The sequence below is a fragment of the Haliotis cracherodii genome, unplaced genomic scaffold, assembly GCF_022045235.1.
Source record: "Haliotis cracherodii isolate W230 unplaced genomic scaffold, xgHalCrac1.p SCAF_7, whole genome shotgun sequence".
NCBI lineage: Eukaryota > Metazoa > Mollusca > Gastropoda > Lepetellida > Haliotidae > Haliotis > Haliotis cracherodii.
The window spans coordinates 44,318,584-44,732,380 of record NW_027266330.1 but is presented as its reverse complement, the minus strand read 5'-3'; the positions used below and the strand labels follow the sequence as shown (position 1 = coordinate 44,732,380).

At 40.4% G+C, this 413,797-nt stretch overlaps 5 protein-coding genes and 2 pseudogenes across 6 annotated transcripts; 2 read left to right on the top strand and 5 right to left on the bottom strand.

The window, feature by feature from the left end:
* Positions 1-18,277: 18,277 nt before the first annotated feature.
* On the bottom strand, positions 18,278-55,126 carry LOC139448586 (lysosome-associated membrane glycoprotein 1-like). The gene is made up of 12 exons (XM_071230154.1): positions 55,036-55,126; positions 54,815-54,933; positions 43,665-43,765; positions 37,873-38,077; positions 35,057-35,245; positions 33,893-34,191; positions 29,085-29,286; positions 26,970-27,143; positions 24,187-24,368; positions 22,420-22,657; positions 21,795-21,971; positions 18,278-21,293 (listed from the first exon to the last, which is right to left on the bottom strand). The coding sequence occupies exons 2-12, from the start codon at positions 54,849-54,851 to the stop codon at positions 21,148-21,150; spliced, it is 1,950 nt and encodes a 649-aa protein (XP_071086255.1). The 5' UTR covers positions 54,852-54,933; positions 55,036-55,126; the 3' UTR covers positions 18,278-21,147.
* Positions 55,127-58,844: 3,718 nt separating this feature from the next.
* LOC139448909 (uncharacterized) lies at positions 58,845-76,729 on the bottom strand (annotated as a pseudogene).
* Positions 76,730-91,620: 14,891 nt separating this feature from the next.
* Positions 91,621-122,216, bottom strand: LOC139447427 (aprataxin-like). Its single transcript, XM_071228769.1, has 6 exons — positions 122,037-122,216; positions 119,623-119,741; positions 119,017-119,070; positions 118,151-118,254; positions 105,235-105,316; positions 91,621-91,760 (listed from the first exon to the last, which is right to left on the bottom strand). The coding sequence occupies exons 1-6, from the start codon at positions 122,199-122,201 to the stop codon at positions 91,673-91,675; spliced, it is 612 nt and encodes a 203-aa protein (XP_071084870.1). The 5' UTR covers positions 122,202-122,216; the 3' UTR covers positions 91,621-91,672.
* On the bottom strand, positions 96,059-97,343 carry LOC139447837 (uncharacterized; annotated as a pseudogene).
* A 6,523-nt stretch (positions 122,217-128,739) lies between the features above and the next one.
* Positions 128,740-325,791, top strand: LOC139447548 (RCC1 and BTB domain-containing protein 1-like). Of its 2 annotated transcripts, XM_071228951.1 has the most exons (15): positions 128,740-128,769; positions 130,249-130,568; positions 132,625-132,732; positions 134,297-134,463; positions 143,261-143,351; positions 149,050-149,117; positions 152,681-152,791; positions 158,000-158,139; positions 158,772-158,962; positions 164,860-164,915; positions 173,200-173,270; positions 175,571-175,624; positions 187,356-187,453; positions 253,858-253,988; positions 325,455-325,791. In XM_071228951.1, the coding sequence occupies exons 2-15, from the start codon at positions 130,331-130,333 to the stop codon at positions 325,593-325,595; spliced, it is 1,665 nt and encodes a 554-aa protein (XP_071085052.1). In that variant the 5' UTR covers positions 128,740-128,769; positions 130,249-130,330; the 3' UTR covers positions 325,596-325,791. The 2 variants fall into 2 exon arrangements, with proteins under 2 accessions (XP_071085052.1, XP_071085053.1); XM_071228952.1 differs by lacking the exon at positions 253,858-253,988 and having other exon boundaries at positions 325,455-325,600.
* On the top strand, positions 224,534-226,999 carry LOC139448378 (uncharacterized). The gene is made up of 4 exons (XM_071229922.1): positions 224,534-224,680; positions 225,812-225,944; positions 226,252-226,399; positions 226,661-226,999. The coding sequence occupies exons 1-4, from the start codon at positions 224,534-224,536 to the stop codon at positions 226,830-226,832; spliced, it is 600 nt and encodes a 199-aa protein (XP_071086023.1). The 3' UTR covers positions 226,833-226,999.
* LOC139448387 (putative nuclease HARBI1) lies at positions 227,080-229,150 on the bottom strand. Its single transcript, XM_071229930.1, has 3 exons — positions 228,420-229,150; positions 227,801-227,909; positions 227,080-227,298 (listed from the first exon to the last, which is right to left on the bottom strand). Exons 1-3 carry the CDS (start codon positions 229,148-229,150, stop codon positions 227,080-227,082), a joined length of 1,059 nt encoding a protein of 352 aa, XP_071086031.1.
* Positions 325,792-413,797: the final 88,006 nt, after the last annotated feature.

Below are 413,797 nucleotides of genomic sequence, written 5' to 3'. Positions count from 1 at the left end.
ACATGATGGTGTGTGTACATGATGGTGTGTGTACATGATGGTGTGTGTACATGTTAGTCCGTGTACATGATGGTGTGTGTACATGTTAGTCCGTGTACATGATGGTGTGTGTACATGATGGTGTGTGTACATGTTAGTCCGTGTACATGTTAGTCCGTGTACATGATGGTGTGTGTACATGTTAGTCCGTGTACATGATGGTGTGTGTGCATGTTAGTCTGTGTACATGATGGTGTGTGTACATGGTGGTGTGTGTACATGTTGGTGTGTGTACATGTTAGTCCGTGTACATGTTAGTCTGTGTACATGTTAGTCCGTGTACATGTTAGTCCGTGTACATGATGGTGTGCGTACATGTTGGTGTGTGTACATGTTAGTCTGTGTACATGATGGTGTGTGTACATGTTAGTCCGTGTACATGTTGGTGTGTGTACATGATGGTGTGTGTACATGATGGTGTGTGTACATGTTGGTCTGTGTACATGTTAGTCTGTGTACATGTTAGTCCGTGTACATGATGGTGTGTGTACATGTTAGTCTGTGTACATGATGGTGTGTGTACATGTTAGTCCGTGTACATGATGGTGTGTGTACATGTTAGTCTGTGTACATGATGGTGTGTGTACATGTTGGTGTGTGTACACGATGGTGTGTGTACATGTTAGTCCGTGTACATGTTGGTGTGTGTACATGATGGTGTGTGTACATGTTGGTGTGTGTACATGTTAGTCCGTGTACATGTTAGTCCGTGTACATGATGGTGTGTGTACATGTTAGTCCGTGTACATGATGGTGTGTGTGCATGTTAGTCTGTGTACATGATGGTGTGTGTACATGGTGGTGTGTGTGTATATGTTAGTCTGTTTACATGATAGTGTGTGTACATGATGATGTATTTACATGTTAGTCTGTTCACATGATGGTGTTGATACGTGATGGTTTGTGTACGTGATGGTGTGTGTACATGATGGTGTGTGTAAGGTTTATGTTTAAAGTTCCTATTTATAGACTTGTATGAGCGCACGAGAAGAGCGTGCCAAGAACGATAACTCTATTTTGTTATGTGGCTGAGTGAGAGGCACGCTCGTGTCTGTTTATGAAATGCGGAGCGTATAAAACGGTATTTAAACTTTATTTGTGTAAACAATTTATTGAACATCTCTGTGAGTATGGCATCTATTGTTTAGAATTGTATTTTTGGTAAAATGTAATGTTTTTGATAGATTGTTTATCGAAAAGCAAATTTGTGTTGTTAGTCATTTTTGCATTAATTGACTGCTATATACATTGTTGTTTTATTTAATTTTGCAGTCAATCCTATCCTTCTGAATATCTCGACCATATAATCGAATAAATCGACGGTTGGAGAGGAATTGTCGTTCGCTCTTAATTACAACATTGACGTTTTAAACAACGGACAGCAGGCAGTCGCCTCTCACCGCCAGCACAGATCACTCGCCTCGCACGTGCAGTACGCACAGTTCGACCGCGTCGGGAAGACGGCTTGTGACAGATTGTAGTGAGCCGAGAGGTGTATAGCTCGAACGTTTGTTTTCATTTCGGAGGTGCTGTCAACTGAAGTACAGAGTGACCGCATTATGATGAAATCATTTTGAATGATTATTTGACTTTATGAAGATGTTATTGAAACATTATTCTTCAAATTAATGAATTGCACATTAGAAATAGACTTCTATTTTGTGTAAATTATACATTGACCTTGATGTTTTGCAGATTATTTATGGACGTTATTTGAATAATTTGCAAACAATGACAGAAAGAGACATAGATATTGAATCACATTGGAGTACGCACACTGTTGAATCTACAACTAGAAAAAGAACAATGACAACCAAGGGGCTCTTATATAACCTTGATTTGAAGATACATGGACTTAAACAAGTTTATTCAAAATTAAACAAGAAAGAAAATGAAATTGACAAGATGCTGCTTACTAAAGACTATGATAACTTTGAGCAAGTGAGATCGCAATACACTGAATGGATGATCATGTACGAAGACCTGTTGAAAGATAAGGAAGAATTTCAGTGTTTGATTTCTTCATATAATGATATCCCTGAACATTACTTTGAATTTGGTGATGATTGTAATAACAAAGTGAAACATCTCCAAACTTTCACAGACAATGTCGACACATTTCTCCAGGAGCTTGATCAACATAAACAGAAATCAGCTGTTGCTCCACTTTCAAGAAAAGACAAGTTGGTTACAGAAAAGTCAAGGTCATCAATGTCAAGAACCTCATCGGCCAGAATAAAAGAAGAACAAATGAAAGCAGAATTGACAGCAAACGAAGAAATTCTTGAAGAAAAGGAGAGAATTGAACTTGAGAAAGTGAAACTCAAAATGGCTGAAGAGAAACTTGAAATTCACAGACAAAAGTTAATGAGTGAAGCTCGATGCAAGGTCTTGAATAAATATGAAGATGAAAGTAACATTTCTTCATGTGACCAGGGTGAAGGTAACCATGGAAATGTTAATCAGATTCCACCAAGTGTGTTTGATATTGACATTGACAAAGATGTTGAGCCTCAGGTGAATGTAGATAGACCAGTTGCTTCATACAGACACGCCTGCAGACATGAACCACCACCAGCAGAAATAAGCCCACACCCATCCTATCGTACAAGCAGGCGTGATGAAGATGTAATTGCTAAAGTTGTGTGTCATCTAAGGAAACCAGTTCCTGATATTGGAGTATTTGATGGTAATCCCATGCAGTATCAGAAGTTCATTCGACAATTTAAAACAAAGGTATTGCTGAACACTGAGGACAATGATGAAAGAATGAACTACCTAGAGCAGTTTACTTCCGGTGATGCTAGGAAGATAGTAAGCAGTTATGTTTGCCTTGATGCCAATATTGGATTCCCTCTGCTATGAATGAGTTAGAGGATAGATATGGACATGAAGATGTGATTGTGAACACCTTCATCAAGAAAGCACCCGACTGGCCTTTGATAAGAGCAGACAACTCTAAAGCTATTGATGAGTATGCTATGTACCTAACTGAATGTAAGAATGCTGTGCATGGTTCTGACATTTTGAACAACACTGACAACATTAGAAGACTTGCTGGTAAATTGCCCTATCAATATCAAGAACGTTTTCGGACTGTAGTACAGAATGTGAGGGAAAGAGGAAGTTCAGTTCGATTTGACCACCTTGTTGACGTTCTTCGAAGAAAGCTAAGAAGGCAACTGACCCATTGTTTGGGAAAGCAGCTCTAAAACACACCTCGGACAGTCAGATGAAAGGCAAGATGACTTCTAGGAACTTTCAACCAAAGTCCAAGTTAAGTGTTGCAACCGATGTCAACTCGAACAAACACAACACATCTTCATCTGGTAATCAACCATCCTCAACTCCTGGAAAATGTTCATACTGTGACTCGAACCAACATGTAATTAATGACTGTAACCAGTTTTGTCGTTTGGACTATAATGAGAAGAGGAACTTTGTGAAAGGCAATGGAGTTTGCTTTCTATGTCTTCGTCGTGGACATATCAGTAGGAGCTGTCGAAGCAATAACCTGTGTTCCAGATGTCAAGGTCGACACAATACCCTCTTTCACAATGACCAGTTACAGCATCAGAATGACAGTGCAGTAACGTTGACGAATGCCATGAACTCCTGTGTCAGCACCGATATGGGAAGTGAATGAAGAATGTACTATGGTGATAGTTCCAGTGAAAGTTTTCTTGCAAGGTAGATTCCAAGTGATAGAGACATACGCCTTCCTCGACCCAGGAAGCAGTTCAACATTTTGTACAGAGTCGCTCTTGAAGAAGTTAGGAGCAAGTGGTAAACAAAAGAAAGTAAACATCAACAGCATGGGTAATCCTCGAACCATGACAACCTATGCACTTCATGGTTTACAAGTGAGCAGCCTTTCCATGAATCAGAAGATTAATCTGCCCAAGGTATACACCGTCGACAAACTTCCTGTGACTAGGACACAGATTCCAACTAAAGATGATGTGCTTGAGTGGCCACATTTGAAGGATATTCCTATTTCAAACATTGATGCTGAAATTGAATTGATGATCGGCAACGATGTACCTGATGCGTACACACCCCTGGAAGTGCGCACTGGCCATGCGCATGCACCTCATGCAACTCGAACCCAGCTTGGTTGGACACTGTGGAACGTCACTCGACATGCTACAGCTAATGCATGTAACCTACTACCTCGATGTACAGTTAACAGAGTACAAGTCGAAGCTGTACAAGACCATGAAGAGATGAACGAACTCGATCGCCTGGTGAGAGAGTCATACAACCTTGACTTTCCTGAGAGACTAATCGATGATATTAAACAGTACTCACAGGAAGACAAACTTTTCCTGAGGAGGATAGAAGAATCTATCAAGTTTGTCAATGGACATTACGAGAAGAAGATACAGTTGAACATGCACTGGGAGTGACATGGACTGTGAACACTGATATGCCTGGCTTCAAAGTAAACATCAAGGATGACAGTTGCACAAGAAGGACATCCTTTCTGTCGTAAGCTCTGTGTATGATCCGTTAGGACTAGTATCACCGTTCATTCTGAAGGCCAAGATTCTCCTTCAAGACATCTGCAGAGAGAGACTTGACTGGGATGACGAAGTATGTGGAGGAAACCTGAAAACATGGAAGCAATGGATAGCAGATCTTCCTCAACTAGAGCAACTGAAGATACCTCGATGTTACAGACCTATAGACTTTGGAACAACTACAGCGTGCCAGCTACATGTGTTCTGTGATGCCAGCAACAAGGGGTATGGTGTTTCGACCTCAGGTTTTTCGATGTGAAGGAGGAATTTCATTGCTCACTCATCTTCTCCAAAGCAAGAGTGACACCCTTGAAGAAGATAACCATCCCCAGGTTAGAACTGACAGCAGCCTGTGTTGCAGTAAGACTGAGCCGTGTGATCATGAAGGAGATACAGCACAAGGTAGATGACATCCTGTACTGGACTGACAGTATGGCAGTTATCCGCTATATCAGAAATTCTCGAGATTCAAGACCTTTGTTGCCAATAGAATAGCTGTAATTCACGATGGCTCAGATCCTCATCAATGGAGATACTTGCCAAGTGTGGAAAATCCTGCGGACCCAGCATCTCGTGGATTGGATATGAAACGTTTCAAGAAAGTTGCACTTATGTGGTTCAATGGACCCAAAAGACAGTGATATCTGATGAAGCTCCTTTCTCTCGTGTTGGGGTAGACTTCTTTGGACCCTTCATTGTCAAAAGAGGAAGAAGCAATGTGAAACGATATGATGTTGTGTTCACTTGCCTCGCAGTACGAGCAGTACACCTTGAAGTTGCTGCATCTCTCGACACAACATCATGCATCAATGCATTTCGACGTTTCATTGCTAGGAGGGGAGCTCCAAAGAAGATATGGTCCGACAATGGTAGTGGAAGTGGAATTTACATCAGATTCAACAGACTTTGTTGAAGAGCTCCATTGCCTGGGAGTTCAACCCACCGATGGGGTCGCACCACGGAGGCGCCTGGGAAAGGATGATAAGAAGTGTCAGGAAAATCTTGTTCTCACTTCTTCATACCCAGGTAATTCGACTAGATGACGAGGGACTTCACACTCTGTTTTGTGAAGTAGAGACTATCGTGAACAGTAGACCAATTACGACCGTGTCAAGTGACCTTGAGCACCTGACTCCACTCACACCGAACAACCTGTTGATGATGTGAACAGGAGAGAGTTTGCCACTGGGACTCTTCACCAAGAGTGACTGCTATATTCGCAGGAAGTGGAGGCAAGTACAATACCTGTCAGACATGTTCTGGCAAAGATGGCACCGAGAGTACCTGACGACACTCCAGGAGAGACAGAAGTGGACCCGACAACAGAAAAACGTTGCTGTTGACGACATCGTGTTGGTTATGGACAACCTTCCTCGGAATGCATGGTGTTTTGGATGTATAGTGGAAGTGTGCGCTGACAAGAAAGGTCTTGTTCGAATCCTAAAAGTAAAGACTGCTACTACCATGTTGACAAGCCCAATAGACAAATTGTGTGTGATTCTCTAAGCAGACTGTGACATGCACAAATAATATGATTGTGATTGTGTTCAAAATACACTCGAAACAGAATAGGACACTGTTAAAAATCTTTCGACCATTTCTAGTGGTAACATAAACTGTTAATGTGAAATGGACACTTGTGTTCATAGCAACATGACTGTTGCAAAAGTGAAAACTGCTGAAGATTTCAGAGACTTTTGAAGTTCATTACATTTTGTTTGTATTTTTCAAGATATGTAATAATTGTTTTCGTTCAACTGCACAATTAGGGGGTCGGTGTGTAAGGTTTATGTTTAAAGTTCCTATTTATAGACTTGTATGAGCGCACGAGAAGAGCGTGCCAAGAACGATAACTCTATTTTGTTATGTGGCTGAGTGAGAGGCACGCTTGTGTCTGTTTATGAAATGCGGAGCGTATAAAACGGTATGTAAAATTTATTTGTGTAAACAATTTATTGAACATCTCTGTGAGTATGGCATCTATTGTTTAGAATTGTATTTTTGGTAAAATGTAATGTTTTTGATAGATTATTTATCGAAAAGCAAATTTGTGTTGTTAGTCATTTTTGCATTAATTGACTGCTATATACAATGTTGTTTTATTTAATTTTGCAGTCAATCCTATCCTTCTGAATATCTCGACCATATAATCGAATAAATCGACGGTTGGAGAGGAATTGTCGTTCGCTCTTAATTACAGTGTGTTTACATGATGGTGTGTGTACATGTTAGTCTGTGTACATGATGGTGTGTGTACATGTTAGTCTGTGTACATGTTAGTCTGTGTACATGATGGTGTGTGTACATGTTAGTCTGTACATGTTAGTCTGTGTACATATTGGTGTGTGTACATGATGGTGTGTGTACATGTTAGTCTGTGTACATGATGGTGTGTGTATATGTTAGTCTGTTTACATGATGGTGTGTGTACATGATGGTGTGTGTATATGTTAGTCTGTTTACATGATGGTGTGTGTACATGATGGTGTGTGTACATGATGGTGTGTGTACATGATGGTCTGTGTAAATGATGGTGTGTGTACATGATGGTGTGTGTACATGTTAGTCTGTGTATATGATGGTGTGTGTGCATGTTAGTCTGTGTACATGATGGTATGTGTACATGATGGTATGTGTACATGAAGCTGTGTGTACATGATGGTGTGTGTACATGTTAGTCTGTGTACATGTTGGTGTGTGTACATGTTAGTCTGTGTACATGATGGTGTGTGTACATGATGGTGTGTGTACATGTTGGTGTGTGTACATGTTAGTCCGTGTACATGATGGTGTGTGTACATGTTAGTCCGTGTACATGATGGTGTGTGTACATGATGGTGTGTGTACATGATGGTGTGTGTACATGTTAGTCTGTGTACATGTTAGTCTGTGTACATGATGGTGTGCGTACATGATGGTGTGTGTACATGATGGTGTGCGTACATGATGGTGTATGTACATGTTGGTCTGTGTACATGATGGTGTGTGTACATGTTGGTGTGTGTACATGATGGTGTGTGTACATGTTAGTCTGTGTACATGGTGGTGTGTGTACATGTTAGTCTGTGTACATGTTGGTGTGTGAACATAATGGTGTGTGTACATGTTAGTCTGTGTACATGATGGTGTGCGTACATGATGGTGTGTGTACATGGTGTGTGTACATGTTAGTCTGTGTACATGATGGTGTGTGTACATGTTAGTCTGTGTACATGATGGTGTGTGTACATGATGGTGTGTGTACATGTTAGTCTGTGTACATGATGGTGTGTGTACATGTTAGTCTGTGTACATGATGGTGTGTGTACATGTTAGTCTGTGTACATGATGGTGTGTGTACATGATGGTGTGTGTACATGTTAGTCTGTGTACATGATGGTGTGTACATATGTTAGTGTGTGTACATGTTAGTCCGTGTACATGTTAGTCCGTGTACATGTTGGTGTGTTTACATGTTAGTCTGTGTACATGATGGTGTGTGTACATGTTCGTCTGTGTACATGATGGTGTGTGTACATGTTAGTCCGTGTACATGATGGTGTGTGTACATGATGGTGTGTGTACATGTTAGTTTGTGTAAATGATGGTGTGTGTACATGATGTTGTGTCTCTATGATTGTCTGTGTAGGTTTACATTATAGTGTACGTATGATCTTGTGTTTATATGATACACCCTGTATATGAATAGTATTTCAGTTTTATCATGGCGTGTCAAGTTAATGCGGGGGGGATCCCCAAAGTGATGCAGGTCTGAAGACATTTTCCACATTGTCAGCACCATACCAGTGAGTGGTACCAATGCTAGAGGTTAGGTGAAATGGGTTTTAACATTGTGTGTGTGCCTGCGTGCGCGCTTGTCGGACAAATGCCGATTTTATAGTGACTGAGATACCATGCCAGTTACCCATCTTAGACAAGTATTCTGACGCCTAGACGGCGAGCCTCTTAATGCCGCGCGCCATGCAGGGTAGCAACAAGTACCATATTTTAACATCTTTCGGTAAGTCATGGCAGGGGATCGAAACAAGAGCTGTGGGCTGTTTGGTGTTATTGCAGTGAGAACTATGTCATAGATGTGTATATTATAAAACTTATCCTATCTCACTCTTTGCATTTCATCCTTCCGATCCCTTGTGTGGAAAAGTCCTTGAACAAAGTTTCCAGCTTCTAAGCTTCATTTGCCCAAACACCCCAGCATCACCATAGCAAGTGTTCGAGCAATCAGGTCATGCACCCGAATCCAGTGCTGCATGCTGACCTCGATCTGGCCATTTGACATTTGTCTCTTCATACTATTTTTCTTGTAGAGACGTGCTACTGTTTGAGAGAGAATATTTAGGCCTTTATTTTTCTCAAAATTACGGGAGTTTGGGGCACTTCTTACACCTAAGATTGGGCAAGGGTCAAGTAAAAGATCAGCTTGCAAGAAGTGTTGCCACATTTCTTTGCAGGCGGATCCTCACAAACTATGTTGTGATTGTCGGGGTGAATGTCAGTCAGGTCTACAGTGTTCAGAATGCACTCATCTGTCCCGGGAGGCATTCACTGACTATCTTAAGAAATGATAAATTGATGGGTGATCAAAATGAAAAGATACAGAACATGGATCCTCATCGTCCAAGAAACCCAAGCGTGTGACAAAGACAAGCAATCGTCCATCTGTAAAATCCCTGATTAAGCAAACGACACCAGCCACGATTACTTCAATCTCAGTTGAAGAAGATACGGTATCGGACAGTTTTTTACATGACGAAGTTACCGCCGTTTTTTCGCAATCTATTATCAGTGATCCGCCGACTACGACGAACTCCCAGTCAACAAATACTTCGGACACACGTATGGTGCTTGCAGTAAATTTAAACTAGTCTACCGAGATGTCCATCTTCTCAGACCCAATCTATTGAAAGTCAATCATCGACTTCGGAGGTTGCAGTTCGACCAGTCGATCCCACGCCGACAAGCTTCATCTCTACTCCAATCGTTCCAGTTACTCTGGCTCCGACTATTAGCGACTAATATCGATTCTACCAGTCTGATAGCGACTTAACTTAGAGCAGAAAGCAATCTTGACCTAAGGAAGATCGACATCGAGACAAAGGTCGACATTTAGAGTCGACTTTGAAGGGTTGACATTCTACGGAGAGGTCGACATATGTCAGATCGATGTTCCAAGGGTCGACATTCTTCAGAGGGTCCCCATTTCACGGATCGATATGACATGTGTTGGCATTCCAAGGAAAGTGCTTCCCCCACTCATCGATCTTGAGATCGATCAGACAAGACTCTACATCCTACAGTTCGACATTCTAGGGGTCGAGTTTCAGATCACTCACCTCAAGGTCGATTGTCTATAGAGCACACTTCGATATCTTCAGACTCAGATCATCACCAATCTACAAATCAATTGTATGGACACGAACATAGACGTTCTTGCTCTACAGATTGACATTGTCACCTCGACCGGGCTCACATGGGGTCGACATCGATCTCCATCTCAGCAATAACAGCCCATGCCATTCTATCCTTATCCGACTCCGGATCGATGTAGAGACCCATCGACATCGACCCTACCCTGTATACCCTTCAATGCCGGGTTTCTATCAATACACTGCTCCTTGTTATCGACATGAGGATCGACAAGAAGTGTGAAGTAGAACCTCCTCTCACTCACATTCTGAGTCTCCAGTGGAGATAAATACAGAGCGATCTCCAGGCAAGTCACATTTCCCAGTCGTGATGCTTCCCTCACAACCCCCACTGATGAACCCTACTATCAGTACGGCTCCACAGTAATGAATCCCCTACTGACTTCATGGGATCACAGAGACCAGTTACTACAATCCCTTTCTACAGTTCTTCAACAAGGTAATGAACAGTCAGGAAATAATACAGGGGTTATTGCTACCTCGACTTTTGCACAGCCATCATCAGCTACGGAGCTTAGGGATAGGGCTATCATCACACCTACCCATCAAGATGCTTCTCCTGAAAACCAGACTTCGCCTCCATAATCTACGGGCAGTTTCACCTAGGCAGATCCGTCCTTTATCTTCACCTGGATCGAGGATCCCTTGACCACAGCACAACAGAGGAGGACCTCATCTCAGATTTCATGTTGACATCAAATGCAACTCATCCCATCACCATATCACCCATGACGAATAATTTGGGCCTATCTAAGAAGTTAAATCAGACATTCGAATCTTTCTGTAGACTGAAGGACAAATTATCAATGCCTAGGTTTTCAACTTAGCTGAGACAGAAACTCATGGGATGGCCAACTTGTCAACTTCACCTGTGCTGGATGGGAACATCACATCTATCGCCCCAAAGCTTGGCTACATATGTAGTAGAGGATACCAAGACTTCAGAGGAAGCATATCTTAGAGGGACCATCAGCCTTATCCAGAGCAAGTTCCAGGACTTGATGGAACTAATTACTCATCAGATGGGAACATTGGCCGCGATGAGACTTCAGGGACTCCTGTATTACTGCCTGTGGGAACAGCACCACAAGGTACGACTCTACAAGATGCCTAGTCAACTCCACAACTGTCCACAACAGAATACAAGACTTTGCCAAAAAATTTACTTCGGAGACTCATCTCCAGGTGTCAGTAGATCTCCTAAGACTCCAGAGGAAGCAGCTGGAGGACCCCAGTTTAATCCATCTCACCAAGATCTCCGCAACTTGGTACGCAGCAAGAATGGATCTTTTCATGGTAGAGGTTACAAAGGCTCTCAGCAGAGATCGGTCTCCTTCACAGCCACGAAGGATACCGGAGACTCACCAAGAAAGGGTGATGTCTCCAACAAGTGACTACTCCCATCTTCGGGACGACTGGTAACTTCCGCCACCAGTCGTACCCATTATACAAACACCGGTAAGAGGAAGACTAAATCACAAATGTGGGCCATCCTGGAAGACCCCTTTGTGCAAAGGAAAAACAGCTCATTTTCGTATGACATCCGTCTCGCTTCTTTGCACCATCATTCGACAAGGGGACTACATTGTCAGCCTGGATTCTTCACCTTCACGTGCCCATTCATTGCCAGCACAGACATTACCTCCAGTTTATTTTCCAAGGGGCTCCCATTTATCCGCCTCACCAACCCTATTACAAAGTTCCTCCACGTCAGAGGAATCGTCTTTTAATCGTTCATCGACGATTGCATCCAAGCCCATGCCAACCGAGACATCCTAATTCGACATCTCATCTTCAGGAAGAAACTACTCCACCAGCATGGTTGGTTAGTAAACATAGAGAAGTCGTAAACCACGCCCTCTCGACAACTGCAATTCATCAGAGCACTTTTCGAGACCGATCTCGGAAGGATGTTCGTCCTTCTGATACAAGAAGAAGATACAATGTCCCGTACCACTGGCACTCGCACAGTCACTACATCTTTGACAATGGCAGCAGTTGCTAGGTCTATTGACATCGTTGCAAGCCCTCACCCAGACAGGTCGACTACAATTACAGCCAATTCAGCACTTCCGAAGACTGACCTTCAGTACATGATTGCCAGGTTCCGATCCAACTTCTGCTACACCTATATGCCCATCTACAATGGTGGCGAAGCAGGAACGAACGTCTGCTCCACCTGTTCGTAGATGCATCGACAGTAGGTTGGGGAGCGCATCTCGATTATGATCTTACATCAGGACGTTGGTCAGCAATAGAATCAACCCTTCACATCAACAATCTCAAATTCAAGGTGGTCAATTTAGCAAACTCACATTGGGCCAGACTGGTTCGATCATCTCAACTGATGACACAGTCCGACAACACCTCAGTCGTATGGTACATTAACAAGATTGGATCCACACAGTCAACCTCCCTACTGGCTCTGACGATGGAATTATTCAAACATCGATGCACTTAGCATCAGCGCTCGACATATCCCGGGAGTAAGCAATGTCATAGCAGACTCCCTGTCCCGTCCGGATTGACAAACCTTGACAGAATGGCGATTACATCCTTAAAGGACCTTAAAGGAGATTTGCAACCTCTACCACTGCCTAGACGTCAACCTGTTCGCCACAAGGTTCAACACACAACTCCCCAGATTCATCTCCGATTTCGGATCTAGAGGCATGGGAGTACGATGCTCTGGTCATATCATGGGAGATTCTCAACACTAACGTCTTCCCACCAACAGCGCTTCTACCATGGGTAATCCAGAAGATTGTATCCACAAAACAGTTATGACTGATTTTGATCGTTCCACATCCATCGCTGGACACCCTACATCTATGCGCTTGGCTCATTTTCAGAGTAGGGTACTCAAGGTGAGTAGCAAAGACCACCACTGAGGCTCATCGTACTTCCACCAAAGCATTGTACGATAATAAATCACCTCACCGACTACGGGCTCCCCTCAACAATTTGCAGAATACCTTCAGCACCTTCACTCCACTTGGAAGTTGAAGGGCTCTACTTTATCTACATATTTAGCAGCTATTAATTTGGTCAAGATCACTGTAGTCCCTGAACTTCAAACTCTTCTACGCTCTTATAAACTCACCGACCAGTCGTCCCAATTTCGTCCACCCAAATGACCCCTTGCAGAAAAAGACCTTGAGTATGTCGACAGTGTTTCTTCTTGCCATACAACGAGATACACGTGTTGGATGTTAACAGGATTCGATTAGAGGGGCACAGCCATGGCAAGGTCTATCTGGGTCTGCGATGGGATTTCATCACAAAGAACCAACTCCCTGGTCAACCTGACAGGCTGTTTACCATCCCAGCACTGGCCTCTATTCTACATCCCTAGGATCAAGACATCCCTATGTCCCGTTCAAACTTTACGATTATATCTACAAGCATCAACACCTCGACGATCCCAGAAGAGATTGTTTATACCCATCTCATGAGTGGTTACCTCAGAGGTTTCCCGTACAGTGTTTTTTTCCTGGTTATGATCTACAATACTCTGTGCCTACAATTTTGCTGTTGCATCTACCATGTCTATACATAGCAACTGTTCCCTCCGTGCTATCATGGAAGGATGTTTCTCGAAATCTGATATGGTCTTCGCCTCCCACTACTTACGAGATATCACTGTAACCAATGTCCAAGGGCTACACCACTTCAGTTTGCTAGTCCTGGCTCAACAATTAACGACAGCCTGTCAACACAGATAAATTGCGAGTACACTCAGTGCAGTCATGTAATCGTATCGTTTACAGCATGAATAAAGAATTGAGAGCCACTTGTTTATGATTATTCATCAGGTTCCGAAAATGAGGCTTTAATGGAGAAGCACAAAAAATCCATGTAGAGACTAGAGAGTAAAAAAGTCTATTATCACTAATTTGCCACAAGGCGCGGCGGTTTCGGTCATTTATACCTGCAGACAACTTTGTAGAACTAATTCAAATCTGCACGGTCATCATAGTATGATGTCCTATGCGAAAGACACAAGCCCATGTTATACTCCGATGACATGACACTGTGTCCTAGTAGCGTAAAGGGTTTTCAAGATCACTCAACAGCAGGAAACTTAGAAGCTGGAAACTTTGTTCAAGGACGTTTCCAGGGATCAGAACAAGTAGGATGAAATGCATAGAGTGAGATAGGATAAGTATACTCACACACAAAAGAAACGCAAGTGGTTTTAAGCAAATAGGTAACAAACACGGAACCATAAATTGAAACGAGTTTTAGTATGTAGTGAAGCCTGATGGTGTTATCGATGTTTTTGGTTGGATTTTGGAAGCCCCGAGTGAAAACGCAACATAAAAAAGGAATCACCAAAACTCACCATTTCAATGAATATGTGGGTATCATGCACCCATTTCTCGCAAAATCGAAAATGCACGAACTGTGGCCGATTCTTTGACCTACCACTCCTTGGTCAACAATGCCACGCCTAACTCAAATTCAGAGAAACCAAGCTATCAGACGTTTGGAAGCTGGAGAGTCTGTCCATGATGTTGCCCGTCATTTCAACGTTAACATAACTATAATTTACCGTCTCCTGCATCGATACAATGCTATACAGACCACAGATGACCTTCCTCGGAGCGGTCATCCTAGAGTCACCACAGCTCGACAAGATCGACAGATTACCCATCAACACTAGCGACATCCGTTCCTAACTGCAATTGAAAGTGCTCGATAGGACCATAGGAACACATAATCGACACATTAGCCGGGACACTGTGATCCGACGTCTCCGTTCCAACAACCTCAGATGTCGCCGACCAGCACATCGTCCTGTGTTCCAACCACGGCATCGACAAGCACGACTTCAGTGGGCACAGGGTCATCGCAATTGGCGTCATGGCATGAGTGGAGGCGTGTCATCTTCTCTGATGAAAGTTGCTTTGTGTCTCCCATACAGACGGAAGAGTCAGAATTTGGCGGCGTCGAGGTGATCGTTTCGCTGACAGAAACGTTGTTGAAAGGGATCTATGGGGTGGACCTAGCAACATATGGGCAGGGATTGGACTTAATGTGAGACTTGGACCCATGGGCTTTCTGAATGTTGGTCAAGGTCGGGGACACGGTGTCACTGCTCGGCAGTATATCGACCAAGTGATCAGACCCCACTTTGTTCCATTTTTTGCACAACATCAACAACACATTTTCCAGCAGGACAACGCTTGTCCCCATGTTGCCAGAGCTACCATGGCCTTTCTGCAACAACACAACATCCGTGTTCTACTGTGGCCAGCCCTCAGCCCTGATCTGAACCCCATCAAACACTTGTGGGGTGAGGTTCAAAGGCATCTGCACAGTGTGCGCCCAGTTCCTACACCTGCCGATGAACTATGCACAGCTGCTCTGGATGTGTGCAGGAGGATCCCAAGGGCCTTCACAAATCGTCTGATCCACTCAATGTACAGGAGATGTGTGGCAGTGATCAATGCTAATGGTGGTCACTGACATTTTGGGTATTGACCCGAAACTGTGTAAGCCCTTAACATTTGAAAAAAACAATTATGTCATCTGCCTTTTAATCCATTAAACTGTCTTCAGTCAAATTTTTGTCAATCTTGCCCTATTAGTATTTCTTGTCTTTACTGTTGAAAATAAATAACATGTATACTGCATACTCAACTTGCGTTTCTTTTGCTTGTGAGTATATTATAAATATACAATTTATTGTAAAATGTACAAATGTGACGATGTTGAAAATCTGAAGGTTTAGTTATGGTGTGATTGCAGCCAAATTACAGGAATTTGATGTAATAGAGGTGGTAGTCTTAGTACTATTGCTCCTATAATGCTTGTGAATCTTCCATAAGCAGTGGTAACAGTCTGGGAAACCATGTTCTGCTTGGGATGATCATAGTCTGTCAACTGTACTTTCTGGATCACCTCGTCTATCCAACTGAATCCTTCTGGATGAAGTGACAACTCCGTTATCACTAATCTCTCCTGCTGATAGAGTCTGCCAAGGAAAACAATCGCTTAGTCTCCGTTATCAGTGAACTGGCTTTGGTTTCTCATTGCTTCTGGACATATGCAGCCACCATGGTGTTGTCCATGGCTGGGAGGAATGAGGAGTGAGACAGTTGAATTTTTTCCAGGTCCTGAGAGTGTAATATATTGCCTTCATCTCTTGGAAGTTGATGTGGAAGCTAACCATAAGCCTTGGATCTTGAAACCGTCCATATAGGCTCATCAACTTGAGTCTGACGTGTACAAAATCAGATTATGTTCAGGTGTCAGGAGGAATACTGGAGGAATGCTGTCCATAACATGATCTCTCTCAGTCCACCAATTGAGTTTCTGACTCAAATAATGTGGTGTCCAATGAATGAATGAGTCTAAGATCTGAGATCTCAGTGAGTTGCTCCCATTCTGGGGAATCTCCCTCTGTACGTGATATCTTGGAGAGTAGCTGTGGATTGACACCCGGACATTCTGCTCTCCCGATGGACGCTCTACCACTAGACCACGGAACCCATGTCATTTGTAGTCAGGTTGTTGCATTGTATTTTGAGGTCTATTACTTCTTCTGTGCTGGCTCCCCGAAGGTGGTATACCAGGATGTTTCTCTTCAACACTTGTTTTTGCCAAGCAGCAGGCAGGGTAATGGCAAAGACCATCTTTTAATGTCTTTAGTATGATGCGAATCGAAACCTGGATCTTCTGCTCTCCGGGCAGGGGCCTACCACTAGACCACGGAGGCGGTCCTTGAACATTTGGAAGGAAATGACGAGCAGTGCGGAGTTTGTCATTAAAGACCTTGGGTGGTATGATGGGTTGTGACATAACCATCCTCTTGGCATGATCTGAGACTGCTCTAGAACGAATCTGGATAGCCGCTGTTGTCTCTGTATCCATATGGGATGACATCTAGACCAGGGTGGATGATAAGTCCTTCTGCATACAAACAATGGTATTCAGTAGGCTATTAGTCCGACGTGTTCCATTCTGATGGATTGTGGCGTATCTCTCATGATTCCTGTTGCGGTGGAATGACATGACAAATTCCAATTTATGTTTACCCCAATGTCCATGGAGTGTTTGTCTGCCAAGGGGAAAACATGATCTTCGTATTTGGCAAATGAACTTGTTTGGGGAGAACTTGTAACTCAGTGAGAGGGCATTCATGAGTATAGTATAAAGCAGTTCTTCAATGCAGGTAAGGGGATGTGATCATTGTGTCTCAGAGGTTGTTGGCAGCATGGTATGTGTAACTTGGTCACTGAAGGGTGTGATGAACATACTGAGATGGTGTCACCATCCTGTTTTCTCCACCTTAGGTTGCAGGACCGGCACAAGATGGTATACTGTAAATCGTAAATGCAACCTAGCTAAAAATGTGATTACCGGTAAATATAAATGTGACACCCCCTTCTCTCTAGTATCCGTGGTTTTATATCTGAAGAAAATGTCCTGTCAGGTTTACTCCTTAGTACAACCTTACATTAATCCAATCACAAAACAAATAGCACCGCTTATTAGTGCTAAGTAGAGTACTTCCGCTACAATACATGCGTCTGGCTCGTGTCGGCCTTTTACAGTAATTGCTCCAAAGAATCAGAAAAGGAGTCTATATGGTCATATTTAATAGCCGGGAGAGAGGTTCAATGGCGTGTGGTGTCCGTAACAGCCATGGTGTCCATGTGGTCTCAGTGTTCGACCAGGATTCCGGGGTGATAATCCCGGGGTAGGTGTCCTAAGCATCATCGGCTTCGGAGATGGCTTGGAGAGTGAACTGTAGGGACAATGGAAAGAGACACCATGTTCTCCAGTTTTCTTTGCTGCTTCCTTCTTTATTCGTGCTGAAAGCCGATTTGAAGAGCGGTGTGCTTCCTGTAAGAAGACTGATGTTCTCCCATGACCATAAAATTGCCACACTTCTTCAATGTGGAGGGAGAGGTCGAGGTTGCCATGACAGACCACACACACACACACACACACACACACACACACACACACACACACACACACACACACACACACACACACACACACACACACACACACACACACAGTTTATATATGAGTACCAACCAATCTACCAAACTTACTGAAGATGACTGCCAGATGTTCACTCTAGCACACACAGGAAAGAAGTGAGGTGTGAGCTGGTGCTTGGTGCTATTACAGTGACGACCCCCTCCCCCTACATGATAGTGTGTGCTAAATACAGACACACATATGAAGCTGCTCTTCAATCAAAAGCTTTGTAAATCAATCACTGTTGTTTCTCGCAGGACTAGAATCACAGCAAAACAAACCAGATGATTACAAATTATGGTGATTTATTAGAAAAGCAAATGTTGCACAATAACATCCTGGATCACAAATATAGCAATGTTCTTGTGTTGCAACTGATGTATCGAAAAATTCCGGTGAACCAAACAAAAAATATTAATTACTTTTCATAATATAAAAATTCAAAAAGATATAATAAATTATGAATATTACAAAATCACTCTGATCTGTTGTTTTGGAAATACTACAAGGCGATATGCACCACTTTTACCGGTAGCCTGTTTTAGTGGGATGTTGTCTCATGGTTGAGTGGGCATGATCAGGATAACTGCTACATTACACTGCCTGTCTATGCTAAGCCTCATTACAAATACTCATTTAACTCCCGTTGATAAACATCAAAATAGGAACTCATGATTCACAAATAAATCTCAATGAGATCAAGTCAATTTACATATGTATTAAGTTAAGTGAAGTTAAGCAAAAAATACCGTATGAAGGTAAAACACAGCATTCCAAGACAGCAAGACAACACAATCTTTAAACAATCATAATCCCCCCCAGTTGTGGAGTATTGCTGTCCTGTGAAGCACCTCTAGTGTTGTGTTATAGGTCTACAGCAACCCATGCTTGCCGTAAATGGCGACAATGCTTGTCATGAGAGGCAACTTAACAGGATCAGGTGGTCAGACGCGCCGACTTGGTTGATGCATGTCATCGTATCCAAATTGGGTGGATTGATGCTCATGATATCAATCACTGGATTGTACTGCCCAGACTCGATTATTTACAGACCGCCATTATATAGCTGGAATATTGCTGAGTGCGACGTTAAACAATAAACAAACAAAACCATAAGTTGTGACAGCTTCACTAGATGTTATACACAATGTTACCTTCATCTTCCAGTTATTCTATTATCATTACATAACTGTTCATAAAATACATAGCTTTTAATTGAAAAAAAAGAACTAGTCAATGTGCACACATACAAATGTGAGTAATATTGGAGGTGTTCAATACACCCTGCCAGGTGTTGCTGTGGGAGTTTCCAGCATGCAACACTCTTTTGATAGTACCTGCATAGTCTGTAGGAGAAGATATCTACAAGTCTGCTTCAAGTATTCACCTGTCTGAAACAGAGGAAACTTGAACGCATCCAAGAAATGAATTCATGAAATATATTCTATGGAATATTATGTGCACAGTCTAAAATATCTGCCAACAAATGAATGACATGATGCTCCGCTATGAGATAACCAAGGGCAGAGGAACGCAAGGTCTGTACCTGAGCAAAATGGGGAACCTCAACTAACCAATGTCTGCAAAAACTACTACCAACCGGAACAACATTGTGTAACAAGCCAACTTGCTATACATGCTCATAACCAGCAAGTGTAGCAAGTGAATTTTCTGTAGCCATATCAATCACATTTGTGAGGCCCCTGACTCTTGTACAGGATTACCATTTCCTTGTCTGGTGTTCAGTGTCTAGGTGAGCACTTCGGCAATGGAAGTGGCCTGGCCTTCCTATTGACAGTCTATGCAGTGGTGTGCCTGCCATGATGGAATGTGCTTGACATAAACAATACTAACCCCACTACTTCTTGCACACTGTATACTTCTTCACTGTAGCACATAGTATACTTCTTCACTGTAGCACACAGTGGGAGTAGACTGAGTTTAACTAAGCAAACAAATACCTCTTAGCAAGCACACAGACACATTCAAATCAAACAATTCCAATAAAAATTGAACAAAATGATATTGTTCATTATAACAAACTATACTTTCCATTGTTTTAAATAGAAAAAGTCTGAAAAATAAGAGTTGTTAATACCTTATTTTACTTCAACTTTTTAGAGGAACCATGGTGTTAAATATAAATATGTCAAAAATGACAAACACTGTACAAATACTCTTCTTCTCAAGCACACACACTGATATTTACTCATTAAACAAAAAGCACTTTGTTGGATTACATAGCAAAGAAACATCTATATCTGTAAAGTATGTACAAATAAAACATCTTAGTAGACCACAAAGCTGTTAAGACAAGTGACGCACCATACAAGCAGGCCTCTAGTCAGACACCTTGGGATACAATTATGACTTTACTTGTTGCTAATGTTCCAAAGTTACAACAAAATTGTTCCAGACACATGGGTAAACATGGGAACTTCAGTATTTTATGAAAAGTATGTTTCTGTTTAAGCAAAGTCAGAAAACAATGAGAAATATCATTAAAAACACAGCAAACTGATTCATTTCCCTAGTTAAGAAGGTGTGAACCACTGTTGTTTCACTGGTCCTCGTTGTGATGGCAACAGTTGAGGATGCTGCAGAATGTATTTGGTGAATGTCAGGCCATGAATGGCCAGTGTTGTGTTGGTAGCTTCGGCTTCTGGGATATAAATATACAGGGATTTGCTACAGGGCTGCTTTAAACATTTGTAAACAAGGCTACATTTACTTGATCATTAAACAATATTCCTGACATAACTTTACATATATGTACACAAACGCTGATCTGTACAAGCACATCGGCAAATGTGCAAAACAAACAAAAACTAAAAGAAAAAATTGATTTCTTGCAAAACATGTATCAAGCACAAAAAATCTCTTTTTTTTTTGACATGACAAAATATTACACTGTTTGAGTATTTGATTGTTTCAAAATTGCATATTCACCATTTGAACTGCACTGTTTCAAAGCTTATTTTATTATTTAAAATATCAGCTAAGACCTTATACAAACCCCTTCCGAAAATATTTTAAGCTATCTATCCAGGTAATTGAGTAACAACAAAGGTCATCTTGACCTAGAAGACTTTTCTCAGCATAAAAATAGATCCAATACATTAGTTAGATGCTTTCCTAAGACTTCCTTCACTGTGTGGCTACACAGACTCATAGCCTGATCGCCTCTTTCTGCGACCAATCAAGTAGGCAATGAGCACAATAACAACTAATCCGGCCAGAGCAGCGCCCACAGCTATGGGCACAATGCTGTTTGTCTCAGTGTCAGCAGGGCACTCGACCATACCTGCAATGTAGACATTGATCATTATCAGCTTGCCCACATATGTGCATGCATAACACCTGACCAAGGGAGATAAATCCTCCATAAAATCAGTCTTTAGGTTGTCACAGACATTATAATGTACCGTATAGGGTAATGTCTATGGCTACATTCATATATATACCATCTTTAATGGGAAGTGACATAATTAGAAGATAATAACCAGTAACAACTTGGAATCCTAGGTCTTCAGGGTGTACCTAGCATTATTAAACCTATATTAATCTTGCAATTCCATTGGTTAACCCGTACCATGTGACGAAACAATACATTTCAATGTAGACCCGAAATCATGTGACTGACACTGACCGCGGATATTGACTATCAAATGATCAGTATTGACCTGTCACGAGATGAATATTGACTTGACTCCTAGAATACAAGGTGGCATCTCTTAAGAACATTTTACGGTTCACAGCTAAGTTACTGTAACGAAACAGAGGACAGTTTAAGTGTTGAACTCACCGTCATTGCTAAAGGCGGTGTTGTTTCCTGTTTGGAAGGCCTTGTACTGGAAATTTGATGTGACCAACTCCACACCATGCTCAGCATCGATTGTCACATTGGAATTGCACTTGTAGGATCCCTTCTGACTTGCATCAAACTGTGCAACGTTGATAGCCATCACACTGATATTTACATCTACACACAAATCAATAATTTCTTTTAAAAAAATGAAAATTTAATGATTTGAAAAATAAATTCATCAAAGTAACTTAATACAGCCTATGAAGAGCAGTTCCCTTTATCAGCAGACATATCTCCACAACTACAGGTGGGTCTGGCCATGCCATTCAGTGGATCACAATGGCCTGAAGCTTTCTCACCAACATATTTCTCACATATAACTGTAGTTCATCACGAAATTAATGGGCATATCATCTTCAAACAACACAAGTAGCCATTCACAGTATATACCATGATATACAAAAAACAATGTCTCCTGCCTGATATGCATTCTCTATTATCCAGTGTATCGTATCTTTGTTGTTATGATATATATCCTGGGCCATCACACTGCGGGGCCATACAGGCCTACTACACTATCAGAATGTGAATTGGAGTCATGACTGCTGGAGGAAATACTCACCAGATTTATTAGCATCAGGGAAGTGAACCGAGTCCAAGTTATAGTTGATTGTCACATTAGACAGCTGATGATTGACTTCTTTGGGAGCTGTGAGGCTCGATGTTTTATCTTGCGCGAACACCATGGTGATGCTCCAGTCCTTAAAGAAGCTGAAGGTGATAGATTCCTCCGTGTCACCACAGACACCTGTGATGTCAGCCTGGTTCACTTCTGGCACAGTGATTTCCTTTGTCTGGTTCTGAAAGCATAAAATCATCACTCAGTAATACATTTCTCTTCATTGAACCACACAACATGGCACAATAGTATTAGATCAACCAGATCAAGAGATTTGCTACAAAAAGCACAGGCAGCTATTGATTGAAAGCTTGAGACATAAGTAGATACAGGGCAGTCTGGTGGAGAGAGGTAGATACAGAACAGACAGGTGGAGAAAGGTAGATAGAGGACAAACAGGTGGAGAAACGGGTAGATACAGATGGACAGACAGGTGGAGACATGAGTAGATACAGGGCAGTCAGGTGGAGACACGGGTAGATACAGAACAGACAGGTGGAGAAAGGTAGATAGAGGACAAACAGGTGGAGACATGGGTAGATACAGAACAGACAGGTGGGGAAAGTAAGATAGAGGACAGACAGGTGGAGACACAGGTAGATACAGATGGACAGATTGGTGGAGACACGGGTAGATACAGAACAGACAGGTGGAGACACGGGTAGATACAGATGGACAGATTGGTGGAGACACGGGTAGATACAGAACAGACAGGTGGAGAAAGGTAGATAGAGGACAAACAGGTGGAGACATGGGTAGATACAGAACAGACAGGTGGAGAAAGGTAGATAGAGGACAAACAGGTGGAGACATGGGTAGATACAGAACAGACAGGTGGGGAAAGTAAGATAGAGGACAGACAGGTGGAGACACAGGTAGATACAGATGGACAGATTGGTGGAGACACGGGTAGATACAGAACAGACAGGTGGAGACACGGGTAGATACAGATGGACAGATTGGTGGAGACACGGGTAGATACAGAACAGACAGGTGGAGACACGGGTAGATACAGATGGACAGATTGGTGGAGACACGGGTAGATACAGAACAGACAGGTGGAGACACAGGTAGATACAGATGGACAGATTGGTGGAGACACGGGTAGATACAGAACAGACAGGTGGAGACACAGGTAGATACAGATGGACAGATTGGTGGAGACACGGGTAGATACAGAACAAACAGGTGGAGACACGAGTAGATACAGATGGACAGATTGGTGGAGACACGGGTAGATACAGAACAGACAGGTGGAGACACGAGTAGATACAGATGGAGACACAGGTAGATACAGCACAGACAGGTGGAGACATAAGTAGATACAGAACAGACAGGTGGAGACACAGTTAGATACAGAACAAACAGGTGGAGACACGAGTAGATACAGATGGACAGACAGGTGGAGACACAGGTAGATACAGATGGACAGATTACAGACACAGGTAGATACAGATGGACAGATTACAGACACAGACAGGTGGAGACACGAGTAGATACAGATGGAGACACAGGTAGATACAGCACAGACAGGTGGAGACATAAGTATATACAGAACAGACAGGTGGAGACACAGGTAGATACAGAACAAACAGGTGGAGACACGAGTAGATACAGATGGACAGACAGGTGGAGACACAGGTAGATACAGATGGACAGATTACAGATGTAGAGAACATGTTCCTTATTGTATGTGGCCTGGTAGTGTACCTCCTTCTTCTTGTCTGTGAATGGGATTCGGAGGACTAAGGCTGACTTCATCACAAGACACGTGGTGTTGCCCTCCGACACTGTAAAGTTATTTACAAAAGGCCTGGGTTGTGGCTTTGGAGTTGTTGGCATTACAGTAGAGGTTGAGGGTGTTGTTGTCATATCTTCTTTACACTGTGCTCCTGTAAGTAACCCAACAATCAATAAAAGGTCAGCTTCTCTTCAATTCTCTGAGGTGATGTACAATTGTTAAAAAAATCTGTAATACTATGTATTCAACAAATACTGTAAATCGTGAAAAAAAAGTGTCTCCAAAAGAATGCGACCGCTGGCCTCTACCCAAAATGTGACTCAATATGAAAGCGACAGCCCCCTCCTCTCAAACAGTCTTATTGTTGATATAATGCGATGTTAAAGAAAAGCTGATAAAGATAGATGGTTCCTGAATGGAGCTTGTCTGCAATGATATTTAACATTAAACATTAATCACCCATTCGTCATAAAGTACTCTTGATTTTGCAGGGGTTGAAAAATTATTAAAAATGTTACTTGACCAAGGGCAAGTATGACCAACATTCTCACTTGCCCTATTTTAAAATGCACTAGCCCAAAATCAAGCTAATAAATTCAGTAAAATGTTACTACTGCAGAACTGAGAATAAAATTCTGAAATTTGAACATCCATCAATAAACGTTCTCTTACGATTGCAAGCGTGTATGTTTGGGTACTTGGAACAAATGGTGGACTTCATGACTTTCGCTGTGTCATCATATGCAACCCAAAGGAAACTGGTCTTTCCACTCAGCGATGAATGTTCGTTTTCGTTTATATTCGTCATACTTCTTATTCTTTGCCGATATACAACTTTCGGAATTTCCCTCTGCCTTCCTTTTAAGTTCGTCCCCACCGCCAAAGAAACTTAAAATAGACCGCTGAGACATGATCGGCCATGTGCGGTACTGGCAATATAAATTGTTATTGCAGATACCCGTCTGGGTGCAAATGAGGCAAAGGGAGGCTACTCTGTCCTTTACTAGCTTACTCATTTGAAACAACAGATTTACTACAGTGATCCCTCGCTATTGCACTCTTCAATATAGCGCTAACGCGGTTATTGCGTGTGGTAACACATGGTTCCCAAAACTTATATACACTTTTAGTAAACTCAAGTCACTGACACGATGTCATTTCCCAATCGCAAAAACATTACCACCTGCACGCAACACCGGAAATACCAATCAACAAATTCCGCAATTAAATCCTATTATTACTATCTGGATATAAAAAACACACGTTTGTACCTTGACATATGTTTGTAGCATATTTTATTAATTTTATTCAAAATTTCATTCAATACAGTTTAGATCAATTTTGCCGAAATCGTGCGTAAAGGGGTCGATAGATCGCACAACTCGCCGTTATTTACAGCAACCACGGTCAGGTTATCGCTATTGAAGCCTCGAATGAACTTTAGTTGACAACGAAAATAAACACATAAATGCCATACTTTCACTCGTTAAAAGTCCTGTTTGTTGTAGTTCGACAAAATTATATTTCATCAAAGCTAGGCCTAACGAAGCATCTAAAGTCAGAAAATGTTTCAACCTCGCGTTACAATTTCCAAGAAATTCCATTTCCAAGAAACATGTGCCATATATGGAAGTGTTACTACGATTTAACAATGAAACAAGCCTGGTTCTCGTTGTTGACCTGGCTGACATCGAAATGTATTAATCCCATTGGTTGACTGGCGTAGCTGTATGCAAATTACATTGTCAGTCTGGGACACTAACAAAATATTAGCCAATCAAATACCGTAACATGATCACATGATTACATTCGCGTGAAACTTGACCCAGTTCATTTTGTGTGCTCTACTTGTCCACGGGCATGCTAGAAAACGTATATTACATGCCCGACATCTAAACCTTACTTGGCACGGGCGTCGGGCAATGGTATTTTTCAACCCCTGCTTTGTTTCAATCAAATTGAAATTCAGTTGGCAGTAGATGTTTAACATGTGTTTTGTTCAAAGGACATAATCTGTTATCAAGAATCGTTATCCAAATGCTCGTATGTGTTTTTCCCTTAGAAGAGTCATCACCACTTATGTGAAGAATGCAAGCAAGTTAATTTACAACTATCAATGATAATCAGAGAGAAGCAGGCAACCCCAGTATAGGCAGGGGGCCTGGCCTATGTCATCACCAGCATCCTCAGCTAATTGTTTTGATGCTATATGTGCAGGAAACTGCCACAGTGAATACTAGTGACTCAAAGCTAGTAAAAATGGACCAGATATGAAATTTCAGAAAAAAATAATTGAATAAATTCCAACTTATAAAATCCTTAACAATTAGCATCTGTCATTAGTAGCACTTGTCTGAGCCTGAAATGTTTAATATTAAAATGTCAGTTGTGTTGGCTCTTAGCAAAACCAATTTTTCTGCTTTTTCCTTTCAGCCAGGAGCCAAATGGCTCCTGAAGAAAACAACTAAGAGGGCTGCAAGAAATGATTGACAAAACTGAGTAAATATCATCAAACCCCCGACAGGTCACAAAAAAATAACAATAGTAAGTACTTGTCACATCTAGGTTTTGTCAATATATCTGTGATGAAAAGAAATCACTGAGTAAGGTATTATAATTTGGCTGCTGTGGTTGCCAAACAAAATAGTAACATCATTGGCTCAAATGGCTTCCAGTCAAATGAGCAAAAATCTGTGAATTCTTGGTATGGCATAAACCTTGCCCCTCAGCACCTTATATCCAATAATATTACCTTGTTTGGTGAAGTTGCCATGATCCAGGTTGAATGCCTGCCACTTGAGACTACTCAAAACCATTTCAGACTTGTCACTGAAAGTAACAGGCTCCCGAGCTTGACATGTGTAGAATGTGTTGTCAGTGGTGGCAATCTGTGGAGGGTCCACTGTCTCCTGAAGCCACTCCCCGGCTGCAACACATTACACCACACCTGTAGCACTTCATGTTCTTATTTGTTTGACAGTGTTTTACAATTACTGCTCTGATGAAACAATGTACACGAACATCACAGCACTGCTGTTGGCCCTTGTGCATACAAAGTGAACTGAAACCACATAAACAGCCATCAAGTACAGATATTGAATGTGTCATAATGGTGTATGTTAAAGGACACTATGATCTCAATACATTCCAAAAACTTTACAGACCATTGTCATGGTAACAAACATTAATGTAAAGTATCGCTGCATTTGGTAAAACAGTTTCAGAGACAAACTTGAGTGCAGATGATTGGGCCCCAAATAATCTATTAACCATCATCACCTATTTGAGGTGTCATCTTGACCTTAAATATTTCGTTTTCTTAATTTTCAAAATTGTTAAAGTAATACCTGATTAATTCTGAAGCTATAGATATATCTTACTAAAATATAAGGTCTCAAAGCCTTTTGGTCTTGTTGGTTATATTTTTAAACCCAATAGCAATTGGTAAAATCTTTCAGTTCCTGCCACAAACACATCCATGTGACATTATTGTCTTGCACAGCTTCATCGAGCTTCAGTTCTTTTCCTTGAGAAGAGGTATAGCCAAACATTTCACAAGGACTTTGCTAATATTCATTAGAAGATGACAAATCCCCTTGGCCTCTGATAGTTACAGCAAGTCTGACAAGAGTGATCTTTCCAACTAGATGAGAGTATTCCTATCTAATCTGTAGACAAGAGTAGTTATTGATCATCAAAACAATACCATGGAATGTGGGATTCAGAACTTTGTATTTCTATGTCAGGTCCTTTCTTTGTAAAGCTATGAGTTAGTGGATGTCTCACAATTGGTACATGGCCATACTGTTGTCTGTTATCAACAGTAACTGAAGCTCACCTTTCACATCAAACTGATGAAATCGTATATATTGCAGCTTGATAGAAATATAGATATAAATGTTTTCACTAAACATTTCCCTTGTGAAGCTTCTACCGTCACAGGTGAATAGCTATCCAAACAATCTTGTGGCCTGACCAAGGTACGAAAAATATAAAAATTCTAAAAATCCATAAGTAGCAAAAGGTACCAGTTTACAACCTGTTCTTTGTGTTTGCAAAGATTCATTAAAGAATACCTGTACCTAGTTTTAGCAATATGGTCTGAACAAACAGTCCACTATGAAGAGCCAAAGTAAAACTTGTTGCCATGGAAACAAACAAAAAATATTCTGAAATCCCTCAAAAGCAAACGTTACCAGTTGACAATCTGGTCTTTATGTGTGCAAAGTTTCATGAAAGAGTACCTATTAGTTTCAGAGATATGATCAGGGCCCACTTGCACAAAGCGATCTTGGCGCTAAGATTTGGTTGGTTGGTTTGTTGTTTAAGGCCGCACTCAGCAATATTCCAGCTTTATGACGGCGGTCTGCAAATAATCGAGTCTGGACCAGACAATCAAGTGATTAATGTCACGAGCATTGGGATCGATGACATGCATCAACCAAGTCAGCGAGCCTGACCACCCAATCCCGTTAGTCGCCTTTTACGACAAGCATAGTCACCTTTTATGGCAACCATGGGTTGCTGAAGACCTATTCTACCCCGGAATCTTCACAGGTCTAGCGCTAAAATGATCGTAACTCCCATACTTTAGCATAGGCTTACAATAGTCTTAGCGCTAAGATCGTTTTGTGCAAGTGGGCCCAGGACAAAAAATTGATAATGGATGGACAGAAAAGCTGAGTGCTATATCCCCGTATTACATACCTGGAGGATAAAAAGCAACAAATATTGCAATCATCAGGATCCAGTTTTCCATGCTGATTGTTACTGTACCTTCAGTTACCACCTCTGTGCTTGCAAAAGAAAATCGAAAGTGCTTGTAAAAAAACTACAGAACAGTTAATGAAAATGCAAAAATATTTACGATTCTTGGCATCGGGAAACCAAACTGAATCTTGAACAACGGAGAACATGATAGACTTGATGGTTGCTGTGCCACTGATGTCTGTGAACTCAAATGTGACATTGTTGTTATCAAAGTTGATAGTGAGGCTTGCATTTCCATCAGTGTCACACATGCCTTCCAATGTAAACTGTGCTGGCACAGCAAACTTTACAGATGATTTCTGCAACAGAATAATCAAAACTTCAATGTTAATCTAGTCATCAACATGCATCCTGCTGTATTCCCACCATGCAAAACATTCGTACACACACACATAGAATGTTCTGCCTAAAACACTGTAAAACAAATGGGAGTGTATGCTGTGATTATTTGAAAACTAGTAGAATCTAAATATTTTTATATTTGTATCCTTATTCTGCATTACTCCTTAATGCATTTATTGCTTTTTCTTGACGGAAAGGAAGAGCTGTGTGAGGTCCTGTTGAAGAAGTTGTTCCAACTAGTTGTGTGGCTAAATCCAACATACAGCTCCCACGTGACCACAGAAGTGATGATGTCACAGAACAGCACATTACTGCTAATGCAGAACTTCTGAACACATCGTGCGGAGTCAGCTCTGCAATACACCTTTATCAGCAGTGTGGCAGTGGGCATTCCTTCAGATGCAAACTTCAATAAACTCTCCTCAAATCCCAACAAGAGCCACAATGTTTGACATCAAGTGACCATTCCTGTTGGAAGGAACCAAGAGAAAGGTATGTGGGATGTCCAGGTGGAATTGCAGTAATATAAATTAAGCATTGGCTAAAGTCTAACACTGACGTGCAAGTAGCATGTAAACCTTCTAGTCAATTGTGACATGAACCAGAGAGGTTGAAAGGTCGGCGTCGAACATCAGGAAGAGTCAATGGCACTTTGGGGCGGTAATCTGCTGGGCCATAGGGCCAGAGCTGTGGATGCCTTCAACATCCTCTAAGGCATCTCTCTCATGTCAATGTATAGCTCCCTGCGCTCTCTGCTCAAATCTGACACAGTTGTTTAGGGTATGCTGACCCGTGCAGCCGTAGCCAGGGCCAAGAGGAAGACCATCTTCTTGGTGAGGTAGGAGTATGAAGCGAGGTTGTAAGGGCGCACCCTGCAGCAATGTAAGAACCACGTTCAGATCCCATGCCAGGTTGATCTCCAAATCAGAAGAAACACAGCAAAGCTTGGAGTTCTGGGATCTTCGTCATCTTATGATCTGTGAATGCCAAGACTAAGTTGAGGGCCACAAAGTATGTAGTAATAGAACTGCCCTTCAGCTGAAGTTTGCGGCGCTGGAAGAGAAGGATTTCAGCATAGAATTGGGGTGATGCAGAAGTGAGGTCCTGCTGTTTTCCCTAGCAAACACTAGGAGAGCCACTTGTCATTGTTAAGGCCCCTGGTAGAAGGTCTGTGCGCCAAGGTGATCGCCTTTGCTGAGTAGCCCTTGGAGCTTAAGGCTCTTTGCAGATGTAGCAAGAGTGAAGAGCCTGCTGTGTGGGTGGATCAACAGGTTTGGCCAACCTGGCAGTTCGAAGGGCTAGGCTGAGGATAATCCTTTGAGCTCCACGAACCAGCCCATTACCAGCCACAATGTCAGAGCGATGTCAACCTGATCTTTTGAAGAGCCCTGGGAAGGAAAACAGTAGGCAGGAAAGTGTACACTTTTAGGCCTTCCCAGGGAATGCTAAGAGCTTAGGAACCGGTACCACAGATATATAGGTCTGGGCCTAGATTTTCGAAACGATCTTAGCCCTAAGATTATCGTAAAGTTATCGTAAGGAAATCGTAGGCTATCGTAGCCTATTTTCGAAACTATCGTAGCCCTAAGATATCTTAAGTTTGTCGTAAATCTAAGATAGCCCTATACCTGTCGTAAGTTTATTTTATCTTCATCCAAGATGGCGGCATACTTTTCCATAGATATTGTGCCAAACAACTAGTCCGCTTTACGTTCAAACATTGACATTTCATTTTGTAAAACTGAGTGATTCAAATTGACACTTCGAAAACACGAAGAACGCATCAAGGATTTCACGTCAAAAATGTTCTTAATCGCGACAGCGATACACATAACTGTGGAGTCGATAGCTTACATTATTTTTCTATCCGAGTCCATACTGATGAAGTGTGAAACAACATACCTTTTCGATAATTGGGGAAGGATAAAAACGGAAGGTGTCGGCAGGCTACAGTAATGACCGTGACCTTATTGATAGTTTAGGGGGAGCTAATCTTAGTTCAAACTCTAGTTGAGAGTGGTTTCCCTTTGTATTCGCCCGGGACACCTTGCTCAATGGTACAGTTTTCATAAAGCGCAGAGTTCCGATGTTATATTATTGAGTCGCATTTGTGTCAATGCTTTAGTCTTTATTTTCGCATTTTATAAAATTATATCAATCTACATATGTAAAAACAACCATAAAGGTTTCGCATATTTTTTTACATCTAAAATCGTGCGGGACGGGTGGTTTTAATAATTGAATTTTAACTATACAGTGTAGTATTTGTTGACTTAACAAGGAAATACATGTGATCAAATATTTGTATACAATATCTAATATTTTTCTTGCAAAAGTAATTGTAATTTGTTTCGTTTTAAATTCAATACCTACGTTATCTATATCCTCTTGAAAGACAAATATTTGATAAAAAGTGATTAAAAACTGTCTGTCGAACAATTGCATTCTTTGAAAACAGGTGATTAACGGCATATAGATGTATTCCCTTATAAATTTAACAATTTACTGAAATTTTGACCGCAAATGTTAAGCACAGATTTTTGTATCGACAAATCAAATAAAAAATGAGTTCCCATGCTCGTTCTGGTTCTCGTCAAAATGTAGCATAGATTGCACATTGTCCAAAATTCACTTTCAAATATATGTTCGCAGAAAAAAAGTTTATTGAATGAAATTTACTGATCAACATAAAATACACATTTTCAACACAATAATCTTTGCATTCAATAAGCCGGTTTTAAAATATTTTGGTCTTTTTAATATTTAAGTCTACATCTTCCCGTTTTATGTTTAAAAAAAATATAGATATCCTTGAGACCATTCAGACAATAAAATCGTTGTAACGAATAGGGTCAACGGACAAATACTAGTAAATGATCCTTAGCAATTCTGTCAGACAAGCCATACATCATTGAACTACGTTCTGGAATAGATTTGACACATTACAAAGTATTTCGCTCCTCAGCCAGATTTAAATGAAATCAGACAAATCAGTTTATTAGCTCTACTTAATTTAAAAGGATAGAAAATTACTACATTATATGTATGTTCACGTTAACTTGTGGCGTGTTCCGTGAGACAACATAACTTGACAATTCCTAAATTATCTCTCTTTGCGAACGAAAATTAGTGTCACTTTTAAATTTTGAAAATAATTATGGATCTAGATAGATAAACAAATAATTTCATCATCTAAATACTAATAGCTTGATATTGTATTTAAGTCCTTGCTTTATTCATGAAATATATTGTATACATAAGTAACAAAACAAACTTAACAAGCTTAGATTGTCATATAAACTTGCTTGTGGGTGCGCTGCTTCCTGAACAATTTTTGTTTTGTGTGTTTCCACGTATAATGTTGGTGTTTACACTAATATAAACTTGACTTTTGACATAAACATAAAAATAAACAGTATACATCACTTAACATCAGACTTGAACACGCATGTTAAATGCTGAACGCATATGCAGCTGGGAAATCCCCGTGACGTCACTGGGAAACACCCCGCTTTTTCAATCTCTAACACAAATGAGTTCTCTGTCAGAGTTACGACAGGTATCGTAACTCTGAACGATCTGCGACAGGTTTACGATAGTTTCGAAAATCTATCTTATCTTAACCTTAAGATATCTTATCTTTGAACGTAAGTTGTTAAGATTTATCTTAGCTAAGATCGTTTCGAAAATCTAGGCCCTGCATCTGGAAGGGAATCCCGCACGTTGAGACGCCCAACGCTAACATTGTTTTCGTGCATGGGTGATTCCCGTGCACCCTTTCGAGTTGAGTTGATTGGTTCAACTGTGTCATATGGCCCTGTGACGCAGGGGTAGCATTATGCAGATGGCTGTTACAATGAACATGATGAATGCTCGTTCCACCCGTGACGAACAGGTCTGGATGTTGATGAAATATAGTGATAGCCCAAGGGACGCAACTCTGCACAGCGAATGAGGTTGACAGCTGATCTCACCAATATTTATCTATCATTGATCCCAAACATTGTCTTATGCAGTACAACTTTGTTGTTGTTTAACGCTGTACTCAGCAATATTCCAGACATATGACGGCGGTCTAGACCAGACAATCAGTGATTAACATCATGAGCATCGATCCACGCAATTTAGATACAAAGACTGCTCCTCAACAAGCCTGCCCACCCGATCGCGTTATTGGCCTCTTATGACGAGCATAGGTTGCTGAAGACCTAGTACAACTTAGTCCTACCCACTCTAAAAGCAAGTCAAAAGCAATTCTGGTTTGACATGTATAATGGCATCACTTATGGTATCATAAAACACATATCAATGCGTATTAAAACTTTGAAACAAAAGTTCCAGGCTTCTAGCAACATCAAAAACAGTGTTATAAGCATTTCGGTTTAGGAAAACATGCCTAATATAGTTTAACTTTGACAATGTTGTGCCTGTAGCTACTACCTTTATAACAAAGTTTTGCCCGTGAAGGCGAGACCTTCAGATGTGAAAACATTACCAAACTATTAACTGTTCTAAAATACTCAGTGGTGCTGTTGATAGACAGGACAAGTATGACCAACTCACAGTTTTGTTGTCCTTGGTTTCATACATGATGGACAATTGAATGGCTGCATCCATGCGAATACATGTGTCATTGCCATTAGAAAACACATAGTGATTAAGCTGATCGATGGGCCTTGTTGTGGTGGAATCACTGGTTGGAGTAGCATCTGATGTCATCTGTGTTGACTCAGTCGATGTGTCTGGCTTCTCTGAGGTGGTAGGTTCTTCTGAGGTGGTAGGTTCTTCTGAGGTGGTGGCTTCTTCTGAGGTGGTGGGTTTACTTGGGGACGTTGATTTGACATCTGCCTCACAGTGCTCCACTGAAAATATTGATACAGTCATTCGCAAAGATTTTTATGGGTAAATGCCTCAATAAGAAACCTGATGGACAAATACATACACAAGTGTATAAAAGGTTTGAATATTTCAAACCGACTTTGTTAATGCTGGGGATAATACCATATTGAAACTCAGATTCAGACCTCTTGAACACATTCAGATGTCATGACTGGTTTGAAAATGCATGTGAAAATTCAGCTTCATGGGGCAGCGGTTTCTGAGACGATGTCTACAGTGAAAGGGATTGCATTTTGAGAGCTTATTAGAGCATGGTTAAAGGTCGAATCAAGGTCAAATAGACATTCTATCTTGTGACCTTGACCTACAAATGACATTTGGACGATGGGGATTTGGGGTTGATATGGGGTATGCTATGATAACTGCCATATAGTAAGCTCTAAATATCACAGTGTGTCAGTTTATGTCGAAGGGGGATATTACAGTCATATAACATCATAAAATTGTTTGACATTGTGGTGACATATAGGGAAGGAGCAAAAAACACTGGCACACAAAACAAGAGGCCCCTAGGGTCTGTATCACTCACCTGGAGATTTACGCAATCATCACAAAATATACATTTGCATTGAACATGTATATAACTGCAAATATTTCATAATTTTGACTCTGTCAGCATTTCAAAAGGGTGGATGGCAATTCTGACAGCATGACCCGGTGAGGTAACAATCCAAAAGCCCAACTATGTTTGTTTTGAATAAATACTGTTAGTTGCGAAGAAAGATCTAACTTTATCCTGAGTCCTGAAGTTCAAGGGTTGTTATCAGCTAAATCCTCTCTTCAAACACAGTAAAATGAATGAATAAATGCATGAAGAAAATACCATACCATCACTGCTGAAAGCTCCGTTAGACACGTTGAAAGCTTGAACCTGTAGACTCTTCAGTGCAAGAAGGACTGTGTATGTTACGTTGTCACTAGCAAATGACTTGAACTTCACTTGCTGTGAAGCATCACACCTGTAGGACTGGTCCGACTTGGACAATGTTGTTGTCCCCTCATCATCCACGATGACATCTGCAACATACCATGCTTAGTCTCATTTCAAAACATCACATTTTGCCAAAATGTCATTGAAGAGCTGAATTAGTGAATACATCACCAAATCACACAGGCAAATCCAAGTGCAAGGTGCATTAACTGTATCCGTTATTTCCCTTTGATTACAGATCATCATTACAACATGTATTAACAACAATTCGCAATTCAATCAACTATTTTTTTAGGATAAATTAATCCTACACAATACCTAATACACATTCCATGCAATTTCTACCAAACAAGGTTCTTAGTGGTCTTAAGTCCTTATGTGACATCATAATCATGATAATGCAGTTTAGAACTAGAACTAGCAAGAATCAATTTTCTTATCAACTGACTACAATCAACATTCACTAGATTTTCTAACATTATCATAGTGTGAAAGTTAGCATCTTGCCTATCATAAACGGAGAAAATGAAATATATTAGGCTAAAAAAAAATAATTCTTTGTTCTCTGGCACCACCGCATCATCGTAAAGTTCACCGCACGTTTCGTTTTTATTTCAATTTTCAACAACAAAAAAATCATTAAATATTCCCGTCTTAAACACAAGACCCCAACAGTGAAATGCTACAATACTTAAAAACAATGTGATCCAATATAACATGCAGTTACTTCCCTTTTCAAGCGCACTGCTTTACTGCACATCTCGTGTGTTATGGTCATGGCGGCAATAGGAGTTGGTGTGTTTGTTTTGCTGTTTGCAAATTTGGTCAATGAAAACATTAACTTTGCGAAACAACATCACTAGACATGATGATGGTATTCAAATACAAATTCAATGGTATTTGTGTACTGTATGTGGAACAATGCTTCATACGCAGAGGTTAAGATTTACAATTATATGTGTATTTGTCTTGTAAAATAAGGGGGAAACCGATGGTAAATTATATTCCCAGTCTATAAAGCGAATTGGAATGAAGCACGTTTGCAATAATGCAGAAAAAAAATACATCATATCCCTTCAGCAAATTCACGAAAACGAACAGATTATAACAATTAGGGCTAAAATTGGCCAAAACAAATTTGAGATAAACCATCACTAGACCTCATGATCTACCGATTAAATTGTATTCCCTGTTCTGATTAGATGGGCATTGTTTTATATGCAGTAATTAAGACTACCGTGCGTCTAGTCTCATAAACTAAGCTAGAAGTAGCAATCAGCTGTAGACACGTTTCTAGGAATCTACATGATCTACCAGTGATTCGGTCAATAATATAATTTTAAAGAATTTTGATACAATGAGCGGAAGAATTGTATCTGAAACCATTATTTTATCAGGAATAATTTATTCCAATATCATGTTAGTTGACGCTTTACTATATATATGTGTGTGAAATAAATTAATAACCATAAGCTAGGCACTTTGGTTCAGCTGATCGCCATTGCCGGATATTTTTTCGTCGATGCTCCCGTGCCCGCGATTGTGAAAACTTAATGTTGACAGATAATGGTCAAACTATAACAAATATGACTTTCAGCAATTCAATGTATGGCATTTATGATATATGTATCCATTAAAGTTTGTTTCAAGACAGCAATATGACTGTGGTTGCTGTAAATAACAGTGAGTTGTGCGATCTTCTGATCACTTCACATACGATTTCGCCAAATGAATTGAAACAATATTGAATGAAATGTTGAATAAAATTAATATAATAGATTACAAACATAAGTCCAGATATATTATGAACTCTTTTAACAGCAGACAGTGTAATTACGCGATTAATTTGCGTACTTCAGTAAGGATTTGTTGACATGGTATTTCCGGTGTTACATGCTCACAGTAAAGTCTGTGCTGCGGAAAAAAAACCTCAACCCTGTGTATAAGACGACCTGCCCTGAAAGTTTCCTAATTCTAGTTATGAAATACGTGCCTTATACAAAGCGATATATGGATTTGGATTATTACTACTAGTTTGTACACCACCCTCCCCCCCCCCCCCCCCCCCAATATTTTCAAAAGATATTGCCTGAGAACCAATTTTTATTATTTTTTCAGCCTTAAAACTCCAGTTGAGGTACTTTTGCTCCAGATTATCTGTGGATATGCAGGGAATTTATCTAGATCTGCTCAGAGGCAAATATTCGGCTGCGAACAGTCAAAATTTCCAAATTGGAATCGCAAATATCCCAATTCATATTATAAAGTAATAACTCATGTTATGGCTTGTAGACGTGACTTGTTCACTGACCAACTTGAGCAAAATAATATTTCTTTTCCAAATTGCCTGCTAAGGGTTTAGTTTTCATTCCTGGGTAAATCCCTGTTATTGTACGAAGAGTAAGTGGGGGAACAGAGGGTGGTAAGTAGTGCAGCCACCAACCACAGGTGAAAGGTCACTGCAATCCCATACTACTACTAGGCCAAGGCAGAATTCTAAACGTATTCTCAAGAGTTACTACCAGAAACACACACTGGATAGCAGCTTCATAGGATCTTATCCAGGATAGAGAGTCAAGCAAATCATCTGTGATGGTTGCTACTTCCAGTCACTGTCAAGTTGTGGTTTAGTGGTAAACTGACGAGGTCAGCAAGGAAGAAATAGAATTTGCAGAATTTGGGAAAGTTTGGAAGAATAGGAAACAGGACTCACTACTGGTAAGATTTTTGTTGGGGAACATCTTGTCATCAAACTGGAACATCATGTCCAGTGCAACAGTCACAGAATCAGTTTTCTTGCTGAAGAGTAGAGTCCATTTAGCACCAGTCTTGTTGAAATTGATGATCAGTTTCGCTTGATTTTCTGCACAGGACCCACTTACAGAGTGCACATCACTTGCCTTCACAGAAGCTGTCACCTGGCAGGGAAAAACAACATGATACAATCTTGAAACATATATTTATCAGTGTGTGTATGTGTGTGTGTGTGTGTGTGTGTGTGTGTGTGTGTGTGTGTGTGTGTGTGTGTGTGTGGTTTACAGAAGCACAAAACTATAGCAACTTATAGTGTACCTAATGTTTCATTGTAAAAAGCAGACTTGAGTCAGAAACAGCTTTTCACTTTTTTTAACACAGGACCATCGCAAGGCATTGTCTTCTTTGACGTAAGTTAAGCAGTGAATGCATTAAGGAGTAATGCAGGATAAGTAAAAATATGGCATTAATGTATCCATTCTCTGTCAACAAAAAGTTCATTTCAAGGCATAAATAGTCAAAATTTGACTGTGGTCGCTGTAAAAAATGCAGGGTGTAGTGATCTACCACACGATTTTGCTGAAATTAATGGAATGAATATTGAATGAAATTTAGAAAAAATAAAATGTTTAAACTTATCCTATCTCACACTATGCATTTATCCCACGGTAGGATGGTGGGGCGCAGATACCCTAGCCTGTAAGGACTTCAACCGTTAGACGTACACGAGTAAGCTGGAACTAATCAGGAAAATTCAAAGGATTTTACAAGGATTAGTGATAAACTCGTGTAAGGGTTGCTTAAAAAAACCCTCTTTGTGCTACCAAGAGATATACATCATGGCATCGGGGAATCATGTGTTCCATGGTTTCTGGCTGGTATGGCTGGTCTGGATAAGGTGTCTGCTAATCCATTTGCCGCTCCTGGTATATGTCTTGCCTTTATCGCTAAGTTGAGCTTGTCTACCAAAGGTGAAAAGTCAACTGTAGGAGGGCCTCTGATTACATCGTGTCTTAAGGTGTATAGTGTATGCAACAGTTGAAATGAGTGTCCCGATCATCAGACGTTGGTTTCTTGACTGTGGGGTCCAATGAAATATTACCCGGATTACAGCCTCGTATTCCAGATAATTGATGTGGTAGAGCTGTCTGCTTCTGACCATAGGTCTGATGTTACTTCCAAGTTGAAGTGAGCTCCTCGACCTTAAAGTGAGGTATCCATGAACAGCAGGGTTAGAAATTGGCACTAGTCCTACAGTCCATGCAAAACGGCCCAATAGTAAAGGTATCCTAAGGATTAGTAGAATTTTGCCATTTTTAAAGGTTTTGCTACTACCGCTGAACTGGTGGTTGTATTCCGGCTTGTGTAAACAAGTTCCTGCGCTAACAATCGATTCCACTGTCCATCACAAGAGGTATTTCCTCAATGTGTTCTGGTACTAGGATGTTAGTCTGGCTCATTAGATTGGATCCTAAGGAATGGAGATCCTGGAATGGTTGTAAGTCGGACTTCTGATAATTTATTAACCAACGTAGTTATGTTAATAATTTCCTGGTAAATATTGTAGTCTGAGTAATTGTTGATATCCAGGCTTGAATTCCTTCATCCAGGTCAAATGTATTACGGATTCCTGTGTGACGAACAGCAATTGGTTTAGTCATAGTCATGGGTCGAAGCAATTCCAAACGGTAGTGTACCGCCAGTGACAAGAAGGGTGGTTCTCCTTCCAGTTGTGGAAATCCAAGCTGTCCTCTGTTGACTGGTGGCAGTTGGAATGGGGTAGCGGAGAGGTCGTCCTAAGTGTAATAGCTATTACCATATGTAGAACGTTGAACTTCCGAGTTGTTGATGTGGAGATGAGTTCGCCTGCTCATCGATGTTCAAGAACACATTACACAAAAATTGTGTTATAAAGCGATGGTAAAATCTTGACGATCGTGCGTGTGATCTAGTATCTCATAGAAAAACGATGCTATAGTTTACCAGTTGGCTGATCGTATGAAGCAGGGTAATCGGGACCATGTTGAAGAGCGGTAGTAGTAAACATCGTGCCTTGAGTGGACGTGGCTAACATTAGGATCATATACTGAAAAAAAATTTAAAAATCGATATTCACCAACTCTCGTCTTGAATAAGTGAGGGATGGCTTGTCCTGCCAGGTTGAACAGTGACGTGTAGAACTGGTGAAGAGATGATGGATTCCAACGCCTTGGCACTGAAAAAGCGCTGTGCATTCCCGTATCGATGCAACGACAAAAGGAGTTGTGAAGATGTGATAGACCGCGTGCATAGTCATAGACAACTACTGTAACGCTTCACACAGCTCGCATGAGATCGGCCTGTAAGAAAGTCAGCATCGTAGTCTTGTTTACAAACAGCAGTCTTGGCTTGATGTGTAATTCACCCTTGCACAGAACAGGAAATAAAGCAGTCTTTCCGATCACATGGTCAAAAGCTCCAAACACACAAGCGCTGTCCCGTGTAATGAAAAACACCGGTGTAAAGGCAGTCAGTTGCTTGTTGAATATGGGACGAAACCGGTGTGCTAGAAACCATCTTCAGACATCGAACATCTGCATCATAACCTTGTAATGGTGATTTCTCATAGGAGATTATCGTAAGATGATTCATGGCTGGCAGGCACGTGGACCGGATCCACGAGGATCCCGGTAGAGAGAAAACGTTAGTATCTCAATCTCGACATACGAGATGACTATGCCTGTAAGAGACCAACAAGACCAGTTGGTCAAGTTCGCTGAATTGATTGGTGCAGGTCATCGTATCCCAAGACGTAGACAGATGCTCGTGATGACAATCACTGGATTGTCTGATCTAGACAACGGAATGCAGCAAAGGCCTTGTCCAAGTTAGCGTATAGAAGTCAGATGCACGATGAGAGAGAGGTCTATTGATTCTGTGGAAGAATGACGATCTTATGACTGAGGACGATCCGTCGTTCGTCTGTTTTATGTAACAAAAATTATATCTGGGATAACATCTTTGCAGTAAAGTACCTGCTCGTACTTTATGAGGTTGAGTCCCATCCCTGATTCGAACCCACACTGCCAGAGTAAGGGACCTAATCGCCAGCACACAAAGTCAGCGATCTAAACCACTCAGCCACCAAAGCTTCCTGCAGGTAAGTCGTACTAGCAGACGAGATCTTGATCGGACGATATATGTCGATGTATCAATTTATCCATGTGTCGATGTATCGATGCGTTGATGCATGTCGATGTGTATCATAGAGTGGAGATCCCTCGGTATCGATCTGTAGGAGAGGCGAAACTGTTGATCCTCCGAGGTACAATCTGACGGACTGTCCATCCAATATCAGCGTCTAGTCGATAATGGTGAAGTATTGCGATAATGGTGAAGTAAGGTGATCTGTTGATCTGTCGGTCCCTCGGTCGTCTATGATCCAACAAAGGATGATGGTCCTGTCGATCCTCCGCGGTAGGATCAGGTGAAGTGTCAACATGGTAGTCCATGTGTCGATGCATCGATGTGTAACGTCAAGTGGAGATTCCTCGGGTATCGATATGTAGAGAAGGCGAATGTCGATCCTCCGAGGTACGATTTGGCGAAATATCCATCCAAGAACAGCGTCTTGTCGATAATGGTGAAGTATGGCGATCTGTCGATCCCTTGGTCGATACAATCCAGCGAAGGATGATGATCCTGTGAGTTAAGATCCGTCGACAGTTGGCTATCACTTTCTCATCAACGATTGTAGTGTTTTCGGTCAGAGGGGTTGTCGCCATTAGAAAGCCAGAGAGATGTAGCTTTATCCTCAGAGCGCTGCAGAAGCGATGACCTGAGTAACAAGCGTGTTGGGGGAAGAGGCAACCCTCAGTTGAAGGCTTGACTTCCCAAGCTGAGTAAAAGGCTGTAGTCCAACACGATGAACTGGCCATTTAAAAGCGGCACGACTGTAGAAGCCAGGCACGTGCACAGGGGCGGGAATCACAGCAGTCAAACGAGACGGAAACCGAACCTCCTCTACGGATAGCGATGTAACCATCGCCAAATTGACTATAATATTTTGTTAAGCAAGAAAACGAAGGTACAGCCACAGTGGATAACACAATCGTTTGGGTCTCAAAGCGGAGGAAAAACAACATGCACGAAAACCATAAACAACACCTTGAACCAACGAACAGTCGCCTTTATCGAACACTAAGCTAAGTTAGTTGAGATCCAACTCTGACATCGTTAATAATACCACTCTCTCTCTTCGTGGTTATGGTAAACTTTAGTAGTGAGGTTGTGTATTTAAATTTTATAGATAAAATATTAAAAAAACCAAACAAACAAACAAAAATTCTCTGTTCAAGAATAACGTCCGAACACCATAGCGATAGAATTGAGAATGAGGGTGCTGGATATGTCAGGTGATCAGTTCGCTGGGGTCGTGTCACACGGGATTTTAGTGGTGTGTGAACCATGATCACAGTGGTGATTTGGTGATGTGTGGGATGTGTTTGGGTGAGTGGTGTTTTTGAAGTTGGAAACTTTGTTCTAGGACGTTTCCACACCAAGATCGAGGAATTAGAGGAAATGCATAGTGTGAGATAGGATAAGCATATAAATATACAATTTATTAGAAAATTTACTATACAATAGACTACAATGATATACAATGAACACTTTTTATAACCAGACAGTGTAATTACAGATTACATTGCATACTTAGTACAGATTTGTTGACATGGTATTTCTGGTGTAACATGCTCAGGGTACAGTCTGCGATGGGGGGAGCCAACTCATTATGGTGTTTAATGCATAATATATCCACCAAGGAACATTCTGTTTGGTTTAAATGCTGAAGAGCCTTTTGATTGTTCTTGGCAGTCCTTGTTACTGATATACACTGTGTATGTACAATGTTCAAGTATACTTGCTGTAGAATGAAACTTTGTATATGTCATTCTCCATTTCAACCCAATTATGTCTCTAGCTTTCTCCCACACTAAATTGACACACCATGATATAACTAGAATACTCTTAAAAATGGCATTAAACCTAACTACTCACTCTACACCACCACAATTGTTTTCACTGTCCACATCACTGCCTTCAAGAAAATACAGTATTTCAAATTTCAACAAATTTGTCGGCCTGTACCAATGAATTTGCGTGGATATGGTGAAACATTGTTGCAATACACAGCAGTAAATTTGCCTCCTTTTTTGTAATACAAATACATTTCTTTCACCAAAGTAAATTTAATAACTGGGATAAATGTAGCAAAACTAACCCCCCAAAACCATGATAACCCAGCAGAGATTTCAGTCAGCAGTTTTAGAAAGAAGATGACTGCATGCATAATGCGGAGCTACAGATAACTTTGTGAGCAATGATTTAGATGTATATAACGGTTCTAAATATAGATTTGACTCGCAAAGTAACTGTTTTTCGGAAATTAGCTCTGTTGTACACATGCTGAAAAAACTTCATTGGGAATTTACGCATGCTGTTTTTATACATTTGAGTTTTTCATTTAATCCATGTGTTTCTGTACACAAGTTAATTGAAAGTAATTGGATTTTTAATATTTTTGGGGGTATTTTAAGCAAATACGCAGCTAATCTGTAGCTCTGATTATGTGCACCAACAATCCCCACTTTGTTCGAGAATGACTTTGGTGAAACAGCATTATCATAGTGGTAAAAAGATTGGTAAATTGAATAAGTGTAATGATGTATTATCTCAAACACAATATGAGTTGTGAAGCTTGTGGACACTTACCAGCTGGCCGTCCCTCTGTGTGGCTGTGGTGGTGAATGTAGCATCTACATCAAGTATCACACACGGGTCGGTTGAGTTGAACTGGAACTTCACACCAGCCACTGAGGTCAAGAAATACAAGTTACACATACATCTGGATCATTACATTCAGAATATCACTACAGTCCGTTTGACTCCAAATGAGAACGATGAATTGCAAAATAACTCGAAATCCAGAAAAGTGTATGAAACATCAATATGGTACTTGACCATGAATACCCTGTACCCAACACAATCTGAATTTTGTTTATTTTAAGACCCATGACGGATGAAGTTCTATAAGAAACTATCATGTAATTTTGTATAGAAATGTGTACATGACACGTAGGGGGGACAAACCGTGGAAAGAACAGCGCAAGCACGGTCTGCACGTGCTACACAGTAACCGTGTTCATTCAATGACAAGATGCGCTACTCAGCAGATGTTATTATTTTTTAGTGTTAAACAGTTGATGTTGAATGTGTATGATTTCTTTAGAAGTGAAGCAGAAAGAGCAAAGCCTTTTTATGCAATTAATAAATTCTTGAAACGAGACTTCAAAAGCTCTTGGTATGTCCCCTCAGAAACTTAAAAATGTTGTTAGTCGACGAGATACAAATAGACAGACCAAGGAGGTAGGGAACATGTCAAAACCACGCAAGGCTGATAAATTAGACAGTTTTCAGAGGGATCAAGTCAGAAGTGCAATTGTTAAACTGCACTCACAAAATAAGTAGCCTGCAACCTCGGGGTATCGCGGTACTTGTCGTGTACGCTAAACGGAACAAAATGCACTCACTAACCTTTATGTTTATTCGTGTTCTCTGTATCAGATATCATTCATGTTATCAAACAGTGCATATTTTACTGATAAAAGTTCATTATTTACATTAGTAGCTCCGGGTAAAAGCGGGGGCTCGCGCTCTGTCTGACAAGGGAGAGAACTCCATCGTATCGCGGTCCAGAGAAAAGTTGTGTATGGAGGTCCGAATTGGACAAAAAGAGGACATAATTCTACCAACCACTTGGTATGATCATGCCAGACATCAGTGATTTGTCCAGACAAGTGCAAAGACAGCACAAGTAAAATTCTAAATGTGTTATCAGCAATAAGTATTCAATGCATATCTACCGAAAAGTAAGAGAAAAATATTTTTATAAGTCAACATCAAAATATCAGAAATGATATTTTAAGATTGTTTAAAAATAATTGGATGACAATAATTTGTCACAAAATGGAAAAATGTTAAAAGTCAACAATAAATATATAAAAAGCACTCCTAGTATGCCCAAAGTATGTATTTATCTTGTGGTTACTAGTGAAGAGCGTATTTCTAAGTTTGGCATTATGGCCCTTATGATCTCCCAATAGATTCTGGGCACAGAGCAGGAAAAAATGTGCGGACTACGTAACTTCCGTTACCTCATTAGTCGCCATGAATATGCAGATGATCTAGTTCAGGACGATAGAGAAAGTTTACTTGGGGAACTGCGGGTTATATTGTTGGCCATTGATAGATGGGGGTAAGGCAATATTACAACAGATGCCAGAAATATGTATCAACGGATTAATAACTCCTTACTTACAGCAGACGGAACATTCCGAGGAAATTGAAATTGTTTACGAAGTGAGCACTTCCTGGCTACTGATTTGCATTAATAGACAGCCGCTAAGAGGCGTGTCCCGCGTGAACTATCGGAAATCACAAATGCCGCGATACGATGAATGCCGCGGTACCATGGGGTCCGAGTATACCTGTCCCTAAGAATTTTGAAGAAACACCTTGAAACTGACCATGATTTACGTGTTACAAAGTACAAACTATGGCAGCTGTTGCATACATTTGGTTACAAATACAAAAAGATAACTGGAGAAAATAGGGTTGTGTTGTGTGAACGGTCTGACATTGTTCGTCTCCGAAATCATTACCTTCGTACCATCAAGCAGAAACGTGAAGAAGGATATGAGCCCATCTTCTTAGATGAGACATGGGTAAATGCGTCACACACAGCCAGCAGTCAGTGGGTACCCAGTGGTGACTGTAAGGAGTCTGGTAGAAAGTTACCAATGGGAAAGGGTGAAAGACTCATAGTTCTCCATGCTGGTTCTGCTAGTCAGGGTTTTCTCCCAGACTGTGACCTCGTCTTTAGAGCCAAGGCAAAGACAACAGGGACTACCACACAGAAATGAACGGCAATGTATTTCTGGAGTGGGTGAAAGATAAATTAGTCCCTGCTTTGCCTACCAAGTCTCTCATTGTCATGGACAATGCACCGTAGCATAGTGTGCAGGATCCAGAAAGCAAACTCAAACCTCTAATAACCGTAAAGGAGACATGGTTACTTGGCTGCCAACGGAGGAACATTACCTTTCCTTCTCGAGCGACGAAACCACAGCTCTATGAAATCATCAAAACTATGAAACCTGACCCCGTGTATAAAGTTGACAGTTACATGAAGGGTCAGGGTCACGCTGTCTTACGACTGCCACCTTATCACTGCGACCTGAATCCAATTGAGTTGGTATGGGGCATCGTCAAGGGTGACGTTGGACGATCGAACACAACTTTCAAATTACGAGACGTTGAACAACTTGTAAAGGAATCCCTTGGTCGGGTAACAGTAGAAACATGGAGGCGTTGTGTGGCCACAGTCGTTGACGAGATAGAGCCACGTTATTGGTCACGAGATGGACTACGGCCAGCAACAGTCCAACCTATAATAGTGGCAGTCGGTTCAGGTACCAGCAGTTCCGACGACGAGATCTGAGGCATGAGCGAGTAAGTTTGCGACTGAAATTATCATGAGACGGCCCCTCTAACGCTCTGTCATTTCCCCTACCACAGAACGTGCAGTGCATGCATGCTTGCGCTGTGCCTTCCACGGTTTGTCCCCCCTACGTGTCATGTACACATTTCTATACAAAATTACATGATAGTTTCTTAAAGAACTTCATCCGTCATGGGTCTTAAAATAAACAAAATTCAGATTGTGTTGGGTACAGGGTATTCATGGTCAAGTACCGTATTGATGTTTCATACACTTTTCTGGATTTCGAGTTATTTTGCAATTCATCGTTCTCATTTGGAGTCAAACGGACTGAAATAATGGGTGAAAAGGGCATATAAAAACTTAAAAATTAAGTAAAATCTAAATATTTTTTACATTTGTATACTTATCCTACATTACTGTGTTACAAATATGAAGTCTTCATTCCAAAACATTAACAATACTTCCTAATCGCTCTAAGAGGGGACTTTGCTTGTCGTAAGAGGCGGCGAACGGGATTGGGTGGTCAGGCTCGCTGACTTGCTTGATGCATGTAATCATATCACAACTGAGTAGATCGATGCTCATAATGTCGATCACTGTATTGTCTAGTCCAGACTGGATTATTTCCAGACTGTCACCATATAGCTGGAATATTGCTGAGTGTGGCGTTTACCAACAAACAACCATATCCAACTATTATGAGTCATTTCATTAGTGAATGACCTTCAAAGTGACCTTGATATTTGACATAATCAGGACATATGATATGTATTTATGCAATGAATCAAAAAGAACAAAGAAGACCTAAACATGGTTTATTTCACACAAAAAAATTGTTCTTTCATGTCATTTCTTTAGATTCAAACATGCACTCACAATGTGATGGCGTAAAATGGACGACATTATTTTTGAGAGGGAAGTGTCAAGTGAGTTGTTTCCCGTACATGCATCTGGGCAATATTGATAAATGCAGTCACTGAACGAAAGCATCCAAAGGTGGAAGGGATATGACAATCAGTATAGGGAGAAAAGGTACCGTAAAGTACCAAATTTACACCCACCCACTGCAATGTTGATATTTCATAGGGAATAAATGACATGTGGTCATTGTTTATCTCAAAATAACACTGCAGGGAGAATAAACCTCTCTGTGTCCCTCATGGTTTATTCTCCCTGCCTGTTTTATTGTACGATAAACAACTCCTGGTCATCGTATATTTCTTAAATACTGAGAAGAATGATTGCGACTTCTGACCCTTGTGTGGTGATGCATTGTATAACACAACATTACAGTTTCAAGCAACATTTCAACATCATTTCCCTGGTTTCAGTTTCTATTGTATGTATGAGGTTAAAGATTTAACCAACCTTCTGTTGTATGTTATGAAACCAGACTATTTAATCGTTGTCAATTACAACCAGCTGCTGATCCAAGATCAGCTTACAATGTTAATACCTTCTACTGTCAGCCACACCACCCACCTGCTTCTGCCTTGTTTTGTAGGTATTGATAAATAACACATGGAAATGTTGCTGACCAATGATTATTGTTGTCTTAGAACAACTCATCTAGCAGCCTTGCAGGGTTTGGCCTAGGTGCCACTGTGCACATGCACAAAAATATCCTAACCTGATACACTGCTCTGGTTGTGGTTGTATTTGGCATGTTGCTATTGCCACCCACCCAACCTTTAACCCCCCATCCCCTGCGCACCATGAGTATCTGCACACCTTGTGATACTTACACACCCAACCATGGCCTACGGTTGAAACCCACTTGGGATTGTATGTCCCCTTTCAACACACACTGGACATAGGAATATGAAGAAATGATATATATTTGTCTCATTGAGATACATATTATAATAGCATCATAACAGTGACAGATGTTACATTTAACAATGTTTAATCAACCGAGCCATTCAATTAGGAATACAAATACTGATGGTTTCGACTGATTGCACAGGCTGTTATGTATTAGTTAAGATAACAGCAAACTGAATATCAATAACAAGCAAACATAGTTTGTGAATATACACAGCCATATCTGTGTCAAAAAACTACATCAACTTGTTCTTCGGGCTTATCATGAAAGATAAGGATGCATCAAGACCAGCATGGAGAATTCTCGTGGGGGGAACAGAAAATTATATGTTTGGATCGCTTTGCAACAATTCGGTAAAAAAAATACACATGCTATACTTACAGGAAATCAAATATACTAGGCCCCTGGGAAAGACATGATCAAAAGGTGCAATTTCCTCAGTGATCATGACAGACTGAAATCAGGCACACACCCCGGAAGAAATCCCATACTGAGTGTTTAACCCAGAAAATAGTTTATATTGAAGAAAATACCCCCTGTTTCAGAATGAATGGGATCTTTAATCAGGGTAATAGAATATCTACAAATACCAATGAAAAATATTTTTTTCTACAAGTAAACTTAATGAAATGACTGAAGATGACAATCCGCCATCATCACTGGTCCTTCAATATGAACAAGTAGAATGTACTTGGTTTACAATATCACATACACCTGGTACAAATAGGGGTGTCAACAAGTACCATCTTGTAATGTCTTGTGGTATGACATGGCCAGAGATGGAATCCCTGACCTACCACTCCCTGGGCAGACACTCTAACATGCAGGCAGTCTATGATGCTCTGAAGCACACATGGAAAACAATATGTCACAATGTCGGTTTCCAGTTATACTATGATAATGAAATAACCAAGTCAAGTTGTGCAACAGTAAATGTGATGCATGATAGAAGCACACCGCTTGATGGAGGCCGTGATAGGAGTGAGTCAGCAAGGTGAGCATATACTTACTCCACCTGACTAATCTTCACTCAACAACAACCATACCCATATCACTGCTATCTCACCTTTCATACCCGACACAATCTCTTCCTGATAAATGAAAGTGAAAGTAACATTTACTGCTTCACATTATTATGGATTCCACTTGAATCATAAATTTATATGTAACAACCTTATCCGTCATTCCTAATAACTCTATCAAATGTGCCAGGGACAGGGACATTGTGGTGTGGCATTCCAATTACTTAAAATAACTGAGGATTGTTCAGAAGGTGCAAACGACCAAGCATTCTAAAATTCAAGTTTCGCCTTTCAAACACAAACAATTTTGTCCCCTCTCTCAACTTCTCAAATGCTCTAATATTTTAATACTACTAATTTAAATTTAAACAAAAACTCCAGGATACCCCAGATACAGGGAACAGACTTGTCTAAATTGTAATTATATAGGTCTACTATCTTGTGATCATCATATCTTGACAAAACACCTGGGATGAAGTGTCACTACATCTGGACATGTGTCTCCACCAGACTACATTTTCAGTCCAACGTCAGTTTAGTCACATTCCACTTCATGCCTACTCCTGCTCTAACCACATCGCCAACTTGAAATAGCTATTCTTACTCTCACTTGATGGTGTATCAGTCACTTCTTATTACAAACATAATCTACAGCAATGCAAATTATTTCAGAACATCACAGTGGTGGATACAGGCCTTCCACATTGCTGGCAACCATATTTGATTTCCAATCAAGATGCCTGAAAGAAACTTGGAACTACATATGTTAGCACTGTTTACAAACTTCAAGTTTGGGAACAAAAGAATTTTTAAGAAATCATTTTGTTTACATCAAAGATACCAACTGTCTGCTATATTGAAATTGCATTATTAAAAGTACTGAACAATCTTAAACCCTATTATAGCAACAAAACTTCAGCTAAATACATCGAACCATTTGGGGAAATTACAACGTGAAACGTTTATGGACGATGATGAATTGCAACATAAGCTCGCATGGCCTCTCCTGCAGTAGAAGTATCGTGCACTCACAACATCACAATGAATCAGCAGCAGCAGAGAATGTGGGTAATCATTGTTTCTGTTGCTGGTTAACACAGTTATCATGGCTCTGGAATTCTTCAGGGAAGTTGTGTTCATTTGTCGGCAATAATCCACCCTTATACTTTCGAGAAATGAATCAGATAGGTGCCAGGAGCAGGCATGCATATCCGTAACACTTTGGTACTTTATTTACCCTTCTGACCTACCTGTAAAAGTTTACAAACACATCACAATACACTGATGTAATCAGTCAAGTATTGTTGTAATCTCCACAGGTGAAACATTGACCAACAGAGTTGATGAGATCCTCTCAGTTATCGATCATCTCTACAAACTAATTTTATTGAATACTTATTAAATGGAAACGAAATTATAAAAGCTTTATTAGTATTATATTCAACAGATTTATCGTTTTTCCTTTTCAACTTCATGTGGCGAAAGGGTTTATAAATTAGATCTAACTTGCTTAGATTTTTTCTCAGATGTTGAGCAAACTGAGACAAACTTGGATCTTTGTAGAGCCATTAATTTCACACAATTCTCAAGTTGTGTGCCCTGCAGATCTTAAGAACAAGATCGTCAAACTTACAATAAAAACAGATTTGAACAAGATAAGAAGTCTTCAAAAGAAGGAACCTTCCAAATTTCAGCATTGTCAGTCAAGCAGTATCACAGAAGACATATAAGACCAAGGTAAAAGTGCAAAGGCCAGTATCAGGGTAACTGTACCTTTTAAGTTGGTCTGTCACTTGAAAGAGATCCTGCTTTGAAGGGCTGTCGATCCCTTGGTCAATGGACAAAGCAATGACTGGTTTAGCTTTGACAAGCCATGGGGTAAAGTCACACACTTTACAAATTGACAAAAACACTGTCTTGTTCCCAGGTATTTCCTATATTAAAAGTTATAGGCTGGGGAAACTTTGCCTGGTTCATCGTATCGACAGCTCCTCCCCAAGTTGCTTGAAACATTATTTTCGAAAGTCAACCCTTTTCACCATTGTTTCCGAGTGTATGAAGATAATTTGAGCAAACAGTGTGCGGCGGGATATAGTTTTTATATTTTGCACCTACATTGATTTTCATTTCACCATGGTGACAACAATCTTTCAGCTATAAATCGTCAAACATTTAATGTACATTTTTGGCCCAATGACTTGATTATTTACAGACCGCCATCATGTAGCTGGAATAATGCTGAGGGCTGCATTAAACAACAAAACAAACCTAACTACACCCATATCAAATTTCAATACATTTTGAAAACGGATGATTGATGCTACACAAAAATATGATATGTTATTCTGAAAAACACAACCTTGCTGCTTGTGGAATTTCATGATGATAAATGCAGACATGGTGGAGTTATGGCCAAAATGACATTTTGAATATGGCCATCGTGGCAGTTATGTTTAACATTGGATCTGTATTCTGTGGGCATTTGTCAGAGACACCACTGCTGGGACCATTCCTTCGACGTTTCACCTCCATAGGCAGAGGAGATGTTGAAAATGCTAAAGTTAATGATGAACGGGCGATGGACAACATGCCATAAGATATGGTCATTTGACTTTGAGTCAGGAGAGTTAAATAAAAAGGGCTGACGACAAGTTATTTTATATTCAATGTTTCTTGAAGACCCTGGTATAAAACTTTATCACCAGTTCCAGGACAGAAGCTTTGGGCAGACAGACCCTGTAAGGGAACAAATGTCAGATATCGCAACGGTACACAAGTCACTGTGACCAGAAAACCAAGCTCTGGGTCAGTCACAATTCATTTGAAATGTCTGTCGATGGCCATTTAAACTATTACAGAAAGTTTAGGAAAATGCTTCAATGCTAATGCCGTTCAAATAACCCTAGGACTAATCAACAGCAGTCATCGACAAACCAGCTATGGTACAACCTTCAGTACCTCAACTAGTAGCTACAAATTTCTACTACTTGGTAAAGTCACATTAATTTCCATCTCTATCTCAATAATGTCACTTGTAGTGAGCACCTTTAGAATACAGTACCACAACTTCTCGTGAGGATGATCTCTGCTGTAGGTCACAAGACAAGCAAAGAGTTTTTGTGAGAATCTGTCGGATGCGATCTCACGACCTTCGGATTGTTAGCCCAACAACTAACCGACTGAGCTACATCCACACTGTGAAACAAAGTGCAAATTTACCTGGTCATAACTACGACGTAAAGGAACTGAACAAAACGGGTCGGATAGGTGACGGACACTTAAGAAGGTTATGGGTAGGCATGGTGTCTCGTGACGTTAGTCTACAGACACTTATGAGTGATCCTGATGCCATTTGGCACACTCGTCCTATTCTGTTGGTTGGTTTGTTGTTTAACGCCGCACTCAGCAATATTCCAGCTATATGACGGCGGTCCGTAAATAATCGAGTCTGGACCAGACAATCCAGTGATTGATATCATGAGCATTGACCCACGCAATTGGGATCGATGACATGCATGGGTTTACGGCAAGCATGGGTTGCTGAAGACCTATTCTAACCCGGAATATTCACGGGTCTCCTATTCTGTAATCTACAAGATAACAAGTTTTGAAGAATGAGCCGATATGACGCGAACTGAAAACAGCGCTTGATGTCAGTTGTCAGATGTCAAACTCGCGGGTACACATGATTGACATGGAATTTAAACATTTGTCGGGGGATTTTTGTGACAGAAAAGTGTGGTAGGGAACACTGTAAGGATAATGTAGATAATTGTGAGGAACGAGGGAGGCATAAACATGGCTAGTGACGTTACAAGGGTGAGTTTGCTTTTGAATCAGTACTGAAAAAATGTAGTTGGTGAAACATTTTTGTTTTTGTTTGTTTTAAAGTGGCTTGTCTGAATGTTCCAGGACAGTTTCCGGTAGACAAAATATTTGACACTCAACCATTCCATCCTTTTTTTTCTCTACATTTTTGTGCGAATAATATTAGTAGCTGCTATAGAATCTATAATAGCCACTAAACGCGTACCTAACCCTCATGATTGTGAAGCTTAAGTTGATAGATCGTAAAGGGGGTCCAAGGGCTATTTAAAGGATAGAGTTCGGGTCATCTAAAAATTCATGAAAAAATAATATACATATTCCCATTTATAATCATTTAAGCCACTTGAATTACAAAAAAAAAAGAAAAAAAAAGTATATTGACAATATAAGTGCTTTCATAAACTAGCGCTTGCTATAAAATGCGCCGCAGCAGGCTATTTTTAGTAAAGAGATATTCAAAACTCTCAACATTGTTGTGCATATTCAATGACATTGCCTGTAGAGATGATAGAACACCAGGAAGAGCTTGTGCACACGCGATTGACCCATGATGTCACAGGGTACTGTTTCGCCAGTGTGACTGGATACAAAATACTACAAATTACATCATAGGGTATTGTCACATGTTTGATAAGTTTGTGATACTGTATTTTAAAGGCAGGCCATCACATTAACTTCCAACTCCATCTCAATAATGCCACTAGTAGGGGTCTTAGTTTTCGCTCACATCTTTGGTGAATGGAAAATTATCAGGTTTCGAATTGTATTTGGTATTCGCAAACTTCAGAACCAACTATTTCCAGTTTTCCACTCAAAAAGATAACAACATTGATTCACTGAATAAAAACCCACAAAATTTGTGGTATTAGCCATCTTTGACAAGGATAAAAGGTTTGTATAACGTCTATATCTCATGAAAAAACTAAGTAACTGTATACACATTTTCTTCCGAGACCTACCAGAAATATAATAATCTGAAAGAATTTTGATGAAATGATCGGAGGAACTTATATCTGAAACCATTTACTGTACCAGGGATAATATATTCTACTATTATATTATTATAGTTGCTGCCATAACTTTACATACTTAAGATAAAAAAAAGTAATGAAAAGCATAGCTTTTTTAGAATTTTATCAGTTGTTTTATTCAGTTAAGGGTGTAAGGTTAGTTTCAGAGTATAGAGTCATGTTACTGGTACCAAGAGTAGCTCCTCATATTGCTCTCAGTGTTTATAATTTCCAGTACTAACGCATGTTCATTATCTATTAGATTATCACATTCCCCTGCATTTTACAACACTGTGCCCGGTAAACATGGTACACTTCATTGATGCCAATAGTTATAATATATAAATCCTTATTAAATAAATCATAAGAGCATACATGCTATAATTACGGTAAATCGAAATTAAACACATCTTGGCATCACCTGTTGTCCATTAGATCATGATTAACGTTAGAATCCAATAATAATAATAATAATAATAATAATAATAATGTGATAACATCTCGGTACCTATCCATATTCTAATAGATAACACATGAAGTCTGGGCATATATTTAATGAAATCATTCAGGTGATCAGTCCCGTGACCATGATGACCATCATTTTACCTGTGTCTTGCCTGTAACCCAGGTGCATAGTCTAGAGAACATTCACGATTTTCAACACGATAACTTACCTATCCCAAACAGGGCAAATATGAGAAAGGTCTTCATTATTACTGCAGTGGTTGTCTTTCAAAATTTACTTCCTCCCCCAAAGGATTTTTTTGTCCCTGTTACAAACCGGAGTGTATTTCTGAAATCAGAATATATTCGAGATTAACGAGTACAAATTATAACTGAAACTACTACAAGAGATGTATACCTTACTCGCAGTAGCACACAAGAGACAAATTACCTGTTTGTTACGCCTCCCAGTATTAATTCAAATGATACTTCACGTGCAATGTCTTAAACTTAACTGCTTATACACCCGTCATATGACTGGCATCACGTGAATCGTACTGATTTCCGAAAGACAGTTATTAATGCGTAGAAACGTTGGTTATGTGAGGCTTCTCTTGGCGTTATCAAGACACTATTTGACGAAAGGGGACCTAGTTTTGTGTATTCTTTTCTACGTATATTCACCACTTGTGAAATATTTTGCTTTTTTTTAAAAAAATGTTTTTTTCGCCGTGAGCCACTCTGTTTTGTCTTAGAATGACGCATTTTTACATGTTTTGTGGACAGCCCTCGAACTATAACATGTATGTCAATCCAGATATTTACCCTAATTAAACAGGAATAGGTGTTTTGACTTTTGGCACTGGATAAATGGGTATAATCTGTCTATATTATATAAATACCCTAAACGCATTTAAACAATCAGATGCCGTTTATTCTTTCTAATAAAGTGTGTGTTCATAACGCTTGATTGGGCGTGAAACTCCCCTCTAGTGTAGTTTCTGATGTAACCTGGCGATTTATTTAGAGACCGGTTCTGACTCTTTGCATGTACTCGCATAGGTTATATGAGTGCGGTCAATCGACACGGTATGAACGTATGTATTGCAAAGGCTTAGTAACAACAACACACACAGGTTTCACTGATGATCAAAGTGTATTGTAAATCATTTAAATATAGTTTTTTTAATTAGTGCATGAAAGTCGGTTGGTCATTTTTTCCATATCCATAACATAACACACTATCTCTGTCTTCATATGTTTGCTACCTTAAAAATAAAAAGCTTAAAACGTGAGACACTTTAGGTCTTCAACACTATTCTGCTTCCTTATTGTTGGAGCATACTAATATTTTCCAGTTTTCAAGGACCGGTAACTTTTCGGCAAAAGCCTTGGAAACGATAATTTTAAACGTTTTTTTTATAATTTGATACATGTTTCGGCGACAATAATATTCATTTTGGCGCACCTTCAGAATACAGCACCACAACTTCACGTGAGGACGATCTCTGACGTAGCCAGGTCACATGTCACTGGGAAAGGCAACCAGTTTTGTGAGAATTGTTTGTTGTAAGAAATTGACTTTATATACTTATATACAGGTAAATGTCTGTTCCATGATTAGAGAAGTAGTTTTCATAGATGTTTTATGCAACAGGACTGGTAGTATATATGGCCTCGGATTCTACCAGTTTAGTTGTTGGACAGAACACAATAATGTTACTTTCGAAATGGCATTGTTCACTGGCAATTTCTAACGATTAAATCAAAATCATGAGTTTTACAGGTCTTGACGACACAATTGGTGTGCCCAAATAAAAATGTTAGGAGGGGCTAGAGCGGACTGTTTAAATACACTCTGAAATATTTGATTTCAATGTATAGCCAAGCATGTCAATACTGTTCACAGTTGGAACCTTCAACAAATACTCATTTTCAGTCGAGACAGTCGCATGGAAAGTAATATGTTTTCTGCCGTAAAGCGTACTTCCGTTTGTGAAGTCGTAAAGGTCTATTCACAGCCAGTCGCAAAAGAGGTATTTGACGGAAAGAAGACACAGTCCATAAAATGAAACCAGCGATTGTAGCTGACGAAATGTTTCCAGAGGGTGCTGGCCCGTATATGGATATTGAAGAGGTTATTTAATTCTAAACCTTTTGTTATTTCTCAACACGTCTGTCAGTGCCAATACTCGACCATTCATAAGAAAACAAGACTTAATGTGCTTTGGTCAATTGTAGCCTAGGCCTTGCCAAACAGCCCAATAGTTAAGGCATCATAAGAACTAGTAGACATTTTATTATTAAGGTTTTTGCCATATGCTATCATTCGTTAGGGTTAGTGTAGGTCACACCCAACGCTACCGTTAGCACTTGGCTTGCCTTTCAATACAAACATGCCTCGGTCGTATGGAGGCCATCACTACCCAGAGTTCCCAGCCTAGTACCCCTGTCACTAGTGCCCTGCCTCTTGTTGTATGAGTCTACACATATAGATAAACTGTAGTTTACCGAGCGCTATCATCCGCTCAATTACTGTGCTATAGAGTGACCGCTGTCTCGCTATGGGCGCAGGCTAAAACAGAACCTCAGCAATATGTCACCGATTTCTTGGGCAAAACCAGCACCTCATTTGGCGAAAACGGCTACTAATTGTCGGGAGAAAATGGCACCTTTATTTTTAATAACGATAAGAGTGATTTATGTAGAAGTATATATGCTTTATTTACATGCTATGTTATGTTGTAGTACCGTCTATAAAGCCACCATACGTATAAGGCGATCCTCCTGTACAAGCCTTTAAAATCGATGCTAATATATATGCCCTGTCTATAAAGCATGTCACCAGTGCATTCAAAATCCCTACATTTGCAATAAAAATGTGTTTGTCTTCCGACAAAACACATTACATCATATCTCTTCAGCGAATTCAGGGATATGAACAGATCATAAAAATTAAACTTGGTCGATGCAAATTTTAAATTTGAGATAATAAAACACTAGACATGATGATTTACTGATTAAATTATATTTCCTGTTCTGATAGACAGTGTTTAATATGCAATGATTAAGGTTACCGTGTGTATTTCCTCGTAAACTAAGCCTGAAGTAGAAATCACCTGTGCACATGTTTCTCGCAATCTACCGGTGATTTGGTTAATAATTACCCTATAATATAACTTGAAAGAATTTTGATAAAAAACTTGCCTTATACGCAGCGATATACGGTATATGTTTTCCTTGTGCGGGGACACAGTCTTTTATCTGCAGAAATATTCTTGTGATGTTGGCTGCCGGCAGAAATGGGAGATATATATATGAAATATCTATAAAATTACTATTTATTTCCTACTTGCTAAAATAAATAATAAATATATAGTATACCTGTAGTTCAATTTCTTGACATTTCAAACAGACTCGGTTTCAGCTTGACATTGAGTAAAGGTAATCAAAGCATATGATGTTTTCACAATAAGTTAAGTTGCGCCTCCCAATCAATTGGAATAGAGGCTAATTTCTGAGGTAAACTTGTTTTAAGGCGATAAACATTTCATAATTATTTGTGTTTGCAAGTGACCATGTGAGTTTAATTTCATTTATTTTACTTCAAAGCATGTAATGTTTTCACAATAAGTTTAGTTATTTAGACTCCCAATCAGAGTCGGCTAGTAAATTGGAGTAGAGGCTAGTTTCTAATGTAAACTTGTTTCAACATTTCACAATTATTTGTGTTTGCATGTGACCATGTGGGTTTTATTTCAGTACCAAGGTAAAAAATATACTGAGGTGCTGTTTCCACCAGGCAATAGAAGCCTTTTTCGCTTTAGGCAAGTTGACGTTTTTGCCAATCGGTGTCGATTTGCTGAGGAGCCATTTTATCTATAACCGCTTGCTATACCATTACCATGGCTTATGCTAGTGACTCTCGCTTCATGATCCATCACCCCTTGCTCTTCTTAGGGAAACTGACATGCCTTTACGATCCAGCAACCCTTTTCGGTCCTTAGGGTAAGCCTGCTTAGGACAACGGTTAGCCATAAATTCTTACCTTTTCAAAGCATTAATCTGGGTAATCTGATTAGAGTAATCCTTTTAAACACATCTCGTCGCACCAGGACTCGTCAGTGCAGCTTGATTTCCAGGAGGGAAACTGTAGACATGTCTTGGTTGGCTGTCTGTTTTGGAAATGTCACTTTGGGACGAAAAACGTCAAGGCAGGGCTTATGCACTTGCGTCTTCGGTTGTCTCAACTACTTCGTACTAAACGGAGTGTAGGGCTTGACATTCGGTGAGCAGGGCTGTCACTTTCTCCAGAGACAGCGTGTAGACACACTTGACATCATCCAAAAAGGCCAGGAATTTGTCATGGGCGCAACTCAGATATTTCTTACAAAAAATATATCCCACAAAGTAGGAGTCATAGAGAGCTTTCTGTGTCCCAGAACTGGGAATGGCACAATTTTTGACTGCATCCCAGGTCAACTCTATGGTATTTGTGTGTGTTCCTGTCTCAGGGTCTTTAAAGTTCAATGAGAGGTTCACTGTCAGATGAGCTGTAGGCCTTCCAACACATTGGTGATGATGGTAGTCCCCTTCTCAACGTGCCCCTCGATGGCTGGGATGAGGGTGGCCGCTGTCAGATAGTGTCATAAGGAAAACTTCTCAACTTTCTCTTTCGATGTCGGCGAGCACCCAGACTCCTTCGACCCTTTTCCCACGGTGGTATTTCTGTTTCCCAAACTCCGTGATCCCCACTGTGATTCCAGAGCCGCCGATCTTCTCGCTGTCAGCTTTGATCACCGTCATGCAGACCTCCCTGCTGAACATGATCCAATCCAATAGTGTGTGATGTGAACCGAGTCTTGTACACCCAGTTGTACAAGTCCTTCATTAGCTGTACCAGGGTGAGGTGGGAGCCAGAAAACCAACTCCCCTCCCGAATGGAATCTTCCTGGCCACAGCTCTTTGTCTGGCATCGCCAAACAAGGCTGTCCCTCCCGTAGCTAGAATCTTTCTTCCGGGTCAACTGGCCTCTACCACAATGGGGGCAGGCTACTGTGAAGTCACCTTAAACCCCGCGGATAGTAAGCCAGTCCACGAGAATCATCGCATTGAACGTGATGCTAAAACATCGTCATTGACCATAGCATTGCTTGATTGGTTCATCATATGGATACAATCATTGGTGGGATGTGGCTTCAAGAAAAGATGAACGGGAGGGCTGAGCATGACGTCACATGTATGCGCAATTCTTTGCTTACTTAATTGCACATGCACGTTAAGGGAGTGCTATTGACCCATTCAAACGACCACTGATTACATTTGATAGGGCTAATGGTTCAGTGGTAGAGCGTCGGCTAATTAACGCATTAATTAGCCAAACAGGTGAGCCAGCGAAACACATTCGAGCTCCTGCAGTGCTAATTGGATCTGAAAAAGTGCGCCTGGTAAAGTGCACTACTCCCTAACTTTCATTGAACAAATACCCCAAAACCTGAAAACTCTTTCCATTATTGTATTTATCATCCACATGCTGTCATCGAAGCCCTTTGGAGAGCTAACAATACGGTCCCTTTCCAAGACAGTACTTTATAACAGTCGATTTCCTGTCCCTTTAATCAAAAGGAATGTAAATCTGTATAATTTGTATCATTTCTGCTACCTTTAGAATTCAGAATGACAGAAGTTTACAAACTCTTCACAATACCATATGACATAATTTGTGAAGTTTTGTTGCAAACACACCAGCAAAACAATGCCCTGTGACATCAGCCAAGCAGTTGTTGGGGTCATTGAGTGTGCATAAGTTGCTCTCAGTGACCTGTCATCTTTACACGCAATGTCATTGAATAAGCCCAGGTAATGTGTTGGTTAATTAGATTAACTCGATCCTTTGCGTGGTGCTAATGGAAAGTTGTTAAAAGAGCACCTGGTAAAGTGCTGTACCCTTTCTTACCTTATGTCACACGTTGCAGTAAATGATCAAATGTTCTGAATGACATTATGGAAACATTTGATTGAAAACTGTTAATGGATTTGTAATGACTTATCGCCTCATGTAGTATGTCAGATAATAAAGATAATAAAATTTGGAATTACACTCAGTCATCTTCCCATTGCAAGGGAGTTCAGTGACTTTAGAAGTTCAGTTTCCACCTTTGCTGAACTCGTGCCTCCAGTGGCTATTACATGTTCTGTCCCTTCTACCTTCCTCCTATTGACCAATAAAATTCCACTGTCATATCACTTGCATTTGCTTCAAACAAAATAGCGGCGCCCAGTCCAGATGGTCTGATCGATGATCAAGAGCTTTGTTGTAATAAAACAGGTCTTACCATGTGAAGTGCATAAAATCACTTGAACACATTAATTAAGAACATGAAAAGATTTGGATAATATCTGTCAGTGCCCAGTTGATGGTACACATGCTTTGTAAATCCTGCAGTCAACCGGAATCTGCATGGCCATGTTGCTTACGAAGCAGCAAAAATATAACTCAGAAATTCCTGCCAAGTTTGGAAACTGTCCTATACCTGCTGTATTCTGTGATTCTGCGGTCAGTGAATATTTTGCAGAAATGCACCCTCAGAGCAGAAATGTACCTATATTGTAGAAAATCACAAACCTAAACATAATACAATACATATTCTTTTATTTCTATCATATTCGTTGTCGTGTTTTATGTTGGGCTTGGGGCATGGGTTTCCAAGTTGTCTGCATCTTCCCAAGGCGAGGGCATTACCTGACTATAGAAGTCTAGTTTCAACCTTAGCCAAACTAGGCTGGAATTCCGGAGTTACATTTTGGCTGGACTAACGAGTATCTGCATAGTCCAGTAAGAAACGTGTTAAGATCTAGACATCCGGGTGACAGCATGGACTTCAACATGCAGATTTCGGACGACTGCAGGATTTCAAAGCATGTGTACCATCAACTAGGTGTTGGCATATATTTTCCGAATCTTTTCATGTTTTTTATCAAGGTGCTCAAGTGTTTTCATGCACTTTGCTTGGTAAGACCCGTTTTATTACAATATAGATCTTGATTATTGATCAGATCATTTTGACTGGGCCAGAAAATGCAAGTGATATGAGTGATGGAATCTGATTGGTCAGTAGGTGGGGCATAGAAGGGACTTAACTTGTAATAGCCACTAGTGGCGATTGAGCCTGGAATTTCTGCCTAGTTTGGCAAGGGTGGGAACTGGACTTATATATTCAGTTAACACCCTTGCCTTAGGAAGATGAGTCGTCTGTTGCACTGTGTAGAGTTGTGTCCCTTAGTCATGCCAGAAACCTATGATCGTGGTTCAGTTCCTAGATTCACTGTAATTTCTGGGTTTGTCAAACATCTAAGACTTGCAACATCTGGTGCTGTGTTTGAAATGAAACAAATACCAATCTGCCATCAGAACCCACAGACTTTAGAAGCTGTGGGCTCTGACTAAACTCTTCAGATCCTCATTTAGGAAATTTCATCTTATTGTGATAAATAAAACGGCAAGTAGATTTGCTGCAGGCCATAAGGACCCATACAAGTTTGAAACTACAGGTCCTACACAAGATCTACCTGCCTCAGGCCTATGGGCTGGTGCTTAAATCGAACACTGTTTGGGGGTTCCTCCCAGATCAAGTGGACATGAGTGAAGTAACTGTTCGATGTGGCGTTATCTCACTCATCTTAAATGTAGCATTTTCAATTATCACCTCAATGTAAATCTCTCGGTAAATTGTTGTTTTTTTTGTAGGCTGGAGGGTCAAGTGCTTTACTTATGGACCTTGCTGCAAATGAGAAGTCTGTTCATGCAGATTTCTTTAATGGTATGTAAATGGGGATGCTTTAGAGTTAGCCACTACTGCCACACCTTGTTTGTGAAACCATGCAGAACCATCCAGTACTTCCTTTTACAGCACTTGGAAACTGTTTTGAAACTTTGATCAGTAGTGTCAAGGCCATACCCTGGAAAATGTTCTATTTATGAACAACTTAAAGATTTCACTGCCTTGGTGCAGATCAGTGATTGGTGCAGATCGGGAGCGACCTGTGGATCCGCTAAATACAGCTGATGTCCTGGAGAGCGATGCCCAGGACTTTATTTGCTGTGTTACAGATTTTGAAGTCTGTTTTTGTTGCGAACAAACAGGTTTCCAAACCAGCTAGTGAAGTTAAAAGTCAAAATACTTAAAATAAATGTTTCATAAAACATTGAGATGATGGTAGAGTCAATTTGAAAATGTCATAAACGACGAAGGAAATACAACCTCTGTTGACCCAGTTTATGTTCTCAACGACAAAAGAAACGCAAATATCATGCATGTAGGTTAATATTGAGAGAATTGCTCATTATCAAGAGATGTTAGATTAGTTGGATGCACACAGGAACATACTGGTATGTTGTGTGAATCGACGCTCATCAATGCATCACATGTGACATCAGAGGTCCATGACTTCAGATGCTCCTTTTATCTCGTGCAGGAGTAGTGTGTAAAGATTACACATCATGTGCAGCATAGCTTGATGAGAATAAAGACAATTTGTGGTAACACTTGACTGATTGTTAGTTTCGTCATTGAGTTGTACACATTGGAAACATCTCTTATGTATATACTTCTCTATATGTTGCTATGGTATGCATTTCTTTTGACAGTGAATATGTATATATATATATATTCTGTATTTGCATTGATTGAGAGTTTTGAATCAATGATGGTGCCCAGATATTAATGCTTGTCTACAACATTGTCAAAAACCATTGGATTAAAAATGAGTTATCTTTCCTACAATCTGTGAAAATTTCCTTTGTTTTCTTGACATTTAAAGCCAATTATCCTTGCATCAAGATATAAAATTAGAAATTTCATTTCTGGCCTCTGAATCTTTGATAAGACCTGCATGAAAAATAAGTTACAAAATGGCTACTACAGTAATTGGTGTACAAAATATACAAATTAGGTGAGATGACACAACCTTAGAGCTAGCACCTATGTTGCCAACAAGATATAAGCAATCATATGACTGGCTGATATTTAGGGTTCAGGTCATTCAACCAGAAATGCATAGAACTTCCTTATGTACAAATCACCAGTCACAATTTATCTTATAGATTATTCCTTTGGGGGGTTGTGTCTATCAGCTTGGAGGATAGTTTTTTGGAATGGGGAGCCGGTGAAGATGGTATCAATGCCGGTTTGGTGCTTAAGTAATCTGCTGATTTGATGAGAGGTCTTGCAAATGTAGGATAGGGTGATTGTGATGGATGCAGATTCTTGTGTGGTTGGTTTGGATTTGGGTTTGGGCTGGAGTGTGGTGGACATGGCCTCATGACTAGCTTGGTGGGTACTGGTTGAGATTCATGAAGACATGCTGTAGATGTTTAAGTTCCTGATCAAGGTCAAGGTTGCTGGAGCAGATGTTCTTGGCTCTCTTGGTCAGTGTGGAGATGATGCCAGACTTAGTTTTAGGGGATTGGTTAGAGTTGAAGTGAAGTGAAATCTACATGACCCATTTTGAAGTAGAACAAGCCCTCTACACATCCCCAATCAACCCCATCTGCTGGTACAGGAAGGAAGATGACACCTTTGTCATCCTCAGAAAAGACCAGGACCCCACCTGACTACTCCAGCACCTCAACACCCAGCACCCCCCGAGTTAAGTTCATCATGGAGGCAGAGAACAACCAGCAACTTTCCTTCCAAGACGGGGGGAACGGGTGGCCCAGTCGTCTGAGGCGCCGCGATTCGCTGTGCAGAGTTGTGTCCCTTGGGCGCGCCAGAAATCTATGATTGTGGGTTCGAATCTGGGTTCGCCCCGATTATGTTTCTAGGTTTGTCAGCACCATACCCGTGCTCATAGGTTTCACCAAAGTGGTAAAGGTCTAAGGCCTGCATCACTTCGGGCTTTCCTCCCACATTAAGCTGACACGCCGTGATATAACTGGAATACTGTTAAAAGCGGCGTTAAACCGAACTCACTCACTCCTTCCAAGACGTCCTTGTATCCAGAGACCCCAAAAAGATCCAAACCACCGTCTACAGGAAACCTTCCCATTCTGACCAGTACATACACTTCAACTCTAACCACCACCAAAAACTAGCTCTGGCATCATCTCCACACTTACCACTCAATCAAATTGGCTGTTCACTGTTGATTTCATGTCTTTAAGTTTTTGTGCTGGTTTTAATCCTTTCTTTGAATGTGTTTCAGATTTTGATGATCTATTTGATGATGAAGATTTATCATAACACATTTGGAGTCCAGTGACTGTCATGTTCTATCAGTTCATCACAAACAATTTTGTCTTCAGTGGAGAAATTCCATTTTCCACATGTGCTCAATCATTGTGAGTGTGGTCAGTGAAGCATGTGATCAGTCTGATGCAGAGGATCTCAGGCTAGGAGGAGTTTACTGTTTATAATGTGGTATTTCACAGAGGAACACCATGGTTGCTTGTTTTTCAACTTGTAATGCTTAAAGTTGCAATGATAATGGAAAAAAACCAGGGGAATAAAATAAAGAAATAAATATTTTATTTATCAATTGATTTTGGTGTTTCGTCTCTTTTCATCAGGAATACTAGAAATATAGATCCTTTATTTGAAGCAAGTCAACCTATAACTGTAACACCAACCAACACCTTACTTATCAACATGTTGCTTGAGTTTTCACAATGCAGGACATCAGGACCGTGGAATATATTTATTTTATGAAAAAATATAAATCTAGAAACGCATACAAAAGCAAGTCTAGCCAGCTCAATCTAGCTCTATTCTGAAATCAGCATAGAGACATTTTTTATATTTTTAGAGTCAAGAAGGATATTGTGTAATATTAGATTTCAGAGACTAAATGTTAGTCTTCTGCTGTTATTGTTGCAAAGAAAAACTACATAAATGTTGTGTAAACTTAACAAAGACTGGTCCAAGTGAGCTTCCATCATGACCGTCCATATATCCCTGGTCCCTTAGGCAACTAGAAAAACCCATGGTGGCCCTATGGTTTCTGAGCAGGAACATTCAGTTGAGGGGAGCTGCAAAAGTAAGGTTAAATGTGTTATCAAGTCCTTATATTGGTAGCTGGTCTGGTGTATGTAAGGTCTTTGACAAATATGACCTGCAACACCTCAGGCTTTCCTCCCACATTTTGTTGAGTCTAACATATATATCTGGAATATTGTTCAAAGCAGCATCACTCACTCACTCCACTCTGTTGCCATAAAGGTGTATAATATGGTGCTACAAAGACATCAGTGCCACTATCCCCCCACCCTGAAGAAGAGTCCAAGCTGGTGCAGTCTGTGTTTGTCTGCTCCCACATTGTCTTTGGCAGAAGTGGGGCCACTGGGCTGCTGTCCTGTGTCAAGCTGCGTTAGGCATGCCAGGAAAGGGGCTAAACCCAACACACTTGCTCAGTAACCAACTCAACTTCAGTTCATTAGTTGGTGAAACATTGTTAATTTGCATTTATGTGTAAGTCAAGGCATGAACTTTGGGATCTCATAGTAGACAGATGATGTATTATTGACATGAGTATCTATAAACAACTTGTTATTGCAGGGCACCAGGCGCTGTGTCTTATTTGTTATTAGAAAATTTCATGGGGGCATGGGCCATGGGGTTGAGTAATCGTTGGAAAGATGTAACCAAACTTTCAGAAGAAACTTTGTTTGTCTCACATGTGTATAATGATATGCGTACATACGAAATATAAAAACAGTTATGAGGTTTTTTAAAACATTCCTAACTAAATTATTACACAATATTAAACGTGTATGTTATTTGGCTACAATCATAACAGGGAGCCACATCCTGTCCTAGACTGGTTTACCTGTCCTTGAACGCTTGCGTTCCTTGCCTGCAGCCGCTAGGAGGTGAAGTCTAACTCTATCCGACCTATTTCCCCACACAGCACATCATTATGGGAAACATTGACCCATTTCCATGTAGCAAGGACTGTCTGTCGAGGGTCGGGATAGGCCAATAGCAGGAAATGTTGACCCAGTTTCGGTGTAGTGAGATATTAGCACTTTTGGATAGTGTGAATAATTGACTGTCAGGCTGCAGGAGTAAACATATTACCATTAGGGAGGTAACTCTCATAGAGAAATACGGTTCATGGTTAATAATAACAAACGCACTCACAACCTTGTGGGTTCAAGTTTACAACAATGTCTCCATGTGCAGATCTAATTCATTGTCCCCCGCCGCGCGAAAGCGCGAAGCAGGGGATATAGTATTTATGACCGTCCGTACGTACGTCCCAGCTGTTTGTTGCCGCGATATCTCAAGAACTAATCGCTGGATTGTGTTCATATTTGGAACTATGGTGTATATACAGACACCGCAGACACCAGTCGGTTTTGGTGACCTTGACCTCATTTTCAAGGTCACAGCAGGCAAATCTGCTTTTGGAGTTGGAAAACGGTGTTGCTGCGATATCTCAAGAACTTAACACTGGATTGTCTTCATATTTGGAACTATGGTGTATATACAGACTCCGCAGACACCAGTCGGTTTTGGTGACCTTGACCCCATTTTCAAGGTCACAGCTGGCAAATCTGCTTTTGGAGTTGGAAAACGGTGTTGCCGCGATATCTCAAGAACTAATCCCAGGATTGTCTTCATATTTGGAACTATGGTGTATATACAGACACCGCAGACACCAGTCGGTTTTGGTGACCTTGACCCCATTTTCAAGGTCACAGCAGGCAAATCTGCTTTTGGAGTTGGAAAACGGTGTTGCCGCGATATCTCAAGAACTAATCGCTGGATTGACTTCATATTTGGTACTATGGTGTATATACAGGCGGGGGACATTTCGTCACTTTGTGACAAATACTTGTTATGAAATATTATCACAACATTGTATCTACTACTTTTAAAAGATTAATTATCATATTTTTTTAATAACTTTACCACTGCAGGTATATCAATGCAAACAGTATCATGTATACCACTATGAATGTGTCAACTAATACCCCATCGTCCTTGAAAAATGTGTCAGGAAGTCATTGTTGTGAAATCATATTACCAGTTTTGTTTTCATAATATGAATGTTTTATACTTTTGTTTACATAAATATTTACTGAAATGTGCCAGTTCTCATTCCTGATTCTGAAAACACCATATGCAATTTACAATTTGTTTTATTTTCGGGGGTTACGCATGTGTGCTTTATTACAATATAGGTACTTGCATCAATAGGTAGGTATGCTACAAAAGTTCTCTGTGCCCTGTTGATCCTCTGGATCAAAGTTATCTTGAAAATCATACTGTTACACAGATTCACAGGTCTGGAAGAGAGCAACATCCGTTCAGGAAGGTTATGCAGTGCAGCTTGTTGGGACAAACCCGATTCACAAACAGTACACAACTCGAATCCAGCAAGTGTGTTGTGTTCACAGATGCTGCTCGACTGCTGTACATCATTCTTGAACATATGTTCAAGACGGATAAAATGTCTCTTGCTTAGGGCATTGCAAACTTGGCATGGTGTATCTCAAGGTATTGACACCTGGAGTCTTAATTACTGCATGCTACTGACAGCAGTACCTGAAGCATTTTCGATATGCATCAGAAACATCTAGGAAAATTCCACCTGGCAGAACAAGTACCATTGAAACCTCCAAGGTCATGTTGACTGACACATGTAGCATAAGTACCATAACACCAATTCCTTTGCCTGGATGTAAAGTCGATTTAGCATTTATTGTACATGTAGGGGTTACTAACATTTTGACCCGCACATTGCCAGTGCAAAACATCAATGGAACTCAGTGCAGTGCTCCCCCAAGAATGACAGCAGCAGGTACGACAGAGGTAGTAGATTCAGTGGAATGAGTTGAATCGCGTGTGTGTGTGTGTGTGTGTGTGTGTGTGAGAGAGAGAGAGGGGGATGGGTACTAGGGGTGTACCGATTGGTCAAACTATCCTTGCTTCAGTAGCAGAGCCATTAGTGATGTCATTTGATTGTGACGTCATGGTAACAATGACGTCTCAGTGGTCTGCAAAGCATTGTGATGCAATTTCATTGCAGCGATATCTATACTACACTGTCGAACGTGTTACAACGTTCTTATTACTTCACACAGTGTAACCAAATTGTATAACATGCAACTCGAGTTGATTGTCTTTCCAACAGTATCTAAAGTCAACAAATCAAAAAGATCTATGCAGTGCCTAGCCATTGATAAAAATTGCTGGTATTTTAAGTTTCCTACTTTTCTACATTAATCTTAATATGGAAGCACCTGAATGTGTAAAGTAAACTCAAGTAAGCGCCATTGTTTGAAATCTACATGTCCAATATTATGATTCATATCATTGCAAAGTAGATCTACATGTCCTAACGGTGATAGACATATGACATTCATGTTGAAGTACACACTTATTGAGAATTTTCCGTAATTCATATTTACCGATGCAAAATCCCGATGAAATTGTCAGAGTCTTTGACGTCAAAACAAAATTGACGGAAGTGGTCGTGATTTGTTCACACGCAGACTGTTTCTAAGATTATGTTACACTATGAATGACAGTTTGGAATGTATATCATGAAGTAATCCCGGTTATGTCTGTGTAGGTTTAAGTGTCCGTGCCCTTTTATTAGTGATAAAAACAACTTCGGGGTATTGACTTCGGACATTTTCCGGCAAAATGTAAAAGATCGCTAAACAACCCTAACGATACTCAAACTGACATCGCCCAATATCACTTCTGACATCATTATCATTTCTTAATAATTCACAAGATTATGATAACGTACGTACTACCACCCAGGAATAAGTACATGAAGATTCAATCAAAATCGTTGAAACCTTTTCATGGGCAGCAAATCTATTCAACAAACCAATTTCCGATCACTAGTAACTATATGTCATACAAGCATTGCTTCGTTGTGCAATCACACAGACCGCTTATGTATACTTCGGGTGTTATGATGTGTTGTTAATGGTTTAAATCTAACTTATACAAAGCTTGAAAGAGATGTAATTGGACAATTTTGACTCTTGAATTTGAAAGCTCAAGTAGCATAGAGTAGGCTATAGTGAATACAAGGAAACGATAACTTGCACAGGTGAAAGGAGGCAATACTATTGTTTTTACGGTACAGTTATAAGTAATATCTAGATTAAGTGAAAGAGAAAATAACGAAAATATGAATAACTTCGATTGAAGTAGTGTTCAATGTATATACAGTTCATACAGTATATTTGTTTCACAATGACCAGTAGAAAACATACATTCTCGTCTCGGTATGTATTTCGCACTTGACCTCACTTAGACCTTTGCTCAAAATATACTTGTATTGTCAGTCCATGAAATACAACTTTTTCTTTCATATTGTTTTATGAATACAACTTTAGAAGTGTATTTTGCACCTTGGTATATGTACAGGCACATTCAAAGACATTCGTAATAGTTTGTTTTCAGTACAATTTTCCATTTCATCCTAGTCTACAAAAGGAAAAGTTTGAAATCGATAGTGATCGTCAGTGAATGAAAGTAATGGAATTATTTGACATAAAAGGAAACATATATTTTTGGTATTGAACTTCGCAAATATGACCAACAAAATCTTTAATATAAATGGTTTTCAGTTATTAGGTCTTTCCTTTTCTTTTGGCCAAGCTAAACTACACCTTGGAGGCAACATACACAATTTAAAATTGTGAAAACAGAATCACAAAAATGCATTCTTTTTGCTCTTAGACAAGTTTTTCTTTTTACAAATTCTATTTCTTACTATGGATGCAAAATAGAGTAAGTTTTACTAACTACGTATATGTCAATGATCCAAGAAGTTGATAATTTAGATAATGCAGAGTGAAAAACCAAAATGAAAACTATTTAAAACATCAAAACGAAATCACCTTTAGTCTTCACTGAAATCATTTTATTATTCAGAAATCGATTTATTCTTGCGGATCCTCTACCTCTACAAGTTTTTCTTTTTACAAATTCTATTTCTTACTATGGATGCAAAATAAAGTAAGTTTTACTAACTACGTATATGTCAATGATCCAAGAAGTTGATAATTTAGATAATGCAGAGTGAAAAACCAAAATGAAAACTATTTAAAACATCAAAACGAAATCACCTTTAGTCTTCACTGAAATCATTTTATCATTCAGAAATCGATTTATTCTTGCGAATCCTCTACCTCTACATCCTGTATTTTGGCTTCAGTCACACCAACTAAATATTCAGATTTTCCACAGACGTCCTCTTCACTGTCAATTACACACAACAAGCTATCACGTGTGCAATGGCGAGAAACCTCACTTCTTTCCTGTGTGTGCTTGAATCAACACCTTTTGTAATAGTTGTAACGATATTGCACTTGGTTGTAGTCACATTTACTCTAAGATTGTTCTATAGTTTTCTTAAAACATATATATAAGGTCCTAGTAAGAGCTACTAATTGTAGTGACGATCGTACGTAAGTATTACTGGTGTGAGAAGTTTGTGTTTGTCGTCATGGAGTCTCCCTCTCCTGCTTGTAGGAAGTGTGGCCATTTTATGATCACGGGAGATCCTCACAGCAACTGCTGGAAGTGCAGAGAGGCCAAATGCACTGAAGAGGCAAGAAGCGATCAGCGCTCTACTAGCTCAGAGCCCAACAAACTAGCAGAAGCCTTGACTGTAGCTAGAAGAAGAGAAGCTGCAAAGAAGACGGTCGACGTGATTGCGACTAATGACTCAGACCTAGCCTCTGACCCTGTTAAAGTCCTATTTCTCAGCTATATCTCAGGAGATGGAGATGCTTAGAAAGAAGCAGACGGTATTAGTTAAGAAGAGTCCTCCGGCCAAGAGGCCGTATGGGGGACAGCCAAACACCGTATGGTCACCGCAGACCGTTACGGGAGTGCCACTTCAACCGCATAGTGACCATCAACCCGACGGAACTCAAGCCGACCGCTCGAACCGCATGGGACATAATGGGACAGCCTAGCTGTTTCATTCCCATACGTGTTCCGTTAAACACGGGCAGTCGTCACAAACCACATGAACCTTACTCATAGCGGAGTCCTGGACACTAGCGGATGATGAGTGAGTTAAAATTTAACGTCGCATCGGCATTATTTCAGCCATATAGCGACTCCAGCGGATGATGAATCGCACAGGGAACACGTTGAGTGTATGGATTATGACCAGCATCTACCCCTCCCGGGAGTTACCCACGGTCATTCTGACGGAGGTTAATCAGTCTGACGATTCACCCCAGAGGGATTATACAGAGGGATACAGCTTTGTCAAAATCATTCTGGAGTTATATCATTTTATTCCTGTACTTCAACCTCTAATGACAGAAAATTCACCACCTAAGATCCCGGAATAGGAGGATGTTATGCTCCTACATCATCTCAACATATCCACCAGTCATTGCTGTGGCCGAGATATGCAGGCAAGGTGGTAAATCAGGATTCTGAAAGTCTAATCAAGCTCAGACATGATGACCGGCTACACTTACCTCCATTGAAGCAGAAGTTGTATCTAAACCCATGATTCTTCAATTCCAGACCTTCAAGTTTTGGACGATGACTTTATGAAACTAGCACGTTACCTGCTTCCCAGATTTAAGACCTGTCTATGGCGTCCGACATTGAATGGACATTGATGCATATATTAACAGGTTTGTCCTTGGAATCTGGCACATCATTCCACCATTCCAGACATCATATGACAGCATATACAGAGAGAATCCTGTGACCATTAGGACGGATCAGGTCGGACTAATCCACAGCCTGGTAGACACCATAGTCAGAATGCAGGAAGACTTACTCTCCACCCAAGTCTGGATGTCTTCACAGCTACTCTTGGTACAGCGTCAGCAACTACTAGCACAGATTCGTTCAAGTTTCCAACCAAACGAAAAGGTTGATAATGTCACAATCGATAAGATGTTCAACAGCATATGGGGACATGTCATAGACGAGGTCAGATAAGACACAATTCCAGGTGTCGACTATCAACCTAGCTGTTTTGGCACATGGATCTTCCTATCCCCAAAGCGTTCCTGGGATCCGAAAGACTCGTCATATAAACAGCCACCTAAGAAGAAGTTTGTTTCCTCCAGGAAGGATTAGTTCCAACCGACCTGGGTATAAGGCAAACATCAGTCTTCTCAGGAATCGTTTCGTCAGCCCGAAACAAGAAATGAGGATCCTATCGTCGGGGGCAGAGGTGAATGCAGGTTCTAACTTCCTTGCCACCCATTCCGCCGTTATAAACTGACGTCCAAAAGAAACTTTACCAACTGAAAATATTAATTTCAGACAAAGTATTATTTTATCTAAAACACATAACCTGAAAAACACGTGCACCATGGACAACTGCAAATCCACGTGCGGGTAAGGGTATAAAACGATTGCAACAGCAAGTCAGACATCCACAGTGATAAAAAACACAAAAGAAATGCCACGACGCACAGTCCAACAACGTGAACAAGACTTGGGTACGGTACAGATGGGCGCCACCCACGCCCATATTGCCCGAACCTTCGGTTGCTCCCGTGTTGCTGTTACCAACTTGATGCAACGTTACAGACAGACAGGGCGGACTGCTGACAGGCCATGAACAGGCAGACCCAGGGTGACCACGCCCCATCATGACCGGTACTTGCGTACCTTGCACCTCCGAAATCGCTTCCTGACAGTGACGTCATCGGGGACAAATGCCTTAGGTCACAGGGTTAGTCGACAGGCAGTAGCCAGGAGACTCAGGGCTCATGGAATCAGGGCTTTTAGACCATACAGAGGACAGCTATTGACAGCGCAACATCGTCGTTTGCGATTGAGATGTGCCCGGACTGTACAACGTTGGCAACGACGTGACTGGCAGAGGGTTGTCTTCACTGACGAAAGTCAATTCTGTATGTTTAGGGCTGATGGAAGACAACGTGTTTACCGCCGAAGGGGTGAACGAATGGCGGCGTGTTGCGTGCAGGAGGTCGTACCATATGGTGGAGGGAGTGTCATGGTGTCGGGAGGGATCTGTGGGCAGGAGAGGACACCACTGGTTAACGGAAACTTGACAGCTCAGCGTTACATGGATAACATTCTTCGTCCAGTTGTCCTACCATTTCACCAACAGCAGCCACGTGGTGTCATTTATCAGCATGACAACGCTAGAGCCCATACAGCCAGAATTGTCACTAACTTCCTCGCAGCCAACAACGTCAACGTCCTGCCGTGGCCTGCACGCTCACCGACATGTCCCCCATAGAACACCTCTGGGACTTGATGGATCGTCGTGTTCAACAACGACCACACTCTCCAGCCAACTGGCAAGAACTGATCTTGGCCCTCCAAGAAGAATGTCGTCAAATCCCATGTGACCTCATCAGACGACTGACTTTTTTTTGTGCGTCAAAGATTTTTTCGTGTAATGAGGCATTTGGTGGTCACACACGCTACTAATGACTTGTTATTGAACGTGAGAGATTGTTTATGTATTCTGCCTATTGTCCATGTCGTCACGCCGAAGACCCGGGTTCGCTTTCCGACATGGGTACAATGTGTGAAGCCCATTTAAGGTGTCCCCTGCCGTGATATCGCTGGAATATTGCTAAAAGCGGCGTTAAACCAAACTCACTCACTCACTATTGTCCATGATTCTGAAAGCTCGAGTTTTGTACCACACCCAACTTTGTGGGGCTCTGACGTCATTCTAGGTCGCAGTATAATTGTCATTTTCAGTGTTGATTATGTTGATATATTGATCTTCTCAATACACTTTACTTCATGCATGTATGTTTTGTTGTTTTTGAGCAAGAGTGATTTCAAACTCTGGTAAAGTTTCTTTTGGACGTCAGTTTAGTCCCTTTCGACCTGGTTATGTCTACGGAGTGCAATTAACGCCTACCGTCTTTCAACAAAATGCCGAATCCAGGACCAGTGGGAGGGCGTCTTCTGTCATAGACCGAAAATTGCAAGCAGATTCAACCCGACCACTGGGTCCTAGACGTCGTGGCTCATTGATACAAACTACCTCTCGGGCGAGATCTGTTACAACAGCCCAGGAAAACATTTTCTATGACAATGTGCCCAGCCTACATCTAACCGCCTGAAAGCTATCACGCAGAAGATGCAGACATCGGGGTTCTATGGACTTGTCTCTGAAGCTGTGGCAAGAGCAATGAGACCTTCATCCTCCCTTATATATGACAATAGATGGCAAAAGTTCACCCAGTGGAGAAGACGACAAGGGATCATAACTTATACAATCTCCATCCCTTTGGTTGCGGACTTTCTACTACATCTTAGCGGATTTCTACTACATCTACGTCAGGACAATAAGTTCAGACATGGGACGATAGAAGCTTACAGATCGGCACTTCACCCTGCACTTAAACATGACGGACTCTCAGTTGGAAACCATCCCATTCTGAACAGACTAATGAGATCCTTCCTATCGTATCTCGTATCTTCCCCAAGTGGAATCTATCTATTGTGTTATCGGCACTTTAACAGAACCTTACGAGCCCCTGGCTAAGGCCACCTTACTCCAAAAATCCAGCGTCAGAGGGTGAGTACACCAGCTTCAAGAACTAGATGCAGATGACTGGATGTGACGTGAGAGCCGGAAGGGATAGAAACCGGATGTGACGTCATCACCGGATAAATGCAGTAAAGTCAAAACCGGAAGTGACGGCAGCACCAGAAATAATGTCAAAAATCCATTTTTAATAGGAAATGACGTCAATTAGTAGAAATAGACCAGATATGACGTTATTATTACTAACAAGATCAGCAAATGTAACGGTTATTCTAGTGAAGGTATCACGTATTAAACTGATTCTTGATGCCTTCTGAAGAGAATTACAGTCAATTACACAGGGAGTTACTTGGGGCAGATCCCTCTGGTATATTCTGGCAAAGATCTAATAGAGGTAGAGGATTCGCAAGCATTATCGAACAAAAGTTATCATTGTTAATAATTCTAAGAATACTATCTCTATTACTTCAGAAATACTCCCACCTACCTTCTCACTTCATCTATCTCTAGTGGTTAGATGTTGGAAAGAAGTGAGGTTTCCCGCCATTACGCACGTCATAGCTTGGGTTGCTATAGTGCTATTCGGGAACAACTTATTGTCTGTAATTGACAGTGAAGAGAATGTCTGTTGGAAATCTGAAACTTTTGTTAGTGTGACTGAAGCCAAAATACAGGATTTATGGCAAAGATATAATAGATATAGTATTTTATAATTATTAACAATATTTAGTATCGTTCGATATCTATATATTGTGTTTGTTTTTGTTGTTGGTTAGTTGGTTAACGCAGCACTCAGCAATATTCCAGCTATATAAAGGCGGTCTGTAAATAATCAAGTCTGGACCAGACAATCCAGTGATTGACATCATGAGCATCGATCCACGCAATTGGGACACGATGACATGCATCAACCAAGTCACCGGGCATGACCACTCGATCCCTTTAGTCGCCTCTTAGGACAAGCATATAGTCGCTTTTTACGGCAAGCATGGGTTGCCGAAGACCTATTCTACCCCGGATCTTTACAGGTCTCTATATATTGTGTGTAGATCTAATTATTTTCACTGTTTATGTTATAAATTGTACCATGCAGGATTCTTATATATAAAGCTATAATATTAAAATGTTGTTTACTATTGGATCCATTTTGACAGCTTTCTCACTGTACAAATTCCATTCCTTAAATCAACTATACTCACAAGCAAAAGAAACGCAAGTCGAGTATGGAGTATACACGTTATTTATTTTCAACAGTAAATACAAGAAATACTAATAGGGCAAGATTGACAAAAAATTGACTGAAGACAGTTTAATGGATTAAAAGGCAGATGACATAATTGTTTTTTTCAAATGTTAAGGGCTTACACAGTTTCGGGTCAATACCCAAAATGTCAGTGACCACCATTAGCATTGATCACTGCCACACATCTCCTGTACATTGACTGGATCAGACGATTTGTGAAGGCCCTGGGGATCCTCCTGCACACATCCAGAGCAACTGTGCGTAGTTCATCGGCAGTTGTAGGGACTGGGCCCACATAGTGCAGACGCCTTTGAACCACATCCCACAAGTGTTCGATGGGGTTCAGATCAGGGCAGAGGGCTGGCCACAGTAGAACACGGATGTTGTGCTGTTGCAGAAAGGCCATGGTAACTCTGGCAACATGGGGACGAGCGTTGTCCTGCTGGAAAATGTGTTGTTGATGTTGTGCAAAAAATGGAACAACGTGGGGTCTGATCACTTGGGCGATATACCGCTGAGCAGTGATGCCGTGTCCCCGACCTTGACCAACATTCAGAAAGCACATGGGTCTAAGTCTCGCATTAAGTCCAATCCCTGCCTGTATCATGACGCTAGGTCCACCCCATAAATCCCTTTCCACAATGTTTCTGTCAGCGAAACGATCACCTCGACGCTGCCAAATTCTGACTCTTCTGTCTGCATGGGAGACACAAAAGCGACTTTTATCAGAGAAGATGACACGCCTCCACTCACGATGACGCCAATTGTGATGACCCTGTTCCCACTGAAGTCGTGCTTGTCGATGCGGTGGTTGGAGAACAGGACGACGTGTTGGTCAGCGACATCTGAGGTTGTTGGAACGGAGACGTCGGATCACAGTGTCCCAGCTAATGTGTCGATTATGTGTTCCTATGGTCCTATCGAGCACTTTCACTTGCAGTTCGGAACGGATGTCGCTGGTGTTGACGGGTAATCTGCCGATCTTGTCGAGGTGTGGTGACCCTAGGACGACCGCTCCGAGGAAGGTCATCTGTGGTCTGTGTAGCATTGTATCGATGCAGGAGACGGTAAATTGTGGTTATGTTAACGTTGAAATGACGGGCAACATCTTGGACAGACTCTCCATCTTCTAAACGTCCGATAGCCTGGTTTCTCTGAATTTGAGTTAGGCGTGGCATTGTTGACCAAGGAGTTGTAGGTCCAAGAATCAGCCACAGTTTTATACCCACTACAGTTCGTGACAGTTCGTGCATTTTCGATTTCGCGAGAAATGGGTGCATGATACCCACATATTCATTGAAATGGTGCGTTTTGGCGATTCGTTTTTTATGTTGCGTTTTTACTCGGGGCTTCCAAAATGCAACCAAAACTATTGATAACACCAACAGGCTTCACTACATGCTAAAACTCGTATCAATTTATGGTTCCGTGTTTGTTACCTATTTGCTTAAAACCACTTGCGTTTCTTTTGCTTGTGAGTATATTAAAATCTACACATACATATATACATATACACGTGCACATACAATCTGATGGCACACAAGTTCAGTAGCGTGTATGGCCACCATGTGCGTTGACAACTGCCACACAACGCCTCCGCATGGACCTTGTGATGCTTGTGTACACATGATTGGGAATACGACGCCATTGTTGCTGCAAAATGGTGCCAAGATCTTGCAAATTCTGTGGTTGGTTCTGGAGAGTGCGCAGACTTCTGCCAAGGGCATCCCATACGCGTTCGATGGGATTGAGGTCGGGAGACCTTGACGGCAGGTCCATGACGTTGACTCCCGCATTCTGAAGGAAATTACTTGTCAAAATTGCTGTGTGGGGTCTAGCATTGTCGTGTTGGAAGATCAAACCGGGTCCGTGTGCTGCCATAAAAGGCAGAAGTTCTGGTGCCAGTACCTGGTCGCGGTAAGCAGCAGCGTTGAGGTCGCCACGGATGACAAGAAGCCTGGAACGTGCATTGCCACAGAAAGCACCCCACACCATGACACTTCCGCCTCGAAATCTGTAAACTTCCTGTACACAACACTGGGCGTAACGTTCATGACGGCGCCTCCACACCCTCGCCCTACCATCAGCAAATCGAAGATTAAATCGGGATTCATCACTGAAGACGACTTGATTCCAATTCCTCTGAGTCCATCGTAAGTGTCGCTGTGCCCACAATTGACGTTGACCTCTGTGTAATTGAGTCAGTTTCGTACAGATGGCGCACTCAGTCTACCCCTAAACAGTTCATTTCTGGTTGATGTAGCCGTCAAAAATCGGTTACGGAGTTGACCTAAGACAATTTGATGATCCTCTGCATGTGACGTCACACGTGGCGGACCTGGCCGAGGGCGATCAGCGGTTGTACCCGTTTGCTATAGACACGTCTGTAAATCATAAATAGTCCGTCGACTACAACCCATCGTCCTTGCGACTTCAGCTATGGACGTTCCGGTCTGAAACATGCCGATGGCACGTTCACGTTGCACATTTGAAAGGCGTGGCATGACAAATGGCCGTACAGACTTTTGTTTTCTTGTGATTTTTTTTTTTTTAATGACTGCTAACAAGTATGGCTGAAAACACGTGCGGTATTATGGCCACGTGACCAGTTGCACGTGAAAAACTACTTTTGCCACTATAATGCTGTGCACATGATTTTGCCACTATAGTGCTGAAGCAAAAGAAGTCAAGTATACTGCTGACAGTATGGACAAACTTTCCATTAAATGTAAATACAAAGAAAGTTTCTGCTTTTGCTACACCAGATGGACTTTATCAGTTCAAGGGTATGCCATTTTGTGTTACATAACGCACCAGCTACCTTTCAATACCTCGCCAACGACGTCCCTTCAGACTTGCATCAATGACATGATCAGTTGTTCAATGAAGTGGCGCAACGATTTTACAAAGTTCCATGCGTCCTTTAATGACCATCACAGGCACATTTGACTGTATATTTAGCTGTATATTTAGCTAAATAGGAATTTGCCCAAGAACATATTGTGTTCTTAGGTCATATAGTTGGTCAAGGTCAGGTACAAAAAGATAAAATTGTCTCGGATAACAACTGCCAGGCAGATTTTTAAAGATAAAAGCTCTCCAGACTTGAGAGCACTATGTTTGGCGTTGACAGTTGATGCAGGTGACATTGGTGCTGGTGGTGTATTGTTGTTAGATGCAAACTCCACTCATCACCCTGTTTGTTACTTTTCAAAGCAGCTGAAACAACGCTCGTTTTGATTTTGTCATTGCAACCTTTTGATGTTTATTTGGAAACTACACTATCCGACGAGTTTGTCTTTGCTAGAGTTTAATCTTGAGATCTTGAGATCAGGCACATCATGGATGCAATATGGTGGACCGAGCAAGTCGGGTGTTTCAATAGCTCTTTGTGTTGTTTAAATAGCTGAATAATCTCGACAGTGATGAGAATGTAAGTACCTTATAGCACAATGGGAATACGCATGGAACAGTTTCGGTGAAAATTGGGTGTTTTGCACCTGTTCAGGGGTGGATTTTGATCAAAATATGTAACAGGGCAGTGGCGTCCCAAATACCTCAGAAACATGCAATGACGAACATGGCTACCCGTACCAGGGTATTGAAATGGATTCAGATGTTATTGTTTTGTGCTGGTGTGGAATTAAATCCAGGACCAAATGATAAGGCATGCGAGGATCAAAGAATGCTTCGGAGTTGTGGCGCCGGCAAACAAATGCTTTTGATTGATCCAAAACAAAGCAAAAGTGACCCAGTTTTCAGGCCATTCAAGGACTGACTGCTAAAATGGACGACATCATGGAAGCCAACAAGGCCCTTCACAGTAAGATGGACAATGTCAATGCATCTATTCAGAGCTTATAGATCAGTTATGTATTGCGGAAGAGAGATGTGAAAATTTAGATTCGACAAATAGGAAAATGAGGGAATATCTTTTTTATAAACTTGAAGATAAACTGGACTACCTTAAAAATCAAAGCAGTCGATCGAACGCGATATTTCACGGTGTACCCGAATCTGGACCAAATGAAACCTGGGATGAAAAGTCCTTAAAGATGGCTGGAACTTGAAGACTCTAAAATAGTGATCAATTGAGCACACAGGATAATGGGAAGTAGGGCGATAATAGCTTTAATCCCCTTTGAACACCAGTGATGAGAAATATTTACATCAGCTGAGAAATTAAAGGTTACATCGATGTGGATAAGCGAAAACTTGTCGAGGAAAGTGAGAGAGAAAAGGAGACATTTGAAATCAATGATGATGGAGGCCAGGAAAAATGACAAACGAGCTTATCAAAGATTTGACAAGTTATAAATTGACAGACGTGTTTACACCTATGGTCTTGACCAAGGCATTATTGTGGTTTTGAATCAGGCTGACAACGGGGTAGGAACTTCACGAGCTGACTCACAACCCGACCAGACTCAATTCCAACGCAATTCAACACATATAGGAATGAGGCCGGCCTTGCGTGACAATGACATTAACAACACCATTTGTTATTTGATAAGAGTATCTTAATCTCAAACGTAATTTACTTTTGTATATATCCATCCTGTAAATATTTCAGTTATGACAGACAATAGAATCCATTAGGGTATAGAGTACATGGTGCTGTCTGCTGTGTCATATGAACATTCAGAAATTATTCTTCCTGGTGACTATAATGCACGGTGTGGTAATCTGATTTTATTATCGACGACAACAACAGATTTATTATATCGGACGTATTTGACGTGCCCCGCAGTACCAGAGATGATGTGTGTAATTAATATGGGACTACAACTTTTGTTGTATGTTTGCTGTCCATATTCTAAATGGACGATTTGCTGGGGATAAGGGCGGATCATTTACTGGTTTTAAGGAGGGTGGCGCCAGTCTGGTTGATTATGTACCATGCTCAATTAGTTTATTCGATAACATTTCCGAGCATACACACCCGCTGTAAATCAGATCACTTTACTTTCATACTTATCCTCCATGGATAAACAGGTAGATCATGTAAATGAAATGCATGTAAATGATATATACTAGCCACATAAAGAAACTGTGCACGTAGAAAATATATTCTGGATTGGAATACAACACAGCAAGAACAAAATGATGCAGACGCTGTAGCAGCTGAATGATCGGACCATAAGAAAATGTCAACGGGACCTGAACAACATCTGTTACGATGACGTCAGAAGATCAAAATGGAGTAGGGGGTCAAACGACAAAGTCACAAAGTCAATAACGGGTATGACCACCCTGTGCGTGAATCACAGCAGTGCATCGGCGACGCATGGAGTCCACCAAATGGGCATGGAAGGCCTGGGGAATGGCCTGCCATATCCTCCTCAAATCCTGTGCCAAGTCACGGATGTTATCTGGAGGATGTTTGAAGACGACGCAGACGGCGCTCCATTTCATCCCACACATGCTCTATTGGGGAGAGATCTGGAGAAATTGCAGGCCATTGCAGTAACATGACATTGTTATGGTGAAGGAAATCCATTGCGACCCTAGCCGTGTGAGGGCGAGCGTTGTCCTGCTGAAATGTCAACCCCGGGCCATGACGTTGCAGGAAAGGAATGACCACAGGCCTCAGAATCTGATCTCTGTAGCCAACACCGGTGAGATTGCCCTGAACAACCACGAAAGGGGTTCGGTGCCGTGCTGTTATCCCACCCCAAATCATCACAGAGCCACCTCCAAAACGATTCCTCTCCACAATACATTTGCGTGCATAACGTTCTCCTAAACGCCGGTAGACACGTTGGCGCCCGTCACTGTGGGAAATGTTGAACCTCGATTCATCTGTAAAGACAACATTTCTCCACCATATTCGAGGTTGGCGAACACGATTTCGACACCATCTTAGACGGTTGACTCGATGACGGTGTGTCAGGATGGGACGTATGGCAGGGCGTCGTGGTCGAATCCCGTACTGACGTAGACGATTCCTGACAGTGTTGGGATGGATACGGCGCAGTCCAGGAATTGTCTGGGACGTCGTTACTGCCGTTTGGAACCTGTGTCGGAGATGTGTCACTCGAATCCATCTGTCCTGTCTTGGCGTCGTTACTCGAGGACGTCCTGAACGTGGGTGGTCATTTGTGTTCTGATAACGCCTCACCAATGCCGATATCTTGTTAAGATGGTATTGGAAATGTGTTGCCACCTGTTGTTGCCTCATTCCCGCTCGGATCATTCCCATGGCTTCATGACGCTGTGCAGCTGTCAATCTTGGCATGATTTGCTTGTGATATGCTTGTGTTTGCGCCTGAGAGGTTCTGAATTTTTGAATGACCACAGATCATGCTTTCCAAAGTGACAGCGAATTTTGAGTTGCACATGCTGTGTACAGCTGCACAGGATGCACGTGCAGTAACACATTGCACTTCCATAGGCCCCCATCAATGACGTCATATCGCATGGCACGTGCATGAGCGTTTGACTGTCTCCAATAATTGCTGTGTTAAAACCTATATTTCATATATGGACGGTGTGCCCTTATATCTATATTTTCTCCGTGGATATTTTCTTTCTTTATGTGGGTAGTATACATGGAGAAATGAAATATGTGATGCCTTAAAACATAATGTTTCTGAGTCATTGTCACTTCACATGGATGAGTTTGTTCATTTATTGTCTTTGAAAGTTGATTTAGCTGTTGAGGCTTTGACCAATGCTGTACATTATGGTTCTCTTTCATGCGGATTACTTTCTGGAGGTAGAAAATCAAAACGTACATCTGGAGAAAAATGGTACGATAAAGGCGGTGAGGATATGAAGACCAAAAAGGTTAATGTATTAGCTAAGTGTAGAGTTACTGGTGATAAGGAGATTCTTTCTAAATATTTTACATTAAGCAATAGTTACAGGTCTTAATGCAGGAAGAAGAGATTAGAATACGAAGAGACTTGTGTTCGTGAACTTGTAGACAGTAGTGGAGATAGTAAAACATTCTGGGAAAAAATAAGTGCATTAACAAAGAAGACCCAAGTTGTAGTCCTGTTTCCAACAGAGAAGAATGGTTTGATTATTTTAAGAATATTTTAAACCATACTGATAAACTTGTGGACTCGGATGTAATTGAGCAGGTAGATTATGTTATTTATAACAATAATGAACAATTGTGTGATTTCTGTACTGATGATGATGTAAATAATATTCTTAATGGTGATATTACATAGGAAGAGATCAAATTATCCATAAAAGATCTTAAACAAGGTAAAGCTGCAGGGCCAGATGGTATTAAGGCTGAGGTGATTCAATGATTCCATATGTGTTTGTTATGTATAATAATATTTTGTCAACGGGTAATTTTTCATCCGAATGGGCTAAGAGTGTTATTGTACCACTTCATAAAAATGGAATCTTTGACTGTGTCAATAATTATAGAGGCATATATTTGATGGCTATTTTTAGGAAGTTATTCTACTCTATTCTAAATGCACGTCTTAAACGTTTTTCTGATCACTTTAACAGTATACCTGAGGTCCATGCAGGAAAGGCTATTGCACAACGGATAATATTTTCACTTTTCAATGTCTTGTACTAAAGTATTTATCTAAAAGTGCGGACGTTTTTACTGTATTTATGTTGACGTTAAGAAAACATTTGATTCTGTTGATAGGAAATTACTGCGGTATTCAATAATGATTAAAAGTGTTCATGGTTATTTCTTCTCTGTATTGAGACATATGTATTCCAATATATTAGCTGCTGTAAGAGTATCCAACACTACTATTACTGATCATTTTGACAGTTTAAGTGGAGTCAGACAAGGTTGTGTTGTCAAGCCGTTTTTATTTGCAATGTTTAGTTTAACATTTCAATCCATGATGGAAGATGCAGATGTTAGAGGTATATTTATAGGTGTAGAATATTTGGAACTACTGTTATTATTGTATGCTGATAATTTATGTATTTTTGATTACAGTGTTATTGGTTTGCAAAGAAAGATTGACATTCGATGTAAATATTGTAAACCATGGGGCTTACAGATAAATATGGAAAAGAAATATTAGGTTTTCGAAATGGTGGTCATTTACGACATTATGAGAAATGGTATTTAGATGGAGGGCTACTAAAGACATCAACTTATTATATTCTTTTAGGTATTATGTTTTCTACTAGGTTGTCATGGACAGTGTGTACAAATACTCTTGTTTCCAAAGACAGTAAAGCTCTATTTGTTAATAAGCAATTACAGCATAAATACCCAAATATTCCTGTAAATATCGAACAAAAGTTATCATTGTTAATAATTCTAAGAATAATACCACCATTACATCTTTGCCATAAATCCTGTATTTTTGCTTCAGTCACACTAATTAGATTTTCAGATTTCCAACAGACGTCACTGTCAATTACTTACAATTAGTTATTCCCGCGTATGACATGTGCAATGGCGGGAAACTTCACATCTGTCCAACATCTAACCACTAGAGGTAGACGAATGAACTGGGGAGGTGGGTGGGAGTTAGAATTATTAACAATGATAACTATTGTTCAATAATTCTTGCGAATCCTCGACCTCTATTACATTTTTGCCAGAATATACCAGAGGGACCTGGCGGAATCTGCCTCAAGTAACTCCATGTGTAATTAACAGTAAACATCTTCTGGAAACCACTTTATCCTGACTCGAGATTATTTCCTCTGAAATGTCTCTTGAGGACTTTAAAATCAGAATGCATCAAGAATCAGTCAAATACGTGATACCTTCAGTGGAATTACCGTTATATGTGCTGATCTTGTTAATATTAATGACGTCATTGTTTTTGTCTATTTCTACCAAATGACGTCATTTCCTGTTAAAAATGGATTTGTGACACTATTTTTGGTGGTGACGTCACTTCCGGTTTGTCACTTCCCATTTATTAGATAATGACGTCTCTTATGGTCTATTTCTACCAAAAGACGCCATTTCCTGATTAGATGGACCTTGTCCTGCTGTTTCCGGTGCTGGCGTCACTTCCGGTGATGACGTCACGTCCAGTTTCTATCTCTTCCGGCTATGACGTCACTTTTGGTCATCTGCACCTAGTTCCTGAAGCAGTTGATATTCAAGGTGCTCCTAATCCATCCTACACCTAAAAGACAGGACAACCAAGGATAACACACCCTCTGATGCTCTGATTCCAAGGAATGAGGAAGAGGAACTATTGGTGGATGAAGGTTTGTGTCAATGGGCCCAAGGGATCTATGCCCTCTAGGTCTGGCTGCACATCACGCAAGTACGCTGGTGAAGGTGTTTTGAGAGGCCCAGTGACGGCTAGACACCACTAGATCCACCGTAATGGATGTTCATGAAGCGAGACTTGTGGCTAGGGCTCTGATCTCATAAGCCGAGCAGGATCCAAGACTGGGAGTGGAATTCTGTGCCTGCATATAACTCGCTGCAATGGTAGACTTAAGTCAGCCCGTTACTGTAGTCTTGGTGTATGTTCTTGTTGGAATGAGGCTTGCAGGATATGAATAGACTCCTTTGATGGTGTCAATGTGGGTCTGTAGCCGAGAGGTATAATTTGAGAGCTCTGATGGGACAGAGTAGTCTGTCTGGGTGATCCACTGTTTGCCCCAAGGTAGGAATGGTAAGTGTCTATGGCCCGACGGCCCCTTGGTGGTAGACTGATTTTGGCTTCAAAATCTGTGAGCGATCTTAGAGTAATTGAGGCGCAATGTTGACCATGGGTGAAAGTAGAATAGTCCAGAGCATGGAGTTCTGAAACTTGTGCTGCTGTCGCCATGGCTAGGAGGAAGGAGGCTTTCCTGGATTTTGGAATAAGGTGGCCTTAGCCAGGGGCTCGTAAGGTTCTGTTAAAAGTGCCGATAACACAATAGATAGATTACACTTGGGGAAGATACGATAGGAAGGATCTCATTAGTCTGTTCAGAATGAGATGGTTTCCAACTGAGAGTCCGTCATGTTTAAGTACAGAGTGAAGTGCCGATCTGTAAGCTTCTATCGTCCCATGTCTGAACTTATTGTCCTGACGTAGATGTAGTAGAAATCCACTACCATAGGAATTGGAATTGTATTAGGTATAATCCCGTGTCGTTTTCTCCACTGAAAAAACTATTCCCATCTATTGTCATATATAAGGGAGGATGAAGGTCTCCATGATCTTGCCACAGCTTCAAATGCAAATCCAGAGTGTCCGGATGTCTGCGTGATAACTTCCAGGTGGTTTAGATGTAGGCTGGGCAGATTGTTGTAGAAAGGTTTGACCCGGGATGGCATAACAGATCTCGACGTAGAGGTAATTGGAGAGGCTCTTCCATTAGTAGACTTAATAATCTGGGGAACCACGATCTGTTGAGCCAGATTGGTGCTATCAAAATTATCATGCAGTCCGTCTGCTCCACCTTGTGGATGACCTTGACTAGGAGAGATCATGGTTGGAATGCGTATGCAATTAGACCCGTCCAAGCGCATCGAACTGGAGAGCCATTGGATTGGGGACTTGACTAACATAAATCGGAAGTTGATGGTTTAGGCAGGTGGCAAAGAGATCTTCAAGCAGTGTGTCCCGCAACATGGTTATCCAAGCAAAGATCTCGGGATGTAAGGTCCACTCTGTTGCCACTATTCTCCCCTGACGGGAAAGGCTTCGACAATGATGTTCATCTTCCTGGGAATATATCTCGCTTCTATCTGGCAACTGATGGAGTCTGCAAAGGCAATAAACTTGTAGTCTTCATCATCAAAGAACTGGATCTGGTTCCTCCTTGTTACTGGATGTATGCCACTACTGTGGTGTTGTCCGTGGCAATGAGGATGGACGATTGAGAGAGACGTATTTTCCATGCCAGGATGGTGTAATAGATGGCCTTCATTTCCCTGCAGTTAATATGTAGGATCATCTCTCAGGGGTTCCATGATCCTTGTACCGTGAGATCGTCCATATGGACTCCCCATCCTGAATCTGACGCATCTGTAAATAGATGGTGTTCGGACGTCGGAGAAGTCAGAGGAATGTCGCTCATCACGTGCTCTCTGTGAGTCCACCAATGCAGGTCTCGTACTAAATTGGGAGGTAACTGTGTCTCGAACTCTAGGCTGTGGGATCGTAGTGAGTTGATCCATGTCTGTAGAGTATGTAACATCAACCTTCCTCTGAAGGTCATATTCTGCAGAGACGTTAGGTTGTCTAGAAGAGACAACCACCATCTTAGAGACCTGCTGGGTTGAATTGATAGGGGTTGAATCATCGTAATAGTCTTGACGAATCGATCTTCTGGTGGACATAGATATCTGTTGTTGACAGCTAGGTTGACAGTCGACCCTGGATCGTTCAGTTGTGTGTTGTCTGACCTCGTCTATGATATGTCCCCATATGCTGTTGAACATCTTAGGAGCAGATATCGGTTGTAACATTATCAACCTTTTCGTTTGGTTGGAAACTTGAACGAATCTGTGCTAGTAGTTGCTGACGCTGTACCAAGAGTAGCTGTGAAGACATCCAGACTTGGGTGGAGAGTAAGTCTTCCTGCATTCTGACTATAGTGTCTACCAGGCTGTGGATTAGACCGACCTGATCCGTCCTAATGGTCACAGGATTCTCTCTGTATATGCTGTGGAACAGTGGAATGATGTGCCCGATTCCGGCGACAAACCTGTTAATATATGCGTCCATTAAAGTCTGGACGTCATAGACAGGTAAGTGAGTGAGTGAGTGATTATGGTTTTACGCCGCTTTTAGCAATAGTCCAGCAATATCACGGCGGGGGACACCAGAAATGGGCTTCACACATTTAACCCATGTCAGGAATCGAACCCAGGTCTTCGGCTTGACGAGCAAACGCTTTAACCACTGGGCTACCCGACCGCCCCTCATAGACAGGTCTTTGGTCCGGGAAGCAGGTAACGTGACTTAAGTAATAGGGTACTAGCTTCATAAAAGTCCTGTCCAAAACTTGATGGTCCAGAAGTGAAGAATCATGGGTTTGATACAACTTCCGCTTCAATGAAAATAAGGGTAGCCGGTCACCATGTGTGAGCTTTAGGGAGCATGATATCCTCCGTATTCCAGCATTCCCTCTGTACAACTCCGTTTGGGTGAACTGTCAGACTGATAAACTTCCTCATATAGGTCCGATTCCGGCACGGAATGACTGTGAGCAACTCCCAGGAGGGGTGAATGTTCATCATAATCCATACACTCAACATGTTCCCTATGCGGTTCATCATAACCTGGTGTCCAGGACTCCGCTATGTGTAGGGTCTGTGCGGCTTGTGACGACTGCCCGTGTATAAAGGAACCAGTACGGGAATGATGGTCCTCTATCAAACCTTTAGGCTGTCCCATGGTATTATCTACTTCTCTGTCTCGGTCAGTAGACCCTGGACGGATCCATGCGGACCGAGTTGTTGGCTTGGATTCCGTTGGTTGATCACACGGTTGAAATAACGCTGGGCTGCCTAAAGTTTGGCTGGGCTACCGTGGGGTCTGTGCAATGAGGTGAAGGTGAGGTGAAATTGGGTTTAACGTCGCGTAAAACATTATTGCACTTATATAGCAACGTACATGCACGTGTGTGTGTTTGTGTGGCTGCTTGTACTAGTCCGGACAGATGCCGATTTATAGTGCTAGCACACTGAGATACCATGCCGCAGTTTAACATGAATACCCCACTCAGACACAGTATACTGACTCCGAGCCGACCAGTCCTTGCTTTAACCCCTTAATGCCGAGCGCCAGACAGGGTAACAACAAGTACCATCTTTTAATGTCTTTTGGTATGACGCGGCCGGGGATCGAACTCTGGACCTTCCGCTCTACCACTAGACCACGGAAGCGGTCCCGATCTTAGATTAAATGTGACTACTACCAAGTGCTAGATCGTTACAACTATAATAATAGGTGTTGTCTCTAGCACACGGAGGAAAGAAGTGAGGCTTCCCGCCATTACGCACGTCATGGCTTTGGGTTGCTATAGTGCGACGACAACTAATTGTGTGTAATTGACAGTGAAGGGGACGTCTGTTGAAAATTTGAAAAATTAGTTGGTGTGACTGTAGCCAAACTAGAGGATTTATGACAAAGATGAAATAGAAGTAGACGATTCGCTGGAATTATGTTAAATTTAAGCTGTTTTATTGTAAAATAAAACCTATTCTGTCATATGAGCGGAGGTGTGGGGCTTCCGAGAAAGAGCTGTTATTGATAGATTTCATAATAATTTTTGTAAATATGTATTGGGTGTTGGTAAACATGTACTGAGTAGTGCAGCTTTGGCTGACTGTGGTAGACATGGACTTTATATAGATTACTACCAAAAATGTGTAAAGTACTGGTGTAAATTGTTAAGAATGTCAGATGATCGTTATCCCAGCATTGTCACCTACTTATAAAGAAGTGAGATTCAACAGGAAGGAAGACATGGGCATCTTGTGTAAGATTGTTGTTATACACATATGGTTTCAGATATGCATGGGTTAGTCAAGATACATGTATTGGAGATATTTAATATTTTCTGTCCATGTTCAGATTAGAAGATTGTGGAAAACAAAATATTTTTAGCATTATCAATGATTTAAAACAACATGCACATTATAAGAATATTAAGTCATTGCTGACTGTTGAATATTATGTTACATCAATGTTAGGGAATTAAGAAGATGTACTAGTATAGTTTTGTTGAGATTGCAGGAACTACCATTGCGTTGTAATATCAGATGTAAAGAAGCTACAACTGTTTATAAACGAATTTGTAGGATGTGTAATACTAATAGCATTGAAGATGAACTCCATTTCATATTTCATTGCATGGCATATGTATTTGTTGAGAAATAAGTACATACTGAAGTGGTATATTTCATCAAATATTTGTAAATTTCATAAATTACTGACTTGAAATGATGTGTCAATCCTTTAAAAATTTGCTAAGTTGTTACAAAAGCTCTCAAATGTAAATCTGCACTTGATAGTAAGTATATTATGTCATCTACCGCCTAATTGCCATATATATAGGATATTGCCTACAAAACAGAAAATAGACTTACCAATACTAGTACTTACATCAGGAGCTAAGAATGTGTTTGTGGATGCTCTTTCTAGTTGGTTGATTGGATCAGCACAAATACAGTTTTGCTAATTATGCAGATAACATATGTATTATGTTCTTCTATTAGAGTGAGAGAGGTAAACTTTCTCCTTGAAGTCGTTCAATTGAAAGAAAGTTTCCAATGCCAACTAACAGTAGAGACTGCTGTAAATATAATTGTAGCAATTGGAAGTGGCAGCAAATGATTGACCTGCTGGTAAGATGTGGAGTGATGTTGGTGACAGCGAGTGATCAGAGTTATCTGCTCCTGGTTGTTCAAGTTCAGAAATGGGAGTTTCTAGGCTGGCTGTACCTATATAACGGTGGCAAGAAGGTGATTCAAGGCCTTTTTATCTACTAGCCAAGAGCGGATTGGATGCATATAAGAAAACACCGAATTCCTGCCAGTTCCAACACTTTTCTGGATTCAAGTAGAAGGGAGAAAGGCTTGTTTCAATGCATTTTACAGTGACATAATTCTGAACATCCGTGAGTGAACTTATGAAACTTTGTCACTGCATATGTGTTGAGTCAGTAACTTTGAGATCATTTTTACTGATTGCTAAAAACATTTGATTTTTCATAAATTAATATAAAATTTCATGAAATTTGAACAATGTTTCATAATAATTACCTTGACCTCACCCAAACTTGTATATGATCGAGACCCTGCCTTACAGATCATGTATACTAATTTAGGTCTCATCACATTCCTTTCATAAGAACTCAAGTTATGTGAACACAAGCTTTTGTTATCCCTAGTTCATACTTGGATGGTTCTTCAAAACCATTATAGACTAAATGTGCAATAAAATAAGTAAGCCTGGTCTCCAAAGCCCCGATCATTTACAGTGACAGTATTAGTCCAGAACTTTACAAAGCTAAATAGACTTTTTATCATTTTACATCATGGTTAGTGCCGCTTTATACACATGACAAATCTAAGGAGTACGTAAGTTTATGAATACATTGCCAGTGATTGCCTGGCTAACCAAGCAAATTATCATGATTTGTTTTTCCGTTTCCATAAATACAATCCATTTGTTGTACACTTACGCTTTACTCACCAAGTGCTAGAATGCCAATCAAACAGTAAGTGTCTACACTGTTAAGTGTGGAACTAGCAGGTAAACTACTGATCTAATGTGGTGTTTACGTACTGTACATGTATCTATGCAAATATGGAAGTAGCAGATAAAACCATATAAATGTCATCTGCACATTTAAGTTTGGAAGATGTAGATGAACTCCTGATAAAGGGTAATGCTTTATTTACAGTTTCTACACAAGTAAGCCTGTATAACTATCAGGACTTTTTCTTTGACACATTGTGCAGGACGATGTGGGACTTGAGAGCTGGCATCGTGGAGAACATCTTGGAGCACTTGTGACACCTGAAACAGAAGCAAGATGAAAAGCACATATCTTTTAGAGAAAATATTATTGTTTCACGACTGAAGTTATTTTCACTTGACAACGTTGGAAAAAAAGTAGGGGATCATGAAACGAAATGTTATGATCGGTTGTCAGAAGAAAGATAAGCTTTCAAAAATGACTGCCAGAGATAGGTTTCGGTTTCCCCAAACCATTCTAACGCCCCAACACACCTGAAACACTGCACATGGACCATGTAAATCTTGATTTTGACAGTTCAGTGAAAGGTCATCAAGTCACTCTGAGCCATAAGGATTGCTGATTTTCATTGTCCACAACAACACGTAACTCTTGCTTTAATGCAGAATTTGTAATTAGATGGGAATGCATCTTCTACAACATGATGAATGCATGTTGGCTATTGGCATGTTTCAAACTGATTGAACTCGGTGAGGGGTAGCCATCATGTTCAATGTGTATCAGCCTGTGATTTGCTGACTGTGGAAATGTGAAACAAGCCTGTAAGTAATTGAACCCAAACATCCAATCAAATCACTGTTCACTTGCACAAGGAGTTCAAGGTATTGACAAGATGATTAGAAATCACCTGCATGCTTGACAATCATGTGTTGTACCACTGGTACAAATTGACACATTCCAGACAGACGCCATTGGTGTTTAGAGTGTAGAAACTGGGGAATCACCGATGTACTTCTGTAATATTTTCAGATTCACTGTGGACTTTCTTGATTGGCATGGTTGTGTCTGGAAGCATCCTTACATCATACAAACGTCAACATAAGGCAACATGACAAATTTGAGGGTGTGTGTATTATGATACGGGGCAGGATCACTATAACTGCCAGTACACAACTGCACATTGTTCATGGCAGGATCACTGGACAGAACTACTGAGACAACATATTGATGCCAATAGTGGTGTTGTCTGTGCATCATGCTGGGCGACATTTTATTTTTCAAGAGGATATGGCCAACCATGCACGTATTGTAACTGATTACCCCCAGCAGCTAAACATCACCAGAATCAGTGACCTGGCATGGGTCCTGACCTTTAATCCCATAGAACATGCCTGGGAAAAGATCGGGAGACGTGAACACTAACATCAAAGGTCATTCGCTAAGTTAGCCAAACTGGGCCAGGCTCTGCAAGATGAGTGCACAGGACTCCCTCAAATTGTCTTTCGGAGATTTATTTAGACTATGCTATGCCGTATAAACGAATGTGTGATCAATTGTCGGGGCGTCTCAAACATTCATCCTTTCTACTACACCCCTGTTGTCTTGTTGGTAGTTTGCACCTTTACAATAGATCGCCTGATTGTTCTGTTGATTATCATGTTACACCCAGTCTTTCCTTTTTCATTACCATCACTTGATACCTCTTGTATGTTGTATGTAATCCTCTGTTAGTTTTGAATAAGCCCTACATTTTAGGAGGGTAAGAATGAATGAGTTCTTTTTTATCTTTTGAGCCATTTTAGACAAGGGATGTAACTATTTCTATTATTAATGAGAGTATGGATGTCAATAAATAAAAGTTACAAACACCATTTCAATAATCATAAGAAATAAATACTAAAATCAGTGTCCACTGTACATGCTGTATGATTCTGACTATATCATAAGCATGTGTTTATGAATCACAATAAAATAGTGAGTGAGTGAGTGAGTGAGTGAGTGAGTGAGTGAGTGAGTTGGGTTGGGTTAAACGCCGTTTTAAACAGTATCCAGTTATATCACAGCGTGTCAGCTTAATGTGGGAGGAAAGCCCGAAGTGATGCAGGTCTCAGACGTTTACCACTTCAGTGAAACCTACAAGCACGGGTATGGTGCTGACAAACCTAGAAACATAATCGGGGTGAACCTGGATCGAACCCACAATCATAGGTTTCTGGCGTGCCCAAGGTACGCAACTCTGCACAACGAATCACGGTGTGCCTTAGACGACTTAGACGACTTATCCTCCCTATCACTACCCAAATTATTTTTTAGCCTTGATTTTGGAAATGATCAAACAACCTCCTGACTTAATGTCTTATCCCCAAATTTCACATAGATCTTATCTATGAAGAAGTCCAGAATTTCACATGTTGTTTTCTCAGTAAACTTCAGGTGACATTTGCTTTCATGTTGGACGAATTGTCCTGATCCCCGAAGATAGAGATGTAACTATATCTATGGTCACAATGTACAGTAACAAATGCCACATGGATCAATGAACAGTTTTTTTCTTGAATTTGAAAAATCAAATGTTGTGAAATTACTTAACTTGGTTCTTTTCTGAGATCGACAAAAAAATTAGAAAGATCACTCATGTTTGTTTAGTCTTCAAGAATCCACATGGTATTAATTCCACTTACTCAATAGTTCTGTCAATATCAAGACAGTCCTTCCTTGACTGTATTAAGGATTATAGTTAATCTTTGAGACAGCAATTGGGTTGTATCAAACAAGTTTCAAACAGGCATGCAACCAAAAAAACAGTTGTGTACAATCAAAATGGACTTCCTTTATAAAAATCCTTATTACTCTTCATACAAATTCAGATTTGTTTGTTTGTTGCTAAAGGCTGTATTTCAGCTATATCACAACAGTCTACACAATCTACACAATTGGGATAAGATGACGATATGCTAAAGACCAATTTTGTACTACTGTAAATCACAGAATTCAACGTCATATGTTTGCATGATAACATGTTTCATATTGTGATAAAATCCTGTGAATCATATAATATATAGTATAAATTTTCTTAACACACTTTTACTATCTCCCTCTAAAACTTCTGATCAAGAACACATCTTAAAGTAGGACAAAATACAACATTGCTTTTCAGATCAAACAGATTATTTAAAGTAAAAAAACCCACATAATTCACACTCTGGAATGTTTGACGAGATTGAGATCCATGATCATATGTTTGGCCAGGCTTTTTTTATGTTTAGGATTACAGATTTTTCAGCCAGGGTTGGAGGAGGGAAAAAGAAGAAGAAAAAGAGCCAGATGCATTTTTTTTAATGCAGAATACCTCTGGCATACGTTATGAACATATTCTGTGCTCAAAAGACCACCATTTGTGACAATAAAGCCCCTTGTAACAATAAAAATTCTACCACTTCCAACACAGACAAGGGAGGCTATTCATGTTCATCTTCGAGATCAAGAAAGATCGATTATGCATCTCTATACTAGTTTACAATGATAAATTCATATGTTTTTTATTAAGAGGTGAGGATAACAAATAAAATAACTGACTACGAGGCTATTGGCGGGGAAAATATATATATGAAAATCTGATTTTTTTTACATTTTCTAAAAAATTAAGAGTCGGCGGGTCCGTAATCCGAAATATATAAAACGCCTGGCCTCAAAATCAAAATGAAAGATACTGGGTAATATTAAAGTCTTTATATATTATATAACAACACACTTGACTCAATAAGTGCATAAACAAAAGAGGACTGAAAAATGAAAAATAAAAATTCACTCACAAAATATATTTGAGTGAGTGAGTATGGTTTTAGCAATATTCCAGCAATATCATGGCGGGGGAACCAGAAATGGGCTTCACAAATTTGTATCCATGTCGGGAATGGAACCCGGGTCTTCGGCGTGACGAGCGAACGCTTTAACCACTAGGCTACCCGACTGCCCCAAAAAATATATTTGAAAGAACCATGTACCATGACACACAACATGCCCAAGTAAGTAGGACTTTATCCTAAATCAAACATATCAGCAGTACACCCTATTGGTTTATATGACATGTTACATGGCCATAATCAACTGATAATATTATAATATTTTATGAAACCGAAATATAATCTTTGAGCATGTTTATCTAAAAGTTTCTTTCAAAATGTTTAAATAAACAAACATTTTAACAATAAAAACAAATTGCAAACTATTTTCCTTTCACTGGGTCTGTGTGAAATAATGTTATTTCACTTTTGAACATGTTTGTACATGTTTGTTTTTTTAGTTGAGCATGTCAACATTATTTCACACAGACACTGTGAAAGGAAACAAAAAGATGATTAATCATATTGATTGTACAGGTTTGTTTTTGAGTTGAACATGTCAATCAATATGATTAATCATCTTTTTGTTTCAGCTAACATTCTAATGTCATAAAAACAACATTATTCAAAAATACTATAGCTCTCAAATTCTATCATCTGTTGTTACACATTGTTACACAAAATAAACATGTCATCTGTATGAATAAAACTATTCAAGATGCCTGGGATACAAGTTAAATCAAATCAAGGAACTGTCATAAATTACTGTTCACCATTTAGATTTTTTTGCCACAGCTCTTACTAGTAGACTGTCGAGTATGCGAATTACGTTTCTTACGCAATTCCTCAGGTGAACAATGTCGACAAGAGGGGAACACATCATTTCTGCAAATTGGCACTGGTACCACACCGAACACAAACATCAGCATAAATACCACAACTGAAGGATGGTACTTCAATGTCATTCTCACATTTTAGGTTCTTTCTTACAAAATCTTTCTTCAGCACCTAATTCACACACAGAGTAGTGGGCTTCATCAGCTCCTGCAAGTTGGATCCACATGAATATTCATACAGCTCTAGAATTCTGTCAAGAATTATTAAACTTGAGCATTCAATTTTCCTTTCACAGTAAAGAACTCTTGGTTTTTCATACTCTGTGCAAACACATTCCTTTGAACTGTCTTACATGCTTGGGCAGAGGGACTGAAGGGTATGCCATGAGAATTAAGTGTTGTGGCCTTTTTTTGCATTGATGTGCAGTGCTCTTCCGACGTATTTGTTCCATAAACAGAATCAAAAGACTTTTAATGATGACATCACCAACTGGCATAGGGTCAGGCAACCAGTTCACACTATGGACGTCTTCACGACAGTCATCGGGGCAGACAAATCTCACAATCTGCCAGGCCACATTTCTTTATCATGCACATGTAACGTCAGCATTCACAGCAGTGATCCATGATCTTCTTTAGATTTTGTTTGACTCTAAGTTCTCCTGCCGACATTCCTTCAAACGAAATTGTCTCATCCATTTCCTTGAGATAGGTCACCATTTTATCTTGGTTTTCAACTGAAGCAGCATGAAACAGGTCAACAAAGGCTTTTTTTCAAATCTGGAAATACAGTTGCCTTTTCTCTAACACTCTGCACGTTGTTGCAGGACATTAATGTTTTCAAACTGTGCTTCCATCTCGGCACGCATTGGTCCACTGCAGGTAAGAGCCAAGTTTTAGAAGAGACATAACTCGCAATGGTGGGTTTCTCCACGAGGCATTAGGGGCAGTCCTCACTGCTATCAACATATCTAAGTCAAGGGACTTGTACAAGGCAATGAGGCTAGCCTGCACAGACAAATAGTTACATCGGTGATCTGGACCACCATCTGTGTGGAGTAGGAGAACTGGTTTCACAGGATCTTCTCTGTCAAATAGTATCTTCCCTAACTCTGTTGCATGTCGTATAGGTGAGGATGATTAAAAAAAACGGTTCTTTTGGGCCAACAAATACTTGGCCTTGGTAGAATGAGCTTGATGATTCATCAGGACTTTCAATCAACATTACACATGAAATAAGGCTACATTTTGCGAAGTCATGATCAGAGGCAACTAACTTCTTGCCACCAGACACCAGCACAGCTTTCCCACGTTCAACCGCTGCGATTGGATTCCCTGGCTCTCCAACCTTGCAAAAGTGTTTATCATCCATTGCAGCCAAGTCTGTAATAGTAATACTGCGAATTCCTTCATGTACTTGAACAAAGCTGCACAGTAATGATCATCAAAGTGTTTGGTCCAAAACATCCTTGACTGTACCAGGTATGGAATATTGAGTGGACCAGTGTACTGAAGGGATGCAATGCTGTAACCTTAACCACTGCTGACTGGGTATAGGATCTTCTGGACCACACAATCTAGAAACATTTGGTCTGAGGTCACAGACAGAAATTGCAGTGGCGAGATAAATAAATTTATCATGGCGCCTATCATCACAAATTTCTTCAATACTAAATGTTTTAACTTATCCTGCATTACTCCGTATTGCATCTTTATCAGACTGCACAGCCGGTGGGCATACCTTCAGATGTGAGCCATAAGAAACCCTCGACAAAGGTCCGATGAAACCGGTCCGCATGTACAAGAGATGACCGGAACACCAGCGACCATTCCTGTCGAAGGAAACGAGAGTCGATGCAAAAGAGGGAACCCGAAATAGGTGACAGAAATAGTATGAGGCGGGAAAGCCAAACCTAGAACTGACCTAAGAGCGAATGCGGAACGCAGTAGAGCCCTCTAATCTAGGGTGATAAACACCAGAGAGTTCGACGGGCCCCGCTCAGGGTAACGGAGAATCAGTGGCGTCAGGGGTTGGTGACCTGTTGAGCTACCACCAGGGAACCAAAGCTATGAACGCTGGCGACATCTTCCAAGGCTACATCACGAAGGTAGTGGCTGGCGAAAACAGTGTCGGATCGCCAAAAACAGCCTTCCATGATCGATTTGAGGGAACAGTTATTATGAAGAGCCATGGTAGATGCGACCGACCGAATCTCGTGTGGGTTGTTAGCCTTGAAGGGGGGGGGGGGGGGGGGGGGGGGGGGTCCAATCTGGCGACATTATAAGCTTGGAGGATGACAATCTGATTAAAATCAGATCTTAGTTCTTGCTACCGCTTAACAAAGATCTGAGGACATCTCATTATGGGTCACGTCAGACCGACCTTGCGCGAACTTTGACCGACCAATGGAATGACCAATCAGAAGGCAGCTTTCTCGTGCTTTACGGCAATATTTTCAAATTGGTGACAACGCTTCGAAACATATTTTGGAATCGCTAATAGAGGGTCTAGATTGTATGGATTCAGTCGTTAAACCTGTAACTATTGTTCGGAACACCCCGTGTTAAAGTTTTCGAGGATGCATGATCAGAAATCACATTCCGACTGTCCCTTCATGATCTGGTAAGCGACGCTCTGATTGGTCAGATGAAAGGTTGTTCTGATATGACCTCTACTGGGATGTCCTTAGATCTGTGTTTAGCGGTAGCGAGAACTAAGGTCTGATTTTAATGAGATTGGGAGGACGGCCGCCCGGAGCCACAGGGAGATAGTATTCCGGCTGACCTCCGACGAAGGGGAGACCGGCAGGAAAAGGCGTTTCCTAGACTTGCGGCAGGCTTTAGACCGTCGTAGGAAAACCTTCAGGGCCCTAACAGGGCATAATAAAAGCTCCTCCACATCGTCGGCACCCACAATCGACGAAAGGGGAGGGATGGTGCATTAAGTCCCAGCACAGCCCAAGATGAACTGCACCATGAGTCCCACGTTCAAACCGGACACTAGAGACGTCGAGGGCGTGGAGCTCACTAACCCGGGCGGCAGTAGCCAAGGCCAGTAGAAACACTGTCTTCTTCGTTAAGTCGTAAAAGGAAGATGGGTGGAGTGGTTCGAAGGGAGCCTCCCGAAGAGCCTTTAAGACCACATTCAGATCCCATGCAGACGGTCTGAACTTGGCTTTCTGGTGATGTTTTGGAGGTCGACCACCAAGGCACGACCAAAATTAGTGTCAGGTGTCGAGTGGCCTGGATCTTTTGAAGAACCCTGGGAAGGAAAACCGGAGGCGGAAAAGCATACGCGCTTAATCCCTCCCAGGGAACACTGAAGGCATCGACTGCTACAGTGACCGGATCTGGGACCGGCGAGATGTAAGTCAGCAGCTGGCAATTCTGAGATGTGGCGAACAGATCGATGTTTGGAGTGGCGATCGTTTGACAAAGGACGGTGAAGATCTCTGGGTGGAGTTGTCATTCGGTAGAGGCCACCTTGTCCGGCCTGGACAGATCGTCTGCCAGAACATTCTTGCAACCTGGAATGTGCTGAACATGGAATTGCATGTCTAATCGGTCCACCAGGTCGAAGAATCAGAAGGTATTGTTGAGCAGGGACAGAGTGGAGAATACCCTGATTCCTCAGACACCACACCACGGTGATGTTGTCCATGGAGATGGTGAACTGGGCGTGACGGAGAATGACCTCCCAGTGGGAGACGGCCAGGATGAGTGCTTCAAGTTCGAGGTTGTTGCTGTGCCAGTTGAGTCGATCTCCGGACCACAGCCCTGCAACTGTTTGAGTCCCCAGATGAGCTCCCCAACCCTGTTTGGATGCGTCGATGAACAGGTGGAGGGTGGGCTGTAGCGCGGTCAAGGAGACGCCGCCGCAGACGTTCAATTCCACCGTCCACCATCGGAGGAAGGGGTGGAGGTGAACCGGGAGGACGATGAGGGACTCCGGATCCTGCTGCCGAATGAAGGGAGCGAGAAACCATTGAATTGGACGTAGTTGGTGGCGACCTCTGGCAGTCTGGTCTTGAGCCAATGTGAGCAGGCCCAAGAGAACCTGCCATTGGCGGAGAGTTCGAGCCTGCTTGAGGGCAGGGTAGAGGTGAGTGAGGATTTTCAACCACCTGTCCCTTGGGTCTTGAAGGAGGTCTTGATCCGTGAGAAACAGGCCCCCGATGAACTGCAGACGGAACAATGGGGTCAGCTCCGACTTCGTCTGATTGATGATCCATCCCAACTGATTGAAGAGCCGCAGGATAAAATCCCTGTGGCGCAGCAGCAACTTCGAGTCCCGGTTGTTATGGATACAGTCGTCCATGTATGGATCAAAGTTCGTCAGGTGTAGGTAGGCGGCGACAGGCTTGGTGATCCGTGTGAAAAGAGATGGGGCCGCCCACTTGTAATGGGTACCATTGAAAATGAACCTGTCGTTGGGGTGGATGGGCACATGAAGAAAGGCGCCCTGGATGTCGAGGCTAATCAGGGAATCGCCTGCTGTGATTCTTGTCCTGAGCAGTCGCACTGTCATCATTCGGAAGTAAGGAGGTCGTTCCAGGTAGCGCCGGTTCTAAGTGGAGAGGTTGTGTATCATGCCCCAGCTGGTGGTTCCCTTCTTGGGAATCAGAAACGCTGGGGAGTAAAATCCTGGGTTCCGAGCCGGGTCGTGCACGATCTCTATGGCCTCCTTCCGAAGTAGGGAGTCGATGCTGTCGTGAAGGGGCCGAAGTTGGTGTGTCGAATAAGCGTCTATTGTCGGAGTGGATGTCAGGGGAGGATGTACCACCAGTGGGAGCTGGTACCCCTGACGGAGGACGTTTGTGACGAACGGGTCCTCCAGTATAGACCAGTTTCTCCCAAACCGGCCTAGTCTCCCACCCTAGGGTGTGTCGGTGACTGGAACGGCTGGGGGTGGGAGGTCCCAGTCGTTGAGGTCCCGCCGGTCAAAGCTTGAAGATGGAATTGGCACCCTTTCCGGGGCGACGATCCCTTCGGGCCTGGTAGGTGCCACGGGATTGACCATGGCCACGAAAGGGCGAGGCATGTTTGGAGACGTCCTTGAGAGAGGAGCAGTGAGGTTTGTAGTTGCCTTTGAGGGACTTGGCCGCTGATTCGTGCATGACATGCTCCAAGGCTCTGAGAGCCGTTTCATCCCCCGCGAAGCTGGAGACCCTGGGGTGTGTAGCGGAAATGGCACCATTAAAAAGGGTAGGACCCGACCAAGGTTGTCGTAGTAAGGAACGCTTGAATTCGGAATCCCATTCCGTGGAAGTCAAGTAACCCAACCGTCGTGTAGTGGTGATCTCCGCAAGAGCGGCTCTCAGATGATTTCGCAAATGGTCGACCTGGCGAAGTTGGAAGTACAGTGTGTAGGTGGTCAATCCTGTTAGGATTGGACTCCAAGAGATCATGCTCAATGGCTCTGGCAGATGAGTCGAGTGTAGACAGTGACTTTAACAAACGCAGAAGTTCCGTTTCCACTTTCCGAATTGGGAGTCCAGCATACGTATGGTGGCAGACTGGGATGACCCGGTCATTCGATGTAAGTCCTCGTCCACATCGAAGGAGTGGACAGGGAAATCATCACGCTGGACACGAGGAGCCTTGAATGACGACGTGAGGGACAACCTAGTGAAGTCCTCATCCAACGCTGTAACAAGGTCTGTCAGCATTGGGTCGGGTGGTAGCGAAGTCGGTCCACTAGCCAATCAGCAACCTGTGATAGGCCCAAGTGTGTATCAATGTCGGGAGATGGAGGGTCATAATCAGGTCAAAATGATCCCTCCGATGAGGATGAACGACATCGACGGCTATGTATGGGTGAGCGACTACGAGAAAGACGACGGGATCGAGAGGACTTGGACGAGTGCCGAGAGGCAGTCGGAGGAGACAAGGTGTACGACAATCGAGACCAATGAGCACCCGAAGTAGAGGGGGCTGCAGGAATCGGAGTGTCTGTGGTCGGGGCCTTCAGTGGCGCAAGCGTTGCAGGAGGCACCATCGCCGCCTCTGGGGCAGGAGTCGCTTGCACAAACAATGACTGCATCAAAGCTTGCATCCAAGATGGATCCATAAACGATGATGGGAGGGCATGTCCATACGTAGGTGGCGCTGCACAAGTCGAAGGCGCCAGAGGCGCCACACAGGTCAAAGGCGCCAGAGCCACCGGAGTAGTTGGAGGTGGCCGGAGTCTCTTTTTTTCTTAATTTCGTCGGAGGCGCCGGATTAATCAAGGTTGACGACGTAGATGGCAGAGGTGACGGTAAACCCGTTACACTCGTAGGTAGGCGGTGAAGGAAACTGGCGACAGGGGGCTACAGTATCTGCACTGCTCTGTAAGGGTACACGGGGTCATACAATCCAGACAGCAGGGGTGGGGGTCTCGTCCAGATTTATTCCCGCGGCAGTAAGAGACATACTGGTATTTAAGCAAAAGCATAACGATGTGCAAACTCATGTGCAAACAATTACGCTTAAAACACACCAAATACAAAGATTTTAATGTAAAATCCCACTAAAGAGCGAATACAAAACGCAAAACATGAAAATACATAGACACGTTGTGAATCGCAAAAGGGCGGGGGAAAATGGCGGGAAACAACAATACGCTCGTAAATACCAGACGAGAGCCGCAAAACGAGCAAGAAATGTTACCAATTAACAATAGAATGTAGCCAAAGGTAACAAACCATATACAATAAACAACACAGCAGACTTTTGTCGTAGTAAACAACAAAGTTACGATCATATAAAGCTTTAATATTTCAACAAGGGATACAGATACATCCGTTCCGTGTGGCTGACAAAGCAGTTATGTGTTTTGATGTGACTTCCGGGTCACGTGCCGACTGTGTTGGAGGGGGTGCTGCTTCCTGGACAGATGGAAACAACTTTCTTCAGGAGCTGGATCTCACACAGTTCCTCTCTCTGTCAAAAACAGCAGTAAATGCAATACGGAGTAATGCAGGATAAGTTAAAAAATATATTAATTTGTAATTGAATATTGACATTTTCTAATACTTATGTCTGTAATTATTAATAATCGATATCCAATAATCGCTGTATCATCAATAAACATGATAAACTATTCAAAATCATCTCTTATCAAGGCTTATCATTTAAGAATTTGGTTTTTGTCAAACAAAATTTCTTTCCAAACCTCTAGAGCTTCATTCAATTCTCTGTACTTTGGCTGAAAATGGGACTACTGTCTTCCCATGCAGAGTTTTGTAGTTATGACACTTTGCATCAGTCCTGATAGGTTCCATGCTGTTATGATTGGCAGCTGTCTCAAGCCTTTTGATTTCAAGGTAAGTCACATACTTGTGAAGACTGTTGACAAGAGTAGTCACATTCTCTTTCATACGCACCCAAGGTAATAAAACAATCTTGTCCAAATCAACAGCATGGTTCAACAGACTGTTCCTTTCTACAGGCTTGACTGTATGCTTTGACGCAAACGGATTATTGAACAAGGTGAATTCTTCAAACTCATTTGGAACAAAACAAGACCTTGCTTCCAATTTATCACAATGTGGCCCAATATACCATAGTATATTTGTTAATGTCTGGACGAAATCTTTACCTTGTAAGAGGTAAATGTGGAAAACCCATACCATCTCTCTTGCAAGAAGTCTATTATACTGTTATAGAGAGCATGTTTCCTCGTAATTTCCTTCACTTTTACAGGAAACTGTGCATTGTCTCGCGGCATTAATATGGAAAAAACATTTTCCCACACGTTTGAAGTCCATGCCACTCACAATCATCACTTGCGCTTCCACTTTGGCACTGCATTGTGGAAATTTCCCTTGATGGTGACAGATCAAAAAGTTGTACTTAAGATACTTCCCAGACGAATCTACTATTGATCCAACAGACCCAGCTATTTGCTGTCACAAAAACCAGACTTTGAACAATGTTTGAAAGTTTTGCCTGTAATGTTTCGCAGACACTCACATGTCATGTCTATGAATTCACATTTCGTTGTCGATGCTTCGACGCCTATTATAGTCCATGGCAACGACGACTGTCCTTGTTTTTCAACTTAAACTGACACTAAAAGTGACATCATGAAAAACACAAAATAAAGTATACCAACCATGCTTTGAATTCCGCAAATACCTACCCGCCATAACTACTGCACGAGGTGCACAGAAACACATTGCGCCTGCAAAGGGAAGTAACCGCGTGCTATATGGGATCAGGTTATTTTTAGTTTAGCAGCAGTCCATTGTCAAGGTCGTGTGTTCAAGATGCAGGATATTTAAAAATAATAATTTCGAAATGGACATGCGGCGGACTTTAATATGATGTGGTGGTGCCTTAGAACCTATTCTCATTAAAATCAGATCTTAGTTCTCTCTATCGCTAAACAAAGATCTGAGGACATCCCATTAAGGGTCACGTCAGAATGACCTTTCATCCAACTAATCAGAGCGCCGCTTATCAGATCATGAAAGTGACAGTCGGAATGTTTTTTCTAATTATGCAACCACAAAATATTTAACACAGGGTATTCCGAACGACAGTTACAGGTTTTATGATTATATCCATACAATCTAGGCCATCTATTAGCCATTCCAGAATGTTGTGAATGTCAGATTTAATATTTTTAATCGAGAATACTTCAAAATATGTTTCAGAGCGTAGTCGCCAGTTTGAAACTAGTGTCGTAAAACATACCAAGAGCTTTTGAAGCCTGATGTCTTGTTTCTGGTTTGGCCAAACATTGCATGATACTGTTGCCTCTTTACTGAATGTAGACCCAACGATCAGCAAAAGTTGTTAGCTTTCTTTCAATGACACAGAATACAGTATTGTTCTTGATCCATACACAGGTTTACAAGTCAAATTAGCCATCATTATTTCACACTAAACTTGATGTTTTGAAGAGGTTGTTTCATTGTGTCTACTCACCGCTATAATATGTATATGGCCGAAACTTTGTTGATATGACCTTCAATTTTAGCTCACTCACTCACTCACCCACACCGTTCTGTGCAACTGCTTCAGTACCCCCGATGAAATAGTTTGCTTGACTTGTAAATATCACCTAACTCTCATATCTGTCAATGGTAAGTGTATACCCCAGAGGGGCAATGAGAAGCATGCTGTACCTTAACTTTCTCTTGAGCAGTTGTTCATTCTCTGTTGTATTTGTCTCTACTCTCCCCTCATCTTCCAGCTGATCTAGGATATCTGAAACAAACCCATCTGATATCTAATACTGTTCAGTCATCACACAACACATTTTCCTTGATTTCAGATTCATATATTCTGAAGGCATTGCACACAGGTTGGTAGTTCCTGATGACTGGTCCAGAACGCACTAAAATCAAATATGAAATGTAAGAGGAACTTTTGGCAACACCATAGCTAAGCTTATTCCTGGAAAGTAACAGTTTCATAGGCCATGTACAGTCCGTTAGACTCCAAATGAGAACGATGAATTGCAAAATAACTCCAAATCCAGGACCCATGACGGATGAAGTTCTATAAGAAACTATCATGTAATTTTGTATAGAAATGTGTACATGACACGTAGGGAGACAAACCGTGGAAGGAACAGCGCAAGCACGATCTGCACGTGCTACATAGTGACCGTGTTCATCCAATGACAAGATGCGCTACTCAGCAGATGTTATTATTTTTTAGTGTTAAACAGTTGATGTTGAATGTGTATGATTTCTTTAGAAGTGAAGCAGAAAGAGCAAAGCCTTTTTATGCAATTAATAAATTCTTGAAACGAGCTTCAAAAGCTCTTGGTAAGTCCCCTCAGAAACTTAAAAATGTTGTTAGTCGACGAGATACAAATAGTCAGACCAAGGAGGTAGGGATCAAGTCAGACGTGCAATTGTTAAACTGCACTCACAAAATAAGTACTGTCCCTAAGAATTTTGAAGAAACACCTTGAAACTAACCATGATTTACGTGTTACAAAGTACAAACTATGGCAGCTGTTGCATACATTTGGTTACAAATACAAAAAGATTACTGGAGAAAATAGGGTTGTGTTGTGTGAACGGTCTGACATTGTTCGTCTCCGAAATCATTACCTTCGTACCACCAAGCAGATACGTGAAGAAGGATATGAGCCCGTCTTCTTTGATGAGACATGGGTAAATGCGTCACACACAGCCGCAGTCAGTGGGTACCCAGTGGTGACTGTGAGTCTGGTAGAAAGTTACCAATGGCAAAGGGTGAAAGACTCATAGTTCTCCATGCTGGTTCTGCTAGTCAGGGTTTTCTCCCAGACTGTGACCTCGTCTTTAGAGCCAAGGCCAAAGACAACAGGGACTACCACACAGAAATGAACGGCAATGTATTTCTGGAGTGGGTGAAAGATAAATTAGTCCCTGCTTTGCCTACCAAGTCTCTCATTGTCATGGACAATGCACCGTATCATAGTGTATCAAAGCAAGACTCCAACCTCTAATAACCGTAAAGGAGACATGGTTACTTGGCTGCCAACGGAGGAACATTACCTTTCCTTCTCGAGCGACGAAACCACAGCTCTATGAAATCATCAAAACTATGAAACCTGACCCCGTGTATAAAGTTGACAGTTACATGAAGGGTCAGGGTCACGCTGTCTTACGACTGCAACCTTATCACTGCGACCTGAATCCAATTGAGTTGGTATGGGGCATCGTCAAGGGTGACGTTGGACGATCGAACACAACGTTCAAATTACGAGACGTTGAACAACTTGTAAAGGAATCCCTTGGTCGGGTAACAGTAGAAACATGGAGGCGTTGTGTGGCCACAGTCCTTGACGACATAGAGCCACGTTATTGGTCACGAGATGGACTACAGCCAGCAACAGTCCAACCTATAATAGTGGCAGTCGGTTCAGGCACCAGCAGTTCCGACGACGAGATCTATGGCATGAGCGAGTCAGATTGCGACTGAAATTATCATGAGACATCCCCTCTAACGCTGTCATTTCCCCTACCACAAAACGTGCAGTGCATGCGTGCTTGCGCTGTTCTTTCCACGGTTTGTCCCCCCTACGTGTCATGTACACATTTCTATACAAAATTACATGATAGTTTCTTAAAGGGCAAGTTCACACGAAAATAAACCTATTTTTCTTGTACTTTTTCATCATGAAAAGTATTAACCTAGTAGTTTCGGAGGCAAAACAATTAAAATATTACACGTATCAAATTTATTTTATTCATAAAATCGGTTCATATTTTTCACATTTACAGAGAGTTCTATTTCCATAATAAACACACCATGGCTTATGCCCCTTGCAATATGACGTCATTGGTGCCAATTGATAAAGGAATGACGTCATAAGACTTTATTAGACTCGTTTCACGTGGTGTATGTAGGTGTGTGCTTCTATCTTCTCAAATACGCAGCCTAGCTATTGTTTGGTTCGGTGCCGAGCTGTCCAAGATACAACGCTAAGCACAATTACTCTAAAATAACTTCGTTTTCCAAAATTGCGACTGAGAAGACAACAATGCACTGATAACATACTGTAAGATTCGCGATTATGGTTGGAAGGGTCCGTTGTATGAATTGTGCTTATTCGTTCATTTGTGTTGCGCATATTGGCTCTTGCTGAGTTGCTGTCATTTTCCATGAGAGTTTAGATACCTGCTGGTTCTGAAACCACAGGACCATATGTAACTAATAATAACAATAAAAAAAAATAAAAAACAAAATCGCCAAAACATTATAGACGAGGTCGAAGGCCGTTTTTGTTACTATTATACGTTACATATGGTCCCGTCCTGTGGATGGTGTACGATCCTTATATGGAAACAGGCTAAAGGGACAGCACTCTCATCAAGACCCTGACTGGGATGTTTTTGTAAACAAACGCCTTAAAGTCGAAGTAACTCGATCAGGTAAGTTTGCTGTTTTAGTTTATTCTAACCACAGTAGTATTTAAGAAATGTATTTTAGCAGGGGTAGGGTGATATTTGTACATAATTTCACTTGATAATCATGAATATCCGCGATGTTGTCTCGTTCACATGTTCACTTCCAGCATGGTTATGTCGATACTCCTGATCAGCTGATCGTTGCAGTATGGAGCAAACTCCCGTTGATGGAGTAAGTTGTGTTACGTAATGTTTTAGTTTTACAGCCATTCCCGTCTGGAATTAACACAAATCATCTCATTTCGGTAATTAATAAACTTCATAATAACACAGGAAAACAAATTATAAATTATATAAACTCATCGAAATTCTGTGTGTGTCTGTTTGTGTGTGTACCTAATCTTTAAATAATCATGTACAATAATTTTGATTCAGACTGTTGAAGCAAAAATCCGCAAACATACATTGTATTTAAAAAGATATCTGGTTTTGCTGGTTTGTAGCTGACAAAATATCCAGTCACTATTCAAAATCATCGCCCACCTACCACCCAAAATATTCAAATTTCATGTTCAATGCAATTTACACACATATAGAGTTTATAGTACATTTATACATGAAATAAATCAAGTTACCATTTTATATTTTGTGATTGTGAGATATAGAGGATAAAAGTGTTAATGTTTCTATGTTGTATCTTTCAAAAATGAAGTTTCGAGCCAAGTCATGCCAGACACCTATGCCCAGAAAGTACAGGTCCGCAGTCCATCATGGTGTAAAGTCGCTGTCCCATGTACACCAGAAGCATGGCACACTGTGCTTCACAGTATGAGGTACAAAATAATATTTTGATAATGAATAATCACGCAATGTAAATACTATATGCAAATAATTTCTGTATTGAACTATTTTGTGTATCTATTATATTCTATATTGTTGTCTTTTGTTGTAAAAGTGTAGTGTGGATGACAAATGAACGTATACTGTGAATGACATATAAAAGTTTAGATCTGATACAATTTGTACACAGTTAACTGATGATATTTGTATTCAGGCACCCAGTGACATGCCTGACACTGCTGAAGATTATAACCACCTTCTTTTACAATTATTTAGTCAGTGTACATATTATTTTGACAAATCTATGTTAAAATTATTTTTATATTTTACAGGATGTATCCCACAATGATATGGAAGAGAATAAATGCGACAAAACCCTTTCCATAATCATATGAAATCTCTGTAAAAAAAACTTGATGGTACGATTCTGACTAAATTATGAGCATGTGTTAATGAATCGCTATCAAATAGTGATAATACCAGGTGTTCGCGAAAGGTGAGAGTATCCTGCCCCACCGGTGTCACAAGAAATCCCTGGTGTTGAGATCCATTTTCATTGAGTGCAAATTGTGTTTATTTTTATACAGAGTTACAAGTCATAAAATATTAGAGTGTCTTGTGAGGTACAGTGCTTCAGACAACAACAGAGCTGTACTTTTGAAATAGTCAACCAGTGCACTAACAAGTTGCCACTGAGCATTTAGCCAGTGCTTGTGATATTTGCTTCAGTCTTTTCCCCGGCCTTCGCCCTTGCCCAAAACTACCTGATCCAGCATCAGCCATCCTGTATTACAGAAACTTATCAAATGAAACAGCAAAGGCTGATTGTTGTCAGAGACCATAAAAGATTTCAATGAAAAAAGTTTTATTTTAATGAGGATAGAGAAAAACATTACATACATCAGATGGAAATCTTTCATGAATCACCCCATAACACAAGATGGAATAACTTTTCTCTCATTCTTCAACTATTTCTGCAAATCCCCAAAGTGAATCTCTTGTTTATGAGGTGTAGATAGATTCTGAAATGAAAAAGTGTCTTTTATTAGTCAAGCTATGCACAACATTACAAAAATAATTTCATACCATTTACATACATATTTTTGTCATGAAATCTGGAGGGATGCTTATATAAGAAGTAACTTGTATTGATGATATATGCATAATTTTTATTACATGTTAATAATTTAATAAATACCAAAACAGTTTATAGTTCTATCATGTTGACATGATGTGTTTATTACTTTAGCTTTGAGTACTTCTTGAAATATTGTGGGCATGTTTCAATATCACTGATGTAATTTAATAACCTTACAAGTTACATATGCTTTCACAACTTGCTGGCAAATAAACATTTATGGTACTCGAATCTCTTATTTTACTTGTCAGATTTGTTTGTTGTGCATGATAGATCTTAAAATGCATAATAAAATAAATTGATGAAAGTAAATCATATTATATGTTTTCTAAACTTTATTTCAAGTGTTAATATAAAAAAGAGTGGTGGGGTAGCCTTGTGGTGAAAGCGTTCGATCGTCACACTGAAGACCCAAGTTCGATTCCCCACATGGGCACAACATGTGAAGCCCTTTTCTGGTGTCCCCCAGTTGTGATATTGCTGGAATATTGCTAAAAGCGTGGTAAAACCCTACTCATTTACTCATATAAAACAATGATTGCATATTTCATTTGCATTTTAGGGGGTGGTTGTTACAGACGTTTTGCTCAAAAGGTCAGGTTGGGAGGTCCAAATTTCCAAACAAGATTTACAATTTCAAATATTTTTCACTAATATTCAACAAGTTTTACTTATAGTTTCTTAGATAATTTATATGTATTGATTGTGACAGTAAATGAGCCTTTTGTAAACATTTTACATATATCTGGTCCTCTCAGTTAAACAACCCACTGTTTTTAATAATTAATTAGATATTAGATATTTCTTCTTTTTTATAGTTTCTAAACATTTTTTTTTTAAAATCTGGCCCGATAATAGATGATAAATAGTTTCCCTGCAAAGTTGCAATGCATTTTCTATGAATGGTTGTCAGAACAAACCAATAACCAATTATCTATTAAATAGAATAAGATACTGTAGGCCTACTGCAATAACTGGTTTCAAACACTAAACAAATCAATTGAGTGATCTATCTTTTCACTTTCAAATGGGGACGGTGTGAAGTGTGAAGTACGACATCCAATTACTTATCAATAAATATGGCAGGTATTTTGAACTCGGATGGGAAAAAATCAAAGAGAATCTTTTTTCCCCCAGTACGTTTCCACTCGGCAACCGACTTTAGAAACGTACTGCGACGTACCCCATTTTCGTGTCACTCTAAGCATATGGTCTCGTCATCATGATCAGCTGGTAGGCCTAATGTGTAATCTTGTTGAGACAACATTGGGCGACAGATCGTATTTGTTTCTTGATATTGGCAAGTAGCATTGATCTGTAGCCTATAGGTGTCGGGAATAGTTACACCTAATACAGACAAACTCAGATTGACGACAAAGCGGATATCGGCGATAGGTTCGTAACAGGGTGGGACAGGATGAATAGGCCTGCTGACGAAGCATGCGGGTCACCAGGCGTGACAAAAATCTCTTAGAACATTACGTTTCCGCTTCTGAAAACATAATAATGAGCATTATAGGTAATTTAGGTATACACACATCAAAGTGTTATTCTTACCACGTTGTCACTGGTAGGCCTAATTGTGTAGATGTCGAGTCGGGTCGGGTGACAAATTAGGTGATGTGGGTCTTCTCTTGTTTCCACTTGATTTTCATCGTTTCCATACCGCAAAGCTTGCTCGTTTTGGTTCAAAATCGTATGGTTTTGCGATTTCTTGAAGGGTCAAGGGAACCTCTTCGGACCAGGCAAGGTATCGGATGCCATGTTGTCTCACCATAAACTGGTACTTGATATCTTTTGCGTTGTGACAAGACAGGGACCCATTTAAATTGGCACCAATTACGTCATAATCTAAGGGGGATAACTCAGGCCTGTTTAGCTCGGAAAACGAAGGCCTCATAACGGCATGACATTTTCACACTTATTGTGAGCTCACTACATTGACTGAGAAAAATGAGTGTATATTTTCAAACACTGATACTAACTAATTCTAAAATTCCGTTTTGTTAAAAATAAGAAAGAAAGTGATTTTTGCGTGTACACTTCCCCTTTAAAGAACTTCATCTGTCATGGGTCTTAAAATAAACAAAATTCAGATTGTGTTGGGTACACAGTATTCATGGTCAAGTACCGTATTGATGTTTCATACACTTTTCTGGATTTGGAGTTATTTTGCAATTCATCGTTCTCATTTGGAGTCAAACGGACTGTAGTTTCAGATGACAGAGCTGCAAGTTTGATATTGATATGACCAGAAAGCTTGGAAAACATTCATAAGTTGACTGCTTCGTCAAGGTATACTGAAATTGGCATTGATTAAGTTTTCTATCAGATGCTCACCATGTGAACTTCCAATGAGAAATTTAGTAAAATCTAAATATTTTTTACATTTGCATACTTATCCAGCATTACTCCTTAATGCATTCACTGCTTACCTTGCGACAAAAAAACTGGGACAGCGTCCCGGCGATGGTCCTTGGGTGAAGGCTCTGTTCCGTAATCCCACTTTTACATCCAGCTGTCGCTGTCCCTGTGACCTCACGTGACCAAAGGTCATGCAACTCTTCACATCACTGCCTGTCGTCCGAGCTTAAAAAACATACTTTTGAGGTTTCTGAAGCCAAAGTGGGGAGGCAAGTCCTGCGAGCTTTCTGAGCACGACGAACCACCCTCTCGCTGGCCACCAGGGCGCGACCAAAGTCAGAGCAAGTATTCTTGTCTCTTGGATCTTTTGTATTACCCTGGGAATTAGAAATGGTGGCGGAAATGCATACGCTTTTAGTCCTTCCCAAGGAATGCTGAATGCGTCCACCGCCCAAGCCTTCTGATCTGGTAACGGGGAGACATATGTCAAGAGTTGGTGGTTTTGGCAAGTTGTAAACAGGTCGATGTTTGGTTGCCCGAACTTCCAAACCAATCATTGGAATGCTTCTGTGTGAAGTTTCCACTCGGTGGGTGCTACCCTGTCTGGGCGTGATAGAGCATCGGCCAGAATGTTTCGACATCCGGGGATGTGCTGAACTATGAACTGTAGTTGCAGCCGATCCACTAGATGGAAAAACCTGAATGACTGTTGAAGTAGCGAGTTCGAGTGTGTTGTTCCCTGATTGCGCAGGCACCACACCACAGTGCTGTTGTCTGTGGATATGGAGAGTTGGGTTGATTGTAGTTGATTCTGCCAATGGGATATGGCTAGAATTACGGCTTCAAACTCCAGATTGTTTATGTGCCATTTCCGATGAGCACATGACCATAGCCCTGAGACTGTCTGGCCTTGTAGGTGAGCACCCCACCCTTGAAGGGAGGCGTCTGCGAATAGGTGTAGATTCGGGGACAACCCTGATAAAGAGATTCCTCCTAAGACATTCGACTCTATCGTCCACCAACGGAGATAAGGTCTCAAATGCGTTGGTAGCATGATGGCCCTGAGTGGATCCTGACTCCTGATGTAGGGATTCAGGAATTGTTGTATTGGGCGAACTGTAATCGGCCTCTGTTGGTTAGGTCCTGGGCTGAGGTGAGTAACCCTAGCAACACTTGCCATTGGTGAAGTGTGCGTGGTTGACAAAGAGCAGGTGACAGGAGGCGTAAAATCTTGTGCCATCTGTCCCTGGGGACTGACAGGAGGTTCTGATCTGTTTGAAATAGTCCTCCTATGAACTGGAGTCGAAATGATGGAGTTAACTCCTTGTTGACTATCCAACCCAGTTGATATAGTAGCCTTCTGGTGAATTCCCGGTGGCATACTAACGTCGGTGTGTGTTGATGACACAGGAGACAGATGTCTATATACGACTAGAACCAAATGTTCCTCAGGTGTAGAAACACAGTTATGGGCTTCATTATTCGTGTAAATAGCCACGGGGCCACTGAAATTTCAAATGGGAGTACTGCCCACTGGTAGTGGACCCCATTGAACTGGAACCTGAGGAATCTGCGATCTTTGTGATGGATCGGTATGTGCAGATATGCATCCTGTAGATCGATACTGATCAAGGAATCGAACGGTTTTATGCTGGTTCTGAGTAGTCTCAATGTAATGAGGCGGAAACAGGGTGGACGCTTCAGATACAGCTCGTTGAAAACAGAGAGATTGTGTATCATTCTCATCTCGTCTGAGCCTTTCTTGGGTACCAGGAAGATGTGAGAATAAAATCCCGGAGTTAGCGCTGGGGTGTGTATAATCTCTACGGCTCTTTTCTCCAATAGTAAGCCTACGTTGGCCTTTAAAAGGATATGTTGCTTCCTTGGATAATTCCCCGGAATGGGAGCCTTGGTCAACGGAGGAAAAACCTCTATGTCTAGTTGGTAACCGTGGCGTAGAATGTTGAGAACATAATCGTCCCTGAGGATGCTCCAGTTCTTCCAAAACCGATTCAGTCTCCCGCCTACGGGGGTATCGACAATTGGGACGACTGGGGGTAGGAAATCCCAGTCGTGACTGTCTAACATTTCAATGTTTGCCCCTCCTATCACCTCCCTTACTGTGGTATTTACCACGTCGGGATTGATAAGAACCCTGGGGTTTTCCTCTGCCACAAAAAGAATCTTACACCTGTCCTTCCTTAAGCGACTCACGTCTGGGCCTGTAGTTGCCTGACTTGCCTGATCGCTGGGAAAAAATTTGAGAAACATGCTCCAAAGCCTTGAGTGCTATTTCATCCCTAGCGTAACTGGAAACCTTGGCGTGTGTGTCTGAAATCTGTTCGTTGAACAGAGATGATGAAGACCAAGGTTGACGTAGCAATCTGCGCTTAAACTCTGAGTCCCAAGTAGATAAGGCTAAATAACCCAATCTCCGAGTGACAGTTATTTCTGCCAATGCAGCTTTAAGATGATTCCTCATATGGTCAATCTGACGCTGTTGAAAATCAACTACAGTTTGGAGGTGATCTAGTCGGTTAGGATTATCCTCTGACAGATCCTGCTCTACCGCCCGAGTAGACGATGCTAATGCTGATAAAGGTTCTAATACCCTTCGAATTTCTGCTTCAATAAACGCAACTCTGGTATCCTGAACCTTAAGAGTGGTAGGCCTTGACGAGAATGTCATTCTCTGTATATCCTCATCCAAACTATGTGCCTGGTTTGCTGCCTCAAAGCCATAAATAGGAAATTCATCTTTCCTAAACCTGGGAGGTCTGAATGAGGGCGTAAGTGTGAGCCTGGAGAAGTCCTCATCCAAAGATCTAATCATATCTGACATCATAGGGTGAGTGAGTGAGTTGGGTTTAACGCCGCTTTTAACAGTATTCCAGTTATATCACGGCGTGTCAGCTTAATGTGGGAGGAAAGCCCGAAGTGATGCAGGTCTCAGACGTTTACCACTTCGGTGAAACCCACGAGCACGGGTATGGTGCTGACAAACCTAGAAACAATTGGGGTGAACCGGGATTCGAACCCACAATCATAGGTTTCTGGCGTGCCCAAAGGACGCAACTCTGCACAGCGAATCGCAGCGCCTTAGACGACTGGGCCATCCGTGCCCCCCCTGACATCATAGGGTCAAACGGAATCGACGTAGGATGTGTCCAAATAGTATCTTTTTTATCTACCCCACTACCCGGGGAAGGTAATGAAATGAGGCGGTCAGCTACCCAATCAGGTACTTGTGCCAGGCTAAGGTGAGTATTCCATTCATTCACGGAATCTCCCTCCTCACCATTAGTACCATCTGATGAATCAGACCGATGTTGATGTGTACGTCTTGATGGTGAACGACTTCTACTCCGATGTGCAGTATTACCTCTGACCGAGGGCTTAGATGAACTGCCTGGTGACAAGGAATCATGACTTGATGTCCAATTATGGGCAGGTGTACTGGTACTACTCAAAGAAGAATGTACTGTATTATGACTCATAATAGGAGTGTTATACACATTAGTCACTGGAGTAGGCGGTAAAATATGTGCCGTAGATGTAGTTGATGCAGTGTCTGATACATAGAGGTTATCACGCGAGTGTGTTTGGGGATGGTGAATATCCTGCATTAGGAATATACATTGTATTTAGCGAGCCTTGGCGAGCTAAATACATAGTGTTTATTCCTAATACAGGATAGTTACCATCCCCAAACACACAAGCGTGATAACCTCTTTATCATATAATGTCATTCTTTAATTCTGTGCTTCAAAATCGCTTTCCCTCTCTCACAAACATTACCGAAACAATGTGAGTTTTCCTGGAATGCGCGCATTAATATTTATTACGTCACAGGGTAAGTGATGTGTCAGTCAAACAGTGACATGGCCAATATAGTTCCAACTGAAATCTGTTTCTTATACAGTGGCGAAGCAACATATACGCAAAACAACAATTATTTTTAATTCCTTTCGCAGCAATCCATCAATCTGTCTGCTAGAGTAACTGCCCTTTGTCAAAGGGAAGCTACTCTAACCCTAGTCTATGAGGCGTCACGGCCATGGTCAGACTTTGTTGACAGTTGGTCTGTCCTGTCATAACGTTAAGAAGAGTAGTCAGATGTAAACACAGCGACAAAACAAAACAGGGTAACAATTCAAACAATCCTACTATCTAATTTGTGGAGAAAGGTTCAAGTTGCAGAGGTCTACAAGCACAGATATGGCTACTGATCCCGCTTGGCTAAGCCTTGTGCCCTCGCAAAATTGGGTCAAAATTTATATCTCCAAAGTTACCAAAACTTATAAAATGCCTTAGCTACGTCACAGTAAGACACTGAATTTCAGTATATAAGACTGTTCTTTTGATAATGAAAGCAATTATCTCTGTAGTTTATCCAGATTCACGATGGTTAAATCTGACTCGATCGCCGAATGACGAGGGCGACGCCATATTTGTTTATAAACAGGGAAAGTAGTCCCTACTTGACCTTTGATATTTGCATTTCTATCCGCATATGACCCCAACGGATATTGTTTTTTATCCGTTGGCTTTATCCTGCCGAGAAACCAACCCATTATATGATAAATAGGCATAGGCGTAGGCGTAGGCGCAGGATACAATTGTGTCATAGACTGCTGCCACATTGATTGTAGAAAATTTTGCATCAAATTAGTGTTTGGATTTGGCATAGGCGCCTGCGCTTGCATCTGCTGCGCTGGATACGTTGGTACAGCGCTAAGCTGATCGTGCGCTGATTGCGTAATATCATACGCTGATAGCCCTGGGGCTGATGTCATTGTAGAAGCACTTGGGTAGTAGGACTTGGCCGCGCAGGCATATGAGACGCAATGCACAATGGAGTAGACTTGAGTCTAGCTTGGCTTGGGGCTACCCCCGACAACGCATCTTGAGACGCTGGCGCACTGTCTGAAGACGTAACAGATGTAGAATTCTCCAAAGACTGCAAATTAGGTCCAATTATAATACGCCCAACATTCTCCGGGAGAGAAGATTCTGGTGGCATGTGCACCTCCGCGGTGACAGTTACGGCTGACCTATTATCCCTCAAAGATAAAGGTTGTGTCGTAATGATCGAATCCTGTCCCTCGCTCATTCGCGATTTTCCTTTTCTCACGACGTGATAGCTGCAAAATACGTTTGTGAGTAACTTGCCTATACCTCGCGAAACTCGTTGGAGAGAGGTTTATACAAAAAAACATTTAGAAGTTGGTGCACAAATTTGTGTACACGTCAAACAACGTGGATGAGGATCTTGAATTTTTAAAAAAAAAATTCCATGACAATTAGTACAACACGCAAGCATAAGTTACTCCATAATATACTAGAAGAAAAAGAGACTGGAATTTACTACCGTAGATAATAATTTCTCAGCAAATTTTGGAACAAGTTGAAAGTGTATAAATGCTTGAATATACGCAACTCAATGAACTGCCAAAGCTAGTAGTATTGAAAACAACATATGAAATTTGTTATACATACCTAGCCGATAATTGTAAACAATTGACTACCTTTGCCAAGCAAACAATTGTAACACAATTCAAAATGGCGGGGAACAGATAGCACGTGGCGGGAAAAAAAAAAGACATCTTTTTTTCCGCCTCAAAACATCAAATACAACTTCACAACATGTTGAAAGTAATATGAAAAGAATACATCACCCATCACAGAAGGTCACAGGGACAGCGACGGTGGGATGTAAAAGTGGGATTACGGAACAGAGCCTTCACCCAAGGACCATCGCCGGTACACTGTCCCAGTTTTTTTGTCGCAAGGTAAGCAGTGAATGCATTAAGGAGTAATGCAGGATAAGTAAAAAATGTATACTTGTACCTTTGGAATCAATGAAATACTCCGTAGTGAAGGAGTTCCAGTGCTTCTTAGTCTTGAGAAAGGGGCTGTTAAAGTCCTGGCTGATCACATGCATGTGAAGGTGGCTGACAACAGAACACAGATGTATGAAGGCACTCTCTGTGCAGTAGCATGTCCTACTAGTTGGTAAAACAAGCTATAAACACACTTCTCAGCTTCATTTTTCCTAAAACAGAATATTTAACTGGAAAGTTGGAAGACACAACTGGGTTTTTTTCACATGAGAAAGATTAAAAACGAGATTACACCAGCTTGTGATGAATCTGCCTCAGATCTGGAGCCATGATACAAGATCCTACTGGTAATGCTGTAACAGCCCACAGACACTACTTATGAGCAACTTATCAACATACACTTCTTCACCAACACATGCTCCAGTCTTTAATGAAATGCATAGGTCCTGCACAAAAACCCACCTCTGTGGTCTGTTGGTAGAGCATCTGCCTGGAGATTGGAAGATCCGGGGTTCGATTCCTGAACACATCATACCAAAAGAAATTATAAGATGCTACTTGTTGTTACCCTGTCTAGCGCTCAGAAATTAAGGACTGGTTGGCTCGGAGTCAGTATACTGTGTCTGAGTGGGGTACTCATGTTAAACTGTGGCATGGTATCTCAGTGGGCTAGATCTAGTAAATCAGCATTAGTCTGGACTAGTAAAAGCAGATGCTCTGTCCACTAGACCACAGAGTTCGTCTTGGTAGAGGGAAGGCCAGTCCACTATCAGTACTAAGTGAACAAAAGTAAAGCTTAACAGCAGTAAGGGTACTATTCTCTTCCAAGATCAACAAATCTATCTAACATCTGACTACTACTATCTGACATACCTCATGCTGGGGACTGCATGATAGCCAAACCTAAACTGCAGGTTTTTGTCTGCTCTGAAATACAAAGTCCATTTTTAGACAAAACAATGCATGTACATCTATATAATATGTTTTTGTGCTCACAGGCATGAGTGAGTGAGTATGGTTTTACATCGCTTTTAGCAATATTCCTGCAATATCACGGCAGGGGACACCAGAAATGGGCTTCACATATTGTACCCATGTTCGGAATTGAACCAGGTGTGACGATCGACACTTTAACCACTAGGCTACTTGACCACCCTCACAGGCAGGAAGTACAGCATGACGTACAGTAGGATGTGTCTACGGCTGTAGTTACCAGTCCACTTTACTCTTTTTGGTCTAATAAGCTCAACCAAAAATAGATGTTATAGATAAATCATGTTTGAAACACTAGAATCAAGATGGACAGAAATATTAACAATACACGTATAACCAGATGGAGCCAAAGCAATAGTTTATCCTCTGTGCCATGGCTACATGTCCACTTTCAACCTGGTAAGATTGAGAGGTCAGTAAACCAAGGAAATAGTATCAACATGGCTGCCTAAATGATGTCAACAGTAAAGTAGAGCAGCTACTGACTTTTCTGCAATCTCAATTCCTTTCTTGTGGATGTGTTTAAGGAGGGGTATGTGTTCTGACTTAAGCTTCTTTAAGTTGGCAATCTTCTCTTTGGGCAATATGAGGAAGTGATGTAGTGCCTGAAAAAATATACATGAGAAATGGACCAATATGATATAGATAAAACCATTTAAGAAAAACAGAGCATCACGCACTTGGATGGCTCCGGAGACATTGATAGATACTTGAGGTTCAAAATAAAACTATTATAAACCACTCCTATAAAAGTAATATTAAATCTAATGAACATCTAAAACACTTAAAGAACAAGGAGATTGATTGTTCTGAAGTATGGTTTGTAAACATATCTGATAACACCAGAGCAATTACCACGGGAGTGAGCTCATAAGCAGGTCAGGAAGCGCTTTTCTCCCAGGTAATACGTAATACCAGGTAACATGATTGGCTTCAAATGACCAGGGCATTTACATTGTAATCTAGGCTGTTGTAACTAGGCCTTAAAACGCACAAGCTTTCTCTTCAATTTGCCTTTAATGAAGACATGTCCCAATTTCTGAACAGTGCTTGGATTGACAACTTGGCTGTGAGGAGCTCTATTAAGATGTGCTTCGACTTCCTGGCCCTTTAAAGTAAAACTATGGCTGATAAACCTCCAGCTTACTCGCGCTCTGCACGTCTTTTTCGCAAGAGAAGTTTCAGCTCTAATGACCACACCGCGGGTGTAGGATTATCACATGTCCACACTTCAGTCTTGGTTCTAAACAAATGCACTTACTCTAATATAAGGACAGGCGAGCCTAATGAGGTGCATGACACTATAGCTCCACACATGCTTTAATAGCAGCATGTGGAGGATAAATAAGCAAATGGAAATAGTTATTCATGTTTTAGGATATCATCTCTATGAAAGAAAAGCTTATCTAAAGGTGTAGTGTTGTCAAAAATGAAGACATGAATGTACTGTGTAAGATGTGAGAGAGCACAGATGAATATATCTAGATATGTTTTTGAACAGATCAAGGTACCAGGCTGAGTAGTGATTAGCTTCATACAACCGAGGCATACATACTTTGTAACCTAGTCTTTGATAAACACTAGCTTCTAAGTTAATCAAGCTGGCAGTTAGTATTTTGTAACTAATTAGTAAGAAAAACACACAAGCTCTATCTTCAATTTGCCTCCAATAAAAAACATGACTGAAGCCAGTCTACTCTGCGCAGTGCTTCTATTGTCAGCTTTGTTGTTCAGTGCTTTATTGTTTGGGTTTGAGAATAGAAAGTGACATCACACTCGGAAATTATTTCATGCATGATTTAAAAACACACAGAACCGTTGAAGTACTGTCCCATAACATGTGCTGGTTTCTCTTTAGCTTTTACTTATATCTCATGGTTAGAAAGCAACACTTCCATAAGAGAGACATCTCATAATACAATAATATAATATTGTTTCTCCATATACAAAACATAAACTATAATGCCTGATAATTAACAACATCACTAAGGGCCTAATAGGCACATGCAGGACGCTAATGCAAAAGGACATTTATGTCGAGTTGCTTACCAATACAGAATGTTTCCAGGGGATAACAAAACCTACTCACATTTGAACCGATGTGCAGATGTCAAAATGTTTTTCGCAGAAGTATTGATCTGCTTATATTAGGCTACTGCTAGTCATGTTGAAGAAACGAAATGTACGCAGTCCATCCACCGACACGCAAAGTCTATCAGGGATTAATAATATATATGTGTATGTACTGTCATGTTTTTGCAGTCGTAATGGGTAGACGCAAGCTAATACGATCTTGTAGTCAAGAAATAAGTGGGAGTGGGGTGTGGGGGTTATAGCTAAAACGGCACCTGGCGAAAACAGCACCGATTGGGGAAAAGGTCACCTCGCCTCAAGCGAAAACGGCTACTATATTGCCTGGCGAAAACGGCACCCTATTTTTTTTTTACCTTGGTAAAAGAAATGAAATTAAACTTATGTGGTCGCTTGCAAACACCAATAATTGTGAAATGTTAAAACAAGTTTACATTAGAAATTAGCCTCTACTCCAACAATATTCCAACTTAGCCTATACGCAACTCAACTTATTGTGAAAACATAACATGCCTTGAAGTAAAATAAATGAAATTAAACTCACATCGTCTCTTACAAACACCAATTATAGAGAAATGTTAAAACAAATTTACATAAGAAATTAGCCCCCTACTCCAATATACTCGCCGACTCTGATTGGGAGGCGCAAGTAACTTATAGTCCCTGGTGACTCTGGCAACATAAATCGTTCTTATCGTTATTAAAAACAGAGGTGCCGTTTTCGCCAAATGCGGTGCCGTTTTCGCCAGAGAAATCGGTGACGTTTTGCTTAGGTGCCGTTTTAGCCTGCACCCGGGGTGTGGAATCACCTTTGGGTACTTGTCCTTGATAATTACAAGTTTATCATCAGCATCGACTCTGAGTTCTGGGTCGTCCATGGACGATAAAAGACCTAGACTCCAGTGACCAGGTGTTCTTTTGGCACCCGGGGCATCTCCCATTTCTCCTTTCCTCTTCGCACCTGCCGCCATCATTTCGGACCGTCTATTTACACGATATCGTGCAAATGGTGGACCAATGCCGTGCAATATTACGCGACTGGAAAACTCCCTTCTCCGCCGTGAGACGCGAACGCTGATTGGTGTATCAATTTCCTACACAACAAACCTGGTTCCCGGTCTCAGATGCGCTACGCTACATTGTATATTACTCCCCAAAATGTAACTCTACACCATAGTGAGGGTATTATTTCTAAAAAGATATATCAAGGATAATACAAATTCTTTACTTGTTCATAAAATTGTAATTTCTTCTCTAAACATCTGTAAAGATATAAAGGTTTTCTACGATAGATAAACAAGGTGTCACAGTTAGTTAAAAGTTTTGCAGTCGTACAGACATGTTGTGAACATAGAGATCATAAATATTTTGAATAAACATACTTTACCTAATGAGATACTAGTTTTACGAACCAGAATATTTATAGTTTAGTTTTGTTGAACCAATTAAAATCAAAACATAATTTCACCTATTAAAATACTACGAAACTTCTGGTAAAAAAATTGTTTACGAACTTTCTGTAAAAGAGCAAGCAATCTGAAGCAAGCATTTATTTTCCGCGTCGTGATTTACATGCAAAGTATATCACGCGTTGTAGTGGAATATATGTAATGTTATTGCAAAGAACTATGGTGTGTTGTTTGTAGAGCTGTTATTATGCAATCCCCATCCCTTCAGAGAAATGTTCTAAAGGAAATGGGGTTTTATTTACAAATACCAATATATTTTCCTGCATAAAAGCCTACAAAATAAGAAATGAAATGTGTTAATATATTTGTGGTAGCAATGTGTTCGCACAATAGTATTTTGATTAAACTTCACGTTTTTATGTACAGATATTAATCTTTAATGTGTTCCAGGATAATGAAAGTATCATTTACAAAATGAGTTTCGTCCTGTTTCAATGCCTACATAAAGATTCCTATGTAGTAATGCCGAATTAGAATCAAATGTACACCAAGAAATGTGCATTTAACATTCGAAAGATAATATAAATCGTTAATGAATGCTCCATGGATAAGTTCAGGACACTTTTGCTATAACTCCAAGATACACGTCAGAAGAGAATCTGTCTATACAACTTGCGATCTTGGTGAAATCCATCATGAATAATACAATGTAATTTTTGTATGTAAGAATTATTGATTGTTTAAAAACAAATATTTACGAATAATTGTTCATAATTTTAAATGTAAACAAGATATTTTTAAAATATGGCAGTCAATCAGTTCGATATTGTTAAAGCTGTGGCTATTTATACTGAAAAGATCAAGAAGTTAACTCCCTTGGAAAGTGTTTTACGTGCGCTTCAGTTGTGGACCTTAATGATGCAATCGGGTTGTCAAAGCAAGCAGAAACATTTTGTATTGCATACTGTCTGTCTGAAAGTATCATGTCAAATTGCTGTTATGAGGGTGATTCAGTGCGAGTCTGACCTGGACAGATATCGCTAACTTTATTGAGAACTTACATTAGATAAGATTTGTACCCTGGACTGTACAGCTTCAGTTACAAGTGATCCATACTGCGATGCAACAGTGATACGCCAAAGTATACTTATAGTAATGTCATCAAAACTAACTACTGTCACGTGTCAACACAACGGAAAACACTCCATGTATCTGTTGTTACTGTTACTTGAGTCATGTACTATAATTGTATATAAGTTTACCTCTGTCTCTACCTTCTGTCAGCCTTCCTATGTATTCCTACCGAAACCTTCCTGTATCCTTTTCCTATTGCTTTCAGGTGTACACAGTTTTATGATGACTAACTATCCTTGCCATAATTCTTTGTCAAGATCTGCATTGCCGGTTTTGTTAGATATGCATGATATTTTGTTCTCGCAGTTATCTTACTATTGCCAGTGTTCCCGATCACACTACCACACACCTTTGAGAAGTATGTATATATTTATCTTACCCAATGGGTAATGATGTAATTCAACACCGTGTGGTGATCGGGGTTTTCAATTGTATTTTGTGTCAAAAGAGTCTGCGTTGCACACATAAACTCAGCCTAAGTAGTACTTCATTCACTGTATTTTTTCTGAACGAATTTTAAAAATTGTGTGATATACTGCATGTCGAATGCAGAGCGTGCAGCGTGTTTGTATTTCTTTGTTTCATGCAAGCTCAGATCAAAAGCGCTAATGTAACAATTGTATTGTTATTGTTGCTCATGCTAGCCGGGGACGTACATCCAAATCCTGGACCACCGAACCGTGACAACGCTGACCAGTCACTGTCTATATTTCACCTAAATGCTAGAAGTATACGTAACAAACTCTCTTATTTAAGTGAATACCTTTCAGATTACAGCGTCGTTTGTTTTACCGAGACACACCTAGATGACAGTATTAAAAATGAAGTCTTGAGCTGGGAAAACTTTTACGAACCGGTACGAAAAGACAGAAATGTGTTCGGTTGTGGTGTTATGATATATGTAAATAAGCTGTTATCTTTTAAAAGAAGACACGAATTAGAAAACATGCAAGACGAATCGATATGGATTCAAATATGCTTACCTCAAAGCTCAATTTTATTGTGCTCTGTCTACAGACCTGAACATAATTCAGTGAACTTTTGGACTCGCTTAGATGATAGCATTGAAAATGCCCTGGATATTTCGTGCAAGATTACTATTGTTGGTGACATAAATGAAAAGATGTTATTGTCTAGGAGCTTAAACGTAAATGAATTACTAAATAGGAAAAATCTACACAATATCATAACCGAGCCTACCAGAATTACGAACCATACCAGTAGTTTATTGGATCCTAATATTATCAGTGAAGATATAAAAGTCTTCGACAGTGGTGTAATTGATTTTGATAGTAAAATTAGCGACCGTAGGGGAACTTACATTGAAATAGACACTGGTTTGCGAACAAAATTAGCATATAAAACAGAAATTTCATGTTTTAAAAACGGTGACTATGATAAACTCAATTCGCTCATTGAAAATACTTGCTGGAATGAATTATTTAGTCAAAATTCAAATGTTGATGAAGCATGTAATCTGTTCTATAAATACTTGAATAAATATGTTAAAATATGCATTCCAACCAAAGTAGTAACCATTCGTCCAAAGGACAAACCTTGGTATGACTTCAGTTTAAGACGAGAATCCAGGAAAAGAGATAGATTAAAAAAGAAGGCTAGAAAAAGTAAAAAGGAAAAAGACATTCGGGCCTATAAAAATCAGAGGAAGAAAGTAAATAACATGAAATGTCAGGCTAAAGAACATTTTTACTCAAACCTCGATGAATTGCTATCAGAATTGCATGCAGAAAACAAATCCTCTTACTGGAAAGTTTTCGTTATGTTGTGAAGAACTCTGGCTCAGCTAACAACATAGCCGTTCTTAAAAAGTATGATACGGACGAACACCCGACAATTTTTACTGATATCGAAAAGGCAGAGAAACTGAATAAATATTTTCAATCTATATCTGATGTCCACGATACAAGAACAACTATGCCCGACTTCACATTTCGTACAGAGACAGAGATAAACAACATAATCATATCTAAAAAGGAAATTGAAGACATAATACAATGTTTGCCTCCTAATAAAGCCTCCGGACCGGATAAAATTTGTCATAAATTATTAAAGAAAACTGTATATTCTATAAGCGAAGCATTGTGTTTACTGTTCAATATGTCACTACAATCAAGTATATTTCCATCAGTGTGGAAAAAAGCAAACGTTATGCCATTATTTAAGAAAGGTGATCACACTATCGTTTCTAATTATAGACCGATATCACTCATTAGTTGTTTAGGAAAATTGTTTGAGAGAGTAGTGTTCAAACATTTATATAATTATTTTCATGAGAACAAATTGTTGTATAAGTACCAATCTGGGTTTCAGGCTGGTCACTCAACTGTCCATCAACTAATAGAACTTTACCACCAAATTTGTACAGCGTTAGATAACAAAGAAAACTATTGTATTGTATTCTGTGATGTATCAAAAGCCTTTGATCGTGTATGGCACAGTGGGCTTGTGTATAAATTAGAGAGGTGTGGTATAAAAGGCCAATTGTTAAAATGGATTACCAGTTACATAAGTAATCGTAGCCAAAGCGTATTTGTGAATGGGGAAATATCCAAACCAAGATACATGAAGGCTGGCGTGCCACAGGGGTCCGTGCTTGGTCCTTTACTCTTTATTGTTTATGTAAATGACATTGCTGATAAATTAGACTGTATGACAAGACTGTCTGCCGACGATACATCGATTGGCATGTCATCCAATGATAACAGTGTACTGGAACGTTCCTTAAGCACAAATTTAGCAATCTTAAGTGAATGGGCGAAACTTTGGCTCATAACTTACAATCCCGATAAGACAACAACGGAGGTCTAAAACTATATTTCAACGGAAAAGAAATCAGCTCTGTAAACAGTCATAAGCACTTGGGTGTTATACTTGAAGCCAGTGGCAAATGGTCATGTCATATAGATACCATAATTAAAACAACTTCCAAGATGATTTACTCAATGAGAAAACTCAAACATCTACTTCACAGAAATACTATTAACAATATATATAAAATGTTCATAAGACCACACTTTGAATACGTATGTGAGGTTTGGGATGCTTGCACCGAAGGACAAAGTGAGAAATTAGAACAATTACAATTAGAAGCTGCACGCGTTGTAACTGGTCTACCTAATTATGCCCCCCGGCATTCATTATATTACGAAACCGGTTGGGAACCCTTAGTTGAGCGTAGAAAGAAACGTAAACTTTGTCTTTTCTTCAAAATTAATCATAACATGGCCCCTTCCTATCTAACAGATATTCTACCCAAAACCGTTGCTGCAAAAAACTCATACAGTCTCAGAAACTCTGAAAACATCAGTGTTCCTGTCACAAGACTAAGACATTCGTGTGAGTCCTTTTACCCATCGTCTATCCGATTGTGGAACTCTATTCCGTTATCAGATCGAAATTCTACGATTTCTTGTTTTAAAAATTCGCTACAAAAGCACCACCCCACGTCACCTGCGTACTTCGCTTATGGAAAAAGAAAATATAATATCTTACACACAAAACTGAGATACATGTGCAGTCAGTTGAATTATGATTTAAATAGAATTGGTATATAAGATCACCCGAACTGTACATGTTCGAATACATGTGAAAATGCATATCATTATCTCATTGAATGTCCATTGTTTAGTCAACAGCGTGAAATTATGTTAAACAGCCTTAACAATATTGTTCATAACATACCTATTGATGTACACTTACTGTTACACGGCAATGCACATCACGTTGTTACAGAAAATGAAGCTATATATAAGGCAGTACAACATTATATATGTACAACTAAAAGATTTGTGTAAAGAACTGTTCATTCAACAATCTCTCTCTCTCTCTCTCTCTCTCTCTCTCTCTCTCTCTCTCTCTCTCTCTCTCTCTCTCTCTCTCATCTATAGTGTTTTATGTTTTATGCATATATATTGAATTTGAAATTGTGAATATTTTGTAAATACCAGGGAGAGGGCATTCTAAGTTGGAAGAACTTGTCCCCCAATCCCGTTCACTCCTTGTGAATAAATATGTTTAAATCAATTGCTGCATGACTTGCCAATCCATTCAAATATTGGAATCCATTTTTAAAAATTAGTAATTTTCCAAACCCATGCACAAAGATCAAACGCGTATATAGAGGATATAATGAAATTCCCACAAGCGATAACATATGTATATATATGCTTCTGCTGTGTTCGTAATTTACAATGTATTGATAAATAATGAACGTATCGTCGTAGAGAGATATGTTCTTTAATATTTGGTATCATTTAAATCGCTACAAAGTATATCAAATTACAAGGCATTTGAATTAATTGTTTTCATATATATATATTAAAAATATTAATTTGGAAGATGGTAGTTTCAATGTTAGAGTTCGTTTCATAATTGGCAGAAATTTCCGTTCTAAATCTTATAGTTGAACGCATATTCAGTTTGGTTGTTACGCAATGATGGGATCTTTGTTTCATATGTTTACGATCGAAAGGTGGTGAAGATGACCGCACTTCTGTTGCGTAAAACCTTTTTTTTGCGTTGACATTTTTGAGTTTTGAAATCCACACAAATTCAGAGTTTTTGGATCAACAAGCCAAATGTTGATAATAAAAAATTCAATTAAGAACAATATTAAAATTTGTATTTGGAACTTTAAACCAATAATCAGTCATCAGATATATATATATATATGAATACATAAACCGTTCTTATTAGAATTGAATAGGGCAACTCTGATATGTTATTTAGGTATTTATTTCTTAGCATACGTACAAAGTATTTTAGGTTATTGTCATTATGGGATCTCTACAAATTGCGTACTAGTAGATAACTTTAAATAACTATCCCACTTCCCCCCCCCCCCCCCCCATCATTGAGACACAACGCCTCATCAAGTTAGGATAAATTTGATTGGTTGGTGTTATCTTTGCATTCCCAATCAGAGCCTTTGTCCCTTAACGCCTCCGCTGATTTGTTGACAAACACGAAAAATCGTCTGGTAATGGTTTACGTACTTTTGTTTCATCCCCAAAGGATCATGGCATCAGGATACATCAACAACTGATTAGGAGACACAGTTCTATATCACTCATTACCGGATGCTAATCTCTTCAATATATATACCGTTCTTACTGAGATATTTCTTATTAGGTGCTTTTGATATATATCGTTCGGTTTTCGATCATTCTCGGTAGAAAAGATGGCCTAACGTGTTTCTTCAAGTCCCACGCACTTGAACAGGGCTAGACAGGCCCACTAGTTTATTAGTCCAGGACAGGTTGTTTCCTCCCCAATTCTAGTTGTTTTACATAAACCACGAGTCCGATATGAGCTCTGGATTAGCTGGCAATGATCAATTAATGGTGTCGTAGATGTATGTCTACCCCTTAAACTTTGAATTTTACATGGGTTTTAGTTTTCGTTTAGGAAAATCTTAATCAAAACAGTATTTTAGTCAAAGTTGGTAATATTTGGCCATGATAATATATTTTTACGTTTTCTAATCTCTACGTTGAATAAGGAGGGTACATGTAGACAAGATTCAAGAGAATCACATAAATACAACAGTAATAATTAGTTTCTTTGAATACATTGAAAGGATTCCTCATTGAAATTTCTTACCCTTCCATTGGACCTCTTTTGGTTAGTTCTTACTAAAAGTGGACAAGTGGAGAGACCCCATTCCATTATAGTAGCCTATACTGGACTCATTTTCAAAATGTTTGTGTCTCATTTGAAAGTGTAGAGGATTAGAATATGATTGAATCACTGTTCATCCTCAGAGGGAGACCCTATGGATTTTACCTGATCCAACCCATAGAGCTAGTATTGGTTTCTATGTTTGTAAGCTGTGGGGTTGAAATTGAGGTGTTGCAAGTGGCTGGCTTTACAGAATCAAATGTTAAATGACAATTACAATGTCCCCATCACAGCAAATATTGTTTTGAATCTGTACACTGATGACCAAACGTTAAACACCTTATCTCCTTTTAGCATTATAAATTACCCAAGTACACATCAATGTTGCAGTATAATATTCATTTTGACTATATATGTGAACTACATTAAAGAAATAAGAAATAATGTGATAATCTAATTTTTATGATCTCTTGTAAGATTTTATTCATAACAAGTCTCACATTTCTCATGTTTAACAATATGTATACATTTTGATTGATCACATCAAATATTTATTTAAAGTATTCAATAATTCATTCAAATAGACTTTCTATAGTCACCCGCTCTTTGAAGTGAAGGATTGGTAGGCCCTGTTTGTTCCAATCATGTCACAACACATTTTTAAAGTACAAAGTTTGGAATTTAAAGATGAATACACTTAACATATAAATGCATTTCAGCTTATAAATGTAATATTTTCTTATCACAATAGTAAAAAAACAATAATAGGAAAAATAGTCTCCTCAGTGCAATGTACACCCTTTGTATTATGGCTAAAACAATGCTCATCTTTTACCAGGCTGTGATGGCGAACTTCCCCTAGGAATTGTCTGAGGTGGACAGGAGGGGAGGTTTGAGATTCCAGCTGAGAAGTTGTCAACATGGCTGAATCTTCCTCTACCTCAAGACTTAGTTTCATTAGTCGCCACGAAACCAGTGCAATAATTCACATGACTGATCTTAGTCGCTGGTCCATCTTCTGTATTCTGGAACCAGATGTCCTAACTTCTATCAAGAAAGTGTGTGTTTTTGGTAGCTCTGGAAATGAGGCTATTTTCCTGACTGATGATGATGATGTGTATGCCATTGGCTCCAACTGCAGCAGCTGCCTGGGACTAGGTACAAGAGTGAAAGGAGGAGGATTACTCTTTTGTCTCCTTATTAAGTTCTGTGATTTCAAATTTCCAGCTTATTGTTGGTTAACTCACACTTTCACTGACAGTTGACATTTCTATGAATTGTTTAATTTCTTAATCATGCTGATAGGACATTCTTCTTTTGTATTCTTTATCAGTAATATCACTCCATCAAATTGAAACATTCATTATGGACATTTCAGAAAACTATCTGCCAACAAGATCAATGCCTGATCTAAGACTTTGGCTGAGTCGATCCTAACACCTATTAGCAGTTTAAACATAGAAATCTGCTACAGTAAACTATGGTTATAACAAACTCAAAGGGACCAGTAATTTTAATTTGTTGTAACCATAGGTCGTTATTAGCAGATGGACCGGATCAAGAAATATACTGAAAAACAAAAGTTCCTGTGACATTGAATAAGATTTAATGCAAAGTTATGTTTTTTACCAAATCTGAAACAATTTCAGTTTGCAACAGATAAAAGACTCCTGTAAGTGTTCAAATGGTTTTATTTGCCACACTGACTTCAGAAAATGCATGATTTCATAAAAAAACATGAACATGCCAAAATGTCAATTTACAAATCAATAGTATGTGTCCACCTCTGGTTGTGCTGCAAGCAACACATCTTCATCCCATGGAATGGACCAGGCGTTGCACAAAGCCCTGTGGGATATCTGTCCATATCTGCTGGAGCATGTTTCGAAGTTCCTGGAGTGTCTGTGGAACACGTGGTTGACGTCAAAGGCGCCGATCCATCTCATCCCACATGTGCTCGATTGGTGAGAGTTCAGGGGAGTGAGCCAGCCAGGGGATGACATTCACATTGTTTTGTTGAAGAGAATCCTGAACAAGTTGAGCAATATGAGGCCAGGCGTTGTCATGTTGAAAGGTAAAGCCTGGGCCATGACGACGCAAAAACGGTATGATCTCGTCGCGGTAGCGCTGTCCATTGAGATTTCCCCCTACCACTATCAAACGGGTCCCACCCAATACCATCATGTTGCCGCACCTGAACCAATCTTCTTCCATGACACAATGATTGACGTAACGTTCACCTCGACGTCGCTACACTGGAATCTGTGGCTGGGGCGAGAACTAGATTCATCAGTGAATAGAACTTGTCCCCACTGCATGGCCGTCCAGCGTAGATGCTGTCTGCACCACTGTAGATGTGCTTGACGGTGGTTTCCTGTCAAAATGGGATGTCTCGCGGGTCTTCTGGTGACATCCCTGCACATCTGAGGCGACGACATACGGTTTGTGAAGATATTCGTCGAAGGCCAGGGATGCTTCTTGCAGTCACTTTTGCTGGCTGGAATCGATGTCGTAGGTGTGTTGTTCGAATCCAGTTGTCTTGTCGATTATTGGTTACGCGTGGCCTGCCACTCCGAGGATGGTCTCTGACTGCATTTGTCTGTTGCCAACGTTGCCATAAACACCAAATGGTGTTTCTGTGGACATTGAATTGTCTTGCAACATCACGTTGACTCGATGCTGCTTCAAGCATACCAATGGCTCGCAGACGCTCATTTTCAGGCAGGTGTGGCATTTGGTAAAGTTGAATAATTGCGTAATTTTGTTGTTTTTCTGAGTGGTTGTTGTCAGCACGATGCTAAACAATGCATATGGAATCCCATTAAGACACATGTTTTTATACCCATTCTTGGGTAGTGAAATGCATGGGGCTTGCATAAAAGTCAACTTTTGCATGGAATGCATGCTTTTCTGTAGAAGTTGCGTTTTTGTGACTTGATTCCATACATGTACTGCGATATTGAAAACCAAACTTAACTTGTTTGAAAAATACACTAAAATATTGGTCACACAAACTTTTGTTGTTGAGTATAGTTTGTTATATCCGTCAGTTCATTATTATCATGTTCGTTATAAACATAGTTTACTGTGTGTTGATGACATCTCTAATAATGAAGTAAAAGTGTCAGTTCTTATCCCCCAAGCAGACAGAATACATGCAGATTGTGTCCAGTTGTTAAGAACAGTGTACATGGTGTCTGCCTTTGTTCCTCAGGTGACACCCACAGTAGTTTCACTCCCAGGAAGATTGAGGGACTCTGTAAGAAGAAAGTTGTTGACATTGCTTTTGGGAGTGGACCTCATGTTCTGGCAGTCACTGAAAGTAAGTGTACACCAATGTTTGAAAAGACGAGATGTTTTGTGCAGTTTCACAGGAGGCTGTGCCAGTGATCATATATTTCTAGAGAAACGAGGTTCAGGCTACAGACAAACAACACTTTACTTTCTTACAGTGCTTACTCCAACTTTATAATAAAAATGAATCTTCCAAGGAATGATTACCCCATCTCCATCAATGCAATGTCTCTTTTCATGCAAGGGTCAAAATACGATGTCTAGACCAAGACAAGATGATAGAGGTCAGTTTGCCTCGAGTGATGAATGCAGCTATAGATGACTGACCATGAAATGAGGACACTGAACTTGAATGGTTGACCAGCCACTTATCACATGTGTACCTATTCTTTTATAGATGTGTAATTGAGGGTGTTCATAAATAACACGGGGCGTTGTTTATGAAGAGGATTTATTGACGGTCAGAACAGATGCCCTGAAACATATAATTCAGAAATAAATATACACATAAATATATGTATATATGCGTAAATTTACACAGACACAAATATGTAAGGGCACATCACATGCAGTTATATGTTATGTTCATTCACATCGTCACACGACATAGAAATAGCTAGATAGAACTCATGTTTTTAACGAATACATTGAAGGATGTGTTATTTGGATCCCTTTACATGTGTAATGATATGATAAATATAATTATTGATTATATTAATACAAAAGAAAAATACAAGCATACCCTGTAGGTGAAACTGGGGCGCAAATTGAGTTCACCAAACACAAACTGACAGGACTAGGATGCTTGCATCTAAATGCAAATATAAAGACAAATACACTCACTTAGTTAAAACGGGTAATCTTAGAAAACATGAATTATGTGTTACACATAACAAACCAATGAACGCTTTACATTATACATATATAACACAGTTATAAGCCAACACATACATGATAAATACATACTCATTCGCTCACTCATTCTCAAATGAAACATTTAGGAAAGGTGAAGATATACAGTGCTGGAATTCTGTCAGAATGTACTGACCAAGTTAAAACGTTTGAATGGCTGTTAGGACAATCTCAAGAGATGAAAATATGACACAAAGCAAATTTTGTGTGTTGTCAGCTTGGTCAAGGTGTAGTGTGCTGGTTAAATGCTGGGTGTTAGTATTTTAGATAAGGCTGTATAATAGCTTTGTTTAATAGCTGTATTAAACAAAGGACCAACCGAACCTACCTACCCTACCCCACAGCTAGTAGTTAAATAAAAGAAAAATCCACTCAGAGATTAAGTCATTATTCTGCTTCAGCGCTATAGAATACAGCAGCCATACAGGTTTATTTAACTTAATGCAACGCAATAAAAGGTTAAAACATCATTTCATTACAAAACATTATATGTATACAAATATATAAAATACAGAAAACACACATATATACATACAACACTGCCAGAGATGGACGACTACATGTGTGGGAGTAAAGGCTTAAAATGGCTGTTGTATAACAGCTCTGTGCTACAAATGTTGACAGAAAGCATACTGGCATATATGTGGCTAATCTGTTCAGTATTAGTGTATTTGTTGTAGATGGAGACGTCTTCAGTTGGGGACATAATGGCTACTGTCAGCTGGGTAACGGAGGCTCTAATCAAGGGTTCCAACCAGCCATTGTCAACACAAATCTTCAGGGAAAAAAAGTTTTTCATGTGGCATGTGGCAGCCATCATTCCATGGCACTGACACATGAAGGGGAGGTAATCCCAAAACTTGTTCTATCTCCCACTCTGTGTCTTTCCATATATTTCAGAAACCGTGAACCGATACATGTAAGCATGCAGTATCCATGGTAACATGTGTTTTTCTTTTGTGTGTAACACCTTTGACCCTACTGACAGGTTTAGAACTTAACACTAGCCCAATAGCCCGGGGCTGTACAAGTTCGTACAAATGTCCCAATTGTTTTCAACATTACAAGGGCATTTTCCTTTACTTACTTTTGAGTTGAGTTGTCACCCTGCAGGGCCTACTGTGGCCTTGCCTGACTTGCAGTGCCATATGTCAGTCCCACCAATAGCACATAGATCATGCTGACAGTACTAGTCTGTAACATAGACTGTAAATCTTGAAATTAATGGAAGCGTGAATTAAATGCAAAAAATGCGAGTGATCTTTGTTTGCATTAATGAAACTTGGAATTTATGTCTCCAAAATGACTATCAACAATAAAACGGCCTCACTGCACACTTTGGATAGCGGTTACTTACTATTGGAGATTTAATGTGTGCTTTCCGACATTATGCATATTTCGCACTCAGGCCTGCCAGGCCATTTAGTGAGATTGCCAAGGATAGAGGACTGACTGACTGAGGTTGGGGATTTTACGTGCGCTTTCCGACTGCAAGCGTATGTTGCACATGGGCCCGCCGGGCCATTTAATGTATTTGCCAAAAAATATGAAGGAAGGGATTTGTGCAACCCAGGTGGGGGGTTCAGGGGTTGCTTATATAGGAGTTTTTAAATTTGGAGATTTGGAATGAATGCCAAGGTGGGGGGGGAGACTAAGGTGTGAGTGTTGTATGAGTTGTTTGGTTTATTGATTATTTAAAAAAAATAAATTTGGTGGTATTTGGGAGTTATATTCGGTTAATTAGATCTGTGGGGATGGGTGAAGAAGTTTGGTTTTGTTTAGGGTTTTTTTGAGTATTTTTTTGAACTGTCAGTTTGAGTTTTTTTATTTTGTTTGCCATTTTTTTTAGATTTTTTGTTTTGTTATGCTTTTAATTTCTTATTTGGAAATTGGCAGATTTAGACTTATTTCTGTGAGTTTTAGGGAAAGTTTAGTTGCTTGGTCTGCATGTTCATTACCATAACTTCCTACATGTGTGGGTATCCAAACGAATTCTATCTGTTTGTCTGCTTTTTTTGGTTCATTAGAGCTTTTTAGTATTTGATTAATTAATTTGGGGCGTTTTTTCGTGTTTTTTATTAGGGCCTGGAGTTACACTGAGGGAGTCCATGAGGATGAGGATGTTTTGGTGGGTTTTTATTTGTGGGTTGTGAAGGGCTGTGGCCATGCCCATGAGTTCGGCCATAAAGATTGATTGATTATTGGTGAGTCGGTAAGAATTTGTTTGTTTTAGAGGTTGAGAGATGTGAACGCCAAAGCCAGTGTGTTTTGAGGATGGATCAGAGGACCTGGGTTTGGGGATTGGAATGACCAGAGCTTGTTTCCATGTTGTTGGGACCTGACCGTTTAGGAAGATTAGATTGTAAAGTTTTAATAGTGTTTTGAGGAGTTTTTGGGGTAGTTGTTTGATTATTTGATATGAGGTTAGGTCTAGTCCTGGGGCTGTTCCTTTTGTCCAGTTGTTGATTACGTGGAGCATCTCCTCCATTGTGTATGGGTGGTTTATTTCCAGGTTATCGTCTTTTGGTAATTTGGAGAATTTACTTTCTGTTTTTATCTGATCTTGAAATTTTTGAAGTTACTGTTGCTGCTTCCCGCCGAAAAGTGGTTTGCTAGGTTGTCAGCTTTTTGAGAGGGGTTTGCTGATTTATTTATGTTGGGAGTTTTTTTCTGACGATTTATGCCCCTAATGGCGTGTATTTTGTGGCAGACTGTTCTGGCATCTGCATGGTGATTAATTTCCTCGCAAAATGTTTCCCAGTTTTTGGTTTTGGCTACTCTGATTAAGCTTTGTACTTTGTGGTTTAGTTCATGTGCTATTTTTAGTTGTGTGTGGTCATGTTTGGCTTTGTTGAATGCGGTTTTATGTTTTTTCCTAGTTGTTTCTTCTTTCCTAGTTTGCCTGTTTTAAATGTTTTAAATGGGATTGAGTTTTTGGCAGCGGTAATTATGTAATATGTAAGGTTTTTGCAGTAAGTTTCGGGGTTGTTATTTTCTAGGTCAGTTAGGTTTGGTTGGTTACAGATTTCCCTGAATTTCTTCCAGCTGGCTTTGTTGTATTGGAATTTTGGTTCCTGATTTTGGGTTGGTTTTTGAATGTTAATATCTCCTACTTTATGTTTATGGGGAAGTGGTTGCTTCCTAGTGGTTCTTCATGGACTTCCCATTGTATGCTTTGGGCTAGGTCAGATGTGCATATGGTTAAGTCGATAGCCTACATTTTATGATGTATTTTATCGTATCTGGTGGGTTGGTTATCGTTTAGTAGTACCAGGTCGTTTTGTTCTATCCAATCGGAGATTAGTTTTACAGGTTGATCTTTTTTTGTCTGCTACGCCCCAGGTTGGGTGGTGGGGATTGAAGTCCCCTAGGAATATTGTTGATTTTTTGCCTACATGGATGAGAATATCTAAATCTTCAGGTCTCATTTGTTTTACAGCCCAGTGGTATATTATTGATGATATGTTTTTGTTTTTTGTTATTGGTTATTTGTATACCGTTTGCTTCTAGATTAGGAGTGTTTACTTTTAATTCTTCATAGTTGATGTTTTCCCTGATGTATATGATAAAGGAAGGCCGCCACCGGCTGTATCTGGATTAGTTTTGGCTCGATGGAGTCTAACAGAGTTGTAGTTTTAGAGTTGTATGTTGGGAGTAGCTGTAGTTTCCTTAGTGTTTGTGTTTTCTTGTGGTGCTTGCTTGTGAGGAATTTGATGGGTAACGGTAATTTGGAATATTTGTGTGATTTTTTTGGCTGCGTTAAATGAGTTTGATTAGGGAAAATAATTTGGTATCCTTTGTTAGCTCGTTTAATTTTATTGTTGTTGATTTTTTGTTGTTTAAACCAAAGTCCTACTTTATCAGCTGAGAGTGCTTGTGAGAGAATGGAAGTAGAGAGCGAATCTAGTGAGGAGTGACGCAGGGGGATAGTGGGTGTTTTGTGTGTTGAAGGTGTCCAGTTTTCGTTTTAGGATAGCGGAAATACCAACTTGAATATATATACACAAACACTGTTTATTGAGCAGCAGTTGTAACAAGTATATAACAATGTCATTTAAAGAATAGGAGTTACACAATGGGCATCCATCACATGCGGTGAGTTATCACTGCTGGGGTGAAGAGTTCTACCCACTTGTGTCAAACTAGGTCAATCATTGACCACTCCAATCAGTGAACTATACTAGCCACATAAAGAAACTGTGCACGGAGAAAATATAGATATAAGGGCACACCGTCCATATATGAAATATAGGTTTGAACACAGCAATTATTGGAGACATTCAAACGCTCATGCACGTGCCATGCGATATGACGTCATTGATGGGGCCCTATGGACCTGCAATGTGTTACTGCATGTGCATGCTGTGCAGCTGTACACAGCGTGTGCAACTCAAAATTCGCAGTCACTTTGGAAAGCATGATCTGTGGTCATTCAAAAATTCAAAACAAGCATATCACAAGCAAATCATGCCAAGATTGACAGCTGCACAGCGTCATGAAGCCATTGGAATGATCCGAGCGGGAATGAGGCAACAACAGTTGGCAACACATTTCCAATGCCATCGTAACACGATATCGGCATTGGTGAGGCGTTATCAGAACACAAATGACGTTGCCGACCACCCACGTTCAGGACGTCCTCGAGTAACGACGCCAAGACAGGACAGATGGATTCGAGTTACACATCTCCGACACAGGTTCCAAATGGCAGTAACGACGTCCCAAACAATTCCTGGACTACGCTGTATCCATCCCAACACTGTCAGGAATCGTCTACGTCAGTACGGGATTCGACCACGACGCCCTGCCATACGTCCCATCCTGACACACCGTCATCGCGTCAACCGTTTAAGATAGTGTCGAAATCATGTTCGCCAACCTCGAATATGGTGGAGAAATGTTGTCTTTACAGATTAATCGAGGTTCAACATTTCCCACAGTGACGGGCGCCAACGTGTCTACCGGCGTTTGGGAGAACGTTATGCACGCAAATGTATTGTGGAGAGGAATCGTTTTGGAGATGGCTCTGTGATGATTTGGGGTGGGATAACAGCACGGCACCGAACGCCTTTGGTGATTGTTCAGGGCAATCTCACCGGTGTTGGCTACAGAGATCAGTTTCTGAGGCCTGTGGTCATTCCTTTCCTGCAACGTCATGGCCCGGTATTGACATTTCAACAGGACAATGCTCGTCCTCACACGGCGAGGGTCGCAATGGATTTCCTTCACCATAACAATGTCATGTTACTGCCATGGCCTGCAATTTCTCCAGATCTCTCCCCAATAGAGCATTTTTGGGATGAAATGGAGCGCCGTCTGCGTCGTCTTCCACATCCTCCAGATAACATCCGTGACTTTGCACAGGATTTGAGGAGGATATGGCAGGCCATTCCCCAGGCCTTCCATGCCCATTTGGTGGACTCCATGCGTCGCCGATGCACTGCTGTGATTCACGCACAGGGTGGTCATACCCGTTATTGACTTTGTGACTTTGTCGTTTGACCCCCTACTCCATTGTGATCTTCTGACGTCATCGTAACAGATGTTGTTCAGGTCCCGTTGACATTTTCTTGTGGTCCGATCATTCAGCTGCTACAGCGTCTGCATCATTTTGTTCTTGCTGTGTTGTATTCCAATCCAGAATATATTTTCTCCGTTCTCAGTTTCTTTATGTGGCTTGTATATTTTTGGATCAATTATTTTATTGCCTTTAAACTTCCTTTATGCCAGTCAAGAGAGTAAACATATAAATTGTGTGTTGTTTTTAGGAAAACACTGTTGATTGTTTTTGCGGAAGTGCTTACTCAGCACTATTAAGCGGTGATATTTGTGTTTGAATGGATTAAGGATAGGTTGGATTAAGGTAAGGATATGTATGATTCCACTGGGGATGGGGTGGGGGGAGTCGCTTTGATTTTGAGTCATATTTTTGGCTAGGGGTCAGCAAACATATTAATTTGGAGACACATTAATTTCCAGATTCGCAGTATTTTAGTTTGCTGCTAGCCTCAGGGCACAGATTAGGAGTCGCAGTGAACATGAAAAGCTGTGATACTTACATTGCTATCATATGAAAACAAATCGGATCCTGACTCATATTAATTGCTTATCTCATGTCATTCAGAAATGGTAGTGGAAACTCCTTTGCTGTCTTCCAAAGAACAGAGATCTCACCCAATCGCACCCCCCAGCCACACCGGAAGCATGTGACGAGGCTGGTACACGTCACTGTCTCATTTTCGCACCAGCCGGGTGGTTGGGCTACAATTCTGTGCCATCCAAGCCATACTTAATAATTATTATTATTATTTTTTATTCAAACACTTTGCTTGGATAACCTTCTTCAAACCTTTTTTTTTCTACTTTGGCTTAAACCTTTTCACTAATTTGGGTTAAGAGTTTGCCTTTTTTTGTATGATGAGATTTTGTGACATTTGCCGCTTGTGTGTTTCAGATTGTGATCCACACCCTATCTGTTCAACATGCGTCCCTCAACTATGCACTAGAGAGACTCATAGTAGTTTCTATGCATCCCTGGGGGAAGAAGACTTTGCAGCCTACTTGTATGTAGGACAGAGGAAGAAGCTGGACTGTAAAAGACGTGATTCTGCTTGGTCATGTTTCTCATTAGAAGCGCTTCTGTTATCACACCTAAAAATAAGAAAAATAAAGTAACAATTTCTTCTTCAGACGAGAGACCCTTTTCAGTTGTAACTGAGATTGCTGCTGAGAACTCTTCGTTGCAGACGTCAGAGAAGGCCTTTGCCAGCCTTAGAAACTGGCACTAGTCCTATAGTCCTTGCCAAACTGCCCAATAGTACAATTGCACAGATGCAAGCCTTCGTGCAGCCCCATACCTTCACTCAACCCCTGCTGTTCATGCAAAACACAGTGTTCACGCAGGCCTCAGTGTTTACACAGGCGTAGATGTTTGCGCAGCCTGCTACATTCATGCAACCTGCCTTTTATCAGCAAGGTACTCAGCAAGTGATCCGTGCTATGCAGCAACAACACATTCAACAAGCCACCTATCACGTCGACTTCATCTACTCCTGTTTCTGACAAGAGTAATACCTACAGAGTTGAAGACAAGGAGCTCTCATAACTGGACACCTGGAGCTTTGATGGGATTGAACATGTTTTGTTCCCTTTTAATGAAGCGATGCTCTTTCAACTCAAGAACCCACAATCCTACAGCGAGCATATGCTATTGTCAGCTGTGGTCAACCAGCAGAAGTTTCAGGAATCCATTTCTGACTATCTTCAACAGTCGGATCTGTGGCATCAATATAGAATTTGTACAGCATTCCAAGGACCAGATGCTAATTAAATCTGTCCAAACTATGAACTCTATGTTCAAACAGTACATTCAAAAGACCACCTTAGAGAGCTGGTTCTCCGGAATACGGAAGGCTGAGGACAAGAAGTTCTCTGGCTACAGAGGAGGTAAGTTAGCATCTTTTTGTAAGCCATATGATAAATCATGAGATCTGTCCGAGGTGGACCTGAATCCAGAGGAGGCTGTCCCTACCCATGAAGAGGTGCTTTTGGGCAATTGGATACTCCCACCCCCTTCCAATCATACCAGTACAACAATCAAACATAGGTGGTTCTATTCTCTGATTTTCCTGGTACCCAAGAAAAACTCAACCGAAAAATTTCCGACTGATCTACAACAATTGCGACAGATGATAAGATAAGTCAACTACCTGTCGAGACGCATATCTACACATCCTAGTCCATCTGGACTCCAGGAAGTACCTCCGTTTTCACTTCAAGCACCATCACTATCAATGGGCACTCCTGCCATTTGGCATTTCCACGGCCCCGTGGCTGTTTACACGGACAACCAAACCAATAGTGACCTTCCTTCACAACAGAGGACTTTGTTGTGTCTTTTATCTGGATGACAGCATTCAGGCATATCAACAGACCAATCCTCTCAGGCGGACTTCACACTGAAATTGTTAACAAGGATGGCTCATCAGTTATCAGATATCCGATCTTGAACCAACTCAGGATCTCAAGTTTCTTGGGATCCACTTCCTAACACAACAGAATTTTATTTAAGTCCTGGAAGATCGTTACTGGTCACCGACCAATATCACAATTTTTTTAATATCATTTCTGAAATATTCCATGTACAAAGTTAACCGTGCAAATAACTTTGATTTATGTGAAGCTATGAACAAATGCACATATTTCTGTATGTGGAAATTAAATCAGTAGATTTTTTTAACTTATCCTGTATTACTGCATTTACTGCTTGTTCTTTACAGAAAGAAAGAGCTGTGTGAGGTCTTGCTGGAGAATAAGCTTAAATAATGAAAATGGAAAATGAGCTTAAATAAGTTTTAGAATTGTATTTTGGGGAATAAATGACAGACAGATAGTAAAACTTTGACAGAACTGAATGTGCATCATCATGTTGTTGTATTTTCGTTTGTGCATGAATTAGTCACGTGACACCGCCCGCATGTCTCTTCTAAAGTTGTATTTGAGCAAGGTGATTTTATTGTCTGTTTTTTAAGATTACCTCACAATAAACACTTGTGTTCATCATTTTTTTATAAATATTTCTCTCTTCTAACGAGCAAAAGTAATACGAGATTGGATCACCTGTGCGCTATAACAGGGAGTTGACGATAATTGGTCCTTGGCGATAACTGGTCACTAGCCGGTACATAAACATCCAAAACATGTTTGCCAGCAGCGATGCATAAACAAATCAATCAATCAATGGCAAGTTCTGCTAGGTCTTCTCACATCATCCCAAGCGGTCACGACAAGGGGTAGGCTATGACTTCGTCCTATCCAGAGGATCCTAACTGTGTCAAGATTATAACCTTTTCGGAACACAAGAACCCTTCTAAGTAAGCTTGAATATAATTTTATGCACACTGACAAAATCCATGAAATCTCTTGATTTACTCTCAAGTACGGAGGTGGTGCCCCACTGCAGACTGATATCCAAGAAGATTAAAAAGAAACCATGTTCTTTTTCTTATTGAACGGATCATAATCTGAATCAAGTATAAGATGGATCCCACCACCAACCAAGGGATTCAGGCAATTAGTATGAGTCAGGAAAAGGTAAAATATGTATTTTTTTACCCTTATACTGATCATGACTCATACACTAAAGCGCCCTCCCAGCCATCCTCGCTTCCAGTATACATGTTTTGGCTGTTAAGGGCAAGCCAAATGAGAGAGTGATGAGTGTACTGGCTTGGTCAGGTGCTTCCTGTGTGGCTGAGGGGCGTGTTCTGGTGAGATTTTTATCTCTGCTCTTGGGAACACAGCACAGGTGTTTCCACTACCTTTTCGGAAAGAGATGAAATAAGCAATAAGTGTGAGTCGGGGTAAGTATAAATGATATTTTCACCCTAAAAATACATTTTTTAACAGAATATTAATTTGCTCCTATCAATGTGGAATTTGATATTAAGGATGAAAATTATGGCATCCTTGGCATAAATGATTTTTTATTGACTGGTCGTCAAGACAATCAACTGTCAACATGCTATCCCCATTTTCTACACTATGAAAGGTGTTGATAGAAAGTGATTATCCATTATCCTTGGGCTTATGTATCAGTTCAACACAACAGCTAACCACTCCAACATATGTGTTTCCTCTGCTAGATCTATGCATGGGGCCAGAACAACTGTGGACAGGTGGGAACAGGGACCACAACCAACCAGCCCACCCCACGCAAGATCACAGCTGTCATAGGTACTCACTCACACCACACTGCCACTTGTCTCCACTACACCCACATGCAAGACCATAGCCTCCATAGGTACTCACTCACACCACACTGCCAATGTCTCCACTACACCCACATGCAAGACCATAGCCTCCATAGGTACTCACTCACACCACACTGCCACTTGTCTCCACTACACACACATGCAAGACCATAGCCTCGATAGGTACTCACTCACACCACACTGCCACTTGTCTCCACTACACCCACATACAAGACCATAGCCTCCATAGGTACTCACTCACACCACACTGCCACTTGTCTCCACTACACCCAGATGCAAGACCATAGCCTCCATAGGTACTCACTCACACCACACTGCCACTTGTCTCCACTACACCCACATGCAAGACCATAGCCTCCATAGGTACTCACTCACACCACACTGCCACTTGTCTCCACTACACCCACATGCAAGACCATAGCCTCCATAGGTACTCACTCATACCACACTGCCACTTGTCTCCACTACACCCACACACCTTCACTACTGTGTGTCATGTGTCTTACCTATACCCACACACCTTCACTAATTTGTCATGTGTCTTACCTACACACCTTCACTACTGTGTGTCATGTGTCTTACCTACACTCCTTCACTACTGTGTGTCATGTGTCTTACCTATACCCATATGCCTTCACTAATTTGTGTCATGTGTCTTACCTACACACCTTCACTACTGTGTGTCATGTGTCTTACCTACACCCACACACCTTCACATATGTGTGTCATGTGTCTTACCTACACACCTTCACTGCTGTATGTCATGTGTCTCACCTACACCCACACACCTTCATATATGTGTGTCATGTGTCTTACCTATACCCACACACCTTCACTAATTTGTGTCATGTGTCTTACCTACACCCACTCGTCATCACTACTGTATGTCATATGTCTTACCTATACACCTTCACTACTGTGTGTCATGTGTCTTACCTATACCCGCGCACCTTCACTACTGTGTGTCATGTGTCTTACCTATACACCTTCACTACTGTGTGTCATGTGTCTTACCTACACACCTTCACTACTGTGTGTCATGTGTCTTACCTATACACCATCACTACTGTGTGTCATGTGTCTTACCTACACACCATCACTACTGTGTGTCATGTGTCTTACCTATACCTGCGCACCTTCACTACTGTGTGTCATGTGTCTTACCTATACCCGCGCACCTTCACTACTGTATGTCATGTGTCTCACTACACACCTTCACTACTGTCTGTCATGTGTCTCACTACACACCTTCACTACTGTCTGTCATGTGTCTCACCTATACCTATACACCTTCACTACTGTCTGTCATGTGTCTCACCTATACCTATACACCTTCACTACTGTCTGTCATGTGTCTCACTACACACCTTCACTACTGAATGTCATGTGTCTTACCTATACACCTTCACTACTGTGTGTCATGTGTCTTACCTACACACCTTCACTACTGTGTGTCGTGTGTCTCACCTATACACCTTCACTACTGTGTATCATGTGTCTCACCTATACACCTTCACTACTGTGTGTCATGTGTCTCACCAATACACCTTCACTACTGTGTATCATGTGTCTTACCTACACACCTTCACTACTGTGTGTCATGTGTCTCACCTATACACCTCCTCTACTGTGTATTATGTGTCTTACCTACACCCACTCGCCATCACTACTGTGTGTCGTGTGTCTCACCTATACACCTTCACTACTGTATATCATGTGTCTCACTACACACCTTCACTACTGTGTATCGTGTCTTACCTACACCCACTCGCCATCACTACTGTGTGTCATGTGTCTCACCTATACACCTTCACTACTGTGTATCGTGTCTTACCTACACCCACTCGCCATCACTACTGTATGTCGTGTGTCTCACAACACACCTTCACTACTGTGTATCATGTGTCTTACCTACACCCACTCGCCATCACTACTGTATGTCATGTGTCTCACTATACACCTTCACTACTGTTTGTCGTGTGTCTCACTACACACCTTCACTACTGTGTGTCATGTGTCTCACCTATACACCTTCACTACTGTATGTCGTGTGTCTCACTACACACCTTCACTACTGTATGTCATGTGTCTCACTATACACCTTCACTACTGTGTATCATGTGTCTCACTACACACCTTCACTACTGTATGTCATGTGTCTCACTACACACCTTCACTACTGTGTATCATGTGTCTCACTACACACCTTCACTACTGTGTATCATGTGTCTCACTACACACCTTCACTACTGTGTATCATGTCTTACCTACACCCACTCGCCATCACTACTGTATGTCATGTGTCTCACTACACACCTTCACTACTGTGTATCATGTGTCTTACCTACACCCACTCGCCATCACTACTGTATGTCATGTGTCTCACTATACACCTTCACTACTGTGTATCATGTGTCTCACTATACACCTTCACTACTGTATGTCATGTGTCTCACCTATACACCTTCACTACTGTATATCATGTGTCTCACTACACACCTTCACTACTGTGTATCATGTGTCTCACCTATACACCTTCACTACTGTGTATCATGTGTCTTACCTACACCCACTCGCCATCACTACTGTATGTCATGTGTCTCACTACACACCTTCACTACTGTGTATCATGTGTCTTACTTACACCCACTCGCCATCACTACTGTATGTCATGTGTCTCACTACACACCTTTACTACTGTGTATCATGTGTCTTACCTACACCCACTCGCCATCACTACTGTATGTCATGTGTCTCAGCTATACACCTTCACTATTGTGTATCATGTGTCTCACCTATACACCTTCACTACTGTATGTCGTGTGTCTCACTACACACCTTCACTACTGTATGTCATGTGTCTCACTATACACCTTCCTTACTGTGTATCATGTGTCTCACTATACACCTTCACTACTGTATGTCATGTTTCTCACTACACACCTGCACTACTGTGTATCATGTCTTACCTACACCCACTCGCCATCACTACTGTATGTCATGTGTCTCACTACACACCTTCACTACTGTGTATCGTGTCTTACCTACACCCACTCGCCATCACTACTGTATGTCATGTGTCTCACAACACACCTTCACTACTGTGTATCGTGTCTTACCTACACCCACTCGTCATCACTACTGTATGTCGTGTGTCTCACTACACACCTTCACTACTGTATGTCATGTGTCTCACTATACACCTTCACTACTGTGTATCATGTGTTTCACTACACACCTTCACTACTGTATGTCATGTGTCTCACTACACACCTTCACTACTGTATGTCATGTGTCTCACTACACACCTTCACTACTGTATGTCATGTGTCTCACTATACACCTTCACTACTGTGTATCATGTGTCTCACTACACACCTTCACTACTGTGTATCATGTCTTACCTACACCCACTCGCCATCACTACTGTATGTCATGTGTCTCACTACACACCTTCACTACTGTGTATCATGTGTCTTACCTACACCCACTCGCCATCACTACTGTATGTCATGTGTCTCACTATACACCTTCACTACTGTGTATCATGTGTCTCACTATACACCTTCACTACTGTATGTCATGTGTCTCACTATACACCTTCACTACTGTATGTCATGTTTCTCACTACACACCTGCACTACTGTGTATCATGTCTTACCTACACCCACTCGCCATCACTACTGTATGTCATGTGTCTCACTACACACCTTCACTACTGTGTATCATGTGTCTTACCTACACCCACTCGCCATCACTACTGTATGTCATGTGTCTCACAACACACCTTCACTACTGTGTATCGTGTCTTACCTACACCCACTCGCCATCACTACTGTATGTCATGTGTCTCACTACACACCTTCACTACTGTGTATCATGTGTCTTACCTACACCCACTCGCCATCACTACTGTATGTCATGTGTCTCACCTATACACCTTCACTACTGTGTATCATGTCTCTCACTACACACCTTCACTACTGTATGTCATGTGTCTCACTATACACCTTCACTACTGTATGTCATGTGTCTCACCTATACACCTTCACTACTGTGTATCATGTCTCTCACTACACACCTTCACTACTGTATATCATGTGTCTCACTACACACCTTCACTACTGTGTATCATGTGTCTCACCTATACACCTTCACTACTGTGTATCATGTGTCTTACCTACACCCACTCGCCATCACTACTGTATGTCATGTGTCTCACTACACACCTTCACTACTGTGTATCATGTGTCTTACCTACACCTACTCGCCATCACTACTGTATGTCATGTGTCTCACTACACACCTTCACTACTCTCTGTCATGTGTCTCACTACACACCTTCACTACTGTGTATCGTGTCTTACCTACACCCACTCGCCATCACTACTGTATGTCATGTGTCTCACTACACACCTTCACTACTGTGTATCATGTGTCTTACCTACACCTACTCGCCATCACTACTGTATGTCATGTGTCTCACTACACACCTTCACTACTGTCTGTCATGTGTCTCACTACACACCTTCACTACTGTCTGTCATGTGTCTCACCGATTCACCTTCACTACTGTTTGTCATGTGTCTTACCTACACACCTTCACTACTGTATGTCATGTGTCTTACCTATACACCTTCACTACTGTGTATCATGTGTCTCAGGGGGCACGGGTGGCCCAGTCGTCTAAGGCGCCGCGATTCACTGTGCAGAGTTGCGTCCCTTGGGCACGCCAGAAACCTATGATTGTGGGTTCGAATCCCGGTTCGCCCTGATTATGTTTCTAGGTTTGTCAGCACCATACCCGTGCTCGTGGGTTTCACTGAAGTGGTAACCGTCTAAGACCTGCATCACTTCGGGCTTTCCTCCCACATTAAGCTGACACGCCGTGATATAACTGGAATAATGTTAAAAGCGGCGTTAAACCCAACTCACTCACTCACTCACTCATGTGTCTCACCTATACACCTTCACTACTGTGTGTCATGTGTCTCACCTATACACCTTCACTACTGTGTATCATGTGTCTTACATACACCCACTCGCCATCACTACTGTCTGTCATGTGTCTCACCTATTCACCTTCACTACTGTGTATCATGTGTCTTACCTACACCCACTCACCATCACTACTGTATGTCATGTGTCTCACTATACACCTTCACTACTGTGTATCATGTGTCTTACATACACCCACTCGCCATCACTACTGTCTGTCATGTGTCTCACCTATTCACCTTCACTACTGTGTATCATGTGTCTTACCTACACCCACTCACCATCACTACTGTCTGTCATGTGTCTCACCTATTCACCTTCACTACTGTGTATCATGTGTCTTACCTACACCCACTCGCCATCACTACTGTAGGTCATGTGTCTCACTATACACCTTCACTACTGTGTGTCGTGTGTCTTGCCTACACCTACACATTAACTACTAATGTTGTTGACTAACAAAAAGGTCGAATGTGAAAAAAAGTAGACAGTTGTGTTATTCTGTTAAGGATTATTTACTCAAGAACATTGGGACTTTTTTATAAATCATTTTTCAAATTGCCATACTCAAAAATACTTGTAGAAAGAAATCTAAAATTTAATTCTTTTCATTTCTTCATAGGATCTGTCTGTAACAGTTGAATTTTTTCCTCTGTTTTCAGGCTGCCGGACAGTTGTAGCCATCTCATGTGGCCAGACATCTTCTATGGCTCTAATGGACAATGGCGAGGTAAACATCACTTTGTGTCTTGAAAGACATTTTTCATATAATACTTTATGAAAAGAGACAAGCCTTTCTTTTTGTGACTGTGTAGCAAGTGAACCCAGTCAGTGTTTAACAAGTCATCTTTGTCCTGTGTAGTTGGTTAGGCAGGTGACTGTAGCAAGTGAACTCAGTCAGTGTTTAACAAGTCATCTTTGTCCTGTGTAGTTGGTTAGGCAGGTGACTGTAGCAAGTGAACTCAGTCAGTGTTTAACAAGTCATCTTTGTCCTGTGTAGTTGGTTAGGCAGGTGACTGTAGCGAGTGAACTCAGTCAGTGTTTTAACAAGTCATCTTTGTCCTGTGTAGTTGGTTAGGCAGGTGACTGTAGCAAGGGAACTCAGTCAGTGTTTAACAAGTCATCTTTGTCCTGTGTAGTTGGTTAGGCAGGTGACTGTAGCGAGTGAACTCAGTCAGTGTTTAACAAGTCATCTTTGTCCTGTGTAGTTGGTTAGGCAGGTGACTGTAGCAAGTGAACTCAGTCAGTGTTTAACAAGTCATCTTTGTCCTGTGTAGTTGGTTAGGCAGGTGACTGTAGCAAGGGAACTCAGTCAGTGTTTAACAAGTCATCTTTGTCCTGTGTAGTTGGTTAGGCAGGTGACTGTAGCAAGGGAACTCAGTCAGTGTTTAACAAGTCATCTTTGTCCTGTGTAGTTGGTTAGGCAGGTGGCTGTAGCAAGGGAACTCAGTCAGTGTTTAACAAGTCATCTTTGTCCTGTGTAGTTGGTTAGGCAGGTGACTGTAGCAAGGGAACTCAGTCAGTGTTTAACAAGTCATCTTTGTCCTGTGTAGTTGGTTAGGGAGGTGACTGTGTTAGTGAGGACCAATGTGCATGAATGTCAGAACTTTATATCACTATTTTTTACCTAAAAGGATGTAGACTAAGATCTATACAAAATTATGTTTAGTATGTGAGACTTCATGTTTACACTGACAGCCATACAACAACGTGCTATATTTCGGAATATAATAGTTCCTCAATACGATTGGTGACATCAGCTTATGTATACTCAACATGCTCTTCAGGAACAACTTTTGTAGTTTCTGTTCAACAAATATATTCATATAATATCCTCATTAGAAAGGTCTGTTAATAACTACCTCAGTACATCAGTCACAATGATAAACATGACGTGAGAGATTTCTGAGGTTTTTTAATGAACCTGTGGCGATTACAAGAGTTAGTCATCACTGATAAATTGGCTGATTAATGAAAGGTGATTGTAAGGATGTGTCAAATAGATACTATGGTAAATTCATAGATTACTGTAGACTGTCACTGTAGTATGTACATGGATCGAGTCATTACTACGATAGTTATAAAACGCTAAGTTGAAGATTAATGGGTCTAAATGATGAGAAAATTAACACTTCTGTATTTGTTCGCGCTAGGGAATTCCCAGGGGTTTCCCTAGGAATGTTGAAGTAGTCCGTCAGTGTTTACATCATTTTAAGTATGCAGTCTCGTGAAAAAGGTATGAACGTCAAAACGTGTTGTTCATACATTTATGAACTTCGGTTTCGCGGTCAAGTGACTGACATCTCGTCCACTGGAAAAGCTGCATACGGTGTAAACTTCAAATTAAAAAATTTTTAGCAAGTAAACTCAGCCTATATGTGACTTGTCAAGGTGTAATTTCATTTTTAGGCCTGGAACTTACTAGAACATGCATGCATGCCATATTCTGCAATAAACAAAAGACTTGGAAAATTGACTCTTTCGAATAAAGTTTTTATTTGTGTTGAAGTTGGTATTTCCACTATTCCAAATGTGTTCCAAATTTTGTTCAATATTGTTAAAATTAATTTTGTCGAAATTGTGTGTAGAAGATACATTTATTAATCTTAATCTCTGAATGTAAAACAATGCCTAGCAGGACATGAACATACAAATGGTAAATCATCATGTCTAGTGATGTTGTATTGCAAATTTCACATTTTATTGACCATTTTGCTATCACTTGTTCATTTACCTGAAGGGATACAAGGGAAGGCAGTAAATATTGAGACATAAATATGTAGTTTAATTAATGCGAGCAAAGAAATTAAAATTGTATCTTCAGATAACCCATTTTCTCTCAGATTTAGTCAGTAGATCATTCTTTACAGTTGTATCTTTCAACTTTGTACATATCTGTTAACACTACAATGAATGCATCCTGTGACAAGATATGGTTTTGATACATGTACATATGTTTTGGCCATGAGAATAATCTGATTTAAAAGTAAACTGCTTGGATTAAGGCATTATGATATTTTCATTGTTGTCAAATAATGTTTCCTGGTAAAGTGCAAGTTAATGAAAACTGTACATTCCAATATACATGAAGTAGCTCTCCGATTCATAAAAAGCAAATGTCATCATCAACTAACTAGCATCTTTTGATGTTCTAATATTGTTGTTTTAATTTGATGAAAGACATCCAGTGACATTACCAATGTTGTTTACATTGTAAATCCCATTGTAAGACCAGTTTTTTTAAAGAATTTGGAATTTCGGAACTGGTGATTTAGCAATTTAGGTTTGGAAAGTATTTCTTTAATGTTTTCAACATTTGTTTTGTGTTTGTTTTTTTGTCGGCCCAAAAACTATTCAGGGCATCTTTCTAAGAAGGATTATGTATACAGTATAAAGAGTTGTGTGTTAATATGGTTGTTAATGTTTGATTTGAGAAGGAATAATTGTTTCATTGGAAGTTACTGGGGTTATCTTCTTTGAGAGGCATTTAGAAGTTGGAGCATTAAGTGAGGATAAGATATATGGGTGAACAACTTCTTTATTACAATTAGGAGTGACGTTTCGCTGTAGATTCTAACACCGTTATCAAGCTCTTCTTTTGGACAAATATTGAGTGTTTCGAACTATTGTACCCATATCTGGCGTAGTAAGTGCCCTGGGCACTTAGAAAATTAACAAAGGGTGGTAATTATTAGAAATATACACAACTTAATGTTGTTTTCAGAAATTGAGTGATAGTGAAAAAACTTAGTTCAAACATTGATGAAACTTAAATGTTTATGATCAAAGTTAGTCATCACTTTTATTCCCTATTATGTTACTGTTTCGTGTCATACACAACAAAATACTGACTGTAAATTTTCGGTGTAATAGTGGGTGATTATAAAGGTGTATTACAGATTGGACTAGAATTTGGTCAGAAAGTGTGTTTTTTTTAGCTGGGTGCTAAATACAGTTTATTTTGTCTCTTTTGTTATCCAAAAGGAATGCATTCAGTATTTTATTCAAGTTATCTCGTGAATTCGCAAGGAGGGTTTGGTAGTGCTGAAAATATATGGCTAATGTTGACAGAGCTAAAGAATTGATAATTGTCCCTATTAAAGTTAATTTTCTCTTTTCCCAAATGCCCAAACTTCTGTTAATATTTTCTAGTTGTTTAAGTTTAAGTCTACCCATAAGTCATTTAAACTGGTATTTAAACTGTGGACCGGCCATGTTCCTTTTCATGGACCCTATTCATATAGCCTTAGTTCTGTGGCATGTATTTTAAGCTCCATGTATTTGTTGTTTCAGTTGTATGGCTGGGGCTATAATGGAAATGGTCAGCTGGGGCTGGGCAACAATGTGAATCAACCCAACCCATGCAAGGTGGCAGGTGCCCTCTCTGGTCTCATCATCAGTCAGGTGACTTGAATTTACTGACAATGTCCTGAATACATCCATACACTCAATGTTTGTTTTTAGATCAAAATGTATACTGTAAATGATGCAATTAATGTGTAACCAAATCAACACGAGTGGCGACTCCTGCCAGGAATAGAAATAAGCACTAGCCAGGACCAGCTTTGCCAAAGCCAAAAGTGTCTCAAGGGCAAGCAGAATGTCATACACTTTGTGGGATTTGCTGAATGTTACCACCATTCAGGCTTGTGGACTTTCTTGGTTTATTTCTAACTCTACCTACCCTAAAATGTGTCATGAAATTAATGTAAATAGCCCAACCTTTGAACTTAAAAACACTCAATAGACAATAGCAAGACTGTAGAGTTCCATCATATAGTATGGGGTAACAGCAGTTGGAGTCAATAATGTGGTTTTCTTTCTTCACATTTGTTTAATTTATGCGTGTGTTATCCAGACATCCAGATCCCAAAATAACAAACAAATCATTTAACTTCATGAGTTTACTCAGCAGCCATTTTTACAAGATCCAGATCATGGAAGCATTCCTTATGCAGGAATATACATATTATAAGGAGCATTAATTATAATATTGCAAGATCCCGTTTTGTTTGGAAAGCTCAAGTACACTGGTATTGGTGTGAATCAATTAATGAACTTTAACTTCAACAATACTTAAATTATGATAAATACTCAAAGAATTAAAGTCAACAATGTGAAATACTTCGCTATGGACTTATTCTATTCTAACCAGGACAATTTTATTTTAGATCTCCAACCTGAAAAGGGTTTGAAAGTCAAAATATGATTAATGGTGCCTATTATGCTGATTTGCTTCATCACCTGAGAGATTCTATCAAAGAAAAGCAGTGAGGAATGCTGACTGCTGGAGTTCTACTACTTTATGACAATGCCTCTTCTCACACCTCTTGACACACAAAGTCTGCTGTGCAACAATGTGGATTTCGAAGAGCTACCTCACCCTCAGACCTGGCACCAAGAGATTTCCAGCTAAACTTGATAGAACACCTTCGTGGGAAGCGATTGTAATGCCATTACATAAGAAAGGAGATACAAACACTTATCTTAGTATTTTCTTACAGATTACTTAAAGTTCAAATCAGGAGTTCAAGCTGGTCACTTTACATGCTTTACCTTCCACCAATTGATTGAGTCTTTTCACATGATTTCTAAAGCCCTGGACAACAAGTACAACTTGTGAGTTGTGCTGTATCATAGGCCTTCAAGCACATTAGGCATATAGCACTATTGTTAAGCTATATGGTGTGCAAGGAAACATTATACAATGGTTGTCTAGTTACAAAAGTAATCGCAGTTATAAGGTGTTTTTAAATGGTGCCATATGTCGAAACCTAAAATGTTAACAACTGGTGTCCCACAAGGATCTGTATTGGGGCCTTTCTTGTTTCTTGTATATGTTATAATAGTCCTTGAGTAGGTGAGTTTACGTTGTCTAGTATAACAATACTGTCTTCATTCCCACAGTTTCTGTATTTTTGTAATAATCTTAACTGCAGATTCTGCTTTTCCATTCACCTGACTGTTTTTCGGGGCTCGACATTCAGTGCCCTTTGTCCCAATCAACAACATACTTGTTACATTCCACAACAACAAAATTGTGGCCCATTGTCTCTCAACAGTTGGTTGGGGATTCCATACCTGGCAAAATGTGGCTGTAACCTGTCCATTACTGTGGTTCCTCTGGTATGACAGAGAATCCACTTGCCAGAAATTACTGTAATAATCACAGTGCAGTATTCACAATATTCCCTGCCATAAAGGACCTTATGTTATCTGGCCAACAACTCAACAGAACTTTCTTAAGCTTTTGTAGAGTTTTATTCATTTCTTTTTCTTCTATTATCTGTCTTAAGCTCTCACCGGTTATTTGCAGAAATTTAGTCTTATTTTCACCTGGCCGAATTATTCCTCACAATCTTGCTCTATGATTGATAGATGAGATATCAGCAGTGTATCCACTGAGGTAACTTCTGCTTCCTTGTACCTAGTTTAAGCATTGTATTGTTGCATCGCCAAGATCATAGCCTGTAGTCTTCCGGGAGCACATTGAAGTGGTTTGCTGGTTATTGCCTCTGATGGTTTGTGGTCATTTTCTATCACATTTTCCTACCAAATGTGTATGTGTTAAGTTGCTAAATTCAACAGTTAACAACCTGGTTCCAGCTGGTGCCATGGCCCAACTTGTGTCTGCATTAACACAGCACCTAGAGCAGTGGAGCTTGTGTTCATTGTTGTAAGCTAAGACAGTACCTTTGCGGACCATTTTTTATATTTCTGTGAAAGTCTTTCCTATTCTTTCATACCTTATCTCTAATGACCTGACCAAGAAACTAAACTTCCTTTCTACACAAGTAATGTGTTTAATCCTTTATACCCAGTTTCTGACAGTGTTGCATGAGGCCATCAAGATTTCTATTCCATTGTCAAACGCTGTCTTCTTGTCATCCCCTTTTCTGTAGATAAGAATGTCATCAACAATACATGTTATGCCTGTTGGCCCTTCCAATTCTTGGTTGAAGCATTTTTATAAGATTTCTGGAGATGCACTCACTCTGAATGGTAGTCTGGTCATACCCAATGATGTTCCAAAAATACAAAGCAAACTCGTTTCTTGAAGCTCAAGATGCCAACTCTTCCCTCTGTGAGATAAGCGCTCTGTTTCGATGTGAAACACTTGGAGTCACTTCAGGATGTCCCTATAAGTGAACTTTACCCGGTAATTGAAGTTTTCTAAATAAGATCCAGTGATAGACTGGACTGTCATTTCTTTGACCAACTGTGATCCTGGCTCTGAAAATACATTCACAGAAACAAAGTTGCCCCATCTGCTGAACTGCTTTTTGTTCATCCTGACAAAGTTACATTATAAGTTGTTGTGGGATCTCAAGGGGCACATGGGGTTTTATGCGTCCTGTGTTAGGTTTTATACATAAAACTTTTTAACATAAAAATTCACGGGGTTGAGAAAGTGATGTAATAATATGACATCACAACATGACGTAACAACACCATGACCTCCGGTCATTAGGTAAACCTGACCTTACAATGTAAAAAGTGACATGACGCTCATCAATAAAGTAGGACATAGCACATTGGAATTGATCTCATCTAGTACAATCACAAATTCAACACTGTATGACTTCTCGTTCCAGGGATTCTGAATAAGCAATCTTGCCATCAGGGGAACTAGGGCATCATACCATATACACAGAACTTTTGCAATGGGTGTGATATCCCAATTTAATTTGAGCAGTCTGTGAGTTAAAATATTTTGAATAATTTACTGATGCCTTGCAATGTTAAAATATTTTGAATAATTTACTGATGCCTCGCAATGTATCTGGAAATTTACTGTGGCATTCTATAAAACAATCACTTGTGCAAATATATCTGAATATTTACTCTTTCCAACTTCTTTGCACACTTCAACCAGATCCGCTTGATTAAGGACACACTACTGATTATCTCTAGGGATTCGTCATCATCATCTACATCACTGCATCAGATACGACATACACTATGACTTAACACAAACTGCATGTTTACCCCATGCTGGGTATTTCCACCTGCCCATTATGTGTTTGTGTCCACAAAACTTGCATAACTTAAGTTATCCAGCTTTGTGTGACTTGTATGGTCCCTTGTTGGTATGGTCCCCGAGCTTCGGATCTCCTGCACAATGTCATACATGCTTTCAAGTTTAACTTGTGTGAACCATGTGCTTACTGCAAAAGCACTGGTCAGCATGTCATCCACCACGTTTATTCCTGCACCCACGAAAGCAGCAACAACGGTGAAATCTCATCATCTGAGATAAATTCTTAGCAGCTGCAACCATGTTTCAGTTTGTGTTATCCAGACGTCCAGATCGGAAAAGAAAATTAGCCATACTACTTGACTACTCAGTAGCCTATAATGATAGTTTTAACACTTAACACACCAGACATACAATTTGTGTAGTGATTAGTAGTAGGGAGATTTTACTCAAATAACTGCATAATCTATGGTTGTATACAAAGAAGTATGTAACAAACATGGTTATTGGTAGAACTGGGGTTGTGATAAAAAAATTTAGTTTGTCCTAAACACTTAAACCTGTTAATAAGCTACAATTATTTTCATTGTTGTTTATGATTCCAAGTTAGCCACCTTTGACAATGTCATAAAGACTGCTACCAGATAATGCAAGCCAAAATTTGGAAACTAATTTGTAGGTTTAATAAATTTGATTAGATATGTGTAGATTGTTGATAAAGTCTTACATGAAATATTAAATTCTTCAGTTGATGTCAATCAGCCACAATTGTGTGTGTTTGTGTGTGTGGCTGCTTGTACAAGTCCAGACTAATTCCGATTTTATAGTGCTTGCCCACTGAAATACCATGCTGCAGTTTAACATGAATACCCCACCCATACTCAGCACACTGACTCCGAGCTGACCAGTCCTTGTTTTAGGCAGGGTAACAAAAGTACCATCTTTTAACGTCTATTGGTATGATGCGGCCAGGGATCAAACCTCCAACCTTCAGTTTTTCGGGCAGGCGCTTCACCATTAGACCACGGAGGCGGTCTCATTTAATGACAGAGACTTTAGAAGAAAATGTCCTTGGAATTCTTTTGCAAAAGCTATTTGATATATGTTCAAGTTTGTGGGATATTTTGATCCATATTTTGTAACACAGGGACCCAGTGAATGCTGCATTGTGGGACAGATGGCCATGTAAGGACTTTTCCATAGGAACATGCATGTATGAAAATCTCCATTATGGTGTGGCCATTCCCAGTTCATATTGTCGACAAGGAAACTTGTTTGGGATTGACTGATTACAGTGCGGCATCCAAAGACAAGGAAGAATGACATGATTTGAAGATTGACATGTCTTGATAAGTTGCGGACATTGAAATGAAACACTTAAAAGTGAAGGATAGGTCATGTATGTTATAAAAATAGAATTATCTATATCGATGGTTAGAAAAATAAGACACCTTTCTATAGTGGTGTGTCTGGCCTCAACTAGTGCATGACTAGTGGTATTTTGGAAGGATTCAATTTAAATCTTGCAGAAACCGTACTGTGTGTAAGCAGCCAGTGAAACGGTATGACTGATATCGTGTGTAGTACAAGCTGCCACAAGGAATAGTAAACCGATGTCTCTTCATACCATGCAGGTGGTGTCGGGCTATGCCCACACTATGGCTCTCACAGATGAAGGTGTACTATATTCGTGGGGAGCCAACTCTTATGGTCAGCTTGGCACCAGCAGCAAGGCCAACCAGGTATACCCTACCAGGGTGGAGAGAACTGAAAGGTCAGTCAATCAGCATGGTTAGAAATATGGCAGGAAACTGTTTATGCATGATGTGAAATAAACATAAGTAAAGCCTTTTAAACCTTGTACAGGGGCAACCATCACATCCATCACTAAATTCTTGATACAAGAGCAATATCAGAATGTAGTATTATTAAAACATGTATCTGCTATAATCATGATAAAACTGTCAATTTTTTCATTTCTTAATACATTTTACTCTTGCAGTCAATATCTAACATGGGATAATTTTATGAAGCCCAATTTTAAGGTTTCCTGCCATGCTAATGCTGTAATATTAAGTGGATCCATGAAGATCCGGGTTGGAATAAGTCTTCAGCAACCCATGCTTTCTGTCAGAGGTGACTAATGGGATCTGCTGGTCAGGCTCGCTGACTTTGTTGATGCATGTCATCGTATCCCAATTACATAGATCGATACTAATGATATCAATCACTGGATTGTCTGGTCTATATTCCATTATTAACAGTCCGCTGTCATAGAGCTGGAATATTGCTGAGTGTTATGTTAAATGGCAACCGAAAACAAACAAACAAACCACAGTACGTGATACAAAACTATAGTTTTAGACTCAGTGACCTGATGGTGGATATTTGGTGGTGTGTCCCCAGGTTCGTGGAGATTGCAGCCAGCCACTACACACACATCTCGGCTGCCATGAGCCAGACAGGGAAAGTATACATGTGGGGTCAGTGTCGAGGTCAGTCAGTCACCTCACCCATGCTGACCCGCTTCAACTGTGTGGATGATGTATTTGCCACATTTTCAGCTCCTCCAATCAGCTGGCGGACATACAGTGTTGGTGAGTGACCACTAACTCACATCTACATAATGGTATTTCCTCAGTGTCAGTGAGATCAAAAGCAAATATGAGTCAGCAAGGTTATGCTATTTATAGTTTTATCAGGAGTGCATTTCAAGATGTAACTAATGAGCTAAAACAAGTCAGGTCAACCCAATTTAATCATTTGGTTTGACGGATCCTCCTGCCACATTTTAGCCATTTAATAAAACAACTAAAATCTGTTATGAGAAACAATTGTCTTGGAATCTTTTATCAAACAACTGACATTTAGATTTTGTCAATGTTTGTTATCTCCTGCTCAAGCAGCTGCTCCAGATAAGATGTGTATTTGCTTAAAACACTATAAATTACTATAAGTCAATTTAGTTTGTGTTGCTTGCATACAATTATGCATGACCAATTTTTGAAGACCCAGTTGTAGAACACTGTAATTACTCCAGGTAACCTCTTGAGCTAGTATACCAGTATGACCTTGCTGATCTATAAGGAATGCTACACTTGTTCTTGTTATTTAAAACATTTTGGGAAGCAGTGGATCTTCAATGGTGTCTGACTGAGTGAAAGCAAGGGCAGTTATCACTGGCTACGAGTGTTGAAACAATGGTATCTAATGAGAATGATTGTTTGCCCACATCATATAAGTAGTAAATGTAAATTTATAACCATTTTGTGTTCAACAGACCAAACTGGCACCGGTTGCAAATCCACTTGTCAGTGAATATTGATTTATGCCCAAACACGGACATCCTCTTTCCAGTTAAGCATTTGGAATGCAGTATTTAATTTCTGAATGTCAGCTCACTTGAATTCTCTTGTACTCGATAACTGTATTAGCTCACAAGATAAAAGTCAAGTGAGCTCATGTGATGGCATGACTGTCCAGCCTTGTTTGTTGTTGTCTGCATTGTCTGTGAACATCTTCACGTCAGAAACCACTGGACCAATGAAGCTGAAACTTCACATGCTTGTTCCCATCAATGACAACATCTGAATGTGTTCAGGGGCTTGAATCCGATTTTCAAAAATGACCGCCTTGGCAGCAGTCTTAAAAAACCCATTAATGACATTTCTCGGACATGTTTTTTCAAAATCTAGGGGAATTTGGTATAGCTTTAGTAGTCAGGACTTGCATTTATGTTTGCGATATTATGAAAATTAACTTTGAATCTCAAGCTCAATTTCTACTTAATGATCTGGTTTATCCAGTGACTTTGACTACGACAACAGGTGTTTTTTAACAGAAAGATCTGAGAGGTGTTACATTTACATTTAAATTTTATACCAGGATTGGACGAGTGATATAAATCCCTGGCACAGCTGTGTGTATACCGAGATAGAAGAACACCTAGTATTCATCAACAACAGCAGTTATGTGATTAAGATATACCTGAATCTTCTAATCTGAATGGACAACTAAATCATAGCTCTGGAGGATTCTCAGGCTCAAGATGTCAATCCCCTTTGGAATATTCCAAATAAACTATGAGTGACACATTCATCAATACCCAAAATGTTTGTCTTCTCAAGATATACCTGTGGAATAAGGACACTCTGATGTATGCACCAAAAGTAAATGTCTATTGGACATACAAGATGTCCTGAAAAAATAATTGTTCAGCTCTTCTTTCAGCATGTTCAGAGAATAGTGACTGTGACTGAAGCAATGACTGAAAGGATGTCCTGTCTCCGACAACATCCCACCAAAATAATGCAAATAGTATACTCTATCATATAAAGTTTTTTGGCAAGATAAAGCCAGTGGATAAAAGCTGTATCTATCAGGGTCATATGCGGATACAAATATAACAAGTCAGGTAAGTAGTATTGTCAGAATTAACCATTGGGGATCTGGACAAATTACTGGGATAATTGTTATCATTATCAAAATATCAAAGTAGTTATTGAAGTAGATCATCATCAACCACCCCCCACCCCCTCATCTGGGAGTTTTCATACCTCCAACTCTGTATGATTCTACATTTGATCACTGATCAACTTTAGTAACAGCGCACTAAATCTGCTGAGGATTGTGTGGGTCAAACTTTACTGTTCCCTCTACTGCTTCATTGAACATTTTATTCCTTGATACTACATACTAACCTTGATAATTTCTTTATTCCATGCCAAGTCTATGGAAGAGTCTGTTAATCGTGGTTCAGGCATTCTGATTCTAGATAAAATCAAGGATATCTTGGACCTTGTGTCACATAATTCGTGATCGGTTACGGCTTTGCGTTGGCGGGGTATTCTTCAATATTGTTCTTGGTATGAACCTTTTAATCTATCCCATTTCACTAACGGAATACAATCCAGATGTTCAGCAGAATACCTATCAGTAGGTGTCAGTCGATCTCATGCGTCTACAGAGACCAACAAAAGAAAGAAAGTTGGCACCCGCACCTTTTCCCAATGGGACTCCAAGAAATTATCAGTGGAAGATCCAGCTCTTTTGTGGCTGTGGGTGAGCCCGCTTCAGATAGTGAGGATCCAAATCTTCCTCTGAATGTACAGTGTAATTGTCCAGTCCCAAAGACATCAGCAAGTCTGTCAGAACAGGCGACTCATCCAACAAGTGACTTGCCACAGATTTGGGATGACTGGGAACTTCCGCTTCCAGTTGTGCCTGTTTTCGACTCTCCTGTAGGTTGAAGAGCTGGCTGATCCCTTTCTACAGACCAGGGACCGATTGCCCCTGATTGCTGATCCACCGACGATATCTACACCGCATCACTATATCCGGCCAGCCAGCTTCCAATCCTTTAGGAGAACATTGGTATATTGCTTGTAAAATATGCAATAAAATGTCTCAGTCTGGTTCCCTCGACTCCCGGTTCTACTCGCCAAATTTTCTTGTGCCTAAGGAGAGCCACAAATTTCGGCTCATTTTCAAAAAGAAGGTATTCAATGCGTTATACCTAGAGGAACCTCCTACAACATCTCGAGTTCACACAATGTCTTTTCATCAGCTCGGCTGGCTCATCAACATAGACTAGTCTGAAATGACTCCCACTCCGTGACTGCAGTTTATCTGTGCCCTTTTTGAAACCCACCTGTGCAAGATGTTTGTTCCTCTGGATCGATTGTCAAAGATTCAATGTCTCGTGTTGTTGGAACTCGGACAACCGCTCCTGCTACATCAATGACAACAGATCCTCAGCATTTTGACTTTGATACAAGCCCACACTTTGAGGGGTCATCTTCTCCTCTGGCAGCTCCAGTGCTTCCTCAAGCCATTCACCCAAAGCGATGATTGCCAGATTCCGACCTCCCTACCACTTTAGTTTTCGCTACCTCTAAACAAAGATCTGAGGACATCTCCATTACGGGTCACGTCAGAACGACCTTTCGCGAATTTTGACCGACCAATGAAATGACTGACAAGAAATTGACATTAGGCAATCAGAAGGCAGCTTTCTCGAGCTTTACGACGCTAGTTTCAAACTGGCGACTATGCTTCGAAACATATTTTGATGTATTCTTGATTAAAAAAATTAAAACTGATAAAACGAACATTCTGGAATAAGAATGTTATAATCATAAAACCCGTAACTGTCGTTTGGAAATACCCTTGTTAAATATTTCTTGGTTTAATATTTAGAAAACACATTCTGACTGTCACTTTCATGATCTGGTAAGCGATGCTATGATTGGTTGGATGAAAGGTCGTTCTGATGTGACCCTTAATGGGATGTCCTAAGATCTTTGTTTAGCATAGCAAGAACTAAGATCTGATTTTAATGAGTTTGCTTGGAAGCTGTCTTACCACATCACTGCTGCCAACAGAGACTCTTCATTCCACTCTCAACAGCGGCCTTAACCAAAGTTTCTCGTACCACGGTCTCCTTTTGCCTCTGTCCGACCATACAAAAGCTTACACCTTTGCTGGATTGTCGCCACTGATCATGTCCAATTCTCATGAGGCTCCAGCTATCATCTCTACCATGGCCTTGCACAACAATTGCACCCTGTCTGCCTGTCAGCTTTTGGAAGTCAGATTCGTTCTTTGATTCCCACTGTCTCTGTGACATCTGTTACTGACGTACAGGGCCTTCAACAGTTTGGTCCTTTGTTCCTGGCTCAGCAGCTGTCGACTGCACACCAGTACAGATAACTGTTGCATGTACCCACTCCTGCTCTCTAGTACTACGCTTGTGTATATATGGAATATATCTTGGAACTTTAGCTCTTGTGTTTATTTTATTTATTTTTGTTCGTGTTCAAAGACCAAACATCCATTTTGGAGTGTGGATTTAACTTGTTAGTAGAGACTTCAGTCTTCAATATTGAAGTTGATGCAAGGCATGGTTGTTTTGACGGTGTCCTGCTTACCTCTGCCTTGTGTATTTGTTGTTAGATACTGGCTTGAAGGTCCTCTTCTGGATATTGTCGATCGTTCCTCTTTTCGTCTTAGCATGCTTCAATCCCTTGGACGTGACTGATAGCTTTGATGAAGAGATGCCGAGCAGCCACACTCTATTGTCCATGGGAGATAGTGTTGCATCGTTTCTTGTTGAATCGATTGACTGGAGACCTCTTCGGGATCTATTATAAGTCGTACGCTGTATTGCAGTGGTTGTTCATGTTATGATGTCATCAGATGTCAACATGTTCTGATTGATATACCTGATTTCATGCTGTTATGTCTGGCTAACGTATTGGGATTGTATCACCAGCTTTGGTGTGTTTTCCGCTCACTGTCTTTAAGACACAAGGCATTGTTTTAGATATGTTATTAAAGTCACTGTTTAGCACCAACTTCCTCCTGTATGTCTCATGGTTGTAGACAGTGGGTCCGCCTTATCTGTTTTGTGTTTGGGTCTGTGCGTGTAGATTCAGTGTGACAAAACACTCGCCACAAGGCTGTATGACAAGAGGGATGACTTCAACTTTCCAATAGTCAACTTCATATCGAGCAATCTTCCAGCAGCTCCAGCCTTTGGTGTTCACTTTTCAACTTTTGAGATACAATCGGGCGTGCTCTTTCTACCAAGATTTCAAAGAGCGTCATATGACTCTTGCTCAGAACTTGTTTGATCTAGGTTACAACATTCAAATCCTCAGTAAAACTTTCAAAAGGTTTTATGGAAGACATGTGGAGGACATTTCCAAATTTGACGCATCAGTGACCAAAATGATGTCTGATGCAATTCCTTATTTTGACTTATGTTCCCATGTTTTTTCAGATGAACAATTGACTTGCCTTTGCATGTGTTTGTGACAGGTGCCACTGGTGGGGTAGGATATGCTCACTTTTTCAAGAACACCTGGTATCATTACTATTTGATAGTGATTTATCACACATGCTCATGACATAGTTTGAATCGTACAGTCGACTCTGCATTATGCAGATATTTCTATTGGACATGGAAAATATTTTGTCGCTTTATTTTGATGTAAGAGAAAATAGTGAAACAAGTTTAAGCAGGTCCAAACTGTTCACATTTTGGCTCGTGTGTTTTCCGAAACGTTTTGCTCAAATTTCTATAGATCAGGGGGCACAGGTGGCACAAGTCGCCTCAATTTGCTGTGAAGAGTTGCGTCCCTTGGGCACGCCAGAAACTAAGGATTGTGGGTTTGAATCCCAGTTCGCCCAGATTATGTTTCTAGGTTTGTCAGCACCATATCCATGCTTGTGGGTTTCACTGAAGTGGTAAATGTCTGAGACCTGCATCACTTAAGGCTTTCCTCCCACATTAAGCTGACATGCCGTGATATAACTGGAATACTGTTAAAAGCAGCATTAAACACAAGTCAGTCACTATAGATCATGTTTGTATAAAAAAAGGTTGATGTGTCTTCATTAATCAGGTGAGCCACAGATTCTATGGCCTTTTTCATATTTTATGCAAACACCTTTCTACTTAGTAATGTTCTTGACTTTGAATCACTTTTAGAACATGTACGAGGATCCAGAATAGCACAGAATATATGCAAGGCTTTTGATGATCCAGTGAGTACATTTCTTAAATGGTCTGGCAAGGTTTCTTGCGAGAAGTGTTCTCTGATTTGTTTGATTTTATTGCATTTCATGCTTTGGGTTGAAGGCTAATATATGGTTTGTGTATTTCTCTACTAAATGTATCATTGTGATAGTAACTTTACAGTCTCTGTTGTCAGTTGTCAAAGGGTTTATAAATAAAATAATAATTAAAGGGCTTGTCAGTTAATTTTATGGTACTATTAAACAGTAAGGGACCAGTCAATTATTATGGGGGTGGGATGGTGAGTGAAATCAGAGGGAATATGGGGAGGGTCACCAAAAATATATGACAATCTGTAGGGGAGGGTCTTTAAAAATAGTAGACATATTTGGGGAGGGTGTGGAAAATAATGTACAATGACATGGGGAGGGTCATCCAAAAATATGTCAGGCATTAGGGGAGGGTAATTATTTTCGGTACATTTGTGTATCAAAAATTCACATTTTTCAAATACAAAAGAGAGATATGCACTACCAACTGCTTGTGAAAGTGCTGGTATTCTAAATTTGCTACTTTTCTTCATTACTTAATATGGAAGCACCAGAATGTGCCCAGTAAAATCAAGTAGAGCCCCTATCCAATAATTCATATAATTGAAAAGTACATCTCATAACAATGGTAGACATGTGACTTTCATGTCAAAGTATATATTAATGGAGAATTGTGAGTGAGTTTAGTCCCGATAAAATGGTTAATATTTTTAAACTCAGGGCCAAAAGAAACTTTACCATACTTTTAAATCACTAGTTTAAAAAACACAAAAGATAGTTGCATGAAGTAAAATGTATCGAAAAGATCAAAATCTCAATAAAAAACAACCTTTAAATTGACAGTCATACAGCATCCGATATTGGCGTGACAGTTGCCCGAAGTTAGGTGGGGTGGACAAAAACAAGCTTTCAAAGTAATGGACAAAGGGCACACTCATCTTAAATCTCTCGAGTTCAATGACTCATAAAAATTAATAGCATGAATGATCACTCCCTGCTACAAGACATGGAAAAATGTATCACGCATGTGATAACGTAACATGGGATACGTTGCCATTCTTCTTGGAGTTCCTAGATCAGTTCTTGTTGGTTGACTGGAGGATGTGGTTGCTGTCGAGTATGATGATCCATGACATCCCTCCATGGAGGACTTGTCTGGGGAGCATTCAGGCCACATCAGCACATTGACATTGTTGGCTTCAAGGAAGTTCTGTACAAATTGGGCTGTATGGGGTCTTGCGTTGTCATGCTGATAAATGACACCACATTGCAGCTGTTGTAGAAATGGTAGGACAATCTGATGAAGAATGTCATCCATATAATGCTGAGCTGTCAAATTTCCGTTAATGATGACCGGAGATTCAAAGTATGCTAGTTACCCTGGGTCTGCCTGTTCTGGGCCAGCCTGATGTCTGCTCAGTCTGTCTGTAATGTTGCAACATGAAAACAATGAAAGTTCTAGCAATGTGGGCATGGATGATTCCTAGCTGTATCATACCCAGGGCGATCCATGAAGATCCGTGTAGAATATGTCTTCAGGAACCCATGCGACTTTGCTTGTCGTAAGAGTTGACTAACAGGATCGGGTGGTCAGGCTCGCTGACTTGGTTGATGCATGTCAACATATCCCATTTACATGGATCGATGCTCATGATGTCAATCACTGGATTGTCTGGTCCAGACTCGATTATTTCGGGACCGCCGTCATATATATAGCTGGATTATTGATGAGTTAAACAGCAGACAAACAAACAAACAAACAGAAGGGCCCATTCACATTTTTCGGTTTGGGCAGTGACAACAAAAACAATTGAGTACAATCAAATGTTTATTATATACAAGACATGGCATAAGATTCGGGGGCTGACTCGGTGTAGGAAAGGTAACTTACCCTGCAGGTAAGCTGTATAAAAAGGCAGCCCTGCGGGTTGCACACGTAAATTTGAAATATATATGAAAATGATTTAGAACCCTGCAGGTAGATCTGAAAAGGTTATACCAGATAAGAAAGGTTGCCTTGCAGGCAAAGTAATTTAGAGACCCTGAGGGTCAGTAGAAAGGGTGATACCCTGCGGGTATTACTGAAAATGAAAATACTTTGGGGGCCGCAAGCCATATATTGATAGTTTACAGAATGATTGACTTGCAAAGCCCAAAGCGAGGTAAAAACCGGGAGCCCCCCACAAATGACAACTGGAAATAAAGGGAAAAACCTTACGTAGGTGACAAATATATACATCTGTTGTGTAGACATCAATGTTAATAATAGGTGAAAGGCTTTGTTGATCACTGCACAAACAAAAATATAAAATTAACCCGTATGTTTTTTTGTCAGTGTGATTGTCTGACATGCCGTCCATGTCATTTATAGACCCTTCTGGGGCACGGGTGGCCCAGTTGTCCAAGTCGCCGCGATTTTCTGTTCACAGTTGCGTCCCTTGGGCACGCCAGAAACCTATGATTCTGGGTTTGAATCCCTGTTCGCCCCAAGTATGTTTCTAGATTTGTCAGCACCATACCCTTGCCTGTTAAAAGCGGCGTTAAATGCAACTCACTCACTCACTCACTATTGACCCTTCTTGCACGTGTAATTTCAGGTGTTTGGACGATGTGTTTTGTGTTGATTTAAGTGTGAACTTTGAACTAATTTTTGCAATTTCATTTGTAAAGTGGTAAAGTTTCTTTTGGCTGTCAGTTTATGTCAAAACACAATTGACAGAAATGGCGATTTGTTAATAAACAGAGTGTTTCAAAGATAATGTTGGGGTATATATCCTGATGAGATTGTGATTATGTCCAAATAGGTTTCAGTGTCAGTGCTATTTATTTAAAAAACAACAACTTTGGGTTACTTGGCATCAGACATTTCCAGATGACCAAAATGGTTGTTGATGGTTAAATAATCTAAATACTCCTAACTGTGACATAGCGGAATACTGGATATCCTTATTATTTCTTAATAATTAACAAGATTCAACTAACTTACTATCACCCAAGACTAGATACACATAGTTTAAATGAAAATGGTATTCAATTTCTATCACTCACAACTCAGGCGCCAGGTTATACAAGCATTGCTTCCTTGTGTAACCATGTAGATTGCTATGGTGTGTTGTTACTGGTTTAAATCTAGTATATAAAAAGGTTGAAACATTGATATTTCTAATACTTGGAATTAGTTAGAAGTGTAGAGGAGGCTATTTTTTAATGAAAGGAAAACAATAGCTTGAGTAGGTGAAAAAATGGAAATGTTAATATTATTACTATCGGTATATATTATTCAGGACATGGAGTTGTCTCCCCCTAGACCATCAACTTGAAGACCCTCACAAGTAGTGTGTGTGTGTGTGTGAGACATGGGTGCCTGATATTACAATATTGATATGTGTGTGTGTGTGACATGGGTGCCTGATATTACAATATTGATGTGTGTGTGTGTGTGACATGGGTTCCTGATATTACAATATTGATGTGTGTGTGTGTGACATGGGTGCCTGATATTACAATATTGATATGTGTGTGTGTGTGTGTGTGTGTGTGTGTGTGTGTGTGTGTGTGTGTGTGTGTGTGTGTGTGTGTGTGTGTGTGTGTGTGTGTGAGACATGGGTGCCTGATACTACAATATTGATATGTGTGTGACATGGGTGCCTGATATTACAATATTGATATGTGTGTGTGTGACATGGGTGCCTGATACTACAATATTGATATGTGTGTGTGTGTGTGACATGGGTGCCTGATATTACAATATTGCTATGTGTGTGTGTGACATGGGTGCCTGATATTACAATATTGATATGTGTGTGTGTGACATGGGTGCCTGATACTACAATATTGCTATGTGTGTGTGTGTGTGACATGGGTGCCTGATATTACAATATTGCTATGTGTGTGTGTGACATGGGTGCCTGATATTACAATATTGATATGTGTGTGTGTGACATGGGTGCCTGATATTACAATATTGCTATGTGTGTGTGTGTGTGACATGGGTGCCTGATATTACAATATTGATATGTGTGTGTGTGACATGGGTGCCTGATATTACAATATTGATGTGTGTGTGTGTGTGTGTGTGTGTGTGTGTGTGTGTGTGTGTGTGTGTGTGTGTGTGTGTGTGTGTGTGTGTGTGTGAGACATGGGTGCCTGATACTACAATATTGATATGTGTGTGTGACATAGGTGCCTGATATTACAATATTGATATGTGTGTGTGTGTGTGACATGGGTGCCTGATATTACAATATTGATGTGTGTGTGTGTGTGTGTGTGTGTGTGTGTGTGTGTGTGTGTGTGTGTGTGTGTGTGTGTACTGCAATATTGATGTGTGTGTGACATGGGTTGCTGATGCTACAATATTGATGTGTGTGTGACATGGTTACCTGATACTGCAATATTGATGTGTGTGTGACATGGTTACCTGATACTGCAATATTGATATGTGTGTGACATGGGTGGCTGATACTACAATATTGATGTGTGTGTGACATGGGTGCCTGATACTGCAATATTGATGTGTGTGTGACATGGGTGCCTGATACTACAATATTGATGTGTGTGTGTGTGTGTGTGCGTGCTTGTATGCGTACGTGCGTGCGTGCGTGAAATGGGTGCCTGATACTGCAATATTGATGTGTGTGTGACATGGGTGCCTGATACTACAATATTGATATGTGTGTGTGACATGGGTGCCTGATATTACAATATTGCTATGTGTGTGTGTGTGTGTGTGTGTGTGTGTGTGTGACATGGGTGCCTGATATTACAATATTGATATGTGTGTGTGTGTGTGTGTGTGTGACATGGGTGCCTGATACTACAATATTGATATGTGTGTGTGACATGGGTGCCTGATATTACAATATTGCTATGTGTGTGTGTGTGTGTGTGTGTGTGTGTGTGTGTGTGTGTGTGTGTGTGTGTGTGTGTGTGTGAGTGAGACATGGGTGCCTGATACTGCAATATTGATATGTGTGTGTGACATGGGTGCCTGATACTGCAATGTTGATGTGTGTGTGTGACATGGGTGCCTGATACTGCAATATTGATGTGTGTGTGACATGGGTGCCTGATACTACGATATTGATGTGTGTGTGACATGGGTTCCTGATTCTGCAATATTGATGTGTGTGTGTGACATGGGTGCCTGATACTGCAATATTGATGTGTGTGTGACATGGGTGCCTGATACTGCAATATTGATGTGTGTGTGACATGGGTGCCTGATACTGCAATATTGATGTGTGTGTGACATGGTTACCTGATACTGCAATATTGATATGTGTGTGACATGGTTTCCTGATACTGCAATATTGATGTGTGTGTGACATGGGTGCCTGATACTGCAATATTGATGTGTGTGTGACATGGGTGCCTGATACTGCAATATTGATGTGTGTGTGACATGGGTGCCTGATACTGCAATATTGATGTGTGTGTGTGACATGGGTGCCTGATACTGCAATATTGATGTGTGTGTGACATGGTTACCTGATACTGCAATATTGATCTGTGTGTGACATGGGTGCCTGATACTGCAATTTTGATGTGTGTGTGTGACATGGTTTCCTGATACTGCAATATTGATGTGTGTGTGACATTGGTGCCTGATACTGCAATATTGATGTGTGTGTGACATGGGTGCTTGATACTGCAATATTGATGTGTGTGTGACATGGGTGCCTGATACTGCAATATTGATATGTGTGTGACATGGGTGCCTGATACTGCAATATTGATGTGTGTGTGACATGGTTACCTGATACTGCAATATTGATGTGTGTGTGACATGGGTGCCTGATTCTACAATATTGATGTGTGTGTGACATGGATGCCTGATACTGCAATATTGATATGTGTGTGTGACATGGGTGCCTGATACTGCAATTTTGATGTGTGTGTGTGACATGGTTTCCTGATACTGCAATATTGATGTGTGTGTGACATGGGTGCCTGATACTGCAATATTGATGTGTGTGTGACATGGGTGCCTGATACTGCAATATTGATGTGTGTGTGACATGGGTGCCTGATACTGCAATATTGATGTGTGTGTGACATGGGTGCCTGATACTGCAATATTGATATGTGTGTGTGACATGGGTGCCTGATACTGCAATTTTGATGTGTGTGTGTGACATGGTTTCCTGATACTGCAATATTGATGTGTGTGTGACATGGGTGCCTGATACTGCAATATTGATGTGTGTGTGACATGGATGCCTGATACTGCAATATTGATATGTGTGTGTGACATGGGTGCCTGATACTGCAATTTTGATGTGTGTGTGTGACATGGTTTCCTGATACTGCAATATTGATGTGTGTGTGACATGGGTGCCTGATACTGCAATATTGATGTGTGTGTGACATGGGTGCCTGATACTGCAATATTGATGTGTGTGTGACATGGGTGCCTGATACTGCAATATTGATGTGTGTGTGACATGGGTGCCTGATACTGCAATATTGATATGTGTGTGACATGGGTGCCTGATACTGCAATATTGATGTGTGTGTGACATGGTTACCTGATACTGCAATATTGATGTGTGTGTGACATGGGTGCCTGATACTGCAATATTGATGTGTGTGTGACATGGATGCCTGATACTGCAATATTGATATGTGTGTGTGACATGGGTGCCTGATACTGCAATTTTGATGTGTGTGTGTGACATGGTTTCCTGATACTGCAATATTGATGTGTGTGTGACATTGGTGCCTGATACTGCAATATTGATGTGTGTGTGACATGGGTGCCTGATACTGCAATATTGATGTGTGTGTGACATGGGTGCCTGATACTGCAATATTGATGTGTGTGTGACATGGGTGCCTGATACTGCAATATTGATATGTGTGTGACATGGGTGCCTGATACTGCAATATTGATGTGTGTGTGACATGGGTGCCTGATACTGCAATATTGATGTGTGTGTGTGACATGGGTGCCTGATACTGCAATATTGATGTGTGTGTGACATGGTTACCTGATACTGCAATATTGATCTGTGTGTGACATGGGTGCCTGATACTGCAATTTTGATGTGTGTGTGTGACATGGTTTCCTGATACTGCAATATTGATGTGTGTGTGACATTGGTGCCTGATACTGCAATATTGATGTGTGTGTGACATGGGTGCCTGATACTGCAATATTGATGTGTGTGTGACATGGGTGCCTGATACTACAATATTGATATGTGTGTGACATGGGTGCCTGATACTGCAATATTGATGTGTGTGTGACATGGGTGCCTGATACTGCAATATTGATGGGTGTGTGTGACATGGGTGCCTGATACTGCAATATTGATGGGTGTGTGTGACATGGGTGCCTGATACTACAATATTGATGTGTGTGTGACATGGTTTCCTGATACTGCAATATTGATGTGTGTGTGACATGGGTGCCTGATACTGCAATATTGATGTGTGTGTGACATGGGTGCCTGATACTACAATATTGATATGTGTGTGACATGGGTGCCTGATACTGCAATATTGATGGGTGTGTGTGACATGGGTGCCTGATACTGCAATTTTGATGTGTGTGTGTGACATGGGTGCCTGATACTACAATATTGATGTGTGTGTGACATGGGTGCCTGATACTGCAATATTGATGTGTGTGTGTGACATGGGTGCCTGATACTACAATATTGATGTGTGTGTGACATGGGTGCCTGATACTGCAATATTGATGTGTGTGTGTGACATGGGTGCCTGATACTACAATATTGATATGTGTGTGACATGGGTGCCTGATACTGCAATATTGATGTGTGTGTGTGACATGGATGCCTGATACTGCAATATTGATATGTGTGTGACATGGGTGCCTGATTCTACAATATTGATGTGTGTGTGACATGGATGCCTGATACTGCAATATTGATGTGTGTGTGTGACATGGCTGCATTTGCTATCATTTGCTGTCTTTTCCCTTGAAGTTTAAATATGGCCCATATCTTTGGGATGTGCCCTAACCACTTAACTAGTTGACATCATGATTCATGATTGAAAAGAGACATTTTCTCAGCACCATATAAGCTCTCTTTGCACTAAAGGGTTGCATAGTGAGGGACCAAGTGGGTTAAAAACTTAAGTATGTCCAATGGATGAAGTTAACAGGATTTCTCTGACCTCTTCTCTTTTTGATACATGCAGTTATGATAAGTTCAAACACTCATTTGTATCCTGATTGTATCCTGATTGTATCCTGATTGTATAATCAACAGTAAATTTAAAATCATTTCAGGTGACTGCTGATTTGAAATTTCTAGTGGAAGACAGAGAAATCCATGTACATAAGGCTATTCTCAAGATCAGGTTAGTATTCTCAGCATACCTGGTTGAGGGAGGTAATGTTACAGCCTGCTTGCCTGGTGTCTGGCATCTGTATGATCTGTCAATGTCTTCTTCAGAGATCCACCAACAATGAAGCTGAGACTTGTTTCTTCCCACCTATGAAATCTAGATTTCTTCCAACAGGCTCAAATTTCATCAAAAATTTAAGTCAGTGAAGGGAAAATAATAATTGCTTAATAATGTTATGAAAATATACTTTTGATCATGGCATTATGATTTGCATTCAATTTTGGCCCGCATATAAGTGGTTAAAAATATTTGTTTTCCCTTTTGCTCAGAACAATTTGCTCTAATTATGATGCAACTCTGCGTTTATGTTCATCACAATAACAGGGTTGATATGTGGAAAAAGTCATCAACATTGATCATTTTCATTAATTTTGTTATGAATTTAGCTTGTGTGAAGTGATATTTAAAATCCTCGAAGGAGGAGGATGCATAAGGCTCATGGCTGCTAGAAGGAAATGTCAACATTCACAGTTGTAAATATGAAAATAAAATAAATAAACATTCAGGAAGGTTATAGAGCAGGTACCATTTCTCATCCATATTTGTCCGAAATGAAATGAAATTTGGTATGTGTTTACTTAGTAGTGGGTCTCAATACATGTGTAATACATGTGTTCCTCTTTTTCTCAATATTTTACATTTTGACCTTGATGTGACCTTTGTGTTTTGACCATGCTTTTATGTTCTCTCATAATGCATATTTGGCTCTGTTGACCGCTTCTCTGAAATTTCCAGATAGAGGAAGTTGAACTTTGGCATATGTTTCTTCTAATGATAACTTTTTATTTTGTTCAGATCATTAGGATATTATTAGACTTCGTTTTAGGTCCCCAGTAATTATGAAAACCAACTTAGAGACACCAAATTTGTAGATTGGGATTTGAATTGAACCGAAAGTGAGCTAATGACCTGTCAAAGTATTGAGGCCCCAAAGTATCAACAGCAGAGACACAACACTGCTGAGCTGCAGAGCCTTCATGGACACATGTCTTCATGTCATTGTTAGGTGGTGACATAGTAATTTAAGATGCATGCACTGAAGCTGTTTATTTATGTCCCCATAAGGTTGGATAAGGACCTTTCTTGGCCTACTTGAAATTTAGGTATGGATTTTGGTTGATAGGTATAAAATGGGTGATGGGGTAGCCTAGTGGTTAAAGCGTCCGCTTGTCACGCCGAAGCCCCAGGTTCAATTTCCCATATGGGTACAGTGTGTGAAGCCCATTTCTGGTGTCCCCTGACATGATATTGCTGGAATATTGCAAAAAGTGGCGTAAAAACATACTCATTCACCTTACTCAGATCAACAACCAACCTGGCATGATCAAGTACATAGTAATATCTACAATATCTGATAAGATAATCAGCTGTGTTTAAAAAATTGCTCTTGTTCAGCTTGTACAGAAATTCTTCCTGAAAACCTGTAAAACAGCCGTTGCGTCACATACACCTTTCGTGTTCGTATCTAAACAATGCCAGTGTTAATGAACTCTTGATCAATGATGACTTAAACATGTAACCGCCTCAGGTTCATTAACAACTTCCGTCACGTTTATCGTGTTTGCTATTTTGACGTCTTGTAGTTGATGTAAATGTATTACGACAGGCTGTCATTGTGACTGACTTACTGAGGTAGTCCTTATCAGACATTTCTCATCTTATGAGGATATTATTTGATTACATTTATTGTAAAGAAACTACAAAAGTTGTTCATGTAGAGCATGTTGAGCATACACACGTTCATGTCACCTCTCGTTTTGAGGAACTATTTTATTACGCAATACAGCTGGTTGTTGTATGGCTTTCAGTGTAAACATGAAGTCACAAGTACTTAATATTGTGTAGAGATCTAGATCCTTTAAGGTACAATATAGTGAAGCAAAAAATTATAAGAATTGACTTTCACATTTTGTGAGTTCATTGGAGTATGAACCTTCATAGAGTTTGGCCCTCACTCTATGAAGGTTCATACTCCAGTGAATTCACACAAAGTGAAAGTCAATTCTTAAATATACCAGATTCTGTGGGTCAAAAGGGCCCTCACTATACCTTGTCCACAGTTTGAATTTCTCTGTGTCAAGAACCCTTTGGAATTACAAATGAAATGAAATAAATCATGGATCCAGTTAACCTTTGCATAAGATGTCAGATTACTTTGCCATGGTAAACTCTGCAGACGACTAGCTGTGTTTACCATTGTTTACAAATGTTACTCTTATCATCTTACACAACCCAACCCTGTGTGATTGCAGGTGTGAACACTTCCGCTCCATGTTCCAGTCCTGCTGGGATGAAGATGGTAAAGAGTGAGTTGTTTCCTCCTAACCTGATAATTCCGGCGAATCCTCTTCTTCTATTACATAATAGCCATAAATCCTGTATTTTGGCTTCAGACACACTATAACTAAATCTTCTGGTTTCTAAAAGAAGTCCTCTTCACTGTCAACTACCGTATTTTCTTGAGTATAGTGCGCACTTTTTTTCGAAAAAACACAGCTGTGTAGAAGGGGGTGCGCATTATACACGAATTATGAGTTTTGGTGTTTTTTTCCCCCATGGAAAGACATTACCGTGAGCACGAAACACCGGAAATACCATGTCAACAAATCCATACTGAAGTACGCAAAATATTTATGTAATTACACTGTCTGTCTATAAAAAGTGTTCTCTGTATTTCTGGACTTATGTTTGTAACTTACTACATTAATTTTTTTCAAAATTCCTTATAATATTGTTTTTATTAATTTCGGCGAAATCGTGTGTGAAGCGATCGGAAGATCGCACAACTCACCATTATTAACAGCAACCACGGTCAGAATACCTCTATTGACGCCTTGAAACAAACTTTAGTTGACAGAGAATGGATACATATATCATAAATGACATACTTTGACTCGTTAAAAGTCATATTTGTTTTTGTTTGACGATTCTATGTCAACATGAAATTCTCGCGCTTACGTGATCACGTGTGCGTGAGCCTTGACGGTGACTGGTCAGACATGTTCCATGTAAAAAATAATACCCAGGAATAGCGAACAGCTGCTTCGCTTAGGGTTATTATTATTTTAAATATGTTTAGTAAAGGCTGCATATAATTAAGAAAATAATGGAATATATTATTCCTGATAAATAAAATAGTTTCAGATACAATTGTTGCCGATCCTTGCATTAAAAATCCTATAAAGTTATATCATTGGGTGTGTCTTGACCGAGTCACCGGTCGATTCCAAGAAAACGTGTGTACAGCTGATTGCTGTTTCCGGCTTAGTTTACGAGAAAATACACAAAGTAATCTTAATCCCTAGATATAAAACAATGCCTAGCAGAACAATAAATACTATTTAAACGGTAAATAAACATGTCTGGTGATTTTTTATCTCAAATTTCGAATTTGTACTGACGAAGTTTCTCAGCACCCGTTCGTTTGCCGGACTTCGCTGAAAGGGTACGGTGTAATTTTTTTCTGCGCATAATATTCAAATTTCTTTTTCTTCCAAAATATTGAACCCGCTAGAGGGGGGTGCGCATTATACATGGGTGCGCACTATACTCAAGAAAATACGGTACACACAACTAGTTGTTCCCCTAATAGCACATTTAGCTCTTCAGCTCTTCTGTGCAAAAAGGCGGGAAAACTTCATGTCTTTACTGTGTGTGCTAGAGTCAACACCTGTTTTTTGTTTTTCTCTCTAACACTTGGTATAGGTAGTCACACTGTTTCATTAATTTCTTCAGAAATACTATACTATTTGGTTATGATCTGGCTGGATACGTAAGTATACTGATGTTAGTTTTTTGTGTGTTATCACTTATTATGGCGTCCTCCACTTCCCCGCTGACATGTCCATATGGTTACTGGCAATCCACATAACTCCTGCTTGTAGTGCAGAGAGGTCTGATGAAGTCAGACAGGACACGACAGAGAGATTCCAAGTGCCTATGATTAACCTGACAGTCAAGGCACATGGATTGCAATTCCTGCCTAAACGAGCACGGGAACCGGCCAGGGATTCCTCTTTCCACGAACCACCGTGAAAGAAGTACATCCCATCAGGAAAAGAATCCTACCAGGCATCCTGGCGTTACGACAAGCCATCATCAGAATTTTTCCGTAATTCCAAACACTGTGGATCTGGTCATAGGTTTTGAGTTCAGAGGTCACAGGGATAGAAGATGACTTGTTTCTTCCCACTCCAAGTGTCGCAGATCCTATTGAACTGACTTTGTCTACTGATTACGATACACGACTGCCGCCATTCAACATAACGCCGTCTCAGGGTCCAGTGGGAGGGCGTCTTTTGAAAATTGGATGCACATTACGACTGACCACTGGATTTTAGACGTTCTCCATCACAGGTATATGCTACATTTTCTCAAGCGCCCTCAACTAGTATCCTGGTGTCCCAGTGGGACGCAGATTTCACCTGAAGGGTGCAAAACTGGACGCAGCCGACCTTGCCATCAAGACCCTTCTCACCAAACGGGCCATTAGGAGATTGCGGGATACCAGCTAAACTCGGAGGTTCCACTCACTGATGTTTTTAGTACCAAAAAAGAACTCCACAGAGATAAGAATGATCATCGATCTCAAAACACTCAACAAGAAGTACTTGGTCCCGCCTCCAAGATTTCAGATAGAATCTGTCAGGAAACTACATTCATCACTCGGAACAGGAGATTTGGTCATCAGCCTCACCCTTCAGGATGCATATCTCCATGTGCCAATCCACCTCACGAAGGTACCTCTGTTTCGGAGTAAATGAAGGTGGTTACGAATTCCAAGTTCAACCGTTCAGCATATCAATAGCCCCTTGGTTATTCACCAGAATAACGGCTCCAGTCATCAACTACGCATTTTACAGATGGTACGACTTGATGGATATCTAGACGATTTCCTGGCCGCCAATCAGGAACACACCCAGCTGTGTCAGGATGTGACATTCCTCACCAAACTCATGTCTTATCTCGGGTTCCTCATCCATCTGACCAAGTCAGAGATTTGTCTGGTACAAGACATAGTTTACATTGGGGCCAGATTTCTTCTGTGCACGGGATATCTTTGCCTCCTGGTTCAACAAGCCCATCACCATGATCAACTCCGCCCAAGACTAACCTACCAGATCAATCTGATGGTAAATGTCTCTCATGGGAACGCTGTCCTCTCTACAAGATATAACTCACAGAGGCCAATTACAATTAAGCTCGCTGCAGAATTGGATCAATTCCCTATGATCTCAGAACCTAGATAAACAGGTACTCATACCTCTCTACCTGCGCCAAGAACTAATCTGGAGATCAATGAGATCATGTCATGTCCGGGATTCCTCTCACCTTACCAGCTCCCAAACACCTGTTCACAGACGCGTCGGATTCAGGTTGGGTAGCTCACATGACCGACCTCCAAGTTCAGGTTTTATGGATCGAGACAGAAACAGCCCTACACATAAATCACAGAGAGATTAAAGCAGTCTATTATGCTCTACAAACTTCGAAAGATCACCTCATCAAATCATCCCTGATTGCCACAGACAACATGACACTGGTGGCCTACGTTCAGAAGCAAGGCGGAACGAAGTCCCTTTCGCTGTTGACGGAAACTACTCAGCTATTTGCCTTGGCCAACTCATTCAGCTGCCGGATGGAAGCGAGACATATTCCAGGTAACTGAACATACTAGCGGACAGCTTATACCGGAGAGGGAGGATCGTACCCAGAGAGTGGACTCTTCACCCAGACGTCTTCACCTGGATAACCTCTGTTTGGGACATCCCACATCTGGACCTCTGCGCGACCTGTCTCAACCATCAATTTCCAGTTTACGTCCCAGATCCAAGAGCTCTCCAGATAGATGCACTATCCATGGATTGGAAGGGACTGTTCGCCTGCGCATTCCCTCCATGGTCTCTCCCAGACATAGTCATCCTCATTGCTCTAACTTGGCCAAGCAGGACATGGTATCCCAGACTACTATCGCTCCTGATGGACGAGCCACTCACTCTTCCACTTCGCAAAGATCTCATGCGCCAGCCCAGTCTCCATTTCATCGCCTGGAAAGTATCTCGCAGAGAATGCAGGCCTCCAGGTTCTCTGAAGCTGCCTCTATGGCTGTTGCAAGATCATCCACCCAACAGATGGAACAAATTCACCCAGTGGAGACAAAGATATGGTCTAACAAATGTCACAATTGACATTCCCATGGTTGCGAATTTCCTTTTACACCTACAACAGGATTATATTATTCCGACATGGAACCATTGAAGGATATAGATCCACCCTCAATTCCGTTCTCCTGCTCGGTGGATTGTTGATTGGAACACATCTGGTGCTTAACAGACTCATTCGAACAGCCTAGAGGATATTCGCATTCCCGATTCTTCCCAAAATGGAATTTATCAGTCATCTTGTCTGCTCTACTAGCCGCTCCATACGAACCTCTTAGAAATGCTACTCTCCTCCAAAAATCCCGTAAAGCAGCATTTTTATTAGCCATGGCTACTGCATTCTCACTCACGCTCCCAACTGGATGTCCATCACCTTGCGGTCCCTACCAGACTTTATAGCCAAGAATCAGTCCACGACTACAGGTCGATTGGGTCACAGACATTATACTATTCACGCCTTGGCACCTACAGTGGATCATCCTGATCGCCTCCTTTGTCCTATACGAGCTCTCAAGTTCTATCTGACAACCACTCATCCACATCTCCGACATCGAAGATGTCTATTCATCTTGTGCAAGACCCACTTGGATAAAGACATCATTAGTGCAACGGTTGCGGGATGGCTAAAGACTACCATAGCAACAAGTTATCGGCAAGCACAAGATACTCATCCTACTATGGGCTCTAGCTCTGCCCACGAAATCTGAGCTTTGGCAACATAGCATCCTGGTCATCCGTGTCCGTTGAACAAGTCGTTGCAGGATGCCAATGGGGTTCACACAATAACTTCACTACTTTTTATTTACGAGACTTGTTGGGGATTTATTCCTTGGGACCTATTGTTGCTGCCCAGGCGATTATACACCCCTAGTTTTTCCTCCTTTCTTTGAGAAAAAAAAAGGGGTGGGCGGGTGATGGAAGGGGGGGCGAGGATCTGACATCAGCAGCTACAGAAGGTGTGTACACCTTTAACCTTGATCTACTAGTATGGTATATAAGGAATTCAAGGGCTACCCGTATTAGTACAGCTGATATGGATAACGTCAAAGGTTCTGGAAATGACATCTAAACCAGTCAGATAGAGACCTGACGTCATTTAGAACCGGAAGTGATGTTAGATGTTTAGATGTTTTGGAAAGAAATAACGTTTTTCCCGCCTTTTTGCACAGAAGAGCTGAAGAGCTGAAGAGCTACATGTGCTATAAGGAGAACAGTGTAGAGGACTTCTGTTGAAAATCTGAAGACTTAGTAATAGTGTGTCTGCAGCCAAAATACAGTATTTATGGCTATGTTGTAATAGAGGTAGTATTCTTGGAATTATTAACATTAATAACTTATGTTTAATGATTGCCATGATAAATGAAAACACTGAATATTTGTTCTCACAATCTCATTGCTACAGAACATAATTATATCGTGTCAGCTGAACTCTGAAATGCATATGCTGAAATTGTTCACCATGAATAGATTTCTGAAGACATCTTAATAAATTTCTCTTTATAGCATTCATTGTTTTGATATGTCACAGATTGAAAAAAAAATATTACTTGAATTGTGTGTTATGAGAGCTTATGGCATGGCAACATCCATCTGTCTGTCCATCATAAACTTTCCACTTTTCGCCATTGCTTCTGAGCCTACAAGGTCTGCTAAGGTTTTACTTTGCAAGTCTTGTCCCAAAACTGTCATCACAGGACACCAAATATTGGAAATATCCTTTTTAGCTCTCCTGACAGAAAATCAAGTGAACTAATGGCCTTTGATTGCGTTCGGTGCAATGTAAAAATCTTCTCCGATAAAATCACACTGAAACTTCACCTACTTGTTCCCACCAACAGGCCGTAAAAAGTTTTTTCAATATCGCTGTCTTGGTAGGAAAAAGCATGTGAAGTTTCTTTAAGAATTGACTTTCACTTTGTACCTTCATAGAGTGAAGGCCGAACTGCATGACTATGTATATAACTTCTATGATGTACATTGTTAAAATGATTTATGACAATGTTGATATTGAAAAATGTTAAACCATCAGAGTACTGCCTTCAGACTAAAGTTTTCATGCGTAGTAATCATACACAACAAAGTGCCTATAATTCTTTAATTCCACACCAAACTTGCCGACACGGCAAACAGAGATGTCAATGAGGGATTTATGACCTAAAAATCACGAATAACAACAGTTGTACAGAAGTTGCAAGCTTGAAACAGGAAGCATCATTACATATAATTAAGGTGTGTGGGTCATGAGGAAAGGCAGGTAGTTGAAGGTTTGTTTTGGGACTTACCTGCAGCAGACAATCTTTTTGTAACATTGGAACAGAAGAGGAAGTAGTGGCGTAAAACATTATGCACATAACTAATATAGATTAAGTGTGTTTGGATTGTGTCTGGGTACATCCAATCTCCTGGTACTGCCTACCCAATACTCAGCCATTTCTGAATGCATCGTTATGAAAGTTCATATCAGTAAACATGTGGTATATGTCCTATTTTAAGGATATTTAGACTTTTGACTGCATGCTTTGGACTTCAGTCTCCTTGTTAAATGTGTTTTCCACACCTACTCACAAATCTCTTGGTTTATGAAGTTGAATTTATACATATTATTTATTTATCCCAGCAAAGGTGTATCTAAAACTTACACTCAGAATTTGAAACTGATTGACCAACCATGGCAGCCATATTGAAATTATCATTTACATTAAGTAACATATTAGGGTACATGATTTGGGGAATATTGATTTTGCACCCAACTTAAGTGTTTGACCTTCACATACGCCACTTTCACTGCCTTCTTAGTATCTCCTGTGAAACACACCTGGGTTAACTATGTGTACCAGTATATGGTCTCAGCAGTCAGGTCGCTAAATGATTTACTGTTACATGTTGAATCTCAAATTTAGATGCAAACTTTCACAACTAGATAGGAACATCAGTGAATAACCACGCAAGATCAGTGAACAATCAACAAATTATATTGAAATACACAGGATTAGGTTTACAATCATAAAAGGAAAACCAATGGATCAAATGTCGAAGCAGGAATTATAATAGGCCCTATTACACAAGTCAGAGCACTCACAAATGTCCAGTATTTGTCTCAGTTAAATGTCTTGAATGAGGCATGAGCTCTGTTCTCAAGTCTTGAAAAGTGTGCATTTTTTAATAGGTAACCCATCTGCATAAGTCAGGTCGTAGCAGGAAGGCCTCGAATGGCCCCAATCTCATTAAAATCAGATCTTAGTTCTGTCCCCACTAAACAAAGATCTGAGAACACCCCATTACGGGTGACGTCAGACCGATCTTGGACAAACTTTGACCGACCAATGGAATGACTGACAAAAGTCGACATTAGCCAATTAGAAGGCAGCTTCCTCGTGCTTAATTACACTAATTTCAAATTGGTGACTACGCTTCGAAAACATATTTGGCAAATTCTGGATTAAAAATTGAAACCTGAACAAAAGAACATTATGGAATGGCTAATAGATGGTCTAGATTGTATGGATCCAGTCGTTAAGCCCGTAATTATCGTTTGGAATACCCTGTGTTAAAATTTTCGTGGCTGCATGATTAGAAATCACATTCCGACTGTCACTTTCATGATCTTGTAAGCGATGATCTGATTGGTCAGATGAAAGGTCGTTCTGACGTGATCCCTAATGGGATGTCCTCAGATCTTTGTTTACCGGTAGTGAGAACTAAGATCTGATTTTAATGAGATTGCGAATGGCCCTCATCCCCTCTGTCTAGCTATTCGTTAATTGTACACCCTATTATGTATCAATTGCAAATCATATTCTTTGTATTATTTAAATATTAGATAAATAGATAGAGAGCGAAGATGTTCAAGAGCCTTGACTCTGTGTTACATCCCCAGCTATAATTAAGATATTGTTATTTTGTCTCTTGTAATAAACTTGTAATTAGTCTCCTGTGACCTTGGCTCTTTTCTAATTCCCCTAGACAACCAGCACTTCATGTGGGAGGGTTTGTTGTTTTGTAGATCAGAACGGAACTACAGTCAGGAACAGATCATGAAACTTGGTACATGTGTTGTGTAGATCAGAACGGAACTACAGTCAGGAACAGATCATGAAACTTGGTACATGTGTTGTGTAGATCAGAACGGAACTACAGTCAGGAACAGATAATGAAACTTGGTACATGTGTTGTGTAGATCAGAACGGAACTACAGTCAGGAACATATCATGAAACTTGGTACATGTGTTGTGTAGATCAGAAAGGAACTACAGTCAGGAACATATCATGAAACTTGGTACATGTGTTGTGTAGATCAGAAAGGAACTACAGTCAGGAACATATCATGAAACTTGGTACATGTGTTGTGTAGATCAGAAAGGAACTACAGTCAGGAACATATCATGAAACTTGGTACATGTGTTGTGTAGATCAGAATGGAACTACAGTCAGGAACAGATAATGAAACTTGGTACATGTGTTGTGTAGATCAGAACGGAACTACAGTCAGGAACATATCATGACACTTGGTACATGTGTTGTGTAGATCAGAACGGAACTACAGTCAGGAACATATCATGAAACTTGGTACATGTGTTGTGTAGATCAGAACGGAACTACAGTCAGGAACAGATCATGAAACTTGGTACATGTGTTGTGTAGATCAGAACGGAACTACAGTCAGGAACATATCATGACACTTGGTACATGTGTTGTGTAGATCAGAACGGAACTACAGTCAGGAACATATCATGAAACTTGGTACATGTGTTGTGTAGATCAGAACGGAACTACAGTCAGGAACATATCATGACACTTGGTACATGTGTTGTGTAGATCAGAACGGAACTACAGTCAGGAACATATCATGAAACTTGGTACATGTGTTGTGTAGATCAGAACGGAACTACAGTCAGGAACATATCATGACACTTGGTACATGTGTTGTGTAGATCAGAACGGAACTACAGTCAGGAACATATCATGAAACTTGGTACATGTGTTGTGTAGATCAGAACGGAACTACAGTCAGGAACATATCATGAAACTTGGTACATGTGTTGTGTAGATCAGAAAGGAACTACAGTCAGGAACATATCATGACACATGGGGCTCAACACATATGTTCCATCTTTTTCTAAGATCTTTTGCTGAAACATCAAAGGTGCCAACTGTACTTAATGCTGTTATCATGGAACTGTTCTGGGTGAACAATACCTTCCAAATGGCGTGCTGGTTTTCTTGGGGAATTAGTCAGCAAAGAGCCGGAGTCACAGGAGACTAATCACAATTTTATTTATAAGAACAATTAACAATGAGCAAGTTTCAATATCTTAGAAAATAACTGAGGGGGCCACAGAGAGTCGGTACAACATTCTGGGCTGTGGGAGAGAGATCTGTTTGGTGAGAGTCAAACCCCTTCTCTGCCCTATCATGTTGCTACAGTATGTATTTAACAAAATATTTAACAATAAAAAGAAATATGATTGGTTGATACACGATTGGTTGTGCCCTATGCTAAATGAATGGCTAGACAGAGGGGAATACTTAATCCTGTTAATCCTGTTGGACTGGCACTAATCTTGTTGACATATTTACTGGATGCTCTGAAAGAGATTATGGTGTCACTATAAACGAGCTTGTGTTGGGGCTAATCCTTAATCCACTATAGACGAGCTTGTATGGGGGCTAATCCTTAATGCACTATAGACGAGCTTGTATGGGGGCTAATCCTTAATGCCCTATAGACGAGCTTGTATTGGGGCTAATCCTTAATGAGTCTTAATTGAAATAATTGCTGAATGTTATTCTAATATACCCCGGTAGGTGATGACAAATATACTTAAATAAAATAATTCAAGGTAATCTATGACATTGGAAGAAATATGGCAAGATGATGTCAACCATCTCTCATGCTGCAGGCTTATCACAAACATATTCAAACCATTGTGTCCATGCCACAACAGTCACAAAGTTGTCTGAGGTGGGCACTGGTGCCTCCAAATTATGTTTGTCTTTGGACAAAGGAATGGGTCAACAGCAGTCTACTGCAAAGGAATGAGCAATCCTTGAAATCTTTCCCCGGCCACGTAGGAATATACGGTAATGAAAACGCCGATAAAGCAGCTAAACTATCACTCAAAATCCCAGAAATAAGCTTAAACTTACCCATCTCAAAATCAGAAATTAAAAGTGTAAACAAACAAAAAATCACAAAAAAATGGCATAACCTATATCTAAACTCAAATAGCCAAATCAAAAGAGTGCTCAGCAAACCACTAACCAAACCAAAAATTCTCCATCCATCAAAAAAAATCAACAGAGTAATCACTAAACTCCAAACAGGACACACCAACCTAAATAACCACCTAAAAAAACTTAAAAAACACACTACAGGTAACTGCCCACACTGCAAACAACCAGAAACCCCAGAACACGCACTCATCCACTGCACACACTACCTAACACATCGAACCGCATTACAAACCACCCTCAATCTAAACAAGGCTCTCACTCTAGAAGCAATACTAAACCCACAAAATAAACTAGAAAACTTCAAGGCCTTAGGCGTATTCTTAATAAAAACGGAACTAATAAAACGCATCTAAAACCATAATAACCTACCAAATCAAAATCACATAAACAAACAAACATCCACCATACCCAGCTCCCTTAGTTCTCCTCCCCAACCCCATCGGCATCTATTCCAAATCTCAAAATTCCCAAATTATATATAAGCAACCCCTAAAGCCCCCTCTTGGGTTGCACAGACCACCCTCGCCCCTCTCGGAAACACATTAAATGGCCTGGCCGGGCCCGTGTGCGAAATACGCATCAGTCGGAAAGCGCACGTTAAATCTCCAAAGTAAGTAAGTAAGTAAGTAAGTTTGAAATCTTTCATAACCACATGTACACCTCTTGCTCAGCATATAGCATTTAGCAACATACTGCAGTCATGCAAAACGGGCGCTATATTTCTCTTTCTCTGAAATGTTCGGCCCACGGCAATGCCATATCATGTCCCACTGAACTTCGGCTGGCTTTGTTTACATTTCTTAGCTCAGCTCGGCCCCACAATGCACTAGTGAAATGTTTCGAGTCACATGATTAATTTAAAACAAATTAATATAAAACTTAAATTTAGAATTCCTACTTATTGCTGAACGGGCTCATGGATAGCCGCACAGTAAACGGATAATGAAATGTGACATATTTAAATAACAAACTACCCATTTTAGTGGTGTTGTATTATGTTCAAAATGTAAATATATCCCTAAAGATAAGGGTGCAGGCAATTAGGTGGAAGAGCCTGTCAGTTCGCCCTGTCCCAGGGTTTACAATTAAGATCACAGGTCATTACGGATTGGATTTGGAAACCAGCTAAAAAAAGCCATAAGGCTAGTTGTAAATTCAGCATCTTAGAAAAGAAAGGATCCCCATGCTTTTAAATATAATAGTTCAGGGCAAAACTATACTTTATTACACTACACACGGTGGGTAGAGCAAACATTATTTCTAAATGAAAGCTAACATCATTGACCCCCACCCCCCTCATACTGTTGACTACAAATGCATTATTTTTCGGAGATGCAGTTAGCCCATTAATACATAAAGAATTTTTATATTTGACACAACTTCACTCGTTCACTCATCACACTTAGACCCAGGCTCAATCACCAAATAGCTACCTAATTCTGGTGTCTTTTGCAGTGATATTGTGGGAATATTGCTAATAGCATCATAACATCCTATTCACTTGCTCATTTCAGTGAGATTCTTTTATCAATGTATTTTTTATTGTACGTTATTGCTGATTTGATATGATGTTCCAGAAAAAAAGGAGTGATGTACAGGTGTTTACTTGTATCATAGAATCATATGTGTTTCCCAATTTCAGCACCATTGAGATCACCCAGTATCCATACAGTGTGTACCGTGCCTTCCTCCAGTACCTGTACACAGACCAAGTGGATCTCATACCAGAGGAAGCAATAGGTAAATAGTATGACGGGATCCTTGTAGTTTCATTGTTTGTTGTTTATGCTGAACTCGGCAATATTCCAGCTATATGATGGTGGTCTGGACCAGTGATTGACATCATGAGCATCGATCCACGCAATTGGAATATTATGACATGAATCAACCAAGTCAGCTGACCACCTGATCCCGTGTGTGGCCTCTTACGACAAGCATAGTCGCATTTTATGGCAAGCATGGGATGCTGAAGACCTATTCTAGACCTATTATCTTCACAGGTCTGTAGGAAATCAGCGGTAGAAATTGGCACTAGTCCCATAGTCCTCACCAAATTGCCCAATAGTTAAGATATCATAAAGACTAGCAGAACAACAAACAAACTAGTGGACAAAAATGGTTATTTTCTATCGCTGGGAATGAATTGGTATCACCACCACTGCATTAGCCAAACGTTCAGGACATCCATGGACACAGACACTAATTCTTTCACCAGTTACAAATGAATGTCTGAAGGGTATCATATTTCAATCAGACTGAAAACATTAGAGTTCTATGTTCATAATATGAAAGAAATGTGTTATGTAGATAATCTACACAAGTGTCATGTGATCCACCTTAGTAACCTCCGGTGTCATGATCTATTGTTTTCTAAAGCTTGTTGACCTCCCATGATATATACTGGTGGGCTCGACTGAGCTTGATGACAGAAATAAGTCTATGTTACCTCTAATGGGGTTTTACAAACTCTATGGGTATATTTAGGAGACGAACATCACATATTTTCCGATTTCCTGGTGTTATTGAATATGTGTTGCCTGGAAATTTCATTTCAAACCAACACCTGGTTATTGACATGATACAAAAATGTTGTCAGTAATTTTCCATCACTCACTCTTTCTCACTGTGAACTCTCTCAGATGAGGCAGACATGACGTCTCTCTGGAATGATCTGACATCATGACCCAATGCCTTATGCTTCCATGAACTGAACCTGCCCGACTAGCAGAATGTTGAAAAACTTAATACTTGATTAAAATATAATGTAGTATTTCTTCAAATTTGGGATTTGGGATCGAATGATACTTATTAAGAAAAGAACTCACATGAAAAGATTTCTGGATCCAATCACCATTCAACAATGATTTTCAAGCAATTAGATTGCAGAACACACTCCCATATAAACTGTATGGTATTTAGTAATTGAATCTATGTTCACTACCAATAGGAGGATGGAAGGAAAGTCAGTTCTTTGGAAATAGCTGTGTGTTCAGTGAACAAGTACAAGTGAAGTAATACTTTTGAATATAAAACCTTAATTACATCATTGCAAAAAATCCTGTATTTCAGCTGTCATTCAACTATGAAATGTTTATATTTTTAACAGCAGTCCTCTTCGCTGTCAAGTATCCCTAACCAGTTGAGATACTAATAGTATTTATTTTCCTAAACCTGTGCATGAGCAGCCAGGAAGTCTTCACTACTTTCCTGTGTGTTCTTCTGTTAATTTCAAAACCTTTTTCTAAATTGTCATTGTACATGAATTGGTAGTTTTCACACTATAATAATTTTGGCTCTTCATTTTACTTAGTGTCCTAATAGACTATATCTTCCTGATCCAGCTATTGTCTCATCTAGGATTCCTATATCCAGGAAGCCTACTTACATGTGCCGATCCATCCCAGCGACACAGAAATTGCTCCATTTCATCTTCAATGGGACTTCAACTCCCAGGACAGCCAGACAGATTCTTCACCATCCTGCCCCTATGTTCAATAGTGGGGATTGAGGATGAACAGGAACTTCTACTATGTCTGGTGTGTGCCCTGCGATGTTTCATTTGACACTCTAAGGACTGTCAAGGACAATGCCGCCATTTATTCATCCCTCATGAGATTCGAGCAGTGGTCTCTACCATGAGGCTTCACAGCAACTGTTCCATCCTGGCGCTTGGATACAAGAACAAGATTACAAAATTATGTGTTCACTGGAGATGCATAATTCTAGTAAAATCTAGATTTTTTTTTAATTGTATGCTTATCCTGCATTACTTTATCTCAAGTGCCCACCCATCACAGAGCTGCCTCCCCACGATGTTTTCAGATGCTCTGTTTCAGCAATAATGTACTGATCAGTGACATCACGCATTCTGTGGTCACATGGGAGCTGTGTGATAGAGTTAGCCACTCAGCTAGTTGGAACAACTTTTTTTGTCAGCATGACCTCACACAGCTCTTTCACTCTGTCAAGAACAAGCAGTAAATTCATTCAGGAGTAATGCAAGATAAGAATACAAATATAAAAAATAACTAGATTTTACTAGAATTACGCATCTCCGGTATTCCTAGTTCCGAAAAAGAATACGACCGACATGAGAATGATAATCAACCTAAAGACCTTCAACTGGGTCATCGTTCACAACACCGGACCAGTTGTCACTCTTTTCATGGGGATCAACTTGCCCATACACTGGCAACCTCACAGTTCCTACTCAGAACTCAGACACACCACTGGTCTGTCAACCACAGGGTTCACAGGGGATTGGCCGGGTGTGGAGCTTGAACATAGTCGATTCAGTAGGACGAATTACATGTCATGTGTCAAGAACTCAGACTGTAAACGTCTTCGACCGTAATCAAGTCAACTAACCTAATGGGATCTGTGCAGTGTATTTGTACAGACTGGCTTGCATGAACACTGCAACCACTCGACCAGGCGCCTGTCGCTGTACATCATTGTGTCCGATTCACAAACTACAGAGGACATCTGATGCCTGCACACGCAGTGAATGAGACACCACGCCCATCGTTGAGTCAGGATTAGAATCAGTGAATAATGGTTTTCAGAAGAGATTACTGTCAATTACACAGGGAGTTACTAGAGGCAGATCCCACCGGGTCCTCTGGTATATTCTGGGAAAGATGTAATAGAGGTAGTGGATTCGCAAGAATTATGGAACAATAGTTATCATTGTTAATAATTCTAAGAATACTACCTCTATTACATCCGAAGTACTCCCTCCCACCACCCCAATTCATCTACCCCTAGTGGTTAGATGTGGGAAAATAAGTGAGATTCCCGCCATTACGCACATCATAGCTTGGGTTGCTATTGTGCTATATGTGGAACAACTAACTGTGTGATTGACAGTGAAGAGGGTGTCTGTTGAAAATGTGAAAATGTTAGTTTAGTGTGACTGAAGCCAAAATACAGGATTTATGGCAAAGATGTAATGGAGTAGTAATCTTAGAATTATTAACAATGATAACTATTGTTTGATATCTCTGCCAATATATGCACCATTTAGTGAAAACATATGAATTAAGCTCAACATTTTATGAGAAGGTGAGAACTGTGGAGAACAATTGGTTCATTAGTTAAATCTGTACCGGTAGAAAAAACTCTATAATGCTATGATGTCTGAGTAGATCAATTGTTAACATCAACTGCAATGGACATTATTATCCCCCGCCTCGAAGTGGAAGGGGAATATAGGAATGGGTGCCGTCCGTCCGTCCTTCCGTCCTTCCGTCTTTCCATCCTTCTGTCCGGCCGTCCTTCCGTCCGTCCGTCACATTTCGTTTCAGGAGCAGATCTTGAAAACCGTACCATATTTCTTCACCAAACTTGGCACATAGATAGATCTAGTGGTAAACTGGTGCCTTTTGATAGTTTGGGATTTAAATTTTTTTTTTTTTTTGAGTTTCCATGGCAACGACGTGGATTTAGACTGAAAATGGCGGTAGTCCTCGTTTCCGTTTCCTTCTTTACAAAAAGGCCCAGTGAACATAGTTCACAGGAGCTAATGCATTGCACACACCCGACATGTCATATTGGCGGGGGATGTGAGTATTTCATGCTTGTTTACTTCATCTTAAATATTTTAAATATTTAGTCTATTATGACTGATCCATTACCACAACAGGTAAATATTGTATGTTTTTACAAGCCATTTCTACTCCACTGCCCGTTACAACTGGGGTGTCTGACAGCTGGGTTATGCTACAGATGCTCACTGATGAGGCAGATGGGCACAACTGCAACCTTTGGTGGGGATGTCGATGGATAACATTGGTGTGGGACACATGACTAAACAAGTCCTCAGTGTATGTCACCCTGATGCTAGATCCCCAAGAGGACAAGCTGTCCATGGATTGGAAATGGTTCTTAGCATATGCCTTTCCCCGCTTGGTCCCTCCTATAGGAGTAATTTGGAAGATTGAAGACACAGACTGCATGATCATTTCCTTCTTCATTTTCAACAGAATGTTTAGTTTCTCCACAGCACCATTGAAGAATATCACTCTGCCTTAACATCAGTTCTCCATCATGAAAAGCTAACTCACCCTGTCATCAAACCTCATGAGATCTTTCCTGTTTGAGAACGTTAAGATCCCGTGCACATTCTCCAAGTGCAACCTCTTGGTTGTTCTGTCTGCTGTCTTGGTAATTGTGTTCAGACCTTTGGCATCTGCCATGTTATTACAAAAGAACAAAAAACAGTTCATGCATGCGGAAGACTAATGTTTAGCATCAGGACCTTACCAGTAGATAGATAAAAAACAATCTACTTCCCTGGGATGGCTGGTACATAGACAAGACATGATTCCCGGCCTTGGCAATGGTTTGGCACTGTCCGGTCAGCATCTCTGTCCTATCTAGGCTCCTTGATTCTACTTTACAGTGACACAACCGTTTTGGACATCCAGGAATTGCCTCTTCATTTCATGTAAACCGTCACTCAGATAATGTTTCCAATCTACCAGTTTCTCAGTTAAAAAATATAAACTTTGAAGAATTTTGATGCAAGAAATTGATTCTGAAATTATTATTTTACAAGGAATAATACATTCCAATATTGTGATATTTCAGTTGCAGCATTTATTTTAAGTATTTATTATAATAATCATAAGCGAAACACTGTGGTATATTATACTTATGGAACAATTGACAAGTCACAATTTGAGGCTTCGCGCAGCTGTACTATTTTGATTGTTGACATATATAATAGTCAAAGTACAAGAAATATGGCTTTAAACAAGCCAAAAATGGTATTTATGATATATGTATACATGATTTGTTGACAAGGTATTTTTAGTGTTACGTGCTCACGGTATTGTCATTGCGTTGTGGAAAAAAATATCAAAAGACATTGTATACATGTATTATGTTCTCCCTGCACTTCACAGCTGTAGTTGTTTTTACACAAGAAATTATGGTATTGTCAGCAGCTGAGCTAGATAAAACACTCCCACTGTTTTATAGGAATGGGTATTGGAGGTTTTAAGTGTATCACAATATTTTACGATGCACAAGGCTGTATTGCGATATGTATCACGATATATTGTATAATTCTAAATTTTGAATTCACAAAACTCAATTTTATTTACAGCAACCACAGTCCAATTACAGCTATCGAGGCCTTGAAACAAACTTTAGTGGACAGAGAATGGATACACATATCATAAATGACATACTTTAACTTGTTAAAAGTCATATTTGTTGTAGTTTGACTATTACAATTTATGTCAACATAAAGTTTTCAAGACTGTGAGTGCAGGTGCCTGGAGAGTGTCTGGTCAAATTCTTCCATCATAAGAATACAGCGATCAGCTGTACCAAAGTACAACGCTTATTTTAAATATATATAGAGTAAAAGCTGCAACTAAAATAACATGATATTGAAATATATTATTCCTGATTAAATAATTGTTTCAGATACAATTTTTCCGATCATTGCAATAAAATTCTTGAAGTTAAATTATTGGGTAATTTTTAACCAAATTGCTGTCTGATTGGGAGAAAACTTGTGTACAGCCTATAACTGTTTCCGGCTTAGTTTACGAGGAAATATGCATGTTAAACCTAATCTCTGCATGTAATCAACTTGTCTTGTGATGTTTTATATTAAATTTCACATTTGGACTGAACAAAGTTTGTTGTCACCAATTTGTTGATACCTGAATTTGCAGAATTATCTGCGCATAATTCTCGAAAAATCTCCGTGTATTTGGCAAGTGTATAGAATTAAACACATGATAAAAATCGCATTTTAAAATCACCCGATTTACTGAACATTAAATATGATATTGTGATACGTGGCCTTGAAAGAGTGAACCTCAATATACCGATATACCGGTAATACTGCACACCCTTACTGTTTTATGCTGGGGATTATGAACCCTCGAGAAACAGTCATGGGAGCAAAATCTTACTTTCTCTGGCCTCTTTGGTTTCCCAATTCAAACACAACCTTGGAGCTTTATCCTTCACATACAGCTGACACGCAGTTGACACTTTTTGTGGTTCATGTTGTCAATTTAGCATGTTCAATGGGAATCTGATTGCTTTTGTGTCCGTCAGTGTCATATACAACCAAGTAATGATCATCTTTTGAAAGTCCAAACATATAATGGTATGAAACTGTTAGAAGAAAATAATAACATATCATGCATTTGAAATTTTAGTTAGGCAGCAAGTTTGATAGCAGGACTAATCAGTAACAAGTAGTTGAATAGTTAGTGGCCAAGGCTATCTCTACAAACAATATCCATATGTGAAACAGATACACATGCAAGAGCAGAGATGAGTCACAGTATTGGTTGACAAGTAACCTGTACCATACCTTATCATACAGTTCCTTCAGATTCTAGAAAACCAGGGTTTTATCATGCAAATCTTGGTGGTACATGTCATAAATAGTTGGTCAAAAAAGGCTCCAAATCAAATTGACATTGTGGAGAGTTTGTGAAGCAGCTGTAAAATGTGTGTTATGTGATCATCTCATCTCATCTCAGGCCCAGTATGTGATAGTGGAATTGAAAACGTACAGACAATAAACTAAATATGATTGAATTTGAAGCCACATGAATAGGTTTACTTAGTACATCTTGAGTGAGTTGCATGGGCGGTATCATGTAAGGGTAAGTGCATCTAGCAAGAATGTCCTACAGCATTGGGAGAGGGTAAGTACAACTTGAGAGAGTGTCACAGACAGTGTTGGGTAAGGATAAGTGTGCTGTGACAGTGTCATGGACAGTGTTGGGTAAGGGTTAGTGATGTGACAGTGTCATAGACAGCGTTGGGTAAGGGTTAGTGCTGTGACAGTGTCATAGACAGTGTTGGATAAGGGTAAGTGTTGTGACAGTGTCATGGACAGTGTTGGGTAAGGGTAAGTGTTGTGACAGTGTGATAGACAGTGTTGAGTAAGGGTTAGTGCTGTGACAGTGTCATAGACAGTGTTGGGTAAGGGTAAGTGTTGTGACAGTGTCATGGACAGTGTTGGGTAAGGGTAAGTGTTGTGACAGTGTGATAGACAGTGTTGAGTAAGGGTTAGTGCTGTGACAGTGTCATAGACAGCGTTGGGTAAGGGTTAGTGCTGTGACAGTGTCATAGACAGTGTTGGATAAGGGTAAGTGTTGTGACAGTGTCATGGACAGTGTTGGGTAAGGGTTAATGCTGTGACAGTGTCATAGACAGTGTTGGATAAGGGTAAGTGTTGTGACAGTGTCATGGACAGTGTTGGGTAAGGGTAAGTGATGTGACAGTGTCATAGACAGCGTTGGGTAAGGGTTAGTGCTGTGACAGTGTCATAGACAGTGTTGGGTAAGGGTAAGTGATGTGACAGTGTCATGGACAGTGTTGGGTAAGGGTTAATGCTGTGACAGTGTCATAGACAGTGTTGGGTAAGGGTTAGTGATGTGACGGTGACATAAACAGTGTGGGGTAAGGATAATTGCTGTGACAGTGTCATGGACAGTGTTGGACAAGGGTAAGTGTTGTGACAGTGTCATGGACAGTGTTGGGTAAGGGTTAGTGCAGTGACAGTGTCATAGACAGTATTGGGTAAGGGTTAGTGCTATGACAGTGTCATAGACAGTATTGGGTAAGGGTTAGTGACATGACAGTGTCATAGACAGTATTGGGTAAGGGTTAGTGCTATGACAGTGTCATAGACAGTGTTGGGTAAGGGTTAGTGTTGTGACAGTGACATAAACAGTGTGGGGTAAAGATAATTGTTGTGACAGTGTTGGGTTAGGGTAAGTGTGCAGTGACAGTGTCATAGACAGTGTTGGGTAAGGGTTAGTGTCGTGACAGTGTCATGGACAGTGTTGGGTAAGTGTTGTGACAGTGTCATAGACAGTGTTGGGTAAGGGTTAGTGCTGTGACAGTGTCATAGACAGTGTTGGGTAAGTGTTGTGACAGTGTCATAGACAGTGTTGTGTAAGGGTAAGTGTTGTGACAGTGTCATAGACAGTGTTGGGTAAGTGTTGTGACAGTGTCATAGACAGTGTTGTGTAAGGGTTAGTGCTGTGACAGTGTCATAGACAGTGTTGGGTAAGTGTTGTGACAGTGTCATAGACAGTGTTGTGTAAGGGTAAGTGTTGTGACAGTGTCATAGACAGTGTTGGGTAAGTGTTGTGACAGTGTCATAGACAGTGTTGGGTAAGGGTTAGTGCTGTGACAGTGTCATAGACAGTGTTGGGTAAGGTTTAATGCTGTGACAGTGTCATAGACAGTGTTGGGTAAGGGTTAGTGATGTGATGGTGACATAAACAGTGTGGGGTAAGGATAATTGCTGTGACAGTGTCATGGACAGTGTTGGACAAGGGTAAGTGTTGTGACATTGTCATGAACAGTGTTGGGTAAGGGTTAGTGCTGTGACAGTGTCATAGACAGTGTTGGATAAGGGTAAGTGTTGTGACAGTGTCGTGGACAGTCGTCCACAATCCCGTTCTAGATTGGATCCCGCTCTGCTCAACAAATGAACTTTATCAAAGTGCTCCATGAAAATATTCTTGAAGTTTCTGAAGAGAAACCTACGTCTGAGAAAGTCAATCCTCAACTGGTCTTACAAAAGAGGACATACTGAAGACTTACCCAGACATCTTTAGCGATGAACTTGGAACTTTTGAAGGAACTCAAAAGCTAGAAATTGATCCAAGTATAACACCTGTCAAACAGCCATTCCACATGCTCTCAAGCAAGACCTCAAGACAAAACGTGGTGTAATTACTCCAGTTGATACACCTACAGACTGGGTCTCTAGTCTCTTGATCGTTAAGAAGCCCTCAGGACGTCTACGCCTATGCATAGATCCTAAACCTCTCAATAAAGCTCTCAAAAGATGTCACTATCCATTGCCTGTAATGGAAGATATACTGCCAGATATTGCAGAAGCCAAGGTGTTCTCTAAACGTAACTTGAAAGATGGTTTCTGGCATATCGTACTTGATGAGGATTCTAGTTATCTCACAACCTTTGGAACGCCATTTGGACGCTATCGGTGGTTCAGACTTCCTTTTGGTGTTTCCCCTGCACCAGAGATATTCCAGCAGAGAATCGATCAGCTTCTCCAAGATCTGCCTGGAGTATTCAGGATAGCAGACGATATATTGATCATTGGTGAAGGCTCTACCAAGGAAGAAGGAATAGCAAACAATGACAAACGGTTTGTGCAATTCATGCTACCATGCCGAGAGAAAGGTATTCGACTCAACTCAGACAAACTTGATCTGAAAAGGTAGAAGTCTCTTACATTGGTCATCTTCTAACAGATCATGGACTCAAACCTGACCCTAGAAAAGTGAAAGCAATCCTTCAAATGCCTACACCTACAGATGTTCAAGGTGTCCAATGGTGATCGGGATGGTTACATATCTATCCAAGTTCCTCAGAGACTTGTCAGATCTGTGTGAACCCATACGACAATTGACAAAGAAAGGAATCCTTTGGAATTGGACACACGAACATGATGCTGCTTTCGACTCTATCAAGCGAGCTGTCACTTAAGCGCCTGTTCTGAAGTACTTCAACAGTCATGAAGAAGTCTCTCTTCAAAGTGACGCATCAGAAACAGGACTTGGAGCTACTATACTTCAAGGTGGACAACCAGTAGCATACACTAGCAGAGCTCTTACTCCCACAGAAAGAAACTATGCTCAAATTGAGAAAGAGCTCCTGAGCATTCTGTTCGGATTCACTAGATTCCACCAGTATCTCTATGGACGCAAAGTACAAATCGAAAGTGACCATAAGCCCTTAGAGACTATACACAAGAAACCTCTGGTCACAGCTCCCAAGCATCTTCAACGCATGCTTCTCGCCTTGCAGAAGTATGACTATACCATCACATACAAGAAAGGCAAGGATCTTGCCGACACCCTGTCTCGTGCATACATGACAGAGACAGAAGAAGCTGTGGATGTGGATATGGAAACAGAACAAATCCACAGACTCACTGAAATCCAACGTGCAACCGCTCTGGATGAAACCCTCCAGGTTGTAGCCAAGATGGTACAAGTAGGATGGCCGGGGACAAAGAGTGACATAGCTAATCTTGCAACACCATATTTCCATGTGAGGGATGAACTTAGTGTTAAAGATGGAATTCTGTTTCGTGGAAACAGATGTGTTGTTCCAATAGCATTACGATCTGACATTCTCAAACGTCTACATAATGCTCACACTGGCATAGAATCTACCAGGCGAAGGGCCCGTGAATGTGTTTATTGGCCTAACATGAATGCGGAAATCAAAGACTTCATATCCAAATATGAAGTGTGCCAGATCTATGATTCCAAGCAAGCCAAGGAACCTCTGATTCCTTATGACACTCCAGACAGACCCTGGTCAAAGCTAGGTATTGATTTGTTCAACTGTAATCAGAAAGACTATGTAATCCTAGTTGACTACTTCAGTGACTTCTTTGAAGTAGATATGATCACTGACAAGACAGGAAAACAAGTGATCCAGAAACTCAAAAGTCATTTGGCTAGACACGGAATACCGGATACATTAATCTCAGACAATGGTCCACCGTTCCATTCTCAGGACTTTGCTGATCTCGCCAACAAGTAAGAGTTTACTCACATAACAAGCTCACCAGCCTTCCCACAGTCGAATGGTAAAGTCGAGTCTGCATTAAAGTCAGCCAAGAGACTAATCAAGAAATGCTCAAAAGCAGGTTCTGACCCTTTTCTAGCCTTGTTAGACATCCGCAACACACCAACTGAAGGAATGTCTACATCACCTGCACAGCGCCTGTTCAATCGCCGCACCAAGACTCTACTACCTACGACCAAACAGTTACTCCAACCCGCTGTTTGTCCAACAGTCAAATCTGAAAAGAGGAAGAAAGTAGAGACTCAAGTGAAGTATTTCAACAGACATGCAAAAGACCTGTTGCCATTGTATGAAGGCGACCAAGTGCGCATTCAAACACTCAGACTAGGTGATCATGAATGGAAAAAAGGCACAGATCTTATGAAGTTAACCTTGATGGTCAAACACTAAGGAGAAATACCGTATTTTCTTGAGTATAGTGCGCACCCATGTATAATGCGCACCCCCCTCTCGCAGGTTCAATATTTTGGAAAAAAAGAAATTTGAATATTATACGCAGAAAAAAATTACACCGTACCCTTCCGCGAAGTATGGCAAACGAACGGGTGATGAAAAAATTTGTCAGTACAAATTCGAAATTTGAGATAAAAAATCACCAGACATGTTTATTTACCGTTTAAATAGTATTTATTGTTCTGCTAGGCATTGTTTTATATCCAGGGATTAAGATTACCTTGTGTAGTTTCTCGTAAACTAAGCCGGACACAGCAATCAGCTGTAAACACGTTTTCTTGGAATCGACCGGTGATTCGGTCAAGACACACCCAATGATATAACTTTATAGTATTTTTAATGCAAGGATCGGCAACAATTGTATCTGAAACTATTTTTTTTATCAGGAATAATATATTCCATTATTTTCTTAATTATATGCAGCCTTTACTAAACATATTTAAAATAATAATAACCCTAAGCGAAGCAGCTGATCGCTCTTGCCGGGTATTATTTTTTACATGGAACCAGTCTGACCAGTCACCGTCAAGGCTCACGCGCACGGGATCGCGTGATCGCGAGAATTTCATGTTGACATAGAATCGTCCAACAAAAACAAATATGACATTCAACGAGTCAAAGTCATTTATGATATATGTATCCATTCTCTGTCAACTAAAGTTCGTTTCAAGGCGTCAATAGCGGTATTCTGACCGTGGTTGCTGTTAATAACGGTGAGTTGTGCGATCTTCCGATCACTTCACACACGATTTCACCGAAATTAATAAAAACAATATTAAAAGGATTTTTGAATAAAATTAATGAAATAAGTAACAAGTATAAGTCCAGATATACAAAGAACACTTTTTTATAGCCAGACAGTGTAATTACATGATTAATTTGCGTACTTCAGTATGGATTTGTTGATATTTCCGGTGTTACGTGCTCACGGCAATGTCTTTCCATGGGGGAAAAAAACATCCAAACTCATAATTCGTGTATAATGCGCACCCCTTTCTACACAGCTGTGTTTTTTTGAAAAAAAGTGCGCACTATACTCAAGAAAATACGGTAGACGTCACTTGAGACCAGTACCATTTACACCTCATGAACGAGAACCAGCGTCTCAACATGCTCAAGCACCAGCAATTATACAAGCACCAGAGCCAGTTACAGACCAGCCACTGAAACAACCGTCTCCCAAGAAAGTTAAACAGTCACAGACACAGCCATCGGTGACAACAACAACAAGTAACAACAACTCATCACCAAGAATCACGAGAAGTGGTAGAGTTTCAAGACCACCTGCACACTTGAAAGACTTTAACATGAAAGTGTGAACATGACTTTAATTTTGTGTATCTATTAGGGTTAAATGCCCGAGGGTGTGCAGGTCCTAGTGGCACTAAGCTGCTAATTGTGTATACCAAAATGCTACCATTGCCATGGCCACTAGCGTGGCCAACGGCGATTCGCAGCTAGCGCTGCTGGCCTGAGACTGCTACCGCAGTCCGGCCCCCATGGTAGCATATTTAAATGGTACCATTGATTGGCAACTACCCTGCTGCCAAAAACAGCTACTACTGCTGGCCTAAGTCAGACTACCTCTGCCCGGCCCCAGGTAGCCGGCCAAAGCAGATCCCACTGCATGGTCCCATTAGCAAAACTATTGTCTGACTACCGCCGCGTACCCAACTGTCAGCTACTGCTTGACAAGACGACTTCCACCGCCGGGCCCATATACGTGGCTATTGTTTGCTCCAACATATGTTATTTTACGAATCCCCATCTGAAAAGTCGGGAAAGACAAGGTTCCCACTGAGAAGCAGGTAACCCCGGAAAGGTTCCCGCTGAAAAGCAGGTAGCCTTAAGCACGAGTATTAATTTGGAAGCAAGTTAATTTGTTACTAGCAGTGTAGCCCACAAGAACCCCGCCAAAAAGCAGTGCTACCCCACACCCAGGGCCACGCGATACGCGGAGATAGCATTGTTGCCCAGCTTGCTTATGTACTGAAAAGAAACACTAACCTAACCTGTGCATCTAGAATGGTGTACAGCTCCTTCCACCTCATCCCCCCCTCGTGCCAGCCATAGCATCCTCGGTTTGTTTGGACTGGGGCCCTTCAGGAGCAAGTACTGCCGTGCCCTGGCCATGTAGCTGGATCCTACCATCCAAACTGTAAACAATAAGAAGTGTAGTAAGTACCATGAAAAGACTATTTGAATTAATTGTGCAACATTAAATTTGTTGGTAAGCTTATGTAAGCATTGTAGCAATCTGATTTCCACCTGCCGTATTGTTGTATGAGGTGTTCCGGCACCCCGTTCATGGCTGCTGATGTGGCTGCCCCAATGCGGAAGGAGTGAGAAGAATAGCAAGCCGTGTTTATGTTGCTGTGTGCTAAGGCCTTTTTTAGGAGTGCCTGGAATTGGTACCTTGTAACGGGGGAATGGTCAAATGAACAAATGCATGTTGTGGGCCGGAGGGGCGTGCCTCCAGGTAGTGCTTGATGAAGAGTACCGGACATAGCGGGTTACCTGGTATAGATGACATTGTAACTGTTGTCCCCATCCTGTACTGATCAGACTTTGAGTGTGGTAGATGGATTGAAAGCTGCTGGGGGTTGCCCGAGAAGCTTAAATTCTTGATGGTGCAACCTGTTTTTGAGGGTCCAGTTTGGACCAGCTCGCTAACCCTAAAGAAACCGAAGAAGGCTGTGCTGTAGACTGCCTTGAACAGCCTGGCTTTGTATACTGATGAGCATACGTCTGGCAGATTGTTGGTTACTACCTGCAGCAGATCTGCAGTGATCGGTTTTCTGGTGTCTGGTCGGCCCGCTGATTTGTGTAAGCCTGTTAAAATCTTGCCCACGAGGAAATGGTTCATACAGTCGGTGAGCCTGTGGAATTTGTGCTGTGAAGACAGCGCTGCAATGTAAGTCTTGACTGTGTTAGGGGAGTGGTGAGTGACTGACGGATAAGCAATAAAGTTTACAACCTGATCCAGCGGGACTGGCCACACCTCTTGTAGCTGATGTGTGGACTGGAACTGGTGGAAGGCATTGATGCCTGTTTGGTAAATGGCCCATGTATTTGTAGACATTGTTGTAGGAGTCTGCCGCTTCCTGCCTCATATCAGCCATATGTTGCACGGGATAGGTGTGGGGTTCTGGTCCGCGGCTGGTGCTGCCTCTCGGAAGCGTTTGAGCTGAAACCTCGAGAGAGCATCGGCAATATTGTTAGCAGTGGAACATACATACTTTGCCTTAAACATAATATTATATCGGAGGCACTGCAGGATTAGGCGACGGAGTAGGCTCATCACTCTGGGGGCCTTGGTAGACTGTTGATTATTGCTACGACGGCTTGGTTGTCGCAGTAAAAGAGGACCTTTTTGTTTGCAAGTTGCTTGCCCCAAAGCTGGATGGCCAGTGTGATGGGGAACAGATCCAGGTGCGTCAAGTCCCGTGTAGTTCCATCCGTCACCCACGGGGTTGGCTATGCGCCGTTAAACCATTTGCCCTGCATGTAGGCCCCAAAGCCGGCATCACCTGCTGCGTCTGAAAACAGCTGGAGGAAATTGCTGTCTACCCATAGTTGGTCCTGAAACACTGAAATGCCGTAAAGAAATGTTAACCACATTTGTAGGTCTTCCTTGACCCAGCTGGTAATCCTAATGTGGTGAAATGGTTGCTTACCTTTGCTAAGCAGATCGATTAGCCTGCGGCTGAATGCCCTTGCCATTGGTATAGCCCTGCACATAAAGTCAAGCTTGCCTATGAGGGACTGAAGGGCCCTTTTTGTGACCTTGATGTTACCTGTTGACAGGATGTCTTGCATTTCCCTTGTCGCCTCCTTGATCTTGGACTCTGGGATTCTGATCTGCATTGCATTGGTGTCGATTTCCAGCCCTAAGAATTAGAGGTGTAACGATACGGGAGGGTCGCGATACGAAATGTATAGCGATACAGGGGTCGCGATACGATACGTATCACGATACAGCGTTTACTGGTACAAGCTAAGCCAAGTTGATGTCTTTCTGCTCTCTAAAAGATATGACAAGTACAGTTGAAGAAGATTTAATGTGTTCATTTACTGTTATAGCAAATTGTCAGCAATACAGTATGTTTTACTGAAACAACAAACTGGCTTTGAAACTGGTAAACGTATTTCATGTATTTTCTTGAGTATAGTGTGCACCAATGTATAATGCGCACCACCCTCTAGCGGGTTCAATATTTTTGAAAAAAATTAAATTTGAATATTATGCGCAGTAAAATAAATTACACTGTACTCCTGTAGCGAAGTGCGGCAAACGAACGGGTGATGAGAAACTTTGTCAGTACAAATTCGAAATTTGAGATAAAAAATCACCAGACATGTTGATTTTCCGTTTAAATTGTATTTTTTGTTCAGCTAGGCATTGTGTATTTTCTCGTAAACTAAGCCGGACACAGCAATCAGCTGTACACACGCTTTCTTGGAATCTACCGGTGATTCAGGCAAGACACACCCAATGATATAACTTTACAGGATTTTAATGCAAGGATCGTCAAAAGTTGTATCTAAACTATTTTTTTTTATCAGGAATAATATATTCCAATATCTTGTTAATTTAGATGCAGCTTTTACTAAACATATTTAAAATAATAATAACCCTAAGCGAAGCAGCTGATTGCTCTTGCCGGGTATTATTTTTTACGTGCAACCAGTCTGACCAGTCACCGTCAAGGCTCCCGTGCACGTGATCGCTTGATTGCGAGAATTACGTGTTGACATAGAATTGTCCAACAAAAACAAATATGACTTTTAACGAATCAAAGTATGGCACTTAGGATATATGTATCCATTCTCTGTCAACTAAAGTTTGTTTCAAGGCGTCAATGGCGGTAATCTGACCGTGGTTGCTGTTAATAACGATGAGTTGTGAGATCTTCCGATCGCTTCACACACGATTTTGCCGAAATTAATTAAAACAATAAATAAAAGGAATTTTGAATAAAATTAATGAAAGAAGTTACAAACAAAAGTCCAGATATACAAAGAACACTTTTTATAGCTAGACAGTGTAATTACATGAATAATTTGCGAACCTCAGTATGGATTTGTTGACATGGTATTTCCGGTGTTACGTGCTCACGGTAATGTCTTTCCATGGGGGAAAAAACATCAAAACTCATTAATTTGTGTACAATGCGCACCCCCTTCTACACAGCTGTGTTTTTTTGAAAAAAGTGCGCACTATACTCAAGAAAATACGGTAAGTAAAACTGTGTTATGAAAATATTGTATGTATCGCAATACATGCTTTCCAAATCGATGCATCATATTGTGGGCTGTGCATTGGGATACAATACTGTATCGCCGTATCGTTACACCACTACTAAGAATGTCAGTTTGGTAGTGGGGACCACCGTCTTGTCGTGCGCAATAGGGACCCCAAGCTGTTCTAGTGTATTCACGCATCCTTTGAGGTTGTCTGAGCAGTGGCTGGTGCCTGCTGTGCCCCCCGTTAGGAAGTCAACCAGGTAATGCATGATCTGACACGTTGGAAGATGTGATTGCATGCACCATTGCAAGAAGATACTAAATGTTTCAAATATGGCGCAAGATATGGAGCAGCCAAATGGTAAGCATTTATCGAAATAGAACTCACCTTCGAATCTGATGCCTAGCAGCTCGAAATCGGATGGGGACTGGTATAATTCTAAAGGCTGACTGAATGTCAAATTTTGCTAGTAGTGCTCCCTTTCCCAGTTGTTGAACCATATGAGTAGCTTCATCAAATCTGGCATACACAACGGAACAGGCCTCTGTACATGTGTCTATGAAGTCGTATATAGATTTACCCCTGGGATAGGATAGATGGTGAATTAGACGGAATTCCTCCGCATGCTTACCCAGATGCTGATCATAGCCTGGCTATTGGGGTTACTTGGAGGTTGTCCAGGGTGGTGTCCTTGAAGGGGCCCGCCATCCTGCCAAGGTCGACTTCCTTTTGTAGTTTTTGTTTCACGTAGCCTGCCGTGTCTTGGTGCGTGGCTGATCGCAAGTTTCGTGCCAGGCGACCCGTGCGGCTTCCCTGGAACTCGAGCTTAAAACCAAAGCTAAAACCTACCCATAAATAATTTGCATCTTTGCAATTGACCTTAGCATATTGGCGTAACCACGGTGCCATTTCATTGAGATCCACGGGGGAATTTACCTGCCTTGACGGCTGGTTTTCTGTTAGGGAAAGGCTGATTGGGCTTCATTCCCTCGAAAGCAGGTCCTAGAGCTGTGGGAATTTTTGCCACACTTACCGCATTTGTGAGTGTACTTACAGTTGACCCTGCTACAGCCAAATTTATTGAAATCCCAGCATACCTGACTGGCTATGTCCCCCTGTATGTGTGTCATTGCGCCCCGTCCGCCTGATTGTGGTTGTCGTACTGGCTGTGTGACCATGTACTTCAGCCACAACTCCCCGTCGATGTTGTCCCAGCGTCGTGAGGGGTCCCTTGACATTCTGTGTCAGAATTGTTGGTCGTAGGTTGACCAGGCATCCCCCCCAAATCGAAGTGCCGCCGTTCTTATGGTTTCCATGTAGGACAGCAACAAGGGTTGTGCGGACCTCGGAGTGCCTTCTTACATAGATATACATGAAAATGTGGAAAGCTGAAGTCCAGCTTGCAAGGGACAGGCGCTTTGGTTGCTGCTTTATTGGTTTAAAAATTATCTTACCTGAGGAGTCGTACGCCATGGTAATCGTGCCATCCTCGTGACTTCCCTCGGTGTTTGGTAGGATTGTGCTGAGGTCGACAAACTCACCACGCCAGATTTTTTCCCTTACCTGTTGATTGAAGTGTGCATCCATTCCATCTGCACGGAAGGATAGGGAATCCCCGTATCTTGCGTTCTATGTTGGGTGAAATGGCGGGAGAACTAAAACCAAGCCTTACCGGTTGGTTTGCGCTAACCAAGCCGGGCGCTGAATGTTCCAGCAACTTGAGTATTTTTTCCAGTTGCTCGTTTACCTAGGTAGCCGAGTTGGCAGCCTGCGCGGCATTTACGAGCTGCGCCAATTGCACGTTAATTGTGTTGCCACCTTCGATATTTCCGTAATTGGAAGACTCACCATCAGCTGTTGCCTCCTGCATAATGTGTACTCCCGGGGTTTGTCTTCTGGTTGTCCTGGCCTGCTTGGCTCCCCTCACAAGCTTGTGGTGGACGGCTGATCTTCTCTTGGGAGGCATCACGAAAGGTTGAGGTGGTGAGTTGGTATTCCATGAGTGTAAAAATGTCCCGAGGATGAAGTTCGGGAGTAGAACGAAATAAATGTGAAACGGCGAGTGCTGAAATAGGTGGTATTCAAAGCGTAATCGGCGAAACGGTCGTGATTGTGTAAATGCGATACGGCAAGTGTTGAAATAGATGTTATTCAAAGCGTAATCGGCAAAACGGTCGCGACTGGGTACAAAGGAAACGTACAAAGCGAAAGCGATTAGATACAGCGAAACGCGTGTGTACTTGAAGAGGGACGGTGCGCGAATGATGGACTGTAACAAAGGCGGGATGATGCTTGCACAGGATTATTGCCTGGGGACAGTGCAGAGTGGTGACCTGGGGGTGATTGAGTTACAAGGGGTGATTGGGTTACGGACGTAATTAGCCAATGGTTTGGATACGCGCGATAAAGTCATTTAGTAGTTAGTACTAAATGTAACTATTAAGTGCTGGGTGCACATCAATTTAATTTCATGGACTTATTTACATGCATATGTTTTTTTCAACAGTGACTTTAATAGGAACAGTGACTTTAATGTGAACAGTTTCACACTCCCTATTATTAGGTTAGTGATGTGACAGTGTCAAAGACAGCGTTGGGTAAGGGTTAGTGCTGTGACAGTGTCATAGACAGTGTTGGGTAAGGGTTAGTGATATGACAGTGTCATAGACAGCATTGGGTAAGGGTTAGTGCTGTGACAGTATCATAGACAGTGTTGGGTAAGGGTTAGTGTTGTGACAGTGTCATAGACAGTGTTGGGTAAAGGTTAGTGCTGTGACAGTGTCATGGACAGTGTTGGATAAGGGTTAGTGCTGTGACAGTATCATAGACAGTGTTGGGTAAGGGTTAGTGTTGTGACAGTGTCATAGACAGTGTTGGGTAAGGGTAAGTGTTGTGACACTATCATAGACAGTGTTGGGTAAGGTTTTGTCCTGTGACAGTGTCATAGACAGTGTTGGGTATGGGTTAGTGTTGTGACAGTGTCATAGACAGTGTCTGGTAAGGGTTAGTGCTGTGACAGTGTCATGGACAGTGTTTGGTAAGGGTAAGTGTTGCGACAGTGTCATGGACAGTGTTGGGTAAGGGTTAATGCTGTGACAGTGTCATAGACAGTGTTGGATAAGGGTAAGTGTTGTGACAGTATCATAGACAGTGTTGGGTAAGGTTTCGTCCCGTGACAGTGTCATAGACAGTGTTGGGTATGGGTTAGTGTAGTGACAGTGTCATAGACATTGTCTGGTAAGGGTTAGTGCTGTGACAGTGTCATGGACAGTGTTTAGTAAGGGTAAGTGTTGTGACAGTGTCATGGACAGTGTTTGGTAAGGGTAAGTGTTGGGACAGTGTCATAGACAGTGTTGAGTAAGGGTAAGTGTTGTGACAGTGACATAGACAGTGTTGGATAAAGGCAAGTGTTGTGACAGTGTCATGGACAGTGTTTAGTAAGGGTAAGTGTTGTGACAGTGTCATGGACAGTGTTGGGTAAGGGTAAGTGTTGTGACAGTGTCATGAACAGTGTTGGGTAAGGGTTAGTGCTGTGACAGTGTCATAGACAGTATTGGGTAAGGGTAAGTGTTGTGACAGTGTCATGGACAGTGTTGGGTAAGGGTTAGTGATGTGACAGTGACATAAACAGTGTGGGGTAAGGGTTAGTGCTGTGACAGTGTCATAGACAGTGTTGGGTAAGGGTAAGTGTTGTGACAGTGTCATAGACAGTGTTGGGTAAGGGTAAGTGTTGTGACAGTGTCATGGACAGTGTTGGGTAAGGGTAAGTGTTGTGACATTGTCATAGACAGTGTTGTGTAAGGGTAAGTGTTGTGACAGTGCCATGGACAGTGTTGGGTAAGGGTAAGTGTTGTGACAGTGTTGGATAAGGGTAAGTGTTGTGACAGTGTCATGGACAGTGTTGGGTAAGGGTAAGTGTTGTGACATTGTCATGGACAGTGTTGGGTAAGGGTAAGTGTTGTGACAGTGACATAGACAGTGTTGGATAAGGGCAAGTGTATCTTGAGAGAGTGTAATAGACAGATGATTATCAAAGAGTTGCAACACTAATTGGTGATATGAAAGTAAGCCTTACCTCACTTGCCTCTGACTTGACCGTTGTATTGATATTAATCATTTTGAAGTGTCTTAATATGTAACTTGTAATTATTTATATCACTGCTGACTTTCTTTTTATATGAAGCAAACAATGAACAAGAAAAAACAACAAATGAGAATTGTTTCATTGATGACAAAAGTTATATATCACTTATATACAGGCTGTGTTGCCAATGAACAACATTGGCAGATGAAGAAATCTTCATTGATTTGATCCATGAAGACAGATTATTTTTCTAGATTTACAAGCACTCAGTATATTTCATACATGCTATTGATATAAATGCCTACCTTACAGGCCTCAAAGTTGCGACTAAAATGGTCGCCAATTCGACCTAAATTTCAATTTGTCTACTTCTAAAATTCAGAGCTAGCCAAATGACTACCTTGAAAAAAATCTTGTGGCGACCAAATTCTATTGCTTTACACTTGAATTCACAAAAATAAATAACAGCTGATTGTAGAAAACATGTCTGCTAATAATTGTACTCGCGTATAATACCTCCTATAGTCGACAATGAACAGAAAAACATAAATATTAATGTAATTAGTATTTCATTTCAGTTGATAGTGTTTATTGGATGAGCAAAGTATACCTAAATAATCAAGTAACATAAATTGCATCATTGTTTGAGCCACAAATAACAAAAATCAAGTACAGTTTCCACTTATAACACTAGTGCTATTATAAAAGTTTTTTGATAAAAGATAATTCAAATGCTTTTGGCTATCTACGATATTGGCTTGACTGTTTACCACTGGCTACCTGGAAAAAAATACTTGTAGCCATACAGCTACTTGGTGAAAATTTAAACTTTGAGGCCTGCCTTAGGCATCAGTTACTGATTCTGGGTTGGGTTTGAGACACCTGTACTTAGTCTATTTTGTGTCTGACAGTGTCCTATTCTCAGTCTGTTAGTTTAACCCATCTATGCTTGATTCATCATAGCCATGGTTATAAGATGTTTAGAACTTTATTTCTCCTCCACTATTGATGCTTGTGTATTTCACCCCCACCTCCGCAACTATTGTGTCAACTTTAGTGCATTGCAGGCCCCACTACTCCACAGCTGCCATGTCCCCACCTCTATAGTCCCTCACCCTCTTTGTATATTGCTGTCATGAGCTGAGCTGGTAATTATTAAATGAGTGATGTACTGTGTCCATCAGGTCAGCACATCTTCCAACAGTTTTCTTCCTTTGCAATGAATGATTTTTTTCCTGGTTTCCCTTGGCATCTGAAATGAAGGATATGGAGGTTTAATAAGAGAAATGTATGCTTTAGGATAGCAAATGCATTTTTATGAGCATCACTGTGTTTTTCTCATAATCACACTTCGTAGTAGGAAGCTGAGATCTAGACCATTGATACATCCTCATACCCTTTATGGTAGGCAGTGAATAGATAATTTGGCACAGCCACATCAGTTATGTTTATGGAAAGATGGTTATTTGGATAATACATGTGCAGAAAATTCCTTTTGAAAGCCCATTACCCAAGTAATTAATATGTTAATCAGTGATTGCAAATTGCTTTTATTAATGCCAGGAAGTGTCAGTAGAGTAGAAAATGTGATCGTTCTTCTCTGAGGGAGGAGGAGTGAAACAGGTTGGAAAATCAGACCAGGGAAACTAATGTGACATCCTATCTCACTCTATGCATTCCTCCTTCTTCTTTCGATCCCTTGAATGGAAACATCCTTGATCAAGCTTTCCAGCTTCTAAACTTCATTTGCCCAGCCATACTTTCTTTTTTGAGAGAGAATATTTAGGACTTTAATTTTTTCAAAATTACGGGAGTTGGGGGCACTAATTGCATACAAACTTGGGTATCGACCAAGCCAAACGTCCAGCCTGCATAAAGTGCCGCCACATATTTTTGCCGGTGGATCCTCATAATTTGTGCTGCGATTTTCGTGGAGTCTGTCAACTGGGTTTACAGTGTTTGGAATGCTCTCATTTGTCATAAGAGGCATTTACAGATGTAGCGTTTTAGTATCATATAACCAGTCACTCGCTTTATCCATACGATGTCTCTATATAAATGAGTGCGCACGTGTAACAGCGCCGGAAGTGTGTATTGAGCGCTAGCAGACCACATGGCTGCCGACTACACTTGAGAGAGTGTATTGACATGTAATGAGAGAATACAACCTTTCCCTGGAAAGCCGAGTGTTTGTTGTAGCTGCCAAAGTCATCACATAAATTGGCGACGAGGTAAAACTGGATGTCTTAGCGTTTTTGTGGACATTTTGTGTGATTAACGTCCGTCGTGTTTCACTCGCTCCATAAACATGGCGTCGTCTACCTCCGGGAAGATCGACGAATTTAATACAGAGACTGACAGCTGGGACATTTATTGTGAGAGGTTAGACTTGTACTTTACGGCTAGAGGTGTTGATGACGAGGATGATGAGATGAAACGGGCTATTCTGCTTAGTGAAATGGGTAAGACAGCCTACACACTTCTCCGGAATTTGTGCGCTCCTACGAAACCTAAGGAAATGAGGTTTGCTGAGATAGTGAAAGTCATGCGCGATCATCAACACCCAACACCGTCGGTGATAGTTGAAAGACTTAAATTTCACAAGAGGGATAGAAAGTCTCAAGAGAGTGTTGCAGCGTATGCTTCCGAGTTGCGCAAGTTGGCAAGTACATGTGACTTTGGTACTACTCTTGATGATTCACTTAGAGACAGACTAGTTTGTGGCATTAATAATGATGCAATACAGAGGAGATTATTAGCAGAGAAAGCTCTGGATTACAATAAGGCTTATACACTAGCACAGTCAATGGAATTGGCAGCAAAGAATGTAGAAGATATTAAAGTTGGTGCTTCAAGTGTTTCAGCAGCTACAGGGGGTAACATGCACAAGATGTCATCATCTCAACATGCTCCTGTCTACCCGCCATGTGACAGATGTGGTTTACGAAATCACAAATCTCCAGACTGTCATTTTCGTACCTCAAAGTGTTACAATTGTGGTAAGATTGGCCACATTGGGAAGGTATGTCGTCAGTCACAGAATAGTAAAGGTTATCGTTGTGGACGTGGCTCGTATCGATCTAGAGGTCAAGGTCGAAGTCGGGGTCAGCACAAGCGTTCAGCGACAAATCAGGTCACTCCGGATAACTATGATGATGTTGAAAGTGAAATATATGACATTTACAAGATGGAGACTAGCTCTACACCTTTTGTTGGGAGGAGAGAGAAGGAACCACCAATGTTTATTGATTTAGCACTTAATGGTCAGCCATTAAGCATGGAGTTGGATACAGGTGCAACATTTTCAGTGATTAATGAGGACACTTACAGATCGTTAGGGAAAGATCCACCCAAACTAGGACCTCCTCATACCTTGTTACGTACTTACCTAGGTGAGAAGATACCTCTGCTTGGTTCATGCTCAGTGAAAGTGAACTACGGCAAACAGTCAGCAGAACTGCCAGTGATTGTAGTGAAAGGGAGAAGAGCTAATCTCTTTGGTCCCGACTGGCTGCGACATGTTCGTCTAGACTGGGGAACAATCCTCAGAGTTGATTGTGATGATGTGCAAAGTATCCTTAACTCACATTCTGATGTCTTCAAGGAGGAACTTGGTGAGTTGAAAGATACAAAAGTGAAGATTAACATATCTATTCCTTCACAACCACGCTTCTACAAGCACAGGAACATGGCCTATGCCTTGAGGGACAAGGTTGAGAATGAACTTGAACGATTAGAGCAGCAGGGTGTCATAAAACCAGTGCAGTACTCAGAGTGGGCAGCACCCATCGTACCAGTGTTGAAGTCGGATCAGTCTTCAGTGGGCATATGTGGAGATTACAAACTAACAGTCAACCAGGTAGCTAAACCAGATTGTTACCCAATACCCAGGATTGAGGACTTATTTGCATCACTCTCAGGTGGTCGCAAGTTTACGAAATTGGACATGAGTAATGCCTACCAGCAGTTAGTGTTGGATGATGATTCCAAGAAACTCACCACAATTAACACCCATAAAGGTCTATACGAGTACCAACGATTACCTTTTGGGGTGTCGGCAGCTCCTGCTATCTTCCAGCGGACAATTGAATGTCTTCTCAGCGACTTGCCACATGTGTGCGTCTACCTCGATGATATTCTCGTCAGGTGTTGATGATGCAGAACACAACAAGAATCTGAATGAAGTCCTTGACAGATTGCAGAAAGCAGGTTTGCGTCTAAACGCTTCAAAGTGTCACATCAAGAAAGACTCAGTCACTTACCTGGGACACCGGATTGACGAACAGGGACTGCATCCATTAGAGGAGAAGGTAAACGCTATTGTGTCCGCACCAGCTCCTCAGAATGTGACAGAGTTAAAGTCATTCCTTGGGATGGTACAGTACTACCAGAGATTCCTGCCAAATCTCTCCACGACGTTAGTGCCACTACATGGGTTACTACAAAAGGACGCTCCATGGTCATGGACCAAGAAGCATGATACAGTATTTTTAAAGGTGAAATCTCACTTGTCTTCATGTAGGTCTTGACTCACTACAATCCAGACTTTCCTCTCAACTTAGCAGCTGATGCTTCTCCATATGGAGTAGGTGCCGTCCTGTCACACATCATGCCAGATGGTACTGAGAAGCCTGTGGCGTTTGCGTCACGTTCCTTGTCACCTGCAGAAAAGAACTATTCACAGCTTGATAAAGAAGCACTGGCAATAGTGTTTGGCATAAAGAAATTCCACCAGTATTTGTTCGGACGGAAATTTCAGCTGTTATCAGATCACAAACCCCTCATGGGTCTACTTGATGCAGAGAAAGGCATTCCAGTGATGGCGTCAGCCAGACTCCAGAGATGGGCCTTGATGCTTGCAGCGTATGATTACAGTATTGTGTATAAACCAGGCTCAAAGTTAGCAAACGCAGATTGTTTGAGCAGATTGCCTCTGCAAACCCCTGTGTCTGTGCCGCCTGTTCCAGGAGACACAATAATGCTCCTCGAGAACATGGCAGAATTCCCAGTGAATGTGCGACAAATTCAGTTTTGGACAAGGAAGGATCCCTTGTTAGCTAGAGTGAAGAAGTTAGTGGAATGGGGTTTTTCAGAAAACCTGAAGCCAGATACAGAGCTAAAGCCATATATTCAGAAGAAAACTGAGCTAAGTGTTCAGGATGGTGTGATTCTGTGGGGTAACAGAGTAGTGGTTCCACCTCAGGGTAGGGAACAGTGTGTAGATGTGTTGCATGAAGCTCACCCTGGAATAGCGAGGATGAAAGCTATTGCCAGAGGTCTTGTATGGTGGCCGTGCATTGATTCAGAGCTGGAGAACAAGGTCAGGACTTGTTCCATATGTCAGGAGAGTCGTTCTTCACCCTGCGAAGCAAAGTTACATCCGTGGGACTGGCCGTCCAAACCATGGTCACGTCTGCACATTGATTATGCAGGTCCCTTACAAGGTCAAATGTTCCTCATCATCGTAGACTCTCACTCTAAGTGGATGGATGTTTTCCCTGTCAACAGTGCAACTACGAGTGCCACTCTTGAGTGTCTTCGGAGAACATTTTCCATTCATGGTCTACCTGAGACAATAGTGTCTGATAATGGGACATGTTTCACAAGTGATGAATTTGCTATATTCATCAAGAGAAATGGTATTCAACACATCTGTACATCCCCTTACCATCCAGCGTCCAATGGACTGGCAGAGAGGAGTGTCCAGACGTTCAAACAGGGATTTAAGAAGCTCAGCGGCGGTTCCATCAACACCAGGGTGTCAAGATTCCTGTTCAGGTATCGTAACACACCACAGACTACGACAGGGTCATCTCCAGCGCAGTTACTATTGGGAAGACGTCCACGTTCCCATCTTGACTTGCTTCACCCTGACATCGGCGTTAAAGTTCAACATAAACAAGAGAAGCAGGCAAACTACCACAATAGACATACAAAGTCACGAGAGTTCGCTGTCGGTGATCTTGTTTACGTCAGGAACTTTCTTGGTAAGCCTAAATGGTTACCAGGGGAGATAATCCAGTGTACAGGTCCTATCTCCTTCAGAGTCAGCTTGGAAAATAACAAAATTGCGAGGCGACATGTAGATCACCTCATCAAGCGTTATGTGGACCCCGATGCTGTGAAACCAGAATCCCCAGAATTGTTGGAAGAAAGTGAAGTGTCAAAGTCTGTCATCACTTTCTCACCAGAGCTCCCAGAGCCTAGTTCTGTACCAGTATCACCCGCAGACACGCCATTTCCGCGTACCAGGTTACCTACATGTGACACTAGTCCAGAACTGTCCTCATCTGTTGAGTTGAGAAGATCGACTCGTGAGCGTCGAGCTCCAGATAGACTGAATCTGTAAACTACTGTATTTCATTGTTAAGTGTTCTTATTTAGATTGAACTTTAAGGTGCATGCTCAATTCATTTATTTCAGAAACCAAGTGAATGAACATTAAGTTTTGAATTTCAGTGTTCAAGAATACTCCAGTGAACTTTATGGGAAAATTTCCATGGAACTCTTTGAGTTGATCACTATTTCTTTCTCAGTGACTGATGAGTTAGTAACATTGTTCACTAATTGCTTAAACAACAAGTTGTTAACTAAAGGGGGAGGAATGTAGCGTTTTAGTATCATATAACCAGTCACTCGCTTTATCCATACGATGTCTCTATATAAATGAGTGCGCACGTGTAACAGCGCCGGAAGTGTGTATTGAGCGCTAGCAGACCACATGGCTGCCGACTACACTTGAGAGAGTGTATTGACATGTAATGAGAGAATACAACCTTTCCCTGGAAAGCCGAGTGTTTGTTGTAGCTGCCAAAGTCATCACAACAGACTATCTTAAAAATGCCAGGAGAGAGGGATTGATAGCCGATCTAAATCCAAGAATACCGAATATGGACACTCTCCGTCCAAGAAACCTAAGCATGCGACCAAAACCAGCAGTCATCTAACTGTGGTAAATCTAAACCTGTGGTAAAGCAATCACCATCAGCCACCATCAGAGAAGTCGACATGGAACCACGATCAACCCTCCAAGGGTCGACATTCCTCAGGTAGACATTCAGCAGGTCGACATTCTTCTGATCAACATTCTAAGGGTCGACATTCTAAGGAATGCACTCCCTCCAGTGGTAGATCTTGAGATCGATTGGATAAGGATCGACTTTCTACAGGTCAACTCTCTAAGGGTCAACATTCAGATCACTCTCCTCAAGGTCGATCATCTCAGGAACACACTTCGACATTGAGACAGGTAGATCACTCCAATTCAGAGCGTCACCTCTCTACAGAGAAATTGTATGGACACGAACTGAGGCATTTTCATTCCACAGATAAACATAATCACCTCGACCGATCACGTTTATTGGATTCAGACTCACAGCGCTATCACTAATGACAGTCATCTCGACATGATGGAGATGTCGACTGGGATAAACATTGATCTCCATCTCAATGATACCAACCTATGAGACAATTCTTATCCGACTAATGATCGATAAGAAGAACATCAATATCAGCCCTACCCTGAATATCCTTTGACACCGGACTATTATCGAAATGCTGCTCCTCCCCATAGACATTGAGATCAACCCTCCTCACTCTCATGTTCTGAGTCACTGATAGAGACTCCCTCCAGTTGTGACACTTCCCTCTAGTATCGACTTCACGGGATCAGAGTGATTTATCTGTACAAATCGGATTTCTTCTTCAATCCCTCCTATGGCCTTACAACAAGGCACTGGACAGTCAAGGACAGATACAGGACTCCCTCTCACAACGACACCAGCTTCCTACAACGACACCAGGAACGGAGATAAGGGATAGCGATAATAATACATCTACTCTGTCTGATGCTACTCCTGAAAGTCAGACTTCACCTCCGTCATCTACAAGTTGACCCATCCCTAATCCTCAGCTGGATCGTGGAAACCCTCCATCTCCAGACTACAGAGACAACAGTTGGAGGACCAACAGAGGCAGGACAGGAGACGGCCCAAATTTAACCCATCTCATCAAGACCTTCGCAATGTATAAACAGGGTCTTTCCATTGCAGAGGACGTGGTAGAGGCCTTCACCGCCATGAAATTCGCTTTAGGGTATGTTGATATCCAAGCATGCTCTAGATGTTTAGGCCCAAGTTCCAGAACCCCGGGGTTCTACTCGCTGGTATTTCTGGTCACGAAAATAGACAGCAAGAAATTTTTCATCATCTTCAACAAAAAGCTGTTCAATGTGCCGTACCCGGAGACACTGGCTCATTTCATATGATGTTGTTCGCGCTTATTCGCACCATCTTTCAACGAGAAGACTACATGATCAGCCTGGATTTACAAGATGCCTTCCTCCACGTGCCCATCCACCACGAGCACCGGCATTACATTACCTCTGATTATTTTCCAAGGTCGACACTACCAGTGGAAGGTTGTCCCATTTGGAATTTCTTCAGCCCTGTGGCTTTTTACCCGCCTTACCAAGCCAATTATGAAGTCAAAGGGATCATCTTCGAGTCGTTCATCGAGGATTGCATTCGGGCTCACACTGACTGGAATGTCCTAGTCAGACAACACGCCTTCATGCAGAAGCTACTCCATCAGCTCGGCTGGCTAGTTAACATAGAAAAGTTGGAAACCTCACCCACTCGACAACTGCAGATCATCGTAGCACTTTTCGACACCAATCCCAGGTAAATGTTCGTCCATCTGGACAGATGGACAAAGATACAATGACTTCATACAAATAGCACTCAGACAGTAGCTACATCTACGACAATGGCAGCAGTTGCTCGGTCTTTTGACGTCGGCACAAGCCTTCTCCCAGAGAGGTCGACTCCAACTACAGCCAAATCAGCGCTTCCTAACACCATATCATCAGTCGATGACTGTTCAGGAGTTCTTCTGGATCCCTTTCTACCAACACACCACTTGTTCATGGATGCATCAACAGTAGTGTGGGGAGCACACCTGCAGTATCAACAAACTTCAGGACGTTGGTCAGCAATAGAATCCATCCTTCATCTCAACCATCTCTCATTAGGCAGAAGTACTTTAATTATCTCACCTGATGAAACAGTCAGACAACGCCTCAGTCTTGTGGTATACATTGTATCAACAAGATGGCTCTGATGATGGATGTTTATTGATGCATTGGGCATCAACGCCTGAGAATAAGCAATGTCATAGCAGACTCCCTGTCCTGTGCGGATCGACCATCCTCGACAGAATGGCGTCTACACCCAAAAACATTTGCCACCTCTACCAACGCCCTGAGGCCACCAGGTTCAATACACAACTCCCCAGATTCATCTCTCCATTTCCAGATCTAGAGGTGTGGGCGTTCAACGCTCTGGCAATATCATGCGAGAATCTCAACGCTTACAAGTTTCCGCCAACAGCGCTTCTACCACAGGTAATCCAGAAGATCTAATCGTCAATACAGTTACAACTGATTTTAATCGCGCCTTACTCGACAGCTTGCAGCTGGTTTACTGTGCTGGTAGACCTCTATCATCCACTTCCCTTGTGAAGAGATGCTGCTGGAGCCTCCCTCCCTACCCCCACCCCCCTCCTTTTTTTCACTAGAAGGGGAAAAACTATTGGTGGATGATAGGTTGCGCCGCGGTAAGGGAACCAAAGGGATATAAACCCTCTAGCCCCGGTGGGACGTCATGCAAGTAACAACTGGTGAAGGTGTTTTGTGAGGCAGCTAGACACCACTTGTTCTATTGTGACTGATGTCCATGAAGCGAGCCTCATGGCTTGGGCTCTCATTTCATGCGCTGAGCATGATTCGAGACTTGGGGTGGAATTCTGAACTTGTGTATAACTGTTGCAACAGTAGCCTTAAGTCAGCCTGCTACAAAATCTGGGAGCGATCTTAGAGTGATTTAGGTCAAATGTGGAATCATGAGTGAGACTAGAATAGTCCAAGGCATGGAGTTCTGAAACTCTTGCTTCTGTCTCCATGGCTAGGAGGAAGGATGCTTTCCTGGATTTTGGAGTAAGGTAGCCTTAGCCAAGGGCTCTTAAAGTTCTGTTAAAAGTGCCAATAGAACAACAGATGGATTTTGTAGTGGTATGCACAAAGGGAGACAACAACAGTTGTCATGATGTAGCCCCCACGAATAAACGTGTCTCAAACACACTCCTGCGTCCGTCCTGATTTTGAAGGAATAACTAACATAACATGGTGTCAGAAGTGGGATGGTGTCAAAACAGGAACTAAGGGACATCATACCAAAAAGGTACTCGAAAGTTCTATGTCAAAAACTTTATTTTGAACTCAAAACGAACTGTTTCAATATTTCAAGTGGCTTGCCAATCATCGTCCTTCAGCACACGCAAGTATTTTACAGTACATAATACTACGTGAACAATCGTCCTGGAGTTTGCCTTATGTGGATCGCCTCTCTCGCATGCAGTCATCGTCCTGGCGCAAGGCTTCACTGGCTCACGTTTTGCACGCTTTCCTCGCTAGACTTCCAACATTGTTTTATACTTGTCTCGCTCGTCGTCTGGCGGTCTCTTTGAAGTGCTCTCTCACCAGGCATATTTTATAGACTGTTAACTTATGCTGTTTTGAGTTATAATGAATAATTTGAAACCACCTTGTGAACTTGAATTGACAGGAAATATTGCTGAAAACTTCAGAACATTTAAACAAGAATTTGAAATTTATTCAATTGCCAGCGGATTGGATAAGAAACCTGAGAAAATTCAAGCTAATACATTTCTACATGTTATTGGAAAAGAAGCCAGACAAGTGTATAATACTTTTGAATTTGAAAACGAGACAGATCATGAATCAGTCGGAGTTCTTCTGCAGAAATTCACGGATTATTGTAATCCAAGAAAGAACATTACATATGAAAGATTTGTGTTTGGAAGTCGAAACCAGGCACCAGGAGAGAAATTTGATGCGTGCTACACTGATATTAGAAACAAAAGTGCAACTTGTGAATTTGGTCAGTTACGTGATTCACTTGTTAAAGACCGGATTGTGCTAGGGATTTTAAGTGATGAAGTTCGATCTAGACTTCTTAGAGAACATGATCTAACGCTGGAGAAAGCCCTTGATATTTGTCGAACTGCTGAAATGAGTGAGCTACATGCTAAATCTCTACAAGAAGAAACTCCTGCTGCTGTTGGCTTTCTCAAGAAGAAGACTACAGGCTATTCTCAAGGTCACAAGTCAAAGGCCACAGGTAGAGTTAAGCCCTCTCGTCAACCTCCTAGTCATGCTCGCCAGGCTCCTAACTGGAATGATAGGTGACGAAACGACAACTGTTCGTATTGTGGCAAAGACGCACATGATAGAAGAGCCTGTCCAGCTAGGAATGCTATCTGCAATTCGTGCAAGAAGCGTGGACACTACTCATCAGTGTGCAGGTCTCATAGTTACGTCAGAACTGTAGATGATGACGTCACCTACTCAAGTGATGCATCAAGTCAAGAATCACTGTTCTTGAGTTCGGTTGATGGTACCAGTTCAAACCGAAGAGAAAACCACTTTGTTGATATACTCATGGACAAAACAAAGGTCACAGTCAAAGTGGCCACAGGTGCTGACGTGAATGTCGTATCTGAACAACTATATAACAAGTACTTCCCCGACAAACCTTATACAAACCAAGAGGATCCTTCATGGAATTCAGAGCGAACTCTACGTTCTTGGTTACTTCAGTGTCAAGCTCGAGTGGAGGGATAACACCCTAGAGGACAAGGTGTATGTTCTCTGTGGAAAGACACACTCACTTCTCAGCTGCAATGCAAGTGAACAGCTGGGTCTAGTGAAGTTTTGTATGAGTATCACAACTGAAGAGGTGAAGTCTCAGTTCCCAGAACTCTTCCGAGGTCTAGGTGAAATGAAGGGCGAGTACAACATCAAACTACGTGAAGGTGCCATACCTTACGCAGTCACCACACCAAGGCGTGTTCCAATTCCAGTTCTCCCTAAGGTCAAGGAAAGTCTGCAGAAATTGGAAGAATTGGGTGTCATCACCAAAGTCGATGTGCCTACAGACTGGTGTGCTCCTATGGTAGTAGTGCCTAAGCCTCGAGGGGATGTCAGGATATGTGTGGACTTACGTCGTTTGAATCAGTCTGTGCAGCGGGAACGTCACATGCTTCCCACAGTTGATCACACTCTAGGTCAGTTAGCTGGTGCAAAGATCTTTTCGAAGATAGACGCTAACTCAGGATTTCATCAAGTGAAGCTGACTGAGAGATCCGCACTGTTGACAACCTTCATGACTCCTTTCAGGAGATATTGCTATAAGAGACTCCCATTCGGAATAACTTCCGCTCCAGAATACTACCAGAGGCAAGTGACGAAAACTCTTGATGGTTTGGATGGAACAGCTGGCATCATGGATGATGTGATAATATATGGTGCTTCTGGAGAGGAGCATGATAAACGTTTAAAGAACACTCTGACAGCTTTTCGTGAAGCTGGCATCACACTCAACCAGGATAAGTGTGAATTTGGAAAGTCACAGATCCAGTTCCTAGGACAAACTGTGAGTGCCAAGGGAATCGAAGTCAGTGAGGACAAAGTCTCAGCAATCAAAGACATGCCAGAACCTAAGAATGTAGGCGATGTCAGGCGCTTTCTTGGAATGGTCAATCAACTTGGAAAGTTTGTCGTCAATCTAGCTGATATGACAAAGCCACTCAGAGATCTTCTCAACAAGAAATCTGTCTGGACATGGGATAAGCCTCAACAAGAATCATTCTCTCGGATCAAGCAGGCCCTCAGTAGCAGTCCAGTGCTAGCACTCTTCAATCCGAACTTACCAACCAAGGTTACAGCTGATGCATCTTCGTTTGGTCTTGGTGCAGTCCTCACTCAGAAGACCACAAGTGGCTGGAGACCAGTCATGTATGCATCAAGGTCCCTCTCTGAAACCGAATCACGCTATGCCCAGATAGAAAAAGAAGCGTTGGCGCTGACTTGGGCGTGTGAACGATTTCAGGACTTTCTTGTTGGTATAGACTTTCTTCTCGAAACAGATCACAAACCTCTCGTCCCTCTGCTAGGTCTGAAGGATCTTGATCAACTCCCTCCAAGGATCCAAAGATTCAGGATGAGACTAATGAGGTTCTCCTATACCGTCGAACATGTGCCTGGTCGTGATCTCTATACAGCTGATGCTCTATCTCGAGCTCCAGTAGCATCTCAATCTAGTTCAGACAAGACTCTTGAAGCAGATGGACAAGTGTATGTTGAACACATTCTCCATTCTTTTCCAGCTTCAGATCGGAGACTGGAAGAAATCAGACTTCATCAGAAAGAGGATGACATCTGCAGGGAGATCACTCGATATTGTCTGGAAGGATGGCCTGAAAAACACATGATCAAAGGCATTGCTAAACACTATTGGCCTTATCAAGCTGAACTTACCATTCAAGATAATCTCTTGCTCTGTGGTGAAAGGCTTGTGATTCCTGAATCACTAAGGCCAACTATCCTGGAAAAGCTTCATGATGGACATCAAGGCATCACAAAGACTCGTGAACGTGCAAAGCAATGTGTTTGGTAGCCAAATTTAAGCAAACAGATCGCTGAATTTGTGTCAAAGTGTCATGTGTGCTGTAAGAAAATGGACAACCACCCTGAACCATTGATAACTTCTGAAACTCCTGAAAGACCTTGGCAAAAAGTTGCCTCTGATCTCTTTGAGTTTAAAAAGAACCAGTATGTTCTTGTGGTGGACTATTACTCCCGTTTCATAGAAATTGTCCGACTGTCAAGTACAACTTCAAAAGAAGTAATCAACTCGCTTAAAAGTATCTTTGCAAGACATGGTGTGCCAGAGACTCTAGTTTCTGACAACGGTCCTCAGTACAGTGCTTCAGAGTTTGACAACTTCAGTCGAGACTATGGTTTCTCTCATGTTACCAGCAGTCCTGGACATGCATCTGGGAATGGAGAAGCTGAATGCGCTGTGCGCACTATAAAGACTCTGTTACATTCAGCAAAAGATCCGTACTCGGCTCTTCTCAGCTACCGATCAACCCCACTCAGTTGTGGTTACAACCCAGCTGAACTGCTGATGTCAAGGAAACTGCGCACAAAACTGCCAATCATGAAAAAGAAACTTGAAGTTCATCCACCTGTGAAAAAAAAGTTTGTAAACTTTGAGAAACATCAACAGCAAAAGCAGGAATATAACTTCAATCGTCGCCATGCTGTGCGCTCACTTCCTGTTTTGCAAAGGGGAGATATTGCATGGGTACCAGACAGGAAAGAAACAGGTATTGTGCTCAAACAGCTAAGTCCTCGGTCTTACCTCGTAAAGACTGACGATGGAACCTATAGGCGGAATAGACGTGACATTAACTTGTTACCAAATGTTCCTGAAAAGCAAGTTCCGAATGTGCCTGAAAAAGAACACTCACCTGAACCAAATCCTCATCCATGTCTGAAACAAACAAATGACTCCTCAGTTTACATAACACGATCTGGCAGAGTCTCAAGAAAGCCAGATAGATACTAAGACTTTCTCTCATTTAAAGTTTGACAAGTGAGTCAGTATTCATTGTGTATGGGTGAGAGATTTATTATTCTGTAACCCTGAGGTCTTGGGTATGCTAAAGCTGTGTTCACAATGATGTGTGAGTGAATCTTGATTTGTTTTGTTTATATGCATTATAATGTTTCATTGTCAAGGCACAGTTGAAAGTATTGTTAACTTGCTTTCTCCTGGAAGGGGAGATGTAGTGGTATGCACAAAGGGAGACAACAACAGTTGTCATGATGTAGCCCCCACGAATAAACGTGTCTCAAACAAACTCCTGCATCCGTCCTGATTTTGAAGGAATAACTAACATAACAGATTTCACTTGGGGAAGATAGGAGGTGTGTGAACATCTTCTAGCAGAAAGGATCTCATTAGTCTTTAGAATGGGATGGATTCAGATTAAGAGTCTGTTATGTTGTAGTATAGAGTGAAGAGCTGATCTGTAACCTTCTGTCGCCCCATATCTTAACTTTTTTTCCTGACATAGATGTAGTAGAAAAAATCATTATCATATTGTATATATTGTATTAGCTATAATCTCTTGTCGTCTTCTCCACTGGACAAACTTATCCCATCTGTTGTCATATATAAGGGAGGATGAAGGTCTCCATGATCTTGCCACAGCTTCCGAAGCAAGAACAGAGTACCCTGATATCTGCATTTTGTGTGAGAACTTCCAGGCGTTTAGATGTAGGCTGGACTGGATGTCGTGGAAAAAGTTGGACTTGGGCTGACTTAACAGATCTCGACGGAGAGGTAACTAGCGAGGTTCTTCCATTAGTAGACTTAATAATCTGGGGAACCCCTTTCTGCAGGTCTAGATTGGTGATATGAGGATTATCATGAAATCCCTCTCCTCCACCTTGTGGATGACCTTGTCTAGGAGAAACCATGGTGGGAATGCGTATGCAAATAGATCCTTCCAATCCATCAATAGCGCATTGACCTGGTGAGCCCTTGTGACGGGAACTTGACCGACATAAGCCGGAGTTGATGGTTGTTATAGGTGACAAATAGATCTTGTTGTGGTGTGTCCCATAATGTGGTTATCCAAGCAAAATCTGAGGATGTAAGATCAATTCTGTTGCCACTATTATCCCTTGGAGGGAAAGCTGTCGGCAAGGATGTTCAGTTTCCCGGGAATATGTCTCGCTTCCATCCGATAACTGATGTTGATTCTCTGTTGTGTCAGGACATGACAAAACGTGAAAACTGTGTTGACAGCGAACCAATGCCAAAGCCCTGGTAGACGTATAGGCACACCCGTTCTGTATCAAGGAGAGGTCGTGGGAAGATTTCAACAATGTATCGTGTAGGATAGGTTGAATATAAAAAATTACTTGGTCTGAAAGATTGTACTGTACGAATCTCTTGGGCTTTGCATTAGCGTTCCCATTGTTAAAATAGGGCATGATGGTGCATGATGTCTCGTTCACTGTGTGTGCAGGCATCAGATGTCCACTGTAATTGTGATGTACAGTGACCGGCATCTGGTCGAATGGCTGTAGTGTTACGCATAAGTGATCATGTAAGTCGGTCTGTACAAATATACTGCACGGATTCCACTAAGTCAGTTGACCTGGGGCCGTATTTATCAAACAGCTTAGTTTTGACTTAGGAAAAAGATTCAGTTTCTGAAAAAATTACTTAGCCAAGCCAAAAACTTAATTTGGTATTAACGAAACGTCTAAGTAAAAAACTTAGCTAAGTCTGCCGTGAGAAACTAAGTCGATTTCACCGAATGCAAACACGTGATCACTAAGGACCATCTCAGCTATTTTTTAGCCTACCAGTGGAACTCTTTTTACTAAGAAAGAGAAAAACATCATCGGGGAATTCCCAGACAGTGCAGACGATAATAAACACCGCTGCGAGCTCCAAGATAGGCCCATGTCATGACCGAAGACGCGAAAAAGAGACGGCCAAAGTTTACCAAAGAAGAATCGTTACTACTAGCAGAGCTGGTGGCATCAAACAAGGTGGTGATTGAAGGAAAGTTTGGCCCCGGCATCACCTCCTTGAAGCGACAGGAGGCGTGGCAGGTACGTGAGGTAGTGAGTGTTTTTTTTTTATGGGTTTTGAGAGGTTTAGCTGCTTACATCATTAATTTTACATACATATGTAGCAGACAAGGCCGTAATGCGTATCAAGGAATGCATGTGGTCGAATAATAACCAAGTCGTTTTCCAACCTTCCATCATCACACTTCGTAAGTCCAGTACCACGGGAATGATATATTTTGGTCATATTTAGACACTGAGACCCAAACAATTATTTTTGTCTTTTTCAAGTTGCACTGTGGTTTGTATCTTCATCGGGGGTAGGCCTATTGTCTGTACCCCTAACAATTTTTACCCAAAACTTTCGGTGATTTTGAACCCAAACCAGTAGCCTAGATCTATGTCATTTTGTACTCCTTTTGGAGCATTTGCATTAGCTTCTAAAGTATACATTAGTCCTAGGCCTCATGTTAGTATCCTAAAGTTACATTACTATCACTTTCATGTCAAAAGCATACAATTAAGTTAGTTTAACTAATTTAACAATAACTTATTACAGGGTCAAGATGTCATTTCCATATCAAGACCAATCAATGTGTTCCTATGCATTAATTAGTAATAAATATATTGTGATGGATCTCATACAGCCTCGATCTAGTGCTGCAAAGTCATATTATGAACTTGATGAAATGTTATAATATGTAACGCACATATACTCTTGTTTACAATATTAATGTAAAACATATATGACAATATACTGAAATATGAATGATATTATTTTCTTAGTAACACAGTCCCATATAATTTTGGGTCTAAACAGCTTTGCTAAAACTGGGCTTTGGATACAAAATATGATACATATCGCAATACTCAGTTCATGATACAATATGTATCACGATACATAATTCACTTCAATTTTTATATTTCAATGGACATAAAAACTATTAAAGGCTTAAAACATCATGAATAATTGGTCCCATGTTTAAAAATAAAGATATCTCTTTTCAATCAGTACTTTATTTCAGAAATCAATTTGAGTGTTAATACCACAAGGACAGAAATTAAGTGTTAAAACTGTGTACAATGTACAGTGTGCATATAGCATGATTTAATACTGACAAAAATTATTAATGTAATTTGATGTGTTTTTCATTTGAGTTGTTTATATTGCAGATGATTACAGACACCCTCAATGCAAGCTTAATGAACAAGAGGACCAAGGAGGAGGTTGAAAAGAAATGGAAAAACCTGAAGAGCCAGTCAAAGAAAGCCTTTTCTAATTTCAGGCAGCAAACCATTGCCACTGGTAAACATACTTATGGCTACATTAGTTAAGTTATTAAATAGTTTTGATAAAAAAAGGTGACCTAAAATGAAAAAGTTAATGTGAAAGTGGAAAAAGGATATTGTCATTCCTTCACAGTTATTATTAAGACCTACATTGTAACTTGTTGCTGTATATTAAGAGTATAATTATACCAACACAAACCTATCTCAATGTTTGAAGGTCAAAAGAGTACTTGTCTCTATATTGTGTTGGTTTTGGGATAATATGTTTCTAAATACTATAACACCATTCACACTATAATCTATACTGCTTCTTGCACTTACAGGAGGCGGTCCACCTCCCATCCCTGTAAGTCCTGTCACAGATGCAGTTGTAGAGGCCATAGGGAGGGACAACATGTCTTTGACAGGAATATCCAACTCCTGTGATTCAACAGCCCTACAACTGCTTGATGTCATGACATCAAGAGAGAGGTACAAATGACATAAATGTTGATGTTAATCATTTTGATATTGTACTAACATTATTGCATCACTTAGTATTTCATGTTTGTCAGCTTTGTTACATACTCCCCAAAATATATTTATGAAATCAAAATTTAAAGTATACTTCTTTAAAGTTCTTTCCCAATGTGTCTGCCACAGGCAGTCAGTTTGCAATTATTGACAAGTCTCTGTATAAAAACAAAACACAAGGCTCCGAATACACAAATAATGTATATATATTTCTTTCAGCGGTGAAGTTGAGGACATGGCCAATGTGTTCCACGTGCCAGAGAGGACTTGCCAGTGCCAGAATCAGACTTCTATGGAAGCATTAAACAAAGAAAAACTTGTATTAGAAATTGAATGTTTAAAATTAAGAAAAGAGTATCTAACAAAGAAAATTTACAAAGTAGAAGAATAGACTGTAAAGCTCATGTCACGCAAGTGGGGACCGACCATTTGATATTTGCTTGGGGGTAGGGGCTAGTATTATATTTTGTATCAAGATTAGATAGTTTTTCAGCTACAGACACAGATATCGTTTTATTTGAAAATATGAGCTAAATGTTTTTAGAAAAACACCTTGCAACAATGTATTTTTCCCACCCAGCCCCGAATATCAAATGGGCTGTCCCTTAGGAAAATTTTAATTAATACTAAGCGCATACTTAAGAGTGCCAAATAATAGTAGCAGGAAATAACTTACATGGGAAGTAGGTGATTGCAAACTGTTCCCTATATCTCAACCCTGTTGCTGCAGGTGCAATGGCTGATAGACCTTGCATCTGTGCCCTTAGCTGTCCGGATTGGCTGTTTCCATGTACAACTGGCATCGGCACATTCCTGTCTTTGCTGATGTTATGCAGCACTGCACAGGAAGTTATTACCTAGAAAAATGCATATTCAATACCCTTTCATGAACTGATGTGGCCTTAATCTAATGACAAATATTTCTAGAATGTGTTGAATTTGACAAAGAGTGAAATGTATGGTCTGTATTTCAAATATGTTATACTATGTACTGTTTGATCTCAGATATATTTGCCTAAAAGTTTTCCCTTAAGCTAGATATAAAATAAGTCAAAAGAAAATGAATATTGAACATCAATACAGATACAGATTATGAAATTGCGTTGACTTTTTTTACAATAACACATGACAGTGAGTGAGTGAGTTTAATGTCATATTGATGAAATGTTACAGTCTTCATTGAATAAAAAATTAATGTTCACCGTATTGTGTTTGTTTATTTATCAACCTACAGTATATCTAGTCCTGACAATAGTAATGTGAAAAAGAAATAATTCCATTAAAGTGTAAGTCTATGAAGACTCCATTTTTTACTGAAATTGAATAAAAAGAAATGAAAACATTTTCTAATTTCTATACCTTGCAAGCCTTCTGTGGGGAAAGTCTGATTTCCCCATGTAAAACATGAAACCGCCGTTTCAGCTGCCCAATTCCCCTCTCCACACAACTCCTTGTTTTCTTATGTGATCTGACAATTGCAATGAATAATCATTATTAGCAGATAATCATATAAAATTTAAATTGGGAGTATAAGAAAAAGAAGTACACATTTTGCTATGTTCTCAGCGATAGAAACTAACATTTTCAATCCATTCGTCATTATAATGACAATATATTGCAAACCCCTTAATATTGCTGTTTCTTGTTATGTGTGTGGTTATATTTCATAGAATCAATCAATCAATCAATCAATCAATGCAATTTGTTTTCATACATAAAAGAGAAGTGAGATAAAATAATTATTATTTCTTTCTGATGAATATATAATCATACATATTTTTTTACCTGATTTGCTACTTACATAATTTTACGACACTTAAGTAGGAATTAAACGGAATGATGCCTGAATAATACTTTACAGCAAATATGTGTAACTCTTCCATTCCGTTTTTAGGTTTGAGATAGTATTCTACCTAACCAGGGGAAGTCACTCTATTGCTGAGTGCTCGTAGTGAACTGAACGAAGTAATATTTATACCTGTTGTAGTTTGTCTGTGGTCCTTGGAGAGGACGCAAAAATCGTGTTAGGATCCATCTCCGACAAGGGTAGCCACTGTCTCCAAGCAGATGACAACTTACTGGTAGCCGGTTCCCCTCAAACATCCGACATAACCCACTTGTTGTCAAAATGCGGGAGTCTTGTGTTGAGCCAGGCCAACGTGCAACAATGTCGATTATACGATCGTCACTGTCAAACACTATTTGTGTATTTACACCATGGTAATTATGCCTGTTGACAAATTCTTTCTCATTAACTGATGGGGCCTGAATCTGAATGTGGGTGCCATCAATTACCCCAACAATACCCGGGAAATTGGCAGTCTGATAGAAGCGCTGTTGATGGCGTCTTATTTCTTGGGGTTGTACAGGAAAGGTAACAAATCTACGAAGGATACGGTGACTTGTGAGGGAGTCAAGCGTTTGGAAAATCACCCGAGAGAGAGTGGGTTGGCTCAGACCATGGTCATCACCATTACACATTTGAAATTTGCCAGTGGCAAGATAACGCAAAGTGACAAGCACTTTCGTAACGCAGGAGACGGCACAACTCCGCTGTGTTATGGGACTCAACTCCTGCTCAAGGATATCACAGATATAAACAATACTGTTCCTATCAAATCTGTACCGCTGTATCAGTTCATTGTCATCTAATGAATGTAGTATATCTCTTCTCTCATTAAATATTCTTGAATTGCGTCTGGCAGCCATTTTAAATGACTTAAGTCAAACATACATGATTTAAGCCTAGCAAGGTGAGTCTTAATAGTTAAGTCAGAAAATGACAAAACTTAAGTCTAAGTCTTTTGTTAAATATGACTTAAGTTTTTCCACTAAACTGAAGTAAAAAAACAAGAAAACTAAGTTTTTTTAACTGAATTAAGTTTTATTTATGACTTAAGTTGTTTGATAAATTGGCCCCTGATTACAGTAAAAGTGTTTACAGTCAGTCTAGACACGTGACATGTAATTCTTCCTGCACAGTAAACTATAATCCCGTATGTTGAGTTGACTAGTTTCAAGCTCTACACGTGGCAGACCAAAGGTGTGTCCGAGTTCTGAGTAGGAACTGTGATGTTGCCAGTGTAGGAGCAAGTTGATCTCCATGATAGAAGTTACGATTCTTATTCTCATGTCGGTAGTATTCTTTTTTTGAACCATGAATACAGGAGAATAAAACCTTGGCCTTATTGGTCTCCACTAGCCTCCTAATGTCTGGATTCTTTAGTAGTATCCTGACAGCCAGATCTGCTGGCGCTAGCTTGGCTCTGACTAGATGAAATCTGCGTCCGACGGATTGAGATTTTCAAGATAGGATGCATGTTTCTTGAAATCCAGTTGAATCCTGAAATGACTGACGCTTGTCATATCTCCGACTTGGTTGGAACGAATCCTACCAGGTGGGGGGACAAACTTCTTAGGAGGCTTGTTTCGGGAAGGAACAGTTTCAAGAAGGCTGTATAAGGTTGACACGAGGGTGATTTCTATGCCTTTTACGGCCTGACTTGATTCTTATCTACATGGCAAATGTGGACTGTATACCTATCTAATAGAATATTTACAGAGCAAGTATGCCTTTTGAGGGAATTTTAGATTGTGGTAAAAATATCAAAATGGTCATATTACTACTCATATTATTATATTTGTCCCACTCGAAATGTAAATTTTAAAGTTACAGAAAACTTTGACATATTGTAATGAAAATGATCAGACATGTTCCAATGGTTGACAACTAGCCTTGTTTCTTGCACCTGAAGTTTAAGACTTCTGACATTATCAACTAAGCATGAATGGCGAAGATGAGTAAAATTAACTGATTTCTTCAAACTTCTAGAGAAAATCTAAATATCTTTGACCCAAAATGAATTTGTTACCTTATGTTTGTACTGTTTTTATCAACTTTGCCTAAAAAAAATCAGCTTCGGTCAAGACCTGCTCATAATCAAATATTAGAAAAACACTTCTCGAAAAACTCTAAAGACAGCCTCTTTGACAGAATTTATCCTACCAAGTGTTGAACTGGACAAAGTCTAATTATGTAGCTGCAATTAGTTTTCAAAACCACCTGCTTATAACAGATGTTGAGGACCTGATATACCTCTCATATACCCCTGGAAATAGAATGTCATATGATTAGATGACATGAAACATGTCAAAAACATTTGTGAACATGATAACTTAAGCATTTATGAATGGAATTTGGTGAAACTTAGTAAGTATTAACTCTAAGGTGGGATCTGAATTGCTTTAATTTCTGGTTGACCTCAGTGTAAGGTTGAAGTCGCTAGAGATCTAATTATGAAACATGATTCTAATTTCAGGAAATATCAGATTTATTCATGAAAACTCCATGCGTTTTCCAATCATTTATGATGACTCTGTAATTAACTCAATATCTGTCATATATCATGTCATGGTTGTATCAAATGTTTGGGTTACTGTGAAGGTCATTCACTCATGCGAAGACTTATAAATAATTTCATTCAGAAAATATTGGTGCTGTGATATAAAACTTCATATTTGGAACACCATCTGATGATTAGATAACATTGAAGGTCAAGGTCACTCAGTGTGAGAGGATTATTAAGGTAGGTCTCCCACATTAAGCTGACATGACTGGAATACAGTTAAAAGCGGCGCTAAACCCAACTCACTATTAAAGTAGCTTGTGTACAAGATAACTTGGGAGTATAAATATGATTGGCAATTGACAAACCTAGCATATTTATGTATGTCATATGTCAAGATTGTGCCAAGTGTCAAGGTTGTTTTGAAGGTCATTCACTCGTGAATGATTTGTAAATAGTTTCATTCAGGAAGTATTGTTAGAATGACATTGAAAGTCAAGTCACCTGATGTAATATCTTGAGCATGTATTATTGGACTTTGATGGAACTTTATTTATGTGATCTCTGGGCAGTTAATGGCTGAAATCGAAGGTCATGGTGCTTGGAAGTGCTAATAAGTTTGTTATTAAGGGAGCTGGGGGCATATGACTTTCTTTCAAAGCTGTACTGCTATTCTGAAAATTTGGGGGCATTTTGAAAAGGTGGGGATCAGGCTGCTTTTGTTGCAAACACCTTTCTAGTTCTCATTTACATGAACACATCTGATAACTATCATAATTATGTCAAAAGGTTTTGGCCATTTCTTAAATTATGCAGACCCCATTGGCCCAGATGGGTTCTTATCATATCATATCATGTCCTGTCACAGAAACGAATTCTCCAGAACCACAAGGCTTAAAAGGATGATGGCTAGAACTAGATTGAAGTTTGTTTCAGGCATCATGATCATCATTCAAATTCAGTGCTGTAGACAAGGTTGCAAACAAACGTGTCAAAGCTGGGTAAGCATGGCCAAATCATACAGTCTCAGGCTTGAGAATTGTCCTATAATGTCATAAATTACCGGGTGAAAGAATGTACAAATAAATCTCAAGCATTGTCAAAATCTAGCATTGCCATTGGTCTGTCTGTATCTATGCTAAAGTGCATCATTTGCTGTCACCGATGTCACAGTCAATAGGTACCCCACATCAGCACATACTGTCATGTTTTATTGAACTCACCACCAAAATTTGTTAGCTGAGACTGGACACTCACATATATTCATTGTACTACTTGTTGTTGATCAGCCCCTTCCCCTTTCTTCACAATGGTACACCCCAGTGGGCGGACCTCATAAATGGTCACACAGGGTTAATTGTCAGGTCACAAGTCAAGTTATCCTGGGGTACCAGTAAGTTACTCACCATAACATGAAATTCCATTAGTGTAGGAAAATAATTACTAAAAAACTATTTTCGTTGCCATCTATCAAAGAAACTTAAAATGGATTGGAATGACAGCAATTGTGAAATTTAAAGCTGTTTCAAACAAAAACTTCAAAAATTATTCACATGGCATTGATTGGTTGCAGTAATTTATTTTTGCAAGCAGCTAAAAACAAGAATTAATCAATCCCCAATCACTTTTATTGTTTTATTATAAAAATTGCTAAGTACATTTAAATGCAAGTAAATATCTTCCATAGAGGGTATTAGCTCAAATGCTATTTAATTTAGGTGTACTTGAATGCTGTGAATAATGCAAAGCAATGTGTGAGCCTTAATTAATCTCTCCTCAAAGTTTTTTCAGACATGATTTAATCAGCAGATTCCTGAAAGAAAAACTAAAATACAAATTAATTGATCATTCGATATAGCTGTAAAAAAATGTACAAGGTGGAAGAACATATGGCTTTTATTTCTTAATTTAATCTTATTCAGGAGGTGCAAAAATTGATTGATCTGTATTCATTGACCTGTTTGACCCAAGCGACTGGTAGATTGAAACTGGGCAATGAAGCCAGGCTGTTTCTGGAAATGAAAGTCCTGGAAACTACAATGAATTTTAAAGATGAAATACTCAACCCTTAGCTGATCATTTTATACCCTGGTGCGTTAGATCTTTCCAATTAATGTTCTGAGACCTGAATAATTTGCAGAATTCTCCATAGGTTCAAAATCTTTTGACTTCTGAATTAGGTTTGTAAGGCGCCTTCAGTTTGGCTTTGGCCATGTATGGTCACTATAGAAGTAAAGTGGCGTTGGAACTGTTTATATTAGTGCAACTCTCATCCTTATGCTGTTTAATATGACGACTATTCCTGTGTACATCTGAGCCTGTTTGCCAGAAGCGCTCCCTCGAGATTTGTGGTTGAATATCAAAGCATTTTGCTTGTAGCTGAAGCAGTAATGCAGCTTAATTAAGTGGGAACATGCCACTCTATCAGGAGTTGTGAATGCTGGGAAAATTTCCACTTCACTGTGTACTGGTAGTTAGTGTGGCAATTTATATATGACTGTTGAAAATTCAAGAGTGGCCTAAATTAATTTTAGAGGTTCATATTTGATTTTCTTCTTGTTATAGAAAAGAACTAGAATGATATTTTGATGGAAAAATTCTCTGTGATTATATGATGAATAGCCAAATGAATGATCATGTAGAAAAGTTGGATACAAAAAGTAGTTAATGTTATAAATATTAGGATGTGATGATCAGATGAATTTATGTATAATAAGTGGATTGGTGGAGCAAATAGTGGGATGAAACTAGTAGTCAGATATTACTGAGAGTCAGATAGAAGTGATTCCTTTGGAAAAGTCTTTATTCTTCTTTGTCATCATAAAATCTCAATTAGCAATTAGTGAAGACCTGGCTATTACAAACCCAATTCTGATTCACTCATTGAAAGACCAGAATGTGTGTGTCATTCAGTCTTGTAATTAGGCTTGATCATGGGTACATGCTCACTGTCTAATTGGATTGAATTTTGCAGAACAATATCTTACATTTATTTGAAATTTCTACAAACATTTTTGGTTTTGGTCACCTAAACTGAAAGCTCAAGTAAGCATATGTCACAGTGTACAATATGTTGTCTATCAGTCTATTTATTCATCAATCTGTCATAAAATTAACTTCTTTTCTGAATCCATCAGGTCTGTGTTGCTGAAAGCTGTAAATGTGGCCCACTAATTATTACTCAACCATTTCTGAATTTGATATGCAATAAGGCAGTGAGTGATGGGTGAAAAAATGAATGTCATGGTTTTGTCATTTTTTACCTTGACACTACCTTTCACTTTCCCATTAGTGCTAGGATGATACACAAAGTCATGACACGATATGTTATCATGATACCCACACTGTCAGCTGCTGGAGGTTCCATTGCTTCATGGTCGTGTATTGGCGCATTGCCAATTACTGCCACCATTTTGCAAAGCAGTAGTTAGACAAACTATTATGTGTCTTTTGATTGGTTGATCCATATAGAATTGTTTATAGACAGGGTGCATCAGAATTACTATTGCATACATAGCTATCATGATGCACAGAAGCTTCTTTTTTTGTGTGACATTAGTGAAAATACTCACAGCGCAGCCACAATACAAGTAACATACTAAAATGTCTGTAACATATCGTTTCTAATTTTTTCTCATATGATTTTTTAATGTTAAGTTTACACAATATACAGCTTTGCCTTTGGATAAGAGTTCAATCACATGGCCACGATATGGATGTTCACATGTGTATGAATGACACAATTTGACGTTCATATTTTTTTCCCAATCAAGAATACATACAGAAGCTTGTTTCTGATCATTAAAACCCTTTAATCTTGACCTCAGCATTTTAGCATACATTGAAAAACCTCAGAGAGTTTGACTGCATGATTGTTTACGAGTATCCTTGCTACGACCCATCCCGGTGAACAAAACAAAGAAATGCACATCCAAACTATCGTAGTATGAACTCGATCCATGTGTAGATTTACAGTGACAGTCTAAAGCAATCTACAAATTTACCTTTGTATCTAATTGACTCATCTTTATAATCACCTTTCAATGATTGGCCAATTGATCAATGATGGTCGTCAACACATGTAACTGCCACAGCTTCATTAACAACTTCAGAAATCATGTTTATAGTGTTCGTCATTTTGAGTTCTTGTACTTGATGTAAATGTGTTCCCTGGCTTTCTGAAGTTGAAGTTTGGTATATTTATTATCTTAGCAATGGCTTGACAGCTGTTGGAACACCACATGGGTACCATATGTGAAACCTAATTTTGCTGTTCAATATTTGTCATGGCATACACATGTTGTGGTCTTATTTTCTTGTGTATGTAATCGTATTGCTATTTATCTATAATACTGTTACTTGATCTGTCTTTAAACACATATGAGACGCCATCCTATTGTTTAAATGCTCCATCAATTTTAAGAAATGGAGAGTTGTCTGTCAATTATGCATTATCTTGAACCAACATTTCAATTTATTTGCACTATTTTTAAAAACATTTTGACAAGTGAATAATTTCAAATATTGTCGGAAAACATGTGTTGCCAGCAGGGTTCAAACCTGCATCATTTGATTTGAGGATGTGTAATTGTCAACCTCAGCTACGGCGACACATGACAGTACAAGCACAAGACCAAGGAGCGTCCATTCCAATTTTGAATGAACGTTGGATTGCTTTGGAAAGATCGCTCATTCCAACCTTTCCAAAGCTTTCCAAATTTCCAAACATATTTCCAACACAGGAAATGTTTTGAATGACTTGGAATGGTTTGGAATGGTTTGGAATTGTTTGGAAGTATGTTTAGAAGGAAAAAGTTAAAATATGTTTTATTAGTAATTTGAACAATAAAAAGACTATGAATTATCTATTGAGTTTAAACTATATATAATAAATGATAAACTTATCTCAAACATTCACTACTTGTCTGTCTAGCGAGGGGCTTTTACAGTCGCATTCTCCCTAAGGTGAGAGAGAGACCCGCACTTGACTCGACAAGACAATAATAGGTCTCAACATTAAGTATTTGGCTGGGTGGCAGCTGCCATTTAATTATAAAACAGACAGTCGTCAAGACGGCTCACATGTAAGTGTGCCGACATGTGCCTAAGATCATAAAATGGACAATCTTTGGTAACATCAAATTTATTGTTGTCTCACACCAGAGCTTTGAATAATTCTGTTCATTGAACAATTGGAATTCAGGAAGTTATCAATAATTGTTTTACTTAACATGAGATAAGATAAGTTGTTTACAACATAATATTATCATGTCAGGACGGACTACAGTCAAAACCATATATTTTAAAATCAATTTAATGACAGACTATGATTTCCAAGTCCCGATTATCAAATCAATGAGGTATCAGTTTCACCACATGTGCACAGACTGCCTATACTTATATTTTTCATAACTATTCTCCAGTTAAAGTCCTATCCTCTTATCAATTGATCTGTGAGAGTGATCATCAGTAACGAAACTCATTCTCATCAAAGAATACAGAACAAATGAAGAATCAGATGCATACATTTATTGCCATGCTTCATTCATCACAAAGCAGATTTACATACATTTGTGAATAGCACTTAAACTGTGATAATGAATTTTACCATTGTCCATATTAACATAATAATATATACATATATACAAAACAGGACATGCATTTAATAAATATTTACCAGAATATGGTTTTCCGAATATGTAAATGACTTCAACGTTGATATTTTCGACAAAAACAAAGTCTCCTGTCTTTTAACGTTCAGGGGAAAAGGGTTTGCTTTCACAATTGAACATTTGTTTTCACCAAAGGACAATCAAATCAAGCCAAAAACACGAAAAATACATATATATGGTTAGCGACCGTCATTATACAGCGAGGGGGGAAATTCGCCTGCTCTAACTGCCTTCACAAAAACATTCCATTCCTTAATTACCGAGGCAGCTGTGACGTAGTAGCATTACATTCGCTGCGTTTGCAGCATATAAGATGTGTAATCTGTGGAGTAACTAAAGTAATATTACGGCTGAAATCTTACTTTCATGGTTGTTTTAATAGAAAACTTTCGTTATAAAAATACAATTGTTCGTATATATGGTTTTTAGGTTTGGTTTATAAATACTGGAGAAGATTTTTATACATATAAAACTGATCGAAAATACAGTTGAACAATAGAAAAATAAAAATAGGAGTTGTGAATAGTGACAAATTTTAATTACATCACTGTGTCAATAATTATTGACTGATTCCGTCAAACAACTGTCTAACCATTTGTTGCCATGTACGTACATGTACACAGGAAGTCGGCGCTGTCTGAGGCTCCAGGTAAATAATCATCGTGGTTTTATGACGGGAGATCAGACGAACCGTGAACCAGGGGCATGAACGTAATTACACCTAAAGGTGGTAGAACCAGGGTATTGTCTCTTGAACTGGCTAATTGACTGTACATATAATTGGTAAATATATTCGTTTTGACACCCGTGTTTCATGCGCATCCCGGGTGATAAGCAGAATACAGACAAATGAGGCCCTGTGAACAGCTGAGCGTGAACAACATGGATGCCGCCTTTCGGCCGTACCGAACAATCAAGCTGCGATCTCGGAACTGCTCGCCCGATTGAATCCAATTGCAAGCGGAGACAAGATTACTTCCCTTAGCCAAACATGATCGTTGCTCAGAAATATTCAAATCTATCTTCAGTAAATCATGAAATTAATGCGAGCATGACATTTATGCGAAAAATGCAATCGTCAGTCCTTATTATTTTAATATGTTTCATTTCATCATGATAAAAAAGTTAGTCACTTATAAGGTTACCACGTTGAAAATGGAAACGATCGTTAACAAAAACAACAAAATGTATTCTTTCATCACTCAGCCTAACAGTGATATAACTGCAAATAAAACAATCAAGTGCGCTAAAGTATTACACATGGTGGGTGGAGGACCAGGGGCACTTTGAGTTTGACAGGTGTCATCAACTGGTCAAGTAACATCACGGTTTGTATATTCACGTTGATTGGACAGTCTAGACTGGCGCCAACTAATCATGACGGTGTCTTCAGAACAGAACAGAACTTTATTTCTCCCAGGTTTAGGCTTACGTGGATAACGGAAAAAATTGTTTTAGTGATAACACATTTTTAATTCAATCTAATATACTTTCCTTGATTGATTTTATGACTGTGGTCGTAGATCCGGATGTATATAAAAATGCTCAGTAAATACACAGGATTTATTGTTATACTATTAGGATTAATAGATACAATTGAGTATTTATACCCTTGATCATAAAGTTAGTCACTACTGTTATTTTCAAATGTTCGATTTGTATGATTTGGGTTATGATTAAATTGACAAAATAAGAAATCATTCCGTGTATATGTGTATTATATATTGTACCCCAATACGTAATTAAATTGTGTATGAATAAGGACACTAGGTTAATTACTGTTATTGATTATTTGAAAAACATATTCACCTTTAGTTGCGTAATATGTCACAGAGGTAAAGCTAATTCATAACAACTAATTGTCCCATATATTTGGCTTCTATCTTTTATATGAAACAAATGCTATAACATGGGGTGATAAACTTCATTGGCAATAGACGTCTACTCTGTTCCAGATATGTTTATTCATTTTGTCAGCATTTAAATCGTTGCATTCCTGGCTCAATGATTCATTTGATGAAATCTTGTTCCGTGTTTTGAATTACCGTCAGATAGTTCCAGAACAATTATAAAATTTCCAACCCTATGTGTTGCGCATGTTTCCGAGATAATTCGAAGTTCATATTCTTGTACGAACACTTATCATAATTCATTTATACCTAGTACTATTATGTACATATGTATATTAGTTCAAATTATAATGATGAGGCCCTCTATTCTCGAAACGGTCTTTGTTCTACGACAACCGTAAGGCGGTATGGGAAAACAAAATATTTGTTTAATTGTTCAAAGTTCATAGTCAATGTCATATGATTATAGACGAGGAAGATAGCAAATTAAATATAAAGAGTAGCCACTTTAAATGACAGAAATTCTTTTTGTTAAATTTGCTCATGATTTGGTTTTTTCGTCGTAAATAGTGCCAAAATACTCTTAATTATTCACTTTCATGTCATTACTAATCTCACATAAGGTCTAAATTTGTACAACGTTTAACAGATATGATTATGACATGTTGTATCCAAACAAATCCAAACAAATCCAAACAAATCCAAGCTTGCAAATATGACCTTGACAAATTTTGGAATGGTGGTATTTCCAAGTTTTGGATTGTTTGGAATGGATGATATTTGTCCAATAAAGGTGAAGTTACCTATAAAATATTTTCAAATATTTGCGTAATCTTTAGATGCTTAAAAATAATATGTGTATATTGTTGTTATAGCAGGTTACCTATAGCAATGTTCATATCTAATTTTGATGAGATATAAATCAGGTAAGCACACATATCCATGTGCAGGGCTCTATATTTCCTATAATCCTCGTCAGCATGTATTTACAAAGTGCAAACAATTGATAAAATATTAGTTTATGACCCCACAAAATTATGCAGAGCAGTGTACCATGCATTGCAAATATCAGCTTACGAGTTAGCTGTGTGCATGTGCGACATCAGCAGAGAACGTATTTCTTGTGCATTATGTAAGGGCGACTCACGTCATCAACAAAGAGTTATGTTTTATTTTTCAATTTTTTTCCACAAAAGAATGTTTTGTCAAAGTGCAAAAGTAGGGATATGTTTTAAGTAGGGGATAATCCTAGTAACTCTCCATTCCTTAAAAATAATGGACCTCCATTGGGACAGAATGGACATTCCTTAAAGGAATGGAGATCGAGTTACTCAGGACATATCTCAAATGTTTGGATATCTGGAAGTTACTTCACTAGGCTGGTTTGACTGTACATGTAAACTGTTAAGGGTGTACTTTACATACTTTGTAGTTTGGCTGAGAAATATTTAGCCACCCCTCTTTGCTGAAATGACTTTTTGGTCAGTGATTTCCTGCATAGGTGTCTGTAAACATCTTCTCTGAAGACACTGGACCCATGAAGCAGAAAAATTTATATGATGTTTGTTCCCACCATTGATGATAACTAAATTTTTGCAAGTGGTTCAACATCCATATTCTAAATGGTCACTATGGCAGCTATATTGAAAACCCATTAACGTAAATTACTCAGCCATATTGTTTCAAAATGTATTGAAATTGGGGTGTATAACAACACACAGCACTCGTTAAACATGCTTGCATTGTTTAGTCATTTTCATACATGTTCTCAATGAGGATTCTACCATGACATTGATGAATGCTTGATTCTGATTGGTGAAAAAGAGGTTTCCTTCCTGCTACGGAAACCCCTTTCAAATATATTCCGCCTTTTCACAAAAAACGTGCGTATGAATACAAAGATAGCCTACATATCGATTCATAGAAAATGGCTGCCGATCGATCACCCCCATATGAACTGTAAAACGTATCTATATTTCCTCTAATACACGCTGGGTCTCTAATACCAGCCAGGTCTCTAATACACGCCGAGTCAAGGGCTCTTGCAAAATTAATAGACGGCGTAGGATCAAATAGAGGAAATACTGTAGTTTGATATCGGATGTTTAGAGCATTCTTGGCCGCAACCCTGACTGCTTCGATGATGGCATTAAAAGATTTAACGAAGGCATATCTTTTGCATACAAATGAAATATCTATGAAACTGTTAGAGAAATGTTCTATGGTGACCAGAGTCGGAACATTTTAAGCTATTTCCTCATTGAAACAACTGACAATGAAAGTAAAATATAACATTATAAAAATTGTTAAATTGAAAAAACTTGATTCATGACAACATGTTGTTTACAAACCTTTTTCTGATCGATATTCGTTGCCATCTCTGTCAACCACCACCATTAGAATTTGGCAGGAGGGGATTTGAAAGTCCATCAGAAAACACTCCCCTTCGAAAGTCCACGAAAACAATGTCCCAACTGAAGTGACAGCTTATCAAACTTGATGAAATTAATTTCAGAACACGCACAATTAAGAAAATCATATACGATCCACTATTTCTGGGACACAAATGTCTAAGTTCTGTCACTATTTGGCTTTGGATCCGTGAAATCTTGAAATTAATAGGTCACACTGTGGAGATTCCTCGTTTCAAAATATACTCGTCTGCAGCCTAAAAAGCAGCTGTTCAGTCATACTCAGTCACATTGGTAATCATATAGATGTACCAGCAGGCTCGATCAATCCCAGATAATCTACCTGTTAATGTTGAACCACATCATAGATCGGGATTGTCATCTTGCTTCTTTCTATAACTCGTTACAGAGAATGTAAACAGATTGTCAGCCATTGACAGCTTTGAGGTGTGAGTAACCGTGATGTAGGTCAAGTTCTGCCACATCCAAGTTCGGGGTGGAGATGCATTTATTAGGGCTCCAAGCCGAAAGGCTGTAGAGCCCTATTGTAATCGTTCGATTTATTATTATTATTATTATTATTATTTATTATTATTATTATTATTTATTATTCCGCCGATTTTTGTACCTGCCCTAGCAAAATAACCACTAGCTCGATTTTGTTCAAATTTTGTGCGTGTTTGTAGACCGTTGGGTACTAGTGCCCGCCAAAAAGCCAAGCCCATAGGCCCAAAGGCCAAGGGCAGATAACTGAAAAACAAGTATTTTTTGACGATATATTTTGCCCTGCTGCTCCACAACCGTTTGTCCGTTTACTTTGAAACCTTGCATGTATCTGATGCTTGAGCTGCTTGACATTTTTTGTTCTTTGACTTTGGTCATTGGACACGTGGTTAGGCAACCATATTGGATTCAAGGTTTTCAAAGGGTGTTTGGGGTACCTGTCTTCAAATACTATCTCCTCTGAATCCACTGCATGAAAAGCTTTCAAACTTTCTGAGAATTGTCTCCATACAGAACACAACAAATCAGCATAGCCGTTTTTCGATATCTTTTGTAGTTGCGGCCATATTGGATTTTGATTTTTATCATTTCTTTCACCGAAATTTTACCTTTAAGATCATAGCTTGTAAGGTTCTTAACAGAAACTATTGAAAGATTGCATGACGTTTTGAGACTATATGTAGCTCATTTTGTGCTGGGTTGCATACTGAAAGCACCACTGCTTGGTGTGGTATTATTTGATTTAAGTAAAAAAATCAGACTTGAGTACAAATACTGAAGGAAGCGCCTCATAAATCTACCATACACCCCCATTCACTGGCTTTGCAGATATCCAAGCGTTCTCCACAGCCTTGTTCAATATTGTGTGTACTACCCTTGACGACCAGGATCAGAATTGGCCTTTTTCAACCGATACTTGTCTCAAGAGGCAACTATGCTTGTCACAGGAGGCGACAAATCCGATTGGGTGGTCAGACTCGCTGGCTTGATTCTTCATTTCTCAATTGCCAATTGCTAAGGTACCTTATTTTTGACAGCGTTGTTTAAAGCAAACCATTTGCGGATTAGAATATGGTCGAGGTCGGAAATTGGTTTAGTACACTCTGGGAAACTGTGGCACACGCCAATTTGGTAATGTCCTGCAAACGGTTACTATCTTTTGACGGAGTTGGTACAAGCAAACTATATGCGGATTCGAACATGGTCGAAGTCAAACATGAGTTAAGAACACACTGGGACACGTGTGGTGATGTCTCAAAAGCGGTTCATTACATTTGAAGGCGTTGGTACAAGCAAACCATATGCGGATTCGAACATGGTCGAAGTCAAACATGGGTTAAGAACACCCTGGACATGTGTGGTGATGTCTCACAAGCGGTTTACTACATTTGATGGCGTTGGTACAAGCAAACCATATGCGGATTCGAACATGGTCGAAGTCAAACATGGGTTAAGAACACACTGGGACACATGTCGCGATGTTTTGCAAGTGGTTCCTTACATTTGATGGCGTTGGTACAAACAAACCATTTGAGGATTCGAACATGGTCAAAGTTGGAAATTGGTTAAAACATCCTGGGACAGCCAGGTCAATTTAGTAGTGATGATGTCTCACAAGAGGTTCTTTACATTTGATGGCGTTGGTACAAGCAAACCATTTGGGGATTCGAACATTGTCGAAGTCAAACATGGGTTAAGAACACACTGGGACACGTGTGGTGATGTCTCACAAGCGGTTCATTACATTTGATGGCGTTGGTACAAACAAACCATTTGAGGATTCGAACATGGTCGAAGTTGGAAATTGGTTAAAACATCTAGGGACACCCAGGTCAGTTTAGTAGTGGTGATGTCTCACAAGAGGTTCTTTACATTTGACGGCGTTGGTACAGGTAAACCCTTTGAGGATTCGAATATATAAACGAGGTGGGGAACAGGTTTAGCACTTTATCTCAGTAATGCGACAGGAACCCGGGCCCGGACGAACGCAGAACGCTAATCCGTTTGACTGGAGCCCAACTGACAAAGAAGTTGTGGCCTGTTAAAGAGTCACCAAGCCGAAAGGCTGAAGAGTCCCAGTGTTAGCGTTTGATTTAATATTATTATTATTCCGCTGGTTTTTGTACCAGAGCTAGAAAAATAACCACTGGCTCGATTTTGTTCACATTTTGTGTGTGTATGTGGACCTTTGGGTACTAGTGCCCTCCAAAAACCCAAGGCCGTAGGCCCAAAAGCCAAGGGCAGATAACTAAAAGAACAGAATATTTTGAAGATATGTTTCGCCCTATTGCTCCGCAATGGCTTATCCGATTACTTTGAAACCTTGCATGTATCTGCTGCTTGAGCTGCTTGACATTTTTTGCTCTTTGACTTTGGTCATTGGTCACGTGGTTTGGCAGCCATTATGGATTCAAGGTTTCCACAATGTTTTTTGGGGTACCTGTCTTTAAACGCAAAGAACTCCGAGTCCACTGAATGAAATGCTTTCAAACTTTTTGATAATCATCTCCATACATAACACATCAAACTTAAGTAGCTCAGGGACACCCCTGGAACACGCCAATTTCGTAGCGGCGATTTCCGGTGACTATCTTTTGAAAGAGTTGGCACAAGCCAACCTTTTATGGATTCGAACATGTTCGAGGTCGGAAATGGTTTTAGAACAGACCTGGACACCCTGGCACACGCCATTTTCCTTGCGACGATACCCTGCAAGTGGTGCCTACATTTGACGGATTTGGTTCAAGGAAACCCTTTGAGGATTCGAACATGGACGTTTGGGCACAGTGTTTCTTGGAGCCCGCCATTGCTGCTTGCAGCTTTAATTTTGATTTTATTATTGTTTACTGGGGGTAATTGCTAACTAACTAATAACACATACATATGTTAAAAGTGTAATAGAATGTTAAATCATAAAGTTTGCTGTAGAAATATATTCGTTTAGCATTTTAAACCCTTTTTTATTACCTGTCACCCCTACGATAGAAATGATGGCATGTTCGATTTCCAAGAAATGACCTCTCTCACAAAATTCCGAGAAATGACAGTCAGTCCACAGTGTACAACAGTGTACAACAGTTTGGTAGAAATTAAAACATCTGTCCCTGGACTAAGTTTGGAGTGTTATTTGTCAGCTTCTTCAACAAGGCTTGTATGGGACAAGGATTGAGTCATGGATGTAAACAATTGCAGTAATGAGGACGGACACAGTTGCACATTTTATTCAGGTTTGCTGACAGTAAATGCACAATGATATTAATGTGGAATAACAACTGGGATGAACATCTTTTTTTAATTAATGGCAAGTGAGTGATTCTAGACATACATACATATCTTTGCTGGATGGTCATTAGGCTTTTGAATTAAACATTCATTGAGACAAAGCTTGTCCTGAGTCAGCTGTGATGACCTGTGCAGTTTAACATAATGGGGTTTCGTTTTTGCATTATTATGAATCTGTGACCTTGAATTGACCTTTACATATGGCATTCATAATCGGCTCTTGTGAAACTGCTCTTTTGATAGAGTGGAAATGTGGGGTGCAATTTCCTTCTAATGATGCTATCATTATCAATATTGTTGTTATATTATAATATTTAAGAAAACTGCAAGGCTAAAAAAGCTGAAACTATTTATGAATGATAATATCTAGAAGATGATTCAAGGCACTATGATCAGCATGCAACTGCTGTGCAGTAGACAATGTTTCTAAACAAGTTTTTGTTCTTTTACCTAAAATCTATTGCACTTGTTTTGCTGAAACTCAATATAGATGTTTTTCACCATATTAATGCTGAAGCATTATGATGGCATCAATAAAGTTAATGATGTACTTTTTTGCAAAATAATTGAAAAGCATTCACAATTTTTCAATATCTTGCAGAGAGTTTCAGAAATTGTGTGAATAAAAGACATTAAGTTTTGTCACGTCATAAGTCATAACGTGTTCTTTAGATAAAAGCTGCTCACAAAAGTTTTTGCTTATATTTTCTTACAAAGCAATAATGTTTTAATCACCAAACATAGTTTCTCAAAGTCATATGAATAGCCATCAAGAAGCTGTCACCTTGAATGGTGATGTAATCTCTACTAGTGTCAACAACTAAGAGAAGGTAACTCGAACAATTCCGTCGTAGGTAGATACATTTTACAAAAGCCTCACCTACAACAGTATGTACTGCTACATAACAAATGCCATACTGCATACAGCACATGTAACATGAGCATTCCTACAGACTCACAATGTAGAGGTCCTCATGTGGCCCCTCCACAGCACCAGACTGGAACCCCATATAACACTGATGGGACGAGTTGGGTCTCCACTTATGACAGCAGCATTCAGAATGACAGACACGGCAACAGCTTGCACATGCACTACAGGACGAATGGGCTAACATTGCCCAAGCTGTGATACATATTCTCGTATATAAACAATGGAACATGTTATATTTTGTTTACCCAATATACCGGGACACAGATAAATATTGCAATATGTATACAGATAATATCGTGCTGTCCTACTGATTTATGTATATATGATTCCTGAATCAACAAAAGTCCTCTTCTGAACATCTCATGTACTGCTGTCTGCAAACATGCTATTTTGTGAAGGTCGGTCACTGGTAGTGATGCCATTAGTAAAATTTGTTGTACATATATGGTGTTTTCTTGGAGGTGAATGTCAGGTGAATAAAGTACACATAATCATTCTATTCTGCAGTTTACAGTTTTATTCATGATGTAGAACTTGCATATCTTTTACATATTTTTTCATCCAATATCATATTGTATGTAGATCTAGGTCACAATATTTATAAAACTTAGATAATATCATGTTTGTTTGAACATGTGTTTGACATTATTTTCACTGTGAAAAGTGTCATGTTCTGTTATGCTGAAATAGCGTCAAGTATTTTTACAAATCACAAGTGCAGTGTTTCCATATTGATATGTTTGTTGGAACAGTTTGGTTACTTGTGAATAAAACAAGACAGAAATGGGTTTTTCAGATTAAAAACGATGTTTTATTGTTCTGTTTTCAGTCGTACAAATGGGTATCTCTCATACCCTCACGTCTAGTCGCACGTTTAAGAGGAAGCCAGAAGCTGGAATGTAAACATTAAACTTGTTTCCGTCCGGTTGCGCACGCACCTCCCTATGACATGTCACAAATCTCGAAGAATAAGCCATCAAGCAGGACTGGCCTGGATTACTTCCCTGTGCGGTAGTCTGGGTGGGAACGTACAACTGAAAACAAACCAATAACACATCGTTTTTAATCTGAAAAACCCATGAATTAGTCTGTTTTCAGTCGTACAAATGGGTAGAATTCGATGGAACACTGGAAGGAGGGTCGGGGAAAGTAATCAGGCAGTGACCTCTTCCACGTCAAATGTACCAAGTTCCTCACCTCTGTAGTGACAATAGAATATTCGACCAGATGCACGGACGAGACAAGTTTTTTATCACGAACGCACAGCATGGTTAATGCGATCGAATTGTGGTCGACGAATAGTTTAGTTACAGAGCAACTCGCAGTATACAAGGTAACTAAAACAGCATGTTTAATGCTCTTCGACTCACAACTAATTATCGAAGCGACAGGACAACTGCACACGTCAGTTGAATTGAGATCAAAGTGTGGTTGGCGTATAATTTAGTTACAGAACAAATCGCCCTAGTCAAGGTAACTTAAACAGCATGTCTAATGCTCTTCGACTCACAACTAATTATCGATGCGACAGGACAACTGCACACGTCAGTTGAATTGCGATCGAAGTGTGGTCGACGTATAATTTAGTTACAGAACAACTCGCGGTATTCAAGGTAACTAAAACTAGCATGGTTAATGCTCTTCGACACACAACTAATTATCGATGCAACAAGACAACTGCACACGTCAGTTGAATTGCGATCGAAGTGTGGTCGGCGCATAATTTAGTTACAAAGCAGCTCGCAGTATACAAGGTAAGTAAAAATACGAGCAGTACTATCAAGTATGGGAAGACGATGTATACACCGAATAACCATAATAAAACAGCCGAAGTACTGCATGCAACAAAAACCATAAGAATGCGTACATTCACCAATAGTTTTTATTGTAACCTGTTAACTGGCACGAAGTGTCGAGCAAAAAGTCCAAAGTGAATAAAGCACAAATTCACTGTCTTTTCAGGGAGATCGGTTGTGCCACTACGAGTGGACAAAACTGTGTGCTCATGTTGAAGCTATGGCTCGAACTTCATGCAGATGAGAGGAGGTGGGAGGTGCGAGTCTTTACGCCTCGTAAGCTCTGAGAATGACCGCTCTCAACCAAAAGGAGAGAGTATTACGTGTAATCTCTTTCTTTGCATTGGCTGAGAGCGGTATGAACAGCCGTCGAAAATGTTGTCGTCGCTGTTCAGAACGCTGCAGGTAAATACGAAGCACACGAACTGGGCACAGGGTGAGATCATGATCGTGATCATGAGGGCCCATAATGGCAGACAAGGAAGGAATGTGGAACATTCTCGGATCTTGGCCAGGAAGTTGATTTTTCGCTAAAAAAATCCCATCTGAGACCAAGATATACGTTGCCATGGTTACGCTGATCGAACGTAATCCGACCGACGTCAATGGCATGTATTTCCGAAACTCTCGCTGCCGTAGCCAGCGAGAGAAGGAAAGCCATTTTTTGAGACAATAAGTTGAACGCGACCTGATCGAGAGGCTCGTAAAGCCTGACTAGACAGGTTGCGCAGAACGACATCGAGGTGCCAGGCCGGCGGGCGGAATTTATGTGACTGATCTTCAACCACGTAGAATCTTCTGCAACTCCGGTACTTTAGTGAGCTTGTCGCCCGTAGGAGACAGCACCACTGAAGCCAGAGCTGCCAGATAAGTCGAGATCGTCGACCCTTTCAGACGCCGAGATGACCGGAGATAGACTAGGAACTCCGCCACCTGTGGTGGGGTCGCTTCCGCCGGGTTGAAGCCATGAGCCCTTGCGAAAATGGAGAAAGTGGTCCACTAGTCATCGTACAGCTTACGAGTCGTAACTTGATGTGCCGACGAGTCAAGCGCTGCCTGAAGAATCTGAAGAAGTTCCGGGAACCACGTTCTGGTCGGCCAATAAGGCTCGACCAAAAGCAGACGTAGGTTGGCCGTTTGATGAACTGTCTCCAGTATCGACGGTATAAGCACTGTTGGCGGAAATGCGTAAGCGTCTAGGCCCTCCCACGATATCGCTAGTGCTTCGTGGTCCCATGCCCGTGGGTCTGGAACTGGCGACATGAATCGAGGGAGGCGGTTGTTGTACCGGGTTGCGAAGAGATCTACTTGGGGCAACCAGAGTCGATCTGTCAGCAGGTGAAAGACTGTTGGATGGATCATCCACTCTGTGGGGACGGCCTCAATGGTCTCGACAGGGCGTTGGCTTTCACATTCTTGGCCCCCTGGATGTGACGGGCGCGTATGCCCATGTCCAAGTCGTCGACGAGGGCGTAGAACCTGAATGTCCGGTCCAGAAGGGCCGCCGACCGAGTCGTACCCTGTTGGTTAATGCAGTGGACGACTGTGGAATTGTCCGACTGTATCATCAGCCGTTTCCGACGGAGTCGAATTTTCCAGAACTCGACCACCTAAATCTTTGCTTCAAACTCGAGGCAGTTGATCTGGAGGACCTTTTCTTCTATCGACCACAGCCGGAGCCACCACTCCAGATGACAACGTAGCTGCGCCGAAAGTGGAACCAGGAGGTTGGGAAACTCCAGGTGGGGGGTACAGCAATCTCTGCAGCAGACGAAGTTGAAGACGACATCGGCGAGTCAGGTCTTGGGCCGATGTCAACAGACTGAGGACTTCCTGCCACGTGTGATCCGACGCCGGGGCATGTAGAAGCGTCAGAACACTGCTGACAATCCTGTCCCGACGGTCTTGTGGTACCTTGACCAGATTGACTCCCTTCTGGAAGCGTATCCCGATGTATTGTAGATCCCGAGTTGGTACCAAGTCCGACTTTTGAAGGTTGACGATCCACCCGAGGTACCGTAGTAGACTCAGGATGGTCGCTAACTCTCCTTGAAGGGCTTCTGTGAACTGGTGAGCTTGGAGCCCGTCGTCTAGGTAGAAGGCGACACTGATCGCCTGCCGATCGAGCCATTCTACGACCGTCTTCATGATCCGTGTGAAAATACACGGGGCCGTAGAAAGTCCAAACGGGACGACCGCCCATTGATATTGAATTCCTTGGTATTCGAATCAGAGGTACTTCTGGAACTCGGAAGCTACTGGTACATGGAGATATGCGTTCTGAAGGTCTATCGAGACGAGGAAGTCGTTCGGTAATATCATCCGACGCAGAGAGTTGAGGGATATCATGGTGAATGTGTCGGGTTGTCGGAGGTATGTTGCGTTGAACTTTTTGAAATTGAAAATAAGCCGCATCTTTGTGGAGTTTTTCTTGGGTACTAGAAAGATGGGCGAGTAGTACCCCGGCGATGGTGTCGATGTCCCTAGGCGAAGTACGGCCGCCTTTTCCACCAACGAATCAATGGCCTCCGTCAGCCGATCCTTTGGTGGAGTGTGGAATGTCGGGGATGACGGCAGTGGTGGCGTCGAATTTCAGGCGTGGGGCGTAGCCTGTTGTCAAAATGTTCTGAACGTAAAGGTCGTTGAGGAAAGCCCACTTGTGGGCTTACTGATGAAGTCTCCCCCCTACATGTAGCACGTCTAAAGGTAGTGTCACCAGGGGAGACTGCAACGACGGTGACGGCGGGGGAAGGGTCCTCCCTTCTTCCCCTGCTGGCTCTTTCCCCCCTGGGATTGGACATTGCCATGGTTACACTGATCGAACGTAATCCGACCGACGTCAATGGTCTGTATTTCTGATACTCTCGCTGCCGTAGCCAGTGAGAGAAGGAAAGCTGTTTTCTGAGACCATAAGTGGAACGCGACCTGATCTAGAGGCTCGTAAGTCTGATTAGACAGGTTGAGCAGAATGACATCGAGGTCCCAGGCCGGCAGTCGGAATTTATGTGACTGATCTTCAACCATGAAGGCACGTACATTCTCGTTCTGTAACCTCGTCGTGGGGCGTTCGAAACTGGTGGCCATCTGGACAGGTTGTATGAAGCCGAAATGATGATGTCACGCTCGGCTTCCCTGGAGTACCTGTCCAGAACTTCGTTGGTACGACCGTCAAACAACTGTTGCGATGACCACGGGGCCCTTTACAGTGTCCTGCCATGACGATCAGGTAGTTCAGTGCAGTCGATGTAACCATGGCGACGTGCCGTAGTAATCTGGCCTGATACATATCGGGACTAGGCGAGGACATCAGAGAGGCTGTCGTCACAATCCATCGTCGACGTCGATTGTGGAGGCGTAGATGAAGGAGCTGGTTGACGGTCCATGGACCCCCGACGCAGTCAAATCCATCTTGGTCGATGCCGTCGAGGCGAGGACCGCCTCCGTGATCTGGGCTATCAAAGCCGGGTCGATATGAGAGTGAGACGAGGGCGTCGTTCTGTCATTATCTTTACTATGACGCTGAACTCCCAGAAACTCCCTGCGAGAACGTCGCACGTTCCCGTGGGGGCGAGGGCTACGATCTCTAACTGTAGAAGTACTACGATCCCCATCGTAGTTATCGTCCGAATCGGACTCCCGACGACCACGAAGGCGATGAACGCCCTCGTGTAGTGTACTGTCTCTCGACGAGGCACTCGACCTGTCGTCCCGACTTGAACGGGAACGACTTCTGTGTCCACTATCGTCCCGCACGACATCCCTATCGTTTTTGGTAGAATGAGATACGGACCGACTTGGGACCGTAGTCCCCTCATGGTCCTCGTCACCATCCGGTCCCGTCGTAACAGGGGAGGCTGAGTGACGCTCTCGATCAACTGAAATTTGCAGCTACAAGTGTACATTTACAGTACTGAATGCAACTTCTAATCACAATGAAATTTCACATCAGGCATGAACAGCACGTAATCCATGTGTACACAAAGCCAAATATGTGTAACTATAGGCAAACTCACTAATGCAATTAAGCTAAAGACACACTTAAAAATGTCAGTGAGACAGAATCTTAAGGAACAGACAAAATGACAATTCATGGTAAGGATAGAGAGGGGATCGTCATTATCCCATGTTGCCTAAATGTTTGGCAAATCTAATAGTGTAATTTCTTGACTGTGGGACAAGTGCCGCCAAATGTGTGTGGTTGCAATGACACCTGCATGGGTGTGGCAGGCCTTAAAAAACAACACATAGCCAAGATCGTCTTCTCAGTAGATTGAATCTTGCTGAATAGAGAATTCCGTACAATAACAGAAAAGCGAATTTCAACATCTTCTGTTAAAAACCGGCTGTATGCAGCCCGCCTGCAAGCAAAGCGTCCTGTGAACGGTTTGACCCTAACAACTTACCAAGTAATGCCTATCAAACAATTCAGCTCATAGGCCTCAAAGACTGGGGTTGGCTAGGCATCACCAGGGACGGGCTGTGTGCCAATGGAGTTACACCATGTACAAAGAAATCAAGATTGGCCTTTGATTCACAAATGGCAGAAAATGTAGTTGACATTGTAGCCGCGAGCGGTATGCCAGGTCAACTATTCTAGACCATGATCAGTATGGGGGCAGTGGTGTCATGATGTGGGGTGGTATCACTCATGACTGGCAAAGTGATTTGGTTATTATACCCCGCGACAAAGTGGGGTGTCGGATATAGGAATGGAGAAAAAAATGTTTACACTAGAAAAACAAAAATTTTAAACACTGATTATACACAATCTTAATAGAGTTAAAAAAATGGTGTCTCAAATTCATTTTTTTACAGAGTTATGGCCTTGCTCCATGCTTTTCATCTGAGTGAATAGTGTCTGCACTCGGTACAAGTTTTCTCAGAAACTCCTGAAGTTAAATGAATGAAAGATAGCATGCATATCTAGGAGATACTCGTCAAGACTGAGTCTGAAAATTGGTGTAATTGTGAATACACAGTTACGGCCCTTGATCCATGGTATTTTACAAAGTGCATACATGTAGTGTCTGCAATGGGGACATATTTTCTCAGAAACTACTGAACTTAGCTTATCAAAGAGGTATTGATCAAGACTGAGTTAAGAGAATTGGTGCCATAAATGATTTTTTCCAGAGAAGGGTTTTTTTGTGTATTAATTTCACATTTAATCATATTTTTTTTCTCATGACATAAGGCGACCCTAGTGCCTATCTATTTCTAAGGCTTTATAGGACTCTTTTTCTATAGTTTGTATTCACTATTATATGAACAAACAAAATTCTAATGTCCCCCATGGCGGGGGATAGTGATAATGCTGTTTTCTTGTTTTGAATGGACATTTGAAAGGTCTGCTATATGTTGACGAAATTTTGCATCCTGTCATTGTTCTATTTGCTAATATTATTGGCAGAAAGTTTGAACTGAAAGATGATAATGCCAGACCATATTGTGCCTGATTATCTAAAACGAGAAGCCATAATACGGACGTTGGACTAGCTCGCTAAGTCCCCTACATGTCCCATATAGAGCATCTGTGGGATGTTCTCGGGCAGAGAGTTTGGGGAAGCTCTTTCAGCAGAATGTCGGGTAATACCAAAGGCAACCATACGCAAGTTAATCAACATTGTGGCATCAAGGTGTGGTGCATGTATCACCCACCATGCAGGACACACCACATATTGATCTACACGCATGAAATTCATTTTACAGACATTTATCGTCATTACACCTTCACTATCATTTAATCCTTTCACTTATTTTTTGTTTGTAGTATATTTATCTGGCATTGCTGCAATACAATCCCAAGGGAACTCGAAATTTATTGAAATCTTCCTAGCTAGAATGCATGCATCATGATTGATTTTCTTCGCTCAATGAGAAAGTCACATTTAGCATGAAAATTCTGCAGACAAGTGAGTGATTGATCAGGCTGAGTTATTCTCTTGTTAACGACTTGGTTAATACACTCAAACCAGCAATTAGACAACTAAGATGGCTGCTATGTTGTCTTCCTACCTCCCAAATTAAGGAGTTCAGTAAATTCTCTACCTTCACAATAAAGAACTCTATGATTTGACACTGCTGTAGTCAATGAGCCTTATGGGAAATCAGCTGCCTGTCCCGGCTAATAACTGGAAAAGTGAATGCATGGGAACTTTTTCATGATCACCGGGGAAGTAACCTTCTTGTGATTAGTATATCAATAATGTCAGCATTCCAATGATAGGAGAAAAGAGTTAGTTGTGTATTGCTTTGTAATAACACAAAGTTAATGTCTTGTAATATAACATTATGAATATTAATGAGAAGATTTGATCTCTTCATTATTAGATTACAAACAGATAATAACAAAATGTGATTAAAATGCTATTATGTATATTAGGTTTTAAGACATAAATGACAGTGTTGTCCTGCTCCATACAATATAATCATTCCAACAGCCATTGTTCTTTGTATGATGTATGTTACCTTGATGCTCATGCCTTTTTCACCAATTGTATCTGTGACACAGTCATGGAGTATAATGTATCAGTATTGGCCAGGAGACACCAGCTCAGCCGTATCCTGCACCACAAGAGTTCCATTTCTGTGCATATTTTAAGTGTTTTAATCTGTATATTGCAGGCTTGCTTGACTTGGCCAATGCATACTGTGAACCCATTTTGAAGAATTACTGTGAGCAAATAATCAAACAAGGCATCACAGTGGAAGATGTTGCTATGTTGTATGCAGCTGCCATCAAATTTGAAGCCAAGGTTTGTGGACGTTTAGGAATGATTGATATTTAGCCAGCCTTGACATAGTGAATTCGAGCACATATGCACAAATTGTAATTTATTTTCTGGCTGTGAAGAGGCAAGGTAACAACGTGTTCAAGTGTCTTCTTCTTAAAGTATCAGACATCATATGGTCAAGTATTTGGAAGATGCTTAATGTTTTCACAATATGGTGAGGTTTTCATTTTAAAAAAGTCAAAATGACTGCCATGGCAAAAGAGGCCATTTGATGTGAGATGCTTCATACTTAGACTTTTTCTTTAAAATTAAAACATAATCATTTAATATTGTATGAATAACATATTCAATTATTTGGTACTCACGTCAACATGCTTTTGGAGGAAATCCTATATCTGATAATGATAATTAATGTGTTTGCATTACATTGAAAGTATGGATCATCTGATGATTGTGTGACTAGTGTCAACATCAGATGAACTGCTGGTCCCCTGGATTCATTGTGCTGACTGTAACGGTGCTACAGGGTAAATGCATTACCATGACAACACTCACAACTAAAGATCATGTTCTTTTCTTTTTTAATGCTCTAATTATTTAAGGATGAACAACACCATAACACAACAGTTTCAGTAAACATAACAGTACTGTTACGTAAATATGAAATTGACATCGCATAATTATTAGTTGCAAGATTCTTTCAGAATCCAAAAATGATGTTGATATTTGTTTAGTTTTAGTTACTTGCGTTTGAACTTTTATCATATCACACAGTAATCTGATTCTCTTTGTAAGACATCAAGTAGTAGACATTATGTCTGGACAGTCAACAAGTATTTTGGAATAGTAACACCATGCTCTCTGCATTGGTTACAGACTCATGTAATATTGGTAATGATTATTTGCATATTCCTATATGTAAAGGGTCGGTGTACGGTTTTCGGTAGGAAGTAGAACATCGAGTCAGTGGCTTGCGGTATATATAAGTTTGCTTTTTACAGGTAGATATATATACAAGAAGCACTATGTACCAGGTCAGCACATGGTGGTAGAGGTTCTTGTGTTGGTGCCCCAGAGCACCTAGCCTAGCCCCAGCTTGACTAAGGGTGATGCCATCTTATCTTAAAGTACTCAAGGAAATGAAAAATAAATGTTTAATAAATGCAGTTAATATACAAAATATGTAAATATTCAAACAACTAAATTAGTACTAATTGGGCCGTGGCACAAATACAGCGTATCAAATGTTTTTAAGCCTTTTTACACGTAAAAGTGTGTAAAAATGTGAATAAAACAGACTATTGTGAAACAGGGCATAACCAGATGTAAGTAGATCAAGGTGACCTATGACACCTTGACGACCGGTGAGAACAGGTGCATAATGCCTATATAGTCTGTTTCTGCTATGTCAATTTGGACTTAGTTTTATTTTTGAATGTTGAAAGTGCCGACAAATTACCTCCTGTAAAGTACATTTTGTATTGTTCACCGAGATCAAACTAGCAAATCCAGACTAGTACTTTTCGAGTTGTTTTGTTATTTCATGTTTACAGCTACATAACACTTTGTGTCGATTTTTAAATTGAGAAAAACAGTGTTTTTTTCATTTCCGTGAGTACTTTAGTCTCTGGACCAAGGCTAACATAGCCAAGGTCATAAATATGAACAACAACAACAACAATTATATTATGAGAAGTGACATAATAATGCGTTTTACCAACTAAATGTTTTTAAACAAAACTAGATATTTTTATCTTCATTAGCTATGTATTTGAAGATCCATGACACATATATCAAAGATAATTTTATTTACGGATTTCCTTTTCTTTCACTTAATTTTCACCAAAAAAATAGAGCTTGCAGTTATCACAAATGATCATGAGATCCACATGTGTCCTATGTACAAATGTATTTCTTGTTTGATGGATTTGGATACAATTCACTCACAGTTTCAAAACACATTCTGGCATCACTTCCCGTTTTGTCGAGACCAATCCTTCATCCTCTCCTACGTTTAACATCTGTTTCTTCAAGTCCAAGTATCTAGGATCTCTCCAAGCACTTCCATCTATTCAGTTCAGTCCAGATGTATTTGAAGCACTGTTTCTGAATCCAATGTCTGCAACTGTGTGGGGCACGATTTCCTAACCATGACTATCTCTGCTGTGTCACTCATGGTTGAATAAAAGCAGTAGTGACAGACATCTTTGTCTTCATCTGGTACCACAATGAAATCTGACTGTGACCCTGATCAACTAATCCCAAGAATCAGGAATCAAGTTTTCAAAGTTTCTGTTGCATTCTCAAAGATTGGAAGAGAGGCACCATCTTGTTGAATAGAGTTGACAGCCGGAATGATGATATCTTGAATTGGAACGTTCTCCATGATAAAGGCATCAATGTCATTATTAAAATGAACAAAAGTTCCCCTGATCATCTTGAACAATTCTGCTGTCAAATTCTGTGTTGTGAAATTGTTTGTTGTTCGTTTTGAAGACAAGGGAACTTGCAAAGTACCTCACAGCTGTCATAAGCAGTAACCCAATTTAGATGTGTGCTCGTGGCATGGTTGCTAGAAGATTGTGGAAAAAAGAAAGGCGGAGCTCATCGGATGTCGCCATTTGGAAATACCCCTGATGGTTATAGGTATCCCCCACCCCAACGAAGTTGGCGGGGAATATAGAAATGGGTTCCGTACGTGTGTGCGTGTGTGTGTGCGTGTGCGTATGTGCGTCTCGAAATCGTTTCCAGAGCATAACTCAGAATCCATTAAATATTTCTCTATGAACTTTGCATGTCTATCAGACTCATGCTGAACTGGTGCCTTTATGCTATTTAGGAATTTTATAAATATTTATTTTTTACGTTTCCATGGCAACAAGTTGGACTTAAGGTTCTATAAGGGTGCTGTTCGTTTCCGGAGCGTAACTCAAAAATTGTTAAATACTTTCTTACAAAATTTTGCATGTCTACTAGGCACATACTGAACTGGTGCCTTTTGCTATTTAGGAATTTTATAAATTTTTATTTTTAACGTTTCCATTGCAACAAGTTGGACTTAGGTTCTATAGGGTAGTTTGTTTCCGGAGCATAACTCAAAACCCATTCAATACTTTCCAACAAAAACTTTGCATGTTTACAGACACATACTGGACTGGTGCCTCTTGCTATTGAGGAATTTTATAAATTTTTATTTTTCACGTTTCCATGGCAACAAGTTGGACTCAGGTTCTATAGGGTAGTTTGTTTCCGGAGCATAACTCAAAACCCATTCAATACTTTCCAACAAAAACTTTGCATGTTTACAGACACATACTGGACTGGTGCCTCTTGCTATTGAGGAATTTTATAAATTTTTATTTTTCACGTTTCCATGGCAATAAGTTGGACTAAGGTTCTACAGGGGTGGTGTTCGTTTCCAGAGCGTAACTCAAAAACCCTTAAATACTTTCTTACAAAACTTTGCATGTCCACCAGGCACATACTGAACTGGTGCCTTTTGTTATATAGCACTTTAAGAATTTTTTATTGTTTATGTTTCCATGACAACAAGTTGGATTTAAGTTTTAATACAGGATTGGTTTACTTAAGGTGTATAACAAATAAACTATTAAATATTTCCTTGCCAAACATTGCATGTCTATATATAAAGCGCATACTGAACTAGTGCCATTTGATATTAAGGAGTTTTAGAAATGTTTATTTTAGAATTTCCATTGTAGCTATTTTGACATGGGCTAAGAGAAATGTTGGATCAGTTACCTGGTTTGGGACCATAACGTGTTAAAATGGGCGGGGGATATAGATGACTTTGTCAACTATTCGCTTGTTTAATAATAATAAAGAGTATCCATGCAGTGAAAGCATTTTCGGATTTCGGATTGCGTTGATAATACAATTACTACTCCCTTGTTGTCATCCATGTTTTCTGGTATAACCCTACACTTGTGTATTTGTCGTCATTCACTTGATGCTCAGTTAATGAATTTATTACAGGTATAATTAGTGGTAGCACCACTCAGAATACCTGACAAAGGTTCCCATTTGGCATTTATTGTGTCTGGGGTAATTATTCAATCTAAATCCAGATTTGAAGTGAGGTGAAATGTGTATGTTATGTAATATGCACGTGGCAGCCCGGCAAGAGATGAATGATCAGTTGATTTACTTTTTTTGGTAAATCAACGGATCGTTCCTAGTCATCAAAGGATTAACAGAAAATACATTGATTGATTAATCACTGTTATCTTGCACAGTGGATATGTCAAAAGTGAGTGTTTACATGTCTAGGTTTACAAAAACAAAGGGAATACACTCATATCATGGCGTGAAGTGCCGTTATAAAAACAACATACTTTGTTCAAAGTAGGATTAGAAGCCAAACAATATAGTTCTGAAAGTGCTTTTCATTGTAACATTTTCATTCTCTTGGTGGTGATATTAAACATAAAATGTTTGGAATTCGTGGTCATGATAATACAAATGGACATATTTTTCAGTCAATTTGTAAAATAACTGAATATTCAGGCGTATAATAAATTTCCTAAGTGAAAATTTTGCACATTTTGACTGTAACAATATACACACGATAAAATAAGCAATGCTAAAGGAGAAATATTTACATTGTGTTGCAAGTCAAAATAGTGTAAACGAAAATTGCACACTGCGCCCATATACTATCAATAAAAGTGACAAATGCGCTTAGGAATTGCGCAGCACAGGTCGCAAACTAGTCTAGGTTTTTGCTATATCATCCGGGTACTCACGGGGGGAAAACAATAACAAAGACAACCAGTCCCGGGGAATTGCTTGAGATCAGTGCCCCTTTAATGTATTAATTCCTCCCGTGGTCATAACCCAGATCACATGTAGTGTCGAAGTTTCCATCATTCACAAGACTGTTTACATGATGCCAGACTATTTCGGTATTTTAATAATTTGTAATGATAATAATAATTTATTTGCATAATCATGAAAGTACTACGAGATGAAAATGGCAGCAAATCCTTGAAGGAAACGGCCGTCTGATTCTACAGAGATGATGAACACACAAAATGAAAAAACTTAAAACTATTGTTGTCTTCTAATGTTTCTGAAATTATTTGTTTTTATGTCACTGATGAACATGAGAAGTTGTCAATCTATAACAGGTTAGATGCTGTTAAATTAACCATGGCTAAGAACATATCAGAAAGACTGAACCTTCTGAATGTGAATTGTTGATACCACCTTCTTATCAAGTATGTTCGCATGAAGACACCTCAAAAGGACTCTGAGTCAGCACTACAGAATTTAACTGATCATGCCCATTGTCATGCAGCTCAAGAGAACTGTGTGCACATCTTAAAACCTGCAAATGCTCACATTGTTCATGGCATGTTAATGTCTGTCTTTTGTACAGTATTTTGCACACATGTTAAATTGTCAATTTGTTCTGTGTCATTTGTCAGTTCACTTTAGTGACTTCGCTAAGGAATCTTGTGATGACACCATGAACGCAGCTGTGTGTGTATGACATTGTTCGAATCAGTTGACCAGGGAGAAGATTATTGTGGCATTGGTTTTATGATAGATGCTGGTCATGGAAGGAGAAACAAATGCAGCTCTATATCTGAACATTGTTCTGAAGTATAAAATGCAAATGATATCTGGCATGCCACAAAAGGAATCAAGTAGTATAGGTAATGATGGTTCTGGCTCACTTCCACTACAGATGGAATTTTTATTTCAAAACGATGATGCGCATCAACGATTGTCATGACATTAAACTAAATTGTAATGAAAATATTCTCAATTATTTTTACTCATACGTATACAGTGATCCCTCGATATACCGCTGTCATCGGGGTCCAAGAAACTGACCCCGCGGTGTAGGAAAGAGCGGTGTACAGATATTCCTTGCTGAGGTTCACATTACGTAATGATGGTAGTGAATGGAACAGTGGCGCAATTATTTCACAGTGGCATGGGACATGTAGATCTATGTAACACTGATCGTGGACGATGATTCAAACTACATGCGTAAAAAAATAAAAACACTTTGTGTGAATTAATCAAAGTAGTCTGTATTATTTTACGACTGGATGTTATACATGTAGAATCTTAATAAATGTTGTTATATTTTAAGTTTTTCGGGAGAAAATTGGTCCGATCGCCGACCTACTCACATTATCGATCGATGACAGTAGATTACAAAGCCAAACCAGCCTTGTAACGAAACTAATGTGCAACCAAGGCTGTGATTGGTTAATAAATAATGACGTGTCAAAGTTATGAAAAACCCGGACACGGTCGCCTCTCTGTATGCACTTTATGTACAATGTACACTGGCATGACGTGGGTAACTACACAGTCATTTGAGCGATTTATAAAAATCAAACACAAACACAAACGTAGATTTGAGTGGATAAGAGATATATTTAGTTCTGTTAATAATGATAATTATGCAAAGGGAAAATTGCACTCAAAATTCTAAGATTTTTTTTATACCCTTCGTAATTACGCTATTTAAACAATGAAGTTCCAATGTTTTTTATATGTCTCTCACGGTTACTCAAGTCCGGTTTGAAGTTCGAAGACATCTCACATGTTGTCGTACCAATTACAACAAGCTGAGATGAGTATTAAATGAAACAATGCGGCTTATTTTTGTTGTTGCTGTGATTTGATTTTATGTGAGTTTAATGCCAGATCTGTGTACGATATGTTTTTTCACAACCGGAACAAAAGGCAGAATGGCTTCGATCACATTCAGCCGGATACAATGAACGTAATTGTTTTACAAATACACACTCGTGTACATCGACTTGGAATTAAATTTCATCAGTTTATTTGTAACTGTATTTGTTTTAACACGCTTTAACGCGCTTTTAGGGGAAAATTCTTCATGCATTTTTGGGAGCCATGGTTTACCCCGCAGTGCATCCGGAGCGTTAAGTCGAGGGACCAATGTACCATTATTTTTAACAAAGTGATATTCAACATTTTTACTAAGTTCTTCGTTCATTTTACTAGGAGACCAGACGATATACTCTTCTTGGTAATTGGAAAGAAACAATTGAATACCGTATTTGGTTGGTTTGACATCACTAATATAATATATAGCCTGTGGTAATTCTCTCCATTTGATCATTTTGTCCCTGAGCATAAATGCTTCGATAGCTTTTTCGAGTTCTTCCTTTGTTGGTTTGTAATTCTCCATTATTGTATACTTATGTAAGCATTCGTCTAAATGTGATCCAACGATAGGAAGCAATCTATTTTTAATTTCCAACAAGTTCTTTGGTTTTAGCATGGAATAATTGACGCGCTTGTTGTCTCCCCTGTTCCATGAACTTTTTTTTCTCATCTTCGCTAATACCACTGGTCTTACGAGAATTTGATCGAATCTCATGCTTCATTACGTTGTATTTGGTGAGTTCTGACAACACTTAACGAAACTCCTCCTCAGATGTCTGTTGAAATATGGTCCTCAATGCTGTTCAACTTTGCTTCTGCGAGTATCCGAATATTGGCATGTTTGAATGCTTTCTTTTGCAACTTACGAGAAATTAATTTTATCGCTATTCCTCCCAGTCCTGAGACTTCGGCGGCTACTTCCATGCCAAGTACGATAGGCGCGGTGATTATAGTTGATCATAAACCAACACCGGCTACACCGAGTCCCATGCCAGCTGTTACAAGTGCGGTGTTAACTCGAGAGCATTCACGGCTCTGTGATACTTTTTATACAATCCAAGTCTCAACTCCCTCTCCTTCTCTATTCAATGTTTTATGTCGCTTATTTGATGTAATCAAAATCCATCAACAGTATCCATCTTTTCAGATGCTTCATCGAGCGCCGGATGTAAACCCATAGTGTATATTATTATATCATATAATAGTCTTTAATTGGTCTTGCTTCAATGTTTTGAGAGTATACATCAGCCTTATTAAATGTATATTATACGGCATAAATATCTTAGTAAGAGAAATGCTATCACCTTTCATAATTTGGACCCCCTCAAGGGTTGCAACGGTGATGCTTCTACAAAAATAATACTACAACGTCGATGCTCATGTTGCTTGAGCCATTTAATTGATAGACCTGGTAATATCTCGAAGGCATCTACCTGTACATCTCCATACAAGACTTCAATAATAAGCGTAGAAGGATTATGTATTGCAGTCAAGTTATCTTTAATATCACTGAATTCAGTAACCAAATTTAAACTAACATTTTTTTACTGCCGAACGACTCAATAACATATGACCTGGGTTTTCTGGCAGGGGAGCGACTAACACACTTTTTCGTTTGGAGGGGATATAAGCCGTGAGTATGATCCCACTATTCATTATCTTAGTTAATTGATGTCCCTTACCCATAATCACATATATTGGGGTAATGACGATATTCAGTAGCCACTCGATTTTTTCTTCGATCATAGTCCATTTATTATCATCGTTGCGAGTAAGATTGTATGAAGTGTTTTTATTGAGTCCACTAACGTCGACATCGCTTAAATATCCTAGATTACCTGTGAATGCAACTTCTTTCCGCTTGTATACATTATCTTGTAAGTGTAAAGCGTATATCTTGCCATCTATACCGGGTTTACCGAATCCTTCTGTGTCTCCGAGATCGGAAAGCGCAATTGTATTACATTGTCTGAGTGTTCCAGGGCCTGATGAATCAACCATTATTTATAATATGGAGTGTTACACTTAAGTATCCTATATGTACAGGTTGGTGTTTTACATCTAATACAGAATTTTTTAGGTCAGAAATAATACCCTGCTTTAATTTTTTATATGGTAATGTTGAGAAAGATTCCGTTCTACCACTATAATATTTTTCATCTTTGACTGGAATAGCTCTTAGTAGAGTTGAAGGACTTTCCAGTTGAATATTATCCGTTGTACTGATCTGATCAAGATGGATGTACAACTCTCTATAGGGAACTAAATCGGGTAATTTAATTCCATGCACTATATCGTTGGGTGGTATTATTCCCGTTCTGCCCTCAAGTCCAAGAGTTTCTGCTAAGATCTCGGCAAGAAGTAAATTCTCTTCTCCAGCGCTTAATTTCAGCATCCCATTCGACTCATTTTGTGTGAGACTAATTTCATTAGGCTTAAACATTTCATCTTGAGTGAGCATACGTTGTAATACCCATTAGGTATCACAATGCGAGTGTGATCAATACCTAATTCACCTATTAGAAACTTATTATTTTCTATCGCATCATTTATATTGGTCCACCGTGGGTAATACGTTACATCACATAGGGCGACTTCAAGTTGACCAGCTGCGTTATCGATAGTATGAAGCAATTGAATAGACTGACCATTTGTTATTCCCGGGAGTGTGACATACATATTAAATATACAAAGATACTATATCATAACTTAAATATGAAATCGAGTTACATTACTAATCAGTCAATTTTAGTAAGTGCCTCTGGTGCTAATTTTGTTGTTGAATTCCCTGATATCTTTGAAAAATATAGGGTCATGGCAACTGGCAATGAAATGGTTCACGATTGGTTTCACAATCCGATGCAATTTTGGCAGAATTAGTTAAACTTTGCCATATGGTGTGCCACAACAGGATGTGGTGTATCTCTTTATGCTGCAGGATTTGAACTAAATAAGTCTGTTTTATCTTTTCATGTGTACTATCAGATGAGACGTATACTTAAAGAAATTAGTGCCCCATTACCGCAGGATCGAGCATGGAATTCCACAAATAATCCGTACAATAGGTTCGCGTATGAGCGTATTTGTCAGGAATTTAATATTTCTACGAGTAAAGATTGGCGTATTAAAGGACTTAACCATGGTCTAGGTGTTCCGTACACTGGAAAAAGAACTGTTAAAGAAGAAAGCGATGATTTAGTTAAAAAAACTCATCAACCATTTGATCCATTTAAGTTGTTACAGAAAAACAATCTTTTTAATCTGGCTGGGAACTTTCAAGTAACGATTGGAGAGGAGATCTTATGAGTTTTAAGGGTGGTTTAGTACAAAATTTGTGCAACTAAACGATACTGCAAACGCTTGGAATGAATTTCTTAATGATAAAACAGAAAATAATTTTACTAGCCCAGGAGTTGTAATAGTTAATGAATCAATAAGAACTTATGTATGGGCAATTCTTGGTGCACAATCGCAAACACGAACGGGAATAATTGGTTCTGGGACGCAAAAACAGTTTGTTGCAAACGTAGAGGATGCTATTAATTCACCAGTTGACATACCATCTTCTATAAAGTGTTATCAAGATGTATTACAGTACGCTCAATCCAAAGTAGACTACGTTTATGCGCTGGGACTATACATGTCTCCAAGTAATATGGAACTTAAGATCGGTCAAGTGATCGGTTATAATAATAAAATTGTTATTGCTACCGATCAACAAAACCCAGGTATAAATTCAGATATTAACACAGAATTAATAACGCAAACAAACACAGGTGAAATGGGAATAATAAAGGCACAGACACAACCATAAGTGCCACCACATATTGCAGCTAAAATTCAACAACATATCGATGAAAAAACAGCGCTTATACTGGAAGGAGTCGCGGCTGGTTTACTCATGATTTGGATAAATAGTTCTTAATGAACTGATTTGGATAAATAGTCTTTAGCGGATACGTACAACAACCCGGCAATTGCTACGATCAGTGCCCACAAGTTTTGACTAAGCCAAGTGGTGGTCTTAGCTAATAACTTCAAGAGCCAGGAAACAATACTCCCTATTATACCTGGAAGTGCAGACGCGGCTTTCCCAGTGCTTCTCCAAACGCTTTTAAATGCTTTTTTATCCACGCTTTTACACCATTTTTATCACTAGGCAGTGTGGGTGGTCCGCTGCCACCGGTTAACGCGAGAGTCAAAGTCGATATAATAGATCCCAATGCGGTTAAAATACTGGCAATGGTTATCCCCTGTTCTCTTAAAAATGTTTTAATTTTATCAGCCAGTGAAGTATCATCGTTGAGGACTTGATCGATAGTTTCTCGAATTCGACTGATTTGTGAACAAAGTGCCTTTCTTGGAAGCCACTTCGAGGCGGGCCAATCTTTCATCTTCTAAGTTACGCAATCTTTCTGCGACGCGGCATCTACTGAATTCATCGCCTGCCTGTTCAAGTTTTGTTTTCTCATAAGCTATATGCTTGTCAAGTTCGGATAGCTTGGCTATATTATTGATGAGTTTTCCCCGCATTGTTTGCATTGCCTTGTCAAGACATCGTAAATCCCTAATACTGAACTCTGAGGATGGTACCTGTAACGTGGAATTATCGTAGTAGGTATCCAAGATTTCTCCGAGTCCGTCCGAGGCCAGCTTCGAGCTTTCTTCCAAATTATCTCTATCTATAGTGCTGAGTTCAGTACACACAGTCTGAAGAAGCCTCAGTAGTCTTCGCAGAAAGTTTTTCTCTTGAGTAGTCTACAAAACCTAATTCATTACGAACAGTGTTTACTGGCTATCCTAGACAAGGCTAGGGGCTTACGAGTACGAGAATTCATAAGATCAATATCCGGAGAACCACGCAGTCACAATATTCCTTTACTATCTATCCTAAACTTTGAATAGTCACGACCAATAGGAGTTTCTTTTAAGGCATCATAATAATCATTAACGGCTGGTTTCAAAAGTTCATTGTTAAGATTCATAAAGCTGGTTTCATCAGTACCCTCTTCCATTTTACTCGGGTTATCAAAGTTATCTAGATTTAAATCATCCATTTTCATATTAAACATAAGGTTACATAATTTCAATATAACAAAGTCTTCGCAATACGGACTCAAGTTAAACCCACAACATAGGCTTTGGGATCCATTAGGGGTCAAAGCAATTTGTCAGTCTGTAACTAGAACTAATAACCTGAGTACCATTGATCAGAATCAAACACTTCTGGTTCGCTTTCCTAATCTTGGCGCACAGGATGTGTTAGTTCCGAACTGCACGACTAGCATTTACGATTAGTTTTAATTTTACCGACGCTAGCAGAGTGCTCGTTCAGAACATAGGTCGTGTGATTGTTAAGAAAATCGCTATTAAAATTAGCGGTAATGAAGTTTTGAGTATTGACGACAGCGATGTATATTTCTGTTACATGGATCTCTGGAGAACGGCTTAAGAACAGGAAAACCAAGGTATTTGTAATCAGAACACATTGAGACTGCGTGTAGGTGCTGATAGTGGTGATAATACTGTCGTAGGAGATAAGGCTGTTGCTGATGCATTAGTTTACCGATTCTATATTCCTCTAGACTTTGAATTACTAGATAGTCACATGCCCTTTTATCAAGCATCCCTAGGCGATAGGTTAGAATACTAACTCACTTTTAATGACTACAGCACAGTAATCAAAGCTACTGAAGATCGTATTAGCTTTTCTATTGACAGTATCTCAGTGGAGTATGATATGATAACAGATCCTGAATTAGCCAGACAAATTCCTAACCAGTATACCGGAAGTTAAGCCATTTTGTATGATCGCGTGCTTCGACACCAAAAGATCACCAGGAACAAAAGAGATACGACGTGGAATATCAATCTAATCATCCCAGCGAGATCGTTGAAGGGTATTTTAATGTTGTTCGAGGACCCCTCTGAAGCATTTGCAAGAGATACCGAGAAGTTCTACAACCCCAAGATTACAAAAGTAGAATTGACTATCGAGGGCGTGCCTAATCAACTATATAGTCAAGGCATGCGAGCATATCAACAGTGGGATGAGATTAAAAACTCCCTTCTATAAAACGAAGCCCAGAAGTTAACGCAGTCATGGAAGATCTGTCTCTTGGGGATGTATCGATGGCTGAATTTCTTTCCACGAAGTATGCGCTATGGCTCGACATGTGAACCACAGACGATGACCAACTACTCGGTAGTGGGCGGAGAATAGAAAATGCCAGTGAGGGTGTTATTATACAGGAAATGAAGCACCAGGAAGCAGCTGGTAAATTAAACATATATTTGTACGTGATTATGGACGCGCAACTTAATATACAGAATGGAAGATTCGTGCAAGCGATTTATTAATAATCTTTTACCTAAAGAACCCCAGGGTTGCGGAAAAACAGCTTTTATTCTAGATATTTTACAAAGTCATTGTCGGGACGTTTTCGATCATATGATTATTTTGTGTCCAACTATAAGCATTAATAAAACATACCTATCGAGAGATTGGGTAATGAATGATCCCGAGGTGTACAGTTGATCCGGGCGATCATTTACAAGACTGTTTACGAGTATGTCACGAAAAATACAAAGGAGAATCAACCCTTTTCATAATAGACGACTGCAGTGCGAGTAAAGAACTTACCAAAAAGAAAGATATGCTTTCGTAATTAGCATTCTCCGACGGCACACTCAGCATAGTGTTTGGGTACTTACTCAAAAATACAACTCTGTCCTGAAAGATCTCAGAGAGCAGACCAAATGGGTTGCCCTGTTTCATTGTAAAGGCGAGATTCATTTGAGGAATGTCTACAAGAAAATGATGTCAGACCTGTCAACCCTCCCGCATTTTGCGGGAGACTCCCGCAATTTGATGAAATCTCCCAGTCTCCCACATGATGGACTATTTCTCCCGCAAAACAGAATTCTTCATTATTTAAAAAATTCGCCTCCATTGTCCCGTGAGTCAAAACAATGAACGGGACGTTTGCATCCCGATCTGTCTAGTAGGCTCCCGGATTAGCTATCCCACATGGGCCTTTGTCCAGTAATCAACTGGTAATTAAATTCATATGGTGAACGATTGAACAATGTAAACTGTTAAGAAAACTCAGATAGTCCTATCATAGTATAACATTTATTACTAAGTTATCTTATAATAATTAGATCTACATCAAGTGCTTTTATGAGTTGTCATGGTGTAATATTTATACATCATTTCATATAATTATAGTTTAGCAAGTAATAATTATCATCAGGTAAAATGCATGTATAAAATATCAGTAGTTTCAGTTATAGCTTTTTAGATAGTTGCTAGCCTAAGGTAATGGGAGCACATCTTCTAGACATACTATTCAATAAAACAAGGGTTACGTCTACATAGTTAATTGATTTGAAGCTTTTAGATAAATGCTAGCCTAAGGTGTCAAGATCCCATCTCCCAGACAAAGGATATGTCTACATAGTCTTATAGATTACCTGGAACTATTTTATTTAAGTATATCTGTCATCACCTACCGGGGTATATTAGAAAAACATTACTTCAATTAAGACTCATTAAGGATTAGCCCCCATACAAGCTCGTCTATAGTGCATTAAGGATTAGCCCCCATACAAGCTCGTCTATAGGGCATTAAGGATTAGCCCCCACACAAGCTCATCTATAGTGACACCCTAATCTCTTTCAAAGCATCCGGCAAATATGTCAAAAAGATTAGTGCCAGTCCAACAGGATTAACAGGATTTAGTATTCCCCTCTGTCTAGCCATCCATTTAGCGTAGGACACAACCAATCGTGTATCAACCAATCACATTCCTTTTTATTGTTCAATTTTTTGTTAAATACATACTGTTACGCAGTGTTTTTCAAACTGACTTTATTTTCACAAAGCATGGCTATACATAGGCAATTTCACGTGCCGCACGATTTACATGAACTACAAAATCCGTGAAGCACTCAGCGTTCGCACGAATGCTCCCAGTTAACTCCCAGTGGTATTCCCAGCGAACATTTCATGTTCCTGGCTATTGTTCTCCAGAACATTCCCCCCTACAAATGATAGATCCCAGTCTATCATTTCTAATATTAGCTATCGATCACAACATAGTATATGTACATACATGAAATAATATGAGACTAAATTGTTCATAAAAAGTCCACACATGTCCTGAAAAACAAAGCAGTCATTTCAACGTCCACATCTCTGTAAATAATTCCAGTCAATTCACTGGTAAGTATAATGTTCATTGTTAAAACGAAAGAACAGATCCTGTTTTACGAAATGAAAAATAATGTTTCAGTCACTCGAAATACTTCCTTGAATGTTCATCCTTGAATGTTCATCCTTGAATAACATCTTCTATCCATGAACTCTGTCAATCCTCCAGTCACGAATTCTTCTATCTGTTCCTCGAACCTTTCTGCTGTTCTTTGAATCCTCCATTCACGAATTCTTCTATTCGTTCCCCGAATCCTTCTGCTGTTCTTTGAATCCTCCACGAATTCTTCTATCCGTTCCTCAAATCCTTCTGCTGTTCTGTTCTGTTCTGTTCCTGAAGTCTTCTACAGCTGCAGTTTCTGACACATTCCCTTCCAGTGGACACACTTTTGTCACTGGTCTTGTCACAACACCCTTGTTGGTCTGTATGTCAACAACTCGAACATGTCCATCTCTTCCAGGATGTGTCTTTATGATTCGTCCGGTGATCCAACTGCCTCTAGGTGACTGAGGGGAGACAACCAGAACGACGTCATCTACTTCAAGATCACGGTTTGGTATAAACCATTTCTTCCTTGTTTGTAGAGAAGGAAGCCATTCAGACATCCATCGTTTCCAAAAGTGGCGTACAAGTTCTTGCACTCTTCGCCAACGTTTTTTCGGATTGAACACTGTCGTATCAACCGACTCGGGAGCAAATATTCCACCCAACTGACCATGAAGAAAGTGATTAGGAGTTAGTGGAACGTCATCATGTGGATGTGTACTTTTGTAAGTTAAAGGCCTTGAATTGATCAGCGATTCAGCTCCAGTAAAGGCAGTCACAAGTTCTTCATCAGTGATGTCGCCATTGCCAAGGATTGCTCGTTTGGAAGACTTTATCATTGCTTCAAAAGCACCCCCAAAATGTGGTGAATATGATGGGTTAAACTTCCAAGTAACTCCACGATTGGCCATGTAATCCTCATCCAGTTTGTCTACAAGTTGTTTCAGCTCTTTAACGGCCCCTGTGAAATTTGTCCCGTTATCTGAAACCACTTGGCAAGCCTCGACGGTTGACCATTCTGTAAAAGGCATTCATGAACGAGTTGCTATCAAGACCGTATGCCATTTCCAAGTGCACTGCTCTAGTTGCCAGGCAAGTAAAGAGACAAAGGTAGCGTTTAACTCGTTGCTTCCCCCTACCTTGTATTGTGATGAAAGGTCCTGCAAAATCAACGCTGGTTTGATCAAATGCTCTCAATGAGTATTTCAGTCTAACTTGTGGAAGTGGAGCCATGATTTGCACACCAGGCTTTGCCTTAAGTCTGCGACACCAAGAACATTCCTTTTCATATTCACGGATCTCTTCACGAGCAGAAACGATCCAGAAACGTGAAGATAGTAGAGCAAGGATCTGATTTGTACCAAGGATGTGTTTTCCATCCTCCTGATATTTCTTCACGATTAGCTTTGTTACCCAATTTCTTCTGGGCAATAATATCGGGAACCGTGCATCAAATGGGAGAAAATTTGCATACAGCAGTCTACCTCCACATCTAATCAACCCATCTTCATCAAGTATGGGATCAAGTCCAGTGAGTTTACTATTTGATGGCAACTGTTTACTACATTCAAGTGCCGATACCTCCTTGGTGAATCCCTCCTTTTGTGCACTACCTAAATGATACATCTCTGCATCACTAAGCTCTTCGTGACTTAGTCCCCCAGCGATTCTCAAACCTAATTCAGAACAACTGTTGTTCACAAATCTATAAACCCATGCTGTGATCCTAAGTAGTTTTTGCCAATCTGAGTGTCTTCTCGGATCTAGTCTCCAACACCAGTCAGGTGTTGCCATTGCAAAGAACTGCTTTGTCGATATAACAGGTTTCTTGGCTTCAGAATCATCTAATGTTTGGTTGTTCACCATCTGTAAAGGCCATTCTGTCACATCTTTTTCCAGAAAGTCAGGTCCAGAAGTCCATGCTTTGTTCAAATTAGCAACTGTTGTACCCCTAGACAGGATATCTGCTGGATTCTGAACAGAAGGAACGTAGTTCCACTGACTAGGAACAGTGTTTTCTTGGATAAAGTCTATCCGATTAGCTACAAATGTTTTGAATGTGCGGCTATGGTTTTTTATCCAATACAGCACATTTTGACTATCTGACCAAAGAATCAAACTAGCAATATTCATTTCTAGAGCTTTGACTACAGTCAAGATCAACTGAACTCCTAATACTGCTGCCATCAACTCCATTCGAGGAATGCTGACTGATTTCAGAGGTGCTACTTGACATTTTGATGCTACCAAGCTATAGACACCATCCCACTTTGATAGGTAGTCACGTTGTATACTACTGCCCCATATGCATTTTCAGATGCATCAACGAAAACATGCAATTTCCTGTTCTCAATTTTGAAGTTGAGTTGCAAGCATCTCGGAAATCTAACAGTCTCCAACTCTTTCATTTGATTAAGCCAAAGCAATGCTTTCTGTTTCAAATCATTATGAAGCTCTTCATCCCAATCTAAACCCTTAAGCCAGACTTCCTGCATGATGATTTTTGCTTTGATGATGAAAGGAGCAAGGAATCCTAACGGATCGAATACCCTAGCCATTTCTCTCAGAAAACCCCTCTTTGTAAGTATCCAACTGTTGTGTGCATTAGTACTTCGGAAGCTAAACTCGTCATCTTTTGCCACCCACGTCAGACCAAGTGTTTTTGTAGTTGGCAACTCATCCCTACCAAGATCAACCTCAGTAGCCCTATTTTCTATGGGAATTTTCTGCAAGACTTCAGGTGAATTGCTTAACCACTTTTGTGCACACATGCCTGCCTTTCCCCATAACTCTGTAAGCTGCTCATACAGCTTATGGCTTCGACCTCATTTGGAAGCGAGTCTATGTTGTCATCCATATAGGTCGACTTAAACACAGTCTCAGCAGCTTTTAGTAGAGTATCTTGAAACCTTCTAGCATGTTCTTGTGATATGTACTGTGCCAAAAACGGAGACGCATTAACACCGAAGACTACTCTTGAGAATTGGTAAACCTGTGTCATGTCATTCTGATTGTTTGACCTCCAAAGAAATCGAAAGAATGACCTGTCCTTTGGCAACATTTCTATCTGAAGATACATTTCTGCAATGTCACATACTATGGCTACCGAGTACCTTCTAAACCTGAGCAATATCTGAAATAGATCACCTTGTAACTTTGGACCCTGTCATTCAACGATACACCTTCACATTTTGCTGATGCATCAAAGACAATGCGAACCTTTGTAGTTTCCCTATCTGGACGCACTACGGGAAAATGAGGTAAGTACCATCCACAAGGTACATCTGTTCCATCAATGGACACCTTTTCAATGTAACCTTTTTCAAGGTACTGAGATATGATACCATCATAAGTATCAGCAACCTGTTTGCCTTTTGATAATTTCTTCTCTGTGCAACAGAGACGTTTGTAAGCTATTTCCCAATTGTCCGGTAAAGGACTTGCATTTTCCTTCCATGGAATGCCAATTTGATACCGACCATTCTGGTATCTGATTGTTTTTTTTACAGATTCAATCACAAATTCATCATCCTTGGAAAGGATAGATGTCAAAGGGGGAACTTCATCAACTTCCAAGAATTTCTGTAATATTGAACTTAATTCAACTTCCCTTCTGTCAGTGAAGAATGTGCCCGAATTCTGACAATCATTTAATTCTGGTATCCTCCCAACACAGGTCCACCCCAAGGGAGTTAACTGTGCTGTTGGCTCACCTTCCTGACCTGGAATATCCTGATAGGATCTATGCAGTTCAAGATAATCCATTCCAATAAGAAGATCTATTATATGAGGAGATTTGACTTTTGGAAACTCAATGCTGTCAAGGTGTTTCCATCTTCCTGCAAACTTCTGCCAATCAACAACCTGCATCTGTCCCGTAACCCGAGTAGTTGTTAAGGCAGATATTGTAGTATTGACTGAACCATCCAAACTCTCTACTCTAACTTGAACTGACATAGTTTCCAATGTTTCATGTTGTCCATTGAGGACATTAACTGAAACTTTCTCTGTAGGACCCCATAACCCTAAATCTGAGGCAGCATCTTGATTAATATAAGTCTGTGTGCTGGCATCATCCAATAGTGCATTAACAACAATTCTGTTCTTTCCATTCTTTAGAACTACTGGCACCGTTCTCAATGATACTAGCGTTGACTTGCTAGATTTAGTGGAAGACATTGTAACTACAGATGGACCATGACTTCCATGTTGCTTTTCAGTTTCAGCTTTAGAAACATTGTCACAACTTCTCTTTGTTGAGTGAAGAAATCTACTATGAGTTGCGGTACAGTTATCTATTCCACAGGTGATTCTGCGTCTGCAACTATTACCTCGATGGTTAGTGCCCAAACACCTGAAGCAAAGGTTCAATTGTTTAGCAGTTTCCCTTCTTGTGGGAACAGTCATTGTCTTGAACTGTTTACAGTTCCAAATATGATGACCACTTTTACAGAGCACACACTGAGCGTTCGTGTCAGTCTGTCGATCGCCAAAGAATGAACCTGATTTGCTCTGACCTCTAACTGTAATCCTTCCCTTTTGGGAAACGCCATGCAAAGTTTCTGATGCTACAACATTAAACTCAGTTTCTTGCAACACCCACTCACGCAATGTGTCTACCGATTCTTGACGCTCTCGATCAAAGACCCATCTTTGATAGTCAGTTAACATAGATTCTGTCATTTTCTTCAGTAACTGATTATATAATGCTCCATTGCCCAACTCTTCTAGTCTGCCAGTATCTCTAAGATTGACCACGACAGTGTGTCACATGTCAGCATACCGCTCAATATCCTTGACATTGCCAGGACGAATTGGCCTAAAGTTACACACTTCCTCCAACTGTAATGTAATTTGGCATCTCTTGCCACCATACTTCCTCTCTAATCTATCTATTGCTACGTCATATGCAGCCGCACTATGACCTAAATCTTGTATGACTTTCATTGCATCCCCATTTAAGTACTGACGCAACTGTAAAAGCTTGTACTCGGGTGTAGCTGGAGCCTTATGAACACAAGCCATGAAAGCCGCTTTAAAACCCTCATATGATTTGGCATCACCCGAGAAAGTAGGAATGGAAACACGTCTCAACTGCTTCCACATATCATTTCCCAAATTGTAACTACCCGAATTTGCAACAGTTTCTGGGGAAATTCTATGTCTAACATTCTTCTGAGTGATGGGTTCTGGCCTATTCATATGACTAAATTCATCTGCATTGGTCTGCTGCCCCCGACCTAACCCAATGACATTTGTGTGTGACCTCTGACCTAAACAAGCAACATCTAAATCCAACTGTGGTTCCACTTGCTCTACGTGAGAAGCAGTGACAACAGTAACATGCTTTCTTTTTCAGCCGTAAAAAATCTGGATAATCCTGTTCTAACACTGCTGAACGATCTCGTATCTGCCCTGTTTCTCAAATATTCTTGAGCTCGTTCTTGTATCTCATTCCCAATCTCCTCTATCTGTGTTACCTCGCCAGTAACTTTCGTCATGCTATCTGGATCACCTTTTGTTTGAAATGTTTCAGACAATGCTATAACTATCTCGATAGCTTTCAGCTGACAATCATTAAGTTTGTCAATCGCGTTTCGGATTTCTGTCCGGGTGGAACGATTCTCGTCATCAATAAGTCTTTCAAGTCTATTCGTTGCTTTAGTGAAGGCTGATTTGACTATAGCCTTCTTGCGTCTAAGTTCCGCTATTTCGGCCACATAGTCAGGAAAGTCATGAGCCGACTTTTTAGACCCTGTTTGCGACATGACTTGGTGCACGAGATTTATCAAGAAACAGTCAACAAATAAGTTCAAAACGTGTTAGTTTTAAACTGTGTCTCAAACTCCACTGTAATCCTAACTAAATGTCAACACACGACATAACATGCAACTATTCTATACGAACGTGCACACCGCACCCTATACCCAGATACCACTGCTCTAAACTATCAAAAACCACTCTCTGCTATCATTTGTTAGGCAGTGTTTTTCGAACTGACTTTATTTTCACAAAGCTTGGCTATACATAGGCAATTTCACGTGCCGCACGATTTACATGAACTACAAAATCCGCGAAGCACTCAGCGTTCGCACGAATGATCCCAGTTAACTCCCAGTGGTATTCCCAGCGAACATTTCATGTTCCTGGCTATTGTTCTCCAGAACACATACTGTAGCCAAGTTTTAACAGAGAAGGGGTTTGACTCTCTTACCAAACAGTCCTCTCTCCCAAAGCCCAGAGTGTGTACCGACTCTCTGTGGCACCCTCAGTTATTATCTAAGTATATTGTAAATTGTTAATTGTTCTTGTAAATAAATTGTGATTAGTCTCCTGTGACTCCGGCTCTTTGCAGACTAATTCCCCAAGAAAACCAGCACGTCATTTGGAAGTTATTGTTCACCCAGAACAGTTCCATGGTAGTCCTAACAGGTGCCTGAAGGGTTGAACTTAAAGGAAAAATCAGCCAAGTATTCATCACTTCATCATGGTTAGCATTTATACTAAGTTATCTTATAATAATTAGATCTACATCAAGTGCTTTTATGAGTTGTCATGGTGTAATATTTATACATCATTTCATATAATTATAGTTAAGCAAGTAATAATTATCATCAGGTAAAATGCATATATAAAATATCAGTAGTTTCAGTTATAGCTTTTTAGATAGTTGCTAGCCTAAGGTAATGGGAGCACATCTTCTAGACATACTATTCAATAAAACAAGGGTTACGTCTACATAGTTAATTGATTTGAAGCTTTTAGATAAATGCTAGCCTAAGGTGTCAAGATCCCATCTCCCAGGCAAAGGATATGTCCACATAGTCTTATAGATTACCTGGAACTATTTTATTTAAGTATATCTGTCATCACCTACCGGGGTATATTAGAAAAACATTACTTCAATTAAGACTCATTAAGGATTAGCCCCCATACAAGCTCGTCTATAGTGCATTAAGGATTAGCCCCCACACAAGCTCATCTATAGTGACACCCTAATCTCTTTCAAAGCATCCGGCAAATATGTCAAAAAGATTAGTGCCAGTCCAACAGGATTAACAGGATTTAGTATTCCCCTCTGTCTAGCCATCCATTTAGCGTAGGACACAACCAATCGTGTATCAACCAATCACATTCCTTTTTATTGTTCAAATTTTTGTTAAATACATACTGTAGCCAAGTTCTAGCAGGGAAGGGGTTTGAATCTCTTACCAAGCAGACCTCTCTCCCACAGCCCAGAGTGTGTACCGACTCTCTGTGGCACCCTCAGTTATTATCTAAGTATATTGTAAATTGTTAATTGTTCTTGTAAATAAAATTGTGATTAGTCTCCTGTGACTCCGGCTCTTTGCTGACTAATTCCCCAAGAAATCCAGCACGCCATTTGGAAGGGATTGTTCTCACAGAACAGTTCCATGATAATTTCACGAAATGAACTTTTGTCTTCATGTTCTTAGCGTGTTTATTCTTCCTATAATTTAAGAATGTAGATACATATGGCCGGTCCATTTATACATGACTTTATTGGTTATTAGATTTGTCAGAAACTTTATTAAAACATCAACATACCTCAAAGTTACGTCGTTGAACTCTTGGAAATGAAAATAAAATATGTCCTGCAAGCGCCGTCTTCAGAAACAACACTATGGGTGATTGGTTGATTCTGTAGTTGAAATAACAATGAGTTACACGATCAGGCTTCCTCACAGCTAGGGTTTCAAAGTCAAAGTTGAAAGTGAAACTTATAAATTTTCTTTTGACTGAAATCGTGACTTGTGTGCACAGAAAATAAAATATCAAAATAGAACTTTATCAAATTTCGCGGGAATCTATCATGTGATTATTTTACACAATTTGATTGGCTAATAGTTTGCTTGCGTCCCAGATCTGCAATCTAATTTGCATACAACAGTACTAGTCAACCAATGAGATTAATACATGTCAAGGTCAGAAAGGTCAACAATGACAACGAGACTCATTTCATTCATAAATTGTAGTAAAACGTAATACCGGTAGTACTTCCAAATATGGCATACATTTCTTGGAATGGAATAACGTGAACATTTCTAGGAAATTTAAGAAGCGAAGTAATGTGAGTGTCAACAGACTACCGCACACAGAAAAAAAACAGTATATCTTATTGAAATTAGGGGTGATGATGTTGTATCAGGATAAATGCATTTGATATTTCTTTTGCGAATTTTGTAACCAACATCGCGCCAAATACTCAGAAAACCTGCATCGTAACGAAGCCTGACAACTGGTCGGATTGAACACATCGTCAACTGGTCAAGCTACCGATTGTGAAATTTCAATATCTGTTAGCGTTTATCTGAGATGATCTTTGAACGAAAGTTATATGGGTAGATTGTGCTGGGTTTATTTTTGGAGGAGGAAAATGCAAACGGAAATTAAGCAAGCTGTACGTATAAGAAACTTATTGATTATTTATTGTTTCAAAATATTTGGTTTTCTTTGTAACATTATTAAAATAAAAGTTGGAAATTATCTTATCCTCACTATTTTAAAAATCTCCCCCTTTGGAGGCAAATCTCCCCCATTTTGAAGTCAAATCTCCCACATTGTCATGATGAGGGGTTGACAGGTCTGTGATGTTATTTATACCAAGCTCGAGCTAGATAAAGTCAGAAAACTGTTAGCAGAAATGAAGCACTGTAAACTTGAATTAAAAACCGATCAACCAGCTGCTTATGCAATTGCTTAGCAAAAAATAGGAAAAATATAGCAAAAATATAGCAAAAATAACAACTGCTAAGCAAAATTATAGCCACTGCTTGGCAAAATATAGCAACTGCTTTGCAAAATATAGCAAATTTAGCAAAAATATAGCAAAAATATGATAAATTAAACATTAGCGGTTATTATGTAATAATGTGGTTTGAAATCCTCATTCTTTCACAACAGTTAATTATTTCAGGCTGTATTGGATATGTCATATTTTGTTATGTTAAACTTAAATATCTCCTTAGGTATTACATATTGGAGAAGCACTTATCGAACAAGTGCTCAAAGAACCAGATCAACATGTAGACCAACATACAGATAAACATAGAGAAAGACTCGCGGCTTTGGTAGCCAGTGGAAAATGCTCCCAATATTTGGGGGAAATTATACCACTGAAAAAATTGATAACATGACTGATGAAGAAATTAAAAAACTGTACGCGCGTTACAAGTCTAGACTGGGAGCTACCATGACTAAAACAATAGGGTCGGCTATGTTACAACTATACATGGTCGTAGCTAGTATGTTTCTTCCTATCCCGGCAGAACATCGCATGTATTTATGTGAATCTCTCGAGAAAGACCTATTCATCGAACATGCTATAAGTGCAGAAAGCTGTGAGTTTTATCATAGATATGGAATGTTCTTAGCGCCGGTGACCACCGCTTTAATAATGGCTAGGTATTGTCAATTTAAACATAAGTGCCCACTTACTAATAATGGAGACTCAAGCGACACCGATTGTGGAGATGCAACAACAAGTACAAACCCCAACTGCACAACAAGTGAACGAGGAAACACCACAAACACAGATTGCACCACAAGTGAATTAGGAAATACCAGCACTTGCACTACAAGCCAGAGTGACTAAGAATCCTCGAAAAGTCACAGCTGGTAGGAAGGGTGTGCTAGCGAGGAAGGCAAAACTAATACACAATATTGAGCATAGTCGTCCGATTAGAACTTGGGCTCCCTATACACTAGGGGTTGTTGCTATAGTGGCGGTATGGTTGTTTTATAAGACCGGAGAAGAGAAAACGTCACCCCCGATTACACAACAACAAGTTCAATTAGAGGTAAGCCCTCATATAATGTTATAAAGGCAATGACTACTCCAGTTACGGACGGTAAAATGTTAGTAAACGCAACGTATCATTCAGCGGTGGTCAGCGGCTTGGCCATTGGCTATGCTCGTAAGGCTAAAATGATTACTAAAGCCCCACCACCCAAGCTAGATTTTAATGGTTATGATATCGGTATGATGATTCTTCATATAGTATTGGCAATGGCAACAAAAGATATGCTTATCAAACAAGGGCTTATCCCAGAAGACATAATGAAGTAATTAAACATTTGAATATTTTATATTATTGAACATTTGAATATTTTATATTCATATAAATATGGCATCAATTGCGGTGATGGTTGGTGGAGCCATTGTTTATGCTTTAGTTTTTTCGGGGAGTAATTTTTTATTTTCTAGTATGAGAGGAGAGGAGCAGAAAAGACATAATAAAGCATTAGAACAACTCGGAGCAGCCCACAATGGGCCAGGCGCAGAATGGAGAGATTAGATTTTATTAATGAAGAACTGCATAAGCAAGGACATTCAATTCAAACGTTTAAGCATGTTGAATCTGCCATGCAGGAATACTTCCTTGTTTATATGGAAAGAAACTTGACCCAATACAGATACCAACAATAAGTCAGTTTTATACACTGTCAGAGGCTCGGAAAACCGCGAGATAGTATTTATAGTTTTTGGATTGACTGGTGTGATCTATTGCATATCAGACACTATGACCTGTAAACACACTATGTCAGGCTGAGTCTTATCAGCTAATAATAACCCTGACTGCTAATCTATAAATAGCGCTGACTGCTTACGACACACATTTAGACAAATGATACTAGAAGTGTATATTTATCACAATGGCGAGAGGCACATCAAGATGTAAATTCATACGCATGGGCCAATCACAAATTTGTGGAAAGAGCTGTATGGCGGATTTTTGTGGAATCCATTCCATTGCAATTAGAAAAGGGCATATTAATTATTCGTGTTCTGTATGTGGGATTGGGGTCAAAGGTAGTTACTGTTTATGTAAGAAACATGGTGCTGACAAGAAACGGTTTCAAATTATTTATGAGAGGAAAAAGGCTTATCGAAATGAGATAAATAGATTGGGTAGAATTCAAACCAATTAGAGATTAGTTCACATGTATTTATATATCACAATGACTTATGTTGTCAGAGAGCTGAAAGCTTTGGCAAAGCAACCTGGTCTACGTGGATATTCTCGAATGAGAAAAGCTGAATTGATGGATTTACTCGGTTTGGAATACAACAAACCCCAGACTGTCAGAGAACTCAAAGCTCAAGCGAAAAAAAGTGGGCTGAGAGGTTATTTTCGAATGAGAAAAGCTGAATTGATCGCTTTACTAGATAATAATCAATCACTTGACGATGTTGTTGATATTAATGAGTTAAAATTTGTACCCACAGCTGGCGTTGGTAAATATCTAAGAGGTTGGAAGATGGATATTAATTCCAACATGGATGTTAATGATGTTAAGCCCATCGTATCGAGCAAAATTAACGAGGAATTAGATGATTTAAATAGTATAAAATACCAGCTGACGGTTAAAATGTCATTGAGTAAAAGTAACGCAGACAATAGCACTGAATATACCGAACCTTGTTTCTGGAGCAATCAAGAAGTTATAACCGAATCCGATACTATAAGCACATCATTAGATAAATCAATTCAGAGGATACAAGAAACTTTAGAACGTTGGACTAATAGAGGTTCAGGTTGGGGTGTGGATAAAATAGTTTATATTTAGATATAGTAAATTATATGCCTTTTAAAGGTGAATCTTATATAGATTTACCCTCGTATTATAAAAAGAAAAAAGCCATAATCAATGTAAAAAATAAAAGCGATGACTGTTTCAGAATGATGATAAGATCTGCATTGTTTCCCATAGACAAAAATCCGGATAGGTCTTCTAGCTATCCCCAAAACGATGGACTAAACCTTGATGGTATAGACGAACCTACACCAATCTCACAAATTGATAAGGTGGAAAAGCAAAATAATTTAGCTATAAATGTTTTCGGACATTCTTCTAAAGGAATTGTTGTACACAGGATAAGCTCCGCCCCAGAACATATTCCCAGAATCAATTCATTTCTGATCGAAAAAGATGATAAATATCATTATACGTGGATAAAGAGTTTTAGCAGGCTATTATACGATCAAACAAAACATGCTAGAAAGAAATATTTCTGTGAAAGATGCCTGCATGGGTACAGCAGACAAGATCTATTAGAAGCGCATACAGAAGTGCGAGGTGTTTTATACCGACACAGATTCTTTGTTGATGGAAATACAAACCGAGGATGTGTATAAAGATATGGCAGAAAAAATAGATATGTACATCCAAAAGATAATCCACTGCACAGCGTAGTAAATAAAAAGGTGTGAGGTAAGATGAAGGATTAATGTGCTTGGACCCCTATTGCGGAGTATGTCGGATTAAGACCTAAGGTGTATTCTATAAAGAAGTCCGATAATGGGGAGATAAGAAAAGCTAAGTGTGTTAAGAAGTATGTGGTAAAAAAGCATATCAAACACGAACAGTATAAAGAAGCATTATTCAATGGTAGAACATTCAAACACGAGATGAACTCTTTAAGAAGTGTCAATCACAGGATATATGGGTTAAGAATGAACAAGACATCATTATCACCCTTAGATACAAAGAGATGGATTGATAAGGGTGGTGTAACTACCTATGATAATGGTTACCTAGGGCGGTAATACTGTATCGTTGGGAACTATGAGCAACTCTTCTCCTACAAATTCCCTGCCCGGTCCATCTTTAAGATAATAAAGAATAGCCTCTCCTTCTTTCATATCCAATCGACTAATGTTATACGTCTTAAGGGACCATATGGGATCGGTTGCGCGACGTAGGCCTCCTTCGAGTTCACCGGGCTAGTATAAATATCTTCCGCTTACTCTATCCGAAAGTTTTTGTTCTTTGCCTCTCCTCGGTGCTGAAGATTTGGAAGTCACAGATTTCATTTTAATGGCATCGTATAGTTTCTTCCCAATTCATCTCGTTACTTCATTATTTAGAACAGATACAACGGCTGATAGTCGTGTCACCCATTCGTTTGATCTTAATCGTTACGATTTCATTTCGATCCCATACTGATAGCCAAACAAGCGTTCCACCAATGTCCGGTTAAATCTTTCAACGATAGCTTGACTACGATGGGCCTCTTTTTCACCACGCCTGATTTTGACATCGTGCTTTGTTAACAGTTTAGTTACTGATCCCATAAACTCGCGACCAGGATCTACTTGAAATAGCTTAGGCCATTTTAGTGGTCTGCGTTTATATATACGACTTAGTGCATTAGCTACTCCTGTTGAATCTTTCGAGGTTAATGGCTCAGCCTCTTTGTATCGACTAGCCACATCCACTACGGTTAAAGCATATTTGTACGTTTCGCGTCTAGCCTTATCATGGGGGAGAAACAATAACCTGATGAACTTCATTTGTTGTAAAAATATCAAAATTCTTCCTCAGGATATATCGGTAAGTATATTTGCCACATCACTTGTTTCTTTAACCAATCCTTGGCCACATCTTTAGATACCTTAGCCGCAGTGGCTAATTTTTGTATTGCTGAACCAGAACCATCATTACCTATACTACTAATCAACAGGAAATTAAAATCTGTTTCACAAGGATCTGCAAAGTTTAGTGGAGTGACTTAACATGAGGAAATGTTGGACGATTGTGCCTCTGTCATAACATATTGCTACAGGGTAATAAAGAAGGCAATGATGGTCTGTAATAATGGTCAGTCATAATCAAGTGATGAAAGTAGTGACACACGGAAACACTACTTTAATCACTTGATTATTACTGACCATCACACATCTTCACATCCAAATTTAAGATGTAGGCATGACTAACAATATCAGCAAACCAATTTGCTGTTGAAAACACCAATTACTGTGGATATTGTGAGAAATGCTACCGGTGTTCAAATACTGCAAATATATTGTACACCGCAGGATTACGTTTGGTGCCATGATGCATATTATATTGAATGTTTTAATAACACAGCTCTTACTTTTCATGACAAACATATTTCTTCTTGATCAGAGAATGCAAGCACAGGAATAATTTGTATGTTTTTGTCATATTTTGTTATGTTAAACTTAAATATCTCCTTAGGTATTACATATTGGAGAAGCACTTATCGAACAAGTGCTCAAAGAACCAGATCAACATGTAGACCAACATACAGATAAACATAGAGAAAGACTCGCGGCTTTGGTAGCCAGTGGAAAATGCTCCCAATATTTGGGGGAAATTATACCACTGAAAAAATTGATAACATGACTGATGAAGAAATTAAAAAACTGTACGCGCGTTACAAGTCTAGACTGGGAGCTACCATGACTAAAACAATAGGGTCGGCTATGTTACAACTATACATGGTCGTAGCTAGTATGTTTCTTTCCTATCCCGGCAGAACATCGCATGTATTTATGTGAATCTCTCGAGAAAGACCTATTCATCGAACATGCTATAAGTGCAGAAAGCTGTGAGTTTTATCATAGATATGGAATGTTCTTAGCGCCGGTGACCACCGCTTTAATAATGGCTAGGTATTGTCAATTTAAACATAAGTGCCCACTTACTAATAATGGAGACTCAAGCGACACCGATTGTGGAGATGCAACAACAAGTACAAACCCCAACTGCACAACAAGTGAACGAGGAAACACCACAAACACAGATTGCACCACAAGTGAATTAGGAAATACCAGCACTTGCACTACAAGCCAGAGTGACTAAGAATCCTCGAAAAGTCACAGCTGGTAGGAAGGGTGTGCTAGCGAGGAAGGCAAAACTAATACACAATATTGAGCATAGTCGTCCGATTAGAACTTGGGCTCCCTATACACTAGGGGTTGTTGCTATAGTGGCGGTATGGTTGTTTTATAAGACCGGAGAAGAGAAAACGTCACCCCCGATTACACAACAACAAGTTCAATTAGAGGTAAGCCCTCATATAATGTTATAAAGGCAATGACTACTCCAGTTACGGACGGTAAAATGTTAGTAAACGCAACGTATCATTCAGCGGTGGTCAGCGGCTTGGCCATTGGCTATGCTCGTAAGGCTAAAATGATTACTAAAGCCCCACCACCCAAGCTAGATTTTAATGGTTATGATATCGGTATGATGATTCTTCATATAGTATTGGCAATGGCAACAAAAGATATGCTTATCAAACAAGGGCTTATCCCAGAAGACATAATGAAGTAATTAAACATTTGAATATTTTATATTATTGAACATTTGAATATTTTATATTCATATAAATATGGCATCAATTGCGGTGATGGTTGGTGGAGCCATTGTTTATGCTTTAGTTTTTTCGGGGAGTAATTTTTTATTTTCTAGTATGAGAGGAGAGGAGCAGAAAAGACATAATAAAGCATTAGAACAACTCGGAGCAGCCCACAATGGGCCAGGCGCAGAATGGAGAGATTAGATTTTATTAATGAAGAACTGCATAAGCAAGGACATTCAATTCAAACGTTTAAGCATGTTGAATCTGCCATGCAGGAATACTTCCTTGTTTATATGGAAAGAAACTTGACCCAATACAGATACCAACAATAAGTCAGTTTTATACACTGTCAGAGGCTCGGAAAACCGCGAGATAGTATTTATAGTTTTTGGATTGACTGGTGTGATCTATTGCATATCAGACACTATGACCTGTAAACACACTATGTCAGGCTGAGTCTTATCAGCTAATAATAACCCTGACTGCTAATCTATAAATAGCGCTGACTGCTTACGACACACATTTAGACAAATGATACTAGAAGTGTATATTTATCACAATGGCGAGAGGCACATCAAGATGTAAATTCATACGCATGGGCCAATCACAAATTTGTGGAAAGAGCTGTATGGCGGATTTTTGTGGAATCCATTCCATTGCAATTAGAAAAGGGCATATTAATTATTCGTGTTCTGTATGTGGGATTGGGGTCAAAGGTAGTTACTGTTTATGTAAGAAACATGGTGCTGACAAGAAACGGTTTCAAATTATTTATGAGAGGAAAAAGGCTTATCGAAATGAGATAAATAGATTGGGTAGAATTCAAACCAATTAGAGATTAGTTCACATGTATTTATATATCACAATGACTTATGTTGTCAGAGAGCTGAAAGCTTTGGCAAAGCAACCTGGTCTACGTGGATATTCTCGAATGAGAAAAGCTGAATTGATGGATTTACTCGGTTTGGAATACAACAAACCCCAGACTGTCAGAGAACTCAAAGCTCAAGCGAAAAAAAGTGGGCTGAGAGGTTATTTTCGAATGAGAAAAGCTGAATTGATCGCTTTACTAGATAATAATCAATCACTTGACGATGTTGTTGATATTAATGAGTTAAAATTTGTACCCACAGCTGGCGTTGGTAAATATCTAAGAGGTTGGAAGATGGATATTAATTCCAACATGGATGTTAATGATGTTAAGCCCATCGTATCGAGCAAAATAAACGAGGAATTAGATGATTTAAATAGTATAAAATACCAGCTGACGGTTAAAATGTCATTGAGTAAAAGTAACGCAGACAATAGCACTGAATATACCGAACCTTGTTTCTGGAGCAATCAAGAAGTTATAACCGAATCCGATACTATAAGCACATCATTAGATAAATCAATTCAGAGGATACAAGAAACTTTAGAACGTTGGACTAATAGAGGTTCAGGTTGGGGTGTGGATAAAATAGTTTATATTTAGATATAGTAAATTATATGCCTTTTAAAGGTGAATCTTATATAGATTTACCCTCGTATTATAAAAAGAAAAAAGCCATAATCAATGTAAAAAATAAAAGCGATGACTGTTTCAGAATGATGATAAGATCTGCATTGTTTCCCATAGACAAAAATCCGGATAGGTCTTCTAGCTATCCCCAAAACGATGGACTAAACCTTGATGGTATAGACGAACCTACACCAATCTCACAAATTGATAAGGTGGAAAAGCAAAATAATTTAGCTATAAATGTTTTCGGACATTCTTCTAAAGGAATTGTTGTACACAGGATAAGCTCCGCCCCAGAACATATTCCCAGAATCAATTCATTTCTGATCGAAAAAGATGATAAATATCATTATACGTGGATAAAGAGTTTTAGCAGGCTATTATACGATCAAACAAAACATGCTAGAAAGAAATATTTCTGTGAAAGATGCCTGCATGGGTACAGCAGACAAGATCTATTAGAAGCGCATACAGAAGTGCGAGGTGTTTTATACCGACACAGATTCTTTGTTGATGGAAATACAAACCGAGGATGTGTATAAAGATATGGCAGAAAAAATAGATATGTACATCCAAAAGATAATCCACTGCACAGCGTAGTAAATAAAAAGGTGTGAGGTAAGATGAAGGATTAATGTGCTTGGACCCCTATTGCGGAGTATGTCGGATTAAGACCTAAGGTGTATTCTATAAAGAAGTCCGATAATGGGGAGATAAGAAAAGCTAAGTGTGTTAAGAAGTATGTGGTAAAAAAGCATATCGAACACGAACAGTATAAAGAAGCATTATTCAATGGTAGAACATTCAAACACGAGATGAACTCTTTAAGAAGTGTCAATCACAGGATATATGGGTTAAGAATGAACAAGACATCATTATCACCCTTAGATACAAAGAGATGGATTGATAAGGGTGGTGTAACTACCTATGATAATGGTTACCTAGGGCGGTAATACTGTATCGTTGGGAACTATGAGCAACTCTTCTCCTACAAATTCCCTGCCCGGTCCATCTTTAAGATAATAAAGAATAGCCTCTCCTTCTTTCATATCCAATCGACTAATGTTATACGTCTTAAGGGACCATATGGGATCGGTTGCGCGACGTAGGCCTCCTTCGAGTTCACCGGGCTAGTATAAATATCTTCCGCTTACTCTATCCGAAAGTTTTTGTTCTTTGCCTCTCCTCGGTGCTGAAGATTTGGAAGTCACAGATTTCATTTTAATGGCATCGTATAGTTTCTTCCCAATTCATCTCGTTACTTCATTATTTAGAACAGATACAACGGCTGATAGTCGTGTCACCCATTCGTTTGATCTTAATCGTTACGATTTCATTTCGATCCCATACTGATAGCCAAACAAGCGTTCCACCAATGTCCGGTTAAATCTTTCAACGATAGCTTGACTACGATGGGCCTCTTTTTCACCACGCCTGATTTTGACATCGTGCTTTGTTAACAGTTTAGTTACTGATCCCATAAACTCGCGACCAGGATCTACTTGAAATAGCTTAGGCCATTTTAGTGGTCTGCGTTTATATATACGACTTAGTGCATTAGCTACTCCTGTTGAATCTTTCGAGGTTAATGGCTCAGCCTCTTTGTATCGACTAGCCACATCCACTACGGTTAAAGCATATTTGTACGTTTCGCGTCTAGCCTTATCATGGGGGAGAAACAATAACCTGATGAACTTCATTTGTTGTAAAAATATCAAAATTCTTCCTCAGGATATATCGGTAAGTATATTTGCCACATCACTTGTTTCTTTAACCAATCCTTGGCCACATCTTTAGATACCTTAGCCGCAGTGGCTAATTTTTGTATTGCTGAACCAGAACCATCATTACCTATACTACTAATCAACAGGAAATTAAAATCTGTTTCACAAGGATCTGCAAAGTTTAGTGGAGTGACTTAACATGAGGAAATGTTGGACGATTGTGCCTCTGTCATAACATATTGCTACAGGGTAATAAAGAAGGCAATGATGGTCTGTAATAATGGTCAGTCATAATCAAGTGATGAAAGTAGTGACACACGGAAACACTACTTTAATCACTTGATTATTACTGACCATCACACATCTTCACATCCAAATTTAAGATGTAGGCATGACTAACAATATCAGCAAACCAATTTGCTGTTGAAAACACCAATTACTGTGGATATTGTGAGAAATGCTACCGGTGTTCAAATACTGCAAATATATTGTACACCGCAGGATTACGTTTGGTGCCATGATGCATATTATATTGAATGTTTTAATAACACTGCTCTTACTTTTCATGACAAACATATTTCTTCTTGACCAGAGAATGCAAGCACAGGAATAATTTGTATGTTTTTGGACTGGAATGAAAACATAGTTCATGGACATGCTACAGTTAGTTTTTCTGACAATCTGCACACCAAAGTCTACATAATAGTCATCTACTTCTGTATTGTCATTGTCTTCATTCTATTGAAGCAGCATGCTCATAAAGAGTGACCATTATTGACATTCTTAGGTCCTGACACTAAGACAGTTTGGGTCTGTGTTCCCCATCTGACGATGAGCTCAAAACAAAGATCTGGACATGCAGAGATTTGAGAGTGTACATATGAGAATACCAGAGAGTAAGATACATACAAATTTATGGATAACAACTTCCAGTGTATTGCATTTAGCAACATATGATGTAGATTTTTACAATGTAGTCACCCCAGCTTGATAATGGTGCAAGAATCTTCATTGAAACTATATCCATAAAGCTGTGTGTTTTCTTAATTACTCAACCAACTTCTAGAATGACAATCAAACAGTTCAAGGGCATCGTCTATGACATCTTGCCAACATTACCCTGTTGGCATCTGACCTCATCTCATCCCCAGCTGAAGTAGGGAGCACCTGGTCTACCATGTGATCAACTCTGGACCTACCCTCTCTTGATTGTGAAGAAATATCAATCTTTGTTATGAAGAAAAGTCAGTAGATTGTGATCAGTTAAACACTTCATCGGGGTGCATTGTAGTTCCCAAACATGCCTCAAAATGTTGCAATCACAAAATTAAGGCAAGGTGCTTGTCAAACTTTATCTCAGAGAAGACATGGATTCTCTTTAAATGATCATCCCACTCCACTGAATGGCTGATAATGTACTGGAAATCTTGAAATTAATGTGAACGTAACTTAAATGCGATAAATGCTTGCATTAATTAAAACTTTGCATTTATTTCTCCCAAGTGACTGTCAACAATAAGAAAAGAAAAGTGTGCTCACTGCACACTTTTTAGAGCAGAAATACCAACTTAAATATAATAAACACAAACAACTATATATTCCACATCAGGGTTTATTGAGGATGGAGCTGTGACATTGTCATTCAAAGAATAGAAATTGCACAATAGGGATCCAGTGAGTTATCTACAGCCTTTGCATTAATATTGACTCACAGTTTTGGCTAGGGGTCAGTAGTCGCTTTAATTTGGAGACACATAAATTTCAAGATTTACAGTATTTGATATAAGTCTTTGTGACTTGTGGGCCTGACTTGACCTCATTGATGAGTCTTTGAAAGGTATCCAGTGCATTTTTAACCCAAATGGCATAACCTTGTACTGATAAAGTCCATCTGGTGTACCAAAAGCAAAAATCTTCTTTGCACACACAGCTATATAGTGGCTTCTGGTAATACATCTTCGAAATCTCAAAAGTATTCACAAACATTATTTGACCAATTCAGTGAATACTGTCATCAGTTATTGGTATGGGGGCAGGTCAGTTTTGGATAACAAGTTCTCCTGTTTCAGGTGAGTACAACATCAGTATCTATTGGTACAAGGATGTTGTTCTCCAACATGTACTTGACTTCTTTTTTAAGATTCTCCAACTTGAGTGGGTTGATGCGATCTGGATGCGTATTGCACTCAAGTTGGGTTGATGCGTTACTTCATGCGTATTGCATTACTTACATCTATAGTACATTTCATTTCATAAGTTTCTTCCCTTGTATTGTGAAATGTTTGATGATGCATTGTGATAGTGGCATGAGAGTACAGCAGAAGTTGTGCAATACTACTGCTGAAGCCGGTTACCAGATGATGTGAAATTGGTAAATTGCGCGATGTATCACGATAGTCGATAAAGGTAATGCAATAATGTATCAAAAGTGATGCAATAGTTGTGCGATATTGACACACACAACAGCTTAAAAATACTATCATGTGTTGCATCACCCTATATTGAAATCAAAATCAAAGATACAAGATGTAACATGTAGCTAAATTAAGCATGTGGAAAACATTTGTGTTTGTCTTTCACATGTTATATTTCAGAAATGTGTAGTCGGTTACATCCATCAACTGTATCGAGCTGTTGACCAGGAGTGTGGTATTCTTAAAGATTTATTTCTACATAGATACAACATATAAGCACATATTTTAAATCAATGAATTAGGAATTATTCATTAACAAATGTGATACCATGTGGCTACCTAAACTTTGAATAGCATTACTGCTGGTTGTGTGATGCGAAATAATAAATATTTCAAAGTGGAATGACAAAAGGCCTTTATACGTTCCTCTTCTGAAATGAATCACAGTATTAACAAGACAAAAAGATCATGTACATTACAACAGCGCAAAAGTAAACAGTAGTTACAAATCTTACCTCCGTGCCTAAGCGTGATAGGGAGAATGACTATGTGATTCCTTAAGTTCTGAATAGATGAGTAATGTTATATATTAACAATAATAACAATGTCAAGGTCTGAAGGGAAATTAATTGCCTGTCACAAAACTTCAATACGTTAATTGTGAAATTGGAGTATTGTGTGGCAGTCATTGTCAGTGTTTATACCTTTATGTGTATATCTATTTCTCAGTGAATTAAGCTGTAAAATTGCAGACGATGCTGATTAGCCATTGATGCAACTGACAGTAATTGAGGGTTATGAATAGAGGTGTAACAAAAGTAATTGACAGGTAGTAACAAGAATGTGTTGATTCACCGTTACCAAAGATGAACTTTACTATATTGTTCCTGACGTAACATATGAAAACATTGAGGTGTAGGTCTCCATTCTCTGTTCATAGCTGTATTTATACAATCTATAATTTAGCCTTCAAGATTAATTATTAGAAAATACATTTTCGGTTTGTGAGAAATGCATTGATTTTACAAGTGCTTGTAATTCTTGCGAATCATCTACCTCTATTACATCTTTGCCATAAATCCTGTATTTTGGCTTCAGTCACACTAACAAAATCTTTAGATTTTCAGCAGACGTCCTCTTCACTGTCAATTACACACAATTAGTTGTTCCCAATATAGCACTATAGCAACCCAAGCTTTGACATGGTGGGAAATCTCACTTCTTTCCTGTGTGTGCTGGAGTCGACAGATGAGGCAAGATGTGAGCAGTGCGCCACTCTATCTAAGGAGGCCTTCACCAAGCTCCTTGAAGCTTTGAATGAAGCTTGAAGACAAGAAGCAGCCAAGAAGAAAGTCGATGTCATTATGGCTATCGACTCTGAATTAGCCTCTGACTATCTCAGCGCCACTACCATCTACTCCGGTGAATGTATCATCTCCTGTGTTCTCTATGAACTTGATTGAACAACTCTTCAAACAACATGAGGAAATGATGGAGTCGATGTTTGAGTCTCTCTTCTAAGCTATAGCTCAAGATATGGAGATGATTAAGAAGAAGCAGACAGTATTGGCTAAGAAGAGTCCTCTGGCCAAGACGCTGCATGGGGGATAGCCATCTTGTTTTGCCACAGCCACGGCCATACGGCCTACCCCAGGCAACCATACCGACCATACCGATCAGATCAGGCATCTAGATCTCTGCTTGGGTCCTGTCAGGGTACTGCAAGGCCATACAGCTAAGACACCGTACGGTCACCGCACGGACACCACAGTAACCCAGCACACTGTCACGGAAGCGTCACTTCAACCATATGGTAGCCATCAACTGACTGTACCCAAGCAGACTGCTCGGACTGCACGGGACTGTCCAACAGACAGAAACGAAGATTACATCACGGGACAGTCCAGCGGTTTGATCGAGGACCAGCTTTCCCGTACAGGCTCCGTTATACATGGTCAGTCATCACAAGCCACACAGACCTTACTCATAGCGGAATCCTGGACACAAGCGGATGATGAACTGCATGGGGAACATGTTGAGTGAATGGACTATGACAAACATCCACCCTTCCCAGGAGTTACCCATGGTCATTTTAAGTCAGACCTATATAAAGAGGTTAATCAGGCTGACGATTCACCCCAGCAGGATTATACAGAAGGACACAGCTTGTTTAACTCATTGAAGAATTGTATCACCTGATGCCTGTAGTATAACCTAAAATGACAGTAAATTCAACATACCGGAATATGGAGGATGTCATGCTCTCAATACATCCACCAGACATTGCCGTGGCCGAGTTATGCAGGCAAGGTGGTAGGTCAGGCATCTGAAAATCTACTCAAGCTCAGACACAATGACCGGCTGCCCTTACCTCCATTGAAGCGGAAGTTGTGTAAAACACATTATTCTCCACTTCCGAATCATCAAGTTATGGACGAAGACTTTATGAAGCTTGTACGCAACCCTAATACAAATGTCATGTAACCTTCTTCCCGGATCAAAGACCTGTCTATGGCATCCAGACATTCAATGGACATTGGCGCATATATCAACTGGTTTGTTGCAGGAATCAGGCACATCATTCCACCTTTGCAGACATCATTTGAGGGCATATCCGGAGAGACTCCTATGAATATTAGGCTTGATCAGGTTGGTCCACAGCCTGCTAGACACCATAGTCAGAATGCAGGAAGACTTACTCTCCAGCCAAGTATGGATGTCTTCACAGGTACTCTGGGTTCAGCATCAACAACTTCATTCAAGAGCTGTTTCCAACCAAACGAAGAGGTTGATAATGACACAACCAATATCTGCTCGCAAGATGTTCAACGGGACATGTCATAGATGAGGTCAGACAAGATACAACGGAATGATTCCAAGTATCAACCATCGACCCAGCTGCCAAGGCACATGGATCTTTCTATTCCCCGAAGCGTTCCGGAGATCAGAAGGACTGGTCACATAAACAGTCACCTAAGGACAAGTTTGTTCATCAAGGATTCATTTCAACCGAGTCGGGGGTACGACAAGCATCAGTCTTCTCAGGAGTCATTTCGTCAGTCCAACTACAAGATCCTATTGCTGGGGCAGATCTGGAGGCAGAGGTGAACACAAGTTCTGACTTCCTTGCCATCCATTCCGCCGTTAAAGACCGTTTCGACCTGGTTACGTCTGTGAACTGGGATTTACGCCTACCATCTTCAACATAATACCGACTCCAGGGCCAGTGGGATGGCGTCTTCTGTCATACACTGAAAATTGGAAGATGATTATGCCTGACCGCTGGGTCCTAGACGTAGTGGCTCATGGATACAAACATCCCATCCTGAAATCTCAAGCTGTTGGACGCTGATTGCATCAAGTGGGAGCCAAGCTAGCGGCAGCAGATCTGACTGTCAAAGGCTACTGAAGCGAGCTATTCGGAAACTATCAGAGACCAACAAGACCAAAGACTTTTATTCTCCAGTATTCTTAGTTCCGAAAAATAATTCACCAGACATGAGGATGATAGTCGACTTAAAGATCCTCAACAAGAAATTCCTGGTACCTCCTCCAAAGTTCCAGATCGGATCCGTACGGAAGTTGCGGTCGACTTTGAGGACAAGAGATTGGCTCATCAGCCTCGACTCACAAGACACCTATCTTCACGTTCAGATACACCCATCATCACGGAAATACCTGCGCTTCGCAATCAATCGTCGACGTTATGAGTTCAAGGTCTTACCATTCTGGATAGCAATAGCCCCTTGGCTGTTTACCGGGATTACAGCGCAAGTCATCAGGTTTGCCCACCTCCAGCTAGTATGAATCCATGGATACCTGGACGATTTCTTGACAGCAGACCAAGCAGAAGCTCAGCTACACCAGAACATGCTATTTCTGGTCCAGCTTATGACCTACCTAGGCTTCCTAGTCAATCCCTCCAAGTCCAAGACCATTCTGGTTCAAGACATTGTAAACATTGGAGTGCGCTTCCAATTCCACAAGGGATATCTATGTCCTCCAAAAGATCGATTCGTCAAAGCTATTATGATGATTCAATCCCTATCAAGTCAACACAGCAGGTCTCTATTGTTAGGGATGTATCTTCTAGGCAATCTAACATCTCTACAGGATATGACCTTCAGAGGAAGGTTGATGTTATGTCCTCTACAGACATGGATCAACTCAGTCAATCCCACTCCCTAGAGTTCAAGACTCACTTACCTCCCAACTTCATCTGACGCCCAAACACCATCTATTTACAGACACGTCAGATTCAGGATAGGGAGTCCATATGGACGATCTCACAGTACAAGGATCTTGGAACACCGGAGAGAGGATCCTACATATGAGCTGCAGGGCAATGAAGGCCATCTATTATGCCATCCTGGCATGGAAGATACGTCTCTGCCAATCGTCCATCCTCATAGCCACGGACAACACCAAAGTAGTGGCATATATTCAGAAACAAGGAGGAACCAAATCCAGTTCTCTGATGATGGAGACTACATGATTGTTTGCCTTGGCAGACTCCATCAGTTGCCGGAAGCGGAAGTTGATGGAAGCGAGATATATTCTGGGGAAACTGAACATCCTTACTGACAGCCTTTCCTGCCAAGAGAGAATACTGACAACAGAATGGACCTTACATCCCCAGATATTTGCTTGGATAACCACATTACACTCATCAGATCCATGCACTATCGATGGATTGGACAGGTCTATTTGCATACACATTCCCACCATGGTCTCTCCTAGACAAGGTCATGCACAAGGTGGAGGAGACGGATTGCAGGATGATCTTAATATCACCAATCTGGCCCAGTAGAGTGTGGTTCCCCAGATTATTAAGTCTATTAATTGAAGAGCCTCTCCAGTTTCCTCTCCGTCGAGATCTGTTAAGACAACCGAGGTCAAAAATTTTCTACAACAATCTGCCCAGCCTACATCTAACCGCCTGGGAGTTATCACGCAAAAGATGCAGACTTCCGGGTACTCTTAGCTTGCCTCGGAAGCTGTGGCAAGATCATTGAGACATCCATCCTCCCTTATATATGACAACAAATGGGATAAGTTTGTCCAGTGGAGAAGATGACAAGGGATTATATCTAAAACAATTGTAGCGGACCTTCTACTACATCTACGTTACGACAATAAGTTCTGACATGGGACGATAGAAGGTTACAGATGAGCTCTTCACTCTGTACTTCAACATCACAGACTCTCAATTGGAAACCATCCCACCAATAGTTTCCCCCTTTCTACTAGATTCTACACCAGCAGCATCAAAGGGTGAATACACCCTTGATTATCCTGTCTTTTAGGTATAGGATGGATTAGGAGCACCTTGAGTATCAACTGTCTCCAGTGACTGGAAGTGACGTCAGAACCGGAAGTGATGTCATCACCTGAAGTGAGATCATAGCCCGAAGTTTGGTAGAGATAGACCATTAGAGACGTCATTATCCAATAAAAAGGAACTAACGGTTCTGAAGTGAGTTCAGAACCAGGAAGTGATGTCAGCAATGGTAATTGTGTCACAAATCCAAATTTAACAAGAAATGACGTCATTTGGTAGAAAATAGACCAGAACTGACATCTTTATTACCAACAAGATCAACAAATATAATTCTGGTGAAGGTATGACGTATTTGACTGATTCTTGATGCATTCTGATTTTCAAGTCCTCAGGAGGAATTTCAGAGGAAATTATCTGGAGTCAGGATTAGAATCATTGAATAAATGGTTTCCAGAAGAGATTACTGTTACTGGAGGCAGATCCCTCTGGTATATTCTGGCAAGGATGTAATAGAGGTAGAGGATTTGCAAGAATCATTGTTAATAATTCTAAGAATACTACCTCTATTACATCAGAAGTACCCTCACCCACCTCCCCAATTCATCTACCTCTAGTGGTTAGATGTGGGAAAGAAGTGAGATTCCCGCCATTACGCATGACATTGCTTGGGTTGCTATAGTGCTATAATGGGAACAACTATTGTGTGTGACTGACAGTGAAGAGGACGTCTGTTGAAAATCTGAAAATTTTAGTTAGTGTGACTGAAGCCAAAATACAGTATTTATGGCAAAGATATAATAGAGGTCGTTTTCTTAGAATTATCGAACAATAGTTATCATTGTTAATATTCTAACAAGGCTCAGAAGAATTCTCCGACCAAGAAGCCGCATGGGGGAATGTTTGTGCCAGCGCCATGGACTCCACTGCATGGGCTACACTGATCGCACCTGTCTACAGTGGCCGATACAGCTTGACCACCGTACGATCCCCATGAGGACAACATGGGCCACACAGTATGCATGGGCCACACATTCTTTTCTAATCAGCTAAAGGATTGGCCAGTCAACCGCATGGTCTCCGTACGGTTATGCAACAGCATACCCATTCACAGATCTTCAGTGAATTGTGCACACCATTGAATAATGACCTGCATCGGAACCACGCGGATCCGCGCGACTACTTTGTTACTCACCAGCTGGATGACTCATGGATCTACTGAACTCCCTATAACCATTTCATGTCATGCCTGCCTCCCCGTACAGACCTGTCTAGTCCTTTTCAAAGGCTCGAATATGCGGGTAGCCATGCCCCTGTTAGTTCACCAACTCTGCCGTGGCTGAGCTACACACAAGGTATTATAGATCAAGCCTCAGACAATCTACATAAACTTCGGCATGACAATGGACTCCCACTCCCTAATTCAAGAGAAAGTTATACTGAACGCATGACTCATCTGTCCCCGAAACAGTTTTATATGATGACTTTCTCAAGCTGGTAAAAAATCCAAACATGAGATTACCCTTAGCTGACTAGTCACGGTTTCTGTTTTCCTTCTTCACAAGCAGTGGTCCCGTTTACCGGTAATTACCGTTTTTTTACCGGTAAAATTATGTTAGGACTGGTAATTCATATGCCTGACAGTCCCAGTGGACCGGCAAAATGTATCCTTATAAATCTTTGTTGTTGAACAAAAGATCGGCGATATTGAATAAAGTATATTTTTCGAATGAAGCTAGCTTGTCTGTTATCAGCAGGGTTTCCCTGTTCTCTATTTTTAGCGCAAGGAAATAACATTACACTTTACTTGGAGGTTAAAATATCTATTTGTAGCGACTTAGTCTCGAACCAAAGTGAAGCCGTCGAAGCTTTTAAATTTTTTCGGTGGCAACCCCGAGAATCCCCGCAAACGTACAAATGATGAATTAGAAAAGTCATCCAGTGATAGTACTGATTGTGACGGCGGAATTTAAATGCCCAAAACTGCTACAAAAGGTAAAACGACAAAAATCAGGAAATTTCACAATGACTGGTTGAATGAATTTAAGTGGTTACGCCACGTGTCCGAAACAGAGACGATGTTTTGTCGTATATGTGAGGTAGCAGGGAAGCTGAATGGGTTCACCAAGGGATACATTAACATGCAAAAGATAATTCCACTGCACGATTTTCAAGTCCTCCAGGAGTGATTCAATGGATGTCAGCTCTTGGGGATTTGAAGCAGATTTATAAGATGGAATCACAGGAGGTTTATAGGAATTGATGTCAACTATACAGGGAATGTACTGGAGGCAGAACCTGTCTTCCCTCTGTTAGATACTGGCAATGATGTAAAAGAGGTACAGGATTTGTAAGAATTATCAAACATAGTAGGAATAAGACCTCAGTGACATCAGGAGTACTCCGTCCCACCTCCCCAATCATCCGTCTGTCTAGTTGATTGATGTTTGGAAAGCAGTGAGGTTTTTCCCATCTTTACGCACGACAGCGCTGTGAGTTTTTGGTGCTATTGCAGGTGCAACTAATCATAGTACAGTTGACAGTGAAGAGGACTTCTGTTAAAAATCTGAAATTTTTGTTTAGTTTGATTGCAGCCAAAATACAGGAATTTGGCAATAATGTAATAGAGGCAGTATTCTCAGAACTATTAACAATGATAACTATTATTTGACTCATAGTCACATAAAGTAATTTTTGTCATTTTGATCGGAATTATTCAAAGTTTCTGATTTTTCTTCAATGAGCAACACCAAAGCCAAATATTCCACACAAAGTTTCTTAATTTCTCTTAATCTCATTGAAGGCCTAGATGAAGTGAAATGGGGTTTAACATTGCGTTCAAGATTTTTGCACTCACAGAGCGATGTACTGCTTGTACTTATCCCAACTAATGCCGGTTTTATAGAGGCAGCCCACTGAGATACCATCGTGCAAGCACCATCTTTTAACGTCTATTGGTATGACGTGGCCACGAACTAAACCACTGACCTTCCAATCTCCGGGCAGATGCTCGACCACTAGACCACGACGGCAGTCTCACTGAAGGCTTAGCATCAAAGCAATACCACTCAGCTACAGCTAACTATTCTGATTTCTTCAAAACCCTGATTTTCTCCTTACTTGCAGACTCAACAAATGTCTCTACCTTAAGTGACATATTGCAGATTCTGATTTCACCATATTCCTGTGTAAAGTAATGAGGGTAGGCTGTACACTGGCCAATCTAGCGCTGAAGTTTTTTTGTTACAAATGTATAGTTTTCAGCAAACTTAATCAGATCCTGTATGAGCCACCAATTTCTGTTACGATGTGATGTCCAATTTGAAATGCAAAGGTCGGTCCAGACATCAGTTTGTTCAGGAACTGAATTATGAATAATTATAATTATGAGTAATTAACAAATTATGTTGAAAGCCACGATGCATTTGTTGACCTGGAGGCCCTAGGTAAGGTGTGGTGAAATGGGGTTTAACGTCGCGTCCAAAATTATTGCACTTATATAGCGACGTTCATGTATGTGTGTGTGTTTATGTGGCTGCTTGTACTAGTCCGGACTGATGCCAATTTATAATGCTAGCTGAGATACCATGCCGCAGTTTAACATGAGTACCCCACTCAGACACAGTATACTGACTCCAAGCCAACCAGTCCTTGTTTTAGCCCCTTAATGCCAAGCGCCAGACAGGGTAACAACAAGTACCATCTGTACCATCTTTTAGTGTCTTTTGGTATGACGTGGCTGGGGATCGAACCCCAGACCCTCCGCTCTACCACCAGACCACAGAGGCGAGGGATACCAGAAATGGGCTTCACACACTGTACACATGTGGGGAATCGAACCTGGGTCTTCGATGAGCAAATACTAGAACCACTAGACTACTCCACCACCCTGAAAGCTGAGGTCTTACTTTCCCTCCTTTCAGATTTTTTTTCCTTCAAGTTAGACCTAATGTTTTACTTTGAATCGTAAATAAGACCTGCTTTGAGTATTTACTGTTGACCTATATCAATTACTTTACATCTAATGTTCATTTTTCACAGGTAAAAGTCAAGATTTTTTTACATGGAAATTCCATGATGAGAATCAATTCTGCAAACACATTTATTATGTTTAGTACTCTGTTTAGTACTGTGTTTAAACCCAGTGTTTACTCATTATCGGTTATGAACCCTTACGACATATCCAGCCCGTAGTATATTGTTACTGCTAGACTCAGAAGTTGAAATGTGAAAGTAAACCCAGAAATTGGTATGAACAGAACTTGTGAAATCAGTAAATGACCACATAAGATCAATGAACAATCAACAAATTATATTGAAACACTCAGGATTAGGATTACAATCATAAAAGGCAATACTATAGGTCAAATATGTGGCAGCAGCAATATATAATAGCGCCAGAATTTGAATGTCTTGAGTGAGAAACATGCTCCGTTCTTGAATCTAGGAAACAGTGTTGGAAGCATGTAGAAAAGTTGCTGCTTTCAGATCGGAGTTCCTAGCGTTGGTACTAATGTCAATGTGTCGTATCAAATAATGGCCATAACAGCGTCGATGACTGAGGAAACTCCAAGGAAAGTAAGAAAGAAAAGAAGCAAGAATTTTTCTATGGATAGAAAAAATACAACTCAGTCATTGGTTGAGTGTAATTCACACATCTGAGTCTGCCTCTACAGCTGTTGCAAGGCCTAGGAGACCATAAGCTTTCTTCCTCCATGACTACCAATGGGACAAATTCACTCAGTGGAGATGACGATGAGGTTTGACAGAAGAAGCTGTAGCAATATCCATGGTAGTATCTGACACCAGTAGCTTCAGGAAGTCTGTAGATCTTCTGCTTATCTTTAACTACTGAGTGTAGGATAGTTCAAGGGTAATATCTGAATCAAGCCTCAAGTCACAAGCTTTGTTATAAGAATAACTGGAAGTGACGTCAAAGACCGGAAGTGATATAATAACCAGAGGTGACATCACAATCGAAAGTGACGTCAAAGACCGGAAGTGATGCCATAGAATGTGTATGATATGTATATCACATGTAATATCAGTATATTTTGGGCGCTGGTGGAATGCCAGCCATTACGTTGCTGTAAAGAAACTTTGTTAGTCACAACATGGAATATTTTATGAATTTTTTAAATGTTTTACTTGTTAACATGGAAGTAACATCAAAAATTTAGAAATTACACTTTGCCACTCATGAAAATATTATCTTTTCTACCTCATTGAATGAGATAAACTGGGTTTTTCAACAATGAAAGAAAAACATTTCTAAAACTAAAACAAATGCCTGAATCCTACAGACCTGCAAAGTACTTCTATGGGGAAACAACAGTTCCCCACAACTACTTGTGAGCTAGTTTCCTGGAGGTAAGAGAGTACTCCCAGATCTCCTGTGCCTTCTCAAAGGCAACTTGTGGCTGGGAAAACCTGTCTTGTGAACAACAATCTTCACTTGTCTCAGTTGCCACACATGATGCAGTCTCTCCCCTTTTCTGGGAATAAAAAATGCACACAGTCAAAAATAGAACTATGAATGAAAAGGTGCTCTATGAAATATGTTTATGATTATATAATTTGCTAAAAATGTCTTGTTTGGCTATTGAAGTAAAGTGGAGAATGTCTAAGGTTTTCCCCCCCAAGATCTCATAGATCTACTTCGGATGACCCTATTCATCCATGAGATTTAACAGAAAATAAATGAAATGTATGACAAAGGATTTGCACTGAGAGATTTCAAATTATTTATGAAGGCATATTAAAGTGTTAGATTACCAACATCACGAAGGTGTTTACCTGTGAAGAGGCGACTAACGTGATTGGGTAGCCAGACTCACTGTCTTGATTTGATACATGTCATCATATCCCAATTGCATGGATTGATGCTCATGATGCCTATAACTGGATTATTTACAGACCGCCGTCGTATAGCTGGAATTTTGCCTAGTGAGGTATTATGGTTCTGTTCGGATGAACAAAACCTTCCAAATGTCATGCTGGTTTTCTGGGGGGAATTAGTCAGCAAAGAGCCGGAGTCACAGGAGACTAATCACAATTTTATTTACAAGAACAATTAACAATGAACAATTTACAATATCTTAGAATATAGCTGAGGGTGCCACAGAGAGTCGGTACAATCCTCTGGGCTGTGGGAGAGAGATCTGCTTGGTTAGAGCGTCAAACCCCTTCTGCCTAACATTTTGCATCTGTATGTTTTTACAAAAAACTAGAACAATAAAAAGGAATACGATTGGTTGATACACGATGGGTTGTGTCCTATGGTAAATGAATGGCTAGACAGAGGTGAATACTTAATCCTGTTAGTTCTATTGGACTGGCACTAATCTTGTTGACATATTTACTGGGTGCTTGGAAAGAGATTATGGTATCACTATAGAGGAGCTTGTATGGGGGCTAATCCTTGTGAGTCTAAATGGAAGTAATTGCTGAATGTTATTCTAATATAGGTGATGACAGATTTACTTAAATAAAAGAGTTCAAGGTAATCTATAAGACTATGGAGACATATCTTTTGTCTTATTGGATATCATGTCTGGGAGATGGGATCTTGATACCTTAGGCAAGTATTTATCTGAGAGCTTTAAATCTATTAAACTATGTAGACATAACTTTTGTCTTATTGAATAGTATGTCTAGGAGATGCGCTCCCATTACCTTAGGCTAGCATCTATCTACAAAGCTATGACTGAAATTACTGATATTTTGTATATGCATTTTACTTGATGATATGTATTACTTGCTAAACTATAATTATATGAAATGTTGTTTAAATATTACACTATGATAACTCATAAAAGCACTTCATGTGGATCTAATTATTATAGGAAAACTAAGTATGAATGTTATATCATGATAGAGGCATAAAACAAACAAACAAACAAACAAACAAACAAACAAGAAGATGTTTGGGTTGCTTATCTGTTTCTATAGAAATAGTGTTTTTTCCCTTCAAGCCTGGCAAATCCTGTTTGTTTTACTCTGCTGTTCATAGAGCTGTGCTAAGGAAATCCCTTCATCTCATTATAGTGTAAATATGATATTAATCAAGCTGTAAGAAATTTAAACAAACTCTTATTAGAAACTACTGGAATGGCTTTGTAAACATATACTGAACCGCAAAAGAAACATCCCCAAGTAACATTGCAAGAAAAGTTATTTAAATATCTGGGTAATTTTTGTCAAAGTTTCTAAAATTTAACATTACCTTGTCCGGAAAATTGAAATTTAATGATAGAAAACAAAGCAGATGACAATAAAACCGATCGCCCAAACGCATCACGGCAATGGCCATGGTAACCTGATTCATGTGAGTTCCGTGCAAATTGAAATACACATGCGTTCCCCCATTTCTTGCGCTATAAAAATCTACCCAGATCGGATAACATTCATTCCTTATTGAATTGCTACCACATGACAAGATTGACAAGAAATCAGCAACACCAAGCCCTTGGACGATTGCAAGCTGGATAAACCGCCCAGTAAGTAGCCAATGCATTTCAAGTCCACGTAAGGACCATATACAGGCTCCAACAACGGTACCAGACCACCAACACTACAGATGACCGACCACGTAGTGGAAGACCAAGGGACACCACCCGACATCAGGATCGTCAGATTGTGCGACAGCATCTTCAAGATTGCTTTGTTACTGCTGCGGAAACTGCTCGACAGACCATGGGGACACGCCATTGACACATAAGTGCGGACACTGTGCGTCGACGATTGACGAACAGACACCTCCACTGTCACAGGCCACACCGATGATCCATCCTGACACCACGTCATTGCCATGACCGTCATCAGTGGGCAACACAGCACCAGCATTGGCGTCACCAGCAGTGGAGAAGAGTCCTCTTCTCAGTTGAAAGCCGTTACTGTATCTCAACAGTAATTGGAAGAGAGAGAGTCTGGTGATGCCGTGGGGAACGTTATTCGGATGCTTGTGTTGTCATGGTGTGGGGTGGAATTTGTCTTGCACAGAGGTCGGCCCTGTGGTCTTCCAGAACATCGGTCCAGGGAGAGGCAGTGGTGTCACAGTAGCTTAGTACATTGATCAAGTCTTGAGACCACATGCCATACCTCATTTGGCACGTCGCCGCAACCATGAGTTTCAGGATGAAAACGCCCGTGCCCACTCTGTGAGAGCAACAAGAGACTTCCTCCAGCAGAATGGCATCAGAATCATGCAGTGGCCTGCCCTCAGTCCCGATGTCAATCAGTTTATTCATATATAACTGTAAGGCCACAGGCCAATAGTACAGAATACATGACAATGTGGAAGCGGTTAGAAATATTACAAGGATTCATTTCTTAATAACATGGCATGATATATAAAGAGTGATAGATTTTGTATAGCTGTTTTGCTCACATGTGATATCAAAGAGATAAAATTGTATTTATTTGGATGTACATAGTATTTTTGTTCAATATATTTTTTCCTTAAATTATCATATTTACAACATACAAGTAGAAAATGAAATTCATCTTCGACAACATTTAAAGAACATTGTCTATATAATCTTAAACATTTGGGTATTTTTTTGTGCCTGCCAACTTCAACCATTAACCTGTGTGAGCTGCATCTAAATTGTGTTAATGATATTCTACATTTTCTTATATACTGAGTCAAATTAAAAACTTCAGATTTTTAAAAGTAATCCCATTTATGATATACAATGGACAAATTTATCAGAGAAGGTAATTTTTTATCATAAATGTCCAAAGAAGGATTTTAATTAACGGTGGTAACCATAATTTGTTCCAAGCACCTACGGTATTCGGTAATAACATCAACAGTTTAAATCATAAGTCCCAAGCACGAGAATCTGATGGCACACAAGTTCAGTAGCGTGTATGGCCACCATGTGCCTTGACAACTGCCACACAACGCCTCTGCATGGACCTTGTGATGCTTGTGAACACATGATTGGGAAGACGACACCATTGTTGCTGCAAAATGGTGCCAAGATCTTGCAAGTTCTGTGGTTGGTTCTGGAGAGTGCTCAGACTTCTGCCAAGAGCATCCCAGGTGTGTTCGATGGGATTGAGGTCGGGAGACCTTGACGGCCAGTCCATGACGTTGACTCCAGCATTCTGAAGGAAATTCCTTGTCAAAATTGCTGTGTGGGGTCTGGCATTTTTGTGTTGGAAGATCAAACCGGGTCCATGTGCTGCCATAAAAGGCAGAAGTTCTGGTGCCAGTACCTGGTTGCGGTAAGCAGCAGCGTTGAGGTTGCCACGGATGACAAGAGGCCTGGAACGTGCATTGCCACAGAAAGCTCCTCACACCATGACACTTCCGCCTCGAAATCTGTCAACTTCCTGTACACAACACTGGGCGCAACGTTCATGACAGCGCCTCCACAACCTCGCCCTACCATGAGCAAATCGAAGATTAAATCGGAATTCATCACTGAAGACGACTTGATTCCAATTCCTCTGAGTCCATCGTAAGTGGCTTGAAGGTGAGTAGTTCTCAGATGGTTTCGAACAGTTTGCGACTTAGTCTACCCCTAAACAGTTCATTTCTGGTTGATGTAACCGTCAAAAATCGGTTACGGAGGTGACGTAAGACAATCTGACGATCCTCTGCATGTGATGTCACACGTGGTCGACCTGGCCGAGGGTGATCAGGGGTGGTACCCGTTTGCTGTAGACGCGTCTGTAAATCATAAACAGTCCGTCGACTACAACCCATTGTCCTTGCGACTACAGCTACGGACGTTCCCGTCTGCAACATGCCGATGGCACGTTCAAGTTGCACATTTGAAAGGCCTGGCATGACAAATGGCCGTAAAGACTTTTGTTAACTTGTGTTTTTCTTTTTTTTGTTGATGACTGCTTAAGAGTATGGCTGAAAACACGTGCGGTATTATGGCCACGTGACCAGTTGCACGTGAAAAAACACTTTTGCCACTATAGTGCTGTGCACATGAGTTTGATCGATTCACCTGCCCAAAAATGTGTGTTATCTGAAGACAATCTGTGGCCATTACTGTTTAAATACACAATAAGGGCCCACAATGATAACTGGTCAAAATGTTAAAATGTTAGGATTGTGAAGTTTTTAATTTGGTTCAGTATGTTTACATCAGTTAAATATTTTTCTGCGCAAATTTGCATTTTAAAATATCTATAATATTCACATCTACAGTAGATCTCCATGTTTGAAAGTACATGCCAAAAAGTGTCTGCCTCATTTTTGATATGAACATGGCATGATTCTCTACGAAACATTGGTTGTCCCAGATGTAACCATACCCACATTTATACAGTAGACATTTAACATTGATTTTTAAGTAGTGATATATATACAAGGGCATGCGACCACATTCACCATAAACCATTACGTTAGAAGTACTGTGTTTAACACCAAGAAATCTTTTGCATGTGTATAAATGTACGGATTCAATTTCTTTAGCCTCTGCAAAACCCAATATTTCTGAACCATAGGAAAGAATAGGAGCTATTTTTGTGTCAAAATTTTTGAAGAAAGATTTATAAGCACACTCGCTAAAATGTTCAAACGTTTGTAAACTTCCCCAAAACATCTTTTTAGCTTGGATTGCTGCATTACACATATGTCGGTTCCATGATACTTTACTTGAAAGTATTACACCAAGATATTTATGTGAGTGAGTGAGTGAGTTGGGTTTAACGCCGCTTTTAACAGTATTCCAGTTATATCGCGGCATGTCAGCTTAATGTGGGAGGAAAGCCCGAAGTGATGCAGGTCACAGACGATATTTATATGAGGTTTCAGTTTGAAGTAATTGTCCCCGAAAGTACCACTTTTCGTTTTTTGACAGCGTTTTTCCTTTGCTAAATACAACAATTTTTGTCTTATCTAGATTAACATTAAGTTTCTACGTATCACAGTACAATTCTAGCTGATTTATCAAAGTTTGTAAATCTTTTATAGTACTTGAGACAGCGTTCCCATTTACCGGTAATTACCAGTTTTTTCCTGGTAAAATTATAGGCTTGGACCGGTAATTCATTGGACTGCCAGTCCCTGTGGACCAGCAAATAAAGTACCTTATAAATCTTTGTTGTTGAACAGAACATCTGTGATATTCATATAAGAACATTTCAGCTTGTCTGTTACCATCAGGGCTTCCCCTTGTCTATTTCTAGGTTAAATATCCATTTGTAGCAACTTTGTCTTAAGATACTAGTATTGATGAGAAGAGAAATTTGTGACTGAAGTTTATGTGAATGACATATAGATCTGACGAAGTTACTTCAGAGATGACATCTTTGCACTGAACATGATGTTGAAAGAATTAAAACCAAATAATTTTCATACGTTTTTTTAAAGGTGGGACTGGCAAAAATTAGGGGGGACTGGTAATTTTTAGAGTTGCCAGTCCACCAGGACTGGCAGTTTCAAAAGCCAGTGAGAACACTGCTTGAGAACATGATTGTATCATCTGCAAATAGTAACATAAATATTTTTATAAGTTCAGGATGTAATTGTATACCATCATCATAATTTCTTTTGATTTGGGCTGCAAGTACATTAATAAAAAAACAGAACAAAAAAGGGCTTAATACACATCCTTGGCGTACACCAGTATGACATATAAAAGAATCTGAATACCTGCCGTTTTGTTTAACACATGATTTAACTTACTTATAAATACCACATAACAATTTACCCATTTTATTACTGACACCATGCGAATTAAATAGATACCATAACTTATCTCTACAGACTGAATTGAATGCTTGAGAAAAGTCTACAAATATAGCGTACAATTTTCCACGTTTATGTTGAATATACCTATCTATAAGAGCCTGGAGGATAAACATATTATCAGTGGTTGAGTAACCTTGTCGTAAACCTGATTGCTCTTCCTCAATCTTATCAAGTGTTTCTAACCACAATACCAAGCGTTTATTAATAATGCTAAGAAATATCTTACTGAATATACTGGTATGTATAATCCCCCTATAATTTTCAACATCTGTCGCTGAGCCTTTTTTGAAGTGTCCAACCTTTTTGGAAAGTAAGAGGTATCCATTATTGTATTAAATAATATTACCAAATACAACAGGGTATTATCAAGAGAGTATTTAAAGAATTCTGTTATAAGTCTATCAAATCCAGGGCTTATCAAGTTTTTCAGATTTTGAATAGCAGATTTAATTTCTTCTTTTGAGATTGGGGAATCTAATATTTCTGTTGCGAAATTGGTTTCATCATTATCAAAAGAGTTCCCGATATAAACCCCATTGAGCACCTGTGGAACGAGATTCAAAGACAGCTGAATGACGTCTAACAAAGGCCGACAACTGCAGCTGAACTGCATAAGGCGTTCCTCAGAGTGTGGGCTCAAGTGCCCATGGCCTTCATCAACCACCTCATCCATTCCATGTAATGACATTACACGGCAGTGATCAATGCACATAGCGGACACACGAGATACTGACTTGTGATGCCAATTTCTCAGAGAATAGTGTTGTGTTTCACTGTAAGAACATTTGACACTTTAATTTCAACCTTGATGATCAGTTTTGCCAAGTTTCATCTTTTTAATATGTCTCAAAGTATGTTTACAGTGTTTGGACAAACAAGGTTTCTCATATATCTAACCATGGTGACAATTCTTTTGTGGTTCAGTATAGTGGTAATGACCTAGCACTTGGTGGTAAATCATATTAAACTAAGATTATTCTTATAGTTTTCTATAATAACAGACATATAAGTATACATTAATTTATATGGCTAGTGTTTGGTGCTCTTTGTAAGGACAGCATGCAGTCTCCCTTAATGCCTGGGTGCAAGAAGTGTGGCCGTTTCATGGTCACGGGAGATCCTCATGAAAGCTGCACAAGGTGCAGAGGCATTTCTTGTAACAAGGAGAAAAGATATGAGAAGTGCATCAACACATCAGATAAGATCTTCTCCAAGATGGCTGAGACTACAAGCAAGGCCAAGAGACGGGAGGCCGCTAAGAAGAAGGTGGAAAACATCACAGCTGAGAAATCAGCTTCCACCCCAGTGTCTCCCTCTCCAGATAACCCGTCATCTCCTGTACTTTCTATGAGTCTTATTCATCAACTGTTCCAGCAACAACAGGAGATGATGAACAGCATGTTCGAGACGAAGCTCTCAGTGCTGGACGAAGAAAAAGGCAACGATCAAGGAGATGGCTCTGGCAAAGAAGAATTCCCTGGTCACGAGATCACAGAGTGGAATGCCATCTGTCCATTCTTCATACACGACCGTAGGCCCTTATTCAGATGACCAGCCAGCTGAACCGTACAGCCAGCCAGCTGATCACCCAGCCGACCAGCCAATCGATCAGCCGGGTATAAGCCAGCGGACTTTTATATACCATGAGACAATACCGTATAGTAGCCACACGGTATCTACCAGCCTTCCACTGCAACCAAGCCATCCAGCAAGCCGCTCAGACAGCCGTCTAGCCAGCTTAAGACACCATACGGTGGTTACACAGACTCCATGGGCCTGCCTTTCGTGGCAACCCAGCCGACGGACAAGCCGGCCAGCCAGCCAGCCATTAAGACACCACGCGGTTGTCGCCAGACTCCATGGTCGAGCCGCCCACATCTACCCAGCCGACGGACCAATCATCCAGCCAGCCAGCACGGTACGGCTACACCACGGACTCCATGCCACCCCCTCAGCTACTTGGCTTACCGTATGATCTTCATCAAAAGGCAGCTCCCGCACAGACAACATGGGACTGTCCAGTCCATTCTACCTACCAGTAAGCCGCCTGAGAAGAAAGCCACTGCACGGCTACCATTATTCACAGACCATCGCAAGCTGCACTAATTATACTGGAATCATGGACACTGGAGGACAATGAACCCCATGGGGTAGATGATGAGTACTGTGATTACCCATCCCCCGCAGGAGTTACCAAGGTCATTCAAAGGCGGAAGTGTAGTGCAAAGATCAGGCTGATCACTCACCCCAGCGTGACTACACAGAAGGTTACACCTTCATAGAGTTAATAGAAGAACTCTACCATTTTATGCCTGTACTCCTCCTGTGACACAGAATGTGCCACTCCAGATAACAGAATATTGTCTCAACACATCCATCAGACATTACCTTGGCCCAGTTACGCTGGTTTGTCTCCGGATTCAGACACATCATTCCACCATCATAGCCATCCTAGGAAGGAATAACCGGAGACACGCCCATGACTATTAGGACTGATCAATTCATAGCCTTCTAGATACTATTGTCAGGATGCATGAAGACTTACTCTCCTCCCAAGTCTGGATGTCTTCACAACTCCTTTGGCTACAGATTCTTTTAGCCCAGATACGATCCAGAGCTGTTTCTAACCAGATTAAAAGGTTGATAACAACACAACCTATATCAGTTACCACAACATTCAATGGAAAATTGGGACACATGATAGATGAGACAAGACACTGCAGAATGATTCCAACCTTTAATTATCAACTTAGCTGCTGAAACCCATGGATCATCCCATCCTCAGAAGCGTTCCTGGGACTACAAATCTTCATCTTCCAAACAGCCACCTGAGAAGAAGTTTGTCCCCTCCGGGAAGGATTCATACCTTCCAAGGACCGCCTCCGTGGTCTAGTGGTAGAGCGTCTGCCCGGAGAGTGGAAGGTCCGGGGTTCGATCCCCGACCGCGTCAAACCAAAAGCCGTTAAAAGATGGTACTTGTTGTTACCCTGTCTGGCGCTCGGCATCAAGGGGCTAAAACAAGGACTGGTTGGCTTGGAGTCAGTATACTGTGTCTGAGTGAGGTATTCATGTTAAACTGCGGCATGGTATCTCAGTGAGCTAGCACTATATATCGGCATCAGTCCGGACTAGTACAAGCAGCCACACAAACACACACACGTACATGCACGTCGCCATATAAGTGCAATAGTCTCGGACGCGACGTTAACCCCCATTTCACCTCACCTCACCATACCTTCCGAGTCGGGAGTGCGACAAGCGACAATCTTCTCAGGATTCTTTTCGCCAGCCAGACTACAAGAAACAAGGATACAATTGCCATGAAAGATCTAGAGGCACGAGGCAAGCGCAGGTTCTAACTTCCATGCCCCCCCCTCTGACGTTACAGACCCTTTCGACCTGGTAATGTCTATCGACTGCGATTTACGGCTACCTTCTTCAATTTAATGCCGACTCTGGGACCAGATGGGGGGCGCCTTCTGTCAAACACCGAAAATTGGAAGCAAGTTACGCCCGACCACTGGATTCTAGACGTCGTGATTCAAGGGTACAAGCTACATTTTAGGAAGCTTCCTATCCTTAAGACAAGCACTGTCGGACGAAGATTTCATCTAGTCGGAGCCTTGTAAGTGACAGCAGATTTGGCCGTCAAGAAGAGAGCCATTCGGAGACTAATGGAGACCAACAACAACAAGGGATTTTATTCTCCAGTCTCCTTAGTCCCGAAGAAGAATACAACTGAAATGAGGATGATTATCGACCTAAAGACAAAAGATATCGGGTACCGCCACCAAAGTTCCCGATGGAATCTATACAGAAGTTACGGTCGACGTTGAAGACAGGAGACTCGCTTATCAGTCTAGATTTACAAGATGCCTATCCTCATGGAAATGTCTACGCTTCGCTATCAATGGCCGATGCTACAAATTTCAAGTTCTACCATTCAGGATAGCCATAATCCCTTGGCTATTCATCAGGATTACAGCGCCAGCCATCAAGTTAGCTCACACCCAGCTAGTTCAAATTCATGGTTACCTTGACGATTTCCTAGCGGCAAACCAAGAGAAAGCTCAACTTCATCAGAACCTGATGTTCTTGGTCCAACTGATGACCTACCTAGGCTTCCTGTTCAATCCTTCCAAGTCTGTGACTACTCCGGTTCAAGACATCATATACATCGGAGCAAGATTCCAGCTAGACAAGGGATATCTATGCCCACCAGAGGATCGATTCAACAAGACTATCAAAATTATTCAATCCCTATGAAGTCAACCCCGCAAGTCTCTAAGGTGGTGGATGTCTCTTCTAGGCAACTAACATCCCTACAGGATATGACCTGAAGAGGAAGGCTGATCCTCTACAGACATGGATCAACTTTATACAATCTTACGGCCAATAGAGACCATGTTATGAGCGGCATCCCTCTGACTTATCCGACCCCAGAACACCATCTATTCACAAACGCGTCAGATTCGGGATGTTTAGCCCATATGGAAGACCTCACAGTACAGGGATCATGGAACACAGAAGAGAAGAACCTTCATATCAACTGCAGGGAAATGAAGGCCATCTATTACGCCATCCTGGAATGGAAGATACATCTTTACCAATCATCCATTCTCATAGCCACAGACAAGACCACAGTAGTGGCCTATATTCAGAAGCAGGGAGGAATCAGATCCAGCTCCCTGATGACAGAGACTACACGATTGTTTGCCTTGGCAGACTCCTTCAACTGCTGGATGGAAGGGAGACATATTCCCTGGAAACTGAACATACTGGCCAACAGCCTCTTTTGCCAGGGTAAAATAGTGGCAACTGAATGGACTTTACATCCACAGGTTTTCGCCTGGATAACCAAGTTATGGGACACCACATTTGGATCTATTTGTCACTTCCCAGAACAACCAACTTCCGGTTTATGTCAGTTTAGTACATGACCCAAGAGCTCACCAGATTGACATACTATCGATGGATTGGACAAATCTATTTGCTTACGCATTCCCACCATGGTTTCTCCTAGACAAAGTCATCCACAAGGTGGAGCAGACGGATTGCATAATAATACTGATTCTCCAATTTTGTCCCAGCAGGGCATGGTTCCCCTGACTTCTAAGACTACTAATGAAGGAACCTATCCAGTTAGCTCTTCGTCATAATCTGCTACGACAACCCAAGTCCAGCATTTCCCCAGACAATCTACCCAGCCTACATATAACTGCTTGATGCAGACATCCGGAAACTCTGAGCGGTAGCGGATTTTCTACTACATCTTCGTCAAGACAAAAAATTCTGACATGGGACGATAGAAGGTTATAGATCAGCCCTTCATTCTGTACTTCAACATGACAGATTATCAATCGAAAACCATCCCATTCTAAACAGACTAATGAGATCCTTTCTACTAGACGATGTTTGAACACCTTGTATCTTCCCCAAGTGGAATCTATCTGTGGTACTATTGGCATTGTTAACAGAGTGAGTGAGTATAATTTTACGCTGCTTTTAGCAATATTCCAGCATTATCACTGCTGGGGACACCAGAAATGGGCTTCACACATTGTACCCATGTCGGGAATTGAACCCGGGTCATTGGCTGATGAGCGAACGCTTTAACCACTAGGCTACCCAACCTCCCCCATTGTTAACAGAACCTTATTAGCCCATGGCTAAAGCTACCCTACTCCAAAAAGCCAGGAAAACGTCTTTCCTCCTTGCCATGGCTAGGAATTTCAGAGTTTCAGAATGACATGCCTTAGGCTATTCTAGTCGTGATCAACATTGGACCTCTATAACTCTAAGGTCACTTCAAGACTTCGTAGCCAAGAATCAATCTACCATGATGGGGCCATTGGGCAATAGACACTATACAATTCCTGCATTAGGACCAACAGTGGATCACCCAAACAGACTCTTATGTCCCATCAGAGCTCTCAAGTTCTATCTCACGGCTACAGACCACATAGACACCATCAAAGCAAACTCTTCTTATCTTGTAAGACTAATTCCAACAAGGATATCACCAAGGCAGTTCATCAAGTTATACACAGGCTCAGAATTCTATGCCACGTCTCGTAGCCTACTAAGCTCAAGAAATCAGAGCCCGAGCCACTAGTCTCACTTCATGGACATCAGTCTTATTAGAACAAGTAGTTTCTAGCTGTCACAAATCACCTTCACCAGCTTTTACTTGCATGACTTGCGAGGATCTGACACCAGCAGCATCACAGGGTGAGTACACCCTTGATTACTCTGTCTATTAGGTGTAGGATGGATTAGAAGCACCTTGAATATAAGCTGTCTCCATTAGACCAGAAGTGACATCATTACCGGAAGCGAGAATACTACCGGAAGTGACATCAGCACTGGAAATAGCAGGGCATGGTCCATCTATTAAGGAAATGACGTCTTTGGATAGAAATAGACCTAGAGAGACGTCATTATCTAGAAAAGAGGAAGTGACATACCGGAAGTGACGTCATAACCGGAAGTGGTGTCATCACAGGTATTAGGGTCACAAATCAAAATTTAACAAAAAATGACGTCATTAAGCAGAAATAGATTGGAAATGACATCATCATTATGATCAAGATCAGCAAATAAAACGGTAAATCTATTGAAAATATCACATATTTGGCTCATTTTTGACATATTTCTGATTTTTAAGTCCTCAGGGGGAATTTCAGAGGAAAATTATCTCAAGTAGGATTAGAATCAGTAAATAATGGTTTCCTGAAGAGGATTGCTGTCAATAACACAGGGAGTTATTGGAGGCAGATCCCACTGGGTCCTCTGGTATATTCTGCCAGAGATGTAATAGAGGTAGAGATTTCGTAAGAATTATCGAACAATAGTTATCATTGTTAATAATTCTAAGAATACTACCTCTATCACATCCGAAGTACTCCCTCCAACCTCCTCAATTCACCTACCTCTGGTAGTAGATGAGGGGAAAAAAGTGATGTTGACATCATGGCTTGGGTAGCTATGAGACTACTTGGCGACAACTAGTTGTGTGTGTAATTGACAGTGACGAGAACATCTGTTGAAAATCTGAAAATTTTAGTTATTGTGATTGAAGCTAAAATACAGGATTTATTGCCTAGATGTAATAGAGGTCAGTCTTCTTAGAATAACTATTGTTCGATTTCTGTTGAAAATCTGAAGATTTTGTGGTGTTATAACAGCTGAAACATAGGATATTTGGCACTGATGTAATAGAGGTACAGTATTCTATTTGTTATTTAGAATATGCTTAAGTTCTTTAGTTACTCATAGCTTGTTGTATTTTAATTTGTTTCCTTGGAATGTGGCATCAACAAAGAAAATAATGTAATTAGTAATGACATGAATAAGATTACAACAATAGTCTAAGTTATCAAAGAAAACATCCTAAACATTCTGGTTCTCTTCAGTTTCTGTATGTGAGAAGGTAAAAAGTGAACAAAGTTGTGATCACACCAGCCAAGTGGGACTTTAGGATTAGCTTTGTAGGCACTTTTGATATTTCCATAGCATAAATCTATATAGTATAAAACCATATGAAATCATTTTTAACTATTGTAACAGTCATACTTGCCTTACTTTATGCCTGAAATTATACATATGTAAAGATTCTGGTGAGATATAAGAACTTGATGGTGTGTTATTTTATAGCACCTAGGTATAATTTAGTCCACTTATGTCAAAACTCCATATGCACACTCCAAACCCAGCTTGGTTTACGGAAGTAGTCAAGCACTGTTGTGTCGAACTTTGATGTGTCAGACTTACAGTTGTCTCCAAGTAAAAGTTTGGTCCTTGTGTATTCCTTCTTTATTCATCATTATTTAACCTCCGATTTGTCAAATCTGATGTGTCAAAGTTACCGATGTCTCAAAGTTAATTTCCAGCCCCAAATACATGCATGTACTTCCAACACAAATATACTCTGATAAGACGATCTCGGCACGACTCATTGTTCATCATGGTTGAATTAACAAGACTTAACAAGCCAGAAATCTCCACTGCTTTGAGTCAAATGTGTCAAAGTGCTTACTATCTTACACTCAGTCACACCTGACTTCCAAGAAACGTTCAACTGATGTGTCTATCAGGGATTAACAGGCCATTTGATCCACACCAAGCACAGAATGTGATGTGTGTCACTTGTTTATCTTGTGATTACAAATTGTGGAATGTGTCATGGATTAGGATTTGGTAGTGTGTTTGTTTTACTGGTGTTATAAAATGACGGATAGACAGATCGGTACGGTTAGCAACATTACAGCAATCTAGTGAAGGGCCTGGTTTTACCAGGAGTATAACTGGATCAGATGTTCCTACACCTAAAAAATTTAAAGTAACAGTAAAATCGATTGAGATAATTATTCGTCAGACTGACACAGATGTGTTGATATGACTCCTATTTCGTGTAATCTTTGTGTTAAGTTTTATATAAGCTTGTCATGCAGAAGTTGAATGTGTGAGCTGTTATGTTATTTAACATGTATGTATTTTATACTTTTAACAATACATAAATGTTTACATATTTGGTATGTTAATTGATTCAATTACAGTGCCATTATTGCCAATAATGGTGAATAATCCAAGTAATGTTGGTCATTTATTTCATTTTTCTAATTGATTGTTTGTCGTATATGTTTTGATTTAATTATTCTTCATGTCATTCAATAGATGTGTTCCAAGTTATTTTGGGGTTGTGTCAAACCTCGGATAACTGGAAGTATTTATGAAGGTCCCTTCAACTTTGACACAATTGTGTTTGACTGTGTATGTCTGATTTGACCAAGCCTGTTGATATGTAAAGATATCATCTTAACATTGACACTGACAGAAATGGCTCATAACATCTCTCAGACATCTCTTAATCTGTCCAGTTAAAACAGCCCTAAATAGAAAATAATTGAGAATTCTAATTTATGATATTTGTCATTGGGAATAGAAAATACTCTTTTAAGAAAGCCAGAACTCTATAATGTCAGCATCTAGGACGTTCAGTTCCCGACTCTAAAAGTAAAAACATTATTGTTTTCACATTGACACTGAGGCTGTCAAAATGCTAGTGTCGTGATTTCTGATTTATATTGATCAAATATTAAATACAGAAGGATTTGTTGAAAGCCGTATCCTACATTACCTTAAAAAGTGGTACAGCATGGAACATTTCACAGAGGTCAGCCTGATACCCTATTGATTGGACCTCCTCTCGACTGAGGATTCCGGACTCCACACTTGTCATGTTTAGAGAGTATGGCCACGCATCAGTATTGGGGATTTTCTCCACTTGCTGGAGCCTGTTTATGACACATCCCTGTTGGTTATTGTAATAAGTGTGGTTTAGTGGACTTAGCATGGAGGGGTGTTTCAATCTGTTCAAACAACAAGAGTTTAGGCACAGAATGAGTTGCCAGACATCCATATTTGGAACATACTGAACAACTTGGTTGGTTCAGAGCAAAGGACTATATCAGTTGCTTTGTAGTCAGTGGCTTCCATGAAGATTTTGTTGTATTCAGAATGATGTGTTAAAATGGTTTAGCTTGTTATAGTTTAATGTATAGTCAATGGTTAACATGATTAATTAAATGTTTGCCCCTTTCCTGTACACAAAATAGAAACAGGTATAAATTCTGTGGTACAATGGTGTAGTTATGAACACTGTAGCACATACTGTACCAGTGATCACTGAAGCAGCAATGTAGCTATAGAAAGATCCTGTAATGTGTAATCAATGTACTATAACCACCCAGATATATACTGTTGATATGAACACTGTGGGTCCTACTGTAGATATGAACAGTGGGATATACTGTAGATATGAACAGTGTGGTACATACTGTAGATATGAACACTGGTGCATACTGTAGAAATGAACAATGTAGTACATACTGTAGATATGAACACTGGGATATACTGTAGATATGAACGGTGTGGTACATACTGTAGATATGAACACTGGTGCATACTGTAGAAATGAACAATGTAGTACATACTGTAGATATGAACACTGGGATATACTGTAGATATGAACGGTGTGGTACATACTGTAGATATAAACACTGTTGGACATACTGTAGATATGAACACTGGGTCCTACTGTAGATATGAATACTGTTTGAAATACTGTAGATATGAACAGTGGGATGTACTGTAGATATGAACAATATGGGTCCTACAGTAGATATGAACACTGGGTCCTACTGTAGATATGGACACTGTTGGAAATACTGTCGATATGAACACTGGGTCCTACTGTAGATATGAACAATGTAGTACATACTGTAGATATGAACAGTGTGGTACATACTGTAGATATAAACACTGTTGGAAATACTGTAGATATGAACACTGTTGGAAATACTGTAGATATGAACACTGGGTCCTACTGTAGATATGAACACTGTTGGAAATACTGTCGATATGAACAGTGGGATATACTGTAGATATGAACACTGGGTCCTACTGTAGATATGAACACTGTTGGAAATACTGTCGATATGAACACTGGGTCCTACTGTAGATATGAACAATGTAGTACATACTGTAGATATGAACAGTGTGGTACATACTGTAGATATGAACACTGTGATATACTGTAGATATGAACAGTGTGGTACATACTGTAGATATAAACACTGTTGGAAATACTATAGATATGAACAGTGTGGTACATACTGTAGATATGAACAATGTAGTACATACTGCAGATATGAACAGTGTGGTACATACTGTAGATATAAACACTGTTGGAAATACTGTAGATATGAACACTGTTGGAAATACTGTAGATATGAACACTGGGTCCTACTGTAGGTATGAACACTGTGATATACTGTAGATATGAACAGTGTGGTACATACTGTAGATATAAACACTGTTGGAAATACTATAGATATGAACACTGGGTCCTACTGTAGATATGAACAGTGTGGTACATTCTGTAGATATGAACACTGGGATATACTGTAGATATGAACAGTGTGGTACATACTGTAGGTATGAACACTGTGATATACTGTAGATATGAACAGTGTGGTACATACTGAAGATATGAACAGTGTGGGTCCTACTGTAGATATGAACAGTGTGGTACATACTGTAGATATGAACACTGGGATATACTGTAGATATGAACAGTGTGGTACATACTGTAGATATAAACATTGTTGGAAATACTGTAGATATGAACACTGGGTCCTACTGTAGATATGAAAACTGTTGGAAATACTGTAGATATGAACAGTGTTGGAAATACTGTAGATATGAACAGTGTTAAGTTGTTTGATAGGCATTACTTTGAAGTTGATGGATGTCAAGGTAGACACAATTTTATGGAAAGCAACTTCTTTAATTCTGTAAAAAAAGAGCTGTTTCGGTATAGATCCTTATACCGTTGTCAAGCAAGACACTTTTTACAGTATTAAAGTTGTTATCCATAAAATTGTGTCTACCATGAACACTGTGTTACATACTGTAGATATATACACTGGGATATACTGTAGCTATGAACACTGTGTAACATTCTGTAGACATAAACATTGGGATCTACTGTAGATATGAACAGTGTGGTACATACTGTAGATATACACACTGGGATATACTGTAGATATGAACAGTGTGGTACATACTGTAGATATACACACTGGTACATACTATAGATATGAACAGTGTGGTACATACTGTAGATATACACACTGGGATATACTGTAGATATGAACAATGTAGTACATACTGTAGATATACACACTGGGATATACTGTAGATGTTCTGGAGAACTATAGCCAGGAACATGAAATGTTCGCTGGGAATACCACTGGGAGCATTCGTGCGAACGCTGAGCCCTTCGCGGATTTTGTAGTTCATGAAAATCGTGCGGCACGTGAAATTGCCTATGTATAGCCAAGCTTTGTGAAAATAAAGTCAGTTCGAAAAACACTGCGTAACAAATGGTAGCAGAGCGTGGTTTTGGATAGTTTAGAGCAGTGTTATCTGGGTATAGGGTGCAGTGTGCACGTTAGTAGAATAGTTGCATGTTATGTCGTGTGTTGACATTTAGTAAGGGTTATAGTGGAGTTTGAGACACAGTTTACAACTAACACGTTTTGAACTTATTTGTTGACTGTTTCTTGATAAATCTTGTGCACCAAGTCATGTCGCAAACAGGGTCTAAAAAGTCATCTCATGACTTTCCTGACTATGTGGCCGAAATAGCGGAACTTAGACGCAAGAAGGCTATAGTCAAATCAGCCTTCACTAAAGCAACAAATAGACTTGAAAGACTTATTGATGAAGAGAATCGTTCCAATCGGACAGAAATCCGAAACGCGATTGACAAAGTTAATGATTGTCAGCTGAAAGCTATCGAGATAGTTATAGCATTGTCTGAAACATTTCAAACAATAGGTGATCCAGATAGCATGACGAAAGTTACTGGCGAGGTAACACAGATAGAGGAGATTGGGAATGAGATACAAGAACGAGCTCAAGAATATTTGAGAAACAGGGCAGATACGAGATCGTTCAGCAGTGTTAGAACAGGATTATCCAGATTATTTACGGCTGAAAAAGAAAAGCATGTTACTGTTGTCACTGCTTCTCACGTAGAGCAAGTGGAACCACAGTTGGATTTAGATGTTGCTTGTTTAGGTCAGAGGTCACAAACAAATGTCATTGGGTTAGGTCGGGGGCAGCAGACCAATGCAGATGAATTTAGTCATATGAATAGGCCAGAACCCATTACTCAGAAGAATGTTAGACATAGAATTTCCCCAGAAACTGTTGCAAATTCGGGTAGTTACAATTTGGGAAATGATATGTGGAAGCAGTTGAGACGTGTTTCCATTCCTACTTTCTCGGGTGATGCCAAATCATATGAGGGTTTTAAAGCGGCTTTCATGGCTTGTGTTCATAAGGCTCCAGCTACACCCGAGTACAAGCTTTTACAGTTGCGTCAGTACTTAAATGGGGATGCAATGAAAGTCATACAAGATTTAGGTCATAGTGCGGCTGCATATGACGTAGCACTAGATAGATTGGAGAGGAAGTATGGTGGCAAAAGATGCCAAATTACATTACAGTTGGAGGAAGTGTGTAACTTTAGGCCCATTCGTCCTGGCAATGTCAAGGATATTGAGCGGTATGCTGACATGTTAGACACTGTCGTGGTCAATCTTAGAGATACTGGCAGACTAGAAGAGTTGGGCAATGGAGCATTATATAATCAGTTACTGAAGAAAATGACAGAATCTATGTTAACTGACTATCAAAGATGGGTCTTTGATCGAGAGCGTCAAGAATCGGTAGACACATTGCAGGAGTGAGTGTTGCAAGAAACTGAGTTTAATGTTGTAGCATCAGAAACTTTGCATGGCATTTCCCAAAAGGGAAGGATTACAGTTAGAGGTCAGAGCAAATCAGGTTCATTCTTTGGCGATCGACAGACTGACACGAACGCTCAGTGTGTGCTCTGTAAAAGTGGTCATCATATTTGGAACTGTAAACAGTTCAAGACAATGACTGTTCCCACAAGATGGGAAACTGCTAAACAATTGAACCTTTGCTTCAGGTGTTTGGGCACTAACCATCGAGGTAATAGTTGCAGACGCAGAATCACCTGTGGAATAGATAACTGTACCGCAACTCATAGTAGATTTCTTCACTCAACAAAGAGAAGTTGTGACAATGTTTCTAAAGCTGAAACTGAAAAGCAACATGGAAGTCATGGTCAATCTGTAGTTACAATGTCTTCCACTAAATCTAGCAAGTCAACGCTAGTATCATTGAGAACGGTGCCAGTAGTTCTAAAGAATGGAAAGAACAGAATTGTTGTTAATGCACTATTGGATGATGCCAGCACACAGACTTATATTAATCAAGATGCTGCCTCAGAATTAGGGTTATGGGGTCCTACAGAGAAAGTTTCAGTTAATGTCCTCAATGGGCAACATGAAACATTGGATACTATGTCAGTTCAAGTTGGACTAGAGAGTTTGGATGGTTCAGTCAATACTACAATATCTGCCTTAACAACTACTCGGGTTACGGGACAGATGCAGGTTGTTGATTGGCAGAAGTTTGCAGGAAGATGGAAACACCTTGACAGCATTGAGTTTCCAAAAGTCAAATCTCCTCATATGATAGATCTTCTTATTGGAATGGATTATCTTGAACTGCATAGATCCTATCAGGATATTCCAGGTCAGGAAGGTGAGCCAACAGCATAGTTAACTCCCTTGGCTTGGACCTGTGTTGGGAGGATACCAGAATTAAATGATTGTCAGAATTCGGGCACATTCTTCACTGACAGAAGGGAAGTTGAATTAAGTTCAATATTACAGAAATTCTGAGAAGTTGATGAAGTTCCCCCTTTGACATCTATCCTTTCCAAGGATGATGAATTTGTGATTGAATCTGTAAAAGATACAATCAGATACCAGAATGGTCGGTATCCAATTGGCATTCCATGGAAGGAAAATGCAAGTCCTTTACCAGACAATTGGGAAATAGCTTACAAACGTCTCTGTTGCACGGAGAAGAAATTATCAAAAGACAAACAGGTTGCTGATACTTATGATGGTATCATATCTCAGTACCTTGAAAAAGGTTACATTGAAAAGGTGTCCATTGATGGAACAGATGTACCTTGTGGATGGTACTTACCTCATTTTCCCGTAGTGCGTCCAGATAGGGAAACTACAAAGGTTCGCATTGTCTTTGATGCATCAGCAAAATGTGAAGGTGTATCGTTGAATGACAGGGTCCAAAGTTACAAGGTGATCTATTTCAGATATTGCTCAGGTTTAGAAGGTACTCGGTAGCCATAGTATGTGACATTGCAGAAATGTATCTTCAGATAGAAATGTTGCCAAAGGACAGGTCATTCTTTCGATTTCTTTGGAGGTCAAACAATCAGAATGACATGACACAGGTTTACCAATTCTCAAGAGTAGTCTTCGGTGTTAATGCCTCTCCGTTTTTGGCACAGTACATATCACAAGAACATGCTAGAAGGTTTCAAGATACTCTACTAAAAGCTGCTGAGACTGTGTTTAAGTCGACCTATATGGATGACAACATAGACTCGCTTCCAAATGAGGTCGAAGCCATAAGCTGTATGAGCAGCTTACAGAGTTATGGGGAAAGGCAGGCATGTGTGCACAAAAGTGGTTAAGCAATTCACCTGAAGTCTTGCAGAAAATTCCCATAGAAAATAGGGCTACTGAGGTTGATCTTGGTAGGGATGAGTTGCCAACTACAAAAACACTTGGTCTGACGTGGGTGGCAAAAGATGACGAGTTTAGCTTCCGAAGTACTAATGCACACAACAGTTGGATACTTACAAAGAGGGGTTTTCTGAGAGAAATGGCTAGGGTATTCGATCCGTTAGGATTCCTTGCTCCTTTCATCATCAAAGCAAAAATCATCATGCAGGAAGTCTGGCTTAAGGGTTTAGATTGGGATGAAGAGCTTCATAATGATTTGAAACAGAAAGCATTGCTTTGGCTTAATCAAATGAAAGAGTTGGAGACTGTTAGATTTCCGAGATGCTTGCAACTCAACTTCAAAATTGAGAACAGGAAATTGCATGTTTTCGTTGATGCATCTGAAAATGCATATGGGGCAGTAGTATACAACGTGACTACCTATCAAAGTGGGATGGTGTCTATAGCTTGGTAGCATCAAAATGTCAAGTAGCACCTCTGAAATCAGTCAGCATTCCTCGAATGGAGTTGATGGCAGCAGTATTAGGAGTTCAGTTGATCTTGACTGTAGTCAAAGCTCTAGAAATGAATATTGCTAGTTTGATTCTTTGGTCAGATAGTCAAAATGTGCTGTATTGGATAAAAAACCATAGCCGCACATTCAAAACATTTGTAGCTAATCGGATAGACTTTATCCAAGAAAACACTGTTCCTAGTCAGTGGAACTACGTTCCTTCTGTTCAGAATCCAGCAGATATCCTGTCTAGGGGTACAACAGTTGCTAATTTGAACAAAGCATGGACTTCTGGACCTGACTTTCTGGAAAAAGATGTGACAGAATGGCCTTTACAGATGGTGAACAACCAAACATTAGATGATTCTGAAGCCAAGAAACCTGTTATATCGACAAAGCAGTTCTTTGCAATGGCAACACCTGACTGGTGTTGGAGACTAGATCCGAGAAGACACTCAGATTGGCAAAAACTACTTAGGATCACAGCATGGGTTTATAGATTTGTGAACAACAGTTGTTCTGAATTAGGTTTGAGAATCGCTGGGGGACTAAGTCACGAAGAGCTTAGTGATGCAGAGATGTATCATTTAGGTAGTGCACAAAAGGAGGGATTCACCAAGGAGGTATCGGCACTTGAATGTAGTTAACAGTTGCCATCAAATAGTAAACTCACTGGACTTGATCCCATACTTGATGAAGATGGGTTGATTAGATGTGGAGGTAGACTGCTGTATGCAAATTTTCTCCCATTTGATGCACGGTTCCCGATATTATTGCCCAGAAGAAATTGGGTAACAAAGCTAATCGTGAAGAAATATCAGGAGGATGGAAAACACATCCTTGGTACAAATCAGATCCTTGCTCTACTATCTTCACGTTTCTGGATCGTTTCTGCTCGTGAAGAGATCCGTGAATATGAAAAGGAATGTTCTTGGTGTCGCAGACTTAAGGCAAAGCCTGGTGTGCAAATCATGGCTCCACTTCCACAAGTTAGACTGAAATACTCATTGAGAGCATTTGATCAAACCAGCGTTGATTTTGCAGGACCTTTCATCACAATACAAGGTAGGGGGAAGCAACGAGTTAAACGCTACCTTTGTCTCTTTACTTGCCTGGCAACTAGAGCAGTGCACTTGGAAATGGCATACGGTCTTGATAGCGACTCGTTCATGAATGCCTTTTACAGAATGGTCAACCGTCGAGGCTTGCCAAGTGTAGTGGTTTCAGATAACGGGACAAATTTCACAGGGGCCGTTAAAGAGCTAAAACAACTTATTAACAAACTTGATAATGATTACATTAAAACCTCCTTGGCCAATCGTGGAGTTACTTGGAAGTTTAACTCACCATATTCACCACATTTTGGGGGTGCTTTTGAAGCAATGATAAAGTCTTCCAAACGAGCTATATATGCAATCCTTGGCAATGGCGACATCACTGATGAAGAACTTTTGACTGCCTTTACTGGAGCTGAATCGCTGATCAATTCAAGGCCTTTAACTTACCAAAGTACACATCCACATGATGACGTTCCACTAACTCCTAATCACCTTTTTCATGGTCAGTTGGGTGGAATATTTGCTCCCGAGTCAGTTGATACGACAGTGTTCAATCCGAAAAAACGTTGGCGAAGAGTGCAAGAACTTGTATGCCACTTTTGGAAACGGTGGATGTCTGAATGGCTTCCTTCTCTACAAACAAAGAAGAAATGGTTTATACCAAATCGTAATCTTGAAGTAGATGACGTCGTTAGGGTTGTCTCCCCTCAGTCACCTAGAGGCAGTTGGATCACCAGACGAATCATAAAGACACATCCTGGAAGAGATGGACACGTTCGAGTTGTTGACATACAGACCAGTAAGGGTGTTGTGACAAGACCAGTGACAAAAGTGTGTCCACTGGAATGGAATGTTTCAGGAACTGCAGCTGGAGAAGGCTTCAAGAACAGAACAGAACAGCAGAAGGATTCGAGGAACGGATAGACTTCGTGAATGGAGGATTCAAAGGACAGCTGAAGGATTCCGAGGAACGGATAGAAGAATTTGTGAATGGAGGATTCAAAGAACAGCAGAAGTATTCGAGGAACGGATAGAAGAATTCGTGAATGGAGGATTGACAGAGTTCATGGATAGAAGATGTTATTCAAGGATGAACATTCAAGGAAGTATTTCGAGTGACTGAAACATTAATATTTTTCATTTTGTAAAACAGGATGTGTTCTTTCTTTTTAACAATGAACATTATACTTACCAGTGAATTGACATGCTTTCAAGTGGAATATTTCTTATTTACAGAGATGTGAACGTTGAAATGACTGCTTTGTATTTCAGGACAAGTGTGGACTTTTAATGAACAATTAAGTCGCATATTATTTCGTGTATATATGTTGTGATCGATAGCTACTATTCGAAATGATAGACTGGGATCTATCATTTGTAGGGGGGAATGTTCTGGAGAACTATAGCCAGGAACATGAAATGTTCGCTGTGAAAACCACTGGGAGCATTCGTGCGAACGCTGAGTGCTTCGCGGATTTTGTAGTTCATGAAAATTGTGCGGCACGTGAAATTGCCTATGTATAGCCAAGCTTTGTGAAAATAAAGTCAGTTCGAAAAACACTGCGTAACAGTAGATATGAACAATGTAGTACATACTGTAGATATGAACAGTGTGGTACATACTGTAGATATAAACACTGGGATATACTGTAGCTATGAGGGGGCACGGGTGGCCCAGTCGTCTAAGGCGCCGCATTTCGCTGTGCAGAGTTGCGTCCCTTGGGCACGCCAGAAACCTATGATTGTGGGTTCGAATCCCGGTTCGCCCCAATTATGTTTCTAGGTTTGTCAGCACCATTCCCGTGCTCGTGGGTTTCACCTAAGTGGTAAATGTCTAAGACCTGCATCACTTCGGGCTTTCGTGATATAACTGGAATACTGTTAAAAGCGGCGTTAAACCCAACTCACTCACTGTAGCTATGAACACTGTGTAATATACTGTAGATGCGAATTATGGTATATAGTTTGAATAACTGATTGTCTTTGTATAATTGCAGGTATTGGAGGAGTTTTGCTTCCGCTTCGCCCTGAACCACATGACAGCTGTCACCCAGACTGAGGCTTTTACCAAGCTGGATGAGTGTGTTGTCAAAGAGTTTATACGAAAGGCAGCCCTGGCCGGAGCTTTTAAGTACTGAGCTAAGGCCTGTACTGCACTATACACCTGTTATATGCTGCAGTAGAAGGAATTGTGGCCAGTCACTTCAGAAGAGTTAATGCTGTTGTTGAATACTGGACTTACAACTGTAACGTGACATATAGTTTACCTGTCTGAAGGACATAGACTTGATGATATTATCATGGTTAACATTTATACTAAGTTATCCTATAATAATTAGATCAACATCAAGTGCTTTTATAAATTATCATGGACTGTTCTGTGAGAACAATACCTTCCAAATGGCGTGCTGGATTTCTTGGGGAATTATTCAGCAAAGAGCCGGAGTCACAGGAGACTAATCACAATTTTATTTACAAGAACAATGAACAATTTACAATATACTTAGAAAATAACTGAGGGTGCCACAGAGAGTCAGTACAACACTCTGGGCTGTGGGAGAGAGGTCTGCTTGGTAAGAGAGTCAAACCCCTTCTCTCCTAAAACTTAGCTACAGTATGTATTTAACAAAAATTTGAACAATAAAAAGGAATAGGATTGGTTGATACACGATTGGTTGTGCCCTATGCTAAATGGATGGCTAGACAGAGAGGAATACTTAATCCTGTTAATCCTGTTGGACTGGCACTAATCTTGTTGACATATTTACTGGATGCTTTGGAAAGAGATTTTGGTGTCACTATAGACGAGCTTGTGATGGGGCTAATCCTTAATGCACTATAGACGAGCTTGTATGGGGGCTAATCCTTAATGCACTATAGACGAGCTTGTATGGGGGCTAATCCTTAATGAGTCTAAATTGCTGAAAGTTATTCTAATATAGGTGATGACAGATTTACTTAAATAAAATAGTTCAAGGTAATCTATAAGACTATGTAGACATATCTTTTGTCTGGGAGATGGGATCTTGATACCTTAGGCTAGCATTTATCTAAAAGCTTCAAATCTATTAAACTATGTAGACGTAACTCTTGTCTTATTAAATAGTATGTCTAGATGCGCTCCCATTACCTTAGGCTAGCATCTGTTTAAAAATCTATAACTGAAACTACTGATATTTTATATATACATTTTACCTGATGATAAATATTACTTGCTAAACTATAATTATATGAAATGATGTATAAATATTACACCATGACAACTCATAAAAGCACTTGATGTTGATCTAATTATTATAGGATAACTTAGTATAAATGTTAACCATGATAACTTGGTCAAGATTAGGGAATGGCATCCCATTGATCTCAGATAAGGGACCCAAGGTTAGATTGAACCCATGGCTGGCTGGGGAAGCCATGTGCCTGACAGTGTTAATGAGTTTACTGGCCACATATCTTGTTAGGTGAGCTTTGCAGAATTAACCCTTGAAGGAAACTGCTACAACTTACCTTCCTCAAGACTGCTGAAAAAGGTGCTTATATACACTCATTTGCATTTCCAATCTGGTGTGATTGATTGGACATAGTGCACATAAACACCCTCGGCATCCATGAACACAGCCATAACCTTTCCAGCTGATGGACAGTCTTTGGAGGTGGTGATGTCAAATGCTTCCACTGTTTTGCTTTTTGTTTGGACTGGAAGTGGTGAACCAAGGTATCATCCAGAGTCACAAACTGTTGCAGGAAGCTTTCTGGATCAACTTTAAACAGAGCTAGGTTAACACAAGACCCGTTGTGCCTGGTACTAAGTTTCTGTGATAATGGACTCTACTCTCTCCTGGAGAATGCCTACAGAACTAGCAATATGTCGGTCATCACCATATACAGTCAAGTCTCGTTAATCCGACACTCGTTAATCCGACAATCGGCTTTATCCGACACTAATGATAGGAACCGATTAAATCAGTGCTATTTAGACCCGTTAATCCGACAGTCTCGCACACCGACTCCGACACACCTAATTTGCAACGAAATACCGAAATCACTCATTAATCAGTCTCGTTAATCCGACACAGTGATCAGCGTTCTCCGTGGTCATCTGCACGCGAGTACACAGCCAGTGTTTTGATGCAAGGCGAGTCGGCTGGTAGCTGCATATTACAAAGCTGAAGTAATAAACTTGCTTAACAATAAATAATTTATGCTTTAAATAAAGAAAACAGGATAATTCACAAGCTTAGATTACCTCAATCTTATTAAAATCAGATACAAGTTCTCGCTATCGATGAGGACATCCCATTACAAGTCACGTCAGAACAACCTTTCGCGAACTATGACCTACCAATGAAATGACCAACAGGAAGTCGACGTTAGCCACTTGAAAGCAGCTTTCTTAAGCTTTGGGTACCAGTTTCAAAGTTGCGACTTCCATTCCAGACTATGCTTTTTAAAGTATTTTGAATCTGTCAAACAGTCCGTAACAGTTTTTTTGTGTTAAACTTTAGAGGTTGAATGATTAGAAAACATATTCCACCAACAATTTAACATAACAATATGAATATATATTTTATATTTTTTATAACGTGTTTGAATCCTTATCTATCGTGTAGTTGCCCGATTTTCGATCATGAACGTTGATACTACTAAATTTCGTTTATCCTACATACTCGTTAATCCGACACAATTATATGCAACCATCGATGTCGGATTAACGGGACTTGACTGTAATGGATTCTCTGGATCATTATTGGTGTTGCTGACATGACAGGCCTTTCAGGACAGGTTCAAGTCATCTTTAAGGCTGTCCCTGCCACACTTAAACTCTGCTGCCCACCTCTTTACAGTGGCATAGGTAGGGGTATTTTTCCCTAGTGTTGTACTCATATCTTTATGGATGGCTTTTTGTGTTAAGACCTGTTTCTGAAAGTACTTCACCATAGCATGTTCTTTAAGTTGGTCCTTTTTCCAAAAGACACAAACTCCTGCTTGTTTGACTGACTTGTTGTAGTGAAACAACTTGCTCAGTTGACTCAAGTTTTTGTGGATATTCATTTATGACATCATATAGTGTCCACAACAAAAGATCTAACTGTTACACAATTCCTTCTATGTGAGGCTCAGAACTTAGCAATCAACGCCTATCTAACATTCAGCTCACTTTGAATGCAACCTTGGCGGTACACAATGTTGTCTAGTATTTTCTTCTTTTAAGCTTAAGATGAACCTGTCCCAAATGTTGATGAGATACATATATACTAGTAGTTAGTGCTGTTTACTGATGGACTGTCTTACCATAGTGTGCTTTATCTTTGTGATTCATACACGCCAGGCTGACAATCAGTCACAAACAGAATGATTTAGTGGTTTTCCATGTCTCTCAGCTTGAATGTCATGTTATTTCAATCTTAGAAGGCTATTTGCTAAACTTAAGATTACTGGGCAGATTAACTTGACATCCCTTCATAATATAAATATATATATAAGGTATAGATAATGTGACACGCATGTCTGTTGGTTATATACTTCCTTTTATGTTAAATACAGTCTGCAATACATAGCGGGATTAAGTGTGGTTAATAAACAGTTATGATATCTCAAACTTATCATATCTCACACATTGCATTTCTTCCTTCTTCTTTTGATCCTATGTGGAAACGTGAATACCCCTGCCACATTCTCATTCTCATTGCCACACTGTGGAGACGTGCACTGAGTGTTCATAGAATACAATTTGTTTAACATTGTATGGACTTTACAATATTGTTTATGGGAAAATGAGCGTGGATAATGAAAATCGCCTGGCCTGTCTTAACTGTAGAACTACCTTTTCTACTTCGTACCCTCACAACTTAGTACTACAATGGCCACGACAGTCACAGCAAAACAAGCATTGCTCCCTGTTTGCCCATCTTACGGGCGACACATTCAACATTTATCCCTGCAATTGCCACAGATGCAAAATTGATTGATGCTCAAAATAAAAGGACTTAGGCTGTGGACCGTCTTCTGCAAAAAAATCTGAGAAGTCAACCCAGGTGCCCAATTTATTGGTGGCCGATGACTAAGTTTCGGACAGTTTTCTTACGGATGACGTCCCTACTGTGCCACTTCAACAGTCCATTTCTGATACACCCAGTGTAAGCTGCCAAAATCAACCCCCCTTCAGAGTATACCCCGGGGTAGATTTTGGAGACTTCCCCGAATCCACCCCTTTCCCAGAATCTACCCCCAGAGGGTATAATCTGGGAGTTCCCAAAACCTACCCCAGGGTAGATAATAATAAATTGAATCAAATTAAATATTCAATATGTTGTTTTATACATGCAAAGGAGAAATAAATATTGTTTAAACTAATAAAAGATATCTTACAAATCACATTGACTTTAACTGATTGTAGTCATCATCAATTTGTAAGATTGAAAGTTGGTGTTGAGAATTGTGTGAGGAAATGTCTTACACTTATGTTATTGAATAAGCTTTACTATGCTTTGTGAATAGACCTACCTACTTTTGATTGCATATAAAATCATTCTATAGCCTATCATAAGTATGCACTTGTGTCTGTAAGTACCTTTGTTTGGGGAGGCATGTGTCACAGTATCAAGAATATATTCTGACTATAGAAGACATCACATCATTAAAACCATCTAATTATTTGTCCATTTACATTCTAATTCTTCCAAATGTAGTCAGATGGGTGTCATAAATTTCCCAAAGCAATTGTCATTGTCTTAGTCAGGTTTTTTATATTATTATCAATAAAAAACAGAGAAAACTACCATAAAATATGAGAGCAATTTTATTCTGAAAACCAATATCCAATGATTCCTTGAATTATTTCAATGTCAAGGGACTTTTATTACAACAACAAAGTGTTCATGGAGGTTGGCAAGATACACAGCACCAATGGACAGCTTCTTAAGCGTGAATGATGCTGGGTAGCATAGCAATTTCAGCTCCTTTCCATAATGGGTATAGACAACAATGTCAGTTTGCAGAAGAGAAGCAGTGGCCATAATCTCTGCATCCGTTGCCCAGACACCACTTTCATCATTAACTTGATCATCCATAATTAAAAGTGGATAAAATCGGCACCTTTGCTTTTATGTATAAATGTGTATAACCTATTCAAATGAGTCACATTCTCATCTCACAAGTGAGATTTCTTTAATTATGATTACTGTTTGGAAAAACTTGTGCCTCCACCTTTGTCTTTTCAATTTGAATAACAGGATATGCATGTTTTAAAACTAATTAGATGTGTGGTGAATAGGCATTTATGTAAATAGTAATCAGATGACAATGTTGTTACAGCAATTGACCAGAAGAGATCAAGACTGAGTTAGATGCATTCCAAAAAAGAACTTCATGTACATTCATGAAATAAAAACATTTAAATCAAACAGGGCTGGAGTAGATTCTGGGGGCTGCTAGGTTATAGTTCTACCCCGTGATAGATCCTGGGAACTCCCAGAGTATACCCCTGGGGGTTGATTCTGGGAAAGGGGGGTAGATTCTGTGAGCTCCCAGAATCTACCCAGGTATACTTTGAAGGGGGGTATACTTTCAGACTTTACACCAGGTCCTTGCCTCCGTCAGAACAAACAGTACTTTGGACATTTGCATAGTTCTTTCTTCAGTCCAAGTCTGCTTTGACAGTGGATGGATAGATGGATTGAACAAGGATCAATCCCATGCTCCTTCCAAGGGTTGACTAAGGTTCAACAGTCAAAGGATCATCGTTCCAGTTCACCTTGTCATACTCGGGACCGACACTCTTGTGATTGATGGGTGGAGGATCAATCATCTGAGGACCGACGATTGGGGGAATCAATCTTATCAGGATTGACAATTTGAAGTTTGACACTCTGGGGATCGACACTCTTGCATGAAGACTACGAATTCATCTCGTACCACATGATACAGAGGATGACTATTATACAGACTTGGCTGAGTGCTCAGACCAACGTCATCAAGAGAGAAACATGATATTTCATGAGACACATGGAATATCCTATTTATTATACTTTTTGTGTAGTTGTCTTCCGTAAAATGAAATGATGTCATTTCACACCTAAAACCTTAATGTAAATTCTCACTACCTCACAGACAGAGACGGTTCACAACCCCATTGTAATTGCGACTTAAAAAGTAGTTCTGTGTTTGCACAATATTAAAAAATATTAGCAAAAGTAACCCAAACTATTAAGAGTCACAAAAATTCTTTATTATGCATTTAAATATGATTATATACAAAATCAACTTCAACAAAAAATATTTTTGAAATCTACGAGACCACAGTTGGAAGCGAAAGAATACATGCTGGTCAAGTAACAAAAATGGCGCTTTGCAAAACGAACAGTCTCGATTGATGAGTTTACAGTTTAAACTAAGAGAATGACAAATGGCAAGAAGCAATATTAACTCAATGAATGACTGTCTGTCATTATTTTGCCTTGTCAATGTGGAACTAACATAAAAAAAAAGTCAACAGTTTATGTACGGGCTGGAGATAATTTGCAGGATTTAACTCTTGTATGATAATAGTCAAAGTGTTATGTTCACTGCACTGAAACATCAAGTGTTATGTTCACATATAGTGAAATATCAAGTCTTTCACACTGAAGTATGTAATAATTGGTTATATGTTTGTCTTCAAATGTAAGAATTTACTACAAAAGTGTGATAGATGTTGAAATTACTGATTGTAGAAAGGGAACCATGTTTTAGCTCCTATGAGCATATGCAATTTTTTACTGTAATGTTTGAATGTGACAATGTAAGCTACTTCTGTGAGTTTTGTATGTTACTTATGGTACTTCAACATTAGACGTTTGTGGATTCCATGGCACACAAACTAGTTCTTGTCTTTCTCAATATACATAACTTATATCCTGTGATAGTTTCCACCTTGACCAGCCTTTGTTTGTAAACCCGTATGTTGTGTTTAAATTCCATTCTTTCTGCCAGTTATTCTTAAAAGTAAATAGCTTTAGCTCAAGACTAACATGATTCACTAACACATAACTGATATATTCAGCCATATATTCAGCACACCACAGAATACGACCAAGGAGTTTCTGAAAAAGAAAGATTATCAGACATGTTACTTTTTTCATTATTATGTTATCAATATTTACTGTAGGTTGACCTTTTCCCCCTCTATGCTCATTGCTAAAATATTGTAGCTCACATGAACCAAAATGTAAGGTGTAAAATTATGATGACTCACTGTCTGTTGTATTTGGACTTCTTCTAAAACCGGGGCGTGAATCTTTGCATGGAGGATCCAATCATCATGAACATTGTTATGATGCACCTCACAGGAGTCCCGACCAAAAATGTCATTTTGTCTCCTAATTCAGTCATATAATAATATGTTCCATGGCAGTGGGTAAAGATTTAGATGGCTACATTTCCCCATCTCTTTGGAAACACTGCAATGATGAATACCATGTTCATCATTGTTTGCATGCATCAAGTATTAAGCTGCATGACTATGAATTTATGTGGAGTGAACTTACATTTAATATGGATTTACATTGTATTTGAAGTGACATATTCCTTTATTAATTGTAATTAAATTTCTCTTTACAACAGGCCAAAGTTGTTGACATATATATACTAAAGTATATATTCTTTTTTCAAATGAATGCCAGGAATGTAGTTGTTGTTGCTTTAAGTGTTTAAGAGGATCCTTATGCCTAAGCAATTTCGGCTGACCTGTCCCTCTTTGGGACTCCTGTGTGTGAGTGGGGTACACATATCTATTGTGAGTTTAATATTCACAGAATTTCTGTTTTTGTATTGATATGATTTCTGTTTTTCGTATATTGATATAATTTCATTTTTATCTTTGGCTGCTCTGGTTATATACATTTGAGTAGCTGTCCATCTCTCAGAAATAGGGTTAGTTTGGTCTTCGCTATTTCGTCTCTTGGCTTTAAGAGATCTACGACAGATAGCAGATCTAACCGCAATTCTTGTTTCAACCGAGTCCAACTGTGGCATGGTCTTGACATTCCAGGAACAAGTGAGCAATGGATTCAGGTTGATTGCAAGATGAACAAACCTTGTCAATGTGCATTTGTGACTGATTCTGAGGGGTGAGATGGCAATTTCAACCTTCCTTTCATTTGAGTAGGAGTTTGGCTTTTGGTGGGTCTTGGGCTGAATTTTGTATAGCAATCTGCCGATCTTACTTGCGTCCCACTGGGCTTGCCATCTTTGGGCTATGGCGGCTTGGATTTTGCTTTTTATCTCTAGATTACTTAAGGGAATAGGCTGTATCTCTGCATTGAAAGGCAAAACTGAAAGGATACTCAACCTACAAGTTTGTCATTGAGACCATGTGGTTGAAAACTTTGGAGTTTAAAAATCCACTTGAGTTCAAGAGCTCCTCTCTTGGTGGTGGTTTCTACAATCTCAGGGTTATTTTTGAGTTGTGTGATAATGTTGTATTCAACATTGTTTTTGCCGTGTTCTGTGGAATTGAAGTGTAAGGAGACTGGTTTGTCTCTCTTATGGTAGATGTCTGCAAAATGTTCACTTAGTCTTATTTGAAAACTGCGTTTGGTTTTCCCTACATATTGTTTTTTGCATAGGTTGCAAGTGAGTAGATAAACTACATTGCAGGATTGGCAGGTGAAGGTACGCATTTTATACTTTTCACCTGTTTTAGTGCCAGAGAACGTTGTTTTGTTTTCTAACTTCTTGCAGATTTTGCAGGGTTTTTTTTTGCATTGTTCATCAATAAATCCTACTATTTTACCACTGATTTGTGGTTTTGGTTCTGGGTAGGTCAAGGAGGCGCGTACTAAAAGATCTTTTAGTGTTTTATTTCTCCTATAAGCAGCGACATGCAGGGATTTGAATGCTTTTTTGCATATGTCGGAACTGCTGAGGAAGTGCCACCTTTTCCTTATCAAGGCATTAAGCTCCATGTTGGGTGGGTTGTAATTGCTAATGAAAACCATGCACCGCTCTTGGGCTGTTTCTTTGGGTTTGGGTGTCAGGAGGTCTTTCCTTTCACGCTCGTCGGCCTTTGTTTTGTTCTGCTTAATTGTTTGTCTAGGGTATCCCCGTTTTAGGTAATACTTAAGCAGGTTGAGGCTGTGTGTCTCATGCTCTGTGTTGGAGCTGCAGATGCGTTTGAGTCTCAAAAACTGACTAAAAGGTCCTTTTGTCTTAATGTGAGACGGATGACACAATGTGTATAGCAGATAAGAGTGTGTGTTCGTGGGTTTATAATACAGCGTGAACTCTTTGTTAAGTATGACCCACGTATCAAGGAAACCTACTCTATCTCTAGAGAATTCTGCCGTGAACTTAATTGTAGAATGGGCCTGCTTTAGGTATTCTATGAATTCTTTTAGGCGATGTTCACCTAGTGTCCAAATCATGAAGATATCATCTATAAATCTGACATATAAGTTGGGTTTATGTGGGTGCCCAGCCAGTAGAGAGTTTTCTAACTCTCCAATGAATATATTTGCATAGGATGGGGCAAGTTTTGTACCCATTGCTGTACCTCCGACTTGGAGATAAATAGTGCCATTAAAAACAAAATTGTTTTTGTGAAGTACAAGCTTAAGTAAGCATAGTATACCGGTGGGACTAACTTTCCAGTCCGGTCTGAACTTACCAATAGCACGTGCTACGGATTTTAGACCTTGTCTGTTTAGGATGTTGGTGTATAGTGACGTCACGTCCATAGTAACCAGAATTACGTCTTTATTCTTTGGCACTGAATACTTTTCAAGCCTCTGAATAAAATGAGTTGTGTCTTTTATATAACTCGGATATAGACTGACAAATTGTTTGATGTGTTCATCTACAAATATGCTGATGTCTTCAGTAGCTGTTCCATTCCCACTGATGATGGGGTGGCCAGGTACTGTTCCGGGTGTGAGACATTTGTGAATTTTTGGGAGCAGATAAAATCTATCTGCTTTAGCATTCTCTGGAGTGAGTCCTGAGAAGACTTTGTGTGATATCTCCTCTTTGTACAGGAGATTAGTTAGTTCTTTAGTGACTAGTTTGGAGTACTCCTCTGTTGGGTCGCACTGTAATTTACAATAGAATTTGGTGTCAGAGAGTTGTCTTTCAGCTTCTCTAATGTAGTTAGTAGTATTTTGAATTACTACAGCCGAGCCCTTGTCTGCCTTTTTGATGACAATTTCTTTGTTATTTTTTAGGTTAAAAATGGCAGCAGTTTGGGCGCCATTTAAGTGTGGGCGCCGGAAGGTTTTATCTTTAATTTTTAAGAAATCATTTGTGACTGCTTTGATAAATGATTCCGGTGTAGGATCATAATTATTTCGAGGTACCCATGTGCTTTTAGGCCCGAAAATTCTGTCTAAATGCGCATCTTTATTTTGCGTATTGGTATTTTCCAAACCGTGAAAGAATTGGGCTAGTCTTAATTTTCTATAGAAACTTTTTAGATCAGATAGTGTCTGACTCTTGTCTATAGTTCTGTGAGTGTGACTAAAGGTTAGTTACAAACTTGGTCAATAAAAAAGAGAAAGTTGCGATAAAACATCACTAGACATGATGATTTACCATTCTTTATATTTCTTGTCTTGCTATGCATTGTTTTATTTGCAGAGATTAAGATTATCATGTGGATTTGTCTCGTAAACTAAGCCAGAAATAGCAATTTCCTGTACACACAGTTTGGTGATTGAGTTTTAAAAACCCAATAATATAATACATGTGTACATACACAAACTATCACGTAGTACCTTTTTCATCACAAGACACACCTTAATACACTGACCTAAGCAAAGTTCACATGGCCCTAATACCTCCAGGCATGGCTAATTACCCCTGTTAATTCTGGAGCACAGTTTTTTTTATGACAACGCCTGGATTTGAGGTATTGTGTCCTCATTTGGGTTATTACTGGATTATTGACCAAGGGTAATTATTTTTCTGTATTCCTGTAATGATTTGTGTATAATGTTTCTTCAATATAGGAGTGGAAATCAACTAATCATGTGAGGTTCAACCATTTGTATGGCAGTGATTTTTGATGATGCTAAGAAATCATCCTTTGCTTTGTTTCAGCTGATAAAATCCTAGTATGGGAGCACTATTGATTGAGTTGGTAATTAAAAGTGTAAAGGGCTTTCAGCACATAAGTCATGTCTGTAAATGAACATGACTAACTACCACTGAGTTGATGGCACCAAGGTGGGATTTGCAATAAGGTAAGTTTAAAACAGAGGACAGTGTTGGTCTACTTCTGTTGATATGAAGGAACACGGCATGAAAAGAATAAGGCATGTGTTGACTGAAAACATGTCAGAAGTTGAAGCTTAAGCAGGCCATAAGAAGAACGTATCAAACATTTCGTTGTGTCAGTTAAAAAAGTTGAACATTTTAGTTTGATGATTGCAAAATACTTCTGCATCACATGGCATCTTATGGGAAGACATTGGAACAAGCATTCTGAAATCTTTTGGGGAAGGGTAATCTTCTTTTTGAATGTTTAGGATAAAAAAAAGATGTCTCCAGGCTTCTCACATTACTATCATGCTGGAGATAGCCATGTTATGAAACATATATTACAAGAACACATTGTTTGCAAGTTGGTTATTACTACATTCATGCACATGAGTATGTCTAGCTTACTATGATCTGTCATTCAGAATTATTTCTTGTAGCAGACTCAAATTTGAACTACACCACTGATGCTGCAATATGATGGTCTAGGTAAAAAAAATGATATGTTCTTAAAAAATCAGTGTGAATTATATGTAAAGTCAGGCCACTAAATGCTTATTCCCGTCAGTGAAGCTGAACTATAGACAACTACACACACAAAAAAAAGTTAAGCACACCCCTATTTCTGAACCATGACAAATGGCAAAAATCATGGCATGGGATGACTGACCACAGGAGCTGGGCGATACCAATGTCATCAGAGAGAACAAACATTTGACAACGAATAAGAAGATATAGGTGAGTTGTGAATGAAATTTACTGACAAAAGCATCATGTAACACAGGTACTGTTTTTGACCTTAGACAATACCTAAAAAAAAGTGTGGAGCTGCAGGATTAAGTAAACGAGTTACGTTTCATGTTTCATGTTTCATGTGAAAATGTTCCTTAAAGTCTCTACTTGACATGACACATGAAACAGATCAGTAGCGGGTATAACCGCCGCGTACCCGGATGACGCATTCCATCCTATGTCTCATGCCCCAGTCAGAAGTTGGATCTGTTGATGGGTCAACAACAACCACTCCTGATGCAATGCTGGTTCCATATGCTGGCGTAAATATTGTACAGGAGGATCTCGTGCCTGTATGTGCGCCGCCCCAGAATATCCCAAACATGTTCAAGGGGGTTCAAATCTGGGCTCATTGCTGGCCAGGGTAGAGTCGCTATTGCATTAGCCCTCATGTAATCCATGTCTGCATGCGAACGATGAGGCCTGGCATTGTCATCCATGTACTGAGGTCGAGTAGCAAGAGGATGGTCGTCAAACAACTGGACTCTAAATGTCCCAGATGTACTGAGCCCCTGTTAAGTTGCCCCTTATGGTGACCAAATCCATGAGAGATACACTCCAAAACCATTACCGAGCCCCCGCCGTATGCAGCAGTCAGTTTAATGTTCCTGGAGGTGTAGGTCGTGTTCTGGTGCCTCCAAACACTAGTTCTTCCATCAGTGACAAGGAGCAGAAAGCAACTTTCATCTGATCAATAGATCCGTCACCAAGATCTCAGCTTCCAGTTCTGTCGCGCAATACACCATGCTAAAAAAGGAGCTTTGTGGTAATCTCTCAAGGGACGCTTTCTGACTCGTCTAGCCCTCAGTCCTGCTGCATTCAGCCGGTTCCTGACGGTTCTGGTCCTGAAATGACGATTGGGCAGCCACAGCTGTTTTAGACGAGTCCTTGTTAATAAGTGTTCGAAGTAGGTCCCTGTCTTCGTGATATGTCGTCACAGGAGGTCTTCTGGATCTAGGACAGTTGTCATAGCGACTGATTTACGACATCCATTGTCTGAAGAACATTTGATTGCAAAGGCTCATTAACCTGAAGCCATGACATCTATATGCCTTGAAACACTTAATTGCTGTTATTTATTAGATGCTAATCCTATTTGTTAATCCCCATTTTTGTGTACATCGACCGTCTGCCATCCTGAACAGGATGTGCAAGTATGTCACTGATGATTTACTATTCACATTTATATTTATTACTTACTAAATGTCAGGTGACCTTGGCTATATAAGCCTTGGTCCAGAGAGGAGAAAGGAGAAAAGAAAGGTCTTACCCTTAGCCTAGCTAGGGTTAGGCTGGGTGCTCCGGGGCACCAAGACAACAAGCACTACCACTATGTGCTGACTTGGCACATAGTGTCATTTGTATGTATCTATCTACATGTATAAAGTAAAACTGTATCTACCGCAAGCCATCGTCTCCAAGTTGTCACTTCCTACTGAGAACCATATGTCGGCCCCTTGCATATACGAGTATGCAAATTGTTCATTAACCAACGTCAGACCGACACGCGTTGTTAATTTGGTGGATAATCCGGGTAGTGGTTGTTGTCTAGGTGCCCCGGAGCACCCAGCCTAACCCTAGCTAGGCTAAGGGTAAGACCTTTCTTTTCTCCTTTCTCCTCTCTGGACCAAGGCTTATATAGCCAAGGTCACCTGACATTTAGTAAGTAATAAATATAAATGTAAACAGTAAATCATCAGTGACATACTTGCACATCCTGTTCAGGATGGCAGACAGTCGATGTACACAAAAATGGGGATTAACAAATAGGATTAGCATCTAATAAATAACAGCAATTAAGTGTTTCAAGGCATATAGATGTCATGGCTTCAGGTTAATGAGCCTTTGCAATCAAATGTTCTTCAGACAATGGATGTCGTAAATCAGTCGCTATGACACAGTCCTGTACATCACCGGTCTGAGCATGTTTCTCGACTAAATGGCTTACGGCAGTGTGATGATATCCCAAATTCCGACCAATGGCATTACAAGAAATTCCTGGGTTATGGATGCAGATCATTTGCCATCTTGTGGCGTTTGATAATCGCCTCCGTGCCATGGTCACACAATGTCATGGAATAATTGTTTTAAACCGCGCTTAAGAAAGCAATTTTAACTTTTGGATATAATGCTTTTAGAGATACTCGAGGGTAGCATGATGCACGGGCATACCATGCATGGCATGTGAGCTTTCGTCACGCATCACTGATTACATCATCTCGAGAAAACATAATTCTTCCAGTAATTATATCTTGCATGACTGTTACAAATATTGGGACCAAACAATAATGAAATATATTAGGGTGTACTTAACTTTTTTCTTTGTGTATACATCAACACCTGTCATATTGCATGGTTATATGTCAAGGTTTTAGGTCACTGTGAAGGTCATTCACTCATGAATTGACATGTAAATGGTTTCATTCAGAAATAGTGAGGTGTGGAGACCACATATTTGTAACACCACATAAGTCTGCAGAAAGGATGTTGCAAGTGATTGGCTAAGATCGCAGGTCAGTATCTGTGTGTGAAGTGGAGTTCTGAAGTGTGTGCACAATACCTGGATTTGCTGCTGTTTTTGCATGTAATGCAAACAACTTTCTAGTTATTCTTGTGTATCATGGCGATAGGTAGAAAACTGAGGTACCATAATAACTTTTTTTTACTGTATTTAATTGATTTCCTTTTGTAAACTTTGGGGATTGCAGCAGCTACTGATGCCTTTTTGTTACTATCAATACATATGCAGATTAAGCAGTGCCATTATACTTATACTTGTTTGTTGGTAATTAATTATGCTTTAATTGCATTGTTGTAAATTATATTCAATCTGCTCTATGTTCATTGAAACAGTCAGTTCAAGATGTTAGTCACAGGGATCGAGGACAGGTAGACAACACTGCTTTCTTGATGTTCTCTACTCTAGTTGCCTGAAAGGTGGATGCCACATGGGAGAGTAGCTTATGTTAGCTTCTCATAGGCTTACATGATATTTTTGTGGTGTGTAGTCTTCATATGAGGTTTTTTAAAATAAAACAAATCAGATATTTGAAAACAATTTTGTCTGAATGGCTAGATGACGTTTTTGTCATCTGCGAACGCTTTGTTTTAGCTCCACTGACAAAGTGAAATTAGCAATGGTGGCATCTATAAACATCTCTTCAGATTGGACCAAATATCATTGGATGCCAATATTATCCATTTTGTCTGTAAATCAACCATATAACATCTCTGATGACCTTACCTTCTCTCGAAAGGCATTCTCAACTTTACAGATGAAGTTGAAATTTGGCTTGCATGTTCCTTCGAATGAGGTCATCATATTTGATTCTTATCACTACAAAATCAAATTTCACAAAAGATGTTTTAAACCATATGCTCATTGGCAATCAACATCCATGCCTTAGATGTTGCAGAAATTAATTTTGCCTTCTTTTTTGCTTACCTGACAGAAAGTGTATTGAGTATATGTCATAGCCTCTTTGTCTAGAGCGTGCTGTAAACATCTCGACTGCCTCCGTGGTCTAGTGGTAGAGCGTCCACCCAGAGAGCGGAAGGTCCAGGGTTCGAACCCCGTCCGCGTCATACCAAAAGATGTTAAAAGATGGTACTTGTTGTTATCCTGTCTGGCGCTCGGCATTAAGGGGCTAAAACAAGGACTTGTCGGCTTGGAGTCAGTATAATGTGTCTGAGTGGGGTATTCATGTTAAACGGGGGCATGGTATCTCAGTGTGCTTGCGCTATAAATTGGCATCAGTCCGGACTAGTACAAGCAGCCACACACTAAATAAGTGCTATAATCTTGGACGCGACATTAAACCCCTTTTCACCTCACCTCACCGTAAACATCTCAGAAACCACTGGACCAATGAAGCTGAAACCTCACATGCTTGTTCCCACCAATGAAAAGAACTTGGGAGTATGACAGGACATCATTTGGCAGCTACTATACACCCTGTCAGTAAAGTATGAGGACAATAGTAGGGTCATAAGAAGGCATCATGAATCTTGGAAATCCCTGTATTACCACACCTATTGTGAGGAAGATCGTGCGTAAAGGGCACCTCATCGCAGAGGGTATGGAAATGAATACCATTCTTAAATCTAGATATCAACATGACACCAGACCTATTGAAAGAAATTCTCATGCAAGTTATGCAAAACCTCATAAGCGTGCTCCCTCTCATGCGGTTACTTGGCCCAGCCAGATGTACGCAGATAGCGTAGATGATGTTACATCACAAACTCATAACCATTATACGGCACGTTCCTCTTCAAGCCACAGATCTGACAGTCGAGACAGTACTATTCCACGTCATCACAGCTCACCCCAGCACATCTTGCCAAGGGAGTGCAGGTCCATTTCCGACAATGCTACTTCCTATGGAATGGAATCTATCCCAAAGGACGTATTTAAGCCTTATGGTTGCACACTCAAAGACATTACTGAGGAAATATACAATCTTATTCTGGCTGTACGTCCTACTAACAAGAAAGAGCATCAGACAAAGACGTGTGGTCGCTGAGGAGCAAGTATCAACAGCTAAAGAATTTTACACCCTTTTCATCATACATAGGCAAGACAGTTGTCAAGACTGAAGCGTCATCAAATGGATCACTTGTACACAACATTAGACTTGGGATGTTATCTATCAACAAGAGTGTCCACAATGACCTCATCGCTCTTTTTCCGCTACCTCCTACTATTGATTAGGATTTCAAGAGGCCCAACACTACATTGCAAGTACAGTTGGCTTGGAATAGCGATCTGGATGACGTCAACAAACAGATGTTGAATATCAGCTCTTTCGTCAAATTCGTAATGTCATCCCTCAAAACCTTCCCTGCACAAGGTGGGATTTATTCACACCTCTTTGGACCATATCCTTAATCAGCACAGGTATGGATTTCGGCACAGCTCTCTGTTATGCAACAAATCATCAAGTACTTCACATTATTCCAGAACCGCTGAATATGTCCATGTTGTTGCAGCCTATTACAGCTTTGGAGATCCGGTTGACTTTGTGCAGTCAAGGAAGAAATCACCAGGGCAACCAACCAGATTCCAGGAGTCCACTATCAGCATGGCATCAAAGATCCAGAAGCGTCCAGCAGACTATCAGAGTCAGAGAGATCTTCCTAAGAGAAAACATATGACGTTGGTGTTATTCCTTTCTTTCCCCAGCCTGGAAGGATAGAGCTTCATGTCCTGAGGCCAGTGTTTCCAAGAATTAGCAGCCGTGTTCAGTAGCAGTACCGTGTGCATAAAAAGAGACAGAGGCGTCTACCACAGAAGTATACAGAGTCAAATTAAAAACTTTACATTTTTAAAAGTAATCCCATATATGATATACAACGTACAAATGTATCAGAGAAGGTAATTTTTAATCATTAATGTCCAAAGAAGGATTTTAATAAATGTTGGTAACCATAATTTGTTCCAAGCACCTACGGTATTCGGTAATAACATCAACAGTTTAAATCATAAGTCCCAAGCACGAGAATCTGATGGCACACAAGTTAAGTAGCGTGTATGGCCACCATGTGCGTGGACAACTGCCACACAACGCCTCCGCATGGATCTTGTGATGCTTGTGAACACATGATTGGGAAGACGACACCATTGTTGCTGCAAAATGGTGCCAAGATCTTGCAAGTTCTGTGGTTGGTTCTGGAGAGTGCACAGACTTCTGCCAAGAGCATCCCAGATGTGTTCGATGGGATTGAGGTCGGGAGACCTTGACGGCCAGTCCATGACATTGACTCCCGCATTCTGAAGGAAATTCCTTGTCAAAATTGCTGTGTGGGGTCTGGCATTTTTGTGTTGGAAGATCAAACCGGGTCCATGTGCTGCCATAAAAGGCAGAAGTTCTGGTGCCAGTACCTGGTCGCGGTAAGCAGCAGCGTTGAGGTTGCCACGGATGACAAGAAGCCTGGAACGTGCATTGCCACAGAAAGCTCCTCACACCATGACACTTCCGCCTCGAAAACTGTAAACCTCCTGTACACAACACTGGGCGTAACGTTCATGACGGCGCCTCCACAGCCTCGCACTACCATCAGCAAATTGAAGATTAAATCGGGATTCATCACTGAAGATGACTTGATTCTAATTCCTCTGAGTCCATCGTAAGTGGCGCTGTGCCCACAATTGACGTTGATGTCTGTCTAATTGAGTCAGAATTGGCCCGCAGTATGGCCGTCGTGCTTGAAGGTGAGCAGTTCTCAGACAGTTTCGAACAGTTTGCGCACTCAGTCTACCCCTAAAAAGTTCATTTCTGGTTGATGTAGCAGTCAAAAGTCGGTTATGGAGGTGACATAAGACAATCTGACGATCCTCTGCATGTGACATCACACGTGGTCGATCTGACCAAGGGCGATCAGGGGTGGTACCCGTTTGCTGTAGACGCGTCTGTAAATCATAAACAGTCCCTCGACTACAACCCATCGTCCTTGCGACTTCAGCTACGGACGTTCCCGTCTGCAACATGCCGATGGCACGTTCACGTTGCACATTTGAAAGGCGTGGCATGACAAATGGCCTAAAGACTTTTGTTTTCTTGTGTTTTTCTTTTTTTTGTTGATGACTGCTTAAGAGTATGGCTGAAAACACGTGTGGTATTATGGCCACATGACCAGTTGCACGTGAAAAAACACTTTTGCCACTATAGTGCTGTGCACATGATTTTGATCGATTCACCTGCCCAAAAACGTGTGTTATCTGAAGACAATCCGTGGCCATTACTGTTTAAATGCACAATAAGGGTCCACAATGATAACTGGTCAAAATGTTAAAATTTTAGGATTATTTAGTTTTTAATTTGGTTCAGTATATATCACAAAACTATGCCATAACGTGAGCCACCACAGTCACAAACCTGTACCATGACGTAAGCCACCACAGACCATGCCACAAAACTGTACCATGACGTAAGCCACCACAGACCATGTCACAAAACTGTACCATGACGTAAGCCACCACAGACCATGTTACAACTCTATACCAAAACGTGAACCACCACAGTCACAAAATTGTACCATGATGTAAGCCACCACAGACTATATCACAAAACTGTACCATGACGTAACCCACCACAGTCAAAAACCTGTACCATGACGTAAGCCACCACAGACCATGCTACAAAACTGTACCATGACGTAAGCCACCACAGTCACAAAACTGTACCATGACGTAAGCCACCACAGACCATGTCACAAAAGTGTACCATGACGTAAGCCACCACATACCATGTCACAAAACTGTACCATGACGTAAGCCACCACAGTCACAAAACAGTACCATGACATAAGCCACCACAGACCATGTCACAAAACTGTACAATGACGTGAGCCACCACATACCATGTCACAAAACTGTACCATGATTTAAGCCACCACAGACTATGTCACAAAACTGTACCATGACGTAAGCCACCACAGTCACAAAACTGTACCATGACGTAAGCCACCACAGTCACAAAACAGTACCATGACATAAGCCACCACATACCATGTCACAAAACTGCACCATGACGTAAGCCACCACATACCATGTCACAAAACTGTACCATGACGTAAGCCACCACATACCATGTCACAAAACTGTACCATGACGTTAGCCACCACAGTCACAAAACAGTACCATTACATAAGCCAGCACAGACTATGTCATGAAAAATGTACCATGAGGTAAGCCACCACAGACTATGTCACACCATGATTTAAGCCACCACGTATCATGTCACAAAACTGTACCATGACGTAAGCCACCACAGACCATGTCACAAAACTGTACCATGACATAAGCCACCACAGACTATGTCAATAAACAGTACCATGACATAAGCCACCACAGACCATGTGACAATACTGTACCATAACGTAAGCCACCACAGACCATGACACAAAATTATACCATGACGTAAACCACCAAAGAAATATGTCACAAAACTGTACCATGACGTAAGCAGCCCCAGACCATGTCACCAAACTACCATGATTTAAGCCACCATAGACTATGTCAAACAACTGTACTAAGATTTAAGCCACCACAGACTGTCACGAAACAGTACCATGACGTAAGCCACCCCAGACCATGTCACAAAACTGTACCATGACGTAAGCCACCACAAACTGTCACAAAACATACCATGACGGAAGCCACCACATACAATGTCACGAAACAGTACCGTGACGTCACCACAGACCATGTTACAAAACTGTACCTTGATGTAAGCCACCACAGGTTGTCACAAAACTGTACCATGACGTAAGCCCCCACAGACTTTGTCACAAAACTGTACCATGATGTAAGCCACCACAGACTATGTCACAAAACTGCACCATGACGTAAACCACCACAGACTTTGTCACCAAACTGTACCATGACGTAAGCAACCCAAGACCATGCCACAAAACTGTCATGACGTGAGCCACCCCAAGCCATGTCACAAAACTGTACCATGATGTAAGCCACCACAGATTATGTCACAAAACTGTACGATGACGTAAGCAACCCCAGACCATGTCACCAAACTTACCATGATGTAAGCCACCACAGACTGTCACGAAACAGTACCATAACGTAAGCTACCACTTACCATGTCACAAAACTGTACCATGACGTAAGCCACCCCAGACCATGTCACAAAACAGTACCATGACGTAAGCCACCACAAACTGTCACAAAACAGTACCATGACGTAAGCCACCACATACATTGTCACAAAACTGTACCATGACGTCACCCCAGACCATGTTACAAATATGTACCATAACTTGAGCCACCACAGGTTGTCAGAAAACTGTACCATGACGTAAGCCACCACAGACTTTGTCACTAAACTGTACCATGACGTAAGCAACCCAAGACCATGCCACAAAACTGTACCATGACGTGAGCCACCCCAAGCCATGTCACAAAACCGTACCATGACGTAAACCCCCACAAACCATGTCACAAAACTGTACCATGACGTGAGCCACCACAGAAGTATGTCACAAAACTGTACCATGACGTAAGCCACCACAGAAATATGTCACAAAACTGTACCATGACATAAGCCACCCCAGACCATGTCACAAAACTGTACCATGACGTAAACCCCCACAAACCATGTCACAAAACTGTACCATGACGTGAGTTACCACAGAAGTATGTCACAAAACTGTACCATGATGTAAGCCACCACAGACCATGACACAAAATTATACCATGACGTAAACCCCCACAAACCATTTCACAAAACTGTACCATGACGTAACCCACCACAGAAGTATGTCACAAAACTGTACCATGACGTAAGCCACCACAGACCATGTCACAAAACTGTACCATGATGTTAGCCACCCCAGACCATGTCACAAAACTGTACCATAACGTAAGCCACCACAGACCATGTCACAAAACTGTACCATGACGTAAGCCACCACAGAAGTATGTCACAAAACTGTACCATGACGTAAGCCGCCACAGACCATGTCACAAAACTGTACCATGACATAATCCACCACAGACTATGTCAATAAACTGTACCATGACGTAATCCACCCCAGACAATGCCACAAAACTGTACCATGACGTAAACCACCATAGACCATGTCAATAAACTGTACCATGACGTAATCCACCCCAGACAATGCCACAAAACTGTACCATGACGTAAACCACCATAGACCATGTCACAAAACTGTACCATGACGTAAGCCACTACAGAAGTGTTACAGTGTTATGATATACTGCTGTGAGGCCTCGAATGGGGATACTGCTTTGGGACATACATCTGTGATAGATAGGTCATCAACGTCAATTATTAAATTTCACTAGCGGATTAGAAAATTAATTGTCTGATTGCACTTAGTTAAGTTAATAAAACTGGCAAGGCAAGTCACATTTCTACCTGCTGTTAACATGCATGACAGTGACAGTGGCGGAACCACAAAAAGACAGTTGTCAGGGTTGTTTTCCGTTCGAATAGAACAGATTTAATTAGGAGATAAACATACTGTGTTTTCAATGTAGAGCTAGGTTACCTGTAGATTTAACCCCGCTAAATTGAATTTGGAACCGAACGCGCAGCGTGAGGTTTCAAATGTTAAATTTAGCGCGGTTAAATCTACAGGTAACCCAGCTCTACATTGAAAACACAGTATGTTTATCTCCATTCTACCATGACTTAATAAAATGCGAACTCTTTGATGTTAGCAAATATACTGAGTGAAGCGGCATGGGTTGAGTTCAGTGTTTTGAGTGGGTTATCGATCTGAATTACGGAATCACCGAACAAAATATGGTGCTGTGTATACTCAAGCAGTTTGTTTACACCGTAATACTTCGCTCGAACATATGACAGGCATTGAAAGTATATAATCACGGCAACTTGGTAAGCTAACATGAGGTGGGCATCCCTAAAGAAAACAAAGCAAGCTTCGCAAGGCTTTCGCTCTACATCGCGAGTCACCATTATGACGTCACATCGCTCATTGTGACGCAAAAGATATGACGTCACAGTCGTATATAGAAAAGCGCCAAAATTCCAAGCTCTCTGTTGTCTCCAAAACGTAAATACATTCCCTTTGTTGATTTCTGTCGTATTTTTCTGCACGAAATGTATTGCCACACATCCTTTGAATATTGTAGTAACCGCATCTGTGCATTTTATAACCTGTAATTGTAGATATAATTATTTAAATGTGCCTACCGACAATGACTGAAAATAGTACTATTCTATCAATTTTAGCTTCCGCGATGATGCGGCCGTCAAACCAGCTGTTTCAATCAGAGGGGGTTTTTGGGATTTAATAGCCTCTGATTGACCAATCAGAATCGAGTAAATTCCAAATTCATGGTAGAATAGTGCACATTGCGTGCAGTTAGTGCAAGATCAGTAATGGCCGATAAACACTTTCCGTCTAATGCCAATACATGAAGAATCTGAAACCGCCCTCGAAAACAACAATATAGTTTTACATCAGCTAAACTTCTACTAAATACTAACTTAGGTTTAGAAATACAAGTTTAGACATTACAAGTTCATTGAAAGAGAAGTTTAATATGTCATTTACAACAAAAACACGTTCATAAATGGTAATATTCACATCGGCTGTTATGAATATTACACAAAACGAGATATTACACCGAATACTTGACATCGACATTAGCACTGAATAACAGGCAGGTGACATGGAACTTGTCAATTCTAGCTCATGCCCATTCTCGACATATTTTAAAAAAACCCAAAAAAAAACAGTCCACATGACCACCATAATTTTTGAGATAATTAAGGCCGGTTTCGTAGCCATTTGGGAAATATCCTGTTTGGGTATTTCGTAGATATTCGAGTTCGTCACTGCATATTTGTGTACGCCCTTAGAGTCTGACTATCAGAGGATTGGGTAATACTTTTTAAGTGTATTTGATGTTAATATCTGCTGGGACCCCTGACTCTTGAGTTCCTCGCGATGCGACATCACCGACACTGACTGCTCTTCTACTGAACTACCGCACATTCTAGAAATGTCTTCCAGGCTGACAGGAGACGATGCAAAGGCTCTACACTATACTACCTTCCAGATGGTTTCGCTCATTGACTTATGTTAGATTTTGACATTTTATTGAAGAATGTAGCAAATAGCAAACACATCGTTTGTATTTAACGACTATCTATGTCTACGCGTTAATGAACTAACCCCTGATTCAACTCTCTTCTGTAATGATTAAACGCGTAGAAGTCTTTTTACACTAAGTCTTCAGGATTTGAACACACCTGGACACCATGACCTTCTCTCGTTCTGACACTGAACCCGGATACATGTTAAATAAATGAACGCTTACTTACTCAAGAACAATTAATCACTTTTTGAACTACTTAAACAGCTTATTGCAAGTGTTAAGAACACTCAATGTACTCTTAATTAATAAGATTTAAGCGTGTTTGAATATATTGTGTGATGTATGCATTTTCAATCTTCAGAAAAAAATGAAAATGTTCTTAGATACTGGTGCCGTGGAAAATGGGCCAAAATGGTGGATCTGGATTTCTGGTGATACCATCCACTGTCAATTTAGGAAAGCAAAAATGACCTCTGAAAATTAGGTACATCGTAAATCTCGCCTTTACTAGATCATTCACAACGTTAATTATTTACTGGATGTTTAGAAACCTAAATACCGGATATTTACAAATGAATAGAATTTTAAAATAGCTTATTAGGGATCAGGGGTAGATTTCTGTTTTTTATAAAACCACCAATGATAAATCTGAAACGTCGCCGATAAGTCCAAAATCATTTCGAATGAACGTTGAAGTGTACTTTCTGACATACTTGATATAGCGTTTACAAAATCACATTTCACGTATGCCGGTTATAAGACGCCTATTAACATTGCGTATACTCAGCTGCGATACCTACATTTAGAATCACGTGACAAATGCTCTTTTTCACCAACACAAATTATCTAGACGAAATCAAGAGAAATAAATTAGGTGTGGAAAAACGCTGTGCTCGGAAACTGTACTTGTTTGTAATGTAAACAAAGATTTCGCTCTTTAGATACGTTTTGAAACAACTCGTAAGAAAATTGTTAATTGGTATTTTAACAGACACTCGTGTAGTATATATATATGTTACTACTTCATGTCCGTTGTTCAGTTATGGCCTGATGAGACTCGTACATGGTACGAGTTGAAAGCGCTAGCCTATTAAAACTGTGTTCAATCTTACTCAACTTATTTAATTATTACTATGTATGTATGTATGTATGTATGTATGTATGTATGTATGTACAGGAGATGTGTGGCAGTGATCAATGCTAATGGTGGTCACACCAGGTATTGACTGACATTTTGGGTATTGACCCGAAACTGTGTAAGCCCTTAACATTTGAAAAGAACAATTATGTCATCTGCCTTTTAATCCACTCAACTGTCAAGTTTTTGTCAATCTTGCCCTATTAGTATTTCTTGTCTTTAATGTTGAAAATATATAACATGTATACTGTATACTCGACTTGCGTTTCTTACATATATATTTATTTAAGGATTGACTGTGTATTTTTTTCGGTTCATTGAGGTATGAATCGAAAAACCAAGGTGCAAACTTTAGTAAGAATCCGCTACGCGGATTCATACAGTTTGCTTATAATTAAAGTCGACAGCATGAAACATGTTTTATCTACAATAGTTTAACCAAAATCAGTTGTATTTATCAAAACAGACAAAAATGACGAGATTGATAAACAGTCCAGGTGTAGGAATACACACTGTGGCGTGACATGAATTGTTTAATTTATGCACATAAATTGACACGCCTACACTGTCAGTAGCCAATCAACGGAGAGCAGGATCAAAAGAATGTTCATTGGACCTGTCAGTTAAGACAAGAGGCGAAAAGAACTGCAACAGTCAGACTGTAACGAACTGGAAAGAAATACGTCCGGGAGAAGTCGGCTGTTTCAAATTACATGGTCAGTTACCGCCAGATTCAAACATTACTTCCCTGATTACGATAAAACACAGTTGGAAAAATGCTAGTTAGAAAGGAAACCCGAAGACATGAAAGTTGAACCGAGGCGAGCAGAAAAATAACAGGCGAGCGAGCCTGCACGTTTGCTGTTTCATTCATTCTCGGCCTTCGGTTTCAAAGGGTAGTTTGGACAATGAATATGCATGAAAGTCGCTAAACGATACACGTGAGCAGAAAGGGAATTCCCTCGACCGTAATATTGGGATTCCCCGACATTACGAAGTAATAAAAGTAGTGCGCCTCGGTGGGCGTGGCTTAATTTTTTACATTCATTGGGAAATGAATGCAATAACACGTGACCAATTCAGCTAATCAGAATACAGGAATTTCAATGAACACAACGAAAATTTAATTATTTTAGGTTCATGATCAAAATTTAGCTTATATAGCGGGAAAACTAAAAAGTTGCCGTTTCAACATGCTTTTAAATGTTCACTGAGTGAAATCGTGCGGTTGTGTGGCTGCTTTATTTGTGAGCGGTGAAGATTCATATCCACTCTCGATATATCCATAGTGTCTTTCTTTTCGATATCCACAAGCATTGAGATATGGTACTACTCTTGTAGGTGCTCGGTGGCGGGTTGAGAGTTGGGAAGCACAAATTTGGCTTCTTAAAAAATCAAAACGTACACTTGAAACTGATTATGAGATTAACGACGTGAATCTCCGTTCAAAATCCGTAGTACACGCAATTAAATTGAACCCTTTTGAAGTTGCTTAGGGCATTTTTGGAATAGCGGGTGATGTTGAAAATATCAAAAGATTTGGAACAGGATCAATACTTATTGAATGTGCCAAAGGCAACAATCCTGATGTCAAGAGATGAACTTGTTGGAGTTACTGCAACTGTATCTCATCACAGAACCCTAAACACTAGCTAGATGATATGACTGAGATAGATATTGTTTCTAAACGAAAGAGCAAGGGGTTACATTTGTGAAAAGATGTACCAGGCGTCAACATACTGAAACTATACGAGGTATCAAGTACATACCTGATTTCCTTTTCAAACTCCAACAGTACCGAAATAAGTAAAAGCAGGATATTGTGAAATATCAGGTTCACAGCATGCTTTGCCACCGACAGCACTATCTGGAAGCGAAAAGAGTGTCTTAATAAGATGTAAACCATACTCTACATCAAAAGTTGACCACCAGAAGGACCCTATCAAACGTTATTATAAGTTTGGATCACTCGATGATGTTTCAGATAAATCCATTGTAGAACTACAAGTTTGTAGCCTGTAAGAAATGGGCGAGGCAGATCTCAATCACAATCTACCTGAGAGATTAATTCAGTGGGATTGTAGAGGATTTAAAAAACATTTTAGTGATTTAAAATTATTGGTCCAAGAATTTCAACCACAAGCATTCTGCCTACAAGTAACGATTTTAAAGCAGACAGATAAAAATACATCACGTCAGTACTGCTCATATCATTATTTTTCTCGTCCAGGTGACAGGGCCACTGTTGGCTCTTCTATCTTAGTGAGGCAGGGAATGTTCCAGAGTCCTGGCTTTTACATTGTGCTCTTTGAATGTTCCACCTTCTGGCTGAAATAATGCCGATGCGACGTTAAATTGTAACTCACTCGCTCACTTAATTCTCCAACAGTCACACTAGCACTAAGGGTAAAGTCCACTATCTCCTATAATAATTTATGCATTTCTGATAACGATTCAGACACTTATTTACACCCTGCAAATGGCACATACTTTTCGCTTGATTTGTCCCTTACAGATTCCAGTTTGTCAATGAATTTGATGGTCATTATGATGACCTGTGTGGAACTGACCATTTTTCTAACAATACATTCACTCATTCATCAAGCAGTTCCGCCTTCATCACGATTTAATTTCACAAAGACCAAAAGGTCTTTGAAAGTTTATGCACATAAAAACCTGAATTAATTTTCAACGCTACTGACCATACTCATTTTTTCTGACGAATTAAAGAAAACTACTGATGAATGTAGTCCGAAATCCTCCATAAATCCACATATAAACCATGGTACACTGATCACTGTAAACAAGATAGAAGGCTAGGAAGAAGGCAGAAAAGTATTTCCGCAAACATCACACAGTCCACAATTTAAACAAGTTTAAGATATCGAAAAAGCTCGTCGCATCTTCAGGGTAATGAAGAGGCAATTTTGGCAACACTATGTATTCTCTAAAATCAATTCAAGAAGCCATGTGTCCAACATTTGGATTGTGGTACAAACAATTAAAGGAAAAGGTTCCAGATATAGTCTTCACCATCTTAAGAAAGGAATTATTGAGGTACTGTTACGTATTTTTGACAATATATGGAAATTTCCTTTCATTTTGGCCAAATACTGTTGTCATTCCTAATCCTATCTGGTCGGGATCATACGGATCCTTCTAATTATAAACCAGTATCACTTACTAGCTCTGTTTGTAAGACCATGGAAAGAATGGTCAATAACAGATTAATATTATAGATAGAATTAAATAATCTTATAACAAATATTCAATGAGGTTGCAGGAAAAATAGAAGTACTGTTGACCATTGGAGACCTTTGTGAAAAATGTATTTATAAATAAACAACATGCTGTATCGATATTTTTCGACTGAGATGAACATATGATACCACCTAGAAACATGGTATTATAATTCACGAGATGGGACAGAGAGGACATATGCCTAATTTTGGAATCACACTCTTTAACAAATACGCATTTCCAGTTACGTGTATGATCTATTTTGTCAGATATTCATGATCCAAATCAGGATGTGCCATAAGGTTACATATTACCAGTAACGTGTTCAGTATAGAAATGAATAGTTTATCCACGGTTTTAAATGATAGGGGCATCATTTGTCGATGATTTTAATATATCGTGTCGAGGTAAAAATATGCACACGATTGAAAGTTGCGATTTTGTGTCAATAAAATCAGTGATTGGTCAGAACGTAAAGTCTTTAAATTTCTAAATAAAAAACTAATTGCATTCAGTTATGTCGAAAACATAAAATACATACATGTAGTAATCCCGTCTTACATCTGGCGGGCATTCAAATGAAAGTTGTACTGGAAGCTAATTCTTTTGGATTTTTTATTTATCACCTTGCTAATTTCTTATCAAAAATTAAATATCTTAAAGCAAAATTCCTGAAGGGCCTGGATCTATCAAAAGTTGTTTCCAATTCCAAGTGGGTAGAGGACCAGTCAACCTTTCTTCGCTTGTATAGATCACTAATCCGATCCAAACTCGATTATCATCTATCTATCCACCATCAAGGACGAAGACTCTGTCTTGGCTTTGGGGTTTCAACAGAACAACGCTCCACCGCACACAGCTCGTTTCACAGTAGACTACATTCATAATGCAAACATCAACGACTTGCCCTGGCCGTCGAGATCTTCACATCTCAACCCAAACGAACACCTCTGGGATGCACTCGATCGACGTGTACGTCGACGTCAGAACACTCCGCAGACATTCCCACAACTGGGTCACGCTTTACAAGCAGAATGGCGCAGAATTCCGCAGGACAGAATTCGTACACTTATCCATTCAGTGCCGAGGAGATGCAGAGCCGCGTTGCTGCCCGCGGCGGTCACACGAGATACTGAGTTCAGCGCAACCCTGTGGCCTTATGTGACATGACAATGAACAGTTTTTAATGCCTTTGTATGCCTGTGCGTTTCTTTTTTTGAAGAGTGTATACATTCATTTAAAGTATGCAAGTGATCATCGCGCTCTTTTTATTAAGTGCCACCTTAAAAAATAACCACAAAATCTTTGTTCGGTGCAGTTGTCATTATAAGGTTTTAGCCCATAAAGATTCAATAACTACTAATAACAAAGATCTTTTAATTCAGGAGTCTGGCTTGGCGGTGCGACATGGAGTCGTTTAATGACAATGATACATGTCATAATATGTACGAATTAAAAATCTCAGTTAACATTTCGCTTGAAACCAGGAGTCTGGCTTTCACGCACGACTCAAAAGGTCTTCGTCCTAAGAAGACCGTTTGGGTCGCGCGTTAAAGCCAAATATATATGGTGTACATCAATAACAAATTAAAATATATAATGACGCCTTTGGACGAGTGGACTTTCTTGGTCTTGTGTATGAGTAAACTCTAGAACGGGATGGTCTCGGCATCTCGAGTGCTAAGATGCTTGATCGGTAAAGCATTGGCTTCCGAGGACTTGTTCTTGATCTAGTTCAATGAGGTCTTGTTTCTTCATAACTTGAGTAAACGATCAGTATGGTAGGGTGTGTGTCTTAAAATGAGACATGTCTCTTTAAAAAACACTATTTGTAAACCACACACATTGTTGAAATGAGGTACAGGAAGGGACAAAGAATCATGCAATCCCCGCATTCTCCACCACCTTACAAAGGGTCCTTGGTTGCCGCATGCGTGACGTTACCTTTGGAATAAAAGGTTTTTATTCAGACAAAAGTTGTTATGAATAGGTCGCTATGACGGCTATATAGTAAGCCGTCGATATAGGACTGTACAAGAAACCATTCACACATCACAGATTACCATTTATATCTGGTTCTAGAATACGTTCGAGAAAGCTTAAAAATTGTGTTGCATTGATACTTTATTTTAGTCATCAAGCAATAAGAAATATTTATTTCAAATTTAGTTTCAATAATACTGCAATGATAACAATCATCTCTAAACTTCCGTTTATGACACTGATCGTATCGAAAAACCAACTATGACACTTGGTCTTAAAGTTTAAAACGTTTAAACATGAATTTTCTTATATTTTTAACATCTGCAAATTCGAATCAACAGTATAAAATTGAAGTTTTATATACAAGCTATAAATATACATGCCTCGTATATGATTTACTTGTTGTTTAACGCCACAGAGAGCAATACTCAAGCATTATGACGTCGGTCTTGAGCAACGTCCCACACCGTCTGTATACCATGACGTGAATCAAACACGTCACCGAGCCTCACCACTCACAACTCCGTCAATCTGGTCGCTTTCGGCAAGCATTGGTTTTTGCCGGGCACATTCTACCCAAGAATCCACACGGAATAACATAGTTGTGTCGTATATGAAATACGTATTAGAATTGGTTGTAGTTTAGAATAGTAAGAATAATGTGAATAAAATTGATTAATGGGAATTCATTGATTTATCCGCAAAGTAAAGCGAAGAAAAGTAAACCCACAAAGCTATATATGCATGGGCATTCAGTTATTAATCAATTACATGATGGTGTTCAGTTAGCCAGCATCTGGGAGATAATGATGTCGCCAGTATATTATATTGAGCTAACTGGTGCATACGTTAATAAAAGCAGATAATTTAAAGAATGATGAACGCTGAGGGTAAGTATAGTCCAGTGTGTAAGCAGTGTGGCACTGGGTGTAGGTATAGTCCTGGGTGTTGAGTAACCAGTGTGACACTGGGTGTAGGTATAGTCCAGAGAGTGGAGGTATAGTCCAGTGTGGCACTGGGTGTAGGTATAGGCCAGTGTGTGGAGGTATAGTCCAGTGTGGCACTGGGTGTAGGTATAGTCCTGGGTGTTGAGTAACCAGTGTGACACTGGGTGTGGGTATAGTCCAGAGAGTGGAGGTATAGCCCAGTGTGGCACTGGGTGTAGGTTTAGTCCAGAGCGCTGAGTAACCAGTGTGGCACTGGGTGTAGGTATAGGCCAGAGTGTGGAGGTATAGTCCAGTGTGGCACTAGGTGTAGGTATAGGCCAGAGTGAGGAGGTATAGTCCAGTGTGGCACTGGGTGTAGGTTTAGTCCAGAGCGCTGAGTAACCAGTGTGGCACTGGGTGTAGGTATAGTCCAGAGAGTGGAGGTATAGTCCAGTGTGGCACTGGGTGTAGGTATAGGCCAGAGAGTGGAGGTATAGCCCAGTGTGGCACTGGGTGTAGGTATAGGCCAGAGTGAGGAGGTATAGTCCAGTGTGGCACTGGGTGTAGGTATTATCCTGGGTCATGAGTAAACAGTGTGGCACTGGGTGTAGGTATTATCCTGGGTCATGAGTAAACAGTGTGGCGCTGGTTGTAGGTATAGTCCTGGGTGTTGAGTAGCCAGTGTGGCGCTGGTTGTAGGTATAGTCCTGGGTGTTGAGTAGCCAGTGTGGCACTGGTTGTAGGTATAGTCCTGGGTGTTGAGTAGCCAGTGTGGCACTGGTTGTAGGTATAGTCCTGGGTGTTGAGTAGCCAGTGTGGCACTGGGTGTAGGTATAGTCCTGGGTGTTGAGTAGCCAGTGTGGCACTGGTTGTAGGTATAATCCTGGGTGTTGAGTAGCCGGTGTGGCACTGGTTGTAGGTTTAGTCCTGGGTGTTGAGTAGCCAGTGTGGCACTGGTTGTAGGTATAGTCCTGGGTGTTGAGTAGCCAGTGTGGCACTGGTTGTAGGTATAGTCCTGGGTGTTGAGTAGCCAGTGTGGCACTGGTTGTAGGTATAGTCCTGGGTGTTGAGTAGCCAGTGTGGCACTGGTTGTAGGTATAGTCCTGGGTGTTGAGTAGCCAGTGTGGCACTGGTTGTAGGTATAGTCCTGGGTGTTGAGTAGCCAGTGTGGCACTGTGGGTGGTTATTTGCAGAGTGCTTAGTAACCAGTGTGGCACTGGGTGTAGGTATAGTCCTGGGTGTTGAGTAGCCAGTGTGGCACTGGGTGAAGGTATAGTCCAGAGTGTTGAGTAGCCAGTGTGGTACCGGATGTAGGTATAGTCTATTGTGTTGAGTAACCAACTGACACTGGGTGTAGGTATAGTCCAGAATGTTGAATAACATGTGTGACACTGGGTGTAGGTATAGTCCATGGTGTTGAGTAACCAGTGTGGCACCAGATGTAGGGATGTGTGAGTGAGTGAGTTGGGTTTAACACTGCATTTAACAGTACTCCAATTATATCGCGGCATGTTAGCTTAATGTGTGATGAAAGCCCGAAGTGATGCAGGTCTCAGACGTTTACCACTTCGGTGAAACCCACGAGCACGGGTATGGTGCTGACAAAACTAGAAACATATCGGGGCGACGCGGAATTCGAACCCACAATCATAGGTTTCTGGCGTGTCCAAGGGACGCAACTCTGCACAGCGAATCGCGGTGCCTTAGACGACTTTTGAGAAGACGATTCTTTGAAAGATGTATCGCAATCTCTACTAAATGATAAGTAAATTGTACTAGTCTACGATAGGCTACCTATGCTATTCCAATAAGCAAATAGTTATTAATTGGCAACAAGTTAGTATCTGAGTGAACAGTGAAATTCACTAAAGCCCCGTTTACACGACCACGTTTACTTACGTAAGTATATATACTCACATAAGTAAAAGTGGTCGTGTAAACGCATTTGCTTACGTAAGCAAATATACTCCAGGAGTAATTTACTTCACCTCAAGAGGTCGTGCAAAAGTATATTTACTTATAAGCAAATATACTCCTGGAGTAAATATGCTTATGTGAGTAACATTTGGCCGTATAAACAGGGCTTTAGTAACTAAACTTCACTAACTATTTCTATTAGTGAATTATGAACATCGAAACATCGTATTGGCAATCTGCTTGTCGTGAAAGTGCAAACACAACGAACTACGAAGCTAAGGTGTCAACCCGATATTATGACCAAACGTATCAATACATGTTTTATTTTATAGAATATCGATAAGAAAACGTAACCTACACAGAAAGGATTAAGACCTTACCGATCACATCTGATGGCCAAACTAAAGTCAAAAGTAATATTTGCCTAAGCTCTGAACAGTTTAAGACTTAAGATTAACACATAACATAACACATACAAATCTGTACCATTCAAACACTTATTAGATGACTTTAATCAGGAAAGCTCGAACGTATCAACGTACAACAATTGTACAGAAACAGCCAGAAGACATTACATGTGATAAATCATAAGGACGCGAAGACCCGATTGCCCCTATAATGTTTATCAACGATGTCCTTCTTAACAGAATTCGTAGAACACACATACCAAGCCGTTTGTTTTTGCCTGGTCTGGTCGCCCGGAAGGCCTAATTCGGCATGAGCGCGAAGACAGCAGTTTCCAAACTCACAAGTATATAATACTGACCAGAATACAAATTCTGCATTAAATTTAACATCAAGTAATTATGAATGTCTAAAAGAAGATGATAGAAGGGGACTGATTACCAATCATACCGTCATGTTATTGGAAACGTATGGTCAAATAACGATGCCCTTCCTTCTTGCCCTTGTTCTGATGAATATGTCGCCTGTCAAATCTCACTAAACATCGCGTGACGCTCACCATCTAGCGAGAAAGAAAGAGATGGTGGTGCAGCGCCTGCCAACGTCGACTTTCTAATTGTCGTTGTGGTGATGTAGCGCCTCTTTGAAGCCAAACTGCAGCACAACCTATGCCTGACGACTATTATTATATCAAACTCTTTGATATTTGATATCACTCTCCGTGTAATGGACATTTCGATCCGTCGTGGATTTATAACTTTGTTTTGCAATAGTAGTTGTTAAGAATACGCGACTAAAGAAGTTGATCCACAACTTGCTTCTTAGAAAGATAGAGTTGGTGCAATCTTGATCGCACCATTCTTATTTTGAATTTTAAATGATCCAGCTTGAAGACTAAGCGCTGATGAAATAGGGTCTCAATGCCGGGCTTGCCGACCTTTACCCGCTTTATAAAGGAGGCTAAGGACGCCGCAACCATGCACAAACAAATACCACTCTCAACAGTGACGGCTTGATATGATTTAAGTTTCACTTTTGAGACTCATCATGCCCCAGTAACAGTCAGTAACAAAGTCTCGTCCCAAATATGACGTGCAAACATTGATGCATAAAGCATGTATAGACTGCAGCGTTATTGACAGTTGTATCCTATTATCAGGAAACGCGTGAAGAAAAGACGTTCCTAATGTTCTCAACACATTTTATGATACAGAGTTGTAATCACGGACAAAAATACCGTTCGCTAAAAAGCGAAAAAAAACACAAGACAATAACCTAGCTGCAATGTAGATTGCCAGCACTAACAGTGGCGTTAAGATGGGGCAATGACGGTTGTGATGACATACTCCAGTGGGATCCATACTTTCCTCCACGTCTCCACGACACTTCCCACACACATTTGAGCATGCGGGCTAGTCTTCTTCCGTTTACCTTGTTCTGATTTATACATTAGCTATTTCTTTTGCAAATAAAGATCACCTACTTATATTACTATAATCAGGGTTGGTTCATTGTAAAGAATTACGGGAAATAAAGTTCCATATCTTTCTCCACGTATCCAAATTATACATTATTCGAAATTATATGGAAAAAAATAACTGTGCTTCATATGAAGTTAAATAAAAATCTAATTATTTATTAATGCGTCTTTCAATACATATTCATAAAGACATCTCCTCGACAAAAGGTCGCGATTCACAATTTGCTCGTGCATGTTCATGCACGGCGAACAATTTGGATGTTAGCGGGTTTGGAGGGAGCATGATACTCACAAACCTGCTTTTTATGTGAACAGCACACAGTGATTGTTTAGGTTTCATGTGCTCCTAAAAAAACATTTGTTTAACTGTAAATACGCTTACGCAATACCACGGCTTGCTGAAAATCAACGTCTGCGCGACGTGGGTATGTTAATGTTCACGGAAGCACTCTATCATCTCTGGAGACATCTCTACAGCAGGGCAATACTCGATCGTCCATCTGTGACCTCCCGTCAACAAGACAACCATATTCGGATGGTGTCTCAAAGGAATAAATACCAAACTGCCACATTAACAACTCTGACAATTTACTCCCACGTCACCGCCAGGCACGCCCGGCTTGGTGCAGACAACCCCTGAGGCTCAAAAGACAAGACTGGGAAAATATACTGTTCACAGATGTTTGATCTGGACAGCTCTGGAGGTCGTATAAGAGTCCAGGAGAAAGTTTTAGCGACACCAGCGTTACTCAACTTATGCGAGAACACAACTCATCATTGTTAATGGCAATTTTTGCAGGGGCGTAATGTCACGTTACAGCAGGATAATGTCCGACCATATATTCCACGTGTTGTAACACACTTTTCAGGCAGCATAACATGGGTGTTTCTTCAGACCCCTCCGCCTTAAAACGTTTGGCCAATCTTTGGTTGACATTTGGAACAACATCCCTCAGGCAGTTTTCAATGATCCGGTGTCTTTAATCCAACGCCGCTGCCCCGCCTGTTTAACGCTAATGGTGGTGACATTGTTAGGGCGAATCGCTCTGTCTCCTGTTACCAGGTATGAGTTTTGTCAATGAATTTGTTATGATAAAACATTGATCAGAGGAATGACCAAATATTATATTGTTATTTTCAATAACATAACATTTAACCACTTTGTATGAAGCATAGTTATTTTATTCAGTTAGAAAATAGTATTCCCTAGAAACAAGGTTGCATTATACTTCAGCAGGAAAAACTATGAGGTGCAGGTATAATGAGATCTACTAACCTGGTGAGGTGCAAGTATAATGAGATCTACTAACCTGGTGAGGTGCAAGTATAATGAGATCTACTAACCTGGTGAAGTGCAGGTATAATGAGATCTACTAACCTAGTAAGGTGCAGGTATAAAGAGATCTACTAACGTGGTAAGGTGCAAGTATAATGAGATCTACTAACCTGGTAAGGTGCAAGTATAATGAGATCTACTAACCTGGTGAGGTGCAGGTATAATGAGATCTACTAACCTGGTGAGGTGCAAGTATAATGAAATGTACTAACCTGATAAGGTGCAGGTATAATGAGATCTACTAACCTGGTGAGATGCAGGTATAATGAGATCTACTAACCTGGTGAAGTGCAAGTATAATGAGATCTACTAACCTGGTGAGGTGCAAGTATAATGAAATGTACTAACCTGATAAGGTGCAGGTATAATGAGATCTACTAACCTGGTGAGATGCAGGTATAATGAGATCTACTAACCTGGTGAAGTGCAAGTATAATGAGATCTACTAACCTGGTGAGGTGCAGGTATAATGAGATCTACTAACCTGGTGAGGTGCAAGTATAATGAGATCTACTAACCTGGTGAGGTGCAAGTATAATGAGATCTACTAACCTGATGAGGTGCAGGTATAATGAGATCTACTTACCTGGTGAGGTGCAAGTATAATGAGATCTACTAACCTAGTAAGGTGCAAGTATAATGAGATCTACTAACCTGATCAGGTGCAAATATAATGAGATCTACTTACCTGATGAGGTGCAAGTATAATGAGATCTACTAGCCTAGTAAGGTGCAAGTATAATGAAATCTACTAACCTCGTAAGGTGCAAGTATAATGAGATCTACTAACCTGGTGAGGTGCAGGTATAATGAGATTTACTAACCTGGTGAGGTGCAGGTATAATGAGATTTACTAACCTGGTGAGGTGCAGGTATAATGAGATGTACTAACCTCGTAAGGTGCAAGTATAATGAGATCTACTAACCTGGTGAGGTGCAGGTATAATGCGATTTACTAACCTGGTGAGGTGCAGGTATAATGAGATCTACTAACCTGGTGAGGTGCAGGTATAATGAGATTTACTAACCTGGTGAAATGCAGGTATAATGAGATCTACTAACCTAGTAAGGTGCAAGTATAATGAGATCTACTAACCTGGTGAGGTGCAAGTATAATGAGATCTACTAACCTGATGAGGTGCAAGTATAATGAGATCTACTAACCTGATCAGGTGCAAGTATAATGAGATCTACTAATCTGGTGAGGTGCAGGTATAATGAGATTTACTAACCTGGTGAGGTGCAGGTATAATGAGATCTACTAACCTGGTAAGGTGCAAGTATAATGAGATGTACTAACCTCGTAAGGTGCAAGTATAATGAGATCTACTAACCTGGTGAGGTGCAGGTATAATGCGATTTACTAACCTGGTGAGGTGCAAGTATAATGAGATCTACTAACCTGGTGAGGTGCAGGTATAATGAGATTTACTAACCTGGTGAAATGCAGGTATAATGAGATCTACTAACCTAGTAAGGTGCAAGTATAATGAGATCTACTAACCTGGTGAGGTGCAGGTATAATGAGATCTACTAACCTGATGAGGTGCAGGTATAATGAGATCTACTAACCTGATCAGGTGCAAGTATAATGAGATCTACTAACCTGATGAGGTGCAAGTATAATGAGATCTACTTACCTGATGAGGTGCAGGTATAATGAGATCTACTAACCTGGTAAGGTGCAAGTATAATGAGATCTACTAACCTGGTGAGGTGCAGGTATAATGAGATTTACTAACCTGGTGAGGTGCAGGTATAATGAGATCTACTAACCTAGTAAGGTGCAAGTACAATGAGATCTTCTAACCTGGTGAGGTGCAGGTATAATGAGATCTTCTAACCTGGTGAGGTGCAGGTATAATGAGATCTACTAACCTGGTGAGGTGCAGGTATAATGAGAAGTACTAACCTCGTTAGGTGCAAGTATAATGAGATCTACTAACCTGGTGAGGTGCAGGTATAATGAGATCTACTAACTTGGTGAGGTGCAAGTATAATGAGATATACTAACCTGTTGAGGTGCAAGTATAATGAGATGTACTAACCTGGTGAGGTGCAGGTATAATGAGATTTACTAACCTGGTGAGGTGCAGGTATAATGAGATCTACTAACCTGATGAGGTGCAAGTATAATGAGATCTACTAACCTAGTAAGGTGCAAGTATAATGAGATCTACTAACCTGGTGAGGTGCAAGTATAATGAGATTTACTAACCTGGTGAGGTGCAGGTATAATGAGATCTACTAACCTGATGAGGTGCAAGTATAATGAGATCTACTAACCCAGTAAGGTGCAAGTATAATGAGATCTACTAACCTGGTGAGGTGCAAGTATAATGAGATCTAATAACCTAGTAAGGTGCAAGTATAATGAGATTTACTAACCTGATGAGGTGCAAGTATAATGAGATGTACCTACCTCGTAAGATGCAGGTATAATGAGATATAATAACCTGGTGAGGTGCAAGTATAATGAGATCTACTAACCTGATGAGGTGCAAGTATAATGAGATCTACTTACCTAGTAAGGTGCAAGTATAATGAGATCTACTAACCTGGTGAGGTGCAAGTATAATGAGATCTACTAACCTAGTAAGGTGCAAGTATAATGAGATCTACTAACCTGGTGAAGTGCAAGTATAATGAGATCTACTAACCTGGTGAGGTGCAGGTATAATGAAATCTACTTACCTGGTGAGGTGCAGGTATAATGAGATCTACTAACCTGGTGAAGTGCAGGTATAATGAGATCTACTAACCTGGTAATGTGCAAGCATAATGAGATATACTAACCTAGTAAGGTGCAAGTATAATGAGATCTACTAACCTGGTGAAGTGCAGGTATAATGAGATCTACTAACCTGGTGAGGTGCAGGTATAATGAGATTACATGTTGATATTATCCAGCTGACCATTAGTACATACATTTCGAAATTGTATTCTGCGTTTCATCATTTCTTCAAAGAGGAATGGTTATCACTGTAAGCATCTCTCATCACGGCCTCTTGTTACGACGTGGAGCCAGTTAGTGGGGCAGTAAATATTTCTTTTACCACGCCCACTTAAAGCCACGTGATATAATGGCTTGTAACCAATACCTTAGAGAACAGTGCCCGCTATGCCGTCTGTACTTTGGGCCAGTGATATGCGCCACATACGATCTGCGCCACATGTAGGTCAGCTCATCGATAACCACAGGTGTTCTCCTTCCTCTACAGTTAATTTGAATAAGGGTTTATTAGAGGAGCATGTAGTTCTATCATTTGCCTTGATTCAGCAGTGTAGCTGCTTCCCAGAAATATATCCCTCTTACAACCGTGTATGTATGTTTGCCACACTCTAACAACTATTGCAAGGCTGCAGGAAATCGAAGATGAGGATCGAAACCCTTGAGTGAGAGAGAGAGAGAGAGTACATGTAACGACCGCTGACGCCATGGAAATAGTTGTGTCGCAAACAACATTCAGTGCCAATAGAATCAATAGAAGTGGAACCTGGCTATTTTATCTTCCCATAGCGACCGAAATCACCCCTATCAGTTTTCCTGCGTCCTTTATATTTGATATACATTTGCTGTTTATGTTTACACCAACATTTGTATGTGTGTGCGTTTCGCTGAAGAGTGAATAATTCAATACATAGTTGCATCTTGCAGTTTTACGTGTTCACTTTTTTGACCATTCGTTATCTTCAGTTGTTTAATTGATCGGGCTATTTTTTACAATATGTTTCAAGTACTAAAACGATTTTCATATTCAATGTTTATTAGCGTTAAGAGAAAGAAAATGATAATTTGGTACTTCACTCATGACAGAGCGTTTCGGCAAGATTCTGTTTGCCTGTGACGGGTCTTACTTTTTTAGGCTCGGTTCTGGCAGACACGTTGGGATCGGCGACAAATTGTTCTCCTGTCTGAATTAGCCTGAGTAAACTCAGCGCATGTCGGCGATAGGTATAGTTTGTGTGGGAAAACGTAGCTGCACCAGACTCAAAGACTGATTCCATTAAGATCCACATGCCCTTCCATTGAGTGATACTCGTCAGGGTGTGCGGTGGATCAATCTGTAGTGGCAGCCGGATTACTCACAGCTTGGAGCAAATATAGTCCTTCTCCTACTTCAACCACTGCCAGTAATCGCGTTTTGTTCATGTAAATTGAGATTTTGATCAGATGGCTATGGTGCCATATGAAAATCGAAAAGTTCCAGTTGGACCCAAGTGCGACAGTATCCGTCCCATCCAGCAAACATACATGAGTATAGTGATCGGGGAGTTCAATAGGTATGGTCCAAATGTGCTTACATTCCAAAGTGCCTGCACTCTCATTTAAACAATTTACGGTTCGGTTGTTGTCTATTTAGCACCAATAGATATTAACGTACCCTTACAATAATATGAACGTTCCAAAGTATTTTAACTTCCAATGTACCTACATATCAAACAATGTCAATATATTTACTTTTTACTCAAAATGGCAAGTTCATAACATTCTGATCACATGATCATCCCACATGAGAGAGAGCTGAGCTGGTTCTAATTTCAATTCATTTTTTTTTCACTCCGGTTGTGTGCCATAATTATCAATGACAATATTTGGGGGTTTATTTAGCTTTCCTAGCTTCTCAACAAAGTAAGTGAGAATTTAAGATGGTCTGTGAAAATGTCCTCACTTGCCAATTGCGAATCTACAGAGAGCAGAGTTCATCACATCGCAACAAGGAGCCAGCAGGTTCTTCACAAAGATTACCGACATCGAAGGGGTGCAAGGGTAAATACAGCATTACCGCAGAACACATCACATCTGTTTCAGGCCACTGCCATTCGCCTACAGCACCCGAGGAACAGTATCTCATGCAACTGGCCATTTGATCAAGCTACAGTAACAGTGGCCTTGTTTCAACTTTGTCAATGAACCTTGTGTCAGTGGACTTTGGTCAACTTGATCAACTTGTGGTAACTTTGAAGCTGTGTATAACAAAAACACAATGAAAAAACTTAAGCACAACCCTATTTCTGAACCATGACAAATGGCAAAAATCATGGCATGGGATGACTGACCACAGGAGCTGGGCGATACCAATGAATGAAATTTACTGACAAAAACATCATGGTAACACAGGTACTGTTTTTGACCTTATACATACCTAAAAAAGTGTGGAGCTGCAGGATTAAGTAAACGAGTTACGTTTCATGTTTCATGTGAAAATGTTCCTTAAAGTCTCTACTTGACATGACACGTGAAACAGATCAGTAGCGGGTATAACCGCCACGTCCCCGGATGACGCATTCCATCCTATGTCTCATTCCCCAGTCAGACGTTGGATCTGTTGATGGGTCAACAACAACAGCTCCCGATGCAATGCTGCTTCCAATTTGCGTAAATCTTTTACAGGAGGATCTCGTGCCTGTATGCGCTGCCCCAGAATATCCCAAACATGTTCAAGGGGGTTCAAATCTTGGCGCATTGCTGGCCATAGTAAAGTCGTTATTGCAGTGGTCCTCATGTAATCCATGTCTGCATGCAAAATGGTGAGGCCAAGCATTGTCATCTATGCACTGAGGTCGAGTAGCAAGAGGGTGGTTGTCAAAATTTGGAACGACGGCTGGACTCAAAACGTCCCGGATGTACTGAGCCCCTGTTAGGTTGCCCCTTATGGTGACCAAATCCAACCCGCAATCATGAGATATACACCCCCAAACCATTACTGAGCCCCCGCCGTTTGCAGCAGTCGGTTTAATGTTCCTGGGGGTGTAGGCCGTGTTCCGATGCCTCCAAACACTCGTTCTTCCATCAGTGACGTGGAGCAGGGAGCGACTTTCGTCTGACCAATTGATCCGTCTCCAAGATCTCAGATTCCTGTTCTGTCGCACAATACACCATGCTAAACGAGGAGCTTTGTGGTAATATTTCAACAAGGGACGCTTTCTGACTCGTTTAGCACTCAGTCCTGCTGCATTCAGCCGGTTCCTGACGGTTCTTGTGCTGAAACGACGATTGGGCAACCACAAGTACTTGTTAAAAAGGGTTCTGGGCGTATGAGACGAAGAAGGTCCCTGTCTTTGCGATGTGTCGTCAGAGGAGGTCTTCCGGATCTAGGACAGTCCTGTATATCACCGGTCTGAGCATGTTTCTCGACTAAACGACTTGCGACAGCGTGATGATATCCCAAATTCCAACCAATTGCATTACAAGACATCCATGAGTTATGCATTTAACGTTTGGATATACTGCTTTTAGAGATACTCGAGGGCTGCATGCTGCACGGGCATACCATGCATGGCACGTGAGCTTTCGTCATGCATGACTGATTACATCATCTCGAGAAAACATAATTCTTCCCGTAATTATATGTTTCATGACTGTTACAAATATTGGGACCAAACAATAATAAAATATATTTAACATTTTTCATTGTGTATATGTTATTAAAATGTACTTGAAATATCTACATGTATATTTTGTTCTTCTTTGTTATGATGTACATCCCTCTTGCCATACAGTCTTGTAGAGAGTGTTTTGTCACTCCGAATCGTTATGCATTGATCTAAATATGAAACAGATGAGGCGAGTGAAACACTGGTCTCCTTTATTTCTAGTTCAGGTGGATAAATCAGTGGAAGAGAATTGGCTGTTTCATGGTTATCGAACGACAACAGACCATCGAATTACCTAAAGTTCATCTTCTTGTCCAAATTACCTTGTTTTGACTTTACCAATCCGAGCAATGAGGAAGTACATAATTTTACATATTGTTTTCTCCGTAAACTTCAGATGGCATTTGCTTTCGTGTTTGACAATAAATTGTCCCTAGAATATAGATATGTAACTGTATCTGTGTACACCACGTTTTGTAACAAAAGCCCAATGAAGTATTTCCTTTAGTTTGACATGTGGGATAGTGGTGTGCAAAATTGAAAAATCAAATGGTTCTTTCTTGGTTTAGGCACATTGGTGTGTAGGCACATTGGCATGTAGGCTCATTGGTGTGTGGGCGCATTGATATGTCTGCACAACGATACTAAACCAGTAATGTAAACATATACTTGACACATATGTGCACTGCTGCGCACATGGTGACCCTCACGAGAAAGTGTAGCGTATTTTCATGACAGTGTTACACACAAGTCGGTAAAATTATTTGATAATATTAAGGAAGACTGGGTTATTGTCATTTATAACACAGTCAGTGGCGAGACCACTACCTTAATGAATCAATTTGAAAAAAGAAAAAAATTGGAACATGTCGCTGGGTATGCTAGAACTATAATTATCTTGACGATACCTCTACACTCTCAAGCTCTAGACGCATATAAGTAACTTGATAATACTACTTTTAACTCCATTATGATAGAACTCCAAATGTAATTAGTTCTTATAGCTTTAGGTTGTCATCCCCCTTGACAATTTATCAGATTTATATTATAATGGAGGTATATATGTAATATAGATTGGCTGTATTTTGTGTAAATCAATACTTGAAAAGTAAGAAGTCTACGCTTCCCTGCACAGGATGACAGATTACGCTGAATACAAGTATATGATGAACACATCACGGTATTATTACAATACTACAAGGACTCATTTGGAACACGAACTTTGATCAGGTGATTTAATTTTGCAATTTGAAGTTATAAGGCAGTTTTGTGAATGGGTCTGCAAAGATACTTAAATTATCTGCTATATCATTACAGCAAGTTTCAATGCTTGCTATTTCCATCGTCTTCTCTTAGCTAACAACCAACGATAAATGTTCGCTCCCATAATGGCTTGCTGGTAACATATAATGATGGCAATCATAAAACGGACACAGATTTGTAATCAAAACGTCTCATAAGACCATCGTCAATCTGCATACCTTTTGATGCACGATCACAAAATGTTTCTCCAAAAGGCCAACGACTTGAAAATGAGGTGTTGAAATGGCTTCCCGATACAGCACTGGTCCACCTCCCAATTATCTGGCCATTTCAGCCGCTTGTTATTGTTATTAAGTCAGTTGATTATGGAATTTTTCCGAAAATTGCAGTAATCATATGTTTTGGCCGATACGCTGTCTTTAACGACGAGGAGATGCTGGCACACGCGGTTATAAACGACGATGGAGTTCTTTTTCCATTTCTCTACATCTCGCCAGTGAACCCACGTGACTGACATCTTTACGATGTTCTGTTCGTGAAGGCCCTGCAGAATATATGTGTGTCGTGTCAAGTATGCCAAATTCGCTCTTTAAGATGACAATATCTTGACTATTTTAGAATACATTGTACGTTACTATATTTCGATCGACATTAGTACAATAGGGGACATTTCGCTCATATATATGTTCATATGAGCGAAATGTATATATCGTGAGTCAGTCAGACAATTTTAACGCAGATTTGAACAGTCTCAGTAAAATGGCGGCCTGAGAGGAAAGTGATTATATGGTAGAAAGGCCCAAGAAATGCAGGTCAACACGTTTTCCGGGAACGAGTATGGTGTTGACAAACTAAGTTCAAAATCAGGGTGAATCTGGTATTCGATCCTATCGTCACATCATTCTCACACGTCTATGGCATGCAAACCTGCGTCGAGTAGAATGGCACATGCCCGTTAAGTTCAGGTAGATGTGTTATCAAGCTTCACACATGAGAGTTTAGGCGAGGAACATGTGTGTACAAGCTTCACACATGAGAGTTTAGGTGAGGAACATGTGTGTACAAGCTTCACATATGAGAGTTTCGGTGAGGAACATGTGTGTACAAGCTTCACACATGGGAGTTTAGTTGAGGAACATGTGTGTACAAGCTTCACATATGAGAGTTTCGGTGAGGAAGGTGTTTGTACAAGCTTCAGATATGAGTGTTTAGGTGAGAAACATGTGTGTACAAGCTTCACACATGAAAGTTTAGGTGAGGAAGGTGTGTGTACAAGCTACAGGCATGAGTGTTGAGGTGTGGACCATCTGTGTACATGCTTCAGGCATGAGTGTTTAGGTGAAGAAAGATGTTTGTACAAGCTTCAGGCATGAGTGTTTAGGTGAGGAAGGTGTGTGTACAAGCTTCAGGCATGAGAGTTTAGGTGAGGAAGGTGTGTGTACAAGCTTCAGACATGAAAGTTTAGGTGAGGAAGGTGTGTGTACAAGCTTCACACATGAAAGTTTAGGTGAGAAAGGTGTGTGTACAAGCTTCACACATGAAAGTTTAGGGGAGGAACATGTGTGTACAAGCTACACACATGAAAGTTTAGGTAAGGAAGGTGTGTGTACAAGCTTCAGATATGAGTGTTTAGGCGAGGAACATGTGTGTACAAACTTCACACATGAAAGTTTTGGTGAGGAACATGTGTGTACAAGCTTCACACATGGAAGTTTAGTTGAGGAAGGTGTGTGTGCAAGCTACAGGCATGCGTGTTTAGGTGAGGAACATGTGTGTACAAGCTACAGACATGGGTGTTTAGGTGTGGAACATGTGCGTACAAGTTTCACACATGAAAGTTTAGGTGAGGAAGGTGTGTGTACAAGCTACAGGCATGAGTGTTTAGGTGAGGAAGGTGTGTGTACAAGCTTCAGGCATAAGTGTTTAGGTGAGGAAGGTGTGTGAACAAGCATCAGGCATGAGTGTTTAGGTGAGGAAGGTGTGTGTACAAGCTTCAGATATGAGTGTTTAGGTTAGGAACATGTGTGTACAAGCTTCAAATATGAGTGTTTAGGTGAGGAAGGTGTGTGTACAAGCTTCACACATAAGGGTTTAGGTGAGGAACATGTGTGTACAAGCTAGAGACATCAGTGTTTAGGTAAGGAAGGTGTGTGTACAAGCTACAGATGTGAGTCTTTAGGTGAGGAACACGTGTGTACAAGCTTCACACATGAAAGTTTTGGTGAGGGACATGTGTGTTCAAGCTTCACACATGAAAGTTTAGGTGAGGAAGGTGTGTGTACAGGTTTCACACATGAGAGTTTAGGTGAGGAAGGTGTGTGTACTAGCTTCACACATGAAAGTTTAGGTAAGAAAGGTGTGTGTACAAGCTACAGACATGAGTGTTTAGGTGTGGAACATGTGCGTTCAAGCTTCAGACATGAGTGTTCAGGTGAGGAACGTGTGTGTACAAGATATAGACATGAGTCTTAAGGTGAGGAACATGTGTGTACAAGCTAGAGACATGAGTGTTCAGGTAAGGAACATGTGTGTAAAAAGCTAGAGACATGAGTGTCAATATTAGGAACATGTGTCTACAAGCTTCAGACAAAAGTGAGTGAGTGAGTGAGTATGGTTTTACGGCGCTTTTAGCAATATTCCAGCACTATCACGGCGAGGCTTCAGACAAGAGAGTCAATGTGAGGATAATGTGTGTACAAGGTACAGACATGAGTATACAGATGAGGAACATGTAACTACAAGCTACAGACATGAGTGTTCAGGTGAGGAACAATGTGTGTAAAAGCTACAGACATGAGTGTTCAGGTGAGGAACATGTTTGTACAAGCTACAGACATGAGTGTTCAGGTGAGGAACAAGTGTCTACAAGCGTCAGGCATGAGTGTTCAGGTGAGGAACATGTGTGTACAAGCTTCAGATATGAGTTTTCTGGTGAGGAACATGTGTGTACAAGCTTCAGACATGAGTCTTCAGGTGAGGAACATGTTTACACAAGCTTCAGACATGAGTGTTCAGTTGAGGAACATGTGTGTACAAGCTAAAGACATGAGTGTTCAGGTGAGGAACATGTGTGTACAAGCTACAGACATGAGTGTTCAGGTGAGGATTATGTGTGTACAAGCTACAGACATAAGTGTTCAGGTGAGGATTATGTGTGTACAAGCTTCAGACATGATTGAGGATTATGTGTGTACAAGATTCAGACATGGGTATTCAGGAGAGGAACATGTGTGTACAAGCCACAAACATGAGTGTTCAGGTGAGGAACATGTCTGTACAAGCTACAGTCATGAGTGTTTAGGTGAGGATTATGTGTGTACAAGCTTCAGGTATGATTGAGGATTATGTGTGTACAAGCTTCAGACATGGATATTCAGTAGAGCAACATGTGTGTACAAGCTTTAGACATGAGTTTTCAGGTGAGGAACATATGTGTATAAGACATGAATGTTCAGGTGCGGATTAGGTGTGTATAAACTACAGACATGAGTGTTCACGTGAAGAACATGTGTGTACAAGCTACAGACATTACTTTTCAGGTGAGGAACATGTATGTAAAAGCTACAGACATGAGTGTTTATGTGAGGAACATGTGTGTACAAGCTTCAGACATGAGTGTTCAGGTGAGGATTATGTGTGTACAAGCTACAGACATGAGTTTTCCGTTGAGGAGCTTGTGTGTAAAAGCTTCAGACATGAGTGTTCAGATGAGGATTATGTGTGTACAAGGTAGAGACATGACTGTTCAGGTGAGGAACATGTGTGTACAAGCTACAGACATGAGTTTTCCGGTGAGGAGCATGTGTGTAAAAGCTTCAGACATGAGTGTTCAGATGAGGATTATGTGTCTATCAGCTACAAACATGAGTGTTCAAGTGAGGAATATGTGTGTACAAGCTTCAGATATGAGTTTTCTGGTGAGGAACATGTGTGTACAAGCTTCAGACATGAGTCTTCAGGTGAGGAACATGTTTACACAAGCTTCAGACATGAGTGTTCAGTTGAGGAACATGTGTGTACAAGCTAAAGACACGAGTGTTCAGGTGAGGAACATGTGTGTACAAGCTACAGACATGACTGTTCAGGTGAGGATTATGTGTGCACAAGCTACAGACATAAGTGTTCAGGTGAGGATTATGTGTGTACAAGCTTCAGACATGATTGAGGATTATGTGTGTACAAGATTCAGACATGGGTATTCAGGAGAGGAACATGTGTGTACAAGCCACAAACATGAGTGTTCAGGTGAGGAACATGTCTGTACAAGCTACAGTCATGAGTGTTTAGGTGAGGATTATGTGTGTACAAGCTTCAGACATGATTGAGGATTATGTGTGTACAAGCTTCAGACATGGATATTCAGTAGAGCAACATGTGTGTACAAGCTTTAGACATGAGTTTTCAGGTGAGGAACATATGTGTATAAGACATGAATGTTCAGGTGCGGATTAGGTGTGTATAAGCTACAGACATGAGTGTTCAGGTGAAGAACATGTGTGTACAAGCTACAGACATGAGTGTTCAGGTGATGAACATATGTGTACAAGCTACAGACATTACTTTTCAGGTGAGGAACATGTATGTAAAAGCTACAGACATGAGTGTTTATGTGAGGAACATCTGTGTACAAGCTTCAGACATGAGTGTTCAGGTGAGGATTATGTGTGTACAAGATTCAGACATGAGTTTTCCCGTTGAGGAGCTTGTGTGTAAAAGCTTCAGACATGAGTGTTCAGATGAGGATTATGTGTGTACAAGGTAGAGACGTGACTGTTCAGGTGAGGAACATGTGTGTACAAGCTACAGACATGAGTTTTCCTGTGAGGAGTGTTGTGTATGTATTATGTTATTTGTCCGACCCGCACATTGGAGGAACATCAAATCTTCAGTACATAACAAAATCGCAGTTGGCTCAATCACTGTTTAATGTGGAACTGGCACTGCCTCACACAGCTGCCCAGGTTACAACAACATAATGACGTCACACCTAAAGTGACGTCACTGCACGTGCGCATTGGCGCACTTACAATGTAAACATACCTAACATGCACAACATTTCTCCCCCTTAAAAGAAATTACTTTCTACTTCTCTAACCAATACATTTACAATATTCAGAACACAGTACTATGAGCTATTTTCTAAAGTTATAATTTAACAATGTTACAACTTTCAACCATAAATGATAAACTCATATATATATATATATATAATATCTGCTACACATTGCTGAATACTTTATTCTACATTGTGTTCTCACAGGGTTAGTCTATCGGGAGGTTTTCTCACTCTTTCTGAACGTCTCACGGTTTGTTTTGCCGGTACATTTGCAATTGTCACCTCACTGTCTTCACACTGGCGTTCATCACATTGCTGTGATGCACTAGGTATTACGATAGGGTCGCCTTTGTTGACCCTGATACTTTCTACAGTCCCTGCACTACAGTCACTTTGAACAATCATGTTCTCGTTACCATGGTTACTAGTTGCATCTCTACACCTCAATTGATCAATATGACGCTTGACAGTTCTATTGCCAATGTCAACATCATAATGTCTTTCACCACATTTTGTCATCACCTTGCCAGCCGTCCATTTGTCTTCTTTGTTGTACTCACGCACCCACACCTTATCATTGTCATTTAGCTGTCTTGTGTCGCCAGGTTGACACAATGAAGAAGACTGTTTTGTAGCAACAACATCAGCATGATTCGGCTTGATTAAGTCAAGTCTACATCTTAGTTCTCTTCCAAGAAAAAGTTTTGCTGGAGTTTCTTGAGTTGTGCAATGGGGACTAGAACGATAGGCTAGCAGAAACCTATCAATCTTCTTCTGTAATGTTGCATCATCCCCTCTAGTTGATTTCATAGCTTGTTTGAAGGATTGAACAGCTCTCTCAGCCAGTCCGTTAGTAGCAGGATGATATGGAGCAGATAAAATGTGTTTTACACCATTACTTCTCAAGAATGTTTCAAACTCATTTGACACAAATTGTGGACCATTATCTGTAACAACTTGCAGTGGTAATCCATATTTCGCGAACAAACCTCTCATCACTTTCACTGTCGCATCAGCAGTAGTTGAATTCATAACAATCACCTCTAACCATTTGGAATGAGAATCTACAACAATCAGGTACATGTGACCCATGAAAGGACCAGCAAAGTCCAAATGAATGCGACACCATGGTTTTGATGGCCATGACCAATGATGAACAGGAGCTTTTGTTGGATCATTTTGAACATTCTGGCATGTAATACACATTCTTGCAGTACTTTCAATATCAGCATCTACTCCAGGCCACCACACATAACTTCTAGCAACTGATTTCATTTGCACCATTCCAAAATGACCACCATGTAACTCATTTAGAACACCGTTTCTGAGTTTAGAAGGAATCACTACTCTCATTCCCCATACAATGCATCCTAATTGAATGGAAAGCTCATATCTTCTTGAGTGAAATGGTTTCATTATTTTGTTCTCACTGTGATCTTTATCCCAACCATTCATCACTGCCATGTACACTTGTGAAAGAACAGGATCTCGCCTTGTCTCATTTCTCACATCACCTGCTGTAATAGGCAGATGTTCAAACTGACTTGCATAGAACAATTCTACATCATCACTCACACATTTCGTAGTATCAGGTAGAGGTAAACGAGACAACACATCAGCATTTGCATTGGCAGAGGAAGATTTGTACAGAATTTTGTAATCATATGCACTGAGAATCAATGCCCATCTCTGTAGACGAGCAGCAACTAATGATGGTACTGACCGTCCCTCACCAAACAGGGCAGTGAGAGGTCGATGATCTGTCACGAGAGTGAAATGCCTACCATACACATACTGATGAAATCTTTTCACACCAAATATAATCGCTAGGGCTTCTCTGTCAATTTGTGAATATCCCTTTTCAGCCTTGTTCAGTGTTCTTGAAGCAAATGCAATCGGTCGTTCAGTACCATCACTCATCACATGAGACAACACAGCACCCACGCCATAGGAGGATGCATCACATGCCAATGTTATTGGCAACAATGGATCATAATGACACAACACATCGGAACTTGCAATTTTTGCTTTAGACATTTTGAAAGATTTCTCACATTCAATTGACCATAGCCATTTCTTGTCTTTCTGCAACAGTTCGTTTAACGGGTGAACGATTGTAGAAAGGTTCTGGATGAATCTGCCATAGTAGTTGACTCCACCAAGAAAGGAACGTAGTTGTGTCACATTTTCAGGTCTTGGAGCACTGATGATAGCTTTCACCTTATCTTCTGAAGTATGAAGTCCTTCTTTGTCAATAACATGACCGAGATACTTGACTGAGTCTACAAAGAATTTACACTTACTTTGTTTTACTCTCAAGCCAAATTGTTGTAATCTTGACAAAACTGCATCTAAGTTCTGTAAGTGTTCTTCATCATTTGAACCGGTCACTAGAATATCATCTTGATGACATAATACTTTCTGCAAACCTTGAAGAATTTGGTCCATTGTAGCTTGAAAAATTGCAGGAGCTGAAGCAATGCCGAAAGCAAGTCTTGTGTACCTGTAGAGTCCTTTTGGAGTATTGATGGTGAGTAGTTTCTGTGAGTCTTCATCCACCTCCATTTGTTGATAAGCATGAGCAAGATCAATCTTTGAGAATTTCTGACCTCCGGCAAGTTGAGCGAACATGTCTTCAATCTTGTTTTGTGGATACTGGTTCACATTTAAAGCTGGGTTTACAGTAGATTTGAAATCGCCACAAATTCTGACAGATTTGTCAGGTTTGACCACTGGAACTATTGGTGTAGCCCACTCAGAATGTTCTACTTTGATAATCACGCCATTTTTCTCCATTCTTGAAATTTCTTCACTCACTCTATCATGAAGTGCATAAGGAACAGGCCTAGCTTTCATGTATTTAGGAGACATGCCATCTTTCACTTCTAAATGGGCTTTGATTCCATTAATTGTACCCAGTCCATCAGAAAATACATCACAGTATTTCACAAACATTTCACTGAGTTGATCTTCATTTGACATTTTGTGACACGTGTTGACATTATTTCCTAATGATTTCCAGTCAATATTTACGTATGGTAACCACGCCCTTCCCAGTAACGGAGGACCTTTTCCCTGCACGACATGTAGTGGTAACTGGTTGACTCTTTCACCGTCACGAACGTCAACATGTATGATACCAAGATTTGTGACAAGCTCACCTGTGTATGTTTTCATTGGGATTGGCGATTCTTGTAAGCTGCATTCTGAAAAGTTCTGTCTGTAAACGCCTTCAGTAATGATAGAACTTCTTGAGCCAGTATCTAACTCCATCTTAAGATCACGTCCATTTACATTCACTGTCACCCATATGACATCTGCAGCACCGTGAATAGCGAGCAAATGATTTAGACAGTCACCTAAATCATCTAGAATGTCATCTTCATATTCATGGGTTGAACAAAGTTCTTCATTGATAGCATTTACACGAAACGTTTGACGCCTACCGTTTCTGTTTACATTGCTGGAGCTAGCACTTCCTGTTTGACGAAACCCGGATGTTGAACTTTGACCTGACCTTTGACTCCATTTCTTCGCTTTGCATACCTCCTGAATATGGCCTTTCTTTTGACAGAATGAGCAAACTGTATCTTTGAAATTACAAGTATCAGCTAAATGCGAAGGCTTTCCACATCTATAGCAATAACGTTCATACCTTGCATTAGATCTTCTGTTGTTGAAAGAAAACACCTCTGACTGTGATTGTTCCTTCGGTAATCCGTTGCGGCACAATTCTTCTGAATCTTTCGCAGCTAATTCCATTGAATGTGCAATTGAAACTGCACGTTCTAGTGTCAATTCTAATTCTGCAAGCAATTTCCTTTGAACATTTACACTTTTCAGTCCAAGAACTAGTTGATCTCTTAAACGTTCATTCAGTGTAGCGCCGAAGTCACAAAATCTAGCCAGTCCTTTCAAAACAACAACATATTGTGAAACAGTTTCGTTTTCGGTCTGCATTCTCTTGTGAAATCTGTATCTTTCAGCAATAACACTTGGTCTAGGCATAAAATGATCACGTAAAACAGTGAATAATTGTTCCAAAGTACGTGTACGAGGCAAATCAGGAGAAACCAACGATTTGAGAACATTGTAAGTTTTTGCACCAATCATGGAAAGAAACCCGGAAACTCTTCGTTCATTTGGAATGTCATTAGCATCGAAATATAAACTCACTCTTTCAGAATATGACATCCAATCTTCTAAACTTTCATCGAACTGTCCAACATCTCCAATGACGCCTGCCATTATGGAAAAGCACTGACTGTATTCACGTATAGAAAGTTTTATCCTCGTCGCCACTGTTGTGTATGTATTATGTTATTTGTCCGACCCGCACATTGGAGGAACATCAAATCTTCAGTACATAACAAAATCGCAGTTGGCTCAATCACTGTTTAATGTGGAACTGGCACTGCCTCACACAGCTGCCCAGGTTACAACAACATAATGACGTCACACCTAAAGTGACGTCACTGCACGTGCGCATTGGCGCACTTACAATGTAAACATACCTAACATGCACAACAAGGAGCATGTGTGTAAAAGGTTCAGACATGAGTGTTCAGGTGAGGAACATGTTTGTACAAGCTTCAGACATGAGTGTTAAGGTGAGGAACAAGTTTGTACAAGTTACAGACATGAGTGTTCAGTTGAGGAACATGTGTGTACAAGCTACAAACATTAGTGTTCAGGTGAGGAATATGTGTGTTCAAGCTTCAAACATGAGTGTTCAGGTGAGGAACATGTGTGTACAAGCTACAGACATGAGTGTTCAGGTGAGGAACATGAGTGTTCAGGTGAGGAATATGTGTGTAAAATCTTTAGACATGAATATTCAGGTGAGGAACATGTGTGTACAAGCTACGGACATGAGTGTTCAGGTGAGGAACATGTGTGTACAAGCTACAGACATGAGTTTTCCGCTGAGGAGCATGTGTGTAAAAGCTTCAGACATGAGTGTTCAGATGAGGAACATATGTGTATAAGACATGAATGTTCAGGTGCGGATTATGTGTGTATAAGCTACAGACATGATTGTTCAGGTGAAGAACATGTGTGTACAAGCTACAGACATGAGTTTTCAGGTGAGGAACATATGTGTATAAGACATGAATGTTCAGGTGCGGATTATGTGTGTATAAGCTTCAGACATGGATATTCAGTAGAGCAACATGTGTGTACAAGCTTTAGACATGAGTTTTCAGGTGAGGAACATATGTGTATAAGACATGAATGTTCAGGTGCGGATTAGGTGTGTATAAGCTACAGACATGAGTGTTCAGGTGAAGAACATGTGTGTACAAGCTACAGACATGAATGTTCAGGTGATGAACATATGTGTACAAGCTACAGACATTACTTTTCAGGTGAGGAACATGTATGTAAAAGCTACAGACATGAGTGTTTATGTGAGGAACATCTGTGTACAAGCTTCAGACATGAGTGTTCAGGTGAGGATTATGTGTGTACAAGGTACAGACATGAGTATTCAGGTGAGGATTATGTTTGTACAAGCTTCAGACATGAGTGTTCGGGTGAGGAACATGTGTGTATAAGCTACAGACATGAGTCTTCAGGTGAAGAACATGTGTGTACAAGCTACAGACATGAGTGTTGAGGTGAGGAACATGTGTGTACAAGGTACAGACATGACTGTTCAGTTGAGGAACATGTGTGTATAAGCAACAGACATGATTGTTCAGGTGAAGAACATGTGTGTACAAGCTACAGACATGAGTGTTCAGGTGAGGAACATGTGTGTACGAGCTACAGACATGAATGTTCAGGTGCGGATTATGTGTGTACAAGCTTCAGACATTAGTGTTCAGGTTAGGATTATGTGTGTACAAGCTTCAGACATGATTGTTCAGGCGAGGAGCATGTGTGTAAAAGCTACAGACATGAGTGTTCAGGTGAGGAACATGTTTGTAAAAAGCTAGAGACATGAGTGTCAATATTAGGAACATGTGTCTACAAGCTTCAGACAAAAGTGAGTGAGTGAGTGAGTATGGTTTTACGGCGCTTTTAGCAATATTCCAGCACTATCACGGCGAGGCTTCAGACAAGAGAGTCAATGTGAGGATAATGTGTGTACAAGGTACAGACATGAGTATACAGATGAGGAACATGTAACTACAAGCTACAGACATGAGTGTTCAGGTGAGGAACAATGTGTGTAAAAGCTACAGACATGAGTGTTCAGGTGAGGAACATGTTTGTACAAGCTACAGACATGAGTGTTCAGGTGAGGAACAAGTGTCTACAAGCGTCAGGCATGAGTGTTCAGGTGAGGAACATGTGTGTACAAGCTTCAGATATGAGTTTTCTGGTGAGGAACATGTGTGTACAAGCTTCAGACATGAGTCTTCAGGTGAGGAACATGTTTACACAAGCTTCAGACATGAGTGTTCAGTTGAGGAACATGTGTGTACAAGCTAAAGACATGAGTGTTCAGGTGAGGAACATGTGTGTACAAGCTACAGACATGAGTGTTCAGGTGAGGATTATGTGTGTACAAGCTACAGACATAAGTGTTCAGGTGAGGATTATGTGTGTACAAGCTTCAGACATGATTGAGGATTATGTGTGTACAAGATTCAGACATGGGTATTCAGGAGAGGAACATGTGTGTACAAGCCACAAACATGAGTGTTCAGGTGAGGAACATGTCTGTACAAGCTACAGTCATGAGTGTTTAGGTGAGGATTATGTGTGTACAAGCTTCAGGTATGATTGAGGATTATGTGTGTACAAGCTTCAGACATGGATATTCAGTAGAGCAACATGTGTGTACAAGCTTTAGACATGAGTTTTCAGGTGAGGAACATATGTGTATAAGACATGAATGTTCAGGTGCGGATTAGGTGTGTATAAACTACAGACATGAGTGTTCACGTGAAGAACATGTGTGTACAAGCTACAGACATTACTTTTCAGGTGAGGAACATGTATGTAAAAGCTACAGACATGAGTGTTTATGTGAGGAACATGTGTGTACAAGCTTCAGACATGAGTGTTCAGGTGAGGATTATGTGTGTACAAGCTACAGACATGAGTTTTCCGTTGAGGAGCTTGTGTGTAAAAGCTTCAGACATGAGTGTTCAGATGAGGATTATGTGTGTACAAGGTAGAGACATGACTGTTCAGGTGAGGAACATGTGTGTACAAGCTACAGACATGAGTTTTCCGGTGAGGAGCATGTGTGTAAAAGCTTCAGACATGAGTGTTCAGATGAGGATTATGTGTCTATCAGCTACAAACATGAGTGTTCAAGTGAGGAATATGTGTGTACAAGCTTCAGATATGAGTTTTCTGGTGAGGAACATGTGTGTACAAGCTTCAGACATGAGTCTTCAGGTGAGGAACATGTTTACACAAGCTTCAGACATGAGTGTTCAGTTGAGGAACATGTGTGTACAAGCTAAAGACACGAGTGTTCAGGTGAGGAACATGTGTGTACAAGCTACAGACATGACTGTTCAGGTGAGGATTATGTGTGCACAAGCTACAGACATAAGTGTTCAGGTGAGGATTATGTGTGTACAAGCTTCAGACATGATTGAGGATTATGTGTGTACAAGATTCAGACATGGGTATTCAGGAGAGGAACATGTGTGTACAAGCCACAAACATGAGTGTTCAGGTGAGGAACATGTCTGTACAAGCTACAGTCATGAGTGTTTAGGTGAGGATTATGTGTGTACAAGCTTCAGACATGATTGAGGATTATGTGTGTACAAGCTTCAGACATGGATATTCAGTAGAGCAACATGTGTGTACAAGCTTTAGACATGAGTTTTCAGGTGAGGAACATATGTGTATAAGACATGAATGTTCAGGTGCGGATTAGGTGTGTATAAGCTACAGACATGAGTGTTCAGGTGAAGAACATGTGTGTACAAGCTACAGACATGAGTGTTCAGGTGATGAACATATGTGTACAAGCTACAGACATTACTTTTCAGGTGAGGAACATGTATGTAAAAGCTACAGACATGAGTGTTTATGTGAGGAACATCTGTGTACAAGCTTCAGACATGAGTGTTCAGGTGAGGATTATGTGTGTACAAGATTCAGACATGAGTTTTCCCGTTGAGGAGCTTGTGTGTAAAAGCTTCAGACATGAGTATTCAGGTGAGGATTATGTGGGTACAGACATGTGTGTTTAGGTGAGGAACATGTGTGTACAAGCTACAGACGTGTAGTAGCTTCAGATATGAGAGTTTAGGTGAGGGAGATGTGTGTAGTAGCTTCAGCCATGAGAGTTTAGGTGAGGGAGATGTGTGTAGTAGCTTCAGCCATGAGAGTTTAGGTGAGGGAGATGCGTGTAGTAGCTTCAGCCATGAGAGTTTAGGTGAGGGAGATGCGTGTAGTAGCTTCAGCCATGAGAGTTTAGGTGAGGGAGATGCGTGTAGTAGCTTCAGCCATGAGAGTTTAGGTGAGGGAGATGCGTGTAGTAGCTTCAGCCATGAGAGTTTAGGTGAGGAAGATGCGTGTAGTAGCTTCAGCCATGAGAGTTCAGGTGAGGGAGATGTGTGTAGTAGCTTCAGCCATGAGAGTTTAGGTGAGGAAGATGCGTGTAGTAGCTTCAGATATGAGAGTTTAGGTGAGGGAGATGCGTGTAGTAGCTTCAGCCATGAGAGTTTAGGTGAGGGAGATGTGTGTAGTAGCTTCAGCCATGAGAGTTTAGGTGAGGGAGATGCGTGTAGTAGCTTCAGATATGAGAGTTTAGGTGAGGGAGATGCGTGTAGTAGCTTCAGATATGAGAGTTTAGGTGAGGGAGATGCGTGTAGTAGCTTCAGATATGAGAGTTTAGGTGAGGGAGATGTGTGTAGTAGCTTCAGATATGAGAGTTTAGGTGAGGGAGATGTGTGTAGTAGCTTCAGCCATGAGAGTTTAGGTGAGGGAGATGTGTGTAGTAGCTTCAGCCATGAGAGTTTAGGTGAGGGAGATGTGTGTAGTAGCTTCAGATATGAGAGTTTAGGTGAGGGAGATGTGTGTAGTAGCTTCAGCCATGAGAGTTTAGGTGAGGGAGATGTGTGTAGTAGCTTTAGCCATGAGAGTTTAGGTGAGGGAGATGTGTGTAGTAGCTTCAGATATGAGAGTTTAGGTGAGGGAGATGTGTGTAGTAGCTTTAGCCATGAGAGTTTAGGTGAGGGAGATGTGTGTAGTAGCTTCAGATATGAGAGTTTAGGTGAGGGAGATGTGTGTACAAGCTTCAGATATGAGAGTCTATGAGAGGAAGATGTGTATAGTTGATTCAAACATGAGAGTTCAGGTGCAGAAGGTCTGCGTGCAAGCTTCAGACATGAGATCTTAGGTGTGGGAAATGTGTGTACAAGCTTCAGACATGAGAGTCTATGAGGGGAAGATGTGTATAGTTGATTCAGACATGAGTGTTTAGGTGAGGAACATGTGTGAACAAGCTTCAGACATGAGAATTTAGATAAGGGTGATGTGTGTAGAAGCTTCAGCCATGAGAGTATAAGTGAGGAAGATGTGCGTATACGCTTCAGACATGAGGGTCTTTGTGAGGAAGGTTTGTATAGTAGATTAAGACATGAGTGTTTAGATGAGGGAAATGAGTGTACAAGCTTCAGACATGAGAATCTATGAGAGGAAGATGTGTGTAGGAGATTAAGGCATGAGAATTTAGATAAGGGAGATGTGTGTACAAGCTTCAGATATGAGAGTCCATGTGAGGAAGATGTGTGTAGGAGATTCAAACATGAGAATTTAGATGAGGGAGATGTGTGTAGGAGATTCAGACATGAGAGTCCATGAGAGGAAGATGTGTGTAGGAGATTCAGGCATGAGAATTTAGATAAGGGAGATGTGTGTACAAGCTTCAGATATGAGAGTCCATGTGAGGAAGATGTGTGTAGGAGATTCAAACATGAGAATTTAGATGAGGGAGATGTGTGTAGGAGATTCAGACATGAGAGTCCATGAGAGGAAGATGTGTGTACAAGCTTCAGACATTATAGTGTAGGTGAAGAAGATGTGTCTAGTAGATTCAAACATGAGATTTTATGTGAAGAAGATGTGTGTACAAGCTTCAGACATGAGAGTTTAGATGAGGGAAATATGTTTACAAGCTTCAGACATGAGAGTCTATGAGAGGAAGATGTGTATAGTTGATTCAGACATGAGTGTTTAGGTGAGGAGCATGTGTGTACAAGCTTCAGACATGAGAATTTAGATGAGGGTGATGTGTGTAGAAGCTTCAGCCATGAGAGTATAAGTGAGGAAGATGTGCGTACACGCTTCAGACATGAGGGTCTTTGTGAGGAAGGTTTGTATAGTAGGTTAAGACATGAGTGTTTAGGTGAGGAAAATTTGCGTATACACTTCAGACATGAGAGTCTATGAGAGGAAGGTTTTTATAGTAGATTAAGACATGAGTGTTTAGATGAGGGAAATGAGTGTACAAGCTTCAGACATGAGAATCTATGAAAGGAAGGTTTGTATAGTAGATTAAGACATGAGTGTTTAGGTGAGGAAAATTTGCGTATACACTTCAGACATGAGAGTCTATGAGTGGAAGGTTTGTATAGTAGATTAAGACATGAGTGTTTAGGTGAGGAAGATGTGTGTAGGAGATTCAGAAATGAGAGTCCATGAGAGGAAGATGTGTGTACAAGCTTCAGACATAAGAGTTTAGGTGCAGAAGGTGTGTGTACAAGCTTCAGACATTATAGTGTAGGTGAAGAAGATGTGTGTAGTAGATTCAAACATGAGAGTTTAGATGAGGGAAATATGTGTACAAGCTTCAAACATGAGAGTTTAGACGAGGAAGATGTGTGTAGGAGGTTAAGGAAAGTGAAAGTGTCACACCCGCGTATTATTGATATGTAATATGTACAGCAATCGATGTATGGTTACTCATTTACAGGATATCTTCTGACAACATATAGCAGTAAAATGAATTACATTCTTCACACCTCGTTCGGTCACACTTCCATCAGAATGGTCCGCCTTGTAGCATGGGGCAATTTGGTGCACAGATCAGAAGTATGGTTGCGGTGGAACATGGCACCAGATGTGGTCAACAACTTTAACGAGGGCAATCACAAAATTAAGGAGACAAGCACTGGATTTGCCCTGGAAAATTGCATTTGCACGTGCTTGTAGCGTTGTGGAAATGACTGTTTTTGCTTGACTGCTTGCACAATAAGCAATCTCAACCAGGAATTGGGTTACTGATCACGTACAAGTCAGCAGTCAAAACATAGCCGACAGATAGGCAGACGACACATATATTACGCCAAATTAAACATGCGCTACAGGGTGACCCCCAGTCGTCGCGACCAGGACCATAGTATGTGATTTCGACCATGCCTATAGTCAACCATCATATATATACGTTTACCCCTTATATATACTCACCCTAGCGTCAGTCATCACATAAATACTTATATATCAAGTCTTGGCTCATCCTCTCCCTTGTGTCACAGTTACTTTTATACCCTCGAATCTCTTTAGTTTATATCAACTAAAGAGATTCGAGGGTATAAAAGTAACTGTGCACACAAATACTTTGAATCATTTAAAACTGAAAGAAACTACAATGAAATAGTTTGCATGTTTTGCAGATTCATCGTTACCATGACGTCAGAATCAAATGACATCACTGGATTCTCTGCAACGGAAACTGGTTAGCTGTGTAATCTTTGGACACACGTCGCTGGTTATTACTGTTTACAAACTGAAAAAGATGGAAGAATGATTTTGGATCTTTGAATCATGAATGAAATCTCATCCTCGTGTCTTCCATGCTGAAATAAAACTGACGTCCAAATGAAACTTTACCAACTGAAAATATTATTTTCAGACAAAGTATAATTTTTTTTTCGATGAAGTCTATCTAAAACACATAACCTAAATACAACAATAGTGTATGCAGAAAATGTTAATCGTCTGTTACATGTTTGCGTGATAACACGCGAAAATGTGAAAAACACGTGCACCACGGACAACTGCAAATGCACGTGCGGGTAAGGGTATAAAACGATTGCAACGGCAAGTCAGACATCCACAGTAAAAAAAACACAAAAGAAATGCCACGACTCACAGTCTAACAACGTGAACGAGCCTTGGGTATGGTACAGAGGGGAGCCACCCACGCCCATATTGCACGAACCTTCGGTTGCTCCCGTGTTGCCGTTACCAACTTCATGCAACGTTACAGACAGACAGGGCGGACCGCTGACAGGCCAAGAACAGGAAGACCCAGGGTGACCATGTCCCATGATGACCGGTACTTGCGTTCCTTGCACCTCCGAAATCGCTTCCTGACAGTGACGTCATCGGCGACAAATGCCTTAGGTCACAGGGTTAGTCGACATACAGTGGCCAGGAGACTCAGGGCTCATGGAATCAGGGCTTTTAGACCATACAGAGGACAGCTATTGGCAGCGCAACATCGTCGTCGGCAATTGAGATGGGCCCGGACTGTACGACGTTGGCAACAACGTGACTGGCAGAGGGTTGTCTTCACTGACGAAAGTCGATTCTGTATGTTTAGGGCTAATGGAAGACAACGTGTTTACCGCCGAAGGGGTGAACGAACGGCGGCGTGTTGCGTGCAGGAGGTCGTACCATATGGTAGAGGGAGTGTCATGGTGTTGGGAGGGATCTGTAGGAAGGAGAGGACACTGCTGGTCATCGTTGACAGAAACTAGACAGCTCAGCGTTACATGGATAACATTCTTCGTCCAGTTGTCCTACCATTTCTCCAACAGCAACCACGTGGTGTCATTTATCAGCATGACAACGTTAGAGCCCATACAACCAGAATTGTCACTAACTTCATCCAGCCAACAACGTCAACGTCGTGCCGTGGCCTGCACGCTCACCCGACATGTCCCCCATAGAACACCTCTGGGACTTGATGGATCGTCGTGTTTGACAACGACCACTCTCTCCAGCCAACCGGCAAGAACTGATCTTGGCCCTCCGAGAAGAATGGCGTCAAATCCAACGTGACCTCATCAGACGACTGACTTTTTCTGTGTGTCGAAGAGTTTTTGCGTGTATTGAGGCATTTGGTGGTCACACACGCGGTATGATTGTCATTTTCAGTGTTGATTATGTTGATATATTGATCTTCTCAATACATTTTACTTCATGCATGTATGTTTTGTTGTTTTTTAGCAAGAGTGATTTCAAACTCTGGTAAAGTTTCTTTTGGGCGTCAGTTTATATCAGTACGCGTTGATAAAATAGTAGTATCCTCGGCAAGCCCCGGGTATAGGAAAGTATTTATGTATCCCATCTCGGCTCTCTCTGGCATCAGCTATCAAACAACTATTTATATATCCCATCTCGGTTCTCTCTCGTGTCAGCTCTTACATAATTATTTATATATCCCACCTCGACTCACGCTCGTATTACTGACTGACTGATATAGAAGATTTAACGTGCGCTTTCCGACTACAGCGAATTTCGCACACGGGCCTGGCCGGACCATTTAGTGTATTCCGAGAAGGGTGAAAGTGGTGTGTGCAACCCAAGAGGGGGCTTTTAGGGGTTGCTTATATTGATTTTTTGAAATTTTTAAATTTGGAATAAATGCCGAGGTGGGTTGAGGAGGGAACTAAGGGAGCCGGGTGAGGTGGGTGTTTGTATGTTTATTGGATTTTGGATTGGTAGATTAATTAATTTTTAGATGCGCTTTATTAGGTCTGTTTTGATTAGGAATACGCCTAGGGCCTTGAAGTTTTCTAGTTTATTTTGAGGGTTTAGTATTTCATCTAGAGTAGGAACCTTATTTAGATTGAGGGTGGTTTGTAGTGTGGTTCTGTGTGTTTGATAGTGGGTGCAGTGAATGAGTGCGTGTTCTGTGGTTTCGGGTTGTTTGCAGTGGGGGCAGTTGCCTGTGGTGTGTCTTTTAAGTTGTTTTAGGTGGTTATTTAGGTTAGTGTGTCCTGTTTGGAGTTTTGTAATTAATCTGTCAATTGTTTTAGAGGGGTGTAGGATTTTAGGTTTGGCTAGTGGTTTTCTGAGCACTTTTTTGATTTGGCTATTTGAGTTTTGATATTGATTATGCCATTTTTTGGTTATTTTTTGTTTGTTTACACTTTTAATTTCTGATTTTGAGATGGGTAGGTTTAGGCTTATTTCTGGTATTTTGAGAGATAATTTAGCTGCTTTATCGGCGCTTTCGTTGCCGTAAATTCCTACGTGGGCGGGGATCCACAAGAAGGTTATTTGTTTGCCTGCTTTTGTTCAGTCGTTGGAGCTTTTAAGTATTTGGTTTATTAATTTAGGTCGTTTTTTGGTATTTTTGTTTTGGAGGGCTTGTAGTCCGCTAAGGGAGTCAGTGAGAATTAGGATTTTTTTGTTGTTTTTAGATTGTTGGTTATGCAGGGCTGAGGCCATGCCCATAAGTTCGGCCGTGAATATAGATTGGTTGTTAGGGAGTCGGTAAGATGGTGTGGATATAACTGGTTGTGTGGTATGGACTCCGAAGCCTGTGTGGTTGGAGATCGGGTCTGAAGATCCGTCAGTGTATATGTGACACCAATTTGGCCAATTTTCGTGTATGTATGCAAGTGTGGTGGTTTTAGCTATGTTTGGGTCGGTTTGTTTATTTATTTGGTTAGCTAGCGTTGTGTCTATTTGGGGTATTTTGAGTTTAGGGGTGAAGATATTTGATTTTTTGCAGTTCTGTTTAAGATTTTGAGTTTGGTGTTCATTGAGGTAGTTAGTTATTCTTTGCGATATTGGGGTGAGTAAGGGGTGTTTGCGAGCTAGAGCTTGGTTTCTTGGGCTAATGTTTTGGTTAATTAGGTTTTGGATGAGAGGGTTTGTTTGGGACGCGGCCCAGAAATTAAGGCTTAGATGTTCCCTGCGTAGATTTAGTGGCATTTCTCCTGTAAGGGCCTGAAGTGAGGTGTAGGAGGTGCCATGTTGGGTGCGTGTAATTAGTTCGAGAGCCTGATATTGTATTGAGTCAAGTTTTTTAGAAAGAGAGTTGTTTAGGGTATTGTATATGGCACAGCCGTAGTCTAGTTTTGATCTAATTAGTGTTGTATATAGTGAGAGGAGGGTATCTTTGGAGGCTCCCCAGTTAGAGCCGGTGAGACATCTTAATGTGTTAAGGTCTTTGCTGCATCTAGTTTTTAGGTTTTGGACGTGAGCCTCCCAGGTGAGGTGTTGATCGAAAATAAGTCCTAAGAATTTGGTTTGTTTTTGGAATTTGATTGTTTGGTTGTTTAGCTGGAGGATTGGGTAGGCAGGTTTCATGTTTTTATGTTTGAATACTACTCCTGTTGTTTTATCTGAGTTAAGGGAGAAGCCCCATTTGTCTGCCCATTGTTGTATTTTATTTAGAGATTTTTGGATTAAGTTTTCTGCCATTTTAATGCTTTTAGTGCGGATCCATAGGGCTCCGTCATCCGCGAATTTTGAAGTGTTTAGTTTAGGGGATATGCCCTCGAATAGATCATTTATCATTATATTGAAGAGGGTTGGGCTGAGGATGCTGCCCCGGGGAGTGCCATTTTCTAGGGGACACTGGTCCGATAGTGTATGGTCTATACCCACGGTAATTTTGCGATTGTTTAGGAAATCTTGGATGAAGTTTATTATTTGACCTTTTAGTCCTATTTTTTTTAGTTTTTGTATTAGCCCGTGGTGCCATACCATATCGAAAGCTTTAGAGAAGTCGAGGAATATGCCTATGGTGTATTGCTTGTTTAGCTGTCCTGTTTTTATATCCTGTTCTAGTCGGGCAAGGTTATCGAGAGTTGATCGGCCAGGAGTGAAGCCGCTTTGGTCAGGATTTATGATGTTGTTTTGGTCTAGGTAGTGCTGTAGCCTATTTTTAGTCATAAGTTCCATTATTTTGCAGAGATTTGAGGTTAGGGAGATGGGCCTATAGGAGTTTGCCTGATCTGCTGGTTTATTTGGTTTAGGTATTGGGATTACTAGAGCTTCCTTCCATGAGGAAGGGACCTGTCCGTTTAGGTAGACTAGGTTGTATAGTTTAAGTAAAGTTTGGAGTAGTTTGGTAGGTAAGTGTTTGATTATTTGGTAAGAGGTGAGGTCTAGGCCAGGGGCTGTTCCTTTTTTGTTGTTGTTTAGTACGTGATTTAGTTCTTCTATGGTGTAAGGTTGATTTATTTCTAGGTTGTCTTGTCTGTTTTCTTTGGAGAATTTGGTTTCTTTATTTAGTTTATCTTGGAATTTCTTACTGAAGTTACTGTTGCTGCTAACTTTAGAGAAGTGTTTGGCTAGGTTGTTGGCCTTTTGGGTGGGGTTAGTTGAGTTGTTTATATTGGGGCTTTTTTTGTGCCGTTTGATGCCTCGGATGGCGTGAATTTTGCGCCACACCTTCCTAGCGTCGGTGTGGTGGTTTAGCTCCTCACAGAAGTTTTTCCAGTTTTTGGTTTTAGCAGTTTTAACTAGGTATTGCACTTGGTGGTTAAGTTCATGAGCTGTTTTGAGATGAGAGGGGTCTCGTTTAGCTCTGTTGAAAGCTGAGTTGCGTTTTAGTCTAGTTAGCTCTATTTCCTCATTCCACCAAGGGACAGTGGGTTTTCCTGGGTTGGATGATTTGAAGGGGATTGCGGATTTGGCTGCGTTGATTATGAAGTTAGTTACGTTTTGACAGAATGTTTCGGGGTCTGTTGTTTCTAAATCGTTTAGATTAGCTTGGTTGCATAATTCTTGGAATTGGTCCCAGTTGGCGTTTTTGTACTGAAATTTAGGTTCCTGTTTAGGGGTTTGATTTAGTATTTTTATATTTCCTAGGGTTATATTTATGGGAAAGTGGTCGCTGCCTAGAGGTACTGGGTGGACGTCCCACATCAGACTTTGTGCTAAGTCTGGCGTACATATTGTTAAGTCGATAGCCGACATGGTGTGGTGGGTTTTGTCGTATCTAGTTGGTTGGTTATTGTTTAATAGTATTAGGTCATTTTTTTCGATCCACTCTGATATTAGTTGTCCATGGTTGTCTAGTTTATCTGCAATGCCCCAGGTAGGATGATGGGCATTGAAGTCTCCTAGGAAGATGGTTGATTTATTTCCTAATTGGTAAAGGATATCTAGGTCTGTATCTTTAATTGGTTTTAGTGTTGAGTGATAGATGTTAATAATTTTTATTTTTTGGTTATTGATGGTGACTTGGATTCCATTGGCTTCTAGATTAGGAGTGTTTACTTTAACTTCCTCGTAGTTAATATCCTCTCTAACGTAGATGATTAGACCTCCTCCTGTTCTGCCTGGCATGGTTTTGGACCTGTCGGTTCTCACTGCGTTATAATTTGGTAGGTTGAATTTAGTTTTATGTGAGAATTTGGTTTCTTGAATACAAGCTACATGGGGACCTTTATCTATTTTGAATTTAGCTTTGAGTTCAGAACCATGGCCGGCGAGGCCATTGGCATTCCACTGAAAAATGTTTAGGCCTTCCATTGGGAAACTGGGTGGATTTATGTTTGGTTTAGGCTTGGTTTAGGTATTTACTTTAGTAGGTTATTAAGGTTGCTGCTGAAACGGTCGAAAGAGGTGGTGACGAGTTTTAGTTTATGTGCTACACCAAAGAAGGCTTTGGAGCTGGCTTCTGGATTAGACTGCTTTAACACGTAAGCTAGTAGGAGGACTAAGTTGTTTAGATTTTTGCTTGCTACGTTTTGGGTGAGTTTTTTTCTATAGCTTTTGGTTTTTGGGGCTGACAAGGTAAGATCGTTTATTTCCTCTGAGGATGTGTACTCGTCCTCTTCGGTTAAGTTGTCTTTAGCTTGGTCAATCTGTTCGGTGGTGGGTTGCATGCTGGGTTTGGGTGCGAGAGTCTGAGTGGTTTCTGTAGTTTCCCTGTTGACTGGGTGTTCGGGGGTTGCCTGTAGGTTTGGGAGTGTTGTTGCCCTTGTGGCTGTGATGGCTTGTGTTGGTGCTGGTTGTGTGGTGGTCGTTGTGCGTTGGGTTTTGCTTGCGGGTGTAGATGTGGTAATTGTAGGATGAGAGGCGGGGAGGGTGAGAGTGTGAGTTTGTGGGATGTGTGGGGTGTTTGTTTCATTTGCGATGTATGCGTCTCGCTGATTTTGGTCCCATACGGAGACTGGGTATACTGTTTTGCGTGCGTGAGTGTTGTTGTTTGGGGGTGGTGTTGGTAGTAGTGGTTTGTATGCTTGCGGTGTGGGTTTTTTGGTTTGGATTTTGGCCGTGTTTATGTCTATAAGTCTGTTGGCCTGTTGGGTGAGCGATAGTCTGTGGGGGCATTGGTTCGAGAATAATGAGTGTTTTATGGATTTGCAGTGGATGCACCATGGTGTGCATATGCCTGGGCAGTCCGTTTGAGCACAGTTTTTGCATTTAGTTTTTTTGAAAGTACATTGGTTAGCGGTGTGATTATATTGTAGGCAATTAGAACATTGCTTTACTTGCTTGATGTATGGTTTGACCTCTAAGTTATGGTTAGCGCCGAAAGTGATATGTTTGGGGGCTTCAGGGTGTTTAGCTGTTTTTTTTTAAGTTTATTATTACAATAGGTGTGGGGATGGTTTTCCCGTTTCTGTTTGATTTAATCCTGCGGAGGCTAGTTATTTGTGGTTGGGTTTGGATAGTGTTTGCTTCTTTGGCGTATATGTCGAGGTCCTCGTCGGTTTCCCTTGGGTGCACTCGAATAACTCCCCTAGTGTATATTTGCCAGTTAGGTTTAGAGCTATTTACGGTGAATTGGAATATTTGTTTAATTTTAGTTGCTGCTATGTAGGATTCTTGATTTGGGAAGATTATCTGATATCCTTTGAAACTACGTTTGATGTTTAGGTAATTGATTTTTTGTTGCCTTAGCCACATGCCTATTTTATTTATGGTCAGTGTTGGAGCTAGTTGTACTGAGGGGGTGGCCGAAAAAAAGTAGAGGGCCCATGTGGTGATGAGGGCTGCGGGTGAGAGGGTGTGTGAGGTAGGTGATGCCGATGCGTCTAGTTTGCGGTTTTTTTAGTTGCATGCTTGGGGAGGTGGGGTGCTGGGTTGAGTTTCCATGTAGGAGGCTTGAGGGTCTTCATCGCCGTAGCCTGCGGGAATGAGTGAGGGTGTTGCCCTGTCGGAGGTGTGGTGCGCCTCCGCAGGTGTAGGGGATGTAATGCCAGATATTTCGCATATCTCGATTTGTCTTTGGTGTGTCATGCTGGGATTGGGTGTATAGGATGTGTGTGTGAGTTTGGGTGTTTGAGGTGAGGGGTTGTGGATGGAGTGTTTTGGAAGGGGTGAGTAGTGTTTGCGGTGTTTTGGTTGTTTTGGGTTTGTGAGTTGTTTAAAGCTTTAAGAGATTAATTGGAGGGCTTGTGTTTTAATTTGAAGTGTTTGGGTTTGTTTAGGTGGGCTTTGTGAGTGTAGTTTTAGGTTTGGGCTTGGGTGTGAGCGTTGATTAGGAGGTGTAGGTTGTTGTGAATGGATTGGTGAGTGGTTATATAATTACCTTTGAAGTTCTCCCTGGGCTTGCTATCAGCGGTGCTGTGCGAGGCTTGGAGAGGTGTTGCTCGCTTGGAGTACAAACTGCAACTGGCTCGTATTAGCTGTCACACCACTATTTATGTATCTTATCTCGACTCTCTCTGGTATCAGTTATCACACCACTATTTATTCATCTTATCCCGACTCTCTCAAGCATCAGCTATCACAACATTTTTTATTTATCCCATCTCGACTCTCTCAAGCATCAGTTATCACAACAATTTTTATTTATCCCATCTCGACTCTCTCAAGCATCAGCTATCACAACACTTTTTATTTATCCCATCTCGACTCTCTCAAGTATCAGTTATCACAACAATTTTTATTTATCCCATCTCGACTCTTTCAAGCATCAGCTATCACAACACTTTTTATTTATCCCATCTCGACTCTCTCAAGCATCAGCTATCACAACACTTTTTATTTATCCCATCTCGACTCTCTCAAGCATCAGCTATCACAACACTTTTTATTTATCCCATCTCGACTCTCTCAAGCATCAGTTATCACAACATTTTTTATTTATCCCATCTCGACTCTCTCAAGCATCAGCTATCACAACATTTTTTATTTATCCCATCTCGACTCTCTCAAGCATCATCGGACCAATATCCCCTAGAAAATGGCACCCCACAGGGCAGTATCCTCAGCCCCACCCTCTTCAATATAATGATAAACGATGTATTCGAGGGCCTATCCCCTAAAGTAAACACATCAAAATTCGCGGATGATGTGGATCCGCAATAAAAGCATGAACATGGCCCAACATTTACTCCAAAAATCTCTTAATAAAATACAACAATGGGCTGACAAATGGGGAATAGTATTCAAACATAAAAACATGAAACCCGCCTCCCCAATCCTCCAGCTAAACAACCAAACAATCAAATTTCAAAAACAAACCAAATTCTTAGGACTTATTTTCGATGAACATCTCACCTGGGATGCTCACATCCAAAACCTAACAACTAAATGCAGTAAAGACCTATACACCCTAAGATGCCTAACTTGCTCTAACTGGGGAGCCTCCAAAGATACCCTCCTCTCGCTCTACATATCACTAATTAGATCAAAACTAGACTACGGCTGCGCCATATACAACACCCTAAACAACTCTCTATCTAAAAAACTTGACTCAATACAATATCAGGCTCTCAATCTCATTACACGCACCCAACATGGCACCTCCTACACCTCACTTCAGGCCTCAACAGGAGAAATGCCACTAAGTCTACGCGGGGAACAGCTAAGCTTAAATTTCTGGGCCGCGTCCCAATCAAACCCTCTAATTCAAAACTTAATAAACCAAATCATCAGCTCCCCCCCAAAAAAAAACAAAACAAAAAAAAAACACCCCTTACTTACCCCAATATCGCAAAGAATAACTAACTACCTAAATGAACACCAAATTAAAAATCTTAAACAAAACTGCAAACAATCAAATATCTTCACCCCTAAACTTAAAATACCCAAAATAGACACAACACTAGCTAGCCAAATAAATAAACAAACCGACCTAACATAGCTAAAACCACCACACTAGCATACATACACGAAAATTGGCCAAATTGGTGTCACATTTACACGGACGGATCCTCAGATCCGACCTCCAAACACACAGGTTTCGGAGCCCATACCACACAACCAACTAAAACCACACAATCCTTCCGACTCCCAAACAACCAATCAATATTCACGGCAGATCTAATGGGCATGGTCGCAGCCCTCCATAATCAAGGATCCAAAAACCACCAAAACAATCCTAATACTTACCGACTCCCTAAGTGGACTGCAAGCCCTCCAAAACAAAAATACCAAAAACCGACCTAAATTAATAAATCAAATACTTAAAAGCTCCAACGACCTAACTAAGGCAGGCAAACAAATAACCTTCTTGTGGATACCCGCCCACGTAGGAATATACGGTAATGAAAACGCCGATTAAGCAGCTAAACTATCCCTCAAAATCCCAGAAATAAGCTTAAACTTACCAATCTCAAAATCAGAAATTAAAAGTGTAAACAAGCAAAGAATCACCAAAAAATGGCATAACCTATATCTAAACTCAAATAGCCAAATCAAAAAAGTGCTCAGCAAACCCCTTACCAAACCAAAAATTCTCCATCCATCAAAAAAAATCGACAGAGTAATCACTAAACTCCAAACAGGACACACCAACCTAAATAACCACCTAAAACAAATCAAATAACACACTACAGGTAACTGCCCACACTGCAAACAACTAGAAACCCCAGAACACGCACTCATCCACTGCACACACTTCCTAACACATCGAACCGCATTACAAACCACCTTCAACCTAAACAAGGCTCTCACTCTAGAAGCAATACTAAACCCACAAAATAAACTAGAAAACTTCAAGGCCTTAGGCGTTTTCTTAATCAAAACGGAACTAATAAAACGCATTTAAAAACACAATAATCTACCAAATCAAAATCACACAAACAAACAAACATCCACCATACCCAGCCCCCTTAGTTCTCCTCCCCAACCCCATCGGCATCTATTCCAAATCTCAAAATTCCCAAATTATATATTAAGCAACCCCTAAAGCCCCCTCTCGGGTTGTACAGGCCACTTTCGCCCCTTTCGGAAACACATTAAATGGCCTGGCCGGGCCCGTGTGCGAAATACGCATCAGTCGGAAAGCGCACGTTAAATCTCCAAAGTAAGTAAGTAAGTCTCAAGCATCAGCTATCACACCACTATTTAAATATGCTGTCTCGACTCTCAGGTATCAGCTATTAGAGGACATCCCATTTTGGGTCACGTCAGAGCGACCGCTACTATTACTGTTACTATTACGCTACTGTGTCCCTACAAATTCTAAGGTTCTTACAGATGCATTTGAGTGTCCAGTGGGAGTGAGACAAGGCTGCGTCCTTGGTCCCTTTCTCTTTTAATTGTTTTGTCAATGAATTGATCACTGAAATCAAATTTGTATGTGACTAGGACATACTTCTGTTTCCAAAACTTGTTGAAATATGTTTATACAATACGGTTACTGGACTGCATTGTTTGTAAATAGTGGAATTATATTTCAATAAATCGTCTTCATAAGGTTATCTGGACCAAAAATGACTTCGTTTTTTTAATGGTGTAAAATAATACAAAGCATAAATCTGGACATATAAATCCATCACGGGTGGGTTGATACATTTGTCATGGAGACCGATTCAGATCAACCATGGTACGGGTGAAGAATGAATTCCAAAGGCTATTTACCATGTAGCCATGACATATATTCAGCAATGTTTTCACCATCGTTTCTCTTTGCTTGGGTTTTGTCTGAGTGAGCTTATGGATATGCATGCAACTGTTACAGTTACAGGCTGTAGGGCAGTCATCAAGTACCTGCAACTGAAAGGGCTAACTCCAACACAGATACATGCTGACATGGTCTCCACTTTCGGGGATGATGCCCCTTCCTTTTCCACTGTAAAGAAGTGGGCTACGGAATTCAAGCGTGGCAGAGAGAGCCTTGACGATGACCCGCGTCCAGGAAGGCCTTCAACAGCAACCATTCCGGAAAACATTACCCGGGTGCATGACATGGTGATGGCTGATCGACGATTGACCACTCGACATATTGCCAGTGTTGTGGGCATCTCTCATGAGAGGGTTAAGCACATTATCACCAACGAGTTGGGAAAGACAAAAGTTTCGGCAAGATGGGTGCCAAAGCTCTTGACAGCGGATCAGAAACGATTCATGACGTCCCGTGACAATTTATGCCGTTTTGAAGCAGATCCCGATTATTTTCTGGCCCGATTTGTAACCATGCATGAGACCTGGATTCATCACTTTCAACCAAAAACCAAAATTCAGTCTAAACAATGGAAGCATCCGGAATGACCAGCCCCCCCAAAAGTCGGTTCCTTCTGCTGGAAAGGTGATGGCTTGTCTTTTGGGATTCCAGGGGTATTCTGCTGATTGACTATCTTGAAAAAGGCCAGACTATCAATGGAAGATATTATGCTGACCTAGTGAGACATTCCGTGGAGCTAGCAAAGCTAAGCGACGGGGAATGTTCACTAAAGGAGTCCTGTTCCACAAGACAATGCTCCTGTTCACAAATCGGTGGTTGCCATGTCAGCGATCCATGATTGTGGCTTCGAACTCATTGACCACCCCCCTTATTCACCCAATTTGGCACCTTCAGACTTCCACCTGTTTCCCATAATGAAAAAGGAACTAGCTGGTCGCCATTTTCCTGGTAATAATGATGTCATTTCCGCTGTGAATGACTTTTTTAGGGTGGCTGAAGAAAATTTCTTCTTGACCGGCATCCAGGCCTTGCAGCATCGCTGGCAAAAGTGTGTAAACCTGGAAGGGGACTATGTGGAAAAATAAATGAAAACCATCGACTTGGTAAGGGTCTTTCACAGTTAGGATGAGAACCTTTCAGCCAGCCCTCGTATGTCAGTTATGTCATGTAAAGTGACACATTATGAAGTGAATTTATAGTATACATGATGTACATGTAGTATAATGGTGGCAAATGTTCCTCCTCAGGCAAGTCACTTTGTTCGAAATGTGCCTCTGTTCACCCAGCAGTGAATGGGTGCCCAATGGGAAGAGATGTTAATGTGGCTGTTATCCTTCTAGAACCTCAGAGGCAGTTAGTTATACTGAGAATGAAAACCGAGTGCACACTGTTTCATTGACGGGGTTAAACTGTAGCACTTTGAGAACGCTTTCGGGCGTGGATTTAGCGCATAATAAATAAACAGATTATTATTAGAAGTAGTATAATTCTTAATAACGATCACTATGTAACGGAATTGCAGAGAAAATGTCATAAAGCATTGATGATTTATGATATATTTTTGAGTTATACCTACATATATTTTTTTACATTTAATGTCGGTGTCAAGAATAAAGAGTGTCCACTATATATTGTTGTTTTAACTGTCAGTATCAGTTCCCTAAGTGTCGACAGCAATGAGTGTACTCAACTGTGTAATTCTCTATCTGTCGACACTGATTTCCACAACCAAAAGTTGGTTTGTCGACACCCTGGCAATGAACCCTGTTAAAGAGTTGTGAAAGTCAGCCAGAATAGCCCCACAGCCCTGTACACTGAATGTATTTATGCTGGTTGGATGTCATATGGTGTGTGTACAAAGTTGTGTAATACTCTTGTTGAACCTGTAGTGTTGTATGGTGCTGGTATCTGGTGTATGAACAACTTTAGAAAAGTAGAGGCAGTTCTGAATAAAGCTTAAGTTCATAAATGGTCTAAAAGTAACATAACTTCAGTAGACAGTGCAGTCTGTTAGTTTGTTATGGCAGGACTGTTGTGAATTTGTGTGTAATTACTAGGGAGCTAAACGCTGTGTCGATTATGTTTAAAGGATATTGATACACTGTGATATGATAATTGGCGTACCTTTTTGTGGAATGATAAGCGAAAAATATAAGGAAATAAGCTTCGCCAATGAAGAAAATATAAGGTACCTCCCACTGTTGAAAAGCATGTCTTATACATCTGTAGAGGCCACCGCCGTACTTTAGGTCAATTTAGATGTGGTATTTTATCTTTGCACATCGAAATGATATGCCGTCAAGTTCTCAATACCACTTGCCGAAAGGCTTTGTAAATACTGCATTTTATCATATAATGGGTAGGTTTCTCGGCAAGATAAAGCCAACGGATAAAAACGATATCCGTTGGGGTCATATGCGGATAGAGATGCAAATATCAAAGGTCAAGTAGAACTACTTTCAATGTTTATAAACAAACATGGCGTTGCCCTCGTCATTCGGCGATCGAGTCAGAATTAACCATCGTGAATCTGGATAAACTACAGGGATAATTGCTATCATTATCAAACGAACAGTCTAATATACTGAAAATCAGTGTCTAACCGTGACGTAGCTAGGGCATTTTATAAGTTTTGGCAACTTCGAGATATAAATTTCGAAACAATTGTGCGAGGGCACGAGGCCTAGCCAAGCGGGATCAGTAGCCATATCTGTACTTGTAGACCTCTGCGGCTTGAAACCTTCTCCACAAATCAAAATGGTTGGATTCGGCCGAAATATGTTTGAACTGATACCTTGTTTCGATTTGTCGCTGTGTGTACATCTGACTACACTTCTGAACGTTATGAAAGGACAGACCGACTGTCAACAACCTCTGACCGTGGCCGTAACGTCTCATAGACTAGGGTTAGAGTAGCTTACCTTTGACAAAGGACAGTTACTCTAGCGGACAGACCGATGGATTGCCACGAAAGGCAATTAAAAACAACTGTAGTTTTGCGTATAAGCTGCTTCGCCACTGTATATGAAACAGATTTCAGTTGGAACTATATTGGCTACTGTCACAGTCCTTCTGACACATCACTTAACCTGTGACGTAATAAATATTAATGCGCGCATTCCAGGAAAACTCGCAATGTTTCGGTAATGTTTGTGAGAGAGGGAAAGCGATTTTAAAGCACAGAATTAAAGAATGACATTATATGATAAAGAGGTTATCACGCTTGTGTGTTTGGGGATGGTAAATATCCTGTATTAGGAATAAACACAATGTATTTAGCTCGCCAAGGCTCGCTAAATTCAATGTTTATTCCTAATGCAGGATATTTACCATCCCCAAACACACTCGCGTGACAACCTGCATTTATCCAACAATATACCTAAATATATGGTAGAACATGAATGTCATTTTTAACCCAATGCACCTTCAATGCGGGCTTGCGTTTTAATTTGTTTTAAATCCTTTATTTTATTAATTGATGACGAAGAAAAGTTTATATTTATTGTGGATGATAATAAACTACAAAATACTTTAACTTCGATACTTTTAAATAGGGGCCAAACAATGTCCTAACTTATTTCATATGAACACTGTTAAAAGTTAGTGTTTTAAAGCATCCTACATGTGTACACATTTTAGTGTCTCATGAGCCTATTAATGGCTGAACGAACTGTATACCATGTGTATATTTGACATGTACAAGTGCGTGTGACATTTTAATAAACAATATTCTACTACTACTACTACTACTACTACTACTACTACTACTACTACTACTACTACTACTACTACTACTACTACTGTCTCGAATCACGTAATTGCCATTACGTATGATAAGATGCTTTGAGCTGCATTGTTGATCCTCATCAGCATTGTATTGAACATTAACTGTGGGCCAACCTGATCGATCTGGGCAACAATATCACTTCTCAATAATTACAGTTGTTTCTTTTTATGTCCAGTTATATAAGCCTTGGTCCAGAGTGGAAGATAAGCAGGTATCAGCCTTAGCCTAGCTTGGGGTAGGCAAGGTGATCTGGGGCACCAACACAACAACCACAAAGACTATGTGCTGATCTGGCACATAGTGCTTCACAAGGAAGAGAATTTATGGATGTCAACTTCTTCATTGTGAGGAACACAACGTTCCGGAGTATACACATACTCCTTCATCAGGTGAATAAATGCTACTACTACTACTACTACTACTACTACTACTACTACTACTACTACTAGTACTACTATTTGGAAGTTTAACGACCACTTCTAGCATCGGTAATGTCGCTGTCGGGGTAGGTGGGGAAATAAAAATGAATAATGATTAAATATAGATAAACACCATACCTCAAAAACTGTATATGATGGGGGCATAAACCTAATACTGCATGACTACGGCTAAAATATACAAAAAGTGTATTAATAATTTGTGAGGAGATAAATTTAAATAATATGTTAAGAGTGATGGTTTGGATTCAATATTTTAGGATCCAAAAAGTAGAAAGTGCTATCTAAACTATCCTAAGATTTAAACTATCTTTTAAGAAAAGAGGTAAAGCATAGCCAAGGCGGTTTTACAGTTGGGGCAAGGTGTTGGATTATTCGGTGCATGCTGCAAGAGAGCAAGAGAGGAGAGTTCTGGCCAGGTAAGTCGAGAACGGTGAGGGGGTGGTATTGTTTTTTTATGAAGTGTGCTGAGGTGTTCATGGTAAATTGAGATGTTATATTCAGGTCCTGGTTTAGAGTTTCTATGAGGAAGCAATTTAAGTCCAGGAGGGTTAAGATTTCTTGGTCAAAACGTTCTGTCTGAAGGTATTGGACCATTTTAAAATTGAGGCGGTCATGGGTCCTTTTGTATATTCAGATGCCGGGCGCCTGAAGGATTAATGGGGTAGGCAGAAGGTATTGATTAGTGAGGATATGCTAGGCAGGTTTAATAATATTTTGAGTAAGTTGTGCTTCAACTATGGTAGGGTAAGTTTGGGTGGGGGTGGTTAACAAGTCCGGGGACTGTGGTGGTGAGGTGGATGACTCCAGGGTTAGTGGTTTAGTAGAGAGCGGGGTAGTTGGCATTTCTTGTGTCTGGGTGGATTGAGCTTGGGAGGGTATACTAGTGGGGGGTACATTTTTGGGTCTGTGTTGACCCGTCCGAATAGGGTATGTGGGTGGGGGTACTTGCAGCAGGGGTACAGTGCAGCAGAAATAAGTCTGACTGACTGATATAGAAGATTTAACGTGCGCTTTCCGACTGTAGCGTATTTCGCACACGGGCCTGGCCAGACCATTTAGTGTATACCGAAAAGGGTGAAAGTGGTGTGTGCAACCCAAGAGGGGGCTTTTAGGGGTTGCTTAATTATATTAATTTTTTGGAAGTTTTAAATTTGGAATAAATGCCGAGGTGGGTGGAGGAGGGAACTAAGGGAGCCGGGTGAGGTGGGTGTTTGTATGTTTATTGGATTTTGGATTGGTAGATTAATTAGTTTTTAGATGCGCTTAATTAGGTCTGTTTTGATTAGGAATACGCCTAGGGCCTTGAAGTTTTCTAGTTTATTTTGAGGGTTTAGTATTTCATCTAGAGTAGGAACCTTATTTAGATTGAGGGTGGTTTGTAGTGTGGTTCTGTGTGTTTTGTAGTGGGTGCAGTGGATGAGTGCGTGTTCTGTGGTTTCGGGTTGTTTGCAGTGGGGCAGGTGCCTGAGGTGTGCCTTTTAAGTTTTTTTAGGTGGTTATTTAGGTTCGTGTGTCCTATTTGGAGTTTTGTAATTGATCTGTCAGGTTTTTTTTGAGGAGTGTAGGATTTTAGGTTTGGCTAGTGGTTTTCTGAGCACTTTTTTGATTTGGCTATTTGAGTTTTGATATTGATTATGCCATTTTTTGGTTATTTTTTGTTTTATTAACACTTTTAATTTCTGATTTTGAGATGGGAAGGTTTAGGCTTATTTCTGGTATTTTGAGAGATAATTTAGCTGCTTTATCGGCGCTTTCGTTGCCGTAAATTCCTACGTGGGCGGGGATCCACAAGAAGGTTATTTGTTTGCCTGCTTTTGTTAGGTCGTTAGAGCTTTTAAGTATTTGGTTTATTAATTTAGGTCGTTTTTGGTATTTTTGTTTTGGAGGGCTTGTAGTCCGCTAAGGGAGTCAGTGAGAATTAGGATTTTTTTGTTGTTTTTAGATTGTTGGTTATGCAGGGCTGAGGCCATGCCCATAAGTTCGGCCGTGAATATAGATTGGTTGTTAGGGAGTCGGTAAGATGGTGTGGATATAACTGGTTGTGTGGTATGGACTCCGAAGCCTGTGTGGTTGGAGATCGGGTCTGAAGATCCGTCAGTGTATATGTGACACCAATTTGGCCAATTTTCGTGTATGTATGCAAGTGTGGTGGTTTTAGCTATGTTTGGGTCGGTTTGTTTATTTATTTGGTTAGCTAGCGTTGTGTCTATTTTGGGGTATTTTGAGTTTAGGGGTGAAGATATTTGATTGTTTGCAGTTTTGTTTAAGATTTTGAGTTTGGTGTTCATTGAGGTAGTTAGTTATTCTTTGCGATATTGGGGTGAGTAAGGGGTGTTTGCGAGCTAGAGCTTGGTTTCTTGGGCTAATGTTTTGGTTAATTAAGTTTTGGATGAGAGGGTTTGTTTGGGACGCGGCCCAGAAATTAAGGCTTAGATATAAGTGATATGAGGCAGAGAACATATGTGTGTCCCTGTAAGAACAACAAAAGAAATAAGATGACAAAGGTGGTTGCTTAACAAGGGAAGTCAACAGTTAATTAGTGCTGATAGGTGATGGACAACTGGAAGCCAGGGCTAAAGTTATCACTGATTGGTAATAGGCAATAGACAATGGGCAAACGGGAGACCGGGGTAATTAACACTGGTAGGTAATCGAATGGGTTAACAATAGACAAATGGAAGCCAGCTAGATAATAAGCACCAACAAATTGGCATAAATCAGCAATAGAAGTATCAACGTGAGCCAAAAAGGTTGTCTTTGAAAATGAGAAAATGTGAAATGTATGATGACACACTATGATGTGGACACTATGTATACTTTATGTATACTACATGTGTACACTATGTATATTCCATGTATATACCATGCATACTCTATGTATACTCCATATATACCCTATATATACTTCATGTATACACCATGTATGCTCTATATTTACCACAGGCTAGCTGAATATATAATCTATCTATTCTCCATGTACACTCCATTTATACTTCATATATGTTCTATGCATGTATACTCCATGTATATTCCGTCTAAACGGTATGCATACTCCGTGCATACTCAATGAATACTCCATGTATACGCCATGTTTATTATATGTTCACTTTTATTTCAGTACTTATAGCCCACGGGCCTTTTTGCACAGACGAAATACAATTAAGGTGCAAACAGTATAAGATATAATATACATTTCTTTGCTTTTTTAACAAAAGCAGTTGCAACAAAATTATACACGTTGGAGTATTTGTGTTCAACACTGGCATAAAACAAGTACTTTGCTGTATGCATATTGATAATAGGGTCTTGCGATGACAGTAGTGTATTAAACATCAGAATATTTAGAAAGGTGTAAAATTTAGATTTTATGTAACTTTACCCAAGATGGCTATAAGCTGGATAAATTAACAAAAAAGTGATATTCATTATCAAATAGTTCTCACACATAATAGATGTTTTAAGCTGTGCATGATAAGCCATTTTGAGGCTTTCAGATAAATCACAATGCCAAACCTAAAGAAAGTTGTCTTTTAATCGTTTACGTAACATCTTTAAAAATACGGTTTTCTTACCACATGCTTGAAAGAAGCAGACATCACCAAATCCTAATCTAAAAATAACAGTTTTAAGTTTTGTTACCCAATTTACGTGGCTTTGTTCATCGTACAAGCGCAACATATTGTAACGTTTTTTGGTAAGCGGGATTCCTGCATATTTAAAAGAGACAGCCAATATTTGACACATTTCAAAACAGCAAGCAACTGTATAGAATATCTACCACACTCGCCTAACACCACATTATTTGAGGTTGATACCTTTACATTTAAAAGACGCATACAGGCATACACTTGAACCTTTTCTAGTGGTTCTATGTCACTGAACCCCCAAATTTCGACCCCGTATAAAAGTATTGGTGATATCTTTGCATCAAATAATTTGAAGTAAAAGTGAGGCGAGTATGGTTTCAAGGAATGTAAACTACTTAAAAGGACCATGAATTCCTTTCTTGAATGAATTGCAATATTACTTAAAGCGTTCGACCACAGTAATCTATTACTAAAATACAAACCAAGATAACTGTATCCAGTAACTACTTCAACCGCATTTCCATCATAATACCATTTTTCGTAACGTCATAAACCTCACCCATTTTTAAAAACAACTCTTTTTTTTCAATAAATTCACTGACATTTCCCATTTACAACAGTAATCATGCAGGATCTTTAACTTCATTTGTAAGTTGTTGACAGTATTGCCAAACACAATAAGATCATCCGCAAATAGAAGTAGAAAAATATGAATACATTTCAGATGTAACTGAACACAAAAACGACAATAAGCATACACCCTTGCCTCACACCCATGAAGCAATCAAATGTACCAGATACTCTGTTGTTTGAACGAACACAAACTTTTACATTACTGTAGATGCATTGTAACATTTTACCCATTTTAGAACTCAAACCATATTTGTACAATAGCTTCCATAGAAGATGACGCTGAATGGAGTCGAATGCTTTAGATAAATCAATAAATGCTACATAAACATTTTACCTCCTTCACGTGAAAGATAACGCTGAATGACAGAATATAAAACAAAACAGTTATCAATAGTTGAATAACCTTTTCGTAACCCCGACTGACATTCAGATATTTCGTCAAGTGTTGCAGCCCAATACGCTTGTCTTCTGTTTAAAATAGATATAAATACTTTACTGAGGATACTCAGGAGGCCCATAGCCTCTATCAGGAACAGAGGCGTCCCCTTTCATATGTATGATTATCCCAGTTCCCCAACATTCAGGGAAAATACCGTTTTGATAAATGCTGTTAAATATGATTTCTAAATAAGGTTTTTAACAGCGGACGAATATTTTAGATATTCACTAAGAAGGTCGTCAAGACCAGCTGTTATATTATTTTTCAGGGCACTGATACTTTCAAAACGTTTATGTATTCTATATATACGCTATTTATATTCCATGTACCCTCAATGCATACTCTTTATATACTCAATGTATACTCCCTGCATACTCTATGTCTACTCTATCTATACTAAATGTATGCTACATGTTTACTCCATGTGTATTCCACGTGCACCCTCCAAATATAAACCAAGAGTACTTTTCATGTATACTCGGGACTGCCAATAGTTGGAGAACTGACTTACATGTTGAAGGGTGGCGGGACTGGCAGAAGGTTGAAACTAACTTGTGGTGGGGCAGGTGGAGAAGTATCTTTTCATCCTGGAGGTATTCGGGTGGCAAGTAGGGGGACAACAAACTTACATCCTGGAAGAATTCTGAGTGGCTGGGAGGAGAGCTAAATTACATCCTGTAGGGATTCGGATTGGCTATCAGGTGGATGGCTAACTTACATCTTGGAGGGATTCAGGATGGTTAGCAGGTGGAGAGGTAACTTACATCCTGTAGGGATTCAGGATGGTTAGCAGATAGAGAGCTCACTTACATCCCGGAGGGATTCGGGGTGGCCGGCAGATAGAAAGCTCACTTACATCCCGGAGGGATTCGGGGTGGCCGGCAGATAGAAAGCTCACTTACATCCCGGAGGGATTCGGGGTGGCCAACAGGTGGAGAACTGACTTACATCCTTGTTGGGATTCGGGGTGGCCAGCAGATAAGAGAGCTCACTTACATCCTTGTTGGGATTCGGGGTGGCCAGCAGGTGGAGAACTGACTGACATCCTGTTGGGATTCGCGGTGGCCGGCAGGTGGAGAACTGACTGACATCCTTGTTGGGATTCGGGGTGGCCAGCAGATAAGAGAGCTCACTTACATCCTTGTTGGGATTCGGGGTGGCCAGCAGGTGGAGAACTGACTGACATCCTTGTTGGGATTCGGGGTGGCCAGCAGATAAGAGAGCTCACTTACATCCTTGTTGGGATTCGGGGTGGCCAGCAGGTGGAGAACTAACTGACATCCTGTTGGGATTCGGGGTGGCCGGCAGGTGGAGAACTGACTTACATCCTGTTGGGATTCGGGGTGGCTAGCAGATAGAGAGCTAACTTACATCCTTGTTGGGATTCGGGGTGGCCAGCAGGTGGAGAACTGACTGACATCCTTGTTGGGATTCGGGGTGGCCAGCAGATAAGAGAGCTCACTTACATCCTTGTTGGGATTCGGGGTGGCCAGCAGGTGGAGAACTGACTGACATCCTGTTGGGATTCGGGGTGGCCAGCAGGTGGAGAACTGACTTACATCCTTGTTGGGATTCGGGGTGGCCAGCAGGTGGAGAACTGACTTACATCCTGTTGGGATTCGGGGTGGCCAGCAGGTGGAGAACTGACTTACATCCTGTTGGGATTCGGGGTGGCTAGCAGATAGAGAGCTAACTTACATCCTTGTTGGGATTCGGGGTGGCCAGCAGGTGGAGAACTGACTGACATCCTTGTTGGGATCCGGGGTGGCCAGCAGATAAGAGAGCTCACTTACATCCTTGTTGGGATTGGGGGTGGCCAACAGGTGGAGAACTGACTGACATCCTGTTGGGATTCGGGGTGGCCAGCAGGTGGAGAACTGACTGACATCCTTGTTGGGATTCGGGGTGGCCGGCAGGTGGAGAACTGACTTACATCCTGTTGGGATTCGGGGTGGCTAGCAGATAGAGAGCTAACTTACATCCTTGTTGGGATTCGGGGTGGCCAGCAGGTGGAGAACTGACTGACATCCTTGTTGGGATTCGGGGTGGCCAGCAGATAAGAGAGCTCACTTACATCCTTGTTGGGATTCGGGGTGGCCAGCAGGTGGAGAACTGACTTACATCCTGTTGGGATTCGGGGTGGCTAGCAGATAGAGAGCTAACTTACATCCTTGTTGGGATTCGGGGTGGCCAGCAGGTGGAGAACTGACTGACATCCTGTTGGGATTCGGGGTGGCCGGCAGGTGGAGAACTGACTGACATCCTGTTGGGATTCGGGGTGGCCAGCAGGTGGAGAACTGACTTACATCCTGTAGGGATTCGGGGTGGCTGGTAGGAGGAGGTGCAAATGCAGGAGGTGGCGATAGTAGAACCGGATTGTATGTAAGAGGGGGTCGGGGCTGCCAGTATCAATAATTTGTTTGTGACATGCGTTTTTTAAATACTACTCCAAGGTAGTTGTATTTTTGCTCGTTATGAAAGTCATGCACTGTTCGATAAATAATGTAGTAGGGAATTCGATATTTGATAAAATTGCTGTTGAAATCAATATCCTTATTCGGAGTGCATTGTTATACTTAACAATTGACAAGCTATTCGTTACAAGAAAACACAAAGAATTAAGAATGATTAAAAAAAGCTGCCACAGACTTCGAAGCCTTCGTGTTGTCTTTGATCTTTGCCGCCATCTGACGGGAAACACCGGAAACCTCTGTCGGAAGGAACCGGAAAAACTATTTTCCTCAATACATGTCTCCACATGTAATTTTTGTGCCCGACTCATGGTGTATCGAGATCAATGAGGAATCTGGCGGGTTGAGACAGATCACATGAAATATTTAACAGTGTATGGAAGCGAATCTTAGCCATTTCAAATTTGTCAAACCAAGTTTATTTTGGAAGGTTAAATGGTTAAATGTGAGGACACAGAGGCAAGCTGTGACCGCTGGCTCATGCTTCAATTTTCAAATTTAGCTATGTTCAAAATGGAATTCGGGAATACAGGTAATTTCATTCCACTACCAGTATATATATATGACACATAGAATAGTTTTCTCTCTTCATACCACTATGTGCGGGGGAAAATACGGTTACCATAGTCTGTCTATATATGTGGGTTTCCTGCCTAATAAAATAACCTACCCGAGAGCCCAAAAGAAATAATGTTTAGTTCACCTTACAGCGTACGATTAACAATGTTCTACTCGTTCTATTACTATAATGATAATACATTTGGACAACATGGCTTTATTCGTGCGATGAATACGATCTAAACCAATGGCACTAACACGCTGCCATAGGACATCGCATCTGAGAGACCGCCCATCCCTTCCAAGGACAAACTGTATCTGTTCCAATGACAACCATTTTATTAAGCCTCGGTAACTCACCAGTTTCCATCGTAATGACCTAGTGCCTTGGATAATTTTCGCATTTCAGTAAAACCTAATGCGTTTCAAGGACAAGGTGTCATTCAATGGCTTCCATACATTTGAGCCAGTGCCCACTCAATGCGGGTCAACCAACACGGCAGTTTGCCCGCCAAGACAGCTAGCGAGTTAACATTCTTGCTACTATTAAATCACTGCGGTACGGCAAGACGCAATTCAATTGTGGTTGGTGTTGATATTTGACCGCGGTAACCGTTTTATGGCCTATTGGCACCTATTTAATCAATTTGTTGTGTGTAGTTGTGTGGAATAGGCAATTTGCTGACAGTCCTGTTAGGCAAATGACTTTCGGGGCTTTGAAGATTTTAAAAATATTTTCTCGGATACATTCTGACATCACTGTGCCATGGTTTCCATACATTTTCTCAATTTATACCGCCGCGATATAACTGGAATACTGTTAAAAGCGGCGTCAAACCAAACTCACTTACTCACTCAATGAATATTTAGGAAATATTTATCTTCTAATATCTGCAGTTGAAGTGTGAGCCTTGAGAACACATGAATGGTTTCTAATCAATGTCACTCTTGCTTTTACTTTTCCCCATCACATTTCACTTTTCATGAAGTGTTTTAACAGCTATTGAAATTCTCTTGACATGACTGAGAGAGATTCGTCAGGATAAAGTATACCAGCACACAAACAAAACAACCTATCGTATGCGCAACTCTTCAATAATTATCGAATAAAGTAGGTTATCTCAGCTTAAACATTGTCGGTTACATTATTATGATAGTATCTACAAACAACATAATCATAATAACACCCAGAACATGATAAGTATTGAAACTTTAAGTCTTGGTGGAAAAAGTCGGGGCTTCAGGCAAGAGGGGCACTATCTTGCATACTGGAAACTGTAAGTCTCAGTGGCTCATGTTGTGATCTGACAAGTCTCAGAAACTGTAAGTCTCAGTGGCTCATGTTGTGGTCTGACAAGTCTCAGAAACTGTAAGTCTCAATGGCTCATGTTGTGGTCTGACACGTCTCAGAAACTATAAGTCTCAGTGACTCATGTTGTGTTCTGACAAGTCTCAGAAACTGTAAGTCTCAGCGGCTCATGTTGTGATCTGACAAGTCTCATAAACTGTAAGTCTCAGTGGCTCATGTTGTGGTCTGACAAGTCTCAGAAACTGTAAGTCTCAATGGCTCATGTTTTGGTCTGACACGTCTCAAAAACTATAAGTCTCAGTGACTCATGTTGTGTTCTGACAAGTCTCAGAAACTGTAAGTCTCAGCGGCTCATGTTGTGATCTGACAAGTCTCAGAAACTGTAAGTCTCAGTGGCTCATGTTGTGATCTGACAATTCTCAGAAACTGTAAGTGTCAATGGCTCATGTTGTGATCTAAAAAGTCTCAGAAACTATAAGTCTCAGTGGCTCATGTTGTGATCTAAAAAGTCTCAGAAACTATAAGTCTCAGTGGCTCATGTTGTGTTTTGACACGTCTTAGAAACTGTAAGTCTCAATGGGTCATGTTGTGGTCTGATACGTCTCAGAAACTGTAAGTCTCAGTGGCTTATGTTGTGGTCTGACAAGTCTCAGAAACTGTAAGAGTCAATGGCTTATGTTGTGATCTGACACGTCTCAGAAACTGTAAGTCCCAATAGCTCATGTTCTGGTCTGACAAGTCTTAGAAACTGTAAGTCTCAGTGGCTCATGTTGTAATCTGACAAGTCTCTGAAACTATAAGGCTCAATGGCTCATGTTGTGGTCTGACACGTCTCAGAAACTGTAAGTCTCAGTGGCTCATGTTGTGGTCTGACAAGTCTCAGAAACTGTAAGTCTCAATGGCTCATGTTGTGATCTGACAAGTCTCAGAAACTGTAAGTCTCAATGGCTCATTTTGTAATCTGACAAGTCTCAGAAACTGTAAGTCTCAATGGCTCATGTAGTGGACTGACAAGTCTCAGAAACTGTAAGTCTCAGTGGCTCATGTTGTGGTCTGACAAGTCTCAGAAACTGTAAGTCTCAATGGCTCATGTTGTGATCTGATGAGTCTCAGAATCTGTAAGTCTCAATAGCTCATGTTGTGATCTAACAAGTCTCAGAAACTGTAAATTTAGTGGTTGATGTTGTGGCCTGACACGTTTTGGAAACTGTAAATCTCGGTGGCTGATGTTTTGGCCTGACACGTTTTGGAAACTAAGTTTCAATGGCTCATTTTGTGATCTGACTAATCTCAGAAACTGTAAGTCTCAATAGCTCATAACATTTCACATCATCACACCTCACATCACCGTGCCTCACATCATAAAATTTCACATCATCATAACTCACATCATCAAACCTCACATCATAACATTTCACATCATTACACCTCACATCCTCACACCTCACATCATCATACCTCACATTATAACATTTCACATCATCACACCTCACATCCTCACACCTCACATCATCATACCTCACATCATAACATTTCACATCATCACACCTCACATCATCATACCTCACATCATCACATCTCACATCTTAATACCTCACATCATCACACCTCACATCATCATACCTCACATCATCACACCTCACATCATCATACCTCACATCATCACACCTCACATCATCATACCTCACATCATCACACCTCACATCATCATACCTCACATCATCACATCTCAAATCATTATACCTCAGATATCACATCTCACATCATCACCCCTCACATCATCACACCTCACATCATAACACCTCACATCATCAACCCTCACATCATCATCCCTCACATAATCACCCCTCAAATCATTCGGCGTGACGAGCGACCGCTTTAACCACTAGGCTACACGACCGCCACTCTCAGAAACTGTAAGTTGCAGTGGCTGATGTTATTGTCTGAGAAGTCTCAGAAACTATAAGCCTCTTTCAAAATGTATTTACGTTTCAGTTTTTTGTTTCATAGATTAAAGTTAATCTCTCCCCTCAGACGTGTGATGTTTAGAATAGGAAAGCAGTAATGGGACATATATCTGGTACTATTTTTTGTTAATAATCAAATTACACACTATGTTTTGTGTGTGCATACTTTAAGAATGTTTTCCCCAGTTTGAATCTCCTACATTTAGAGAATCTGTAGGTACCAGAATATCACTGAACTTCATCTCTGACTATGTATGTATTCACAAACCTGTTTGACAGTGTTTCCTTGTACCACGGAAAACCTGTTCATCTCCCTGAAACATTGCACGTGTTTCCGGAGTGTCTGCTCGGTACGTTTCACTGGTACACGTACAACTTTACCTGTGAGGTATCTGCTACCAGTAAATTGAACCTTCGTTGACTGTTGCACCCTGCATAAGTAGCTGCCAAAACAAGGTATATTGGATCCGTCAGTAACTGCCAATACATTCCCCCGTGTTTCTTGGATCCGTGAGTAGCTGTCAATACAACCCTCTAAGTTTGCTGGATCCATCAGCAGGTGTGAACAACTCTTCTATGTTTGCTGGATCCATCAGCAGGTGTGAACAACTCTTCTATGTTTGCTGGATCCATCAGCAGGTGTGAACAACTCTTCTATGTTTGCTGGATCCATCAGCAGGTGTGAACAACTCTTCTATGTTTGCTAGATCCATCAGCAGCTGTGAACAACTCTCCTATGTTTGCTGGATCCATCAGCAGCTGTGAACAACTCTTCTATGTTTGCTGGATCCATCAGCAGCTGTGAACAACTCTTCTATGTTTGCTGGATCCATCAGCAGCTGTGAAAAACTCTTCTATGTTTGCTGGATCCATCAGCAGCTGTGAAAAACTCTTCTATGTTTGCTGGATCTACTATTTCACTGGGATAACACCGAAACGTTGTTGTCCACATTTACTAATCTGTAAGGTTCCCCAAAACACACAAATACTTCGCCTCGACCCCACATCCACACCCACACCCACACCCACGCCCACACCCACACCCACACCCACACTCACACCCACACATACACCCCACCCCTCTCGCCATGCAGCCCCCTGGCACATTGCCACACAACCAGTCCACCCGATGCCCATTACTTGGCCCACACAAGAAATGCGTATTGGTGATGCCCATAATTTTCCATGTGTAATGTCCGTAAATAAAAGCGACAAAACTTTTATAAGAATTCTCTGCCAAAAGGAGAGTCGATTGTACGATTCCGGCTATATCATGAGCATGTGTTTAAGAATCTCTTTCAAAAGGTCATGATCGGTGAGCCTACCCGTCACAAACACATGCAAAGACAAGTCAATTGTTCACCTGACAAACACGGAAACATATGGCACAAGTCAAAACAGGGAATTCAATCGGACATCATTTTTGTCATTGGTGAGTCAATTAAGGAAATGTCGTCCACATGTCTACCATAAAACTTTTTGAAAGCTTTACTGAGACCTTGAATGTTGAAGCGTAAAAACTTATGAACAAGAGTCGGTATGACGCTCTTTGAAATCCTGGTAGAAAGAGCCTGCTCGGTTGTACCCCAGAAGTTGTGAAATGTAGACAGCAAGGGCTGGATCTGCAGGAAT

Coding starts and splice junctions, on each gene's coding strand:
- LOC139447427 (XM_071228769.1), bottom strand. CDS start 122,201: ATGATGGCGGCAGGTGCGAAGAGGAAAGGAGAAATGGGAGATGCCCCG. Junction 119,742..122,036: donor TCAAGGACAAGTACCCAAAG/GTGATTCCACAC, acceptor ATATTTTTTCAG/GCACTACATCACTTCCTCAT. Junction 91,761..105,234: donor CTGCTCAAGAGAAAGTTAAG/GTACAGCATGCT, acceptor CTTCTGTTTCAG/GTGTCACAAGTGCTCCAAGA.
- LOC139448586 (XM_071230154.1), bottom strand. CDS start 54,851: ATGAAGACCTTTCTCATATTTGCCCTGTTTGGGATAG. Junction 29,287..33,892: donor AAACCAAGGACAACAAAACT/GTGAGTTGGTCA, acceptor ATTCTGTTGCAG/AAATCATCTGTAAAGTTTGC. Junction 21,972..22,419: donor CCCTGATGCTAATAAATCTG/GTGAGTATTTCC, acceptor ATTTGTGTGTAG/ATGTAAATATCAGTGTGATG.
- LOC139447548 (XM_071228951.1), top strand. CDS start 130,331: ATGGCTGAATCTTCCTCTACCTCAAGACTTAGTTTCATTAGTCGCCAC. Junction 130,569..132,624: donor CAGCAGCTGCCTGGGACTAG/GTACAAGAGTGA, acceptor TTTGTTCCTCAG/GTGACACCCACAGTAGTTTC. Junction 152,792..157,999: donor CTGGTCTCATCATCAGTCAG/GTGACTTGAATT, acceptor CATACCATGCAG/GTGGTGTCGGGCTATGCCCA.
- LOC139448378 (XM_071229922.1), top strand. CDS start 224,534: ATGACCGAAGACGCGAAAAAGAGACGGCCAAAGTTTACCAAAGAAGAA. Junction 225,945..226,251: donor GCAGCAAACCATTGCCACTG/GTAAACATACTT, acceptor TTGCACTTACAG/GAGGCGGTCCACCTCCCATC. Junction 226,400..226,660: donor GTCATGACATCAAGAGAGAG/GTACAAATGACA, acceptor TATTTCTTTCAG/CGGTGAAGTTGAGGACATGG.
- LOC139448387 (XM_071229930.1), bottom strand. CDS start 229,150: ATGGCTGCCAGACGCAATTCAAGAATATTTAATGAGAGAAGAGATATA. Junction 227,910..228,419: donor CCACAGACAAACTACAACAG/GTATAAATATTA, acceptor TGCAATTGTCAG/ATCACATAAGAAAACAAGGA. Junction 227,299..227,800: donor CCCCACAGAAGGCTTGCAAG/GTATAGAAATTA, acceptor GCATTTTTCTAG/GTAATAACTTCCTGTGCAGT.